Here is a 576,716-nt window from a genome sequence, read left to right on the forward strand (position 1 = left end):
GCGAAGCGTTTCTTTGATGTTTCCTCCGGTGTTTATAGTGGTCTGTCCCTGCCGCTTCCGGTTGTCCGTTTCAGCTGTCCGCTGTAGTGGTTGGTATATTAGGTCCAGGTCGACGTGTTTGTTGATGGAGTTTGTGGATGAATGCCATGCCTCTAGGAATTCCCTGGCTGTTCTCTGTCTGGCTTGCCCTATGATAGTAGTGTTGTCCCAGTCGAATTCATGTTGCTTGTTGTCTGCGTGTGTGGCTACTAAGGATAGCTGGTAGTGTCGTTTCGTGGCTAGTTGATGTTCATGTATGCGGATTGCTAGCTGTCTTCCTGTTTGTCCTATATAGTGTTTTGTGCAGTCCTTGCATGGTATTTTGTACACTACATTAGTTTTGCTCATGTTGGGTATCGGGTCCTTCGTTCTGGTGAGTTGTCTGAGCGTGGCTGTTGGTTTGTGTGCCATTATGACTCCTAGGGGTCGCAGTAGTCTGGCTGTCAGTTCGGAGATGCTCCTGACGTATGGTAGTGTGGCTAGTCCTTTTGGTTGTGGTATGTCCTCGTTCCGTGGTCTTTCTCTTAGGCATCTGTTGATGAAGTTGCGCGGGTATCCGTTTTTGGCGAATACCTTGTATAGGTGTTCCTCCTCTTCTTTTCTAACTCTGAGGCAGGGGTGTGTAGGTGCAACAAGATGACCTCTTAGTATCCTAGACTAGGAAAAATATCCATCCTGAATCCAAAAATAATTTTGTTGGTACCTACTTTTGTAGAAGTTCCACACTTCTAACATCTATTGCATACATCTATTGCATTCTTCTGATTTCCCTCACTTTGATTATAAGCTTCATTCTCCATATTCTGCATTTCCCTATCTGTATTATTTCTTTATCAAAGTTTACCTTATAAAAACTTTCAAAACTATAGAGACTCCTTTATCTTTAAAATGCCATGGTCCACAAGCCTAGTCTTGGTCTTTCTGCAAACTATTCCTTGAAACCTCGGTTAACAAATGAATCTGTGCTGCACTCCTTCCAAGCTAACACATATTTCCAAGGTATACAGAACTTTAAATAATGTGATAACTAAGGTTTTGTTAGGCTGCAGCAAAACTTCCTTTTTGTATTCTAGCCTACCTGTAAAGGCTAAAGGCAACCTGACTGATGGGCCATTCAAGTCAATTCAATGAGTCAGGACTGATTGAGGCAAAGTAATCAGTAACTCCAGACAAAACATGGATCTACTGGACAGCTTGGCTTCATGCTGTATTTGGGAGAGCAGGTAACTAATTTGGCCATTGGAAACTGCCAATAAGATTTTGGACTGAAATCTGGAAAGCTAATTATCACAATAATTAGATACATCTACGCAACTCACATTAAATATAAGAGCAGACTTTGGGAAAACAATGCTAGCGCTTGTAAGTGCACAAATTAAGCAACAACTTGCGAGGAAAACTTGAAATTGCTACAAATTGCTCTATGGCTCATGCCACCCTGAAGCACTGTCATAAATCAGCATCTCTCCCTCAACCTCAGTCAGGGAGCTACTGCAATTCTGCACCAGTTATTTATTAGTCCTCTTGCAGAAAATGTAGTTTAGTATGCAATGTCATAACTAACAATTATCACATTGGTAAAGGATAACGACCAATCAACTTCTCTAGCACAAACTTAACATAGTTTCATTTCTTTAGATTGTAAATGGCCATGAGATTTTAGGTACAAATTTAATTTTTAAAAATTTCAGTCACTAATCTCTTCCACAATTCAGTTAGATCACAACTGATCTGTACCTCAACAATACCAATCTGTCTTGTGAAACAGTTTCCTAAAGTAGTAAATTTGTACATAGTATGGGCTGAAGTAGCACCAAAATCTAAGAGGGAAATGTTTTCCACATAAGAAGTTGGTAGAATATGAAATGTTAACTTTACCACAATTGACTATTGAATTAGAAATTTAAACAAGATAAACTTAAAAGAATATGCGCTTTAGAAAACATTACAAAACTACACAGAACAGCAGCATAAAATTGAAGGTTAAAGAACCAGCAGCATCACAGGAACCATTTGATAAATATAAATTCTATCAATCCAAGTCATACATTAAGGTGCACTGCAACCTTTAGGAAATGCGACCAAAAACGTACTGGGCAAGGCAATCTTAAGATAACTTTCAAACATATTGAGAGGGCTTGTGATTACCAAGAGCTTCAAGTACAAATAGCACATTCAAGAGAGTTGAAGGCTCTACTACATAGATTGAGCTGATTGCGATGCACAAAAGCCCAGAGTCAGATGACTGAAAGGTATAAGACACAAGGAAGATTCAAGGACTTTGCAGAGCTAGTGTAATCATTAAGTGAGAACAAGTAATTAAGACACCAAATTCATGCAATTATTCAGCACAATTGTAGGTTACATCCACACAAACTTATAATCATTGTCTTATTATAAATTTAGGAATATAGATGTTCTACTTCTGGATCAAAGTAAAGGTCAGTTGATCCAAATGGATTTTGCTACAACCCAACAATATACCTTAGCCGTAGAAAGCATTTCCACATGGAACAAATTAGCCTGAAGGCAGGAGACAAAGTGGTAGTGGAAGGTTATTTTTCAGACTGGAGGCCTGCAACCAGCAGTGTGCCACAAGGATCGATGCTGGGTCCACTGCTTTTAGACATTGATATAAGTGATTTGGATGTAAACGTAGGAGAAATGGTTAGTAAATTTGTAGAGGTCACCAAAATTGGTGGTGTACCGAACAAGGGTTACCTCAGTGTAAAATGGGACCTTGATCAAATGGGCTGAGGAGTGACAGATGGAGTTTAATTTAGATAAATGTGAAGTGTTGCATTTTGGTGAGGCAAATCAGGGCAGGGCTTAATAATAAGGTCCTGGGCAGTGTTGCCTAACACAGAGACCGTCGTATGCAAGCTCATAGACTCTTGAAAGTGGAGTCACAGTAGTACCTTTCACAAGGTAGTGAAAAAGCCATTTGACACACTTGCATTTATTAATCAGTACATTGGGTTTATGAGTTAGGATATCATGTTATGGCTATAGAAAACATTGGCTAGGCCACTTTTGGAATTATAGTATTCATTTCTCGTCTCCCTGCTAATAGGAAAGATATTGTTAAACTTAAAAGGGTGCAGAAAAGGTTGACAACATCTTGCCAGGGTTGGAGAGGCTGTGGTTATTTTCCCTGGAGTGCCAGAGGCTGAGGGGTGACCTTATGGAGATGTGTAAAGTCACGAGGGGCATAGATAGGGTGAATAGCCATGGTCTTTTTCCCAGCATAAGGGAGACGAAAACTAGAAGGCATCGAAAGGGTTGGGGGGGGAATGAGAGAGAGAGAAAAAGGATTTAAAAGGGACCTAAGCAGCAACTTTTTCACAGAGGGTGGTACATGAAAAGTATGAACTGCCAGAGAAAGTGGAGACAGCTAGTACAATTAAAAGGCATCTGGATGGGTACATGAATAGCAAGTGTCTAGAGGGATATGGGCTAATGCTGCCAAATGGGATCAGAGTCTGTTTCCATGCTGTACCTGTGACTCTAAATATCTTTCACTTCCCAAACTCATTACCTATATTTGGGAGATTTATAAACCATTTATGGAAAGCAAACTTTTTCTGCGAGGGCCTATTTGCTTCCTCTAATTTTGACATTTTGCACATCAAATTCTTTTATTTATTCCTAGGAGCCAGACACTAGATGCTAAGCTATGGGATTCCTTCACTAAATCTGCAGACTTTCCAGTTCTTCCTCCTCTCTCAAATATAAAGATGCAAATACATATAACATCATGCATAACTATAGCATGTCACACACCACATTAGAGCCAAAGAAGTATTTTTGAAGTGTAATACTATATAATTTAGAAGACTTGTAATTTATATTCAAAACTTCTTTGATTAAACTTCAATCAGCTGTTTTTCTTTGGCTTTGTCATTACCTGATCAGGTTGTGAAAAGCCTGGTGTTCTACTTCATTAAAGGCACTATATAAATGTATTTTATTACCACAAGGAAATAGGCTGAGACAAGTCAAACTCTGTCTTGATGAAAAGTAATTGACTTTAAATGTTAACGGTTTCTCTGCACAGAGGCGGACTTACCTGTTTCCAGCATTTTGTTTCTTTCATTCTTTTCTATGTGAACTCAAAGTAACTTTCACAAGTTAGCGTGATCTAGAAGAACTGTACAGGCTTGAATACACTTTCCAGCTAGGAGCAGCACACAGCAAAGCCACAATACTCTGCATCACCTCCAAGTTCAGAGGCATCCCAGTTGCAGCAATCCTTGCTGTAGCCTTATCTAATGGCCTTTTATCAGAATCTGAAATCTTTTCACCAATGTTAAATTAGGTTTTGTTATCCATCTACCAAGAGTGCAGGGTGAAAGAGTAATTTTAAAAAAAGTAGTCTCAGACATGACACAAAAAGAATTTGAATATTTTCAACCATCTTCCGTCACATGCATTTAATTGTTATACAGGAATGCTATGCATTTTTGTTGGTTTAGTAAAAAAATGTACATAGTGTGGATTCATAATAAGAAGCAAATGAAAACATTACAGGCTCACATTAAGAAACTTTTGAAAACATCATTGGAAAGGAGACACTGAAGCTGCCCTTACACAAATGAGGCTTGTTCAAATTTTGGCAAGGATATACAAGGGTTACACAAGAGTGAAAATAAAAGCACACAGCAAGGTTTGGCAGCATCTGAAAAGAGAAGACAGGTAAATGCTTTACAAGTGAATTTTTTTTTAAAGTTATAAGATGCAGAATTGTGTTTTGATTTTTCAGATGCTGACATATTTTGCTGTGCACTTCCAGCAATTTTGTACTTTTACTTCAGACTTACAGCAGCTGCAGTTGTTTTTTGCTAATCTATTGGTGTAGTGATTGCCTCCCAGAACTGTTTCCAAGTACCCAATGCAGCATTGTTATTAACATAGTTGATTTTGTCACCACCAACCATTCTTTTATGCTTTTGCTTTGTTTCACACTGCAAGAATACCCTCATCTCTTCCAGGGACAGAAATCAAAATTGAATGTTATCATCAGCCTCAGGTTAATTAAAACTGAATCAATCCACCCAGTGTTGGTTAATACGTGGTGACTAACTGGAAGGATGTGGGTCAGGTATTTAACTTTTATTTACATACATCAATGAACCTGAGCGTGCATCCTCTTTACAACTTATTCTGGGCAGGAAAGGCGACAGACAATGCGAGATTGCTAAGGTCAAGATGCTAACATGCTACCCAAACATTTTTTTGGCTGTTAGCAGCTTGCAAAACAAGGCAAACTGGAGTAAATTCTGATCCAAGGTTGGGGGTCCAGTTGAACAGGCGGACCACAGCGTATAGAATGCATAATAATATTGCATTCCTTCTTTTAAAAAATCCTCAGGGTGAAATTCGTATCTTTTACACATAACTATGTTTTGGTAACAGTACATTCAGATACAGCCAAGCAAATACTTCAATAACTCAAGTTTATAATTAATTTTTCTCATTTCGCTCATTCTGCTGTTCCTCCTGGGTCACAACTTCGATGGCTTGTATTTGGGTTTCGTTGTCCGTGTCCGGCACCTTGTCATCACACTCTGCTTCTGCTGTACCATCTGGGTCCGAGTCCATCTCTGGCCCAGGGTGAATCTCAATCACAGTTTGTGATTCTGCCGTTGAATGGTCAACACTGTGACTCTGAACGACAGATACAAGACCAGAGTCCACGGTGACCAGTTCTACAGGGCCCATGTTCATGCCTGCCATGGTCGTGATGGTGTTGCTATCTTGGATGGCAGCTGTGCTCAGTAGGGCAAGGCTGGAGGCAGGATGAATGGTGACTGTGTCAGAGGCAGTCGTCTTGGCTGCAGTGACCACGCCAGCATACCTGGTGAAGAGCTGGGACCCACCTGACAACGTGTGTACGGTGACAGGACTGGACTGTTGGCCAATGGCCATAGGCATGGTTGTGACATTGGCGACAGAGAAGTTTGTTCCTATTGGAGTGATAGCAATAGGTGAAATGACGGTGAACTGGGGTGTTTGGACAGGTGTGGTTGGGGTGAGAATAGTGGCGGAGGCAGGTCGCTGCAGTCGGGGGCGCTTGTTGGGTTTGGGAGTAGCAATCGGCATCAGCACTACGTTTTGCAGAGTTTGGTTTTTCAGTTTCTGCTCCTTGGCTCGTCTCCTCTGCTCTTCCAGCTGACGTTCTAGTTCTGTTGTTGGAAAGTGGAGAAAATTAGAGAGGGGCAAGAAAATGAAAGGGCAAGCTACTTAATTTCTAACATTAACAATGATAACTTCATATGTTTGTGTTACACTCCTTAGTACATGTAGAATTATAAGGAATGAAAAGTAATCAATATTAAAGATTACATGGCATGTACATACATGGCTCTTTAAGGGAAGACAATGAAAAGTTACGAGCATTACGGAATAAAAATAAACTCCATCAGTGCAATCATTTACAAATTTAAAAATGAATGGTATTGATTTCTACCAGACAACTCTTGCCCCTCTATCCACAACTTCAGCATCCATTATCTCTTGCTGTCTCTTAATCTCCTCCAAGATCTCTGGGTTCTCACAGTTCTGGCTCTTTACACAACACCAACAGCTGCCTAGGCCTCAAGTGCTGGAATACCCTCCATAAGTCTGCCCACTTTGGCCACACACTCTCCACTTAGATGATCCTTAAAATCTACCTCTTTTCAAGTTTTTGGTTACTTATCCAGCTGAGTGCCAAATTTGGCTTGTAATCATACCTGTGAAGCGTTGAGATGGTTTATTGCACAAATGAAAGTGAATATATAAAACTTTTTGTTGCACTATGAAGATGTTCCATTGACAGTTAGTGAAATGTCAGGAACTTTACAGAGTCCCAAACATTAACAAATTGGTACCCAGTCTAATTCTAACAGAAGGCACAAACTAGATATACAACTAGAAAATTACAGTAGACCTTGAATTTCACAACATGATCTGAGTTTGAGAATAAGGTAGAAATTTTTATTAATGATAGACATCAATATAAAATTCCAGGCAAAGTACACAACAAAAATAAAAAATGACACAACCAAACCCACTATGTAGCTACCTTAACAACAGATGCTGAATTTTATAGGCCATCAAGACTATTGAGATAAAGGACTCAGAAGTTGCCTTACAAAGGGATTCGAATGGAGGGCACCCAGATTCCACATTCTTTATATAGGGTTTCCAACAGCAGCAAACAAGACAAGGTCATCTGAAGGCAACAGGCTTCTATCAGTAACAGGAATGCAACTATTAAGAAAAGCTTAATACCCCTATGCACCTCAATAATTGGTGAAAGTTGCATAGTCCCAGAGGACCATAGACCGCACTCTCATTAGTGTGATGTTAGTGATGAGCTCAGATTGAGAGTCACTATGCCTCAGGTGAGGGGCAGCATTAAGGTGAGGCCTTTAGGGCGACTTCAGCCAACACAAGAAATGAATCGGCATTGATGGTGTCACTCCATCATAATTCAGCCAACTGAACCCCTACCTGCAAGAATAGGAATGCCTATTACTGATTAAAACAAGAGCCTGAGATCAATTTTTAATTGGCAGTATATAATCACTATCTGGATTAAATGGATATATGAATTATGGGAGGGGCTGAATAATGAACAGGTACTTTCCTGGAGTGATAGCCATCTCACCTTAATCCTCAAAGACATCTGGCAGATCTCACAACTGGGCTGGCAAAGAAATATACCTGCTTCTTTGGCCCTGGAGCCAGTGTTCTGGGTGACCTGTCACCTTCACATGGAGAAGGGGTTGAGACAACTTACCTGCAAGGTCATTATGAATTTGTTCTTGGCTTTGATCAGTCTGACTCTTCCTTTTGTCCAAAACCTTCTTCACAGTCTCCAGCAGGCCAAAAGTATGAGCCATATTGTTCAGGACAGCAGCATCTGAAAGGAAAGCACAGATATTTGCAATATCTCCAATCCAGAATAGGCATTACTGATCACATACCCATCAGCCCGCTTGTCCAACTAAGCATCCTAAAATCACAAACCATTGCTGGGTTAACCCTGCAATCATCCAGTACCTCACAACAGTGTTCATTAATGGGCAAATAAAGATTCTGTCAACAGGCTAATTTATGGTGGAGGATATCACAAGGAAGGTTGATATTCTCGCCAATAATTCAGGCAGTGATGATAATAATCAAGAATAGAATTCTGGTTACTTTTTCTTCCCACATTAATAATGTAACAACTACAGCTTTACCAATAATTAACAGTGTAGAATCATTATTCTTTTTGTTGTGGATGTTGCGAACAAAGTCAGCATTGGCTTGCTCATCCTTAATTACGTCCTGAACTGAATGGCTTGTTGGGTCATTTCAGAGAACGGTTCATTGTTGTGGATCTGGAGACAGATGCTGGACATGCAAGAATAGCAGATTTCCTTTCCTAAAGGGCATTAATGAATCAGATGACCTTTTACAACTGATAGCAGCTTTATAGCACCAATATTGAGAAGTTTAATTCCAGACTTTTTTTTCCAGGAAAACATCAACTGATGTTTTAATTTCCACCCATGGTCACAGTAGGATATGACATGAGCCGAGTATCTGGATTATTATCCTAGTGACAAGCATTACACCACAATCTTCATGTTCAAATTTATAGATCAGCTATGATCTCATTAAACTTTGGAACACATTTGAAGGGCTAAATGGCCCACTCCTGTTCCTCCATTGATACGCTTAGATCATTCTAGGTTATTTAGGTTCTAAAAATCACGAATGAGAATGCCAAAAGCAGCCCTGTGCAAACTTCCAGGAACTCAAAAACAAACTGAGAAAACAAGACGTGCACACTTGTCCATTAGTCTGTATTGCCTGATCATTGGGGGCAGTGTTGGCAAGTCTCAAGGGCACTAGATAGTTCATCCGCAGCAGCCTGAAGAATACTGCAGTAAAGCGGGTGATGGTGGTGGTGGAAAGAAACAGAAATTAATCAGATAACAAAAGTAACTGACATGCAAAAGCATTTGTATGTGAAAACTTCATCAAGATTATGAGGAAACTTGCCACAAAGTCTAAGAAGGGATTTGGGGAGATGACCAAAGGTTTGGTCATAAAGTCAGGAGTTTATAGAGGTATGCAGCATAGAAAGAGACCCTTCGGTCTAACTCATCCATGCTGACCAGATATCCTAACCTAATCTAGTCCCATGTGCCAACACTTGGCCCATATCCCTCTAAGCCCTTCCTATTCATATATCTATCCAGATGCTTTTTAAATGTTGCAATTGTACCAGCCTCCACCACTTCCTCTGGCAGCCCATTCCACACATGCACCACCCTATGCGTGAAAAAGTTGTCCCTTAGGTTCCTTTCAATTTTTTCCGTTCTCACCCTTAACCCAAGCACTCTAGTTCTGGACACCCCCATCCAAGGGAAAAGACCTTGTCTATTTACTCTATCCATGCCCCTCATGATTTTATAAACCTCTATAAGGTCACCCCTTAGCCTCCGACACTCCAGAGAAAACAGCCCCAGCCTATTCAGCCTCTCCCTATAGCTCAAATCCTCCAACCCCGGCAAAATCCTTGTAAATCTTTTCTGAACCCTTTCATGTTTCACAACATCCTTCCAGTAGGAGGGAGACCAGAACTGCAAACAATATTCCCAAAGTGGCCTAACCAATGTCCTGTGCAGCCACAACATGACCATCCAACTCCTATACTTGATGCTCTGTCCAATAAAGGAAAGCATTCCAAACACCTTTTTCACTATCCTATCTACCTGCGACTCCACTTTCTAGGAGCTATGAACCTGCACTCCAAGGTCTCTTTGTTCAGCAACAGTTCCCAGGACCTTACCATTAAGGTGTATAAGCCTTGCTATGATTTGTCTTTCCAAAAATACAACACCTCGCATTTATCTAAATTAAATTCTATCTGCCACTCCTCAGCCCATTGGTCCATCTGATCAAGATCCAATTGTACTGAGGTAACCTTCTTCGCTGTCCATTATACCTCCAATTTGGTGTCATTTGCAAACTTACTAACTAAAGCTCCTATGCCCACATCCAAATCATTTATGTCAATGACAAAAAGCGGTTGACCTAGCACCGATCCTTGTGGCACACCGTTGGTCACAGGCCTCCAGTCAAAGAAACGCATTTAAAGATGATCTGAAAGGATAGAACTGCTAGAGACAGAGGATGTTAGAGAGAAAATCTGAGAGATTGCACAGAGACAAATGAAGATAAAGCCATGGGAGTGAAGGAAAGGTGGAGAGGAAGCAAAGGAGTTTAGCAAGAGAACACTCTAGTATTTAGGGAACAGAAGGAATTTGATATGGGCGTAGAAAGTTAGGGATGGGGAAAGGAATCCACAAAGACATTAAAGATGAGGGTACAGGTTGAAATTTGAGGCAGAGTCCAGGAAGGCCAATGAGAATGGTTGGTAAGCTGGATTTGTTCAGTAGGATATGGACAGTAGGTCCTTTGCGAAACGGAGGTGTTTCAAAAGTGGAGGTGGAGAGTCCAGCGTAGACAGCATTACAGTAGGGGCATCACAACAAACTTCTCAGACTCGAGTCTGCAAGATCTTCAAGTGAACAGTCACCAGACAGAGAGCAGATAATCAACTTCACGGAAACATTTGACAGCCAATACCCAAATACAAAATACAGCCAGATGTTCCCCTACCTACCTGTGATTTGTAATGGAGTCTGACACATCCTCTGCTGAACACCTGCCAACATCTCCATCAGCTCCTTCTGAATGTTAGTAACAACTTCTCCCAGCAGACCCACATCCGCTATTCCTTTCCAGAAGGCCAGGGTGTCTTCTGCAACAAGAAATAAAACCTCTTTAGAAGCCAGATATTCCATCAACTCCGGAATGTAGATTCAGAGAGTATGTTAGAGAACAAAACCGACAGTATTTGTGAAATAAGAATTCAAACTTCATTTCCTACATTACAAACTTTCATGAACCTCACAGAGAAACATCAAAATTAACCTGAAATGTTTTGAAGCAGTAACAGACAGGGTTGATAAATGTGGACCCAGGGCTCTCTGACAATCTACACCAAACATGACAGCAGGAGTTTTGAAGTCTGCTGACTGCAGCCTATGTAATGTTAGAAAATTAAATTTGACTCTCTCTGGACATTAATGTAATGTTAAAGGGTTAAACTGTACTAGCACTGAGGCAGCAGTGCTAACCACTGAGCCACCGTGCCATTCAGAAATGCTTTCATAGCCATCCCCAGTCAATAAAATTCATTTGCGTGATCATCCTCCGATACTGAAGCATATCACACCTACATTGTCTTGGGGGATCAGTGCATCAGGAAGTCATTTGCATAGCATTTCCCCGGGATTAGGGCATTTACATTATCTCAGAGGATGACCTAATCTGACCATTGTACCTGGGTTAATGTAGTTATGAGGGGAATGGCCAGAGTATCTGTAAGCATTACCAAATGACCTGCAGAAAGGGGAGGTGTTTTCTTTGTTCAAGACCTCTTTTGACTTGACTTCGCACGCCTGTGAGGAGGGTCAAAGGAGGTCACCTAGCTTGTACAGGCTTTAATAAACTTTAACGGTTTGTAGAAGTTGGTGTTGCAAATTACATCCTGTGCCTGAAACTTCAGGAAAAGAACCTAACACCTGAACACTGATCAAAGCAAGCAGTCAGCCAGTGTGAGAAACAGTGTTTAAGCATTATCTTGGTAAGAAATGGCCACAGTGGGTTGATTTCTGTAATGGGTCAGATTTCATTGATCAAGGATTGGCAGCACAGACACTCTGGGATAAAGCTAGAATACGGTACAGTGCGCACCCAGAAGAGAAGGAGGCAGTTTCGATTTGTTATGTGTACACGGAAAATATAGCTTGAAATGGAAACAGAGGTAACGAGACGTGCTAATTTTAAACCTCCAGTCTCGCGGCAAGATGAAAATTAAATCTGAAATTTTAAAAGAGGAAAATTAGAAAACTGAGGAACAAAACCAAGTCTAAGTGGTTCGTTTGACTGTTTTCAAAACCAGTCTGAAAAGGCTAGATAGCAAAGGAAAGGGCTCATAAGGAGACAGGAACAGGAAAAGGCCCAAATGATGGAGGCAAAGTGTAAGGATTTACAGTCAACTAGTAAGGTCCTTCATCAAGCTCAAACTGAAAATAGGGGCCAAACTGCAGACAAATGCCAGGAGACATCGGCTTTAAAGTCTGTTATTTAGCCAATGAGGTTTTGTCCGCACTCTCTGACAGAGGACAGTACTGTGACGAGAAAGACATGGATTGGGGATATTTAGAGAATGAACTGGCCTGACATGCTCAGGAAGATGTGGTGCACCCTGGTGTCCCATGCCAGAGGAGGTAGAAAGGTGTGCAAAAGATTCAACCCCTCAGACATCATCCACAAGGTGCGGATGATTTGGTTGATGGTCAGGTCTTGGACGAAAGAAGTTGAGGACAAGAAAAACGGCAGAGAAAAATGGAACGAGTAAAAATGAAATACGGGAAGAATTATAGGCAGAAAAAGGGGGACACCCTCACCTGTCTTTGGGATTGCAGCCACAGCCAGAAGTGTTTTAACTGTGGAGGTGCAGAACATTTTGCTCATGGTTGGCCATCTCCATACAGGTAGCTGTCCCATTGCCTCTCAAAGGCTCCTTGACATTGATGAACCAAGCAGAACCAAAGGGTCAAAGTCCCCACATGTGACAGTGTCAGGCCTCAAGCCAATGGGACCGTGTGGGAAGACCTCCCTGTACACACTTGGCAGTGTGGAGGAACAGAGGGATCTGGGTGTGCAAGTACATAGATCCCTCAAAAGTTACCACCCAAGTGGATAGGATTGTTAAGAAAGCAAGGGTTGTTTTGGCTTTCATTAATAGGGGGATCGAGTTCAAGGGCCACGAGGTTTTGCTGCAGCTCTACAAGTCCCTGGTGAGACCACACTTGGAATACTGTGTCCAGTTCTGGTCGCCCTAGTACAGGAAAGATACAGAGGCTTTGGAGAGGGTGCAAAAAAGGTTTACCAGGATGCTGCCTGGACTGCAGGGCTTGCCTTGTGAAGAGAGGTTGAATAAGCTCGGACTTTTCTCTCTGGAGAGAAGGAGGAAGAGAGGGGACCTGATCGAGGTATACAAAATAATGAGTGGCATAGATAGAGTCAATAACCAGAGACTTTTCCCCAGGGCAGGATTGACTGGTACGAGGAGTCATAGTTTGAAGATATGAGGAGCAAGGTATAAAGGAGACGTCAGAGATTAGATTAGATTAGATTACTTTACAGTGTGGAAACAGGCCCTTCAGCCCAACAAGTCCACACCGACCCGCCGAAGCGCAAACCACCCATACCCCTACATTTACCCCTTACCTAACACTACGGACAATTTAGCATGGCCAATTCACCTGATCTGCACATCTTTGGACTGTGGGAGGAAACCGGAGCACCCAGAGGAAACCCACGCAGACAGGGGGAGAATGTGCAAACTCCACACAGTCAGTCGCCTGAGGCGGGAATTGAACCCGGGTCTCTGGCGCTGTGAGGCAGCAGTGCTAACCACTGTGCCACCGTGCCGCCCACAATAGGCTCTTTACGCAGAGAGTTGTGAATGCATGAAATGCGTTGCCAGCTGTGGTGGTGGAAGCAGAGACATTGGGGACATTTAAGTGACTGCTGGACATGCACATGGATAGCAGTGAGTTGAGGGTTGTGTAGGTTAAGTTACTATATTTTACATTAGGATTAAAACTTGGCACAACATCGTGGGCCAAAGGGCCTGTTCTGTGCTGTACTTTTCTATGTTCTATGAAGGCTGGCTCATCAAGTTTTTAATGGACACAGGTGGTTTTCACACTACCACAAAATTAAGTATTAATTGGCATTCATAAAATCACCGAGCAGATGGCAGGGATGGAAGCCAAGCCTAGTGACACACAGACAGGGCAACGAGTGAGGTTTTAACATCTCCAACCTAGGACTTTCCAGACTCCGTGGTGCGCAGGTCCCACTTAGTGATAGCAAAAGCCAAGCCCTCAGTACACCAAAAACTTTGAGATACAGGGATTATATCATGTTAACCAACTAAAGTCCAGAGGGGCACAGTATAACTGCCACCAATACCACATATCAGGATGAGAGAAGCTTGTTCAAGCTGTGGCTCTGACTGCACCTAAACAGGTCAAGAAACTTAGCCACATATGTTCAGCAGATCTCCGAAGAAAAGGAAAAAGAGTGGACGAAAAACAAACTCTGCCTGAGTGGGAAAGGGAGACAGGAGTGGGCTTAGAAAAATAGCCGAGAAATTTGTTCAATTAGAAACACAGGTGTGTTAACTAAAGAGGAGTAACTGCTGTGAAATTATCTTTATTGCAAAATTTGCACAATTGGGAAAACGATTTATTTGGATTACAGTGTTGGCTGTCATGAATGGCATATGGAACAGGGTGGTACAAATACAAGGGACAAGAGCGAATGATTGAAGTCCAACCACAAGCACACATCATGGTGTGATGAATGCAGTGGCTATATGGTGCTGAAGACAGCAAACCAAGACATGACCTTTACAGGAAAGGACTTTCTGTAACAGTAAATATGACTACGGTGTGTCACAATGATGGGGAAAGCATGATGACTGATCTAATTATTATCAGGCGACACAGGGGTAACACCCGATAACCATGCGTGATCCTTGTAGGTCGAGGGGAGGCTGAAAATAGATTACTATGTGAGGATGATTTAAAAATACCCACAGGTACTCCATATATACTCCCACTAACTGAAGAATATATACAATGCCCTGTGGAACAGGAAGACCTGATTGGCAGAACAGTAATGAAGTAAAGTGTTGTATGAGAATACACATCATGAACTGGTACAGGTTATACTAGATCTCATTGGGAACCAGGTTACTCAATGGTGTCCGGATGCTTTGCTGAATATATGTAGATATTTAGGGGAGGTTAAAGAGATCCAGAGGGAAAGGAAGTGTAGTAAATTCATCATGGATACAGTTAGCATACTTTGGTTTTGCAGGCAAATCTAGCAGCCAATTTGTGCACAGCAAGATCTGACATACAAGTGCAATGAATGACATTAACCTGGTGGTCACACCCGAGGGGAAAATGCTGGACAGGATACTAGGAGAGTGTACTGCTCTTGTCTATTTACTGCCATGGGATCCAATGAATTTTCATTAACAAATAAAATGGGGCTTCAATTTAATGTTGCTTTCAAAATCACCTCTGTTGGTATCCTCATTCAGTATGCACTGAAATCGTAAGCTTAAATCAGGCTTTCATGAGAGTGGAACTTGAACCCAATGCTCTCTGACATCAACTCATCTAAGCATATACAAATCAGACAAAACCTCTGCTTGTTACAGGATAGACAGTACAACATTACGTTATTGATTTGAGAAGGTCAGCACCTAGCAGTGCCAGACCAACTGTTTGTACGTTCCCTTCCATTCCAGTGGTTCTCTAAGTAAACATTTCTGACCTAAGTCCAACAGCAAATGTGGCTGGATTATTCTTTCAAAAAAAAAAGCAAGAGTTTAATTTGACCCCAAGGGCTTTTGACCGAAACGGCGATTTTCCTGCTCCTCGGATGCTGCCTGACGTGCTGTGCTTTTCCAGCACCACTCTAATCTATACTCTGATTTCCAGCATCTGCAGTACCCAGTTCTGCTCATTTCTATCCGTACAGGTGCACTTAGCAGTGGGGAGATGAAGAAAAGGGGAAACTTGCAAAACATTAAATATAAAAAGCTTAGTGGTCCTTAAAGTGCAAAATACTTTTGCTCATTGTTCAAAGGCTTATTACAATATTAAAATATTACATAAATAAAAGCAAAACACTGTGTATGCTGGAAACTTAGAGTAAGAGGAGAAATTGCTAAGAAACTCAGCAAGTCCCATGGCAAAAATAGAAAGAGCTATTACTTCAAGTCCAATAAGACTCTTTTTCAGAGTTCTGAAGTAGCACTGCACTCAAACTTTTAAACTCTTCTCCATAGATGCTGTCTGACTTGCTAAGAAAATTACATGTTATGTATACACAAATATCACTGCAGCAAAACACTTAAAATATTTTGTGATTCAGAACTACAACCTGAAAAAGGTGAACCATTTAAACTGCAGTTCTGTTAACAATTCAACTCGGTTACCAAAGCATGTCTTTAGACCTATTGGTTTTAATGCAACTTGGTTCCGCCTACACTGAATCATGAATTATAGTTCAGCGCAAAACAACTTCTTCCTTTGAAGATAAGCATTTCAACTTAACACAGAATATCACTCTTACACAGGGAAACTTTTAAAATAAAATTCCTGCTTTCAATCACCAGTGCTCAACAGTATGTCCACTGTTCTGTGCTATTCCATAATTTTGATTGACTGGTGAACTTCATAAATTTAGTGAAATCCAGAAATATGTTCATCACAAGTCCACATGGCTGGTAACATCCTTTAACTTTCCAGTAACAGCCCAAGATGATTTTAATCACTCCTGAAGGTGAACTACAGCTGAGATGAGCAGAATCGGAATGCAAGAATTCCTCACCTACATGACTCAGTAGTAGTGTATTTAATTTGTATGGCACAGTGAAGCAACATCTTACAGACCGACCAAAAAATGCAGAACAGAATTAGTGATTTGGTCAAGTCTGCTCCACCATTCAAAGACCTCACTGCCTATTGTGCCTCAAATCCGCTTTCATTGCTTTCCCACGGAGCCCCCTGTTCCCTTACTGATAGAAAATTACCATCCACCTTGAGCAGTTTTAACCCAACTGTGATGGGTCTCTGGGGTAAAGAACTCCATAGATTCACAACTCTCAAGAAATTGTTCCTTATCTGGCTTTAATGGGCAATCCTGCACTCAGATTATGCCACCTGACTCTAGACTCTTCCATAATGGGAACATCTTACATCTAGCTGCCAAGTCCCTCTAAGACTCATACAAAGAAGTCACGTCGTATTCTACTAAACTCAAGTGAGGTTCAACCTACTCAATCTTTCCTTCTAAGAAAATCTCCCCATTCCAGGGATCAAACTTGTGAAGCTTCTCTGGAATGCCTCCACTGCCAGGATATCATTCCTTAGATAACTCAAGCAATCACAGAGATGCTTTGTGTCAATACAGGGTCTTCAAGCATGTATTTCCTAGTGCCAATTTTCTGTCCAAATAATCATCCAAAACCCTCCAAACTGTCTCAATCAAACTTCCAGGCAGTGCACTCCGTACTCTAACTATTCGCGGTGTGAAGATGATTTTTCTCTCATCACATTTATTCCCTTTGCAAAACATTTTAAATCTGTGTCTATTAATTCTCTACCATTTTAAAGCAGGAATTGTTCCTCCCCATCATCCACGCATGATTTTTAAAACCTCTTTCAAATTTCCTCATAGCTATTTTCCCAACTCCTTTAATCTTGTTGCATAACGGAAATTTTGCATCCCTGAAACCACTCCTGCAAAATGCTTCTGTACCGTCTCTAATGTGTTCATATACTTCCCCCAAAAGGTACATAGTTCTCCAGCCCCTATTAATAAAACCAAGGTGAACAAAATTGTTCACAGCATTCTAGGTGTGGCTTATATAGTTTTACCAAGGTTTTCCTATCTTTATACATCATTGCTATTAATAATGGCCAATACTCCATTTGCCTCCTTTAGTTCCCAGAGAAGTTGGATGCTCTTTTTCGTGCACAAGGAATCCCAAATTTGCTGTGTCATAGTTTTCTATAGTTTAGCTCCATTTAAGGAATATTTGGTCCATCTCAAAGGAGATAAGACTGATTTTTCAGAAGAAATGGGTTAAAGCATTATGGAACATGGGTAGGCAAGTGGAGTTGACGCAAATATGAGATCTGTCATGACTGCATTAAATAGTGGAGCACACTCAAAGCCTGAATTGACTTCTGCTCCTACTTTGCATGAATTATGCTTTCTGACAAAATCCATGACTTCACATTTTCCTATTTACATTCCACCTGCAAAGTTCCTGTCTATATCCCTCTGTAAGCTGACATAATTGCCACTTGCCTTTCCACTTATTTTAGTGTTGTTACATACATTCAAGGCTGAGGTAGACTGATTTGTAATCAATAAGGGAATTAGGCGTAATGGACGCACTTAACTACGGTATATCCACTCTCCTCATTCAAGTCGTTAACATATATTGTAAATAATTGTAGCCCAGCATGGATTACTGTGGCCCTTGACATTCTGAAAATGTTCCCCGCATCCCAATTTTGTGTTTTCTAATAGATGGCCAATTCCTTATCCATGCTAATATACTACCTTCAACAACATGGGCTCTTCTATTATTAAGTGATAATTTCTAAAAAGCGTTCAATATTTAATAAGTTTGTCAGGCATGATTTTCCCTTCATTAAGTCATGTTGACTTTGTTTGATTATTTTATAGATTTCTAAGAGTTTTCTTACATTCGTTATAACAGACTAACACTTTCCCAATGACAAATGTTTGACTAGCTGGGCCTATTGTTAGCAGTTTATTATCAGTTCCTCTTTCCTTCTTGAAGGGTGTTACTTTAGCAGTTTTCCAATCCTCTGGGAATTTGAGAACCCAAGCATATGCAGATTAGTATCAGTGCATCCACTATGTCTATAGCCACTTACTTCCTTTATTATCCTCAAACATAACTAACTAGGTCTCAACGACACATCAGCCTTTTGCACCTATCATTTCATGAGTATCATTTCTCTAGTGATAATTATTGTATTTGCTTCCTCTTCCTCTTTTGCCTTTTATTAATATTTTTGGAATACTAGGTCTTGTCCTGTGAAAACTGATGTGAACTATTTATTCAACTCTTTTGCCATTTGTTAGTTCCATTCTCCAATTTACCCTCAAACTTTATTCTCTTCCTCTACTTTTTAAAAAAAGTCATGCTTTGTTTGTTTTTAAATCTTTCCCAAACCTCTGACTTGCCAGTAATCTTAACCACATTTAATGCTAATTTTTTTACAATTTAATTCTAAACTTTCTTGGTTAACCACGGTTGGTTTATCCTCTTCCAAGAATTGTTCTTCTTCACTGGGACATATAAACAGAAAAAGTTGTTAAATATTTTATTGTACTGAATTTTAATTTTAAAGAACAAAGTATTTGCATAATTACATAGGCTACAGGTAACTGCATGCCAGCTCGAAGTTCCAACTTTCTGACAGAGGTTTCTGTTTAACTGGAGCTCAGAAAAGGCTCATTGAACTCACCAGAGATCTCTTCTCCATCTTTCCTGTTTAAGTCCTCTGTAGTAACAGCAACTGTAGTCAGAGCTGGACTCCACTCAATGCATTCTTCAGTATTTTCTTCAGACACAGTTATGTGGGTCCCATTGCCTGTAAAATTAACAGACAGTCCTGTGATGATACAATGGCTTTAATAAGTGTATTTTGGTTTTCTTTATGAAGAAAAGTTGAGTCAGACATGTTGAGCGTGCTGCTGCAAAGCCAATAAAATAAAGTCTGTGTGACCTTTAGTTTTTCTTAGAAGTTGGAACAATAGAAGCAGTTTGAATGGATGGGGTCAAGCTCCCACAGAACCAGGGATTTTAGTTTTAGCTTTTTGTAGTTGCTGGGGTCTTGAAGCTGGATGTGGAAGCTCTTAAATCCTGTCACAGCTAAAAGCTGTGTTCTCTTCTTGCACGTAAGAATCTATTTGACTGAATTTGCCTTTGCCATCGGCGTGTTTGTGATGCTACCATATTGGAACAATTAATTAGCAGTTAACACATTTTGGTAAGCATTTCAATAGTTACAATTAAGCCAATTCTTTTCTTTTCTTTTATGTGTATTTTAACTGTGGTGCAAAAATAAACTGTTTTGCTTAAAGTCACGTAATTTGACCAATCAAGTTGCATCTGGAGTGCAACACCTTACAACTACCTTTAAAATAAGAAAAATGTATCTTCACGTATTTTGAAGGGATTTAGTCTGGTCCATAACAGTCCTCAAGCAAAAACCTTTTTTTTTGTTCAGTTAGAACACACAGTCTCTCACTTCATTGAAACTCTTGGGGAGGGGTGGGTGTCACTGAGCCTCAAAGTGCTTGAATTTAAAAACACTAAGACCAGGTAGCCCTTTACTAACTGAGTTAAATATTCCAGCCTACAAAAGGATATAAAACATGCTGACTTCACATGGGGGAAGGTCAGCAAGGTGGAAACACAAATACCTGCAAAATCCAGGGGGCCGCTCTGCCCTGAAACAATATAATCTGTCTAATAATGCCAAATGCAGAAAATCTGATTATGCTATGGCTTCACCGATCAGAGGAGCATGGGTGCAGAATGGTTATTTTGTGGGCATAGCCATTCAGCAGGCTAAATTGATGAGAAAGAGACAAGTTCAAATTTCACGACAATAACTGAGGGATTTAAGCTTAGTTAACAAAACAAATCTGGAATAAGCAGCTGGTATCAGTTACAGACATCCTGAAACTACCAGAATACCATTAATATCCAGCTGGTTCACCAATGTTCTTTCAGGAAGAAAGATCTGTTATGTTTACCAAATCTGGCATAGAGGTGATTCCATAGGCTCCATGAACATCTTTATACATGAAAAATGGATAGTAGCATCATTGCTACATCATTGTACAATCCTGAAGTACAAAGCTTGCCAGCTTAGTCCTGTGGCAGATGCTAATAAAACCAAAAAAAAAGGGAAAACCCTGTGACTTCATCCTCATCACTGTTTTATATGTATCTGTCCAAGAAAGCCTGGTGAGAACAAGCACAGTCCGAGTTGAGATAAAATCTCATTTTTACAATGGGAACAACCCCCGCACAGTGCTGATTACTACTACCATCAAGAAAATTAAATATTCAGGGGAAAAAAACGAGCATACAAAAACTAGACATCCATGGAGGTGCTGCATGCCATCAGTAGGACTATATTTCACCACATCCTAAACTATCTCACTCTACTACTACCAAGCAAAGGAACTGACCATGTTTCCAAGATAATTGAGAACATACCAGGTGCAGTATCGAACACACCCAAAATTAAATTGCATTATGGTGAAGCTACAGCACAAGATTACATACACACTAAACAGCAGAAACAAAGAGTTATACTAACCTGTAAAGGGCTCAGATAAAAGAAATACAATCTGCCACATCTGTCCTGATGGTGGATAACTAAACAACTAACCTTAGGAAATAGTAGGGAGAAATCCTTATTGATGGCTGAATCCACCAGGAGTATAGAAGACAAGGCTGAAGGCCCAACAACCATAACCATCTTCAATTAAATGGATGATCTATCTCAGCCAATCAGCTGAAGTCTCCAGAATCACATAAGATTTTTCAGCCAGTTCAGTTTAGTTCATGTGAAATCATGTAATAACTGATCATACTGGATTTATCAAAGCTCTGGGAGGTGACAAAATGCTTGCTGTAATAATGAACACTTGTGCTCCAGGATTAGTTGCAACCTTAGCCAAACTAGACTTGTAGAGTTATGATATTAACAGTTCTCTGACCAAGCAGAAACGTGCCTAGCTATGCCCTGTCCGTAAAAAGGAGGACAAATTCAATCTGGTCAATTATTGCTCCGACTACTCTCAATCATCCAAGTGAGGTATAACCAACGGAGCAAGTAGTATTTATTCACCAATACTCAATTTGGATTTCATCAGAACCCCAAACGTCATGACAGCCTTGACAAGGACAGACAAAAGAACTAAATTCCAGAGATGAGATGAGAATGACTGTGCTTGAAGACAGCATTTGTTCAAAAATGAATCAAAGAGACCCATCAACATTTAAATTAATGAGAACCAAGGGAAAATATATCCACTGGAAGGAATCATAACTAACACAAAGAAAAGCAGTTATAGTTGCTGAAGGGCATTGGTCCCAGCCCCAGGACATTGATTCAGGTGTTCTTCAATCTGGGAGTCCTCAGGTTGTGTCCTAGGCCTAACATCTTCAGATTCTTCCATCATAAAAGGTCAAAAGTGTGACTGTCCCTGATGATTGCAAAGTGTTCATCTACAACTTATTACTGAAATTAGTCTCTTGTCAAAATTAGCAAAGTTAGTTCAACATTCAAGCCTGGGCTCTGAAGTGGTATGCAGGTGATAACCTCGCAAGCATGTTTAAGAGAATCTCATCACATCTTGACATTCTATAGTTTTACCACTGTTGAACACTTCCGTTAGCTTCAACATCCTATAGCATCAGGGATCAGAACTGAACCAGTCGTATAAATACTTTGGCTACGAGAGCAGGTCAAACATTTAGTATTCCTCAGTGACCAGAGTATCCCCAAGTCTTTCCATGTGCAAATTTAGAATATTTTCTATTTGGTTGGATAAATTCAGCTCGAACAACATTGAACAGCTTGACATCACTTGAATCAAAGCAACTTGATTGACAATCTGTCCACCACCTTATACATTCCATTTTCCACAAGTGGCAAGCTGTGGCCACAGCGTGTAGACCTATAACATGCATTGCAGCAACTTCTTAAACCAATAATTTCTAACACCTTGAAGGACAAGGACAGCAGGAGCACGAGAACACTGCCATATTCAAGTTACCCATGGCTCAGTTTTGGAAATCTTGCTGTTTCTTTATTACTGCTGGGCCAAAATCTTTTCTTTACCAACAATGCATGTACCTTCACAACATTCAATGCAATGATTCAAGGTTCAGCATCACCCTACCAAAGGCAATTAGGCTCAGGCAATAAAATAGCCTAACCAGCAACACTCCCATTCCATGAAATGAATCACAGGAAAACAAAACTCTCAACATGTCTCCAATACCACTTGGCTGTTCAATAAACAGTCAGTCATTCTCACAGGTTCTGCAAACATTACCCATCTCTCATTGCCCCTGAATGATTTGTTACGTCAGAAACGAGTTAAAGTCAACGAATTTAGTGCTGTACTATATTTATTTGTAAGCTGGATTGGGTAAAGGCTTCCTCCCCCTCAAATATGGCAATGAACCAGTTGGGTTTTTAATAAAACAATCTATCAGCTTCTGTTAGATTTACTGATGACCAAAAAGAGATTCAATTTCTTAAGCTATCCTGCTAGGTTTTGTACTCAAATTCTATTGATTAGCCCTGTAATGAAAACACTATGCTATACCATGAAAGAGAAATAAAGAAAAACTGCTCCTGCCAAAAATATGAGAAGTCACAATGCACACATCAATAAATCAGTACTCCAAGAAAATTTTGTGAAGAATTTCACCTGAAAAATTTACTGAACTTTGTCCCCATTTCAGGGGCAGTTTATACTACAATTTACAAATTCTGACATTGGAGTAAATCCAAATAAATACAGCAAGCATAAAGTGCAAACCTTACAACTCTCGTGTAAGCAACAATTATGAAACCACAACCGTCCATGTCTTTAGATACACCCCCACTGCCACGCCACCTCTCAATAGTATCCCTCCATCTGTGACATTGCACTCACCATCTATGGAGGTAGGGGTCTGTATCACATTGCTCTGCTGGCTCGGAACTGGCGCCCTGGCACTGCTGATTAGAAGGTCAAATTTGGTGCTGCGGCAGGTATTGGTACAAACTTTATCGTGTTGATAGAAATCCAACTGCCCAGAGTCCATCATTTTCCTGCAAGTAAGTGCATCCAAAGACAATCCTTTAGTGGTACATATAATACACTCCAAGGTTACTTGACATGATACCATAACCTAACACTCTTGCAGACTGGGTGAAGTGTGTCATTGAAACGCCATTTGCAGTCTTTCCTGCTGTGGACTTTGTGCAGAGCTAGAATTTATTGTTTTTCACTCCAGGAAAATAAATTTTATGGATAATGGAAGCAATTGAATTGCAACTTTCAAAAGAAAACTTGGTGCACAAGTTGCGGAGCTACAGAGAAATAGCTGGAAAAGTGAGACTAATTGAACTTATTGATTTGAAGAAGTAGGCCTGCTCCACCATTCAATAAGGTTGTGGCTGTTCCGTGTGTGTTTCAAATTTCCATCTACTTCAGTCAATAGGAGATTGCTGCGAAACAAGGAAACCCATCTACTTCTGCCATAAAGATCTTGAATGACTCCATGACCATCAGAGAGTTCCAAAGACAGACAACCCTCTAAGAGAAAAAAACACATCTTTGCTCTGAAAGGATAAGATTTAATTTTAAAACAATATCCACCAGTTCTGGACACACCGTCAAAAGGAAATAACCTTTTGAACCCACCTTCTCAGTCAAGACCTTGTATATTTCAATCAAGTCACCTTTCACTTTTTCTCAGCTCTGGTGGAAACAAGTCAATTTGTCCAATATTTTCTTGCAAAGCAACTACTGATTCCTGGTGTCAATCTAGTACACATGAACCATTTCCATGCAATTATTCCTTAAATAATGAGATCAAAAATGCATGTGATATTTAACACATGGTCTCACCAATGCCTTGTCTAACCAAAACATAACTCTTTACTTCTGTATGCAATTCCTTTCGTAATAAAGGATAGAATTCCATTAGTCGCAATGATTGACTGCTGTATCTGCATACTATCTTTGAGATTCATGCACAACCAGAACACCTAAAATCCCACTGCAGTTTGGAAGTCTGCAGTTTTTCTCCTTTAAATAACACATTTTTAAAATTCTCCTGCTAGAGTGAATAACTTCACTTTTTTTCTCCAAATTAGTCAGTCTGCCAAATTTTTACCCATTTACTCAATGTATCTATAGTCACCTGCATTCTTATTGTCACTCTTCGCAACATACTTTTGTACTTATCTTTACATTATCTGCAAATTCATCAATATAACTTGTAAAAAGTCAAGGGACCAGTTCAGACTCATGGGATAACACATCACAATGTGCCAATCTGAAAATTGCCCATTTCTGCACAGGATTTTCTATTAACCAATCTTCTATCTCTGTTGGCATATTACTCCTTACATCGTGAGCTCCTAGTTTATGCAATACTATTTTGTGCTGCTCCTTGTCAAATGACTTCTGGAAATCCGACTATAGTATGTCAGCAGGGTCTCTTTTATCCACAGTGCACATTACTTATTAAAAGAATTACAATAAATTGGTTCGACAATTTCCTTTTCACAAAGCCCTGCTGACTCTTACCAATTACCATGAGCTTTTCCAAGTTCTCAGTTCGAATTTCCTTCAAGGCTGACTAACATCAGACCTTAAGCTGACTGGTCTACAGTTTCATGCCTTCTTCCGTTTTTGAATAAGGTGGCTGATTTACTATTTTCCAGTTTGATGGAACCTTGCCAGAATCTAGGGATTTAAAACAAAACTCTCATACTTTAAATCAACTACTTCACTCTCAAGTGAAGACGAAATCAAAATATTGATTACATACACCATTTCTTTATCACCCTCTACAGGACCATTCATTGTATTTACTTCTGTCCTTTTTAAGATAGCTGTAGAAATTATTTGTTTCTGGGACTAGATTAGTTTCGGATATCCGGTTGGCATGGATGAGTGGGACCGAAGAGTCTGTTTCCATATTGTACAGCTCTATGATTTCTAGTTAGCTTCTTATGTTTAATTTATTTGTCTTGATTAACCTTTTACTGATTCTCCCTTTGTGTATTCTGATCAGTCATGCATCTTTTCACAAATATATGCTTTATGCCTCAACTTCTTCAGTTACTGACCCTCCCTTGGATCTTTTGTTTACAGTAGGAATGTACTTATTGAGTACTCTGAAATATCCCTTTAAATGTCGACCACTGCTTTTCTATAGATCTATTTCCACCTGTACATCCAGTTCACTTCAGCTAGCTCAGCTTTCGTACTCATTTTAGACCCATTGTTCGCCCTGTTGAAAGGGAATATGATTGAATTTTGTCATCACCTGTTACCCAGACATACCTTTACTGAGATCGTTAATTCTGTAACATCACACAATATCAAATCTAGTATAGTCTGCTCTACGGTCATTTCCAGACAATTCTGCTCCAATAATCACTCTCACAAGCTATGAACTCCTCACTGAGTACTATTATTGTCTAATTTTTTTCTAGTTTGTAATAGTCTTAAATACTTTGTGATTAATGCCATCTTTTTAATCAAAAACGTTTAAGGTTTCTTCTTGTACACTTCATCTTACATCATGGTTACCATTCAGGAACCTGCAGATAATTCCCACTCCCCAAAGTTTGCTCAACTTCACCCAAACAGATTCAACATCCTGATATCCTGAACCAGAATCAACCTTAACTATTGCATCAATAGTGTCTTCGATTAGGGGTGCTATCTATCCACATTTATCTAGCTTCTTTTTCCTTTTGAATGTCATATACACCTCAATATTTTGAATTCCTTCTGTGTCATCAGCATCCATGTCTCCACAATGGTGATCACACTATACATTTATTCACTTCAATGTGCTTTATGAACGTTGTCCACATTCAGATACACAATTTAGTTTCATTTCTCCTCTTCTTTTTATCAGCCAGCATACGCAACAAAGGCCAAATAGTTTCTTTGCTTTTTATAAAATGACAGTCAGCAGCCCCAGCCTCCATACATCAACTGGAAGGGTTTTCTTCTCAATTTATTTTTTAAAAAGCAGAAGGCTCTGGTTATCTCGCAAGCTTTCTCAGGACTTCAAAGCTGTGGAAATACCCTTCCAAAAATTCACAATTTGAATAAAAACAATGTCACTCCACTACTAACTCCTAAGTTTAAAAAAAAATCTTTACCAACATTAGAAGTGCCCTGCACTGTGCATCTTAGCCTTGATCTTCAATTTAAAAGATAGCAGATAATAAAATAGAAAGCCAAGTGTTTCCAGTCCACAGTAACATCACTTCAGCAAACTGTGATGCTCCACTGGAATTTCTTCTTTAAGGTTCTCTCAAAACCTGTTGCCTGGAGGCACTGTTACATAAAGCATACAGTGGCAATGCCTCACATTACCAATGCAGTTCGTCATTGTTCCAAGTGTGAATGTAGATGGTTGTCAGTGTTTGGACTATTGCAGCTCAGCACTGCACCACAAACAAAAAGCGAACCCAACAACGTTTCACAGCTAATACTCAATTGGTTGCTTCAAATAGGGAACTTCTACTTCTACATAGGGGAGCAGTTGGCCATTCAGCCCAGTGATCATGCCCTTCTATTTAAAGAGATCATGGCTGATCAAACACCTCAATATCTTTTACTCACATCGCCCCCCAATGCCACTGGCAACCAGAATCTACATCCTGTGGAAGCTCAGCCACTTTATGCTTATGTTAAAGGCTCACCACTGATCAAAGTCCCATCATCTGGGAACATATCTGGGTGAATCTTCATTGCACTTCCTTTATTGCAATATCGTTCCTGAGACAAGGAAACCAAAATTGTGCATTACTCTAGATATGGTCCATCTACACTCTTACACAATTGAAGCAAAACTTCACCACTCCTGTACTCTCACTCTCTTGCAATAAAGACTAATCTTCTATGAGCTTTCCTAATAACTTGTTGCACCTCAATTTAATCATCCAGAGCTAAATCGATAACGGCATCCAAATTCTTTTGTACATCTACGCCTTCCAACCTCTTACCATTTAAAAAATATTCTGCACATCTGCTCCTACTACAAACATTGATAACCTGACATTTTTCTACATAATATTCCATATGCAACTTCCTGCTTGAATTAGCTAAACGTCCTGTGCTCAGTTATGTTGCAGGGCAGATGCCACAACATCAGACAAACAAACAGCTGTGCACACAGAGTCAGAGAGATGTACAGCATGGAAACAGACCCTTTGGTCCAACCCGTCCATGCCGACCAGATATCCCAACCCAATCTAGTCCCACCTGCCAGCACCCGCCCATCTCCCTCCAAACCCTTCCTATACTTTTACCCATCCAAATGCCTCTTAAATGTTGCAATTGTACCAACCCCCACCACATCCTCTGGCAGCTCATTCCATACACGTACCACCCTCTACGTGAAAAGGTTGCCTCTTAGGTCTCTTTTATATCTTTCCCCTCTCACCCTAAACCTATGCCCTCTAGTTCTGGACTCCCCGACCCCAGGGAAAAGACTTTGTCTATTTATCCTATCCATGCCCCTCAATTTTGTAAACCTCTATAAGGTCACCCCTCAGCCTCCGACGCTCCAGGGAAAACAGCCCCAGCCTGTTCAGCCTATCCTGTAGCTCAGAACCTCCTACCCTGGAAACATCCTTGTAAATCTTTTCTGAACGCTTTCAGGTTTCACAACATCTTTCCGATAGGAAGGAGACCAGAATTGCACACAATATTCCAACAGTGGCCTAACCCATGTCCTGTACAGCTGCAACATGACCTCCCAACTCCTGTACTCAATACTCTGACCAAGAAAGGAAAGCATACGCCTTCTTCACAATCCTATCTACCTGCGACTCCACTTTCAAGGAACTATGAACCTGCACTCCAAGGTCTCTTTGTTCAGCAACACTCCCTAGGACCTTACCATTAAGTGTATAAGTCCTGCTAAGATTTGCTTTCCCAAAATGCAGCACTTCCCATTTATCAGAATTAAACTCCATCTGCCACTTCTTAGCTCATTGGCCCATCTGGTCCAGATCCTGTTGTAGTCTGAGGTAACCCTCTTCACTGTCCACTACACCTCCAATTTTGGTGTCCTCTGCAAACCTATTAACTGTACCTCTTATGCTCCAGTCTGAAAAACAACCCTCCACCACCACCCTCTACTTTTGAGCCAGTTCTGTATCCAAGTGGCTCGTTCTCCCTGTATTCCATGAGATCTAACCTTGCTAATCAGTCTCCCATTGGGGAACCTTGTCGAACGCCTTACTGAAGTCCATATAGATCACATCTACTGCTCTGCCCTCATCAATCTTCTTTGTTACTTCTTCAAAAAACTCAATCAAGTTTGTGAGACATGATTTCCCATGCACAAAGCCATGTTGACTATCCCGAATCAGTCCTTGCCTTTCCAAATACATGTACACCCTGTCCCTCAAGATTCCCTCCAACAACTTGCCCACCACCAAGGTCAGGCTCACCGCTCTATAGTTCCCTGGCTTGTCTTTACCGCCCTTCTTAAACAGTGGCACCACGTTTGCCAACCTCCAGTCTTCCGGCACCTCACCTGTATGCCACTACTATCACAACCATTCTACTTGTCTGTAGGGATGCTCAATTCCCCAAACATTATCCCCCACACATGGCAAGAAATAAATCTTGGAATTCTGAATCATGGGCGAGTAAACCTCCAAAACGTCTACAAAGGTAATGCCAATAACACGGGTAAATGCTGTAAAGCTGGATCTTCAAGAATGAAGATCAACAAAGCCTCCTGTGTTTAGAGCCACAGGAGATCAGCGACATTATAAAACATTATGTGTCAATATTTATTCTGGAAAAAGACAGAGGCTAGGGAACTTGGGGAATTAGAGATGTCTTGAAAAGAGTTTATGTTACAGAAGAGGTGGGGTGCTGGAGGTCTTAAAATGCATTAAGGTAGAGAAATCCCCAGGACCTGATCAGGTGTTTCCTAGAATTATGTGGGAAGCTAACAAAGACATTGCTGAGTCCTTTGCTGAGATATTTGTATCACTGATAGTCATGGGTAACATGCTGGAAGACTGAAGGGTGGCTAATGGGGTGCCATTATTTAAGAAAGGCTGTAAGGAAAAGCCAGAGAACTATAGACCATTGAGTGATGGGTAAGTTCTTGACAGGATTCTGAGGGACAGGATTTACATGCATTTGGAAAGGCACGACTGATTAGGGATAGTCAATATGGCTTGTGGGTGAGAAGTCAGGTGTCACTAACTTACGTTTTTTTTTGAAGAGGTGACAAAGAAGACTGAAGAAGGCAGAACAGTAGAAGCTGTCTATATGGACTTCAGCAATGTGTTTAACAAGGTTCTGCGTGGCATTCGTTACTAAGGTTAGATCACATGGGATCCAAGGGAGCTAGCCAACTGGATACAAATTGGTTTGAAGGTAGGAGATGATGGAGGAGGGACCTTTTTGGACTGGAGGCCTGTGACCAATGGTGTGCCACAAGGATCAGTGGTGGGTCCACTGCTTTTCGTCATTTATATAAATGATTTGGATGTGAGCAACGGGGCGGCACGGTGGCTCAGTGGTTAGTACGGCTGCCTCACAGCGCCAGGGACCCGGGTTCAATTCCAACCTTGGGTGATTGTCTGTGTGGAGTTTGCACATTCTCCCCGTGTCTACGTGGGTTTCCTCCAGGTACTTCGGTTTCCTCCCACAATCCAAAGATGTGCAGGTCAGGTGAAGTGGCCATGCTAAATTGCCCATAGTGATAGGTGCATTAATAGGGAGTAGGGGAATTGGTCTGGGTGGGTTACTCTTTGGAGGGTCTGTGTGGACTTGTTGGGCTGAAGGACCTGTTTCCGCATGGTAGGGAATCTAATCTAATAAGAGTAATGGTTAGTAAGTTTGCAGTTGACACCAGAGTAGGTGGTGTATCTGGGCTGGGGGGGGGGGGGGGGGGGGGAACGGGACGGTTGGAGAACAGGCTGGGGCCTTCCTCAGAGTGCTAGAGATTGAGGGGTGGCCTTCTGGAGATTTATAAAATGAGGGGCATAACTAAGTTTAATTGCCAAGGTCTTTTTCCTAGGATTGGGTTGGATTGTTTGGTGTGGGTGCACGACACACTGGTTTAAAGCAAAAGGGGAAGATTTAAAAAAGGATCCGAGAGGTAATCTTTTCACATAGACAGCAGGTGCATATATGGAATGAACTGCCAGTGGAAGTGGAGGAGACGGGTACAATTGCAACATTCAAAATACATCTGGATGGTATGTGAATAGGAAGGGTTTAGTGGGATGTCGGTCAAATGCTGGCAAATGGGACTAGGTCAGATTATGATGTCTGGTTGGCCCAGATGAGTTTGATCGACGGGTCTGTTTTCATGGTGCAAGACTATGACTAGGACTTTATAATACTACATACACTGAAGTGCCAACCAACATGTCAGTATCATGCTCAGTGGCAGCCACTCCCAATTAAGCAGGATACACAACTTGATTTAGGAAAGGAGTGTGGGAGCTGGCAGGGAAAACTGAGACAGCAGAATTTTAGAAACACATTACTTGCAAGGAGCCTTGGCTTTTTTTATGCTCATGAAAACATCAGAAGTGTACAATCCAAAACTAATTTATGTTTACCAATTAGTAATATTTAATTATTAGTAAACTGAAATTAAAACTAATAAATTTGAATATTTTAAATAAAATAAACCTAGCTGAATAGGTTCAATATTCTAAAAAACACCAATGTTAAAAGATTAGAGTACAGCATCAACACCTCTGAATTCCTGTTATTGATGTTGTGATGAAAAAGTGGGTAGCCAATTTGCACACAAGGTAATGAGGATAAACCTACTTTCCATGTTGTTGGTCAGGGGATAAATTTTGACAAGGATACTAGGGAAAGACACCTTCCTTTTAGACAAAACAGTCCCATTGATCTTTTTGCCTACCTAGAATGACAGACAAGGCCTTCGTTCCACATCTCATCTGATATCCAGCTCAGCTAAAGTTCAGGACTCAAGTGCTGCACTGGGTGTCAGCCAAGACTGTGAACTTAGTTGCAAATTGCAGACAGCAGGGTTCAAAAGGATTATAAATTCTGCAGGATGACCAAAGAGGAACCTCAGCTCATCAACCACAGCTTAGGAACCAAACCTGGGATCTTGTGGCCTCAGATTCAGTAGTTCATTAGAAATGGGAAAATTAGATTAAAAGGATGGATTCAGAGTATTTTTATGTAGGGAGATGACAAATGATTGCAAATGAAATGAAAAAGCTTGCCATGACAGACAGATCAAGAGTTAGCAGACAGTGACTCCAGAAAGCTGGATATCAAGGCAGAAAAGTATTTTAACAAAACAAAGTACAGAGACAGCATCATCCTGGGTTCAAGATCACACAATTGAGATTAAAAACCAGCAATCCTGGAAAATTGGTACCAACCTCAACATTATACCTCCTATTCGAATTGCCCGCTTCCAGTCTTTCAGTGTAGACTTCCCTGCCAAGTGTACAAACTGCTTTGGGCTTATGAGCTGATCATTAAACTAAAAAAAAAAGGAAAATCCAATTATTCTGTCAGCCAGAGCTGAAAATATAGACATCTTTGGTCATATACTAAGTGGCAAAGAGATGTCTAAGAGTACCAGCATATCACACACATGCATACACAAATACAAAAACAGAAATATCCCATTCTATCAAAATTCAGGTGAAGCATCTTCTGAGGCAAGAGTGATGAAACTGAGGCACTGACTCGTGCTGGGGAATGTCCGTACCGTTGTGTGCTGCATAAGGGACAAGGGACTGATGAAGGATTTGTGTACCACGACAGTAGCAGATAATTATAACTTTAAAAGCAATACAATAGAACCACATCTCTCTCTCTTTCTCACTCTCTCACACGTAGAAATAACAGCCAGAGCAGCAGCCCAGTCTGATTTTCGCCCTCCTGAACACAGGGGGCTTAGAGCAATTGAAGTATCACAATGGCCAACTCATATGATGTCTGCCAACACTGCGTTAGCCAGAAATCAAATGAGACTTCTGTGGTCTGCCTGACTCAACTAGATAATAAGTAGCAAATTTAACAAGTTCAGAACAGTTAAAGCTAGAACGCTTTTAGCTTTATCATACCTTTACACATTTCACGTTTATACCAGGACAAACAAACTTCTTCCACAAGAGAATAGCTTTGCTCTCGCCACAAGTAATGGGATAAGCAATTTCAACTTCTTCATTGATCTCATTGCAGATATCTGAAATTTTTAAAAAAACGATCAATTTTCATAACCCCAGCAAACAATTTCAGTTTTATTTTTGAAAAGTAACTGCAAAAAACACATTACAGTGCCAGGTCTTATCTGGTAAAAACCATTGCCAAAATGATCTGCCTCTTTCAATCCCTGCCATGCAAAGAAGCTGTATGCAGTTTTCTCAGTGGTAAATTTATGACAATTTACATTTATGCTACACCTCTAACTTAGCAAAATGCCCAAAACACCTCAATGGAACATTAGCAAATAAAAGCTGACACCTAGCCACAAAAGGAAGTGAACAGATGACAAGGCAGATTTTAAGGAGTACCTTCAAAAGGAAGAGAGGTAGAGAAGCAGAAAAAGTTGAGAAAGGAATTCCAGAGCTTCGTGCCAAGAAAGCAAAGGTCAGAAATAGACGTGCAGAGAGATAGAGTGCTTTAGAAACAGCCGAAGTTACAGATAGTTGGCAGGCTTTGGGAAGGCGAGGTGGGAGGCGATGGGGGCAGCAACTTAGATCAGAATTGGTAATGGTACAATAAATTGAATTTACACAAACAGAAACGTAACAATAGCATCTGAAACAAGCACAAAGCACTCCTAGGTAAGTAAAGATGAGCTACGTAAGCAGCAGCTGCTTCAACACTGCTTTATTCAAGTAGTTCGAGATAAAGAACAAGCAGTGTAAAGTTCCTTTTGACACTTCAAACATTAACAACTATGCACAGCACTGAAGAGATAGAAGATCCACCATCTTCTGCAGAGTGTCATTTTGATAGCTAGGTTCTGCACAATAGGTATCCTGTTATTTCAGTGAGAGGCTGGTGACATGAACTTTCCTTCACCTGCAATTGTCTTGAAGTATTCTCAAATTCACTTCATACAGCATTTCACAGTTGGATGATGACTATTCCTGTTAGTCTGGTCTGGATTTGAAATGAGGTACTGGATTTGAAATGAGGTACTGGATTTTGCTATTCAGCCCTTTCCATGCACAATAATGGAGTTCTTGAAAGTTATATTTAGCCAACAATTGCCAATTTCTAGCATATAACACTACTCCAGAAAGGAGTGATGAAATGGACTCAGTTTAAAATAACAGTTGCACTAATACCATTACTGGGAACGTGACTAGATAAGGTATTATAAAATCAGAGCACTGAACTTGTAGTTAGACAGCAAACTCCAACAGTGCGACTCCTTTCAGATCTCACTACGGAGGAACCTCGATTATCCGAAAGACATGGGCAGGAGTACTTCATTTGGTTAATCGAATTCTGGATAATTGAATGCCAGATAACATAGTTTAGCCAAGCATCAGGACTTTGCGATCTTGCTGGATAATCTGATATTTGGATAATCAAATGCTGAATAATCGAGGTTCCTCTATATTCACTCTCTGGTTGTACTCTATTTCACAAATGCCAAAGTTGACTTCACTTATAATGCACTTTATGGTAGAATAGGTGCTCCACTCCCACCAAACTTCATCTCACCCATCTAACAGAAGTAAGTGTGTGTGTGTGTGTGTGTGTGTGTGTGTGTGTGTGTGTGTGTGTGTGTGTGTATTATATATGGAGTGATTAGCAGTTTTTAAAAAGTTTCCTTTATGGGAGTGTTTGCTGAAAATCTGAGACCAAGTGATGTAAAGGACATTTTTAGGTCATGTGACTGAAAAGACTTGGAGAAAATTTATTTCTGCAAAAACAACAAAATCTGGAACTAGGAAACTGGTCTTCCACCTAAGGGCAGCACCTTCAAGGATACTTGAAAATTTTTCTGGAAAAGGAGTGTCATATTTACAAATGCATTTTGCATTAACCATAAAAACAACAAAACCTTCAATTCCCTTATGCCCAGTCACATGTATCCCCCATCATCCAATTTTCTAGATGGCCAAACATCCCATGTCCAGACAGCCACTGCATTTATTTCAGTGCTGTCTATTGTCTCGCCATTTCTATTTCTCATGGAGGTTGCTCTTCTGGGCCAGTAATGGGGAATTGGATGTATATGGGTGAGAAGATGGAATTAGATGTAAACCAGTGCCCAGCATCTTAAATGCAGTATGGAGTAAAGACCCCATTCAGAAGCTTGCAACAAGCCTCTCTGAAGGGTTGCAACTGTTGGCCACACAACGAGTTCAATCCCTGCAACAGGAGGGTAATCATACCCACAAGATTAAAGGAAAAAATCATCAGGAGCTCAAAGCCTTTCCTATTCAGAGGAGATTGAAATATTAACAAAAAGCTTTACATTACGTTTTTTCTCCCATATGCATTACATTAAATGATAAAGAATTCCATCTTCTTGTTCAAACTTATATTCAGTAATCAGATTAATTCTAAGCTTTTTCATCATCAGTCCATTCAATGATTTGAGACGCAATGGCACAGTAATTGCATCACTGGACTAATAAACTAACCCATGCTTTCCAAGATCACCAATTTTAATCCCATCATGACAAATGGAGGAATTGGAGTTCAATGTTATTAAAAATCAGACTCAGTGACCAGGTAACCATTGTCAATTGTCATAAAAGTCAGTCTGGTTTACTACTGCCTTTTTGGGCAGGATATCTACTGCCCCTTTCTGATCTTGCCAACCTGTGACTCCAGACCTACAGCAATATGGTTGAATCTGAACTGCCTTCTAAAATGGCCAACATAGCTACTTAGTTCAAAGGCAACTGAGAATGGGCAACAAATATCAGCCTTGTCAGTAACACCCATATCCTGTACAAGAACAAACAGGAAAAATTGTAGCTCCATATGATATACATACTTGCGGCAGTTGCTGACTTACTGAGCTACAGGTAACAAATTCTGGTAAATGTTTCAAGTGTAGTGAGGAGTATTAGCAGGATGGCATTACAAACAGATACAAAAGGGTATATGAATAGTTTCTGGTTAGAGTTTTGACAATGATCAGTAGCAGGAACACGTTGGATTCAGGCCCAACTGAACACTTGGGCTGGAATCAGTAGGAACTGAGAATGAAATCTATGGTTTCCATGTAACTTAGCTCTGTTTTGGGCAGTGACTTCACTAACTGGGCCAAGAGGGCATGAAGAGGTGCACACTTTAAAAAGTTCAAATAGGCTCTTGGTGAATAAAGCATTCAATAGTGCATATACTCAGTAACTCTGAATAAAGCCAAACCAAAATGAATGCCAAATCTTATCCTGAGCCTCCTTGTTCTCTCCCATTTGCTCATATTCAAACCCCTTATCTCATTCATCTCCAAAGGTCATTGACCTCTTAACACTAAGTGGCTTGGAGATATGCCTGTATTTAGCAACGTGAGATCTGAAAGCTATAAGACATGCTAGCTATTACTCCAGAGTTCATCAGCAATCTCAGCTTCTGTCAGGTAGGTCTACTATCTGACAGTGGCAGTCAGCTTCACCTGCCTGCTGGATACAGCGCAGTTACGAGATTGCACTGTATCCAGTCTGAAGAGAAAGTCTGGAATCCTTTTAGACCTTGTTTAAAAGAAACCTTGAATTATCGAGGACTTTTCACCTTCTCAACATGTTTGCAGGCATTATTATTTTAGGTAGTAGTTGTGATGTAGGAGATACAGTAGCCAAAATCTAACAAATAGATAATCTGTTTTAATTATGTTGACTGAGATTAAAAACTGGCCAAGATACTGACAAAAAGAGATACTGCTCTTTCAAATAGTGCGACTGGATATATTACTTCCGTCTGAGGGTTCAGATGGAGCTATAGGTAAACATCTCATTCAAGGGATGATACTGCCTGACAAAGTATTCCTTTTGTACTGCACTGGAATGTCAGCTGGATTTTAAGCTCAACTTTCTGGAGCAAGGCCTGAATCAACAACCTTCTAGGTCACATCTGTTTGTTATGCACATCGCATCAAGATACACAAGATACACATCAGTGAATAACTTGCGATTTCATCTGATTAAGATTGTAAGTGAAGGTTGCACTGCCAGATAATCACTTTCTGCTACGATCCCACATGGTCAAATTCCCTTTTTGGAGGTACTTGTAGGTTTTTGTAAAATCCATGCTGCTCAGCACTGCGAAAACAAATATGAAGAGTGAATTTTGGCTGGGTGGCAGAGTTCCAGGTTCACAAGTGACTGTTTGCATGCTTTCCCCATGTCTGACTGGGTTTCCTCTGGGTGCTCCGGTTTCCTTCCACAGTCCAAAGCTGCACAGGTTAGGTTGATTGGCCATGATCAAAACTCCATGTGGGGGTTAAGGGGATGAGCTGAGGGGCTCATTAGAGAATCAGTCCAGACTTAACAGGCCAAATAGCTCATTCTGCTCTCTAGGGATTCTGTGGTTCAATGAACTATCAGATCAAGTCAGATTCAAGTGGTCCAATCAAGGGATGTCCAAGTTGTAGATTGCAAGCAATACTCAGCGCAGGGCAAAATAACAGAGCTAACTAATTTAGGCAATACCTTTTTGAATGCAAAGTTGGTTTGAGAATCAACATTATCTGTTCTTGCTTCTATTTCCTATATCTCAATTGGGCCTAGACACCAGGAATCTTGCTCAAATTTGCACTTGGTGTTCTTAGTCATCAACTTATCCTGTTGCCTCATTGGTGAATAAATCCCAGGATCCTGCTGTGCTTTTCCAGCAACACATTTTTCAGCTCAGAACTTAAAGTCAATTTCAAAACTTCTAAGTGAAAGCTTTAGTGTAGCTGCAGCCCTTCCTTTGACGTCATGAGTGTGTACCCCAGGCTCAAACTCTCCATAGAATATTCATTTTGACAAGGGAGTATCTCACATTCTGGCCATATGACCAGCCAGCATCATTTACAAATGCCTCAATACACTGTGGAAGCAAGGCATGCCAATTCGGGAGAGTACCTCAATATCCAGTGTCATCTGACCTTCAGAAGGTTCCAGAAACAGCTCAAATGAAAGTTAATTGAGCTTCTTGGCATGACAGAGATACTTAGTACAAGTCTTGCATTCATAGAATGAAGTGGGCAGGACTACAGATCCAGAGACTTAGTTTGGTAGGCAGACCAAGATTGTAAGATCATAACATACAGGAGTCAAATTAAGCTATTCAGCACGCCGAATCTGCTCTGCCATTAGATCATGGCTGATATATTTCTCAAGTAGTGTGGCGCTGGAAAAGCACAGCCAGTCAGGCAGCATCTTTCTGCATATGCTCGAAATGTCGACTCTCCTGCTCCTTGGATGCTGCCTGACTGGCTGTGCTTTTCCAGCGCCACACTTTTCGACTCTGATCTCCAGCATTTGCAGTTCTCACTTTCTCCTGGTATACTTCCCAAGCCTATCCTCCAGCCTTCTCCCTATAACCTTTGAACCCCTTACTAATCGAGAACCTCACTCAGTCTTATATGCACTCAATGACTTACTCTTCTTTGTGCTGAGACCGATATTTAAAATCTACCAAAAGGTTATACTGGCCTTGACAATTCTTCTGCATGCCACATATTTATTGTAGAAGGCTCAAGAGACAGAGCACTGCTGCAACAAATGAATTTATCCAAATGAAATGGGCAGGCACTATTTTGTTCGAATAACTTATTAATTGGTTAATTTATTTCATCTGGGGTTCGGAGTTTTCTGGTAAGTCTGCTTCCAGTTCAGGAAGCTAGGCAGCAGCATACTGCGTACGAGACCTCGTCCGCCCCCAACATCACCCCCCCCCCCCCCACCAATCTGCTCCCACACCACCCTCCTTCCACCGCCAACCCTGTCCACTCCCACCCACCCCCAACCCCGTTCCCTCCCACTCACCGTCGCCCATCCCAACCTCACCCAGCACCGGCCCCAACCCTGCACCCCTGTCCATTCCCCCCCCCCACCCCAACAGGTCAGCTGGACTGGACACCAACAGTAAGACTGCTGCCGCCTTTGTGGGGTAAGTCTCCAAATAGCGCGCACAACTTTTTGACAGGTTTCACCTCTGCCCTATACAGAACAATGTTGCAGAGATTATCCGGGGGGGGGGGGGGTGGTGGTGGAGGAATTAGGGTCTGGTCAAGGACTGAAACCTTGGATTCAAGTTAGGGTTTTTTGGGTGTAGACTCATATTACTTATTCTACATATTACTTCGTGCTGATTACAAGGCACATGTTGGCACATTCAGAGAACAAGTCTATGCGATAGCACACGTCTAGCTCTGAATCAGCATAATTGTTGACAAACAAGAATGCATCAAGTATGTCTCTGGACGTGTGACATACTGAGTAGCTTTCCACCCATGTAATACCTGATTATGATGATCATCATTGTTAAGGCAGAAGAAAACCTGGAGGGTTGACACTAGCACGTCACCCTGCTTAACTCCTCCAGATAGGAAATGTTTTTGACCCATTCTCTATCATTTAGGACAAGTGGAAGCATGTATTCATGGACTATTCAACCATCGTGCTACATTTCTCAGATCAACTAAATTTCATGATCTTTTAAAAGCCCGAATGACTGACTGGTCTTGATCATGTCAATAAATGTGGAGGAGATTCATATTTAGTCTTGAAAATTAGCTATGAAAGTAACTGCAAACACCATATCATATCAAACGCCTGAACATTTTCTGAAATAATCCTACTTTTGTGGCAGATCAAAGTCAAAATGTTTCATTAAGTGATTAACAAGCTCCTGATGGAGAGACTAGGAAGCAGGTAATGAAGCCCTTATGTTCCTGACCACCCTTGACATTAACGCAGCAATTGATGAAGTGCAGTATCAAGGAGCCCCACCAAAATTGGAATCAGTGGAACTGTGGAAAGAAAAACAATTGATTGCCATCTTTTTGGAACAAAGGAAGATGGTTTTAGTTGAGTGCGATCAACATTCTCAGTCCAAGGACATCACTGCAAGAGTTCCTCAGGGCAGTGCCCGAGACCCAACCATCTTCAGCTGCTTCATTTGTGACCACCCACAGAAATAAAGTCAGAAGCGAGGATGTTTCCTGATGATTGCACAACACTTGACATCATTCTCAATAACTGATTCTGAAGTAATTCATACACATATGCAACAAGTCATGGACAACATCTGACGTGTGGTTAGCATGTCATTTGCCACTTAAGTGCCACGTAATACCCATGTCCAACAAGACAGAATTTAAACATCCTCCCTAGACACTGTGGTGAAACGGTTAAAAATTATGTCCCAATACATGTGTGAATCTAACCGGAATGGAGGTGTTGCTTAGTCCCGTGTGAATCTTATTACACACCTCCCCGTGTGAATCTTCTTATCTGTATGTAACCAGAATGGAATGTGTTTTTTAGCCTTGCTCTGCTGTTCACATGAATGTTTATATCTGGAAAAGAGTATATCAGCTGGAAAAGTCTCCAGTTCGGTGAGTCTGCTCCGGGGTTACGTTTAACCGCCGAGCGTGGGTTGTTGGCAACCGCTCTACGAGAACTGACGGCTCCCAGTTCCGGTAACATGTAGAGTGAGTATAAGCCAGACCCGTTGTTTGGACCTGGTTGTGGCGACGCTGCGGGGAATAAAATGCCCATATTCTAGCAGACTCGCCTCTTGGTCGTTTGTTCTGTGTCAGACTACTCTCCTACGAACCTGACCTTGAGAATTTTTTAAAACAGACACTGACATGACCATCACTAAACTTCGCCCACTATCAATATCCTGGGGTTACTAATGAGCATAAACAGAGTTGGATCAGCAATATATACAATTGCTAATGTGGTTAGAGGTTGGGAATTTTGAAATAAGTAACTCAGCTCCTGTCTCCCTGGTGCTTGGTCATCATGTGCAATGCACAGAAGTGATGGAATCCTCTCCACTTGCAGCTATAACAGTACTCAAGAAGTTTGATACATGCCAGGACACAGCAGTCTGCTCGATTTGCACCTTATTAAACACCTTCACCATTCATTCCCTTCATCAGCAATGCACAGTGGAAGTAATGTGTATTTTTTCCAAAATGTACTGCAGCATCTCACTAAGGTACTTCTGATAGCAACCTTCAAAACCCATAATCTCCATCACCTAGAAGAACAAAGGCAGATGATGCACAATAACCTCAAAGTTGGCTCCATTCTACACTACACCCTGACTTGCAATGGTAACTTTTTCTACACTGTCGCTAGGTCAAACTCCTGGAATTCCTTCCTTATAACACATGATATCCTGATGTTCTTAGAACTTAAGGACTGCAGCAGTTCAAAAAGGCGGCTCATTAACAATTTGTCTAGGGTAATTTGGGACGGGCAATAAATGTTAGCCCATGCCCATGAACTTGTGAACACTGAATACCAGGTTCCACCAATGTCTGAAAAACTAAGGAACACAAGCGAAAGCACAAAGTAGCGCTACTAATACCCTGATAGAATCCCGACAAAGACTGGAGCTGAGAGACAGCACTGCCTTATGGGAAAAGGTAGAGAAATTTTAATCATATAAGTGGATATGTTTGGAATGGATTGAAAAGTTTGCCTCATGTTCCATTCTGTAGGTGAGCTCATAACCAAGAATCATAAGAAAAACACCGATAATTCCAACAAGGAATTCATGAGAAACTACTTTAGCAGAGTATGTTTAGAATTTGGAACTTGCTACCATATGGAGTAGAGGTGAATAGGATAGATATATTTAAGAACAAAACAGATTAGTACACAAAGGAAAAAAGGAATAGAAGGATACGCTGATTGGGTTAGATGAAGTTAAAAATCACAACACCAGTTTATAGTCCAACAGGTTAATTTGGAAGTACTAGCTTTCAGAGCACTGCTCCTTCATCAAGTTATCATGAAAGCTGGTACTTCCAAATAAACCTGTTGGACTATAACCTGGTGTTGAGTGATTTTTAACTTTGCCCATCCCAGTCCAACACCAGCACCTCCACATCAGAATTAGATGAAGCGGGGGCTCGGGCAGAGGTTCATTTGGAGCATTCACTCGAGCACAACCCAGCTGTGCTGTAAAACTTTGGTAACTGGATTGTTCCAAAAACTAGAAGCTTGAACAGCCTCTTTCCATGCTATATGTTCTATAATTTTCATACTTTCCCTATTCTTTGATATGAATCAAAAAAAGCACATTATCCAAATCATTATAGATTGAAGATGTGGAGCAATGTGTGGCCTAATTCATGAATCACCAAAGGATAGTGTATTTAACTAAAATCTAATATAATGTTGTTATTTAGTACAAAGGGGATTGAGTTCAAAACTAAGGTGATTATGCTTCATTTACACAGGGCACAGGGGAGGAGTCATCTGGAGAAATGTGTATAGTTTGGGGGGGGGGGGGGCAGGGTTGTACATGTACTGGAAGCAGTTCAGAGAAGGCTTACTGGACTAGAATTGTGTTATGGGAAAAAAATTGGACAGGCTCAGCTTATATTCAATAGAGTTTAGGAGAGCAAGAGATGAGTTGATTGAAACATACAAGCTCCTGCAAAGGCGTGGCAGGGCAGATGTGGAAATAATGTTTTGTTGGTCTTGTTGGTGAATCTAGACACCATGGCCACTATTTCAAAAGATGGAGTGGTCTGTTAAAGACAGATTAGGAGAATTTTTCTCTGAGGGTCATGAATCGTTAGAATTCTTCTGTGTGGAAGCAGGGTATTTGAACATATTTAAGACTGAGTTGCACAGAGTCTTGATAAACAAGGGAGTGAAAGGATATTGGGGATAGGTAGGAATGTTGGGTGATCAGACCTGCTATGATCTTATTGAATAGTGGAGCAGGCTGAAGAAGCACCTGCCCGAAACATCGATTTTCGTGCTCTTCAGATGCTGCCTGACCTGCTGTGCGTTTCCAGCACCACACTAATCTTGACTCTAATCTCCAGCATCTCCTCATTTTCACCAAAGAAGCAACCTGGCCTACACCTGTTCCTACTTCGTACCCTCACATGTAACTTGCATGCTAACTTTTTTGCACATGCCCAGAATGCATTATGCTATTGTAAAAACTGCTAAAACCAAATTCCGAGCATTTAACAGACATTAATTTGACAAAGAGAATTTTTGCAACCTCATTCTACTTGCCAACGCTTGATTAGATGTTTAACCTTAAGTAAACAAAACTCAAACAATACCCAATTTGTTATGTTATGAAGTCTAATCTCTTACCTTCCCCATCTGCTAACTTCTGCAAAGTGTGCGTCTCCACAGTCACAACCGAAGCATTGCAATTCGATTCCGCTCCTTCTTCACACATGCTATTGGAATAATTTCAAACGAAGGTCAGTCCACAGTACAGGAATGAACAACTGTACAAAGATAAATAGAAAGTTGTCCGGTCAAAACAAAATACAGTGCTGCCACTGGGAGTTCAGTGAAACGCACCATCAATTTTGGTTGTTGGCTTATTGAGAGTTTGGTATATAATGGACACTTCTTGTAAAATGTCACATGTACTGCATGTAACACTTTATCCAACATTCATTGCTTGAAAAATTCCCTCTAACTCTGTGCAATCACATGTATCCTGGGTTCTCTCCATCTAAATTCAAGATTGTGTCTCAGAAGCATTTTCAGATAACGAATAACTGCTTGGAATAGATAATCATAATTACGCCAAAGATTACACAGAAAACCAACTTAAGGTCGTATGTTGGTCTTGCAGTATGATGCATTTGCACACATTAGGAGCTACGAATACATTACACAGGGTTCAATTTTATCTAGGGAAAAGAAATTCATCCATACTTGGCATCCGTTTTCATCAAGGAAAGGGTCATGAATTGCTAGTGTTTTCTCTAAGCTGCGCTGCTGCTCTGATTGTCTTCTGGGTCTGGAGATTGCTGCCGCGCATTCAATGAGAAACAAAATTAGAAAGAGTATTGTTGCCAACTCCACTATATTCTTCACAACACCTTAACAAGAGTACACCTGCTTAGTCTCAAGATTTTCAGTGAACTAAGCATGATAGTTAACAGATTCTGCTGCATTTCCATTCCTACGATGGCTTAGTACCCTTGCCGTATGCTGTAAAAATCGATGCTCACTTTTCAACTTTGACTTCTTGCTTATCACTCCTGATAAACGCCAGACAAAATAGTCATAGAGATGGATTTTATGCCTAACAAACATGTCGATATCATGGAAGCAATGAAAAAGTGATAAATTAATGAAGAGCACATCAAAAGGACATTGGCACATTAAAAACTAAAGATTTACATATTGTTTCAGCACATTGTGAGAAATCTCTAGGTCATACACAATGAATTATGTTTGGCTGCATTAACTGCTTTGAAACAGTGCCGCAGGTGTTTTAATGTCAGAACACTTGAGATCACAGTTCAATGTTAAATCAAAAGTTGTACTGCACCCTAGTGTCAACTTATTCAATTAAAAGCTCACATCCTAATGATAAACTCTAAGCCTTTTAAAACAGAAGTGACTGTTAAAATTCAGACAAGCTAAAACGTATTGTGTACACATTGTTAAGTGATGTTTTCCCATTGGCATGCTGAGATCAACAAACAGACACCAAAATGACAAAATATACACTGGTCCAAATGCCAGCAACACAAAAGCAGTTGCTTGGGTTTGAAGTTTTACTCTCCTTCGCACCCCCAAAAGTGTGAGCTCTGCTATAATATAATTTCATTATATACTCATGTGGAATAAGATCTTCAGTACGTTATCCATGTGACTACCTTCATATCTGGGTCTTAAACTTGTCTAAGCTAGTTATTTGACCATGAGACACCTCAGTTTGATACCATCATCTTCCATATCCACACATTTTCTAGCAATGGATCAATATATCAGAAGAAAGACTAAAATGTTGAGACCAACTAATCATTCCCTTCTCTGACAACTAAATCAGCACAGAATAATTAAGCTCTGTGTCTCCTGACTTTGTACTGGGTTAAGCAAGATGTGATTAATACCAGAACATACTAATGTCACTGTTTCACAGTTATCATGCAACTTCTTTTCTTTTCCTGTTTCTTAAAATGCTGAATGATGGATGGAAGCAACAAAATTCCATATCAGCTGTTGATTTAGGTGGAAACATCCCATCATCTCTCAGGCAAAGTGAAAAATGGTGTATCACCAACATCAACACCATTCCGATCAGATTCCCTGTTTTAGAACAGAGAACATTGTCAATATAAGGAGTAAAATACATTTATCTTCAAAGCAAACATTCCCTCATATGGTAATAGTTCAATTGCTATTGTTCCTAAATTGCTGTGAAAATGGTTTCAATGCAAGTTGGAAGGTTTAAATGATGGAACAGCAGCATTCTGGAGGAGGTCATTGATTCATCATATCACCACCAACTATTCGCCAGCATTTCCAACTCCACAGACTCTCAGATCTTTTGTACATTTACAGTTGATCACATTCTCATTCTCACAATCAGCTCACTCGACTGCACTGCAGCCGCTGACTTAATAATGAAATATAAAGCAGTCCCAGATTTCACCGGGTGTGAACTCTTGGCAGGGGTTCAGTGGTAGAAATGCAGAACTCTTAGAAAAACTTAATGACAAAAAACAGCTCAATTCCTGGGGTAATTTAGAGTTTGCGTATGCCAGTCAAGGTCCATACACTGATGTGTCTATGACAGAAACATCTGGTAGGACAAATGCTATTTCTGTATAGATTTACCTGATTTATTTTCTAAACAGCAGAGCACCAAAGCTTCTCGATTTGTGATCAAACAAGCTTGAAATTGGGATGAGGGGGGAGTAGGGCGAACCAGAATGAGATCAGTCATACATGTACTTCCTTTTACAAAAGCAAAAAGATTCAAATGAGAAAAAGGGAATGGCTTCTTAAAAGTTACCACTCCACCCTTGCCGATGTTAAAGGGAAGGCCAAGAAAATGACATCATCTGCCACATATGACCCAGGAGGGCATACATTAGTAGAATATAACTAAGGGAAAAGGGGCTCACAATGAGAGTTCTACTTGGAGCAGTAAAATCCACCTTTCTAAAATGTAGAAATTACATTTTGTTTGCCAGAATGGATTATCATCATACCAATGCAGAAACTTATGAAATTTAGTTTTTGATATATCTAATAGTTGCTTTGGTGAACTAGAAACTTAGAGATTAAGAGTTCAAATCTCATCCTGCAGGTTGAAGAATATAAAGCAAAATATGGTTTGGGTTGACACAAGGTAAAACAAAATTGGTGCAGTTGTCTCAATATACGCAACTGATTCACTCAGAGTAGCAGTCAGAGTAGATCACTTAATTCTGCTTACTCCAGCCTACTTGTTTCTAATCCCACACTACAGTTAATTCTCAATGCACTCAGGGCAACAAAACAATAAATATCAACCATGTCAGCATCATCCACACCCTTGCAAGTGTTTTAAAAGAATCCTTCGGGATCTTGTGGCTCAGTGGCAGTATTCCTATCTCTGCGTCGGAAGACCTGGGTTTAAGTCCCACCTGCTCCAGATATGTCTCTTAATACCTCTGGACAGTTTGATTAAAAGGTATCTATGAAGAATCCTAAACTCCCCTACACCAAAGCACCAGATAGAACATTATCAAGCACTATAAAGACACAGTTGCTCAGCACGTTTCCACAAATAACTCAAATCTTCCCCACCTGATCCACTGGATTAATACTTTATAATATTTATAATCATCAAATCTCAGGCCCTAGTATGACCAAAGTTAAAAATGGGTCCTTTGCCACACGGCCATCCATTGTCAATCACCTGTCATTCACCTCCACTTGAATTTCTCACTCTTTGCGTCCTTGAACTGCATGGTTGCTAGGCCATTGCAGAGGGCAGCTAAGAGTCAACCATATTGTTCAGGATCTGGAGTCTCACATGTGTTAGACAAAGAAAGCAAACTTCCTTCCCTATAGGACACTGCTGAGCCCACTGGGTTTTTACAACAATTAAGGACAGTTTCATGGTCACCATTATTGAGACTACCTTTACATTCCAGATATTTTAAACTGTACTCAAATTTCACCGGCTACTGAAATTTCACCTCGAGTCCCACGTCATCAACCAGCACTTCTAGATCATTAGTCTGGCGGTATTACTACTATGCCACTATCTCCCAGTTGTTCCAATTACCTTTCCACCCAAACATTTACCAGAACATTGTCTGATAAGACTTCTACGTATTCAAACTAAAATGAATTTTTATGTAAAAATAACAGACCATAACATCAAGCAACAGGGAACATGGCATTTGAAAAGTAACAGAAAAGCAAATGGATAAAGGGAATAAGATTTGAGTGGACAGCTCCAAATGAACTTCTAGTTGTTGGATGGGCACAGGAGAATGAACAGTCTGTGCTGCCATACGATTTTGTTTCTGAATGGTTGTTGGTCTGAAGTGTTAACTCATTTTTTTTTTCCCAGCACATACTGCATTTGTTTTCCTCCGTATGCTTTACTGTGTGATTTTTTTTCCGAAATGCAGCTCATCATCGTAATTTCGGAAAGAAAGCAGAATTTGCATACAAAGATGAGTTTTTTTAAAAAAAAGTAACACTTGTAGAATGATAAACACTGGCCAGGACATAGAACTTCCTGCACATATTCTGAGTGTATCATTGGAACCTTGATACCTATCTGAAGGGGTCCCTTAACTTTTCAACTCTGACCAAGCAAAGCATTGCATTGGGGTAATAAACTAACTTTTGTGCTCAAGTCAATGGGCAGAGACTTGAACCCACAAATGGCTGGAATTTAATTTTCAAACGAATTATATATTCTTTATTTGCATGCAAGACATATTAAAGCCGGTATGTGAATAGTTGGGGTCAGGGCCCCAAGGGGCTTGGTAAGCTGATACAGCAAAGGCCATTGTGGAGCTAACACCAAATTCTAAAGGTTGTCCTCCCACTTTAACAATTCTCAGTGCAGTGTCAGGACAAGTTTCAAACTCTGGAAAAGTGTCAGAGGGAAAAGGTCTAGGAAGCACTATATTTATGTATTTACATTAATGCTTATACAAGCAAAACAAATTTTTTCGAGCTCAAAGGGGCTGGCAAAAGCAGGAGGGGGGGAAAACATAGGCGACCTGTGAAAGTTTGGGGGGGGGGGGGAAGAGAGAACACATTCCACCTGCAGATATTTTGGGGGGGGGGGGGGGGGGAGAGAAGAGAGAAGAGCAGAGCACCTGAAAAACTGGGGGGGGGGGGGGGGGGGGAAAGAGATCACAGGACACCTGCAAAAACAGGGGGTGGGGGGAGAACACAGGACACCTGCAAAAACGGGGGTTGGGGGGAAACACAGGACACCTGCAAAAACAGGGGGTGGGGGGAGAACACAGGACACCTGCAAAAACGGGGGGTGGGGGGAGAACACAGGACACCTGCAAAAACAAGGGGTGGGGGGAGAACACAGGACACCTGCAAAAACGGGGTTGGGGGGAGAACACAGGACACCTGCAAAAACGGGGGGTGGGGGGAGAACACAGGACACCTGCAAAAACGGGGGGTGGGGGGAGAACACAGGACACCTGCAAAAACAGGGGGTGGGGGGAGAACACAGGACACCTGCAAAAACAGGGGGTGGGGGGAGAACACAGGACACCTGCAAAAACGGGGGGGTGGGGGGAGAACACAGGACACCTGCAAAAACGGGGGGTGGGGGGAGAACACAGGACACCTGCAAAAACGGGGGGTGGGGGGAGAACACAGGACACCTGCAAAAACAGGGGGTGGGGGGAGAACACAGGACACCTGCAAAAACAGGGGGTGGGGGGAGAACACAGGACACCTGCAAAAACAGGGGGTGGGGGGAGAACACAGGACACCTGCAAAAACAGGGGGTGGGGGGAGAACACAGGACACCTGCAAAAACGGGGGGTGGGGGGAGAACACAGGACACCTGCAAAAACGGGGGGTGGGGGGAGAACACAGGACACCTGCAAAAACGGGGGGTGGGGGGAGAACACAGGACACCTGCAAAAACGGGGAGTGGGGGGAGAACACAGGACACCTGCAAAAACGGGGGTCGGGAACAGCGAGCACCTGCAAAATATGGGAGGGGGTGTGGGAAAGAGGAAGAAGTCAGGGCATCTGCAAAAATGGGGAGAACACAGGACATCCGGAATTTGGGGGGGGGGGGGGGGGGAGACAGGGCACCCGCAAAAAAAGATGGGGGAAACACAGGGTCGCCCGGAAAAAAAAGGAGGGGTGGGAAAGACACAGGGTCACCCTGAAAAATGGGGTGGGGGTGGGGGCGGAAGTACAGTGCACCTGCGAAAATGGTGAGGAGGGGAACAGGGCACCCGCAAAAAAGGGGGGGGGGGGAAAACAGTGTGTGTGGGTGGGGTGAGTTTCATTGCGCTTGGTCTCCTCAGGATTTCCGACGGGGGCCGTGGAGCGCAACAGAGGCGACGCCTCAATCCCTGCGCTTTCGGCGTTGGTGCTGTCCCCCCCCTCCCCCCTAAAAATGTAATGGTTCCGTTTGAAAATGAGAGAGGATATTGTGAAGCATTAAGCTCCGTCTAGTCTGATGTCTGAGTGTGACGGCCAGGCTCCAGACCTTCACTGGGTGGGTGTCCGAAGCCGGTAGGCCCCACACCCCCCACCCCTCCCCCGGACCCCAGTACAGGATCCTTACCTATGCTGGACCGGCTGCAGCTGCAGGATGACTTGGGTCTTGCTCTCCTCGGAGCTCTCCCCCTCTAGGCTTGCGGGCTCGGCCTTCACCACCACCACATCCCCGACAGGCACCGCGTTCACCTCCGCCGCGTTCGCCATCTTCGCTGCCTCGCCCTCCTCCTTTTGCTCGCTCCGAACGATCGCTCGCTGACTCCTCCGACGAGGGGGGAGGGCCTGCGGGGCCTAGAGGCCCACCCGCGGGCTCTGGGCGCCGCTGAACAAACCGAGAAATGGCCGAGGTCCCGCGGTCTCTACTTCGGCGCTTTTCCGTCACCAACGTCTCCCTGCCAGCGTCGACGCGTCGTTACGCCATCACGTCCACGGCGGCGCGTCACCGTCATATGCCCTACGCCGCCTTCCGGCCCATCCTGAATTGTGTCTGCTCTGAATTCCGCCATCTTTCATACTGGCAAGGGGCCACATCATCGTGCAATAACATTGCTGGAGAAACTTAAAAATCATACAACATCAGCTTTCGAGGCGCTACCTCTAGATCAGGTGGTCCTCGAAAGCTAGTGCTTCCAAATAAGCCTGTTGGACGATAACGTGGTGTTCGCAGACCTGCTGAGTTTCTCCAAAATTTTCTAGTTCTGTTTTTTGTATCAATTTTCCATCACCCGCAATTTTTTATTTCTCCATATTTCAAATATTCATTGCGATATACAATTCACGCTTTAACAATTTGAGATCCTTTTTAAAAATATGTATTTGGAAATATTTTAATATCCTTGAACCAGAATATTTTACCTCATATTAAGTTTTTTTAAAAAATCAAATTCTGGTTTCGAAACTTGACTTTCTTTCTGCACAGATGCTGCCAGAGTTGCTTCGGCATTTTATTTTTACTTCAGATGTCCATCATCCGCAATCTGTTACTTTTAAATATTTTTTCTCGATATTTTCTGTTTTGGCGTTCATTGTAAAACTCGAGTTCTCCGATTCTTAAGTTCTAATGTTGAAAAAAAAAGCAAAATTTGTTAGAAACACAGCCAGCTCAAGTTGGTGCCTCAAAAGGTTTCTGTAGAGCATTTTTATTGCTTGTCTGATGATTGTGTTTTCCAAAAAAATCTATTCAACAGGTTATCTGATCATTATTACGTTGCTCCTACGGTACCAGCAACATTTCCTATTTTATAACTGTGATTTCTGTTACATTGTAACAGTATAGTACTCGTAAATGAGCGAGGAACTAAATGTTACATATTATGTATCCTGGGTGTTGCATTCACTGTCCCACGTGCCTAATAACAATGCATCAATCTATGTAGTGCACAGAGAGCAGGAAGAAATATTAAGTTTCAGCACTGAGTCGAAAATATGACTGTTTCTAACTCATGGAAACCAGAATAAGTAACAATTACAGTCCAAAAAATACTAAATTATCTGCTTTGACCAATGTACAAAATGCAACAGAAATGTTTTTATTTCATTTCCTCTATGCTAGGAACATTTGCACACTACATTCACCTTGTGTGACGGAACAAGTCCTTTTTTTATCTATATCTTTTGCATATGAACTACATTAAAGGAAATTATAAACGCACAGAATGCTGCAGAAACTCAGCAGGTCTGGCAACAATGGAGAGAGAGAGAGTCTGGAATGCCTTCTTCGTAAGACTTCCAGAATTCCAGCATGTGCTGAACTTTGCTTTTATTAAAGGAAATTATATTTGTCATAGAGTCATACAGCATGGAAACAGACCCTTCGGTCCAACTCGTCTGTGCCGACCAGTTATCCTAACCTAATGTAGTTCCATTTGCCAGCACTTGGCCCATATCCTGCTCAACCCTTCCTATTCATATACCCATCCAGATGCCTTTTAAGTGCTGCAATTATACCAGCCTCCATAATTTCCTCTGGCAGCTCATTCCATACATGCACCACCCTCTGTGTGAAAAAGTTATCCCTTAGGTCCCTTTTATATCTTTCCCCTCTCACCCTAAACCTATGTCCTCTAGTTCTGGACTCCCTGTCCCAGGGAAAAGACCTTGTCTATTTATCCTATCCATGCCCCTCATAATTTTGTAAACCTCTATCAGGTCACCCCTCAGCCTCCGACACTCCAGGGAAAGCAGTCCCACCCTATTCAGCCTCTCCTGATAGCTCAAATCCTCCAACCTTGGTAACATCCTTGTAGATCTTTTCTGAACCCTTTCAAGTTTCATAACATCGGAGACCAGAATTGCACACAATATTCCAACAGTGGCCTAACCAATGTCCTGTACCATCGCAATATGACCTCCCAACTCCTGTCCTTAATACTCTGACCAATAAAGGAAAGCATACGAAACACCTTCTTCGCTATCCTATCTACCTGCAATTCTACTTTCAAGGAGCTATGAAGCTGCACTCCAAGGTCTGTTTATTCAGCAACACTCCCTACGATCTTACCGTTAAGTGTAAAAGTCCTGCTCTGATTTGCGTTTCCAAAATGCAGCACCTCACATTTATCTAAATGAAACTCCTCAGCCCAATGGTTCCATCTGATCAAGATCCCATTGTAATCTGAGATAGCCTTCTTCGCTGTTTACTACACCTCCAATTTTGGTGTCATCTGCAAACTTACTAACTGTACCTCCTATGTTCACATCCAAATCATTTATTTAGATGACAAAAAGCAGTGGACCCAGCACCAAACTTTGTGGCACATCACTGGTCACAGGCCTCTCGTCTGAAAAGCAAACCCCTCACCAACACCTTCTGTCTTCTACCTCTCAGCCAGTTTTGTATCCAAATGGCTAGTTCTCCCTGTATTCCATGAAATCTAACCTTGCTAACCAGTCTCCCATGATAAACCTTGTCGACATCTTACTGAACTCCATATAGATCACGTCTACTGCTCTGCCCTCATCAAACCTCTTTATCACTTCAAAAAACTCAATCAAGTTCATAAGACATGATTTCCCATGCTGACCATTCCTAATCAGTCTGTGCCTTTCCAAATACATGTAAATCCTCAGGATTCCCTTCAACAACTTGTCCACAACCAATGTGAGGCTCACTGGTCTACAGTTCCCTGGCTTTTCCTTACCACGTTTCTTAAATAGTGGCACCACATTAGCCAACCTCCAGTCTTCTGGCACCTTACCTGTGGCTATCGATGATACAAATATCTCAGCAAGGGACCTAGCAATCACTTTCCTAGCTTCCCACAGAAGGCTAGAGTATACCTGATCAGGTCCTGGGGATTTATCCACTTGTATGTGTCAAGACATCCAGCACCTCCTCCTCTGTAATATAGACATTTTTCAAGATGTCACCATCTATTTCCATACATTCTACATCTTCTGTGTCCTTTTCCACAGTAAATACTGATGCAAAATACTCATTTAGTATCCCCCATTTTCTGCGGCTCCACACAAAGGCTGCCTTGCTGACTTTTGAGGGGCCCTACTCTCTCCCTAGTTACTCTTTTGTCCTAAAAAAAATTATAATATCTATTTGGATTCTCCTTAACCCTATTGGCCAAAACTATCTCATGTCCCCTTTTTGCCCTCCTGATTTCCCGTTTAAGTATACTTCTATTGCCTTTATACTCTTCTAATGATTCACTCAGTCTCTCCTGTCTATACTTGACATATGCTTCCTTCTTTTTCTTAACCAAAACCTCAATTTCTTCAGCCATCCAGCATTCCCTACACCTACCAGCCTTTCCTTTCACCCTAACAGGAATATACTGTATTTGGACTTTTATTACCTCATTTTTGAAGGCTTTCCATTTTCCAGCCATCCATTTACCTGTGAACATCTGCCCTCAGTCAGATTCTGAAAGTTCTTGCCTAATACCATCACCAGCTCCTCAGCCACGCATTCATCTGCTTTATCCTCCTATTCCTGCCCTCACTAGCTCATAGCACCACAAGTAATCCAAATATTGCTACCCTTGAGGACCTCCTTTTTAAATTCCTATCTAACCTTCTATATTCTACCTTCAGAATTTCATCCTTTTCCCTTCCAATGTTGTTGGTTCCAATGTGTACAACGATCTCCTGCTGGTCCCTCTCCACTTTGAGAACATTCTGCACCATCTCTGAGATATCTTTGATTCTGGCACCAGGGAGGCAACTCATCATTCTGATTTTTCACTACTGGCCGCAGAAAGGTCTGTCTGTGCCTTGGACGAGAAAGTTCCCTATCAAAATCGATTGCTTGGAACCCAACATACCCGTAATTACATTAGAGCCAGTCTCAATACCAGAAACGTGGCTGGTCATGCTGCACTCCCATGAGGGTCCGTCACCCCTTATGTTTATATTTTAATATCTTAGCCTTATTGCTGAACAGGAAACATATTGACTTTTGTCTTGAATTTCTAAAATAGAATCCATACACCAGACAGAAGTCTGCTTTTTAAATGAAAAAACTATTTCTACATTGATCCCTTGTGATGTAAAGGCACTTGGGGAGGCTTCCCATTATCTCATCATCAACATTATCAAAATTTCACTTCGGATTTATTTACCAACTCCCACTCTTTGTCTGTATTACTTTAATGTTTATGCTTACAACATTGAATGTATGTTCAAATGTTCAGCTTTGTTTTGTGAATACTGTGTAATGAAAATTCCACAGATCTTGAGAATTTTAGCTAAAGCCCAAGATATGATGCTGATCGCTGCTTACTGTCAGTTCACTTCTGCCTATTCTTGGTTATCGTTTAGTAAAATGTGGCAGGTCCAAATGGTGAAGATAGGGTTCCATTCTAATTCTCCAGGATTGGCCTGGAGTCTCCAAGCATCTCCAGATCACCGCAGTGTACAGAAGAAAAGAGACTTTATTCTTTGAATTTTTGTCCATGTCAGAAATAAAAGTATTGAAATTAGGCACAGAAATGCTACTTGACTAGTAGTCAAGCATTATCTAATTAGGTGGTGAATCTTTTGTTTTCTAATTGGAACAGGAAGGTCAAAATATGTTGGTTGACGAATGAATGTTACTTTGGGCAATTTACATAATGAAACTCCTAGGAATACAACCAATTGCAGTTGGGAACCCTGCGTGTAGATGTGTCAAAATTCTTGCTCCTTGTCACATACCACTTGTGTACATTAGAGGTCACTATCCCACTCATAAATTCAATCCAGCACAAGAACTTGTTCTCGCACCCACACAGCTTATTATCACCCAATACATGACATGTGCATAAAACAATCAATTTATGTAGCCCTCATCCAATCCTTCTCTTAAACGATTTAACTGCTGCATTGTAATTTTAGAATGTACAGTGGAACGGTTTGCACTGTGTCTGCACTTGCTGACACACAGGATCATGTGCATTAGCAGCAATGCTGCTCATAAATATAGTTAACAAATAGTGACATAATCTAATAATAATATAACTTTAATGAAACAGTATATCAAGTAAGAGAAATGAAGTGTTAAACAGCACCATCCATGTCCCACAAGTGAATAAAGGAACAGAATGGCTTCTTTAGTTCTCTGCCTGAAGGTAGATCAGATCTACAGCACCATTATCTCCACCCTGAGCTGGTTAAGGAGGCAGTTCCTTAATCCATCCAGCCAAAATGGGATTGAACTCTTATGCTGTTGGCACCAAGCTGAAACAGAAAGGCAGTGCACCAACGGACTCTCCTATCCAGGAGTCCAAGTTGCTGTGACAACTTAGACTTTAATATGCATGTTATCTCCTGGAACTATGGATGGTGATGACAGAGGCTCCAATGTATTTCGATTACATGGCTGACCATGTTTTTGGGACGAGGGTTCCACTCCCGCCACAGCAAATGGCAAATTTAGAATTCAATATAAATCTGGAATAAAAAACTATCCTAATTTCAACCATGAAATCATTGTCGATTGTTGTAAAATGCATCTAGTTCTCTAATGATCTAAAAGGAAAGCAATCTGCTGACCTTACCTGGTCTTGCCTAAATGTGACTCCTGACCTATAACAGTGTAGTTGACTTTTAACAGCTGTCTGAGCAGTTAGACACGGACAGTAAACACTGGCCCAGCCAGTGGTGGCTACATGCCATGAACAAAAGAAAACTGCCCTGTTCTTCGATCTTACCATTTGCAGATTGATACTCAATCTTCTTTGGTTGCACCATGAGTGGAGCTTCTAGATCAGAGGCAGGGGCATCATTCACTGTAACACAAGACCCCTTCTCCATTACCCTCAATGAAGCCCATTTGACTTGATACATGAAACCATGGTGATAGAATATGCTGACATCACCGTTACATTCTCAATGAGTCCATAGCGATAGAATGCGCTGGTTTTATTTGCTTTGAAGTAATTTTTAAACTGTAAAGATTTGTAAGTTGAAATGCAACTCTGGATTTCATATGAAATTTCTTTGCCTCCTATTTTAATCTGTTGATTTTAGATAGTTTAATTGAATGATTATGCTAGAGAATAATGTAACTATGTGATATTTCAGCCTAGTGATAGGTTATCTGTGATCCTTTTGAGAGGCCAGATGGTCTCCACTGGCTATTTAAAAAGAATATCATAAGCCAAGCCACTTGAAATCACACACTTATCACATGGATACTGATTACGTGTGTGGATCCATGGCTTCTTAATGGATTTCAAAGCCAACTGCGATCAATTGTCCACCGCTACTACTCCAAGGGTTGAGGGCTGTTGTTGTGCAGAGCTAATACCCCAACTTCTGTGTGAGAAGATCTGGGTGCAAGTTCCACCTGGTCCAGAGATGTGTCATAACACGTCTGACAATGTCAAATAAAAATATGTACACCAATGAGTTCAATTGAATTAACTATATACAGGTCAGGAATTGAGGTTGATGCTGCGTTGGGTTTAGCTCAATTCCACACTGTGTGGCGCATGTAAGCATAGCCACTATAGGTAGTTGAAATTGTTTTTCTCAATGGATCTGACAGCATAGCAGTTGCTATAGCATCTCATAGTCAGGAGGGTGTGTCTTATGCTCCTACTCCAAAAGGCAGATTCTCTTTTGATTTGTTACTGATCACAAGACTTGTTACATGTACAGAACAGACCTTCAATAGCAGATTTCAGGAAGTATTTGCACAAGGTTTCTTGTCAAGTCATACTCTCGCTAGTGGAATTATTACCTGCAGATATTGGATCCAAACAAAGACTGAGGTAAGGAAACAACTCTGAAAATTCAGAACAGCCCCAATGAGAACTCTCAGCTACTCCTCCTGTGCAGGTGCACTGAGCTGCAGCTGCTTTGTGGGCCATCGGCCTGTGTTTGTTGCAAAATTAACAGATAAGGCACGAACCTGACAATTTAGAAAATTTAGACAATGAAGGGATAATTCTGGAGCAAGGGAGAGAGGGCAAAGGTGGGTAAGTGACCGGAGTTGGAGAGTAGTGGAAAAGAAGAGATGTTGCAGAGAGAAGGAGAGAGAGAGCAAGGAAGCAGAAGGAAAGAGGAAGAAAGGGAGTGGCAGACTGGAAGAGTGGAGAAGAATGAGGGGCAAGGTCAGGAAGGAAGGGAGAGGGGTAAGAGTGGAGGAAAAAGGGTGTATGCAGATGGAGATGCAGTGGGATAGAGGAACACCACCAGCGGAGCTGAGTGAGACAGCTGTGGAGTATTTAAGGGAATTATGTGTAGAAACAGAATGTGGAAATGCAGAGGAAGAGGTTTGGGAGAGGAAGGACAGGAGAGAGAAAGCAGAGGAATGGGATAAAACCTTAACAGTTCATGTTTCCACACCATAAACCTATATTGGAAAAAATACAGATCACTGTTTAGTTAAGATGATTTTTAACATCAGCATTTAAATGTTAGAAATTATAAACTATACAAACCATTTAGGTGAAATTGGCAAGGATTGCACGACAGTGCACTGGATGTGGTACGACAGGATGGACATCTTACCTGTAGTTCTGTATCAACTGCCATTATCGTTGCTTCCTCCCTATGCTGTCTAAGGATGACTTCTGTTTTTGGTGCTGCGCCTCCCCCCCTCCAAAAATTATGTAAATTTTTGCTATAAATTCTGTGTTAGGATTGAGCCCTCCACTATCACCTGATGAAGGAGCGTCGCTCTGAAAGCTAGTGTGCTTACAATTAAACCAGTTGGACTATAACCTGGTGTTGTGTGATTTTTAACTTTGTACACCCCAGTCCAACACCAGCATCTCCAAGTCTTCCAGCAGAGAGCATCGAAAAGACTTCAGGAAAAAAAAATACCCTGTTTGCTTTCAATTGCCAGTCCAAGGGAATAGGATCAGGTTCAATTATACTCACCACCTGGAAATGCGCCACTTGGGATACTGTTAGAAATCTCCACTTCAATCATTGATAATCACCATTGCTGCGCTGTGTAGGAGATTCTGGCCCAATAGTTTATAGGCAGAAATATAAAATGCATTATACAGCATCATTCACAACATCAAACTTCTCAAAGCACTTTATACCCATAATATAGTTTTTGAAGTGTAGTCAGTGTCAAAATGTAGAAAAAGCAGCAGCCATTTTGTGTACAGCAAGCTCACAGAAATTGCAAAGTGATAATGGTATGATTTATCTTAGCTGATGTTGATTTAGGGATATGTACTGGCCAGGAGAACATTACTATTCAAAATAGCACAATGGAATCTTTTGCTTCTACCTGGGAGGGCAGATGAGGCCTTAGATAACATCTAATCTAAAAGGCAGCATTTTTAATAGGGTATTCCCTCAGTATTAGCATAGGAGTTTCAGTCTGGATTATGTCCTAAATCCTGGAAAATTATTTTATCACATTTTTCATAATTTAAGTAGAAAACTGGAAATACTACAAAAGCATCTAAAGCTTTTATAAAGGACTATAGCCTATTTATTCAAATGTTTAAGTATCTGCAATCTGTATACAAAGATTGATTAATGATGAACAATAGTGAAGGATTTTGAAAATTTGAACAAGTGATTTTACAACCATAAAGGTGGATAAATAAATCCCTGCGACCTGATCAGGTGTCCACAAGAATTCTGTGGGAAGCTAGAGAAGTGATTACTGAGCACCTTGCTAAGATATTTGTATCATCAATAGCCACAGGTAAGGTGCCGGAAGACTGGAGGTTGGCTTACATGGTGCCACTATTTCAGAAAGGTGGTAAGAAAAAGGCAGGGAACTATAGACTGGTGAGTCTGACATCAGTGATGGGCAAGTTGTTGGAGGGAATCCTGAGGGATAGGATTTGCATGTATTAGGAAAGGCAAGGTCTGATTAGCGACTGTCAACATGGCTTTGTGAGTGGGATATCATGTCTCACAAACTTGATTGAGTTTTTTGAAGAAGTAGTAAAGAGGATTGATGAGGGCAGAGCATTAGACTTGATCTATATGGAGTTCAGTAAGGCGTTCGACAAGGTTTCTCATGGTAGACTGGTTAGCAAGGTTAGATCACACAGGGAGAACTAACTATTTAGATACAGAACTGGCTCAAAGGTCGAAGACTGAGGGTAGTGGTGGAGGTTTACTTTTCAAATTGGAGGCCTGTGACCAGCGGAGTGGCACAAAGAACAGTGCTGGGTCCACTGCTTTGCATTATTTATATAAATGATTTGAATGAGAACACAGGAGGTATGGTGAGTAAGTTTGCAGATGACACCAAAATTGGAGGTGGAGTGGACAGTGAAGGTTACTTCAGATTACAACGGGATCTTGATCAGATGGGCCAATGGACCAATGAGTGGCAGATGGAGTTTAATTTAGATAAATGTGAGGTGCTGCATTTTGGAAATGGCAAATCAGGGCAGGATTTATACACTTAATGGTAAGGTCCTGGGGAGTGTTGCTGAACAAACAGACCTTGGAGTACAGGTTCATAGTTCCTTGAAAGTAGAGTCGCACATAGATAGGATAGTGAAGAAGGCATTTGGTATGCTTACTTGTATTGGTCAGTGCTTTGAGTATTGGAGTTGGGAGGTCATGTTGCAGCTCTATGAGACCTTGGTTAGGCCAGTATTGAAATACAATGTGCAATTCTAGTCTCGCTGCTATATGACGGATGTTGTGAAACTTGAAAGGGTTTAGAAAAGATTTACGAGGATTCACCAGGGTTGGAGGGTTTGAGCTATATAGAGGGTGCTATATGACGGATGTTGTGAAACTTGAAAGGGTTTAGAAAAGATTTACGAGGATTCACCAGGGTTGGAGGGTTTGAGGCTGAATAGACTGGTGCAATTTTTCCTGGAGCATTGGAGGCTGAGGGGTGATCTTATGGAGGTTTATTATATCATGAGGGGCATGGATTGGGTAAATAGACAGGGTCTTTTCCCAGGGCGAGGGAGTCCAGAAATAGAGGGTGGTTTAAAGTGAGAGGAGAAACATTTAAAAGGGATCTAAGGGGCAACTTTTTCACACAGAGGGTGGTATGTATATGGAAGGAGCTGCCAGAGGATATAGTGGAGGCTAGTACAATTACAACATTTAAAAGACATCTGGATGGGTATATGAATAGGAAGGGCTCAGAGGAATATAGGCCAAGTGCTGGCGAATGGGACGAGATTTATTTAGGATATCTGGTTGGACCAAAGGGACTGTTTCCGTGCTGTATATCTCTATGACTCTATGACTCTAAGTAACTTCTAAAACAATTTTAGACCGCCAAGGAGTAATTTTGAGTTTGTTAGACATTGTGAAACAGGCAATAAAGAATTGGTCTATCCTTTCTACACCTTTTACAACTTATAGCTACATTAAACGTGCAGAGGATGCTGAAGATGAGGACTCTGAGAAAGGAATGTGGGAGTGAGTGAGACTGGGGAATTGGAGGAGAGGGAAGCTAGAGAATGGAGAGAAAAGGTCATCTATTTTAAATACTAACTGTTTCTCTCTGCTTCCTGACCGACTGAGAATTTTCAGAATTTTCTGTTTTTATTTGGGAAATTATGGGGACTGGAGAATGGATGATGATATGTTCTGAAGTAAACAGGCAGGAGGCTAGAAGAACACAGCAAGCTAGGCAGCATCAGGCGTTGGAGAGGTCAACGCTTTGGGTGTAACCCTTCTTCAGGAGCAAAGCCTAGATCAATGTGATTTCTTTGTATGAGAAATCCCAGAAGGGCAGCACAGTGGCTCAGTGGTTAGTACTGCTACCTCACAGCACCAGGGTCCTAGGTTCAATTCCATCCTCGGGTGACTGTCTCTGTGGAGTTTGCACATTCTCCCCATGTCTGCGTGAGTTTCCTCCCACAGTCCAAAGATGTGCAGGCCAGGTGAATTGGCCATGCTAAATTGCCCATAGTTAGATGCATTAGTCAGAGGGGGGGTGGGTTGCTCTTTGGAGGATCGGTGTGGACTTGTTGGGCCGAAGGGCCTGATTCCACACTATAGGGAATCTAATCTAATGTGATTCAGGACTGCCTTTGGAGGAGAACTTAAATTTAGCCCATACAAAACTTTACATATTTAATTATACAAGATATTTTCTGAGGAGCAGAAAATAGCAGCAGCTCCTGAAGCAGCAAAATGATGAGTGGGAGTGTCACTAAAAAAGAAGCAGCCAGGGACCATTCTGCCAGTAAAAAGGAGGATTTTCACTGGAAAGATGTAGAAGGAAGTTTCATGGCAGTGATTGTAATTGCTGCTGCACTGGTGCTATTGCCCTTAGGTTGGATTCAACAACCACAATCTTTTCTAGATTAGAGTGGTGCTGGAAAAGCCACAGCAGTTCAGGCAGCATCCGAGGAGCAGGAAAATCGATGTTTCGGGCAAAAGCCCTTCATTAGGAATGAAGGGCTTTTGGCCGAAATGTCGATTTTCCTGCTCCTCAGATGCTGCCTGAACTGCTATGCTTTTCCAGCACCACTCAAATCTAGAATCTAGTTTCCAACATCTGCAGTCCTTGTTTTTACCACACTCTTTTCCCATCTTCCAACAATACATATCCAGCAAAGTTACAGTGGTAGGAAACAGAAGGAAATTCAGAATCATTCAGGCTCTGGCTGTCAGATTTTCTTTAAAGCTGTGCATTAGAAGTTGAGACAAAGACAGGTGCCTGTGCTCTTGTAAATTGTAGATTAGGGCATCTAAGGATTATGAACATTTGCTCTTGGTATGCAGGCAGACAGCAGCAACTGTGACACGTGCGTCACCCTTCACAGAAGTCCTTCAGATGGTTGGGACTTTGACAACCAACTGTTAACCATCTCATTGTCTTCACTTTCTAAAAGAAGCTATAATGGCCAACAGACGTGAGCGAGCAAATTCAACAAGTGGCGAAACTCTCTACAGGATTCTACATTTGCCAAGAAAATCTACTCCAGAAGAGGTTAAAGCAGCATACAGGTAGAGACACGGCAATGAAATTTGGCTTTTAAGGTCCTTGAGCCTGTTCTGTCTTTAAATTGTATCATAATTGATCTGTGTCTTCCCTCCATTTTCCAGCATTGCCCCATTTTCTTTGATACTCATATCCAACATCCCACTGAAAAGTGTAAACTCCAGTCCCTGCTTTCACCCTCTCAAAGGGTCCAGGTCTAATTTTGATATTGTGCCTACTGGATCCTTTGGTTCAGTTTGTGCCAGTCATCATTTTCTTGCTACTATTTGTATCTACTCCTGCCAACAGATCTGCTAACATGGTGTGCCACACTCACCTGGCCTGTGCCATGTTCACACATTCATTGCAACCAGTCCATGACACTCAATGATATTTAGACTGACCCCTCTTTCTGAAGCCCTCTACTTTGACCTCTCAAAGAGACCTTGGTAGGACATGGCTGAAATCCTGACAAGTTGACTTGTTTTGAATGTCTTGCATCTTCTTGCTCTTACAATTTCAATTACCTTCTCATTTATTCTTGTGTGTAATTTTTAGCATAAATCTTAGCATCCACATATCAAAAACTTCTATTTTCTTCTTTGGAATTTCAGTATTGTCTGAGGCACACAGATAAGTGGGTAGAATGTGGCACCTTATGAGTTTTATGAGATTAGTCTTGTTAAATTAGACACTGATAGTTTCACTATTGGGTGACTTGGTAAACCATTCATTCATTAATTAATTACAGGCTGAGTATCTGGGATGAGCTGAATATCTGTTTGATTCTAGCCCACGCTGCATGGCAGATTCACCAGCTAATTGAAATTAACAACAACCTGCATTTATAAGACACCTTTAACATTGTTAAACATCGTAAGGCACTTCACAGCAGCGCTTATCAAACAAATTTTGACAGTCATGTAAAGACATGTTAAGACAAGTGATCAAAAAACTTGTCAAGAAATTAGCTGTTAAGGAGCATCTTACAGAAGGAAAGAGAGGTAAAGAGGCCACAAGGTTTACGGAGGGAATTTCAGAGTTTAGGTTCGAGGCAGCTGAAAGAATAGTAGAGCAGTGATGCACATGAGCCCAGAATTGGAGGTGTGCAGAAATCTTGGAATATTATAAAGGTAAAAATCATACAACACCAGGTTATAGTCCAACAGGTTTATTTGGAAGCACTAGCTTTCAGAGTGCTGCTCCTTCATCAGGTGGTTGTGGAGCAGAATCATAAGACACAGAATTTATAGCAAGTTACAAAGGTAGGAAGTGGATGAAGCTATGGAGAGATTTGAAGAGAAAGATGCAGAATATTTAAATTGCGGTATAGACAGACAGTGAACCAATGTAGATCAGGAAGTAGCGGATGTTGAGTGATGGGGCTTGGTATAAATTCGGGTGAATTCGAGCAGCAGGGTTTTTATGAGTTCAGATTTATGGAGGGAGAAAGATGGGAGGCCATCCAGAAGAACTATTTCCAAAAAGAATATTTTAAGAAGGATAATTGCTGCCTCTATCGGTTGTTTTTGATTGCTATTGATTCTGTGTCTGATTGTAATGTAGAAAGCTGGCACTAAGATATCACCCAGATAAAAATCTGGATGACCCTACAGCTGCTGAACTGTTCAAAGAAATAAACAGAGCCAATACCATACTCTCTGATGAAAAGAAGAAGCGTATCTATGACTCATATGGCTCAGTCGGGCTGCAAATGGCCTCAATGCTTGGGGAGGATGGGGAAAACATCCTCGCCTCAAAGAATAACTGCTGCATAAAGGTGAGCTGTGTTACTCCACCCTCACACTTCCATTACTCCCCCCTTACACTTGCATTACTGGTCCCATGACACATCAATCCCACCTTTGCTCAACCTTCCCATTCAATTTTGATGATCTGATGATTCTCGACTGGCAGCCTATGCAATCTCTCCTATCCAAAATCTCCAAGATATTTTTGTAAGGATTGAATAAAAGTGTCCAAAACAAATTAAAGTAATACACCATTTTATGATAATGTTCCTCCACGTACATGTTTTCCTCACACATTTTGCTCTCTGTGTCCGGGAGATTCAACTTGAATTCCTACCGGTTGATACCTGAGACCATGGCTATGTTTGTTTTGGCCACAATGCTATGCTTTCACATGAGATGAATGACAATCATGTTCCCAATTGTGTCTCTCCCCTCCCCTTCTCTTTCCTGAATTAGTTACCAATCCATGGCCACTGGATGCTTTCCAGCACTTTAGTCAAGTTGCTGTATTCTATATGTGGATTGATAGTTTATTCAAACATGTATGATCACAGCCTAACATAATCCTGTCCTCCCCGTTGTATTGGTGGAATAATCTCTAAGCCTTCTTCTGTTTATTTTCAACCTTAAATCCTCTATCCTACACGCTCTTTGTCCCTCACTTAGGTTTCATGGAACCTTGGCTCCATGATAGCACATCCACCTTCAGATAATAGGGAATCCAGACTAACTTCTTATGCAATGCTGAGGGAATAGAGTCATAGAGTCATACAGCATGGAAACAGACACTTTGGTCCAACTCATCCATGCCATCCAAGTTTCGCAAACTCAACCCATCGTATTTGCCTGCATTTGGCACATATCCCTCTAAACATTTCCTATTCATGTACCTATCTAAATGTTTTTAAAATGATGTAACTATAGCTGCATCTACCACTTCCTCTGGCAGTTCATTTCACATATGAACCACTCACTGTGTGAAAATGTTGCCCCTCAGGTCCCTTTTAAATTTGCCTCCTCTCACCTAAAGTGCCCTCTAGTTTGAACTTCCCAACTCAACAGAAAGGACATTTGATTTATCTATGCCCCTCAAGATTTTGTAAAGTTATGAAAGCTCGCCCCTCAACCTCCTATGTTCCAGTCAAAAAAGTCCCAGTCTATCATTAGAATGCCTACAGTATGGAAACAGGCCATTTGGCCCCTCGAGTCTGAACCAACCCTCTGAAGATCATCCCACCCAAACCCAACCCCCTACCCTGTCCCTGTAACCCTGCATTTTCTATGGTTAACCTACCCAACCTAAACAAGGCAATTTAGCATGGCCAATCCACGTAACTGCACATCTTTGGACTGTGGGAGGAAACTGGAGCACCTGAAGGAAGCCCACGTAGACACGGGGAGAATATGCAATCTCCACACAGACAGTCAGCCACAAGTGGAATCAAACCCAGGTCCCTAATGCTGTGAGGCAGTAGTGCTAACCACTGAGCCACCATTCCACCCTCATCCTTATAACTGAAACCTCCCAGTCTCATAACCTTGTACATCCTTTCTGTGGATCTCCAATTTAATAATGTTCTTCCTATACCAGGGGAACCAAAACTGTACACAGTATTTCAAAAGTGGCCTCACAATGTCCTGTACAACTGAAACATTATGTTCCAACTCCTGTACTTAATGGTCTGAGCAATGAAGGCAAGCATGCCAAATGTCTTCTTTACCACCCTGTCTACCTGTGTTGCAATTTTCAATGAACTTGAATACTTGAACCCCTATGTCTCTCAGTTCAACAACACCACCCAGGGCCTACTATTAAATGTGTAAGCTCTGCCCTTGATTGTCTTACCAAAATCTATCTCCCAATCCCCAACCTATTGGTCCAATTGATCAAGCTCTTGTTGTCCTATTATATAAATGTCAGCCCTTCTGGTTCCACCAGAGCTACAGCAGATCTCCTGGAGAATTGCCTGATATTTTCCTTGCAGCCGATAAAAGTTAAATGAAAACTTAAATAACTAACAACTTTATAACACAAAAATTAGATGAAAATATTTTAGAAATAAATCATGGCTTTTGATGCACTTTTTGTTTATATTTTTAAGTTAACTATGGTGGGAGCAAATTTAGTAATAACTTTCAAAAGAGAATTGGATAAATACTTGGAATGGAATTTTTTCGGCATTGTGGGAAAGGAAAGGGCAGTGTGGCTAATTGGATGCAATGTGAGTTGAATGGCCTCTTCCCAGGGAATATTATTCTCAGACTCTGTATAGGGATGGGTCTTCTTTCGCAAATTAGTCTTCAAAATGAGTGGCTTAGTGGTTAGCACTACAGCCTCACAGCACCAGAGACCCAGGTTCGATTGCAGCCTTGAGCGACTGTCTGTGTGGAGTTTGCACATTCTCCCCGTGTCTGCATGGGTTTCCTCCCACAGTCCAAAGATGTGCAGGTCTGGTAAATTGCCCATAGTGTTAGTAGGTCTGGGTGGGTTACTCTTCGGAGGGTTGGTGTGGACTTGTTGGGCTGAACAGCCTGTTTCCACACTGTAGGGAATCTAATCTAATCTAAAATAACAGTATTTATAACATTACAGGTCAATATGAACAGGTTTATACACTGTAATTTAATAACTATTCTTGGCATTAATTAAGTACAGCTAAACCTCACAAATTCACAGGAGAGTCCATGTACATTAACAGTTTCAAGTTCAAAGTTGATCAGACCTCAAATTAATTCTGATTTCTCTTCCCTTGCACCCAATCTTGTATGTCCTTTTCTATTTTCATTATGTTTCAGCATTTCTTTAATCTTTTTTCATTCCCTTACCAATAAACTTACTGATTGCACATCCTGATTCATGTGTCCATCAAATTTTATGCAGGAGGCAGTTACTAAAATATCAGAGGCCGTCGAAGCGTTAGTCAGGATGTTATCTGTTCATCACTTTGGACTATTTTACTTTGCCTGCAAATGTTCACACCCAATCAATACAGCTCTTTCCCACCACTTCTATCCAACTATTTGAAAATGTCAAAAATCTCCTGGAACCACCTGAAATAAGATAGGGAGCCATCACGATGCTATGTCATCTATACTGCAGCTGTTAATTTCTCGAGGATTTGTTGCAAGTTATAGGACTCGTTTCCAACAAAGGATTGATCAAACTTTAATGAGATCAGACAAAAGTTGTTGGATAGTTTAAGTAAAGAAATGAATGCAAAATGGAAGTTGTTGGCAGTGCTTTAAGTCAGAGGACTTGAACACATCTGATCCAATGCTGGCTTTGCAGTTCACGCCCTTACCACTGGGACTCAGGTCCTTGGGTTTAGAGGCAGGATGATTGTAATGTCTGGTCTCATTGTCGGTTAGTTGTTTTTTTTCCCAATTGTGTACTGAAAGCTTTGTTTCTCTTACAGTTTTTGGCCTATTTCTGTACGATCATCACTTGCTGTTGCTGCTGTTTGTGTTGTTGTTTCTGCTGTGGCAAGTGTTTACCAAAGGCTGATCAAACCAATGAGAGCTCTGGAGACATTCCCACAGGTGAGGAACACATGGTAATTAAGGTGCATGTTAAACATCCATCAGACCCATTTGAAAATACTAACTCCTGTATTTATCCTTCTGATTTTCATCCTACCCTTCTAAAGGTGTTGATTCCTGCTGGGGTGCAGTGCATTTTTCCAGCAGGAGACCATGAGCCCCTCACACTTGTTCCACATTTCATTAGATCACTGCTGATCTGTGTCATAATCCCATTACTTGTTTGCCTATCATCCTCTACTCACCAAAAATCTATTAATCTTCACCTTTAAAGCTCCAATTTTCTCACCAGCATAGTCACGAGAAAATGTGAAGAGAGCTGAATTGGTTCTCCTCTTTCCAACCTTGCTTGTTGGTCTACTAACTCGATTTTCTCTCTCCACCCTTCAGGCTCTCTGCCTGTATTCCTGATGAAGGGCTTTTGCCCGAAATGTCGATTTTACTGCTCCTTGGATGCTGCCTGAACTGCTGTGCTTTTCCAGCACCATTCTAATCTAGACTCTAGTTTCCAGCACCTACAGTCATTGGTTTTACCTCTCCACAGATGCTGCCAGACCTGTTGAGCTTTTCAAGCAATTTCTGAGTTTGTTTCTGATTTCCAGCATCCTCAGTTCTTTAGTTTTTTAAGTTCTTTACAACATGAACTTTTAACTTCATTTTCTCAATTAAAATGCAGTTAATTTTTTTCACCAGAAACAAAATGGAGCCAATTACAAAGATGTTCTTGAGTGAAAGGAAGTGCAGTTTTACTGTTTGCTAATGCAAAAGCATAATAGACTTGGGATTGTCTCCTCTGTTACCAGACCATTAATAAGTTCACTCTCCAAGTAAACTTTGACTACTGGCTCCTCTAGGATGCTGGAAGTTAACTTGTTTCCAGGTTGAACTTTTCATAAGTTACCTTATCCTGATCTATGAAAACATTGACATTAAATGTGGTCATCTCAACATTTCAGTGTTACAGATTGAAGAAATTTTTTTTATAAATTTATTTAAAATAGACTTTGAAGGAACAATTTAATTTCCCCAATCCAGTTCTTTCATAGTCAGTAGTACTATTCCAGACATTGAGCTCCTAATTTCATTACGGCCGAATAAGGCAGGGTAAAATGTTTCCCCTCTTTTGTTTAGATTAGATTAGATTACTCACAGTGTGGAAACAGGCCTTTCAGCCCAACAAATCCACACTGACCTTCCGAAGAGCAACCCACCCAGACCCATTCCCCTACATTTACCCTTTCACCTAACACTACGGGCAATTTAGCATGGCCAATTCACCTAACCTGCACATTTTTGGACTGTGGGAGGAAAGCGGAGCACCTGGAGGAAAGCCACACAGACACAGGGAGAATGTACAAACTCCACACAGACAGTTGCCTGAGGCGGGAATTGAACCCAGATCTCTGGCGCTGTGAGACAGTAGTGCTAACCACTGTGCCACTGTGTCGCCCATTATCAATCTGCCAGTTGGTTGCAGCAAAGATTTATGTTCTTTTTAGCATGTGAGTATAGCTATTCTCCAATTACTGTAAGCAATAAGGAGGCAATTAAAAAGCTTTCTTGAGTGAAAGGAAAAGCTATTATGTACTAACCACAAGAAAAACAATAGTTGACACACACACAAACACACACACACATATATATCAGTTGAAAAGTTAAAAGGAAATAGGGTCCAGTACAAAGGAAGGTAAAATAATATACAATTTGAAGTCTTTAGGGAGTGTTTGAGGTGTAAAGTTTTAAATTGCACTATGGTTGACTATTAGTATCTGGGACCATCAATAATAATGAATGATGTAGTTATCCTTTGAGTTCTCAGTGTCCTGATATTTATCTCCAATCAAGGTGCTTTGTCCTCCTGAAAGAAAGCATCAATAGCCTCTGTTCAGTGCTGCATCCTTAGTTTCATCTCTTCTCTCTGTCAAAACAACTCCTTGGAAGCTTGTCTGTTGCGGAAGATATGTTCTCAGGCTTATTAATTGTAGGTGAGGTGTCATGTGAACATTTTCAAAAAGTATGAATTAGACTAGAAAATGGAGGCCTTTTTAAACACTTTCTCAAGGGGCTTGCTGGCTGGTTTCATTGCTCTTAGAAAAACATGTTAATTTCAGCTTGTCTCTCCCTTGTTTAATCTATATTGGTTTCATGAAACTTAGCTAACCATTTGATTGCCGTGGTCATTTAAAGCCTGTGTTTTTGTTGCCTTTTTAAAAAAATAATTTCAACCCATGAAAGTCCCAGCTATTAATAGGACAATGGAATTAGAAAATTAATAGTCCATATTTATGCCACCATGACAGCACTCCTTACCTTCTGGGCAGACAATTCCATATTTCCACTATCCTTTGTTTTTTAACATCACCACTAAATGGTCTATTGCAGCTAAATGTGACATGGTCATATCCATTCTCCAAGCACCTCTGCTTTCACTACTGATGCACAGTGGTAACAGTATACAGTACATTACCTACAAGATGCACTGTGGCAATTCACCAAGGGTCCCTCAACAGAATTTTCCAAACTGGGACTTCTGCTACCTAGAAGGGCACATGGGAAAACCACCACCTGCATGTTCCCTTCCAAGCCACACACTATTCTGACTTAGAACTACAGGGGGCCCCCGATTTACTAATGTGATCACATACGGGGTGTAATGTTAAAGATCTGATATCTGAAAATTTCCTGTACTTACGAATGGTGACTTAATATTGTCCTGCATTGCGTTTAGAGTTGTTTACAAATCGACTTGTTAATGGACTCAAGAAGTCATAACATGGGGACCGCCTGTATATTGCCATTCATGCACTGTCACAGTCAATCTCCTGAACTCCTTTCCTAACGGCGGTGTGGATTCATTTGGGCCTAAATGGACTGCCGTGATTCAAGAAAGCAACTCACCACTACTTTCTTTTGAGCAATTAGGGGTGAGCAGCAAATGTCGGGCTAGCCAGTGATGCCCACATCTCATGAACAAGTAAAATAAACAGTGACTAAGCTATGGTTAGACGCAGGATCTTACATTTCCCTAGTCTACAGGTCTCTAGACTACAGATTAATGACTCTTTGATTTGATTTAATTTGATTTGTTGTCACTTGTACCGAGACAGAGTGAAAAAAATTGCTTTGCCTGCTAACCGGACAAATAATACCTTACCTAAGTACATCAGAGTAATAGAACAAATAGGAATGAGTTTCATTGGGAGAGTTACTGGAGGAGTAGGGTTGAGATGGTTTGGGTACAGGAGGAATGGGATTCAATGGGAGGGTTAGAATACTGGAAGAATAGAGTTCATTGGGAGGTAAAAGATCCAAGAGGAATGAGTTTTGATAGGTGCGTTAGAGTACTGAAGGAATGGGGTTTGAGTGGAGAGGTAAGAAACTGGAGGAATGGTTTTATTGGGCTACTGATGCGACAAGTTTTAATCAGAGCTGGATAAACGAAGAAAGGATTTCTATGGGCAGTTAAGGTACTGAAGGGATGATGTTCAATGCAAGGGTTAGGACACGCGAGAGACGGGGCCTGATTGCAGTGTTTTAATACTGGAGAGGCAGATAGTTGTTAATGAGCACTAAAGGTAGGATATTCAAAGAGAAAATGTAGACAATTTTGTCGGCAGTGTTGTAGATTCTAATGGAGAACCGAGGTAGCGAAATGATTATTGGGAGTTTGTATGTCACAGGAATTGGCCTTGATGAGACAAATGGTCTTTCCTTCTTGCTTATTTTTCTGTCAGTGTAATTTTAGCCAATTCCCCAGCTGAGGTGAGCTAATTTAGCAAAAAGAAGATATTGAACCAACAACAATCCAGCCTCTGAGGATTAGTGCTGCACAGATGGTAGCATTAAACACTTGCACAGTACAAATTCCTAGCAGAAGGAAAGAAAGACTTGCATTAAATAGCACCTTTCACACCTCTGGATGACCCAAAGAACTTCACACCTAATGAAATACTTACAAAGTGTAGTCACTGTTCAAAATGAAAAGGGATCAGCTTCGTGGCACTGAGGTTTAACATATTAATCAACACTCCCTTATTACTGCATTGTAAGGATCAGCTTTGGATGTTGTGCACAAGCTTATGAGGAACGAGTTGAGCCCACAACCTCTGCAACAAGAGGAAAGTACTATCCACTGAGCAATCCTTATAGTTTTAACACATTTATCTTGAATTTTATATCTATTTTCTTTTTCAGATGAATCAAATCCTATCTTGGATCAGCCATACACCATATATAGTGAAAACAGTCCATTAAACCAGGAGTGTGATAGCAGCTACAACGCAGTTAAATAAGGAGAAATGAGACATTTGCTATCGGTGGATATTACAGCCCAGTTCAACTTATTGAAGATTAGTAGAACTTTTGAAATAAGTCATTATTTTCAAATGTTTACGACACAGAAGGGAGTTTATTCACTGCACATTCTATTTGCCTTTCTGTTTACTACTGAATTATATGTGAAAAGGTATAAACATGCTCCCTCTGCCAAGTAAACCTTGTACTTTAACCTTCCTTGAAGAAACAAAACATGAGCAAAATTTAGGAAAAGTATATCTGTGGGAATTTCCTTCCCAATTCCTCAGGTTAATCAAACAAATTCCAGGGGATATGATTAAACATGCTGCACCATTAAAAAAAACCTCCTTAATTCTCCCAAAATATCACCTAAAACTTACAGCACAAAAACAAGCCATTTGGCTCAATTGATCTATGCCAGCATTAATGCTCAATTCCATTCCAATAGCCTCTTCCCAATCTGGCCTTATCAATATACTCCGTCATCTCTCATGTATACATTAAGCTTCATGCATCAATGTTCTCTGTCTTATCCACTCCACCAGATAGGGAGTTGGACATTCTCACCATTCTCCCTATAGAAAAGAGTGAAAATATAAAGTTGTTAGGCGGTAATCTACTTAAGCTTGAATGGATTTTTTTTTAAAATGGCAATAGACGGTGTTATGTCTCACTTCCCCTAAAAGTGGCAGAGCCAATATAGGTTCATGATCCGCATCCCTTTTCCGTCAGTCAATCAATCTCAAACTCCATTATTGTTCTCATGAGTGTAGCATCAAAGAACAATGAAGGTCTTGGATTGGAGAAGGTCATCAGGATGCTCCCAAGTGTCACACACTTCCTATAGCACATTATCCTTCCTACCCTTCAATACCCATGTGCCAAAAATGTGCCACTACCCCTTTGAAATTTGTAACGTTCCCCATTTGCAGTGCTCCCCTGGCAGACCCTCAGCCCATGCACCCGGCCTGAGATTGCTCTGCTCTGTACCTGGTTATAAGAGCGTAACGCTTTGAGTAAGTGAATCTTCCTCTGCATTGTGAAACTAAGGACATTCTTAAAAACAGAAAACCCTGTGAATATTTAGGAACTGTGGGAAATAAATAATTAAATAATAACATCTTTCGTACAATTTGTAGCCATCAAAATATTTGGCACTGATTCTGTAGACTGGGGTCTTTATGAAGCAATGCAGCCCCAAATAGGATTTAATAAATAAAATCTGTTGAGTAAAATATTGAAAATGACAACTTCATGGTCTAAGTATTATATGACATGCAGGTGCCGGTGTTGGCCTGGGATGGACAAAGTTAAAAATCATCGAGGAGAAAGTGAGGACTGCAGATGCTGGAGATCAGAGCTGAAAATGTGTTGCTGGAAAAGCGCAGCAGGTCAGGCAGCATCTAAGGAACAGGAGAATCGACGTTTCGGGCATAAGCCCTTCTTCAGGAACCTGAAGAAGGGCTTATGCCCGAAACGTCGATTCTCCTGTTCCTTGGATGCTGCCTGACCTGCTGCGCTTTTCTAGCAACACATTTTCAGCAAAGTTAAAAATCACACAACACCAGGTTATAGTCCAACAGATTTATTTGGAAGCACTAGCTTTCAAAGCTCTGCTTCTGCCTCAGGTGGCTGTGGACAATAAGATCATAAGACACAGAATTTATAGCCAAATGAGTACAGTGTCATGGAGATGTGATGATACATTAAACAATTTTAGATCAAGTCTTTCATCTTTTAGAATGGGATGCGTTGGTTTCTGTTCTTTGATATATAAATCCCAGAACTTCTTTTAAATTACATTCTCAAGAAAGGTCGAGCTATTCTAACAATAAGTGCCATCTCAATTCAGATAATGCATTAAGTTGTGAGGTCTGTCTGTGTCCCAGTGTTGAGTTAGACTAGTTCTGTTTCTAAAGTGGGATTTACAGAGTTTTACATGGATTCAGGCAGTTTTTGAGCAAAATAAAACAAATTCACCGCATAAACTTATATGTGTGTGTGTAGGAGAGACAGAGTGAGTGTGCGCGAGTGAGTGTGTGTATGTAAGTGTGAGTGCATGTGATAGAGTGTGTATGTGTGTATATGTGTGTGTAGACTTGGGTAAGTGTGTGGGTGAGAGTATGATAGGGTATATGCCTGTGAGAAGGTGCGTGCATGGTTGTGAGTGAAGGGAGTGTATGTGTGTGCATAAGAGAGAGAGTTTGTGTATGAGAGAGAATCTGGACAACAAAGGGTTCCCTGTCTGTTGCAGCCCATGTCTGTCTCCTGAGGAGGTCATTATGGTTTCTTGCTGTGGCATGTCGGAACTTGTGATCAATGAGTTGGGCATCGTACCCAGTTCTTATGAGGGTATCCTTGAGCACTTCCAGGTGTCCGTCATGTTTCTTCTCATCTGAACCGATCCTGTGTATGTGTAGGGCTTGTCTGTAAGGGATGGCTGTTTTAATATGTTTAGGGTGGAAACTAGAGAAGTGGGTTTGCGGTAGAGTGAGGTGCGAAGGTGCCCATCCTTGATGAAGATGCATGTGTCCAAGAATGAGACAGATACTAAAGAGTAGTCCATGGTAAGTCTGATGGTGGGATGAAACTCATTGATATCACTCTGTAGTTGTTTCAGTGACTCCTCACCATGGGTCCAGTGGAAGAAAATGGCATCAACATATCTGGTGTATAGTGTTGGTTGGAGGTCCTGTGCAGAAAGGAAGTCTTGTTCGAACTTATGCATGAAAATGTTGGTATATTGGAGTGCAAATTTGGTCCCCATGGCCATTCCGTGTGTTTGGATCAAGAACTGGTTGTCAAAGTTGAAAATGTTGTGGTTGAGAATGAAGTGGATGAGTTGTAGCACGGTGCTCGGAGATTAGCAGTTGTTGGTGTTGAAATCATTGTGGGGGATGCTGGGGTAGAGTGCTGAAACGTCCATTGTGACGAGGAAGGTTCCGGGTTCAACTGGTCCGTAGGTGCTGAGTTTCTGTAAGAAATCTGTAGTGTTGAGAAAGAAGCTGTGGATCCCCTGCATAATGGGTTTCAAGATGCCTTCGACATAGCCAGAGAGGTTCTCACATAGAGTCCCATTGCCTGATGCGATGGGCGTCCTAATGTGTTGGCTTTGTGTATCTTCAAAAGGCAGTAGAAGTCACCTACATGAGAAGTACGTGAGATGAGACCACGTAGGGAACTCTGAAGGACTGGATCAAAAGTGCAAATCAACATTTCTACTTCACAGTGTGTTTTTTGGTCAGATCAGCCGGTAGTTGCCTTCAGGTTGTTCAGTTGCCGGTACACTTCCTTGCAGTAATCTGATCTATTCTGAATGACGATAGCTGCTCCTTGACAATGTTCTGATTGGTTTTGAGAGCATGGATGGCGTTGCATTGTGATCAGGTGATGTTCTGCTCTACCTTATGGATGCAGCAGATGAATCTGGCATTCACATATTTCCTGATAGTTTGAGCATACATGTCAAGCCCAGGGCAGCAATCATCCGGTGGGGTCCAAGATGACCCTTCTTTGGTCACTCTTCTACAGATCCCAGTGATGGCTGTTCTGGTTTGTCGGTGGACTCATTGAGATCACTGCCAAAATCTTGAAAGAATTCCTGGAGTCTCATCCAGCTGATGAATTCCTCCGTGTCTTATACCCCCACACTCTCACCCACACATGCACCCTCTCATAAGTGTATACCCCATCACGCATATACACACACACACTTAACCAAATCTACACACACATACATATACACATACACTCTATCACATGCACTCACACCCACACACGCACTCACATGCACGCAAGCACTCTGTCTCTCTTATATGCGCACACATATAAGTTAACAAAGAAAAAGAAATGGAAACAATGTGGTGCAGTTAGGTCTCCATCCCATGATTATATGGAGAGTGGGAGAAAGCGTTTGGGAATTATTTTTAAAAACTCTGATTTGTCCTTTCAACCTTGATAACTGGTAAGCCAATTCCTCTCAGCTCAGAGCATTTTAGTTCAATGACAAGTGTAACAAACATTTGAACTATCTGCGTCAGTCATGACATTAGAGTTGATAGCTCCACCATCTGTGTTACAACATCTACTTAATGTTCTTGGATGATTAAATCACTTGTAGACTATTTAGCTCCTTTGATCATCTGCTGCTCCCTTTACTTCAGCATCCTGGGATAAATGTTACAGTTTATCACCTCCAGAGCAATGGATGGACCTTCTATAGAGAATTAGCAAATTTATCCTTGAGCCAAATCCTAAATTCCTGCGACAATAATGCAATGGGATCTTTTACATCAAGCAAGGCGGCTGGCAGAGTTTTAACACAAAGTAAGTAGGTCTTCCTCTATCTTGTGGAACTAAGGAAATTCTTAAAACCAGAAAACCCTGTGAATATTTAGGAACTGTGGGAAAATAAATAATGAAATGTTTTATTAAGAGCAACCACACCTCTGTTAATGCAGCACTCTAATGGTGCTGAACAAGAAGTGAGAGTCTGGATTTTATGCTCAAGTGTCTAAGTTGGAATTTGAACTCACATACTTCTGAACTGCACACAATTGTACTGCCCTCTGAGCCATGGCTGACATATCCATGATTTGGATTAATTTTAGACCTAGGTTACACAGGTTCAGTGGAGCAGAGCAATAAAAACGATAGCTTTTAGTTCATAACAGATATAATCTGAATATTGAAACTAATGTTAAGACAATTAAAGAAAAATAACTGAAAGTCACCCACTGAACTGTAAAGCCCAAGAATATTAAGCTGACATTTCATGAAGGCTAATTGTGTCAGCTCTGTGTATGACTTGTTGATACTGACTGTCTGCCTTGTGGACTGCCTAGTGGAGTGGGATCAGCTCTGATTGTGGAACTGTACCCCACTGATACTCTCGAAAACCCAGCATTTAATTCTCCCTCTTCTGAATCGGAAAGTCTTGCATTTCTATAGAACCTTTCATGACTTCCCACAAATATTTTACAACTTTTTAAAATTAATACGTTTCATTGTTGTAAAGTAAGAAATGTTGCAGAAGATATACACACAAGTTCCCATAAACCACACTAGTATTTTGACCAAATGGTTTGAATGCTTTGTTGCAGCTCCACAACTGAATCACCCCTAATGCCCCAACTAGTTGCAGGGTATCTGCAGGACTGACCATGTCCCAGTCCCTAGACTGTACTGGTATGAACTCCCCAACACTGTCTGCTCTAAGCAACCAAGCGGGGATTCAAATCCCTGAAGTGATATTACACATTGCCTTTGACTTACTGTGATGACACCTGCTGACTGAAGGCTGTCTCCTTTGGCCTGACTGAGCACTATTCCCCTCGGACTTTGAGACATGGCCGTTTGGTTGATGTATTTGCATTGTATTTGCTGCATATGCTGCTGAGACTTAGTGAGATTGATGTAGCACAGTGCCATACAACAAGATGTCCTTCCCCTTGATTGATGACTGCTGACAATCATGACAAGCTGCTTGGTTTTTTTTGTCTGCACTAGACAGAAGTAAGCCTTCAAGCTCTGGCTGAGAGGGCAAAACACACAAAAAGGCAGAAATGCTGTGAGGATCCAAGTAGTACAGAATGAGTGAGTGCTCAGAGTAGCAGGTGAGAAACCGCAAGGATCAACCTGGTCAAATCCATGAGCTGGGTGCCCATCCCTGTGCATAAAACAGTCCTGGCAGCAACATTCCAGAGTGCAGCATTGACATGCAGAACTGTATTGTAACTGGATTGGAGATGTGGTGAAGTTGGGAGGTGTCTGAAACCAATGTCCATGGATGGCATGTGGACTGCTTCTTGGCCATGAAATGTGCCTTGAGATGTAGGCCTAGAGGTGGAAACAATGATCTGGAACTACTCTGACTTACATATTGATGTCGCATTATTATTTGGTGGCCGGGAGAATTGGAAACTGTGTTTCAGCGAGGTGGAAGGGCTTTTGCCCGAAACGTCGATTTTGCTGCTCGTCGGATGCTGCCTGAATTGCTGTGCTCTTCCAGCACCACTGATCCAGAATCTGGTTTCCAGCATCTGCAGTCATTGTTTTTACCTTAGTTATAATGGCACACTAATGCATTCCATTGGATGCAAATTAGTCCTTTGCCCCTCATGACTGAGATTCTGGCTTTGTCGCTCAAAACCTGGTCGAAGAATTGGACTTTTGTCACCTCACTGTTGGGAATCTCATTTCCGTTGAACTCGCCCTATTTTCCCAAATAGGGCCCACATCATAACATAAGAACATAAGAACTTCAAGCCTGCTCCACCATTCAATAAGATCATGGCTGATCTTTTTGTGGCCTCAGCTCCACTTACCCACCCTCTCACCACAACCCTTAATTTCTTGACTGTTCAAAAAATGATCTATCTTAGCTTTAAAAACGTTTATTGAGAATGCCTCAACCATTTCACAGGGCAAGGAATTCCATAGATTCACAACCCTCTGTGTGAAGAGGTTCCATTTCAATTCAATCCTAAATCTGCTCCCCCTAATTTTGAAGTTATGCCCTTTTGTCCTAGTTTCACCTGCCAGTGGATACGAGTATCTTAGTTTCACCCTTCATAATTTTATATGTTTCTATAAGATTCCCCCTCATTCTTCTAAATTCCAATGAATATAATCCCAGTCTACTCAATCTCTCCTCATAAGACAACCCCCTCAACTCCTGAATCAACCTAGTTAATCTCCTCTGCACCCCCTCTAGTGCCAGTAAAACTCCAGGTGTGGCCTCACCAGCACTCTATACAGCTGCAAATAACATCCCTGCTTTTAAACTCAACCCCTTTAGCAAAGAAGGACAAAATTCCATTTGTCTTCTTAATTACCTGTTGCACCTGCAGACCAACCTTCTGTGATTCATGCACAAGGACTCCAGGTCCCTCTGCACAGCAGCTTGCTGCAATTTCTTACCGTTCAAGTAATAGTTCTTTTCTACCATTATTCCTATAGAAATGGATTACTTCACATTTATTAACATTGTACTCCATCTTCCAGACCTTTGCCCACTCATTTAAACTATCTATGTCTGTTGCACAGTCCTCTGCACACTTTGCTCTACCACTCCTTCATCCAGGAGCTGGGACAATTCCACCCATTACTTTCTCAATAAAAGAAGTGTAACAGCTGTTACAGTAACAGTGGTTTTGTCAAACTGACTTTAGAAACTTATGAGGGCATCCAAGAGCTAGTTGAGTCTCATCCCTGTAAGTGGAGCTGCCTGTTTATTTGAGAGTTCAAAATCCACCTAAAATGGCATGCAGCCAAATCAGAGTACTGTATTACTGGAGCAGATGGCTCTCTGAGACATGGTTTAAAAAAGCCTCTAAGCTTCAGTAAGCTTTCTGCCCCCCATATGAAGTGACCAGACGAGATTGCATTATTCCCATTTATGTTTCTCCTGAGTATGCTGCCTCTTTAAAAATTGCCTGAGTGAGCAGCTGGACAACCATAGCTAAGGGCTGAAAATGTGTTGCTGGAAAAGCGCAGCAGGTCAGGCAGCATCCAGGGAACAGGAGAATCGACGTTTCGGGCACAAGCCCTTCTTCAGCTAACCATAGCTAAGGACCATCAATATAAAATAAATTGATTGCCACGTGTTTAACATAGCTCTCCAGACTTGCACTTATGATATTTTTCCCCTCACCCCTTCCTTGCACACATTGACTCCGAAGTTCATGTTCCATGAGGTCCTCGCCTCTCTCTGGTAACTCACCCTGACTTCATCAGTGTGAGTACAAGGTATCTGATGGAAGAACACATCAAAGCTAGACCCAGTCCTACACTTGCCTGACAGGCACCAGGGGCTACTTCCACCCAGAGTCACTGGACAGTGTCTGAAATTGTCTCATCCTTTGTCAGGGACTGATTAGCCTTATCAATATCTTGCTATTCCCAAGTCAAGCTTGGCACTGCTGGCAACCAGGGCTTCAGCAGTGGAAAATGTTGTGCCTCCTGTCACACACCATGATGTTGGGTAAATTATCCTAGACCTCATGTTCAGTAGGGGCTTCCCGGGTAACAGTTGTCCCATTTAATTACCCCATTACTTAGAAAATTGGACAGCTGTACACTCATTGCCAACCACTGAATGTGTTGTAGAATTAATGAAATTATTTTACTTGTAACTTCAACCAAATCAGCTTGGCTTCACAATACCTAGGGCACTTAATTAAAAAAAAACCTACAAGATGTTAGCTCGGGTTCAGCAGATATCGCTCTCAGTCAAAGGTTGTGGGGTCAATTCCTAATTCAGAGATTGGATCACATAATCTAGGCTCACACTTGAGCTCTGTACTGAGGATGCTGCGATGTCAGAATTGCCGTCTTTTGGTTGAGATGATAAACTGAGAACCTCCTTGCTCGCAAAGGAGATATGAGGGAAGTCGCTTGGCACTATTTTGAAGAAGCACAGTACAGTCTCCTCAACATCCTGGTCAATATTTATTCCCCCACCAACATTTAAATCAGATTCAAAAGTAGAAGTTGCTGGAAAAGCTCAGCAAGTTTGGCAGCATCTGTGAAGAGAAATCAGAGTTAACGCTTTGGGTCCAGTAACCATTCCTGCGAACTTCTGAGGAAGGGTCGTCGGACCCAAAGCGTTAACTCTGATTTCTCTGCACAGATGCTGCCAGACCTGCTGAGCTTTTCCAGCAACTTCTGTTTTTGTTTCTGATTTACAGCATCTGCAGTTCTTTCAGTTTTAATCTATATCAGATTATCTAGTTGTTATTGCATTGCTGTTTGTGGGACTTTGCTGAGAAGGGGTTGGCTGCTGTGTTTAATAAAAACAGAAAGTGCTGAAGAAATTCAGCAAGTCTATAGAGAGAAAAACAGAGATAATGTTTCAAGTCCTATAAGTCTTCTTCAGAACTGACCAGTGACTATGTTTTACAGCAGGGACCACATTTTAAAAGTAGTTCATTGGTTATAAGGTCCTGAGGTCACAAAAAGTACTGTACTTTTTTTTACTGTTACAAAGGGTACTTCTTCATTTCACATCGGTAACATTTCATAACAAGTGAAAGATGTGTGAGAGAAAAGATTCATACAATGTTTCTGTCAGAAATGTTTTGCAGGAACTGAAACACAATGAAATGCATTAAAGTGCAAGGACAGTTGTTCTGTAGACCAATGAGCTGACCATTTTTCCATTTCAAGGTCCCACTGACAAGAGTAAGATGAGCCTGTTTTTCATGTGACAGGAAGTCAGCACCCCAGGGGAACTACTCTGTCTAGTTGAATACTGTCAAAAATTCTCCTCGCCACTTGAACAGAAATCCGGTTTGAAAGACAACACCTCTGGCAATGTAGCACTCCATCAGTGCAGCACTGAAATATCAGGTTTTGTTAGCCTATTGTTAGCCACAAACAGTACAGTCCCTATTCAATTGTCTAGCCCGAATGTTATCCACTCCTTTGTCTAGCCAACTGTTCTTCTCTCTCACAAACAAAAATAGAAGTTGCTGGAAAAGCTCAGCAGGTCTGGCAGCATCTGTGAGGAAAAATCAGAGTTAATGTTTCGGGTCCGGTGACCCTTCCTCAGAACGGTCACTAGACCTGAAACATGAACTCTGATTTCTCTTCACAGATGCTGACAGACCTGCTTAGCTTTTCCAGTAATTTCTATTTTTGTTTCCAATTTACAGCATCGGCAGTTCTTTCAGTTTTTATGAGGTTTTGTCATGTGTTCAATCCTGAGCTCAAACCCACAATGCTACATCCAAGAGCTGAGAATGTAATCCACTGAACCAAGCTAGTATGAACAATTGACCTGGTTACATTTTCATGCAATCACTTTCAGACTATTATTAAGATCACAGTATGGTATCTAATGGCTGGATGGGAATAATTGCATTCAATATGTACACATTACAATAGCTGTTTGAGAAAGGAATCAAAGTCCTATTATAGGTTGTGTTCAGTGAGTTACTCTAGCTCCTGTAAACTTAAAATCCCCAAATATTGTTTTTATGTCTCTTTTTAGCCTTGCTTTTTTCCTATCATTGTAACTTCCTTCAGCCCTTAACTCTTTGCATCCTTCAAATTCTGGCATTCCCTTTCAGGAGAGATGATAGGGTAATGATAATGCCAATGGCCTAATGATCCAGAGACATTGGTTAATGCCCTGAAGGTATGTATTCAAATCCCCCACAACAACTAGTGGAATGTAACTAAAGAAATCTGGAATTAAAGGTTAGATTTAGTCATGGTGACCATAATGCTACCACCAATTGTTACAAAGACCCATTTTGTTTACCAATCCTTCTTTCGGGAAGGGATGTCTGGCCAAGATGTAACTCTAGATCCACAGAAAGTTGGTGATTTTTACATACCCTCTGAAATTGGCAAGCAGGGCACTTAGGATTGGGCAACAGAGAAACATCCACATACCACATTCTGTGCTTCGTTCCCTCAGCTCCACTATACAGTTTCTCTCCCTGAACATTTCAATAGTTTTCCCTTTCTAAGCTGCTCCATGTTAATGCAGCATCAGAGAGAAGGCTTACCATGCTATGTGTGCTGGTATGTTTGGGAGTGTGCAGAGCGACACACCCTACAATTGTCGCCAAATGTCCAAATATAGACCTCATCCTGTGAACCACGTCCTGATACCAGACTACTCCGACCTTTTGGCATCATGGTAGCCCATAAACCTACCAACACACTGAAACAGCTACTGATGAACCTAAAAGACCCTGTACCAACCAGCGAATCGAATGTCATATACAAAATGCCCTGCAAGGACTGCAACAAACACTGCATCAGACAGACAGGCAGAAAACTAGCCACCAGGATACACAACCACCAACTAGCCACCCAAAGACATGGCCAGCTATCACTAGGATCCTTACACACACATGAAGAAGGATACCACTTCGACTGGGACAATGCATCCATCCTAGGACAGGCTAAACTGAGACACACACAGGAATTCCTAGAGGCCTTGTATTCAAACTGGAACTCCATCAATAAACACATCAATTTGGACCCCAGTTACCAACCTCTGAGAAAGATAACCAGAAATGATATCATCCACCTGAACAGACCATAACACATAAATAGAAAGCAGGACAGAACACCAGCGCTTCAACGGAGGCTCACTGATTATGTTACCTAGCATGGTGACGAAACGTCTGAGAACAAACCTACCAGCTCAGAGAGCAAAGTTACAACCTGAACCACAACCTGAGCTACAAATCTTCTCAAAAACCACAAATATCCTGTGATGTTTTTACAGTGTAAAGGGCACTATATGAATGCAAGTTGTTTTTGTCAAAGACTGCATTTCCACTTCCTTAGTACAAGTCAGCATTTTCTAGGAGCTGTTAGGGGCAGAATGTGAGTGAGATAAATTCAGCTTGTCCTGCCCCATTTAGTAGCTGTGGGACTGCTGTTAAAAAAAAGTCCCAAAATCAACTGATAGAGTTTCATGGGACTGATACAGAAAAATATAATTGTCCCTCTTAATGTCTGAGTCTGCTACATGGTAAGGCAGTGGTATGGCACATTTGTCGTCTCGTTTCAATCTACTGTTCGCCAACCTCTTTTTCGAACCAAGGTCTACAAATGTTTTAAATAGCATGAACACAAACATCGAGACAACACAAAATAACAGGTGTTCTGATAGCAACAGGAGACAAACAGTGTCACAACAACTAGACTGACTTAGACTGAGGTCAACATCAGTTCCTGCTGTCGCAATTTCTGGAAACCTTCCACTGTGGGGAAAAGAAAATGAGAGTTACATTAAGGAGGACAGTTAGCAAATAGTTCCACCCGAGCAACATTATTTTGCATTTATATAGCATCTCGGACTTTGCCTGAATGCTGACACCAAGTCACAAGAAGAAATATAAGGCGAGCATATGATTAAAAATTCTGCCAAAGTGGTCGGTTTTATGGAGTGTGTTAAAAAAGGAGAGAGAGGGAGGGAATGAGGGATGGTGTTTCAGAGCTTGGAGCCTAAACAATTGATGGCTGTGGTGGAGAACTTAAAATTATGGACACACAGCAGACCAGAATTGGAAAAGTGAACTTACCTCAAAGGATGGAAGGTTACAATAAGAGTGAGTGGCAAGGCCATAGAGGGATTTGAAAGCAGGTTTAGAATTGAAGCCAGGAGAAAGTGAGGTCTGCAGATGCTGCAGATCAGAGCCGGTATGGTGCTGGAAAAGCACAGCAGGTCAGGCAGCATCAATGAAACAAGAAAATCGACAATGCTGCCTGACCTGCTGTGCTTTTCCAGCACCACACTCTTGACTTAGAATTTAAGCAGTTTACTTGTGTTCAACCTGTTCAGCGAGAACATTTGGCATGACATTCATAGTATTCCTACAGCACAGAAAGAGGCCATTTGCCCCATAGACATCCCACCTAGACCCAGCCCTCACCCTATCCCTGTAACCATGCATTTTACTATGAGCAATCACTTAATCTGCACTTTGGACTATGGGAGGAAACCGGAGCAGCCAGATGAAACCCATGCAGACATGGGGAGAATGTACGAAATCCACACAGACATTCGCCCAAGGTTGGAAACAAACATGGGTCCCTGGTGCCATGAGGCAGCAGTGCTAACCACTAAGCCACCGTGTCACTCCTTGGTCAGCTTAATTTCTCTGTCTCATCTACCCATTTGAACCTGTCTCTGCACTGACTGTCCTCCATGCTCTGAAACACAATCCTGACTTTGTAATCAAGCCTGCTGACAAGGGTGATGCTGTGATCTGGCATACTGACTTCTATGTTGCAGAGGCTGAGCGCCAGCTCTTGGACACCTCATCCTATCGCCCCTGGACCATGACCCCATCATGCAACACAAGGCTATTGTCAGTAGAATCATATCATTTGGTGACTTCCATCCCACTGTCTCCAAGCTCCATGTCCCCAACAGTGTACAGCCCACTTCTACCTCCTTCCCAAAATCCATAAACAGGACTACCCAGGGAGACCCATTGTTTCTGCCTGCTCCTACCACACAGAACCCAACTCTTCCTTATCTCAATATGATTTTTTTCTCCCCTTGTCCAGTTCCTTCCCAGTTACATCTGCATTTCCTCTGTTGCTTTACAGAATTGGGGTTTACGGGCTCCAGCTGCTTCCTCTTCAACATGGATGTGCAAATCCTTTACACATTCATTCTCCATTAGGATGGTTTCAGGGTTCCCCACTTCTTCCTGAAAAATAGGATTGAACCATCCTGGCTGAGCTCATCCTCACTTTGAATAACTCCCCCTTTCATTCCTTACATTTTTGTCACGTCAAAGATGTGGCCATGGGTACCTGAATGGGCCCTAGTTATGCCTGTCTCTTTGCAGGGTGTGGAACTTCCTCGCTCAAATCTTCCTCTGGCCCCCACCCACAATTCCTTCTCTGGTACATGATGACATTGTTGGTGCCACTTCCTCTTTCTGTCTGAAATTGGAAAAGTTTATCAATTCTGCTTCCAATTTCCACACTGTTCTCACCTTCACTTGATCCATTTGTGACTCCTCCCTTCCCTTCCTTGACACCTCTGTTTCCATTTCTTGGGGAAGGCTGATCACCAATATCCACGACAAACTGACTAACTTCCACAGTTACCTTGACAGTACATTCTCACACCCTGTGAAGTCTCCATTCCATTCTCCCAGTTTCTCCGTCTCCATTACATCTGTTCCGATGATGCCAGTTTCACTTTCTTCCTCAACAGAGAATTCCCCAGCATTGCAGTTGACAGGGCCCTCAGTCATGTCCAACCCATCTCTTTCCTGACCCTTTCTAATTATTTCCGAACACTCTTCCACCATACTATACCACGGACTAGAAAGCAACTGAGCTCTATCCACCACAGAATGCTTGATGTTAAATGTAAGTGTACAATGTAAACATAACCTGCAATGCCAAAGATAGTGAGGCACAGAGTCATAGTCAAAGAGATGAGCAGCACGGAAACAGACCCTTCGGTCCAACTGATCAATGCTGACCAGATATCACAGCCCAATCTAGACCCATCTGCCAGCACCCGACCCATATCCCTCCAAACCCTTCCTATTCATATACCCATCGAAATGCCTTTTAAATGTTGCAATTGTACCAGCCTCCACCACTTCCTCGGGCAGCTCATTCCACACATGCACCACCCTCTGCATGAAAGGTTACCCCGAGGTGTCTTTTATAGCTTTTTCCTCTCACCTTCAACCCATGACCTCTTGTTCTGGACTCCCACACCCCAGGGAAAAGACCTTGTCTATCCATGCCCCTCATGATTTTACAAACCTCTACAAGGTTACCCCTCAGCCTCCGACGCTCCAGGGAAAACAGCCCCGGCCTGTTCACCCTCCCCCATAGCTCAAATCCTCCAACCCTAGCAACCTCCTTGTAAATTTTTTCTGAACCCTTTCAAGTTTCACAACATCATTTGATACGAAGGAGACCAGAACTGCATACAATATTCCAAAAGTCCTGTACAGCCGCAATATGATCTCCCAACTCTTTTACGCAATACTCTGACCAATAAAGAAAAGCATACCAAACACCTTCTTCACTATCCTATGTACTGCGACTCTACTTTCAAGGAGCTATGAACCTGCACTCCAAGGTCTCTTTGTTCAGCAACACTCCCTAGGATCTTACCATTAAGTGTATAAGTTCTGCTAAGATTTGCTTTCCCAAAATGCAGCATCTCACATTTATCTAAATTAAACTCCATCTGCCACTCCACAGCCCATTGGTCCATCTGATCAAGATCCCATTGTACTCCGAGGTAACCCTCTTCACTTTCCATTATACCTCCAATTTTGGTGTCATCTGCAAGTTTACTAACTGTACCTCTTATGCTCGCATCCAAATCATTTATATAAATGACAAAAAGCTGTGGACCCAGCACTGATCCTTGTGGCACTCCACTGGTCACAGGCCTCCAGTATGAAAAACAACCATCCACCATCACCCTCTGTCTTCTACCTTTGAGCCAGTTCTGTATCCAAATGGCTAGTTCTCCCTGTATTCTAACCTTGCTAACCAGTCTCCCATGGGGAACCCTGTCGAACGCCTTAGTGAAAGTCCATATAGGTATGTCCACTGCTCTGCCCTCATGAATCCTCTTTGTTACTTCTTTAAAAAACTCAATCAAGTTTGTGAAACATGATTTCCCACACACAAAGCCATGCTGACTATCCTGAATCAGTCCTTGTCTTCCCAAATACATGTACATCCTGTCCCTCAGGATTCACTCCAACAACTTGCCCACCACTGACATCAGACTCACCGGTCTATAGTTCTCTGGCTTTTCCTTACCACCTTTCTTAAACAGTGGCACCACACTAGCCAAACTCCAGTCTTCCGGCACCTCACCTGTGACTATCGATGATACAAATGTCTCATCAAGAGGCCCAGCAATCACTTCTCTCGCCTCCCGCAGAGTTCTCGGGTTCACTTGATCAGGTCCTGGGGATTTATCCACCTTTAACCATTTCAAGACATCCAGCACTTTCTCCTCTGTAATCTGGACATTTTTCAAGATGTCACCATGTATTTCCCTGCATTCTATACCTTCCATGTCCTTTTCCATAGTTAACATGGATGCAAAATACTCATTTAGTATCTCCCCCATCTCCTGCGGCTCCTTGCTGACCTTTGAGAGGCCCTATTCTCTCCCAAGTTACCCTTTTGTCCTTAACTTTTAACTGAATTGTAAGTAACTGATCTTATTGCACTTTATGTCATGTTAAATTGGAATTTTTGTCTAATAAACCTTTACGAATAATTAATAATTTTTTTTGAAAGAAAGAATTGCTTTGTTCCAAAAGGTAGAAAACTATCCAATTTCTTGGCATTGAACTTTTTAAATAGAGCTCATTTTAACTTAGTTTTGTATTAAATCTCTCAAAAGCATCTGAAAATGCTTAGAATATAACCAAAATCTTACATTCCTATGTAGGAAAACATTAATATGTTGCATACACCAAAGTCCCATATAAAACGGATAAGTGACCATGGTTTGAGGTTGAGGGAAGAATTTTGACCAAGACATACTTTTCAAATAATGTCATGTGGTTTTCAATGTCTACCTGAAATTCTAAAACTGTTTTTAAAGAATATTTTATTTGAAATTTGTTACTTGAGATATATAGCAATCTCTAAGCATCAAGTGTTCATCTGACTGATACTGGGTTTCAAATCTTGCAGTAGAGTTTGAAGCCAAACTTCTGGTTGGTATAATGATTTTCCACTTGACACGTGGTTTGTGACCATGGCTCACCTTTGCAATTTCTGAATAAAAATTCAGGTTACAAAAGCAGGAAATACCAACATAGTATCCATAAAAGTGTCAGGTTATGATAAAAGTACAAGTGATTCACTATTGTTCCTTAGGGAAAGAAATGTGCCATCTTTAACTCACCTGACCGAGATGTGAGCTGAATCCCACACCTCGAGACTGACTTTTATATGCTTTCTGAACAGGTTCAACAAGGTGCTCGGTTGTACCAAACCACTACTTGCCGAAGTTCAAGGAAGGGCTCATGTCCATCTGTTTAGAAGCTGGCAAATATGTACTCATCTTGCTATTGATGCCCATATCCTGAGAATGAATAAAATTATATCATGAAAGAGAATGCACTTAAAAAAAAATTCTTGGAATGTGGTCAAATTTCCCTGGAATAACCCTGGAAATTAAAGACTGGTCTTGAAAACACCATTGTCAGCTCACAAAGAAACAGTGTTGTGGTAATGTTAGTATACTCATAATCTTGAGACCCAAGCCAGTATTTGTGGTTGAAATCCCACCAGAGCTGATGGTCAACTTTGAATTCAGTCAAAAAAAAGTCTGGAATACACAGCAGGCCTAATGGTGATTGTATAACCACTGCCAATTGTCATAAACACCCATCTAGTTCACTAATATCATTTAGAGGAGGAAACTGCCATCCTGACCTGTTCTGACCTGCATGTGACTCCAAACCTACAACAATGTGTTGACTCTTTGGTCAATAAATGCTGGCCTAGCCATCTATAAACTGTGAACAAATTTTAAAAACCAGAGTAATTTTTGTCTGTGGAAAAAAAATTAGACCTGAAAAAATATATTGGATTGACAGTTAATAATCAACCAATTTAGGAAAACTTTCTTTGTTTTCTGATTGGCTATGGGAAAGTGGGTACCTTAAGGATGGCGTGTCAGGCAGCCAATAATGGAAATGTGTGGTGTTGAGGTCATATGATGAAACCTCCAGCAAAATTTTTTTTTTTATTTCAAAAATATACTTTATTCATATATATTTAATCTATACAATTGGACATGTCATCATTCTGTAAACATTCCATTTCTTTGCGTATCGAAACAGGGTGATAATTCATATTCACAGGTTAGTGCGATTACATTGAGCTCAGACGCCAGCGGAGCCCAAATGACTGCGTGGGCCCCCTGTTCTTCATTAGGCAGGCAGATGTTAGACGGTGGTCTTTCCCCACCGCGCCTTGGCGGCAGCTGCCCCAAGCTTCAGCGTGTCCCTCAACACGTAGTCCTGGACCTTGGAATGTGCCAGTCTGCAACACTCAGTCGGGGTCAACTCCTTCAGCTGGAAGATCAACAGGTTTCGGACCACCCAGAGAGCGTCCTTCACCGAGTTGATGATCCTCCAGGCACAGTTGGTGTTCGTCTCGGTGTGCGTCCCGGGGAACAGGCCATAGAGCACAGAGTCCCACGTCACGGCGCTGCTCGGGACGAACCTCGACAAACACCACTGCATTCCTCTCCAGACTTCCTCTGCATAGGCACATTCCAGAAGGAGGTGTGTGACAGTCTCGTCCCCCCCCGCAGCCGCTTCGAGGGCAGCGTGCGGTGCGGCAGAGAGTCCGGACGTGCATAAATGATCTCACAGGCAGAGCCCTTCTCACCACCAGCCAAGCCATGTCTTGGTGCTTGTTGGAAAGTTCTGGCGATGAGGCATTCTGCCAAATGGCTTTGACAGTCTGCTCAGGGAACCGCTCGACAGGATCTGCCCTCTCCTTTTCCCAAAGGGTCTCAAGGACACTACGTGCTGACCACTTCCTGATGGACTTGTGGTCAAAGGTGTTTTTCTTGATAAATTTCTCCACGAAGGACAGGTGATACGGAACGGTCCAACTACTCGGAGCGTTCCGCGGCAGCGAGGCCAGGCCCATCCTTCGCAACACCGGGGACAGGTAGAACCTCAGTACGTAGTGACACTTGGTGTTTGCGTACCGGGGATCCACACACAGCTTGATGCAGCCACACACAAAGGTGGCCATCAGGGTGAGGGTTGCATTGGGTGTGTTTTTTCCCCCATTGCACCGGTCTTTGTACATTACATCTCTTCGGACCCGGTCCATCTTTGATCTCCACACGAAGTGGAAGATGGCCCGGGTGACTGCGGCAGCACAGGTTCTGGGGATAGGCCAGACCTGTGCCACGTATAACAATACTGAGAGTACCTCACACCTGATGACCAGGTTCTTACCCGCGATGGAGAGCGACCGTTGCTCCCATCTGCCCAGTTTCTGTCTCACCTTTCTGATCCGCTCCTCCCAGGTCTTGGCGCACGCCCCAGCCCCCCCGAACCAAATACCCAGCACCTTCAGGTGGTCAGTCCTGACGGTGAAGGGGATAGAGGATTGGTCGGCCCAGTTCCCGAAGAGCATGGCTTCGCTCTTGCCTCGGTTTACCTTGGCCCCCGAGGCCCGTTCGAACTGGTCACAAATGCACATGAGTCTGCGCACGGACAGCGGATCCGAGCAGAAAACGGCGACGTCATCCATGTACAGGGAGGCCTTAACCTGCAGACCCCCGCTGCCAGGAATAGTCACCCCTCTCAGGCTCGCATCCTTCCTGATGGACTCGGCAAATGGCTCTATGCAACACACAAACAAGGCAGGAGAGAGAGGGCAGCCCTGCCTGACTCCAGATCTGACTGGGAAGCTATCTGATTCCCACCCATTGATTGTGACTGCACTGACAATGTTGGTGTAGAGCAGTCTGATCCAATTAGCGATTCCCTCCCCGAAGCCCATTTTGGAGAGGACATCCCTCATATATGTATGCGATATCCTGTCAAAGGCTTTCTCCTGGTCCAGGCTGATGAGGCAGGTGTCCACCCCCCTGTCCTGCACGTAGGCGATCGTATCCCTGAGGAGTGCGAGACTCTCAGCGATCTTCCTGCCCGGTACAGCACAGGTTTGGTCAGGGTGAATCACCGATCCCAGAGCAGACCTGACCCGGTTGGCGATGACCTTTGGAAGATTTTGTAGTCTGTGTTTAACAGTGAGATCGGTCTCCAATTTCTAATTTCTTCCCTCTCCCCCTTCTGCTTGTAGATGAGGGTGATGATGCCTTTCCTCATGGATTCACTCATGGTACCTGCCCGAAGCATACTGACATACACCTCCAGCAGGTCCCGGCCAATCAAGTCCCAAAGAGCGGAATAGAGCTCGACCGGTAAGCCGTCGCTTCCGGGAGTTTTATTCTTTTCGAAGGACTCGAGGGCCTTGGTCAGCTCATCCAGAGATAGCGGCTGGTCCAGCCTCTCTCGTGTTCCGTCGTCTAGGACCTCCGTGATAGAGGACAGGAACGACTTGGAGGCCGCGCTGTCGGTTGGCTTCGAGTCATACAGACTGGCATAGAAGGATTTGCTGATCCTCATGATGTCAGCCTGAGATGACGTTACCGAGCCATCTTCTTCCTTCAGGCTGCTGAGCACGGAGCTCTCTTTGTTCACCTTCTGGAAGAAGAAACGTGAGCACGTCTCGTCCTGCTCCACCGAGCGGACCCTGGACCGGAAGATTATCTTGGAGGCCTCCGAGGCAAAGAGCGAGGCTTGCTGGCCCTTCACCTCCTTGAGGTCCTCCGTGACATCGACCCCCAACGTCTGCAGCAGGAGCAGGTTCTGCATACTTTCCTGGAGCTGGGACAGTTTTCCCCGTCTCTCTCTCGCCTCCTGAACACCTTTGAGGATGAAGAACCTCTTGATGTTCCCTTTTACTGTTTCCCACCAGTCTGCTGGAGACTCAAAGAGGGACTTCACGGTTCTCCAACCTGCGTAATCCCTCTTGAGCTCCTCAATGTTTCCCGGGGTCAACAGCTTGGTGTTCAGTTTCCACGTTCCCTTACCAGCCCGCTGCTCGTCCTGTAGGTGACAGTCGGCCAGCAGGAGGCAGTGGTCAGAGAAGAACACCGGCTTGACGTCGGTGGATCTGACCGAGAACGTTCGGGACACAAACAGGTAATCTATCCTTGAGCGGATAGACCCGTCTGCCCGTGACCATGTATATCTACGCTGCGCTCCGTCTGCAGGGGTGCTGAAGACGTCGTGCAGCTTGGCGTCTTTGACCGTGTCCATCAGGGCTCTGGACATGGCGTCCAGTTTACTGTCCCCCCCGCCGGATCGTCCTTCTGCATCAATGATGCAGTTGAAGTCTCCGGCCAGAATGACCGGCCTGGACGTAGCCAGCAACAGTGGAAGCTGTTGCAGGACGGCCAACCGTTCACTCTTACCCGCTGGGGCGTACACGTTGATTAGTCTCACGGGAGCGTTCCTGTAGGTAACATCAGCAACGAGGAGGCGCCCGCCCACCATCTCCTTAACCTCGGAGATGGTGAAGTTGCCTCCCCGTAACAGAATACCCAGGCCCGAGGAGCGGTTATCGTTGCCCCCCGACCACACTGACGGCCCATGGGCCCACAAGCTCGACCATCTCCTGTAACTGCTGAGGTGCGGTATCCCACACTCCTGCAGAAACAGGACATCAGCTTTCACGTTGGCCAGGAAGGCCAGAGTTGAAACACATCGCGCAGCAGATTTTATGCTGCGCACATTAATAGTTGCAATTTTAAACCCCATTTTTGTTAACAGATTGTAAGGTTACCCATGTCCGATTGTCGCTGGTCCTGCCCCTCTGGGGTAGCTGTCTGCATCCCCGTGCAGTACGCAAACTGCTGGACCCTCGCTGGGTTGAGGTAGCTGTCCAGTTCCTCACTCGGCCCATTTGCCCGCTTCGGTGTCATCGGGCCGAGACCAGGGTCCACGCTGTCTGTTTCTATATCTGACAGCGGGGCTGTCAGAGGGTCGCTGCTCCCAGTGACCTGGAGCTGTGGGGCGGTGGGGCCCTCCTGGCTTTCACCTGGTAGGGGGTGGTGGTTTCCCATTTCCTCAGGAGGCTCGTCCCTTGGTTGGCAGTTGCTGCTCTCCTTTCTCCTCGCAGCGCTCTGCCTCTTCTTTTGGTGACGACCCTCCTTTTTTCCGTCCTCACTCTCCGAAGAGCTGTCCGTGTCTTCCACCTGCAGCTGCCTTTTCCCCTTTTTCTGGGAGGTCTTGGTGACCGGGTGGGTTTTCCTCTTCCTGTTTTTCACCACGGTCCATTCCTCTGCCTCCTTCTTTCCCTTCTCCGCCTCCTCCTCCTGTCCTGTCGGAGCTTCGCTCGGCAGCTGTACCTCTCCAGTAGCTGTCATCTGCTCTGCTCCGGCCTGTCCTTCCTGTCGCGTGCCTCCTGACACCATTCCCTTGCCGGTTTGCGGTGCCTTGCCGTCCTTTTGTGGCCCGCCTCCGGCCATCTGCGCGTAGGTGGCGGCCCCTCGACTTGGGCAGGCCCTGTACAAGTGGCCCGCCTCCCCGCACAGATTGCAGTTCTTTTCCTCCTTGCACTCTTTGGTCGGGTGGCCCTCCTTGCAATTGCGACAGATCGTGACCTTGCAGTCCGCCACCATGTGGCCTGACCTCCCACAGGTTCGGCACACTTTCGGCTGCCCTGCATAAGTCAGGTACCCTCTGCTCCCTCCGATAGCAAAGCTCGAGGGTGGGTGGAGGATATTCCCGCTGGCGTCCACCCTCAGGGTTACCTTGACCTGTCGTTTGCTGGTCCAGATCCCGAAAGGGTCAACCACGTCGGTGCTTTGACCCTCGACCTGCACATATCTTCCCAGGAACGTCAGGACATCAGTTGCTGGCACGTAGGGGTTGTACATGTGGATAGTAACAACCCGGCTCCTCTGTGCAGGAAGCACACACAACGGGACCGCCGACAAGATGGAGAACAGCGGCTCCCCTTCCTTCTCCTTGAAGACCTTCAGGAGCTGCTCACATTGCTCACGCTCCTGAAGGTGACATCGAAGTAGCCTGCCCCAGGGAAATCCTGCAGGCAGTACACGTCTGCTGCGGTGAATCCACAGCACTCGAACAACACCTTCTTGACGAACACCGTCCGATCGACTGGTGTCCGCTCCTCCACCTTCTTAACAGACACCCGGACGGTGTTTCGAACCCCCTGCACAGGGCTGCGCGCAGCTGTTGAGGCCATAGCTCTGAGGTTGGCTGGTCCCTGAATTGGCGTTAGGCCGAAGCCAGCATGAAGATCCACCAATAGCAGGTCAGCACAACCAAACAATCCTCCAACGTCCAATCACGATCCAGCGATGATCTCCACTAGCTCTGATGACTCGCAACTCGACCCCTGTCCTGATAAGAACAGACACTTGATCTTAGCCAAAAGGCCGAGAAACCTCCAGCAAAATACCAAACCAGATTTGCAAACCTAAATAATATGTACAAACCCAAAGTATCACTTAGATGAATTGTGGCTGTTCCCAGACCTGTTTTTAGTCAAAAGAATGTACTGTATTTTGATGAGTCTGAAGTTAAGGTAAAGCCAGAGTGAAAGTGATCTATCAAATCAAGATCAGCATAATATACTTGTTGCAGATTAGAATATCATGAGCATGGCAAACTGCTGGGTGTCCCTGGGGTAAATTTGCATTTCGGCATTCATCGTCCAAGAGCGGTAAACATCACATGACTTTGCCTAACCAATGGAACTGAGTTGAGGGGGGTGGGGTTGGGGAGTTAGAATTTAATCAGACACTGTGATTGACATCCCATGGGACTTGCTGCTGAGGGGAGCGATATTTCCCTGACTGGGTCTTGTTTATCCATCAGGCTGTATAGTATCAGAGATGTTAACAAAGGTTGAAATGAGTGAAGTAACAGAAAGCATCAAAAGAAAGGTTATTCAACCCCCAAGCGCTTGAAGATTAGACTACGTGTTGTAAGCACCACTTAGGAAGAAAAATCATTGGGCCATAAAAAATATTTTTCTCGCTCACTTTCAACATACAATTTATTAGCTACAAAAATTTTGCAGATGAGAAGGCCTGTTTGATTGACAGTCAAGAATTATCCGATTGGATACAAAGTGTTCATTCTATTTTCAATTGGTTGAGGGCAAGGTGTGATCTCAGTGGATGGACCAATGGCAGGAGTATGAGGGAGGGCAGTTCAAGGCTGGAAGTTTTGTAATGAAATCGTTAGAAGTGAACCAGAATAGAATTGGCAATTCTAACCTGAGTCAGTCTGTGAGGTGATTGTTGGAGTTAGTTCAATCTTATAAGAAGGTGTCTCCTTACAGGTCCCTTTTAGAAAACAACCAGTACAGATTCTATCAGTTTGCAATGTATGCAAGCTGTAGTCTTCTGTAACTCCCACTGTATTTCCTATCAGTTTTCACTGACACAGTTAGTACATGACGTGGCACAATATTTACGTGGTCAGAATGTCAACTTTGCAAAGACATGAAGTTGTTGACACAAATTAAATTGGGCTGAATTTTACAATTTTTTGATAAAGTGCGAATTGTGTTGAGTTTTTTGGAATGCTTTTCAGCATGATGCCTAGCAAATTTTCTGGTTTTAACTTGTTAACCTCACCTCATTTACTATCCTAATCTGTCTTGATGACGGTCTTCACATCCAATTCAAGACCCTTCTGAACACATCTTGTTCCTGGAACAACTCTCCACTCACCAGACATTCACCAAAAGACCAGCACCCCTGATGCCCACACCATATTTAAAAGGATTTTGTGTATGCAGATAAGTATTATCATTCGAAAGTTGCCCTGCTTGTTGATGGACAGATTGAAAATGTCAGAGAAGGGGAAGATGGCACTGTGATTCACAGACAGGGACCTGAGGTGCAAAGGAGAGGTGTTCTTTTCTGAAAGACTGATGGAGGAGGCCTCTCAACCCTATCAGCCTGGCCCAAGGTTGCCACCTGGGTCATTGCCATATCCGTAGTCTGGAAGATGGCCACCAATGTTGTTAGATGGTCAATGACCTTCTCCACTCCACTAGGGTAAATGCCACATACCTCTCTACCTCACTTTTAATGCTTGACCATGGCAAAACCCCTGCACTGGTATGGGAGGGTGCCCTTGTCTTACTGTGCCAGGACCCCCTGACTGATGGACAGCTCAGTAGACTTTGGCGAGATCTACTCCCCAAGACATTGAGACGTGGCTGCCTGCTTGCTGTACACACAGTTGCTTAAGCTCCTGGCACATGGAGCAGCTGTGAGATTGACATAGCACCCTGCCATAGAGCAAGATGTGCGGCACTTGATTGAGGCCTGTTGACCAGCAAGGCAAGCTGCCTGGTGTGTGTCTAAATGATAAGGCAAATTAGGGATCCTGTAAGCATCCAGGTGATTGAGCATTGAGAAAGATGATATGCAGCCTGATCCAGTCCATGAGTTGGGTGCCTGTCTCTGTGTGCTAGTTGTTCTTACAGCAGCCATTCAATGTTAGTTGCCTGTGCACTCTGTAATGCAAGAGAAAGTGAGGGCTGCAGATGCTGGAGATCAGAGCTGAAAATGTGTTGCTGGAAAAGCGCAACAGGTCAGGCAGCATCTAAGGAACAGGAGAATCTGCAATGCAGCTCTGCAATGCAGCTCTGTGCTTCCTGAGCGCCCTGAATGTGCATTGGAGAGGGACCATGTTGGTCATGAAGAGTTGGCAAATGTCAGATGCCAATGTCAGTGGGTGAGAGGTGCTTGTGGCTGGTCCCCGTGGATCATGTGTGAGATGCTGTTTTGTGCTGAGCAACATGAAAGCTCCTCACAGTCAATGATGAGCTGAAGTCACCCACTCTAACTTCCATGAGAGGAATTCTTGACATTTAGTTTGTTAGGTACATTTGATCACATATAAAGCTGAATATTAATGAGGTGGGATGTGGTGTTAATAAGGCATTTAACAAGCTACAATCACCTTTAGTTGGCAACTCACCACTATCTCAGTAGAGTCTCACCTTGCTCTGTTTCCTTCCATAAGTTTCTGTTCACCATTAGCCTGTATTTTTTGTCACATCAGGGGCTGATAAATCCAATTTTGTTAATTTACGATTAAAATAGGACAAAACCTACCTTGCCACTCCTCAAATACAGAAGAGATGCAGCAAGTTGCTCCCAACATGAAGTGAGGCCTCACCAGGCTTCACTCATTTTGTGCTGCAAATCTCACCATGTTGCTTAGGCTTCATAACATTTCACCCATTACTTTTAAGAGGCATTATTTAAGCATATGAATGAAATAGAAATAAGCTATATTGATGGGGGTTGATGAAATAGAATCTGTGGAGGTTTCTGTTAAGCTTGGCTACCAGCTTTAACCTGGGGTGGGAGGGGGTGCCAATGACTTTGTTCCCGTGCTGTAAAACCTTTGTGCTGACACACATCCGGTAGGTGATTTGATTCTAATGCCTTTTCTTCGTACAGTCAGGTTTAATACCTTGACTCAATCTCTTGACAGAGTCACAACTGTGTAAACACAGATATTTTTGAAACCCAGTAAAACTCATGGGATAGTGAGAGTGGGGAAATCAAAGTAATTTTAAAGGTCAAGTGACTTTCTGACAAAGTGTTCATCAATTTGTTTCTCTTGGAGAGGAGAAGATGTACATGTTATTCACATCCAATTGCCTTGAAATGCTTGAGATGCCATACTTCCATGCAGTCTTCTTTATTACTTTAGCTATTTATAAATAAAGTCAGTGCCTATTTAAAGTTGACTCTGTGTAATACAGAAATAAACTAAAGAACTGCAGATGCTGTAAATCTGAAACAAAAACCGCAATTGCAGCGTTAACGTTTCTGGTCCAGTGGCCCTTTGTCAAAACTGGGTTCTGAAAAAGAACTGGGTTCTTTGGAACCGCCAGATCTGCCAAGTTTCTCCAGCACTTTCTGTTTCTGTGTAACAGAGACCTGTGTAGTTATGATCTCTCACTGGAGCCACTCTTATGGTGGGAAAGGGAAGCTTGAAGGGTTAAGTTTAAAGGACAGGTTTAAAACTAATTTGTTCATAGAATGCGGATGTCATTGGCTAGGCCAGTATTTATTTCCCACCCTTAATGGCCCACAGGAAAATTAAGCAAAAGTAAGGACTGCAGATGCTGAAGATCAGAGTCAAAAGGTATGGATCTGGAAAAGCACAGCAGGTCAGGCAGCATCCGAAGAGCAGGAGAGTCAATGTTTTGGGCATACGCCCTTCATCAGGAATGTGGGTAGGGGGAAGCCGACTGAGAGGTAAGGAGGAGGGGGGGCAGGGAGGTGGGACTGAGGGGAAGGTAGCTTGGAAGGTGATAGCTTCCCCTCAGCCCCACAACCCCCTCCTATTTATCTCTCAGTCTCCTTCCCATCCAACCCCCTCATTCCTGATGAAGAACTTATGCCCGACACGTCAACTCTCCTGCTCCTCGGATGCTGCCTGATTCTCTGTGCTTTTTCAATGCCACACTTTTCAACACAGAGAGTTAACCACATTACTTTGGATCTGAAGTCACATGTAGACCAAACCAGGTAAGGATGGCAGATTTTTTTTCCCCTAGTGAACCAGATAGGTTTTTAAGATGATGACTGTGGTCGTTTTGAGCTCGATTTTATTCCAGTCTTATTGAATTTAAATTCCACCATCTACCATGGTGAATTTGAACCCACATCTCCTGAACATAAACTTGTGGTTCTGGATTACTAGGCCAGTGACATTCCCTAAATGACATTTGTATTTCCTTGAGTTTAGAGAGAGTGAGATATTGATCTAATTGAGCTGTTTAAGATAAATAAAGAGGTTGATAAGATGGATAGAGTGAAGCTCAGTGTCTCAGATGGGAGTGCTGTTGTGGCTGGGTCTACATAAAGTGCAGTCGAAGTCTAGACTCCGCTCCCCAAGGAAGCTGTTGAGACTGGGATTTCATCATGATCATGTTGAATGGCAGAGCAGGCTTGATGGACTGAATGGACCATTCTGTTCCTATTTTCCTTGTTTCTAAATTTTGAAACTGAGATTGATATATATTTTTGGCCAGATGTACAAAGGTTTCAGAACTCAAGGCAGTAAATGTGATTAAGGTACAAATTGATAATGACGTAGTCAATTGGCACATTGGTTTGAGGAGCTGAATGGCCTTCCTTCCTTCTATGAGAAAATCATGAGTTTGATCTTCACTCCAGGGACTGGAGTTTATGGGACATCATGGTCCCTGCCCTCACCCAAGTTAAAACATCTGTGGTGAGCCCTCCAAGAGAGAACTGCAGTCATTAGTACACTCCAATTATTAGGAGGTGAGCTGCCATGCATCAGAGCTTTAAGGTTGGCGAGAGGGTTAGGTACCATAAACCCCTCTGAGACAGCTCGTGGGGAAGGCAACTTTGAGGGTGCCAATGATGGTCCAACAAAGAAGCCAGCCCTCCCTTCATCTATGAGCTGGTAGAAGGAAAGTGTTTTGGACTGACCTGCTAGCATGAACCTCTCCTAATGCAGGTTAAACCTATTTTTCTGATCAACCTATTCAGAGATGTTACGACACATCTCTGGAGCAGGTGGACTTCCTGGTCCAGGAGTAGGGATGCTACCAATGTGCCACAAAAAGACCCTAATGCAAGTTATATTCCACCAGCATTAATTGACCAATTAATGGCATCCATTAGTCCACTAATGCACAGGCTGTATGACACTACCCCCTGCTATTGGTATAATTGTTGTGAGGCAGGGGTTGGGGGGATAGACAATGGACAGACTGCCGGCTGGATTTTATCTGCTTCCCACCATCAAACCCACTGGTTGGGGAAGCATAAGATACAGCCCCAGTGTTTAACATAGCTGGCTGCCTCTCTGACATTTATTCACACCGAGTTCAATAGAAATAAAAATGGGAAGAAATGTAAAATGTGTTACTAACTGTGAATCAAGCTGTCAAGAGACGGGAGGATGGAATGTTCTTTTGGAAGGATCAAATCAGTAGGTTAATTTGACACCCCTCCAACCACAACAAGGACAGAACCCCCGGTCCTCACCTTCCACCCCATTAATTGCATCATCCTCTGCCATTCCCGCCACCTACAAACAGACTCCATCACCAGAGATATATTTCCCTCCCCACCCCTATCTGCGTTCTGTAAAGACCATTCCCTCTACGACTCCCTTTTATCATTTTAAACAGTGATACAGCAGCAGACACTTAATCAGCAGAGGCCATTTGGCCCATTGTATTCGTACTTGTACTTTTGTACTTTTTATACTGATACTTTTTCTGGCTCTCTGAAAGTGCAGCCCAATTCCCTGTTGTTTTCTGAGGCCCTGTAAATCCTTCCTTTTGAACAGTATATCCAATTGCTTTTTAAAAATTAAACTTGAGTCTAATTCAGCCACTCTTTCAGAAAGTGCATTCCAGCTAACAAAAACTCAAATGCAAAAGAAAGTTCCTCATTGTCTCGCTGGTTTGTTTGGTTCTTTAAACCTCTCCTTTTACATTACTATCTGGTATCACCTCAGCTCCAAACGATCTTCCAGTGCGCTAAGACTGGTATCACTGAGGACCTCGAAGGAGTCATTTGCCATACAAATGGTCTTCTTATCCATGGCTCCACCATGATGCAAGGACAATACTGTGGAGTCTGTAGATTGTGGGTCTGTGTTGCATCACGAGTGTCAGCTAAGATGGCAGCATTGCTCAAACTAATGCTTAAAAATCGATGATGGAAAATAATCAGGCCAGCCAACGAAATACTCATTCTACTTTGTAATTCAGTAGCAGGTCATCTCTGGTTTTTTCTTTTAGACAGGGGATAAAAGGCCGGAACAACATCAAGGACTGAACTGCCTGTACAGTGCTGTACTGTTATGTTGTGTGTTCTCAAACTAGGGGGCATATTTTTAAGGTGAGGAGAAAGCTTTAAAAAGGACATAAGCAACTTTTTACACAGAGTAGTTAGGGTATAAAATGAATTACAGGAGGAAGTGGTGGACGCAGGTACAGTTACAACATTTAAGACATTTGGATAAGTACATGAATAGGAAAGGTTTGGAGGGATATGGGCCAAATGCAAACAGGTGGGACTGGTTTAGTTTGGGATTATGTTCAGCAGGACTAGTTGGACTGAAAGGTCTGTGTGCACGTTGTACGACTCTATAAAAGAAATCCCAACTACCTCAGTGGACTGGAGGTGTTAAAGGGTTAATTTGTTCTGCTGACCTGCAAGAAATTGGATGCCCGGGGGTAGTATGTTATTTTTCTCTGTGGGGGAAATCCCCCACGTGAAGGTCAGGACCCTGAAGTGGGTGTGGAGACTAAAGACACTGGCCGAGTATATAGAGATCTTTGTGAGTGACATGACATAAGAATTTAATTAGTGTAGTGTTTACTGTAATTTTGGACTGGACACAGTGCAATGAGGAGAAAGAGAGGACTGCAAATGCGGGAGCTCAGAGTGGAGAGTGTGGTGCGGGAAAAGCACAACAGGTCAGGCAGCATTGTAGGAACAGGAGAATCGACATTTAAGGCAAATGAGGATTGTGATGGAGAGAGTGGAGGGGGGGATGGGGCTGGGGGAAGGTAGCTGGGAGTGTAATATGTAGATGAAGGTGGGGTTAATGGTGATATGTTGGAGAAGAGAGTGGAGTGGTTAGGTGGGAAGGAAGTTGGACAGGTAGGACAGGTCATGAGGGCGGTGCCCGGTTGGAAGGTTGGATCTGGGATAAGGTGGGGGGAGGCGAAATGACGAAATTGGTGAAATCCACATTGATGCCGTGTAGTTGGAGGATCCCAAGGTGGAAGATGAGGCGTTCATCCTCTAAGCTTCAGGTGGTGTGGCAATGGAGGAGGCCCAGGACTTGCATGTCTTAGGTGGAGTGGGAGCGGGAGTTGAAGTGCTCAGTCACGGAATTGTAGGATTGGTTGGTGCAGGTGTCCTGGAGATGTTCTCTGAAGTGTTCTGCAAGTAGGCAATCTGTCTCTCCAGTGTACAGGAGACCACAATGGGAGCAATGGATACAGTAAATGACATGTGTGGAAGTGGAGGTAAAACTCTGATGGATGTGGAAGACTCCTTTGAGGCCTTGGACGGAGGTGAGGGGGAGGTGTGGGCACAGGATTTGCAATTCCTGCGGTGGCAGGGAAAGGTGCCAGGAGGGGAGGGTGGGTTGGCGCGGGGGCATGAACCTGACAAGGGAGGGAATGGTCTTTACGGAACACAGATGGGGTGGGGAGGGAAATATATCTCTGGTGGTGGGGTCTGTTTGTAGGTGTTGGCAATGGCAGAGGATGATGCAATTAATGGGGTGGAAGGTGAGGACCGAGGGGGGTTTTTAGATTAGATATTTCTGTCCTTGCTGTGATTGGAGGGGTGGGATTTGACGCCCGAGGTGCGAGAAGTGGATGAGATGCGCAGGAAGGCATCATCGACTACGTGGGAGGGGAAATCGCGGCCTTTGAAGAAGGAGGCCATCTGGTGTGTTCTGTGGTAGAACTGGTCCTCCTGAGAGCAGATGCGGCAGAAGTGGAGGTATTGGGAATAAAGGATAGTGTTTTTACAGGAGGCAGGGTGGGACGAGGTATAGCCCAGGTAGCTGTGGGTTTGTAGAAGATGTCCATGTTGAGTCAGTCAGCGTTGATGGAGATGGAGATGGAAGGGGAAGGAGGTGTCTAAAATGGTCCAGGTGAACTTGAGGTCGGGGTGGATGTGTTGGTGAAGTTGATGAACTGTTCAACTTTCTCGTAGGAGTACGAGATGGTGCCAATACAGTCATCAATGTAGCAGAGGAAAAGGTGGGGAGTGGTGCCGGTGTAACTGTGGAAGATGAACTCTTCCATGTAACCGACAAAGAGACAGGCATAGCTGGGGCCCATGCTACCCCTTTCATCTGGAGGAAGTGGAAGGATTCAAAGGAGAAATTATTGAGGGTGAGGACCAGTTCAGCCAAATGAATGAGCGTGCCAGTGGAAGGGTACTGGTAGGAACTCCTGGAGAGGAAGAATAGGAGGGCTTGAAGACCCAGGTCATGGCGGATGGAGGTGTATAGGGACTGCATGTCCATGGTGCAGGCGTTGGGGGTCAGGGGAACAAAAGTTTTGGAGGAGATGGAGGGCATGGGTGGTGTCCTGAAAGTATGTAGGGTGTTCCTTGACCAGGGGGGATAAAACAGTATCAAGGTATGTAGAGATAGGTTTGGTGGGGCAGGAGCAAGGCCAAGCTGATAGGTCAGCCAGGGCAGTCAGGCTTGCGAATCTTTGGTAGGAGGTAGAACTGGGCGGTGTGGGGTTCCAGAGTTATGAGATTGGAAGCTGTGGGTGGGAGATCCCTGAAGTGATACAATGCAATGAGTCCAGCAATGGGCTGTCAGTTCCATTTGAATGATTATCAGCTGGCAGGACTGCTTAAATTGACTAGGAGACACAGCTGCTTTAAAAAATTAAACTTCAAGGAAAAAGCTACATTTGAATACTGTTAGTAACGCCTTACTTGAGTGATCAGAAAAGTAGAAGTCTTGAATTTAAACTTTATTACAACTAAGCATAAAGTCAATAGTTACAGAAGTTAAAGAAAAACATAGTAAGAAATCAGGAACTGTGAAATACTTTTCCTGACGGCTTTCACATTAACCGAGTACTAATCTGTTAAAGGAAAATAATTTTTGAATAGAATAGCCTGAATAGTTTGATTTTAGGACCATTGATTATTGCTTATAAATGACTGAATTGTTTAGGCAGTACAATTTAGAAGTTTATGGATTGTATAAAACTTGATAATGTCATAAATAGGGAACGAAGTAACAGACTTCAAGATGACTGAGAATGTTGAAATAAGCAGACAATTTAGTATAGTTAAATGTGCGAATGTCTTCATACTGATACTCACCTTGGCAAGGAAGGAATGAGAGACGAATTGCAAAGATACTTTCACCAGCTAACATCATCTCTAGAGTTTCTCCACTCACAGTTAAATCACGCCTTTGGACAATTGCCCGTCCCTCCATAGCCTGATCCAACAGATTCAATCAGCTCTCCAGTCATGAGTACAAAAGGTGAAGAAGCTAACAACGGTGAAGGGGAGGTCTGTATGCTTTTTTTTAGGTGGCCTTCCTATGCATATTAAACCATGTGAGATTTACCTTCTCTTTCCATCAATTAAGGGATATGATGGTTCACTGATTAAGCTAACATCAAAACAGCCGATTGGCTTTGTTACATTTGACAGCAGAGCAGGAGCAGAAGCAGCAAAGAATGCTGCCACACGTCACGCTCAAATACACCGTATCCTCCATCTGAAGCAACTCCGCAAGGATAGAAGTCTCGTCAGTTTTTTTAGGTATTTAACTGTCCTAATCCAAGGATTCAGATTTCTCTGTGGAGTGGTGTGCAAAGACAGACTGGATTTTGTTTTCAGGTTGGAGTTTACTGAAGGAGATTTTGGAGAACCGGCTCATTTCCACTCAACTTGGAGGGGGTGGAGTGGTCACTAAGGACTGTGGATTTAAAAACTTTACTGGTGAACACTTTTTTTCCACGTGGGAGGATCCTGGGGATTCTATCTACTGCATGGAGTAGTAATTCTTGTTGTTATAATAATTGCATGTTGCGTGTCAATAACTTGTTTAAATACTGGCTGTCAGAGTCTTATGAATAAGCTGGTAGCACCTTTTAGATGGTTATCATGGAATGATAAAAGGAGGGAATGAGATGCTAAAGGGTTAATTTGTTCTGCCGGCCTGCAAGAAATTGGATGGCCTGGGGCTATGGTGGTATGTTTCTCTATCTTACAGATACAATGTAAAACAAAATTACATTATCATCTCTTACTATTCAGAGTAACTTTACATTATCATCTTCTATTCAGAATCAATAAGAACATTGCATTCTGACTACACCCTGCAGTTAAATAAATGATTTACACCAGATCTTGCTATTAAGGAATGATCTAAATTACATTGTTTCTGGAGATAATAAGGTCACTGCATTGTGTCTTGAGTGGCATGTGTCTATCAGGGAGTAATTGGGGGTTGTCTTGTGGGCATTACTGACTGTGATGCAAGATTTTGTATAAAGGGAAAACTCGTTCCCTGTTCAGAGAGCTTCTCTTGACAGGCTCTGCAAGCATTGCAAAGCACATTAAGTGATCCTCCAAAGCTTGTACGGTATTTGCTTAATAAATTTTGGCTGTTGACAGAAATTAGTGTGACCTCCTCCAGCAATTCCCTGCTGTCCAGGCCCTGTAACAGAAATGAGGACATGACAGGGCAGATTAGTTAACATGCTGCACTGTTTTATCCTCTGACTGTTTTGCTAGTGGATATAAGGCATTCGTTAAGGTGTGCAATGAAAGTCTTGGCGGGGAGAGATGTAATCCAAAGAGTTAACAACCATTATAGTAACTGATAGACTACTTCATCAGTGATGTCAGATGAGTCACATCACATGGAAACCTATGTGTGGATGGTTCTTGACATATCCTGATTCACACTCTCTTGTGTATGGTGGAAATATTTAATAATGGTTGCAAGATTTACAAATATAGTTGCATACTCTCTTCTATCAAGAACACCCAAACATCATCACTTCCAGAGCCTGTACAATTTAAGCCAGAATAATTTGAAGTGTCATAATTTTACAGTCTGCCTCTGACCTCAACTACATATCTTAAATTAGATGAGGGTCCCATTACTGCAACAAGTAAACTGCCTCACAAAGTTAGAAACAGCTGATGTAATTGAATATATTGCAGACTATCCCAAATAGATTCCCCTCACACTTGCACAAATAGACACTCTCACCTCGATATACACACAATATTAATACCTACCTGCCAAATCTCCCACTCTCCAGTTATATATCAACCTGTACACATGCTCAAGCATGCTCATGTAACATTTGCCCACAACCCCAGAGACAAACTGGGCATACCAACACATCACTCCTTCACATACCACTAACATGCGAGCACACAGATATACACCATTCACAATTGTACCCCTGATAGACATGCATTTACCAATTAGATATCACACACACTCATTATTCACACCCACATAAACTGACACCAAGAGAAACTAGGCTATATTTTCTACACAAGTCAACATAAACAACCTCACGCATAGACCTTGTTATTTGATCTTCCCTGAATCCTTTAAACACACATAGATGACCTAAACATACCTACAAGAGAGATAAAGATATACAAGCCCAAATCACACATCTATCCTTCTTTCAGACAACCGTCTAAACATACTTACACACACAAATATTTGCACACACATTTACAGAGTCATGGAGTTGTACAGCACAGAAACAGACCCTTCCGTCCAACTGGTCCATGCCGACCAGATATCCTAAATTGGTCTAGTTCTGTTTGACAGCCTTTAGCCCATATCCCTCTAAACCCTTCCTATTCATATACCCATCCAGATGACTTTTAAATGTTGTAATTGTGCCAATCTCCACCACTTCCTCTGGCAGCTCAGTCCATACATGTACTATCCACTGCATTAAAAAGTTGCCCCTTAGTTTCCTTTTAAATCTTTCCCCTCTCACCCTAAACCAATGCCCTCCAGTTCTGGACTCCCGCCCCCCCCCCCCCCACCCCCCCCCCCACCCAGAGAAAAGACCGTGTCTATTTACCCTATCCGCACCCCTCATGATTTTATAAACCTCTATAAGGTCACCCCTCAGCCTTCAATTTCTCTTTGGTAATGAAACATTCACTCTTTGTAGAGTTATTCCCATCATTTGGCAGCACCTCACCAAACATAGTGGGTATTCTCATTCTAATGTTGTCAGAATTATAAACAAGTATGTTTTTACCCTTCTTCTGGAGACACAGAATTGCTGGGAAACAGAGCCTTGACAGTGATGATCTTATGAATATCCAATTGATTTTATCTTTCTTAATATTTAAGCTGAAACAGCATACGGCCAGATTCTGACTGTAGGTATTTTCCAAACAGGATCACTGCTGAGCATCAGGAACATTAGTTAAATGTTTCTCTTGTTACTGAGGGTCATTATAACCATTAAGAGACTTTCCGTATTTAGTATATAAAATGCTTTTTACTCATTAGCATTTTTCTGTATTGTTTTACTTTTACGTCAAGACTCAATGTTGAGTATTGGAACAGTACAGAATAGATTCAGATAAAACTCCCTTTATATAAACCCACTGAACATTCCCAGGGCAGACACAGGATGGGATCAATGATGCTATCACATCAACCACTCCCAGGGCTGGCACAACACACATTACCTACATAGTAAAACTTTGCTACACTGTCCAGTCAAACACACCTAGCTTGGGTCCAACACTGAGGAAAGCTTTCAGATATATTAGGTATAATATTTTCAAAAGCTCCCCAGATTCAGGGACTGTGCCTTCAGTTTGGAACATATAGACGTGACTCTTCAAGATGGGAGGGAGATTGAAATCAGGTAACAGCTGAATGAGGTTTGTTTCTCACTTTCTGGTCAGTAGAGGGGGCCATCACCACCCAATAAAATCCTGGCTCATGAGCTGAGGGAAGATGGTGTGGAAATAATTTCATTGAGAGGCATGGAAGTAATTCAGTTCCCATCTGAAAGAACTTAGCAGTAGTTGGAAATTGGTGATATTGAATTGACCGTCTATTATAAATCTCACTGAAGTTAATGGAAACGCAGAAAAGGTGTATCATAGAGATATACATATAATGCCATCATAGTCCCAGAGGACCATAAGGCTGCTTTTTTATTAGAGAGACAACCAGTGGTGAGTTTAACCTGAGGGTCACCACATCTCAGCCAAGGAGTGAGGTTAGGAAGTTAGGACCATCGTGGCAACCTCAGCTGGTACAGACATTGAACCTGCACTGCTGGCTTCACCCGACATTGGAAACCAGTTGGCCAACTGACTGAACTAACCTGAATTGCTCCCTTCTATAATCAGCACTTTCTCTCGAGGATGACCAATGATAAAACACTAGAAGGGGTGAGACATCCTCAGAGGGCTGGTAATCGACAAGATGGTATCTTGATGAATGAGGGAGCCTCCGAGTGAAAGGAGAGGAATTGAGAGAAAAATAATCAAAGTCCTCAGGAAATTAATGGTGTCACAAAGCAAGGGGGTAAAGGGTGGTAAGCTGTCAATGGTTCCAACACCCTGCCCCACCCCATAGTTCATTCTGCCCAAAGTCCTGAATAACCAGATTGGGGTGTTCTTCTGAAGTTGCTGTAAAATTAACCACTGCTTCAGACTCTGAATCATGCTGAGTACCTTTAAGAATGTCTAATAATAACCACAATCCTGCTATCACTGCTCTTTAGCCAGCTGACATTGCACTCAATGAGCAATGTGCCTTTGCTCAGTGATTCACAGTAGGTCATAACACAGGTTTAAATTTTGTTTCCAGAACACTGTGAGGTAATGGGATTAAAATTAGATCACTGACAATCAAGCATAACGAGATGGAATGTAAGGACATATTGTTTAATCCATGCGTAAATATTTTACTTTTTGTGGATTTGGGGAAAGTTTGGGAGTGATTTGAGCATTTTTGATCATGTTGTTCATGTTCTTTCCTTTCCTAAAGGGTTAACAACATTAGCAGTAACATGTTGGATTTATATGAAATATTTAATGTTGTAAAACATCCAAAGGCACTTCATCAGAATGATATCAAACAAAATTAGATTCTGAGGAAGGGTCACTGGATCCAAAACATTGACTCTGCTTTCCCTCCATAGATGCTGCCAAATCTGCTGAGTTTCTCCAGTACTTCTAGTTTCTATTGTAGATTTCCAGCATCTTTACTTTTTTGTTAAAATTAGTTCTGAGTCACTTCATCATATTATAGAATCACTACAGCGTGGAAGCAGGCCATTCGGCCCATCAAGTCTACACCAACCCTTCAGCAGCATTCCATCTAGACCCACCCCTTACCCTATCCCTGTAACCCTACAGTTCCCATGACTAATCCACCCAGCCTGCACATCCCTGGACACTACGGATAACTTAAAATGGCCAATCCAGCCAACCTGCACATCTTGGACTGTGGGAGGAAACTGGAGCACCTGGAGAAAACCCACACAGACACAAGGAGAATGTTCACTCTTGTTTCTCTCTTACCATTTAGATATCTAAAAACAAACTCTTGCAATTTTCTTTAATATTACTAGCTAGCTTACTCTCCTATTACAGCTTCTCCCTCTATCCTCTCCTGTTTTTTAAAGGCTTCCCAGTGGTCTTCACCACACTGTAGACTTTTACTTTTGCTTTTATATTGTCTCTGACTTCCCTTGTCAGCCATGTTGCATCATCTTCCCCTTAATACATTTCTTCTTCCTTGGGATGAATTCCTATTGTGCCTCCTGAATTATCCCCAGAAACTCCTGCCATTGCTGCTGAGAGAGAAAGTGTGAGCTGCCTGAACAACCAATGCCCATTACTTTCCCTCTCTTTCTTTATAACTGCTCTCAGCAAATTGAGTGAGCTGAAGTGCCACCAGAAGTCATCTTTGCCACTTGTGGAGGATTCCTGGAGGGGAATTTCTTGAAATCTAAAAGAATAAAAATATAAATGAAAGAAAGGAAATCAGTCAAGTACAACTGGTCCAGAAAGACACCAGTATGAGTATGTGCAGAATCACTCTAGAATAATACATTAGGGGTAATCAATAACTGACTTCTTTTCATGAGTTTAAATTCTTCTCAACTAAGAAGAGAGCACTCGAAATATCGCATTTCTATTTGCTTTTCTTCAGAAAATTTAGATACCTACTCAAAAAGGTAGGTATCTAAATTTTCACATTTGACACTGTTTGCCAATGATCCTTACATCTTTGATTGAGTAAGTTTGGTTTCGAAAATGAATCAGTTTATTGTTGACTAAAGAACCCAGCAGATTCTGAGACCTGAATATCACTGCATCACCAGCTTGACTAAATGTAAAATTTATGAGAACCAGAGGTAGAAATTGCCCCCAACTTCATTCATGTTAACCTATGCATCAGATCCTAAGGGAATCCTTTAGTAAAGCAGGCAATTTCAGGAATGTCTATATCCAAAGACATGTCCCTGCCAATTCAGCAGGGTCAGAATGATTGTTCTAGGCAGGAGAAGCATTGAAAAATACAGTGCAGAAAGAGGACATTCTGCCCATCAAGCCTTGCTAGCTATTTGAAAATGCAATTCAATTCGTCTGATGCCCGATGTCATAGAATCATAGAGATGTACAGCATGGAAACAGACCTCTCGGTCCAACCCGTCCATGCCGACCAGATATCTCAACCCAATCTAGTCTCACCTGCCAGCGCCCAGCCCATATCCCTCCAAACCCTTCCTATTCATACACCCATCCAAATGCCTCTTAAATGTTGCAATTGTACCAGCCTCCACCACATTCTCTGGCAGCTCATTCCATACACGTACCACCCACTGCGTGAAAACGTTGCCCCTGAGGTCTCTTTTATATCTTTCCCCTCTCACCCTAAACCTATGCCCGCTAGTTCTGGACTCCCCAAGCCCAGGGAAAAGACTTTGCCTATATATCCTATCCATGCCCTCTCCCTGTAGCTCAGATCCTCAACCCTGACAACATCCTTGTAAATCTTTTCTGAATTCTTTCAAGTTTCACAACATCTTTCTGATAGGAAGGAGACCAGAATTGCACGCAATATTCCAACAGTGGCCTAACCGATGTCCTGTATAGCCGCAACATGACCTCCCAACTCCTGTACTCAATACTCTGACCAATAAAGGAAAGCATACCAAATGCCTTCTTCACTATCCTATCTACCTGCAACTTCACTTTCAAGGAGCTATGAACCTGCCCTCCAAGGTCTCTTTGTTCAGCAACACTCCCTAGGACCTTACCATTAAGTGTATAAGTCCTGCTAAGATTTGCTTTCCCAAAATGCAGCACCTCGCATTTATCTGAATTAAACTCCATCTGCCACTTCTCAGCCCATTGGCCCATCTGGTCCAGATCCTGTTGTAATCTGAGGTAACCCTCTTCGCAGTCCACTACACCTCCAATTTTAGTGTCATCTGCAAACTTACTAATTGTACCTCTTCTGCTCGCATCCAAATCATTTATGTAAATGACAAAAAGTAGAGGGCCCAGCACCGATCCTTCTGACACTCCATTGGTCACGGGCCTCCAGTCTGAAAAACAACCCTCCACCACTGCCCTCTGTCTTCTACCTAGGAGTCAGTTCTGTATCCAAATGGCTAGTTCTCCCTGTATTCCATGAGATCTAACCTTGCTAATTAGTCTCCCATGGGGAACCTTGTCGATCGCCTTACTGAAGTCCATATCGATCACATCTACTGCTCTGCCCTCATCAATCTTCTTTGTTACTTCTTCATAAAACTCAATCGAGTTTGTGAGACATGATTTCCCACGCACAAAGCCATGTTGACTTCCCCGAATCAGTCTTTGCCTTTCCAAATACATGTACATCCTGTCCCTCAGGATTCCCTCCAACAACTTGCCCACCACCGAGGTCAGGCTCACCAGTCTATAATTCCCTGGCTTGTCTTTATCGCCCTTCTTAAACAGTGGCACTATGTTTGCCAACCTCCAGTCTTCTGGCACCTCACCTGTGACTATTGATGATACAAATATCTCAGCAAGAGGTCCAGCAATCACTTCTCTAGCTTCCCACAGAGTTCTCGGGTACACCTGATCAGGTCCTAGGGATTTATCCACCTTTAACTGTTTCAAGACATCCAGCACTTCCTCCTGTATAATCTGGACATTTTCAAGATGTCACCATCTATTTCCCTACAGTCTATATCTTCTATATCCTTTTCCACAGTAAATACTGATGCAAAGTATTCATTTAGTATCTCCCCCATTTTCTATGGCTCCACACAAAGGCAGCCTTGCTGATCTTTGAGGGGCCCTATTCTTTCCCTAGTTACCCTTTTGTCCTTAATATATTTGTAAAACCCCTTTGGATTCTCCTTAATTCTATTTGCCAAAGCTATCTCATGTCCCTGTTTTGCCCTCCTGATTTCCCTCTTAAGTATACTCCTACTTTTTTTATACTCTTCTAAGGATTCACTCGATCTATTCTATCTGTACCTGACATATGCTTCCTTCTTTTTCTTAACCAAACCCTCAATTTGTTTAGTCATCCAGCATTCCCTATACCTACCAGCCTTCCCTTTCACCCTGACATGAATATACTTTCTCTGGATTCTTGTTATCTCATTTCTGAAGACTTCCCATTTTCCAGCTGTCCCTTTACCTGCGAACATCTGCCTCCAATCAGCTTTTGAAAGTTCTTGCCTAATACCGTCAAAATTGGCCTTTCTCCAATTTAGAACTTCAACTTTAAACCTGGTCTATCCTTTTCTTTCTATGCAACTCCGAAAAGTTCATTTTTAACTATTCTTTCAACTTTCTTTAAAAATTACAATTCAATCTGTTACTATTGTTCATGTAAAATTTCTCTGTATCCTGTCCAAGCCCTTGACATTATTCCTAAAATGCTATGCTCAGAATTAAATGCATAATTCCAGCTGAGGCGAAACCAGCGATTTTTCAATTTTACACCAACTTTCATCTGCTAAGTTCAGCATCCTAGTTTTTGTTTCTTTTAAAAGCCTTGTCAACTTGTCCTGCCACATTCAAAGATGTGTGGCTTATACCACAGGACTCTGCCTCTAATGTAAGGATCAGTGAGCACCTGAATGATTGAAACTCTGAGGTTCAGGTCCACTGAAGTTTCACCATATTTATGGTGACCTGGGTAATAGTATATGTTGACAAAGGAATTAATGAAATGGGATTGGGAGTGATATGGGAACAACATGACAATTATTTGCTTGTACAGAAGGCAACATGGACTGATTGAGCAAATGGTCTGTCGGCAGTTGTATACCTGATACATTTATAAACATTTCAAAATTATTGGGTTGGAAAAGTTGAGCAGGTCTAATAAGCCTCATACACATTAATGATACCTTGAACCTTATGAAAAAAAATTCCCATTGTCTGCTCCCAACTCCTGTTCTGTTGACAAGTCCACATTCCCCTAACATCCAGCAGTCATGTAATCCCTTGGAAGAGGCAAAAGAACAGAAATTTTACTTTGCTAAGCAGCCCCTTTTGAGGCATCAAATACACTTTTTTTTTCTGTGTTAAAGGGAACAATTTAAACTGATGAGCACAAAGTTACTATTGGAGATATAAAAAGGATTTTTAAAACTTTTTTTCCCCTTTTCCTGTTTAATTTCTCTCTCTTTATCTAATTTTCCTTTCCTTCTCTTTAGGTCTCTTTTTATACCTGCTTTGGCTCCAATCCATTTGATTCCTTTCTCCCTGTTTATTTCTCAGTTCTTGAATCTCATTAAGGAGATAGATATAAGGAGATATATTTAAATAATATTTAGCTGAGTTTACAGATGACTCATTGAACTCACTGTTTGATTACAACATAAAAAATTGGATGCTGTTAGGCAAGGGAAAAACCCCACCCCAGCAACTCTGGACTGCTGCGTTTGTTGAGGTGGAACATTCTGTGAATCAAACATTTGTAAGCACTGACCTTGCGACAGATTGTAATTGACAGTACAGCCCTTAGCAACTCCTTTTCATCATATGAATGTCATCTGATATGTTCCGCAGGCACTCTGAAGGTATCGTCTTTCATCAACAGATGCTCAAGTGACCATTGTTGCACATGCAAAGTCATGTGATCACTTGTTGATTGCCATCGTTATTCCTTCCTGGAAATATTACAAGATTAAAGTCACAGTTCGTCCAAGCTAAAAGTTCAGCAACTTGCAAGTTCAGAATCCAGCTACAGATGTTAGGTCTCCTTCATCTGTTTTTCACCTTTAACACAAATATTTGTGTTCTTTGTTTCTTCTTCTATGCTGACAGGATTTTGACATTAACAAGTATTCTAACTGTAGGAGGGTTTAATTCTGAAAACTAACAAAAATGATTGCCATATGATTGTATTGCAATGCTGCAATTATTGTGTATTCCTTCAAATGGGAGAGTTTTGAGATTAAGCTGAGAAAACTCTGAATCCCTTTTGCTCTTTTCTCACGCTAACAACTACATGTTTTCATCATGCCAATGCCATTTGCAATGCTCCCAGAAACTTGCATCAATAGAAAATCAAAGGCATTCTGTTTTTTGTAATGTTCAGTTTCTTTCAGTGACCACTCACCACCCCCCACCCCCCCGCCAAACACACACACACACACAAATCCCATAACCTTACATTGTACTCATTATTCTTTCTCGGAAATATTGCAAGAACAAAGTCACAGTTGGACCTGCACAACCTCAGAACTCGAAAAAAAAGACCAAATGCCAGAAAAGTCTTGGAGACTGTGATATTGTGTAAAATCCCCATTTGGACCAACTGATATTGAGGTATGCCCTGTGGGGAACTGAATTGTGTTGACGAGAAGACCTCAGTTGTACTGCAGATGTGTATGAATGTAATTTTTGTAACAGGCTAAATAGAGAATCACAAATGTACCAAGAATGTACTCCAGGCAGTCAAGTAATAAATGGCTACAGATCAACACCATTGTGCCAGACATGACCTTCTCAATCTTTTATAATTTTAAAGTCAGCATCGGAAGATCTCTGAAATTCACTCATTTGCATTGTACCTGGATATTAGATTACTTAATTACAGTGTGGAATCAGGCCTTTCGGCCCAACAAGTCCGCACCGACCCGCCGAAGTGCACCCACCCAGACCCTACATTTACCCTGCACCTAACACTACAGGCAATTTAGCATGGCCAATTCACCTAACCTGCACATTTTTGGATTGTGGGAGGAAACCCACGCAGACACGGGGAGAATGTGCAAACTCCACACAGTCAGTCGCCTGAGGCAGGAATTGAACCCAGGTCTCTGGCGCTGTGAGGCAGCAGTGCTAACCACTGTGCCACCGTGCCGCCCATATTGTTGTACATAAAGTTGCAAAAATCTTATGAACGTAGTACTGAGGAACATCCTATGATCCTGAGTTTTCCTTTAAACGGCCAATATTTGCAATAATATAATGGGCCTGGGTTAGACAGAAACTCTTGTCATACTGTAAGTATTTATTGGGTATATCACATGTCCACATATAACTGCGTTGACTTTAGAAGTCAGAGATCCACGGCTTTAGAATATAAATGCAAAAAACACATTTCATAACAATATCAACATTTGTCTAGCTCCACTAGAATATCAGAATATCCCAAAGTAATTCTCAGGAGCTTTATCAGACAAAAATTGATACTGAATCCAACAAGGTAGTTTTGGGACAGATGATGTATTAGGTTTTAAGGAACATCTTAAAGATGCAAGTGGAGAGACAGGTATTTTAGGGAGGCAATGCCAGATCTTGTGGTGTGAGGCAGATAAAGACAATGGTGGACTGTTGGCAATCGAGGATGTCTGAGTGCAGAGAATTGGAGATTGCAAAGGGTTGCAGGGTCATAGGAGTAGAGGAGTTAGATGGATAGAAAGAAAAGAGGTAATGTCACTGAGAGATTTGAAAATAATTACAATATATGATAGATATTCTGACGTAACAAGAGCAAACAGGCCAGTTGTCAGAACTCAGCAGGGCAACTAAGAGGATCAACATGCTTTGCCAACTTGTGGCAAGATGCACTACTGTTTCAACACAGTAACCTGAGGTTTGAGGAATTTTTGTTGGGCAAGACTTTGCCCATGGGCTCATGAACTCCATGGTCGAATGGGGGTCACTGAGATTTTCCCCGCTTTGATCAACTTAATGACCAGCAAACAGGCTCTTCCTCCAATTATAGAGTCATAGAGTCATAGAGATGTACAGCATGGAAACAGACCCTTCGGTCCAACCCGTCCATGCCGACCAGATATTCCAACCCAATCTAGTCCCACCTGCCAGCACCGGGCCCATATCCCTCCAAATCCTTCCTATTCATATACCCATCCAAATGCCTCTTAAATGTTGCAATTGTACCAGCTTCCACCACTTCCTCTGGCAGCTCATTCCATACATGTACCACCCTCTGCGTGAAAAGGTTGCCCCGTGGGTCTCTTTTGTATCTTTCCCCTCTCACCCTAAACCTATGCCCTCTAGTTCTGGACTCACTGATCCCAGGGAAAAGACTTTGCCTATTTACCCTATCCATGCCCTTCATAATTTTGTAAACCTCTATAAGGTCACCCCTCAGCCTCCGATGCTCCAGGGAAAACAACCCCAGCCTGTTCAGCCTATCCCTAAAGCTCAAATCCTCCAACCCTGGCAACTTACTTGTAAATCTTTTCTGAACCCTTTCAAGTTTCACAATCTCTTTCCAATAGGAAGAAGACCAGAATTGCATGCAATATTCCAACAGTGGCCTAACCAATGTCCTGTACAGCCGCAACATGACCTCCCAACTCCTGTACTCAATACTCTGACCAATAAAGGAAAGCATACCAAATGCCTTCTTCACTATCCTATCTACCTGCAACTCCACTTTCAAAGAGCTATGAACCTGCACTCCAAGGTCTTTTTGTTCAGCAACACTCCCTAGGACCTTACCATTAAGTGTATAAGTCCTGCTAAGATTTGCTTTCCCAAAATGCAGTACCTCGCATTTATCTGAATTAAACTCCATCTGCCACTTTTCCGCCCATTAACCCACCTGGTCCAGATCCTGTTGTAATCTGAGGTATCCCTCTTCGCTGTCCACTACACCTCCAATTTTAGTGTCATCTGCAAACTTACTAATTGTAACTCTTATGCTTGCATCAAAATCACTTATGTTAATGACAAAAAGTCGAGGACCCAGCACCGATCCTTGTGGCACTCCACTGGTCACAGGTCTCCAGTCTGAAAAACAACCCTCCACCACCACCCTCTGTCTTCTACCTTTGAGCCAGTTCTGTATCCAAATGGCTAGTTCTCCCTGTATTCCATGAGATCTAACCTTGCTGATCAGTCTCTCATGGGGAACCTTGTCAAATGCCTTGCTGAAGTCCATAAAGTCAGGGGGTGGCATGGTGGTCACTAGAAAAGGTTCCTGAGCTCTGAAGCAGCAGCAGGTAAGGCTGAAAGTGGATGTAACTTTACAAAAAATTAAATAAAAAGTAGAATCAGTGAGGATGGGTTATGGGGAAGCCCCACTACATAATATTCTGCAGCTGAAACCAGGTTAGTCCTTGAGGCAGCAGCTAAGGAACCTCCTCCAAGCAGCTGACTTGTCCCCTGATATCTCCATTGGTCAAAGCAACTATCCATCATTTGTGGGTGGCTCCCTCTAATGCCCTTCCAGAAACCCCACACAGGACAGTGGATCTGCTCCTGCCTACGTCTGTGACTGTCCTGACCGAGGTCAAAGCCCATGGTGTCCATTTTGAAGTTTTGATTCTGTCACATATGTTGCTGATGAGGGACTGTTATCTGCTTTCCTTTTGTCACCAAAATTATTTAACATTGGACAAAGATTCCCTCTGCTTCCCAAGTATCAATTATTTTATTTTTAATCAATCCTCAGGATGTGACTAAAATTGGGAAGTTTGCCTAAAGGCCACTGAGAGACATCTATATACTATGGGACCAGGAATGTATGGGCTCTTTTCCCTAAAGAACTTCTGTTAACCAACTGTTTAAAAAAAATGTTAACCTACAAATGACAGTATTTATTGAATTAAATTTCACAACTTGCCATGGTGGAGATTTGAAGTCAGGACCTTTCTTTGCTGTATCCAGCACCATTGGTACTAGGCTTCAGCACCTTTCAATGCAGCAAGGCTTCCCAATTTCAGCAACATTGTTAATACTGCAACTTACCATCATTCCAGCTACAGGCAGAGGAACAGAGGAAGTGGTGCCAATTATTACAAGTCCCACTCCAGCCATTGCTCCTCTCCATATAACGTCAACCCTGGATTAGTGTCATCTGGGAAGAGGCATTTAGTGCAGAGACAAAAATAATTGTTAGGTTTCTGAGGTATCACACCTCCGTCAACATGGCCAAAATTTGTAGAGTCAGATTCTCTGCTGAGAGAGACCAGTTCACAATAGTTCTTTCCACTGTCTGATATTAGGTCTCTCTGTCTCTGTCTCCCTTCTCCCCTTTGGTTTAATGCTTCGTTTTGGAACATCCAGGCTATTGTGATCAGCAATGAGATAAAAATAAAGCAGAAAACCTGGTCTGAGATATGTCCGTTGAGGATGAGTATTCGGCAGGACATTGGGGAAACATTCTTTTTCAGAGATCGTTTAACTCTATTGTCATGAGATTGTTTAACTCTATTGAAGAGCCCACGCTCCAGTTCTGACTAATGCTCTATTTCAGCACCATTAATTTTGTTGCACCATATGCCTGTTCCGGACCCACCCACCCACCCCCCCCAAAAAAAGTGATGTGGTGAACTGTCAGCTGAGATCAAGTTCTAAAGCTTCTGGTGTCTTTGTGTGGGACTATGATCCCATTACTTACTAACTCAAAGGCAAGAATGCAATGCACTGAGTTATTGCTATCATTTCTAATACATAGACATCTATCAGTCTTGAATCTGTTATACTTCAAGCATCAGAAGTTGCATTTTAAATGGTACACTTAGTTGAGAAAAACTCGCAGACTTGAAAAGTGCAGCAGATGCATGGAAATGCCATCAGTTGCAAGTCTCCCTCCAAACCACACTCCATTGCCACTTGGAACTATATCACCATTCATTTATTCATTGTCATTGGGTCAAAACCCTACAATTCTTTCATCAAAACACTGTGGGTGTGGCTACACTGTATGGACTGCAATGGTTCAAGTAGGCAGCTCATCCTAACTTTCTTAAGGATAATTAGGGATGGGTCATTATAGCTAACCTAGCCAGCAATGTCCGCAGCCTGTGAAATAATAACTAAACAAATAACACTGAATAATCTTAAAAATGAGAATAAATCTAAGATGGAAACTGATTCATTCATTGCCAAGTAACAGTCATTATTCTTCAATTTACCCAGCACATGCTAAACAGATTGAATATCAAATCTGCTCATTGAACTATGTGGTCTTAAAGAAACAGATGACATACTAATCCACATTCAGAAAAAAGTAATAAACTGCACATTTCCCAGCAAAGTACACCTGTCATTATAAAACAGCATATTTTACATTTTACTGTGCCCAATGGATTGGATAGTGGATTGCTTTTTTTGAGAAACTTTGAGTTTCATCAGTTCACATTATTACAGCCAGAGGTACTTTTCTTGGATGTAATAGATAAGTTGCATTCTACATTATGGCTATTTTGGAAATGCCAAGTTATTCCTAAAAGTCATCCCAATCTCATTAGAATACTCTAGCATTTAAATATGTGAAAATGAGTGTAAACAGTCACGGCTCAAGAAAAATATCGCACTTACACTTTGCATTATTCTCTGAGTTCAAAATTAAAAGTTTAATCTCAATTAACACGTGATGTATACTAAAAATAAATGAGGAGGAGTTGATCATTCAGTCCCTTGAGACTGCTCTGCCCTTCTGGATGGTTATTGGTGAAACTTAAAAATTTTTTAATGTACTTATACTTTTCCTGAAAAATCCATCAAAGATTAGTTCATTCAGACTAAGTCTCAGTGAGAATAAATTTTTTAAAAATGCTTACATAATTGCAATTTTCCTTCAACACCATCTTCCAAACCTGGAACCTCTTCCAACTCGAAGGCCAAAGGCAGCAGATACCTTTCCCTGCAAAGGCAGGGAACAACAATACCTACAAGTTCCTCTCCAAGCCATTCACTATCCTGATTTGGAATGATATCACTGTTCCTTCACTGTCACTGGTTCAAGTGTCTTTGCAGGACTGCAATTGTTCAAGGCAACTCACAACATCTCCTCAAGGACAATTAGGGATAGGAGAAAGTGAGGACTGCAGAAGCTGGAGATTAGAGTCGAGAGTGTGTTGCTAGAAAAACACAGCAGGTCAGGCAGCATCCGAGGAGCAGGACAATCAATGTTTCAGCATAAGCCCTTCATCAGGAATGATGAACGTCAATTCTACTACTCCGCGGATGCTGCCTGAGCTGCTGTGCTTTTCCAGCAACACACTCTCAACAATTAAGGATAGGCAATAAATGCTGCCCTTGCCAGTAACATTCTCATCCTGTGAATGAATGCATTTTTAAACATTAAAACAGCAGAAGAAAATTTCTTTCTTTCCTACAGTACCCAAACGTCTGGTTGGAATGTCATGCAACATCGGAGTGTGTTACAGTTTACTCAAGGAATGAGTCACTGTGGCAACTTGCACTTTTACATGCAAAACTAGTATCAATGGGAGTCAGGCGGGCAAACTCTGCACTGGTTGATTTCAGTGCATGGTTGTGCTTTTATTAGAAGTCAGCCATCTCAGCTCCAGGACGGGAGTTCCTCAGGATAAAGGCTTTAGCCCAACCATCTTCAGCAACTTCATCAATGAAGTTTCCTGAAGAAGGGCTTATGCCCGCAACATTGATTCTCCTGTTCCTTTGATGCTGCCTGGCCTGCTGCGCTTTTCCAGCAACACATTTTTAAACTTCATCAATGACCTACCACCTCCATAGTGTCAGAAGTGGGGATGTTCACTTATGAGTGCACAATGTTCAGCAACATTGCGAATCCTTAGACACTGAAGAAGTCCATATTCAAATCCAAAAAGGTCTGGATAACAAGTGTCAAGTAACATTGATGCCAGGCAATGACAATCTCCAATAAGAGACGTCCAACCACTGTCTCTTATATTTGAGGTGTTATCTTTACTGACTCCCCCATTATCAACATCCTGGGAGTTACCATTGACCAGAAACTCAACTGGACTCACCGCATAACCATAATGGTTATAATAGCAGGTCAGAGGCTGGGAATACTATGGTAAGTATCTCATCTCCTGACTCCCTAAAGCCATTCCACCATCTATAAGGCACATATCCTTGTGAACAATGGCTCAGTGGTTAGCACTGCTGCCTCACAGTGCCAGGGACCAGGGTTCGATTCCAGCCTCAGGTGATTGGCTGTGTGGACTTAGCACATTCTCCCCCACTATCTGTGTGGGTTTCCTCCAGGCACTCCAGTGTCCTCTCACTGTTGAAAGATGTGCCAGTAAGGTGGATTGGCCATGATAAGTTGCCCATAGTGTCCAAGCATGTATAGGCTATGTGGATTAGCCATGGAAAATGCAACGTTACAGGGATAGAGAAGGTGGTGGGTCAGGGTGGAATGTTCTTTGGAAGGTTTGTATGAATTTGATGGGTTGAATGGCCTACTTCCACACTGTAGGGATTGTATGAAGGCAGGAGTGTGATGGAATACTCCCCACCTGCCTGGATGAGTATGGTTCCAACAACACTCAAGAACTTGACACCATCCAGGAAAAAGTTAACCCACTTAATTTGCACCACACCCACAATTATCGACTCACCCCACCATGGATGCTCTGTAGCAGCAGTGTGTACTGTCTACAGGATGCATTACAGAAATTCACCAAAGATCCATAGATAGCATCTTCCATACCTATGACCACTTTCATCTAGAAGGAGAAGAGCAGCAGGTACATGGGAACATCACTATCTACGTGTTCCCATTGAAGCCACTCATGATCATGACTTGGAAATATATTGCTGTTCCTTCACTGCCACTGGGTCAAAATCCTGGAATTCCCTCCCTAATGAGTCAACCCAGAACAGGTGGACAGTGGTTCAAGAAAGCAGCTCACCTCCAACTTCTCAATGGCAACTAGGGATAGGCAATAAATGCTGGCCAGCCAGTGATGCCCACATCCCACAAATGAATTTTTTAAAAAAAGATGTCCTTCCCTTGTTGCCTTTGATAAGGTGGTGATGGCCTGTCTTCCTGAACCACTATAGTCCTTGTGCTTAAGATAGAACCCATAATGCCCTTAGGAAAGGGATTCCAGGATTTTGACCCAGTGACAGCGAAGAACATAGAACATAGAAGAATACAGCGCAGTACAGGCCCTTCGGCCCTTGATGTTGCGCCGATCCAAGCCCACCTAACCTACACTAGCCCACTATCCAAATTGGCGATATATTTCCAAGTCAGGATGGTGAGTGGTTTGGAGGAGAACTTGCATGTGGTGATGTTCAGGGTGTGTGGTTGTGTTGGGTAGTGAGGAAGTGAGTTACTCACCACAGTATTCCTAGCTTCTAACCTGCGATTGTAACCAATGTGTTTAAGTGGTGAGTTCAGTTGAATTTCTGGTCAATGATAATCCCCCAGAAAATTGACAGTGGAGTATTCAGTGATGGTAACACCATTGAATGTCAAAAGGCAGTAGATAGATTGTCTTTTATTGTGATGGTCATTGCCTGCCATTTGTGTGACATGAATGCTACTTGACTTCTTGAGAGTCCAAGTGTGGATATTTAGATCTTGTTGCATTTGAACGTGGACTGCTGCAGTATGTGAGAAGTCGCAAATGGTGCTGAACATTGTGCAATCATCAGTGAACATCCCCACTTCTGACCTTATGATGGAGGGAAGGTCATTAACCAAAACAGCATGGTTTTGTGAAGGGCAGGTCGTGCCTCACAAACCTTATTGAATTCTTTGAAAAGGTGACGAAGGAGGTTGATGAGGGGAAAGCGGTAGATGTGGTATATATGGATTTTAGTAAGGCGTTTGATAAGGTTCCCCATGGTAGGCTACTGCAGAAAATACGGAGATATGGCATTGAGGGTGAGTTGGAGGTTTGGATTAGGAATTGGCTGGATGGAAGAAGACAGAGGGTAGTAGTTGATGGCAAAGTTTCTTCATGGAGTGCCGTCACTAGCGGTGTTCCGCAAGGATCTGTTTTGGGACCATTGCTGTTTGTCATTTTTATAAATGACCTGGAAGAGGGGTTAGAAGGTTGGGTGAGCAAGTTTGCGGATGATACGAAAGTCGGAGGAGTTGTTGACAGTGAGGAAGGATGTGGCAGGTTACAGCAGGATATAGAGAAGCTGCAGAGCTGGGCAGAAAGGTGGCAAATGGAATTCAATGTAGCTAAATGTGAGGTGATTCACTTTGGGAAGAATAACAAAAAGATGGGGTACTGGGCTAATGGTCGGATACTTGGTAGTGTGGATGAGCAGAGGGATCTTGGTGTCCATGTACACAGATCTCTGAAAGTTGCCACCCAGGTAAATAGTGCGGTGAGGAAGGCATATGGCGTACTGGCTTTTATTGGTAGAGGAATTGAGTTCCGGAGTCCTGAGGTCATGATGCAGTTGTATAAAACTCTGGTGCGGCCGCATCTGGAATATTGTGTGCAGTTTTGGTCGCCATACTATAGGAAGGATGTGGAGGCACTGGAACGGGTGCAGAGGAGGTTTACCAGGATGTTGCCTGGTATGGAAGGAAGATCGTATGAGGATAGACTGAGACACTTGGGGCTGTTTTCATTAGAGAAAAGAAGGTTTAGGGGTGACTTGATTGAGGTGTACAAGATGATTAGGGGGTTAGATAGGGTTGACAGTGTGAACCTTTTCCCGCGTATGGAGTCGGGTATTACAAGGGGGCATAGCTTTAAATTAAGGGGGGGTAGATATAGGACTGAAGTTAGGGGTAGGTTCTTCACTCAGCGAGTCGTAAGTTCATGGAATGCCCTGCCAGCAGCAGTGGTGGACTCTCCCTCTTTATGGGCATTTAAGCGGGCATTGGATAGGTATATGGAGGATAGTGGGTTAGTATAGGTTAGGTGGGCTTGGATCGGCGCAACATCGAGGGCCAAAGGGCCTGTACTGCGCTGTATTCTTCTATGTTCTATGTTCTATGAAACAACTGAAGATTGTTGGGCCTAGAACACTACTCTGCAGAGTTGTCCTACAGCTGCGATGACTGATCTCCAACAATCATGACCATCTTCCTATGTGTCAGGGATGAATCCAGCCAGCGGAGACTTTGCCCCCAATACCCATTGATTCCAATTTTGCCAGGTCTCCTTGATGCCACACTTAGTTGAATGCAGCTTTGACGTCAAGGGCTGTCACTCTCACCTCACCTCTGGAATTCAGCTCTTTTATCCATGTTTGAACTAAGGCTGTATTGAGGGCAGTAGCTGAGTGGCTCTGGCAGAACCCAAACTGGGCTGCACTGAGCAGGTTATTGCTGAGCAGGTGTTGCTTGGTAGCACTGTTGATGACACCTTCCATTACTTTATTGATGATCGAGAGTAGACTGATGGGGGCGGTAATTGGCTGGATTGTGTTTACTTGTGTTTTGTGTACAGGACATACCTGGGCATTGTCGGGTAGATACCAGTACTGTAACTGTACTGGAACAGCATGGCTAGGAGAATAGCAAGTTCTTGAGCACAATATTACTGCCAGAATGTTGTCAGTTCCCATAGCATTTGTAGTATCCAGTGTCTCCAAACCTTTCTTCATATCATGTGGAGTGAATCGAATTGGCTGAAGACTGGTATCTGTGATGCTGGGTATCAGTGGAGGAGACCACTGTGCATCATCCATTCACCACTTACGTCTGAAGGTTGCTGCAAATGCTTCAGCCTTATATTTTGTGATGATGTGTTGGGCTCTTCCATCATTGACCATGGTGTGATTTTGTGGAGCCTCCTCCTCCTGTAAGTTGTTTCATTGTTCACCACCATAAATGCTGGTGAGCCAGCAATGTCCATGTCTCACAAGGGAAAAAAAAAAATTTAAATGCATGTTTGTAGTCAGAAATGGTAAATTGTGACAGTATGGTGTCCAATGTTCTTTCTGTCACGTGGCTGATTAGGAACATCTCCTCAACTTAAACTCAGCCACTAGCACCAATTAGAAGGATTTATTGATTGATACTCAGCATGTTTGCCACATTATGAATATATCTTTCTTGGCTATTAAAATGTATAGTAGGGCTGAAACCTGGTGATTCTGGTTCAGTGGCTAGGATTGTAATCGTGCCACAAGACTTCCTACTGAGACTTATGAACAAACACATTTGAATTACTTGTGATTGAGAGTTAGAGCATGTGGGGTGTTGCACGTGTTGTGGGTGGACATCTGTTTGGGCAGTTTCAATGTTTACTAAGATTGATGAGAATCTGAACATTATTCTAGTTGTGCTCATGACCCACTTATGTCCAATGTTTAAGCCACAAAATGGTCGTGAACACATTTCAGGTAACTGGGCAAATATTCAGAGGAAACTCCAGGGCTTAGATCTACTAGTCTTTACAAAATTAATTCTTGGGTTGTCAGTGTTGTTGACAAGACCAGAATTTACTACATATCTTACGTTCAACAGCTGCAGAATCTTTGCAATTGATAAGTGGAAAGGATTTGTGTTTTCTTCAATATTAGCCACATCGACAATAACTCTGGATGCACCAACTAGAAACTTTAAAACAAGGCAAACCAACCTAGACCAATTCTCCATTTCACTCCTGGCTGCTGGTCACTACATTCTACTCTTTCACTATCACATCCCCCTGCTTTGAGAGTATCCCCATCCCCAAAAGACTGAATTTCTTCACAACCGCCCTTCCTGCTTTCAACAGTCTCCAGATAACCAACACCTACACAAACTTTCTGATGCCTTTCTCCCTCACTCTCAGTATCCATGATTATCTACATGATTGTCCTGTTAAAGTTCTTTCAAAATTCCCTTGATGCATTATGAAAACAAAATTGTTTTTGTTGGACATTTTGGACAAGATGTTTTCTACTCACCTTGATCTATTGGCAGTTATGTAAAATGTTTAGCAACTTTATTTTTATTTATTATTTCTGTGTAAGTTGTTTTGCTGAGTGTCACATGTGACTGCATCTCCAGGTCCTGCTTGTTCTCAGTTTCACGTTGCAAGTTTCTAATATGGGAGAAGTTATGTTGAGGACTATGTTCCCCCATCCCCCACCTCCCCGACCCCAGCTATCATGTGACACTGGAAACCTTTATAAAAAGGACATGAGCTGTCGTGCACAGACAGAAAAGGAATAAGGAGTAATCTTATCACAACGCCTGAGCTCCAGTGAATCTCTTCTGAAGAGGATACTAACAAGGAATTTGACTGAAAGCAACGACAGCGACAGGGAGAGGAAAAAGGCAACACAACTCAGCAGGTTTTTAAGTGGTGTGCACTATATTTGGAGATGGATTTCCAGCCGAACATTATTCGAGAATCCAGTACGATGGAGACGCTGGAGAAGCAACTGATCTGCCCAATTTGTCTCGAAATGTTTGAAAAGCCAGTTGTGATCCTGCCGTGCCAACACAATCTGTGCAGAAAATGTGCCAATGATGTATTCCAGGTTAGTGTTCTTAAGCTGGGTCCATTCAAACTGGGGTTTCTTTTCAGTGTTCCAAACTTTCAGAGACTGTAATATTTGGAAAAGCCTAACTCCTCTCAAACTTTCTTTGGAAAACTCTGACCCCTTTGCTGGGTTACAGTAACTTGACTTCAGTCCTCTGGTGTAATATCTCCATCAGTGGCTTGGTGTCAAGAATGGTTTGGTGTGGCCCCCATGAAATGCCATGGAATGTTGGTACTTTGATATGTGTGCTATACAAATAAAAGTCGGAGTTTAGCTTGTCGATCCCGCTTCCCCATACCTCACCAACATCAACCTTGACAATGAAGGTCAACTGGCTGTTTGACACTCGTAAGTACACTTACCAAGCTTAGGTCTGCTATGAACTGATGCCTATACATGAGCAAATTCCAGTGAGAGCCCCAGTTTAATTTCTTCCCCTTTCCTCAGCCCAGGGCCACTGAAACCAGTTGCAACAACTGAACTGAAGCTTGAGATCAGCTAGACTAACGCAAACATGAAAATGAACCTGAACCAAGTGCCCTCTGCACAATTGGTGCTCAAAACAGAAAGATGTGAAGCAAAGCAGAATTTCAATTCTTTAACACTGTTCACAACCTCAGGTTGTCCCAAAGAATCTTATAATTAATTAAGTATATATTTCAAATAAAGTTACTGATATAATATAGGAATGATCGTTCAGGCTGAGGGCGACCTCTTTAATATAAAATTTAATAAACTTTTAACTGAATAAACTTTTTTAAAGCAGAAAGTTTAAGAAGACATCATTTGACATTATTTTTAAAAGTGATGAGTAGGTATAATATTACAGTCAGTTTTCTATGGTGCTAATGTGTGAGCTTGTGATTTTGTAGATTCACGTATATGTATGCTTTTTTTAGGCTGCTAATCCATATTGGCAGGGTCGAGGTACCATGATTTCTGGCGGTAGGTTCAGGTGCCCAACCTGTCGACATGAAGTTATCCTGGACCGTCATGGGGTATATGGACTGCAGAGGAACCTGCTGGTGGAGAACATCATTGATATCTACAAGGAGGAGGGCATCAGGTTAGCCTGGGGAACCATTTCTCCTTCTGAATCAAGTTTGTTGTTAGGGGCAGGGGTCAGAGATACAGCTGAGTGAGAGGGGGAAAGATGGAAACCCATTGCTGGGCTGGGAAGATGATTATTATAACACATCTCATGCAGTGGTCGCAAAGATGCCTCCTGGAGGTGTTTGCTGGAATTTACTGCACTCTGTCATGTGAACATGTCAAGAGTCCAAACCTTGTAATCTTCAGTTGAAGAGGGGATAATATTCAGGGACAATTGGACTGGGTCCAAAGATGTAATGCCAGCCCAGTTTGTTATATATTGTGTTTATTTTTGCAGTTCTGTTACAAAGTCATACGTTTCCTTTTATAATGGAACTTGCCCATGTGAACAACTCACATTGAAGATTACGAAGGCGCTAGATGGAGCAGATTACAGATATTTCCATCTGTAAGGGAATCCAAAACTAAGAGGGTTACAAAAATAAGGCATAATTAATCAAACTGATAAAGAATTCAGGAACAGTTTCTTTATTCAGTGAAACTTGCTACCATATAGAGTGGCTGAAGATGATTATTATAGATGGTTCTAAGAGGAAGCTAGATAAACACAAGAGGAAGAAATTAATAAAAAGATCTGTTGACATGGTGTGAATAAACTAGGTGGGAGAAAGCCTGCATGGAGTTTAAATGCCAGCATGGATCTTCCGAACTGTAAAATTCTTTGTCACAACATACTTCAATTTGGGGTAATATTACAGTGCCTTCACTGGTAGGAGGGTGTAATTACAATGTGACAAGTTTTAATACAAGCATGCTCAAATTTTAATAAGCATTATAAACTTGACTGGAGGAATATAAAACGTTCACAATATGTGGAGCAGAAGTAAGATTTTTGATGTCTGATAGATGCTGATTTCATAGATTAAGATCTTCAAGCTTTTCTCAATTTTTTGAGTGTAGATTAGGATAAAGTAAATTTGTAGCTATTATAAAATGTCATCTGCAAATTGAAATATTTTTTGAGTCTGTAAAGGTTGCACTAAATTAATTAGTCTGTGGACCAACAGTGACCTGTGTTCAAAAGCAATGAATTGTATCTCAATCACTGGGGAAATGCCTGAGGGTGGGATAAGATGTGGAATAAAGGAAAGTTATTTTTCAATTTCATATTCTACTGGTGGAAAAGAACCAGGTCATTAACCAGAGGGTTATAATTCAGATGAAAATCAGATCATACAATATCTAAAGAATTTTCTTTTCACTCTCCATGTTAAGATACAGTGACTTCCCACTGTATTCATATTCTCAAGGTCATCTGGGCAAGGTTTCAAGTGGTAACGATGACACAAATTTTATTTAGCCCAGCTGTTTCTCAATGTTTAAAAATAGTTGGTCAGTAACTACCCAACTTTGCTAAGCTGTGCCTTTAAAAAAAATGCCTGACCATTAACGAAATGAGTTACATAAAAATATCAGAATGTTATGACATAAAACAAATAGCATTTTTAAAAATCTAATGATGAGTGATTTAACTTTATGAACAATGAGCATCTCTGAAATGTAGCTGCAGCCAGAATAAATAATTTTAAAGAATTATGACCGTTTTTTAAATACCATCCAATGATTGCCTTCGTCACCAGTGTTAGGGAAGAGTTGGCATGATCAAGATAGAACTTTCATTTCAGTAACCCCATCACCAGAAGGACAAAGGCAGCAGCCACATGGAAATACCATCGCCTGCAAGTGCCCTTCTGAGTCCACTTTATTGTGACTTGGACAAATATCACAATTCCTTAATCATCAGTGAATCAAAGTTGTAGAACAGTACTGTGAGAGGACTTTCATCACAGACTACAGCTGTTAAAGATAATGAGATACCATCACCTTTTTAAGACCAAATAGAGGATGAATAACAAAGGACAATCTTTCCAGCAATGCCAACTGTCTGGGAATGAGTTTTTACAACTCTGCACCTTCTCCCAGTCTTGTATCCAAACCTCGTACTGCTCTCCAACCTGGGTCCACTGGTTATTGTGCTTTCCCCATCACATCCCCACCCGCCCTCTATATCACATTACATACGTCTCACTTGGTGCAGATGCTTACTTCTTAATCCTGCTGCCTTCAAGCTTCCTTTCTCCCCCAGAGCCCCTGAACATGTCCACCCATATTTATCAATAACTCCTCAAAAACATATGCTTTTCAATCGTGGTACCAATGTCTGTTCCTCTATCTTGTATTAATTATGTCAAACGCATCTTGCATTTGCTGGCTGCAGTGTGCACAGGTTCCAAAATAGTGTCAGTTTATATGACCAAAAAAAAGGCACAATCACTCTGGGGGATTGAAGACAAATAGTCCTGAGTATTGGAAATCTGAAATGCAAACAGCAAATTCTGGAAAAGCACAATAAATTCATCAACATCTGTTAGAAATAGAACATTTTTTGGTGCAGATACTTGTCTTTTTACTGCCCACAGATCCGCTGTGTGTCACCAGCAATTTCTGTTTTGATACATTTAAAGAAACGATAGATAAGACAAGAGAGAGGAAGTATTAGGTTACCGTGATAGGTTGAAATTAATAGGGGTGGGAAAAGGCTCATGCGGAAAATAAACACCACCATCAGCTAGAAAGGGCAAACAGCCTGTTTCTGTGCTGCAAACTCGGTGTAATTCACATCACTCCTGTAATACTTCCTTATGATTAACAACATACTGATGAACATATATCTATTCCGTTGACATACAGCAAACCCTTGAAGAAAGGTAACCAGCCCATGTGTGAAGAGCACGAAGATGAAAAGATCAACATTTACTGCATCTCTTGCCAAGTTCCCACCTGCTCAATGTGCAAGGTCTTTGGAGCTCACAAGGACTGTGAGGTGGCCCCTCTACAGAATGTATTTCAACAGCAAAAGGTGAGGAATAGTTTAGGAAGAGAAAGAAGGGGCAGATGTGTGTCAAATCATTGAAAATTATTAAAACTGACATGGCACATTAACTATTCCTTTAAAAAGTACAATCAAAGCACTGGGATTCATTTTTATGGTAGTCCAATGCAGAGATATAATCTTAAAACATGCATAGAGCTTTCGTTAGACCAGACATATGACTCTGATCATCAACTACTGGAATAAAATGATGTAAAAGCATACACCTGAGGAACCAAGTGACCTCATTTTATGTCATTATGAATCTGTAACATGACAGCAAAGAGAAGGGAATTGAGGAAAAGTGACTGAGGAATGTAATACAACATGACAGAAAACCTGTCTGGAGCTTTTGGCTCAAATGGCATGCAAATATTCTATAAACCTGTTGTGATCGACAAGAATAAAGCAGCAATTAACAATGCCTGGGCGATGAGGGGTTAACATAACCTTGTGCATAAACCCTCTTGACGCTCTGGCTAATTTTAGCACAAGTGTGTCGCAGTGCGACAGCTGGCCTTGGGTGGAGGGAAGGAGGAGGGAATTCTTCTGAGCTATGGTTCCCACATTTCAGCTAGTCTGTCTGCTTACTTGGAGAAATTTAAGCTGCATTGTGCTTTTCAAACCATGCGTTGGTCTCCTTGAATTGTATGAAAGTGTTATTCATAGCTGCATTGTGAGTAGGAGAAAGTAAGGACTGCAGATGGTAGAGATCAGAGTCGTGAGTGTGGTGCTGGAAAAGCACAGCAGGTCAGGCAGCATCCGAGGAGCAGGAGAATTGACGTTTCGGAGATAAGCCCTTCCATCAGAGATGAGGCTTGTGGGCCGGGAGGCTGAGAGAAAAATGGGAGGGGATGGGGTTGAGGGTAAGGTAGCTGAGAATGCAATAGGTAGATGAAAGTGGGCAATAGATGGGAAAGGTGATGGACAGGTCAATAGGGCGGTGCTGAGTTGGAGGTTTGGGACTGGGATAATGTGGCGGGGTGAATGTTGAAATGAGGAAACTGGTAAAAATGACATTGATCCTGTGTGGTTGTAGAATCCCAAGGCGGAATATGAGGCATTCTTCCTCCAGGCGTCGGATGGTAAGAGGAGGCCCAGCACCTGCATGTCTTTGATGGAGTGGGAGGGGGAGTTGAAATGTTCAGCAACAGGGTGGTGTATTTGGTTGGTGCGGGTCTCCCAGAGATGTTCTCTGAAATGAGAGGAATGTTCTCTGAAACGAAAATTCCACCTTAGGAAATCCCAGATGTCCTCCTTCTTCCAAGATCGCAATTTCCCTTCCCATGTGGTCAATGATGCCCTCCAGTGCATCTCCCCCACTTCCTGCACCTCCGCCCTTGAACCCCACCCCTCCAACCACAACAAGGACAGAACTCCCTTGGTCCTCACCTTCCACCTCACTAACCTCCATACACATCGTATTATCCTCCACCACTTCCGTCACCCACAAACAGACCCTATCACCAGAGATATATTTCCCTCCCCGCCCCTATCAGCTTTCTGGAGAGACCATTCCCCCAGCGACTCCCTCGTCAGATCCACACCTCTCACCCGCCCTCACCCCACTTCTGGCACCTTTCCCTGCTACTGCAGGAAGTGCAAAACCTGCATCCACACCTCCCTCCTCCCCTCTGTCCAAGACCCCAAAGGATCCTACCGCATCCGACAGAAATTTACCCGTACGTTCACCAATGTCACCTATGTATCTGTTGCACCCGATGTGGTCTCTATGTCAGGGAGACAGGACGCCAACTTGCAGATCGTTTCAGAGAACATCTCTGGGACACCCGCATCAACCAACCCCACCATCCCGTGGCTGAACACTTAAACTCCCCCTCCAACTCTGCCAAGGACATGCAGGTCCTAGGCCTCCTCCATCGCAAAACTCTAACCACCTGATGCCTGGAGGAAGAACTCCTTATATTCCACCTTGGGACCCTGCAACCACACAGCATCAATGTGGATTTCACCAGTTTTGTCATTTCCCCTCCCCCATCTTACTCCAGTCCCAAGCCTCCAACTCGGCACCGCCCTCCTGACCTGCCCATCACCTTTCCCATCTATCTGCTCCATCCTCCTCTCCGACCTATCACCTTCTCCCACCTACATCTACCTATCGCATTCTCAGGTACCTTCCCCCCAACCCCACCCCCCCTCCCAATTTTCTCTCAGCCCCCCAGCCTCATTCCTGATGAAGGGCTTATGCCTGAAACGTCAATTCTCCTGCTCCTCAGATGCTACCTGACCTGCTGTGCTTTTCCAGCACCACACTCTCTACATTGTGGGTACCAGATGTGATCAGCTATCTGACCCTACGCTTCCTCTGTAAGACTGACAAAATGCTGGTAGAGTTATTTTTGTTTGAGGGTCACTGTAGAAGCATCCAACTTTGTCCAAAAACACCCAATTTCCAGCTGGACTCAATGATCATATTCAGGAGAAGGAACACTTGTCTGATTTTCCCTCTCCTGAACTGTAGGGCAGACAAACCAAATGGTATTGCCACCATGTGGCTGAGTTCAGCTAACTCAGGCCTGGCCTGTGAGCAAACTGTATTCCTACCATCTCACGCTGGTGAGCACAACAGCTAATTCACTGACAGATTTAGAATGGAAAGTAGCAACATATGTGGGGGGTGCAGAAATGTCAGTAAAAAGCCAGCCATGTTTGGAAATGAACATACTGGCTGCACCAGTCCTCTACATTGAAGTATACAGGAATGGGTTAGACCAGTATGTCTCCATCACCACAGTTATTGGTTTTTTCTTCTGGGGGATAAACTTCATCTGTTCTACAGAGAGGAATGTCTGTTGATTTCACTTCTGGGCTCAGTTCAGGAATGTAGCACAATTGCCAAAATCCTATGCCATAAAATTTTCAAAATGCTAATTTATCATTTAGTTATTCAGACTGTACATTACTTCTATAAGTAAGAGGCATTTTACTATCTGAAATAAAGAGAAAAAAGTTTCTTGTAAAATTTTATTATGAACAGGATTGGTATTATTTTTGCTCCAACTTGTCTGTCCTTTAATTGCTCTGAATCCCTGGGTCAGGAAGGACTTATACAGTCACTTGCATTTCTATGGCAGCTTTCATAACCTCAGAATATCCCAATGTGTGTTCCAAAAATTCCATAATTATCAAGTGCAGTCACTGTTGTATCACAGGAAATACAACAACTTACTCATAGTAAGTTCTCAGAAACAAAAATGTGATAAAGACCAGGTAATGTTTTTGTTCATGTAGATTGACCAATAATAACCAAGACATTGAGGCCAACTACTCTGCTGTTCTTTATCATTGGACTGCTTGAGACAATGGCAGGACTTCAGTCACATCTGGGGGACAGCACCTCTGACTATGCAGTACTCCGTTAGTACTGCACTGGAATGTCAGAATAGATTTTATTTGCTCAGTTGCCTAGAGCAGAGTTGGAACCTATAACTCAGGGAATCAGTCTGCTACTCACTGAATCATGGCCATTGTGAGTTAGTATGTCATCGATAGTTATTGTTAACTTTTTTTGAGTTAGAAGGAATGAGCTGCCAGAGGAAGTGGTGGAGGCTGGTACAAATAAAAGGCATCTGGATGGGTATATGAATAGGAAGGGTTTATGGGCCAAGTGCTGGCAAATGAGACTAGATAAGGTTAGGATAAAAGCAAATTACTGCGGATGCTGGAATCTGAAACCAAAAGAGAAAATGCTGGAAAATCTCAGCAGGTCTGGCAGCATCTGTAAGGAGAGAAAAGAGCTGACGTTTGAGTCTAACTGACCCTTTGTCAAAGCTAAAAAGGTTAGGATATCTGGTTGGCATGGACGTGCTGGACCAAAGGGTCTCTTTCCGTGCTGCACACCTCCATGACTCTAAGTGGTGATATTCACACCTTCTAAAAAAGTACCTGATGCTTTCTGCTTTGGGTCCCATATTGGTACTCCTAAGGTGTAGTGAAACCTGACCAGCTTTTAACATTTGCAGAAACACTCTCAGAATCGAATTGATTTCCAGTTTCAAACACTACTCTACTTGCTACATGATAGCAACTTTTTTTAAGCTGTCAGTTCTTCTTACATGTCTGTTCTTCTGTGCTTCCATAGACAGAACTGACTGATCGAATCGCCATGCTTATGGCTGGCAATGACAGGGTCCAGGTTATTGTCGACCAGTTGGAAGAGACCTGCAAAAGCATTGAGGTACGATATAACTGACAGAGAATTCTGAGCAGTGGGTCTCTTAAATAGATTGCCTGCATTCTTCCTTCACATTTGTGGGGATGGCTAATCTCATCTATCCTAATGACAGTGAGTGGTGTTCCTTACATTACTTCTAAAATAGCTCGTGTAAAATAAACCAGTTTAAAAAATGTCACAGGAATATTTTGCTTAAGTATTCAGTGTGTATTCTTTCAAGACTATTTTAGAGGGCTGAGTAAATGAAACAAAGTTGATATGATTCTTCACTCGGGAAGGATTAAAAACTGAAAATCCCTCCATATATCTCTCTAGCTTTAAAAGACTGCTCAAAACATACTGCTTTTACTATGCTTTTGACCATATGTTTAAATACCATCTCAAATGTTGTGCTTTGCCAGCAATTGGTAAAGCACTTTGTGATGTTTTACGATTTTAAAAGGTGCTAAATAAATGGTAGTGGTAACAGGGAGTAGAAAAGGAAATTGTAAGGAACTGAATTCCAGTCACAGCAAGCAATGCTGAGACAATTCATTCAAAAGGAAAGTAAAACTGAATAAGATTAGGTTAGGCACCGAACTGAAAGTTAAAATGAACCGACAATGATAATTTGTTTGAAACTGAATAACAGAGAAGCATTCCACTAGTGCCTGTAGTGATTGGAACCACGTTAATCTCGTTGACTATGTGGTCATTTGATTGGGATTGTTAATCTGGGCCAATCAGGAAAGTCCTGGCTGACTAATATTTCAATCTCCTCGGAAAAAGAAATATAACCAGGAGAAAAAAAAATAACCAGGAGAATAGAATCTCCTCAGCTTGGGAGGCTGGTTCTAAGCTTGCTGGCTGCAGCCAGTGTACTATGCACTGGTGACAGGATACAGTCTGTGCAGTTATTTCCGTGCCTCTCTCAATTTGGAAGGTGATGGTTACAGACTGGTCATCAATTGGCTTTTTGCCTTCACCATTATGAGCAACATTGTGGTGAAGCAATGGAAACATCTAAATATAGAAAATATAAGTGGGACAGGCCATTCAGTCCATCGAGCCTGCTCCACCATTCAATATTATCATGGCTGATCATCCAACTTAGAATCCTTTTCCCTTTTTTACCCATACCCTTTGGCTCCCTTAGCCTGAAGAATTATGTCTAATTCCTCATTGAAAACATTCAATATTTTGGCCTCAACCATTTTCAGTGGCCAAGAATTTCATAAGCTCACCAGCGTCTGGATGAAGAAATTTCCCCTCGTCTTAGTCTTAAATGGTCCACTCAGTGTCCTTAAACTGTGACAATTGTCTGTATGCTTAAGGAGAAAATCCTGTGTCTATGCTCCATCATAGATAACTGATTAATCAGTAGATTCAATTAAGTATTCCCACACTGTGTACAATCTTACCAGGGCTGGCTGTCTCTCAGTACAAGTGAAGGTCTGTGTTAACATTTCAGTGAAACTGGTGACATCTGCTGGACTGCATCTACTTTGTACCATACGTTGAACGTTTTTCTTTCCTCAGGAGAACAGTAGACACCAGAAGCACAAGCTCATGGAACAGTTTGACAAGTTATACACTATTCTGGAGCAAAGGAAAGATGATATGCTTCAATCGATTACAAAAGAACAAGAGGACAGAGTAACATTCATCAAGGAACTGATCAGGCAACACAAAGAACATCGAGAGACATCTTCTAAACTAATAGAAAATGCAATTCAATTCATGGAGGAACCTGGAATTGCTACCTTTCTCGTGGTAAGAGACACTTCCCCAAATAGACCCACTGCCATGTTGTTCTGCTCACTGAGGCACAGTTCCATTTAGGACATAGTTACGAGTTGCATACGGATTCTATACCAGAGCCCATTGCTGACATCCAGGTAGTTCATCACACAATATTAGAGGTGGCTTAGGGAGTAGCATTTTCACCTGAGTCCCATTACACAGGCATGAGTAAAACAATCCAGCTCTCTGACCCTGGAATGTGAAGTGTAATTCTAACCCACAATCATTACCCAAACCCAGAGCAAATAATTCCATACAGTTTTCACAGTTAGAATCTCCCCTCATCCAGATATGATTAGTATCAAACAGAGTCAACCAACTGAAGCTTTTCAGGAAGCTGATTGTGCTTAATATTTATATTTCCATATTCCCACTCCTGACACTGCTAACTACCTCTGCAAGAAATCTGTTAAACATATAAAATGTCTTTCACAAAACTGGAGACAGAGATCGGATGCAAGTCAGAAAACAAGCTGATATTTTGTTCTCAGTGCATTATTAGATTTATTGCTTACTATGTAAAATTTCCTTTACATTTCAGGATAAAATCTTCAAATATTTAATCAATCTTCTATTTCTTTCCACAGAATGCAAAGAAACTCCTGGAAAAGTAAGTGTTGTTTGAGTTTAAATGAACATGCACCTCATTATTTTATAAAAGATAAATTGTTTACGATCCAGCATATATAACTCAATTATTCTTTCCATTTTGGAAATGTAATTATTGAATCTAATGATTAATTGGATCAACTGGACATTGCCAAGGTTCACTTGACCTTTTCTGGGTCATAGTTTCTGAGGGCTGTTTGCTCTCTGATACTATGATCAGTAAAACAAAACAGCGAATGTCAGACAGCTGATTGACCAAGGAGGACATCATGACTGAACCTTATCCAGTCCACACCAGCATTTGTCTTCCAATGAAACGTAATACACCTTGTATTGATACAGAAAAGAAAGAGCTTCAAATCACAGGATTGCACTGATATATCACTGTTCACACATTTAGTAGGTCCTAAAGTGCATTGCAGGCAGTGAACTTTTTTATGTTTTGTTGTTTTGAAATCTTTTATGTTATGTAAGGAAACATATCAACTGAGGCATGCACAGCAAAATTGCACAAAGAATTATGGCAATTGACAGGCCATCTACTGTTGCTGGTATGGACATGGACTGGAATATTTCTTCTGCGGTTAGTGCCTGGAATCTTTTATGACTTACTGACCAAATAAATGGCGTAACAATCAACATTAGTACCATTGACAATGTCTCTTCCTAGAATACACACACAAATCCTGGAATGGGATTTGAACTCATAACTTTCTGGGTTTGGGTCGCCAGGAGGTGCTAGAGTGTTACAATTGGTCCACGCAGTCAACAGTTTAAAACTGGGGGAGTACTGCCTCTTCTCTCCCTCTCTGGGCCTGAACATTACATTTTGCTGTATTCACAGAACTGGTGGAGGTCAGTTCATAAATTAGAACTATTCATCTGTGTGATTCCAAATTTTTGTAATTATTCTTTTTTTTACTTTCACTCAGCATGGCTATTCAGACAGAGGTGTACGAAATGAAAATACCACTTCTGTAAATTGTAGGGGGAGTTGGAGAGAGGGGAGGGAAGGGTTCTTCACAGCTGGAATTATATAAAGATACACACTACTTTAATGGTTGAATGTCAATGGTTAACTTTTAACCTCATGCAATACATGTGATACAAACATTAATATTCATGAATAACCCAAGTTACCAAGTACAATTTGATAACCCTGGAGTCCTGGCCAACATTCCTCTTTCATGAGTGTCAGCTGTCACTCAACTGATAATGTTTTCACGTCGAAGTATCATCATTTAAGCCCAACTCCAGAAACTTAAGCACCTTCCAGTGCAGCACTGTGGAAAAGCTACACTGTTAAGAGGGGCATCTTTTGAATTAGACAGTGACTGAGACCCTGCCTATGCTCACATGAAGACATAGAAGATCTCATGGTAGTATTTTGAAGAGGAGCAGCGGAGGTCTCATTATCTATATTTATCACTCAATTAACATCACAGAAATAAATTCTCCAGTCATCATCATGTTGCTCTTTGTTGGGGTTTGCTGAGCAGACACCCATGCTGCATTTCCAACATTCTGACTGTGACCGCATTAAGCACTTTGAGATATCTGGTGCTCATGATCAATACCTTGTTAATATAGGTCTGTCTTTTTAACCAATACCACCAAAAACAGAGATTCTGATCATTTGTCTACTCTAGATCCTACACATATGATAAAGCTGTAAATAAATGCAGACTGACAGAATGATAAGTACAGAAGCAGGACATACTGGCTGTTTATCTTTGGAGACTTTTTGCATGAGATAAGGCTGTACGTAACTACACATTTATAGAATGATGTAGGGCATGATGAGACCATTCAGCCCATCATGCCTGCAGCTTACATTTTCTTCAGAATGCTGTATTTTTTTTTCTCCTTTTCAAAGAATTCATCCATTTCTTTGTAAGTCACTATTGAATCAACTTCTACTATCCTTACAGGCTGTGTACACCAGATTGTAACAACAGACTGCAAAGAGAAATATCTCCTCAATTTCTTTAGTTCTTTCTTCGAATTGAAATGCACTAATGATAAAAGGAATTGTGCAGGTTTGGTTTAACATTTACGAATGTAAATGGAAAGAGGCACTGGAGGAAGCTATACAGCTCTTTCGGTTTGCTCTGGCATTCATTAAAGCCACGGTTAATCTCCCACCTCAGCTTCATGTTCTTGCTTTATTGTATATTTCTTGATTACCTTAGCATCTAAATACATCTAAATTATTTTCTTTAATTCAACTTTCAGGATCATTGATGCCTCCAGAACCTCCCATATACCAGAATATGAAGATGGATTTGAGAATATGGACCAATTTTCAGTGGATCTGGAAATGGCAGAGGAAACCCTGAAAAATATAAGATTTGGAATAGGTACTACCATTGTAGATACTGATGTTTGGCAAAAAATATATATATTGTGGTTAAGGACAGTGGTTCAGTGCAGTGAGCATTCATCCCTGGGGACCTTAAATGCACTATAACTCAATGCTATTAAGAATGGACACAGGAATAGGTAACAATTAAATTCCATCGGAAGGAACATAGGAGTTGGTGGAGGCCATTTGGATACTTTGGCCTGTTCCACTGTTCAATTTGATCACGGCTAATATATATCCTAACTCCCATAAAACTATCTAGCTAATTACATCTAACAAGGAGAGGTGGTGACCTAATTGTATTATCACGAGACTGCTAATCCAGAGATCCTGATAATGTTCTGGAATTAGGAGTCTAATGATGACCGTGAAACCAAAGCCGATTGTCAGAAAGATCCACCTGCTTTAGTAATGTCCTTTAGGGAAGGAAACTGCCATTCTTATCTGGTCTGGCCTACAAATGACTCCATATTCACGGCAACATAGTTGACTTTAAATTGCCGTCTGAGCAATTAGGATGGGTAATAAATACTGGCCTAACCAGTGACGCCCAGATACTGGGAGTGAAGAGTATCTAAAAAAATGTCTTGGGTCCATAAGCTTTAATACAACTAGGCAGTGAATTTTGGCAGATTATTGAAATATGGACAGGCCCAGATAGCTCAGCCCAATCATTCCATCTCTTGGTCTCAATAGCAACCAATGGGCAGGAATTCAATCTGATTTATGCAGGGGTTTACTGTGAGCAATGGTTACTCTTTTATTATTGCCCTTAGTTGTGCTCAGCCAACTCAGTACAGACTTAAGATTGAGCCATTTTCCTTCTTTAAGGCTAGTGAAACGGAAGTCATGATGACAATCAATGATGTGTCATGGTCACCATTACTGAGACTAGCTTTCAATTTCAGATTTTTAAATTGATTTTCAATTCCACCAGCTGCTCTGGTGAATTTTCAATCCACAGCACAGCACATTAGCCTGGGGCTATTGATTACCATTTGTTAAACATTATCACTTTGTCACCATCTCCCATTGATAAAGGTATTTCTGAGAGATGTAATGCATTGATAGATAGATGAAACATTTTCCTCATAGAATTATAGAATGATACAGCACAGGAGGCCTGTTGACTCATTGAGCTTGTGCTGGCTCTTTGAAACTTTGATGCTCAGTTAGAATCATTCCCACTTTCCCAGTAAAATTACCAACGGAGATCAGGATATAGTAGTCCTGCAGTGGATATGTTCCAGGACCTACCACGGAAGCCCAAAACTGCGGATAGGAGCAAACCCATTTATTTCAATGGGAAATCTACCTTCCCGACAGCCCTGTGATCCCTGATTCTTGAAGGTTCCCTATAATATGTTTGGGCCGTGGTAAACCACGGGTAACTGAAACCACAGAAAACGATTCTGCAGATACGGGGGTCACCCTGTACTCGCCAACATTTTCTTTTGGTGTCGAACTGACCTGCTTTTCAATCAGAATATAAGCTACAAATGCTGTCGGGTTATTGCACAAAACTTCAATTCAAAACTTGCTCAAAATCTACACAAATATGTCTAAACAATACAAAATACCAATCTGCAAGTACTGCAGTCAGAAAGAGGAGTGACGGATATCAATGTTCTCTTTATCCAGATGAAGAAGAGGTAGAGGAAGAGGTGGAGACTGAGGAAGAGGACGTAGTGGAAGATCAAGCTGATGGTGAGGAAATCAGAGCTTTCTATTCAGATCAGACATAGTTGCCTCTCAGTGAATTGCTCCAGCACATCTAGCAGGCATCTTAGAAAGAGGTCACCAGAGATATTGAGTAAAGTGGGATTAATAGGATCATCTTCAGTACAACTAAATGTAAAAAGTGGTTACTTAGTGGGCGATCACTCCTGACCAACCTCTCACTTTGTACTCCTACAAACTAGACAGCATCCATACCTCTGGTACCTGAGTTCTAACTCTCACTCCAGGGGTGCAACTTTCCCTTGTTCAAAAAAAAAGAGGTGTGGAGGCAAACATGCTAAGAGGTGACTAGCTTTTCAGTCTATTGCAAGCCTTGACACACTGGACAATCGGAGGCCCAGCAGCTTCTGGATCTTAGGGACGACTGGTCAAAGTCTATTCCTCAGGGGTCCAGCAGCATGAAGTTAAATAATTTTTATCCTCTTTATATAAGAGCAGGGAAGTGGCCATCAGAGCCCACTGCCTTGAATCCCATTCATTTCCCCTAGATTTGAGCAAACGGACTACCCGCACTCTCCCTTCCTCCATGACCTGGCAGTCAGGTTACTCTGGTTTCCTAAATGGGAAACGAGCTAACATTCCCCACTATGATGAAGATAGATATTCAACAACGTGGTGAGTTGAGGCCTTTTAATGTTCAATTATTGACAACTTAAATGTCCTTAATTAGTGGCAGGTAAAGAAGATTGCTCATAGATTTTCATGCCTGGAATCTAATTAGCGAGGAGGTAAGAAGGCATAGAGTACCTTGTAACAGCCAGCTTGCCTACTTATATCCCCTTCTACCCACCTGTCTCACCACTTACAGGAGGGAAAGCTGCACCCTAAGTCCTATTCACCCATCACTGGTTCAGTCTGAGGCAGTGACCAGAGAGAGTGGTGGAGGCGGTGGCTATTTTCCATAAGGGTGAATGTTGATGGCAACACCCATTCCTTCCTTAATACAGGGCTGGTCAGTCCAATGGAGTGCTTCCCGTTGTGGCTTAGCCAGATATCAACTCATACAGGCTCGACCAGTATACGTAAGTTAATTGCACATTGAACAACATTGGGTTAACAGGAGAGTTCTTATTTGGTCATCATACAAGTTGGTCTCCGCTCACTTCACCAATCACTGTCAAAATTCCATTATATTGTCAATTGTTTAGTTAAACTTAGTGACTGGTCATACTTTATCCCACCCCATGTTTTATAGACATCCATTATTGGCTATGGTTTCACTTCTAGAAAGTGCAGATATGTTTTGTGTCATTGTTGAAAAATGGCCCTGTCAAGGGATTTTGCAGCTCTCTTGTATAAAAATAGCAAAAGCTGTCCAGCTCTATGACATTGGTAATGAGATGTGAGACACTGCAGTCACTTGCAAGTGGGACTTCAGTTTTGACATCAGTTTAGCTAGCTACAACACAAACTAGGAGCTAGAAAATCTGCATGGGGGCACACACTTATGTGCTTTCCCAAAACCACATCTACCACTGCCCATAGTAGGCTTTGAGGGATTGAAGGGGTCACTGTTTAGGATATTCTAACATTGGTAGCCACTGGGTGTGCATCTCACCTGGCAATCTGAAACTCAGCATTGGTTGGAACATTCATCATACAGAGATGGGGGATGCTGGAAGGGTTTGAGAGATTCCAAGCAAGGGAAATAGCATAGTGATAGTGTTTGTTTCATGTTCCCTTCTACAGACCAGCAGTGATGTTGCTGTTGTGATGGTGACGTGGAATGTCTCTTGTGAATTCTTGGGATTAACATGCCCTGCAGAATCACAGACAGCTGAGGAAGAAGTCAAACTTGTTCAACAATTTTTTTTTTGTTCATAAAAATGTTTTGAAAAAATATCAAAAAATGTTTTTATATGGTGCAAAATTAATGGTTTTGTACATTTTATATCTTATTTTTGTATACAATACAATGGAGTGATAATTCATTGTATTTTTTTAAAACATTGAGATTTAGCATTTAGCATAGCTTAAGTCCACCATCTGCAATATGTGTGCTATTCCATTAGATTTTTAGTTGAAGCCCTACATTGTAGCAATCTCCAGTTTGTAATGGGTAAAGGGCTGGAACCGAAAGCTTCCCTAAGTCACTGGTTCATGGACTTCTAGGATTGTAAGTACACTTTTCAAATGGTTTCAGTCATCACAGATCCCTTCATCCTATCTAAATTCTAACAATATAAACTTTTCATTTTAGATTTCTGAAAATAAACTTCATTATATCCCCATTAAAGGATTATGTGACTTTTCTCTAGTTCTCATCTAGAGCCCAGTTGCATCACTGATTGAATTTGATTGTGCTTCTAGGTCCTCTGGGCAAGGTTGACACAGTAGCTCCTTCATATCCTCCCCTGAGTCTCAGATCCAAGAATCCATTCCTGGTCTCTCTGGTATCTCTTACCTGCCCTGTTAATCCTATTACAGTGGGTGAGCTCTCAGATGTGTCCCTCCAGCGGATCCAAGGAAACCAAAATAATAACCAATAGCGTACGCCTGACTTACATCACCACAGCAATGGATCCCACTTACCTTCTTTCCCACAGTCCCTGAAAAGTCTTTATGAAATTCCTGGGACGCCAGGTTGAGAACCACAGCCCTCAGTATCACTAAATGAAAAGTGAATGCATTGTAGATGGCAAATGTAGAACAAAGAAATAAGGAAATATTCAATTATCAGAAGATCATTATATTAAAAAAAATGAATTATCACTGGAGACTTGAAATGAGAAATAGGAAATGGTGCAAGTAAGCAGCAAGTCAATCATTATATTTAAGATGAGATTTTTAGTTGAAGCAGATTCCTGAGTTGTCAGTTTAAAAGCTCTGTTATGATGGTCATTTCATTTTCATGCCTGTATGTTGTTTGAAATTATTCGACGTAAATAAACTTATCTCTACATGACCTTCTCTGGTTTACCTCAATTTCTTGGGATTTTTTGGTTGTTTTCTTTTGGTGCTCCTTTCTCTTCTGATCAAGCTGATTTGTGATGAAGTAGAAATCCCTAGACAATCCTTGCAATCTCCTTTGACCAACTTATTGGTCTTCCTTGTTATCATGTTCGATACTAGATGTATCACCACAGGAATGGCCTTAAACACGAATCACCAGAATGATAAAAAGAAAAATCAGAAATTACTGGAAAAATTCAGCAGGTCTGGCAGCATCTGTGAAGAGAAAGAAGAGTTAATGTTTTGAATTCAGTGACCCTTCTTCAGAACCAACACCAAAAGTAATGATCCGTCTTAAGGAGTTAACTTATGAAGGTACATTATGTGGATGGTAAGAAGCTACTTGCACTGCCTGGAGAGTCTAAAACAAATGCTTATAATCTCAGGAAAAAGAGTTGATGGAGAGGAGGGGAATGTCTTCATTCAGAGAATCTTTGGAGTCCCCATCACAGAGGGGTGTGTATCAATCACTGGTCAATTTAGTCATTGACTATTTTCAGTAAAGCAATCAATATATTTTGAATACACAGGGAACCTATGGGGATAAGATGGAGAATGCAGTTGGGGTAAATGATCAATGCGAGAATAAAGGCCTTCAGTCCTGATGAAGAGCTTTTGTCCGAAACATCGATTTTCCTGCTCCTCGGATGCTGCTTGACCTGCTGTGATTTTCCAGCATCACTTTAATCCAGACTCTGATTTCCATCATTTGCAGTCCTCACTTTTGCCTAATGCTAGAATAAAGTTGACTGGCTGAATGCCTAATCTTGATTCAACGTTCCATATTCCTGGCTGTGCAGGTTTGAGAGACTAATTTAATCATTTTGCCAGCCACCAGAATGGTTGTCCAGCGAATAGCAAAAAAAAAGGTTCAGAGAGAACTTAATCAGTACAGCACAGAGTTGGAAGGCCAGCAAAGAAAATAAGAAAGCATGGTGTGACACAGAGAGAACTCACAATATGCTAGAGCTGAGAAAAGGCCACTGGAAAACTTGCATTAATATAGCACCTTTCATGATCACAAGACATCGCAAAACACTTTATTATCAATGAAATACTTTTGAAATGTAGTCACTGTTGAACAGTAGACATGCTACACCCAATTCACACAGAACAAACTACCACAAACGGCAATCTGATAATGACAGATAATGTATTGAAAAGAGCGTTGACTGAGTTCTCACATGATCCTCCCACACTTCTTGCCATAGCCCATGTCATTCAAGCTCCTATGAGATTTCACCATTAGTATTACACTATAATTGGTAAGGGAGCAAAACTACTTTAAGAGATCTTTTTGGCACACAGAAATTCGTCAAGAACTATTCTATTAACTTGTCAACTCAAATGAAGCACAGGGGAAGAAATAAATCAGAACTTGCTACTGAAACTCAGCAGGGCTGACAGCATCTGTGGGGAGAAAGCAAAGTTAACATTTCCAGTCCAGTGGCTATCCATCAGAACTAATAGCAATTAGGAGAAAGTGGTGTTTATACTCAAGATGGAATTGGGGGCAAAGTGGAGACAGGTGAGTGGATAGGTGGAGATGAAACCCAGAGAGAGAGCTCGATAGAAAGGGGTGGGCAATTGAGGGTATTATTGATAATAAGCCAGCACTGAAAAGAAGCTGAATACATAGAAAATAAGTGCTCAGTGTAGTTGAGAATGGAAATACTGTGCTAAAAGCAACCCATGTCGTGGACAGAACTGAGTGTGGGCATGGGTAAAAAATGTAGAAGATAAAATCAGGCTCTAGATATATTGAACTCAATGTTGAGGCTGCAGACCCCCCAAGCAGAAAATGAGCTGTTGTTCATTGGGCTTGTGCTCAGGCTTGCTGAAACACTGCAGCAGGCCTGTGGCAGAAATGTTGTACCACAGTGTTCCCACCTGAACATTTCAGTTGCAGTTGAAGCTCGAAGAACCTTATCTCATTTTTTCTCGTTTGCCACCCCGTTCGTATATCCCTCTCTCTTTCTCTCTGGGCTTTGTCTCCACCTATCCACTCACCTTTCTTCCCCACTCCTTCCTCTGCCAACCTCATCTTCAGCATAAATACCTTTTTGTCCGAGCTGCTATCAGTTCTGATGAAAACGTCACCAGACTCAAAACGTTCTTCCCAGAGATGCTGCCAGACCTGCTGAGCTTTGCCAGCAATTTCTGGTTGTGTTTCAGATCTTCAGCAACCATAGTATGAAGAGAACAATAAACAATTTAAGTTCTAAAGCATTAAGTTTAAGTGTTGGTTATGAGTCGCTAGTCTGTCAGTAACTTCACTGCTATTCAACAACATGCATTTATATGGTGCCTTAGCAAAGTAAAACATACCAAATCTCACAGGAGAATTATCAAACAAAATTTTGCATCTATCTGGGTAAGAGATATTAGAGCTCGTGACTAAGAAGAAGTAGTTTGTTTTCAGAGTCTTCTTAAAGAAATGTATCAGTGCACATTTCAGAGAGAAAATCTCAGATCATTAGCAGTTGAATTTGATGCAATATCTCAGCAAACATATAAAATCACAAGACAGCTTTACATCGGATTAATTGTATAATGGAGCAGATCTGGTAGAATAGTTGCTGTCTTTATCTTTCTCCCACTGACTTCAGGCACGTTCTTTCACACGTGGGCGGCACAGTGGACACAGTGGTTAGCACTGCTGCCTCACAGCGCCAGAGACCCGGGTTCAATTCCCGCCTCAGGCGACTATCTGTGTGGAGTTTGTATATTCTCCCCGTGTCAGTGTGAGTTTCCTCCAGGTGCTCCGGTTTCCTCCCACAGTCCAAAAATGTGCAGGTTAGGTGAATTGGCCATGCTAAATTGCCCGTAGTGTTAGATGTAGGGGAATGTGTCTGGGTGTGTTGCTCTTTGGAGGGTCGGTGTGGACTTGTTGGGCTGAAGGGCCTGTTTCCACACTGTAAGTAATCTAATCTAAAGAGTAAAGAAAAATTAAAATTCGGGGGTACATTTGCAAACCCTGACTGTTAAGCACTTAATATTTACAAGGCTTTATACTATATTTGATAATGAAGAGTTCTTTGAACTTAGAGCTTTGTGGATAATGTGGCCTGAGTCAACAAGGGAAAAGATTTAAACAACTCTGTGTAATTCTCAGTTCATGGAACTTTGCATTGTTGAAATGATCAACATAGCTAAATTAAAAGGGGAAGTTAGATAAGCACGAGGGAGAAAATGAAGGGCAGAATGATATGCTGATAGGGTGAGATGATCTAGAGTGGGAGAAGGCTAGTGTGGAACATAAATACTGTTGTTGACCACTTAAGCTATATGGCTTGTTTGTGCTGCCAATTTAAAACATTCTTTCATTCACGATTGGAACTCTCATCCATACCTTTGTTACCTCTAGATTCAATAATAAAATGTTTTCTTAGCCAGTCTTCCACCTCTCACTGTTAGTGATTTAGATTTGTCCTAAACTGTTTCCATGTCCCAACTTGCTCCAAGTGGAGTACAGTCATTACTGAGCTGGTCGTCCTTGATTTAAGACTTTCATCTTGTTTTCGAATTCCTTCAGGGGCTTCATCCATCCCTATCTTTGAACCTTTGGAATTCTGTATTCTAGAATGTTGTGGAAGCTGAATCATTGAGATTAAAGTAGACATTGAAAGATTTTCAGATATTAAAGAAATCAAGGGATATGGATTAATGCAGGAAAGTGACATTGTGGTAGATGATCAGTCATGACCTAGTTGAATGTCAGAATAGGCTTAAGGGCTTAATTACATACTCTTGCTCTTACTTTCTACATTCCTATCACTGTAACTCCTTGCAGCACTACAACTCTCATGAGATTCATATTACACTAGTAATGAGACTTCAAAATGTACTCATTGTCTATAAAGAGTCAAAAAGTGTGGTGCTAGCAAAACACAGCTAGTCAGACAGCATCCAAGGAGCAGGAGAGTCGACGTTTCAAGCATAAGCTGTTCCTAATGAAGAGCATAGGCTCGAAATGTTGACTCTCCTGCTCTCGGGTGCTACTTGATTGGCTGTGCTTTTTCCAGTGCCGCACTTTTTGACCCTGATCTCCAGGATCACTTTCCTCACTTTCTCCTCATTGTCTATATAGTACATTGAGATTGTTAAAGGTCATGAAAGGCACTATACAAATGTAATTTTTTTAAGGTCTCTGTCTATTCTCCTCCAATTCTGAACTGTAGCTGGTACCTTTAGAAAAACAAATGCTAAAATTAGGCATAGTAGTAGGCCATTCTGCATCTCAAACCTGCTCCAAATTCAGTAAGACCATGATGGATCTGTTTAGTCTGCATTTCCACTTACACTGATAACCTTTCACCCCCTTGCTTACTGAAAATCTATCTGCCTATAAAATATTCAAGAAAACATTTTTAAAAACATTCAAGAATTCCAGTTCAAACAACTTTTGGAGAATAGAGTTCCAAGTCTCATGACCCTCTCCGAGAAATAATTTCCTTTTCCCTCTACCTTAGGTCGGTGGGATTCCTGATTTAGAAACAAGACCGCAATTTCCCCCCAAACGTGATTGACGATGCTCTCCACCGCATCTCCTCCACTTCCCGCTCCTCCGCCCTTGAACCCCGCCCCTCCAATCGCCACCAGGACAGAACCCCACTGGTCCTCACCTACCACCCCACCAACCTCCATATACACCGTATCATCCACCGTCATTTCCGCCACCTCCAAATGGACCCCACCACCAAGGATATATTTCCCTCCCCTCCCCTATCAGCGTTCCGAAAAGACCACTCCCTCCGTGACTCCCTCGTCAGGTCCACACCCCCCACCAACCCAACCTCCACTCCCGGCACCTTCCCCTGCAACTGCAAGAAATGCAAAACTTGCACCCACACCTCCCCCCTTACTTCCCTCCAAGGCCCCAAGGGATCCTTCCATATCCGCCACAAATTCACCTGCACCTCCACACACATCATTTACTGCATCCACTGCACCCGATGTGGCCTCCTCTATATTGGGAGAGAGGCCGCCTACTTGCGGAACGTTTCAGAGAACACCTCTGGGACACCCGGAACAACCAACCCAACCACCCTGTGGCTCAACACTTTAACTCCCCCTCCCACTCCACCAAGGACATGCAGGTCCTTGGACTCCTCCATCGCCAGACCATAGCATCACGACGGCTGGAGGAAGAGCGCCTCATCTTCCGCCTAGGAACCCTCCAACCACAAGGGATGAACCCAGATTTCTCCAGTTTCCTCATTTCCCCTCCCCCCACCTTGTCTCAGTCCCAACCCTCGAACTCAGCACCACCTTCCTAATGTGCAATCTTCTTCCTGACCTCTCTGCCCCCACCCCGGCCTATCACCCTCACCTTAATCTCCTTCCACCTATCGCATTTCCAAAGCCCCTCCCCCAAGTCCCTCCTCCCTACCTTTTATCTTAGCCTGCTGGACACACTTTCCTCATTCCTGAAGAAGGGCTCATGCCTGAAACGTCGATTCTCCTGCTCCTCGGATGCTGCCTGACCTGCTGCGCTTTTCCAGCAACACATTTTCAGCTTAGAAACATAATTTTTACATCAGTTGTCAAGACCCCTCAGAACCTTTCTTGTTTCAATCAAATCATTTCTTACTCGGCTAAACTCCAGTTGATAAAAGCTTGTCTAACCTTTCCTTTTTTTCAACCTGCAAATTCTAGGTATAAGTCTAAAGAAATTTCTTTGAACTGTTTCCAATGCATTCATAACCTTCCTTAAAAAAGATGGACTAATGTTGTGCATGATAGTGCAGGTTTGGTCTCACTTGGATATCTGAAGTAATAACATCCCTACTTCACATTTAATTCCCCTCACAATAAATGATACCTTTTTTATTTTCCAAAATTATTTGCTGCACCTGCCCACTAAACTTTTCTAATTGATACACTAGGACTTCAGGAACACACTATTCAGAGTTCTCAAATCTCTCACCATTTAGATAATAATAAGACCATTAGATATAGGAGCAGAGTTAGGCCATTTGGCCCAATGGGTCTGCTCCTCCATTTGACCATGGCTAATATATTTCTCAATCCCATACTCCCTATGACACTTGGTCCCCTTGCTAATCAAAAACCTATCTCTGTCTTAAAGATACTTAATGAATTGGCCTCCACAGCAATGAATTCCACAGATGAACTACTCTTTGACTGAAGAAATTCCTCATCATCTCAGTTCTAAAGGGTTGCCTCTTCACTCACATAATATGCATCTTTTTTATTCTTCCTGCCAAATGAAAAACTTCACACTTTCCCTCACGATATTCCATTTGCTAGATCTTTTTCATTCACTTTACCTATCTATCCCCACTTGTAGGCTCCTTGTGTCCTCTTTGTACCTTACTTTTCTACCTTTGTATGTGTAATCAGCAAATTTAGCAAATATGACTTTGGTTTGTTCATCCAAGTCACTTACATAAATTGTGAAACATTGAGGGCCCAGCATTGATTTCTGTGACACACACTCATGACAACTTGTCAACCAAAAATTACCAAGTTATGCCTCTGTTTCCTGTACAATAGCCAATCTTTATTCCATGCCAATATGTTGCCCCATCCACTACATGATTTACTTTCCGCAAAAACCTAATGTGACCTTCTGGAACTCTAAGTATTGTATATGCACCAGTTCTCCTTTATCCACAGCAGATGTTGCCAATTGGTTAGACATAATTTCCCTATCATAAAACAATGGTGACCCAGTCTATTTATCTTGATGTTATCAAAGTGCCCTCTTATAGCTTACTTAATAATAGCTTGTAAAACTTTGCCAATGACAGGTGTTAAGTTGACTGGCATGTAATTTCCTTATTTTTAGTCTCCCTGCTTTTGTGAATGAAGGAGCTACATTTGCTATCTTCCAATCTTTCCAGAATCTAGTGAATGTTGAAGAATTAAAACCAATCTATCCATTTCTCAGTCACCCTTTTGTTGAAAGTCTCTAAGATGTAGTCTAGTAGGAACTGGGGACTTGTCATTTCATAATTTCAACAATTCGCCTCAGTACTAGTGATTGTAATTGTGAGTTCCTCTCTCCCTCCCACTTCCTGATTTGCAGCCAGTTCTGGGATGTTACTTGCATCCTTTATAGCAAAAATGCAAAAAATCAAATTCACTTCACCTACCATATCCATATTTTCGAGCAATAATTTCCCAGACTCACTTTCTACAGGAACAATTCTCAGATTGTTAATGTCCTTCCTTTTTAAATAGCTATAGAAACTCTTACCATCTGTTTTTATATTTCGAGCTGACATTTTCTCAGACTGATCTTTTTCCATCCTTACGTGTCTTTTAGTCATTTTTTGCTTTTTTTACATTCTGTCCAACCATCTGACCTGCTACCACGTTTTAATTAAATATTTTTTCTTGAACTTCTTTGGTTAACGATGGATTCCTCCCTCTCATTACCACACCCAGCTCACTGCACCATTTGCCTTGCTATTCTGCTATGGAGCTTTGTCACCATCCAGTTCAATGTGAGCGTCTTACTACTTCAGTGTCCCCCTGAAAAAAAACTGTCGAACCACCCCAGATCCCGACTTGCTGCTCCACCGTGAGCTCATCTCACTGCCCCACTCTGATTTTTTTTATTTCAAAAAGATACTTTATTCATAAAATAATTTGATGGCCTGTACAGTTGGACATGCCATACATATGTAAACATTCCATTTGTTTGCATACCGAAACAGAGTAATCATTCCTATTTACAGGTCTGTACGATTACATTTTTAGCTGAGGCATCAGCAGAGCCCAAATGACTGCGTGGGCCCCCTGTTCTTCTTCAGGCAGGCAGACGTTACACGGTGGTCTTTCTCCACTGCGCCTTGGCGGCAGCTGCCCCAAGCTTCAGCGCATCCCTCAACACGTAGTCCTGGACCTTGGAATGTGCCAGTCTGCAACACTCAGTCGGGATCATTGCTGCCAGAAGAGCACAGCAATTCAGGCAGCATCCGAGAGCAGCAAAATCGACGTTTCGGGCAAAAGCCCTTCATCAGGAATAAAGGCAGAGAGCCTGAAGCATGGAGAGATAAGCTAGAGGAGGGTGGGGGTGGGGAGAAAGTAGCATAGAGTACAATAGGTGAGTGGGGGAGGAGATGAAGGTGATAGGTCAAGGAGGAGAGGGTGGAGTGGATAGGTGGAAAAGGAGCTAGGCAGGTCGGACAAGTCCGGACAAATCAAGAGGACAGTGCGGAGCTGGAAGTTTGAAACTAGGAAGAGGTGGGGGAAGGGGAAATGAGGAAGCTGTTGAAGTCCACATTGATGCCCTGGGGTTGAAGTGTTCCAAGGCGGAAGATGAAGCGTTCTTCCTCCAGGCGTCTGGTGGTGAGGGAGCGGCGGTGAAGGAGGCCCAGGACCTCCATGTCCTCGGCAGAGTGGGAGGGGGAGTTGAAATGTTGGGCCACGGGGCGGTGTGGTTGATTGGTGCGGGTGTCTCGGAGATGTTCCCTAAAGCGCTCTGCTAGGAGGCGCCCAGTCTCCCCAATGTAGAGGGAGCAACGGATACAATAAATATATTAGTGGATGTGCAGATAAAACTTTGATGGATGTGGAACACTCAGTTGGGGTCAACTCCTTCAGCTGGAAGATCAACAAGTTTCGGACGGCCCAGAGAGTGTCCTTCACTGAGTTGATGATCCTCCAGGCACAGCTGATGTTCGTCTCGGTGTGCGTCCTGGGGAACAGGCCATAGAGCATGGAATCCTGCGTCAACAGCGCTGCTCAGAACGAACCTCGACAAACACCACTTCATTCCTCTCCAGACTTCTTCTGCGTAGGCACATTCCAAAAGGTGTGTGACAGTCTCGTCCCCCCCGCAGCCGTTTCAAGGGCAGCGTGCGGTGCGGCTGAGAGTCTGGGCATGCATAAAGGATCTCACAGGCAGACCCCTTCTCACCACCAGCCAAGCCATGTTTTAGTGCTTGTTGGAAAGTTCTGGCGATGAGGCATTCTGCCAAGACAGTCTGCTCAGGGAACTGCTCGATAGGATCCGCCCTTTCCTTTTCCCGAAGGGTCTCAAGGACACTAGGTGCTGACCACTTCCTGATGGACTTGTGGTCAAAGGTGTTTTTCTTCATAAACTTCTCCATGAAGGACAGGTGATACGGAAAGATCCAACTACTCGGAGCGTTCCGCGGCAGCGAGGCCAGGCCCATCCTTTGCAACACTTGGGACAGGTAGAACCTCAGTACGTAGTGACACTTGGTGTTTGCGTACCGGAGATCTGTGCACAGCTTGATGCAGCCACACACAAAGATGGCCATCAGGGTGAGGGTGGCATTGGGTGTATTTTTTCCCCCATTGCCCGGATCTTTGTACAGCGAGTCCCTTCGGACCCGGTCCATCTTTGACCTCCATATAAACTGGAAGATGGCCCGGGTGACTGCAGCGGCACAGGTTCTGGGAATAGGCCAGACTTGTGCCACGTATAATAGCAATGACAGTGCCTCACACCTGATGACCAGGTTTTTTCCCCATGGAGAGCGACCGTAGCTTCCATCTGCCCAGTTTCTGCCTCACTTTGCTGATACGCTCCTCCCAAGACTTGGCGCACCCCCCAGCCCCCCCAAACCAATGCTTTTCTTTTTATTTCAAAATATACTTTATTCATAGAAATAAATCTTTGGTACTTGTACAATTTGTCATGTCGTTCATAGATATATACATTGCTGTCTTAACATTACAAAGAACAGATTGAATTACTCGAATTTACAGTTATCCTATTTACAGTTCCCTTTATTAACCATCCAGTCTCTTATTATTTAGCTGTGGCTTCAGCAGAACCCACCTACTGAGTGGGTGCCCTGTTATACTATAGCAAATGAACCTTTTTTAATCCCAGTTTATGGGGTTACCGTTGTCCATTTGACTGTCCTGTCTCTGGGGAAGCTGTCTGCATCCCCATGGTGAGCACGAACTGCTGGACTCTCGCTGGGCTGAGGTAGCTATCCAGGCTCTCACTGTGGTCATTTACCTGCTCTGGAGTCATTGAGCCAAGGCAAGGGTCTGCACTGTCCAGTTCTGTGTCTGACAATGGGACTGTCAGAGGATCGCAGCTCTCAGTTGTCTGTGGTTGTGGGGCAGTGGGTACCCCCTGGTTCTCACTGGGTGGAAGGTGGACTTCAGGGGGTCCATTGTTTCCTGGTTGGGAGGAAATTCCCTCCTCTTTATCTACGGCGCTCTGTCTCTTCTTCTGGTGGTGACGACATTCTGTGCGCCTGTCTTCCCCATCCGAAGAGCTGGCCGTCCCTCCCTCGTGCAGCTGTCTTTTCCCCCTTTGCTGGGAGGCTTTGGGGGCCTGGCCGGATTTTCTCTTCCTGTTTTTAACAGGTATCCACTCCTCTGCCTGCTCGATTACCTTCTCCTCCATTGCTTCCATCTGCCCAGCTAGAGCTAGGATCAGCTGCTGTGTCTCTCCGCTGGTTGCCACCTCTTCCACTCCGGCCTGGTCTTCTTTCTGGGTGCCACCAGACTCTGTTTCCCTGCTGTCTGGGTGCACATTACTGGTCTTTGGGGGTCCACGGCTCACATTGCCACCTCCAGCCATCTGTGTGTAAGTGGGGCCCCCTGTCTTGGGCAGGTCTTGTACATGTGGCCCGCCTCTCCGCAGAGGTTGCAGTTCTTTTCTTCCTGACAGTCCTTAGACAGGTGACCCTCCCGTTTGCAGTTCCTGCAGATGGTCACCTTGCAGTCCGCCGCCATGTGTCCCGACTTCCCGCAGGTTCGGCACACTTTCGGCTGCCCTGCATATGTCAGGTAGCCTCTGTTCCCTCCAATTGCGAAGCTCGAGGGTGGGTGGAGAATGTTCCCATCGACCCTCAGAGTCACCCTGATCTGCCGCTTACTGATCCAGATCCCAAAGGGGTAGATCACATCGGTGGCTTCTCCCTCAACTTGGACATACCTTCCCAGGAAGGTCAGGACATCAGCCACTGGAACATAGGGGTTCTACACATGGATTGTAACAACCCGATTCCTCTGTGCAGGAAGCACACACAATGGGGCTGCCGACAAGATGCCAACAGCGGCTCCCCTTCCTTCTCCTTGAAGACCTTCAGGAGCTGTTCGCACTGCTTCACACTCCTGAAGGTCACATCAAAGTAGCCTGCCCCCGGGGAAATCCTGCAGGCAGTACACGTCCGCTGCAGCAAACCCACAGCATCCCAGCAGTACCTTCTTAATAAACAGGATGCGATCCACCGGTGTACGACCCTCTACCTTCTTCACAGTCACCCGGACTGTGTTGTGAACCCCCTGCCCAGGGCTGGGGGCAACTGTTGAGGCCATAGCTCTGAGGTTGGCTGGTCCCTGAATTGGCGTTAGGCCGAAGCCAGCATGAAGACCCACCAATAGCAGGTCAGCACAACCAAGCGATCCTCCAACGTCCAATCACGATCCAGCGATGATCTCCACTAGCTCTGATGACTCGCAACTCGACCCCTGTCCTGATAAGAACAGACACTTGATCTTAGCCCCCTGAACCAATGCTTGGCTCCCTGCCTTTCCTTAGCTATGTGAAAGTAATCAAAAGTCACCATTGTCCCAGAGGACCATAGGGCTACTCTCTCACCACAAACAGATGGATTGTGGTGAGTTTGGCTCGAGGGTCACCACACCTCAGGTGAGGGGAGAGATTGAGAATCACAGAATCCCTACAATGTGGAAGCAGGTCATTTGGTCCATCGAGTCCACACCGACCTCCGAACAGCAACCTATCCAGACTGACATCCTCTACCCTATCCCTGTAACCCTGCACTTTCCACAGCTAATCAACCTCATCTGCATATCACTGGTCACAATGAGCAATTTAGCATGTCCAATCCACCTAACATGCACATCTTTGGATTGTGGGAGAAAATCCATCGAGACCCAGGGAGAATGTGTAAATTCCATGCAGACACCAGAGGGGTCAAATCAAACCTGAGTCTCTAGCGCTGTGAGGCAGCAGTGCTAACCACTGAGCCACCGTGCTGAGATGGAGTAATCTCAGCTTTCATTATAACCTCAGCTAATGTGGGAATTGAGCCCATGGTGTTGACATCACCCTGCATTGCCAACTGACCACCCAGTCAATTGAACTAAAACTTACAATCCTGAGCATATTAGGTTGGCTGAGTGAAATCACCCAGGATCTACGGTGCTGCACATCGGATAACCATTTGAAAAGGAAGACGTTATTGGTTCTGCAGTTGTTACGACAGCTCTGACTTGAATTCTGATGTCTACCTGCAGCATGCCTGGACAGTGAGTGCGCCCCCTACAGTTACACAAACGTACACTCCTCAGCCAACTTCCTCACCTGACCCTAAGCACTCTAGTTACAGTCCCGCTTGGAGAAATGCAATTTGTTGTTGAAATGTGAGAAATTTTCCTTGCTTGGGCAGACCGTACAAACACAAGTCAAATGAGCAACAGCACGTAAAACTAATTTATCTAATACTAAAAATCACAACACCAGGTTATAGTCCAACAGGTTTATTTGGAAGCACTAGCTGTCGGACCTGGTGTTGTGTGATTTTATTAACTTCGTCCACCCCAGTATCTCCAAATCATTATCTAATGCTATGAGTTTGGGATTAAATTTCACATTAACAACCCACGTTGGTGAAATAAAAATGCTACTTTGGAACACGCTTATCGGTAAGATTTCAATTTTCAGGAGAATTTGTGATATTTGCACAGCTCGCCCCTTTCTTTGCTTTACAATTGTTTCCAAGTTTGCCCCCGAGTTTCCCATTTGCACACGGGGAGAGCCGGGTTCAGCAGTTCCACACGGTCCGAAACTCTTGATAAAAAGATGTCAGAGCACACGTCCCAGGTCTCCTGATCACTTTAAACCCCCCGCAGGGGAACTTTGCAGCTTTGTACTCAAGGTTTCCAGCTCTGGGAACAGTCCCAAGTGGGATTGGGAACTTGCCCCAAACTACGAGATCTCGCCTTTATTTTTCAAGTTGGAAAAACGATGGATGAAATACCTGAAACGTCTCCGCTTCTGAAGAACTCGCTGGCCCCGGGGAGCAGCCGATCCGCCGGGTAAGTGACAGTCAAACATTCGCCCGCCTTCAACATCATCTCTTTGCCTTTCGTCCCGGGTTGCCGTGGAATTCAAAAACTCCTCGGACATCTGGTGTTTGGGTGTGTGTTAGAATTCCGTGTTCCCGGGTCTGGTCACTAACTGGGCGAAAACTGCATTCTCAGTGTTGCCCAATAAGGGAGGCGAAAGCGAACCTCCTGAATAGAAGTAAAATACCGCGAATGGTGGAGATTTGAAATTTAAAAAAACCCAGCGAGTACTGGAGAGGCCGACAGAATTCACGGCTCGAGTCCCGTGACTTTGCAGAACTGCCATACCTACTGAATTTGTCCAGCACTTTATTCCCCATTGGGATGGCGCGTGTTATTTGGAAATGGTTATTAGGTAAGAGTCAAATTTGTGATGCCCATTTGCAGTTCGATAGCTTCCTGCTCCGAGACATTGAAGAGCCACATAAAGGAAATTGAACAAACCAGTAACGGGGAATGAAAGCATCAAGAAAGAAAATTGGGCAAACAGCATGGTGGGGAGTACAGGGAAATACAGGTGAAAGGAAGTAAAGCTAGGACAATACCAAGCTGTACTTTTAAAAGCTAGTAATTGGAGAAGTGAGGGAAAAGGCTTACATTTATATAGTGCCTTGCATGATAGCACGAGGTCCTGCTGAACTGACTGCCATGTTTCTTACATCACAGCAATGCAGATAAGCAAGATCCCACTAGCAACAAATGTGGTAATGATTGAACAATCTATTTTTGTGATATTCCTGGATTTGAACAGCAGCCTGATGTCGTTCCAGCAATGTGTCTTTGCTGAATTTACAGGGGCTTGTTGACACAGAGCACCCTCTGCTCTGATGCTGACCCACAAGCAAACAGGACAACAGCTTTCTAGGATAGGGGCTAATAATGTTTGTCCCCATCCAGGCAGTGGAACTTGGTGTCTGTGATCTCAGCTTTCCCTGTTATTGGACAAACACTGTCAAGACTGTGCGATAGTGTATGGCAATCACCTCACATTAAAATAATCTAGACATTGGCATTTCAGTAATATAATATTGGTGGTAAAGCAGTTGAAGATATTGAGTGGTCATGACAGTGCAATGTTAAAGTATTTTTTTATTGAAATATTGCTTCTGGCAGCAGGAAGAACTCTTCTCTGCTTTGAATTAGTGCAATGAGATCTATTGTGTTCATCCAAATGCCCAGGCTGAGCCTTGGTGTAATGTCTCATGCAGAACAACACCTCTGACAATGCACTGGAGTGTTAGTCAAGATTTTGTTCCCAAATTTTGAGTTAGGCTTGAACCCACACCCTTAACCCCACTGATAGTGGCCCCTGAGCCAAGATTTAGAAATTAATGTTTCGAGAATGTTGAGATCAACAGAATGAATCAGTGAAAATCTCAACACCATGCAGGTAAAGAACAGGGTTGATCATTCACCTTTGGGTGATCAACTGGCAGAATGTGCTGTTTGTTTGGCAATATAGGTAGCCTGATGTTAGACTTAAGTCTGTCTGGCAAATTGCAGGGCATCCCCAGTGCCATGGGGAATGAAAGCAGCAAGGTGGGCTGTCTCAAGAAAATTAGTTAGACATTTGTTTTGAGTTTTATTTAATGCAACCAACTCCAACCTAAACTGGCAATGGGGATCTGATTTACATCTTGGGGCATAATATTGAAAATGCCAGAAGTTTGAGGCAAGCAGTACTTTGAGAGTGATAAACTGGGTATTAGAACCCTTTCAAAATGAAGAGTGAAATCAGGAACAGTAGATTGCCTCAGCAGGCCATATTTGCAAAATTTATCAGTATTGGAATCAGGCTTTTTAAGTAAGGTTTGGAGTAATGCGGGGAAACAAGATATTGGATTAAAATGTTAGAACTGATAGAGTATACTTAAGAGAGAAATCAGGAGGGCAAAAAGGGGACATGAGATAGCTTTGGCAAATAGAATTTAAGAGATTCAAAGGGTTTTTACAAATATTTTAAGGACAAAAGGGAGAATGTTAATTTCAGCTCATATTATATTTGGTCTAATTCATACTGATTTCATGAAACTAACCTGTGTGGGTCAGATGATCCCTGTGAGGAGAAAGTGAGGTCTGCAGATGCTGGAGATCAGAGCTGAAAATGTGTTGCTGGAACAGCGCAGCAGGAAGAAGCCCTGAAGAAGGGCTTATGCCCGAAACGTCGATTCTCCTGTTCCCTGGATGCTGCCTGACCTGCTGCGCTGTTCCAGCAACACATTTTCAGCAGATGATCCCTGTGGCCATTTTGTGTTAGTGTTTTGAGTTCCTTTTTTTTAGAAGATGTTTCCTTCCATGTAAGTTCCAGGTGTCAGATCAGTGGAAATTTAGATTAGATTACTTAGTGTGGAAATATGCCCTTCGGCCAATTAGTCCACACTGACCTTCCGAAAAGCAACCCACCCACACTCCCTGACATTTACCCCTTCACCTAACACTACAGACAGTTTAACATGGCCAATTCACCTAACCTGCACATTTTTGGACTGTGGGAGGAAACTCACGCAGACACGGGGAAAATGTGCAAACTCCACACAGAAAGTTGCCTGAGACGGGAATTGAACCCAGGTCTCTGCTGTTGTGAGGCAGCAGTGCTAACCACTGTGCCATCGTGCCGCCCAATTGATGATCAATAGTTTGTACTTTATAACATGATGACACCATTGATTAAATTTAGTTTCCATCAGCTACCATGTGGGGTGATTTGAACTTGGAGCATTAGTCTGGCTCTCTGGATTACTAGTACAGTGATGTTACTACTATATTGCCATTTCCCTTCATTATATTTATAGGTTTTGTTTTCCTCTTTGGTTTATAGCACTTCCCTGGAGCACCATGAAACCTTTTCAACCAAATTACATGGCAGTCTGAAACGTATGGACCCTGTCCTAGAACAACTGGAGCCTGGGCATTGCCATTCCAGCCAATCCTCTGGAGATCATAAGGAAGTGGATAAAGAGAATGCCCGTAGGAGGCTATATCTAGCTTCTGCTGTTTGCTTGATCTTTATAATTAGTGAAGTAATAGGTAAAGAAGGAAACAACAACTTTTTATTATCATGGATATTTAACATCCTCAGCATACTTTATTGATAATTTTTGAAGTGGGGCCACTGTGGTAATGTGGGAAATGCAGCTGACAGCAAGCTCGCACAAACAGCTATTTGATAATTGCCAGATGGTATTGGTTGAGATATGAATATTGACCAGAACAGTAGCCATAATTAACCCTTGCTCTTTCAATAGTACTGCATGAAATAACTTCACAGAGGCTGGTATCCCATCACCAAGTCATCCTTTGTTTATATGTACATAGCACTTGACACTTGTCTGGTAATCTTTTTACTTTCACTGATGTAATATACATCAGTTTAACGTTGTATCTATCTGAAAAACAGCACTTATGTTAGTGTAGCACACTCAGTATTGCATTAAGAATATTAGCCTAGATCAGTGTCCTTGTGCCTGGAATGTGAAATTAATCCAGGACCTTCTAACTTGGGTGAGGGTATTATCCTCTGAGCTGCGGCTACTTTTCTACAAAAGAATGGAAAGATATTTTTGTCGCTGTACATCCAAACATTTCAATTCTATGTTTGATTTGAAACTAGTGTTAATTGGGTTCTGTTAAGGAGAATACTTAAACCAATACATTTTTGAAAATAAATTCCTTAAACCAATTCAAATTTGAATCGGAAATTCCTGGCATTGACGTTGCTGAGTCGACCATGCCCATGGTTGAACTGTCATTGCAATCAGCCTTGGTGTATTTGGGAAGGATAATTTGAAATCATCCACAGTTTTCACTCTTCACCATTTCTAATGGCAAAGTGCATATGTACAGAACAACTAGCCCATTAAAACTTCTTAATCCCTAAAGCGTGGTTACTTATGGTACATTGGTGTCAGAATTATGTCCAGAAACGGGAACCTTCTTCAGAAGAGATGGGGAGAAAATTAAAATGGAGTAGGGGTATTGTGCAATGGTATTGTGGTAGCTACTCAGGATGTTGGAATAAATAGGGATGATATTGAAATCCTTTGTTCTGATCCTTGCCAACCATTTATCCTTCTTATTCAGGGGGATACTTGGCGCAGAGTCTGGCTATCATGACCGATGCTGCTCATCTCTTGACGGACTTTGCCACCATGCTTGTCAGCTTGTTTTCACTGTGGATTTCTTCTCGGCCTGCAACTAAAACCATGAACTTTGGCTGGCATCGCTCAGGTGAGACCAGACTGGGTATTTATACATAGACGTGGTGAGAGATCGCTCATCAGTGTGAGTGATTGTATGTTTCTTTTGTTTACATTTATTTGAGCAAATCAGCTTTTAATACAATCCACTCTGTGCTTTTCCTTTTCAAAGATATCCATGATTCCTGGGGTGCGAATTGCTTAAGAAATTGCAAAGTGACATGTTGTGAATCCTGGAAACATGGGAAACCCTTTGTCTGAAAGGGTCATATAGTCATAGAGATTTACAGCATGGAAACAGACCCTTCGGTCCAACCCATCCATGCCGACCAGATATCCCAACCCAATCTAGTCCCATATAGCATTAGTGAAGACAGAAACAAACATTCAGGTTGACGGTCATTTGTCAGAACTGGAAGTTGTTAGAAATGTCACAATTTTTAGGTAAGGGCAAAAAAGGGTAAGGTGACGAGGACAAAGGTAGAAAAGGATGAATAGAAAGTTCTGTCATAGCGGATATTAAACAACAAAAAGAGATGGTGGTGTAGAGCAAAAGGGGATTAATCAAGGCATAGATAAAGAAATAGGAGATTGATTGATTATAGAGAAACTATTAATGGTGAATCCTGAGGTAACTGAGGTTCATTTTGAGTGCTATGAATTATCTGCCATTTTCTGTGTCAAATCCCATTTGATTTGAAATATCTTTGTTGTTTTTATTCTTCCTGCTGAAGTTAATTATGAAGACTAGCTTTGCTTGGGGAGGTTTTACATGGTATTTGTGAGGGTGAGGGACAGCATTGTGGGTTTATTAATGAAAACTGAGCCAAACCGCCAACATGTATGTGTCTGAGACTATGGGAATGATTATCTGTCACTGGCATCTTTTTTCCTTTTCTGTAGCCAGTAGACCTCAATGTCATATCTGCAGCATTGCAGAGGTTCCTCATTATGCAACATCCTAAAGGTTTGTTTTGCAGAATTTCTCCTTTATCTAAAACATGTGTCCCAACTGTAGCCTTGTGGCTTTCTAGTCTTGATATCATTGTCCATTTGCAATCAGCTTGACTTTCTAGCTTGCTGCAGACAATGACAGATGCTTATGCAGCTGAAGTCTAGGTCTGATAACAATATTTAAATTAGACAGGGTGGATGCGCAAATGATCTTTCTCTTGGCTGGGGGTGAGGGTGGGCTGATGTACAACCAGAGGGGAACAGCTCTCAGAATAAGGGACTAGCTGTTTAGGATTGAGATGAGGAACTTCCTTACCGAGAGAATAGTGAATCTTTGGAAATGCTGTATCCCCAGAGGACAGCAGAATATCAGTCATTGAGTTTGTTCAAGAATTGATTTCAAACAGTAATGACATCAAGGGATATATAAAGGCAAGGGTGTAGTGGCATTCTCACTAGACTATTAATCTAGAAATCCAGGTAATGTTCTGGGTTCAAATCCCACCATGACAGATGATGCAATCTGAATTCAATAAAAGCAAATCTGGAATTAAGAGTCTAATGGTGACCATGAAACCATTATTGATTGTTTCAGAAAAACCCATCTGGTTCACTAATGTCCTTTATGGAAGGAAACAGCCATTCTTACATAGTCTGGCCTACGTATGACTTCAGGCCCACAACAATGTGGTTTACTTAAAACTACCCTCTAGCAACTTAGGGGTGGACAATACATATTGCCCGAGCCAGTGATACCCACCATCCCATGAATAAGTGAGAAGTTGCGTTGAGGTAGATGATCAGCGATTGTGTGGAATGGCACAGCAAGTTTGAGGTGCTGAATGGTTTGCTCTTGCTCATATGTTTCTATGAATACCATGAAACCACAGCAATTCCATACATAAGTTATTGTGACAACCTGACCCTCAGCTTTCCAAGATATGCTGGCAAGTTATTTCAATCTAGTTACTGGAAGGCTTTTGTTAAATCTGAGATTTTTGTACTTGCTTACATTCTATTTAGTTGAGACTGGAATCGCTATCTGCTAGTATAGTAAATTAGGATTTACCTGTGCATGTTCTGCCCAATTATTTTATACAAATGACCTCTCTTCTTTTTGGTGTCCTGAAGAGATTCTAGGAGCTCTGGTCTCTGTGTTTTCCATCTGGGTGGTGACAGGTGTACTTGTCTATCTGGCGATTGAGCGACTCATTTCTGGGCAGTACGACATTAAAGGTGGTGCCATGGTGATCACCTCAGGAGGTGCTGTCGCAGTAAATATTTTGTGAGTATCCTCTTATGTAAGTAGCATTTTGTTACTTTTTATTTGGCCTTTCTCCGCTCCTGTCAGGAAAGCCCTGACTCTTGGCAGGATGTAGTCTCGATGAACACTAGCCACCATTCAGCAACTTGTTTAATTGTCCACTTTTTTTGTCATTGTCTAAATGCATTTCTTTCTGCCTGTTACTTCAGGCATCACTGATTACCATCAGGATGAAGACATGACTGGGTAATAGATGTTGATGCAGTGGTAACATTATTGGACTAGTAATCCAAATGTGCTGGCCAGTGCTCTGGGAGATATGGGTTCAAATTAAATTTGTTTAATTAACAAATCTGGAATATGAATCCTGTCTTGAGAATGTTGACCATAATAACTATTGCTGAGGATAAGAAGACTTCCATTTGTACCTGGTTTGATTTGCATGTGAATCCAGACCCACAACAATGTAATTTTTTCTAACCTACCCTCTGAAATGGCCTCACAAACCATTTCATTTGAGTCAATGAGGAATGGGCAATGCATGCCGGGAAAATTTGAAGCTGGATTTGTGATTTTTACTAGGAGTTACTGGGTAGAGATTAGGAACAGTAATACAACAGATAATTTGCCAATCTTGCTGAGGCCAGGGATATTGAGAACAATTCCATCATTTCCGTTGTCACAGAAGTTAAGAGCTATTGGCAGATTCCAATACTTGGCACTATCCTATTAGTCACTATCATGCAACACTTTAAAGGAATCGCCTTAGGAACATGAGAAATGTTGGACCAGAAAGACTTTGATTGAGCTTTTCTTCTACAGTTTCAAGAATACAATGATACAGAGTTGTTGATAAATCATAACAATTAATCTCAGTGAGTCCACAGCAGACCCAAAGAGATGAGTTATACTGTGAAGTTCTTCAACATCCTACTTCATCAGCCAATCACTGTTGAATTGCTAAATGGAATGGTTGGATAATATTGGGGAACCATTTGATTTCAGGTTGAACTTTGCCTTCTCCTACCCTCTGCTGTATTAGTGATACCCGTTGCACTATTCTATAGGAAGTTGTCAACATGCTTCTTGGTATCTGCTCTGGTCAACGTGAGTTTCAACAGATCTCTGGATTTGACTTCATCATTACAGAAAACCCTTGGGTTGGGGATGAGTATGTGTGTATGTTTGGGGCTGGGGAAATTGGGGTGGGGGGGGGGGGGGGGGGGGTGGTGTTCATGCAAAACTCTAGCCTTGATCAGCGGCAGGTCACAGATTCATACATCTACCATGAAGAAGGACAAGGGTAGCAGACATAGGAACACCACGACCTGTCAGACCCCCTCCAAGCCACACATCATTGTGACTTGGAACTATTTTGCTGTTCTTTCATTGTAGCTAGTCAAATTTCTGGAGTTCCCTTCCTAACAGCGCTTTGGATGTGTACCTTCATTTGATAAACTGTAACGTTTCAAGAAGGTGACTCACCACCATCATCTTAAGGGCAGTTAGGGATGGTTAATAAATGCTCACCTTGTCAGCAATGCTCACCTTTTATGAATGAATATTTTTAAAAGCTATACATCTATCCTGGAGTAAACATCGGGAGGGATCACTTGTAACAATCAAGATTGGAAACCCTGCCTGATCTTTTATAAAATGCCCTCCCATTTTATTCCAGTTGTATTGAAAACAACTGTAGTAAATGTATTCTCCCAGCTCAGATGTCAACAAAATCACAACATGAACAAACTTTTGGTGCTGTCTGTATGTGGAACTCAGTACAGTACTTGGCTATCATCCAACCTTATCACATGAAATTTTGTGTATATACTGAAACTTAAGTCTCTGCTACACACCCAATTATAAATTATCTTTTTTGCCTGTTCCTAACACTACCTCCCCCACAGAATGGGCATCATTCTTCATCAGTCTGGTCACAACCACAGTCCTGGCAGCACAGGAGAGGTCAGATCACATGATATCGAATCCAATGCCAATAGCCACATGAACCCCAGTGTACGAGCTGCCTTCATCCACGTTGTAGGAGACCTGTTACAAAGCATCAGTGTTCTAATTGCTGCCTATATCATCTACTTCAAGGTACAGGAACAGTCTTTCAGTAACATGGCTTTTAAAGGGAATACATCTAATTTTGTAAATGGGCATTTTGGGGGGGGGGGGCATGTTGTAGAATGAGTTTTTTTGGATCTTCATCTTGGCACAGGCTATACTTCTAAGCTACTTTTGAACAGCATTTATTCATGGGCTGTAAGGAGGGTAAGGATACAGGGTGACATATCCTGCACTCAATAGGTTCCAGCCTAGCAGAGTATGAGTGTGTGATACTGAGGTTACAGTTCCATCACAGCTTACTTCTGAGGCTCATCTATAAGGTCATTAAATCCTATTTCTACATGTTACCAAATATGAATGCATTTCTTTAGGTTTTGTTCCTGCCCCGATTGTTCCCCCTACTCAAATAGCTTTTTAACCCATGTTCAATACTTTAGGAATGATAACTGAAAATGTTCAAAAAAATGGAGTAATAGACAAGTTTTACACTCCTGTGTTTTTTTTCCTCCAGATGGCTATTAGTAGTCTTGAGATGACTAACCTTTAATTCCTGGAAAACTATGGACAATCATTGGAGGATTGTTAGGGGTGGGAGAGAGAGAGTCCTAGTAAAGTGTCCCCAAGGTGCTTTAGGAGTGACTTTCAACAAATTTGGCACTGAGTTGTATTTGAAGAGATGGTCAAGGACATGGAATTTAAAAAAGCAGAAGAAAGATGAGGTTTAGGGAAAGAATTCCAGACCTTGGTGCTTAGACAGCTGAATATGCAACTGCCAATTGTATGGTGAAGGAATTTGAGCATGTGTCACACTGTATTCTTTGTTGCATTTTACTGCAATTAGCTCTTAAAATATTGAGATTTACTTCATGCTTAAGCTATGTACTTGGATTGATAATATTCCTGTTCATACAGGAACCAAGGAATCAGAGATCCCTGAAAAGAACACAACTGATTTTCTGTTAAACTTCATAATCTCTGAGTGTGAAGGGATATTTAAACATTTGCTCACTGCATTGGAATAAGTTTTTTTTGTTTCATTTGTATTTAGCCTGAATATAAAATAGTGGATCCAATCTGCACTTTCCTCTTTTCCATTCTTGTTCTGGGGGCCACCATCTCCATTCTGAGGGACGTTCTCTGCATATTAATGGAAGGCAAGTAATTAACTGTGGGGAGAGCTGACTTTAAGGTACAAGAATGGACCTGGGACACTTAGACTAGAACAAAATGTTGATAAGATAAACTTGAAGCAGAACACTATTCTACCTTCAAAGAGGAAAGGATTTGGGTACAATTCAATGTATGTTCTCTTTGAAAGAGAGGGCAAACAAATCTAGAGCTCTCTGGATGGAATAAAAAGGTAAAAATTAAAATAAAGAAGTAAAAGTATGCTTATGACAAGTGTCCAGTTGAAAATGCAATTGAGAATAAAAAAAATACAGGTATTCAGTGGATAAGTGAAAAGCATATTAGAGAAGTGAAGCGTCATTTTTGAGAAAACATTTGGAAGTCTGGTAAAGAGCAGTTAAGAAAATACTCAGCATCCTCAGCTTTGCAAATGCATCTTGCAGTACAAGAGCAAGGTGGTCATGCTGAATTTTTGCAAGACAGTTGTTAGGCATTGTGCATTGTGTACATTTTGAGTGCTATACTATAGGAAGAATATCAGTGCATTGCAGAAAAGATTTACATAAATGTTTCTAGGAATGAGAAACTTTAGTAAGGGATAAAATTGGTGAATTTGGGGTTCGAGAGAAGAAGGCAACGAGATCTAATAGATGATTTTAAAATCATGAAGGAATCTGGATAGACAGTGTAATGGGAAACTGTGTAAGAGGATTGAGGCAAAGGTGGCATAGATTTAAAGTGAATTGCAAATTGTAGAAATTGTCATGTGAAAAATATTCTCTCTTTTGGTGAGTGGTTTATGTCTGGAATTCACTGCTTGGAGGTGTGGTGAGGGCAGAGTCAATTGAGACATTCAAAAGGACATTAGATGCTTAAATGATTAGAAACAACATGCAAGGGTATAGCGAATGGCATTAAGTTATAATGATCATTTGATAGTGGCTGCAGACATGATGGGCTGAATTGTCTTGGCGAAGTTCAGTGATTTAACATTTTCATCTGCTGAGAAAACTTAAATGAAGGTGCAGAATGCCACAGTGAAGAAAGCATGGGAACATATGAAGCAAAAGAAGAATGGTCTTGCTTAGCTTTCTGAAGCCTTTGAATTTGGAAAGGTGTGAAGAGTAAGTGAGTTGACAAATTGGTGATGGTGGAGGAAAGAATCAGTTTCTATAGGAAATTATATTGTCAGTTTGAGTTCAATGGAAAGAGGTAGAATAAGAACTATGAAGAAATATTTAAAGCAGTGGGAGGCCATATAAATGTTTTCTAAGACATGTGTTTATGCAGCAATTAGAAATATGGTGTGCACAGAACAAAAATTTATACCAAGCAAAGTTCTCTTTAAGATGCACAGCTGTGCTGTCACTTGAAATCTGAAAGGGATTGCACAATAAAACAAGCCTGTTGTGTATAGAAAAAAGTAGGTGAGATAGTAGCATTGATTTTGAAGAGTTATAAGGGTGTTGACTGGGGGGGGTGAGAGGAAGAGTGGGGGGGAGGTGTAAGAGTTGGGGAGGGGAGGAGGAGGAGGAAGAGGAAGTGAGAAATGCTGGAACTAAAGTTCCCAGTGGGGATGACATTTGTTTTCCTTTGCATTCTGCCAATGCATGGGAGATGTTTTTGAGCCTCTTTGAGTGGGAGACAAGGGTTTGAGTCTTGGCAGAATTTGAGATATGCAGTGAGTTAAAGTCAGTTAAGATGTAGTCTTGTCACAATAGGAACTAAGACACGAAAGCAAGGCATGTAGAGATATTCATTAGTTGTTGGGGAAACAGTAAGGTTGAAAATAAGAGCACAACGTGTTCATTGACGCTCATCATTCACACTGAAACTCACCACTGCATTTTTGACAGGAATTCCAAAAGGAATGGATTTTAATCAGGTTAAAGAGTCTCTCCTATTAATTGATGGGGTGAAAGCGATGCACAGCCTCCACATCTGGGCACTGACCATCAACCAACCACTGTTGTCAGTCCACATTGCCATCAGTAAGTGTTAATGTATTTTGCTTTTGACATGGATTGCTCTAAGTATTTTAAAGCTGTATTGGCCATGGCTCACTCTCTTCCCCCTGAGTGGGATGGTTTTGGGTTCAATTCTGGTACTCACAATTCAAACTAAAAGTGTCAGCACAGGGGTGTGTTGTACTGTCAGTTTAACATCCCAAATGAAAGATGACATCTGGGTCCCATTGGAGCTCTTGGGTGAATGTAAAAGATTTATTGGCATTATGAGAAGAGGAAGGGAGTCCTCTTTAGTGTCCTGTCCAATATTTATCCTACTGACAATCTCACTAAAACATAATTCTAGTTATCACCAAATTGGTAGACACATGTTAAGATTTTTCAGCACACAGCTGTGTTTCACAATCAATCTTAAACCGAGAATATAAGGCAGGCCCACAATACTCCCTCCTGCTTCCATTTATAAAATGCCAGGCCTGCAATTTAAAGCAGAAATGACATTTTTTCGAACTAAGATTTTAGCATCACAGTGTATGCACTTCAGATAAAGATCAAGATTCCATTTGCCTTTTTTTAATTTCTTCCCTTTTTTTGCTCGTTTTTGTGATTTGTGAACTTTGTTTCTTGCAGATGAGGATGCAAATGCTCGGGAAATATTGGCTGAAGCTAACCACATGCTCCACCACAAGTTTGACTTCCATTCCATCACTATCCAAATAGAAAATTATTCTGATGATATGGTCAATTGTAAGGAATGCCAGGAGCCCAGAGATTAGTTCCCATCAGTGCAAGGAGTTTCTCTAATCTGTATGTCTGAGAGAGGCATGATTTGAGTTCATTTCTTGGGGAATCACATCTGGAATGAGTTGTGTACAAGAGGAAAGATAATGTGTAAAGTTACCTTACTGCTGTCTCAACCAGAGCCCAGCCATTGTGTTGACTGGTTTGTGGTGTCCTTTAGTACAATGTAAGATTAAGGCTTTTAAGACATTTTTGTGTAGTTACAAAATGAAACTTGACCATAAATGTATCAATTGGATATTCATCTCCCACCAGCAATATTGTTTGCTGGATGTATCAATGTCTTCGAGGAGAATGGTTGGGAGAGAGAACTTCATCTTTGAATTGAGATAATCAATTTTCTTGAATGTAATTTTAAAAAGATTGGTCTGACCTTTATTCCTGGTGCTGGGAAACCAATATTGACAATTTTGTTAAAATAAGTTTATTGTTTAATGTTTCTGGAATTGTCTATATCCATGTTCTTCATATTTATGAAACAATACTTTAATAAAAATTTTGCTAAACAAAAATAAACATTTGTTGAAACTTTGTATTTCAAAATTGTATGCCAGATTGAGTCTTTTGCCAGTATCCCTAAACAGATCTAGAGACCGCTTGAAGAAATAATGTTTTACTCTTCACTATAAATGAAGGTGCACTGCCTGAAGAGTGTGATAGAAGCAGATTCAAGAAGTTTTTAAAAATGAAATGGATAAATATGGGGGAAAATTTGATAGAATGATCTGAAAAGAACATTAGAGTGAGCCTAGTGACAGTTCCTTCAAAGTCCCAACACCGACATCTTGGGCTGGTCTCTTTTTTCATCGCTCTATGAATCTAATTGGTGACAATTGTCTCCTGACAAGCATGAATCTTGCAATAGGAGTTGAGCGTGTACACCATATACTTCTTATTTTAGTGTACAATATAGTCTGCAGGCGAGATAATGCACCAGAAAATAATCTGTGTTTATGTTAGGAGTGATTTAATAAATAAAACCGAGCTCTTTTGGTTGTTGTGATAGTTGACCAAAAGTTTAGAGAAACTGGTTTTGAAGAGAAAGACCTGACCCGCTGTGATCTGCAGCATGTTTTTGTTTTCAGGCCCATTCAAAGGTTGGATGTAACTTTTGGGTGGAGGAATAGACAGTCTGTTATCCTCTCTTTTCACAATCCTCTCTACCTGGTGGAGATAGTCCATGCTGATTCTAGTAGTACACTTTTAGCACGATCGGTAGGCACCGGCAGGCCCGTAGAGAGTATATTAATGACAATATTATTTATATAATTTACTTGTTTCCTTTATTCACCGTATAGGATTCGATAAGCTTTGCCTCTCTATAAAGGAGACGTTATACGTTTGATGTAGCAATGTCTCCTTTTCGTTGTACTAGAAGGGACGGCCAACAAATCTATCATTCGCCAACTCCCGTAATCTAAGAACTCACTCAATCACGGAGCGATACTTAGCAGTGCGGAAGTGAAGTCATTACCTTCGATCACTGATTTGTTCACGAACAACAAGACCTCTTCCTGTTACAATATTGAAAGTTTCTATTTTACATACGAAAGGCTGGAGAGCAAACTAGGAGTGGAAATTTGGCGGTTTTGGATTTTAAGCTTAGAGAGGTATAAGGTAAATATCGGAATTGGGGGAGGAGGAGCGGCCAGTTTTTCCTCATCTGTGTGTGAGTCTCATAAGAACATAAACATGCTAACTTTTTGAGGACAAAAGATTCGGCGCCGCTCTGTTTCTAGCAATGACACAATTGAGTCAATGCCATGCAGTCCATTGTTTCTTGAGTTCAATTTTGTTTCTTGAATGAAAACAAGTAGAAAGTATTTAGTGAGTTTTTTTTGCAGTAGGGTGTGGGACGGCTCTGGAATGTCTGACATGTTGCGATACATTGTAGCAACTTGTTTAGAACGTTGCAACATTGTCTCGGAATGTTGACTTCACCAGCGCTCGAAATGTTTGATACAGTGTCTCTAGGGTCTCCTGAAACTGACAAGTGTTCTTCCCCTGTGACCCTCCCCCAATGAGATTGACTTGGCTTCTCCCTCCCTCTTTTCTCGAATTGACGATCAGCGCATGGTCTCCCTCCTGTTACAAGAGGGAGTTTACTGCCGTTTCCTATTTGTAATATCTTCAGAAAATTCCGCCCTCTTTCTTCCACATAGTTATCCATGTCGCTTTTCTCCAAATTAATCCAGTTAAAACACTTAACGGCGGGGGTTGGTTTCTCTCGCTGTCGCGCCCGTGTGTTTCATTTTAAATCGAATTGTCTTCTCCCCCTGGGGTAGAAGTTTGCAACAGCTGGGGCCACTTCCTCTCAATCTGTTTCTGGGCGTTAGGAATTTGAAAAGGACGCCTACATGGAAATAGTGTAAGATAGCTTTGTCAAAAACAGATCTCCACTTTTCTCTCTACTCTCCTCAGCACGCGGGTTAATAGTTATTTTGATAGTCGGCTTATCCCAGCAAGAAACCTTGCGTTGATTTGAGCGAAACCAGGGAAAGCAGGTCGACGCATCGAATTCTTTTATTGACGCTTTTGATTACTAAATATTTTCTCCTGTCTGTAAGAAGATATTTTAGATAGATTTCCTGCAGTATGGAAGCAGGCCCTTCGGCCTAACAAGTCTACACCCGCCCTCCGGAGGGTAACCTACCCAGACCCATTCACCTATCCTTTATTTATCCCTGACTAATACGCCTAACACTATGCTAATTCACCTAACCCACATTTTTGGATTGTGGGAGGAAACCCGCACAGACATGGGGAGAATGTGCAAAATCCACACAGTTGTCGGAGGCTGGAATGACGCTGTGAGGTAGCAGTGCTAACCACTTTTATTCTAACTCCGAAGGTGATCTGCATGGTAATCCAGCAGTCAGGCTAATGTTCTAGAATTAAAACAAAAACTAGCATGATGGAGACCGTTGTTAAAAACCTATCTGGTTGACACAGGGAAACCTGTCATTCTTACCTGATCTGGCCTGCATGTGACTCCACAGCCAGTAACTGCCCTCTGAAATGGAGCTAGCAAACCAGTTAATTCCTAGCAATTAAGGATGGTCAAGATGGTTCATAGTTCCTTGAAAGTGGAGTCGCAGGTCGATAGGATAGTGAAGAAGGCGTTTGGTATGCTTTCCTTTATTGGTCAGAGTATTGAGTACAGGAGTTGGGAGGTCATGTTGCGGCTCTACAGGACATTGGTTAGGTCACTGTTGGAATATTGTGTGCAATTCTGGTCTTCTTCCTATCAGAAAGATGTTGTGAAACTTGAAAGGGTTCAGAAAAGATTTACAAGGATGTTGCCAGGGTTGGAGGATCTGAGCTACAGAGAGAGAGGCTGAACAGGTTGGGGCTGTTTTCCCTGGAGTGTCGGAGGCTGAGGGGTGGCCTTATAGAGGTTTACAAAATTATGAATGGTGTGGATAGGATAAATAGGCAAAGTCATTTCCCCGGGGTCAAGGAGTCCAGAACTAGAGGGCCTAGGTTTAGGGTGAGAGGGGAAAGATATAAAAGAGACCTACAGGGCAACTTTTTCACACAGAGGGTGGTACGTGTATGGAATGAACTGCCAGAGGATGTGGTGGAGGCCGGTACAATTGCAACATTTAAGAGGCATTTGGATGGGTAAAAGAATAGGAAGGGTTTGGAGGGATATGGGCCGGGTACTGGCAGGTGGAACTAGATTGGGTTGGGATATCTGGTCGGCATGGACAGGTTGGACCAAAGAGTCTGTTTTCATGCTGTACATCTCTATGATTCTATGACTCTAAATACAGTACTGGCCTGGCCAGAGAGAGCCACTTCCCATGAACAAAGTTTTTTACTTTGAAAAAACCGATAGATTGCATAAACCTGACTTTTGTTAGCTTCACCTTTTTAGAAATTTAAGAAAAAATCCAACAAACTTTGACACTCAAGCCAGCCAGGCTGAAACAGTGAACATCAGAGTATGCCTATACAAACAAGCCAGTGACATTTGTCCATGTTTCAGGGTCACTTGAATGTTTGGAAGATTGAGATGGACAGACTTTCATTGGCAAAGTTTGAGGTGGTCAATGGCACCAAACTGTGGTTAATACAGGGAGGACTGCTACAGAGTACAAATAGTAGAACAGGCAGGAGGCTGGAAGAACACAACAAGCCAGGCAGCATCAGGAGGTGTAAAAGGTTGTTTTTGGTGTCACCTTTCAAGACTGGTACTGTGTGGAGGGCGGTGTAGCTCCCCCTACACCCACCCCCCAGTCCTAAAGAACGGTGGCACCTGAAATATGGACTTCTCCACCTCCTGATGCTGCCTGGTGTGTTGTGTTCTTCCCGCCTCCTGCCTGTCTACTTTGGATTCCAGCATCTGCAGTTTTTTTTTCTTTGTCTCGAACAGAGTACAAAAGACATTAATAACTCGTAGAATGGCTCTGTGAATGATAACTGAGGTCTGATCACAGTCCTGATAGGAAGATTAAGGATGTCAAATGCCCCTTGGAAAATGTCTAAATACTCACCTGATCCACACCTTTTTACGCACGTACTATTCATTATTATTCCCTTTGTGGTTTTGTATTCTTGAGTGAGAGACATGGGATAAGGGAATATAGGAATTTTAGGGGTATGGACCAAGAAAAATAGCAACACTTTAGCAGAGCAATTCAGAAGAATGAGCAATAAAGGGTGACCTTGCTGTTTGACATTCACATCTTGAGAATTAATCTAAACACAGGATGAACATTTTTATTTTAAATCAACTTGTTGTCACATTGGAAGCTGGTGTAGGTTTGTTAACACTGGTATGATGGGTGAATGAGACTTAGCACAAAATAGGATATGAGCAGCAGAGTTTTGAATGAGATAAATGTTTTGAAGTGGTGACTGTGAGCGCCGTGGCCTGTTTTAAAGAGCCAGGTTTGTGTAGCTATAGCTCCATAGCATCTTTACTATGGAAGCATCTGTGGATATGCATCCTTGTACAATGAGAAAGACTTCATTTTATTGCTATGTGCAGGCTTTTGCTGATTTAAATCTAAAGCTAATTGTGAATCAAAAGAAGAAAGAGTTGCATCGAATAGCACATCTGTGATCTGTTGTCACCCAAGTGCTTTTGAAGTTTGGTCTCTGTGTGATGAAGGAAACAGCAACCACTTTGTTCTTAGCAGATTGAGATAACGTCCAGATAATTTACTATTAATAGTATTGGTGTTAGTGGAAGAATAAATATCAGCTGGGATACCAGGCAGACCTCCCCACTTGTCTTCAACGTAGTGTCATGGGAGCTTTTACATCCAGCTAAGGAGATTGACAGATCCTTGGTTTCATGTCTTACACAAAAATCAACACCTCTGACAGTGCAACATTCCATCAGTCCTGCAGTGAAATGCCAGCCTAGATTTCTCTGCACCAATTTCTGGAATGAGTGTTGGACCTCCTGACTGAGGTGGGTGCAACTAACTGAACAGTGGCTGTCCATAAAATAGGTGCTTTTCCTTACAGGAGGTTATTCTTATACTGTTTATTTTCTTTGTCTATATTAATTTCTATTCATGATTGAAATCTATTTGTCTAGCTGGAAGGATGGGTAATCTTCTCACAAGCTACTGTAACAAGATATTGCATAGAAGTTCTATCATCAGTAGATTAAAGCTAATCTATTCCTTTAAATGATGAACCATTCTTTGTTTGAAATTTCTCGCTGCCCTTACCCAAAAACATGTATGGATTTTGTGCAAGTTCCAATGACTCACGGAATTCACAGACTTTAGGAATCAGAGTTCCAAAATTCTTTCTACCTCTTTGGTGGGGGAGAGAAAAAGTATTGATTTCACCGTGTCTTCCTCCACCGGGATCTCTCTGCTTCTCCAGTTATGATATTTTACCATTGGCAGCTGTGCCTCAGGTGCTTGGTTCCAAGTCCCAGAGTTCCTCGAACCTTCCTGTCTCTACCTTTTTTGCTTTTGGAATGCTCCATATATTCCATCATTTTACTGAGCTTTTGGTCACCTGACCCAAATTTTCCTCCTGTGGCTTGGTATCAATTTTTTGTTTGATCACATTCTTTTGAATTGCTTTGGGAAATTTTACGGTGTTGAAGATCTTTCATATAAATGTAAGTTGCTTTTGAACAGGCTCGCCCCTTGTTTCTAGGGTTCCAGCTAGAACTGCTGTTGTGTATCAAGTCATTGAATCATTTAAAACACCTTGATCTGATCAACCTTCCACTTTCTAAACTCCAAACCCCTTCAGGGAATCATTTTCATACTTGTCTCTCCTTGTTTGTTTCTCTGCAGGGTTGCCTTAGGTCATGACAGCGCTACCGGGTGCTGGGCCAAGGATCCCTGGCCTACACTCTCAGACTGCAGCGCCAGTCCCCCCACAGCAACCACCGAGTGCCCTGCGTGAGATCACATGTGTCACCCTCTGCAAAGTCGGCCAGGAGACTGTTCAGGACATTGTGGCACGTACAATGGACATCTTCCACTTGCTCCGGGCAACGCAGGTGACTGCCTTCTCCCTCCTTCCTTAATGTACTGCTCGTTGTTGTATTGAGCGATAGGACACCTTTGAATTCAGGTACAAAACATCTGCACCAATGACTTTCAGTTAAATTACAGCATAAATTAGGCACAGAGAGCATGAAAGACATTCTCTGTTGTCACAGCAGGCTTGTCTACTCATTTCAGGAAGAAAAGACTTGCATTCACATAATGCTTTTCCCCAGCTCCCAGATCATCTACAATATCATAGAATCCTTACAGTGCAGAAAGAAGCCATTCAGCCCATCGAATCTGCACTGACTTCATGAAGAGCGTTGCAGACAGACCCAACCCTCTCTTCTATCCCTGTCACCTCACATTTACCATGGCTGATCCAACTATTCTGAACATCTCCGGACACTACAGGGCAATTTAGCATGGATAATCCACCTAACTTGCACGTGTTTGGACTGTAGGAGGAAACTGGAGCACCTCTAGGAAACCCACACAAACACTGAGAACGTGTAAACTCCACACAGATACTTTACTGCAGCGCAGCAACTCACCAAGGCATCTTCAACAGCACCTTTGACCTCAGTTAACCAGGACTAGGACACCACCACTTGCAAGTTCCCCTTCAAGGTGCACATCATCCTGGCTTCGAAATACATTGCCGTTCCTTCACTGTCCGAGATATTAGTACACATCACTTGAGTTTGTGGGACTTGAACCTGTGCCTCCCCGTCTGGGGTAGGGACACTACCATTTTGCCACAAGAGGCCTTTAGGCTTTATTAACTGTATGAGATTTGAGCTCTGTTAGTGTTTCCTATTGAAAGCCACAAACACCAGTTCTGTTTGTCTGCCCGCAAGTTTAAAAAAAAGGAAACATGTAGCCAGTCTGTTTACATCTGACATGAAATAAGTTCTCATAATGGTACAGTGACTGAGCCATACAAACCACAGGGATCCAAATATTGTAAACTATGAAGAGCTGTTTACCCATTGGTCAGAGAGTCAAGCCAAAGGACATGGCCTGTGCTTGAGGCAGGTGAAGTTTGTAGACAATTTGTGAAAAAGATTGACTAGGAAATGGCAGAAGTTGTTAATATCGGTTCGCTTAGATTTCTTTCTGAAAGTAACATGTTTGAGAAACAGGATGTAAGCAGTTTTAGACATATTAAAAGTAGTGTGCTTGGATGGCAAAGAGACTTTGGGTCTCTAGTTCCCAAACCAGCTTCATTGGGGTTCCCCTCCTTTTGTCTGGGTCTATTTAAATCTCAGAATAAGAATGAAAAATTAAAAATGCTAAAGTCGTCTGAGCCATTGCAGTTCAAGAAGAAGGATGTCGGGCAGCAGAGCTTTGGATGGGCTGACCTTTTAAAAGGGTGTACGTTTCCACAACAGGTGAACTAAGGTAGGGGCTGGAGATGAGTGATATTATGAAAGTGGAAGCTGACCATCTTTGTGATGAAAACGTGTAGTGAGGTTTCTTTCATTATTTAATGAGGTATGAGTGTTGAGTAAGGCTGATCCTGAAAGCCAAACCCTAATTTTCCTTTCAAGGATCCAGTGAATTCAGTCACCCTCATGGTCTTTGCTGATGTGTTTTCAGTACTTTTGGCAAGCTGATACTGTTATCTAGCATTGCAAATGACCTGTGTGACCCAGGAAAATTCCAAAATGATCAAGTGTAATAATAAATAAAAACAAACCACTGTTTAAAAACTCAGCAGGTCTTGGAGCATCTGTGGAGAGAAAAACAGAGGTAACGTTTTTCAGAAAAATACAAATAATCTTCAGAAGCATTTATGAGAGACTGCAATGACTCTGGGGACTTTAGTATCTTTAATTTTTCATTCTTATTCTCAGATTTAAATAGACCCAGACATAAGGAGGGGATCCCCGGCGAAGCTGGTTTGGGAATTATAGAGCTGAAAATGTGTTGCTGGAAAAGCGCAGCAGGTCCGGCAGCATCCAAGGAACAGGAGAATCGACGTTTCGGGCATAAGCCCTTCTTCAGGAAGGGCTTATGCCCGAAACGTCGATTCTCCTGTTCCTTGGATGCTGCTGGACCTGCTGCGCTTTTTCAGCAACACATTTTCAGTTCTGATCTCCAGCATCTGCAGTCCTCACTTTCTCCTTGGGAATTATAGACCCAAAGTCTCTTTGCCTTTCAAGCACACTACTTTTAATATGTCTGAAATTGCTTACATCCTGACTCTCAAACATGTTATTTTCAAAATAAAATCTAAAACGAACCAATATTAATAGCTTCTGCCATTTCCTAGTCAATTTATTTCACAAATTGTCCACAAGTACCAACTGTGTTTTTAAAATGGTTTTAAACTTCACCTGCTTCGAGCACAGGCCATGTCCTTTGGTTCGACTGTCTGACCAATGGGTAAAAAGCTCATCATAGTTTACAATATTAGGATTCCTATGGTTTGTATGGCTTCTGCTAGTTGCCATGCTTTCTCATGCTCACTACCAGGATATGAGCATAGCTGATTACCCTAGATAGCAAACATTTCTGTTCTAGTTCACTACAGAAGATAATTAAAAGTCAAATCATAGGTCTGGAGTTCACATCAGATTGGAAAAGGATGTCTTAACATGTGGACTGGTTATGTTCGTCCAATAACCGGACAGCGCCAGGGTTGCCTCCTACTGATTCCAGCTGATTATTTGTAGATTTTAAAACTGATTTAAATTTATGATGAACTTTTAACTTGAATTCCCTGCATTGCTGATGTATAATGCAAAATATCCATTACATGGTCTGATTGCTAATTCTGGATATATTCCTGGAGGCTTAATCACATGACTTCCTGCCTTCAGCTGTCCTGCCCTGTCAAATAGCCAATATTCCATTATTATTATGCTTTATTAGTCAAAAAAAATGTATTGAAAGAAAGTGAGAGTTTTTTTAGTGTAACTATGAATTTTCCCCTTGGCTGCTCACTCCGTTACCCAGGAGGTTAATCTTTAATTGTTGCTGACTCTAGGAAAATCTTAGAGAGTTGCCAACCGTAATGAAGGGCTTTTGCCCGAAACGTTGATTTTACTGCTCCTCGGATGCTGCCTGACCTGCTGCGCTTTTCCAGCAACACATTTTCAGCTCTGATCTCCAGCATCTGCAGTCCTCACTTTCTCCTTCTGCTCTTCCAGTCAAACAAAATGTAGGGTTCCCTTGTCTTTAACTACCATCCCACCACCATTCACATTCGGATGCTACTTCTGCCATCTCCAGCGAGATGCCACCATCAGACACACCTTGCTGACCTTGTCTGCCTTACGCAGGGACTGTTCTCTCTGGGATACCCTGGTACACTCTTCCTTCACTCCCAATACTGCACCACCTCTCACCACTCCTCATGGCACCCTCCTCTGCAATTGCTGAAGGTGTAACACCTGCCCATTTCCCTCCTCACTTTCCAAGGGCTGAAGCACTTTATCCGCATTTCACACAATCTAGTCTACTGCATTCGCTGCTCACAACGTGATCTCCTCTACATTGGGGAAATGAAGCACAGACTAGGTAAGTGCTTCACAGAACATCTCCTTTTTGCCCTCTAAAATGAGGCTGAACTTCCAGTTGCCTGCTGCTTCAACACCCCACCCTGTTCCCTGGCCGACATCTCTGTCTCAGGCTTGCTGCATCGCTCCAGCGAAGCTCAGCATAAGTTGAAAGAACAACACCTTATTTTCCCCTTGGGGACCCTGCAGCTCTCTGGACTCAATATTGCATTCAATAACTTTAGGGCTTGAACCCTCCCATGTCCTAGCCCCTATCTCCACACATGAGGCCTTGTATTCACACAGTACCCACTGTTAGCCATTACCAGTCTCCATTAACAGCTATTCACCCTCCTTGCCAGATCATTATCTACTCCTTTGTCTGTCTAACTGTTCCTCTCTCTCTTTGGGCTCTCTCCCCACCTATTGTTTACTCTTTGCCCTCTTCCCGCCCCCCCCCCCCCCCCCCATATAAACCGACATTTTCCTAGCTACCACCAGTTCTGAGGAAACGCCGCTGGACTTAAAATGTTAACTCTGATTTCTCTGCTCAGATGCTGCCAGACCTGCTGCGCTCTCCCTGTAATTTCTGCTTTTGTTTCTGGTGTACAGCATCTGCCGTTCTTTCGGTTTTTATAAAACATCCGACTGTTTCCTTTCGAGTTGCAGTCTGATACTTTGACCAGTAGCTGTCGCAGTTGCTATATACTGAGCCACTTTGAGTTAGTGGAAACGGGAACAATTTACAGAGCACATCCTGCGAATTACTTTTAATGGGAGTAGGATAAAGATTTTGAAAACAATAAATAAAATTCCGTGGATTCTGGAGACTTGAAATAAAAGCTAAACGCTGGAGAAACGCAGCAGGTCTGGAAATATCCATGGAGAAAGAAAGACTTCCTGTTTTGAGTCAAATGTGACTCTTTGGGATTTAGTACTCTGGGGAATAGGCAGATTTCCTGTTAGTGTGCAGCACAGAAACAGGCTTTTCAAATATTGAGTGTTTAAGATTTATGAATCCAGTTCAGCCAATTGACCAGAACTTGCACACTGCTCCCCCCCTACGCCCTTTCCCTCCAAGCATTTAATTGCTTAGTTTTTTGACTCCAAAATCCCCTCCAGCAATTCTTATGCATGTTGACCTTGAGAATGAGAGGCAATTCGGAATTCATTTTTAAAATTGCCTTCAATGAGTTTTAATTTGTAACCCATTGAATCCGAAGCAATGTTTGAGGCATAGAATTTCCCATTAAATCCGAAGCAATATTTGAGGCATAGAATTTCCATCCCATTCGTTCTTCCTTGCCTCTATCAAGTCACTTGCCAGCTGTTTTCCTTCAATACAACCAGGTTTTCTCATTACAACTGAATCCTCTTCCCCTATCTCCTCTGTGCACATCTTGCTTGGTTCCATTCCGATCTGTCCCAGCACAACAATTAATTGCAACTTAGAATGATACTTGATACTTCTAGTCAGTGTATTAGAAAGCACAGCCACTGGAAGCTGAAATAAGAGCACAGAATTTTGGGAAAGTAAGTTAGCTTAAAGGCACTCTCTCTTGTTCACTTGTTAGTTGATCACTTACTTAGAAGATGGGATATCCCTTGAGCTGCTAATCACCAAGTTGCTAGATGTTTTGCCCCCTTCTGCCTTTAGCTTCAAGAGCAAAGTATCTTTCCCTCATCACCACCGCCCCCTAGTGATTCTCAAGTTATGAGTTGCATTTTCATATTAATTAGTCACTGAACACCTCTCAAAGTTACAGCTGGTACATAACATTGTAAAGATTCTCAAAATCAGAAAAAGTGATGTCCCTCAAGCTCTCCAGTTGAGAAAGGGCACAACTAAAACCACAAACTCTCATTACTGCAGCTGGTCAATTGTAATTTAATGTTCAAATTTAACAATCTCGTACCTCCCTCTTGACAACTTTCTTTCTCTCCCTTTCTACTTGATTTGATTCTCATTCATCATATTTCCTTCTCTGTTATTCCTCTAGATATTTTCTAATCAATCTGTTTAGAGATGTTACTACACACCTCTGGAACAGGTGGGACTTGAACCTACACTACCACTGTGCCACACGTACCCTCTGCTGTTCCTCTCTTTAATTCCACTGTTTAATGATAGACATGATTGGTTCCATCAATCAAAGTTCTCAATATTGCTTTGCTCTAACCGTCTGTTTTTCAGCTCACACCACCAAAAGATGAGCCAAAACCTGTTGAATTGAATGGTGCAGGAGATCATGTAACATAGGGCAGGTGACCTGCCCACCACCTCCCCTCCCCTCCCCCTCCCCCCCCCGCCTCCCCACCCCCGCCTCCCCACCCCCGGAAAGATCTGAGCCAGCAGTTTTACCTGAAGGAGCCACATGTAGACCTTGTGTTTTCTGATGTAATAACAGATTTTGCATTTCAGAAGTTTTAGAAGACACCAACCTACTGGACGTCTAACACACTGTGAATGAATGAATTGCCTCACCTACACCCTTGTGCAGACCAGAGTTAACAATGTTTTCACAATATAGGGACGGGATTATGCAATTCAATTACTTGAGCCTGCACTGTCACGCACCTAGATTGTGACTTCTGCATTGCCATTCCATCTTCCATAGCATTAATGAACAAAAACCTATTGATTTTTTGGGTATGAAGTTTTGAACCAACCTCGACCTCATTGGCTTTCAGTATTCCATATTTCCACTATCCTTTGTTTGAAGAAATGTTTCCTGACATCATCCCAAATGGTTTAGCTTGAGTTTTTAAGATGAAACTTTTTTTTCAGGATTATCCCACTAGAGAAAATAGTTTCACTCTCGCTCTCTCATTTCAATTTTCTTAAATGGCCATCCTTGGACAATCCCCTATTCTTCTACATTTGAGGGAATACAATCGTCAGCATTTAACTCTTTTAGCATTGGTATCATTGCTGTGAATCTGCACTGTGTTTGTTCCTGGACCAGTGCAAACTAGCTGAGGTTTCCTGACGTGCTGTAATGAAATCCCTGAGATCTCCACATCTGCTTTTGAGCTTGGCAGATTTATTATTCCAGTACAGGGTGGAGTTTAACTACTCAGTCTCACAGTTCCTCCCACCACTCAGGGTTATCGTTCCTCCCTATGTACTTCAACCTGATCAGAGATGTTATGACACGCATTTGGAGCATGTGCGACTTAATTAACTCTACAGCAGGGATGATGTCAATACTCTGCTGTGAATGGACTTGGTCACTAATTAAAGGAATCAAAATAAACCCATCCCCTCCAGCATACATTACGCTGGGTTAATTGAGAGGTTATGTGAAATGTCTCTTGTGTAATTCCAAGAAAAACCTCAATGCAGGACGGTGCCCCAAGGTGTCATTAAAGGAATATGGAGGTGCTGGTGCCTCTAATTTTTTCCTTTTTAACAGGGAATTAGATAAATATTTGAAATGCGCAATTTGATATGCATTCAGCCCTGCTGCAGGAATATAACAGATTGCTGTAATCCACTGCTTTTTATAATCTCATCTCTGCATCTTTTGCTACTTACCTAAAATTTTTCTACGCTGATCGCTGACTCAATCGGAGGAACCAATTTCTCTGCTTACTGTGTGAAGTGCTATCATGATTGTGAGCTCTCATTAATGTTTCTAGCTGTTAAAAGAAAGAGGAGAGTATTTGAGAGAAGGGTTAAAGGTGGCATTGGGTCACAGTGATTGGAAGGGCATGTTTGCATGTTGGGAACATTAAGTTCTCCCTGTACCGAATCTGTAACTTACTACTTATTTTTTAATGCAGCTTCCAAATGGAGTCACACAGAATCATGTGGTATATCAGGAGCGATACAACAAACTGCAGGAGCACCTACGTCAACTCACCCTGCTCTTCAAGAAACTGCGGTTGTTGTATGATAAGTGTGGAGAGATGTGTGGAGTCTCTGACGTCTCTGTTACAGAGGTAGCTAGCAACAAACACATGGCTTTCTTTTGAAAAGGCTTACTTTTCAGTGCAAACAATAGGCCAAGGAAATTGAAATGAAGTCTGGAGTTGATGGGCCGCACTCTCTTTTCATTTTTAAAATGAACGATCACTTGTCAATCTGGACCAGTCGGTAAGACTAAAATTCCAAAACAGGGTGAAGTTTAACTACTCAGTCTCACAGTTCCTCCCACCACCCAGGGTTATAGTTGCTCCCTTATGGATTTCAATCTGTTCAGAGATGTTATGGCATGCATCTGGAGCACCTGTCTCCTTGTAACCTTAAACATATTAAACTGAGTGGTGTGATTAACCAGATGTTAACAATGCTGAAGGAAGGGCAGGTGTTGGTCAGCCAAGTGGGAGGGGATATATCAGATATTGCAGAACAGTAGCAGGGTTTAAAGGGATGCTATATTCATAAACCTGATCTGTATTTCTATGGTTTAGAAGTTGAGGATCGAGTTGAGGTGATTAAAATGATAGGAATTTAACTGAGTAGATACGCGCAAACTATTTTCTCTGCTGAGGGAATACAGAATAAGAGGATGTAGCCTTAATGTTAGGTGATATCAGGAGCATGGTTTGATACAATAAATGTAATGGAATTTGCAAATCTCTTGCAAAATGCTCTGGAAGGTTGGGGTCAGATGAAACTTGCAAGACTATATTGAATTTTATTTTGTTAGGTTAGGGAATTTAGGAATGTGGAGTTACAGATCAGTGTTCTAAATAGATGGGGTAGCAGATTTGAGCTGAATGGCCTCTGTTCTTGTGTTCCTTTACAAAGTCTGCTTTCTATACTTTCCGCAGTTAATTCCTTTCGTGGGTGAGGAGCCCTTCAGACCTTCAGATCTTCCGAATGTTGGTGGTTTGGCAAACAAGGAGTGCCAGGAAATCCTCAAGGTAAAGTGGGTTAAATCATGGCTTCTGCTGTTCAAATCATTACTTTCATGAACATGAGACACAACAGGAGTGCTTTGGATAAAATCACCACTGACTGAGCTCTGTCTCAGAAACCCCCAGACTCTGTACCTCCAGGTTTTTGAAATAATAGCAGCTAATCCGAGACGTTGTCCAGACAACTTGAGGTGCCATGAGGACTTTGTTTAAAATTAGCAAGTTGCTGTGATCTGGAATGCAATAGAATGTCTGAAAGGGTGAACATTGGAAAGAGAATTGAATAAAAATAACAACAAACACAAGATAAGCTGAATCAATAGGTGGGGAAATGAGCTATCACCCAGGTCTTCTGAGTTCCAAACTGTCATGCAACTGGATGGTCCTCCACTCGTTCTTCCTTTGTTCCATTCTCAATCTGATCTGTGCTGTGTCTTCAGCTACTTTGTCTCACTCTGTCATTTCAGGAAGATGTTAATTCATTGTGCTTTGAGGTGTATTCCAGAGTTGAGCCAGTTGGTGAGTCTATTACAGGGTCAATCTGTGTTACTGTTCAAGCTGGATGAAAAGATAGTATTTAGCCCATTGAATATCCCCCCTCCTTGTATGACTATAGCTACAGTTATTTCAGTTAGAGAGTGCTCAGATTTTCATAAAAATAGAGTTCCTCTATCCTGTCTCTATCTCTGAGTAGGAGTTGGTCATTAAAATACAAACAAGAACTGTGGATGTTGGAAATATGAAACAAGAAATTGCTGGAGAAATGTGAAATCATGTCTCACAAACATGATTGAGTTTTTTGAGAAAGTAACAAAGAGGATTGAAGGGAGAGCGGTAGATGTGATCTATATGGACTTCAGTAAGACGTTCGACAAGGTCCCCACGGGAGACTGATTAGCAAAGTTAGATCTCACGGAATACAGGGAGAACTAGCCATTTGGATACAGAACTGGCTCAAAGGTAGAAGACAGAAGGTGGTGGTGGAGGGTTGTTTTTCAGACTGGAGGCCTGTGACCAGTGGAGTGCAATAAGGATTGGTGCTGGGTTGTCTACATTTTGTCATTTACATAAATGGTTTGGATGCAAGCAGAAGAGGTACAGTTAGTAAGTCTGCAGATGATACCAAAATTGGAGGTGTAGTGGACAGCGAAGAGGATTACCTCAGATTACAACAGGATCTGGACCAGATGGGCCAATGGGTTGAGAAGTGGCAGATGGAGTTTAATTCAGATAAATGCGAGATGCTCCATTTTGGGAAAGCAAATCTTAGCAGGACTTATACACTTAATGGTAAGGTTCGAGGGAGTGTTGCTGAACAAAGAGACCTTGGCGTGCAGGTTCATAGCTCCTTGAAAGTGGAGTCGCAGGTAGATAGGATAGTGAAGAAGGCATTTGTTATGATTTATTTTATTGGTCATAGTATTGAGTACTGGGGTTGGGAGGTCATGTTGCGGCTGTACAGGACATTGGTTCGACTACTGTTTGAATATTGCGTGCAATTCTGGTCTCCTTCCTATCGGAAAGATGTTGTGAAACTTGAAAGGGTTCAGAAAAGATATTCGAGGATATTGCCAAGGTTGGAGTATTTGAGCTATAGGGAGAGGCTGAACAGGCTGGGGCTGTTTTCCCTGAAGTGTCAGAGACTGAGGGGTGACGTTATAGTGGTTTTCAAAATTATGAGGGGCATGGATAGGATAAATAGGCAAAGCCTTTTCCCTGGGCTCGGGGAGTCCAGAACGAGAGGGCATAGGTTTAGGGTGAGAGGGGAAAGATATAAAAGAGATCTATGGGGCAACCTTTTCCACGCAGAGGGTGGTACGTGTATGGAATGAGCTGCCAGAGGAAGTGGTGGAGGCTAGTACAATTGCAACATTTAAAAGGCATTTCGATGGGTACATGAATAGGAAGGGTTTGGAGGGATATGGGCCGGGTGCTGGCAGGTGGGACTAGATTGGGTTGGGATATCTGGTTGGCGTGGATGGTTTGGACTGAAGAGTCTATTTCCATGCTGTACATCTCTATGAATCTATGACTCTAAATCTTTCAGGTCTGGCAGCATCTATGCAGAGAAAGCAGAGTCAACATTTTAGGTCCAGTAACCCTTCTTCCGAACTATTAGTAGCTTGGCAAAGGTTAAAAATCTCAACACCAGGTTTATTTGGAATCACTAGCTTTCTAAGCGATGCTTCTTCAGGTGTTTGTGGAGCAGAATCATAAGATGCAGAATTTATAGCAAGAGGATTGCAGTGTCATGGAACGTAATATTAAACAAATTTGGCTTGAGTCTTTCATATTTTAAAATGATCATGTTAGTTTTGGTTCCTTCATACATAAATCCCAGAACTTTTTAAAGTTACATTCTCAATATAGCTTTAACAATAGATGCCATTTCAACTCGGATAATGTATTGAAGGTGTGAGATTAAAGTTTGTCTGTGTCCCAATGTTAGGTCAGACTGATTCTATTTCTAAAGTGGGAGTTACAGAATCTTACATGGATTTATGCAGTTTTTGAGCAAAATAAAATGTGATTTTGTAAGAACAAATTCGCCCCACAAACTTGTGTGTGTGCGTGCAGGGAAGACTGAGTGTGTGGCTGTGGGTGTGAGTGTGTGTGAAAGTGTAATGGGATATAAGTCTGTGAGAAGGTGAGAGTGGGTGTGGTGGTGTATGAGAGAGGGTCTGCGTGAGTGTGTGCTTCTGTGTGTGTGTGTGTGTGTGTGCGTGTGTGCCTGCTTATTGTGAGAGTGTATAGTGCAGTGGGGTCACATATAGTGTGACATGAACCCAAGGTCCCAATTGAGGCCATCCTCTTGGGGACTGAACTTGGCTATCTGCCTCTGCTTGGCCATTTTGCGTTGTTGCCTGTCCTGAAGCCCGCCTTGAAGGATGGTCACCTGAGGGTCTGAGGTCGAATGTCCCTGATTGCTGAAGTATTCCCTGACTGGGAGGGAACAGTCCTGCCTGGTGATTGTTGACAGATACCAACATTACACGTGGGAACACCATCCACCATGTATACGGCAGGTATGCATGTGACTTAGCCAATGTGGTCTATCTCATATGCTGCAGGCAAGGATGCCCTGAGGCATGGTACATTGGCGAGACAGAGCAGAGGCTACAGCAACGGATGAATGGACACTGCACAACAATCACCAGCCAGGGAACACTTCAGCAGTCTAAGACATTTCACCTCGGACCCTTTGGGTGATCATCCTCAAGGCAGACTTCGGGACAGGCGACAATGCAAAAAGGCCGAGCAGAGGTTGATAGCCAAGTTCAGTACCCATGAGGATGGTCTCAACTGGGACCTTGGGTTCATGTCATACAACAGGTGACCCCACTGCACTATACACTGTCAGATGTGCTGCACGTGCATGCTCGTAGACGCTCTTTCATATGCTCACACATATACCCCTCACGATCACATTCACACACTCACTCTCTCACAGACGTATACCCCAATACACTCTCGCATATACACACACCCTCTCACAGACACACACCTCCACGCATACATCCACATGCACACACTCACTCTGTCTCCCGTGCGCACAAGTTTGAGAGATGAATTTGTACTTGCAGAATTACATATTATTTTGTTCAAAAAAACTGCATAAATCCATGTAAGATTCTGTAACTTCCACTTTCGAAATAGAATCAGTCTGACCTAACATTGGGACACAGATAGACTTTAAACTCACATCTTCAATGTATTATCTGAGCTGAGATGGCACCATTTTAAAACTATATTGAGAATGTAACTTTAAAAAAGTTCTGGGATTCACATGAAGGAACCAAAACTAACATCATTCCAAAAGATGAAAGATGTAAACTAAATTTATTTAATATTACATGTCATGACATTGCAATCCTGTGTTGTTATAAATTCTGTGTCTTATGATTCTGCTCCACAACTACCTGATGAAGCAGTACTTCGAAAGCTAGTGCTTCCAAATAAACTTGTTGGACTATAACCTGGACTTGTGTGATTTTTTTAAAAATTTGGTCCACTCCAGTCCAACACTGGCACCTACAAATCATGCCTAGGTAAAGGTGGTATACATGTTGAAGACCTTGCGGGGAGAATTTATTCTTCTTCCCAAACTCCCCCTCCCCCCCCCCCCCCCCCCAATCACTTGTCTTTAATAGTATATACCACCTTTTCCCAACTGGAATTGAAACACTGAAGGTGCTTTCTCTCCAGGTGGTGCCAGACCTGCTAAGCTTCTCCAGCAATTTCTCTTTGTTTCAGAAACTGCTCATTTGTTGCATTTCCTGCTCTCCTCTTACCACCTCTTCTCATGTCCATCAGAATTCTATCTTCTGATCAACAAGTAAGTCAAGAATGATTGAAGACTGAATTAAGAGCAGCAGAGAACTACTGACTTATTCATATGCTTGCTATACTCTAAGTATTAAACTGCAGTAGGTCATGCCATATACTTGGTCTTTTGTAAATGTCAGATTGTGTCTGTGTGTGATACCCACTCACATCGGACCATGTGTAATTTATGTAAAATATTGCTCATTAAGTTAGCTTCCTTTTAAATGCCAAGGACTCTTGTGCAGTATAGGCCTGAGCCAGATAACTCCCCAATTACTGGCTAATTCATGTCTGAAAGCAAATTGCAAATAATTAGTAAAAAGGTCAGTGTAATCATCATTGTGGAAAAATAATGCCAAGTGCTGCTAGGTCCTAGTGGTGTTACATCTGGGTAAGTTCATTACCCTGAAACAGTACATCTCAGAATCGGATCTGGGGCTCTTAAGATAATCTGATCTATTGTAAATGCAAAAGAGCATATTGTTTTTCAGAAGGGACTTCAGTTGTGTGAAAAGACTGTAGAAGTTAGGAGTGCTAACATCCATATAGAGAATATTAAAGTCAGATTTGAGTGAGGTGTTCTAAATCATGAAGGATTTCAACAGTTCAGGAAATAAGGGGAAACTGTGACCAGGAGCAGAAAGATTGGTAAGCAGTGGATCAAATTAAGGCAAAGAATCAAAGAGCTGATGAGATTAAAAAAAAAAATCCACTCCATTTGGAAAGCACCCGACTGAAAGGGCAGTGCAAGCAGATTCAGTGAATACTTTGTCAAGGGCACCAAGGTAGAATTCCCATTCTTGTTTGAAAAAGCTGTGAAATCTCTAGCACCTACCAGAGAGGATAAAGTGGATCTTGATTGTGTCAGAAAAAGTGGCTAAAAGTTATCAAAAGAAGGAGGGAAATGGTGGCCTTATCTATCTTTGGTAAAGGGATTTCTCCTTGAAGACTAGTGAGTCCATGCAATTCTCTCATAGCAAATTGTTGCTACTAAAACGTTGGACACCTTTAACAAAGATGTAGGTATAGTTCTTAGTACTAAAGGGATCAAAGGACAATGAAGATGGTGCCAAAGTGGTAACAGGGTACTAAGTTGAATGATCAACTATGATCATATTGAATGGCAGAACAGACTCAAGGGGCTGAATAGTCTACTCTTGCTTCCACTTCCTATGTTTCTGTTTTCTTAAATATTCTGTGTGCTTTTTTTTTCCCTCCTAGAAGCTACATCAGAAGAACCATGAACTGAAGCATATTATGGACCAGCTACGAAATCTCATTTGGGACATCAATTCAATGCTGGCAATGAGGAACTAAAATCCCAGCACAAATCCCCTTTTGTTTCAGAAACTGACCTCTCCGTTGCATCATTGTAAACAAAAACTTTTCAAGTAGTTTTTTTTTAAGTTGTTTCTGCACTGTGTATATAATTTTTTTATTTTACACATTTATAGAAAAAGAAAAACAGAAAAAAAACATACAGGGAAGGGGAAAATTAATTAGACAGATCAATGACTACATTACCCAGTAAATTTATACTGATGTTATGAGTCTTGGTGAAATTGTACATTATTTGAGTGTGTCAGCTGTGAGCTGATCCATTTTATTTGTGCTGAAATTAATGGGGGTGAAAGGGTTTTGGCTGCTGTTTTTGCTGCTGGTTTTGAAGGTCAGGGACAATACTGCTTTGCTTCTTTTGTGAAAGTCCACCACATTAAGTGCTTGGGGGGAAAGAACTGTCCCCTGATGCACTTCCCATAGCAACACCATGACCAATCAGTCAACTTGTCTTTTTTGGATTTAAGCAAAGTCCTGTCTGTTCCCTGATTCATGGAAATGCCCCAAACTATTAGCATCCTTTTCTCATGTCCTATCACTTGTTGTTCTCTTTTGAAATCTGATATTCTTGCATCTGACTTGATGCTATTTATCTTGCAATTATGTCTTTTTTTTTCAAGCAATACTTACATTTTGTACTATCAAGTGACTAGGTGAATGATCAGTGGATTTGCTTTGTATGTGCATGTTACTTACAGACAGAAATAAATTCAGCAAAGTCTAACAACTTAAAGTAAAGGACTGTGCATCTTAGCCAGCTACAGGGAGCTGGCAATGGCCTTAGGTAGAGTCATATAGCACAGAGACCCTTTAGCTCAACCTATCTAAACTAATCCCACTTTCTAACTTTTTTAGTTTGAAACCTTGAATGTTATGACATTTCAAGTGCTCATCTATTTACTTTTATAAAGGTTGAGGTTTCCCACCACTACTACCCTCCCAGGCAGTATACATCCTCTGGGTGGAAAACACTTTTCCTCAAACCTTCTGTTCACCTTTAAAATTGTGGATTTGTTAGTGACCCTTTCACTAAGGGAACAGCTATTTTCTATCTATGCTGTCCATACCCCTCATGATGTTGTACACCGCTATTAGGTATCCCCCCCCCCCATCCCCCAAACCATCTCTGCTCCAAAGAAAATGACCCAAGCCTCTCTTCATCACTGAAATCTCCATCCCAGGCAACATCCTGCTGCATCTCCTCTGCATCCCTTCCAGTGCAATCCCATTCCTATCATTTGGTGACCAGAACGGCACATAGGACTCCAGCTGTGGCCTAACCAAAGTTTTGAACAGCTCTAGCATAATCTCTCTACTCTTACTATCTACAACTTTGATTAATAAAGGCATATGCTGCATTAACCATCCTATTAACCTGACCTGTCAGGGATCTATAGACAAGCATCCCCAGATCCCTCTCACCTAGTATCCTATCATTCATTTGGGTACTCCTTTTTCTTGTTATTACTTCCTAAGTGCATCACCTCTCATGCTCAAATTCCATTTGCCCAACTTGTCTAGTTTGTCTCAAAATCCCTACAGTGTGGAAACAGTCTATTCAGCCCGTCAAGTCTGCGCTGAGCTTCCAAAGAGGAGCATACCATCCAAGCCCCGTAACCCCACCTAAACTGCACATCCCTGGATGCTACAGGGCAATTTCAGCATAGGTAAACCACCTAACCTGCGCATCTTTGGTCTGTGGGAGGAAACCCATGGAGACAAAGGGAGAATGTGCAAACTCCACACAAACAGTCACTAGGCTGCAATCAAACCTGAGTCCCTGTCAAGGTGGGCAACAGTGCTGACCAATGTGCCACTGTGTCACCCAGTAATATCATCCTGTAACCTAAGACTTTATGTAGAAATATTCAAGTTATCAGGTTGTTTCTGTTTGGATTTCATCAATCAATGAAAAGCATTTATTACATTGATCCTTTTGTTAGCTGAATTACAGAGCACAATCTAATGCTTGTCACAGGTTAGTCAATTTTATCATGGTAGTCAGAGTCTACTCTGCATTCAGGAGGGTGATGACTCTCTGAAGACTCACCTCACAATCCATTGTTCCATCAGGCCCAGGGAGTATTGCTATGTTTTGTATCAACACCTCCACATCAGGGATAGGATCATAGAGGGTCATGTTTCTTGCCTATCTAACTCAACAAGCTCCCAAATGTACATATGGATATTAGTCAAAGATGGCATCAGGCTTGCTTGTGTTGCCATAGGTAGGCAAATAGCCAAACAGCACTCTTTCCTGAACTGGCACTGAAAGAATGGCCAATTGGATGAAACATGAAATAAGATACCCTGTAACACATTAATGGAGCAGCCCACCACGATGAGCCAATGATGGGGGAAGAAGTGCTACTAAAGAGAACTATTCTTGACAAAGGGCATACCTTTGTTGCCTTGTGAATGAATAACCTAAAATGATTTTTAAAAAAAACTTGTTCACTATCCCTTATCAGCAGAAGTTTTTGCTGATATGCATTAATGCCTTTTTATCTGCAGACCCAACCATTCCAATGTCTCCCGCCCAACTTCCGATAAACCACCCTCCATAAATGTGAGTTCATATAAAAACCCTGTTCTAACACAAAGACCAAGTAGTCAGCAGCCAGCTTACAGGCTTGGAGGAGATATGTGATGGATAATGGCCTTTTGGTTTTAAAATACTAGTTGTTCAAATTCCTGCCTATCTTTGCTCCAATTTGAGCATTTTGACAATTATTGCTCGATCATGGGCAGCCATATCTTCAGCTGCTCATTTGGAGTTTCTTCATCTCCGTGTCTCAAAGTACTCCTTAAAATCTCTCTCAGCAAGGGTTAGGTCACCCTGTCTAATATCTCCCATGTGGCTCCATGCCAAATGTTCTTTGATTCTGATCCAATGAAGTACATGCGAATGTTTTACTTGGTGAAAGTTGTGACTTAAGTGTTGGTGGTGGAGGGAGTGGGATGCTTGTGGATGTAGTGCCAATCAAGGGGGCTATTTTGTCCTGAATGTTGTCAAGCTTCTGGAGTGTTGTTGGAGTTGCACTTATCCAGACAAGTGTGACTATTCAATTACACTCCTGACTGCCTTATGATGATGCTAACTCACAAAGTGAGTTACTTGCTGCAGTATTCCAAGCTTTATATGACAAGACTGGTTGAGTTTCTGGTCAATGGTAACCGTGAGGGTTGCACTGATAGTAAGAAATAGTGGATAACTTATCTCTTATTGCGGATAATCATTGCCAGGTATTTGTGTGGCATGAATGCAACTTGCCACATGTCAGCCCAAGCCTGGTTATTGTCCAGGTCTTGTTGCATTTGAACATGTTTTAGTATCTGAGGAGTCACAATGGCACTCATCAGTGAACATCCCCACTTCTGACATAATGATGGAGGGAAGGTCATTGATGAAGCAACTGAAGATGGTTGCGCCTAGGAAGATTGCTGTAAATACTTCAGCCTTGTCTTTTGCACTGATGTGCTGAGCTCTTCCATCACTGAGGATGAGAATATTTATAGTGCAGCCTCCTCCAGTGAGTTTAATTGTCCACCACCATTCACAACTGCATGTGGCAGTACTACTGAGCTGAGATTTGATCTCTTGGTTGTGGAATCGCTTAGTTCTATCACTTGCTGTTTATTGCTGTTTGCCATGCAAATAATCTTGCTTTGTAGCTTCACCAGGTTGACACCTCATTTTCAGGTAAGCCTGGTGTTGCTCCTGGCTCTTCTATTGAACCAGTGTTGATCCCCTGGCTTGATGCTAATGGTTGAGTGAGGGAATATGCTGGGTCATTAGTTTACATGTTGTGTTCTTGCTGACCCACAGCACCTCATGGATGCCCACTCTTGAGTCGCTAGATCTTTCAAAGTCTGTCCCATTTATCATGGTAGTAATGCCATCCAGCATGATGGAAGGTATTCTCAATGTGAAGGCAGGACTTCAGCTCCACAAGAACAGCACGACCATCACTTATACTGGTACTCTCATGGACAGATGCATCTGCAGCCTGGTCCCTTTCTCTGAATGAGCTAGATAGAAGTCAGGAAGAACTGTACTCAATTTGTCAAGTTAATTAACATAAACTCAATTGATCGCAATTGATGTTCAAGTTGCTAATATTTTGTTTACACATGGTTTATCTTTTGAGAGTCAAGATCAGAGTGGTACTGGAAAAGCACAGCAGGTCAGGCAGCATCTGAGGAGCAGGAAAATCTACATTTTGGGCAATATCTTGTGAGAGACCTAATTTGCTTTCTTTTTTGAACTAACATCTTTCCATTTGAGGCTCACAAGTTCGTACTACACCTTATACCATCACTTCCACTAGGGACAATCATTTAGATTTCTGAATCTCTCAAATACTGGACTCAGTTTTAAGTAAACCAACTGCAAACCAGTGTTAATAATAATCACAATCTAGAGGGATTGATGCAAAGTACTTCTCTTTATGCATAACACAATGGATGGTCTAGCGCCTGTGAGCTTTATTTGATTCATTTATGGGATGAGAGTTTTGCTGGTAAGACCAGCATTTCGTTCTACATTTCTAATTGACCTTCAGTGCAACATCTTTGGAATCCTGAAGTTGATTGGTACTGTATATCTCACTCCTGTTGATGAATATCTGAAACTCTTGGTTGGAATGCAGCCTTTGGTGATGCATACCTTTTAAATCATATTTTAGTTATTCTGTAGGATATGCTATACTTTCTCCAGCCCAATGCATAATGAGTCATGTTCACTCATTAACCCTGTGCTCACTGACCTGCAGTTGATCCTGGTATAGGTACAAAATTAGCAACGTTTATTTAAGTTAAATTTTGTTTGATAATTATCCTATAAAGTGATTTGAGATGCTTTTCTGCATTAAAGGCACTATATAATCTCAAGGTTTTGCAAGAAATGTTTCTTACTGACATTAGTTTGGTATACAGGGAGTACAACGCTGAGATGTTAAATTGGAGCTCAATCTATTGCCCACTTGCTACTTTTTGATGTGTAGCTAGTTCATATGTCCAAACCAAAATCCTTCACTCAATCAATTCACCTCATTATTTTTTGGGGTGCCTTAGTTACTGTATTGCACACATCGGTTAGTTAGCTGGACAGCTAGTTTGCAGTACAGATGATGGCAACAGCATAGGTTCAATTCCTCCACCAGCTTAAGTTACTAGGAAGTACTCATCTTCTCAACCTATCCCCTTGCCTGAGATGTGGCAAACCTTGAGTTAAATCACCATCACATGTCTCTCTCTAAAGGCTGTAAAAGCCTATAGTCTGATAAGACTATGCCGATTTTCCCTTTGTATAAAAACAAAGACTGCTTTTAGAAATGTAGAAGTTGATCATTTAACTTCAAACAGCATTTAATTAGATAATTTGGCCATTTCTCCATCCACCCTAACTTGGTTCCATTCCTTTCATACATGTTGAAGAGAAGACAGGTCATCTCTGTTCTTAATTTTTCAATTCATTCCCCCATCTCCAACAGCTTTTTGACAAAGACAGTCCAAGGATTCACTGTCCTGTTCCCCAAAGAAATGCTTCCTGACCTCGGCCCTGAAAGGTCTGACTCCAATATAAAAGCTAAACCTTCCTATTCTGGAGTCACCTATCAGAGTTTCTACCTACATTATCAAATTATTTGTTATGTCGAACACCACAATTAGTTCATCCCTTAATTTTCTGTATTTACAGAATACACTGTCTATGCAATAACCTCAAAATTTAGACCTATGTTGGATTAGTATTAACAGACACAATAACATGATTTGGTAGTTTTTGTAATCAAATGAGAGATACTCAGGCTAGAACCTAAACATGGGGTGGTGGTGGTTAGACCATTGGTTTATAGAATATTGTCTAATTTTGTTGGTGCAAAAAAAACATGTAATTTATAACCGTGATAACCAAAGGGTATAAATTGAGGATAAGTAGTAAACGAAAAGAAGGAAGATAGGAGAAATCATCACATAGTGGGTGTTACAATGATTTAGAATACATGAATGTTAGAAGCAGATCCAATACTAATGAAATTGGACAAATACTTGGAGATAAAATTGCAGAACTATGGGGTAAAAGCAGGCAGAGTAGAGTGGATTAGATAGCTCTGTCTAAGAATCAGCACAGACACAGTGGATTGAGTAGTTGCCTTTTGTGTTAAATAGGAATTAGGATCAGGTGTAGACTATTCAGCCCCTTGAGCCTGCTCTGCCATTTACGATCATGATTAACCTCATCTTGGCCTCAACTCCACTTTCCTGCCTGTTCCCCACAACCTTTTAACCTCTTACTAATAAAAAATCTGTCTATCCCCTGCTTAACTTTATTCAGTGTACATCCAGTGCACTCTGGGGTAGTGAATTCTACAGATTCAACCATATTGCCTAATTTTATATTTGCATATGAAGTAATTTGGGACATATGTGAGCAAGTATATTGTATATGGTTTTTAAAATTATACATCTACTAGGAAATATATTGCAGTTAATTATAGATTGCAACTGCATAGCAAACAAATGGAACCCAGAGTAGACAAGCAGGACACTGGGAGAACACAGCAAGCCAGGCAGCATTGGGAGGTGGAGAGGTCAATGTTTTCAGTGTAACCTGGGGTGGGTGTAAGGGGAGACACTGATAAAGTGGGGGGTGGGGGCACGTGGGGTGATGAGGTTGGGATAGGTGAACACTGGTAGAGGGATCGATGGGATCCAGTTGGTAGCTGGAAGGAAGGGACAATCAGAGGAATGTAAGGAGGGTGAGCTGGGAAAGGGAGTCGAGGGAAGGGAAAGGAGGTTATACGAAGTTGGAGAAGTCAATGTTGAGTCCTCTGGGCTGTAGGCTGTTCGGATAGAAGATGAGTTGTTCCTCCAATTTGCGGTCTGATTCGCTGTGGCAATGGAGGAGGACAATTTTATTCTGGCAGGTGTTAATTACAGGTTGCGACTGCATTACAAATAAATGGAACCCAGGCCAATTTCATTCTGGTTGGCAGTCCTGCTTTCTCTGTACCCCTGGGAAAAGGAAGATGCAATAACATACAAATAAACAATCAACAGACCATTTCAGCACATCCAGAATTCATGCCTTTTGTCAAAGGTTTCTTGACAGAACTATAAGGAAACAAGATGATCATGATACAGGGCGGGGGCTGACTGTGCAGAAACTGATAGATTGGCAAAGGGAAGATGTCAGTCACTTAAGATACTGCTGTCTGCAGAATTGTGGATCTTAACTCCAGACGTTATTCTCTGTCATCCTCCACCTAAGACTCCCCTTATAATTCCTGTCATGTGTGTATTCAGTCACCTACACTACTGTTTGTTGCGCAGAGATGTGTTGGTATTGCAAATCAGGATATTACTGTTGGACTGACTGCTGCAAGTCCCTTAAACTGCAACTTATAATTCAGGAATGGACCAGGATTTAATTTAAATGGCAATTTTTTTTCTTTTACACAGTTAAACAATTACAATCCACCCGGCTTTTGATTTAAGATCGAATCTGTCTATGACCCTGCTCAGAATTCATGTTGCTCAACTCCCTGCTGCATTGTAATACTAATCCTTTTTAAATGCTTCAACTAAACAGCTAATTAGTAGAGGCTTGGCTGTTCAGTTGTAATTTGGTGACGTCCACAATATAGGACAATATCAACAACTTGCATATTTATAACTCAGCAGACGGAAAGCAGTTTGATCATCATTAAAAATTTGAAACAGCCACATAAACAAACATGAGGGCAGATGATCAAAGGTTGGACAAAGAGGTAGATCTTAAGAAAAATCTTAGAGGGGTGGAGCAATTTAGGGAAACAATTCGAAGTCTGCAGTTCATGATGGTGAAGGAATTTCCACTTGTGATAGTGATTAAAGTTGGGGGTGCACTAGAGACCAGAATCCGAGCAATACAGAGATCTGAGATGGTTGTACGGTGGCAGGAGAGTACTCATAAAAGGGAGGATGACAAGGTTATGGAGAGATTTGAAAATAGGAAGAGAATTTTATGATGAAGTCATTGGGTACCAATGTAGTGAGAAAAAGGATGATGGGTGCATGGGATTCTGTGACAGTCAGATTTAGTTCTTATCTCCTTTATTTTATCTATATGTTTTTTGTCTTTCCACAAATTATGTCTGCACAAACAAAACACTTCCTATGCAACAATTTTTGAGAAGGTTTGTAGCTCAGGTGGATAAGAATGGAAGTTAGCTCGCTGAGCTTGAAGGTTTGTTTTGAGATGTTTCATCACCATGACTAGGTAACATCAGTGAGAATCTCCGGTGAAGCACTGGTGGTATGCCCCGCCTCCCTATTTATAGGTCTTGGTTTCTTAAGGTGGATAATGTCATTTCCAATTCTTTTTTTCAAGGGGAGGTAGATGGAATATAAGTCGATGTGTTTATTGATGGAGTTCTGGTTAGAATGCCATGCCTCTAAGAATTCTCGTGTGTGTCTTTATTTCGCTTGTCCTAGGATGTGTGTTGTCCCAGTCAAAGTGGCATCCTTCTTTGTCTGTATGTGTAGAAGCTAGTGACTGTGGGTCGTGTCTTTTGATGGCCAGTTGATGTTCACGTTGTACATGATGTACATGAACACTAACTGGCCACCAAAAGACACAACCCACTATCACTAGTTTCTATACATACAGACAAAGAAGGACACCACTTTGACTAGGACAACACACATCCTAGGACAGGCGAAACAAAGACACACATGAGAATTTTTAGAGGCATGGCATTCTAACCAGAACTCCATCAATAAACACATCGATTTAGATCCTATCTACCTCCCCTTGGGGGAAAAAAAACCGGAAAGGACATCACCCATCTTAAGAAACCAAGACCTATAAATAGAGAGGTGGGACATACCACCAGCGCTTCACCAGAGACTCTCACTGATGATGTTACCTAGTCATGCTGATGAAACAAACCTTCAAGCTCAGTGAGCTAAGTTACATACTTACTACACAATTTTAAAGTTTGACTCATATCTCCCTGTAAACTTTTCATTACAAGCATCCTGGACTCTTGCTTAAGAAAAGAGAAAGGCTTCTTGGTTTAGCTCATTCACTTCAGAGAGCAAGTCAAATTAAATAGATACAACATCAGAAATTGCTGGAAAATCTGTGGATCTGGAAGCATCTGTGGAGAAAAAGCAGAGTTAACATTTTGGGTCCAGTAACCCTTCTTCAGAACTGCATCAGTTGATAATTGGACCTGAAATGTTAACCCTTTTTTCACTCCACATATGCTGGCAGACTTACTGCATTTTTCCAGCAAATTCTGGTTTTGTTTGCGATTTCCAGCATCTGCAGTTCTTTGGTTTTCAATTAAACTGATTGCAGGGTTTATTAGTTATCCCATAGCAACACCAATAATAGACAAACCCCTAAGGAGATAAAACTCAGTGAAATTTCCACCTTGTTCCTACATTTCCAATCTAATCAAAGTCCAAAACACTATCCAACCACACACTTATGATCCACCCAGTTATTAACCTTCAATCACTGTCCTTGACTTCCTGCTGAGATGTCATCAGAAACTCACAAATTTATATCCCCTTTCCAGAGATTGAAAATTTAGCCTCAAATGAAGCTTCAATGTTTACTGAGGTAACTGTGCACCATCAATGATGATAAACATTGCTTTTTTATTTAGGTGGCTGTTCAATTAAGACCTATATCCTCCACTTCACATTTCAGCAGTGTATAAATGCACAAAACAGTCAAATAATCCCAGGAACAAGTCATAATATTTTAGAATTTGAGTTGCAGTTTCAAAGAAAATTTTTGAATAAAGTGGTTCCTTCACAATTACCTCAACTGCCTCCAACTCCATTACATGAAAAACCTTATTCACTTGGCAAGGAGGCTTTCTTTTGATTAAAGTAGAAGGTTCTCTGTTTTAGATATTCCATCAGTTACAAAATATTAAAGTACAAATCAGATACCAGCTTATACTCATTCTTCACAAATGTATGGCTCTTGATATGTCTCAGTTTGATCTTCTGTAATATGCTATTATTAACAACATCAGAATCTTGCACATCCATCTGGCATATTTTGCGTGGGTCCCAGTGAGGAATTCTCCAAGGCCAATTTGATAAATTTCTTGGAAAATGTAATTTTTTTTTGTTTGACACACTACATTCTAAGGTCCTGTCCTTTTGTAGTTATTCACTGTTAAGAGAGGAGAAGAATTGAAATCATATTGGAGATCTTTCTATTTTGTGACACACCTTTGTTAATGAATCCAACTTTGAAGATGGTGGAGGCATGGATCAGAGTAGAAAGAAAAATGGAGATCAAGCACTCCATTGAAATCCATTGGATAAGGATGTTGCTGGTGGTATGTGTTGTTTATTGGTGGTTCCCTTGACAGGTGAACTGTTCCTTAAACTACTGCAATCTGATATATGCCTGTACTCCCATGTTGCTTTCAGGTGCAGAGTTTCAGGGTTTTGGTCTAAGATTTTTGTTCCACGCTTAAGATATGGCACAGCTGCTGGCATAGCCATGCACCCACTGTCCATGACTTCCTGGTTGGTAATCTCACATTTTGAAGATGCTGTGAAGATGCCGAGGTAAGTTGCTGCAGTTCATCCTATAGATTAGATTAGATTAGATTAGATTAGATTACTTACAGTGTGGAAACAGGCCTTTCGGCCCAACAAGTCGACACCGAACCGCCGAAGCATAACCCATTACAGATGGTACACATTACAGTCACTGCATATAAGGCTTAGAGGTCCAGTTAAAGGAATCCTGGCACGTTCTTGCCGGACATCTTCTGGATGATGTACACAAACTACATTTGGGATTGTTTTCATCTCCATTTCATTCCTGGAAAAGAATTTGTTGCAGTGTTCCCTTTTCCTAGCCAGAAAAATCCCCTATAGATTTGCAACCTTTAATGAAATTCTCCTAATATTGGCATTACATTACAAATACAACCCGAGGCAACTCAACATCTCATATTAACCTTTGTGTTTGTTGTTCCTTGAAAACTACACCAAACTCTCCTCAGTTGAATAATTCACATTTTTGCTAAATAAATAATCCTATGTGTGACATATGCAGTAGATACAAATCAAAAATATGAATTACCCAAATTTTTCTAGTAGCTCTCACCATTTTAAGTACATTGCCAAGTTGAATCATCAAATGCACTGAACTCTGATCCCCCCAGGGTTCTTATTCTTCTATTTAATGTCTACTTGACACAGCTTCTAAGCTTTTCCCTCTCTCCTCAATCTTACCATTTTTAACTCATCTTTTCGATTCCCTTGTGTTCTCATGATCTTTTCTACATCCTTCTTAGCTGCTCACAGATTCAACATTTGATTTTCAACACAATGCATCAGAGAATTCCTATTGTACAGACAACGACCACTTGGCCCATTAACTGTATCAATAGTCTTTCACAGGATAATCCAACAATTGGTCTGGGTAATCCAAGATGGAGGATGGGAACCATTTCTGGCTGTATCAGGCTGCTCCTTTTTTGAGGTATTTCAGGTGTAAATGATTTTCTCTATTTCCAGGAGCGGCAATTCCTGTTTTATATGCTGTTGCATTGTTGTAGAACTTCAGAGAAAAAAAAGTCAAAACAGTGGCACTTTTAAAAGGGAGAGGAACAGACAAAGGCAGCACATGGTCTGTGCAGGAGAGAGAGAGGAAGAAACCCACACTGCTCCCTGACACAGCAGTGAACCTGCACAATTACTGTCAGTGCTGTTGAATTCATATATCGCTGCATATTGGAGTGAGTCTAGGAAAATTAACAAACAGTGAAATTCACAACTGATCCTGGAAGAACCTGTTTGGGAGAGGTCACAGCACAGAAACATTGAATAACTTGCAGTGTGGCCTTGCTGTAAGTCTGCATTGGTGAGGAGATTGGGTTCTTTCTTGATTATATGTTTTATTGAGATATGACTCTTGATTAAACTTAAAAATATAAGCCATAAGTATTAAGTTAGACTGGAGCAGAATTTCTAGAGGAATAAAATGGTGCTATTTTCTGGGACTGCAGATTGGAAGAAGCAAAAATGGCCCTTAGTAGAATGGTATGCTCTTCTTGTCAGATGTGGGAGTTGAGGGAGAGTTTATGTGTTACTGAGGATTATATCTGCAATAAATGCCGTTGCTTGCGGATTCTATCAGATCCATTGGATCTGTTAGAGCGACAGTCAGAGGCAATGAAGAATTTACAAGAGCAAGGAGATGTGATGGATGGCAGTTATAGGAAGGGAGAAAAGTTGCAGATATAGTCACATAGATGGGGTTAACTCCAGGAAAGGTAAGAGAGGTAGGCAGGTAGTGAAGGAGTCTTCTGTGGCTAACCCCATTTCAAACAGGTATGCTGTTTTGGAAAATGTAGGGGGTGATGGATTCTCAGGGGAATGTAGCATGAACAGCCAAGTGTCTGGTATTGAGACTGGCTCTGATGCAATGATGGGTACGTCGGGATCCAAGAGATGGATTGTGTTAGGGGACTCTCTAGTCCAAGGCACAGACAGACGTTTTTGTGGCCAGCAGTGAAAAATCAGAATGGTGTGTTGCCTCCCTGATGCCAGGATCAAGGATGTCTCAGAGAAGGTGCAGAATGTTCTCAAGGGGAAGAAGTCCCAGCAGCAGGTCATTGCACACATTGGAACCAATGACATAGGAAGGGAAAAGGATGAGATTCTGAAGGGAGGATATAGAGAGTTAGGCAGGAATTTAAAAACGGAGGTCCTCGAGAGTAGTAATATCTGGATTACTCCCGGTGCTACGAGCTAGTGAGGGCAGGAATAGGAGGATAGAGCAGATGAATGCATGGCTGAGGAGCTGGTGTATGGGAGAAGGATTCACATTTTTGGATCATTGCAAGCTCTTTTGGGGTAGAAGTGACCTGTAACAAGAAGGACAAATTACACCTGAATTGGAAGGGAACTAATATACTGGCAGGGAGATTTGTTAGAGCTGCTTGGAAGGATTTAAACTAGTAAAGTGGGGATGGGGGGGGGGGGTTGGACCCAAGGAGATAGTGAGGAAAGAGATCAATCCGAGACTGGTACAGTTGAGAAAATAAGTGACTCAATCAGGGTAGGCAGGGACAAAGCAGAGAACAAGGTAGGACAGATAAATTAAACTGCATTTATTTCAATATAAGAGGCATAACAGAGAATGCAGATGAACTCATGGCATGGTTAGGAACATGGGACTGAGATATCATGGCAATTCTTAAACATGGTTCAGGGATGGACAGGACTGGCAGCTTAATGTTCCAGGATACAAATGCTTCAGGAAGGACAGAAATGCAGGCAAGAGAGGAGGGCTAGTGGCATTTTTGATAAGGGATAGCATTACAGCTGTTCTGAGGGAGGATATTCCCAGAAACATATCCAGGGAAGTTATTTGGGTGGGACTGAGAAATGTGAAAGGGATAATCACATTATTGGGATTGTATTATACACGTGCTAATAGTCAGCGGGAAATTGAGAAACAGATTTGTAAGGAGATCTCAGTTATCTGTAATGATTATGGTAGGGAATTTTAACTTTCCAAACATAGACTGGGACTGCCATAGTGTTAAGGGTTTAGATGGAGAGGAATTTCTTAAGCATGTACAAGAAAATTTTCTGATTCAGTATGTGGATGTACCTACGAGAGAAGGTTGACCTATTCTTGGGAAATAAGGCAGGGCAGGTGACTGAGGTATCTGTGGGGGAGCACTTTGGGTTAGCAACTGTAATTCTATTAGTTTTAAAATAGTGATGGAAAAGAATAGACCAGATCTAAAAGTTGAAGTTCTAAATTGGAGGAAGGCCAATTTTAATGGTATTAGGCAAGAACTTTCCAGAACTATATGGGGGGGGGGGCAGATGTTCGCACGTAAAGGGATGGCTGGAAAATGGGAATGCCTTCAGAAATGAGACAGTACATTTCTGTTAGGATGAAAGGAAAGGCTGGTAGGTGTAGGGAATACTGGATGACTAAAGGAATTGAGGGGTGGTGAAGAAAAAAAAGGAAACATATGTCAAGTATAAACAAGATAGATCAAGTGAATCCTTAGAGTATAAAGGCAATAGGAGTTTACTTGAAAGGGAAATCAGGAGGGCAAAAGAGGACATGAGATAACTTTCGCAAATAAAGTTAAGGAGAATCCAAAGGGTTTTTACAAATAAAAGGGTAACCAGGGAGAGAATTGGGCTCCTCAAAGATCAGCAAGGCAGCTTTTGTGTGGATCCGCAGGAGACGAGGGAGATACTAAACGAATATTTTGCATCAGTGTTTACTGTGGAAGAAGACATGGAAGATATAGACTGTAGGGAAATAGATGGAAACATCTTGGAAAATGTCCATATTACAGAGGAGGAAGTGCTGGATGTCTTAAAACGCATAAAAGTAGATAAATCCCCAGGACCTGATCAGGTGTACGATTAAATTCCGTGGGAAGCGAGGGAAGTGATTGCTAGGTCCCTTGCAGAGATATTTGTATTATTGATAGTCACAGGTGAAGTGCTGGAAGATTAGAGGTTGGCAAACATGGTGTTATTATTTAAGAAAGGTGGTAAGGACAAGCCAGAAAACTATAGACAAGTGAGCCTGACTATGGTGGTGGGCAGGTTGTCAGAGGGAATCCTGAGGGACAGGATGTACATTTATTTGGAAAGGCAAGGACTGATTAGGGATAGTCAACAAGGCTTTGTGTGCAGGAAATCATGTCTCATGAACTGCACTGAGTTTCTTGAATAAGTAACAAAGAGGATTAATGAGGGCAGAGCAGAAGACGTGATGTATATGGACTTTAGTAAGACGTTGGACAAGGTTACCCATGGGAGACTGGTTAGTAAGGTTAGATCTCATGGAATACAGGGAGAACTAGCCATTTGGATACAAAACTGGCTTGAAAGTAAAAGACAGAGGGTGGTGGTGGAGTTGTGTGACCTATGGAGTGCCACAAGGATCGGTGCTGGGTTCACTACTTTTCGTCATCTATATAAATGATTTGGATGTGAGCATAAGAGGTATAGTTAGTAAGTTTGCAGATGACACCAAAATTGGAGGTGTAGTGGACAGTGAAGAAGGTTACCACAAATTACAATGGGATCTTGATCAGATGGGCCAATGTGCTGACGAGTGGCAAATGGAGTTTAATTTAGATAAATGCGAGGTGTTGCATTTTGGGAAAGCAAACCTTAGCAGAACTTTTACACCTAATGGTAAGGTCCTAGGGAATGGTGCTGAACAAAGAGCCTTGGAGTGCAGGCTCATAGCTCCTTGAAAGTAGAGTTGCAAATACATAGGATAGTGAAGAAGGCATTTGGTATTGGTCAGAATATTGAATACAGGAGTTGGGAGGTTACATTGAGGCTGTGCAGGACATTAGTTAGGCCACTTTTGGAATATTGCGTACAATTCTGGTCTCATTCCTATCGAAAGAATGTTGTGAAACTTGAAAGGGTTCAGAAAAGATTTACAAGGATGTTGCCAGGTTGGAGGATTTGAACTATAGGGAGAGGTGGAATAGGCTGGTCTATGATCTTATAGAGGTTTATAAAATCATGAGGGGCACGGATAGGGTAAATAGACAAGGCCTTTTCCCTGGGGTGGGGGAGTCCATACTAGAGGGCTTAGGTTTAGGGTGAGAGGGACAATTTTTTCATGCAGAGGCTGGTGTGTGTGTGGAATGGGCTACCAGAGGCTAGTGATGGAGCCTAAATTGCAACATTTAAAAGGCATCTGGAAGGGTTTATGAATAGGAAGGGTTTTGATGGATATGATCCAGGTGCTGGCAGGTGGGACTAGATTGGGTTGGGATATGTGGTTGGCATGGACAAGTTGGACCAAAGGGGTGTTTCCGTGCTGTACATCTCTATGACTCAATAACGCCAATTGAACAAACTGCCAAAGGAAACAGTCACAGCTCCATCAGTGGAAATCCCAAGGGCCCATCTTTGGATTCTTTCCATTGAACAGTTTTCATCATCACTATTCCCATTTTAGCAGCTCATGCTAATGCTATCAACATAAAAGATTTACCAGGATGTTTCCAGGAATGGAGGGCTTGAGTTATAAAAATAGTCTGCATAGGCTGGGACTTCTTTCACTGGAGAGTAAGAGGTTGAGAGATGACCATATAGAGGTTTATAAAATCATGAGTGGCACAGTTAAGGTGAATAGCAAAGGTATTTTCCCTAAGGTGTGCGAGTACAAAACTAGGGGGCACATTTTTAAAGTGAGAGAAGCAAGATTTAAAAGGACATGAGAGGCAACTTTTTTTTAATATGGTTAGTGTGTGGAATGAACTGCCAGGGAAAGTGGTAGATGCAGGTACAGTTACATTTAAAAGACATTTGGATAAGTACATGAATAGAAGAGGTTTGAAATGATATGGACCACATATAGGCAGGTGGGACTAGTTTAATTTGGGAACACGGTTGGTGTGGGCGAGTTGGCCAAAGGTCTATTTCCATGCTGTATAACTGAGTACTATTCTGATGCTCATACAATTGAGGCAGAAGAAGACGTTGCCATCAACCAACATCACAAAAATGAATTAACTGGTCAATCATCTCAGAATCCATTTGTGGGATCTTTTTAATTAAATGTGAATCACACAGTAATTAATGGGTCATTTTGAGTATAATATATCCAACCACTAGGTGGGGCTGAGCTGACACATGACTCTGTTAACTTACCACGGCATTGGTTAAACATTCACAGTACTGTATCCCCTTTCACAGCATTCAGAATGAAGTGACAAGTTAATGCTGCCAGTGACTACATGATGGAATAAAAAAAACTAAGTTCTTACAAATATTTTGATCCAAATTTTTTGTTTGGAAATGAAAGCAGGAGAAAGATCATAAAAATGAACTTGCACTGACATCAATTTTGCATGACTTTGTAAACTTTTACAAACAATTATTTTGTATTCACTCATTAGACATGAGTGTTGCTGGATAGCCAGCATTTATTGCCTGTCTCTAGTTGTTCCCTCAGACGGTGGTGTTGTGTTAACTTCTCAAACCGCTGACAATGTCCTTCAGGAAAGAATTCAGGATTTTGATCCAATGATAGTGAAGGAACAGTGATAAATTTCCAAGTCAGAATGGCAAGCAGTTTGGAGGGGGACTTGTAGGTGGTGGTGTTCCCATGCATTTGCTGCCCTTGTGAAGTGTTTAAGGCTTTGGAAAGTGCTAAGGATCTATGCAGTGCATCTTGTAGATAATACATAATATTGCTACTGAGCATCAGCCATGGAGGGAGTGGATGGTTAGAGATGTAGTGCCATCAAGCTGGCGGCTTTTTCCTGGATGGCATCAAGCTTCCTTCATCTTGTTGGAGCTGCACTCATCCAGGCAAGTGGGGAGAATTCCATCACACTCCTGACTAGTGCCTTATAGATAGTGTACAGGCTTTGGGAGTCGAGTTGAGTGACACATCTCAGTATTCCTAGCCTCTGACCTGCTCTTGTAGCCACTGTACTTATGTGATGAGTCCAGTTTCTGGTCAATGGTAACCCCCAGGATGATGATAGTCATGAAATCTGTAATGGTAACATCATTGAATTTCAACGGACAGTGGTTAAGATTGTGTCCTTTTGGAAATGGTCAGTGCCTGGCATTTGTATGGTGTGAATGTTACTTGTTACTTGTCAGCTCAAGCCTTGATACTGTCCAGAACCTGCTGCATTTGAACATGGACTGCTTCAGTATCTGAGGAGTCTCAAATGGGTGCTAAACATATGCAACTATTGGTGAACACCTTATGATGAAAGGGAGGTCATTGATGAAGTTGCTGAAGATGGTTAGGCCTGGGACACAACCCAGAGGAACTCCTGCAGAGATTTCCTGGAGCTGAGTGACTAACTTCCAACAACCACAACCATCTTCCCATGTGTCAAGTATGACTCCAAGCAACAAACAGTTTGCTCCCTGATTCCCACTGACTCCAGTTTTGCTAGAGTTCCTTGATGCCATACTAATGTGAATGCAGCCTTGTTGTCAAGGGCTGTCACTCTCTCTTCACCTCACCTCTGGAATTCAGTTCATTTGTCCATGCTTGAACAAAGGCTGTAATGAGGTCAGGAGCTGTGTGGCCCTGCTGGAACCTAAACTGGGTGTTAGAGAGTAGGTTATTGCTGAGCCCAGTGCTGCTTGTTAGTAGTGTTGATGACACCTTCCATCACTTTACTGATGATTGAGAGTAGACTGATGGGTGTAATTGGCCAGATTGGATTTTTCCTACTTTTTGTATACAGGACATACCTGGGCAATTTTCAAGTAATTGCCAGTGATGTAACTGTACTAGAACAGTTTGGCTAAGGGCAAGGCACAAGTCTTCAGTACTATTGCCAGAATGTTGTCAGGGCCTATAGCCTTTGGAGTATCCAATGTCTTCAACTATTTCTTGATATCGCGCAGAGTGAATCAAAATGGCTGAAGACTGGTATTTGCACTGTGGGCACCTCTGGAGGAAGACACGAGAAATAATCCACTCGGCAATTCTGGTTGACGTTTGCTGTGAATGCATCAGCCTTATCTTTTAGGCTGATGTGTTGGGCTCTTCCATCATTTAGGATGAGAATGTTTGTGAAGCCACCTCCTCCAGTGAGTTGTTTAATCATTCACCACCATTCTCAACTGGATGTGGCAGGACTGCAGAGCTTAGGTCTGATCCGTTGATTGTGGGATCACTTAGCTCTGCCTATCACTTGCTGTTTATGCTGTTTGGTACACAAGTAGTCCTGTTTGGTGGCTTAACCAGGTTGACATCTCATTTTCAGGCATACCTGTTGCTGCTCCTGGCATACATTTCTGCACTCTTCATTGAACCAGAGTTGATCCCCTGGCTTGATTGTAACTGGTGAAGGGGGGATATGCCAGACCATGAGGTTGCAAATTGTGCTGGAGTACAATTCTGTTGCTGTTGATAGCTCACAGCACCTCATGGATGCCCAGTCTTGAATTGCTATATTTGTTCAAAAACTGTCCCATTTAGCACGTTGATGATGCCACACAACATGATGCAGGGTATTATAGTCATAGAATCATACAGTGAAGGCAAGATTTCATTTCCACAAGGACAGTGTGATGGTCGCTCTTACAGATATTATCATGGACAGATGTATTTGTAGCAGACAGATTGGTGAGGGTGACATCAGGTGTGTTTTTCCCTCTTATTGGTTCCCTCACCACCTGTCGCAGACCCAGTCTGGTAGCTATGCCCTTTAGGACCCTAACAGCTTGATTGGTAATGCTGCTGCCAAGATGCACTTGCTAAAGGACATTGAAATCCCCCACCCAGATATATTTTGTGCCCTCGGTGTTTCTTCCAATCTTTGTTCAACATAGAAGAGTACAGATTCATCAGCTGAGGGAGGATGGTACGTCGTAGCCAGCAGGAGGTTTCCTTGCCCATATTTAACCCAAAGCCACAAGACTTCATGGGGTCTGGAGGCAATGTTGTAGACTTCTAGTGCAAAACCCTCCTGACTGTATATCACAATGATTATGTACTTTTTTCAGAAGTGTAATCATTGTTGTAATATAGGAAACGCAACAGCCAATTTTCACATTGCAAGGTCATACAAACTCAAGAGTGATAATGACCAGGCAATCTGGTTTGTGAGAGGGATTGAGGGATAAATCTTGGCCAGGATGTCTCTGCTCTTCTTCAAGACAGTACACTGGGATTTTAAAGAGTGGACAAGCCCCTGGTTTCATGTCCCAACTGGAAGAAGAAACCTCTGGCAGTGCAGCACTCCCTCAGTGTTCCTTTACAACCTTCTGAGCCACAGGGAAATGTGCTACCCAACGAGCCAAGATTGACACTGATTAAGGAAGATACTTTTTTTCCTATAAATAATTTTCCAAAATGATTAAGAGGAGGGAAGTCATTCAGTTATCATAACTTGCCCATCCAGAAATATCTTGGAGTACATCCATTCAGCTTGTCATTTGATTGTTAAATGATTCCAGGGTTTTGCATCCATTACACCAGCTGGAAGGACACTTGCAGTAGTAGTGACCCTACCTCTGAACCAGGAAGCCCACGTTCAAATCTCACCTGCTCCAAAGGTATCTAACAACATCTGAACAGATTGCTTAGAAAATTTCTACACTAGACAGAAGTCCAGTCCATGGGTTCACCAATGATTGAAGAGGAGCTTCCAGAACAGGCAGGGTGGACTGAGTCACTTCCTACTGTCATTGTTTTAGTTTTGTGCAATTTATATGTGGGAGAAAAGCCTGGGCTTTTCCTGTGTTTGAGACACATCAGATAAAAAGGCATATGTTAGAGACTGTAATCTGTTATTGTTGCTTGAGAAGCCGTTGATTGGAATGGTGTGTTACATTCTTCGCAATTGGCCATCACTTCTAAGTCACAGTCCTGTGTGTGAAACTATTGTATCTCATTTCATTGTGATTGAGTTTAATAGCTATTGTAAATTCAGCAAGTTGATTATCTTCAGTATTTTAAGTAAAACTATTCTGTAAGCTCTGCAGCAGCATTTCAATCTTCACTGCAAGAGCATCCCGTGAAATTTACTTCCATGCTCATCAGTTCAGCTTAACTCACCAAATTACAGTTCTATTTGTTTGGATCGGGAACTCGCTGAACTGTGCAAGGTGATTATCTGTTGGCTATCTCTCTGTCCCATCATCTCCAAGTATACGAGATAGGTGTGTGAATATTAATGAAGTATTGTGTGCATTTCTGAATGTGTTTTAATGCTTGTGAATGCACAGTGGAATTGTATGTGATTGATTCATGTAAATGAGGCTCTGCATGTCTTTTGTGTGTGTGTGGGGTGGGGTATATGTGTATGTTTGGATATGCAAGTAGAACTGAGTGTGGAAGACTGATATTGTCTGGAGGTATACTTGCATGTAGCACTGAGAGCCTATGTTAGGCATTTTGTCTGAATGTATTAATACTCATATCTTTGTGCTTGTGGAGAATTGTATATATTAGGAGTGTACATGTGAAAGGCGATGTGTGAGCATGTCCATGGAGGATTAATAGTGTGAGTAAAGAAATCTGAGCTAATACAGTATGTTGATGTCTGTTCATAGTGAGAGAGAGAGAGAGAGAGCAGGACTCCAAATGTGATTTCCCTAAATATGCCTAAATCTGGATGAATACATGAATAGGAAAGGTTTGGAGGGATATGAGCCAAATGTTGGCAAATAGAACTAGATTAATTTAGGATATCTGATCAGCATGGATGAGTTGAACCAAAGGGTCTGTTTCCATGCTGTACAGCTCTATGACTCTATGCCTGAAAATACTATAAGAGATGGAAGTTTAAACAAAACTGTGAGGGATTTGTCTATTGTACTTTGAGCATAATTATTAATGAAGGATTGGAATTTTAAGTGCCTTTTGAAAATGGCTGAGCGTGCCACTCCATTGTATTGAAAAAGTGACTCCCCACCACTTTCTCAAAACATTAGCATGGTCTTTAGAGATGCCCATATCCTACAAAGGAATAAAAAAACTAAGCAGTTCTTCTGTGTCACCCAAAGCAGTTCAGCCGTGAGATTTCAGTTGTGATAACTGCAGCCTCAGGCATTGAAGCTGTAAAATTCACCTGTCCACCTGCTCAGTTAACATTCCACATCCGAAAGATAAGAAGCAGGCAGTAAACGTCCTCAAATGAATGGAGCAATCCCGAGCAATCCCAAACAATGCCTGAGAAATATAACTCAGCCACTGGTCTTAACCTAATTTGCCCAAATGTTACTGTATACCTTTGTGAATTTGAGCAGCATTATCTTGTTTATTTTTAATTAAACAAATTCAGCTGAAACAGTGGATAATGTAATTCCACACATGTATATTAAGTATTCAATATGCTTAATTCACATAATGGAACTCCAAAGCTGTCATCTTTTTCTCTTATAAGGCCAATTGGCAAAAGAACCAGAGAAGAGATGAGCTTTCATTTATTACCCAGTGTGTTTTAATGATCTAGAATGCACTGCTTCAAAAGGTGGTAGAAGCAGTTTCAATATTAACTTTCAAAAGGATGTTTGAGATCTACTTAAGTGTTGTGAAGTTGGGTAGATTAATTAGATTGGGAGGCAGGAAGTTAGAATTTGTTGTGTGTAAAATTGTGAAATGGGAAAAGCATTAAGTAATCCCTTCAAAAGATGGTGGTTTTTTTTGGTGCTTAGAGTTAAAATAGATGCCTGTGAACAACTTGTAGCATACAGAGAGCCTGAACTGAAACACTTGTATTGAAAGGCCACACAGTTAGCAGGCTAAGCAGCTGTTTTTACGAAGAAAACAGGTTTGAATTTAGCCAATCAAATTGGCACGTAGATACCAAAAATCTATTAAGTTTAAATCTGATGGTTTTAATAACATAGGAGCAATTCTATTGTAAGAAATATTGTTACATCATCACAGGTATAAAAGAAGGGGGCAGTTGGACAGAGAACCCAGAGCTAATGCCATCTGCCAGAGCAAACAGCTCTCTCTGGAGAGAAATTGGACTTCACAGTCATCTATGCATTACGAAAAGCATCATCTAAATAATAATGGTACCAACTACAAAGAATAAGAGGAAAAGGAATTTGTGACAGAAGATCGATGGGAGAAGGTGAACAACATTCCAGAAGACATGTAACTTGGCTGTCATTTTGAAAGACTAAATTATATTTTGTGAGTTAGACTTGTATTTATTGGAACAGCATACTATTAGAATCTTGTTTTATTTGGGAATAGTTAGTAGTTAGAAGGGTTTTATTCGGTTTGTTAATAGTTTAGTTAATTTGGTCACTGTTAGAGTTAGAAAAATAAATTGCTACTTGTTGATTTTAAAATGAGTGTCAGGGATTTATTTTATTTAACCACTAGAAGTTGCTGAGAAGCAGGTTACACCACTTTTCATACACTTCTTACAAATTATAGGATGAGTCATTCCTCTTTAGATGTTTCAGTTTTTGTTCTCGAAGGAGGGAAGCAGTCAACCTCTGCTTTATAACATGTGTGAGAAAGTAATTGCTGACCTATGCGGAAATAGGATGCTGCATAGCTCTTTCAAAGAGCGGCTATTGAGACGATGGACTAAATGACCTCCTCCTTTGCTGTGGTGTCTAAGGCTGGTGTGTTCCTGAGAGAGACTGAAAGGGTTTCTGCTAAATTATTCAATGCAATGCGACACCATTGGGCAAAATGTAATTTAATACAACATAATCCTGTGGGTAGCAACATGCATCTTTCATTTTGAACTGCATTTTTTTAAAACCATGAACAATTTGCTGTTAAAACCAACTCATTGAATCTTCATGGAAACTGATGTGCTAGACAGATCATAGCAGGGGGACCTCTTCACAGTTTCTTTTACACCATTCTGTATTGAATGACAGATCCAGAAGCAAGAATCCTGCAAATCAGAGTGCTGTTCAGGCCCTAACACTCACCTGTTGACACCCATATTTTATATCAGTTGATTATTACAGGCTTCTTAGGTTGATGATGAAAAGAATGAAATCATTAATATATGTTTGCCAAGTTTCATTAATTTACCTTGAACTCTCAGTCCATAGCTTGATTAGATTATGGTCCTTATATAGTACAGGCTTACAAATAATCTGCACACAGTCTTTCATAAAAAGTAGGTTATAATATAAGCAACTGGGGAGAACTGGTTCACTCTTCATGAGAATTAGCTCAAGCACAGTCTTGTGATGTGAACTTACTGTATAACCCGTCCTGCTACTTCTCTGAACTTCTTCCAAACTGCTTCACTTAAAGGAGATAGATCATGTTTCTGTTCGTTCCACATGGATTGTGTTGTAGTAAATAACAGCAAGTTAAAAAATAAAGTCACTGGCCTGCTCCCTTAGGCTTTGGGGAAAATTGTCTAAAAGATGTAAGGAGAGCCCGCAGAGCCTTGATCTGTTCTTACTTGTCTTGTGCTCCTTTGAGACGACCTTTGACCTGGTGATGTGCCTTGGCCAGGCCAACAGAAAGTGACTCTTCAGAGCTTTGTTCTTCAAGGTCTTTCGATATCACGGTACTTTTTCCGAAGGATGGAGACTTGGTCCTTGAAAAGTACAGGGTCAAGGCGTAGCTGTGATTGTACAAGAGGCATGGAGCCAAACCAGCTGGCAAATGTGTTAATGCAGTTCTGTCTCTGTGTGAAATGATCTGGATTAGCCCAGAGAGTAGTCTTTGACCCCTGTATGATCAGGAACAAAGAAAACAACTTTGTTAATCAGTCAAAAAGAGATATAGATGTATGAACAGGCAGGAAATAGAGGGATATAAACCGAGTAGAGGCAAAAGATTTTTTTTAGTTCATAATGGCATTATGTGTCAAAAACAAACTTCTGCTTTATCTTGGTGCTGTGTAACAACAACCTGCATTTATATACCCAGTAATGCTTCGATTTTGAATTAAGCACATCTTCTGAGTTTAGAGTGTCAGTAAGGTTGCTAGCTATCCAAAATTGGCCTTGAGTTGTGATGACTAATAGGTTAATATTCAATTCATGGCACTGAGAAAGCACAAGCAAAGAAACAGACATTAAAACATATATCAATCTTTTGTGCTCCTTTCTATTAACATCTTTGTCCATTAGTAACACCATAATTTCTGGCCAAAATACTGGAAACCAGAACCTAAATGTTGAAAATACTGGAAACACTCAGCAGGTCAGTCAGCACTGGCAAAGAGAACAGATGCTAGAATGCGTGTTTGTTAATAAAGTCACTCATTTCTGATGCTGATAGGCAATGCATTGAAATTAGGTTAAAGTATAGTTCAGTAAAGATGTTGTGGTAGACATTTGAGCAAATATTTCAGAACACCCAAAAAAACAGAAGTCAAACGGCACCAGATTATAGTCCAACAGGTCTAGTTGAAATCACAAGCTTTCAGAGTGCTGCTCCTTCATCTTGATACAGTCTTGGCAATTAATAACAGAAAATGAGACAATTATGGATGAATTGAATAAATATTTTACATGAGTCTTCACTGCAGAAGAAACAAATAACATCCCAGAAATAATTGTGAATCAAGTGAGGAAAGGGAAGCTGAAAATCAAAACACTTCAGCTGACAAAGGAGCAGCACTCAAAGCTTGTGATTTCATATAAACCTGTTGGACTATAACCTTGTGTCATGTGACTTCTAACTTTGTCCAATACCAGTATCGCCACAGCACCCATCAAAGATACATGGTGGTGAAAAAGAAAAAATCTACGAAAAATCATCTGTGGCTAATGAATGAAGTTAACAATTGTATTAAATTGAAACAGAGAGTATACAATTTGTAAAGGTTAGTAGCAGGTCAGAAGATTTGATGGAATATTAAACATAGCAAGGAATAATGAGGAGGGAGAAATCAGAGTGTGAACAAAAGCCAGCTGGAAATATAAAAATAGATAGTAAAAGCTTCTATCAGTATTTATAAATAACGTGTAAATAAAGTGAGCGAGAATCCTTTAGAGAGTGTGTCTTGGCAATTAATATAGGAAAATAAGGATGAATCAAACAGATATTTTACATGTGCCTTCACAATAGAGGACACAAGTAACGTCCCAGAAGTAATTGTGAATTAAGTGGTGAAAGGAAAGCTGGAAATTACAATCACTAGATATTGACAAAATATGAGAACTAAAGGCTGACAAATCCCTAGATCCCAAAGGATTTAACCTTAGATTCTTAAAATAAGTTGTTGCTGAGATAGTAGATTTTAATTTTCCAACATTCCCCTGATTTTGCCAACATCCAGTTTGGTTGGAAACCAGAGAATAAAATTCCTCTATTCAAGAGATGAAGAAGACACAAAGCGGGAAACTACTGACATCTTAATACCTGTAATTTAGAAAAAATGCTTGGAATCTATTATTAAGGTGGTTATAACGAGACATTGAGAAAACCTCAGTACAATTGGGCAGAGTCAACATGGTTTTATGAAAGGAAGATCATGGTGAATAGGTTTTTCAAGTTATTTGAGAAACTAACAAATCGTGTGGATACAAGACGGCTTGTGGTTTTTGTGCACTTAACACTTCCTGAAGGCATTTGATAAAGTGCCAGATTAAAAAAAAAGCTTTCTATACAAAATAAGAACTCATGGTGTAAGGGAAATATATAAGTGTAGACATAATCAATATCAGTGACTTGGAAGAAGCAACCAAATGTGTGATTCCTAAATTTGCTTATGATATGTAGGAAATCAAGCTGTAAAGAAGACACAAAAAATCTGCAAAGAGATAAAGATGGGTTAATAAATGGACAAACAGTCTGCAGAAGAAATATAATGTGAAAAATTTTAACTTGTCCACTGTGTCAAGAAGGATGAAAACAGCAACATACTATTTGAGTAGAGAGAGTGTGCAGAACTCTGAGGTACAGAGAGAGCTCAGTAATCTGATACATGAATTTCTTAAAGATCATATGCAGGAACATCAATTGATGAGAAGTCAAATGAAATGTTGCTGTATATCACAAGGGGAATGAAATATAAAAGTAGGAATGTTTTGTTACTGTATTGTGCATTGTTTGGTCTCCTTATTAAAGGAAAGGACATAATTGCATTAAAACAGTTCAGGGAAGGTCAAAACCACTGATTCCTGGATTCAGTGCATTTCTTATAAAGAAAGGCTGGACAGTTTGGGTCTACGATCTTACTGAAACAAATGAGATCCTGAGGGGACAAGATGAATGAAAGAACAGTTTGGGAAAGACTAGAATTAGGGGATACAGTTTAAAAATTAGGGGTCTCCCATTTAATACAGACAGAGGAGGACGTTTTACAATCAGAGGGTTGGGAGTCTGTGGAACTCCCTCTTTCGCAGGGGCCAGTGGAAGTAGGGTTATTGAAAATTTTTAATACAAAGATTATTAGATTCTCGCTGAAAAAGGGAGACAAGGATTATGAAGAGCAGGAAGAAAAGTAGAGTTAAGACCATAATCAAATCAGCCATGATTTTATTGAATGGTGGACCACTGGGGGACTGAATGGTCTACTCCTGTTTCATGCATCGTATGGATGGTATTACCCAGAACATTTGAGAGATTGAGAAATATGATGCAAGTTGAGAATCTCCAGGACTTGCTCACCACTCCTCTGTATGATTCACATAAGTGACATCTTGTCCTTAGCTCTCTATTAATTTTATAAACATGCTGGACTCAGTTCAGAATGTGAGGACTCATAATTAACAGCATTAAGTACCTTTGAGCAACAATATCTGTTAGAATATTTCCACCCTGACAGGGTACTTAAAGCTGTGAATTATTTTCCCTTAATGTGGTAAAGTACACTCAGGGATTGAAAGAAACAAGATCACATTTCCAATTCTTAGCTTTTCACTTACCTATCCTTTGTTAATCTGATTTGACTCTCATTCAGTTATTTCCTTCCCTTTTGTTGCACAGTTTTCTCTCTCAGTTCTTAGATCTCAATGGTTATTGGACTGTTTGCTCTGTTGTTCAATGAGGTCCTGTTGCCCCCACTGCACGGTTCTCAATTCAAGCTTTTAACAAGGTAATGGCGCAATTCTAATTGAGCACAAGGGTACTGCAGAAAGGTCTCGTTCCATATGGTGCTCCAGTACAATTTGGCCCAGTGAGTACAACCCAGAAACTGAAGAAAGCCCAGAAACTCTTTGAGAGTTTCCTAATTACCAGCAGCGTCAAAATAAGCATGTGACTATTACTGCACATCACATCTAAGTGCCAGTGTTGAGCACTAATAGCCCTGAAGAAATTGCAAACAGCTGAAAATAGGTAGTGTTAAATAAAATTCTACAATAGGTAGCTAAACCACAGCGAATATTTGTCATACTGAGTACATTCTGCCGTGCGGGTCCAGGCAGTTAAATGCTAAGGGCACAGGTTTTTGGAATTCATTTACTTTAGTCATTACTAGAATTACAGCCCCTAAATTATTCAGCAAGAGTTAATCAATAATATATCAACAACAAGGGACGGTAGTATGATTACTAAACCTTCCGTCCACACTGGGCACATCATTGATTGCTTCATGTCAGTGTTAGTTCAACCCATGAATGATGGTGTCTAAATCTCACAGGTCTGCCTACCCAATCGAACCAAAAATCAATCCAGTTTCCAGCTGCGAAGGGAATAGAACGAACGAGCAAGTACAGTCTTGAAAACTGATTCCATCCACTTGAACTCACCAAACAGAGAAGGTTAGTGGTGAAATGCTGAAATCTTAAAGTGGCAATGTTTAGCAATCCTTGGTATTACCATACTGAATACAAGAGAATGCTTGCCTGGGAATAAAATCCTCTCTCGCCTTTCAACAATGGTCTCTGTCTCTCTCTCTCTTACCATTTCAATGTACTTATTGAACTTGCACATAGGGAACTTTTACTTGAGATAGTCGCCATCTACCGTCGTGCCTGAAAGATGGCACTTCAGGGCGCAGTACTCCTTGGGGTACTGTACTGGGAGTGTCAGCTGAGATTATAAACTCATTACAGTGAGAATCTGAACCCAGGATTTCTGATTCCAAGGGGAAAGCGCTAGCCAGTGAGTCAAACCTAACACCAGGATCATCAGACAATTGACACGCAGGCACTCCCAATTGAGGAGGACATTTCAAATATTTAGAGTCTATTTGTAACTCCTTAGAATCCCCTTGGACCATTGCAGACCTCTGACTGAATTTAGCTGATTTCTAGGGCTTGGCTCTGTGGTCGAGGTATCTAGAGTGGACAGGAGGACAACAAGTCATTCCCAACTTCATTCAAATAGCATCATCAGGTTCTTCCCCACAGTGAACATAAGACCCAGCTTCATCTGCAACCCCTCTTCCACTGCCAATCACTCCCCCACATTGCAATCTACCCTGTCACCAACCTCTGGGATCCCCTGGCTCCCACTGAGAAATCCTGTAGCAGTGTTTCTTTTATAATTATTTCTCAGGATGTTGAGGTCACTTGTAAGAGTCACAGTTACTTGGCCCAAGATGGTGATGGGCCTGCTTTCTAACCACAACAGTTCAAGCTCATCTCTTCCAACCTCTGTAATGCCTTCAAGCTCTACAACCCTCTAAAATCTACAACCCTCTGAAATCCATGGCCATCAATTCTGACCTTTTGAGTATCCCAGTTTTTATTATGAGTCTCCTGTTAACAGACCTGCCTTCATTTGCTTGGCTCAGGCATTTTCCCCCTAAAGCTCCTGTCATCTCTACTTTACTCTCCTCCTTTAAGTCACTCCCTAAAATTTACCTCACCACCTGTCAAAATATTATGTGGCTTACTGCAATATTTTGCTTGATTTTTCTGTGAAATGCACTGTGATCTTTTTGCCATATTAAAGATGCTACATAAATACAAGCTTTCCTTTACTTGTTTGGGGCATATGGCTCAGCCAATATTTATTGCCCATCTCTAATTATCCAGAGGGTATCTAAGAGTCAAACACATTCCAGTGGGTTATGAGTCACATGGAGGGTAAGGTTGGCAGGTTTCTTTACCTAAAAGGGATTTCAGTAAAACAGATGGATCTTTATGACCAGCAGCAGTGGTTACATGATTATCATTAGACTAGTTTCTTTTTAAATTCCAGAAGTTTATTGAATTCAGCTTTCACCATTGTAAAAAGAACTATTATGTACATGGTGTCTCTTCCAACTTCAAGACATGGCAAAGGTGCCATACAGAAACTAATGTACTTTTGTGTAGGAAATGCAGCAATCGATTTATGCAAAGCAGTTTCACACAAAATACCAATGTGATAATGATCAGATAATCTGATTTACTGAGACTTACTGAAAGATAAAAATTGGACAGGATACCAGGGAGGACTGCCTGATCTTTTGCCAAAATGGTGCCATGGAATCTTTTAAGTCCACCATTTAAAGGACCTTGGTTTAAAGTCTCATCCTAATAATGAAATCTCTGTCAGTGCAATATGCCCTCAGTACTGCAATGGAGTGTCTACAAGCAGGCTATTCAGCCCATTGAGTCTGCTCCAATGTTCAGTGAGATTATTTCTGATTTGATAACAGTGTCCTGCCTTTTCCCCATGACCCATCATTACCTTACTGATTAATTTACATAACAAAAAGCAAGAATCCCAGCACCAATCCTGTGGTACACTGTTGGTCACAGACAGAAAAACAACTCTTCAACATCACTCTTTGCTTCCTATTTGTAAGCGCATTTTTGATCCAGTTTGCCAACTTGTCTTGGATTCCATGGGTTCTTTTGGACCAGCTTCCATGTGGGACCTTGTCAAATGCCTTACTGAACTTCATGTTAGAATTTTATAGGTTACTAAGGGATTCCCCCACCTCATTTTTCTAAACTTCAGTGAATACAATCTCTTCTCATATGTCAGTCCTGTCATCCTGTGAACCAATTTGGTAAGCCTTCGCTGCACTCCCTGGATTATGTTCTCAAGTCTCGGAGTGGGACTTGTACTGTCATTCTTCTGACTCAGTGGTGAGAGTGATTTCCACTAATTGCTGAGACTTCAGACAACTGTTAAAGTGGCCCAAGCTCTAGGTGGTGAGGTGAGGTACCATAACTTTGCTGGGAGCCCTTTTGAAACCCACTTCTGCTGCATTTCAGTAACATTGTTGTTGCAGATTGGGAGCAACCAGGAAATTTCCTGGACCGATGGATGAACATGACTAAAGCTGGATTAGGATGCGGCTAGCAGAGTGTTAGATGAGTTGAAGCTGAAAGAATGTTAAAGACAGGAAATCTTTGAAATTACACGCCAGAGATTAAAAACAAGGTTTCCTGCTACTTCTATCAACCTAGTCTTGGAGAGATAGTCATGACGGTGGTGAGGGTCGGGGGAAATTAATGTTAATGTGAGTATTTTTATTAAATATAACCTGGCAGTTGGAGCAAAGGACAAAGCTAAAATCAATTACTTGAAATGATACACTAATGGCAACACTGCTAACAACTGAATTTGAAAGGATCATATCTATTATTTAAAGGGCTTTAATTAAAAATTGCATGCAGTACCCATAATTAAATTGAACCAGACATAAATATTACAAATGGATAATTTTTCACAACTAGCGTACAGGACTGCTGATGCTAGCAGAATGGTCCTGTTCCAGCTCGTGTTATTAGGAATTCACCGGTTTAATCAAGAGTGATTATTGATTGTGGCAAAGAGAGGCAGCTGGCAGAATAATCACTGGAATTTTATCATGACATGAACATTATTCAGCAATGGAATCATGGAACCAAAGCTAACTGTTCGTATTTATTTCTAATGGTGGGTTTTATGTAACATATGTCTGATATGTCTGAATAAATAATTAATTATTTATTCCCGGTCCAGGATCTCACCCGACCCTGTCATACAGCTCAAGTTTCATGTTGATAATCAGTAACTAAATAATTTGGCTCCACCCAAGGGTGCCTTTAACTGATTTTTTTTAATTTCTCCTGTTGCTAGGGTTGGTAAAGCGAAACTTTCTCTGCTGTTGAGGAGAGTCTTAGACAAAGGGTGACCTTAAAATCAGAGCAAGATCATTCACAAGAGAAATCAAGAAACTCTGCTTCATGCCAGGAGTGATAGAAGTGTGGAATTGTCTTCCAGAAAAAAAATGATTTCAAAAAATCTGTGGATTTAAAAAATTTTCACTGTTGTCAAAACCCTCCTTTGCCTTACCCCTCAGTACCTCTGCTGACTTCTCCAAACACACTTAGATATCCATACTCTTTTGAGGTCTCTGAACATTCTAATTTTACTTGTTCCACTATTGGTGGCCATGCAATTAGTTGCTGAGCCTAAAGAATTGGAATTCTCTCTCTTAGCTTCTCTAACGTGCTTTCCTTGTTTGAGATTAACCTTTAAACAGGTATGTGATTGGGAAAGGTTTCGAGGGATTGGGATTAGTTTAGTTTGGGAAACCTGGTTGGCATGGACAAATTGCACTGAAGTGCTTGTTGCCATGCTGTATGACTCTATGATTTAAAACAACATCTTTACTTGCCCTAATAGCTCCTTACATGGCTCATGATCACATATTGCTTCACAACACTTCGTTGAAGTCTCTGGGAAAATTTTGTTCTGTTAAAGGTGCAATAAAAATACAAGCTGTTGTTGTAGAGGCAATTATTTTAAACTTAAGATTGATAGATTTTTACTAGGCAGGGATATGGTGGATTGAGTTAAGATACAGATCAGCTTTTAACTCACTGATTGGCAGGCCTGGCTTGAGGGGATGAATGGCCTCATGTCTCATTCTCATCTTTTCTGCTGTCTCTGAGTCCAAGCAGACCTCATCCTTTAATAACTAAACTAACAGAGGAGTAAAGGGCTAGTTTCATATTCCTAATGAGGAAGGCTCAAAATTATTCCTTCCTCAAAAAAAATGCTTCCGTACCCTCTCCACGTCCATGATATCCTTCCTGAAGTGTATGCCATCAAGAATAAGATACAATGCTCTGGCTGATTACTGACTCATCTCTTTATCGAAATAGTTTCTACTGATTAAAACCATTTTTCAGCTATGATTCTGAAAAGCCCATAAGCAAATAAATCCCCTGTCCACAGAGTTCCTTCATCGAGAAAAATAACTTGACCTACCTGTTGCATCAATGTCTCTTTATATTGTTTCTTCTGTGTGACTTTGATTGAGGGAAGCTTAGTGACTGCTGACACCAGGAAATTCATCAGGATGTCTTCGCAGTTAGCTGTCTGGTCCAAGAGCGCATGTAAACTGATTGGCAGGTAATGTGTGAACAGGTGATGGTAGTATCTACAAAGGCACACAAAGAAAAAGAGAGCTCAGAAACATAGACAGCAACCAAAGTTGCTTGTTCTGTGCAGCGTTCCTGGTGATTAAGCCAGAAATGCATCAGTCACTTTGAGGTACTAAGTCATATTAAACACAAAGGTCCTGCATTAAATTTTTGATTCAGGCAAAGTTAGTGACAAGGTTAGATCACAGTGGTAGAACACTTGCTCTTGAATTGGTATGTGCTGAAAGAAAACTGCACTGTCGGAGTTCTAACTGAATAGCAGAAGGGCTGAATGACTGATTCATGTTACAGCAGTTGACAAAGAATGGGATTGAACATTATGCTGATAAAAAGATATCCAAAGCCATGATATCAGTAACTGCAGCTGGTGAAACCATAGAAATGAAGTGGGAAAAACTGATTTGTAACTAAAGCAAAAAGGAAACTTTCTGTGTCTGGTTTATATTCATTAGAAACTTATGGACCGTGCAAATATTGGGCAGTTTTACTCCAGAGATGGAAGTCGAATAAATATGGAACCCAGTTTCAACATGAAATATGCAAAATATCAAAAGTAATTTTTTGACTTCCTGATTTAGAAGGAGCCAACATCTACTGGGCAGGTAGGACTTGGCGTATTGGTTTGGGGGGAGTGCTAGTAAAGCGTCTTATCCCAGGTCTTTCGAGGTCTCTAAGCATCTCACAGGAGCAGGAGTCACCTTTTCTTTTGAGTTTTGGTACCTGTGGTAAAATGCTGCTCCAGTTAAAACCATGGAATATTCGTTGGTCCATTTTGATGTGTAACCCCATAATCCTTTACTGCTGTCCCAGAAATGACTGCGAGCTGGGTAACCTACAATCCGGTCAGGGAAGCTGCACCACACAATGAATGCAAAGTCAATCTAGAGAAAGAGAAAAGACAATGGCTTATCAGGCTGTGCCTTTGAAACATGTGACCAGTGTTAACTTGGCTGTTGTGATGTCAGTAAGCTTGCATTGCTTTATGCTCTGTCCTTCTCTCTGAAATATGTCATTCTATTGGTTGCTAGTGGTTGATCCAGAGGTCCGTTGTTCATACGAAGATTTCAACCCTGATTGTTTAATCAAGGAGGTATCACGCAAACACAAGTACATTCTAGCACAAGTTACTGCTTAATACCTAGGAGTGGGAACCAGAGCTGGCATTCCCTATCAAACAGAATCAAATTTTAAACAAAATTTGATATTATCCCAAAAAGGAGATAGTAGATTCATGTGGACAAAAGCTTGGTCAAAGAGATAGGTTTTATAGGGTATCCTAAAGAAATAAAGAGTAGTGGAAGAAAAAGAACTTGAGCTGCCACAATAGAAGTGAAAATCACCAGTGCAAAAGAAGGCAAAATTAGGAGTGGAGTGAAGGAGGTTAATGAAATAAGAGGGAATTGAAGGATTTAAAACAAGGATGACAATTTTAAAATCTAGCCATTTCCTAGCTGGGAGCCAATGCACATCAGCAAGCAGAGGGATATTGGATGAACTGGACTTGGCTTGATACAAGAAAGGGGAAGATTGGTACTTTGGAAGCGTTGGTCAAGGTTCCAAAAGGTTACTCATTTACCTACAATCAAACTCAAGGTGGCTGCTGAACAGAACAGCTAAAAGTCTGTTGAGTATTTTGGGAGAAACTACTTATTTACTGAATTGGTCAATCAAAAATTCAATAGCTCAAAATGAATTACCATTGTATAAATTTTTATGGGCATCATCGCTGAATCGAGTCTCTGTTTTAAATCAAATGCTTAATGGAGGCTCCATCTGCTTTGTTAGGTAAATGTAAACGACTTCAAAGGACTATTTTGAAGAAAAGCAGAGGCGTTCTCACTGGTGTCCTGCCCAATATTGTTCCAGAACCAACCTCCCTAATAAAGATTACTTGGCGATAATCTTGAAGCTGGTTAGGAGAGGCTGCTGTTTACAATTGGCAGTTCATCTTTCCTCCATCAAAATAGTTACTTCAAAAGAATATCATTGTGAAGAGATTTGGGGCTTCGGGTGTTAAAAAGCCTACAGAAATACAAGTTCTTTCTCTCCTTTATTATACAGAAGGAAATCAGAAAGCATCTGCCAATGCTGCAAACTCCAACTTTGTTTGCAAGGGTTGTTTATTTCCCTGAGTTCAGAGATGACAAGCGCTGATGGCATGTACTTTGATATAAAGAGGATTAATATTAATAGAGCTGACCATCTCATCCACAGTTGAATGAGGCATGTGAAAACACATCTACTCATTGCAAAGCGAAGTTGCTAATTTATTTTTTTCACTTAACTGGTTGGCCAACCACTCAATCATTTATGTCTTTGGGTTATTGCATCAGCACTTGTGAAAAACAACTAACAATGGATGATAATGTCTGTTCTTTGCCAGAGGGTGGACATTCAATTGAAATGTTGAACTTTCCAGCCTCTGAAGTCAGTTGAATGCAGTGCATCTATTGTTATGTAACAAGGATCAAAATCCCAGTAGTAGCCCACTCAGAGATAATGCTCAAGAACATCACAATACGAGTGATGTGAATCTGTAATTTCTGTTTTTAACTCCATCGCCACCCATCCTCCTGAAAAGGTGCATACAACCATTGATATTTATGGTCACATTTAGGATCAGTTTTGCACTGCACTTTTGCACCTAAGTGTCCAAAGTTTCCCATTTATGTGGCACAGTTCAGTGAACACCAAGAGCCTTGGGGCTACTTATAAAGCTTAATTCCATACAGCCAGTAATTTGTATATCAAACCGTGGATACTAACAGATTTAGGATAAATTAATCAGAAGTGAAAAGACACAAAATTGGCCCCTGGCTGATCGGTTATATCCATTCAGTACACTTACATCTCAAGGACTGCAATGGTTCAAGAACAGCTCATCACCACCAGCTTCTTAAGGATTTTCAGAGTTGGATGACAAATGTTGGCCCAGCCAGTGAGACCCAGATCCCCTCAATTAATAAAGAAAAATACCTCTCGTTCCAGGAACTGAACTGGAGGGATGTTTGATATTTAGCGTGTTTACAGTCTAGAAAATAAAATAGCAATTAAAGAGAAGAAACGAGTGCTTAGCTTAATAATGGAACCTTGTTATTGAGGGTGAAGGTGTAAAAGATGTAAATAATTAAAGAGAAGGAATAGAAAGAGAGTTGTAATAAAGAGGTGGCAAACATGGAAAGAATAAAAACAGTTCGGAAAGAGCAAAAATAGACTTAAAAAGTGAAAGATAGAGAGTGAAAGACATTTGTGTGCTCTCAAAGGTGGTAAGCTTGATGTGGGACGGCCATTTAAAAGGCAGCATTGCTTTTGGTCTGGTCCATCACTATCTGCCTCTGCAGAACTAAGTCCTGAGGAGGAAGGTTCAGAGTCAACCTTCTTGCTCCTTTGTGAATTGAGGCCAATGAATAACCAGTTGAGAGTCTCAACCTGCTGCCGTTGTGATTAACCTGGCTCCAACTGGGCTGGTCAGTATGAGGTATTCATGAAAGTTGCAACCAGACAAGATTTGGAGATGCTGGTGTTGGACAGGGGTGTACAAAGCTAAAAATCACACAACACCAGGTTATAGTCCAACAGGTTTAATTGGAAGAACTAACTTTCAGAGCGTTGCTCCTTCATCAGGTGGTAGTGATGAAGGAGCAACACAACCAGACAAGCACTTTGTCACTTGTGGGGTTGAGAGGGGTGGCGCTGGTGATCCTTTGATCAAAGACAGTCAGTATTGTGACATGTAACTCCAAGTCTAAACTGTTTCAAAGACTCTCTGGTTACCGGAATATCTGGGCATTGTTTCCCCAAAATATCTTTGTCTTGTCCCTCTTCAGAAGTACACCAAACTGTATCTAGAAACCAGTTCCAGGTTTGAGTGGAAGACTAATGTCTGATCCGGCTGAAAAGCCTTTATCCATGCTATTCTATGTAATGCTGTTCCTATCAGTATACTTCCTCAATATCACTCCATATTTTCATTAGTCTTTACATCCAAAACTTTCTTCTGTCTTCGCTTCTTGTGTTCTACTTCTTCAATGTAAAATGATATCCCCTAGCACTACAATGTTTGACAAATAGTTGACAAGTTGCCTTGTCTAGCTCTGTCAATTGATTTTATAAACATCAAAGTCTCTTTACAAAAGAAAGCATGGTGACCTTTTGAATTTTTAACCTTCCTTTATTATTTAAAGTCCTGATACTGTCTTTGCAGTTTGTTTTCAAAAGTGGTCTGACTAATACATGATTCAGCTTCAGAATAGCATCTTTTGATTAGCATTCATTTCTTTGCTCCTGTAACCTACTTTCTTATTTGTCCTTTTCTACTGTAGCGGAACATTGAACTGATACTAAGACAGAATGATTTATTATCCAATGTGCATTCAGCAACTAGCAAAGGCTACTTCAACAATGTCTCACAAACCTGAAACATCTACCACCTGGAAGGAAAGGGCAGCAGCTTCATGGGAACACTGCCATCTCCAAGATCCCCTCCAAGCCATACATCATCCTGACTTAGAAATATATTGTTGTTCATTCACCCAGGGTCAATATTCTAGAACTCAGTAACAAATAATATTGTAGGAGCACCTTCATCACACACACAACAGCAATTCAAGAAAGCAGCTCACCATCATTTTCTCTCGGGCAGTTAGACATGGGCAACAAATCCTAGCCTCGCCAATGATGTTTATATCCTTTCAATTTTTTCCTTAAAAATCCTTACATGTTTTTACTGGTCACATTTCTATTCTAGATAATAAATGTACCCATTCTTGAGTCTTTCATGACATTAATTACTTTAAACTGTATCTGCCACTTACTGGTTGATATTCGCTTCAGAATTGGATTGCATCATCCTTCATTACTTGCACTGTCTATTTTTAAATTCTTTATGAAATCAGAAATTTTACATAGACATTTAAATAATAAGTATACATTATTTTCGCAGAGTGTACAACAGCTTAGGGAATTGAGGTACCTCATTGGTGGAGAGTACGGTGTCCTCATCCAGGCTTAGCACAGCATCTGTTGTTATGGCATCATAGGGAAAGAAGCGACTACTCATGGCCTTGAAAGGAAGAAGTATTGGAATTAATATGAGATCTTCCCAATCGAAGTACTATGTTCTTATAAAGTTAACATCACACAGGTGAAGACTAACACATGGGGCGAGATACCTGATGAATATGCAGCTCCCTTAGGAGAGAGGGGGAGAAAATAAGGCTTTAACACAATAGTGAGTAACCTTCTCCTTAAGTAAAGCTCAGTTGGCCAGATGGCTGGTGATGCAGAGTGACACGAATGGTTGAGGTTACCACAAAGTACTCTCCTTCTCAATATCTCCCCTCGCCTTACATGTGGTGACCTCAGGTAATATCACCACCAGTCATCACCCTCTAATGAGAGAGCAGTCCTACTGTGGTAAGACTATGGTGACATTACCTTTAACTTTCTCCTTGTTTGTCACTCTCTCTGGATAAATTGATTTACTGCAGAATTTGGCTCAACAGCTATCATTTGTTCACTTTGTAATGCCTATTGGAGCTGTCCGTGCATAGTCTCAAGTCATTACCTAATGACCACAGATGCAGGAGCTGCATGGCAGTGATTGATAGTAAGAAACTTGGCTGATATTTTTATTCTGTCTTGGTGCTGGTGTGCTATCTCAGCACAGCCCAGAATACTGAGTGCAGGGCTTGCCTTTTCAGCCTGGTTAAAGCTACAGTGTGCCTGACAGAGCTGAAAGATTTGCCAACCACCAGGAGGGAGAAGGGGCCTGGATCACCACTCACAGCATTCTGATTGATTCGAGTTTCCAGGAATGAAACAGTAAACTCAGCAGCACTGGAGAAAATCATGCCACCAGACAAAAGAAAAAAAACTTCTTTGAGTAGTTTTGTTTATTAGTTCTAATACAAATACAGGAATAAGAGCTTGTTTGACTAACAGTAAAGAATCATTCATTTGTTTTCTGATTAGTCATATAAAGAAGAATACTAACAACATCAGGCTACCTATTTTGGGTGCAATTTGGGCAGGTGATTAGGGTCAGAGGTCACGTGATGACACCTCCAGAAATATCTGTAAGTAGAGCTAGCACCTGTATGCATAACCAAAGTCATTTTTCTCCATTGCCTGGTAAAAGTTCTATTAGCATATAATTGGCAGGTCACATCAGTAAAATTACTAATCACATCCAACAGACAAAAAAAAGTTTAAAGAAAACTTTCCTACAAGACAATTGTTCAGTCAAATTCAAAAGCCTTTTGGTCAGCATTATTTTAGCTTTCTTTTTCACAAGAACTTCATTTTATGTTTAGCTAGAACTATTTGTGGGCGGCACAGTGGCACAGTGGTTAGCACTGCTGCCTCGCAGCGCCAGAGACCAGGGTTCAATTCCCGCCTCAGGCGACTGATTGTGTGGAGTTTGCATGTTCTCCCCGTGTCTGCGTGGGTTTCCTCCGGGTGCTCCGGTTTCCTCCTACAATCCAAAGATGTGCAGGTCAGGTGAATTGGCCTTGCTAAATTGCCCGTAGTGTTAGGTAAGGGGCAAATGTAGGGGTATGGGTGGGTTGCGCTTCGACGGGTCGGTGTGGACTTGTTGGGCCGAAGGGCCTGTTTCCACACTGTAATGTAATGTAATCTAATCTAATCTATTTCATGTCTATGTAGTATTCTATTAATGCAGGTTATGTAAAATTCACATACAGATTATATAGAGGCTGTGCCAAGTTTACATACATACTTTATACAAAGTGGGTACAACTATCAATAGAATACCTTTAGGCTGGTGACAAGCCACAAATGAATAGCCTGTAGACTGCAAACACACCTGTACATATATCCTAAGCAGGCTGCATTTAGCTGCTGTATACGCTTTTAACAGGGTTATAAGTACTGGCAATATTTATGAGGTATACAGAAGACAACATACATACAAACCATACACAGGGTTGTAGTTATCAGAGAAGTTAAATACAGACTACAAATGTACATATTTAGAAAATTCCTTCTACAATCAGTGTAGAAAATAATAAGTATCCTCTCAGTTTATTTACTTCATCTCATTCCAACATATCCTGCTACACTTTCCTCCCTCATGTACTTATCTAGCGGTTGCTTAAATGCATCTGTGTGACCTAAATGCATTTACATGAGCTAGTCAGCAAGTAAATAGAGGGCTACATGTTCATATTGAGATTTAAAAGAAGACTTGCTTTTTATATAGTGTCTTTTATAATAACAGAACACCTCATAGTGTTTTGCAGTCAGTCAAGTACTTTTGAAGTCACAATTACAATATAGAAAACATGGCATTCCATTTGTGCACAAAACATCCTACAAACCGTATATGACCAGACAATCTGGTTTTGTGGTGTTTTTGTGAAGAATAGTAACTCCCTGATCTTCTTCAAAATAGTGCCATTGGAGTCTTTACATTCTGCTAAGAGGATAGACAGACCTTTGGTTTCAAGTCTCACCCAAACACATTCAAACCAGCAGCACTTCTCCTGTGCTATATAGAATCTCTTTGTGCTCAAGTCCTGCAGTGGGACCTAAACCCTGACCTTCTAACTCAGAAGCAAGAATGGTACCAAGTGAGCTAAAGCTGATAATTTAAACTTATCAGTTAAGATCCTTTGACAAATCAGACAGTTGGAGAAAAGTGTCAAGGCCAACAGCCAAAATGAACATGGTTTCAGTTGAGATGTTAGTCTCTCAAAGGAGAAACAATGAAAACCTATCAAAGGCTGGGTAATTCAACAAGGCACTTGGCACTGTGAAGGAATATGCCAAAGGATCAGAAAAAAAATACCTTGGACAAACAAGGTAACTCAACAAAACACTTGACACTGTGAAGGAATATGGTAAAGCATCAGAAAAGAAACAATATCTTGGACAAACATCCACCATCTACAAAGCACTCAGGAGTGTGATGGAATACTCCCCACTGCTTGAATGAGTGCAGCTCGAACAACATAAAAAGCTTTACACCATCCAGCATAAAGCAGCCTGCTTCACTGGCATGACATCTACTAGCATCCACTCCCTCCACCACTATTGCTCAGTAGCAGCAGTGTGTACTATCCACTAGATGCTCTGCAGAAATTCACCAAAGATCCTCAGACAGCACCGTCCAAACCCATGGCCAGTTCCATCTAGAAGGACAAGAGCAACAAATACAAGGGATCACCACTACCTTCAAGTTCCCATCTAAACCACTAACCATCCTGACTTGGAAAAATATCACCATTCCCTCACTGTCATTGGGTTGAAATCCTGGAATTCTCTCTCTAATGGCATCATGGGTCAACTCAGAGTAGATGAACTGCAGCTGTTCAAGAAGACAGTTCACCGCCACCTTCTCAAGGGCAACTAGGGATGGCCAATAAATGCTGGCCAGCCAGTGATGCCTACATCTCACAAATTAACTTTAAAATTAAATTCATTAAAAATGAAGAACCAAGCATTTGGCAAAATGAAGTTGAGTGGAGCTCTGGAAGCATATTAATCAAGTCAATGGCTGCTGCCAAAAGTCAATGGAAAGGACAGATACTAGGGCAAAGTGAAAAAATTGATCAAGTACTAAACAGTTCTGCCTATAAAATGATATTAATCACCAGGTTAGCAGGAATGTTCATTAGTAATATTTTGCAATGAATAAATTAATGTGTGTAGTTGATGTATATTTTGAGTGTTACAACATGATTATGATAATTGTCAGAATCCAATCAACCATGAATTACCAAACTGCACACAAATCTGAATAATATGACGAGCAGAGAATAAGAAATTCTTTCAGCTGAAAAAGCTGGTTCATTTCTCAGGCCAGTTTACAAAATTATGAGTGGCATGGATAGGATAAATAGACAAAGTATTTTCCCTGGGGTCGGGGAGTCCAGAACTAGAGGGCATAGGTTTAGGATGAGAGGGGAAAGATATAAAAGAGACCTAAGGGGCAACTTTTTCACGGAGAGGGTGGTACGTGTATGGAATGGGTTGCCAGAGGAGGTGGTGGAGGCTGGTACAATTGCAACATTTAAGAGGCATTTAGATGGGTATATGAATAGGAAGGGTTTGGAGGGATCTGGGCCGGGTGCTGGCAGGTGGGACTAGATTGTGTTGGGATATCTGGTCGGCATGGATGGGTTGGACCGAAGGGGTCTGTTTCCATGCTGTACATCTCTATGACTCTATGAGAAGCAATTTTAGTTCCATCATAGCTGAATGGAGTGAAAAAGGTGAAGTATAGAGTTAGGAGAGTGTCACCAGGGTTGATGAGGGTAACAGACACAAAGGGATTATGTAAAAGTTGTGCTTTTCTCACTGACATTATAAAGGTGATTATAATGAGATCATGGAATCATCAAATGTGCAGCACAGGAGGAGGAGGCCTATTAGATCATTTTGGAAGATCTATCCAATTAAAACTACTTCATTTGCTCTTTTATCAGATCATTGCAAATCATCTCCCTTCAAATGAATATCAAAGAACAAAGAGAACAAAGAAAATTTACAGCCCAGGAACAGGCCCTTTGGCTTTCCAAGCCTGAGCCGATCCAAATTCATTGTCTAAACCTGTCGCCCAATTCCTAAGCATCTGTATTCCTCTGTTCCACACCTACTCATGCATCTGTCCAGATGCATCTTAAATGAATCTACCATGCCTGCCTCTACCACCTCTGCTGGCAACGCGTTCCAAACGCCCACCATCCTCTGTGTGAAGTACTTGCCGCGTGTATCCCCCTTAAACCTTCCACCTCTCACCTTGAAAGAGTGACGTCTCATTATTGAATCCTTCACCCTGGGAAAAAGCTTGTCTCTACACCCTGTCTATACTCTTCATGATTTTGTAAACCTCAATCAGGTCCCCCCTCAATCTCCTTTTTTCTAATGAAAATAAACCTAACCTACTCAACTTTTCTTCATAGATAGCACCTTCTATACCAGGTAACATCCTCATAAACCTTCTCTGCACCCTCTCCAAAGCGTCCACATCCTAATGTGGCAACCAGAACTGTACACAGCATTCTAAATGCAGCTGAACCAATGTCTTGTACAATTTTAACATGTTTTGCCAGCTTTTATACTCAATACCCCGTCCAATGAAGGCAAGCTTACTATACGTCTTCTTGACCACTCTATCCACCTGTGCAGCAAACTTCAGGGTACAATGCACCTGCACTCCAGATCTCTCTGCTCATCAACTTTTCCCATGGCTCTTTCGTTCATTGTATAATTCGCTCTAGAATTAGTCTTGCCTAAATGCATCACCTCACATCTGTCTGGATTGAAAATCTTCTGCCACTTTTCCGCCCAACTCTCCAGTCTATCTATATCCTCCTGTATTCTCTGACAGTCCCTTATGCTTTCTGCTATTCCACCAATCTTCGTGTCATCTGCAAACTTGCTGATCATGCCAACAGTGCCCTCTTCCAGATCACTTATGTACATTGTAAACAACAGCCCCAACACTGACCCCCGTGGAACACCACTGGTGATATTTCTCCATTTCAAGAAACTCCCTTCAACTACTACTCTCTGTCTCCTGTTGCTCAACCAGTTCTTTATCCATCTAGCTAGAACACCCTGCACACCATGTGACTTCACTTTCTCCATTAGTCTACCTGGGGAACCTTATCAAACGTCTTACTAAAGTCCATGTATATGAGCCTTCTTTCATCTATCAACTTGGTCATTTCCTCGAAGAATTCTATTAAGTTGGTAAGGCACAATCTCCCCCACACACAAACATGTTGCCTATCACTAATAAGCCCATTCTTTTCTAAATATAAATAGATCCTATCCCTCAGTACCTTCTTCAGAAACTTTCCCATCACTGACATCAGGCTCACTGGTCTGTAATTACCTGGAATATCCCTACTACCCTTCTTGTACAGAGGGACAACATGAGCAACCCTCCAGCCCTCCGGCACCTCACCTGTATTTAAGGATGCCACAAAGATATCTGTCAGGGCCCCAGCTATTTCCTCTCTCACCTCCCTTAGCAACCTGGGATAGATCCCATCCGGTCCTGGGATTTGCCCCCTTAATAACCTCTAGCCTACCCAACACATCTTCCCTACTTATGTCAACGTGATCCAGACTAATCAAACTTTTATCTCTAATCTCAACATTCATCATGTTCCTCTTCTCATCACAAGGCAACAAACGGCTGAGGTAAGCAAAATAGCAATAGATTGTTTGCACCAATCAGCACAATGATAAAATGTGAGTGAATAAAATCTTTCCATCAAAGGTGGAATGTAGAAATCTCTCCTACAAACCATTTGTTACTGCTTCCATAAATTAGAGTCATAGAGATGTACAGCATGGAAACAGACCCTTCAGTCCAACTCGTCCATGCTGACCAGATACCCCAACCCAATCTAGTCCCACCTGCTAGCACCTGGACCATATCCCTCCAAACCTTCCTATTCATACACCCATCCAGATGCCTTTTAAACGTTGCAATTGTACCAGCCTCCACCACTTCCTCTGGCAGCTCATTCCAGACACGTACCACCTCTGAGTGAAAAAGTTGTCCCTTAGTCTTTTTTATATCTTTCCCCTTTCACCTTAAATCTATGCCCTCTAGTTCTGGACTCCCCCACCCCAGGGAAAAGACTTTGTCTATTTATCCTGTCCATGTCCCTCATGATTTCATAAATCTCTATGAGGTCACCCCTCAGCCTCTGACACTCCAGGGAAAACAGCCCTAGCCTATTCAACCTCTCCCTGTAGCTCAAATCCTCCAGCCCTAGCAACATCCTTGTAAATCTTTTCTGAACCCTTTCAAGTTTCACAACATCTTTCTGATAGGCAGGAGATCAGAATTGCACGCAGTATTTCAACAGTGGCCTAACCAAAGTCCTGTACAGCCGCAACATGTCCTCTCAACTCCTGTACTCAATACTCTGACCAATAAAGGAAAGCATACCAAACGCCTTCTTCACTATCCTGCGACTCTACTTTCAAGGAGCTATGAACCTGCACTCCAAGGTCTCTTTGTTCAGCAACACTTCCTAGGATCTTACCATTAAGTGTATAAGTCCTGCTAAGATTTGCTTTCCCAAAATGCAGCATCTCACATTTATCTGAATTAAACTCCATCTGCCACTTCTCAGCCCATTGACCCATCTGATCAAGATCCCTTCTGAAGTAACCTTTTTCGCTGTCCACTACACTTCCAATTTTGGTGTCATCAGCAAACTTACTAACTGTACCTCTCGTGCTTGCATCCAAATCATTTATCACATTCTTCCAAAGTGGAGGTGGATGCCTGACTGGCCAATCAGATTAATGTATGAAGTTGAATAGTGGGATATTGAAGGGCCAGAGTGGGAGATATAAAGGGATATGGAGATTGAGGTCAAATGGGTTGAATATTGAAAGGTATGTGGAATGAACTGGACAATATGCTTGGACTGTGGCATGAGAGTCAATTTGCACCATGTTAAATATTAAAGGGCATGGAGGGGTGAGCAGCTCCTGTATCAGCACAGTCTGCTTCCATGCTGAAAATATTCTGGTCACAGACTACCACAGCACAAGCCCATTTTCCCGAGGCAAGGTTCTGTGGAACGTCTTTCCGTGCCTTAATTTCAAAATTTCTATTGTGTTCATCTTCGAGCATTTACTTTTCTAGGTGACAAGTTTCCATGGAATTATTCAAGAAACATGCAGTTTCACACAGATTTAATCATCACCATCTGTTCCTAATCAGATATTCAGCCAGCTCAATTTAAAAGGTGTTAATTGGGACAATAAGCTTTCGTGGGAAATGCATTCCATAGAAACACCACTTTATGGCAAGAAAGCTCACTGTGATCTCAAGCCTTGTTCGATGCTTGTTCATTGTGATTGATGCAGTTAACCTTTCAGGCTGTTTATGACTTCTCCTGTTGATTTTTTCAATTCAATCCGAAAGGTCCAACCTTAAAAATAATCATCTATTTGTCTTTTAAACAACACGTCTGTCAAAGTTTAAAGATCTGACTGTACAGAGTGATATTATTAATCCTAGTCAGAATTGAGACGCTTGCATAATTCTCCTGGAAACTGCACTTTCTGTAGGTGACTGGGATTGATCTTAAGGAAAATCATTTGTAGTACCTAATTATCCTTCACCTTCTGCATTTTATTGGAGAAATCATTCTGCTCTTGTGTTCCTGTTGCTAGTGATTCAGTCAAAAGCTCAGTTGGTTTTTATAGGTGCAGAGTCTTTGCAAATTGGAGTTGCTGTTGTGCTGGCAATTACAGCATTGGTTTGTTGGAAAATAGTTATTTGCTGTGATTCCACCACAGGTTCTGTCTCATCTCATGATGTAGCACTTCTTGGTCAGCAAGGAGCACTCTCACTTCTAAATCAGGTGTTTGAGAATTTGAGTCTCCCTCCAAGACTCAAGCATTAAAATCAAGGCTGACACCTCAGTGCAGTGTGCTTTGAGTGTTGCACTGACAGATGTACTGTTTCCTGAATGAGATGAGAAACTGAGGCACCATCTGTACCTCCAGGATGATGTGGAAGAACTCCTGGCACTTTTCCAAAGAGGAGCAGGAGAGTTATTCTCTGGTGCTATGACCTTCATTCATCCCGTGTTCAACATCATGAAAGCAGATAATTCAATCATTACATTGATGTCTGTGGGAGCTTGCTGTGCTTCAATTGGCTGCTGAATTTCCTGTATTACCACATTCACTAAACTTCAAAAGTCTACAATTGACTGCAGTGCACTTTAGGATATCCTGTGGTCTTTGAAGGTGCTATATAAATGCAAGTTTATTTCACTAATTGGCTGACACAGTAGTATCAATAAATATTGTGTTGAAACCTATCCCAAACTGTTTATATATTGTTCTACTTTTGATAGTTATTGAGATTCTTCAGCAGTAAACAAAGAAATGGTCGAGTTTGACTGAAAGCACAAGAACTCATATTCCAGGAATTGATTCTGGAGGTTCTTGGTGCTTTATTACCGTGCAGATTGAAAACCTCATTGTCAGTCAAAAGAATCCAGCATTAAATAGGATGGTTCCCATCGCATGTAGTGGTGGCACTGGTGTTTTTGCTGCCAAAAATCAGTGGATGGTATAAACAATCATCACCTGATAATGACAAGTAAAGGAATGCCTTTCTGGAGTCTTCATCAGGGTAAAGAGTGAATATCACTCAGCCATGAACAAAATGTTTTATCGGAGGGTTAATGAGGTGAGAAGAATGCCTAAAACAACCAATGTGCTTAATGTGTAACAATGGGCACCTTTGTATTGATACTGGAGTACGGTTAGCATCATTTGCCTTAAACCTTAATGGGGTCATTGATTGACATATTGCATTTGACAGTCAGCTTTTGCCCTTCCTCGAATGATCTGTGTTATGGTTATGGGCATTGGTTGAATGAGCATTATTTTCCCTATTATATTTCATCCAAGTGTCCGGTCTTATACTGTTCAGATCCTAACCACCATTCAAGCTATGAGACCAGTTCATCTGAGTATGAGGGGACATCAATGTCTGCCCTTCAGTGTCATTCAATTCTAAATATTTTGACATGTAGCTACTAAACAGTACATAACTTGAGTATTGCTAGAAAAAAGACATGCCATTGCATGTTCAAATGTGTACTCATCAAGACTTTTGCAAAAATACCAAATTTTAATGGAAACAACAAACTGCATTGCATAAGAAACAGGGGGTTGACTAGTCGGTACGTGGACTCTGAGAGTGAGGCAATGCCTTGGAGAATGCCCTAAAACAGTCCAGATTCAATGGGCCAAAAAGCCTCTTCTGTTCCGTATGATCCTATGAAAATTTTCATTTAAATTCAGAAAAGCCGAGTCAACTCCAATAGGTTGACTGTGGGGAATACAAGCAAGAACAGCAAGCTCCTATTGAATTAAAAAGACACATGTCTGGACTACTTCATTTCTCCTTCAATAAACAAGGATCTATGAATATATGTAGCCTCTAACAAATATAAATAAGCTACTTTGTGACCCCAAGTGGGACTTCTTAAATTTGTTGTTAGTGTAATTTGGGATTGTTCAAAAAGTGCTGGCCAGTAGCAGAATTGCATCTCATGTTGTCAGAAGACTGGATAAAATATAAAAAATATCCAAAAATTTAAGAGAAAAATTACAGTGCAAGAGAAAGCGAGCCAGAAATATGTAAACAGGTAGGAGGAGTATCTATAAATAATTCAAGAAGAGTTAACAAAGTGAACACAGCTCCTTCAGAAAGTGGGACTGAGGAATGAATAATGGAAAATAAGGAATTGACAGATGATTTGAATACTTTGCATCTGTCTTCACTTTAGAGGATAGAAATACTACCCCAGAAGCAGTAATTAATGAGGAAATGAAAAGGGTAGAGGAACTCAAGAAATTCACAATCACTAGAGAAGTGGTAACAAGCAAATTGTTGGAGTTGTGAGCTGACAAGTTCCTAATGGACTTCACCGTAGGGTCTTAAAAGAAGTGGCCAGTGAGATAGTTGAGATAATTTTCCACTTTCCTCCTTGATTTAGGGACAATGTCATTAGATTCAAAGTTAGCAAATATAACTCCTTTTTCAAAAGTGGGAGAGACAGAAAGCAGGAAAATGCAGGACAGTTAGCTTAGCATCTGTCATAGAGAAAATGTTTGAATCCATTATTAAAGAAGTTATAACAGGGCACTTGGACAATTTCAAGGCAACCAGGTAGGATCAACATGATTTTGTAGAATTTAAATCATGTTTAAACAAACTACTGGAAATCTTTGTCGAGGTAACATGTACCATGGGATTAAGGGTTCCGATGGATGTACTGTACTTAGATTTCCAGAAGATATTTGTTAAGGTGCTACATTAAAGGTTATTACATAAAATAAATTCGCATGATATAGGGGTAACATATTGTCATGGATGGAAGATTGGCTAGTTAACAGGAAGCAGTGAATAGGCATAACGTTTTCTAATTGGCAAGTTGTAAAGGGTAGTGTGCCACAGGAGAAAGTGAGGACTGCAGATGTTGGAGATCAGAGCTGAAAATGTGTTGCTGGAAAAGCGCAGCAGGTCAGGCAGCATCCAAGGAACAGGAGAATCGACATTTCGGGCATAAGCCCTTCTTCAGGAATGAGGAAAGTGTGTCCAGCAGGCTAAGTGTGTCACAGGAATCAGTTTTGAGATCTCAATTATTTATAATTCATATAAATTACTTCAACGAAGGGATAAAAGATTCTGGTTGTCAAATTTTCTGATGGTACAAAGACAGGTAGGTAAGTAAGTTGTGAAGAAGACACAGGATAGTTACAACAGGATATTGACAAGGTAAGTGAATGGACAAAAATGTAGCAAATGGAGTATAGTGTGGGAAAATGAGGAATGTTCCATTTTGGCAGGAAGAATAAAGTAGAAGCATTTCATTTAAATCATTAGTGATTGTAGTGTTTTGAGATGCACGAATCACAAAAGATTAGTATGCAGGTATAACAAATAATTAAGAAAGCTAATAGAATATACTCATTTATTGCAAGGGGATTAAACTCAAAAGTAGGGAGTTGATATTGGGCACCGAAGAGACCACATGTAGAGTATTGTGCATAGTACTGGTCAACTTATTTAAGGTCTGATGTAAATGTGTTGGAAATAGTTCAGAGAAGCTTTGGTTTCAAATAAACCAAATAAAATGGACTATAACCTGGTGCTGTGTGATTTTTGACTTTGTCCACGCCAGTCGAACACCAGCACCTCCACATCAAGAAAATGTTGGACAGGCTAGCTTGTATCTGCTGGAGCTTAGAAGAGTAAAGGGTCACTTGATTAAACCATATCAAATCCTGAAGAGGACTGACAGGGTATATGTGGAAAGGATGTTTTCTCTGAAAGGTTAACCCAGAAAAAAGGATCACAGTTTAAAAATCAGGGGTTGCCCATTGAAAACAGAGATTAGACCATTTTCTCCCAGAGAGTTATGAGTGTTTGGAACTCTCTCCCTGAAAAGATGGTGCAAGCAGAGTTCTTGAACATTCTTAAGCCAGAAGAATGGAGATTCTTGTTAAGTCAGACTTGCAAGGTTAGCAATAGGCAGGAATGTGGTAGAAATGAGATTACTATTAGATCTTAATTAATGGTGGAGCAAGCTTGATGGGTGAAATGGCCTACTTCTACTCCTGATTTTATACACTCATATGTAACACCCTACCCAGCTGCAGTCCAATTACCCTGTTCTTGTTTTCCATCCCTCTTGCTTCATCTGTACTAAATCCTGTTCATTCACCTCACCATCACAGCTATTCTTAACTCCAGCCCTGTTACCAAGCTTCATATCTACACTTTAACAGACCTCAATATTATAGTAAGCCCTGAATGTATTGTCCTTGGAAAAAGCAGCTGTTCCAAATTACTTTAGGTGCTAAGATGTCAATAGGTTCATTAAACCAATAACATTTTGCAAGTAAGTCATTCTTAAATAACAGTTACTCCTTACCTTACGTTCTCCTCTTATGAATATAAGAGGCAGTCTAGTGGAGGGCCATTTACCTCTTGGGGGTAATGGTTTGTCACAATTCCACAAGATAATTATCTAGGATCAAAATAGTAAAGGTTATTTTATAAGTAGATAAAAATGATATAGAACTAGCTGAAGCTGCAAAACATTTGTGGTCAAAATAGTATCTTTATTACAACAATACGTCAATACAGAACTTCTAATCATACTTTCACCAGAGGCTTTAAACAAAATCAAAATTTTCATTCTGGAAAAGAAAACCTACAATAAAGCTATCCACGAGCAAAACACCTAGGAATATAAATACAGATTGTGTCAAAAACCTGGTAATGGGAATTGTTTATGGTCACATTATATGAAAGTCTCATTGAGAATGGTTTCCTGCTGAGATGGAAATGCAGGTTTATACAAATGACCATGATATTATTTGAAGAATAAATACTTTATTTCCATTAAATCCGCTTATTGTAATATCAGCATCTAATAAAAAAGCAGCCTTGTAACTTTTCAGCTTTTTGTCAGCTTGGATTGTTTTGATTGGTCGGTTTAAAGGAAACATCTATTGGTGTTTATTCAATGGGAACCAAAGTCTGGAGCAAGTGACACATGTGACTGTCAATGGTTGGTAATGGTTGGTAATGGTGGGTGTGGGGGAGGTTGAAGGAGAACAAAAGTACCAGAAACTAAAGGGAGCCCAACAATGACAATGATTGCTGGAGAGAATGATTCTTTGAGAGATATGATGGAAGTAATGGGAAGATTGGAGATATCATGGATGGGATAGAAGAAATGAGATGGCAATTTGAGGGAAGACATAGCATTAGAGGGATGGGGATGAAAAAATGAAATTGACTAAGTCTGTCAAAATTATAGAGATAATTATTTGATTCATGTATTAATTGAAAGCTATTCATTGTGTTAAAAATAAAGATTTTCTAGTTTAGAAAAAGTGTATGCTGAGATAGAAGAATTTGATTCTACAGATACAGAAGATAGTAAATCATACTGTCCAGTGTTTACACAGTTTAACTTCAATAGACATGCCACAAACTCAAACTCAAGGAAAGAATAATTACACTGCTGTTACAAACTTGAATTATAAACAAGGACATTGTTATGGAACAACTTGGTATTAAGACAAGCAGCCCTCTGGCATCTTGCTTGCCATCACTATTTCTCATGCGCTTGCCTTGATCCATCCCAAAGTGTAGCAACAAAGCAGCTGGAGTTGGCATCACTTGGAAGAGGCATTAAATTAAAGCCCTGACCAATACATATTTCTCAATTAAAATTACTGAAGCACATTAACTGATAATTCTTATGTTGCTGCCTGTGGGAACCTGCTGTGTATAAGTTAGCTGCCATATTTCCTACAACAGCAACCACACTTTCAAAGTACTTTGTTGGACGCAACATACTTAGGAGTTGTAAATGGTGCTACATACATGCCAGTTTTTTGTATCTCTCATGTTGTTCTACAGACAGTAAGCCTATTATAGAGTTTTACAGTGGCAACATAATGCTCTAGAACAGAGAAAAAATATGACTGTGAGAAAGTGTCCTTCTTTCTTCAGATCAGCATCAGGTCCACTCAGTGGTGCAAATAAGTGGTAGCAAAATAACAAAAACAAAACACAGGAAAAGTAAGGAGGAAAAGAGCATGCAAATGAGAGTTGGAACACACCTGTGCACAGTACTTGGATTTTGCTAATGCTAAGATCAACTTGATAATGGGCTGAGACTGGGAAACCAGGGGCGAGACTGCGTAAATCAACCCAGTGAATTCCTTCTTGGGAGTTAAACCTGCAAACAAAATATAACAACCAAGTCAAGATTGAGAAGTAGTGAAGCAACGTGAACAATTCAATGAGTACCTGCAGGACTATTCATGAAATATTCCAGTTTCATTATTACCCTCATCCAAGTAGTAGAAAGGGAAATCTGCTGTATGTGTCGAGTATTGCGGGAGCACAAACAATCCTCCAGGCAGTTTGTTCCACATGAGTTTATTCCGTGAAACATGGGTGAATATTCTATCTTTAATGATCTGAAAAGAAGCAATGAATTGGGTCAATCATCAACAGAATAGCTATCACAGCCAACATTTGATTCATTGAGTATTTGTGAATGGCTGGCTTCTTTCACAGAGTGTAAGGTGCAGGAGGCCGCTATTTGGTGCACTGGCTGTCTGAGCAATTTAACTTAATGCCAATCTCCTGTCTTTTCCCCATAACCCTGTATATTATTTCTATTTAAATAATTATCTAGTACCCATAAAGACAGATGCAAAGTATTCATTCAACCCCTCAGCAATGCCTCTTGCTTCCAGTGTAAATCCTATTTTTAGTCCTCAATTGGCCCCTTTACCACTTTTTTACCAGTGTTGCACTTATAGAAAACTTTGAGATTTGCCTTTATGTTAGTTGCTAGTCTTAAAACCATAAGAAATAGGAACAGGAGTAGGCCATTTGGCCCCTCACGCCTGCTCCATCATTCAACAGGATCCAGGCTGATGCGACATTCCTCATGTCCACTTTTCTGCTTCTTACCTGTAACCCTTGACTTCCTTAACTGATGAAAAATCTAATTCAAACTTAAATATACTCTGCCCCCAACAGCTGTCTGTGGCAAGTTCCAAAGACTCAACTCTTTGAAAGAAGAAACTCATTCTAATCTCATTCCTAAATTTGTGCCTCTTTATTCTGAGACTATGCTGTCTGTGAGATGAAACATCCTCACAACATTTATCCTGACAAGTCCATTAAGAATCCTACATGTTTCAATGAGATCACCTTTCATTTTTCTAAATTTCAGTGAGTAGAAATTTAACCTCTTTAGCCTTGGTTAAGTATTTGGGCAAAATGTTGGCAATTGGAGCATAATGTGAAAAAATGTGAAATTGTTGATCTGGAAGGGGAATAAAAGGATGATATTATTTAAATGGAGAAATACTGTAGAAAGCTGCAACACAAAAGGACTTGGAGCTATTTGTGCATGAAAAGCAGAAAACTAGCACACTAATGCTGCAGGTAATTCCCATAACCCTGTATATTATTTCTATTTAAATAATTATCTAGTACCCATAAAGACAATCTTTCCATACCAGCGATTATCCTAATGAACCTTCTCTGAACAGCCTTCAATGAAATGATATCTTTCCTTAAATATGGGGACCAAAACTGCTCTCACCAACACCTTGTATAGTTGCAGTAAGACTTCCCTACTCTTATACTCCCACCCCCTTGAAATAAGGGCAAACATTCCATTAACCTTCATGTTTACCTACAGCATTAGTGTACTAGCTTTCTGCTTTTCATGCACAAATAGCTCCAAGTCCTTTTGTGTTGCAGCTTTCTACAGTATTTCTCCATTTAAATAATATCATCCTTTTATTCCCCTTCCAGATCAACAATTTCACATTTTTTCACATTATGCTCCAATTGCCAACATTTTGCCCAAATACTTAACCAATCAACATCTCCTATAAGCAGTTTGTATCCCTCTTGCAATTTGTCTTACCACCCATTTGTGTTGTCGGCAAATTTGGTTACAGTGCATTTGCTTCCTTCCTCCAACTCATTAATACATATTGTGAACAGTTGAGATCCCAGCATTGATCTCTGTGGAACCCCACTGGTCACAGGTTGCCAACCATAAAAGAACCCCTTAGCCCCACTCACTGTTTCCTGCCCATTAGCTAATTCTCTATCCGCGTAACTATACTACCTTCATCACCATGGGATCGGATGACAAATGTTTGAGGTGTATTCTCACATGTCTTCTTAAGTCCAAATACAACACATTGGGTTCCCCTCTATCCACTCTGGTTGAGACTATCTCGAAAAACTCCTATAAATTAGCCAGATTGGATTTCTCGTTCATGAAGCCATGCTGATTCTGCTTGAATAGATTAAAATTATGATTTTCCAAATGTAAATTTTTCATAACCCCTTTTTGCTTCTCCAATTTGTTTTTTCAGTTTCATTCTAAACCTTCTATAGTCAACATGGTTCTCAATTATATTTATTACTAAGCTCACTTTTTCTTCTTTAGCTTCTTCCGATGTTCTTTGTTATCCAGTGAGCTCTGAATTTGTTTGTTTTACCACTCTTTTGAGGGAATATACCTTGTCTGTGTCCAAATCATCTCTTCTTTGAAGGTAGCCATTGCTCAGCTGGTTTTCCTGCCAACCTTTAGTTCCAGTCTACACCACCCACTTCTTGCCACATTGAAGTAATCTCTCCACCATTCGATTACTCTTTTTCTGGATTGACCTATGTCACCCCGTCATGTTAAATTTTGTTAAACAATCACTGTACCTGAAACATTCTCCCACTGACACTTGCCCAACTTCATCCCCAAGAATGAGGTCTAGCAGTATCTCTTTTCCTATTGGACGGGACACAGACTGCAGTAGGAAATCATTTTGACCTCTATCCGGGAACACCTGCGCTCACTGTCTCCAAACTACTATGCCAGTCTCTAATCAAGGTAGCTAAAATCCCTTGTGATTACTCTTTGATTTTTGCATCTCAAAGTTCCTTCTACATGCTTCTCGCTCATTGGAGTTCTATAATTTACACAGTATAATTTATCCTTTTTATTCCTTAGCTTTATCCAAATCGATTCTGTCCATGAACCCTTCGAAATACCTTCCATCTCCAGTAATGCAATGGTTTCCTGATTGAAAATGTTGACTACCTTCTTATTTTCATTTTCAATGTTTTCTGAACACCGCTTGTACCCAGAAATATTGAACACCCAGATCCACCTTTCCTCAAACCATGTCTTCATTATTGCCACAACTTCACAATTCCACACAGCAATCTGTGCCTGTAACTCTGCAATCTTATTAACTATACTCCATGCATTTACAAACATGCTATGAAACCCTGACTTACACTTCATTACTTTCTTCCTTACTCCTACTCCACCTTTTAATTTGCTATTCTTTATTTCAGTGCTATCCATGTCTCCCAGTATTTTGTGCACCCTGCAAATACTTCCTAATATTCACTTCTGATTCCCACAATCCTGTCAAAGTGAGTTTAATGCTCGACCCTTCAATCCTTTATTGGTTGAATTTCTCTCTACTTTTCCATTAGACTATATGATTTGGAGGCAGAGTCCTTCCTCACAGCAGGATGATTTGAGTTGGAACCTGATGGGGGGAGAAGGTGGGGGATAAGTTCTGGGTGCTCAGGTTTAATATGCTCACCTCTTTCTCGAGCCCTGAGTTTCCATCGAATTCAGGTAGAAGTGGTAAAAGTCTTCACTCCATCAGTAAACTGTAAAGTTCTACAAACTCTATTTTTTTTCCTGGAGGTCATGGCCGCACTGGCACAAAATTACACCCAATTTAATGCCAAATTGGGAAACTTGAGCTCCTCAATAACTCTACTGTCCATTGCCTGACTTACATCATTTGCTGTTCATCCATCAGCCATGCTTGCAGACCAACGTTGGCACCTGATCCAGCACCCTTGTTTTCAAGTCCCTTCATTGTACGACCTCGCCCTCTCTGAGTAACATCCTCATTGCAACCTTCCAAGATCTTTGCACTTCTCCAGTTCTGACCTCACCGGTGTCTCAGATTTCCTTTGCTCTTGGATATCAGTTGTAATGACTTCAAACTTGTATTATTTTTACTTTCCTAGCCCAAGTCCCTTCAGTCTCATTGTAATTCACCAACCTGTCTCTCACAAAATTTAATAAAAATTTTGATGCAGAAAGTTTAATGGTTGATGGCATAGATCAGGAAAGAATTAAATTCAGAGGTCATTGCTTTGCAATATAAATGTTTTATCTGGTAAAAACGTAAGGTTAAAATAAGTGCAAGTGCAGTCCTGTGTAGCTGTATTGGAGACTTGATAAAAACTGCACAGGGACCAAATACCTTCTATTTTTATCTCAAAGCAACTGGGTGACATGTGTGAAGTTCAACACTCTCGTCACCTGTTGACCTTTTCCAAAGCTCTATAATCAGTGCACTAGTCAAACACTTTTTTAATCTCTTTGACTAGAGCTAGTCAAAGTGGTGTCTTCATCAGCTGAGCAACCGGGCAGAAACAGGAATTTTACTGTGCACATAATAAATGGATTAGGGAGCGCAGCTCAATCAATTCCATGGTACATTGAGTTTAGAATTAAATCTATTCAGCACCAATTCACAGATTGAGAATAATGATTGTGAATGTATTGTGGGAAGTACAACAACTAATTGATTAATTGACCGTTGATCAACTCAAGGAGTCAGGTTTCTTTGCAGAAAGGCCGTTATCGTCAGTGATATTTTCCCTCCCTCCTAATTTAGGTATGCTTCATTAAACTCTCATTGCCATCACTGTGCTGAAGAGATCTGTATAGTGGGTGTATATGCAGGTATATGCATGTATTCGGTATGTATATTATGTGTGCAAGTGTCATGGTATATATGTGGTTATATTAGGGATATGTGTGGGGATATGCAATTGTTAGATGGCTGTGTAAGAGATGCGGGTGTTTACTGGAGATGAATGAGTTTATGTGGAGCTGGGTGGTTGGGTATATCTTTGTGTGGTTGAATGGGTGTGTGTGCACACATGTAACAGTAATGGGCATTTATTCCCTTTGGAAGGAAGAGAAAAAAGTCAAACAAATTAAAATCACTCTGCTGTGAACTTTCCCTGACTCAGTATACACATGCACTCTTCAGCATGGGTGGGTGTTCAGAAGCAGAATTGTATCCAGTGGTCAAATAGCTTATAAACACTTATGCATGAAGCACAACTAACTGGCTGAGGTTGGGCAGAATGGCTGGAGCTGGTAGCTCTTTAAATCTACACTCCACTCTCAGACTCCTATCCTATTCCAATGAAATTCAAAGGAACAGCTTCTCTTCTTTCACGGAGGCATTTTACAGCTATTCAGATTCTGTTTCAACTTTAATAATTTCAAATCTCAACTACTGCTCTAGTTTCTCCTTTCTGGTTGGGGCAGGGGAAAGAAGAGAGAGGTAGCAGTCAGTCGATCATGTCTATACCAATAATTTCAAAGACCTGTCAGGAGCTGTAACATCTCAGATTCCAAGGTCCATGTGAAATTCCCAACTGCAGAAATTGAAGCCAAACCTGAATCCTAGACTGGGAGAGGTTGAGAGGTTTACGAGGGAAAGCATATGGCTGGCATTTAAAAATTAAACAACCAACTCATTACACATTCCACAAACATACCCAATATCTGGGCAGCATGGATGAGTTAGACCGAAGGGTCTGTTTCCATGCTGTACATCTCTATGACTCTATAAGTTAGTCCAACTCTCCAATAGATTCCCAATTATAGGGTTATAGAGTCATAGAGCTGTACAAAATGGAAACAGACCCTTTGGTCCAACTCATCCATGCTGAAAAGATATCCTAAATTAATCTAGTCCCATTTGTCAGCAATTGGCCCATATCCCTCTAAACCCTTCCTATTTATATACCCATCCAGATGCCTTTTAAATGTTATTATTGTACCAACCTCCACCACTTCCACTGGCAGCTTATTCCATACACATACCACTCTGTATGTTAAAAAGTTGCCCCTCAGATCCCTTTTAAATCTTTGCCTCTCACCTTAAACCTCTCTCCTGTATTTTTGGATTGACTAGGGAAATGATCTTGTTTACTCATCCTATACATATTCCTCATGATTTTATAAACCTTTACAATTTCACCCCTCAGCCTCCAATGCTCCAGGGACAACAGCCCCACCCTATTCAACCTCTCCCTATAGCTCAAATCCTCCAACCTTGGCAACATCCTTGTAAATTTATTCTGAACCCTTTCAAGTTTCACAACATCCTTCATATAGCAGGGAGACCAGAACTGCAAGCAGTATTCCAAAAACGGCCTAACCAATGTTCGGTATAACTACAACATGACCTCTCAACTCCAATACTCAATGCACTGACCAATAAAGCCAAGCCTACCAATTGTTTTGATTTTTGGTGGAGCTACATCGCACCATGGGACCAACGAAGGCAGGCAGGAAAGAGTTTGTATTTATGGAATGCAAGTTGTTTCCTTAATAGGCTTAAGTTGTGAGTGCAATTGGTTTTGCAGTCTGAGAGAAACATCTGTGATGACAAGATGCAGCAAAGGGAGTAGGCACTATATTTCCAATTCCATTCTCCAAGTGTGTGATTTAATTCATCTCAGGTTATGGATTTCTCTCCCACACCTGGTATCTGCTGCCTATTTGTGGTTGCCCCAAGAGCAGTTGAGATGTAATTATGTTGGTAAGGGACTGGAGGAACCTGTTAGCACTGACTGGGTAAGGACATCAGGTTTTCTTTCACTAAAGAGCACTGACTTTCATCATCACTTTGACAGACTTTATTTTAAGCAGTGAATTCAGATTCTTAAATTGCTACACTGAGGTTTGAATTCATGCTCTCATGGCAGTGAGAGCCTGGTCAGCAAATGTTAGCAGCTTATTCAAATGTGAGGTCCATCACAGTAAAGTCAAATCTGCCCTCAATCAATGGGTTAGATTTTAAGTTCATCAGTAAAGCAACAGTATCATCACTGCATTTTATAGTGGCCCAAAGATATTTTGTAGGCTATCAAAAAGCAACTTCCTGCAGTTATTGGCAATCTTTTTCCATACAATGCCCTCTGCAGTGGAACTGTGGTAGCAAGAAGAGCACCAGCAGGTCTCTGATGAACTTACAAAATAGGTGCAGGAGTAGACCATTTGGTCCCTTGAGCCTGTTTCACATTCAATAAGAACCATTTGTGTTTCAAATTCCGCATTCCCAATCTTCCCCAAAAACCTTTAATTCATTGTTCAACAAGAATCTATCCATCTCTGTCTTAAAAATATTCTAAGTCACCGATTCCACAAATTCCTGACAGTTTTTCAAACAATCTGATTGAAGAATTCATAACGAAATAGGCTTAGCCTAAACCGTGAGGTATACTTTAGAATATTTAATTCAAGGCAAAATCACATTAATAAAAATAAAACAAAGAGAGGAAAATAAAGATTTTAAATTTATTTTTTTTTCTCAATTGCTAAAAGTAGTTAAATTTTGAGGGAATGAAACTCCACAAATATAAAATAAAGCATTCAAGTTAGGGAGATGGTTGTCAGTAATGATGATTTGCCAATCCATTAAAAATTCACTTCTATTTTGATGCACCAGCCTTAACTTTTTCCAGGAGTATTTGATGGTTATTGACTGCAACTTGCCCTCATGTATTTAATACAAGTCTCTTGGCAAGATACATGCAGAGATGTAAATCAGATAGAAACATCTTGATTTCCTTGTTTAACTGACCGTGTAGATACAGAAAGTTGCAGAAAACAAGAAATTAGACTCCCTATCAATCCTCTCCTCAAGTCAGTTCATCAGTTCCCTTCAAAGGCTGCAGAACAAAATTAATAAACAATTACAGAGAATGTTGGAGAAACTCAGCGGGTCTGGCAGGATCTGTGGATAGAAAACAGAGTTAACATTTGAGTTTTGTATGATTTCTTCAGAATTGAAAGGAAATAGGTTACTTATTGTTGATAGAGGCAGATGGTATCGAGGGCAAAAGTGTGGATGGTATCGAGGCCCACTGCAAAAGACAAAGGGGTTATTAATACTGGAGAAAAAGAAAAAGAGATGTAAAAACAGGACTGTATAAATTAAGGTGTGAAAGGGAGAGAAATAATTCTTGCTTCTAAGTGCAAAGTAAACAAGATACAAACACAATACAGTTGGAGAGAACGGGATGGCTGAAGAAGAGTATTTGAGAAAGATGGAGATGACATATAAAATAGTCAGTTTCTGAAATTATAGATTTCAATGTTGAGATCTCAAGGCTGTAGGGTGCCTAAGAGAAAAGTGAAGTTGCTCTTCAAGCTTATGTTGTGCTTTGTTGGAACATTGCAGCAGGTCCAGGACAGAAATATAAAACATCTCAGCAACTGAACTTATTGGAATAGCAAGCGACTCGGTATCTGGGGTCATTCCTACAAACAAAAATGATTCATAAAACAGTCACTTAATCTACATTTGGTCTTGCCAAAGTAAAAGAGACAGCAATATGAGCAGTAAACAAGATTGAAAGAAGTACAAGTGAAACGCTGCTTCACCTGAACAAGTGTGTGGGGCCGTGGTCGGGGGTGGGGGGAAGTGACGGGCCATGACGGAGTGAGGATGTGGCAGCCAGGGTGTCACAGAGGGATTGGTCCCTCTGTAAGGCTGGCAGTGGAAGGGAGAGGAAGATGTACTAGGTGGTAGCATCCTGCTACAGGTGGCACAAATGGCAAAGGATGATCCTTTGAATGTTGAGACTAATGGGGTGGATAGAAAAGACATGTAGAATCCTATTGTTGTTCTGGGAAGGAGGAGAAGGGGTGAGGGCAGAATGTATTGTGGGAGATGTATTGGACACAGCTGAGGGTCCTGTCAATCACAGTGGGGGAGAATCCTCATTGGAGCAAAAGGACAGTCACAAAGGAAGCAGCCCAGTAGAAGGAGCCATCATTGGAACAGATGTGACAGAGGCAGAGAAACAGCAAGAATGTAATTGAATCCTTACAGGAAGCAGGATGTGTAGTCAAGGTAACGGGGAGAGCTGCAGTAATTGAACCATGTTCAGACATCTTTATATCCTCTTTGGCCATGTTGAAAGGCATCTTTGTATCCTCTTTGGCCACAGGTGAGATTCCAGAGGACTGGAGAATAGCCAATGTTGTCCCATTATTTAAGAACGGCAGCAGGGATAATCCAGAAAATTTCAGGCCTGTGAGCGACACGTTGGTGGTAGGGAAATTATTGGAAAAGATTGTCAGGGACAAGATCTATATGCATTTTAAAGTAAATGGTCTTATTAGTGATAGACAGCATGGTTTTGTGTAGGAGAGGTCGTGCCTCACTAACTTGATTGAGTTTTTTGAGGAGGTGACAAAGATGATTGATGAAGGAAAAGCAGTTGATGTTGTCTATACGGACTTCAGTAAAGCCTTTGACAAAGTCCCTCATGGTAGACTGGTACAAAAGGTGAACTTACATGTTATCGGGGTGAGCTGGCAAGTAACATACAGAACTGGCTTAGTCATAGGAGACAGAGGGTAGCAGTGGAAGGATGCTTTTCAGAATGCAGGATTGTGACTAGTGGTGTTCCATAAGGCTTCGTGCTGGGACCTCTTCAGTTCATGGTCTACATAAATGATTTGGAGTAAAATGTAGCTGGTCAAATTAATAAGTTTGTGGATGATTAAGACCGCTGGAGTTGCAGATAGTAAAGATGATTGTCAGAGGATACAGTGGGATAGAGATTAGTTGGAAGCATGTGCAGAGAAATAGCTGATGGAGTTTAATCCAGACAAATGTGAGGTGATGCATTTTGGAAGGGCAAGTACAGGTGGAAATTATAAAGTGAATGGCAGAATCCTTGGGTATGCAGAAGGATCTGGGTGTTCAGATCCACAGAGCACTGAAGGTGGCAGGGTAGGTAGATAAGGTAGTTACAAAGGCCTATGACATGCTTGCCTTCACTGGAAGGGGCTTTGAGTATAAGGATAGGCAGATTATGCTGCAGCTTTATAGAAATTTAGTTAGGCCACACTTGGAATATTCCATATAGTTCTGTTCACCACACTACCAGAAGGATATGGATTCTTTGGAGGGGGTACAGAAAAAGTTTACCAGGACGTTGCCTCGTATGGGGGATTTTAGCTATGAAGAAAGGTTGGATAGATTGGGTTTGTTTTCAATGGAACGTAGGAGGTTGAGGGGCGACCGGATAGCAGTTTACAAGATTATGAACGGCATGGATAAAGTGGAAGGCTTTTTCTCAGAGTTGGAGGGGGGGTGAGTGGGGGTCAATTACGAGGGAACACAGGTTCAAGGTTGGGGGGTGTGGAGGAGGTTAGGAGTTTAAAAGAGATGTGTGAGGCAGGTTTTTCACACAAAGAGTGTTGAATGCCTGGTACATGTTACCAGAAGTGGTGGTGGAAGCAGACACAATTGCAATATTCAAGAAACACTTTGATGAATACATGAATAGGAAGGGAATAGAGGGATCCAGAGCCTGTAAGTGAAGATAATTTTAGTATGGAAGGGCTGAATGTGTTGGTGCAGCCTTGGAGGGCTGAAGGGCCTGTTCCTTTGCTGTATTGTTCTTTGTTCTACGTTTCGAATGAGGATAAGTGGCTCATTTTCTTTATCTCACCAACCCCACAATCTCCCAGACTAAGGTTTTGAGGCAAATAGTGGCATCTCAAGTGATGTTCTGGTTGAAATCACATCCATTACTTCACACTGATGACATAAAATTACTGAATGATTTTCCTTTCCAATATGCGAGATACACACAGCTATTTTGAAATGCGTTATTTGTTGAAAGGAGTTTATTTTTCCATTTTCTTTCCTGAGATACCATATACTGAACAGAAAACGATTCGGCACCCTTCTTCACACTGTGCTGCACTGCATCTAAAGTGCAAGCTAATGACAAGTATCAAGTTCTATCTTCTGATGTCACCTCCAGAAACATTACCTATTACACAGTCTCACTATCTCCATTATTTTGCTCCAAGCTCCAGGTTAATTTATCAGAAACATGTGATAGGATTATATAACACTAATGATTTAAATGCTTTCTAATGCCCTAGTTGTACAGCACATTACTTTCATGTCGAGGAATTATCTTCTCAGTGGCCAACATAATTATTATCCCCCATGACTGTCATTTTACGGTCCTTGATAAAAAACAACAAATTAAGATACATAAAAGATTATTAAAACTGAACTGAAAAAAAATTATTTAGATCACCAATATAAGTATCGCAAGTAGTTAAGCAATTGATTGGGTTAATTGATTAGTCAGTTGACTAGATAGATATAAAAGGGGAGTCTCTTACTCTATTTTGATTTAATCCCTGCCCTCCCCTTCACTGTTTGATCACACAGTATTGCCCTTTGTGAAGGGCACTGCTTGTCACTGGCCACTCGGGTGTTTCTTTTCTTCCTGGTGGTGGAAATTTTAATAAAGATTCGTGCACCTTGTGTCTCTCACTGTGTCTCACACCTGTACACACACACCATGGGTGCTGGGGGAATAAATAAGCACTACCGCAGTTAGGCGGTAGTGTGGTGGGTTTAAAAAAAGGAAAAAAAAAATTAACAGGAGTAGAAAAAAAACCAGGAGTATCAGAGATTCTTTTCACTCTGAAAGCTGGCTCTGAGGGAGCTGGATCAGTGTGTGAAAGAAGAATAACAAAGAAGGGAGTCTCTCCCCCTTGTTTCAGGTAGACGTTTTTTGATGTTTGGTTATCTTTATTGTTTGTTGTGATTGTTTTTTTCTGGGGTTTTTTTCTATTTATTTCCTTGAAAAAAAGGGGAATAGTGGCCCTACGGTTCCGTACCTCCTGTGGGAGCCTGTGCCCCACAACCTGAGCTGCCTCAGGGGTTTTAGTTTTGTCCCTTTAGGGACCTAAAATGCTGAGCCATGTATCGACTGCTGCTGTACACCATCCACCTCTTCTCCCTTACCCACTGCCTGGACATGCCTTGGCATGCCCATTTACCACCGGGCGGTGAGGGTCCCCAGTGTAGGGCTCTCTACGCGGGAGTCATCCCCCTTTTGCTCGGGGATCTGGGGTGGAGTCCCCTGCAACCGCAGATTGTGGTGGTTCACGGACTCCCAGTCCAACTGCTTGTTCTGTGGTGCTCCGTGGACCATGTATATATTGGGTGTGGGCATCTACACTCCCTTTTTGATTTTCTTAAAAACCTTCTCTTATGTTTTCGGTTGCACTTCAGCCCCACACTCCTGATCTTTGGGCATCTAGTGCAGAGGGGGGAGAGCAGGTCCTTGTGTGTCTGCTCCTGGGGCAGGCCAGGCTGGTCATAAACAGGTCCAGGCAGCGGGCTGTGGAGGGGGTCACAATGGCTGATTGCCTGCCGCTCTTCCACAGTTACATCTGAGCCCGGGTGTCTCTGGAGAAGGAGCACACAGTGTCTAAGAAAACCCTCGAGGTTTTCAGGGAGAGGTGAGCCCAACGGGGTGTGGAGTGTTTTATTTCCCCTTCCTACTCTATTTTGATTTAATCCCAGCCCTCCCCTTCACTTTTTTGATCACTCAGCATTGCTTTTTATTGAGAAGGCCATTACTTGTTACTGGCCACTCGGGTGTTTCCTTTCTTCCTGGTGGTGGAATATAAATAAAGATTTCTACACTCATTGTTCTTCACTGTGTCCTACACCTACACATACACAACCTGAAAAGGGGAAAAAAAGATAAATGATAAAAAATAATTTTTTTTTTTAAATTGAAAGGGGAATAGTGACCTCTTGTAGCACAATGGTAGTGTCCCTATCCCTGGACCGAGGAGCACAAGTTCAAATCCCACCTGCTTCAGAGGTGCATAGTAACATCTCTGACTAGTTTCATTAGAAAAATAAGTTTAATAATAAAAAAAAGGAACAGGTGGGACTGGTTTGAGAAGGGAGATGTGAGACTGAGTAGTACCCTGACTGTCCTTGAATAGGGAACATGCAAAGCCTTTCAATGCTCTTGATTCCTTTCGAGAGAGTTGGGCACCACGGGGAATGCAGTGTTTTATTTCCCCTTCCAACTCCATTTCAAATTAGTCCATCCTCTCTCCCTGTTCCCCCACCCCTCAGCTTTACAGGTTAGCATTGCCATTAACAGGCTTTGCTTGTAAATATTCAAGTGGCCACATGAGTGTTTTCCTTATGATGGACAGAAAAAGAGAAAAGGCAAATAAAAACTCTATTCACAATGGTATCTTCATTTAAAAAAAAGTAAGACAGAATAGTTAATAAACTCTATTCATGAAGAGTCCTTGCTTCTGTCTGATTAGCTGGCATTGTTCCATTTTGACAACCAAACCTCCCAGTTCCACAACATGTACATTCTATTCCATATGGATCCATCCAAAGGGTAAATACGATCTACCCAACTCTGCCCACTTACTTTCCTTCCACAGCCCAGAAACAATCAACAATATGGCAGACTCTATCCCATTTACTTAACTTCTTAAAAGGAAAATTTGATTAAATTCTTCTACTTTTGAAAGATAACCTAGCGAAACTCTATTTTTACCATTCCTCAAGCCCCTATAGTTCAGCTTTTTCTATTACTTCAGAGTAGGTAGATGATCTCAATCAACCTTAGCTTTGTATCTTATCAAACACATCTTTCTATCATTAAGTTAAATATCTGCCAAGCTGCTTAGCTATTAGGCACAACACTAGGACTTGTGCTACCTATTGATTAATCTCCCAGCCCATAACTATCCATGAATCTCATCTTAACTTATCAGGTATTTGATCATCTTATACCAGCCTCCGAGGAACAATGGTAGTGTCCCCACCTTTGAACTAGGATACCCAGGTATGAGTCTTACCTGATCCAAAGGTTTATAATAACATCTCTGAACAGTTTGATTAGAAAATTTCTAAACCAGCCATTTGAGACTTAACACTGATTGATTTGTGTTAAAAGAAAGGTTACACCTCACAATTATCAATAGTTATCAACATGTTGCATCACTGAATCATGTTCCCTTTCTACTGCATTCTTTCCAATGATGACTAATCAACACCAACTTACACAGCAAGGTGAACATAGTAAATCATTCCAAGATGCTTTGCAAGAGAATTAACAAACAGAATTTGACACAAAGCCACAAACAACAGGATATTAAAGTAGACAAACAATTGCTTCGGTAAAAAGGTAGGTTCCAAAGAACATCTCAGAGGAAGACAGCAAGTGGTTTCAGAAGGGAATCTAAAGCTTTGAGCTGAGGTAGCTGAGGACACAGCTGACAATGGCCGAGAGATGGAATGTTGAAAATTGAGATTTTCAAGACCAAAATTGAAGAGGTAAAGGGGTTCCGAAGAGCTCTGTGGCTTGGAGAGGTTACAAAAAAGGAGTTGAAGCCGTGGAGGAATCACAAAACAAGGTTTGGAACTTTAATACCAATAAATCACCAGACCTCATGGTAATGTAGATCAATGATGATGAGATGGGACTCAGTGCACGTTAGGATATGAGCAGTAGTGTTTTGGATGATGTGAACCTTACACAGGCCGCAAGGTGTCGGCCAACCAGGAGAACATTGGAATACCTGAGCTGAGAAATTACAAAGCAGTGGATGAGGGTTTATGCAGTAGGTGAGCTGTGGCAGGGACAGAAATGGGTGGGGTAATGGATCTGGAAGTCAATGGTCTTGGTGCTGTTGAGGATGTTGTTGTGATAAACAGTAAACATTAACTGTCGATAATCAACTCCCACATCTCTTCTTAATTCCCATGACCTTTATGCTGTAAAGTGAAAGAGGGCAAATAATTACTTAACATTATTGCTGTGATCACCTGAATACAATCTGAGGCAGCAACGACTACAGATGCTGGAAGTCAGAGTTAATAGGTGTGAAGCTGAAACGTTTCAGCACGAATGTTGACTTTCCTGCTCCTCAGATGCTGTCTGATCAGCTGTGCCCTTCAAGCTTCACATCTTTTGATTCTGAACTAAGGCAAGTCCAAGGAACCCATACAGAATATACGAAGACAGCTGCATTGAAATTATCATCTCATTCAAAGAAAGTGAAACTAAACAACTAAGTCAGCATCAGGATGTCTGCCTCCTGTTTAATTCAGAGTTGAAAATATGTTGCTGGAAAAGCACAGCAGGTCAGGCAGCGTCCAAGGAGCAGGAGAATTGACGTTTCGGGCATGAGCCCTTCTTCAGGAAGGGCCGAAATGTCGATTCTCCTGCTCTTTGGATGCTGCCTGACTTGCTGCGCTTTTCCAGCAACACATTTTCAGCTCTGATCTCCAGCATCTGCAGTCCTCACTTTCTCCTGTTTAATTCACACTTGCCTGACAGGTTCCCGTATTGGGAAGTTAAAGGTTGCCTGCAGAATACTCGGAATGCAAAGGCAATAAGCTAGACTCGAGAATATACAAACAAATGATAATTTAGCAGCTTGCTTGGCAAAACAGAGAGGAAGGAAAAGTGGATTCATATTAATAGAGGTTGGAAGGCTTCCTCTCTCCCTGTTCTCTGTGCCTCAGTTTCTCTCTCACATAAAAAGCCTAATAAAAAGGCAATTTGGGAGAAAAATAATCACAGAAAACTCCATGATTCTACAAATTTCACCACTGTTGAGGAAACAAGACAACCACTGAAAAGCCATGGATTCTTGTTTTACTCACAACTCAAATTTTTAAGAACTGTGTCTGCTTTTTATTCTTCCTGTTTTTACTAGAAACCCTCCCCCATCCTCCACTTTATTTTGAAACACTTACTATCTGTGTTTGACATGTTTTAAGGTTTTCACTTGGGGTGAGTAGGTAATGGAATACCTTTCTTTCACCCAGGAAAACCCTGCAATTATTTCCTTCATATTGATGTAATTAATTCATTTTAACTGATGTGTGATAGCTGTGTGTTGAAAAGAAATAAACATAATTGTTGCGACCAACTAAGGCAAGGGCAGCATTTAATTGAGTGGTGGCAGGGGTGGAGGTGGGGGGGGGGGAGGTGGCAGGGGTGGAGGTGGGGGGGGGTGTGGGCAGTGATGACTATTTCAGGTTCAGATTGAGAAGGCACCTGGCCAATGTGTCTGCCCTGGCACCAACTGAGATTCTTGAGTGGACAACAGATGACCACCAAAGGCCATGTCCCCAACACTGTTGTATTAAACTAGCTGTAGGGACGCACTTTGCCATGTGGGTCACATGTCAAGTAAATCAACGATGGACTGTTTGTCTTCTCCTGGGAAGGTATCTGTCAAAGTTGCACACTCTGCCTAATTTAGCAAGCCAGCATTGAGAAAGGGAAAGCAGACTGAGAACCACTTCCTTTACCTTGCGGCGGACTCTATGCTCCTCAGGCAAGGCCCAAACTGTGACCACCCTCACCACCTCAACAAGAAAATGATTTTATGCCGTCACTGATTTGGGTTACTCCGTGATTCCTGGTGCCCAGTAGGTTTTTGTTTTCCTGCAACAGCCTTAGCTTTCCTGTGGTGCTGTTGAACAAGAGTATTGCTAGCCTCTGATTGGCCAGCAGCTCTTGATGGGTGGGAAGTCAGGGTCTTGATGCTGGGTGAGGGCACTTTTCTGGCCTCTCCACTGCCTGGATGGTCAGATTTCCCACACAAGACAACACACATTTCTCACGGGCAGTCTAAAGGCCATCATCACTTCCACAAAATTGTATCTGAAACCACTACTACTTATAACAAAAAAATTGCATTTATGTGGTAAAGTATCCCAAGACATTTCAAAGGAGAGTGATTAAGCAAAATTGGACTCTGAGACACACATGTAACATTGGTTAGGTGGTAAACAAGGTAGATTTGAAGAAGCAATTTGAAACTAGAGAAACACTTAGTTTCTAACTGAACTGAGTTTGTCCACTTGCATTAGTTACTTTGCTTTGCCTATAAATTACACTGTGGCTCAAACAGGTAATACTGGATTATGTACAGCTGTTTTAGCAATAGGATTATACATTGTGTATTGCATGGTATAATACTCTGGTAGATCAGCCAAGATCTTAGTGCACGCTTGGAGTAGCTTGAGGGTCCATTTAGCCTCCTCCTAGTTCTAATAGTCTGACTGTAGTCATATTGTATGTCACAGAAGTATGCTGTTCAATATAATGACTTTTATCAAATAAAAGTTGAGTGAATGCCTGTAACCTTACTGTGCAAATCCATTTCTTAAGTTACAGATTCATTGCTCTCTCCAAAATTCTGTATTTGCTGGAAACCAGCCTTGGAAATTTGATTCTCTTATTTATATCTGATAAATGGATCTTCTGTCTATGGTAGAGTAACCAGGATGAATGAACCAAGTGCTCTTAACAAAGGTCAGGCTGCCAATCTTCAACCTTTGCTCTGTTGTCAAACCTCCAACCTCTTCTCAGTTTGACAATTACAGGAAATCACTGTTATGCTTGTAATGAAAGCCTCAGCACATTTAATACTGGAACTAGGGCCAGAAAGCTAATTAATGTAAGTTTCAGTCTTTAGTCAATGTCAAGCTGTAACATTCATCAAGACATTAAGAGGTTAGAGATATGGATGAAGCAGTAAGTGTCCATCACCAGCAATGGCAAGTAATTTGGGTGTACAACAAAAGTGGGGTGAGGCAATAATGGTGTGAGTTGGGCTATGCTCACTAGCATAGACTCGACACTGATGCACCAACACCTCATTCCTAATCTGCCAATTGAGCCAAGGCTGACAAAAATAATATTAAGCAAAAAACATTTCCCAAGGACAAAGAAGAATTGTTAAAAGAAAAATCAGTAACTAAGGTTGTCTCACTCACCTCCAATGTGGTCGATACAATCTTTTCTACAGAAGAAAAATATGCATCCCACAAAAATTGGGTGTGTTGTCGGAATGCCAGGATTTTGTCATTATCAATGGACCTGACTGTTGAGGGAACCTATAAAATAGAATTGGAGAGATTTTAATTCATCTTCTGAAATCAAGCACTGCTCAGAAACTGTTTCAACAACTATTCACCTCCTACTATTTGCTTACAGGTAGACCCCCACGTAGGGTGGCATGGTGGTACAATAGTCAGCACTGCTGCCTCACAGCACAAGGGATCTGGTTCAATTCCAGCCTCAGCTGACTGTCTTAGTGGAGCTTGCATTGCACCTTCTGTCTGTTTCTGTCCACAGTATATACATGTGCTGGTAAGGTGGATTGGCCAGACTAAATTGCCCCACAGTGTCCAGGGATGTGCAGGCTAGGTGGGTTAGCCATGGTAAATGTGGGATTACAGGGATAGGTTGGGGCACTGGGTGTGGGTAGGATGCTCTTCAGAAATTGTTGCAGACTCAATGGGCCAAATGGCCTCTTTCTACACTGTAGGGATTCTAAAAACCATCACTATTTGCCATAGTGACAGGCTGAAGCCAGCTATTTGCCACATTGTGCCTTGATTCTAAGGGACCAAAAATCTGTCTAGCCCCCTTAAGTAAACAACAATGCAGCACTTGCAGCTTTCTCATATACAACAAAAAGGAGCAATTCTGGCAAGTGCCAATTAAATGAAGTTTGGTTAAAGACTCCTGAGTTGGGAGTGGGGTTAACAATTTCTGTGCTCAAGTCTCTGCAGTGGGACTTGATGCTACAGTCTTCTACTCCTGATGCAAGTGTGCTAACTAGTGAGCCACAGCTAACACCATTAAAAGGTGAAGCATGTACATAACATGGAACTGAAGTACAAAGAAGATTCCAGGATGGTTCCCTATTTTGTGTTACGTTAACTAATGTCAGATCAAGTACTGATGGAGATACTGTCTTTATTGTCATCATTCAAGAGAAGGGAAAATCGACAGGGTTTCTACTCCTGATTGCTCTTCACTGCCCCCTGCTGGAAGATTTGTGAATGTTGGACGAGAGAACAGGATGGGGCTCAAGTTCGATAAGCAGACAGTCTGTTTGCACTGAAAATATGAAGGATGGATAATTGGGAGAGAATCAAATTGTTAGAAAGGTGGGGGAGAAATCTGTGAGCAAAGGGGAAGCAACAAAGAACAGATCTTTAAGCTGATAATGACCAGATGAAATCAATAACAATAAACAAGTATGGTAATGTTCAAACTGTCAGAGTGTGTGATTGAATAAAGAATGTGTGTACTGTTCTGTGAAATTGAGGATAGTCAGGCTGACTGAAAGATTCAACCCAATAGCCCTCCTTCTATTAACTCATCTATCTTCAGTTTTTTGGTACGGGAAAGGTGTCCTTTCACTAATGAAGAGGTGCTGACTAGAACAAAATGTAGGAGCCAAACACACACTATTTCAAACATACTTTACTTGGCGAAAAACTGAACAACTGGGTTCATGGTGAAGAATGTGGAAGTGAGATGCAAAAAATAGAACATAACAATGTAGCAAAGAGGAGCAGGAGTAGGTCATTCAGCCCCTCAAGTGTGCCCTGCCATTTAATAAGAATATGGCTAGTCTTCTCCAGGCCTCAGCCCCTCTTTTGTGCCAGTTACTCGTAACCCTCCACTCCCTAATATTTCAAAAATCAGCGCAATGAATCTAATTTGAACTGCTTCCAATGTTTCTACATCCTTTCTTAAATACGGGAGCCCAAACTGAACAATGTACTCTGGTTGCGGCCTCACCAGCACCCTGTAGAGTTGTAACAGAACTTCCCTAAGTTTAAACTCCAACTCCCTAGCAATAAAGGCCAAATTTTCATCTGCCTTTTTAATTCTTTGATGCATTTGCATGCTAACGTTTTGTTTCATGCACAAGAACACTCAGATCCCTCTGTCGTGCACTTTTATGGTGTCTTTCTCCACTTAAATAATAGTCTGTCTTTCAATCTTTCTATTGAATTACATGACCTCACACATACCTACAACAAACTCCAACTTCCAGGTTTTTGCCCACTCACTTGAATTACCAAGATCTGCTTGCAAATTTTTATGTCCTCGTCACCATGGGGCAGCATGGTGGCTCAGTGGTTAGCACTGCTACCTCATAGTGCCAGGAACCCGCGTTCGACTCCAGCCTCGGCAAGTGTGTGGAGTTTGCACATTCTCCCCGTGTCTGCGTGAGTTTCCTCCAGGTGGTCTGGTTTCCTCCCACAGTCCAAAGATGTGCAGATTAGGTGAATTGGTCATGCTAAATTGCCCATAGCATTAGATGCATTAATTAGGAGGAATGGGTCTGGGTGGTTTACTCTTCAGAGGGTTGGTGTGAACTAGTTGGGCCGAAGGGCCTGTTTCCACACTGTAGGGAATCTAATCAAACATGTCCTCCCACCTATTTTTATATCATCAGTAAGCTTGGCTACATTACACTCTTCACTTGTAAATCATTGAAGCTGGGGGACTGATCCTTGTGACACTCCACTTGTTACATCTGAAGAAGATTCAAAATCTTGACTGTGTCTTCTACATTAACCAACCCTCAATCAATGCTAATACATTACCCCAAATACTGTGAATTCTTATCTTGTGTAATAACCTTTTAACTGGCACCTTACCAAATGCATTCTAGAAATCCAAGTTCACCAAACCTATCAGTTCGCTTTTATCTTCTCTGCTTCTATTATCCTCAAAGAACTGTAGCAAATTTGGCAAACATGATTCCCTTTAAACAAAACATGTTGAGACTGTTTGACTGCATTATGCTTTTCTAATTGTCCTGCGATTTCTTTTTTAATAATGGACTCCAGCATTTTCCCAACAACAGATGTCAGCACAACTTTCTTTTAGTCACTTGTAGAATGTAGGCATCGCAAGCTGGCCAGCATTTATTGCCCCTTCCTCATTGGACTTGAGAAAGTGGTGGTGAGCTGATAACTTGAACTACTGTAGTCGATGTGCACAACTAGCCTACAGTCTCCTGCTTTCTGTCTCCTTTCGTTGAATAGGGTGGCCCCACAGCAGTTTTCCAGTCTGCTAGAATATGTTGGAATCCAGTGAATTCAGGAATGTATCAACAAATTCCACCATTACCTCTGCAACCACTTCCTTTAAAACCCTTGGATGCACCAGGTGCTGGTGACTTCTCTGCCTTCAATCCCATTAGCTTGTCAAATACTTTGTTCATGCAACTCTTTCCTTCCATTAGCACCTTGCTTATCTGTTATCTGTGAGATGTTTATCATGTCGTCCACCATGAACACTCATGTAATATACTGGTTTAAATAATCTGCCATTTCTCAGTTATGAATTCCCTAGTCACATCTTCTAAGGGTCCCACATTCTCTTCAGCTACACACTTCCTTTTCTCATACCCATAGAAACTCTTGTTGTTTGTTCTTATATTTCTTGTCAATTTATTTTCATAATCAATTTTCTCCCTCTTTATTAGCCTTTTAGTAATCTGCTTCTGGTTCCTAAAGATTCCTAATCCTCTGTCCTATCACTAGCTTTAGCTACTTTGCGTGCCTTAGTTTTTGGTTGGATATGCTCCGTGACTGCCTTTTTTAACTGTGAGTGGTTCAGCCTTCTCATCAAATTGTTTCTGACTGTAATAATCTTTGCTGAGGGTTATGAAATATTCGCTTAAATGGCTATCCCTGCTCATCTATTGACCTTTCCCTTAGGCTATTTTCCAAGCCCATTTTAGACAACTCTTTCCTCATATCTCTGTAAATGCCCTTATTCAAGTTGAGGTTTGACAGCCAAAGTTGCTGTCCCTCAAACTGAATTTGGAATTCTATCATTTGTGACAGCTATGTCTTAGAGGATCCTAAACTATGAGATCTCTTATTAATTTTACCTCATTACACATTGCTAGATGTAAAATTGCCTGTCCTCTGATAGCTTGTGAAATGTACTGCTCTAAAAAACAAATCGGATGCAATCTGTCATTTAATCTTCCATGTTATCTTTGCCCATGTGATTGGTCCAGTTGATCTGCAGATTAAAATCACCCATCAGAACTGAAGTGCTCTTCTTACACACATTATGAAAAAAGGGATGCAGATGACTTAAGTGATTCAAAACTGAAACAACGGAATGAATTCGTTCAACATTATTCCTGAGATGGGGATTTGGTACAAGTATTGAGTTAGAAGCTGTGGCTACGTGAACTTTATTGCTGAGTCCATTTTGTCATTGCCCCTTACCTGGAGTAGGAGCCTCTCGTCACCCACCACCACAGCTTTGCTCCAATCAATGACCTCGGAGAACGGTAGCTCCCAGCCATTACTGAGCAGTACTGGAATACAAGCAGCCTAGGATGAAGCAAAATAAAACACCACTTAATTCGACAACTTAATGTTGTTTGTCATCAGTAATAAAGAATTTTAAGCATTTCATTTCACTCTCTGGAATTGTTACTTGTGTTGTGATAAATTTACACAAGTACAATTGCCCTCTGGTATTTCAGCTGTCACCCTAGACAGTGATATCAATGTAACATACCATCAAAGTGACACTGCAAACAATCTCCTTCTCATTAAACCTCCACACACATTCAATTTCTAGTAGTAGGTTATGGTAGAGAGATTGGAAATGGAAATTCTATCTATTTATTTCAGCCTCCCTTCCCTGCTTAAATGGGTGCTGGGACCAATTGTTGCTAAGATCAATCAACTCAGCAGGGACTAGAATCTGGTCTCTTACACTTGGCAGTGAATTTATCAATTGATGCTATTATGGGACCATCATAGATTATCTGTAAAATCTATACTACTTTCTCCAAACCTTTTTAAAAGCAGGGCTTTAGCAATGGACTCTTGTTTCCAAATTGGATACCCAATTGTCTTTGATCTTTGATGTGTTTTTATTTCAAATTGTAAATGGTGTGTGTGTGTGTGTGTGTGGCATTCAGGCTAACCGGCTTGTTAAAAAGCACATCTGGCCAGTTACTTATATTTTTTAAAATAGTGGGTGTGTTGCTGATTTTGGCAACTACCCACCTAACATTTAATGGTGACGATGTCATTTTGGGGGGAATGCAGGAAAATAGTTGGCCAATCGCCCACCACATGTGACTGCCCCTTCAGTAAAATGCCTGAAGATTCCAGCCTGATTTTAAAGAAATGGAATGGAAATTGTGGAATCATTGTAGCACAAAAGTGACAGGGAAGAGAGAAAAGGTGTCGTCCACTAAGCTCATGGTTGACAACACTTCTGGCATGTCTTCCATGAGCCCTAGCCTCTAAACACACCATCCTCACATTCACTGCCAATGGTCACTTGACACACACCCTCACATTGTCCCAGACAACTGGATGCGAAGAGCCCCTTCAGTATTGGATTGGCTGATTCTTGATAGTCATTTTAACAGCCTTTCAACCTATGCTCCAATATTTGTACAACTAGTAAACAGAAATATTCATAGAAAATTAAAAAGGAAAACAAATTGTTTGATGTTCCTATGAATACTTGGCCTGGGTATGTTTGCAGCAGCATCCAAAAGATTAAACCTTCATGCCAATCTGGATGATTGTCAACTCAAACTGAGCTGCAGTCAGACACCTGCCAACTCATGGTGTTCCAGAGATCTCGTTCACGGTTCATGTGTCTTAGAATTTAACTGCACATTTTATGAAGAGAAGATTTATCTCGACAGAATGCAGGTATGTTTGAGAAACCGATATAAGCAGCTCAGAAATAAAATGTAATGAAATCAGCTTGGAGCCTATCACATTTAAAAGAATACAGCTATGTTGATTCAGAAGGTTAAGAGCTAGAAAGGCAATACCATCCAAGACCAGGTGGCTTTACCAGTTAAAGAACTGGAGACAGCACCTGCAATCCTTGCAGTAAGGGTTGTCCAAAGAAATACTTCTATTTTGGGAATTTTGTCAAATTAGTTTGGAAGTCTTTGGTAAACCCTGAAGGTTGCCCAAACACATATCTTTCATCAGATCGAAGAAGGAATTTTAAATGAGTGATACTTAACCCATAAGACTTCAGGAGGACATCCGAGAGCATGATTATGACAATGACAGTGACTACTTCCAGCTTTGTCAAGAGCATCCACCTGAGCAAGCAAATCCAAGATAATATATATATTTGGTGAGTAACTTAACAGAAAGGTTAAGGTGCTGACTACCTCTGAGGCTGAAAATAGTAAAGAGTGAAGATAAGGTAAATCATTGGGGTGGCTCCTCAAGGACAAGCTTGAGTTTTAATATGCTGTGGAAATTATGAGTCAGGGAAGAATGAGGAAGGGAGAGCATTTCCAAGTTTTTGATGTAAAGAGTGAAGCAAAGAAACAACAATGTACTTTTAAAAAGTATCATCCTATCCCTCAGAAACATCTCAAAGTACCTAGCATGCAGTAAAATGTAGTCTCCAGTCAGTATCATCAGGTGGTTAAACCCCAGGATTACTTTGAGAGAGGTTTCAAAACAACAATAAGACAAATTAACAAGTAAACTTTTTTTGATATTGTTGGGTAAGGGAGAAATGTTGGCCAGGACTCCAGATCATAATTCACTGTTCATCTTTAAGCAATTGATATGCTGGGAATATTGATGTTCCTTTCTTCTACACAACCTTTTGAACTCAATTTTTTTGCATCAACATAAGAAAAAAAATCCCAGTGAGTGACAATTTCCATTTTCTTGCTCACAAGCTTTATAAAGCAATCGATGAATGACAAGTTTCAAAATAATGAGATTTGTTTCACTTTGGGTCTCCTAGGAATCATGGAAAAAAGGTTCTGAAGGAATGAAAATGCAGTGCAACCCTTTGCATTAAGCTTGAGGTTGCTTAGCAACATCCCAAGAAGACCATACAAAAACTTGCATTTCTCTCCCCTCTTTTCTTCTTCATTTCAAAACAAGAAATATAAGAAATAAGGAGCAGAAGTGGACCAGATGTCCCATTAAGCTTACTCCATTGTTCAAATGGTCATGACTGATCTTTGGCATCAGCTCCATTTTCCTGCCCACTTCCCATATACCTTGATGCCCCTGGAGTCCAGAGTTTTGTCCAGCATTAAATATATTCAACAATGGGGCTTCCACCATCCTCTGGTGTAAAGAACTCCAAAGATTCACAACCTATTGAGTGCATGAATGTCTATTCTTCTGTGTCCTAAGTGATCAGCCACTCATCCTGTGATAGTGCCTCCCATGTTCTCGACTTTCCAGCACGAGAAAACAAAACCTTTCAGTGTCTGACATGTCAAGTTCCTACAAAATCTTGCATGCTTCAATGACATCATGTTTTGTTCTTCTAAATTTCAGAGACCCAAAGTACGGAACCTCTCATTTGAGAATAACCAGTACTTATTTTATTCTTGTATATGATGTGGGTATTAACAGTAAAGCTGGCATTTGTTACCCATCCCAAGTTGCCGGTGAATAGAGTGGTTTCATAAGCCATTTCAGATGGAAATTAATTTTTTTTAAAATTTATTCAAGGGATGAGGGTGTCACTGGCTGGGCCAGCATTTCTTGTCCATTTCTGCTTGTCAAGAGGGCAGTCAAGAATCAACCACATTTTTTTTTCTTATTCATTCATGGGATGAGGGTGTCGCTGGCTAGGTGAGCATTTATTGCCCATCGTTATTTAACCAACGGGCTGTTAAAAGTCAACCGTATTGCTGTGGATTTGGAGTTACATGTAGGCCAGATCAGGGAAGGACAGCAGTTTCCTCCCCTAAAGGGCATTAGTGAATCAGATGGGTTTTTCTGACAATTGACTATGGATTTCTGAGAGTCTGGAATCATGTGTCAAACAGGCCAGTTTTCCTTCTCTAAACGACATTAGAGAAAAACATGGAGATTTTAAAAAAACGTGGTTACACATTCACTATTAGGCTGGATTTTAATTGCAGATTTTATTCAAATTTCTCCATCTGCCATGTTAGGATTGAAACCTATGTCCTCATAATATTGACATGAGTTTCTAGATTACCTCGGTACAGGTAAAGTCTCCATTGTAGTGGAAGACAAGTGGATGCTCTTTGGAGGGTCCAATTTCCCTTGACATGATGACAATTAATCTCAGGTCTTCCACAAAAGATTCTTTCAAAGAGATTAATTGACAATGAAAATCCTCAGGTTGGTGAAGTTGCACAGTTGAAGAAAAACTGGGAGATATAACCATGTAGCTACAGTACCGATATAATGATTTCTTGAAGTTCTCACTCAGTATTCTCAAGTTTAGGACAAAGAGAGTAGTGAATCATCAAGAAGATTGCAGAATTTCATTCTTCAAAAGATTTGTGCAAGAATGGTGAATGATCAACAAAAATCTCCTGAGATTACTGACTATTCTGGAGGAGTTGCAGTCTGGACAATCCAGATCGCATTTGTAGACACTGAGAAACTTTCTGGAAAAATGCCAGATGCAAGGAAGCTCAGCATGGACTACACAAATGGAATACTAGGCAAAGATAAGGAATTTTATATTTTTGAGGTGATCTGTTTGATTTACCTTTAAAGTAGTGATCTTGTATTGCAAAACTACTGAAGGTGACCAGAGCATTGGATAGCTCCTTGTGAAATCTTACAGCTTGGAATGCTTCCTTACATCTTAATGCCAGTATTTTAAAATATTGATTGACACTTTTTCCTTGCTTTTCATCAGCTTTTTGTTGGGAGAGGCGAAAAACTTATGGGCTTGGATGGAATCTCAGATTTGTGACAAATGGTACCGACGCAGCACACTTTGAGCCTGGACTTGCCTCATATACTGAGTTGCTTGTCCCAATCTTGGGCCTTCCGTGCACTGCAATGAATCATGGAGAATGCTGTCAAAAATTTCATTGATCTCATTTCTTAATGCCTCATTATCACAGGAAATGGCCACTGTAAATGAATCCTCAGTGGAGTGCATCGAGACCATTGGCTGTTGCATCAGATGCAGTCAATAACAAGGTTCTCGAGACTAAAATAAGCATTGAAGGATGCTAGGCCTGAAAAAAAACTTTGCCTATTTTTATCAACAAGTTTTCTGTTGAGGGTCCCATTGGTGATAGAGCCTACTGTCTGTAAGAAAGTACTGGCCTCCTTAAATCTTTCTTCTATCACCTTAAAAATATGGTCCTTAGTTTTGAACGTAGAGAAAAGACCTTTGCTATTCACCATATCTACGTCCCTCATGATTTGGAGATGCTGGTGTTGGACCGGGGTGTACCAGGTTAAAAAAAAATCACACAACACCAGGTTATAGTCCAACAGGTTTAATTGAAAGCACTAGCTTTCTGAGCGTCGCTCCTTCATCGGGTGGTTGTGGACAATTGTAAGACACAGAATTTATAGCAAAAATTTACAGTGTGATGTAACTGAAATTATACATTGAAAAATACCTTGATTATTTGTTGAGTCTTTCATCTGTTCGAATACCATGATTGTTTCACTTCTTTCATATGTAAATCACAAAACTTTTTTAAAAAAGGTTACACTCTCAGGTTAACTGTAACAATTGGTGTCAGCCAGACAATATGTTGAAGGTGTTAGCCCCCTGTGTTCCCTGTCTATGCCATAACATTTAGACTGATTCTAATATAAAAAGTGAGTTAACAGAGTCTGACATGGATTCATGCAGTTTTTGAGCAAAGTACAATGCAACTCTGCAAATACAAATTCACCCCACAAACGTATATGTGTGCATGTGGGTTTTTGTGTGTATGTGTGTGTGTCTGTCTATCTGGGGTGGGGGTGTTGTCAGTGTGAGAGAGAGTGTATACGTGTGTGTATGTGAGTGTAGAGTGTCTAAGTCTGAGAGGGTGCATGTGTGAGTGCGTGTGTGTATGTGTGTGGGGTGGGGGGTTGTGAGTGTCTGTGAGAGAGTGTGTATATGTGTGTGTGAGTGTAAAGGGTCTAAGTCTGTGAGAGGATGTATGTGAGAGTATGGGAGTGTGTTTGTCTGTGTATACATGTATCTGTATGTATGTGTGTGTATAGGAGTGCCTGTGTGTGTGTGTGTGTGTGTGTGTGTGTGTGTGTGTATAGTGCAATGGTGGTCACCTGTAGTGTGACATGAACCCTCGGTCCCAGTTGAGGCCCTCCCTATGGGTATGGAACTTAGCTATCAGCCTCTGCTCGGCCACTTTTCGCTGCTGCCTGTCTCGAAGTCCGCCTTGGAGGATGGTCACCTGCAGGTCCGAGGTCGAATGTCCTGGACCGCCGAAGTGTTCCCCAACTGTAAGGAAACACTCCTGTCTGTTGATTGTTGTGCGGTGCCCATTCATCCGTTGCCGCAGCCTTTGCTTGGTTTCCCCAATGTACCATGCCTCCGGGAATCCTTGCCTCACATGAGTACCTGCCACGTACATGGTGGGAGATGTCCCCACGTGAAATGGTGGTATCCATGTCCACACTCTGACACTTCTTGAGCGCCTACCATGACAGGGTTATATGGAGTTGTCCTGAAAGCTGGGCAGTTTGCTACGAACAATGATCTGTTTGAGGTTTGGCGGTTGTTTAAAGGCGAGCAGTGGAGGTGTGGGGAAGGTCTTGGCAAGGTGCTCATCCTCATTGATAATGTGTTGCAGATCACGAAGAACATGGCGTAGTTTTTCAGCTCCTGGGAAGTACTGGATAATGAAGGGTACCCTGTCGGTTGCAGCACGTGTCTGTCTTCTGAGGAGGTCATTATGGCTCCTTGCTGTGGCACGTCGGAACTGGCAGTTGATGAGTTGAGCATCGTACCCCATCCTTATGACAGCATCCCTGAGTTCTTCCAGGTGTCCGTCACATTCCTCCTCACCTGAACAGATCCTGTGTACGCGTAGGGCTTGTCCATAGGGGATGGCTGTTTTAATACATTTTCGGTGGAAGCTGGAGAAGTGTAGCATTGTGAGGTTGTCTGTGGGTTTGCAGTAGAGTGTGGTGCTGAGGTATCCATCCTTGATAGAGATGCATGTGTCCAAGAATGAGACAGATAGTCGAGAGTAGTCCATGGTGAGTTTGATGGTGGGATGAAACTTGTTGATATCACTGCGTAGTTTTATCAGTGACTCCTGACCATGGGTCCAGAGGATGAAAATGTCGTCAATGTACCTGGTGTATAATGTTGGTTGGAGGTCCTGCGTAGAAAAGAAGTCTTGTTCGAATCTGTGCATGAAGATGTTGGCATATTGGGGTGAAAATTTGGTCCCCATGGCTGTTCCACGTGTCTGGATGAAGAACTGGTTGTCAAAGGTGAAGATGTTGTGATCGAGGATAAAGCGGACGAGTTGTTTGGAGATTGGCAGTATTTGGTGTTGAGTACTGAGGTTGTTGCTGCGATGCCATCATTGTGGGAGATGCTGGTATAGAGTGCTGAAATGTCCATTGTGACGAGGAATATTCCCGGATTGACTGGTCCGTGGGTGCTGAGTTTCTGTAAGAAATCCGTAGTGTTGCAACAGAATCTGGGAATCCCCAGTACAATAGGTTTCAAGATGCCTTCAACATAGCCGGAGAGAATCTCACACAGGGTCCCATTGTCTGATACGATGGGACGTCCTGGTGTATTGGCTTTGTGTATCTTTGGAAGGCAGTAGAAGTCGCCAACAAGAGAAATATGTGGGATAAGGGTGCGTAAGGAACTCTGAAGGACTGGATCCAAAGTCCTGATCAATGTGTTTAATTCACGGGTACCAACAACTGAACAACCATGAACACTACAGTCAACTACCAGCTGATCTGACCAAAGAACACACCCATGAATTAAACACATTGATCAGGACTTTGATGGATGGACACCTCAGCACCACACTCTACCGCAAACCCACAGACAACCTCACAATGCTACACTTCTCCAGCTTCCACCCAAAACATATTAAAACAGCCATCCCCTATGCACAAGCCCTATGCGTACACCGGATCTGTTCAGAGAGGAGGAACGTGGCGGACACCTGGAAGTACTCTATGATGCTCTCATAAGAATGGGATACGATGCTCAACTCATCGACGCCAGTTCCGACGTGCCACAGCGAGAAACCGTAATGACCTCCTCAGGAGACAGACTTGAGCTGCAACCGACAGGGTACACTTCGTTGTCCAGTACTTCCCAGGAGCTGAAAAACTACGCCATGTTCTTTGTGACCTGCAACACATTATCAATGAGGATGAGCACCTCGCCAAGACCTTTCCTACACCTCCACTATTTGCCTTTAAACAACTGCCAAACCTCAAACAGATCATTGTTCATAGCAAGCTTTCCAGCTTTCAGGACAACTCCATACAACCCTGTCATGGTAGGCGCTGCAAGACGTGTCAGAGTGTGGACATGGATACCACCATTACATGTGGGGACACCTCCCACCATGTACGTGGCAGGTACTCATGTGACTCAGCCAACGTTGTCTATCTTGTATGTTGCAGGCAAGGATGCCCGGAGGCATGGTACATTGGGGAAACCAAGCAAAGGCTGCGGCAACAGATGAATGGGCACCGAACAACAATCAACAGACAGGAGTGTTTCCTTACAGTTGGGGAACACTTCGGCGGTCCAGGATATTCGACCTTGGACCTTCGGGTGACCATCCTCCAAGGCGGACTTCGGGACAGGCAGCAGCGAAAAGTGGCCGAGCAGAGGCTGATAGCTAAGTTCCGTACCCATAGGGAGGGCCTCAACTGGGACCTTGGGTTCATGTCACACTACAGGTGACCACCATTGCACTACACACACACACACACACCCCCCACCCCACACATATACACACACACACACACTCACACATGCACCCTCTCACAGACTTAGACACTCTACACTCACATACACACAAATATACACTCTCTCTCACACTCACAAACCCCCACCCCAGATAGACAGACATACACACACACACACAACATATACATATACGTTTGTGGGGTGAATTTGTATTTGCAGAGTTGCATTGTTCTTTGCTCAAAAACTGCGTGAATCCATGTAAGACTCTGTTAACTCACTTTTTAGATTAGAATCAGTCTAAACATTATGGCACAGACAGGGAACACAGGAGGCTAACACTTTCAACATATTATCTGGCTGAAACCAATTGTTAAAGTTCACCTGAGAATGTAACTTTTAAAAAAAGGTTTTGTGATTTACATATGAATATCATGGTATTCGAACAGATGAAAGACTCAACAAACAATAAAGGTATTTTTCAATGTATAATTTCAGTTACATCACATTGTAAATTTTTGCTATAAATTCTGTGTCTTACAATTGTGTCCTCCACAACCACCTGATGAAGGAGCTCCAAAAGCTAGTGCTTCCAATTAAACCTGTCGGACTATAACCTGGAGTTGTGTGATTTTTAATTACGTCCCTCACGATCTTTTAAACCTCTATAAGGTCACCCCTCAACCTCCTACGCTCCAGTGAAAAAAAGACCCAGCCTATCCAGCCTGATTTTACAGCTCAAACCCTCCATTCCTGGCAACATCCTGGTAAGTCATTTCTGAACCCTCTCCAGATTTAATGAACCCTTCTAAATAACAGGGCGACCAGAACTGGAAACAATACTGCGGAACATGCCTAACCAATGTCTTGCACAAACTCAACATGATGTCTCAACTCTTGCAGTGAAAGGTCCCAGCAATGCAGGCAAGCCTATCCAGCCTGTTTTTACAACTCAAACCCTCCATTCCTTCTTAACCACCTTCTTAACCACCCTGTTTACTTGTGACACAAATTTCAAAGAAACATGTACTTGAACATGGATTTAGTAAGGGAAGGTCGTGTCTGACAAACCTGTTGGAATTCTTTGAAGAGGTGACAAGTAGGTTAGACCATGGAAACCCAGTGGATGTGGTCTATCTTGATTTCCAAAAGGACTTTGATAAGGTGCCACACGGGAGGCTGCTGAGTAAGGTGAGGGCCCACCTTAATTCTAGATCAGGTCTTGGTAATTTATCCACCTTTGTTTTCTAAGAACTCCAACACATCCTCTTCTTTAATGTGGACTGTTCTCAGAACATCACTAGTTATTTTCCTGAGTTCTCTAGCCTCCATTGCCTTCCCCACAGTAACAGATGATGTGAAATATTCATTTAATATCTCTCCCATCTCCTGAGGTTTAACACAAAGATGACCTCATCGATCTTTAAGGGGTCCTCCTCACTCTCTAGTTGCTCTTTTCCTCTAAATGTACTTGTAGCATCTTTTTTGGATTATCCTTAGCCTTACCTGTCAAAGCTGTCTCATATCCCCTCTTTGTTTTCCTGATCTCTCTTTTAAGAATGCCCCTACAGTCTTTATACCATTGAAGGGATTTATTTGATCCCAGTTGTTTATATCTATGATTCCTTTTTATATTTTTGATTAAATGTATTCCCTAATCTTACCATTGTTCCCTATTCTTACCAGCCTACCTTTCAGTCTAACAGGAACATAATGCCTCTGAACTCTCGTTATCAAACATTTGAAAACCTCCCTATTGTCAGTCATTCTTTTCCCTGCAAACAGTCTATTCCAACCAACTTTTGAAAGTTCTAGTCTTTATACCATTAAAGTCTGCCTTACTCCAATTGAGAGCTTTAACAAAGGAAAGTTTATCCTTTTCCTTAACTATTTTAACATTAACAGAATTACATTCACTAGTCCCAAAATGTTTCCCTACTAAGACTTCAGTCACTTGCCCTGACTTAATTCCCAAGAAAAGGTCAAGTTCTGTTCCTTCTCTAGTAGGTACACACACATGTTGATAAAGAAAATTTTCTTGAACACATTTAACAAATTCCTCACTGTTTAAACCCTTAATAACACAGCACCCCCAGTCAATGCTTGGAAAACTAAAATCCCCTACTATCACAACCCTATTGTTCTTAGATATATCTGAGATGATTAGATTCCCTACAGTGTGGAAACAGGCCCTTCAGCCCAACAAGTTCACACCGACCCTCCGAAGAGTAACCCACCCAGACCCATGTCCCTCTGACTAATGCACCTAACACTATGGGCAATTTAGCATGGCAAATTCAACTGACCTGCACATCTTTCGACTGTGGGAGGAAACAGGAGCACCCGGAGGAAACCCACACAGACAGACATGGGGAGAACATGCAAACTCCACACAGACAGTCGCCCGAGGCTGGAATTGAACCTGGGTCCCTGGCGCTGTGAGGCTGCAGTGCTAACCACTGAGTCACCGTGCCACCCAATTCATATTCTCTATTCATCTCTATTCATATTTGCTCCTCAATTTCCCTCTGACTGTTGGAGGGCCTCTAGTACAATCTTATAAAGGTGATCATCCCTTTCTTATTTCTAATTTCAACCCATATATCTTCACTGGATGATCCCTCAGAAATATCCTCTCTCACTACAATAGTGATTATTGTTGGTTCCACAACCACCTGATGAAGAGGCAGCACCTCCAAAGCTAGTACTTCCAAATAAACCTGTTGGACCATAATCTGGTGTTGTGTGATTTTTAATTTTGTTCATTCTAGTTCAACAGCTGAACCTCCAAAACATTACAACGGTAATGTTCTTCTTAACCAAAGATATCTTTACCCTCCTCTTTTGCCTCCCTTTCTATCCTTTCTTTTATCCTTCTTTTAAAACCTGGAAAATTGAGCTGCCAGCTCTGTCCTTTCCTCAGCCAAGTTTCTGCAATAGCTATGACGTCCCAGTCCTATCTTCTGATGCATGCCCTGAGTTAAGCAGCCTTTAATTGAAAGATCCTTTGCACTGAAATAAATGCAGTTTAATTTTTCAGAGTTACCTCATTCTCTGAGTTGCTCTTATCTGTCTTTTCTAATTAACTTGCTCTTCGCTGATTCTGAATCATCTTAATCTGTCTTTCTATTTTCACCTCAACAAAGTTTGGCCAAATTTCTAAGTTGTTTCTAAACAATGTTTACTCACCAATTCTCCATGAGAGGAAGGCTACAGAGCAGCATGCTCAGTGTTACACAGGTTCCAGCCTTCTAGCAGAGTACTAGCACATAAATAGTGAGGTCACAGTTACATTACAGTCACTTCAGAGGCTCATTAATATATTCAATAAACCTCATCTTGACAGAATCCTCTCATTCCAGTGAGCAATCTGGTGGACCTTCACTATATTGTTTCTAAAAGAAGTATATCAATACTTAAATATGGGATTGAAAACTGCACAGTGTTCCAAGTATGATGTCATCAAAACCACATACATGCTCAAAGTTTGTGAGAAGATTTGTAGCTCGGGTGCTCGTTGTTATGGTTCTGTTCGCCGAGCTGGGAATTTGTGTTGCAGACATTTCGTCCCCTGTCTAGGTGACATCCTCAGTGCTTGGGAACCTCCTGTGAAGCGCTTCTGTGATGTTTCCTCCGGCATTTATAGTGGTTTGAATCTGCCACTTCCGGTTATCAGTTCCAGCTGTCCGTTGCAGTGGTCGGTATATTGGGTCCAGGTCGATGTGCTTATTGATTGAATCTGTGGATGAGTGCCATGCCTCTAGGAATTCCCTGGCTGTTCTCTGTTTGGCTTGTCCTATAATAGTAGTGTTGTCCCAGTCTAAATGTTATGGCATAGACAGGGAACACAGGGGGCTAACACCTTCAACATATTGTCTGGCTGACACCAATTGTTACAGTTAACCTGAGAGTGTAACCTTTTTTAAAAAAGTTTTGTGATTTACATATGAAAGAAGTGAAACTATCATGGTATTCGAACAGATGAAAGACTCAACAAATAATCAAGGTATTTTTCAATGTATAATTTCAGTTACATCACACTGTAAATTTTTGCTATAAATTCTGTGTCTTACAATTGTCCACAACCACCCGATGAAGGAGCGACGCTCAGAAAGCTAGTGCTTTCAATTAAACCTGTTGGACTATAACCTGGTGTTGTGTGATTTTTTTTAACCTGGTACACCCCAGTTCAACACCAGCATCTCCAAATCATGTGGGACGTAGATATGGTGAATAGCAAAGGTCTTTTCTCTACGTTCAAAACTAAGGACCATATTTTTAAGGTGATAGAAGAAAGATTTAAGGAGGCCAGTACTTTCTTACAGACAGTAGGCTCTATCACCAATGGGACCCTCAACAGAAAACTTGTTGATAAAAATAGGCAAAGTTTTTTTTCAGGCCTAGCATCCTTCAATGCTTATTTTAGTCTCGAGAACCTTGTTATTGACTGCATCTGATGCAACAGCCAATGGTCTCGATGCACTCCATTGAGGATTCATTTACAGTGGCCATTTCCTGTGATAATGAGGCATTAAGAAATGAGATCAATGAAATTTTTGACAGCATTCTCCATGATTCATTGCAGTGCACGGAAGGCCCAAGATTGGGACAAGCAACTCAGTATATGAGGCAAGCCCAGGCTCAAAGTGTGCTGCGTCGGTACCATTTGTCACAAATCTGAGATTCCATCCAAGCCCATAAGTTTTTCGCCTCTCCCAACAAAAAGCTGATGAAAAGCAAGGAAAAAGTGTCAATCAATATTTTAAAATACTGGCATTAAGGTGTAAGGAAGCATTCCAAGCTGTAAGATTTCACAAGGAGCTATCCAATGCTCTGGTCACCTTCAGTAGTTTTGCAATACAAGATCACTACTTTAAAGGTAAATCAAACAGATCACCTCAAAAATATAAAATTCCTTATCTTTGCCTAGTATTCCAGTTGTGTAGTCCATGCTGAGCTTCCTTGCATCTGGCATTTTTCCAGAAAGTTTCTCAGTGTCTACAAATGCGATCTGGATTGTCCAGACTGCAACTCCTCCAGAATAGTCAGTAATCTCAGGAGATTTTTGTTGATCATTCACCATTCTTGCACAAATCTTTTGAAGAATGAAATTCTGCAATCTTCTTGATGATTCACTACTCTCTTTGTCCTAAACTTGAGAATACTGAGTGAGAACTTCAAGAAATCATTATATCGGTACTGTAGCTACATGGTTATATCTCCCAGTTTTTCTTCAACTGTGCAACTTCACCAACCTGAGGATTTTCATTGTCAATTGATCTCTTTGAAAGAATCTTTTGTGAAAGACCTGAGATTAATTGTCATCATGTCAAGGGAAATTGGACCCTCCAAAGAGCATCCACTGTTATGAGTCCTAGTGGTCGCAGTAGTCTGGCTGTCAGTTCGGAAATGCACTTGATGTATGGTAATGTGGCTAGTCCTTTGGGTTGCGGCATGTCCTCATTCCGTTGTCTTTCCCTTAGGCATCTGTTGATTCACCAAAAGCGGATACCCCAGCAATTTCATCAACAGATGCCTAAGGGAAAGACAACGGAACGAGGACATGCCGCAACCCAAAGGACTAGCCACACTACCATACATCATGAGCATTTCCGAACTGACAGCCAGACTACTGCGACCACTAGGACTCATAACAGCACACAAACCAACAGCCACTCTCAGACAACTCACCAGAACGAAGGACCCGATACCCAGCATGAGCAAAACCAATGTAGTGTACAAAATCCCATGCAAGGACTGCACAAAACACTACATAGGACAAACAGGAAGACAGCTAACGATCCGCATCCATGAACACCATTTAGCCATGAAACGACACGACCAGCTATCCTTAGTAGCCACACATGCAGATGACAAGCAACATGAATTCGACTGGAACAACACTACTATTATAGGACAAGCCAAACAGAGAACAGCCAGGGAATTCCTAGAGGCATGGCACTCATCCACAGATTCAATCAATAAGCACATCGACCTGGACCCAATATACCGACCACTGCAACGGACAGCTGGAACTGATAACCAGAAGTGGCAGATTCAAACCACTATAAATGCCGGAGGAAACATCACAGAAGCGCTTCACAGGAGGCTCCTAAGCACTGAGGATGTCACCTAGACAGGGGACGAAACGTTTGCAACACAAATTCCCAGCTCGGCGAACAGAACCACAACACATACATGCAGGAAGACTTCTTTATTCATGTACTCCAATGCCGTTGTAATAAAGACTAACATGACATCTATCTTCTGTATTGCTTTCTGTACCTGTATACTAAACTTGTGTTCCTTGTACAATTCCACCAAAGATTCGTTAAATATTAACATTTACAGACTTCACACCTTTGAAAAGATGTTCTGCTTTTCTCTTCTTGCTACCAAAATGAATAGCCCCACAGTTTCCCACATTGTTCTTCACCTATCACAATATTGTCTACTCAGTTAATTTGTCTATACCTCCTTGTAACCAGTGCACCTTTCTCAGATTACTACCTAGTTTTGTATTATCAGCAAATTTAGTTCGAGTACTTTGAGTCTCTTTGTGTAAGTTATCCATTTTCATTCATGGGATGTGGGAGTTGTTGGCTGAGCCAACATTTATTGCTCATCCTTAATGCCTTGGGAAGTTAGTGGCGAGCTGTTTTCTTGAACCTTGCAGCCCACGATGTTTGGTTAGCAACTGAATTTGAGGATTCTGACTCCTATCTGCTGCCCTTGTTCTTCGAGATTGAGAACTATAGAGACCACACCAATAACAATCAGAAACTGATCCTTTCCGCACTTTAATCATGACAGCCCAGTGGCTTTGAAATGGTCTTAAGACCATAAGACATAGGAGCGTAAGTAAGGCCATTCGGCCCATCGAGTCCACTCAACCATTCAATCATGGCTGATGAGCATTTCAACTCCACTTTCCCGCATTCTCCCCGTAGCCCTTAATTCCTTGTGACATCAAGAATTTATCAATTTCTGCCTTGAAGACATTTAGCGTCCCAGCCTCCACTGCACTCTGTGGCAATGAATTCCACAGGCCCACCACTCTCTGGCTGAAGAAATGTCTCTGCATTTCTGTTCTGAATTTACCCCCTCTAATTCTAAGGCTGTGTCCACGAGTCCTAGTCTCCTCAACTAACGGAAACAATTTCCTAGCATCCACCCTTTCCAAGCCATGTATTATCTTGTAAGTTTCTATTAGATCTCCCCTTAATCTTCTAAACTCCAATGAATACAATCCCAGGATCCTCAGCCGTTCCTCATATGTTAGACCTACCATTCCAGGGATCACGTGTGAATCTCCGCTGGACACGCTCCAGTGCCAGTATGTCCTTCCTGAGGTGTGGGGACCAAAACTGGACACAGTACTCCAAATGGGGCCTAACCACAGCTTTATAAAGTCTCAGTAGCACAACAGTGCTTTTATATTCCAACCCTCTTGAGATAATTGACAACATTGCATTCGCTATCTTAATCACGGACTCAACCTGCATGTTTACCTTTAGAGAATCCTCAACTAGCACTCCCAGATCCCTCTGTATTTTGGCTTTATGAATTTTCTCACCGTTTAGAAAGTAATCCATGCTTGTATTCTTTTTTCCAAAGTGCAAGACCTCGCTTTTGCTTACATTGAATTCCATCAGCCATTTCCTGGACCACTCTTCCAAACTGTCTAGATCCTTCTGCAGCCTCCCCACTTCCTCAGTACTACCTGCATGTCCACCTAACTTTGTATCATCGGCAAACTTCGCTAGAATGCCCCCAGTCCCTTCATCCAGATCATTAATATATAATGTGAACAGCTGCAGCCCCAACACTGAACCCTGCGGGACGCCGCTTGTCACCGGCTGCCATTCTGAAAAAGAACCTTTTATCCCAACTCTCTGCCTTCTGTCAGACAGCCAATCCTCAATCCATACCAGTAGCTCACCTCGAACACCATGGGCCCTCACCTTGCTCAGCAGCCTCCCATGTGGCACCTTATCAAAGGCCTTTTAGAAGTCTAGGTAGACCATATCCACTGGGTTTCCCTGGTCTAACCTACTTGTCACCTCTTCAAAGAAGAGGTCTGCTTCCTGTTCATTAACCAATCTCTAACAATGCTGATTCATGGTCCCAAACTCCATGAAATCTGATTGTGCACAACACTCAACATTGGAGGCCCCCAAGGATGTGTCCTCAGCCCCCTACTGTACTCCCTGTAGACCCATGATTGTGTTGTGAAATTGCAAATGATGCCACCTACAAGTTCACGGAAGACATCACTGTAATAGAACAGATATTAAACAATGATGAGTAAAAAAAAAATGGAGATAGAGGGCTTGGTGATTTGGTGCAATGAGAACAACCTCTCTCTCAACGTCGGCAAAACTAAAGAACTGACCATTAACTTCAGAAAGAAAGGAAGAAAACACACTCCCATTTACAACAACAGAGCTAAGGTTGAAGAGCGTCACGTTCCTCGGAGTGACGATAACGGACAGCCTATCCTGGACTTCCCACATAGATGCGATGATCAAGAAAGTCCAACAACACTTCTTCTTCCTCAGGCAGCTCAGGAAATTTGGCATGTCCATAAGGACCCTCACCCACTTCTACAGATGCACCATTGAAAGCATACTGTCCAGGTGCATTACGGCCTGGTATGGCAACTGCTCTGCCCAGTACCGTAAGAAACTATAGAAGGTGGTGTGCATAGCCTAGGTCATCACAGAAGCCAACCATCCATCCATGGACTCCGCTTACACAGCTCGCTGCCATGGAAAGGTTGCCAACATCATCAACAACCCATCACACCCAGAAAATGATCTCCTATAACCTCTTCTGTCAGGCAGAAGATATAGAAGCTTGAACACATGCACCAGCAGGTTCAGGAACAGCTTCTTCCTGGCTGTTATTAGACTGATGAATGGACTCTCTAGCCTCAAATAATGTTGATCTTGCTAATGCTGATCTCGCCTAGTGCACACCCTGTGCAATGTATCCTGTCTGCCACAAAGGACTTTTGATTTATATGTCCTTGCTATTTTGAGCTGCCTGTACGGCTCAGAAACAAAGCTTTTCACTATACTTTGGTACACGTGACAACAAATAAAATCCAAATCCAAATCAAAATCAAATGTTACCCTTTTGTGTTAACTTTATTTTCAAGACTTTTGCAAATCCAGGTAGATGACATTTACTCTATTGCCCAAAGGGAATGGAGACATAATAAAAAATAACTACCTTCACAGATTTTCCTCAAAAATGTTTTTAAAAAGTTGTCTTCCACAATTTCCCTTTTATAAAATTATATTTGAAGTTTTAAAGTTAAGACCTCTTAGACTTCATGACATGTGGGGGTTAAGGGAACAATTACATCCAAGACTGTTACTTGCTTTGCAATTTTGGACTTGACCTGTTGGCGCACAGCTATGTTCTCCTCGCTCACAAGTGCACCTTTAGGTTTACTTTATTTTAGTGATCCCAAGCAGTTCCAACCCAAATCTGGAGGCAAGCTTTTATTTTTGGTCACTTGGGACAGAAGTAAGAAAATACAGTTCTCATAGAAATGTAGAACTTTCTCTTCAAAGGCTATGGATCCTTGAGCTCAATTGTAGCTTTCAATTCTGAAGTTGATAGATTTTTTTTAAAAGAGGACAACAGTATCAAAGGCTCCAAAGTTAGGTGGATAAATGGTACTGAGACACAGATCAGCCATGATCTCAAATAATGCCAGAGCAGGAATGACCTACGATATGGTTCCTATGTTATTATTGCAAACCAGAAACAGATTGTGGTAGACATGAAAGAGAAGATGACCAAAGGGAAATAGGAAAGGCAGCAGCAAGGTATTGGTTATGTTACTAGATGAACAACCAAGAAGCCTGGATTAATAATGCAAGGGACCAAAAGTTCATGTCCCACAAGGACAAGTTCAGAAGCCACTGTACAGCAATGTGCAGACCCACTTGGTAAAGTTCCAGCAGAAATAGGTCAGGGCAGAAGTATGTCAATAGGCCATGAGAGAGAGAAATAATGAGTGGAGTGTTTCAAAATGTTCAGCATCACCGAACTACAGCGTGTGGGGTGGCATGGATACAGCTAGAGTTGACCAAGCTGGCCTCAGCCTTCTGGCAAAAATTAAACTTATAACAATTGAAGGTTAAAAAATGAGGAGCTAAACGCTAAGCAATAATTGGCTGATATTCTGAACACATAATACCGTATGTTTGATTATATATATAAACTAATATTCCTTTAGATCTTCTACCCCAAAATTTTATTCTCAATGTTGGTAAACTCATGAGACACATCCAGCATTTTCTGTATTTGTTTCACAATCTCATACAGTTCAACTTTTCACATCACGGACGTTGTGTTACCTGAAGAGATTCCAGAAATCGGAAAGACCCCAGTCTTCTTCCCCTTGGAACAAGGCAGAAGGTGGAGTTGTGCAACAATTCCTGATAATCATACCTGAGAAGGGAAGGCAAAACACATTCATTAATTGATCATGCTTAATGGTTATCCATATAAGATTCCTTGATTTTAACAGAGTAGTTAAATTGATGGGTTTTCCCCTCTCTATGTAGCTACGTAGCCTCAGATCTGTAATCCTCCAATTTTCTACATACCTCCAATTTTGGTCTCTTCCATCCCAAATTTTAATAATTGGTAGCTCGCCTTCAATTGATTTGGCCCTAAGCTCTGGAGTTCCCTCTCCAAATCGGTCTTTTACTCTTTCTTTAAGATGCTTCTGATGACTTCTCTCTTCACAACACTTTTGCTATCTCTCCTGAGTATCCGTTAGTGGCTCTGATCCAAACTTTGTTTTGTGGACATCTTTGGACAATTTACAATGTTTAAAGCTCTAGATAACTACATGTTGTTGTTGGGTGATCTACAACTCTCAGTGTAAAAGTTGGAGCAGCTCAATGATTGTACTAACCAGAGGCTGAGAGAGACTCTCTCATCTGGCCAAGTCAAGTACAGTGGATGGGATCGAGAAAGGGAAGGCAATCTTCATAGAAAAGAGCATAGGATCAGATATGGTTGTGATCAAGGAGATTTTTTGGAGAATGCAAGACAATTCATGTTGTTCTTGGCATCAGAAAAATAATTTAGAACGCTCATTTTCAACTCCCTGTAGTTGCCAGTAGCTATCCCAGAAGAGACTGCAAGGTTAGGTCCACATCAATTTTCAATGGATGGGGGAACCATTAGATTTTCATAATAATATGCCATTGATCATCCATTGTTTTCCCCTTACCTCACCAATGACCAGACTGAAAAACCTATCCTACTCTGGCCTTAGTTAGAGAACAGGACCCCATTAATTTCATGTAATTCAAAATTTCCAGAAAATAGGTGGAAACTATCTATGCCACCAAATTCAAGACACCTAACCAAAATGGCATCAACCCAGCCATCAATGGGAAAGTATGATATTGCTATTCCTGTCATGGTTCTGATGAGAATGTAGCCATTATCTTTGTAGTAAATGGCAAAACACCACATGTACAGCCCATATAATTTAGATTAATACTACTAATTCCAATTTATTGTAACAGAGAGATAAAGAAAGATAAATAAAGCACAGTACAAAACACTACCTGGTAATATTAAAACAAAACTCATTATAAATGAAACTTTTTGTATTTTTAAAGAATTTTGACCCAGACTTATGGACAGGAGGAAACACAGATGCTGGGCAACCAGTTTTATTGCTGCAACATGGAACTAACTGCTTGAAACATTCAGACTGGCCAAACACTCAATGATTTATCACATGCTAAGAGGCCTCCAAGCACAGTACTCTTGTTCAAAGGCTCAGTGAAGCATATTGTACATGGCTGGTTTAAACACAATGATTCACAGCCTAGGCTCTTATACCCAAGGAATGTTAAATGTTGGCAATGATGCATCATTGAAACTTCCATTTGCTCCCAAAGTTACATAAATACAGGAGTTGGAAAGAAACAAAAAGGCTGTTTGAAGGTTGTTTACTGTGAGTCAAAGTATGAAACAAAGAGTTTGATTGCTTTCCAACCAGTTGTAGGAAGGGGGGGATTTATGCTGATGGAAATGTTGAGTGACTGATGGTGAGAGTGTGAGGACAGGGTGTCTGGAGGCAGGGTGTGATGTACTGACACTTCCAGAAATGTGTCCACTCAGACGCAGCAAATCCGATTTTGGAAACGGGGGTGGGGAGGGTAACGGTGCTTGACCAAGTAGCAGGCAGACAGTCTTAGTCGGAAAAAAAACGTCCCCATGTAAATAAGATGGGTTAAAAAAAATAGCAAAAACACTAAAATTAAAGCAAAGTACTGAAGATGCTGGAAGTCTGAAATAAAAACAGCATATAATAGAGAAACCCAGCAGATCTGGCAGCATTTGTGGTCCAGAGGAACAGAGTTAATGCTTTGAGCTCAAGATGATTCTTCTTCGCAATGTTCTGCAATACACTTTATTTTCACAAAGAGCTTTGATTTGAACATGACAGTTGACTTGCCTCTACACATCTGTTAGTAACTTACCCAGATTTTAATGGAGAACCAATCCAGGAGTATTGCGATTATAACATTAGCTAAAACTGGATGAGCTCACTTGGATTGGATTGTGGGTACATTTACGGGGTAAAACCCTCTGCTAATTTAAACCCGACACAAAGAGAAGCTCACCTCATGCCATAATCTGTTAAATTTCGAGAGACAAAGAACCATCCCAGAGGTCACTATTTAAAGTAAAATTTAACAATTTTATTCTTTAAGTCCAAAAGAGAACATTAGACGACTATTTTACAACTCCTTTCTCTTAAACCTATCTTTCACCTCCCACTCTACAATACTGGCCTGATAAAAAAACCCAATTAAGATTTACAAAAAAAAATTTCAAAACCAGTCAGCTTGGTCGATTCACCATTGTAGATTTTCCTCTGTAGATTTTTCTAGGTCGGCTTTTCTTTGGTCTTCTGCTGAACAACATTTCTTATGGACGGGTACTTTTCAGAGAGCTATTCGGCTAGTCGTCTATACTTGTTGGTGTTCTTGGCAGTTCTTCCCTTAACTGTTCCAAATGTCTGGTTTTATACCACAAAACATCAGATCATTTCATTGGTTTGATGTCATCAAAACATTAAATTCAAATTTGATTGGATTTTCGTCTCTGGGACATAATTCAAACTGATTGGCTGAATTTGAATTTGTTTTTGGTATCATGGCACACAGCACCAGCTCTTTGTGTCAACCAAATGTTACATTTTTAAAATGTTCAGCGCACTCTGTGTTTTCAGTCCTTGCCACTTTCCTCTCTCTCTTAAAGATACAGTACACACCTACACCTTCATAACAAAGGATATCAATCAATTCTGAGTCTCAATGCTCAAAATAATCCTTCTGCTGTTCTAGCACCAATATGGCTCAAACTGTAAGGAAATTCACTCCATAATTTTAACATGTCTCCAAACTGACTCTTTATGCAGCAAATGATTAGTACAAAGGAGCTATGACTCCACCACAGTGACATGTATATACCAGCTGTCAGACATTTGTTCGGCTGTTGGAAGGCTTAAACAAGATTGTAGTAATTGCTGTGTCATGCAGTGTCATTTATTATTGAATCACACACTGTTTGGGGAGGGTAAGCAATCTAGAATCAGCTTCTTAACTTTTGAAGCAGAGTTTCCATTTACATAAGACTTTTCACAACCTCAGGACTTTTTAAAAAAAATTAATTTAGGGGATGTGGGTTTTGATAGCTTAGCCAGCATTTGTTGTCCATCCTTTATTGTTGTCAAGAAGGCGATGGTGAGCTGCCTATTTGTACTGCTGCAGTCATGCGCAGTAGGTAGACCCACAAAGTCATTAGGGAGGGAGAGTTAGGATTCTGACCCAGCAACAGTGAAGGAATGGCAATATCCTTTCAAGTCAGGATGGTGAGTGACTAGGAGGAGAACTTGCAGGTGGTGGTGTTCCAATGTATCTGTTGGCCTTCTGGATGGAAGTGGTAGGTTTAGAAGGTACTGTCTAAGAATCCTTGGTGTTCTAAAAGCCTTTTAAGTGAACAAAATACATCTGAAGGGGAATGACCAGATAATTTGTTTAGCGATGTTGGTTGAAGGATAAATATTGGTCCCTGCTCTCCTACTAGTGCCATGAAAATACTAGAGAAGGCTAGACAGGATGCCCACTTGACATCTGAACCAACAGCTCTACCTCAGAAAGTGTTTCATTCCCTCAGAACTATGCTAGGGCTGTCAAACTCTCCAGAGTAGAACTTGGAATCCATGATCTCTGCTTTAAATATGAGCATGCTATTGTTCGAGTCACAGTGGACACTTTAAAATTAGAGAGTTATAGGACCAGGAAAGGTTCACTTTTACAACCTTATCTCATCCAAAATATAGTTGTTACGAGAGTCCTTGCAATGCTCGTAGACAAGTGACTGCAGTAGCACTGCAGACCTACTGTTTTCACTAAAGAATGACACGTTTGTGACTAAAAAGCAGCATGGTAATGAAGAACTTTCAACAATCGTCCTCAGGAGTCAAACAGCAGTTGGGGAACTCTGGTGCCTTACCCATCTTGCACAGCCTAGAATCTGAGAAAAGCTCATCAACCGCATGAGGAATTGTGCTTGAATCACAGAAGCAGGCCATTCAGCCCAATAGATTCACACCTGAATTTATACTCCAAATAAACCTCCTCCCACCTTCTTCACACTCTTGTGCTTACCTAACCTCATTTATTAATAAATTTGTGCCATTCACCTGAAATACTCCACATGGTAGCATATTTCATATTTTATTCTCACCCAGGGTAAAAAAAAACAGAATTTTCTCATAAATTTATAGGAGAGTTTTTTTTATGTAGCTCCTTGCTCTGGGTCTCACCAAAGTGAAAATGCTTTCTCTACATCTACATTATTGAATCTTTTCAAATTTATTTAAGACCTCAATGGAGTTCATCAAGCTTCTGACTGAAGTCTTAAATAATTCTGGTGTCAGTTTCATTGACTTTTTTCAACAGGCAACAGCCTCCGCCTCTCTCTTTTAAAACTGTCTTAATTGTTTCTATATCATTTTATTATATAAGATTAAAACTGTACATAACATTCCATAGGTGGAACTTAATGCCCTCATCTGAGGGGTATTTTGGAGCGGGGATGATTTATTCAGCTGGGAGAGTACAACCATTATATCTGCCCAGATTCAATGTGGATGGCCATCCCACACCACCAACAATTTTGACTTTTAAATGATGTGGAGGTGCTGGTGTTGGACTAGGGTGAACAAAGTTAAAAAATGATATAATACCAAGTTATAGTCCAACAGGTTTATTCGGAAATACAAGCTTTCAGAGCACAGCTCCTTCATCAGGTACCTAGCGGGGCAGGATCATAAGACACAGAATTTATAGCAAAAGGTCAACACCTTTAATGTATTGTCTGAGCTGAGATGTCACTTTTTTTTTTATACTGATAAAACCTTAAGTTGTCTCAGGACTGTGACTTGAAAGAAGTTCTGGGATTTACATATTAATCAATCAAAACCTGCAGCCCCATTCTAACTGACTAAAGACTTAACAGCAACCTAAGTTTGTTCAATACATTGTACCAGTTATATGACACTTTGATCTTTTACTGTAAATTCTATGTCCTATGATCCTTCTCTACTAGCTACCTGACAAAGGAACAGTGCTCCAAAAGCATGTACTTTCAAATAAACCTGATGGACCATAACCTGATGTTGTGTGATTTTTTCACCTTTAAATGGGCAATGAATAATCAAGTAAGGGCTTCATCCCACGGCTGCTAGCGGCACTTGTCCACGTGGGAAAGCTGGAAAGCAGACTTTCTTGGGATTCCTTGTGGGGTTCCATAAGGTGAAGTACTTCATTTAAAAATACTCAGTGTTTGCTCGAGGAAACTGGCAGTGGGAAGGGTAGGGGCCATTGCAACTGACACCCCCCTCCTAAACCCCCCCACCCTCAACCCATCCTCATCCTTGGCAACACTTGGTCTTGGGTGGGTATCTTGCTGGCAGCAGCCAATGTTTCTCAGTGTTGCTTATAATAACTGCTGCTGCCCTCTGATGCACTGGCCGTTCTTCGCCCTGATCCCAGTGTTGGTGACCTCAGGGCAAGGTTCACTGCTGCCCAGCTAGGTGACCAGGCTGAGGTATTTAATTCTGGCAGACCTTCCCAAGAGCAGGTGCGATGGGATCTTGCTTATTCTATGATGGCAGCAAGGCCCATCGACTCCAATAAATACCGTCCCAGGTGTAGTTGAACTAAGATTCTGTACAATTTTAACACAACCTCCCTGCTGTCTATCCAGCAGTGAACATTAGTGCTTTGTTTGTCTTTTTTTAAAACCAAAAATGAGAAAAGTATTTTTAGATGGTCAGGACTAGTTAAAGTACAAGCTAATGACAGGAAATGCTGATACACAAGGACTGAGATCAACCCATTCTTTTTCCACTGCTCAATAAACATCTCACCATATCTGCAGCAATGTTTTGAATCCCAGCAGATTTCAATCAGAGATTAGCTCCAGCGCTATACAGGCCGACTCTCTCATGTGACAGCAAGAGAACAACAAAGCTCTCATTATTCTGACTCCTACTAAGCCAGGGCGAGACATCAGTTGTTCTTATCTGTACCACTCCGGAGAGCACAGGGACCAGACGTAGATTGGCTGGACAGTTCTATTCCTTTGGCAATTCTTAAAAGATCTATAGATTGGACACAAAGTGAGCGATTTTAACCTAACCGCCTTTGAATCCTTTGGGATTGCCTGAAACACTAGGTTTACACATGTTTTATAACATTGGATTTCACATCAATGTCACTTTCTGTTGAAGTCAGTGGAAAACAGTATCACACCCAATCCCAGCAGTTTAACTAAGGGTGCTGAAGTTGAAGTTGGACGCAAACTAGTGAAATTTATTTTCTCGATTTGATCATGTCCTGTGTCGTTCACCAGATTTTAGTTATTGAATGTATTTTAAAGAATTTTCTTTGGTGATAATGCACTCATTGGATACCAGTCTATGATCCCAGTCCATATTCCGACCACCTTTGCTAATGTCTCACTGGGGTGATAAACCACAGAGACTGAAGAAGATCAAATGGAGATTATTAGTATTTCTGAAACTGAAAGACATTTGGGAGGAAGGTTTGATTAACATGCAAAGATTTGAATTATTGTGCAAACGTCCTTTCTGCACTTTTCTGCTGTCTGATATGTTATGTGGCTAATTAGAATCCAGATATGCCTAAATGCGTTTCTGATTAGTAAATATAAATTGAGTAATTGACACCAAATAGTGAACTGTTTTGATTGAGCTAGTAAGCAGATGGAGTTTAATTTGGAGAAATGTGAGGTATTATATTTTGGTAAAGGACTTATTCAATTCCTAGTAATGCCTTGAGTGATGTTGTAGAAAAGAGAAACCTAAGGGTTCATGTATATAATTGTTTTGAAGTTTACATCACATGTAGATAGAGTGGTTAAGAAGGCAGTTAGCACACTTGCTCAGGCCTTTGAGTAAAGGAGTTGAGATATCATGTTGAGGTTGTACAGGATGTTAGTGAGGCCTCTTTTAGAGTACTGTGTCCAGTTCTGGTCACCCTGCATTAGGTAGGATAGCATTAAACTAGAGAAGATTCAGAAAAGATTTACCAGGATGTTGCTTGGAATGGAAAGTTTGAGTTATAAAAATAGGTTGGATAGACTGGGACTTTTTCACTGGAGTGTCGGAAGTTGAGGGGTGATCTTATAAAGGTTTATAAAACCATTAGGGGTATAGATAAGGTGAATGGCAGATGTCTTTCCCCTAGGGTTGGGGATTTCAAATCTAGGGGGCATTTTTTAAGGTGAGAGGAGAAAGACTTAAAAATGACATGAGGGACAACTTTGTTATGCAGAGAATGGTTCATATGTGGAATGAACTTCCAGAGGAAATGGTGGATGCGGGTATAATTACAATGTTCAAAAGATATTTGGATAAGTACATGAATAGAAAATATTTGGGGGGATATGGGCCAAGCGCAGGCAGGTGGCACTAGTTTAGTTTCGAATTATGGTCGGCATGGACTGCTTGGACCGAAGGACCGTATGACCCTATGACTCTAATATTAGCCTAGGAGTTTGAGTAGATCTTGCTTGCCCTGGACATCATTCACAATCATGTTCAGTATCTAACCTGAATAATGGTACCTGTGGCACTGCAGAATTTCCTCATTACTGCACTGAATTGTAAGTCTCAATTTAATACCCAAGTCTTTGAAATAAAGATGAATGTCACCTGAGTATAAAGGCATAGAAACAGGAGGAGCGAATGATCCATAGAAATTGCTATGACATTCGGGAAAGAAATGGAGGTGCCGGTGTTGGATTGGGGTGGACAAAGTCAGAAGCCACACGACAGCAGGTTACGGTTCAACAGGTTCATTTGAAATAATAAGCTTTTGGAGTGCCGCTCCTTCATCGGGTGAAGTTGGACTATAGCCTGCTGTTGTGTGACAGCATTCAGTAAGATTGTAGTTAATTTGCATCAACTCCACTTTTCTGCCATATCCCCACATCACTTGATCCCTTTAGTGCCCAAACATTTTTTGATCTATGGCTGAGCATCATAATGAGTTAGAGAAATCTATTAGATTTTGAAGAGCAAATTAAGGATTGATGCAGGAATATGTATCTAGTACTTTGATTTTTGTATACATAGAATTGATAATTTATGCAAACTCTACTGGTAATCTTGCATGGACAGAAAACAAAATTATGCTGAAGTGTGTATAGCCTACAGGCTCCATCAAGGAGTCTATAGTTTGATTTTATTAAGTGACACAAGATTGATCTTTTACAAATATGTAGTAAGCTTTAGGGCAAATAAATTTAAAACAAATTATAATCAGATGCACACACAATACCCTTTAAACAAGTCCTTTTCCACATGCTGCATCTTTCCTTCTAAATAAGAACCTTCAAAGTAATTTCTGCACTGATTCCAGGCTCTATGTTATTGGAGAGTAATACAGAAAAGGTGAACTAATACCTCAAAGTTCATCATGGAAGTCTGAGAATGTGAAGTTAGTTTTAGTAACAGGCTTTGCAATAAAATGTTCAAATAAAGTAAGAATCCACGAACAAAAGTCATGTGTCAAAAAAAAGATTTTTTTTTAATGTCACTGACAGTTTCACCTGATTGCTGTCTGTAGAAATGACCTGTGAATTAATCTTCAATTCCTGGTGACTTAGGGAAATTCTCTAGCATCTTCAATAACTGGCTCAAATATAACAAACATTTACTTCAGCAAGGATGCAGAAGGCAATCGGTCCCTGTGGCAACACATCATCAGGGTACAATCCCTTTGAGTGAAGAAAAATAGAAAAGGAAGAAACGGTTACATCAGACAGCAACAGATTCCAACTGGTTCATCACTCAAGGAAGACCTTCAGAATCCTTCACGCTTTCATGGTGTCTGTTAGTCACAAGTCCTTCATGCTTGAGCAAGAACAATGAGGCTGCAGTATCACCCTTGTTACATTAATTCTCAGACAGTATTGCTGTCACTCTTCATTGTTGCCATGTTCACAGCAAGCAATAAGATATTCTTGAAAGATACTGACAGCAAAAATTGAACAACGTGAGCATGTAATTCTTTTAGGTCTTAGCCGTGACTCCTGAGGTTAGAAGTGCTCGTGTTCAAGTCTCAGTCCAGAAATTTGGACACAAATATACTAGGTTGGTGTTCCAGTGCAGTACTGAGGGGAGGATCAGTAAGCTCAGCTGGTTGGACAGCTGGTTAGCAATGGCAGAGTGACATCAGGAGAGCAGGTTCAATTCCAATACTGGCTGAGGTCACCGTGAAGGTCACAAATTCTCAGCCTCAACCTATGTCTGAGTATAAAGTCACTACCATCATCTCTGAGAGAGCAACCTTTTTGTTCACTGTGAATATGATAATTTTATCTTAATTAAGAGGGCATAAACTAAAGATGCCATGGCACTCTTTCCAGAATGCTGTTCCTTTATCGGGTATGATGGAGGAGCACTCTGAAAGCTAGTGTTTTCAAGTAAACCCATTGGACTATAAGCTGGTGTTGTGTGACTTTTGATCTTGTCCAACCCACTGGCACCTCTACATCATGGCTACTATTTTCAAAGAAGAATTCTTCCCCAGTGCCCTGGCCAATATTTGTTGTTCATCCTATGTCAGGAAAACAGACCATCTTGTCATTATCAAGCTTCTGCCTGTGGGAGCTGGCTGTGCACAAATTGACTGCTGGGTTTCCTATATTACAACAGTATCATCAATTTTGAAAGTCTTCGATGGCCGTGAAACACCATTGGAAAGTCAAACTTAGGACTGTTCAATTTTTAAATTCTGAATCGGTTATCCAGGTTTCTCCATGTACTGAAATGGAAAGCATGTTGGGACTGTTCCAGTTTGATTAGCAATGTAGCTGGCACAATCTCAGTTGCAATACCTGGGATGCTCCAATGGGACTGGGTTGTGGCAATTTGGAGTTCTGGCTCCTAAATTCGAGGAAGCTGGAGCAGAAACTTAGGTAAGCAAGGGAAAATCACCATACGTCTGCAGAAGAAACAATAGATGGGAGAAGAGAGAAGGAGGAAACGGAACCTTTTTCACTTGATTAATTTAGACCATTGTTTTGGTTATGATTTAACAAACACAATTTTGTTTAGATTACCATTTAGTCATAGAATTTTGTGGTCCATTTGAAAGAGCTGTTTGAAAGAGCTATCCTATTAGTTTCATTTTCCCTACTCTTTCCCGATATTTTTCTGACCAATTTCTTCTTCTAAGTATTAATCCAACCTTTTTTGAAATGTACCATTAAATCTGATCCCATATTCCTCTCAGGCAGTGCATTCGAGGTCTTAACAACATTAAAAAAAACTCTCTACATCTCCCATTTGATTCTTTTGCCACCTTCGTATTTTCATTTAGAAGAACTTTGAGACCACTCAGTTCAGACCTCACATGGGTCTTCATGTATAACAGCTGAACAAGCTTTAGATTGGAAAAGTAATCCAAATCATGACAAATGCTAAGAAAATTCTACAAACCAAAATACATTTCTTATTGTCACAGCCTTCAAGAAGTGGGCGAGGGTCAGAATATATTCACTGAAGTTAGTCAGAAGTTGCAATCTTTTTGACAATTTTTTAATGTGAGCCTACATTTTCATCAACCCAATGCTGTACAAAGTTTGATAAGCTAACTTCAGAAGATGGATTTGGATGAAAGAGTTCTTTGACATAGTTAATCTCATCTTTTCTGAATACCAAAGTGATAAGCATCTCATGACTTCTTACATCAGTCTTGGTCTCAATCACTTCTCAGCAATTTGTGCAGCCCATTACTCAGCAAGTGCATGATGGAAATATTTCCTGTCCTAATTTTGTCATTGAGCCTCTTATCCTGGGTTATCTGAAGGTATTTTTCAACGAATCCCCCTAAGCATCTGAAGCAGCTCTTTATAATGATGAACACCTCTGGTCATTGCTCACAGATTAGCAGAACTAATTATGCCCTTTGATTAATTTGTTTACTGTGTGAATTAGTTGATAAAATGATTACCTTTTCTTTCTTTGAGAAAACTACAAAACTACCACAAAATCATAGTCATTACAGCATAGAATGAGGCTGTTCAGCCTATTAAGGCTGTGTCAGCTTCTAGTTAAGTAATCCAGTAATGAAGTCAAGAGTCACACAGCACGGAAACAGACCCTTCGATCAAACTCTTCCATGCTGACCAGACATCGCAGTCCGATCTAATTCCATTTGCCAGCATTTGACCCGGATCCCTCTAAACCCTTCCTATTCAAACGGCCATCCAAATGTCTTTTAAATGTTGTAATTGTACCAGCTTCCACCACGTTCTCTGGCAGCTCGTTCCATACACGCACCACCCTCTATGTGTAAACATTATCCCTTAGGTCCTTTTTAAGTCTTTCCCCTCTCATCTTAAACCTATTCCCTCTATTTTTAGATTCCCCCACTGTAGGAAAAGGACCTTGGCTATTCAACCTATCTATGTCCCTCATGATGTTATAAACATCTATAAGCTCACCCCTCATCCTCTGTTGCTCACTCAGTTCCATTCTCCTACTCAATCTCCATAGCTCTGTAAATTTTTCCTTCAATTGCCCATGTGATTCTTTTCAAAATAATTGATCATCATTGCTTCTACCATCCTCATGGGAGCAAGTACCAGTTCAATAGCACTCAAGTGTAAATCTTTCATATCTTGCCCCAAGTCTTAAGTTTACATCATCATAGAATCATTGAATCCCTACAGTGTGGAAATAGGCCATTTGGCCCAACAAGTCCACAATGCCCCTCCAAAGAGTATCCCACCCAGACCTATTCCCCTACCCTATTACTCTACATTTCCGCTAACCAATGCACGCAGCCTACACATCTCTGAAAATTATGGGCAACCTAGCATGGCCAATTCACCTATCCTGCACATCTTTGGATTGTGGGAGGAAACCAGAGCAAACTCACGCTGACACAGGGAGAATGTGCAAACTCCCACAGACTGCTGTGCAAGGCTGGAATCGAACCCAGGTCCACTGGAACTGTGAGGCAGCAGTGCTAACCACTGAGCGACCGTGCCTTAGACCTTGTAACATCAGCCAACGGGGACAGCCTTATCTAAATCTGTGAATTACGTCTGCTTACTTTGCCACCTTTACTTGTAATCAAACCCAAGCTTTGGTTCCCATTGAAACACTGACCCTTTCCACTACTAGTATATCATGGGTTCATATGTACAGTCTCCAAAATGGTTATCAAATTGGAATCAGTGAAATAAATTATCTGGAGTCATTCCATGGGATCTGTGGAGCGATTTCTCCAGTGGGTGAGGGAGAGATGGAAAGAAAAAGAGTCAAACCACCTATTTGGTATAAATTAACAACAGTTGACATCAATCTCTAAGGTTGCTAACAAGATGTTTTGGACAATCAACCTTCTTTGTGATGATGGACATCTCATCTGACACAGTTTTTAGTAATGAAGCTCAGGTGTACTTTGAGTGATAGAGAGAGGGGAAGGTGAGAGTCCAACAGCTGCTCTGATAATTGGGTTCTACTTTTATAATGCTGCCTGGTTTGCTGAGTATTTCCAAACTCTGTTTACGTTAGTCTCTTCTTGATTTGATTCTAAACAATCATTGTAAAACTGTCAGTCTGACTTACTTGACTTTTCAATGATGCAATGAAACAAATTCTATGAATGATTTAGAAAGCAGCTGGGTCTGTTTAGTGCTGTAAAATATGCCTAAGAATATCACAGTTAAGCGAATATTCTGCAATAGAATTGGATGGCAGGGAAACTTGTATTTTTATGTGAAGTTATTCTTTTAAATTAAAAGCGTAACCTGCTGTGAGCTGAGCCTGTTAAACAGCTCAATAGCATGACACTGCTGTTAATACTAATTTGACCAATAGCTACTTGTATTGGATGTGATCTGTGAACTGATTGTGTAGGTATGCCATTAACAGGCAATCTTTCATCATATTAAAAGCAGTTCAGTGGCATGCACTGGAATATTAGTGCAGTCACGTTTATCCTTTATCTCTAGCTTGTCTCGTCTCATCATTTTCAACATCAGTAAAATAGTCCTTAAGCAATTAAACTTTTTAAAGCAGCATTAAAACACTCTTTACATGTAGTATTTTCATATTATATGTATTATATAATATTACAATTTGGATGGGGAGGTTTTTTCATGATTATTATTCCATTTGAAAAGGGATTATCTAACTTATCAACCAACTAAGTTAGATAAACACTGGTCTACTAATGGACTGCACCAGATTCAGGTTCTCTTCCAAGTCATACACCATAATTGATTTGGATGCATTTTAGCTGTTCCTTCATGTTGCTGAATCAAGTTTCTGGAGCTCCCTACATAACAGTAAGAGATCAACTTCATCACATGGACAACTGCAGTTCTCAAGGGGCACCTAGGGTATATTAAATGCCAATCTTACCAGAATCAACAATGTTGTCAAAATGAACAATATTAAGGGATATCATAACTGTGTTCCAGTCTGCTTGTCAGCAATGCCATAAGACATCAGCTAGTAATTGATAAATAATTCGAAACACTCAGCTGATGGCAGTAAGCCATATGCAATTTGTGGTGTACTCCATGAAATCAGAATCTTTCGATTAAACTACCGCCTTGACATTAATCTTGTTCACCACATTACCCAACATATTGTATTGTGGTATTATTGTCTTACTCAGGCATCTTTATGAGCATCACTCAAAGGAAGGACACAGGACAGAGGAATATTGTAATTTATGGCTAAATACAATCTTCGAGTTAAAGATCACACAACACCAGGTTATAGTCCAACAGGTTTATTTTGAAGCACTAGCTTTCAGAGCACTGCTCCTTCGTCGGGTGGTTGTGGAGTATAAGATCGTAGGACACGGAATTTATAGCAAAAGTCTACAGTGTGATGTAACTGAAATTATATATTGAAAAAGACCTGGATTATTTAAGTCTCTCATTGTTTAAAATGGGCATGTTTGTTTCAGGCGAGGTGCCCTGTGTGACGCTATCTGTGCCACAATGTTCAGATTGATTCTAACTTAAAATAGGGATTTACAGAATCTTTTAGGAGAAAGTAAGGACTGCAGATGCTGGAGACCAGAGTCGAGAGTGTAGTGCTGGAAAAGCACAGCAGGTCATTTACAGTCATTTCCAGAATCTTACATGGATTCATGCAGTTTTTGAGCAAATTAAAATGTAATTCTGCAAATACAAATACACCCCATAAACTTGTGTGGGTGTGTGTGCATGTAGATATGGGGGGGGAAGTATGTGTATGTGCGTGTGAGTGTAAAGGGGTATAGGTCTGCAAGAGGCTACGTGTGTATGTGTGAGCGTATGAGAGAGGGTCTGTGTGAGTGTATATGTATGTGTGCGTGTCTGGAGGAGTGTGTGTGTGTCGGTCTGTCAGTGAGTGTGTGTCTGTCTGTGTATGTATATGTCTATGTATGTGTATGTCTATGTATGTGTGTGTCTGTCTGTGTGAGGAGGGAGGTTAAGGAAGTTCTTTAAGGAAGTTCTGGGATTTATATATGAAAGAACTGAAACCAACATGCCCATTTTAAACAATGAGAGACTTAAATAATCCAGGTCTTTTTCAATATATAATTTCAGTTACATCACACAATAAACTTTTGCTATAAATTCTGTGTCTTACGATCTTATCCTCCACAACCATCTGATGAAGGAGTGGTGCTATAAAAGCTAGTGCTTTCAAATAAACCTGTTGGACTGTAACCTGTAACCAACACCGGCACCTACAAATCATGTAATCTTCAGATGTTCATTGTTGTTACCATCTTATAACATTGTATGCCTGTGCTGCCAGCATCTGCTGGAATACTGGAGTAGATTTGCTGCCACCAATTCTTGCTGGTATCAGTGGAGCTACTGACACAATGTAGGGAATGATGGTCACACAATGCCTTTGGCAGAAATTTGCACCGTCTTAACTAAACAGTAAAGATTGATTACGTATTACTTAATAGCTAGTTACATTACATCAAAGATACATGATTGGTTTTGAGACACAATCAGGTCCCTCTTCTAAGTATAGCAACTGGTATAAGAAGAACAAGTACATAATTTCTCTCAAAATAGTCCTTTATAGATATTTTAATCAAACCTGTTCAAACATGTTAAGACACAGTGATAGAACAGGTGGGACTTGAATCCAGGGGCTTTCTCGTCCAGAAGTGGAGACACCACCACAGTGCCACAAGAGTCCAACAGCAGAGAGTGAGAACTGCAGATGTTGAAGATCAGAGTCAAAAAGTGTGGTGCTGGAAAAGCACAGCCGGTCAGGCAGTATCTGAGGAGCAGGAGAGTCAATGTTTCGAGAATGGGCTCTTCATCAGGAGCTCAAGATTGCAACAATCTTTATGGTCTATTAGGTGGAACTTACACACAATGTCAGTTAACTCTTTCAGGTTGCTGTAACTGCCTGATACAACAAGGGACAGAAAGTAACAGAATGACATGAGAAAGTGAGTCAGAGAGAGAGAACTGGGCATGTAGAGAGAGAGACAGATAGGGTTAGCACCTTGTCAGAGCTGAAAATGTGTTGCTGGAAAAGCACAGCAGGTTAGGCAGCAACCAAGGAGCAGCAGAATCGACGTTTCGGGCATGAGCCCTTCTTCAGGAATTAGCTCTGATCTCCAGCATCTGCAGTCCTCACTTTCTCTTAGCATCTTGTCAGGCAATTTTAAAAATCCTATGGTATTATTTTTAAAAAGAGCAAGGGGAGTTGTCCCAGGTGTTATGACCAATGTTTAACCCTCAACCAACATGACATAAAAAGATTATCTAGTCATTATCTCAGTCCTGTTTGAAGGACCTTGCTGTACGTAAACTGACTGTAGTATTTCTGGTATTACAACAATAATAACTCAAAGTCTGCAATTAACTGGAAAGTGCTTTAGATGAAAAGTGCTGAATAAATGCAAGTATGTTTTTCTTTTGCAAATTGATATAAATTTGGAAATGAATGAGCAGGACAGGCCATTGAAGTAAACACATAAGCAAATTCAAGAGGCATTTGAAACTATTCCTGGAGAGAAAAGGGCTTGAGAAACATGGCAAGAAGGTAGATAGTTGAATTACACTCCAACAAGAAGAGATGGCTTACTAATTAGAGCTATTTCTAAAGATTCTTATGGACACTGCAATTGAGCTCAGTCATGGAAGCATGTTATAATGGGGCCATTTTAGAGGCCACTCAGATCATTTGTAAAAAGTAAGAATTATCTCCAGACCTGAGAAATGGAGATATTTGGGTGAGCATTAATGTTCAAGAGCAGGACTAATGGAAGATTCTCGTGACTCCAGATATAAAGTTTGGCTTTGAACAAATCTTGCACACCAGGATCAAAAGGTATTATGGCCCTGGCCAGTCAGACAGCATGGGAACAGACCCTTTGGCCTAACCGTTAGTTCAACCAGTTCATGTCTTCTATGTTTCCAAACTAAAATAATCCCACTACCTGGTATGTGGTCTGTTCTTTTTCCTTTTCTGTGATGCAAACATGGGATCTTGATCAGATGGGCCAATGGTGTGAGGAGTGGCAGATGGATTTTAATTTAGATAAATGCGAGGTACTGCATTTTGGAAAAGCAAATCAAAGCACGACTTATACACTTAAAGGTAAGGACCCGGGGAGTGTTGCTCAACAAAGAGACCCTGAAGTGCAGGTTCATAGTTTCTTGAAAGTAGAGTACCAGGTAGATAGGATAGTGAAAAAGGCGTTTGGTATGCTCTCCTTAATTGGTCAGAGTTGGGTGGTCAGAATTGAGTATGGAGTTGGGAGGTCATGTTACGGCTGTACAGGTCATTGGTTAGGCCACTTTTGGAATATTATGTGCAATTTTGGTCTCCTTCCTATCAGAAGGATGTTGTGAAACTTGAAAGGGTTCAGAAAAGACTTGCAAGGACGTCACCAGGGTTGGAGGATTTGAGCTATGGGGAGATGCTGAATAGGCTGGGGCTGTTTTCCCTGGAGTGTTGGAGGCTGAGGGATGACTTTATAGAGGTTTATAAAATCATGAGGGGCATGGATAGGGTAAATAGACAAAGTATTTTCCCTGGGGTAGGGGAGACCAAAACTTGAGGACATAGGTTTAGGATGAGAGTGGAAAGATATAAAAGAGACCTAAGGGGCAACTGTCTCATGCAGAGGGTGGTGCATGTATAGAATGTCCTGCTGGAGGAAGTGGTGGAGGCAGGTGCAATTGCAGCATTTAAAAGGCAACTGGATGGGAATATGAACAGGAAGAGTTTAGAGGGATAAGAGCCAAGTGCTGGCATATGGTACTAGATTAGGCTGGGATATCTGATCAATATGGATGAGTTGGACCGAAGGGTCTATTTCCTTGCTGTACTTCTCCATGTCTCTATGACATATTGAGGTACATCTCAATGGTCAGAGCTGACATATTGATTTACGATCAGCATTACAGAAACAACTGAATGTGGAGAGATAGTTATCTCCTCTCAGAAGCTGTTTGAGGAGTCATTGTAATGCATGGCACTAGTGGCACCTGAAGTCTGAATATAATTTTATGCCTGCACCATTCACCTTAATCCCTAGTCTGCTTGTGCAATCACGTTCATTCTCTCAGTTACATTATACATGCACCAACCATCATAATTGTGAGGAATCAGATCAGGTCTACACAATGAAATTTGTGTTCATTATCCTTGCTTGTTCCAAACATTCTCCTCTCATTTTCTTTGGGTAGGTGGTACAGGTGAGGACTTGCAGTTGGATACATTTCTATAGCCATCAGGCACCAGACACAAGTGATCAGTCCTGACCTGGCACTCCAGAAAGTGAATGTCATTGGATTATTAGACTGTGAATGGGGATCTCTAATCAATTCAGCTTGTTCTCCACAAAGATTCACCATACAATTAATGGTTTTCACAGACCATCTTTTTTTTTTAACCACTTTTCTACAGAAAAGCATTTGGAAAAGAATTACTCTTAAATTTCTCTGCTTTGCCATCTGCTCATGGTCAATATATTTTTCAACACCATTCTCCTTGTAAACATATTTTCAAAGCAAAGTATACTCAAGTAAGTTTTTAAGAAAATAAAATTGTAAAATGCTCATACGAAAGGCATCACTGGTCTATATTCTGTTGTCTCTGTTGGCAGGTGTTTGAGATTGGAGACTAGGATTGGAGAGAGTCTGGCTGAACAGTGATGTCTCTTCCATTCCTCCCTTCTGGAGTGCCAGCCCTGTCCCTACCAATCTCTACAATCATAGTCTAGCCTCAAATACAAAGAACATCAATTTCTTTTTAAAGTCTGGAAGGTTGACAGAGCCTGCATACGTATAGATAATGGGCACAATATTCAGAGTAGGGCTAGGCCAGTTAGGAGTTAAATCAAAAGCAAAAAAATGGTCGGAGAAATTTGAAACACACTGTCCACAAAGGACTGTCGATACTAGAGATCAAAAAAAGACTTTCAAGACTGAAATTGAAAGATTTTGTTGGATACAGTCATAAAGATGGGTGAGCAGAACAGGGGTTTCATTCAAACAGAATCTAATTCTCCAAATGCATAGGCTTAAGTGGCTAAGTAGCCTGCTGTTGCCTCAATCCATCAGTTTTCTATGGTCACTTCTATTTTTGGTTGACTGTCTTTTAATTGAAGCATTCTTCCTGATTTTCAATTCCTGAGCTAATATTGATATAACTAAGTCACTACCATGCCTCTTCAACAGTTTTCTAAGAAGCTTGTGGCTTTGGGTTAAAGCGCTGAACAGAAAAACTCAAATGACCACAGTCCATAATAGTAAATATCCGTCAGTAATCAAATACTTTGACAAACTGCTCATAGGAAACCCCAAGTCATTCACTAATGAGATAAGATACAGAAGCAGAATGAGGCCATTCATCCCATAAACTAACATTCTCTTACTTTAAACAATAATTTTACATTGTTTATTATTATCTTTTGTAATGTCTGTATTTGGTTCTGTTGGTTTTTTGGCTAATGTTACATTTACCTGGTATTCAAATGCCTGTGAAGGGACCTCAGTTTTTCTCAATCTGACAACACCATGGAACAATAATGTGCAGCCTACCCATTCACTGAAAACAAAGCTTAGTTCTTAAACTTGTCAATGTGGTCAAAACAACCCATGTGCCAGCTAAATTGGCAATTGCAGAACGCAGTAAGCACAGAACAAGTTAGTCAAAGGCTTTGCTAATTGATTGGAGTAAAAACACTGTTTGAATTTTCAATTGATATCCATGAGTATTTGTTCAGATTATAAAACCCTCAAAGCACACAATGGCACCAGGTACTGTCAGCACAAATGATTATGGTGTTATAAACTTTTTTTTTTCTTATTGCAACAAGGCTTATGAATGTAGCACAAAGTAATTCAATTTATTTATAGAAAGAATTTTGCTCTCAAGGCAAGTCCTTGCTAAAACAAAATCATCAGGCATTGCACTTTTTGAACTAAGTTTAAGTGAAGGAGACTCATCTGTTCTGATGAGTACAAGATGAAAATCTTCAATAGCATGTCTCTTTTTTCAGTATTCCACTCAATGGCTCATTGGTTTCATATCAGAGGAGAGAGGGGCCTCAAATAAATGGACTTGAGATGAAGGTGAGGATGAAGATGGAGGAGAGATAGAAACTGTTCCACAGATGGACGGCAACAATTTGGCAATATAGTGATATCACCATAGTAAAATACATGGTGCAAAGTAGGGGCAATGGCCCAGTGTGGTCTGCTGCAGAGACCCTTTGGAGAGAGATTTTGATGTTTAGCTTTTTAACTTCTTGCTTTTCTGACCTATCATTATATGTATATAACTGTAATGTAACTTCTTTATTTCCTTTCTCTATTCTGTAACTAAGGATTGTACCTAGGCACTCTCTACCTAAGATGATACCGTGTGTCAGTGACATTGTTACACTGCATCTAATCTGTAAGTGAAGAAGCTGTACCTAGATACCCAAGTACGTAAGAAGGTGCTGTAAGTGGCGACTTATGGACTTTTCACTATGCTGGGTACATGTGACAATAAAGCAAACTCAATTGATATACTAAAGCATTTCACAGGGAATTTAACAGAAACAATATGACAATAAGCCACACAGGACAGGTGTCCAAAAGCTTGGTCAAACTGATGAGATTTGAGGAATGTTTTAAAGAAGGAAAATAAAAGGAAAAGAGGAAGTGAGATTTACAGAGATGAAATTTAGAGAGCTTAGAGGTTTGGCAGCTGAGGTATGCACTGTCAGTCATACTGCAAGTGGCCAGAATTGGAGGAGGGCTGCTTTCTCAAACTTGTTAGCTTGAAAAGTTTACAAACATGGGAAGGGTTGAATCCACAAAGGATAAAGAAAATAAGGATGTGAAACTTAAAATGAAGGAATTATTTAAACAGGAGCCAGTGTAGCCAGAGCACGGGGTGATAGGGAAACGGGATTTGGTGTGAGTTAGCACATGACAGCAAAACGAAACAAATACTTCCATTTGTATAGCATCTTTCACACACTCAAGATCTCTTAAAATCACTTTGGAGCCAATGAGGTACACTTAAAATGCAGTCATTGTTGCAATGTCACAAATATAGCAGCCAATGTATAGTAGGCCATTCAGCTCACCAAGCATATTCTGCCATTCAATAAGATCTGTCTGATCGTGAAATAGATCATGCCAGATAACCTGTTTTTAGTGATGCAAATTGGGGGATGAATATTAAGCAGGACTCCAGGGATGACTCCCTTGCTTTCCTTTAAAATAGTGCCATGGAATCTTTTAAGTCCACCAGAGATAGCAAGACCAGGGCTTGATTTAACGAGTTGTCCAAAAGAAGGCACCTCTGACAGTTCAGCACTCCCTCAATGCAGTACTGAAAGGTCAATCTGGACTGTGTGTGTGAAGCCACAAATTTAAGATTCAGAGATGTGAGCACCAAACACTGAATCATGACAAGTGATTGGTCACTTGCACGTGATAGCTGAGAGAATGCAAGGTCTGTGAAACACTAACCAATAAGTCATCAACACCATTGGCATGAGAAAGGGGAAACAATCATTTACAATTTAGTCACAAGTTAAGAGAAATTATGCAACCTTTGATAAGATGAATCATTTCTAAATGCTGGAAGATAAGACATGGAATAATTTTATACTGCTGAGGGTTTGAGATCTGATTGTTACTAGCAGGTCTGAGCAAAACAGGTGATCAATGAGCAGCTTTTGAAATAACTTAACTTGACAAGAAGCCTCATGTCTGTACAATCCAAGGCCTTCTCCAAGGTGTCTCTGGCATTACAAAATAAGTTACATGCCACACTGATTTAATGTCACTGCAAGCATTTTATAGACACATAATTAGAGGATAGTAGAGTGAAATTAATGAGTTTTGAGTGAGACTCAGCCTTAGCAAAAGAAAGTAATTGATATGTGGCACAGAATATCCCAGCATAAGTGGTAACTCTTTGTTAAAGCAAATGAGTAGGTCAATTCCACCGCTCCCCGCCCCCACCCCAACCCCTTCCCACTGCCTTGTGCAGGATCCCTTCATGATTACAAATAGGAAGAGACAATGTTGAGAAAAACATGAAACAACAATTAGGTGATATAAATTTAGGCTTTACTGGTGAAAAGAGGACTGGATTTTGACCTATTTTTCTCATAAACCTGTACACAATGTTATTTTGGAGCAGGTGAGACTTGTACCTGGACCTCCCAATCCAGAGGTAGGGACACTACCACAGTGCTGCAAGAGAAGCCTGGAGAGTTTTGAGGCATTGAGAATAAATACATTAAAAGTGTCAAATAGGGCTATTAACTCTTGTAGAAACATGAAACACATAACCGATAAACTGGTAACACAGCAGCCAATTTGAACTGAGCAAGATTGACAAATATGAAAAGAGATGGAAAGTCAATTACCTAGTTTAGGTTAAGGTTAGAATATTGATCAGGGCATTTCCTTCCCACAAATATATGACTTGCGCAACAAAGCAAGGCCAAAGTCAATTCAATTAATCTATTAACATCCAAGTGATGTACAAGAATAGACTTCAGGGCTTGAAAGAGCAGAGCACCTTACGGAGGTGTAACATATCAAGTCATGCTTCCTCAACAATGTGTCTGTAATACATTGATGTTAACACTCTTATCATGATAACATAGTCTTCTTAAATGGAAGCACCACCATAGGGGGAATTGATGAGTAAGGTATCATATAAAAGATAACCCTGAAGTATTTGTTTGGGATAAATCACGACTGAGGAACAAAGGTTCAAACAAGGGAAAGGGAAACTCTGTACCAATATTTGGTGGAATTTCTTCACACGTTGACTGAACTGACAATGGAGAGCAAGCCCTGTCTCTGAATGTCAAACCCAACAGGGCCCTGCTATTGTGCCTCGTGTTGTCGACTCCGGTTAAACAGTTAGTTGGATGTTTCATCATATGACCATCTCTCTCTAATAACTCTGTACCAATATTTCTTTTGTTGGGGGGATCCCTATTTTCCACACCTTCGCCAAAAGCAAGTTTACTGTATATTATTGGATTAGATGGTTTTCGGTAGCTGGTTCAACAGCCTTCAACACCCCATGTATAATTTTTTAAAAATGATTCATGCATGAGAACTTGCAAATTCCTCTGTGTTGAAGTCTTCTGCAGTCTTTCCCATTAAAACAATATTCAACACTTCTATTTCTCCTGCCAAATGTATAACTTCATATATATCCACATTATATTTTATCTGCCAAGTTTTTGCCCACTCACTTAACCCATCTATGTCACTCTAACTCTCTGAAAAGTTACATTGGCAATGTAAAGAATGAGGAAATCAGGCTAGACCAGAAGCATGGTTGGATCTCATGGATTAAAACACAATCATTCTGAACTGAAATTGGCCAAGATCTAAAACCTTACTTTGTCACCAGTCCAAACTTAACGCTAAAATAAAAGCAAAGAACTGTGGATACTGGAAATCTGTTTTGATGAGACCTAGAAGTGAGGAAGGAGTTTGAGTGATGGGACAGGCTGGTTCCATACATCATTAAAATTGCCAATGATACAATTTTCAGAAGTAAATCAATCCTAAGACATTAACATTCAATGAGCAGAAAGGAAAGAATTTTCACAAATTGTGTCATTTGGGTTTAATTAACCTCTTTACACATTGTTAATCCCAGTCTTAACACAGATATATGCTATGGAATAGTAAGGAATCAAATAGATTGTACATCTGATAGTTGAAAAGTATAAACATAAGATGTGAGGAAAAACATTTGGTCAGATGTTGCTTTCATTAAAATGATTCAAGAGAGTGAATTTGAGGAAACAATGGTATTTACTACAGCATTCATGAATGCCCGAGCCAACTGTAGGACAACCTTGAAGCAAGCAGTCTTTTCTTAAAAAAAAACAAAGTACTTAAAAGGGACTTTTATCATTTAAATTAAATGTTTCAAGAAAACAATTTTCTTTTTCCCTCTATCTTGAAGGTGCCCAGTCACAATGTATATATGAGGCACAGTCATCTTTTATCTCTCTTGTCCCAAGAATCAATCACCTCCATCTGGGCTTGCAGTTGGCAGATGCATTTATTCATTGAATGCCAATCTTTCATATGTGCAAACATGCTTCTCTTAGCTGATGGTGAAAGGTATTGCATCCTCTTGATTGGCTCTCTCACAAAAACCCATATCAATTTTTACACCACTTTGAGATTGGGGTTCCATGAATAATGAGGAGAAAGTGAGGTCTGCAGATGCTGGAGATCAGAGCTGAAAATGTGTTGCTGGAAAAACGCAGCAGGTCAGGCAGCATCCAGGGAACAGGAGAATCGACGCTTCGGGCATAAGCCCTTCTTCCTGAAGAAGGGCTTATGCCCGAAACGTAGATTCTCCTGTTCCCTGGATGCTGCCTGACCTGCTGCACTTTTCCAGCAACACATTTTCAGTTCCATGAATAATGGCTGCCAGCTTTGCCTACCCACCTTCAACAGTCTACAAGCGAGCTCCATAGGGTTTTAAACCCTGGCCTGCACTCCATATTGAAACGTTCACCTTAGGTTGGTGCTGAGTGGGAAAGTGCGGATTTAGTTAATTAATTCAAAGGCAGGCAAATGTATGGAATGGGATGCTCAGGGAGGCAGAGATAAAATGATCCTGGGTTAATTGAACCAGAAGCTGCAGGATTGGGTGATCAGGTCAAAGTTTACGCTGATGTTCTTTTCACTTTTGTTTCTTCTCACTACTTCTACATCAATCAGATATGCACAAAGTGAACCATTTTGATACTGGGCCACACAGAGCAGGTAGTTACAAGTTTAATTCTTGCTGAGCTATTTGATCCCAAGAGTGTAACATCTAGGTTCAGTCCTGATTGACAAGGGAAGGGAGGAAGGGCAATTGGCCCACATACCTGCTTCTGACCATTGTCCAATGACCCAGAAGCAATTGAGTTCCAGAAAAGCACACAATTGGGGATGTAATTTTCCCTTCACCGTGCCATTCTTCACAAAAATTGAGACACTGGTACCTTTCTTAGTGAAAATAATAGTGCTTGCACAGAACATATGGCACTGAAACAGGCCATTCAGACCATCTGGTCCATGCCAGTGCTTATGCTCCACATCAGCCTCTTGCCTTCGCTCTTCATAACCCAGTCCACATAATTCTCTTTTCATTTTCTTTCATGTATTTACATTGCTTCTTCATAAATGCATAAAGCCAAACCCGCATTCTTACAGGATTTGACCTCAAACTTTATGAATATTGACCGAGTTGTATGGATTCCCTGTATTATAACCAAAACTCCAGTATACACTAGAGGATTCCAGATGTTCACAGATTAGTACTTCAATGAAGAAAGGAAAAAAGAGCAGGGAGAAAACAGGACAAAACAATAATTTTGACATTTATGACAGAACTGTTGTATCATGTGATTAAAAGGACAGTACACAGTGAACTACATTAACTTGGGCTTTTTTCATTTAGCAATTCATAAATTTATGATTCCTAAATTTTTATTTGCCACAAAATGCTATTATGAGGTAAAGGAATTAAATGAATGGAGCAGAAGAATAGGACTAATTGGGTAGGTCTACAAAAGTGCAGTACAGGCACAAAGGACCAAATGGCCTCTTTTAATGCTATAATTTCTTACTATTCTTTGGATTGCCTGATTGAATTGCTGCTAATATTTCTCTCAGTCTAATATATCTGTAGTTAAAAATTCAACACAGCGCTTATGAAAATAAAACAGTTCCTATGAATTGTGATTAACTTGAATATCCTTTTCATTTTCTTCTCTTCGATGACATTTTGAATTTAAGTTTTATGATTTGGACACTAATCGATGTTCAATAAATCAATGGGATTTGGGACCAAGGACTAGAGGAACATCAATCAATTGAGGCTGACCTGAAATGATCCCAATTGGAATTTCATTCCAGGTGCTCTTCCCAATGTAGGAGATTCAACGGGGAGTTTTGCTACAGTTTAATTGTCAGAATGACAAATGTCTCCTCTCCAGGACCAGATATTCCTTATTACTTTTTTCCAGCCTTCAGGGTAGTGTAATTCAGTACTTCCCTTCTGCCATTCTTTTGAAGCCTTTTTAAGGAAAATACAGTAGAACTTAATGTCATCGCCAATTAAGGGTAGGAGGTACAGAAAGCTACAATGACTGGGATCAGCTAACTCAGCAATTGTGGCCCTGTGCACATCCCTTAATATATTTGCTGCCTCACTGGCAGATGTAACACCAGCTGCCCTAGGCTGTGTAAACTCCCTTCTTAAAGCTGTCTGTTCCTTCCTTTAACAAACACCTGAAAACCTACCACTTTGAGCATGCTCTTTGGTCACCCACTGAAAGTTCTAATGTCTCCTATCAAGTTTTGTTGAAAACACTCCTATGAATTGCTTTGGGATGTGTTAGTATGTTAAAGATTCTGTATAAAATGTAGTTGCTGCTTTTGATTGGAAATCAAAGCACACCGGACTGGACAGTTCATTTATTTGTAGAAGTATTGACACACAGCTGGATCATTTAATCAAATGTACATTTCCAACATTGAAACAGTGACTATACTTCAAAATACTTCATTGGCTCTAAGGAACTTGACGATGTCCAGTGGTTATCAAAAGTGCTATAAAAATGCAAGTCTTTCTTTTTTGAAGGCTGCAGTACAATAGGTTACATAGCACCAATGTCACATAAAAAGGAATACATTAGAAAATAAAAGCAATGTGTGCCTTCTGGGTACTTGACAGCTGCAGAGGGAAGATTCTGACGTGGAGCTTTTGACGTTTTGTGATTACAGTACCTGACGTCCTTTTTTGTTGCAAACCAATAACGATGATGGATGATTTTAATTTCAATTGAAATGCTGACTCAAGACTTTTCAGTCTGCACATATTCATTATGGAAGAGAAAATTCTGTAATAAATATTCAGCCTGGAGGCATCGCGGCTATCACTTCAACATCACTGTATTTGGCATTTTAGAAAAGAAATAAAGAAATTGTATTTTAGACTGTACCTTTCACAACCTCAGGATGTACTAAAGTGCTTTACAGCCCGATGCAGTTTTTTTCTGAAGCACAGTCTCTGCTTTAATGTAAGAAAGAGGACAGCCAATTTGCGTAAGAAGCTCCCACAAACAAATAACATGATTATGATAATAATTTAATAATAATTTGATTTTTTTGAGAAGTTTGAGGACGTCTCATTTTAACACATGAAACAAGGACAGGAGTAGACCATTCAGCCCCTTGCTGCTCCACCATTCAGTTAGATCAGAACAGATCTAATTGTAGCCTTCAACTTATCTGTCTGTGTCCTATAACCTTCAACTCCCTGGCTGATTAAAAATTTAATTCAGCCTTGAACACATTCAAAAGCCAGTCTCCACCAGTCTCTGGGGAAGGTCATCCAATAGACTAATGACCACCAGAGAAATTGTTTCTCTTTAGCTCAGTCTCAAGTTGGAGACCCCTAATTTTAACCACCATACAGGTTGTTCTGCAATAACGCGCATTTTGTTAGCACAAGTTGGCCATAACGCGATTGACGAACTGTGGGCATTGTTTAGATAATGCAAACTTTCTACTGAATGGGTATAGCTATTTTTCTATTAGTGATCATCTACGGCATAATTTTCTATAGTGGTTTTCCAGAGTGCAATTTTCTATAGTGCAAGGTTGCAGAGGAACACGACTCTTGTGTTATAGCAGAATGACCTGTACCCTGGTTCTAAATACCTCGACAAGGGTAAGCATCCTCTCAGCACACACCCTATCAAGACCCCTTAGAATCTTGTGTGTTTAAATAACATCACCTTTCATTCTTCTAAACTCGAATGGGTATAAAATATAAATTTGTCATAGTTCTACCAGACCGTGTTCTCATTAGAGAGAGATGACTGGAGGTGGTTTAACCAGAGAGTCAGTACAGCTCAGGCCAGAGGAGCGGTTGAGAAGAGGAGTCCTTCTTAGCCGATGTGGGAATTAAACTGTCATTACCACTATTGTATCCTGCCAACGGAACTAACTGTTCTGAAGAAAGGTCACTGGACCCAACATGTTGGGTGTATTGTCTCTCTGCAGATGCTACTAGATCTGCTGAGTTTCTGCAGCTATTTCCGTTTTTGTTTCAGATTTTCACTTGATTAATGTTCCCTTTACAAATTCAGTTCTTGTGCAAGGCTGGTTGTTTCAGTGTATAGAGCTTATTTTTTGCGTGGTTGTGAATACATGCTGTTTATCATGGAGCAATGCCTGCAAAACACATTCTTGGCTGTAACACAATCGTGAACCTACACAGCTTATTGGGAGCCTGATCCATCTCTCCTATCCACTTTCATTCCTGAAGGTTTAATGGTCAGCTTTATCCCATCTCTTATCCAAACATAGTCTCTCAGCATCATCACCCCAGGCACAGTGTCAGTTTCCATCCGTATATTGCTGACACCCAACTCTTCTTTCATTTCATGACCACTACATTCAACTCAGTGATCACTTCCAGATTAATACAATATCATGGATGAGTAATCTTATTACTCTATTTGACTCTAATCTATTTCAATTTGCAAATCCAATCCAGCACCAAGACCACCTAAAGAAAAGCAAATTATTGTAGTTGCTGGAAATCTGAAATAAAAACACAAAATGCTGAAGAAATTCAGCAGATCTAGTAGCATTTGTAGAGAGAGAAACACGATTTCCTTGCTCCTGTCTCAAACATTCTTGCAATAAATGCTAACATAACTCCTGAGTTGTTTGCTGCACTTGCACGTTTGCTTTCAGTGACTAATGAACACAAATACCTCGATCCTTTTGGACATCAACACTTTACAATCTCTTACTACTTACTAAATACTCTGCATCTTTGTTCTACCTACCACTGTGGATAACCTCATAATTGTCCACATTCTATTCCGTCTGCTTTACTCTTGCCCACCTATTCTTCTTGTCTAAAACTCATTGAAGCCTCTTTGCATCCTCCTCACAAATCTTATTTTCACCAGGTTGTGTACTTAATTTAATTAACCTGGTCACAAATAATATGACATATCTCCAGCACAGGAAGGACTCGATCCCAGCTCTGGTACACTACTTCTGAGACACAAAAGCTCTTCTGCCATTTTGTACAATCTGCAGCGTGGAAATAGTATCATGGACTCCCATTTCCAAATCACTGAAATAGATTGTGAACAACTTGGACCTTACAGATCATTGATCCTTGTAGAACCTCATTATTTACAGAATGCCAACCTTAGAATGACACGTTTATTCTTATTTTCTGCTTTTTGTCTGTTAACCAATTCTCAATCCATGCTAGTATATTACCGCAAAACCATACACTTAAATCATGTTTACAAAGCTCCTGTGTGGGACTTCACCAAAAGCCATCTAAAATTCCAAGTACATCCACTGATTCTCCTTTATCAACTTTGCTAGTAACATTCTATCAGGTTTATCATTTCCCTTCCATACATCCATGCTTACTCTTTCCAATCAGACAATTTTCTAAATATTCAGTATTTATATAAATTTCTGTTTATAATAGATTCTAGTAATTTTCCCTACTACAGATGTCAGGCTAACATTTGTTCTCCCCAGTTCTGAGGACCTGAAACGTTAACTTCGATTTCTCTTCACAGATGCTGCCATTCCTGTGAGCTTTTCCAACAACTTCTGTTTTTGTTTTTGGTTTACAGCATTTGCAGTTCTTTTGGTTTTATTTGTGCTCTCCCTCCTTTGCTAAATAGTGGGGTTACATTTGCAACTTTCAAATCTGCAGGCACCAATAGGGAATTAATGGAACTTTTAAAGATAACTCCCCACTTTAAAATAGACGGATTGGCCTGAAGAATATGGTTAATGTTTATTCTCTTTTCTATCTTTCCCCATGTTTTTATTCATTTCTTTCTCCCTAATAATTTCCTTTTTGGAAAGGGGGTAAAGACTTTGGAATAAGTTGTTCCTATTTTTTTTAATAACTGGATTTTCTGATGGGAAATTTTGTGGATGTTCTTTGTTGTCTCTCCCCTCTTTTTTTTGCTTGTTCTGTTTCTCTTTTAGTCACAAGTCGGGGTGACATGAAACCAGGGATGGGTGGAGTGCTCATTCTGACTTTGTCTTTTTATCTGTTGATTTAAGGATCATCTCCTTGTTTTTTTTCTGGCCTAAGGCTGGGGCACAGTCCGGGTATGAAGGAGCTGTGAAGGAGGGGATGGGTAAGGTGAGTGCCCCATATGGGCAGGGGCAAGAGTCTTCCATTCAAGGTTCTATAGTTGTTTTTTGGAATTTTTTTGGTAGTAATAGTTGTTTATAGTTATGATAGAGTAGTTTTTGTATATATAGTTTTTCGATTCTATGAGTCTTTATTTACTTATGCTCGGCGCTTTGTAAGCAGGGTTCTCCCTCCGAGGGGTCCAAGGGTGTCTGAAAGGGATATGGCTAAGTGTCTTATTAAATGGTGCACCTGGAACATTAAGGGAAGTCATTCACCTGTTAAAAGGGAAAACATGCTTTTGAGCCTTAAGAGCGAAAGGGTTGATATCGCTTCGTTGCAGGAAACCCATCTTGATGATTGGGAACACCTGAAATTACAACAGGGGGGTTATGACCGGGTTTTCTTTTACCCTTTACTACTAAAAGTAGGGGAGTGGAGGTACTTATCCAGAAAAATCTTCCGTTCACATTATTAGAGCAGGTGAAAGATGAGCAGGTACGGTTTGTAATACTTAAAGCCCTGATACATGGGGAGGAATATGGCATTTTAAACGTCTACTGTCCTTCGGCGCATCCCCTCAAATTTTTGATTAGTGGTTTCTCTAAGTTGAGTGCTTTTGGAACACAGCACATTATTATGGGGGGGGGAGATTTTAATTGTCTTTTGGATCCGACAGTGGACAGGGGGTCTTGTGGGCCCCCAACTATTTCTTCACAGGCAAAGCAGGTGGTTGACTTATGCGAGGAGTTAGGGCTGGTGGATATTTGGAGATATCTTCACCCTAATGGCGGGACTTCACCTTTTTTTTAAACCCACATAAATGTCACATGAGAATTGACCTCTTTCTGGCTCCCTTGGCCCTTCTGGATTCGATTATGGGTTGTAAAATTGGGAATATAGCTATCTCTGATCATGCGGCAGTATATTTGGAGGTTAAGGCTAAGAGTGAAGGGCTAGGTTTGCGGCACTGGAGTTTGGACCCTTTTCTCCTTAAGGATTCCAAATTTGTGGAATACGTTTTGAAGGAGTTTCGGGAATTCTTGACTATCAACTCAGACACGGCTAGTAGTCCATCCATGCTATGGGAGACTGCTAAGGCCTTTGCTAGGAGATTAGCTATTTCCTATTCGGCTAGCTGGAAACGACAGAAGGAGGAACAGCAGCGTCTACTTGAGACGCGGTTGAAAGCCGCGGAGGCAGCACATTTTGCGCAGCCTTCAGTGACTAGGCTACAGCGGACCATGGTCCTTTGGGCTGCCTTGAATTCAATACTGACACAAAACGTAAAGAAAGAACTTGCTTTTGCTCGACAGAGGCTGTTTGAATACGGGGATAGGCCAGGGAAATATTTAGCGTGCCTGACTAGGAAAAAGCGTGCTCCCCAAACCATTACTGCAATCAGAGACAGCGCTGGGGTCCTTACATACGATGCTAAAAAGATTAATGAGGCTTTTCGGAGCTTTTACTCTGAATTATATCGGTCTGAAGGTTGTGAAGACAGGAGGGCTAAAATGGAGGCCTTTTTTAAGAACCTGGACCTCCCAGAGATGACCTTGGAACAGGCCTCTCTCCTTAATGTCCACTTGACAGTTCAGGAAATACAGGAAGCATCTAGGCAACTTCAGAGTGGGAGAGCACCTGGCCCTGGTTATGTGAGGTCTGGGAGCAATAGCTAGGAGTGGAAACCTCTTCTGAAACATGGGAGAACATATGGGAGAATACTTGAAAGATCTCAATCTGTAATAGGACATGCACTATGCAGTTAAAAGTTCTGCACAGGGCTCATCTGGCACCAGACCATCTGGCAAAATTTAAAAAGGGGCATCTTCAGTGTGCCCCAAATGTAAAATAAGTGTAGGTACTCTTACCCATTGTTTCTGGACATGCCACAGGCTCCATGTTTACTGGAGCGGTGTGGCAGGAGAGATAGGGAGGGTATTGAGGAATGAAGTCAAAGTAGACCCAATATCTCTCCTCTTAGGTTTACCGAGTTTACCATCTTTAGACGGGCATGGGAAGAAACTATTTAATATTCTTGCACACTGTGCACGGAAGAATACTCTGAAGAATTGGGTGTCTGAGAACCCGCCGGGCTTGCTGGGATGGCAGAAATTAATTATGGAGCACATTCCCTTGGACTTTTTCACAAACATGGTGCACCACACAACAGACCATTTTTATAAGATATGGCAGCCCTGCTTGAGTTATTTGGAAACAGATTTGCCAGTTGTCTTAACTGGGGTGTTTGTTTAACCAGGATGGTTAGATTTGTCAAGTCCTGGGCCCTGGAGGAAGTCTCCTGAGTTAATACGGGTATATATACAATGCTCCTGTTCCTCTGTTTGGGAGCTTTGTGCTGAGCATAGCTATCCTGTATTCTGTGGTTTTTTTTGCTTTTCTTTCTTTTTATTGGTGTTGCTTTGCAGTGTTAGGGTTTGTTTTGTATTAGAGGGTAGGTTAATAGTTAGGAGACAGTAGTTGTATTGTTTTTGTGTTTGTTTTCTTTTTATTATCCTGATATTTGTTACTGATTGTATTTTACAATAATTTTATATGTTTGTAAAGTTAAAAAAAATTTGCTAATAAATATATTTACAAATAAAAAAGATAACTCCCACCACATCCATTGGTAGCCATCTTTTTCAATGCTCCAGGGTGAAGGTTATCCAGACCTGGAGATTTGCCAATTTTCAGTCTCATTCATTTCTCCAATGTGACTTTTTTTTATTAATATCAATTTCTTTCAGTTTCACACTCTCAACAGATTCTCAATTCCTTCAGGAATTCAGAAAGACCATGTCTTTTTCCACGAAGGCAGATAGCAAGTATTTATTTGGTTCTTCTGCCTTTTCTCTATTTTGTATCATAGGTTATTCTGTCTCTGCCTTTAATGGACCTACATTCATCTTTGGTAATCTTCTTTTTACATACATACAGAAGATTTTATAATAGTTTTCATGTTTTTTTTTATCAGTCTACATTCATATTCTATTCTCTCTTTATAGATTTCTCACTCCTCCTTTGCTGAATTCTAAAATATTTCCCAATCCTGAAGCTTAAGTAAGTTTTGGCAACTTCAAGTGCCTTTGATATAAAGCTACATATACCTTCAACTTCCCTTTTTATGCATAGCGCTCTTGTTTTTCCTTTTGTGTGCTTTTGCCTTAAAAGAATATATGTTTTAAAAATCAAGCATTAATTCCTTTTATACTAGCCATTGCCTATCGACCATCAAATCTTGCAATGCATTTTGCCATTCCACCACAGCCAACTTCATTTTTTTATTGCTCATTTAGATCATGATGTAAGTCCCTAGTTTCAGATTGAATGATGTCTTTTTTTCAAACATAACATTAAGTTCATTCTATAATTACTATTCCCAAAAGGTTCTTTCACAACAGGATAAAGAATTAGCCCTTTCTCATTGCATAACACGGGATCAAAAACAGCCTGTGCCCAAATTAGTGTTATAGAGTCACAGAGTCAAAATCATACAGCACAAAAGCAGACCCTCCATCTCGCTAGTCCATGCCAACCATAATCCCAAACTAAACTAGTGCCATCTGCCTGTATTTGGCCCATATCTCTCCAAATATTTCTTATTCATGTGCTTATGCAAATTACTTTTAAACATTGTGACTCTACCCCAATTCACTGCTTCCTCTGGAAGTTCATTCCATATATGAACTACTCACTGTGTAAAAAAGTTGTTGTGTCTTTTTAAAATCTTCATCCTCTTACCTTAAAAATATGCTCCCTAGACTTGAAATTACCCCACCCTAGGGAAAAGACTCCTGTCATTCACTTTATCCCATCATGATTTTATTAACCTCTATAAACATCACCCTTCAACTTCCTATGCTCCAGTGAAAAAAGTCCTCACCTAGTCCTCTGCTTATAATTCAAGCCCTCCATTCCCAGAAGCATCCTGGTAAATCTTTTCTGAACTCTCTCCTTCCTACTAACAGAGCAACCAGAACTGGACACAGTACTCCAGGAGAAGCCTCACCAATGTCCTGTACAACCTCAACATGACATCACAACTCCTATACTCAAAAGGACTGAGCAATCAAGGCAAGTGTGCTAAATGCCTTCTAAACAAATCTGTCCACATGTGACGCAAACTTCAAAAGAATTATGTACCTGAACCCCTAGGTCTCTCCGTTCTACAACACTATCCAAGGCCCTACTTTTAATTTGTAAATTCTGCCCTTGTTTGTTTTACCAAAATGCAATATCTCGCACATATTCAAATTAAATTCCATCAGCCACCCCTCAGCGCATCGAGCCAATTGATCAAGATCTCTTTCTTGAACAATAAGTTGAAGAACAATCGCAACCACGTGCTAGGGATTCTTTCTCCACAGCATTTGGTGCTTGTTAGATTTACTCAGTCAATATGTAGACTGAAATCACCCATGGTTACTGGATTCCCCTTGATGCAGCACCTCCAAATTCTAATGTGCAACATTACTACCAAATCCACAGTGAGCTTACTCATACTAAAGTTTGCTGTCCTTGTTGTTTCTTAGTTCCACCTAAACAGATTCAATGCCCTGTTCTTCTGATCAATTGTTTCTCACTAATATGCTCTTCCTGTTCCTTATTATTAGTCCTATCCCACTTTATTTTCCTTATTGCCCTTCTCTAAATATTGATTTTTTTTTCATATTCAGCTCCCATTTTCAGTCATCTTGTATCCATATCGCGATAATGGCCATTAGTTCATATGATTTTACTTCTACTAGCACCATTAATTTAGCTAGCTTGTGATTGCTGAATGCCTTTTTAACACCATTCGCAATTTAACTCTGGCGGATTCTAGGATTATTTCTGCCACTTTCCATTTCCATAACTAGCTTTATTTTCTTTTCTCTGAATTCCCTCTTGTGTTCCCATCCCCTGACAATTTAGATTCAAACAACCCAAAAAGCTCAAGCAAACCTCCCCACTAGGATATTAGTCTCAGTCCTGTTAAGGAGTAACATATCCTCCTTTGTCCAGATCCCACCTGCTGCATAACCAGTCCCATGGCCATTGAAATCTCATAAAGCATTCCCTCCTGCAGCAATTCTTCCAGCACATGTTCAAACTCCTAGTCTTTCTGTTTCCTTACTCACTGGCACAATTAAATGCATTTGAAAGATTACTACTTTGGTTGTTCTGCTTTTTGCTCACTTACTTGGAGTGGCTCCCCAAATTCTACTTTCCCATCTTTGTAGCTATGTAGTTGGTGCCAAAGTAAACCAAACCTCTGGCTTTTCCCCTCCCCAAAATAATGTCTGCAACCACTCTGTAACATCCTCAAGCACGAGGCAGGCAACATACTGGAGTCATACCTAATGCAACTGAAATGCTTGTCTGCTTTCCTAAATATCAAAACTCCAGCACTGTTGTGATTCACGAGTGTCAAACACATCATACACTGAGAAAGGCACATCATTGCCCTGAAGCTGAAAGGAGTTCCCCGTCATTGACAGGCACAAGAAACTTGATATTGCATGCTTCACAAAAATTGAGCATGTCAAGATACTGAATTCCCCTTGTTCTCTGAGCAATGGTTTATATAACTTGAGGTCAAGCCCGGGGAATCCTGTCCTACACAAGTCTTAACACCTGCAGCTACCTATTTGGTCTTTAATCTATTGGCAGATAATTGCTGTGGATAAAATAACTTTGAATTCATCCAAACCACAGTCAGGGTGAATCACTATCACTTACTCCTGTTCATCACGTTCCAGATATTCAACTCCAGATACATGTACACAAAGATCTGGACTGACACTCCCACTGCAGTGCTGAGAGAACCTGAGTCAGTTGGAAATGCGACCTTTTGAATGAGACATTAAATTGAGTCCCTGCGTACCTCGCAACTGGATGTCGAAGATCCTATGTCATTATTCCGAAGAGGAGCAAGGGATTCTCTTGATTGATTATCACTCAATGAATATTGTTAATACAGATTATCAGGTCATTATTTCCCATTTGTTCATGTAAGTTCTTAAGATGTAAATTTGTTGTCACAATTCTGACATTACAACACTATAACAATGCATGTGCTGGAAAAGCACAGCAGGTCAGGCAGCATCTGAGGAGCAGGAGAATTGACATTTTGGGCATAAGCCCTTCAACAGGAATGAGAAGGGCTGATGAAGGGCTTATGCCTGAAACATCACTTTACGGGGTGTAGGTTTGCTCGCTGAGCTGTAGGTTTGATATCCAGATGTTTCATTACCTAGCTAGGTAACATCATCAGTGGCGACCTCCAAGTGAAGCGAAGCTGTTGTCTCCTGTTTTCTATTTATATCTTTCTCCTGGATGGGGTTCCTGGGGTTTGTGGTGATGTCATTTCCTGTTCTTTTTCTGAGGGGTTGATAGATGGCATCTATCAACCCTCAGAAAAAGAACAGGAAATGACATCACCACAAACCCCAGGAACCCCATCTAGGACAAACATATAAATAGAAAGCAGGAGACAACAGCTTCGCTTCACTTGGAGGTCGCCACTGATGATGTTACCTAGCCAGGTAATGAAAGGTCTGGATATCAAATCTACAGCTCAGCGAGCAAACCTACACCCTAAACCTCAACCTGAGCTACAAACCTTCACAAACCTTGCGACATTGCTTTACCTTCTCCTTGGATGCTGTCTGACCAACTGTGCTTTTCCAGCAACACACACTCGACCCTGATCTCCGGTATCTGCAGTCCTCACTTTCTCCCACTATAACAATGCATATGCCTTTCTTTCTAAAGGTGTTTTAGAGTCATAAAGTCATCGAGGTTGATAGCATGGAGGCAGGTTCTTCAGCCCAACTTGTCCATGCTGTTCAGTTTTCACAATTAATCTGGTCTCATTTGCCTGCGTTTGGTCCATATCCCTCCATACCTATCCCATCCATGTACCTTTCCAAATGTTGTTTAAATGACAAACTTGTACTTGCCTCCAGTACTACCTCTGGCAGCCCATTCCGGAAATTCTGCATTGTATTATAAAATCAAATAACTTTAAATGACTGGGTCACAAAGCTCCTCCATTAGCTTGACCTTCAGACAAGTGCTTGTGAACCTTCACAGTTATCTGCTGTACACTTGCAGGCTCACAGTTGAGATGGATTATCCATTAATTCAAAGCTGCAGTCTCTCTGGTTGTCTTTCTATAAAACTTAAAGATGTCAGTTTCAGCACTTGCATGCTCCCAGACATACTCTCCTTTGGGGAGGCAATGGCCTTGTAGTATTATCATTAAAGTATCAATCCAGTAATGATGTGGGGACCCAGATTCGAATCTTGCCATGACAGCTGGTGGAATTTAGGTTCAATTAAAAATCTGGAACTAAGAGCCTTTAGGGAAGAATACTGCCACCCTTACCTGGTTTGGCCTACATGTGATTCCAGAACTCTTAACTGCTCTCTGGGAAGTTAGGGATGCGTAATAAATGTTGGCTCAGCCAGTGAGGCCCACATCCCATGAATGAATAAAAAAAAGAGGGGGATTGATTGCACTTTCTAATCATCACGGTTAATAGCAGCAGCAGCGGGAATCTGGCCAATTATCCTCTTTGCGTGAGAGAGCCCTAAATTCACATGTTTCGATTAGGTTGCCTTCACCAACAATTACAAAACAGATTCACAAAGAATCTGCCACCTGTTTCTTAATACAACAAATTTGCCTTTCACAAACACCACAGGCTTTCAGTCAGTCAGGCCCATCGGGAAAGAGATATTCAATTAGTTCTCCTGTGCCCTAAAAGTTTACCTTTGCAGCGAGTTGAGAGGAAAAGGATCACAGAATCTGAAAGAACTGCACAGAGGCTGGTATCCCATCACCAAGTCACCCTTTATTTACTTGTGCACAGTACACTGGCTGTGGCCAGCCAGCTCACAGTCAGTCGCGTGAACTGAGGAGATTCTAATCTCCTGAGTATATTTCTTTTTCTTTTATTCAGCTGACTTGACAAGGATGCAATTAGTGCACACAGCAAAGGTCATGATTGCTTGAGGCTATAATGCTTAACCTGCACTCTTGGACAATGAATGACTTAACAATGAAATACTAAATCCAAGATGGAGGACGGGAAAAATTTCTGGCTGTAAGAGGTGCTCCTTTTTTTCTGAGGTATTTTCGGCATTGGAGGTGATTTCCTCGAATTCCAGGAGCAGCAATTACTGTTTTATATGCTGTTGCATTGTTTTGGAACTTTGGAAAAAAAAGTCAAAACAATAGCAGTTTTAAAAGGGGGAAGAGATATGTATGTACCTGTCAGGCAGGAAAGAGATGGTCGTGTGAGGGAACCTTGGTTGACGAGGGAGGTTGAATGTCTTGTAAAGAGGAAGAAGGAGGCTTACATAAGGTTGAGGAAACAAGGTTCAGACAGAGCGTTGGAGGGATACAAGATAGCCAGGAGAGAGCTGAAGAAAGGGATTAGGAGAGCTAAGAGAGGGCATGAAAAATCTTTGGTGGGTAGGATCAAGGATAACCCCAAGGCCTTTTATGCATATGTGAGAAACATGAGAATGACGAGAACGAGGGTAGGTCCGATCAAGGACAGTAGTGGGAAACTGTGTATTGAGTCGGAAGAGATCGGAGAGGTCTTGAATGAGTTCTTTTCTTCAGTATTTACAAATGAGAGGGACCGTATTGTTGAAGAGGAGAGTATGAAACGGACTGGTAAGCTAGAGGAGATACTTGTTAGGAAGGAAGATGTGTTGGACATTTTGAAAAACTTGAGGATAGACAAGTCCCCCGGGCCTGATGGGATATATCTTAGGATTATGTGGGAAGCAAGAGAGGAAATTGCAGAACCGCTGGCAATGATCTTTACATCTTCACTGTCAACGGGGTGGTACCAGGGGACTGGAGAGTGGCGAATGTTGTGCCCCTGTTCAAAAAAGGGAATAGGGATAACCCCGGGAATTACAGGCCAGTTAGTCTTATTTTGGTGGTAGGCAAAGTAATGGAAAGGGTACTGAGGGATAGGATTTATGAGTATCTGGAAAGACACTGCTTGATTAGGGACAGCCAGCACGGATTTGTGAGGGGTAGGTCTTGCCTTACAAGTCTTATTGAATTCTTTGAGGAGGTGACCAAGCATGTGGATGAGGGTAGAGCAGTGGATGTAGTGTACATGGATTTTAGTAAGGCATTTGATAAGGTTCCTCATGGTAGGCTTATGCGGAAAGTCAGGAGGCATGGGATAGTGGGAAATTTGGCCAGTTGGATAAAGAACTGGCCAACCAGTCGAAGTCAGAGAGTGGTGGTAGATGGTAAATATTCAGCCTAGATCCCAGTTACAAGTGGAGTTCCACAGGGATCAGTTCTGGGTCCTCTGCTGTTTGTAATTTTTATTAATGACTTGGAAGAGGGAATCGAAGGGTGGGTCAGTAAATTTGCAGACGATACGAAGATTGGTGGAGTTGTGGATAGTGAGGAGGGCTGTTGTCGGCTGCAAAGGGACTTAGATATGATGCAGAGCTGGGCTGAGGAGAGGCAGATGGAATTCAACCCTGTCAAGTGTGAGGTTGTCCATTTTGGAAGGACAAATAAGAATGCAGAATACAGGGTTAACAGTAGGGTTCTTAGTAAGGTGGAGGAGCAGAGGGATCGTGGGGTCTATGTTCATAGCCCTTTGAAAGTTGCCACTCAGGTGGATAGAGCTTGTAAGAAGGTCTATGGTGTATTCGCATTCATTAGCAGAGGGATTGAATTTAAGAGTCGTGAGTGATGTTGCAGCTGCACAGGACCTTGGTAAGGCCACATTTGGAGTACTGTGTGCAGTTCTGGTCGCCTCATTTTAGGAAAGATGTGGAAGCTTTGGAGAGGGTGCAGAGGAGATTTACCAGGATGTTGCCTGGAATGGAGAATAGGTCTTACGAGGATAGGTTGAGAGTGCTAGGCCTTTTCTCATTGGAACGGCGAAGGATGAGGGGTGACTTGATAGAGGTTTATAAGATGATCAGGGGAATAGATAGTGTAGACAGTCAGAGACTTTTTCCCTGGGTACAACAAGGGGACATAAATTTAAGGTGAAGGGTGGAAGGTATAGGGGGGATGTCAGGGGTAGGTTCTTTACCCAGAGAGTGATGGGGGCATGGAATGCGCTGCCTGTGGGAGTGGCAGAGTCAGAATCATTGGTGACCTTTAAGCGGCAATTGGATAGGTACATGGATGGGTGCTTAAGCTAGGACAAATGTTCGGCACAACATCTTGGGCCGAAGGGTCTGTTCTGTGCTGTAATGTTCTATGTTCTATGTTCTTAAGAGCAGACAAAGGAAGCACATGGTGAGGACAGTGCAGGAGAGAGAGAGAGAGAGAGAGAGAGAGAGAGAACCTGCACAGCTACTGCCTTTGCTGTTTGAATTCGTGTATCGCTGGACATCGGAGTGTATCTGGGAAAATTAACAAACAGTGAAATTCACAACTAATCTTGGAGGAACTATTGGGCGAAGTTCACAGCACAGAATCAGATAAGTTAATTGTTGTTTTAAGTCTGTCCAAAAGAAAGGCTGTATTAGTGAGTACAGTGGGTTCTTTCTTGATTATATGTTTTTGGAGATATGTCTCTTGATTAAACTTAAAATATAAGCCATCGCCATTAATTTAACCTGGGGCAGTGTTTTGTAGAGGAATAAGAAGGTGTTATTTTCTGGGTCTGTAGATTGTGAAGGAGCAAAAATGGCCTTTGCAGTGATATGTACTTCTTGTCAGATGTGGGAGTTTAAAAAGAGTTTAAAGGTTACTGTGGATTATATCTGTCATAAATGCTGTTGGATGCGAATCTTATCAGATCGATTGGATCGGTTGGAGAGACAGATAGAAGTGATGAGGAATTTGCTACAGCAACAGTATGTGATGGATGGCAGTTATAGGAAGGGGGGAAAGTCTCAGATACAGTCACATAGATGGGTTAACTCCAGGAAGGGTAAGAGAGGTAGGCACCTAGGTCAGGAGTCTTTTATGGATATACCCATTTCAAACAGGTATGCTGTTTTGGAAAATGTAGGAGGTGATGGATTCTCAGGGGAACGTAGCACGAACAGCCAAGTTTCTGGTATTGAGACTGGCTCTATTGCAACGAGGGGTACGTCGGCTTCCAAGAGATCAATTGTGTTAGGGGATTCTGTAGTCCAAGGTACAGACAGACATTTCTGTGGCCAGCAAGAGAAAAAGCAGAATGGTGTGTTGTTTCCCTGATGCCAGGATCAAGGATATCTCAGAGAGGGTGCAGTATGTCCTCAGCGGGGAGTGGGGCCAGCAGGAGGTAATTGTCCACATTGGAACCAACGACATAGGAAGGGAAAAGGTTGAGATTCTGAAGGGAGATTACAGAGAGTTAGGCAGAAATTTAAAAAGGAGGTCCTCAAGGGTAGTAATATCTGGATTACTCCCGGTGCTACGAGCTAGTGAGGGCAGGAATAGGAGGATAGAGCAGATGAATGATAGAGCTGAGGAGCTGGTGAATGGGAGAAGGATTCACTTTTTTGGATCATTGGAATGTCTTTTAGGTAGAAGTGACCTGTACAAGACGGCCGGATTGCACCTAAATTGGAAGGGGACTAATATACTGGCAGGGAAATTTGCTGGAACTGCTTGAGAGGATTTAAACTAGTAAGCTGGGGGGACCCAAGGAGATAGTGAGGAAAGAGATCGATCTGAGACAGGTACAGTTGAGAACAGAAGTGAATCAAACAGTCAGGGCAGGCAGGAACAAGGTAAGATTAATAAATTAAACTGCATTTATTTCAATGCAAGGGGCCTAACAGGGAAGACAGATGAACTCAGGGCATGGTTAGGAACATGGGACTGGGATATCATAGCAATTACAGAAACATGGCTCAGGGATGGGCAGGACTGGCAGCTTAATGTTCTAGGATACAAATGCTTCAAGAAGGATAGAAAGGGAGGCAAGAGAGGAGGGGGAGTGGCGTGTTTGATAAGGGATAGCATTACAGCTGTGCTGAGGGAGGATATTCCCGGAAATACATCCAGGGAAGTTATTTGGGTGGAACTGAGAAATAAGAAAGGGATGATCACCTTACTGGGATTGTATTATAGACCCCCCAATAGTCAGATGGAAATTGAGAAACAAACTTGTAAGGAGATCTCAGCTATCTGTAAGAATAATAGGGTAGTTATGGTAGAGGATTTTAACTTTCCAAACGTCAACTGGGACTGCCATAGTGTTAAAGGTTTAGATGGAGAGGAATTTCTTAAGTGTGTACAAGACAATTTTCTGATTCAGTATGTGGATGTACCGACGAGAGGAGGTGCAAATCTTGACCTACTCTTGGGAAATAAGGCAGGGCAGGTGACTGAGGTGTCAGTGGGGGGGCATTTTGGGGCCAGCGACCATAATTCTATTCGTTTTAAAATAGTAATGGAAAAGGATAGACCAGATCTAAAAGTTGAAGTTCTAAACTGGAGAAAGGCCAATTTTGACGGTATTAGGCAAGAACTTTTGAAAGCTGATTGGAGGTAGATGTTCGCAGGTAAAGGGACGGCTGGAAAATGGGAAACCTTCAGAAATGAGATAACAAGAATCCAGAGAAAGTATATTCCTGTCAGGGTGAAAGGGAAGGCTGGTAGGTATAGGGATTGCTGGATGACTAAACAAATTGACTGTTTGGTTAAGAAAAAGAAGGAAGCATATGTCAGGTATAGACAGGATAGATCGAGTGAATCCTTAGAAGAGTGTAAAGTAAGTAGGAGTATACTTAAGAGGGAAATTAGGAGGGCAAAACGGGGACATGAGATAGCTTTGGCAAATAGAATTAAGGAGAATCCAAAGGGTTTTTACAAATATATTAAGGACAAAAGGGTAAAAAGGGAGAGAATAGGGCCCCTCAAAAATCAGCAAGAAAATGGGGGAGATACTAAATTAATATTTTGCATCAGTATTTACTGTGGAAAAGGATATGGAAGATATAGACTGTAGGGAAATAGATGGTGACATCTTGCAAAATGTCCAGATCACAGAGGAGGAAGTGCTGGATGTCTTGAAAAGGGTCTGTTTCCATGCTGTACATCTATATGACTCTGTGAGGCAATTCTGAATGATGGCAGTCATATTTGTTACTGAAATAACTGTGCAGAGGCTGGTATCCCGTCACCAAGTCACCCTATATTTATTTGTGCACAGTGCACTGGCTATAGCCAGCCAGCTCAGAGTCAGTCACCTGAACTGAGGAGATTCTAATCTCCTGGGTATCTTCGTCAGCCAGGGCTTTTCTGATTGGCTCAGGTTAACAACCCCAATCAATGACCTCACAATCAACAAGGTCAACCTGGTTCCAATCACGACACAATCATAAGATCATAGAATCCTTTCGATGTTGCTCGAGACCATTCAGCCCATCAAATTTGCAAAGATCCTCCAAAGAATATCCCGCCCAGGCCTACGCTGCCATCCTCGTAACCTAACTAAGAGTGATACAACTAACCTATACATCCCTGGACACTATGAGCAATTTAACATGGCCAATCCACCTAACCTGCAGATCTTTGGACTGTGGGAGGAAACCGGAGCACCCAGAGGAAATCCACACAGATACAGGCAGAACATGCTAACTCCAAACGGACAGTCGCATGAAGTTAAAATCAAGCCTGGGGTATATCCTCAGGTGAGTGTGCTATTAAGTGGACATCATAGATTTAAAAACAATGGCAGAGGATTTAAAAAAAGCTCATCTCTGTTGTAACGTGTATTATAATTTCTGAAAGGGTTTTGGAAACTGACTGCACAAATAATTTAGAAAGGGAGCTAAACAGCCACGAGAGGATGAAGAATTCAGATATGGACAAAAATTGGCAATGAGGGATCAAAAACAACTGGGGCAGCATAATAGCTCAGTGGTTAGTACTGCTACCTCACAGCACCAAGGACCCATGTTCGATTCCAACCTCGGGCGACTGTCTGTGTGGAGTTTGCACGTTCTCCCTGGATCTGTACGGGTTTCCTCCGGGTGCACGGTTTCCTCCTACAGTCCAAAGACGTGCAGGTCAGGTGAATTGGCCATGCTAAATTGCCCATAATGTTAGGTGCATTAGTCAGAGGGAAATAGGTCTCAGTGGGTTACTCCTCGGAGGGTTGGTGCGGACTTGTGGGGCCAAAGGACCTGTTTCCACACTATAGGGCATCTAATCTAAAAAAAAATTTCCTGGGCTGTAAATTTTCTTTGTTCTAACCGCTCAGTCCAAGATCCAGCACTGGTACAATGAGCCAAATGGCCGGTCCATGTGTGAGAAGATTGCTTGATTCAAGTTATCCAATTCCTTTTTCAAAGTCACATCTGAATCTGCTTCCACTGCACCTTCAGATGGGGCACTCCAAACCATTATAGCTCCTTGCATTTGAAAACTCTCAACTCCCGAAGAGAGTTGAGAGGTCAAAGGAAGGTCTACACATTGAAAAAGGTAGCTGTGTCTTAGGAATGTGCTTACCAATTTCCAAAACAAAAACTTCTATTTGTACAGAAGCTTTAATGTAGTAAAAAGCCCCAAGGCACTTATAGAGTCGTAGAGTCATAGAGATTACAGCATGGAAACAGACCCTTTGGTCCAACCCATCCATGCCGACCAGATATCCCAACCCAATCTAGTCCCATCTGCTAGCACTTGGCCCATATCCTTCCAAACCCTTCCTATTCATATACCCATCCAGATGTCTTTTAAATGTTGCAATTGTACCAGCCTCCAAAACTTCCTCTGGCAGCTCATTCCATACACGTACCACCCTCTGTGTGAAAACGTTGCCCCTTAGGTCCCTTTTATATCTTTCCCCTCTCACCTTAAACCTAATGGACTCCCCAACCCCAAGGAAAAGACTTTGTCTGTGCATCCTGTCTATGCCCCTCATGATTTTGTAAGCTCACACAAGCCTAATTAGATAAACTAATTTGTGATGTTTAGGCAGTCTAAGGACAAACAATCAAAGGTTTGGTCAAAGATGTAGAATTTAAGAAGCATTTTGAAGGAAGAAAGAGAAGAAAGAAGCCAGTCAGATTTAGGAGGGAAATTCCAGTGTTCAGTACGCAGGCAGTGACAGCCAGAATTGGAAAGGTGCCAAGATCTTGGATAATTTTAGGGTTGAAGATGGTACCAAACAGAGAGGAGAAAGAAATTGAACATCATACTGATAGGATGAGACGAAGTTGAGTGGAACATAAATACTGTAATGGGCTGCTTGAGCTGAATGGCTTGTTTCAATATCATAAATTCAACAGAATTCAATGCAAATAATTATGGTCTCTTACTTGAAGATGAATAATTTGAAAATTATGCAAAAATCTAATATCTCTTCAAAAAAAAGAGAATGAGTTAAATGTAAAACTTTGGCAAAGAGCAGAGCAAAAGATAAAGATGCTTGAGAAAGTTGTTATTTCATCGACACATTGTGAACCTTGGCAGATCATTCATCAGTGTCAAACATTGCAAACAGCAGCTGCATTTATGTCAGTTAGGCTGTAGTTTATTGATGTTGGAGTTTATAACGTTCCATGTACTCAGCTATTTGTTCAGACTTGCATGGGGCAGTGAGTTTAATCAATGTTGCAAACCGGTGTGCCTGGTTTGCAAAACCTTTCCCTCTCATCAGTCTCCACTCCCATTCCCAGGGTGATGATTCCAGGCACTGTACGTGTGCACCTGTGAATGCAGGTTTTCCCTCCCATGTGCTCCCCTTCACAAACCTGGCTCAATCCCCAGCAAACCTGCTCAGCATCTGAGCTTATAAATTGGAGTGAATGATAGCAGGGACACAGGAACACAAAGAGGCTCATTAGCTCTTTGAGTATACTCCACCATTCAATTTGATCATAGTTGATCAGTACTTTAATTCCATTAACTCACCTTGATTCCATAAACCCCAATCTCTTTGCTTCCAAAAGAAATCTTTTGGCTAAGTCTTCTAATTTTCAATTGACATCCAGCCATTTAAGGATGTGGTTGGGGTTAGGGAGTGGGGAGCAATGGATTTGGCTCCTCTCTGTGAAGAAGTGCTTGCTAACAGTACCCCGATTGGCCTGGCTCTAATTTTAAGGTTATAACCTCCATTTTTGAGGTTTCCCCATCAGATACAACATGATTCTTGCCATTATGCTACCAACGTCTTTAACCAACTAATACATTTTAGTTAGATCACCCCTTAAATCTTCTGTACTTTAGGGAATATCAACCTCCTGTCTACAACCTGTGCTCCCTGTCCTCATAATCTCACATTCTTCACTCCAAGATTAAAAATCACACAAGACCAAGCTATAGTCCAACAGGTTTAATTGGAAGCATTAACTTTCGGAGCGCTGCTCCTTCATCAGGTGGTTGATGAAGGACCTGTGCTCCAAAAGCTAGTGCTTCCAATTAAACCTGTTGGACTATAACCTGTTGTTGTGTGATTTTTAACTTTGTACACCCCAGTCCAACACCGGCATCTCCAAATCATTCTTGGCTCCAATCTCATGCCCTCAAAGGCTTTTCTGAATCATAATGTTCAGTTGTGGTACTACAAGTGGCATCTAATCCTATCTTGTTAACTAACACGAGTTTACCCTTTATATTCTAGCTCTGACTTGAGATAAAGAGCAACAACCATTACCATTTTCAATTACTTGTTGTAGCTGTAGGTAGCTGGTGATTTTTGTATATGGACCCTAAATCTTTCTTCCCTGCCAAAATTCCCAGCTTCCCAACATTTAGAGCACAGGCAGCCCAAAATACACTGGGTCCTTTATATGTTTAAATGTACCTTTCGTGGTCACCTTAAATGCACCACCTCACACAAAACCATATTCAAACTTATATGCCCACGCTGTATGTTTAATAATATGGTTCTTGTGTTTAGTCACAGTTTTCCTCAGTATTAACTTGTTTCCTCAAAACCGCCCAAATTTAGTAGGTATGTGAGTGCATGTTTACAAGCTTCTGACAACCCACACTCATGTTTAGATTTGGATTGCTTGTACTGGTAAAGATGGATTCATAGATGTGTTCCCAGGAACACATTGAGAAATTTTACTCGGTCAAAGGCATTATATAAATGTAAGTAGCTTTTGAATTTTAAAGTGCAATTCTTTCAATATTCCTATATTGCACAATGTAGCATATTACTGATCTAGAAAGAGTGAAATCTCCCAGGTGGTGATAAAACGTTCCCATTGTTTAATGCATGAATTATTGAAGGGAGCAAATGCAATGCTGAAGTGAACGTTTCCATTTCAGGTCTCCAGTGTAATCATCAATTACTCCCAAGGCAGGTACAGCTTGGGTTGGGTTGAATTCAAACATAGAAACCAGAAGCAAAGTAGGCTAATCTTTGAACCTGCTTCACATTCAATATGATCATGGCTGATCCTCTACCTCAAAGCCATATTCCCATTTTCTCTCCATTTCTCTTGGTGTCTTTACTATCTAAAAAAAATCAATGTCTTTCTTCAATATACTCAGTGAACTGGCCTCCACTGCCTTCTGTGGTAGCAAATTCTACAAGTCACCCACCCTGAGTGAAGAACAGTTTTCACATCTCAGTTCTAGATGGCCTATCCTACAACCGGAGACGGTGACCCCTGTTTCTAGGCTTTCCAAATAGAATAAACATCCTCCATGCATCTGGCCCTGTTAGAATTTTATACATTTCAATCAGATCCACCCTGATTCTTCTAGACACTCGTGAATACAGACTCAATTGAATCAATTTCTCCTCATATGATGGTCTGTCACATGCAGCATCAGCCAATTGAATCTTCATTGCACATCCTCTAAAACAAATATATTGCTTCTTAGGTAGGGGAACTGAAACTGTACTGGGTGGAGACTGGAATAGTGCTATTTTTCCTACATGACAATCTGAGCCACACCTCAGGAGTATTGAATTGGTTACAAAAGCACTTTGACATGTCCCAAGGTCACAGAAGAGACTATTTACATTCAGGTTCATTCCAGTAGAAGCAAAATACAGACAGAAGTCTGCTGTCTGCTATTTGGACAAATAGTAGGAAAATTATTAGATTAGTACCTGACAAAAGTAATATCTTGCCACCAAGTCTTAAACTCAAAAATAAAATATCACCACCTCGCATTCAGAGAATTTATAGCCAAAACAAACTGAGTCTTGGATATCCAGGGATTTTGCAAACTACAAAAATACCTGAATATTTAATTCTCATTACATCTCATTTCAGCAGCATAAATATATGGGAGATTAATTATGACCTCAAATATATCAAGCACAAGGCAATCAGTGCAATGACTTGGGTTCCCAAGGGGTTAGCATCAAGTGGGCAGTTTGCTGGATCAACATGTCACATTCAGATCAAAGGCAATTTTCGGTAGATAATCTAAAAACTGGAGAAGTACCCACCACACTTCAACAATGTATTTCCTCAAAACAGTCAGGATTTCCTGCACAAATCCTACTGAGGTCATAAATGACATCATTATATATGAGATTAAAAGTACATTTTTTAAAAAGTTCTACATTTTGAATAACTGATAAATGGGAATGAGTTACAAACTGGAATATAACTGAAGGTTTTGAAGGGCAGGAGTGTACCATTATACGCTGCAAACAGTGCTGGTGAGCTGCAAATTTGGATTTAATTAATGATTTCTGTACAGACTGTAACACAATAAACTTCCCTGGAACTTTACAATGATCTAATTGGATGTCAGGTTGGGTCAGAACAGTTTGACTTGTCATGGCCAACAGATAGATTTTGAGGGGCTTTTGAAGGAAGGGAGGCAGTGAGGTGGCAAGGCAGAAAGTTTAAGAGAGAACCCGTAAGCAGGTGAAATGGTAGTGGGCTTTCAGAATTCAATGTACTGAGACATCAGGAACCATCAAGACGTTGATGAGAACTGATGAAATGGGCATACATGGCTTTAAACTAGATAACGTAACATTAAAATTGAATATTATGTTGCCTCAACTCATGATACAATTGAAGAAATTAAGCCTGGAAGTGATGTAGTTTGAATAAAGCTTTTAGTGACATTGGATGGTGAAATGCAGGTAGAGATAGGCAGCATCAGGAAGATCGAACAATATGGCCTTGTTATTGGATCAGACCTGGTATTTAAAGTCTATTTTGGGTTAGACAGAAGTATGTGGAACTGTGCTGTAGGGATCAGAGGTTACCAAAGTCAGACTATAGTACAGATGTGATTTAGTGAAAGCTAATGCAAAAACAATGAACCAATGATGTCAAAATATGGTATTTGAACTCCTGAAACAGAAGCCCTGGAATAAGCAAAAATAAAGTGATAATTACGAAAAGAAAGAAAGAAGTAGACCATTTAACCTCCTGAGCTAATTCAAGCCACCATTCAGTTAGGTTATGGCTGATCATTGATTCAATTCTACTTACTTGCCTTGATACCCTTTCAAAACAAACATCAAGCACTATTTTACAAGTTTTAACTGACTTCCAACACCCCCATCGTTTTTAGGAGAGAGTTCCAGATGTATTGATGAAGTGCTTCCTGCTTTCACAGCCCAACTGTCTTGCACAAATGATTTATTAATTTAACCAACCCCAATTCTAATGGGGGGTTTTGTTAAATCTGCCACATACTAGGTATTCCAATTATAACTTTCTTCACAAAAAAGTGGTTATGCAAAACAATTCTTCTCATCTCATCTCCAATTAAGAGAATAAAAAATGCTGCTTTTACATTAATGATAAAAACTGTTAGCATAATCCACCATCACTCTGCAGGATCAGTTCCTTGGTGATTTCTGCAGGTAAATTTCATTACATTGCTAATGGTTACATGTGTAAAAGCACAAGCAACTATCAATTCTGTGATATATCGTAACAGAGTTCTGCACATTTGCCTTTTCACTTCAAGTTTACTGCGTTTGCTGGATGTACTTCAATTGCATACCTTAATACACACGAGGGCTACTATTAAACTGGATATTGTGTGTTGATCTATCAGCATTTCTCACTTTCCAATTACAATATTCTCACTCAACATCTCAGTCCTTTGATAGATTTGGCTCTGAGACTTCAGCTCCTCTCTGTTTCATGGCTCTCTATTCAGTGTTGAAACAGGAGTTTGAATATTCAGGCAGCAACAACCTGTTTGATACATACCCTTCCATCTTTTTTCAACTTGGTCCTCTAGGCATTTTTTAAAGTTAACTGTTAATATTGCATTCAACATCACCAAGCTGTCGATCAAGAATTGCTGCCAATTCACTTTCATGTTGTCTGATACTTGCAATTCATCATCCCAAATCACTCCCAATATTACAAGTGACAGACTCACAGCAGTTGGTATTTTCCTACTGTTACATTTTTCTCCAAAGACCAAACTAAAAGATTAAACTCTGTGATTGTACTGGATATCTAACAGATTAAATGGACTCAGTGTGGCTATTTCACACACCCACTGTTAAAAGCTTTACTGATATCCAAGAGGCAACACTCTGAAGTTTTGATTACTCGAGATCATCCAGCTTGGTGCTGAGAATGGATGTCTGTTTGTCCCATGGTATTGTGAATAATTTACTTCAGCGCTGCACAGCTTTGACCTTGACTAGTAGCTAGCTTAGTGAGACGTGCAAACTATGACCAACAGCCTGATTTTAAAGGGATGTCACCGTTTACAAGTAAATTGCTAAAGATAGGAGGAAATAACATGTTCAACCTTGAAAAAGTTTTGAAGTGTTGCATATGGGCCCCTTTACTGGAGCTTGTATCTGTAAATTCAGGCCTGCACCCCTTTAAAATAGATTTGGTGATATTTTGTGTTTGAGCTTGTGAGTGACAGGTGACAGAATTGAGCTGACACCTGTCTTGCACTTGTCATTTAGCCACAATTTGATGCCAGACAAGTACTTCCCACTACAGATGTCTGAAATTTCCTACTTTACTTGTCTATCCCATAATTCTGTAATTGTATTCTAGTTTGGAATTGTTTCAATGCAGATAAATATCATGTTATTGTGGATGCTTTTAACAGTAAAGTTAGACTGCTGTTAAATAGAAGTTCATTAAATTGATAGATCTGTGCCCTATAGTTTCTACCTAGTACATAACATAGAAATTGCATCGAATATTGTGCCCATTTTGCAAATGTTATTTCTGCCAACGCAATTCCCAATCTCATTACAATATGTCCAACCTTAAAGTGGGTATAAATGAACATAAGCAATCATCGCAAACCTTCACTTCCTTTGTTGGAATCTTGAAATTTAAAGTTTAATCTTTATTGAATGGCCACTCCTGCACATCACCTTAATATGTTCAAGAACCTCCACTGAATTTACACAATGGTATTAAAATCCATTCAAAGGAACAGTTCATTTAGAGGAGATCTCAGTGAGAACAAGATTTTGAGAAAAAATTTTGTTCAACAAGTTACAATTAAAAGGGCATAAAAATTGATTCATTGCATGCCAAAACTGAAAACAGAGAACCCCAACCCCTCCCACTGACAAGCAAGGTCAAATGGAGTTATTCAGGTTTGAGAGTTAGAGTGGGAGGTGGGGGTGCAGAGAGGAGAACAGTGCTGTGGGAAGACATATGTTCAGATGGAAGGTTTAATGGATGGATATAGGGATTGACAAAACCTGTGACATATTCTGCATGGTCTTAAATCCTGCCCAACCTTGCTAGCCCTGTCTCTGCACTGGATTACATCCAGATTGTGTGTGTACAGAGAAACTCCAGATTACTGATGAGGAGACACAGTTACATCATTGGGGAGGAAATACATCTTCAAATCCTCAGTTATGCACTTTTTTATTCACCTGTATTAAAAGGGCAATGTTCTGCTACAGCAATAATAGTTTAAATCCAACACTGGCCAATGACCTTGTCCCTCTGCAGTGCAAATTGGGCTTGCACAGTCTCAGTCCAGACCTTGCAACAATGAGGTGGATGGACCAGTGCTCAATGATATTGATATGATGACCGAATCAGTCCATATTTGCATCATGCCTGTAATGTAAAATAATCCCAAAGTACTTCACAGAAGCATTATGAAACAGTGAGTCCAGAAAAGTGCAGGGCAGGTGATCAATGAAGTAAGAGTTCAGGAACATCTTAAAAGAAAACACAGAAGCAGAGAGATTTAAGACAGGAATTCAAAAGTTTATGAACTAGCTAGCATCTATTTTCAACCCGGAACCAACCCACCAAACCAGATGTTCCCTTCCTCTTATCTGATCATTCCAACATAAATTCCGCCCTCTCTCTCTCTCTCTCCCACCTGCCCTGTACAAGATTCCCAGATATACCATTGTCAAGGAGCTCTTGATGTGCCAAATCCAGGGACTGACTGCTATCCCAGCATCGGGAGATTAATTGTAACGCTTAAAAACTCCATGATAATCCTGATGGGCTCCAGGTTCCAGTTTCAATTAGCCTTATTAACTAGACACAGTCTACCTATCACACAGCTTTGGCAATTCCCCTTAAGCATACCATTACTATGTATATTGTTCCCTCCTCACCATGGTATTTTCAGATGACCAGCAGAATGGTTAGGGCAATGTGAATGCACTGACCACTTTATGGAGGATGATGATACAGCATTAAAGAGATGTGTGCTGAAAGATATAGCCAATTAATCCCATTTACCAATTCCCAGAAATCTGCAATTTGCTTCCTTTGAAAGCCTATATACTTGCTTTTCCTTGTTTTAAATAGCTTTAGCTGAGTATTTGCAAAGCACAACTTCTCTGAGCAGCAAACAGTACAGATTAGATGACCACAGGGTTCTCCAGTCAATCCCTCTCAATTGCTCATTCTCTTATTTCAAGTTTCCCCCATTCCTTTTTCAATATTATTATTGAATTTTGTCCTCTTACACTTTCAGACAGTGCATGCAACAACAACTCACTGTGCAAACAATGGCTTTTTTCTCAAATACCTTAAATCAGTGTTCTCTGGTTATTAACCCTCTGGCCACTGGAAACAGTTCTGGAAATCCATTTTGCCATTTATATGGTGACCTGGACATCAAGATGTCTCAAGAAGCTTCACTCAGAAGTTTTGCTGCCTGAAATACATTAACAGGCATCAACTATTCACCCCTACAAACCTGATCTGTCACCCTATGAAATCACAGTTTGTCTATATTTCAACTTAATTCACCTTCACTGTGCTTTAGATTCCTAACATTGTTATCTAATAAAAATCTGGTGATTTTAGTCTTGAACATTTCAGTTGACACCCATCATCTGCAGCCTTTTGGTCAGAACTTTTGATTTGAAATTTCCTAAATGTTTTGAGTCTAAAAATACTTTCTGATCTCACTCTCAATCAGCCTCACTCTATTGTTAAGATTTGCCCCCTTATTCTAGATTGCCTGCCAGTTCACCAAACTAATTGTATTCTTTTAGACAACTCAAAGATATCCTTGGTCAACTCTGAGATAGCCAAGATTAGATTCTCCATATTCAACGTGTATTTAAAACTGAATGTTTGCATAAATCTACTGCAAAGTTATTAACTCATTTGTTCTTCACTGGTTTTCACACCTCTGTTTTTGGGTATTGCATTGAACCCTTGATAAAGTTTTAAAACATTATTTCCTTCAAATCAGAATGCCAAGTCCTACTTGAGAAATTCCTTTACACGAGCTACATTACGATGGTTAAACACCCCATGGGTCTTATTTTATCTGATTCTTTTGTCCCCCTTTTTAAAATTAAACCTCTTAAAATGTTTGAAAAATTGCTAAAATATCAAAATGGAAAACCTTGAAGTTTTTCTTGAAGTAGAGTCTTTCTCGACAAAGGTGTCCATAGGTTGGAATTGTTACATTCAGTAATGCAAATATTTGAGTTGTGATGGAACAGTGGTGCACCGCAGCTTCAAGTTAAACTTTCAGTTGCAGACTGCTCCTTGCCTTTCATTAAAGGAGAAAAGCTGACTGCACAATGTCACGTGATACTGCGGATCATTCGAAATGAATATGTGCAAACAAGCTAGATCACATAATGCATGCAATTTTCAGATAAGCCTTGTCTATAGTAATTGTTGACATTCTGATTTAAACCTGCATACCAATGGTGAGGCAGCGAGGACGGGGTGCAGATTTAACTAATCTGCTTAGAAAGTCAGAATGTCACATGTCAGAGGCTTGCTGAACAGAAGTAGGCCATTCAGCTCATCATGCTAGTGCTGGTTCTCTGAATGAATTGTCCAAATAGTCCTGCTCCCTTGCTATTTTCCCTTAGCCACAGAGAACTGGAGGGAATTACAGCAACACAGAGGAGGGTGAGGCCACAGAAGCATTTTAACATGAGAATAAGCATTTTAAAATAAAATTGGTGCTGTTTGAGGAGCCAATATATTTCAGCAAATGCAGGGGTTTGGTGAAAGTTAAGATTCAGGCAACAAGATTTTGAATGAGCTCAGGTTTACAGTGGGGGTGGTGGTGGTGGTGGTGGAGAAAGGTGAGAAAGAATGCTGACCTGGATAGCATTGAAATAGCTGAGTCTAGATTCAACAATAGCACACATGAGTGCTTCAGTATGGTGAAAATGGCCAACGTCACAGATGAGCACAAGCTGAGTTTCCAAGATAGGGAATGTTCCATTCTCAGCTCAAGCACGGTGCAACTCCAGTGTAATAAAGCTGAGTTCTGCCCATCAACAACTTTGTAGAAAGGATTTCCAAGAAGTTATGAATAGAAAGTACCTGCACAGCATATACAAGGCTGGATCTAACAGAAGGGCATCTTCCCAGCGTCATTGACTGAAACCAGGAGCCTTTACAATCAGGAACCAGTTTCTCTGCAGCCATTTTATGCTCAGCAGAGCATGAATTGACTCTGGGTGAGACTACTGCACCCATCCTGAGGGGAATTAAGTCCTGCCATAGAATGTTGCCAGCTGAATGGGTCAGCTGGCAGCCCTGTATTCTGAGCAGTGCCAAGTTTGGGCCCTGGCAGTTTAAAGAAAAGGGGTTAACCATTTAAGATGGAGATGAGGAGGAATTTCTTCTCTCGGTAGGTGGCTAGTTTTTAGCATTCTCACTTTCCGTGCTGGGGAAGCTGAATTATTGAATACATTCAAGGCTCAGTCAAACAGATTTTTTATCTATAACGGAGCTGTATGTTATAGGGAACAGACAGGAAGATGGAATTAAGACCACAATCAGATCACTGAAGGTCCTATTGACTGGCTTACTGAATTGCCTACTCCTGCTCCTATTTCTTTGACAGGTTAGGGCTACAATCTGGTAAGGTATTTTATGTAACTGATATTATTGAAAGAAAGGAATCCTGCAGCCTGAACATGAGAGGGATGTCCTCAGTTAATATCATTCATAGGTGACCTGTTCTTGAAACATACATTAAGACATCAATCAGTCCAGTGCAAAAAAGAAAGCTAATGTATCGTCTGTATTCACAGGGAGAGCTGGGTAATTTGAACTCTCAATAAAGAACATTTCACATCAAAGTTGACTCTACCCAGTTCACCAGAAACTGAAGTGGCTGGTGGTGTCCAAGAGGAAATCTAAATAGCTGGAATTTTTCCAAATTCTCGGCATGTTCTTGACTAGCAGAGACAACTCTACAGAGATTACTACTCTTTGAATGGTGGCCTTGGGATCTTTTATTTCCATCTAGGACGGCAGAGAGTGCTACCATTTGAAACAGGAAAGAAAAATAAAAGACACCTACATGGTTCAGAGGCCTTGTGCAACACCCAGCATTGGCCTAGTTCATTTTTTTTTACAGAATTTGGGACATTTATAGGGAACTGAATGCAGAAATCTCACCCCATTTCCAAATGATCCCATTTATGTCAGGTGGGGAATGGCAGTGGACCGTGATTCCCACGAGGGAAAGCTGTACTCATTAGGGCCATTTGAAAAAGGGTCAAGATCATACAGACCCCATTCAGACTCTTGCAAGGGCCTTAACTCAAGGGCAGAAGGCACAAATCAATGGAGGAGACATAAATACTCCTGAAGAGCAGATAATGTCTGTTTAATTGTCATACAACTAGGTTTTTTAAATCCCCAGAATTTTAAACATGAGAAGAAAATAAGATGCAAGTGTCAGGGATTATTTTTAACAAAACATTATGCTGGACTGCTTCAATTGACAGACCAGCTGGTACAGCATCTCTTCTTGCAATAGTTGTTAACATTTCTCTGAGGACGATTGTTATGTCATTATCAATGTTTGGCTGAGCTTCAAAGGTTCCAATTAGCTCAGGATCAACTCATAAGTTTAGTTTGATTGATGGCTTAAAGAGACAATTAAAGATTTAGCTGTTATTGAAGTGTGGTACGGACAGAGGGTTGTTTGATTTTATAAAAGGGTAATCGCTTCAGATTTTAAAATCTTCAGATCTTCTAAAACAAGTTTTTCTTTCATTAAGTAGAATGGGCACTTTGTTAGATTTTTACACATTTAATTTACTTTATCATCTCCTCAGTTCTGTCTTTACAGTTGACATTGGATTGACATGGAGCGCTGAACAGTGGGTGGGGAACAAGGGTTGGTATGGAGAATAGATGGGACTATGGAGGATCATTGGGGGTGTGAACCTCTGACTCAAAAAGACCTAAATCCAACTGACCAGGTATTAAATTGAGGGTTTTCTATTGATCTGCAGTTAATAGCAATGTGATATATTCACCAGAATGCAAAAGGCATCTGAGAAAGTAACTTTGTTCCCATTAGTTTGGGTTCTTGATGCATAGAATTTGTTACTTTTTGTTTTCTTCCACATTTCTACAAGTCTATCATGTCTGCCCTACCTGTGAATTAACAGTTTAAAGATGAGCCAGTTTAAGTTTGCTGAGTACTGGTTAATGATCCATTTTTCCAATCATTAAAAGAGAAGTTTTTAAAAATTCTTGAATAAACCTAGTGGGTGTTTCTTTTGTCCTAGATAGCAAAGTCAGGCAGATTAACCAACTTGGTGATTCATTTGGTCATTTAGACATGTGTAATGACCTGTGGAATATTCATTACTGACATATCCCTACCCCTCGATACAATGCATATTATGTGCTCAAGATTGGGAATTGGATTGGAAGTTACAACCTTCTGACTCAGAAGTAGAAGCTTTCCAATGAACACAACTACACCATCAGGGAATGAAGGTGCACAGACAAAGAAAATGCTTATTAAGTGGAATACAATGACTTTGATGGAGTTCAGCATCAACTAGAGAGTTACACTGAGACAATTCTCATCCATAGTTTCACACTGACCCTTATGGCTGGCAAAAATCAAAATTTATGACAACTCACAATGAAAGCAACTGCTGAAAATTTTAATACATGAACACATCAGAGGCATTTAGTCATGAATTATGCTCAACAATTGAAAAGGGTGGTGCTGGAAAAGCACAGCAGGTCAGGAAGCATCTGAGGAGGAGAGTCAACGTTTCAGGCAAAAGTTTATGCCTGAAACATTGACTCTCCTGTTCCTTGGATGTTGCCTGACCTGCTGTGCTTTTCCAGTGCCACCCTTTTCGACTCTGACTCCCCAGCACCTGCAATCCTCATTTTCTCCCAATTATGCTCAACATTCAATTTTTTGATCTTCCTTTATACAGGATTAACCCATAGTTACCTAAGGAAAGTATGGTTACTTCTAGAAATAAATTAGAGGCCCGCTTAATCACCTTTGGAAGAAAGGACAGATCGCTTGATATACTGAAACTGATCAACTGCAAAGCTGTTATTGCATTTGCACAATGACCCTGATGAAAAATGCAGAGACTAGATTAGTCAGATAGCTTTGGGTATATGACAGGTAGTACATTAGATTAAGTGATTCCAAATGCTGGTCCCAGTCAAGTGATTTCATACATAGAAATTGACACAGGCTCAACACAGACTCCAATGGATTGGTGCAGGACACAAATTAATCTAAAATACTTGGAGTAATGCCAATGGTTTGAATTAGTTTGAACATTGCTTCCAAGATGAATGCAGCAAGTCAGAGAACTTTGGACAGAAGTTTAAGTGGAAAAAACATTTAGACTAAACTTACGCATTGAATTATATGAGGTGTTGGATGCCCTGCTTCCTCTGCCCTGGTTAAAAGCTTGGGAGTCAAGAAGTACACCAGCAGCTCTGGAGCTAACTAAACCTCAGGCAGGATATCTCCTTTAAAAAAGGTGCCCCTCAACTACCTGTGCAGGTAAACCTGCCGATTTGGCATATGGTCATGGGCCTCTCCCACTGCCAGCTAAATGCCAGAGGTGGTGCTTCGAGTCCCAAAAGTGGCACTTAACAGCCTTAAAATCTTACTGTCAGATAGATCACCCAATACAACACCTGCTACTAGTAAGATTGCAGGGCAGGAACGAGTAGTTGCCTCATCGTATTCAATGCGGCCTTGTATTGAAACTCATTTGTGGGAAAACACAAGTTAAAGGTATCGTACAAGTACAAATGCAGGTTGCAGATGGTATGTCCTACAGAAAATGGATATCTCATTCCAAAGAACTTTATCGCCTGTAAAGTGCTTTGGTATTTGTTGAAGTCAGGGAAGATATGATCAAATTGCAAGAAAGATCTCTTTTGGACTGGTCTGCTCTCCCATTCATTTTTCAAAGTGCTGTACAGCAGTGGGGATAAGAACAAGGATTAACTCAGCAACCCATTCACAACGTCTGCACAGACACAATGGGCCAAAAAGCTTCCTTTCCTGCTGAATGATTCGAACAATCAAAGAGTTTAAGTGTACTTCAATGTAACGTTCACATTCTCGAGTTTGTGCAGTCATGAGCATTCCATACCATCAGTGTGAGGAAGGTGTGCCAGTTCAAACAATCCTGGCCTTACTGAAGGACTTATTGTTAAGCTTTGCTGCTCTTTTTTTATTAATGCTTCCTCTAGCCACTTCCTCTGTAATTTTCCTCTGGGAATATGTCTCAAATATGTGGCTTTCTCCAATCCTACAATCCTCCTACGCCTCTGTTTTCCTACTTCTGTATCTTGCTTTAATCACACTACCACTGGTCTGCAACCGTAAACTCCAGACTTTCATCCTTAAGTCTCTCTCATTCCCTCTCCTCCTCATGACACTCCTTATCTCTTTGACTATAAGCTTTCAATCACCATCCTTAACATTTTATAATGCTAACTGGTGTCAAATCTTATTTAATAGTAATGTGTTAAAGGTATCCCACAGGTACAAATGTAGGTTGTGGATGATGTTGTGCCCTATCCCAAATATTCTGGAAACTGATGTTCCAGTGTGAATCAAATAATCTCTGGGTGGTCAAGGGCTGCTCCCAGTTCCAGCAATGTAGAAAGTCATGTCTTCCTCACTTCAATGGAAGTGGACATCTGGAGGGGTGCGTAACAGGGAGTCTGTGAAATATCTCCGATATTGTGCCACCTTTTTTGCACAGTGGAATCCAGCAGGTCATTCAACTGCATGGAGCATCACTGCTAGGCCTGTTATGGCTGCTAGGCAAATTGATGGTAATGCTGTTGTTAGTGAATATTCATCTTAGTTTCTTTTTATCTTTAACTTTCTGTGTTTTTTTGTGTCCTAACTCTTTTTGTGCCTTTCTCTTTTTTATTATTCTTATATTTGGCTTGCATTGATTGTAAGAATTACAATAATTTGGCCTCTAGCCACAACTGGAGTTGACTTTAAATGAACTATGATAAATGATCCTGCCTTCATCTGATGCAGCAAGTGGCTCATTGGATAATGATCAGTAACCATGGAATTGAGATTCTTTTCCCCTCCACTTCCTCACTGAGATGCACAAAGAGTGAAAGTATCTACTGCTGCATGGCTGGGTTCACCCATTATGGTATCTTTCCTAATTCTCCATCACACATGAGAACTCAAAAGGTGACAAGATAAGTTGTTAAGGCTGTTTTGAAAATGTCTGTATGGGATCTGGGCTTATTACATTGAGGAATAATTTATAAAAGTAAGAATGTTATGCTATCTCTTTATAAAGCACGGCTAGAAAAAGGTGTAGAATTCCAGAAGCCATATTTTTGAAATTACATCCAGGCCTTGAAAAGGATGAGAAATAAGTTTTTCCAAAATTATAGCCAGGATGATGGAATTCAGTTACGTGGAGAAACTGGGAATTTTCTGTTAAGTACAGAGGAGCGGGTGGGGAGACTTAATAATAGCAGGTATTCAAATCAGAGAGAGGTTTGGATAGGATGTAAAAAGCTAAATTGTTTTCAGGTTGCGCAGTCTAAGCTTGTATTCGCTGGAGCTTGGTAGAGAAAGAGGCAATTTGATTGAAACACACAGGAGCCTGAGGGTAGATGGGAAAAGGATATTTCCTCTTATGGAGATTCTAGAACTAGAGATCAGAAGTCAAAGTTTACCCACTTAAAATAGATGAGGTAAAATTCTCTCAGAGGATCATAGGTTTTCAGCACTCTCTTCCTGAAAACGTGGTGGAAGGAGTGCTTTCATATTTTGAAGGCAGAGGTAGATAGATTCTCATTTAGCAAGGAGCTGAAAGATTATCGAGGGTGGGCGGGACTATGGATTTGAGATTCTAATCAGATCAGCTTTGAACTTATCAAATAGCAAAGTATGCTTGATGGACTGAATGGCCTATTCCTGCTCTTTTTCATATGCCATTAACCAATATTACTGAATTATCACAAGTGGCAAAACAACCAGGGATAAGAGGAGGAATTTTCTTCAAACTTTGCAAAACAGCTGTAATCTGGAATGCATTCCTAAAAGGGTGTTGGAGGCAAATTTAACTTCCAGAAGACATTTAGACATTTGAAAGGAAAGATTTGCTGGGCTATGGGGAAACAGCAAACAAAATTGGATAAGTGAGGTACCTCTTTTAGAGTTGCACAGAAATTATGGATAAAAATTGCCTCCTACGCTGCAAGATTCTATGAAAGATTGATTGCATTCAAAGGAACAAGTCAAACTGGCCTCCAACATCATCTCCAAAAAGGTTTTTTGGGTTTTAAAAATTAATCCATTGTCTTAACTCCAGTAGAAGATGACGGGAAACTCCATCATGTCTGGTATTCTAATCTTTTGCAAAATTTAAGTTCACCAACTGGGAGAAGCTCACAGATACTCTGAAGAGAAATTGCATATTTGAGCCAAGTTAAGGTGTTCATGCCAACTGTCAGTAGATGCTATTGTACTGTTCATGTCTAACTGAACAAGCAGATGTATACACCAGGGAGGTCAACCTTGACTGCACACATTCCTGGAGGTTTTGCTGCATTGTACAACATCTCCAACTGTCCCACGCCAACACTCTTACCTGTGGTCATCTGAAATCTAACATTGCCTTCCCGGGCAATCCTGCACAAGCTTCAACACCAACTGGTACTTTCCAACTTCAAGCTTGGTGCCACCAACGTTACCCTACAGTTAACTTGAGATTCCAGGTTTTCCTGCGACTACCTGGCCTCCAGAATTGCACTGGGATCTCTCCAAATTGAAGATTAATTTCCAGGTCATTACTCCAAGTAAAAAAGCCTGGACCAAAACCTTATGGACTTTAGGGAAGAAAAAAAAGCATTTTGTTTTAAAAAGAAACTCTTTGTAGCTAATATTCAAAAGTTTTCAAAGATATTGGAGATGAAAAAACAATGGCTGTTTGATTAGTGTAGAATCATCTAATTGGGTAACAAAAGATCTATTCACTTTCCAACTGGGCATGGGAAGATGGGGCTTGAGGAACTTGAGGAACAAGCTAAGCCCAGGGCTATCTACGCAGGTGGTCTTGCTTGTGCAGTACAGCAAGTTCCAATCTGTGCATTTATTTTTAGCTTTTAAGCTCTCAGTACAAGTTTCCATCTTGCTCCAGCTGGGAGAAAATATTAATGAGAGTGCATTTCCCAGTCAAATAAACAAAAACAGTCATCATCACCCTGCAGCCAAAAAATTAGTTTTTGTTTTCACCAGAGAGGCTATCTGAAAGCTTTAATTTTCTTATCGCATCTGCTTGCTCCAGACTGCCTGCCTAATGGAGCAATCATTAGATTAGATGCCATATGCACAGTCTAGGTATAGAAGGCTACAAGGTCAAACAGAGTCCACTAAAGCTCAGGAGTTCACTTGAAAGAAATGTAATCTTTTTGACTTTGAAGCCCAATGGAAATGGTCAAAATCAACAAATCAAGGACATTAGAATTGGTTGGTGACAAGTTTGGCAGGCAAGACACAAAGCTACACGTGCACACCCAACTCTAATTGGACATTCCTCAAGACTTCATCATATGACCCACAACTCACTTCTCCCTGCATCTCATTTCCCACAGCCCTCAATTGTCCCATCAATGGTCACTCAGCACATCCAACCTGTACTCAACAAATCAAATTATGGGGGGGATTGCAAACAGGAAATTGGCAGTAGATAATGACACTTATTTGAAGGTCAAAAATTAGCTGAACGATTGCTTTCTGTGCTGAACATTTCTGCGATTCTGTGAAATAGCCATTTGTCACCTGATTGACTTACAGACAAGAATCACCTAAAGAGTTTGAACTGGCCTCTGTGGTTACCAATACCTTTTATCACTAAACAAATGTGTCGCAAGAAAATTGAAAATGAAAAAAACATTTTTTTTTTAAACTCCCTCAATTTGTCCTCCTGGGTTTACTCACCACAATGTTGGAGGCATTCATTTTTAATTTCTAGAGCTTCTGGGACAATCCTTGAGGATTTAGAACAAAGGTACAAAATATAACTTTTTTTCAAAGATTTTTGAGAGGGCACTTATTGATTTTTCAGGGCTTGCTTCTTAATTCTCTTAGTTGATGCCATCATGTGTTAACAGTACCTTTGGTATTTGTGTTGGCATATGTGGCATTTGAAAGCACACAAAAGTAGAATTCATAAATATCCTCAATTATCAAACACCCACTCCCCCAACAATTAAAAGCAAAGGTGCAACATATAAGAATAACATTCATTTCTTAAACAAGTGTTTAAATTGGCACAAGATGATATGTTTAAGTTAGTTATTTTATTTTCTAAAATTGCTGACACATATTCCTATACACAAAAAGCCACCATCCTAAATTCACCTTCCATGGATTAAAAGCCACCATTGCACATATATAACACTGCAAGATTTTAACCATGTAGTTGGTATCTTTTTTACCGTATCTCAGATTTGAACTTAACCAGTGACAATGCTCATTGTAATAACATCAATTATATTTTCCCCTTATGATAGACTATATGCACCCTTAAAGCTTGAGATTCCACACTCATTGGTAAGGAATTCATTACCTCAGTGATTTCAGATTTTCCTGTCTCCTAGTTAGCTTATTTGAGGGGTTTAATAATGTTCTCTCTTTCCCCTTGCAGCTTCCTCCTGCCCCTGCAGCTTTCTTTTCATCCTCCCTCCTCCATAGCCTCCTCTTCTCCATTTTCTCACTGTACAGCCTGTGATTGGAGGAGCAATAAGCAGGGTAAATGAGGAAGAAAGGTTTGTTACTAATGGGCTCTGGGAGCTTAGCAGCAGTAAGCATGGGAAACAAACAGCTTGTGACTGGTGGAGCAGGTCACCAGAGATTCTGGTCATTCTACTTAAAGAGCGACCTTTTCCTGATCGATCGCCACCCCATATCTCAATTCCCCAGATATTTTAGGAATTTTGAGAGCAAATTTGTTCAGAACACTCCCTTATATTTTATGCAGTTTGGGAACTCTATTGACCTCAAGCTGCCTTGAGTAATGCCATTTGGGCAAAGCACCATAGGCCAGTCAGTGAATTCTACTCAGGTTCAACTCAGCAATTCAGGTGAACGTAAAGGATCCTGTTGCACTTTTTGAGGAGGGGCAGGCAAGTTATCTGCTCCTTTCAATATGACAAAAATAGAATATGTGATCATTATTATCTTGCTGTTTCAGGGAGTTTGCTGTGGACATGCTAGCTGCTGCTTTTCTTACATTACAACACTACCTACACATGAAAAGTACTTAATTAACAATTCCACACTTTCGGATGTTGAGAAAATGAAAACCACTAAATAAATATTTTTTTTTCCCAGGAAAGGAGGTTTAGGAAAGGATGAAACAAGCCTTTTTGAAATAATTATTTTTATTTAAATTTTTCTATTATTCTTCACAAACTTTTAATCAATTCCAGTCACTATAATATCGGATCCATGATTTTCACAGAGCGCTGTAACTGAAGAGTGGATTTGTAAGAGGAAACATTAATGTTGCTGTATTGGAATCCCATCTCTGACCCATTACTGGAATCTTGCACATCCTGGTTTTCTTTGTTTCACCTGAAGTGCCATACCTTCAGCTGTTCTAGGCACCAAACTCCTTCCTCAAACCTCTCCATCTTACCCTTCTTTCAAGGCACCTCTTTAAAACCTTATCTTTCCAGAGATTTTGGTCACCGTTCCTAATGTGGCTTGGTGTCAAATTCTGTCTGGTTATGCTCCTGGCATGCTTTACCATATTAAAAGGCAACATTTAAATGCAAGTTGTTGCTGTTGATCTGCACTTGACTCAAATGCAGCTTCCCACTGGCAGCAGCAGATTGGGGGACCTTAACTTGACGAAAGGATATGTGGAGTTTGAGATAAAGCATTTAGTGCTACAAGTCATACATACTGAACAGCAACATTGAAGAATAACCCAAGTTATATGGCAGCCATAAATAAATTAATTAATGCACGTTCTGTCGTAATATTTAAGGTCCACTGACTTATGAGAGCAATTGAAATATCTCTCTGAATATTTTTTGCATTTTAAATTCAAACTTGGAGAAGACAATCCTGGAGAAGTACACATTGTGGAGAAGTACACATTTCCTAGTTCAAGACTAAACCACAATGGTGGCTGCCTATAGCCTCAACTGGCAAATACATGACCTTGGGTGCTATTGGGTTATATGCAATGGTTGTTGGCCATAGCTTAAATCTGTTCTCACCTTGGAGTCTCAGGGTTGTGGTTTTAAACGCCCATCTAAAGGGGAGCATAAGATCTGGGTTGCAAGTGTTGCACTGTCAAAGATTCTGTCTTCCTTCAGATGAAACACTGAACTAAGGCATCACATTCTGTCTGAGGCAGACACAGAAACCCTATGGCACTAACTAAAGTGGAGTTCTTTTCTCTGTCCTGGATCCATACTTAACCACCATACAACATTTAAAGCAGATGGCATAGCCACTTTATTTCATTGCTTTTTTTTGTGGCAATGGGAAGTTGATAGCCTGCACTTGCTGCTGAGCTTCCAGTAAATTTAAGACTGCTTAGAGTTTCTGGCCTCAGTCAATGTGGAAAGTAGACCAAATTGTGTGGCCTCTTTGTTGTTGAGTGGTGTAGGGAAAGATCAAAATAGGTTTTCTCTCTCTCTTGCTTATCAGTTAGTGACATCTGCTAGAAAGTAAGGACTTGGGGCTTAATTGTGGAGGCCCCACACAATTACACTGAAACTGCTCCACAGAAATAGGCCATTCGGTTCAATTGGGATGGGCTCCACACAAGTCTTCTCCCACTCTTTTTACTGCAAACTTACTAACACAAACTCATATTCCTTTTTCCCTCATGTGTTTATTTAGCTGCCTCTTAAATGCATCAATATTACTTGCCTCAACGACATCAAGTAGAAATTAAGTTTGAATTCTAACTATTTATTAAAACCTCCAGAACAGCCTAGTGGATCTGTATTATTTTAATTCTTTTATGGTGTGTGAACATCATTGGAAAATTCAGCACTCGTTGTTCATTCCTCATTGACTTTAAGAAGGTGGTGGTGGCGGTGAGCTCGTTTCTTTAACCACTACTTTGGTGACTACTGTAGATTTACAGCCCTCAGTATTATAGTGGAATCCAGACACAAGGGGGTCTCTGGATTTTAACAGCCTTAAAATAGCAGCTTGTCATTCAGTGGTGATGTTAGGAAGCACTTCTTCACAAAGGCTAGTGGACACCTGAAACTGTCTTCGCAAAGTGTTGAGAGACTGCAGGTCAATTGAAATTCAAAATGAGATTGATAGATTTTTGTGTAATATGGGCATTAAGGGGCATGAGCAAATATGGAACTGAGGTACTAACTCAATGCAGGAATAGATTTGAACAGTTGAATGACCTATTGCTGATCCTACTAACTCCTTAAATTTGTCTTGTAGCCTTTGCTACATTTTGTGCCTTGGATGTTGGCCTGTTGATTATATTCCTTGTTCTTCCAAACTGAAAAATGAATCTAGCAATAGTTGGGAAGTCTCTGTTATTTACCAGCATGGAAAAATGAGCTCCTGGAGGACACTGGTTTGTTTTCCATTTGCTACAACGTAGCAGGAATGATGAATGAGCAGATGTTCTTCCCCAAGGACATGGAGAAGAAGAAAAGAGAGAGCTTGTTGCTGCTAGAGAATCTCACCTGTCATCATCTGCTCCCCAATGGTTTAACAACAGCAAATGGTTGAAAGAGTGATTGGGGAATAAAAAAAACAAATCACAAACTGGTTTCGAGGGACAGTTACTTACTCTAAAAATAATCACATAGATCAGGTAGTTATGAGAGTCCCAAAATCATAATGAGTAATTTCACAGTGTGACTCATTGCCGAATGGGATTGTCACACTCCTGGGAATACAAGTTCTCTTGGCTAAAATTCTCCCAAGCATCAAGCTTCCAATCACAGGGGAAATGGTAGAGGCTGATGTATTGAAGTCCCACATTTTATCACAGGGCAATACAGAAAATCCACTCATCACTTCCCTCCCCCACCCAGGTACCCTTGAGAAACAAAAAGAAATATGATTCTACCTCTGGAATCTATGAACAGAAACTCTGGTACCCTGTCAGCATGTCTCACTCCTCCTGCTTCCACCCACTCAGGGAATAATTTCCATGTCTCTACCACAAAAGTGTGAATGAAATGCACAGTCTTTTTTTTAACAACCAGTTGTGCCTCTGTTGACAGCATTCAGGCACTTCCAAAGACATGGGTCTACCCTGGGACTTGACTCCAAGGGTATTCCAGACTCTTGTTCTTCAGGTGCAAGTGAGAGACAGTGGCTAACTGTCATTTTTTTGTACAATATTAATTCAATGATGAATCTTTGATGGTGACAAAATAAGTTGAGAAGTCTACTTAAACCAAAGGCCTTTAAATAGAGGCATAGTATGGAAAAGCAAAGAAGTTTAGGTTTAGAATTAGATTTATTGTCACATGAATATAAAAATAAAAATGTTTTTTCACATGTAATTGCAAAGTATCGCCAGGCTCCAGGGCTATCTTAAAACACTGAATATTATCGAAGATTTTACTGCAATAGAGATCATCTTTCCCTCTTCTTCTTGTTACCCTCCACTACTCCTCCGTTTGGTGTCTGACATTGGCTGCAGCCTCTGTAACGAGTTCTGGGGTCTCAGTTAAAGGCCCACCTCTGCTACTGTAATTACCATGTCTGAGCTGGAGCCATGGGCCTGGTCTCTTGCCTCCTGAAGCCCTCTGATGCTCTTGCATACACGGCTGCCAGTCATTTGTCACAGGGGTCCTGGCTCCAGACTCCTCCACTGCCAACGCAGAAACCTCTGTGACCTCAGCAACAGAGCCAGAGCCAGCCATGGATCTGGGGCTGTGTGGGGCCTGGTCTAACTGTCTCTCCGTGGAAAACAAAATGCAGAAATACAACTAAGCCGCCATGGCACCAAACAACGAAGATATGAAAGATGGTGTGGCTTGTATACATTGTTATACGCTCTAAGACATTGGTTAGGCTTTGGCTTCAGTTCTGGATGCCACAATTTTGCAAAGACATCATAGTTTTAGAGAGGGAGCAGAGAAGATTCACTACAAATACCAGGGATGAATGAGAGACAGCAGAAGCTAAGAAGGTCAAGGGGAGATCTATTATGCATGTTCAAATTTATACCCTTCTTGATATATTTGGGGCATTGAGTCAGTAAATTTAGGATAAAGATTTAAAATGATTGGCAGAAGACCAAATAGGTGGGTGGGGAGAAGAAAGAGAGAAAAGAGAGAGAGAAAAAAAACAAAGGAGAGAGAGAAACAAAGAGAGAGAAAGAAAGAGAAAGAGAAAGAAAGAGCGAAAGAAAGAGCGAAAGAAAGAGAGATACAGAGACAGAAAGAAAGAAATCATGAGCACTTTATTGTCATCTGCAGACAGGAAAGCACGGTATGAAAGGATTCCATAGTAACTTTCAGAAGTAAATAACATCTCTTTCATGGGAATGGCTTCTTGTTGACATTTCAGAAGGCATTTAAGAATCAGTCAATCATGTTTTTGTGGGTTTGGAGTCACACACAGACCCAACCTGGTAGGGACAGGAAGATATCCTTCCCTAAAAGGAATTAATGATTCACATGAATTTTAACTACAATTGACAATTTGCTGTCACCCTTAGACTTGTTTTTAATTCAAGGCTTATTAATTGAATTAAAATTTCACCATTTGCAATCATGGTATCCTACCTAATGTCCCCAGAACATTAGCTAGATGGGTCAGTGTTTGTTCAATGTGTGCAGGAGAGTTTCCTGACACAATATGTAGACAGGCCAACAAGAGGTGAGGCCATACTGGATTTGGTTCTGGGTAACGAACCAGGCCAGGTGTTAGAATTAGAGGTAGGTGAGCACTTTGGGGACAGTGACCATAATTCGGTGATTTTTACTCTCGTGATGGAGAGGGATAAGTGTGTACTACAGGGCAAGAGTTATAGCTGGGGTCAGGGAAATTATGATGCGGTGAGGCATGACTTAGGATGTGTGGCTTGGAAAAGTAGACTCCAAGGCAAGAGTGTAAATGATATGTGGAGCTTGTTCAAGGAGCAACTATTGAGTGTCCTTGATAATTATGTACCTGTCAGGCAGGGAGGAAAGGGACGTGCGAGGGAGCCGTGGTTTAATAAGGAATTGGAATCCCTTGTTAAATGGAAGAGGGCGGCCTATCTCAAGATGAGACGTGAAGGTTCAATTGGGGCGATTGAGAGTTATAGGGTAGCCAGGAAGGACCTGAAGAGAGAGCTAAGAGCAGCAAGGAGGGGACATGAAAGGTCCTTAGTCGGTAGGATTAGGGAAAACCCTAAGGCTTTCTATAGGTATGTTAGGAATAAAAGAATGACTAGGGTAGGAATAGGTCCAGTCAAGGATAGTAGTGGGAAGTTGCGTGTGGAGGCGGAAGAGATTGGGGAGACACTGAATGAATACTTTTCTTCAGTATTTACTCAGGAACAGGGCATTGTCGTAGATGTGAATACTGAGTCACAAATAAGTAGAATGGATGGCTTTGAGGTATGTAGAGAAGAGGTGTTGGAAATCCTGGAAAAGGTGAAAATAGATAAGTCCCCTGGGCCTGATGGCATTTATCCTAGGATTCTCTGGGAAGCAAGGGAGGAGATTGCAGAGCCATTGGCCTTGATTTTTATGTCCTCTTTGTCTACAGGAGTAGTGCCAGAAGACTGGAGGATAGCAAATGTGGTTCCCTTGTTCAAAAAGGGGAGTAGGGATAACCCTAGTAACTATAGGCCGGTGAGTCTCACTTCTGTTGTGGGCAAAGTCTTAGAGAGAATTGTAAGGGATAGGATTTATGCACATCTGGATAGGAATAATGTGATCAAGGATAGTCAGCATGGTTTTGTGAGGGGCAGGTCGTGCCTCACAAACCTTATTGAATTCTTTGAAAAGGTGACGAAGGAGGTTGATGAGGGGAAAGCAGTAGATGTGGTATATATGGATTTTAGTAAGGCGTTTGATAAGGTTCCCCATGGTAGGCTACTGCAGAAAATACGGAGATATGGCATTGAGGGTGAGTTGGAGGTTTGGATTAGGAATTGGCTGGATGGAAGAAGACAGAGGGTAGTAGTTGATGGCAAAGTTTCTTCATGGAGTGCCGTCACTAGCGGTGTTCCGCAAGGATCTGTTTTGGGACCATTGCTGTTTGTCATTTTTATAAATGACCTGGAAGAGGGGTTAGAAGGTTGGGTGAGCAAGTTTGCGGATGATACGAAAGTCGGAGGAGTTGTTGACAGTGAGGAAGGATGTGGCAGGTTACAGCAGGATATAGAGAAGCTGCAGAGCTGGGCAGAAAGGTGGCAAATGGAATTCAATGTAGCTAAGTGTGAGGTGATTCACTTTGGGAAGAATAACAAAAAGATGGGGTACTGGGCTAATGGTCGGATACTTGGTAGTGTGGATGAGCAGAGGGATCTTGGTGTCCATGTACACAGATCTCTGAAAGTTGCCACCCAGGTAAATAGTGCGGTGAGGAAGGCATATGGCGTACTGGCTTTTATTGGTAGAGGAATTGAGTTCCGGAGTCCTGAGGTCATGATGCAGTTGTATAAGACTCTGGTGCGGCTGCATCTGGAATATTGTGTGCAGTTTTGGTCGCCATACTATAGGAAGGATGTGGAGGCACTGGAACGGGTGCAGAGGAGGTTTACCAGGATGTTGCCTGGTATGGAAGGAAGATCGTATGAGGAAAGACTGAGACACTTGGGGCTGTTTTCATTAGAGAAAAGAAGGTTTAGGGGTGACTTGATTGAGGTGTACAAGATGATTAGGGGGTTAGATAGGGTTGACAGTGTGAACCTTTTCCCGTGTATGGAGTCGGGTATTACAAGGGGGCATAGCTTTAAATTAAGGGGGGGTAGATATAGGACTGAAGTTAGGGGTAGGTTCTTCACTCAGCGAGTCGTAAGTTCATGGAATGCCCTGCCAGTAGCAGTGGTGGACTCTCCCTCTTTATGGGCATTTAAGCGGGCATTGGATAGGTATATGGAGGATAGTGGGTTAGTATAGGTTAGGTGGGCTTGGATCGGCGCAACATCGAGGGCCAAAGGGCCTGTACTGCGCTGTATTCTTCTATGTTCTATATGTTCTATTAGCTAGGGTCTCTGGCTCACTAGTTCAGAGATAAGACCACCATGCCACTGTCTCCCCCCATTAGCAATGGAAAATATTGCAGGGCCGTTGGAGAAGGAGCAGAAGACTGGTACTAATTACGCTCTTTCAAAGAGTACAATGAGTTTTTTGTGTGGATTGATTATACAGTTCTCATGTGATACAGACTAAAGGATTCTGCAGTTTTATCTCTTGTTCGATGATTTGCGGCCAAGCCTTGAGATATATTATCAATCGCCCTTGTCTGAGTGCAATTGAAACTAGACAGGGTTCCTGCAGTGTAAATGTTACCCAAGGACAGGATCAGATTTGGGTTCGCTGTCCTTCAATGTCTGGGTCAACAACTTGACATCAAACTCTGTCCCTAAACCTTGGCCTCAGAGGGAGACTTTTATAAGAGGGAGAAACGCCATTAGCAGAGACATAGTTAGATTTCTTTAAAGACAGAGGCTCCAGATTCCCTCTTTAGGGGAAATATGCACATTACTAAGTGTTTACATAACTGGATTAATTCTAAACAAAACAGGGAGAATGAGAGTTCAAATCCCACAATGGAAATGAGTGAACTTGAAATTAAAGTGAATAATTAAGTGCTTTTGAAGTGTCATCGCTGTTGTAATGTAGATTATGTGGCAGCCAATTTGCACGCAGCAAGCTCCCATGAAGAACAATGCAATTAATTGCCTGAAAATAATTCTTTATAATAAAGCTCGTTGAACAACAACTAGTACTTATGTAGCACCTTAAACCTGACATAACAAGTGCATTGTCGGAGCATTAGTGATGAAAATGTGACACTGAGACACACAAGACAACATGCAGAAACTGCAACTGGGTGTCCTCTGGGGAAAGAAACCTCTCATTCTTCCCAGTCTGATCTCTCGTATGTGACTCCGGCCCACACCACAGTGGCCGATTCCTAACTGTCATCTGTGATGTACAAAGCTGATCCCAGCGGTTAAACAAAGTTTTCTATCATCAGAATTTCAACATAACTGTGGCTGAGCAATAATTATTGGCTTATTAGCAATGCACACAAGATTAAGACTAAAACGTAGAAATCCAAGGAGCACTTTCTCGTTATAAAATTCTACAACACAACAAAGAATGATGAAACCCCCTTCAGCTGTTAACCCACCCACATGCTTTTCTCCAGCTGATACACCTGGCTATTGACTCTCTCTATGTACTTACTTCAGAGGTTGTGAATAAGTTTCACTGCTGGGTTACGTGAGGCAGAATATAAAGCTTCCATCTGCCTGTCATGGCCTATTAGCAACTCTTTATCCGACTGCAAACCTCTACTCCATCAACTCCCTAACTCACTAAGGTACATCATAGAGTTTCTGCTGTGAATAGCAGCTTGCAGTGTGCAGGTTCCTCTCACTTGTTTTATGAGGCAATATTTTCCATTTTAAAGAGAATTATTTATAAAAAGAAAGAACTTGCATTCTACAGAGCCTTTGAGGCTCTCAGGGCGTTCTAAATTGCCTGAAGTGTACTCGCTGTATAATTTCAGAAGTACAGCAACCAATTTGCACATAGCAACCTCACAAACAGATAAATATGATGGCCAGATCTTACGTTTAGTAATGCAGGTTGAACAACAAAACCAGTCCTTATACAAGATCTTTAATTCTCAGGTCCTTCATAATAAAAATTCAGCGAAGATTAACAATGAGTCACATAAGGAAATAACAGGGTAGATGTCCAAAAGCTTGGTCAAAGTGTTAGATTTGAGGTGGGGTTTTTTTAACAGGAGAAAAGGAAAAGAGACAGATGGAAAATTTAGAGACAGAATACCAGAATTTAGGGTTTTGGCAACAGTGACAGATGGTGGGGCATTTAAAACCAGAGACGTTCAAAAGGCAAGGTTTGGAGGAGTGCAGATATCCTGCAAAGTTTTGGGTTAGATACCAGAGAGAATAGGAGAAAGTGAGGACTGCAGATGCTGGAGATCAGAGTCAAGAGTGTGGTGCTGGAAAAGCACAGCAGGTCAGGCAGCATCCGAGGAGCAGGAGATTCGACATTTCGGACATAAACCCTTCATCAGGAATGAGGGGCTTATGATGAAGGGCTTATGCCCGAAATGTTGATTCTCCTGCTCCGTGGATGCTGCCTGACCTGCTGTGCTTTTCCAGCACGACACTCTCGGGCAGGGAGAACACCAAAGCTGTTCTCACAGAAGAGCCTTGGGATCTTTTACAGCCACTTGAATGGACAGACAGGAATTCTGTTTCACATTTCATCTGAAAGACAACATCTGCAACAATGCTGCACTCCCTCAGTAGTGGCACGATAGTCTGGATTACATACTCAAATCTCTAGAAGGGATTTGACCCTACAGCCTTCTGACTCATGGGGTGACAGAGTGCTACCTACTGGTTCATCCACCACCTAACCTTTTCTCTTCCTGAGATATTAAACAGGCAATTTGGTTAACTGCCAGTTGAGTAGGTTTCTTAACGGACCCCCTACAATGTTGAACCCACCAGATTGAAAATCATCATCAGTGGAATGACTCCAAAGAGCAGTCCACGGGTGGTCTGCATCACATGGTCATTCTAATACAGAAATAAAAATCTCCTGGTGTTTGCACATCCAAAAAAATCAAACTTGCCCATCTCCACGGAAAGTCTAATTGCAGATCATGGATTGTGATTAACAGAAGGAGAGGTTTCCATGGTTACGCTACCCACGATACTTCATAGCTTCTCAGCAGGTAGGTTCACTGAGACATATTTATAATTGCTATTGATTCCACTTTCATGAATATCTGATGAGTGAACTGACCCATTACCGAGTTTCGACTGAACTCCTCCTAACTATCTTCAGTCCTCGTTTTTACTGAGGTTTGGGCCCAGGCCTTGGGGTGTCCTCAGTGTCCTCCACTTTTCCTCAGACAATGAATGTTTATATAATAGCCCCAGCCAAATTCTGACCAATACAACATGCAGGCACAAACTTCTTTCACACATTTTCAAACAACATTGAGGTTACTGATAACAATGGTCTGCTAACTTCAATAAGACAAGATGATTCAGCACAGACTCGCATATTGCCAATTAATTACATAGTTCTATATTTACCAGTCCACTCAGCCAAATTGCCAAAAGAACATATAGAGGTGTGATACACATAATACATTGCAAAACTCATTTCTTCTCACTATTTTTCCCCTGTCCCTCTACTTTCTATTTGTGTTTTCCATTATGGCTCTTTCTGCTTTTTGTTCATTCCTTAATAAACTAGTATTAATTCATTCTCTCCACATTTCATTACCATTTCCCTCTCTTCCTTACAGTTCTGCTAGCTCTTCCTCACCTCTGCTCACAGTTTCTCACTTCCTCCTCTTCCCTTTGCTTTCTCATTCTACCTCCCCCCTTCCTTATTTTTTCTTGTCCTCATTTTCTTCTTCGACTCTCTCTCACACACCTTTTTTCTGCCCCCTACTTGGTCATTGCCATCTGACCTTGACGCTCAGCACAACAGTGAAAACTATGGATTTTAAAATGTAGAATCTCCCAGGTTATCTTTGACAATGTTGCCTACCATTTTCACAATTCCAAATTGTGCTGTAAATCACAAGGAAGATACAGATGAGGAAAGTCATTCTACCCACCCAGTTTAAACAGCTTCCCGTCACAGTATTCACTCTGTCATAATTCACACTAGGGACTTTTACCTTTCATCTCCTATCTAGTGTCCATTTAATCAAAAATTTGAGAGTGAAAAACAGTCTTGACTTTAGTTCTAAATGTATTTTACCTTACTTTAGACCTTGTGTTCCCTATTCTGTAGTTATATAATTATGAAGTGGTGGCTTGGAATTATTCCCAAATTACTGTTTGTTTTAAGATTTATTAATAGAATGTCACATTTCTACCAATGGCAGTATGTGTCATCAATCACTATTTTCCTCTTGAAGACTTGATCGTGAGCTGCTTTCTTGAATCACTGCAGTTTGTGTGATGATGGTAATCTCATTGTACTTTTATATTAGGAGTTCCAGGACTTTGATGCAGCAACAATGAAAGAATACCAAAATATTTCCAAGTCAGGGTGGCAAAACCTGAGAGGGGAACTTGCAAGTGCCACATGTCAATCATCCTTACCCTTCAAATGGCAGAGGTTGCAGGTTTTGAAGGTGGTATTGAAGAACTCATGGCACATTGCTGTGATGTGTATTATAGATGCTCGTCATTGCTTTAAATCTTGTTTTCATGATAGAAATTCTTCCTCCCCCTATTTTACCCCCATGTTACACACTTGTGGGTTTTCTGCACTTTGCTAAGAATTGTCTTGATGGTGTTGATCTCATCTGGGAATATACCTTTCTACCAGTCAGTCATTCCGCACCACCTGCCAGCACACATTACCTCAGAAAACCAGATATGAATATGCCAACTTTAACAGCTCACCCCTATCACCTAGAAGTTAGACTTAATAAGGTCTAATTCTGGATTAGTGGTGCTGGAAGAGCACAGCAGTTCAGGCAGCATCCGAGGAGCAGTAAAATCGATGTTTCGGCAAAAGCCCTGAAGGGCTTTTGCCCGAAACGTCGATTTTACTGCTCCTTGGATGCTGCCTGAACTGCTGTGCTCTTCCAGCACCACTAATCCAGAATCTGGTTTCCAGCATCTGCAGTCATTGTTTTTACCTTAATAAGGTCTAAGCCTATTTCTCAGCTTTTTCATAGGAATTGAGTCAAAATCCTTGAACTCCCTACTCTAAAAAATCAGCCCCATTAAAATAGAAAAAAAATTTCCCTACTTCTCTATCCTCTCAAACATAAGGAATCAATTTGAGTTTGCAAGCCTGTTTCAGCAGTCAGTACTTAACACTGTAGTCAATGTTTGCCCTGAATAACATGTGTCACAACTGTGCAGTATGAATAATGCACATTTTTCAAGAAATAAAGATATTTATGGTATAAAATATGCATCTTGACAAAAAAACCCTCAATTATATTTCAAAAGATTTTCAAGATAGAAAGCCACAGAAGACAATAACCTGTTCCATAGGTGGAATCAAAGTCAACTAAATGGTATTATCTCAGCATTAATCACAAATCAGAAACCCTGAATTATTACCTGTGCTGTGGAATGATTTGTGCAACACATTATAGCTTATAAAATCATAGACACCATACTGCTGGGTTGAACACAATGTGCGAAAGCACAGACACTATGTCAATTGATATGTATTTGCTCCAGTTTTGGTTAACAGCAGCTGATGTGAATTGAGGAAATGTTAATGTCCATGTAGACCTGTAGTGAAGGGATTGTGTGGCAATGATAGTATCCCTACCTCTGAGTCATGAGACCCAGGTTCAATTCCCACTTGCTCCAGAGGTGTGTTATAACTTCCTTGAACAAGTTGGTTTAAAATACTTTTCCATACCATTGGGTGAGAGGGCTGGGTTCAACTCCTACCTATTGCTGAGGTGTGTCATAACAGCTTTGAACACATTGAGTAGACAATATCTGCCCATGTGGCACATTGTAGTGTACCTACCTCTGAACCAGAAACTTGGGATCAATTTCTATCTGTTCTAGAGATGTAAAAAAATGTCTCTGAAGTAGTTGATTAGAAAATACCTGCCTATGCAGGGTTGGCACGGTGGCTCAGTGGTTAGCGCTGCTGCCTCACAGCACCAGGATCCCAGGTTCGATTCTAGCCTCGGGCAACTGTCTATCTGGAGTTTGCATATTCTCCTAGTGTCTGCATGGGTTTCCTCTGGGTGCGCTGGTTTCTTCCCACAGTCCAAAGATGTGTCACATTAAATTGCCCATAGTGTTAGGTGCATTAGCCAGACGGAAATGGGCCTGGGTGGATTACTCTTCGGAGGGTCAGTGAGGACTTGTTGGGCTGAAGGAAATCTAATCCAATCATATAGAAGGGACAGTGTGACGCAGTGATAGTGTCCCTATCTCTGGGCCAGGTTATATATGCCATATCATGTGTCGCTGAACAGATTGATCTGAAAAAAAATCTATACAAAAACTGACGTTACGTTAGGAGCCATATGCTTCATGGCTTTTGTGTGGTGCAATAGCAACGTCCCTATCACTGAGCAAGGAGGCCTGCGTTCAAATCCCATGTCCTAGTGGTGTGTTGTAACATGTCTGACTGTGTTGATTTAAAAATATCTAAACAATTACTGAGTGCCCTGGAATCTTTAGGGGCTCTTGTGACAGAGGTAGTATCCCTACTTGTTGGTCAGGAGGCTTGGGTTCAAGTCTTAACTACTCCAGACATGTAACATACCTGGACAGGCTGATTAAAATATCTACAATGTGTTATTTAAGGGGTCTTGTAGTGGACAGGTAATATCCATATTTCTGGGTGAGGACATCTAAGTTCACATCTCACCTGCTTCACAGGAGAATTATAATGCATCCTAATAGATTGAACAAAAATAATTTAGTGCCAAGTAGAAGAGAAGCTCTTATGGCACAGTGGCATGTCTCTACCAGTGAGCCAGACAATTTGGGCACAAGTCCCTCCTGCTCCAGAGGAGTGCTATAACATCCCTAATCAAGTTAATCATAAATAGAAATATGGAAAACAGGAGCAGGAACAGGCAAGAAATATTGGCCCATGTGGAAGAGCCAGTTTCCACCCGTGCAGGCCTGGTCTGTGGAAGGGAAAAATAATTTGCACTTATGCTGCACTGAGTGTTGTGAATGAACTTGTACAGAAGACAGCCCAACTCCTGTTTTCTCCTTTGCCAAATGAATGTTTACCAGATGAACAGTCTAGACACAGCACAGACATTATAGTAACTGATCAGTCCTAATCCATGTCTTGTGCACATAGTGGTACCCCTGGACCAGAAGGTCCACCTTCAATTCCCACTTCAGGAAGTTATAGCTACAGACGCTAGTCATAACACATCCAAACTGGTTCGATTAAAAAATATTCACACTGCAAACAAGAGACTGATCACATCACATTTCTTGGCCTTTTTCCTCCAACCATATGTTCACATGATCGTGAACATGAACATAGTTTCTGCCTCAATCATTAACCACAGGAATGAATCTCTAAATCTCCCAACTTTCTGCACAAAACAGTTTCTTGTGTAATCTGTTCCAAATCTCTTAATCTTGTGACTAAACTCGCCTCGTTCTTAACCCCAAATATTGTAAACAGTCTGGTTCCATATATCCAGACCCAGCCTTTCATAAATTTAAGTACATCAATCTTACCTGAAATCTGTTTTTTTAAGGCTAACAAAATTGAAAAGGACTCTTCATATTTTTATTTCCTCAAACCAGGCAACATCAAAGCGAATCTGTGTAGTATCTACTTGTTACAACCAGGTGAGGGAGTAGGTGTGAATTAACTCCTGTCTATTTACCCCAAAGATTTTAAAAATATTTTTCCTATGTAGTAGTATTACATTTTAACTAAAAATGCAGCTTACTATTATGGACCAAAATTATTGAGGCATTTACAAGGTTTTCTTGAGTAAAAGAAAGGAAAATGTCACTCCTTACCCTGAGACAAATAATAACCTGATATTAAACACAGGTCTAACAGTTTAAAATAGGGACAGTGTGTAGTACAAAGAGAAGGTCAAGAATGTGCAGTTTACAAAATGTCCTCAGAGACCATGAGCTGCTAAAGTCAAACCTGAGACCACGGTTATTTAATCAATGTTTTGTATCGTCAATAATGGTGACATCAACAAATATTCTTGGGTTATTGGAGAATAGATGTTGCTTTATCACTGATGTTGGCTGTTGAGATGATGAGAACAGGAAGCGTCTTTTGGTCTTTGCTGTTAATAATCTATTATTTCTGTGCTCTGCCGAAAAGTGGTTTTTCTACTACAAACCAACCGACTCCCACAGCTACCTGGACTACACCTCCTCCCATCCTGCCCCCTGTAAAAACGCCATCCCATTCTCCCAATTCCTTCGTCTCCGCCGCATCTGCTCCCAGGAGGACCAGTTCAAAATACGTACAACACAGATGGCCTCCTTCTTCAAGGACCGCAATTTCCCCCCCGACGTGGTCGACGGTGCCCTCCACCGCATCTCCTCCACTTCCTGCTCCTCCGCCCTTGAGCCCCGCCCCTCCAACCGCCACCAGGACAGAACCCCACTGGTCCTCACCTACCACCCCACCAATCTCCATGTACAGCGCATCATCCGCCGTCACTTCCGCCACCTCCAAACAGACCCCAGCACCAAGGATATATTTCCCTCCCCTCCCCTATCAGCTTTCCGTAGAGACCACTCCCTCCGCGACTCCCTTGTCAGATCCACACCCCCCACCGACCCAACCTCCACTCCCGGCACCTTCCCTTGCAACCGCAGGAGGTGCAACACTTGCGCCCACACCTCCCCCCTCACTTCTCTCCAAGGCCCCAAAGGAAACTTCCATATCCGCCACAGATTCACCTGCACCTCCACCCACATCATCTACTGCATCCGCTGCAGCCGGTGTGGCCTCCTCTATATTGGGGAGACAGGCCGCCTACTTGCGGAGCGATTCAGAGAGCACCTCTGGGCCACCCGGACGAACCAACCCAACCAACCTGTAGCACAGCATTTCAACTCCCCCTCCCACTCCACCGAGGATATGCAGGTCATTGGACTCATCCACCGCCAAACCACAACAACCCGACGGTCGGAGGAGGAGCGTCTTATCTTCCGACTGGGAACCCTCCAACCGCAGGGGATGAACTTGGACTTCACCAGTTTCTTCATCCCCCCTCCCCCCACCTTGTCTCAGCCGGATCCCTCCAGCCCGGCACCGCCTTCCTGACCTGCAGTCTTCTTCTTGACCTCTCCGCCTCCATCCTACTCCGACCTATCACCCTCACCTTGACCTCTTTCCACCTATCACATTTCCAACGCCCCTCCTCCAAGTCCCTCCTCCCTACCTTTTATCTTCTCCTACTGAACACTCTCTGCTCATTCCTGAAGAAGGGCCTGTGCCCGAAACGTCGAATCTCCTGTTCCCTGGATGCTGCCTGACCTGCTGTGCTGTTCCAGCAATAAAGTTTCAACTTTGATCTCCAGCATCTGCAGACCTCACTTTCTCTTCCCTGAAATACAGTTCACTTGCATAATCTCGTATCTAGCTCTATTGATTTTTGAAACTGCATAATCTGCAAGTGACTTTCATCTTAACATGTGCAACTTCTAAAACCTAGAAAACAAAAATAGGAGACTAGGGATTTTTCAAATCCAACCGAGTTTCAGTGCTTTTGATAAAATGTTAAATTTGGCTCCAACTTTGGATATCTTACGTTGGTTGCATCAGCTTGGCTAAACCTGGTCACTTTGGCCCAACTCAAATCAGTGTTTTCACCCTTTCTCTTAAAAAGCTTTTTACTGCATGAAAGATGTCAGGTATAAAGTCAGATGAAGAAAGTTAGAAACTGACAGTCTTAATGTGACCATTGTCATGACACTCTCTGAGTCTTCACTGTCCTTAATTTGTGCAATCCACTACTGCAACATAGAACTCCAACCAAGCTATTAGCAAGACTGCTTTTACAGACTCATTGTTACTTCTTGGTTTTCATATTCTATATGTAGAGATAAAACAAACAGGTCTATTGCTAATTTTACAGCCTTCTTGCAAAGTATTTAGCTGTAAACTATTCTTGGTATAAATCATATCATGAGGTGGGCTGTATCTCAGAGTACATGAATCACAAGGAAAACACACCTCACTAAGCACCATAAATGTACAAGAAAGTATTACAGTGTAGTCTGCATCACAATGACAGCAATACCATAGTAGTTCAAAAGTGTAGGTTACATCACAGTGCAGTTTGCACCTCCATCTGCTCTGTGGACTCTGAGCTATTGCTGTTAACATTTTTTGAGCTATCAGCAAATGGCAAGGGTTAGTGGGACAGGTTAACGAGAACTGCTTTGGGTTCATTGGAGTTTTAATTTGCACAGACACGACCCTGGTTCAGAAACATTTAGACAAGAAAACACAACAAAGGCCATTTTAATACCAAGAATAGACAATTGCTCACAGGCATCACATTGACTGAATGTTACCAGTCTTAGCAAATGATATGTAGGAGCCAAATTTAACATTTTATCAAAAGCACTGAAACTCGGTCGGATTTGAAAAATCCCTAGTCTCCTATTTTTGTTTTCTAGGTTTTGGAAGTTGCACATGTTAAGATGAAAGTCACTTGCAGATTATGCAGTTTCAAAACAGAGATATGTTCTGCATGCAATATAGTCAGAATAATGGTAAGGAGAGAAAGGGTGGGTCAGAGAAAAGAGGGGCAGGGGACAGAAAAGAGGGGTGGGGGAGAGAAAAGGGGGGGGTGAGAGGAGGGGGTTGACAAAACAGTGATGACAGCAGAGGTGGGGTGAGAGGAATGGGTGGGGTAGGAGTGGAGGTTGAGAACAGTGGGGTGGGTGAGGGGAGTGGGGTGGGATGAGGGGAGTGGGGGTGAGAGGAGGGAAGTGGGGGTGGGAGGATGGGGTTAGAGGAGTGGAGTGAGAGGAGGAGAGTGAGAGGAGGTGATTAGAGAAGTGGGGTGAGAGAAGGAGGGGTGAGAGGAGGAGGGTGAGACCGGGAGGTAAGAGGAGTAGGTGAGGAAGTGTGAAAGGTGGGGAGAAAAGGGGGAAGAGAGTTGGGGAGAGAAGGAGAGAAGGGATTGGAATATTTGGGGGGCAAGAGTCAAAGAACAAGACAGAGAGAGGCAGAGTCCTTCTTGGATGTCATATTCAAGAGAGATCAGATATGGAATACAGGAGCATAGATAGACAGACTGTGTGTGAGATATTGAAATATGGAGAAGAAGATGGTTTACTGGATACAATGTTATTATGACTAATTGAGTACTCAGCTAATGTCCTTTAACACTGCTTAAAAAATGATGTCAAAGCCATTTGCCTGGCATTAATCAGGACAGGTTTGCAAGAAAATCAAATCTTAAACTAAAAAGGAAAAAGGAATGAGGGTGCTGATTGGTTGCTAAGTGTACTTTGATTGGAGGAGGCATCATAGCAACTTGCCCAATCTTTTGGGTCAATTCAAGTTTGTAGGCCATATGTTCTGCAGCTGGTGGATCACATCTAACAGAACGTTCCAAGCTTGTTAATAACAAGCAGATTACTGATTGTACCAACCAGCCCATGTCTGCGAAACTCAGAACAATGTCCAACATTAGATGTGATTTCAAAATGGGACAACATTTGGTAAATAATGTTGATTATGGTAAGAATTACACTGAATCACTAAAGATTTAGTCAGGCTCAGGGTATGGCTCACATGTATGCTGAAATTCAAAAGATATTCACACATGCATGCCTGTCCTTTGCTAACAGAAAGTTCAGGATATACAATGCACTTTTAAAAAAAATGAATAAACATTTTGGGCGGCACGGTGGCACAGTGGTTAGCACTGCTGCCTCACAGCGCCTGAGAGCCGGGTTCAATTCCCGCCTCAGGCGACTGACTGTGTGGAGTTTGCACGTTCTCCCCGTGTCTGCGTGGGTTTCCTCCGGGTGCTCCGGTTTCCTCCCACAGTCCAAAGATGTGCAGGTCAGGTGAATTGGCCATGCTAAATTGCCCGTAGTGTTAGGTAAGGGGTAAATGTAGGGGTATGGGTGGGTTTCGCTTCGGCGGGTCGGTGTGGACTTGTTGGGCCGAAGGGCCTGTTTCTACACTGTAATGTAATCTAATCTAATCTAATCTAATCATTTGGGGAATAGCCTTTCCCTGGTTCATCATTCAAAGTGATACTGTGATCAGTGAGTTGGCTAGCCTGGTTTGAATTTAAACAAAAGTTTTACAGTTAAGTGTTCTCTGGTGCATTCCATGTGGCAATGCTTTTAATTATCAGAGTTCATTTATCAACCAACCGAACTCTTTTGTCATGCAGTATAAATTGTTATTCCCTTTGAGATTTGGTATTCTTGCAATTCAGTCCTAAGAAATGTAAGACAAAATCTTTAACAGTGTATCCTTTTTTCTAGCAACACTCAAGCACTGTCCAACTAAATATCCTTTGTGGAAGGACTTTCCTTTCTTACCCTGTCTGACCTATTTGTAACTCCATCCCACATCAATGTGGTTAACTGCCCTCTGAAGTGGACTCCAAAGCCATTCAGTTGCGTCATCATGAACCTGGGTTGAGCAATAAATGTTATTTATATGCACATCTCAAGAATAACAAAAAGGATTTTGGTTCAAACATAAAGGAAATTATTTAGATCAGTTAAATAATAGTGGCTTCAGGGATCAATGTTCACAGTCTCCATCTCTCAAGGAATATCCTTAGACTCTTGCACTCCAGGTCAGCTGTAAGACATCTCTGGGTTAAGTTTTTAGGCCATCAGAGGAGTGGGTAGTTGAGAGATAACTGATGAAAAGAAAACTGGCTTTAAGGATCAGATTTACATATGGAAAATTCTCAGATTAAAAAGAACAAGATGATAGATGAAACTGCCAAACTGAACTCTCACTTATGAGTGGTGATTGGTAGCTAATCTAAGTCCAAAATATACACAGTACGCTCAGAATATGTAATCAGTTCTATTGACTTTTTAAAAAAACTGTTGGTCGATATGAGAATGAATCGAGTATACCTCCTGTTCCGCCCTACCAATAAATTAAAATAACAAAACTGTTCAAACTGGGATGATTTCAATTTATTTAGAAATACCTAAAAGATGTTTGAGATTGACATACAAATTCCCAACATCAACATAAGTGGCAGTTGAAGTGGGAAGAGACTGGAATGTCCTTTGCAAAGATGGTTTAGAAAGCACTTTATGTAATGATCAAATAGAACTGTCATGTAATGCCTCCTTATAAATTTTAAGAAGAAAACATTTTTTGTGGATCTCATCAGCGCTTAAATCCCAGATTTCTAAAAGGAATGTATGTTTCTGATATTTGTTTTGTCTCAACTGCAAAGGTCATCTGGAGCTCATGAGAGAGTGTGTGAATAGGAGATTATATGATTGCAGGGGACCATTTGTCTAACTAGTGAGGGAGAGTGGAAATGTCTGTGAATATGACACAGTGAATAAAGCTTATGATCGTACACATATATGAGTTATACATGTGTACACATAGGACTAAATTTTTGAGTAGAGATGAGATGAGCAAGAGTGAGTGTGAGATATGGGTGTATTTCTCTCATGAGAATTCTGGGCATTGTTAATCTTACTCTATGTTCTAAAAGGATTGCTGTCAGTACAAGCATAGAATCCTACAGCATAAAAGGAACGCATTCAGCCCTGTCATGTCCATGCTATCAAATTGGCTGCCAATGTTCACTGTTGACGAGTCCACAGTGAATGGCCACGTGTCCAGCTATTCAATTGCAATCATGATCAGCACAAAAAGGAGGATATTTCTTTTCTAAACACTGAACGATATTTAATTAAAAGGCTCATATTCATTCATAAACCATAATACTTGAAAAAATCAAATGCCCAGTACTACATATAGATTTTCTGGTGTTTCAGTCCCAATTCCAACCCTGCCACATGTGCTTCACATTATTGGAAATGATTGGCCAAAGTGTCAGGTGGATTTGGATAAATGTAAGGCCAAGCTGTGGCATCTAGTATACCACCTAACTAAACTGAAGACTTGTTCACCATCACTCCGAGGTACTGAATCAAGACCAACAATTGACATCTTGCACTGGCTGCTGCCAATTAGATAAAGACGTTAATTATATCTTAATAACCTCACTCTGACCACTTAGCCCTGTTAACACTCAATTAGTAAGCAACTGGGAATAAACACATGATTACTGGCAGTAATTATTACCTGTTGCCTTGCTAATATTCACCGTCTGTGATTAGTCAACTTCACTCCTACAAACACACACAGCAGCACTGAAACATAAGTTATTTAAAACACTTCGATGTCAGAGAAATTAAAAAGATGTGGTCACAGACTGATTGAGATCAAGGATGCAAATGCAGATACATGCAACATTTTTCACTCCAGAAGCAATCCTGAACTTGGTCATACAAGTCAAATGCAACAGGATCCACAGTGCCTGCTGCCATTCTTCATCTAATGGGAGCAGACCAGACAACTGTGAGCAACATCACAGCTAACCCTGTTCTTTCTTAATGTACTTTATGAATGAACACTAACAACTGGCATTTATATGCACCACTACCTAATACCGACATTTTGTCTACGTCCATGCCTAGCACAGTCTACAAGTCACTGACCTCATGTTTAAAGAATATAATCCACTGACCCCTCAAACTGAAGGTGACTGCCCTGCTCCACCGTCTCCTACTGCAGGTCATTGTTTACTGGATCCATTCGAGAAGAGATGGCCACTCACTCAACTCTCCCAGCACACTATTGCCTACTGGATACAGGCAGTGCTCCAGTTCTTTGATGTTCCAGAACAGTACATGGAAATTTCACGCATGAAATATTACTTTAGAAAAATTATGTTCAGCACAAATTATTTACATGACATTTTAACCTTGTTCCATCACTTAATGTGCACTTGAAGTTCAGTCTTTAAACGGACAGGATTTACTAAATGCTCAACTTTATTAGTTAATGGTCTGAAATCTGTGGTCAGGATTACACCTTCAACATGTGGTGATAAAAACCCTTTTTCCAAAAAAGTAAAGAGGATGTAGTTATTGTCATTGGGAGGAAAGCAGAGTAAATCTCGCACAAGCTTCATTGGATCAGGATCAGCAGCAGGAAAGTGGGCATGTTTTTCTCCCTCCCTAGCCTCTACCTCAAAAGGTGTCGAGTCACTGTGACTCTTCCACTACTCCAATCAGGTAATTCAGTACAGACCAGTTCCTAAAGCTGGGATTTTGTAATTCTCAGGCTCAGTTCCACGCTGGATAACTTATTTCAGCTGAAATCATTCCAAAATTCAGTGACGAATGAGCAGCACTTCGAAAGCTTGCGATTTCAAATAAACCTACTGGACTACAACCTGGTGTTGTGAGCCTTTAACCTTGTCCACCCCAGTCCAATACCTTCACGCCACTTATTTTGTTGGACAGTGCTAGAATACCAAAGCAGGCTTCTTGCCCAGCCTGCCTCCTCAGATCTTCCCAGGTCACCTGGCCTGATGCTGGACTGAAAATAGAGAGCACAGATAACTGCTTTTGAAGGCCAGTTTCACAGAGTCAGAAATTCTCCCACTTCTGTGCATCCAAGTCGGAACAAAAATCAAGACCACACATGTTTGAAAAATAGGCAAGAAAAGGGGTAAGAAGAAATAAAGTGATAGCATTAATATAATTATTATTGCAAAAAACATTAAGATTTATTTGCAATAAATGGATGTCACTGATGAAGGTAGCATCCATTGTTCATCTCCCAGATGCCCTGAAAGGTAGCAGTGAACATACGACTGAATGTCACGCTAGCTCACTGTTAATTCAGTAAGAGGTTAAACGTTACCCACGCTAGTGCGGTACTGGCATTGTGATGGCTAAGAACAGCAGTTTCCTTTCTTGAAATGATCTCGTCAACCAGCTGTGTTTTTGTGATGTTTCAGTAGATTCAGGGTTATATCGCGTGATGGCAGGTTTTTATTTACAGATTTGTAAATTAACTTAAATTTGTCAAATCACCTTAATGGGAATTTGAACACCGCTACCCAGGAATGTTTAGTGGGGAAATACAGAAGCGCTTATACTCTACTTAACCTCTGCTGCACCCTCCATAAGAACAAAACACATAGGAGCAGAAGTAGTCCATTCAGCCCATCAAGTTCGCTCCATTGTTCAAAAAGATCATGACTGATCTGACAACCCTCAACTCAATTTTCTTGCCTTTTCCCCCATAAATCTTGATTCTCTTCCTGGTTAAAACTCCATCGCTCAGTCTTAATAAACCAGCCTCAACAGCTCACTGCATGAAGAATTCCTCAGAGACAAAATTGCTCATCCCTATTATAGCCTCAGGGAGTATTTGACAGGCCACACCTGGAGCAGTTTTACACTATCTAACCAGTGCAGTGTGTTTGATGGGCAGTTGAGAGGGAGCTTTACTTGATGTCTAACCTGTGCTGTACACACGCTAAGACTGCTTGATGGTGAAACTGTGTACATACAATGGAAAGTGTTCCCTCTTCCAGTGTGAACACCCTACAATTTATTGAAAGCCACAATAATGTAGAAATAATTGAAGGAAAAGAAATGTTCACTTGAAACAGAACCAACAACAATCCTGGAAGTAGAATTAATTCACAGCAGTTACAAAAGTGCTAGTCATCCTCCTGGCAACTTGCGCATCTGCTAAGGCATCATGTTTCATAGCTAAAGCACTGAACTCCACAGATTTATTTTCCTAAATTAAAGGGTCATTAGATGCTCACACTCCGGAAAATTGGAAGAATTAAATACGTTGGCAAAGTTTCAAAACATCTCAATGTGTTTTCACACCACCAAGGAGTAGGGGAGAGGTAAGCAACACGATCTCCATGGTCTTGTTTAAGACCTTAGGATGCAACTTTGCTTTTAGAATTCAATGTGACTGACTCCCCAATGGACACAGCTCTGTGGTGCCAAGCTCAACCTATCAACAAAGTCCCAGTTTTGTTCCACAATTCATGTTAAATCAGCTGATCTCACTCGAGATGGCACATGCTGGAACAGGACTTTGACAATTGTCTTTGATTCCGTGAGCAGCACCTTCACCTCAGAGACAGACTGAGACCAGAGTGCAACCAATCGAGGTGCAACCTGAATGGATGAGGTGTGTTACCTCCAGGCCGAGATCAATATTAATATGGTCCAAGGAATTCTCAAAACATTGCAACCTGCAACCACCCAAAACACAAGAACTTTTTTTAGAAAGGTAACTGCAATTTAAAATCAGTAAAGGTTTCCTGAGCTTGGATGCAAAGCACGCTGTCTGATTGCTCAATCAGTAGCCATTGATTTGTCACTAATTAAAAATTAACTCAGTAGCATCTACACATTTGCTAATCTGAAGTGAAAGAACCCTTCTCCTTTCTCTGTTTTGGAATAACTTGAAGCAGCAGATAACATGTATGACTAAATCTTCAAGAAAAGTTCCTCTTGTACCTCAGAGAAAGACTTGCAATTATATAACACCATTTGCAATCTCATGATATCGCAAAGTACATTAGAGCCAATAAAGTATTTATGAACCTTAGTCACCATTGTAATCTAGGAAATGTTCGTAAGTTCATAAGATACAGGAGCAGAATTAGGCCATTTGACCTATCAAGTCTGCTCCGCCATTTGATCATTGCTGATATGCTCCTTACCCCATTTTCCTGCCTTCTCTTGATATCCCTTCAACCATTATCAATTAAAAATCTGTCAAACTCACTGCCCCAGCATCCATTGCATTTTGGGGTAGCAAATTCCGCAGATTCAGAACCTTTTGGGCGAAGTAGTTTCTCCTCAACTTGTTTTAAATTTTCTGCCCCTTATCCAAAGACTATGACCTTTTCTCCTAGAATGACCAACAAGAGGAAACATCCTCTATTTTATCCACTCCTTTCATCATCTTGAATACTAGGAGAAAGTGAGGACTGCAGATGCTGGAGATCAGAGTCAAAACGTGTGGTGCTGGAAAAGCGCAACAGAACAGGTAGCATCCGCGGAGCAGGAGAATCAACGTTTCTAGTATAAGAGTTTGAAATGTCGATTCTCCTGCTCCTTGGATGCTGCCTGACTGGCTGTGCTGTTCCAGCAACACACTTTTGGACTCATCTTGAATACCTAAATTTGATCTCCCCTCATTCTTCTAAATTCCAGAGAGTAAAGGCCTAGACTGTTCAGTCTCTCTTCATATGACAAACCCCTCATCTCTGGAATCAATCTAGTGAACTTCCTCTGAACTGCCTCCAATGTCATTACATCTTACCTCAAATAAATGCTACCATAAATGTGGCAGCCAATTTTCAAAGATTTTACAGACAGTAATGAGACAATGCTGTTTATCTTAATGACAGCAGTAAAATGTTTCAAGGCACATTACAGGGGTTTCATCACACAAAGTAAAACCCCATGCCACATAAGATGATATTAGGTTAAAAGATTGCAGGTTTTAAGGAGCATGATGCAGACAGGCAGAGGTTTGAGGATGGAATTCCAGAATTCATTGCCTAGGTAGATGAAACAATGGCCACCAATAGTGGGGCAATGAAAATCAGAGTTGCACAATAGGCCAACATTGGAAGTATCCTATTATCACAACAGATTTGTAATTTGGGGGTGATGGGTAAGGTCGAGGCCTTGGAGGGAATTCAAAACAAGAATCAGAATCTTATAAAGGAAGCACTGCTGGTTGTTATTGGTTCATTCAGGATCTATTGCTAAATGGACACTGTTGTATAAGAGTACAAGTGTCTGTAATGACTAATGCTAAGGATTGTACTCAGCCATATCAAATATGATGATGTCACATGGATTCAGACAGGTTAAGAAAAACAGCTTTGGATCTCTGAGGAGTCAGACCTGACATCAAGATTTCAATCATTATCTCAACAACAATGTGTATCTACTCACTTGCTACTTATACCCAACTACTGTCTTGCAATAAACTACATCTTGTTTATCACAAGAACCTCTTCTTATTAGCCAACCAAGTTTTTTTTTCTTTCAGGGCAAGTCCCCACCCTGCAGATTCCTAACCTGAAAGAGGATGGTGGCAGCAAATCTAGCAGATGGATCATGTTGAGCTGTGCCGAGGATTTATCTTTACAACAGACAGTTTCCAGCCTCCTGGACTCAACAAGGAGTTTAACAATTTTTGACCATAAAGCTCTACCCTCATTTTGTTTCTTTTCATTGCTTTCTGTTTGCTCTTTTAAAAATTTCTTTCACTTTGCATTCAGGGCAGTTGTTCTCCAAAAATGCTCAGCTCAGCTGGACACAGTTTGTGTCTTTATTTTACCCATTATCAATGTTTAGCTACTCGATCAATGTAACTTAATCCCTCCTGCCCTCCACTCCATCACTAATCTTCCCTTTTGTTTTTCCTTCCCTTCCCACTTTAACTTGCTCAAAACCTATTACATTTCAGCCTTTCCCCAGTTCTGACAAAGGTCATTGACCCAAAATAATAAACCCAGTTTCTGTCCACAGATTCTATCTGCCCTGTTGAGTATTTCAAGCATTTTCTATTTTTATTTAAGCTCGAGTATCTTATCACTGATGTTTTCAAAAGAGAAAGTCATTAGTCACTTAAATCCTTAAGTAGTTTATTACTTGTGCTCATTAGATTAAACTCATGCTCCGAGCTCCTGGTTTCTAATGAGTTATATTCGCCTGACGAGATAATAAAGATTTCCTGTCTCTATAATGAGCAATGAGGGCCTTAGATTGCCAATCAGGTAACCTAGAACTCTACAGAGGTCCTCCATGACCATCAGTAATGAGTGATGGGGAGCATATTGATGGCTAGTATTAATCAGCTGGTCAGTGCTAACCTGACCATTCCTCTGCTCATACAAATGCAGTGATTGGTGAGGAAGGAGTCAACAACCAAAAGTAGATTGGTTTTACTTTAGTAGAGCTACTGCAGGATTTGATCTTAAACATATTTCCCTTTTGTGACAAAATGCTTGAAGTTCCCAGTTGACTGCATTCTCGGGCAATATTTCCTGAAAATTCTCTACCCTCTCTATTCTCCAAATGAGTGGATGTAGCCTGGCTCATTAAATGTTTTTTGTGCAGTAATTTTCTAAGAGCAGACGTGTACACAGTCTGATCAGGGACTTTCTAGATGCTCAGAGACATGTGACTTAAAGAAACTGCAGCAATGTTTCCTCTAACAGGTTAAAATAACCCCCAGGTAAAAGAAGAAGGTAGATGGGTTACTGTCAGGGGACAGAAAGGGAACTGACAGGCAGTGCTGGGATCTCCTATGGCCGCTCCCCTCAACAACAAGTATACTGTTTTGGATACTGTTGGGGGTATGACTTACCAGGGTAAGCGATGAGGCACAGGTCTCTGGTGCAGAGTCTGGCCCTGTTGCTCAGAAGGGAAGGGGGAGGAGGAGGAGGAGCAGAGTATTAGTTATTGGGGACTCCATAGTTAGGGGGACAAATGTGAAGCTCTGTGGGAATGAGAGAGACTCACGGTTGGTGTATTGCCTCCCAGGTACCAAGGCTCATGATGTCTCTGATTGTGTTTTCAGGATCCTTGAGGAGGAGGAGGAGGAGTAGCCCCAAGTCATGGTCCACATAGGCACCAATGACGCAGGTAGGAACAGAGATGGGGATTTAAGGAAGAAATTTAGGGAGCTAGGGTGGAAGCTTAGAGCTAAAACAAACAAAGTTGTTTTCTCTGATTCCTGAAGAAGGGCTTATGCCTGAAACGTCAATTCTCCTGCTCCTTCTGCGCTTTTCCAGCAACACACTTTTCAGCTCTGATCTCCAGCATCTGCAGTCCTCACTTTCTCAAAGTTGTTGTCTCTGGTTTGTTGCCCTTGCCATGTGTTAGCGAGGTGAGGAATAGGGAGAGAGTTGATCACGTGGTTACAGGGATGGTGCAGGAGGGAGGCTTTTGGATTCCTGGATAATTGGGGCTCTTTCTGAGGTAGGTGGACCTCGACAAACAGGATGGTCTTCACCCGAACCAGGGGGGTAGCAATATCCTGGGGGGGGACATTTGCTCATGCTCTTTGGATGAGTTTAAACTAATTCAGCAGGGGGATGGGAACCGAAATTGTAGTTCGAGTATACGGGAGGCTGAGAGTAGTGAAGTCAGAACTAAGATTTTAAGATCACAAGAAGGCACCAGCAAGCAAGAAGTTGGTTTGAAGTGTGTCTACTTCAATGTCAGGATCATCCAGAATAAGGTGCGTGAACTTGCTCCATGGGTTGGGATTTCGATGTTTTGGCCATTTCAGAGGTATGGGTAGAGAAAAGACAGGAATGGTTATTGCAGGTTCTGGGATTTAGATATTTCAGTAAGAATAGAGAAAATGGTAAATGAGGGGATGGTGTGGTACTGTTAGTCAAGGACAGCATTACGGTTGCAGGAAGGACGTTAGACGACTCATCTACTGAGGTAGTATGGGCTGAGATTAGAAACAGGAAAGGAGAGGTTACCCTGTTGGGAGATTTCTATAGGCCTCCAAATAGTTCCAGACGATAGGATCGAGAGTGATAGGATAGTTGTTATGGGGGACTTTAACTTTCCAAATATTGACTGAAAATAAAATAATTCAAGTACTTTAGAGGGTCAGTTTTTGTCCAATGTGTGCAGGAGGGTTTCCTGACACAGTATGTAGACAGGTCTACAAGGGGCGAGGCCACATTAGATTTGGTACTGGGTAATGAACCCGGCCAGGTGTTAGATTTGGAGGTAGGTGAGCACTTTGGTGACAGTGACCACGATTCAGTTACGTTTACTTTAGGGATAGAAAGGAATAGGTGCGTACCGCAGGGCAAAAGTTATAGCTGGGGGAAAGGCAATTACGATGCGATTAGGCATAGGATGGGGAAGCAAACTGCAGGGGATGGGCACAGTTGAAATGTGGAGGTTATTCATGGACCAGCTACTGCAGGTCCTTGATAAGTATGTACTAGTCAGGCAGGGAGGAAGTTGAATCTCTTGTCAAGAGGAAGAAGAAGGCTATCGTTAAGATGAGATGTGATGGCTCAGGAAAGGCCAAAAGAGACAGCTAAGAAGAGTCAGGGGGAGACATGAGAAGTTGATGGTAGATAGTATCAAGGAAAACCCTAAGGCTTTCTATAGGTATATCAGAAATAAACAAATGACCAGATTAAGATCAGTAATACTTTTCGTCAGTATTCACACTAGAAAAAGACAATGTGGTCAAGGAGAATACTGAGATACAGGCTACTAAACCAGATGGGATTGAGGTGCATAAGGAGGAGGTGTTAGCAATTCTGTAAATTGTAAAAATAGATAAATCCCCTGGGCCAGATGGGATTTATCCTAGGATTCTCTGGGAAGCCAGGGAGGAGATTGCCAAGACTTTGGCCTTGATCTTTATGTTGTCATTGTCTACAGGAATAGTGCCAGAAGACTGGAGGATAGCAAGTGTTGTTCCCTTGTTCAAGAAGGAGAGTAGAGACAACCCTGGAAATTATACACCTGTGAGCCTTACTTTGGTTATGGGTAAAGTGTTGGAAAGGGTTATAAGAGATAGGATTTATAATAATCTAGAAAGGAATACGTTGATTAGAGATAGTCAACACGGTTTTGTGAAGGGTAGATCGTGGTTCACAAACCGTATTGAGTTCTTTGAGAAGGTGACCAAACAGGTGGATGAGGGTTGATGTGGTGTATATGGATTTCAGTAAGGCATTTGATAAGGTTCCCCATGGTAGACTATTGCACAAAATACAACTGCTGAACTGATTCAGCAGTTTGAATCAGAAATTGGCTAGCTGAAATAAAACAGAGGATGGTGGTTGAAGGGAAATATTTATTCTCAAGTTCATTTATTAGTGGTGTACCACAAGGATCTGTTTTGGGTCCACTGTTGTTTATCATTTTTATAAATGACCTGGATGAGGGCATAGATGGATGGGTTAGTAAATTTGTGGATGACACTAGGGTCAGTAGAGTTGTGGATAGTGACGAAGGATGTTGAAGGTTACAGAGAGACATAGATAAGCTGGGCTGGGCTGAGTGGTAGCAACTCAAGTTTAATGTGGAAAAGTGTGAAGTAATTCACTTTGAAAGGAATAACAAGAATGCAGAGTACTGGGCTAATGGTAAGATTCTTGGTAGTGTATATGAGCAGAGAGATTTGGTGTCCAGGTGCATAGATCCTTGAAAGTTGCCACCCATGTTGATAGGATTGCTAAGAAGGTATACAGTGTGGTACCTTTTATTGGTAGAGGGACTGAGTTTCGGAACCATGAGGTCATGCTGCAGTTGTACAAAACTCTGGTACAGCCACATTTGTTGTATTGTATACAGTTCTGGCCACTGCATTATAGGAAGGTTACGGAAGCTTTGGAAAGGGCTCAGAGGAGATTTACTAGGATGCTGACTGGTATGGAGGGAAGGTCTTATGAGGAAAGGCTGAGGGACTTGAGGCTGTTTCATTAGAGAGAAGAAGGTTGAGAGGTGATTTAATTGAGATGTATAAGATAATCAGAGTTAGATAGGTTGGACTGTGAGAGCCTTTTTCCTCGGATGGTGATGGTTAGCATGAGAGGGCATAGCTTTAAATTGAGGGGTGATAGAAATAAGACAGATGTCAGAGGTAGTTTCTTTACTCACAGTAGTAGGGGTGTGGAACGCACTGTCTGCAACAGTAAAAGACTCCTCAACTTTAAGGGGATTTAAATGGTCACTGGATAGTCATAGGGACAAGAATGGAATAACATTGGTTAGATGGGCTTCAGATTGGTTCCAGAGGTCGGCACAACATCAAGGGCCAAAGGACCTGTACTGCACTGTAACATTCTATGCTCTATGTTCCATTCACTTTAGATTAAACAGTTTAAATGTAATCATTCATGGCATGTGGGTGTCGCTGGATAGCCTTCAAAGAGGTGGTGAGCTGTTTCTTGAACTGCTGCAGTATAATTAATTAGTGAAGATAACTCAATAATATTATTAAGTACACTAGAGAGTTCCAGGGATTTTGACACTGAAGAAACAGTAATGCATTTCCAAGTCAGGAAGGTGAGTGGTTTGGAGGGGCCCTTACAAGTGGTGGTATTCCTATGTATCTGCCACCCTTGTCCTTAATGATGGGTCAAAATCCTGGATCTGCCTTCCTAACACACATTGAATAGACTACAGCAGTTCAAGAAGGCAACTCCCCACCATCTAGTCCAGGGCAATTAGAAATGACCAATGCCTCAAACAGACCATGAATGAATTTTGAAAATCTGCTATGAATCGGGAATAGAAATATTGTCTAATAGAATGAATACTGTCTTTGATAGTGACTACATTTCATTCAATCATTTGAGTTCTATCAATATTTAATGGGTCTAGGGAGCTTTACATGGTCCTTCAAGTCAAAAGCAGAGCCGAATTAGCACTGCCAATAACAAGTGATCATACATGAAGAGGTTTAGTTGTTTTGAGCTGTGCAGCTTCAAGTCCCACCAGCCATAGAGGTGTGTCATAACATGTCTGAACAAGTTGATTAAAAATAACTTAAGCCTCACAATAGTCAGCTGAAGCTTGTCATGACAGTACTCAGGGGCCTGTTGCCATTGGTACAGCTTCTGGTCAGTAAAATACACATGCTCATCAGGGGGATTGCAGAGATCTGCTTCAGGGAGTAGTCCAGCTTGTACGTTGCTGGATGACACAGATTTTACTGTGCAGCCTAAAACATTTTGCTGCCAATTAAGTACTTTTGAAGTGTCCTAACACTGGAAGCACAACAGCCAGTTTACACACAGTATATTCTACAAACTGCAATGAATTAATGACAAGAAAATCTGATATAGAGATAGTGATTGAGAGGTTAACATCAGCCAGAACATTCAATAACATGCCAGGATGCCTGGATTTTAGGTCTCTGCAGTGAGACTTGAACCCACAACCTTCTAAATTAGTGGCATAAATGCTATCCACTGAGGCATGGCTGATTAAGTACAATAATGAATTATTCTGACTAGTGTCTTTGAATGCACTGCCTGTTCCAATTAAATAGATCAACGTCAACCAGATATTAAGACTAATTTAATAAGAAGTTGCACAACATCAAATGTTGGTTAAATATCAGGAGCTGGTTTTCCTCCCCCACCCCCAGACAATATTTGGGATTGCTGGATCAGAGGGCAAGTGGTATGCTGAATTCCTTCAAAAGAGAGATGAGCTTATTTCTAGAGAGGGACATAAGTACTTCTCATAAGCGGCAAGATAGCTATCTGGGCCAGAGTGAGGTTCTGATTTCCTAGAATTTCTTTTCCTGAATTGGTCTCGGCTTACTTAAAACTGGTTGCCATATTAGCCGTTGCTCAGTTGACAGCACTTTGGACTCCAAGTCGCATGGTTCTGGGTTGAAGTTCTGGGTTGAACCATGGTGGAAACTGAATCCAGAAAGAGGCCATGGTGTCAACTTATGAGACACTGAACTGCAAGGTTGCCTGGCAAAAACAGAATGGGGTGGCTAGAAAATCTTGAGCAGGTTTCAATTATAGATCAGGAATAGGGAGCACGAGAAACAGAAAATCACAGAAATTATGTCACTGAAAATAAGAAGGGCTAAAAAGAACAACAGGCAAGCAACAGGAAACATACAGAAAATCACTTTTAAATATGCCACAGAGAAATGTAAAACATTAGGATACAAAAACAGAAATGACAGCAAATGGCAAACAAAGATTAAAAAAAAACAATAAAAGTGAAAGAAATGAATAAAACACATGGCAAGAGTCAATGGTAAAAGAGAAAGACTAAAAGAAAAAAGGAAAGCAAACTCTCTCATTACTGAAAGAAATAAATGGAACTGCCAAGTCAGATTTCACTTATGTTCTCCTTAAAACTCAATAACATTCATCTACTGAATAGACAGAACTTGCTGTGAAAGTGAGTAACCCATAATCTGCTCCACAAGCATCAGCTCTGTGGATTTTACACAATTAGTAACCTTGAAGAGATATAAACTTACATTACTATAACCTCTGAATATCTCAGTATCCTAAAGTGCTGTTTTGAAATGTAGTGTCTGTTGTAATTGATGAAACTCCACAGCCCACTTGTACAATCTAAGAACCCATAACAGAAATGAGATAATGACTACTCCATCTATTCCTTTGTGAAGTTGGTTGAAAGATTAAAGTACTGGCCAAGGCACAGAATTAACTCACCCATTCTTGTTTGAAAAGTGTCATGGGATTATTTACATCCATCTGAGGGAACAAACTCCATTTAACATTGATTTGACCCAAGGTTCTGACAGTGCAACATTGCCTTGATACCGCTCTGGGAATGCCAGCCTCAGTTAGATGCTCATGTATCCGAAGAACGTTGTGGGTTCACATGCTACTAATGCATCAGAGACAATCCATTTATCCATTCTTGATGAAGGGCTTACACCCAAAATATCGACTCTCCTGCTCTTTGGATGCTGTCACACTTTTCAACTCCCAAAGTTAAATAGCACAGGATGTACAATGATTAAACAGAGTAGGAAAGATGCTCTAGCTCTGAGTTACCAATTCTATAGTACAAAGAGTTATTGATTTTTGCATTTTTTCACATTCTATGAATTATCAGCTTGTCCTTTATGCTACAAATCTTCAGTTTGCTATAAATCATGTGGCTGAATTTCCACATTGGCAAACTTCAGATGTTTCAAAGATGATTTTTTAAAAAATCTATATAAGTGTAACAAGTTTCCTTGTTTTCAAATACTTCAACTATACTTTATAAGGCAGAAATAAAATACCTCGGGTTATCCTGATATGTGGCTATAATAAAATTAGAGCGAAATGTTACCGTTTGCTGTTGTATTCAGTTTCCTCAACAATACATACGTGTCAAATGTAGTCTGACAATCAGAAGATGGAAAATAGTGCAGGCTAATGGATTGGACAGGCTTCATATTTGAGGTGTAGTGGGTTGCAGCAGTTATACTCAGAGAGCGTACTGGACTGAAGTGGTAATTTTTATCAGGAGTTTGTAACATTGAGGCCTCCTCCCATGTTAAAAAAAAATTCCATGGATTCCCATAACAGGGAGATTTATGATGCATAAAAAACTGAAGTACAAAATTAAATGTGGCCTTATAGTTCATCTTGTTCCACTTGCGTTAAGTCAAAACTTACAGCTTTTGTTGGACAATGAATCAAGGATCAGTGAAGGGTGCAGTGTTACAAACCTTCTTGTGCCTGCTTTCACAGCTTCATTACTGTCACTGAAAACACAGGTTTAAGAATTTCATGAGAAAAAGAGGCAGGTGTAGGTAGATTCTGCTGGGCCTACTTATTTTTTTTCTTATTCACTCATGGGAAATGGACATTGTTGGCTGGCCAGCATTTTATTGTCCGTCCCAAGCTGCCCTTTGAAAGTGGTGGTGAGCTGCAGCTATTTTAGGCAGATCTATTAAAACCTCCTTGGGGACCCCGGGTAACCACTCACGCATCACTCTGTGCTCCCTCACATACATTCTATGCAAATTTGAAGATCTTATCCTTGTGATTAAGTTAGTTTTATGGCCTCCCTGTCTCTGTAATGCTCTTCAGCTACCCAACCTACCTCCCCAACAATGCCCTCATGTGCATCCCATCATTTACAGAGATGGTTGATGATGAGAATTTTAAGTGAGATGTTAGGGGATCACAAGGCAATGTTAATCAGAAAGCTTGGGGGAGGAGATGGATCATTGGCATTCAGTGCGGGATATATTATAGGCAGTAATTTTGAACGATTTGCACAGTAGTCTGCAAATGCTTAAATAATGATAACATTGTGTCTCTAATGACGCAAAATTCCCTTCTCAGAGTATAAGAAAGTAAGAAAGTAATCTGTCAGGCTAAAATCAACAAAGAAATGGTTCCTCATTCTATATGAAACAACAAATACAACACTCCACTCCTCAGTTTTAATAATTATTTTGTTATGAATAAACTTAAAGAGCCTTTCCATTTATCATGTAGTAGAGTGGGTGTACTAAATCATTTTCAAATACGGGGAGAAGAGACATTTTTTGATCTCACAAGAACCTGTGACTTTGTCAAACTTGAAGACTTCTGGACTAGTTTCCTCAAATTTGGCTGCTGTTGTGTAATGTCTCATGGTCAGTATGCCAGTCTGCCAATAAGAGATATGTTCATGATAGCATCATTGTATAGAGTTCTGAGGGTATAAAGGATTCATGCTCCATCTTGGATCATGATGAGATCACTTGAGGCATGCCACATTACTGGAAACATGGTGTTCAATGCAGTTCTTTTGTAACCTGTTAACATACTTTTAGCTGAAAAATGTAGGGAATGAGAAATATTGTGCTTGTCTGTAATAATTAGCTTTATTCTGTTGGATTCTTAAATCTCCATGCCCAGTTTCTTCTGTTATGTGGGCTAATGAAAACCTTCAGATTAGTTTTAATTTCAGATTTTTATTGAATTCAAAATGACTATGAGGCATCAGCAGAACAGACCATACATGATGCAATTGAATAATGATGGTTGTGTTGTGTTCCTGATTGCTCGCAACCAGCAGCAATACAACCAAGTTGGCAGACGAGCAACAAGAAAAACATGCACCTGTTCAGATCAAGATGAAATGTCAACCTTCCAAAGGGTGGCACTGAAATTTGAAATGTTAACCATATAAACATTGTTCTACCTGATAATTATCAATTTAATGATATACATTCAAGACATGTATAGCTATCTGCTCAGGATAAATATTAACTTTGTAAAATGAGGATATTAGATTATGTCTCATGGCCATTACTGTAGGAGAAAGTGAAGAAGGGCTTATGCCCGAAACGTCGATTCTCCTGTTCCTTTGATGCTGCCTGACCTGCTGCGCTTTTCCAGCAACACATTACTGTAGGAGACATGTTCAGGATATCATAACCTGCGGAGGGTTTAAAGGTCTCATACATCAATACGCCCTAGTATCATTTGAAACTTACACACTATTGGAAGCAAGTTGTTCAATGCTGTCTGTTGTAACCGATATATGTAATATTAAACGTCCAAGAAATCTAATGTTTGTATATAATAATTATTTGTAATAAATGTCTGTTAGATCCTTCAACACCATAATACCCAGAGGCACTTGAGATAGTTACAAGGGATTGCATAAGCATTGCCATATCAAGGTAAACATTGTGCAAACAGCAAACTTATCAGCTGCCCTCAAAACTTTCACTATCCTCCACCGAGTCCACAAGGACACACCTATGGAACCACAACAAACTCTCTCTCAGTGAAAACTGATGTCAGGTAAGACTGAGTCATTGCATAAACTCTTCTTTATTTTCTCTGTTGCAATATTGCACCACACCTTTAGCAAATTACCTAAAGACAAAGAACTAATCCAAATGTGAAACTCTTTAGTCTACGCTGCATTCAATCCAAAACCAAATCTGCTCAGTCATTGAGCTTTATTGTACAGATGGCACTGGTGTGTGCCTCTGCTCAAAAACTGAGCAACAAGTCAACATCGACTCCTTCTCCAAAATGTATGAGGAAATAGGTTTTTCTAGAAATACCTAGAAGGCAGAGGTCCTTTTCCAAGCAGCTCCAACAATAAAATACCTCTCATCCACACATTAAGATCAATGGTGCGATTCTGGAAAATATGGTTAATTTTCCATACATTTGGAACATTCTCTTAACAAAAGCAGACCTAAATTTATTCAAATAATCATCAAAACTGATCTTAACCATCAATTTGCCAATTCAGCCTTAGGCCAACTGAAGAGAAGAGTTTTGAGCACCAAGTTCTTACATTGCAGATGAAAGTAACTGTTTGCTGGGCAACAGCCACTCCCACAATTCTATAAAACTTCTGAGACTTAAATGACCTGTAACAGCCACTTCAAAGCATCGGAGAGGTGCCACCAGCAGTACCTTGGCAAGATCTTGCAAAACTGGTGGCAAGAATTGCTCAACATTGAGGTGCTAATCACTCAAATCCAGCTCCCTGGGACATGCCATTCTTTTGCCTGAGGCCGGACTCCTGAAACAACTTCTCTGCTTGGAGGTCAATTGGAGCAGAAGACTCCTTGGTAGGATGGTTGAAACATTTTAGAAACCTTCGAAGTATCATTCAGGAGGCCAAATATGCCCTCTGAATAATGGGAGACCCTGGCTTATGAAAACAGAGAAGGGATTGTGTTGAGAACATGTAGAGGTGAGGCCAAGACATTGGAGGGAGCACACAAATCTCAAAACAACACATCTCCCTAAGTCTTCAAGCATCAGCTGTCCCAGGTGTGGCAGATCATTCATTGATCTTATCAGGCATCTCAGAAGTCATCTCAACTGGAGTGGGGGTGAATCATTCTTGACCCTAAGGGATGGAATAGTGAGGCAGTAACCCAGGCTGGGAGAGGCATGGATGTAAGAAGTCACACTATTTTAGGACGTGGGGAGAAGAGATGACCCTATTGTGAAAAGGTGACACAACCAGCACTCAGGTAAGAAGGAAGGTGAAGCAAGCATCAAAAACATACAGAGAAGTGAGAAGCAGTTGGGGCCTCAGGCTGCAGGACTGAAATAAACAACCAAGAGTTGGTGGACATCCAGTGAGGGCACCAGCCTGCCCTTCCTGTTCACACACTCAGTTCATTCGCATCTCTACAACCTCATTGCATTCCTTGGCATTACACAGGATGTATTGCAACTCTCAAAAATGTTGCTTTTCTCTAATAAAGCAGATTTCTTTCAGTGAATTCCCCCAGGAAATGTATGAAATTTTCTTTCAATTTAAATTCAGCAAACTTGTGTGCGAAATGAAATGCTCTTATGATTTGCCTTTACAAAGTTTTGCACACTGTAGGAAGTGTGGAAGCAGGTGGGCAAATTCAATGTTGTAAAGCATTTCAAACAGTAAAACATAGATTGGAAAGTACAGAGTACGTAAGTCAACATTCTGAACTTCAATTATATTTGGAGGAGGCTCCCCACCTCTCAGCGATTGAGAACCCTGATGTAGATCGCCTTTGACACAATATTAATTTCTTTCCAATTCACCTCCTAAGAAGCACCTTGGGGAATTTTGCTACTTAATGATATTATATAAGTAAGAGGTGAATGGAGATATGAGCAGTTGGGATTTGCTCAAGATATCATCACCTCCTTGCCCCTTGCTGCTTGCCCTCCTCGACTTTGAATTTTTGTGAGCCACACCAGCCTTCAAGCTGTGGACCCCTGCCCCTAGCAAGAATGTAGATGAGGGGACAGGATTGGCACACCATTAGGACATTGGAAGATTTAAACAGATGGGATTTTTGTCTTTTGATCTGACGCTCACTCAGCATGGCAACAGGCAGCTAACAGAGGAGCAACTGATAACCGTGCCAATTCAATCTTCAGACATATGGCAGCATGCTGAAACCAGGCTCAACTCTGCTTCGATAAAATTCATCTGAACAGCGGCTGCCTTCACTCATTACTGTGGATTCTGCACTGCGGGGGAAGAGGAACAGTATTGACTTCAGCACTTCCAGCACTGCAATATGTCACAGCAAAATACTTGCTATGTTGTAGACCGAATTGGGAATGAGAATCCCATAATAATAATAATTAAAAACACACTCGCCTTTCTCAAATGATCACTGTATAAGTTCACTGCATAGAAAGTGCTCATTTGCATCTAGTTCAAGACTTTGCTGTAATGAGAGGAAGGCTGGGTTGCGAAGCCTCTGCATCAACATGTTTTGCTGACATTCACTGCCCACTTGAAGAATTGCTATTTAGAGGGGACAACAAACAGGCTTCCATTTATACTGCATCCTGCACATCCTGAAGATATTGGATGAGGCATAAATAATGGGCGAAGACACCAGGGAGCACTCCTGTGATCTTCTATGAAATAGTGTCATGGAAATTTTTACATGCATCTGAAGAGACAGCTGTAGCTACATCTAATCTGACACATGGAGCTTGAATCGGACAGCATTCCCTCAGTAGTGCACTGAGTCTGTGCATTAATTTAGATTACCTGCTCAAATTTACTATTCAGGATTAATCCCACAACCTCTTATTTTCTCCAGAAAGAACCGAAGGCTGGGTCACTGAAATGATTCAAGGAGGAGATGGGTAAATCTTTGGTAGGCAAGGCAGTCATGAATATTATGGTTGAGTTGCTTGGTTCCAGACAGGAAAAGCAGAGTTGAGACCACAGTCACATCAGCAACCTCTTATTCAATGGTAGCCCTGAAGGGCCAAATGTCCTATTCCTGCTCCTACATCCTATGTCTCTATGACCTTCTGATTCAAGTACAAGCAGGCTGATATTTACTCAGACATGTTAGCGCAGGAAATCAATCAGTGCAACCATGGTATAGAGAGACACCAGATTAATCAAAGGAGATAATTTTAGCAAAGAGAGAAAAATTGCAAGTACTTCTCCTGAAAGATTCCACCTTCAGCATTGAGTAACAAACTGTAGGCAGGAGTCTATGAGAGTAGGCGAAGAACAAACAAAGACAGTTAAATAGATTTTCTACTCACCCTGATGTCTGTATTTACAGTGTTCTCAAACCTAATGCAATTAACAACACCGTGAGCTTGTCTTTGTCTTCCTCACTCCACTAAATATCTATTAACAATCAATAGCCCGAAGCTTCATACAGTATTCTGAATCAGTTACATTTGCACTGACATGTCTAATTACTCTCTCAGGTTTAAAGACTCAAAATTCCTGTACTACCCTAACCCATTAAAAAAAAGGAAGTGCATACCCAGAAATGGGGGGAAAAAAACAGGAATTAGAAAAAAAAATCCTTAAATCAACCCGCTGTCTCAAACAATGTCATCAGAGTTTACTTTCATTTCACAAATAGATAAACTTTAACCAAGGCTTTCTTGTCATCCAATACTTGTTCAGCTCAAAAGTGCACAGAGGATTACAGGGAATAACAGCACAAATATGCAGATTGAAGAGAGATAACAAGGGCCTAATGACAACAGGCAATGACACTAGGCAATAACAGATTCAATGACACTACCCATGGGATAGTGGAAGAGATTAGAGAAGAATTAGCTGATTTTGGGAAGTAAATCACAAAGAACAATAAATAGCAGAAATGATTATGAGAATTTTTCAGGAAATATCAAAGGGAATAACAATGTCACACATTAATTGCACAAAAGAATTGCTCCAAAAGATAGAACCACACCGAACTAAAAAAAAGAGGCTAGAACTTGCTAGTCCTGAGCATTAATATCTTCATCATCTGAACAAAGGCAAAACAAAAATAGACCAAGTAGCAAGGGTGGGACAAGACAGGAGAGGAAAATGAAGATTTGTGAGCCCGGATCTGGCCTTGGACAAAGTGCTCCAGAAGAAGCCTTATCAACATCCCATACAACCTCAACATGATGTCCCAAATCCTACATTCAAGTCTGTGCAAAATGCTGCCTTAACCACCCTATCTATATGCGACGCAAATTTCAAAGAATTATGTACCTCAATCCCTAGGTCACTCTGCTCTACAAAGCTATCCAGTTACCTGGGAGAAAGGCAGCAGGATTCCCCTTCGGTGGGACAGCGATAGATTGGGTGCGGATGTGTCAATGTGGGGCTTCTCGTTATCTCCCTGGAGAGGTAATGAGACACACCGAAGGCAAGAAACACATAACAAATTAGGAAAGGCAGCCATCAAGATAACCACACCAATAGCCATAGCATACAGCCTAGAAGATTGTCGCAGCCAACTAGCTGAGATTTGATTGCTGTGGGAGTGATTAGAAATCACTACCGATGAATTGGAAAAGTTAAAACTTGGTAGTTAAAGAGCAGGATGCCAGAACACAGGGAAACCTGATCCATATGGGACAGTTTCAGTCACAATTTCAAAGAACCTATTCCAGTGGGAGGAAGGCTGTTGGGGACCGGAGACAGCCTCGGCGTATATTGACATGCTGAAAGAACAGTGTAAGGAGCTTTACAGGTTCTCCAAACCTGCAACACTACTCAATGTACATCAGGCTTTGGTGTGGAGCATTCGAAGTGCCAGGAACAAATTCAAATACAATCTCTAGCAAACCAGGTCTTCACCTAGAATGGGATAGAGTGCGCCTTCAGATTCTTACCTCTCCAGGGAGATAACGAGAAGCACCACACTGACATATCCGCACCCAATCTGCCGCTGTCCCACCGAAGGGGAATCCTGCTGCCTTTCTTCCACGTGACTGGATGGTGTTGTAGAGCAGAGAGACCTCGGGAATGAGGTACACAATTCTTTGACATTTGCGTCGCAGGTAGATAGGGTAGTTAAGGCAGATTTTGGCATACTTGCCTTCACTGCTCAGGCCTTTGAATGTAGGATTTGGGACATCCTGTTGAGATTGTACAGGATGTTGATGAGGGCCTCTTCTGGAGTATGTTATGCAACTCTGGTTGCCCTGTTACAGGAAGAATACTATTAAACTAGAGAGGGTTCAGAAAAGATTTACCAGGATGTTGCAGGGAATGGAGGGTTTGAGATTTTAAAATAGGCTGGAAAGTCTGGGATTTTGCACTGGAGCATAGGAGATTGAGGAGTGACTCTATAGATGTTTATAAAATCGTGAAGCACATAAGGTGAATAACAAGTGTTTTTTCCCTAAGGTGGAAGAGTTCAAAACTACGGGGCATATTTTTAAGGTTAAAGGAGAAAGATTTAAAGAGGACACAAGGGACAACTTTTTATTTTTACACAGAGTGTGGTTCATGTGTGGAATGAACTGACAGAGAAAGTTGTGGGTGCAGGTACAATTATAATGTTTAGAAGACATTAGATAAGTTAATAAATAGGCATTGTTTGGAAGGATATGGGCCAAGTGCAGGCAGATGAGAATAGTTTAATTTGGGAACATGGTCAGTGTGGACTGGTTGGTCTGTTTCCATGCTGTATGACTTTATGACCCTGTGTGTGATTATCTCCCATCAAATGTCTAAGATTGATCTAACAATGGTGTAAGTTTAATATTCAATTCATCATATCCAGCCTTACACTCCTCCCAGACCTTTGTATCTCTCCAGTTCTGGCCTCTTATAGATTCTCTTTTTCATTCATCCTACCCCAGTGGCAGCATTGTCTTCAGTTGGATAGGTGCTCAGGTCCTGCTTAAACATTTGCTTAAAATTTTTGGAACCTCTTTCTCTCTCTCTCTCTCCCCCAAATTTAATACCCTCTTTAAACCTACCTCTTTAACGAAAGTCACATATCCTAATATCTCCTCCACTGGCTCAATGTCAATTTTGGTCTGATTATATTCCTATGAAATGCTTTGGGTCATTTACTGCATTCAAAAGATGCTGTACAAATGCAATCTCTCTTTCATCCAGTAAGGTGCAGTCACTGTTGTGGACAATTCAGCAGGGCAGCTACACACAGCAAGGTTATTGATAAAGGTTATTGAATCTATTTGGTGATATTGCAAGAGGATAGAGTTTTTTGCCAAGATATCAGGAATCTTGGTGCCTCTCTTCCCTGGGACATCACAACCAATTTAAAAGCAGTGGTACCGGCAAAGCCTGATTTCAATGGGCTGAAGTTTTCTGGGGAGAAAGTGAGGTCTGCAGATGCTGGAGATCAGAGATGGAAATGTGTTGCTGGAAAAGCGCAGCAGGTCAGGCAGCATCTAGGGAACAGGAGAATCGACGTTTCGGGCATTAACTTCCTGATGAAGTTTTCTGGGAAAAGTTCACAGCATTTGACACTCTTAATGTGAAAATTGTCCAACAGGTTAATAGGTTAAAACAGTACAGCATGAAACTCCACAACTTGTATGTCACTTTGTGGTACTTCCTACCATTTGCTTCCCACAATCAACATCTTACCCTTACCCTCCCAGTTGCATTGCAGTGGCACATCAATTGCCCGTTAAATTTTCTTGATAAAAAGAGAGGACAAGAAATTAACAGCATGTTAACAATGTGACAATTATTCATGGAAGCCCAAACTTCCTCTCTGGTCCAGAAAGGGAGCAATTCAATTGTTCAGGTTCCTTCCTACATGCAATCAATTGTATTAGAACTTTTTATTAAAAATTAATTTGCTTATCCTTATCTCCTTTGTCTCAAGCTCCTTCTTTTCCTCTTTATTTCTCTTCCATTCCCTCTTGCTGCAATTCCCCTATATGCTTCTCAATCCCTACATCTCCTTCTTCAAGGAGCTGGGTGGTTGGTTCCATACTTCAGTGTTGGCCCTGATGCCCAATTACCTTTGTGTTATCAACTCGTACTCATAGGAAGTTCGGGATAGAAATATTTGGGAGCTGAAGAATGTAGGGCATAAGGTTCATCTGAGGACAAGATCTGGCACTCTGCTTCCTCTATAGAGTAAAGATGACAGGGAGGAGAGGATATGAAGCACAAGCGTTTGCTACACACAACAATCAATAGCACAGCTGTTAACGTACATGATAAACTGACAAATTTGTAATCCTTTATGACACCAATGTCTCTCCAGCACAAGAACACAATTACACGAGGAAAGCAACACACGTCTAAACTGGCAAAGCAGCTTCATCAGCCTGACGAGCAGATGGCTGGCCTCCCCTCTTCTCCCTTTTCAGTGTGTCATTCCCACAGGAGTCTACTGATGAAATGCATCGTCTTGTTATTCTGAAATTCACTGCGATTAGGTGTCACTGCTACTAATTCATAAACACTGCAGATAAAGGTCGTCAAACAGGGACAATTGTCAGGACTGACAACTTTATACTCTCACAGCTGACGATCACACACAGTCCTGACTACCTTTTAATTAATGTCAAACGTCTTGTAATGACTGATGTTTAAAAATGAGAAGGGAAAATTAGATATCAGGAAATTGCTGGCAGCCTTCCAGGCTATTAATCTGATATACGACTCCCTTTAATTCTACGACTTTGCAGATATTGACAAAGTTAGACATAGTCACAACGTGAGAAAACATAATTACACATGAGTTGATAGCATCCAGGGTGTGAGTGATTAAAATCTTTCAAATGACTCTTTTACAGTCTAATTAATTGTTGGACTGCTGATTGCAAAATTCTGTGAACAATTTAAATTAATGCCTCCCCTACTGAAAGTTTGGCTGCTTAGACCTGTGGGTCCATTGTAGAACATGAATTGCTTGTTAAAACAAGACAATATTCGGCTTTTTAGCTTTGCCTTCATTAACCTTTCTTGGCACAAATGTCCAAAGAATTACTTTTTCTCATCAACTCTGTACTATCTAACATGGTGCCAGATGCCATGTGGTCCCCTGACCAATTGACCCTATCTAATGGCCAGCAGCAGGTTATGCAAGATACTTCACCCAAGTCTGATCTCATCCATGGTCAACAACAACTTGCATTTGTATAGTGCTTTCATTATAATTAAAAAGGTTGCATTATCCTATAAAATTTGACATCAAATTACATAAGGAAATATTTGGACAGATAAATAGATGCTTGGTCAAAAGCTAGCTTTTAAGGAACATTTTGAAGATTACAGGGGTGAAGTTCGAGGATTTCTTTTGGTGGGGGTGGGAGGAGTAACTAGGTTTGAATCAGCTCTCCAGTCAAAATGTTTAGGACTGTCTGTTTTCTGAAGCATTGTTGAGAAACGAAGGAAGCTAATGTATTGACGTATCTAATGAGCTTGTTTAAATAGAAGACATGGTGACACAAGTCAACAATTGTGAACAAAGTTGAAGAAAGCTTAGAATATAATGAAAATGGATGTGCAAGGGATAGCACTATCTAAAAATAAATACATGGAAACACAGACATGTTGTAATACAGGAACAAGCACTACTCCAGAATGGAAATTCAGGACAAACTTGTAGACATTTAAGCAAAAGTTGTGTGGAGTAGAGGTTAGTTGCAGATGTGAGAGAAGCTTTAAAAGACAGAACATATTCTACATGAGGCTGGTGATATACTGTGGATGAGTATATCATATTTACATGGGATGTGGCAGGGAATTAGCAAAGAGATAGTTTCTAAAAATTCACTCGTGGGATGTGGATATCACTGGCTGGGTCAACATTTATTGCCTGTCCTTACTTGCTGTTGACAAGGTGGTGGTGAGTTGCCTTCTTGGACTGCTGCAGTCTATGTGTTTTAGGTAGACTCACAATGCTGCTAGGGATGAGAAATTAGAAGAAAGTTGAGAATTTACTTGTCGATGAACCAAGCAGGGTGTCCAAGAGAGTCTTGGTCAGCTCAAGGACTACCATCACTACAAACTCTGCAGCAGTCCAAGGAGAGTGTCACCATCAATTTTTGGGGCAAAAGCAAGGAAAGATTTGCAGTTATGTAGTGCCTTTCACGACCACCCAACATTTTTGTTTGTAATGAATCTTAAGAAGTGCTATTAAGCATAGTCATTGTGCTAGTGTAGAAAACATGGCAGCCAATTTATGTACAGCAAGATCCCACAAACAAGATAATAATAATAATAATAATCAGAATACCTATTTTAGTAAGGCTAATTGAGCAATAAATATTGGCTAAGACAATAGGACAAGGCCCCTGCTCTTTTTCAAATAGTGTCCTGGGTTTCTTTACATTGAAATAGGCAGATGGGGATTCAATTTTCTGTCTCATTCAAAAGGGAGCACCTTCGACCGTACAGCACTCCCTCAGCACTGCACTGGAATACCAGTCTTAGTACATGTCTTCGAAACATAACTATTCATCTCTTTGGGACTGTTCTGCCATATGATATGATCATCCTTCTCCATACCCTTTTCTTGCTTCCTCCCTGGACCCTTTGGTTCCTTTAGCCCGAAGAATTAAATCTAACTCCTTCTTGAAAACATTCAATGTTTTGGCCTCAACTGCTTTCTGTGACTGAGAATTCCACAGGCTTATCACCCTCTAGGTGAAGAAATTCCACCTCCTCTCAGTTGTAAATATCCTACTCTGTGACCTTAGACTGTGGCCTCTCAGTTTTTGATGCTCTGATCATCAGGAACATATTTCCTGCATTTACCTGTCAAATCCTGTTAGAATTTTATAAGTTTCTATGAACCTCCCTTCCATTTACTTCTGCAAATAGAGTCCTAACAGATTCAGACTCTTTATACATCCTCCTTATCATTCCAGGAATCAGTCTGGTAAAGCTTTGTTGCAGTCCCTCTGTAGCCAGAGTATCCTTCCTCAGACAAGGAGAGGAATCCTCTCACTTGAATCCTTTCACTATGAAAGCCAGCACACAATTTGCCATCTTCACCGCCTACTGTACCTGCATGCTTACTTTCAGTGAGTGGTGTACAAGGACACCCAGGTCTCATTGTACCTCCCCCTTTCCCAATCTATCTCCATTCAGATAATAATCTGCCTCCCTCTCTTTGCTACCAAAGTAGATAACCTCAAATTTATCTACATTATACTGCATCTACCATTACTTGTCTACTCACCCAAATTTGTCTAAATCACATCCTCTCATCCAGCTTTGTGTGCCCGCAATCTTGGAGGTGCTACACTAAATTCCCTCATCTAAACCATTAATATATATTGTGAATTGATGGACTCTAAGCACTGATCCCTTCAGTGTGCACTAGTCACTGCCTGCCACTCAGAAAATGACCCATTTATTCCTACTCTGTTTCCTGTCCATCAACCAGTTCTCAATGTATGTCAGCTTTTTTTTGTCAGCACACTACATCAATCCTTCGTGCTTTAATTCTACATGTTAACCTCTTACGTGGGACCTTATTGAAAGCCTCCTGTAAGTCTAAAGAAACCATATCCACTAGCTCCTCCTTATCATCTCTACTGGCTACATCATTGAAAACTCCAGTAGAGTCAAGCGTGATCGAGTCCTGGAGTGGGTCTGGAACCTGAGCACTAGGATTGACAATAAACAAAGTTTTGACAGCACTGACCATATTCAGAGAATATATTTTCAGTGAATGAGTGGGAGTGTAAAAATAAATCAGGGTGCTTATGATATCATTTAAGCAGTGTGATATCATTTAAGCCTTACCAGATGCTTGCCTGCTTTGAGCCTCTCCTACACCTTCTGTTAATGTCAGGGCCAGCACTTCCCTTTCTCCTCATCTCCAACAAAGCTTGTTGGGAAGTCACAACAACATAAAGCATAATTTGGACTGTTCTTCGGGAGTCTCATATGTTGCCAGCTACTTGGTGATACTAACACATCTGGTGAAGCCAATTGGCCAGAAAGGTATCTGATAAATTTGACAATGTTGTCAACTATTGAGCTCCACATGATGAAGAAACAGGAGTCCTTGCTCCACCAGTCCTCAGAGAGGTTTTTGGCCTCAATTGCAATCCCAATTCTGCAGTGTCCCTGTCAGCTCCCATTGCAGCTTGAATCCATTAAGGCTCCTCTTCATGTGTGGGTCTCTATCTCTATCTTTATCTCTTGCTAGATGCTTGCCTGCTTTGAGCCTCTCCTGCACCTTCTGTTAATGTCAGGGCCAGCACTTCCCTGTCTCACTCATTACACTCCACCTCTATACCAATCTCTCATGGTCCACTGACACCCTAATCTCTCACATACTGTCCCTCCCCTCATAAATTCAGTGTAATCTCTTCATACATCCTGTTCTTCCAATTGCCATTTCATTGCAGCACCAGTCCTCCTTGCTCCTTGTTCCATTCTGATGTCCCACACATCTCACATATACAGGGCCCATCCTCAAACTCTGCAGTCGCAACCCTTTATGCTTGTCTCTCTGCTGATTTCTGAGATTATTGCTGATCAGTACAAATATCTCTCCAACAATCACAATTCGTTAAACGTATGCTTCCCTCCAACCCTACAGGTGGCACGGCAGCACAGTGGTTAGCACTGCTGCCTCACAGTGCCAGGGACTCAGGTCCAATTCCAGCCTTGGGCGACTGTCTGTATGGAGTTTGCACATTCTCCCCGTGTCTGCGTGGATTTCCTCCGGGTGCTCCGGTTTCCTCGCACAGTCCAAAGACGTGCAAGTCAGGTGAATTGGCCATCCTAAATTGCCCATAGTGTTAGATGCATTAGTCAGAGGGAAATGGGTCTGGATGGGTGACTCTTCGCAGGGTCGGTGTGGACTGGTTGGGTCGAAGGGCCTGTTTCCACACTGTGGAATCTAATCTACCAAGTGTGGTCCTGATTTTTGACACCTCTCCAATCCTGCTCCCTTCAGAATTAATATACACCTAGTTCACTGACTGCAAAAGCTCACCTGTTATTCATTCCATTCACTAAGCCTACCATCAATGTGATTGAGTTCAATGATTTCCTGTTGCTATGAATGGCAGAGTCTCCATAGCCTTTGCCTTGCTAGATGCTTGCCTGCTTTGAGCCTCTCCTGCACCTTCTGTTAATGTCAGGGCCAGCACTTCCCTTTCTCCTTGTCTCCAATAAAGCTTGTTGGGGAGTTACAACAGTATCTAGCATAATTAGAATTAATGACTAAAATCAGGGTGCTGACTAATTGTGGATCAGAATCACTGTATTTTGTGCATATGGCAGTCTAAGTGGGCATCTTTCTAATAGTGCCATAATTCATTTTATTTAGAGAAACTGTGCTTATTACCCAAGTTAATGAGACATAAAATCAAACGCCATTACTTAGAATGCAGAAATTTAGGATTTTGAGATTTGATCCAAGCTACTGTTCATCATTCACTGGACACTGTAATGAAACTCAGATTCACTCTCCTCTAAAATGCTGTTTAAAGGCGTGAGGAAGTGGGAACAAAAAACACACACAAGTTATTTCCAGTGTCTGCATAAGGGCCCAACCTGACAGTCTCATAACAACAAGACATTGTATGCTAAATAGCAGAAGCTGCATTCTACAGACAGAGCTAACCAATCCCACAGTGGGTGCACCAGATCTTAAGCTGCAAATCTGCCACATCCAGTTATTAATGGCAGTAGACAATGACACGACTAACCGGAGGAGGAGATCTAACAAACATCCCTCATCCTCAATGATTCAGAAGCCCAGCAGCTCAGTGAAAAAGACTAGGCTGAAAACTTAATTAATCACTATCTCCAGCCTCCCCCAACCTTCCATGGCCTATTAACTCCCATTTTCACTGAGAAATGCTAACTAGATGATTAACCTCAGTCTTTTCCAGAAATATCTCACTGATCCCAATTTCCAAACAACTTGATTTACTTGGGTTTCTTCCAGGTTTTCCGGTTTCCTCCCACAATCCAAAGATGTACAGGTTAGGTGAATTGGCCATGCCTAATTGCCCATTGTGTTCAGGGGTGTGTAGGTTAGGTACATTAGTGAGGGGTAAACGTAGAGTTAAAGGGTTAGGGGAATGAGTCAGGGTGGGATATTCATCAGTGAATCAGTGTGGACTTGTTGGGCCAAATGGCCAGTTTTCATACTGTAGGGATTCTATGCTTTCTATAATGTCAAGAAACTTTCAAAGGCACTCGTTATTGAAAAGACTAAGGTGCTGACAACATTCCCATTTTAGAGCCAAGACTTGTGCTCCAGAACTGGCTCCATCTCTATCATAGTTGTTTCAGCTACAATATTGGCATTAACTAGACAACATGGAAAATTGCCCATTTCTGTCCTGCATATAAAAAGCTAAACAAATCTAATTCAGAAATGAATCCAAAAATCTACTCTCATTTATTAGCAAAGTAATGGAAGTTGTCATCACCTCAATGACAGTTGTAAGCAGTGGGTGAGCCAGAGATACCCTGGGCTCCATGTGCACAGGTCCTTCTTAGGGGTTGGACAGGCTAAGAGAGCAGTTAGCAAATCAAATGAGATTTTGTCATTCATAAATGGAAGGAGAGTACAAAAGCAGAGAAGTATGCCAAATAATGTATTAAACTTTGGATAGGTCACAGCTTGAGTAATGCATCCAGTTCTGGTTACCACAGTTCAAGAAGGATGTGATGATGTTTGAGAAAGAGTGCAGAAGAGGTTTACAGGAACGGTTTCAGAGAGGAGTAGTTTTTCTGACAAAGTCAGCTGAAGAGGCTGGCATTATTTTCAAAACATTTTATGGGAGATTTGATTGAAGTGTACAAAATCATGGCAAAGATGACAAAGTCAAACTCCAGCGAAACTACAATGAGTGTGAACCATGGGTGGTGGGGTGAGGAGAAGAATCCTTTACTGAGTGAAGTCTACTTAGCACAAAGATGTGGTGGTTGGTAGCCAAATCATTAAGTGCTAGGTTATCTCTGCAGGAATTCCTCAGTGTAGATATTTTCTAATCAACCGACTCAAAGATGTTATTACACACCTCTAAAGCAAGTGGCACAAATCTGGACTTCCTGGTTCAGAGGTACGGACACCTACCACTGCAGCACAAGAGCCTCAATTCCAGATGGTAGTGTCCTAGGCTCAACCACCTTCAGCTGCTTCAGCAATAAAGTTGCCTCTATCGAAAAGGTCAGAAGTGAGAGTGATGCTTGCAGATAACTGTACAAAGTTCAGCACCGTTCATGACGCCTTAGATACTGAAGCAATCCTTATCCAAATTCTGCAAGACATTCACAACTTTCAGGCTTGACCTGATAGGTAGCAAGTAGAATTCATTAACGATAATGACCAAATAAGTGGCATTTAAAAACTAATCTTTCTAAAAAAAATTGGAACTATTAGACCAGGAAACTGGAGAGAGCTCCATTGTTCATCTTCAGATAACACAATAGGATATTTTACATTCACCTGACAAGACAGACAGTTCTTTGTAAGAGTTTCTATGGCAACAGTTGAATGTGTTTGTGCAGGGTTTTTTTAAAAGAAGAAGTAATACACACCTGTGGGAGTTTGTTGGGAATTAAAACAATGACCAGGCTTCGGATCAGATTTCAAGAATGCAAAACATATTGGGTTATTGTGAGTGCATAATCTCATGTTCGAGCCATGTGTTAGCACATAGCCCTCTTATTCCAGGACTAGAAGATTGTGAATTTGAGTCGAACTCTAGTGATAAAGGCAGAATATGGACTGATACTCCAGTAGGAGTGATGAGGGAGTATTCCACAGAGGACCCGTCTGCCCAGTCTAACTGGGGGATGCAAATCTTAGTCACAAACAATCTTGTGTTTATCAATGATCACTGCAGATTGATAATGGGAATCTCTAAGAAGGCCTTAAAAGTCTCACCTATGAACTATAATTCACAAAGACAACCCAAGATCTCACAGGCTACGTGCACAAGGGCAGGTAGCGGACTTTGCCTCAGACTGAACTGTAACAATTCTCTTCTGCTCATGGCTGCTTCTCTTGGGAGATGTGGCAGTGGAGCTGAGGAGACTAAGTATTAATAATAATATATAGCGCTTACAATCACCTACTGTATTTGTTCAATATGGCTTATGCTGCACAGATCAGAAGGAGGTTCCCTGCGTACAGGTTTATTTATAGGCATTCCATGGTCCTTCATGTCCCATATATCAGGGACTATGCCAAAATATCATGTGTATGATATGAATGTTGACAACTCATGTTGCTAAGGACTAGTTCTGTTTCTGATATTCTCCACACAGGTTTATTGCAACCATGACCAATGCATCTGACCACAGCAGGACCTATTGTCACTGTGGTTGTCATGGTTGTGATGGTATGAAGGTGCACAGAAACGGAGGAGGAGGAGCAAGTGTACCAGCAAGCCCAAGACCAGCGACAAACTTGTAGGGTTGCTGAACAGCCTTCATAGGAAAAGACTGCTGATTGGGGTCCCCTCAGGACATGCAGGTGGTACAAGAGGCCCAGAGTCTATCAGCTTTGATGCTATTTTATTCAGATAAGCAAGGTGCAATGCTGTCACAGAACAATGCAACTGCTGAGATGGGACCTATGACCTAAAGGGATGGCTAGCCATTCTATCCCTGGGCCCATAAAGATGACAACTGTGTTAAATCTTTATGAAACTGACTGTTTTCAAGCATCCACTGGGGCCCTGTGTGGATTGGTCAATCCTCATGCAATTTGTACCAGATCTTCATCTCATTTCCCTGTGAGAGAGTTAGTGCTAGTTATTTGCCAAATAGCTGGCTTCCCCCGGTGCAGAGCATTATCAATTGCACATATTACTTTGAGAACACCGTATTGTAATGCAGTTGATTTCATCAACAGAAGAGGATTCAATTCTATCAATGTACCAGTCATCTGTGATCATCAGTATCGCATCTCAGAAGTCTGTGCAAGGAACACTGGAAGCTTCAATGATGCCTATATCCTAGAGAACTTTCATGTTCCTGTTTCTTTTCAAGGGCAGCAGATGCACCGGAACACCACGACCCTGTAAGTTCCCCAATCAGCCATTCAGAATTGGAAATACATCACAATTTCTTCACTGTCGTTGGGTCAAAATCTTGGAATTTCCTCTCTAATGGCATTGAGGGTCAACCCACAGCAGGTGGACTGCAGCGGTTCAAGAAGACAGCTCACCTCCACCTTCTGGCAATAAATGCTGGCCAGTCAGTGAACACCCACGTCACCGGAGTGAATTAAAAAACAATTACCCAGAGGGAAGTTAACAGTAAACCACATTGCTCTGGATCTGGAGTCAAATGTCGGTCAAAACAGAGAAGGATGGCAGATTTCCTTGCCGAAAGGACATTAATGAACTGCAATACTATCGATGGTAGATACGTGGTTGCAATTGGGGTGGCTTTTTGTTTAAGTTTTTTTAGTTGAAGTCTACCAATGGTGAGATTTGAACCTATGTTCCTAGAAAATTAGCCTGGTGCTTTGGATTCCTAGTCCAGTGACATTGCCCCACCACATTCCCCATAAGATGGCAAACAAAGAACCTTCAGGGATTCAAATGGACAAACATGTTGTGGATAGGGAGACAGAAAGAGCAATAAAGCAAGGGAAAGAAGCTGGATCAGAGATAAAAAGCGTTACAAGTGAGTGCAAGTGACACAGATGAGAGAGAGAGAGACAAAGAGAAAGAGAGAGAGACACAGAAAGAGAGGGAGAGAGACAGAGAGAGAGAGAAAGAGAGAGACACAGAGAGAGAGAGAGACAGAGAGAGAGAGAGACATAGGTCAGGCAAGTTTTAATGCTCATCTGCTGAAGTGTTTGAAGGAGCAACTTAGTCAATGAAGTGTTCCTCTTGGCAAGCTTCCCACAAGCCTTTTACGATAGCTTGGAGTTGAAGGGATTGCAGTGATAAGACTGAGAGAGTAGTTGGGTGGGTAAGAAATTACATGGAATGAAATGGAATGAAGTTAAGATTCTGTGGTTAATTTCAGTGCTGTAGGGGATGTCCATTGGCCAAGGAGTCCTGTTCTGTTTCTACACTCACCCAGCCTCGATAAAACAACAGTCAGATGGTGTGCTTTCAGAAGTGACTGGAAATGTCTGGCCATGAGGAAGGTGCTGGTGAGGGCCTAAGAAGCAACAATTCCTCATCTCTCAGGCATAATTATTTCCCTTCTCCTGTCACTGAATGACCTTCCCCAGGGGCCACCAAAAGACAAAGCTTTACTTATATATAAAATAAAATCCAACCAAGGTTAGCATTACCCTGGCACCTTCTATCAAACATCAGGACTGACAAATCTTTTGCTTTGATCACTGAGGGAGTTTTGAGACACAGCAGAACTGTCAGGCATTTTATACTTAATACCAACATCAGGTGACAGCAAGATGTCCTTCGTGACTTGGGCTTTTGCTTCACTAACATTTCTTAAAAAAAATTGCCACTTTCAGAGCTAACAAAAGAAATGGTGGTTGCATAAGGAGGTAATGATGTTTGAGAATAGATCTGACGTGACAGTCTTATTAACTTTCTGGATGCAATGACCTGTTCATTATACTGTGGATGAGTGGAAGCCGGGAGGATTACAGGGCTGTAAGTGAATCGAGGGTGTCAAATCCTATCCCTGTTCACTGCTGCGTTGAATGTTGAGTTGAGGAAAAGCAAGTGCGACAGTAAAAAAGACTCATTGATGTATCTTTCACAATCTTAGGAGTGACAAAGCCCCTTACAGTCAATCACTATTTTGTAGTGTAATCACTGTAGTAATAGAGGACAAGCAGAAGCCTATTTGCATAGAGCAAGCTCTCACACATGACGAAAGGATAAATGCTAAGGTCTCTGTTCTAATGATCTTGATTGTGGGAAAAGTATTGGTTATGACACCAGGAAAATAGCCCTGTGCTTCCTCAAAGAGTGCCTTGAGATTTTTTACAAACATCTAGGTATACATGTTAGGTCTGTTTAATCTCTCAGCTGGAAAGTGGTACAAAGGGCAAGGCTGAAGCAGGCTGGATTTTGTGCTCAAATTTCTGGAGAGGAGCATTAATTCCAGAACTTTACAAGTCAGGGGCAGGAATACTGTCATTGGGATACTAGGAACATATGTCTACATACTTACATCCTTGCATAGGAGATGCTAGTTAACTCTCATCAGTTGAGCTGTCCTTGGCATGTGGAAGATCTGTAGAAGAAAGGCAACATTGCTCGCCCTTTAAAAGCACCAAAGCAATGGCCAGAATGTGAAAAGGTAGAGACAACTAGTTGGCCTACATTGTGGACATTGATCAAGTTAGAAGACAGTGTGCAGAGGCAGGGGGCCTTGGAAGAAAAGGTAGTATCAGAACATCTGAGAAAGGCTCAAATGAATCAAGTGATGGGTGTTGCACAAGGGTGCAAGATTCTGAAAGCATTAATCGCCAAGAGTGCTTTAAATACTACCCATGATGACAATGTCATACAGAACTGGTGGGAAAACAGCTTAGGACCTCAAAAGAGGAAAATCCATCATCCACATTAAAGAACAAAAACAAAGAACAAAGAATAGTACAGCATAGGAATAGGCCCTTCAGCCCATCGAGTCTGCCCCAACATTTGATGCCTTTCGAAAGGCTTATTGCCTCCATGTGGTCTCTATCCTGTGATTCCCTGCCTATTTGTGTATCTGTCAAGATGTCTCTTAAGTGGTGTTGTATCTGCTTCTACCACTTCCTCTGACAGCACATTCCACACACTTACCACCTTAAACTTTGTAATTGACATTTCTACCCTGGGAAAAAAACACTCCAATTATCCTTTCTATCCATATCTCTCATAAATTTGTTTTTGTTTTCCTCCAAGGCCCCTTGCCTCTGCTGCACACTCTCTTCCAACTCGTTCTCTGTTGATTGAATGTAAATGTCCACAATGTAGGGCAACTGGTTGTCTCTACCTTTTCACATTCTGGCCATTGCTCTGGTGCTTCGAACTTCTATCACATGCCGTGGGACAGCACAGTGGTTCAGCGGTTAGCAGTGCTGCCTTACAGTATGAGGCACCTAGGTATGAATCCACGCTTGGGTGACTGTGTGTGGACTTTGCACATTCTCCTCATGTCTGTATGGGCTCCCTCAAGGTGCCCTGGTTTCCTCCCACAGTCCAAAGGTTAGATGGATTGGCCATGGAAAATGCAGGGTTACAGGTATAAGTTTGTAGGGGAGTGGGTGAGCACTTTTCGTTGGGATGCTTTTCAGAGGGTTGCTGTGGACTTGATGAGTCAAATGGCCTGCTACCACACTGTAAGGATTCTATGACTCTGTCAGGTCGCCCTCAGCCTCCAACGTTCAGGTGAACAGAAACCAAATCTGTCCACCAAATATCCTCCAAATATCCTCCAAACCAGGCAACATCCTGGTAAACCTTTTCTGTACCTTCTCCAAAGTTTCCACATATTTCCAGTACTATGGTGACCCGAGCTGTACGCAACGTTCCAAATATAGCCAAACTAAAGTTCGATACAGCTGCAATGTGACTTGTCAATTTTTATACTCTATGCCCAACCAATGATGGCAAGAATGCCATACACCTTCTTATCGACCTTATCCACATATCTTGTTACTCTCAGGGAACTGTGGACTTATACACCTAGATTCCTCTAAGGGTTTTGCCACTTACTGTATCCTTACTATCTGCATTAGACCTTTGTCCAGATTAAATTCAATCTGCTATTTCTTTGCCCAGTTCTCCAGCCTATCTATACCCTGCTGTTACCTCTGGCAATCCTCCTCACTATTCAGCTCCCCCAATCTTTGGGTCATCCACAAACCTCCTAATTGGACCACCTACATTCTCCTCCAAATCATTTACGTATATTACAAACAACAGGTCCCAGCACTGATCCCTGTGGCTCATATGACAAAGGAGTCATCAAAGGGAATGAATACTGAGCTTACTAATGCTTGGGAAGACAGAACAGTGCAGGACAGAGTGGAGACTATCTAATCTGTACAGCTTAGAGCAGGTATTTCCACTGTCCTGCTCCATTTTAATGTTGATCCTCATATCTGCTTTAAGAATTTGACTGAACTACTGAAACTATTTTATTCCACTTCACTTGGAAACTATGAATCAGAAAGAAAAGCTGGCGGAGTGCTTAAAAGGCAGGTAATGCACAACTGTGCTCCTTGTTTAAGAATAAGAACAGAAGACATGGGGAAACTGGTCTGGCAACATCTATGGAGGGAGAAACAGAGTTAATCTTTCAAGACCAATATGATTCTTGTATGGAACTATAAAGAGAAATGGAAAAGTGATGCATTTTTCAATTGCATTTTGGATTGTACTTTCCTGTTGTGTTTGCTATCGAAGTAATATGATGAGAATGTTAAGAATAAGCTGCAGTTTAGGCCAATATGCTCATGCCCTTCTGTAACTACTATTAATTCCCATAAAATAATCACTGGGATTCAATTTTCTGGGAAAAAAATAAACTGGATGTCAGAATATGATCAGAAAACATAAATAAACATCCTGAAAGCCAAAACATTTCAACTTCTGACTCTAATGCAATGAGGGGTACGTCGGCTTCCAAGAGATAAATTGTGTTAGGGGATTCTGTAGTCCGAGGTACAGACAGACATTTCTGTGACCAGCAGAGAAAAAGCAGAATGGTGTGTTGTTTCCCTGGTGCCAGGATCAAGGATGTCTCAGAGAGGGTGCAGAATGTTCTCATGGGGGAGAGGGGCCAGCAGGAGTTCATTGTCCACATTGGAACCAACGACATAGAAAGGGAAAAAGTTGAGATTCTGAAGGGAGATTACAGAGAGTTAGGCAGAAATGTAAAAAGGAGGTCCTCAAGGGTAGTAATATCTGGATTACTCCCAGTGCTACGAGCTAGTGAGGGCAGGAATAGGAGGATAGAGCAGATGAATGCATGGCTGAGGAGCTGGTGTATGGGAGAATGATTCACAATTTTGGATCATTGGAATCTCTTTTAGGGTAGAAGTGACCTGTACAAGAAGGCCGGATTACACCTAAATTAGAAGGGGACTAATATACTGGCAGGGAAATTTGCTAGAACTGATGGGAGGATTTAAACTAGTAAGGTGGGTGGGGGGCAGACCTAGGAGATAGTGAGGAAAGAGATCGATCTGAGACTGCTACAGTTGAGAACAGAAGCGAGTCAAACAGTCAGGGCAGGCAGGGACTAATAAATTAAACTGCATTTATTTCAATGCAAAGGACCTAACGGGGAAGACAGATGAACTCAGGGCATGGTTAGAACATGGGACTGGGATATCATAGCAATTACAGAAACATGGCTCAGGGATGGGCAGGACTGGCAGCTTAATGTTCCAGGATACAAATGCTACAAGAAGGATAGAAAGGGAGGCAAGAGAGGAGGGGGAGTGGCGTGTTTGATAAGGGATAGCATTACAGCTGTGCTGAGGGAGGATATTCCCGGAAATACATCCAGGGAAGTTATTTGGGTGGAACTGAGAAATAAGAAAGGGATGATCACCTTATTGGGATTGTATTATAGACCCCCCCCCCAATAGTCAGATGGAAATTGAGAAACAAACTTGTAAGGAGATCTCAGCTATCTGTAAGAATAATAGGGTAGTTATGGTAAGGGATTTTAACTTTCCAAACGTCGACTGGGACTGCCATAGTGTTAAAAGTTTAGATGGAGAGGAATTTCTTAAGTGTGTACAAGACAATTTTCTGGTTCAGTATGTGGATGTACCTAATAGAGAAGGTGTAAAACTTGACCTATTCTTGGGAAATAAGGCAGGGCAGGTGACTGAGGTGTCGGTGGGGGAGCACTTTGGGGCCAGCGACCATAATTCTATTCATTTTAAAATAGTGTTGGAAAAGGATAGACCAGATCTAAAAGTTGAAGTTCTAAATTGGAGGAAAGCTAATTTTGACGGTATTAGGCAAGAACTTTCAAAAGCTAATTGGGACAGATGTTCTCAGGCAAAGGGATGGCTGGAAAATGGGAAGCCTTCAGAAATGAGATAACAAGAATCCAGAGAAAGTATATTCCTGTCAGGGTGAAAGGGAAGGCTGGTAGGTACAGGGAATGCTGGATGACTAAAGAAATTGATGGTTTGATTAAGAAAAAGAAGGAAGCATATGTCAGGTATAGACAGGATAGATCGAGTGAATCCTTAGAAGAGTATAAAGGAAGTAGGAGTATACGTAAGAGGGAAATCAGGAGGGCAAAACGGGGACATGAGATAGCTTTGGCAAATAGAATTAAGGAGAATCCAAAGGGTTTTTACAAATATATTAAGGACAAAAGGGTAACTAGGGAGAGAATAGGGCCCCTCAAAGATCAGCAAGGCGGTCTTTGTGTGGAGCCACAGAAAATGGAGGAGATACTAAATGAATATTTTGCATCAGTATTTACTGTGGAATAGGATATGGAAGATATAGACTGTAGGGAAATAGATGGTGACATCTTGCAAAATGTCCAGATTACAGAGGAGGAAGTGCTGGATGTCTTGAAACGGTTAAAGGTGGATAAATCCCCAGGACCTGATCAGGTGTACCCGAGAACTCTGTGGGAAGCTGGAGAAGTGATTGCTGGGCCACTTGCCGAGATATTTGTATCATCGATAGTCACAGGTGAGATGCAGAAGACCTGAGGTTAGCAAACGTCATGCCACTGTTTAAGATGGGCGGTAAAGACCAGCCAGGGAACTATAGACCAGTGAGCCTGACCTCAGTGGTGGGCAAGTTGTTGCAGGGAATCCTGAGGGACAGGATGTACATGTATTTGGAAAAGGACTGATTAGGGATATTCAACATGGCTTTGTGCGTGGGAAATCATGTCTCACAGACTTGATTGAGTTTTTTGAAGAAGTAACAAAGAAGATTGATGAGGGCAGAGCAATAGATGTGATTTATATGGACTTCAGTAAGGCGTTCGACAAGGTTCCCCATGGGAGACTGATTAGCAAAGTTAGATCTCATGGAATACAGAGAGAACTAGCCATTTGGACAGAGGGTGGTGGTGGAGGGTTGTTTTTCAGACTGGAGGCCTGTGACCAGTGGAGTGCCACAAGGATCGGTGCTGGGTCCTCTACTTTTTGTCATTTACATAAATGTTTTGGGTGCAAGCCTAAGAGGTACAGTTAGTAAGTTTGCAGATGACACCAAAATTGGAGGTGTAGTGGACAACGAAGAGGGTTACCTTAGATTACAACAGGATCTGGACCAGATGGACCAATGGGCTGAGAAGTGGCAGATGGAGTTTAATTCAGATAAATGCAAGATACTGCATTTTGGGAAAGCTACAGGGCGAGGCTGAACAGGCTGGGGCTGTTTTCCCTCCAGCGTCGGAGCTGAGGGGTGACCTTATAGAGGCTTACAAAATTTTGAGGGGCATGGATAGGATAAATAGACTAAGTCTTTTCCCTGGGGTCGGGGAGTCCAGAACTAGAGGGCATAGGTTTAGACTGAGAGGGGAAAGATATAAAAGAGACCTAAAGGGAAACTTTTTCACGGAGAGGGTGGTACATGTATGGAATGAGTTGCCAGAGGATGTGGTGGAGGCTGGTACAATTGCAACATTTAAGATGCATTTGGATGGGTATACGAATAGGAAAGGTTTGGAGGGATATGGGCCGGGTGCTGGCAGGTGGGACTAGATTGTGTTGGGATATCTGGTCGGCATGGAGGTTGGACTGAAGGGTCTGTTTCCATGCTGTACATCTCTATGACTCTATGACTCTTATGTAGTTAATAAGTTCCAGTATTAAGAAGTACCATCAAGGAGGAGAGAGAGGCAGAGATGTTTAGAGAGGGATTTCTAGAGCTTGAATCCTAGAGACCCAAAAAAACGGCTACCAAAGTGTGGAGTGACAAAAAACAGAATATGCAAGAGACCAGAACTGGAAGTGTGCTGAGATTTGGGAGGGCTCTGCACAGGGAGGAGGTTATAGAGGTAAAAATGGGCATGGCCAAGGAAACAAAATTGGAAAACAGGAGAGAAAGAGAAAGCAAATGAGGTTTTCAAAAGTAGGAATGTGGAAGAGCAAAAATAAAAGAGAATGAAGAAAAAGTGAGAAAAAATGATTTGCATTTTCACAGCACTTTTCTCAAACATTGGGCACCTCAAAGTGTTTTCCAACTCCTGACATTGAGGTATGCGCACTGTTGCAATACTGGAAAGATGGCCAGGACGCCTGAGGTAATTGCCTCACTCTTTTTCAAAATTGTGCCACATCCACATAGGCAGTAGTGGGGCCTGGTTTAATGGCTCCCCGCCGCTCCCCCTGCTCCCTCCATCTCCCCCCCATCCCCCACCCCCAAGTGACACCTGCACCAGACAGTGCAACCTCAAGTACTGCCAGCCTTGACATTTATGAGCAAGCCTTCATATAGAACCTGAACCCCTAAACCTGATGATCTAAAGATGAGTGTGTTAGTGACTGAGCCACAGCGAACACAGAAAAGGAGAAGAATAATGAAGAGAAGGAACAGCCAGAATAAACAAATGCAAGTCAGGTCCTCGACGTCAAGTGAAAACAGGTCCATGCCAAAATGTATGGTCCCAGATTATGTTGGTTACTTATAGTCACTGTCTCAGGATAACACAGTAAAGTGCCCACTTGATTAATTACCCTAGAGTATGTGATGTCCCTGAAAATTCACCAGGACTGGAAAGGGGAAAAGTCTGGATAGGACAAAAACCGTCATTCTTTACCATATTTGAGAAGAAAGATTGAAACCTAATGATGAAGTCATTATCCACATGGATGCCCTGTATAATCATATTATGTATAAGGATAACAGCAGATCAGCACTACCTGCCAATTACAATTCCATTCTTAATCAACTTACAAAAGTAGTTGTTTCCTTCAATTTATAGAATCATAGAACCCTCCGTGTAGAATCAGACTATTCGGTTTATCAAGTCCCACCCAAACCCATCCTACATTTTGCATGACTAATCCACCCAGCCTGAACATCTCTGGTCACTATGGGCAACTTAGCTTGGCCAATCCACCTAACCTGCTCATCTTCAGACTGTGGGAGGAAACCCGCACAGACATAGGGAGAATGTGCAGATTCCACACAGTCACCTGAGGCTGGGATCAAACCCGCAGACCCTGCTGCTGTGAGGCAGGAGTGCTAACCATTGAGCCACCGTGCCACCTAGCTCATAAAAAAACAGAATTGTAGTTGTACCCTTAATCTGTAAGGCCCTGGTCTCGGTTCTCAGCCTGGCCGAGGTCTTATGCAAATTTAAGGGTTGGAGCACAGAACGAAAATTGGTAAAGACTAATTTATTTCAACTTACTTTTACAGAAAGGAAAGGAGCATGTTTTTGTTCCCAGAAGCTTAAAATCTTCAATCCTTCAAGATGTGATTTACTTAGTCTGCCTTTTGATCTGTACAGTTAAGTCTGCTCAGCAAATACCATCAGAGGAGTATAATTCCAGGATAGTAATAGGACAGGAGTCAATAAAACTTCGACATATATTCCCACTGCAACTGCCAGTCTTCTCAAATTAGAAGACATTTGTCCCTATTAGTTGTCTTGTTGGAAAATTATTCGGCAGGAACAATGATTAGGATCAGGTTTTGGAGTAATGTCAGTTCTCCTCACCCCCCGGAATTGAAATCATCTTGTTCAACATCCAAGCACATAGACAGAAAAATAACTTTTTCTTCTTACTCCCGGGAGAAAGGTGTCGTGCTCACATTCGTTCACCTAGCTGTTCATCCCAAATAGACGAAAAGTGGCAGTCTCCTGGCCTTGATATGGTCTGCAATGCTCCAGGGTTATTGCATAGTTACCAGAGGTTGAAGATTAATCTTCGGGAGGGCTGAGATTATCATCCAGTGAGGTAATGGGGCATCATTAAAAGCAATTTCACTTATATATTTTTTCTGCATGTTGTCAATACTGGTTATCGAAATATTGGAGATGGAGAGGGGAAAGTTGGCTGTTTGATCATTCAAGATGCTCAATGGAAGCAGGTCACATGCTGAATCCTCTGAAATGTATACTCCCAGATTTGGCCACCCAAGGTGTGAGGCAGGTCAAAATGCCAGTGACAAGCAGCTGGAATTGAAAGGATGAAGTTCCAGAATCATTGAATTTTCCAGTATAGAAGGAGGCCTATCATGTCTGTACGAGCTCTTGAAAGTTCCATTCCCTACTTCACTACTTTCAAATATATAACCAGCTCTCTTTTGAAATCTCATATAGAATCCACCTCCACCACTCTCCCAGGCAGTGCATTCCAAATCCTAATAACTCTGAGTAAAGAAGCTTCTCCTCACCTTACTTGCTGACAATCTTGAAATTATGACCGCTAGGCATTGTGGAAGGGCATTTGCTGGGTGAGAGAATGGAGGCGCTGGAAGGCATAGTGGGCCAGATGAACTCTTGCCTTTGTTCACAGGGCCAGAATACTCTTCCTGAACTTCCCTTCTTATAGAGACCCCTCCTCGTCTTCTTCTGCCCAGGTAAATCACAGAAGCAACTCAGCAACCTGAAAAAAACGTACCATCCAGGATTGCAGCAGGTGAGGATTGAACAGATGGTAAAGTTTGGCATGAATATTTAGCTGCACACATTCCCAGTCCAATCAAGCATTCAGCAAACGTGTTAACTTTGGTTGGACACATTCTGAGAGGTTTTATCACATGCCTTCCCCTACCCTGCAGCCCACCATTCCCCCAAGACACACTCACCACTAGACACTGAACATGTCCATCCTCACTGGCCCCTACTGTCCCATGGCCAATTAAGAAGCAGATAAATTTGACTGGGTGATTTTTTTTGTTAGTCATTTTTGCTCATGTCTAATATCTGACTTTTAATAAATAGATTCAATGACAAAGGAAGAAGTTTTTTGAAGTACCAGTTGCATTTCTTTCTTGTATATCTTACAGTGGTGTCCTGAAGATGAGTCCGCAATTCCTGCGGACTTGGGGACAATTCTGAAAAGTGGCAACAGATTGGCAAAATTGCCTCAACGAAAGGTATGTGGTGGGCCTTTATTCCTGTATCTGAACTCTCCAGAGCCAAGCTCCAACAAATAAAAGGAAATAAGTTTAATTGAAGGAGTGGGCAGAAAAAAATCCAGACTGTTCTACACACTTCTCAGATCAGTTTTATTCTTTTACTTCTCAACACCAACATTAATAAAAAAAAGATAATCAAGTTTCTTGTTAAAAGAAGCCAAGTAAAATATATGAATTTGTATTTGTCTTTCGTTCCACAACGTTTCCTCTTCCACATTCTTATTTTCCAGTGGAGTGCTATTTTCTAATAAAGGTCAGAAAGATCCTGGGCAGTAACATGCTGTTCATTAAAACTAAAAAAATGCAAATGTTATTTTCGCGTGTGTCTGTGTCTGTGGCATCATTAACTTGACACAGCAAGAAGCTGAGGAAATTAATTTGCAGCTCTGACTGGGGAGAGCTAATGAGAAGACATTCAGCCTGACGTGGCTTCTGTCAGGATGCAGAGCAGCAAGAAGGGAGCTCCTTGGAGTTAATGGGACTCAGTAGGCTGGCCAAGGTTCATGTAACACAATATTTTGCTAACAAGCAGCAGCTCCAGTCGATGACTTCAAAAAGGTATGTTTTAAAACACTATCCACCCCACCCAGTCAAAACGGGCCAAATGAACAATGAACACCTCAGTGGTGACTGACTCTCCTCCAGCACTACGAGTTGCAATTTAAAGACAAGCAAGAAACCGCCTGAATAATGGAGGCATCCTGTTTTTAAATTGGAATTTCACTCCAGAGGCTACTCCAGACTTTGAGTCTTGATTTATATGACAAAAAAATGAAACTCTTTCATGCTAGCTCCACAGTTGTAGTGTAAATGCAGCACAAAGAAATGTAAATCAAAAGCGGCTTTCATTAAGAAAGTGAAGCAAAATAAAAGAATCCACTAAAGCAAGCATCATAAATTAATTGAGAAGCAATTAAGTGGATTCTTGCAGGGCTACAGGATGAAGGCATTATGACAGACAGAGCTATTGGAACAGGAAGAGGCCAATCAGCCCCTTGAGTGTGTGCTGCTATTATGGTTTTACTGAAGTGTCCTTGCTCAATATCTTTAGCAAGCAAAACATGATCAAATTCAGATTCAACATCGTTAATTTTTCTGTGGGAAATTCTATTGTTCTCCCATTGTTGGCATCAGGAAAGGAATTTCTGTCCTGAAAGTGCTAGCTTAGATTTTAAGGTTTAGTCCCTTTTCATAGATATTCTCAATAGCAGAAAATATTTCTCTCTTTCTTATGATGATACTGTCACTTCAAAAAGGTTATTTTGTCCTGGATTTTTTTTTTGAAAGAGGTTGTAAAGGCAGAGGTACCAAAATGGCTAAATGACTGCCTAAGTCAAAAATCAGATGAGCACTTTATTTAAAACAGTTGTATAATGGAAGGGGAGTGGCCAGTTCTCTCAATTCCACTTTTTTAAAATTGTAGCAGTCACAAGGTGTGTGAGTCCAGAAGGGTTGCAAGCTTCAGCAAATGATTCCTAACTGATTTTCTCTGAAATCTCTCTGGATGTTGTTCCCTCCTGCCTGTAAGAATCTGTGTTTGAATTTACCTTTTGCCAAGGGGTGCGTGTATGGGATCTTACTATATTAAGTTTATAAGTTAAGTTGCTTTACCAGGTCGGTAAGGTTTTCTAATAGTTAAGTCATTCTAAATTCTACTTTCTTTTGTTCGGTGTTTCAACTGTAGTTGTGGAGTCATAGATTTATAGAGATGTACAGCATGGAAACAGAGCCTTTGGTCCAAATCATCCTTGCCGACCAGATATCCCAACCAAACCTAGTCCCACCTGCCAGCATGGGGCCCATGAACCTGCAAACCCTTCCTATTCATATACCCATCCAGATGCCTTTTGAATGTTGCAATTGTACTAGCCTCCACCACTTCCTCTGGCAGCTCATTCCACGCACACACCACCCTCTGTGTGAAAAGGTTGCCCCTTAGGTCTCTTTTATATCCTTCACCTCTCACCTTAAACCTATGCCCTCTAGTTCTGGACTCTCCCAACCCAGGAAAACGACTTTATCTATTTACCCTATCCATGCCCCTCATGATTTTGTAAACCTCTATAAGGTCACCCCTCAGCCTCCGATGCTCCAGGGAAAACAGCCCCAGCCTATTCAATCTCTCCCTGTAGCTCAAATCCTCAAACCCTGCAAAATCCTTATAAATCTTTTCTGAACCCTTTCAAGTTTCACAACATCCGTCTGATAGGAAGGAGACCAGAATTGCATGCAAAAGTGGATTGACCAATGTTATGTACAGCCGCAACACGACCTCCCAACTCCTGTACTCAATACTCTGACCAATAAAGGAAAGCATACCAAACGCCTTCTCCACTATCCTATCCACCTGCGACTCCACTTTCAAGGAGCTATGAACCTACACTCCAAGGTCTCTTTGTTCAGCAACATTCCCTAGGACCTTACCATTAAGTGTATAAGTCCTGCTAAGGTTTGCTTTCCCAAAATGCAGCACCTCACATTTATTTCAATTAAACTCCATCTACCACTCCTCAACCCATTGGCTCATCTGATCAAGATCCCGTTGAAATCTGAGGTAACCTTCTTTGCTGTCCACTACACCTCCAATTTTGGTGTCATCTGCAAACCTACAAACTATCCCTATGAAGCTCACATCCAAATCATTTATATAAATGATGAAAAATAGTGGCCCCAGCATCAATCCTTGTGGCTCTCCACTGGTCACAGGCCTCCAATCTGAAAAGCAACCCTCCACCACCACCCTCTGTGTACTACCTTTGAGCTAGTTCTGTGTCCAAATGGCTAGTTCTCCCTGTATTCTATGAGATCTAACCTTGCTAATCAGTCTCCCACAGGGAACCTTATCGAAAGCCTTACTGATGTCCACATAGATCACATCTACCACTCTGCCCTCATCAATCCTTTTCGTTACTTCTCAAAAAACTCGATCAAGTTTGTGCGGCATGATTTCCCATGCACAAAGCCATGTTGACTATCCCCAATTAACCCTTGCCTTTCCAAATACATAGAAATCCTGTCCCTCAGGATTCCCTCTAACAACCTGCCCACCACTGACGTCAGGTCCACTGGTCTATGGTTCCCTGGCTTGACCATCTTTCATAAATAGTGGCACCACATTAGCCAACCTCCAGGCTTCCAGCACCTCACCTGTGACCGTCAACTTATAGAAATATCTCAGCAAGAACCCAGCAATCACTTCTCTAGCTTCCCACGGAGTTCAAGGGTACACCTGATCAGGTCCTGGGTATTTATCCATTTTTATTCGTTTCAAGACATCTAGCACTTCCTCCTCTGTAATATGGACATTTTTCAAGCTGTCACCATCTATTTCCTTACATTCTATATCTTCCATGTTCTTTTCCACAATAAACACTGATGCAAAATACTCATTTAGTATCTCACCTATCTCCTGCAGCTCCACACAAAGGCTGCCTTGCTGATCTTTGAGGGGCCCTATTCTCTCCCTAGTTACCATTTTGTCATTAATGTATTTGAAAAAACCCTTTGGATTCTCCTTAACTCTATTTGCCAAAGCTATCTTATGTCCCCTTTTTTGCTCTCCTGATTTCCCTCTTAAGTATACTCCTACTGCCTTTAGACTCTTCTAAGGATTCACTCGATCTATCCTGTCTATACCTCACATACGCTTCCTTCTTTTTCTTAAACAAACCCTCAATTTGTTTAGTCATCCAGCATTCTCTATACCAACCAGCCTTTTCTTTCACCCTAACAGGAACATTCTGTCTCTGGATTCTTGTTATCTCATTTCTGAAGGCTTCCCATTTTCCAGCTATCCCTTTGCCTGAGAACATCTGCCCCAATTAGCTTTTGAAAGTTCTTGCCTAATACCGTCAAATTTAGCTTTCCTCCAATTTAGAACTTCAAGTTTTAGATCTGGTCTATCCTTTTCCATCACTATTTTAAAACTGATAGAATTATGGTCGCTGGCCCCAAAGTGCTCCCCCACTGACATCTCAGTCACCTGCCCTGCCTTATTTCCCAAGAGTAGGCCAGGTTTTGCACCTTGGCTGAAAATGTGTTGCTTGAAAAGCGCAGCAGGTCAGGCAGCATCCAAGGAACAGGAGAATCGACGTTTCGGGCATAAGCCCTTCTTCCTGAAGAAGGGCTTATGCCCGAAACGTCGATTCTCCTGTTCCTTGGATGCTGCCTGACCTGCTGCGCTTTTCCAGCAACACATTTTCAGCTCTGATCTCCAGCATCTGCAGTCCTCACTTTCTCCTCGCAGGTTTTGCACCTTCTCTTGTAGGTACATCCACATACTGAATCAGAAAATGCTTAACAAATTCCTCTCCATCTAAATCCTTAACACTATGATAGTCCCAGTCTATGTTTAAAAAGTTAAAATCTCCTACCACAACCATCCTATTATTCTTACAGATAATTGAGATTTCCTTACAAACCTGTTTCTCAATTTCCCTCTGACTATTAGTGAGTCTATAATACAATCCCAATAAGGTGATCATCCCTTTCTTATTTCTCAGTTCCACCAAAATAACTTCTCTGGATGTATTTCCAGGAACATCCTCCCTCAGTACAGCTGTAATGCTATCCCTTATCAAAAACACCACTCCCCTCTTCTCTTGCCTCCCATTCTGTCCTTCCTGTTGCATTTGTATCCTGGAACATTAAGCTGCCAGTCCTGTCCATCCCTGAGCCATGTTTCTGTAATTGCTATGATATCTCAGTCCCATGTTCCTATCCATGCCCTGAGTTCATCTGCCTTCCCTGTTAGGCCCCTTGCATTGAAATAAATGCAGTTTAATTCAACAGTCCTACCTTGTTCTCTGCTTAGTCCCTGCCTGCCCTGACTGTTTGGCTCGCTTCTTTTCTCAACTGTACCAGTCTCAGATTGATTTCTTTCCTCACTACCTCCCTGGGTCCCCCCTCCCACCTTACTAGTTTAAATCCTGCTAAGCAGCTCTAGCAAATCTCCCTGCCAGTATATTAGTCCCCTTCCAATTTAGGTGCAATCCGTCCTTCTTATACAGGTCAATTCTACCCCAGAAGTGATTCCATTTATCCAAAAATGTGAATCCTTCTCCCATACACCAGCTCCTCAACCATGCATTCATCTGCTCTATCCTCCTATTCCTGCCCTCACTAACTCGTAGCAATGGGAGTATTCCAGATATTACTACTCTCGAGGACTTCCTCTTTAAATTCCTGCCTAACTCTCTGTAATCTCTCTTCAGAATCTCAACATTTTCCCTTCCTGCGTTGTTGGTTCCAATGTGTACAATGACCTCCTGCTGGTCCCTCTCCCCCTTGAGAACATTCTGCACCCTCTCTGAGACATCCTTGATCCTGGCACCAGGAAAGCAACACACTAGTTTGATTTTTCACTGCTGGCCACAGAAATGTCTGTCTGCACCTTGGACTAGACATCCCCTAACACAATCTTGGAACCCGACAAACCCCTCATTGTATTAGAGCCAGTCTCAATACTAGAAACTTGGCTGCTCGTGGTACATTCCCCTGAGAATCCATCACCCCCTACATTTTCTAAGACAGCATAGTAGTGTTTAAATAAATTCTGTTTTGTCTAAAGCCGAGTGGTTTGATCAGTTGCATCACACCTGGAATATCTACTTCACGTCCACCTTTACAAGAAGAAAAAGTTAGGGTCTCGGCTACCTTCTTAAAATATTTTGAGGGGGTCTGGCCTGATCCACAACAATCTACTCTATGAATTTCAACTCTATGTAAAATTTTCAACTGACAGCAAGGCATTTAAACTGTGAAAAGACCAATTCATGAGATGATTGCAGAATCACAGAATTGTTACAGAAGGCGGTCATTCATAAGACCATAAGACCATAAGACATAGGAGTGGAAGTAAGGCCATTCGGCCCATCGAGTCCACTCCGCCATTCAATCATGGCTGATGCGCATTTCAGCTCCACTTACCAGCGTTCTCCCCGTAGCCCTTAATTCCTCTAGACAACAAGAATCTATCAATCTCGGCCTTGAAGACATTTAGCGTCCCGGCTTCCACTGCACTCCGTGGCAATGAATTCCACAGGCCCACCACTCTCTGGCTGAAGAAATGTCTCCGCATTTCTGTTCTGAAATGGCCCCCTCTAATTCTAAGGCTGTGTCCACGGGTCCTAGTCTCCTCGTCTAACGGAAACAATTTCCTAGCATCCACCTTTTCCAAGCCATGTATTATTTTGTACGTCTCTATTAAGTCTCCCCTTAATCTTCTAAACTCCAATGAATACAATCCCAGTATCCTCAGCCGTACCTCATATGTTAGACCTGTCATTCGAGGGATCATCCGTGTGAATCTCCGCTGGACACGTTCCAGTGCCAGTATGTCCTTCCTGAGGTGTGGGGACCAAAACTGGACACAGTACTCCAAATGGGGCCTAACCAGAGCTTTATAAAGTCTTAGTAGTACATCTCTGCTTTTATATTCCAACCCTCTTGAGATAAGAGACAACATTGCATTCGCTTTCTTAATCATGGACTCAACCTGCATGTTTACCTTTAGAGAATCCTCGACTAGCACTCCCAGATCCCTTTGTGCTTTGGCTTTATTAATTTTCTCACCATTTGGAAAGTAGTCTATGCTTTTATTCTTTTTGCCAAAGTGCAAGACCTCGCACTTGCTCACGTTAAACTCCATCAGCCATTTCCTGGACCACTCTCCCAACCTGTCTAGATCCTTCTGTAGCCTCCCCACTTCCTCAGTACTACCTGCCTGTCCACCTAACTTCGTATCATCGGCAAACTTCGCTAGAATGCCCCCGGTTCCCTCATCTAAATCATTAATATATAATGCGAACAGCTGTGGCCCCAGCACCGAACCCTGCGGGACACCGCTCGTCACCAGCTGCCATTCTGAAAAAGAACCTTTTATCCCAACTCTCTGCCTTCTGTTAGACAGCCAATCCTCAATCCATCCCAGCAGCTCACCTCGAACACCATGGGCCCTCACCTTGCTCAGCAGCCTCCCGTGTGGCACCTTATCAAAGGCCTTTTGAAAGTCTAGATAGACCACATCCACTGGGTTTCCCTGGTCTAACCTACTTGTTACCTCTTCAAAAAATTCCAACAGGTTTGTCAGGCATGACCTCCCTTTACTAAATCCATGTTGACTTGTTTTAATCAGACTCTGCTCTTCCAAGAATTTAGAAACCTCATCCTTAATGATGGATTCTAGAATTTTACCAACAACTGAGGTTAAGCTGATTGGCCTATAATTTTCCATCTTTTGTCTGATCCTTTCTTGAACAAGGGGGTTACAACAGCCATCTTCCAATCATCCGGGACCTTTCCTGACTCCAGTGACTCTTGAAAGATCTCAACCAATGCCTCTGCTATTTCCTCAGCCACCTCTCTCAGAACTCTAGGGTGTATCCCATCGGGGCCAGGAGATTTATCAATTTTAAGACTTTTTAACTTTTCTAGCACTATCTCTTTCATAATGGCAACCATACTCAACTCAGCCCCGTGACACCCTTTAATTTTTGGGATATTACTCATGTCTTCCACTGTGAAAACTGACGCAAAGTACTTGTTAAGTTCTCCTGCTATTTCCTTATCTCCCATCACTAGGCTTCCTGCATCAGTTTGAAGTGGCCCAATGTCTACTTTTGCCTGTCGTTTGTTTCTTATGTACTGAAAGAAACTTTTACTATTATTTCTAATATTACTGGCTCGCCTACTTTCATATTTGATCCTCTCATTTCTTATTACACTCTTTGTTATCCTCTGTTTGCTTTTGTATCCTTCCCAATCTTCTGATTTCCCATTGTTCTTAGCCACTTTATAGGATCTCTCTTTTTCTTTAATACATTTCCTGACTTCCTTTGTCAGGCCAAGGTTGTCTAATCCCTCCCCGGTTAATCTTTCTTTTCTTGGAAATGAACCTCTGTACAGTGTCCTCAATTATACCTACAAACTCCTGCCATTTTTGCTCTACTGTCTTCCCGGTTAGCCTCTGCTTCCAGTCTATTTTAGTCAGTTCCTCTCTCATGCCTTCATAATTACCTTTATTCAACTGTAACACCATTACATCCGATTTTGCCTTCTCCCTTTCGAACTCTACCATATTATGGTCGCTACTTCCTAAGGGTTCCCTTACTTTAAGATCTTTTATAGAGTCTGGTTCATTGCAAAGCACTAGGTCCAGAATAGCCTGCTCTCTTGTGGGCTCCATGACAAGCTGTTCCAAAATGCCATCCTGTAAGCATTCCATGAATTCCCTTTCTTTAGATCCACTAGCAACATTATTTACCCAGTCCACCTGCATATTGAAGTCTCCCATGATCAATGTAACCTTGCCTTTCTGACATGCCATCATGTCTGCACAACTCTTCAAACAAGCAATTCCCAAGTATAATTACCCATCTTTTCTTTGTAACCTATGTTCCCTCTAATATTTCCTGCCACAGTGCTGACCTCCAATGTCTGTACATAGCTTCTGGAACTGGAAGTCAATACATCCACATTTGACCTTCCAAGAGACTGTGCAACCATTGTCTGTAATACACTTTCTTCCTTTACAGATAACAGGTTAATTCCCTTTGAACATCTCCTGCCATCAATATACTCTCAGGCAGTGCATTACAGACCACCAACAGCATGAAAATAATTCCTCCTCACATCACTTTTGCATCTTTTGCCAATTAATTTAATTCTTTGCCCTCTCATGCTCAAATATTTCACAGTGCGAATTGCCTCTCACCATCTACTCCGACCAAACCCTTCATAATTTTAAATACCTCTACCAAAACTCTTCTTCCTCAAAGAAGAAAGTCACAATTTCTTGCATTGAGAAAAAATGAATTAAGGTAAACTCTGTGCTTAGTATCCTCGAAAGAAGGAAACATTGAGTAATATACATGCAACTAAGTTGAACTGGTATTATGACAGGAAGTCTTGTCAATGGAGTATATTCAATGTAGTAAACGACTATTGTAATGGGTGGAGTTTTTCCTTAAAGAATGTCAGATTGACACATGGAATGGATGTTTGGTTAGGAGAGGAGAGGTCTGAATCACATGGATAGTGTGATCAAATATTTTTTGAGACGAGACATCAACATAGATACAGAAAAAGAATACAATCTTATCAGCAGGGATTTGGGAAGATCAGAAAGCTCGTTGGCAGAGACTAAATTTATCTGTTCATAAAACTTTTTTCCTAAACAATTCTTGTGTTTACAAAGCAAAATTCAGCAGTGAGTGGCAGAAACTTTCAACTCACCGCTACCAAAAGACAGAGGAAAAAAACATAACTGATCTTCTGTCATGAAACATCTGTTGTGGTGATTTCTATGCACCTCCGGAGATTGTGATGAAGTAGAGTGAGAGCGATTTATAGAATCAAAAAACCTTTCTCAACCCTTGGTACACACAGAATAACTAAAAATAACACTAACTGTATGCAACTGTCACAGCAAGCTGAAATTCCCTAATTTGCAAAACATTTCAAAATATCTTACTGTGTACCTGCATGTTTGAATGGTTCTGAACATCATCTCCCCTACAGTTGATTTTTTTTCATAAGAACTCCCAATCGCTCTCTTTTCACTCAATAAAACAATAAAACAAGCCTCAAAAACACAAAGGGATCAACTGACAGACTGGTGGCACAGTCAAACCCAGAGAGATCCAAAATTACTGAGTTAATTGGGAAGTCAGAATATTCTCACCCAAAGGGAAACGGAATGGTAGAAGAAAGAAAGGAAGAAATGCACCAGAGAAACTATTGGGACTATTGACCAATGTGTCCCTGGATCTAAACGCCCAGGATCTTATCATATCCCAAGGCAATATGTAGAATTTATTTTAATTCTTTTATTGTTTTATGCATGGGATGTATGACTAGCAAGGTCGGCATTTGTTGTCCATCACTAACTGCCCTTTAACAAAGTGGCTTGCTCAGCCATTTCAGAGGGCAGCTAGAATTCAAACATATTGCCACAGAGCAGGAGTGGGCCAGGCCACGTAAAGGATGGCAGATCCCCTGCTGGAAGGACACTATTCAGGAGATTTTGACTTTTTGAAAGGACAGGTAGCAAAAGGAAAGGTAGTGGGGTAGCTTTGTTTGGAATAATTATAGAAATAGCAAGAATGATCATGGGTTGAATAATACAAATCCAAATGGACGGGGGTAAGAAATAAGGGGAAACAGAAACTGGCTGGAATAGGTTATAGCCCCTGTTGCTTATTGGAGTCCTTTGAAAATTGAATTTTCCTAGCATTTACTGTGTCGCATGAGATTTCATTTAACAGAGACTCCAGCAGTACTTAACTTTCTAAAATTTGAGCATATGAAAAATTACAAGTAACACGGAGATTTCAATGCCCATTGAATTAGTATCAACAATTTATATGGCACCAGATGCACCCTATTATCAGTGTGTTATTTCCTAAAATAGGCAGTATTTATTCTTCGAAAGAACGGTAAATTAACCATTAGATGAAGTGGGCAAAGGGACAATAATCACCTAATATCACGAATAGCTGTCCACGTCCATTGGGTGGAGTTCGATGAAGTAGACTGGAGGAAAAAACAGTTGAATAACAATGGTAGACATTTAAGAAAATAATTCATGACTCACAGAAAAGACATATCCTTGTAAGAAAGGAAGATTGTGCGAAAGGAATAAACCAATTTTGGTTACAAGTTACAGAAACATCAAATCGAAAGATGGAAAACATAAAATGTAACAAAGATGTGTGGTAAGTCAGAGGATTGGGAAAGCTTTTTAAAGCCAACAAAAGATGACCAAAATATTAATAAAAGGAGAAAATAAAGTACAAGGGTAAACTAGTAAGTCATAAAAAATGAACAGTAAGAACTTCTTCAAATATACAAAAAGGAAGAGAAAGGCCAAAGTGAATATAGGCCCCTGAAAGGTGAAAGCTGGGGAAATAATAATGGGGAACCAGGAAACTGAAGGGGTATTCACTAAATATTTTTCATCGGTCTTCACAGTTAAGGAAACATATAACAATAAAACAAATACTAAGTAATTAAGGGACAAAGGAAGGAGGGAATTAAACATAATGACTACCAATAGAAAAAAGATACTAGGGAAAAGAATCAGTCCTGTTAGGTTGCATCCTAGGATTTTAATGGAAGTTGGTACAGAGACAGTGAATGCACTGGTTGGAATCTTCCAAGGATCCTTACATTTATGAAGAGTTCCAAAAGATCAGAAAACTGCCAATGTAATGCTTTTATTCAAAAAGGCTGGGGAGAGGGGCACATAAAGTAGGTAACCAAAAGTGAGTTAACGTAGCACCAGTCATTAATAAAATGTTAGATTCTATTCTAAAGGATGAAATAACAAAGGACTTCGAAATTATATATGTCAAGCAATGTCAACTTCATGAAGGGGAAACAATGAATGACAACTTGATTAGAATTCATTGAAGAAGTTAGAAGTGGGACAGATAAAGAGGAACAAGTAGATGTGATGCATTTGGATTTCCAAAAGGCCTTCAATAATGCATGTTATACTATTTAATAAACCAAGAGCCCATAGTGTTAGAGGTAGCATCTTAACATGAATAAAGGATTGGTTAAATAATAGATGACAGAGTTGGGACAAAAGGAACATTTTCAGGTGGCAATCTGTAACTTGTGAATTGCCACAAGGATCAGTGCTGGGCTGCAAACACTTGCAGTGTATATTTGGATGGCAGAAGTGAGTCATCAGGTTTGCAGATAACAGATGTAGGTAGGAGGGCAAGTGGTAAGGATTAAACAGAGTCAACAGAGGGATATAGACAGGTTAAGTGAGCGGACAAAACTTGGTAGAAGGAATGTAATGTGAGAAAATATGAAGTCATGCATGTTAACAAGAACAGAAGAGCCAAGTATCATTTAATGGAGATATACAATAGAGAGCTGAAGCACAGAGGTATCTGAGGGCCCTTCTGCATTAATCACTAAAGAGTAGTATCCATGTTCTGTGGGTAACAGGGAAGGCAAATTAAATGTTGGTCTTTATTTCAAAGGGAATGGAGAATAAAAATAGGCAAATCTTCCCAAAACTATGCAAGGCACCCATCAAACAACATAGAATACTGCAAATAACATTGTGGGAGACCACTTGCCCTGTATTAAAATAAAAGAAATGACCAATACAAGAAGGGAAATTGCCCATACTCTATGGTTAGACTCCAGAGCCAATATTTCTAGATTGCCTTCTGTGTTCATTTATATAACCTCTTAAAAAATAACTTACGATGTAACAAAAATACCACTTAGAGCTGTGTAACTCACTTAAGTCAATCATGAAAGTGTATGGGGAATAATATTCAGTTTCTTTGCAACAAAAATTGAAGCGCACAACCTCTTTTGTGTGATTTGGACCGAGATTTTGTACAAAATATAAAATTATCTCAAACACTGAAAACATTGAATCCACAACTTAACACTATTAGCAACAAGCACTACCATATGAGCTAACTGAACCCCTCCCACGATGGCGAATGCCAACAAGGGTTGTACTGGTTTCTCCATAGATTGTGAGGAGAAAGTGAGTTCTGCAGATGCTGGAGATCAGAGCTGAAAATGTGTTGCTGGAAAAGCGCAGCAGGTCAGGCAGCATCCAGGGAACAGGAGAATCGACGTTTCGGGCATAAGCCCTTCTTCCTGAAGAAGGGCTTATGCCCGAAACGTCGATTCTCCTGTTCCCTGGATGCTGCCTGACCTGCTGCGCTTTTCCAGCAACACATTTTCAGCTCTCCATAGATTGTGCCAGACCTGCTGAGTTTCATCAGCATTTTTTATTTTTACTTCAGATTTCCAGTATCTGTAGTATTTTGCTTTTATTCAAATACCAATGTGAGTTGGAGAGGACACTAGAAACGGTCAAAATCTTTTGCCTAAAACATCATCAAAGTCATCAAATTTGGAGATGTTTTGCACTCTGTGATGTAAGGGCTGACAGTCAACAGGAATTACAAGAAAGTCAAACTCATAAAATCGAAACTGCAGAGTTGCTTTAGGTATGTCAACAATGACTCTCCTTTAGCTACAATAGACAATAGGTGCAGGAGTAGGCCATTCTGCCCTTCGAGCCAGCACCACCATTCATTATGATCATGGCTGATCATCCTCAATCAGCATCCTGTTGCTGCCTTATCCCCATAACCCTTGATTCCACTATCCTTAAGAGCTCTATCCAACTCTTTCTTGAAAGTATCCAGAGACTTGGCCTCCACAGCCTTCTGGGGCAGAGCATTCCATACACCCACCACTCTCTGGGTGAAGACGTTTCTCCTCAACTCTGTTCTAAATGGCCAAACCCTTATTTTTAAACTGTGTCCTCTAGTTCGGGACTCACCCATCAGCGGAAACATGCTTCCTGCCTCCAGAGTGTCCAATCATTTAATAATCTTATACATCTCAACCAGATTCCCTTTCAGCCTTCTAAACTCAAGAGTATACAAGCCCAGTCACTCCAATCTGTCAACGTAAGATAGTCCTGCATTTCCGGGAATTGACCTCGTGAACCTACACTGCACTCCCTCAATAGCCAGAATGTCTTTCCTCAAATTTGGAGACACATAATATTCCAGGTACGGTCTCACCAGGGCCCTGTACAGCTGCAGAAGAACCTCTTTGCTTCTATACTCAATTCCTCTTGTTATGAAGGCCAGCATGCTATTAGCTTTCTTCACTGCCTGCTGTACCTGCATGCTTGCTTTCATTGACTGATGTACAAGAACTGGATTAGTGGTGCTGGAAGAGCACAGCAGTTTAGACAGCATCCAAGGAGCTTCAAAATCTACATTTTGGGCAAAAGCCCTTCATCCCCTCCCTTCTTGATGTACAAGAACATCTAGAGCTCGTTGTACTGCCCCTTTACCTAACGTGACTCTATTTAGGTAGTAAGCTGCCTTCCTGTTCTTGCCACCAAAGTGGATACCACACATTTATCCACATTAAACTGCATCTGCCATGTATCTGTCCACTCACCTAGCCTGTCCAGGTAATCTCCTAACAGCCTCCTCACATTTCACCCTGCCACCCAGCTTTGTTTCATCAGCAAATTTGCTAATATTACTTTTAATACCATCACCTATATCATTAATGTATATTGTAAAAAGCTGTGGTCCCAGCACTGATTCCTGCAGTACCCCACTGGTCACTGCCTGCCATTCCAAAAGGGAGCCGTTTATCACAACTCTTCGTTTCCTGTCTGCCAACCAATTTTCAATCCAAGTCAGTACTTTGCCCCCAATACCATGCACCCTAATTTTGCTCACTAACCTCCTATGTGGGACTTTATCAAAGGCTTTCTGGAAGTTCAGATACACTACATTCACTGGATCTCCCTTGTCCATCTTCAGAGTTACATCCTCAAAAAATTCCAGAAGATTAGTCAAGCATGATTTCCCCTTCATAAATCCATGCTGACTCTGACCTATCCTGTTACTGCTATCCAGATGTGTTGTAATTTCATCCTTTATAATTGACTCCAGCATCTTTCCCACCACTGAGGTCAGACTAACTGGTCTATAATTCCCTGCTTTCTCTCTCCCTCCTTTCTTAAAATGTGGGACAACATTAGCCACCCTTCAATCCGCAGGAACTGATCCCGAATCTGTAGAACATTGGAAAATAAATCACCAATGCATCCACGATTTCTCGAGCCACCTGCTTCAGTACCCTGGGATGTAGACCCTCAGGCCCCGGGGACTTATCAGCCTTCAGACCTAACAGTCTCTCCAACACCAATTCCTGGCAAATATAAATTCCCTTCAGTTCAGGTCCTTCAGCCACTATTACCTCTGGGAGATTGCTTGTGTCTTCCCCAGTAAACACAGATCTGAAGTACCAATTCAACTCTTCTGCCATTTCTTTGTTCCCCGTAATATATTCACCCGTTTCTGTCTTCAAGGGCCCAATTTTAGTCTTAACCATTTTTTTTCCTTTCACATTCCTAAAAAAGCTTTTACTATCCTCCTTTATATTTTTGGCCAGTTTACCTTCATACCTCATTTTATCTCTGCGTATTTCCTTCTTAGTTATCCTCTGTTGTTCTTTAAAGGCTTCCCAGTCCTCCGTTTTCCCAGTCATCTTTGCGACGTTATACTTTTTCTCTTTTGACTTTATATGTTTCTTAACTTCCCTCATCAGCCACGGTCATCACTGCCTCCTCTTAGGAATTTTCTTCCTTTTTCGGAATGAACTGATCCTGCATCTTCTGCATTATACCCAAAAATGCCTGCCATTGTTGCTCCACTGCCATCCCTGCTAGGGTATTGCACCATTGAACTTTGGCCAGCTCCTCCCTCATAGCTCCATAGATCCCTTTATTCAACTGAAATATTGTCACTTCCAATTGTACCCTCTCCCTTTCAAATTGCAGATTAAAGCTTATTGTATTATGGTCACTACCTCCTAATGGCTCCTTCACTTCGAGGTCCCTGATCAAATCTGGTTCGTTGCACAACACCAGATCCAGAATTGCCTTCTCCCTGGTAGGCTCCAGCACCAGCAAAACTTAAATAGAAAATAACTTTCACACAATACAGATAATGGCAATTCACAAGTGCATATTCAATTAAACATTCAGCATTCAGAAAAACAGCCAAAATCATTAAAAAGGACAATCACATATTTTGCTTTATGTCTTGTACTTGGAACAAACACACATTAACATGATAGTAAAACCACACTAAGCAAACTAAAATTAAATTTTTAGCATAATTAAGAAATCAGAATTGCCAAAAGTGCTTTACAGTCAATGTACTTTTGAAATGTAGTCACTGTTATAATGTGGGAAAGGCGGCAGACAATTTATACACAGCAAGCTCCCACAAACAGCATAATAAGCAGTTTATTATCAAACAAAAAACTGTAGATGCTGGAGATCGGAAACAAAAACAAATTGCTGGAGAAACTCCACGGTCTGGCAACATTTGTGAGAAGTTTCAAGTCAAGTGGCTCCATCAAAACTCAATCATTAAATCATTTGCTTTGCCTTAAAAGTGAAATTGATTGAAAGATAAATGTTGTCCAGGCAGCCAAGAACAACCCCTGTTTCCTTTGCAAAATAGTGTTATTGGATCTTTTATATCCACTTGAGAGAGGAGGCAGCAGTATCCAGTAATTATTTCAATTTTTTGATCCAAAAATAATTAGCCACATCAGATTCTCAATTCGCTGCTAGAAACTAGTGATTAACACAGAACTTTGCTGCACAGAAAGAGACCAGTTGACCCGAAAGCTCTGTGCCAGTGTCTGTGCTGTATTCAAACGTTTTCTCACCTTATTTCATCTTGCGATAACAACATACTGCATTGATTAACAACTTGCATTTATACAGCACAATTAATGCAACAAAAGATCCAAGTCACCTTGCCAGAATGTGTTCTAAAAAAAATTTAAACCAAGCAAAAAGGAAGAGTCATGGTAGTGTTCAAAGGTTTGAAGAGGTCGGTTTTAAGGGTATGTCGTATGGGAGGAAAGAGAATTAGAGAAGTTTAGGGAAGTAATTCCAGCGCTTGGGTATCAGGCAATTCAAGACATGGCAACCAATGGTGAAAAAAGGCAATCATGGATACAACAAAGACTAGAATCAAAGGACCAGAGAAATCTTCTGCTCCTCGGATGCTGCCTGAACTGCTGTGCTTCTCCAGCACCACTCTACTCCAGAATCTGGTTTCCAGCATCTGCAGTCATTGTTTTTACCTAAATCTCCAAGGTAGCAGACTTAAAGGAGGTTACAGATGCAAGAAAGGAAGTATTGGGGAATTTGTAGGAGATTGAAAGGGAGAAGGTGGGAGTGAGAGGCATTTCCTATTAGAAGTACTTTATACTGTGGGGGCCTTATGTATGTCACTTACTGAGGATCCAGTCCTGGTCTAAAACCCTCCCATCAATCTGTGCAGTTGCAGAGGCTGTATTACACGTCTCTAGCCCCAACCTTTGAAAATGCACCCATGCTGGGACTGTGGCTTGTAAGTCAATACACAACAATGTGGTGTTGCTATGGACAGATATTTTGAAAAAGGTCACAGTAGGAGAAATGTTACAGAAATGTCGCCATTGACATAAGGACCTTCTTTCTTGTTACTCAAAAGCATCAGTGGCAAGACTCACATCGTGACATTTGCCTGTACATCAGAACTCCAAGCTGTGTTTCTCTGAGACACAACAGGCCATTTCCTCTTTGGCAGTACTTCACTATTTATACAATGCTACTTTATTTGGCAGAAAGAGACAGTAAAGCATAAACCGTTCATGCTGAGCAGGAACCAAGGAGATGTATTCAAGTTAAATACAACCTGTTCACACTTTCATTTGCCTCAAATTCACTGATTGTACTGTGCATACAAAATTTGGATAAAACCACATTGATATCTCACCTTTATCTGCCTCTCAGAATCACCTCAAAATGCCAAACATACAATGAATTATGGTACAGTACGCTGCATTTTACTTAACTAATCCGACACCTATTTTGCATATTGCAAGATTCTACAAATAATAAGATCAATGATCCAGTTGATAGAGTCAAACTATTTCCTGTTGTGGAGAGTTCAGACAAGGAAACATTGTCTTCCAATTAGTGCTAGACCGCTGAGGGGTATTGTCAAGAAACACTTCTTCTCTGAAAAGGACAGTGGAAATCTGGAACTCTCTTCTCTTAAAAAAAAACGCTGTTGAAGTTAAGATAGATTTTTGTTAGACAAGGGTATTGAAGGTAATGAAAGCAAGGAATATAGTTGGAGTTAAGATATAGCTCAGCCATGATCTTATTGAATGCTCTTCACCTGCTCCATTGCAATGTTCCAATTTAATCAACCTTTGGTAGTGACAGTTGAACAACATTGACTGGGATTCTGGAATTACTACATGTACACTCTTTGAATAAGAATCAAGGGTGAATTTCAATATCTGAACCACCAGCTTAAAGAGTCAATTGCGTTAAACACTAGTGTAATACTCAAGGAGTGGTAAATGATTGCTGGAGATGGAGGTGAGGAAATGATTGTTGAATAAAAATGGAGATCTCAAGAGAGGCATTACTCTGAAAAACAACCATATTCAATGATAAATCACTATTGTTCATTTGTTTCCTCAGATCCCAGAACTGTTTTTCAGCTGTAGTTTTGGAATTCTCAAAACAATTTGTCAGTACCTTCTCTAATCCCTTGTTTACATTGAAGAAAGAGGTTATTTCCAACTTGAACAGAGATGAAACACAAAGTGAATGTGTAACACAATAGGGAGAGAGAGTGGAAATACAAATTTACATAATGAATGTTTTGGGGATTCATACAAAATTGGATAAAAACAGAGTAGATCAATTGAAATTTAAATAAAAATGTAAATATAACTATAACTTAACATTTACAGTAAGAATCACAGACAGGAAAGTACAGAGATGTACAAGTCCTACAAAGAAATGAGAATTACAAACTGACAGATGATCCTGCTTGACCTGCTGTGCTTTTTCCAGTTCCATTCTTTATCCATCCTGATCTCCAGCATCTGCAGTTCTCACTATCTCCCAGATGTTATTAAGTGGACCAGCAAATCTTTAGAACATTCCTCCAACCAAGAATACAGGAGTTCAAGTACTTAAGAGTTGAAAACAAGTTGAGTCATCAAAATCAGGGAAGAGAGATTTTTGGAGAAAGTTTCAGTATGTCATCATCTTGTTGGGAGATAGGGACATGGCACTGTGGGTCAAAGAATGATGACTGTATATCGGCTGATAAAGTGAGAAGTGACAGGCTTAAGCAGGACTATTATCCTCCCTAACAAATTCTAAAAATGGGTTTATTGAGGGTGGACTCAGATGTGGATTGCAAAAACCATGAGATGGCTCTGGTTGGAAGGATGACAGAGTTATGAAACAACACTCAATGCTGCAGCAGCAACTGGAGCCCTTCAAGTGTTCAAGTAATGGGTACTATTTAAGTAGAATGAGTAATATCTTGACCACATGTGCAAGAACACCAGATCAACAAGTTTCAGAGCATTTTCATTTGATGAGTTATGTTTCATAAAAACAATTATCCATCTATTATACAACAAATCAGGTTGAGGGATGGTTTCATTCTAAATCTAATATGGAGAAAGCATATGATTTCTCTTGTGGAACTTAAGGAAAATATTTCTAAATTCATGGAGCAGTAGGATGAGAGTAAGGCAGTGTATTCCTTCCATTTTGCTCTGAACCCTCAGTATCCACAATCTTTTTGGAGGAGAATTCAAGATTTCCATCACCCATGTGTGGAAAGGTGATTCTTATCATTCTGAATGGTCCAGTTCCAATTTTAACATATGACTCTGTCTGGACTCCCTCACTGGAGGAGGCAACTGGTCTCCATCTATTCTATCAAGCAAGTTACTTATGTTAAACACCTAAATAGTTATCCCTTGACTGATCTAGTCCAAGCAAATATCAGGTTTGTCTATGCAACCTGCCTTCATGTGTTAATCACTTGAATAAAGGTAAATCACTGTGGAAGCTGAAAATCTGAAATCTGTTAGTTCTAGAAAAGAGCTATACCAGATTTGAATCAATAATGGTTTCTCTCTCCACAGATGCTGCCAGACCTGCTGAGTTTATCCAGTGTTCTCTGTGTTGTTTCACAATTTAATCAATTTGGCCTCAGTCTAATGGTGGTCAATTTATGCCTGCTGTTTATACAGTTAACAGTTAGTTGCAGTGCTCGGAACTGATTGTAGCATTCCAGGTGCATTCTAACCACAGCAGTATGGAAACTGGCACTTCGGCCTGACAAGTTCACACCAACCCTCCAAAGAGTAACCCACCCATACCCAATCCCCTACCCCATTACTCTACATTTATCCCTGACTAATGCATCTAACCTACACATCCCTGAACATTATGGGTAACTTAGCATGGTCAATTCACCTGACTTGCACATTTTTGGATTATGGGAGGAAACCGAAGCACCCAGAGGAAACCCACGCATTGGCTAGCAATGTTTGAAATTTGTTGTCACCAGTAAACTCCGATATATAAATCTCCATTCCTTAAATGAAGTTTTGATTAAAAATAGCAAACATCAGAGGTCCCAGAACAGATTCCTGGTGAAGTCACCTTAGTCACAGACTGCTAATTAGAGTACTTATGCATTATCCATTATGCATAATCCTCCATAATGGCATTGTGGGTCAACCCATAGCAGGCCAACTGCAGTGGCCCAAGAAGGCAGATCACAAACATCTTCACAAGGGCAACTCGGGACAGGCCAGTAAATGCTGGTTAGCCAGTGATATCCACATCGGACAAATGAATTTTTCAAAAATCCACAGTCTCCTACTTCTCAGGCAAATTTCTTACTCATGTTAAAAGGTTGTTTCCTATTCCACATGCTCCTATTTTTGTGGGTAGATTAGGGGATCAACAAATGACACAAGGTTTGTATCGGGAAGAAGCTTTTCATTTTATAGGACACTGGGTACCAGTTGCATAACCGCAAGTGTGGTGCTGGAAAAGCAGAGAAGGTCAGGCAGCATCCGAGGAGCAGAAGAATCGATGGTTTGGGCATAAGCCCTTCATCAGAAGTCTGCCCGACGTTTCAGGCATAAACCCTTCACCAATTGCATAATGTAAAGTTACTCATTTAAAGAAAAAGGGTGGTTTCAGAATAGGGAAGGAATGAATGGACTGACAAATGGACAACAGAAATTACCTGTAATTTGAATCAAAGTAAACAAATGACATAAATAGACAGCAAAAATAAAACTGAAAGGCAACAGCACACAAAAGGAATACAAGGTTTAGTGGAGAGAATGATTTGACTAGCAAAATGCAGTAAGAATCCAAACACAAAAACAGTGTTACATTGGACATAAAACTATTACAAGTAAGGAAGCTATATTTGTGATAAGTATTGCAATTGAGGGTGAGTGAAATAAACTAGGGAAATTAGAAGTAATTACACGTCACAGATATAGAGTTAGAAGCACAAAACCTCTTCAGTGTGGAAGCAGGCCATTCGGCCCATTGATTCCACGTTGGCCCATCAAGTCGACACTGTCCGTCCCAAGAGCATCTCACCCAGATCCACCACCTTACCCTATCCCTGTAACCCAACATTTCCTATGGCCAATCCACTTAGTCTGCACATCTCTGGAGAGTATGGGCAATTTAACATGACCAATCCACCTAACCTGTACAGTTTTGGACAGTGGAAGGAAATTGGAGCAACCAGAGGAAACCCAGCAGACATGGGGAGAATGTGGAAACTCCCCGCAGACAGTCGCTCAACGGTGGAATCAAACCCGCGTCCCTGGCACTGTGGGGCAGCAGTGCTAATGACTAAGCCACCATGCCTCCCATGCTAACAGAAACATTCATAAAGAGGAAGAGTTGCAAAGGACAGAGAATATGACATAGTGGGGGCTGAGGCACAGTAGAGACACATTGATATAAGTCAATATGGCTAGACAGCAGAGATCAAAAAAGAATTGTTATCCACATGGTTTGCAATACAGATTGGACAACTTTGGAATGGAAATTACAAAGAGAATCTGTAGGCAAATAATGGAGTTGCAAATTTTATTTGATTGCATTCCTGTGAAGCTCTTGGGGCATTTTGGCATGTTAAAGGCGTTATATGAATGCAAATTGTTGTGAGGGTTTATAAAGAAAATCACTTTGAAGAAATTTCAGTTGCTCACATTACTCAGGGCTGAGAGGGAATGAACAAAGAAAGGAAAATTGAATTCTTAAAACAAATGCAGACTTCTTCCACAAGCAATATGTTTGAATAGGAAAGGAGTCTTGCTAGATCCAATGATGAGTCACAGTACATTAAAGACAGGTGGATGCCTTGGAGAGATGACTACAATTGGGCAGGGATCCAATGGAAAGAGAAAACATCAGTACAAAAAACAGGGGCACTAGGTTGGAACTGGCAGGTTTCAAACAGGAGTGAATTAATCAAGCTGAGAATGGAGAATAAATTCTTGAATGAAAGCAAAACAATAGGGACAATGCTACCTCTCGTCAAAGAGTGCCATGGGATCATTTAGATCCACCAGAAAGGACAGATGGACCGTGGTTCATCACAAGGTGAGAGTTTAAAAGTCAATTGGAGACTGGGGGACATTTAGGGAGAGAATTTAAGTGCTTAAACAGCTAAATAAGGTGGCACGGTGGCTCAGTGGTTAGTACTGCTGCCTCACAGTGCCAGGGACCTAAGTTCAATTCAACTTCTGGCAACTGTCTTATGGAGTTTGCACATTCTCCCCGTGTCTGTATGGGTTTCCTCCGAGTGCTCCAGTTTCCTCCCACAGTCCAAAAATGTGCAGATTAGGTGAACTGGCCATGCTAAATTGCCCATCGTGTTCAGGAATGCGTGGGTTAGGTGCATTCATCAGGAGTAAATGTAAGGTAATAGGGTAGAGATCTGGGTGGGTTACTCTTCAGAGGGTCAGTATGGAGTTACTGGGCCACCTGCCCTGTTTCCACACTTTCAGGATTCTATTCTATTCTATTCTATAAATGCACAACTGCCTCTGGTCAAGCAACCATATCTAAATATTTGAGTTAAACTAAGAGAGATCATCTTCGCTGTGTTTTGAATATGAAGCTGACTGTGTTCCCCACAGGTATTGGAGCCAGGAGGCTGGGTCTGGAGACACTGTCAGTGAGCCTATGTGCCCCCTATTTTTAACACCCATTTTTAACACTTCCCAGGCCTCTAAGGGGTGAAAATTTCTGCCTTCAATTTCCATAAATAAATCATTTCCCTGCAAAACCTTTAATTTGTTACATTGCATGTGATATCTGTTATAATATTTAAATGTTCAGTTAAAGGTTGAAACCAGTTGTCACTGAGTCCAAAAATGGAATAGAGACTCGGTCACACACAGAAAGGGTGCAAGGCAGAGAAAGAAGATCCGAGGCAGAGTAAGTCAGGGACAGGGAGCAGGAAATAATGACAGAGTCAAAATTGTAACACTCATTGTGCAAGCAACCATAGCAAATGTAGTTCATTAGATGTTTATCTAATTCTGTTTGCAAGTTTGAGCTCTGTGCCAACATCTGCTAAACATGCTTATGCAACAGCCAATGAACTTTATGGACTACTGAATGTGAAGCTCTTCAAGATGTGTTCAATAAATAGATCTGTATTTCACAGATTATAGTGGAGTGTGCCATTTGGAGCAGGGTGGAGTCTGGAGGGGTGGGAAGGCGAGTGAGGGCAACAGAGAAATCTGACTGAGGGAATGAGTGCTTCAAATCACAACACTTGTTTATTCATCATTTCTGCTTCTGCCACAGGTGTAATACATCAAACTATGGCTGACATCCAATGAAAGTTTTATTGAATATTTCATGGAAAATTCATAAGCTAAAAGGCTGGGTATCTAGTCCTTCAATTCATCAAATGATCATCAATTCCATGCTTCCATACATTGCTTTGGTCATTATTGTATGGGAGGGCAGGTGGGGATGTGCTGGTGTAGCTTGTTTTACAAATACTAGAAATAGCTACATTTAAACAAAAGCTCAAACTGAAAGAACTCCAGATGACTCTCTTGTGCTTACTCCCTCCCCCCAGCAAGCTCCAGTGGTACATCCTGCCCAATGAATATAGTGCCATCTTTGGATCACACAGCACTGTACTGACCATGGATCAGTGGGGTTAGCTCTCAGAAGCAGAAGATCCTGGGTTCAAGTTTCACAAGATTCCCCATCCCTCTGGAACTCTCATAACATTCCGGAATCTCGGGATATCTTACTACAATAGAGTCTAGGACAGTTGCTGTTGCTTTGTTGGGCCCTAATTTCAGATATTCACAGTTCACTACAAGCCTTTCAAGTAAAGAAGTGATGAAAAGTTAAATCAATGAGGTCAACAGGCCCTATTCCCTGATGCCTTTGAATGTAAAAATACAGTCCGATTATTTTTCATATCAGACAACTTCTCGTGTCGATTAAACAAACCAGTCTGCAGATATGGAAGCGATGTCAATTATCTAACCATGATGAATTAATCAACAGAATAATGTTAAGTAAATGCAGAAATTATTTAACCAAATCAATGAAATAATCATGAAAGGTTTTAATGAGGGAGGTAGGGAGAATATTTTATGACTGACAGGAGGATTGGTAAATCAGAGAATACAGATATAAGGAAATTGGCAAAAGTGGCAGTGAAGAGCCCGAGAAGATATAGGAGGAGAAATATGCTTTAAACACAGCAACCTAATACAATATGTTTGAAATGGTGACACAAAAGATTTAGGTGGAAGTTTCAAAAGGGAACTGGAGAGGCATGAGAAAGTCCGCCATAGCTTCATCAAATCAGCACAGGCACAATAGGTTTATATTTTACTTTTCAGTATTTTCGACAGAAATTCATTTCAACTGCAGGCCTCGGTTTTCTAATGCAAAGTGACAATATTCTCACTCTCCAACTTATAAAATGATGGGTCAAGATGTGATGATGAATGGTACCTCAATGCAGTACTGAGGACAGCACATGGTCAGATTTTAGATGCCACATCAGCTCGAACTTCAAGAGCCCAATCAGATTTGGTGAACCGAAAAGATAACACAAAGGCTTGAGGGGCAGATATCTGTCCCAACAATCAGGGCCAACATTCACCATTCAAAAGTAAATCCCAAAAGAAACAGTGCTCATCCATCTAACTCACCATTTGAGATAGTTGGTTATGCCTTTCTGACTAACAGAGGATTACACAGGATACACAGCATAGAAACAGGCCATTCAGCCCAATAGTAACTGGATTTCAAAAATAATCCATCAACTGTCACTCAATTCAGGTCATCCTGGAGATGCATTAAGGCACCACAGAAAAGCAAGCTCATTTTTTTCATGATTTTGAAATGTATAGGGTGGAATTTTCTGGACTGGAGATGAGAGGGCAATGTAATTAGGAGTGATGACATCCCAGAATCCTGCCTGCATCACAGTTAAATTCCAGGAGTGAAATTCCCTGCTTCACCTTCCAGCTCCACCACCAATTAAAGCCTTTAAATGATCAATTAATGATCACTTGAGGATATTTAAGGGTCTATTCCTAGCAAGGCTGCAATTATCTCAGCTCCAGAGAAATGAGAGATACAACAAAGGCTCATGACATAGTGGTCATGTCTCTACTCCCTGGCTCAGGGAGCTCAGATTCAAGCTCCACTTGCTCCAGAGATGTGTCATAACATACCTGAAGTGTTAATTAAAATAACAGAGTGGCAGACCAACAGATCAATTTATCCACAGTCAAGTGCCCCCCATACAGAACAGCAAGGTGGGCATTGACAGATACACCTCAAGTCCTTGCTTACAATCCCTTGGCCTCCCACTGCCCGCAACCCCAGAAACAGCCCTCACAAAACAAATTTACATGATGCCTTAGTCCTCATGATTTTGGTTATCTTCCCAGCAGCAGCCACAATATTCTCAGTGATTATGTTGAGTGTGAGAGTTACTGGGTTCTGATCAGCAGGACCTCTGCCCTTTGAGATATGATTTCAGCAAGTAGGTGCCCGCTAAATAATGCGAAAACTATGATAGGCCTTACTCTGAAGAATTAAATCGGATGTCGTGCCACCTTTCCAGCAAGGTGGGTCAAGCCACCCAATGAAAAATCCAGGGAGGGGGCACAACAAATGAATGAATTCTAGAAAGTGGGAAAAAGGCAGATTAATTCCCTTCCCAATCATCTGGCAAAATGATGCAGGGGCTTTGCACAAGAGTCTAAAATCAGTGGAGCAAAAGGTTTTGGGAGTTTTGACAGAAGGATGAGAGACTTCCGCTTTTCTCCCTCAGGTGTCACCATCAGCTGCTGCTAATCCATAATGAAATAGTTGGTCAGTGATTGGGAGGACTCGTTAGAGCTGGCTAACTGATCTTCATGTGTTTGTGACGAATATCATTACTCCAGCTATTACATCCTCTAAATAATGCAAAAAAATTGACAGAGCTGGAAATGTGTTGCTGGAAAAGCGCAACAGGTCAGGCAGCATCCAGGGAACAGGAGAATCGATGTTTCGGGCATAAGCCCTTCTTCAGGAAATCCATTTCCTGAAGAAGGGCTTATGCCCGAAACGTCGATTCTCCTGTTCCCTGGATGCTGCCTGACCTGCTGCGCTTTTCCAGCAACACATTTCCAGCTCTGATCTCCAGCATCTGCAGACCTCACTTTCTCCTCAAAAAAATTGACAGGCCTGTCATGTTCTATTGAGATAGAAAGCTACCTGTACTGGGACAGCAGATTAGGGAACTGCACATGAACATAGCACCAGGAGCAAGCCATTCATGATCATATATGCTTAATTAAATCATGGGTAATTTGTATTCAAAATTCATTTACCTATCTTGCTTATGGTGTGCTTGGTACCTTAAAATCTATGTAATTTTAAAAATTTTGAATTGACCCCCAGTTTCCAAAGATTTTCGGGAGGATAAAGTATCAGATTTCCATGACCTAGTGAAGATTCCCCTGTAGGTGAGTCTAGGATCAGAGGGCATAATTTCATTAAGAAGCTGCCCAGATAAGATAGAGATGAGGAGGAACTTCTTCACTTAGGGGCAGTGAACCTGTGGAACTCTATATCACAAAGGGTTATTGAGGCTAGTGTGTTAAGTTTATTCAAGGCTGTGATAGACAAATTTTTAATCAATAAAGGAATCAAGGGTAACATGGAAAAAGCAGGAAAGTGGAGCTGAGGATTATCAGATCAACCATCAGCTCATTGAATGGCAGAGCAAACTTGATGGGCTGAAAGGCCTACTCCTGTGCCTAAGGCTTAAGGTCTAAGTATTCACCAACATCAATCCTGAATGGTTGAGCTCCAGTGTTAAGGTTCTGACACCTCATTCTTGATGCCTTCACCAGAGGCAATAATTTATGTCTACCTCCCCACTCAACTCCTTTATAAAGGCTTTAGATATGTGAAGACCCATAATGATTTTGAAAACCTCAAATGGAGATCAAGCTCCAGTATCAGCAATTCTGCAACTCAGAGTTGGCAAAACTCTGTTAGCAGCTCTTTTTGCATTCCCAAATGAAATTGTTTCTTTTGGAAAACAAATTGATATCAATGACACTAAACACTCAGCTTAGTTATCAAGAATAGTTTGGGTTTGGCTGGCAAGCTGTTTTGTGTAATATTATCTACTTTTCAACTTCCCAACCCTACATCACTTTGGCCCTGGGGTTCACAACAAGTGCTACATGAGGTCTTCAACATAGTTAAGAACAAAATTTGACAATGAACCACAATGGAATTTCATACAGGCAATCAAAAACTGGGTGAAAGAGATGGATTTTAAAGAGAATCTTTAAGAAGCAAAGAGAGGTTGAGAAATGGAGAGGCAGGTAATTCTAAAGGTTAGTATCATGACAGCTGAAGGCAGGGCCATCAACCCTGGGGCAATGAAAATCGAGGAATGTGAAACAGGACAGAACTCAGAGGGGCATGGAGATGGGAGGGTTGCAGAGCTCAAGATTGTTGAGAGGGATTGACAAAAGATAGCAGAAGGCTGCATGGCAAGCTACTTTACCCAGCGATGCAAAGTTCTTATGTGTTCTCAGTCAACCTTTTTCATTTGTGGCAAAACAAAGTTAACTGTGACAAGTTTGTTTTCCAACAGCTTCAAAAAAGTATCAGTCACAAGCTGTCACTAACCTCTTCAAGAGTTCCCAAAATCAAACTAAACTCAAAAGAATAGTTCATCATAATCAGGATACATTAGTGCATTTATAGCTCCTATAATCTCTTACATGAAAGCACTACAGATTATACATTAACCTCAGAAGACCTTATAATAGCATTTCAGCACAAATTTTTACACAAAGGCATTAATGCATTTGGACAAAACATCTCAACATAAAGTGGTGGTGGGGTGGGGTTGTGGAGAACACGAGATAAGAATACAATCATAAACATGATTGATGTACAGCACGGAAACAGATCTTTTGGTACAATTTGTCCATGCTCACCAGATATCCCAACCTAATTTAGTCCCATTTGCCAGCACTTGGCCCATATTCTACTAAACCCTTCCTATTCATATATCCATCCAGATGCCTTTTAAATGTTGTAATTGTGCCATTCTCCACCATTTCCTTTGGCAACTCATTCTATACACACACATCACCCTCTGTGTGAAAACGTTGCCCTTTAGGTCCCTTTTATTTTTCCCCCTCACCCTAAACCTATGCACTCTAGTTCTGGACTCCTCCACCCCAGGAAAAAGACCTTGTCTATTTATCCTATCCATGCCCCTCATGATTTTATAAACCTCCATAAAGTCACCCCTCAGCCTCCAATGGTCCAGGGTAAACAGCCCGAGCCTATTCAGCCTCTCCCTATAGCTCAAACCTTCCAACCCTGGCAACATCCTTGTAAATCTTTTCTGAATCCTTTCAAGTTTTACTCCATCCTTCCTCCCAACTGTTATATTCAATGCTCTGACCTGTAAAGGAAAGCATACCAAATGTCTTCTTCACTACCCTATCTACCTAAATTCTACTTTCAAGGAACTATGAACCTGTACTCCAAGGTCTCTTTGTTCAGCAACATTTCTTAGGACCTTACCATTAAGTGTATAAATCCTACGAAGATTTGCTTTTCCAAATTGCAGCACCTCACATTTATCTAAATTAAACTCCATCTGCCACTTCTCAGCCCATTGGCCCATCTGATCAAGATCCCATTGTACTCTGAGGTAACCTTCTTCGCTCAGAGGTTATCCAATTTTGATGTCATCTGCAAACTTACTAACTATACCTCATATGTTCACTCCAAATCATTTATATAAATAAAGAAAAATAATGGACCCAGCACCAACCCTTGTGGCTCTCCACTGGTCACAGGTCTCCAGTCTGAAAAGCAACCCTCCACCACCACCCTCTGTCTTCTACCCTCATGGGTAGAATGGCTAGTTCCAGTCTCCTATGAGGAACCATTGTTGAATGCCTAACTGTAGTACACAAACTGAAGAGATAAATTTAACTAATACACCTACTGGAAACTCAGGGGCACAGCGCAGCTTAAAAGCAGTTGGATATGTACATTGCTTTCGGCCCTGCTTTGTCTGACTGACAACTAGTTTAAATTTCACACTAGCTGGCCTGATAGTCACACGTTAAGCTCCATCATGCAAGCATGGTGTCTGTATAATGTATAAGCACTAACCAATGATTTTAAAAACAACAAGAATATTGACAACATTGTCTTTTGGATGTCTCACATGGTTTGACTCTGAAGGCTGTCTTGGGTATTCACTTTACATTAGCCTGTGCTGTGTTATAACAATTCTACATTATTGAGTTCTGTACAGTCATTAAAAAGATTTTTGAGAATTTAAGCTTCATCAAATTACTCATATTATTCCCGATAGCATAATCAAACTTAGCTCATTCTGCATATAAAGAGGTATTTCACCATTGCTTCTGAAAGCAATGGTATGTGCCAGGGTTTTGGTTGATATACCACTGACCTGTCATAAAAGACCTTGTGTCTTGTGTTTGACTGCATTCCATTACACTGGAGAAATAAACTTGTGATCCCTCTGGTCAGAAATTTTGTTAATTTCACTGGGTGATGTTACCAAAAAGTGAAAGTTTCCTAGTTTCATTCACTGATATGGTGTTGAGATATTAGAGACTAATTAGTTTAACAGACTGCTTTGTTAGAACATAGCTTGTGATCTTTATTGCTTTAGTCGTATAACAAGACCTGCACTAAGACTTGACACATTCCCGCACAGTGTAGAAACTGTTTCCACATATACAGCAAATTTGATATAATGATGTAGCTCATGTTGTGCACATTGATTTGTTGTACACATTGATTGCATCTGTATTAAATACAGACCAAAACTTTTATCATTCATTTATGGGAGGAGAATGTTATTGGCATTTATTGCCCATCTGTAATTGCCCTTGAGTTAACCACATTGGTATGTGACCAGTGTCACAAATAAGTCCAAACAGAGTCAAGTTGGCCAATTTCTTACCCAAAGTGAACATTAATGAACTATTGAATTTTTGAGTGAATACAAAAGCTTCACAGTCATTCTCTTACAAAATTAAAAAAAAACTGAATTCAAATTCTCAAACCATCTGGATGATTTAGTGTCAGCCTCAGGATCAGTCCAGTAACATAACCCCAACACAACTTTACCCCCTGACTAAAGCATATTGCTAACTCCAAACTGCTCTCTGATCAGTGCAATGTACATAAGTAATTGGAACATGGGCAGTTCATTGGCCAGTGATGTGGTACAATGCTAGTGTCCCCACTGTTGTACCAGGAGACCAGGATTCCAGTCTCATAAGCTCTTTAAGTGTGTGCTAACATCACAATCTAGAAAATATCTAGATTGAGGTTAAATGACACAGATATTAAATTTACTCAGCAGTAGTTCATGGTGTATCACTTTTGTCTACATATCGGAAGGCTATAGGCTTATGACCAATTCCACAGAGACGTTTGTCACAAAATCCTGGTGGCACTCCTGGGGCAGTATGAAAAAGTATGTGTTGGCAGTGACACCTTTTGGATGATGTGGAGGTGCTGGTGTTGGCCTGGGGTGGACAAAGTCAAAAGCCACACAATGCCAGGTTCTAGCCCAACAGGTTTGAAATTGCAAGCTTTTGGAACACTGCTCATTCATCAGATGACTTCTGACTTTACCTCTTGTATGAACTAAGGGCCCTTCTGCCATATCAGGTCAACACAGAAGACCTCTTTGTACTAGTTGGACGAGGGTAGGAGAGGCCTCCCTAGCTTTCAGAAGCCAGTTTCTATTTGTCAACCATTATTCCTAAAACAGATGAACTTGTCATTACCACAAAGATGCTTACTTAGCTTACCAACTCGCCACAGATTTTTTTATGCACAATAGGGAGAACACTCCAGAAAGTTCTTTGCAGTTCCAAAGGACGTTCGGATGTCCTAAGATTTTGAGAGATGCTGGACAAATCCAAGTCTGTCTTTATGCTAAAGTGTTGACAAGACACCAGCTAACATATTGTTGAAAATGTGGATAATGAAATGTAAATATTAATATGGGTGCTCACTGTGCACAGTGCTATATTGACTTCACTTTAAAAGTAGTTCACTGTGGAACATCCTGAGGACAACACAGGTACTTCATTGTTGTAGGTTCTTTGAGGTTTCATCATTATTCTGTTGACTCCATTCTGGAGAGGTTGGAGAGAAAGATCAATAGGCCAATCCAGTGTAGTCAGGAAATGAGGGAGGAGCTCGTTAAAAAGCCTTCTACTCTTAGCACAGTTCCAGAAACTGCAAGATTAAAAGAGGGGAAAGACGACAGTTTTTCTTCTGAAGTTTGCTACTTCCAGGAGAGATGCATGAAATTTGCATATCAACCGAGATAATAAGATAAGATCAAATAAAATGCAAATTCATGCTAATCCTCCATCTGCAAAGCAATTGGCAACAGGGGTTGTCTAGTTAAAACAGGTCCCAAGAGGATCATTGAGAAAAGATTCAAACTGGAGAGGAGATTGTTGATGTCCAACAATATCTTGGATTTTACCACTGACTGATGAAGGGCTTATGCCTGAAATGTTGATTCTCCTGCTCCTTGGATGCTGCCTGACCTGCTGTGCTTTTCCAGCACCATACTCTCGGCTGTTACCACTGACTACAAAATTAACTGGATCAGCCAAACAAATATCATGGTTATAAGAGCAGGTCAAATGCTTCAGATCCTGCAGCAAGTAACTCCCCTCCTGAGTAACCAAAAGTCTATTCACCATCCATAGGATATAAGTCAGGAGTGTAATGGAATACTCCCTACTTGCCTGGATGAGTGCAATTCTAAGAGCAGTCAAGAAGCTTGACACCATCCAGGCCAAGGCTGCCCACTTAGTTGGCATCACATTCTCAAACATTCACTCCCTTGGCTACCAAAATAGTATAGGAACAATGCATATCATCCATAAGATGCACTGCAGAAATGTACCAAGGCTCCCTAGACAGCAACTCTACCATTTAGAAGGACATGGGCACCAGATACTTTGGAACACCATCACTTGCAATTTTCCCTCCAAGCCACTCACTATTCTGACTTGAAAATACACTGCCTTTCCTTGAATGTGATTGGGTCAAACTCCTGGACCTCCCTCCCTAACAGCATTGCCAAAGTGGGACTGAGGGGTATGGGGGGTAAACTATACTGAATGGACTTCAGCAGTTCAAGATGGCAGTTCATCACCACCTTCACAAGAGTGTCTCAGGATGGGCAATATATGCTGGCCCAGCCATTGTTGCCTGCATCCCATGAATGAATAAAAATAAGGCTGGGCTGATAGATACTATGAAACGGATGGTCAAAGATAAAATATTAAGGATGCTGGAAGTTGAAAATAAAAAATAGTAAAACCAGGAAGCAGTTAGCAGGTCAGGCAACAGCTTTGAGAAGAGAAACAAAGAGAGCTAACGTTTCAGGTCTATAATCTCTTGTCAAATAATGAAAAGTGGTGGTCATTGTCTTTTTATCAAGTAGCCAGCACAACAGAATATAAACCTCTAATAAAAATGAAAAAAATCCAGATGTTGGAAATATGAACTAAAAAAAAGCAGAAAACTCAGCAGATCTGTTCATCTGTGGACAGAGAAAGAAAGTTTTGAGATCAGTATGACCCATCTTCAGAATTCCATTCCAAAGAAGAGTCATGAAGGGCTTGAGATGTTAACTCTGTTTCTCTCTCCGCAGAAGCTACCAGACCTGTTGAGTTTTTCAGAGTATTCTATTTTCATTCCAATTTTAACCTTTTGTAATTCATAATTCTGCATTTTTGTATTCCTCAGTAGGATTCCTGTTATGCTAAGAACTGAAACTGAAATAATTATTTTCTCTTTCCTAAGAACAAACACTTTGAGGCCTTTTAACTCTGGAGGGAGGTTGCCTTGGTTTTCAGTCAAGTCTTTACCTATTATCATGGTGCATGTTCTTTCAGGCATTGGATAATCTAGCAGAGTATCGACACTGGCTGTTTTCTTCCTCTCTCTACCCCAAATCTTCAAGAAGGAATTTGTATTTAAATGATTTCAGGGCACCTCAAAGCACTATACTGGCAATGAATTACTTTCTGATGTGCAGTCACTGTGGTCAGGTAGCTCACAGCGCCAGAGACCCAGGTTCAATTCCCGCCTCAGGTGACCGACTGTGTGGAGTTTGCACATTCTCCCCGTGTCTGCATGGGGTTTCCTCCGGGTGCTCTGGTTTCCTCCCACAGACCAAAAATGTGCAGGTCAGGTGAATTGGCCATGCTAAATTGCCCGTAGTGTTAGGTGAAGGGGTAGATGTAGGAGAATGGGCTGGGTGGGTTGCGCTTCGGCGGGTCGGTGTGGACTTGTTGGGCCGAAGGACCTGTTGCCACATTGTAAGTAATCTAATCTAATCTAATCTAATCAAAATGGAACAGCCTATTTACACACTGCATAGTGCCACCAGCAGCATTGTAATAACAAGCAGACACGATGTTTTTGAATGCTGGTTGAAGGATAAATATTGATCAGGACACCAGACAGAAATCTCTGGCTCTTTTTCAAAATAGTGCCATGGCATCTTTAACATCCTCCAGAAGGGGAAGACAGAGTCTGAGTGTAATCGCTCACCAGAAATATGGCATCTCAGATAACATGGTACTCCCAAACTACTGGAATGGGAGTGGCAGGCTAAGTTTTTGTGTGTAAGTCACTGGAGTGGGAGACATGTCCAGATCTTTAAGATTTGGAGTGGTGAGTGTTACTCAATGAGCTGTAGCCAACAGCTACCCGACTATCTGTGTCCTCTATCTAGTCATCTTTATAAACTAATGGTTCACAACAATAAGGTGAATCTATTTACAAAACACTAGTTTTAAAACTTCTCAGTAACTCTCCAGTAGACCAATGATACCTTGGGCTTCTCCAAATCTTTATGCAGCAGGGATGTTGTGTGCAGTCTATCGAACTCTGCTAACTTTGAGGAAGAAAAATGAGTCACACCTTCAAAACCTAATGGAATGTCAGCAATCAGAAGAAGTCATTTAATCTTTTATTGATCGCAAGTTGAACATGGCTGTGGTTTCAGCTGCGATGATGGGGGCTGACACTACTTAACCCTCTATTGACCAGGATCCTTCAAAATGCTGAGCTAGTGTTGCTCCACATTACAGGTACCAGTATTTTGATCTTCCAAAAGTTCACTTTGTGGAACATAATCTTTCCTGTGCAGAGTTTATTTACAGTTTTAAATTACACCAAATTCTCCACAATTGCAGAACACTTTTCCAGAGGTGAAGTGTATGTATTATAGTAAAGAAAATAAAGACAGTTGGTGCAATAGCATAACCTTGTATGACCCAAGGCTTCAACAAGGTAGGGTCTATGGTAATTAATAATTTGCTCATCTGCTGGTATGGGTGAGGTTGGTGACAAATTTCTCAGAGTAAATTTGAGGAGAACGCTACATAAGAGTCAAAGAACTTTGTGAGCTCAGAAAAGGTTATGTATAATGATTGAACAGAAATGCAAGGTAGAGCACTAATGTGCCTTGCAGCGAAGATCTTGGTGCTTATTGATGAACAAAAACAGCACTTCACCTCTGGAAAGCATTCTTCAGCCACTCAGAAGAGGAGATTATAGAAGAACCTTGAATGATCTTCCCGGTGGGGGACAGCAGAGAAAACTTACTGCAGTCATAGCAAATCACACTTACCTCCTCTCTTGAATATAGTCACAATCACATAGGAAACTAAGGTCCTTTCTCAACCTATTCCTACAGCATAACACATCTGCCCATTGGTAAAAATCAACAGCCTGGAAAATATGGGCTATTTTCCTTACCTTCGGAACTTCCTCTCAATAAAGGCAGACACTGGTGTTAAAATTCATCCTTTTTTATTCATTCATGGAATATTGGCATTGATACCTGAGCCAGTCTTTATTGCCCACCATATCCACAATGCCAATTCATTTCTTTGGTCAACTGGAGAAGGCGGTATTTGAGATCCAATTTCTCACGTAAGGCAAAATACATTGTCTATCATATAGCAGTTATTTCTATGTTCCTGAACACAATGGAGACTTTGACAACTTACAACAGCCACTTCAAAGCACTGGGAAGCACTGTCACCAATGACAGTGACCTTGCAAGATCCTCCAAATCTAGTAACACAAAAGGCAGTTCAACAGTAGCATGTCTTCCTATACTAACATGCCCAGCATCAAGCCAGGAAAACACTCGAAACCAATTCTGCTGAATGGCACATGTCACTCATAGGGGCAGCATCATATTCTCAAAGCAACTGTCCTCCTGGGAATTACATTGCAACAGGAGACTCCCAGAAGGACAGCAGAAATACTTTAGGGACATCTGCTAAGCATGTCTGGAAGTCAAAAACTCCCACCCACTCATACCAATCCGTGGTTTATGACCAACCAAAATGAAGATATTTTTGCACCTACTTCCCATGTGGCAGAGTCTACAGACTGCTCATTGGATCCATCATCCATCTCAAAACCCACCAAACCATAATGGAAGAAAGTCGTCCTTGATCCCAAAGGAATGTCGAAAAAGTCTTTTATTCTGGGGTTCTAGTTTAAATCCTAGACTAGACTCTGAGTATCCAGTAGAAGGTGAATTTGAACAGTTTCCCAGCCTGAATTCAGTATTAAACTTATACTAATTTGGCTGGGATAGGCTACTCTGACAAATAAAAATGTGTAGTACTTTAGATATTAGGGGTTATTCTGAATGGATTAGGCTGAGGCACATGGCACACGCAAAGCATGAGAGGCTTTACTCTTCAATTTAAACCTCAATATATATACCTCCTGGTTTGCCTCAGTGCCTCTGCACCCACTGACCTACATTGCATCCCTGCATCCATCTAGGAAAAAACCATATCACTGTTTTCAGATCCCTCCACGGCCTTTTCACTCTTAATCTCTGTAACTTCTTTCAATCCCACAATTTTGAAATCTAAGTGCTCCTCCAATTCTTGCCTCTTGTGCATCCCCCAATTTTCATCACTTTACTATTGATGGCTTTGCCTTAACCTTAATGGAGAGGCGATGGCCTAGTGATATTATTGCTGGATTGTTAATCCAGAGACTCAGATAACATTTTGGGGATCTGGGTTCAAATCCCACCATGACAGATGGTGGAATTTGAATTCAATAAATATCTGAAATTAGGAATGATGACCATAAATCCATTGTCGATTGTCAGAAAAACCCATCTGGTTCACTAATGTCCTTCATGGAAGGAAACTGCCATCCTTACCTGGTCTGGCCTACATGTGACTCCAGACCCACAGCAATGTGATTGACTCTTAACAGCCCTATGGGCAATTAGGGATGGACAATAAATGCTGCCTAGTCAGCAACACCCTCATCCTGTGAATGAATTTAAAAAAATCTATTGAGGTCCCATCTGCTAAAACTCTCTTGTTAAATCTCTCTACTGCTGTGAAGTACTCCTTAAAAATAAGCTTTGACCAAGCATTTGGCCACTTGTCTAATATCACTTGAGAAACAATCACCTGGTGAAGGAGCGTCGCTCCGAAAGCTAGTGTACTTCCAATTAAACCTGTTGGACTATAACCTGGTGTTGTGTGATTTTTAACTTATGACAAATGAAGTTTGATAATTGCTCCTTTGGAGCATAACAGGATGGCGTAACACATCAAAAGGAGCTAACAAATGGAAGATATCATTGTGATAACAACATTAACTAAAATTGATACCATCTCCTTTTGTGTCACTTTTTACTCCAGAGATTTGAGCTCACTAACCAAGTCCAGTGCCCTACTACAGAGTGCAGTCTGTTGTAAGTGCCACTTTTTGACTGGGGCATAAAATTAAGGCCCCTTCTGCTCTTCAGGTGCATCTAGAAGATGCTATTTGGTCAATCTTTGTGCCTCAATCATGATTATGTTAAAAGATTATATGGTCATCACTGTACTATTTGAGAGAGTGCGTCATGGCAAAATTGGCTACCATAATTCCAACATCATAACATTGACCACAGCGAATACCATCTCAATGGCTGTAAGCCAATTAGATATCCAGAGGTCATGAAAGGCACTAAATAAATGCAAAGCTTTCCTTCTTGCTGGTGGAGAAATATTGTAGAGGGAGCTTTGCTTTATGTTTAACCCTGGCTAGTTCACCAGAAAAGGCTAAGGAATTCTTGGACTCTCTTAGATAAACTGTAGGACATAATGGATGTTGGTCTGCCTTTCTCCCCCCCCGCTTTGGTTTATATCCACTCCCTTTTTTTTTCTTACCTTACTGCTTAATATTATCATGGGGGGTGGGGAGAGGGATTTGATTTTCTCCCCCCCCCCCTTGGAGTTGTTTTCTGTTATTATTTTATATGAGGGATGTATGTATATGTGTGTGTATGTATGTATGTATGTATGTATATGTATATATATATGTGTGTATGTGTATGTATAATATATGTATATGTATATAAGCTGGGGGATTTGGTTAATGTTGGTGGGGGGAGGTGGTTACCTTATTCGATTTTACCTCTGTCTTTAGGAGCGGGGTTGTTTTTCCCTTCGTTATTTTGTATTATCATATTTAATTATTATTTGTTGAACTGGTAATTTTATAGTTATATGTTTATATATGGTATTAACATTACCAAATATACCCAGGTGTTGGTAGGGGTGGGGGTGGGGTGCTCACTGTTAACTCTAGCTTTGTATTATATTTGAATTTTCCTCATTTTATTGAGGAGTGCCTGGGTCAAGGGTGGGGCATTGGTTGGGAGAGGATATGAGGGATTTTTGGAGAGGAAGTGACGCCCCCTGGGAACAAGGGGGAAAGTCTCCTCTTAGATACATTTTATATTTTTTTTATTTAGAAATAGTTTTTTACTGTATTGTTGTGGGTGTATTAAAGAGGCTTTATTTTTGTAAATTTTACATGTTCCATGCTCGGGATGTTCTGGATAGGGTTCCCCCTCCCGAGGGGTCTCGGATTGGCCCAGAGGATTATGGTTGATCAGTCGGTTAAGTGGTGCACCTGGAATGTCAAGGGGAGTAATTCGCCACTTAAAAGGAAGAAAATATTATCAAATCTTAAGAAGGAAAGAGTTGATATAGCTCTCCTACAGGAGACACACCTGTCAGATAAAGAACACTTGAAATTACGACAGGGCGGATTTGATCAGGCCTTTTTTTCTTCTTTTAGCTCAAAAAGCAGGGGAGTTGTTATTCTTGTTCGGAAGAATTTCCCTTTCAAAATCCTAAAGCAGATAAAAGACGAATCTGGACAATATATCTTGATTAAAGCCCTCATAAATGGAGAGGAATATGGGATTTTAAATTTGTACTGCCCCCCGGCACACCCCTTTAAATTTATAACGGAAGCCTTTTCAAAATTGATGGCTTTTGATGCCCGTCATATAATTATAGGGGGAGACTTTAATTGTATTATGGATCCGGAAATAGACAGGATTCCTAAGAGTACTGCAGGAGTATCTCCCAGATCTAGACAATTGATGGATCTGAACAAAGAATTAGGATTAGTAGATGTATGGAGATGTCTTCATCCACAGGGTAGAGATTTTTCTTTCTACTCTAATCCACATAAATGTCATACCAGAATTGATATGTTTTTTGCCCCCTCGATTTTTTTAAATTCCATATCATCCTGTAAAATAGGTAATATAGCAATTTCTGACCACGCTGCTGTATATATGGAACCCTGGCTAGTCACATTTGTTGGATCACCATGGAAGCAGCCTTTGCTTACATGTACAATCAGGCTATAACTATTGTCTTGCCCAGGGTGCCCATATTTCTGGAACAAATAAAAAGTTAAAACCCAGAATCTAAGAAAATGATGGAGCAGACATCCCTGTAATCGTCTCATTTATGATATTTATTTACAGCTAATAAGACCTGAACTCAAAAGTTATCATTTAAATACAATAAGTGGTCCATAGTCCACTTCATAGTTTCTAGATACTGACACATTTGTTATCCATTGTAAGAAATATTTGGACTTGATGGACATTTTATAGAACAAAACAAGCAAGTAAACAAGGGTGTCATTGATATGCATATTTGTATATTAATGCCTTCCTGCTTCACAATCAACAAGTTCATTATTACTAGTCTCCCAATGCTGGAGTGGTTCCCAACAGACAGAATTTCACATCATGGAAACTGGCAAGTTTATTCTTAAACAATATTAAGATACACAGACATCCATGTGATTATAATTGTGACCACACTATTAACATTCTTTTTTTTATTGCAGAGGTGACATATGCTTATCTTATTTAGTTGCAGAGCACTGACCCCACTCCATTTATGACATAAATCATGAATACTACCAACTTGCATTTATATAGTGCCTTTCATTCAGTAAAATGTTCCAAGACATTTGCATATAGTTGCGGTCAGCTCATGGTTGAAAATTTCTACTTTGTCATTCAATTTTTTGTGCAAATACAGGTATAAAGCTCAAAGTTTATTCTCCAGCTTAGCTGTTCATTTAAACACCAACTTGCAACACTGAACCAGAACACCTTGCACCACTGAAGTTATTGTTTTCTGCCTGTTGCTCATTGCTACTATTGCATTGCTCCCAAACTTTTGTGATCTCACTCGCCATTCCCCTCCCATCCGCCTCACGAACTGTTCCTCCTTCAACTCCTCAATGACTCATTCATTGCCCCTCTCTCAAATCCCTGACCATCATTATCATTCCATCTTGCACCTAATCCCTTTCACCACCTTGTTTGTCATAAGAAAGCCAGTGAGGGTTTAGGAGCAGCGTATGAGGGGTGGGGTGATGAAAAGCACAGAATTGCTACAGTACAGAAGATTGCCACTCAGTCCATTGTGTTTGCACTAGCTCTCCAAATAAGCATTCTACTTTGAACCATTCTCCAACCTTACCCCCTGTAATCTTGCACTTTGTTTCTTTCCAGGTAACAGCCAAATTCCCATTTGAACGTCTTTGCCACATGCTCTGGAACTGAATTTCACACCTTTACTCTCTCAAGAGCCTTTCAAATTGAGCTACTGTTGCAATAAAGCAGTCACATTGTACACAGCAAGTTCCTATAAACAACCAAATGACAATGTCCAGATAAACCGGATAGGACTGGTCACGGGACACATATTGGCCAGGAACCTGAAGCAGTACTTCTCCTGTTCTTCTTCAAAATAATGCAGTGGGATAATTTCCATTCAACCAACAGGTAAGGAGGAGCTTTGGTTAGATCTGATCCAAAAACAAACCTGCCCTTCAACAGTCCATTGGTACTGGGACTGAGGCTGTGAGCAGGGATCTTATGATCAAGTCTCTGGAATGGGACTCAAACAGTGTTACTGCTCCCCACTGAGCCACAGTTCACATTCCTTCTACTTTATCGTGATTTCCTCTCTACTGTTTTCAATCTTTATTGTATTTTCCAATTAATATTAAAAAAAACACATCATATTTTCACATTTTTATCATTCAATAAAATTCTTCCCACAAAAGAAATTAACTTTTTTTTTCTAAACATTACTTTACAGCTTCTTAATAACACAAGATCTTTGAACTGAAACCCTGAGCGTACAAACAGGCAGGTGCATCAACTATCACAGCAAGCTGTACTGAGACAGTTATTGGATTGCTTTCACATGCTGCTTCCAATCAACTGAGAGACCAACTCTCTCTCTGCCTTGCTAGCAAGTGTCATGCTGACAAGGCACAAGTTAAGAGCAAAAATGCCAACCCAACCATACCCAAGTATACAGGAAACAATTCAGCTCTTTGAACATGATGCATAGTCCACTGCCTCAACCTATATTAGCTCTTGATAACTGTATATGTGCACAATGGGGAGACACATTTATCAACAGGATCAACCAGTAAAATTGTAGACTGTGCTGAATCTTGAGGGAATAAGAACACAATGTGCAGATGAAGCTCAGCGGATCTATCAGAGTTAACATTTTCAGTCTAAAGTTCTTCAGAACTCTGGTATCTTGAAAGAATACTTTGAGTTGCAAACACTGATGCTGGGAAAAATGGACAACAAGTGTTCCACAATGTTTAAGCGTTGGTTTTAAAGGAGAGAATTTCCTAGTTAGCATCAATGCCAATATAACACCAGGGCTTATTGATTCGCGGGACAGAAGATGGAAACCACCTGGTATGATCAACGAAACAAATTCTTGGCAGAAAGGAGTCCGTGCTGGTACATACACAGCCTCCTTTCATTTTCACACATGGTCACAATATCTCCAAATAATCATGAGAATCAAACTGCACAGTTCAGTCATGTTTATACATTAAACAGCTCAGCCACATGGACTGAAAATTCCCCAGTTTCCATCATTAGTCTATACTCAATTAACTAAAAAGTTATCTGAGGCAATATAATTGGTTCAAGGTCATTGAGGTAGAAAATGAGGTAATGCCTCAATCCTGACCAGCATCAGAAAAAGCAAAGTATCCTGTCAACGTCAATAAATGTAAATCTGGAAATCAAAACTTCATTCATCGTAAAGTGCTTTGCGACATTCAGTGATACTGTAAAACATTACAAAGAAGCAAGCCCTTCTTTTTTGCTCATCTCTCGAAGCTTACATTTCAATTATATGTCATTTATGGCCTTTGCAAGTAATTCAGCAACATTTGAGTCTAGTTGCTTTGTCCTCAGGCTTGGCTTTGTTTCAATATTATTCACAAAGTTGTGCACCGCCCTTTTATGTGACCTATTTAATTGGATTAGGAATTCAAATTTGGAGAAACAGGAGACAAAACTTTAAGTTCACCTTTCATAAGTTTTATTGCAATCACTTCAGAATTCTTGTCCTTTGCCAAAAAACATAAATTACAATAACAAGCTGGATAGTTTCACATAAAATTCAGAGAAAACAGAAATGCTCCAGATTAATAAACTTATGTTTGAATGAGAGAGACTTTGGCCATCTCTGACAGCTTTTAAAAATCCATTTAAAAGAAGTTATTTAATAGAAGTCGTCACCTGAATTTTAATCTTGATTTTTGTCTCCCACATTAACTTAAATCTTGGCCTTATTTCAGTTCCAGCTTTCACTAGAGATTCTGATTTTTATTTATCAAGAATATGTAAAATTGTTCAGTTGCCTTTTATCTCCTCCTTACTTTAAGTCAAGGATAAAGCAGCCTCAACTCTTCTCTGCTGATTATGGAAAGTCTAACTTCTACCACATAGTCAGGTGTGTTGTTGCTTGGCAACCAGCAACAACTGGAGAATGATGGCTGACCAGGGTAATGGAATCCGACTTTTAACTTTCCCCATGGGTGGCCTTTGAAGATTGGTTTCTAGAGGAACTTCAATTTTCTGCGTGTTCCACATACCAGTGCATTCAAGCAAACAATGCAGCTCGATGATTGGAGTAGAATCAAAATGGCTGGCTGGATAAAGGAATGTGCCTGCTAGCTCTTGTTGGAATGTGATCCGAAAAATTTCATCGTATGACCTCCCACCTTCAACCATCCTGTCTGGTCAAACAACCCTTATTTTCTCGACATGGTACTTTTAATAATTGATCATTAACTTCAAAGAGAATGAAACACCATTTTTTAAAAATAACTTCACGGGTTTTTTCTCCGCAGCAGAATCCTTCAGATACAGTTTTAATGCCTAGAGACTTCAAAGGAATGCTCGAGGTTCAGCAATCCTTGCTAGGGAGTCTGCCCTCAATCTCCCTTTCAATGTTCTAATAGGGTTATGTGAAGTAAGGTGAAAGGGAGCTGGGATGGAGCACAGATACTGCTTCTGAGCTGTACATTCTACACAATTTTCTGAAATCCTCTTTTGGTGGCCCACATCATTCAAAGTGCAGTGAAAAGCAGAGGCCATCATTATACCAGGGAATATGCCACTCGGAGGAGGATGAAGCTGAAAGAGGAATTTCTGAAAATGGAGGATTGAATTGAATAAGGAGAATCACTGCTGTATACTGCAATTTCCAACTCTGGGTGAAGGTATTTCCAATTCTGGGTGAGGGTTAGCACTGCTGCCTCACAGCGCCAGGGCCCAGGTTCAATTCCCACCTCAGGCAACTGTCTGTGTGGAGTTTGCACATTCTCCCTGTGTCTGTGTGGGTTTCCTCCAGGTGCTCCAGTTTCCTCCCACAGTCCAAAGGTGTGAACATTAGGTGAACTGGCCATGCTAAACTGCCTGTAGTGTTAGGTGGATTAATCAGGAGTGAATGTAGGGCAATTGGTCTGGGGGGGTTGCTCTTCGGAGGGTCAGTGTGGACTTGTTGGGCCGAAGGGCCTGTCTCCACACTGTAGGGAATCTAATCTAATCTAAATACTGGAGGTTTAAGCACATGACCTCCTCCCAGTAGTCTCAATCCCATACTCCAGCTATTAGTCATGTGACACACACAACACAGTGTAATCCCACAGTGTAATCAATGGCCACAAAACATGTTTATCCTTACATTGCCCTATCTTTCCAGTTAATTCAACAATGAACAGACCCTGCTGCTGATTGGATGACCCTTGACAGGTCATCCCGAAGCTTTTCTTTTCCATCTCCAATACTTTTAGAAGTAATAATCAGAAGTGTTCAAAAAAAACCTTTATTTCTTTTAAATGCATCTGTGATTGCTCTGAGCAGTGACCTGGAATTAATCTTTAGTTTCTGGAAATTCCAGAAGAAGTCACTGTTCTGACCATTCAGCCTAACTCCAAGCCTGGCCAATACCAATGGCAACACTTCAGCTGGCCGTTCCTTTCGTAGTGAACTGCTCCCCAACTCCCAGGGCCTCTGATAATAACTGCACTCTAAAAAATTATAAATAAATTCACATAGATGTATTAATAATGAGCAAAACAGCAAATGCTCAGCTTTCAAACAGCATATGGAACAGATTATATGCATATGTATATATAGATAAAGTATACATCCACACACGTATCACGAATGATAATAAGCTAGAAAAATCCAGAAGCTTGTTATAATATTTATAAATATTGGCTCAGATGATGCTGAGAGAACACTCCTACCCTTCTTTGGTCTAGAGCCATACACTCTCATGTCCCCTCCAGAAGGCAAAAAGGACCTCAATTTAACATTCCATCTGAAAGAATGTATTACCAACAGTGCAGTGCTATCACAACCTAGACTATGCTGACAGCAGGGGGTGTGAATTCATTGCCTTCTAACTTGGAGGAGAGAGATTGTTACCCACTGTGCCACAACTGATATCACATTCCATGCAATCTACACTCAGGGTTTTGTAGTATGGTTTCAATGGAGAGAATGTTAGAAATATTTGTTCCATATTCACCTGGTAGAATGAACATTGACCACTCTCAACACCAAATTTGGAAATTAAAGGCAAAATAGCACAGATGCTAGAAATCTGAAATGGAAAGGTGAAAATGCGGGAGGACCACAGCAGGCTTTTCAGCATTTGTGAAGAAAGAAACAGAGGTGACATTTTAAGTCAAACATGACTCCTCATCAGAATGGTTCTGTGAAGAATCATCATATTAGGCTTTAAATGCTAAATCTGCTTCTCTTTCCACAGGGAATGCCAGACCTGCAGAGTTTCTCCAACACTTTTTCATTTTATACCAAATTCTGGAGATTTGGCTTTCTTCCCTCTATGGAACACCTTGAGACATTTTTCTACAGTTGCAGTACTAACTAGGATACAGTTAGAGGTGAAATAAATCAACCAATAAGAATTTATCAGCATTTAAAATTAATGAGTGATTCTCACTAACTAAAAACATGCAACAAAGGTAAAAATCATCTGATTAAAAAAAGTGACCAAACTGAAACAGTAACTTGGTTCCTCTCTCCACAGATGCTGTCAGATCTGCTGAGTATTTCCAGCATTTTCTGGTTTTAATTCAGATCTCCAGGATCCATAATATGGGTATCATGTCTCAAAACCTGCAACTTCAGGGTCGAAGAGTGTGGTGCTGGAAAAGCACAGCTGGTCAGGCAGAATCCGAGGAGCAGAAGAAGTGTCATTTCGAGCACAAGCCCTTCATCAGGAATAAGGATTGCGGCCCAAGGGGGCTGGGAGATAGATGGGAGGGGGTGGGGCTGAGGGAGAAAGCAGCTGGGAATGCGATAGGTAGATGAAGGTGGGGGGTGAAGGTGATAGGTGAGAGGGGAGTGTGGAGCTGATAAGTGGGAAGGAAGATGGATAGGTAGGACAGTTCAAGAGGGCAGTGCTGGATTAGAAAGTTGGATCTGGGCTAGGGTGGGGGGGTGGAGGGGAGGAGAAATGAGGAAACTGGTGAAATCCACATTGATCCCATGTGGTTGGAGAGTCCCAAGGTGGAAGATGAGGCGTTCTTCCTTCAGGCATCAGATGGTTAGGGTTTGGCAGTGGAGAAGGCACTGGACTTTCATGTCCGTGGAGGAGTGGGAGGGGAAGTTAAAGTGTTCGGCCACCAGGCGATGGGGTTGTTTAGTGCATGTGTCCCAGAGATGCAAACACAAGTTTGCATCCTTCTCCCCAGTGTAGAGGGGATCACATCGGGAGCAATGGACACAGTAGATGACGTGTGTAGAAGTGCAGGTAAAGCTCTGTCGGATGTGGAAGGATCCTTTGGGGTCTTGGAAGAAGAGAGGGGGGAAGATGTGGGCACAGGTTTTGCACTTCTTGCGGTGGTGGGGAAGGTGCCGGGAATGGGGTGTGGGCTGTTGAGGGTACGTGGACCTAACAAGGGAGTTGCGGAGGGAATAGCTTCTGCAGAATGTTAATAGGGGTGGGAAGGGAATATATACACCTGGTGCTGGGGTCTGTTTGTAGGTAGTGGATATGGCGGAGGATGATGCAATGTATCCGGAGGTTGGTTGGGGTGGAAGGTGAAGACTGGGGGTTGTTCTCCATTTCCCACATGACGATGCTCTCTAGCACATCACCTCCACTTCCCACAATTATGCCCTTGAACCCCACCCCTCCAATCACAACAAGGAAAAATCCTCATCTTCCACCTCACCAACCTCCGGAGACATCACATCATTCTCCGCCATTTCTGCCACCTACAAATAGACACCACCACCAGGGATATATTTCCCTCCCCACCCCTATTTGTGTTCCAGAGAAACCATTCCCTCCGCAACACCCTTTTTAGGTCCATGCCCCCACCAACCCACCCTCCACTCCCGGCTATCGCAAGAAATGCAAAACCTGCGCCCACACTTTCCCCTTTACCTTCGTCCAAGGCCCCAAAGCATCCTTCCACATTCGACAGAGATTTACCTGCACTTCGACATGTCATCTCTGCCTTTATTCCTGATGAAGGGCTTTTGCCCGAAACGTCGATTTTGCCTGTCTTCGGATGCTGCCTGAATTGCTGTGCTCTTCCAGCACCACTGATCCAGAATCTGGTTTCCAGCATCTGCAGTCATTGTTTTTACCTCGTTTATGTCATCTACTATGTCCATTGCCCCCGGTATGATCTTCTCTACACTGGCAAGACAGGACACCAGCTTGCTGAATGTTTCAGAGAACATCCCTGGGACACCCTCACTAATCAGCCCCACTACCCCGTGGCTGAACCCTTCAACTTCCTCTCCCACTCTGTCATGGACATGCAGGTCCAGGGCCTCCGCCACTGCCAAACCCAAACTGCCCAATGCCTAGAGGAATAACACCTCATGATCCACCTTGGGGCCCTCCAACTACATGGGATCTGTGTGGATTTCACCAGTTTCCTCAATTCCCCTCCCCCCACCTTATCCCAGATCCAACCTTCCAACCTGGCACTGCCCTTTTGAACTGTCCATCTTTCTTCCACCGATCCGCTCCACCCTCTTCTCTGACCTATCACCTTCACCCCCACCTTCATCTACCTATGGTATTCCCAGCTACCTTCCCCCAGCCCCACCTCCCTCCCATTTATCTCTCAGCCCCCTTGGGCCACAACCCTCACTTCTGATTAAGGACTTATGCTCGAAATGTCGATTCTCCTGCTCCTCGAATGCTGCCTGACCAACTGTGCTTTTCCAGCATCACACTTTTTGATTCTGATCTCCAGCATCTGCAGTCCTCACTTTCTCCTACCTCATTGTCTAAGCCTGAGTCGGATTTCAGATCTTGTCCAATTGTGGATTGGAGGGTTTTTGCCAAAAGTGCTTCATGTGTCAAGTGGTGTCAAAGGTCATTACTGTATGGGAATAGACAGGCACGCAGCTCCAAAGCAGATATCTAGTCCAGTGTCATGCTGCCCAGGCAAGCTTGTTTTAAAATTTCAGTCAATTAACATTGATTTTATGACACATTCTAAAATGGTCTAGTTTTTGGACAAATTTGCCACCTGATTTGAGACACTACATCTGTATTTTGATGTGGTATGTTCGATGAAACAACAATGATAAAAGCAAGTCTCCATTCTGAAGCTTCATCAGTGAGAAAACTCATAATATAGAAACAGAGATACACAGTAATAACAAAAAGAGATCAGTGAAGCAATTTGCTGCTCACATGATTTTACAGATTTTATTCTGTCAATGTAATAGAATGTGTAACTGGATCAGATTTGTGGGAATGAGTTGATCCTGTCACAACATGAGCAGTAGAAAATGAAATAGGGGAAGATTATGTCTGGGAGCTGTTTCTCGAGAAATGGTGAATGTTCTCAAAACCTTTACAATTCTGTTGGAGCTATCAAACAGAGTAAGATTTTCCATGTTTCTTCACAACTTGTTAGACATTATACTTGGGAGATGTGAACCTCAAGAACTCGATTCATCATATACACAGATTTATGAAGTGTTAATATCCAAACTGACCAAGAGAAACTTTACCCCCTCTCACAACACAAAGATGTATCGATTTTCATTTACTCTCCCTCCCCTCCACCACCACCGCCCCCAACGAAGGCTCTGAAGGGCAAATTATACTGTACAGTCAGAGCATGAGATAGACTGTCAAATGTAAGCAACATTGTAGGATTCTGCATCAGATGTCACTCAAATTCCCGTAAGTCTTAAAACCTAGTTACATGAGCACCAAGTGTCAAAGGTCTGAGAAGTAGCAGTTCTGGTGGATACCTGTGCTGTCTCACACAGTTACATGTCGGGAGTTGTTCATATGGGAATCCACAGGTTAATTAGAGGAATAGAAAATTCAAGGTTGGAAGAAGTATAAGTGTTAGGGAGCAAACAGAAGGATGTCAAATAATATGGATGAAAGACTACAACCAAAAGAGATGTGAAAACGATAACATGCCTCCATTATAATAAGCCTTGACATACTAAAGCCAAATGCTTGAGGTTAAATGAGAAACCAATGACAGTAATAGGAATGGCTTCGAAATCCTCAGAAAAGAAAATGGGTTTTTTAAGATACAGCTGTAAGACAAAGGGTTCCTTAGAATCTACTTAGAACAATTAAAAACAAGTTTCCTCAATTATTGATAGAGGATCAGACCACAACAGGTTTTGAATATTTTATGTCAAAAGCTCAAGCAACTTTGGATCAGAGTTGAGGTGCTGGAATCTGAACTGCATATTGGTGGGAGGACAATTTGTACCTGGGGGAGAAGCAGTTGTTTGTGTCCAATCTTTGTCTCCTTATCTCTGGAAAGACACTATTGCCTTAGAGTGAATGCAACAAAGGTTTAACAAGCATATTCCCAGGATTGTATTCCTGTCCTCTGAAGACAGCTTGGGCAAACTGGACCTGTATTCTCTAGAATTTCAAAGAACAATCCAATTGGAACTTACAAACACTTAAAGTGATAAACAGGATAGCTGCACAATCTGTCACCTTGACTGTATTGTTCCCAGTCCTTACACTGTTTATTCATTTTTGAATCCTTTACCAAATCATCTGTCTGTATTAATATGGTAGTCATGACATTTTATGATGTACAACATCTTTTCATGTGGAACCTAATGAAAGTCTCTTGAAATTCTAAACTTAATATATCCATTATTCTTTTATCTACTGAAAGGGGGAAAGTTGGACAGGCAGAGAGATTCAGGGAGGAAAGTCCAGGGTTTAGAATCCACAAAAGGTTTCAATCTCACTGATGGAGTAATTGAAAGTGAGGATGCCCAGTGGCCAGCATCCAAGCAGAGGGTAATGAGGCTGGAGACGGTTGCAGAGATCAGAGAAGCATCAGGTAGTTTGAAAGCAAGGATACAAATAATGTAATTGAGGCATAGCTAAACAGAGAATCAGCATTGATCAACTTGACAATGGGATAGTGGGAGTTTGGATATAGCATATCAAAAAGAATAATAAATCTTGACATACCAAATTCATGGATAATTATTTCACCACCAGACACATTTTGATTTAACATGTGACAAAGTAGAAGTTTGTTATAGGTACTGGAATTTTTTAAAATGATTTGGCACAACTCCTTTGTTGGCATCAAGGCAATATTTTCATAGATGTGGAAAGAATGTTGCAGTCACCACTCTTAACATCTTCAAAATATTATTCAAACTTTTCAGGTTACAGAATGAAGCAAAATCTCAACCTCTATCCTGTCGGTGTAGAGTTGCTATACAATCAGCTTTGTTGATGCAGTTGATTTTGGTTTGATGTGTTTAACTTTGGTTGGATTAAGAATTCATAAGAAGGCAATTGTTACATCAACCTGAGATGTATTCTTCGCCAAGTGAGATCTTTCATGGAGGGTTGACTTCAGTTTTAATTTTCAGATTAACTCCATTCCATTCATTATTCCAGCATTAACCTTCCCTTCAAGGAACAGCCTCTAGTTTTTGTATTGTGAGTGGGTAGCATATTACAAAATATATTTCCTTTCTACTCCACCAATAACAGGAGGGCAAAAAGGGGACGAGATAGCCTTGGCATATAAGGTTCAGGATAATCCAAAAACATTCTACAAGGTCAGAGCAATGAGGGAGAGAGTGGAGCCCCTTAAACGAACAACAAGTTCATCTGTATGTGGAACCACAGGAGGTGGGGAAGATACTAAACAGTGTCAGTTTTTACTGTGAAGAAAGAAATGAAGGCTAGGGAACTCAGGGAAATAAATATTGATATCTTGAAAGCAGTCCACATTGCAGAAGAGGAAGTGCTAGAGGTCTTAAATAAAAAGATGAATACATTTCCAGGACCTGATCAAGTATATCCCAGGACGTTGTGGAGAGCTAGTGAAGAAAATGTGAGACCCCTAGCAGAGATATTTGTATCATCTACAGCCACAGATGAGGTGCCAGAGGACTGGAAGGTGGCTAATGTTGTGCCTTTATTTTAAAAAGGCTGTAAGGAGAGGCCTGCAAACTATAGACCTGTGAGTTTGACATCAGTGGTGAGTAAGTTGTTGGAAGGGATTCTGAGAGTTAGGATTTACATGCAATTAGAGAGGCAAGAGCTGAATAGGAATAGTCAGTATGGTTTTGTGCATGGGAAATCATGTCTCACAAACTTGACTGAGTTTTTTTTAGAACATAACCAAAAGGTTTGATGAGGGCTGAGTGGCAGATATTGTCTACATGGACTTTAGTAAAGCCTTTGACAAGGTTCCACATGGTAGACTAATTAGTAAATTGGATCACATGGGATTCAGGGAGCGTTTGCCAACTGGATACAAAATTGGCTTGTCAGTTGGAGACAGATGGTGCTGATGGAGGGTTGTTTTTCAGACTGGAGGCCTGTGACCAGTGGTGTTCCACAGGATCAGTGCTGAGTTTACTTTTGATTATAATTTATATAAATGATTTTGATGAAAATTTAGGAGACGTGGTTAGCAAGACGACACCAAAAGTGGTGGTATACTGAACAGTGAAGAAGATTATCTAAGATTACAAAGGGATCTTTATCATTTGACCAATGGGCTGAGGAATGGCAGATGGAGTTTAATTTGGATAAATGCGAGGTATTCCATTTTGGTAAAACAAACAAGGGCAGGACTTGCAATTAATGGTTAGGCCCTGGGTAGTATTGTCGAACAAAGACCTAGTGGTTCAGGTACATAGTTCATTGAAAGTTGCATTATAGGTAGACTTGGTGGTTAAGGTAGCACGCTTGCTTTCATTGCTCAGACCACTGAGTACAGTAGTTGGAACGTCATGTTCAGGCTGTATAGTACATTGGTGAGGCCACACTTTGGAGTACTGTGAACAATTCTATAGAAAGGATATTATTAAATTGAAATGGGTTCAGAAAAGGGTGTTGCCGGGACTGGAGGGTTTGAGTTAAAAGCATAGGCTGGGACTTTGTTCACTGGAGCATAGGAAGTTGACAGGTGACCTTGTAGAAGTTTATAAAATCATGAGGCACATAGATAAGGTGAATAGCAAAGATCAACCCTAGGATGGGTGAATTCAAAACTATGGGGCAAATTTTTAAGGTGAGAGGAGAAAGATTTAAAAGGCACCCGAGGGACAACTTTTTCACACAAAGGGTGGGTCGTGTGTGGAATGAAATGTAGAGGAAGTGATAGATGCACATACAGTTCCAACATTTGAAAGACATTTGGATAGGTACATGAATAGGAAAGGTTTAGAGAGATATGGGTCAAACTCAGATATGTGGGACTAGTTTTATGATTGTAACGAGGTCAGCTAGGTGAACCTCATAGAATATGAGTTCCCTGATTGAGGCTGCTAATCTGGTCCAATCAGGGGGCCCTGGCTGACAGATAAGAACAGGATTGGACTCTGTCCCTCATGGGTTGCACTGTATTCTTATGTGTATATTGTGTTTGCACTGTATCTTAGCATGTAAGTTGTGATTGAATTGTGTTTTCATATGTGCACTGTGTTTTGTGTATCTCTGGGGAGGGTTAATTTCACTGGGGGTGCTGGCATGTGGATTTTCTTTTATGCACTGTTTTCAATTGTTTGCCATGTGTTTTTGGAGGATTACGATGGGGTTTGCTTTGCTGTTTCTGTGTATGGCTTTTTCTGTTGGTTATGAGGGACTGGAGATGTTTGTTTTCAGGACACCAGTTGTTGTAGTTTTTTGACTGCTAATTGTTATGTGTCATGTGTTGCTAATTTGTATAACATTGAATAAAATTTTAAAAATGAACAGGGGTGTCAGACATCCTGTTCACTCTGATAGCTGACTCTGAGGGAGCTGGATCAGTAAATAAAGGGTGATGGAACACTCGTCTTTGTGGAGTTATTTCAACTTAGTTAGCAAAACTTGATCGGCATGGTTGAGTTGGACCTAAGGGTCTGTTTCTGTGTTGCATGACTTTATAACAAATGTTGGTTCCATTTTAACACTAGGACAGAGTGTGAATAACAGAACTTGTACCACAGAAACAGGCCAGCTGAGCCAACATCAGAAATGTGTTTGAGCAGTAATAGGCCTTTCAGCTGCTCAAGCCTTTTCGTCACTTGATAATTTTGACACCAACTCTACATTCCTGCAACATCCCCACATCACTCAATTCCTTTGAATTCCAAAATCTATTGAGCTCAGTTTTGAATAAACTCTCTGACTGGCATTACCAGTTCTCTGGATTGCGGTTTACCAAAGATCCACAGTTTCTAAGTGAAGAGATTTCTCCTTGTTTTAGAAAAGCTAATCCCAAGTCTATGAGCCAGAATTCTAGACTTTCCAGCCAAGGCAAACAGTTTCTCAATAACTACAGAGTCAAATGGTCTCAAAAGTTTTATACAGATAAATTTCAATAAGATCATCATTCATTCTTCTAAACTTCATATAGGCCAAAGTTATTCAATGTCTCCTTTATCAGACAATTCTCTCCCCCAGAACCAGTCTTGTGAATGTTTGGTTGCACCCACTCCAAACTTATTACATTCTTCCTTAGGTATGAAATCCAAACCTGTACACAGCATTGCAGATATGATCTCTCCAAAGCCCAATCTAAAATTGCATCAAAAGACAAGACTAGAAAGAACGGTGTTGAGGAAATGATAAACATACAATGACAGAAAGTACAAATCTAACAGTAAATCAACAGATAAGACTAGAGGTTACAAATATAATAAAGGACAAAACAAAAGGCTCTTTAAACGGAACTGCTGATGACACAAAGGTAAATAGGTTTAGATTAGATTAGATTACAGTGTGGAAACAGGCCCTTCGGCCCAACAAGTCCACACCGACCCGCCGAAGTGAAACCCACCCATACCCCTACATTTACCCCTTACCTAACACTACGGGCAATTTAGTATGGCCAATTCACCTGACCCTGCACATCTTTGGACTGTGGGAGGAAACCGGAGCACCCGGAGGAAACCCACGCAGACACGGGGAGAATGTGCAAACTCCACACAGTCAGTCGCCTGAGGCGGGAATTGAACCCGGGTCTCTGGCGCTGTGAGGCAGCAGTGCTAACCACTGTGCCACCGTGCCGCCCACAAAGGTTGTGAAGAAACATAAAGGAGGTTACAAATGGGTATAGATGAGTTAAGGGAGTGAGCAAAGATCTAGAAAATAGAGTATAATGTGAGAAATTGTGAAATTTTGTCAGAGCAATAAAAAAAAAATATAAGTGGCCAGATCTCGGAGATGCAGAGAGATTCTGGGTGTCCTATGGCATAAATTGCATGTAGATACAGCAAGTAATTAGGAAGGCTAAATTGCCAATATATTAGGTGAATTAATCAAGGGTAAATATAGAGTATTCTTCGGAGGGTCACTGTGGACTTGTTGAGCCGAAGGGTGTGTTTCCATACTGTAGGGAATCTAATCTAATCAAACAGGATGTTATTGTTTATCATGAAGGAAATTAAATATAAAAAGGTTAAGCTTCAGTTATACACATGAAACCATGTCTGACATACAGTGCCCAACATTGGTCACCTTATTACAGGATGGATGTGCTTGCACTGGAAGCACTTCAGAGAAGATTTACTCAGCTGGCAGCTGAAATGTGTGGGAGCAGGTTGGATAGGCTAGGCTTGCATCCATTGGCAGTTTAAATGAGCAAGAGAAGGAACTTGGTTGACACTTTGAAGATTCTGAGGGGCTTTGAAAGAGTGCATTTGAAAAAGGATATTTCTTCTTGTTGAAGAATCTATAATTAGGAAGTTACTATTAGTCAAAGGCTCACCCATTCACATCAGGGTGGGGAGAATTATTTTTTCATGCAGCCCAATAGGGAAAGATGGTAAAACTGACAAATGAGATATAGTGCTCTGACTCATGTAGTATATTTCAAATTGAAGGTCCAGTACATTCACTGTTTTGTTTTCCTTCTGGGAGGGTTTTGAGTCTTTGTAACTCTCTCCCTCAAGTGGCAAAGGAAGAATAGACTTTGAATATTTTTAAAATGGAGCTAGATAGATTCTTGATGAATAAGGGCTGAGATGTAACTGGAAAGGGAGTGCGTGTAGACAGGAATGGTTTTCGTGAATGGTAGAGCAGGCTCAAGGGGCTGAGTGGCCTATTTATAAATCGTGTTCAAATCTTACTTTAGTACAATCCTCCAAATCCCTTGCTTCTTAGTTCTTTATTCTCCACATGAAGCTATCCCACCTCCCACTTTCTGTCATCTGATCCTGTCAGCATATAATTCTATTCCTTTGTCCTCATATGCTGAACGCACTTGCTCTCAAATGCATCTATGCTATTCATACCAACTAATTCAGGTGTTGGGGCACATATCACCACTCTCTGGATAGCTTGCTCTGAATCAGTGTGGTAGCTCAGTGGTTAGCACTGCTGCCTAACAGCACCAGGGACCCGAGTTTAATTCTAGCCTTGGGTGACTATCTGTGTGGAGTTTGCACATTCTCCCAGTACCTGCATGGGTTTCCTCCCACGATCCACAGATATGCAGATTAGGTGGACTGGCCATGCTAAATTGCCTGTATTGTCCAAGGAAGTGCAGTCTAGGTCGACTAGCCGTGGTAAATGCAGGGTGGAAGGGGCTGGGTATGGGTGGGATGATTTCGTTGGGTCGGTTCAGATTTGATGGGTTGAATGGCCTCTTTCCAGACTGGAGGGATTCTATTTTGCCTTATTGTTAGAACCTCAAAAACAGGCAATCTACTCAGTGTACATCTCAAACATCTGTTATTAACATTTCCAAATTCTCAGGTAGCTCTAACAAATCTTGTGATAACACTTCAAACTTGACTTTGTAATAGCCTGCATTTTTCCCCTACCAAGTCTAAGGTGACCTCCTCACAGGACATTGAACATGATTAATAGTATGATCAAGTTCTGACAAGAGGCCACTGAATTGAAGCATCAACTCCCTCTGTCTCTCTCTCTCTCACCACAGATGCTGCCTGGCCTGCTGAGTGTTACCAGCATTCCCTGTCATTAAGCACAGAGATTGCTTCTGTACCAATGTTGTATAATACATTATATACCTACCACATGCGGCTAATTGCATGTATGACAGTAAATAAAAATGGGAAACACACTAACGGCAGACCTGTGATCCTAAGATTCATTTGCTCAGTATATGTGAACTTTAATCTTTTAGGGCATTTTGCAATGCAGAAAAGAGAGTATTTTTTGATTGTTGCAACTGCCTTATTTCCTTTGTTAATGGACTTTTTAAAAAAATATAGACACGTGAAGTTCAAGACACTTTCTACAAATGTCTATGGATGCATTTGAAGTGGCATCCTTATCTGCGGCTAGTCAGCAATGTCTTCTGGCCAACCATCTGGTGGTCTCTATCTCTTGTCACACAAACATATATAGAGAGATTAGTTTGTCGTTTGAACTGCTTTGTTTTTTCCTCCTTCAATACTGAATAGAAGGTAGGAGAGGGGCAAGATAGACTTTGTTTCAACTTGGAGTAAAATCGCCTCTCTTTTTGGGGCATTTAGTTAGATGTAACAAACACAGGTAAACTGTCATAGTTCCAGAGGACCATAAGCTTGGAGAAAGACAACTGATGGTGGTTTACACTAAAGGTCATCATGCCTCAGATGACAAGAGATGTTGAGATGGAGAATCCTTCTTGGCAACCTGAGTCGATGCAGGAATTGAATCCACACTATTGGCATCACTCTGTACTGAAAACCAACCGTCTGGCCAACTGAACTATCTGACCCCAGAAAGCAAGCATAGCGGCATGGCAGTTTACACTATTCAGAAATAAACGCTCCAATTCATGGCAAAATACTTTGACAGGCCCTGACATGTCAGACAGTTCCAAAGGGTTTACACTTACATAAATACACACACACTTCCACCCTCCATGGGATCCCTGACCCACATCCTCAAAAAGGTGTCCTGGGACCATTTCCACAGGTGAAACTCAACTCTCTCAAGAGGTACCCTGACACCAGAGACTTCAAATCCAGATTTGAGGAGAAGAGCTGATTGCTTAAATAACCAGGTCTCTCTGGGAAATCCCTGTGCAAGAACTATGGCTCATCCCCCATGAAAATGGGAAATACTATCCACATTTATGACCAGTCACAAATGCATAGTGTGTGAAGAACGCCATTCAGTTGGTCTTCATCCTCCTATCAAGGGCATCGTGTTGTCACTTCCATCGAGGGAGATCCCTTCACTGACAATTTCCCTATGACTTCTAGGTTTAATTCATTCCTCACCTTTCTTCAAACAATGCTTTTAACATGGCCTTTCAACATGGTTTGCAACAGCAATAAAAATATTACTGTTCACCAGTATTCCTACCTCGGGGCCAGGAGGCTGGGATTCAAGTCCCATCTACACCAGAGGTGTGTGACCACATTGATTTGAAAATATTTTTAATTCACTCAGCACTTTCATCTCTCCAAAATGTATCTCTGATCCAAGGCTCTCTCATAATCCACGAAGCTAAAAGCAACTCTTGCTGAAGGTGCAAATTGCCTTATTGAAGAGAAAAGAGATACAATTTTCAGGTATACAGCTTCTTCTGCTTCAGCTCAAAGCAAAAATTGCCATGATGCTTACAAATACCCTTTTTGCTGAGGTCATATTATCTCAGGAAATTTGTACATATTTTCCACCTTGCAAATTGCTGCAAGTAACATACATTGAGTAAAGAGCTTATTTAACTCCTTAAATGGTGGTAAAAGCATCCATCTTAGCATATCCTTCAGAAGTGAAAGAAGTATTGTAAGGGGTATTGTACATGTCAGCTTGGAACTGCAACTTGTTCCTGAATCAGAAGGTTGCAGGCTTAACCCTCAAGAAAATATATAACCAAGCAACAATGCACATTTTGATAATGTCTTTATTGCAGCAAAACACCCCAATGTGGTATATTTTCAAAATTTGACAAGCCACATCAAGAGATCTTAAAAGAGGTAACCAAAAGATTGCTTTAAGATGTAGGCAGTAAGGAGCATCTTTAAAGAGAAGAGAAAGGTCAAGATGGATTTCCTGACTTTGCAGTTGAAGCAGCAAGGGGCATGGTTACCAAAGGTTAATTAAAATCAAGCTGAACCAAAAGCCCAGAAACGAAGGAATGCTGAGATTTTGAGATTGTAGGTTTGAAAGCTAACAGAGATAAAGAGGAATAAAGCCAGGAGCAATTTGAAAACAAGGATTAGAATTTTAAAATGGAGTTGGTGCTGGGCCAGGAGCAATGCAAGTAATAGAGTACAGGAATGACAGACACAAGCTGGAATATAAGCAAACTAGAGTGACATTATATCTTTGGACTGAGACTTACCATTGAATACCATCTTTTGGATGAAAAGTTAATTTGTTTTTATTCATTCATGGGATGTGGGCATCTCTAGCTAGGCCAGTATTTATTTCCCACCCCTAATCGCAGAAGGCAGTTAAGAGTCATTCACATCACTCTGGGTGTGGAGTCACATGTTGGCCAGACCAGGTGAGAATGGCACATTTCCTTCCTTAAGGACATTAGTGAACCATATGTGTTTTTCTGCTGACAATCAATTCATGGTCATCATCAGACTCTTTAATTCCAGATATTTATTAAATTCAAATTCCACCATCTGCCATGGAGGGATTTGAACCCAGGTCCCCAGGGTATTGCCTGATTTTCTGGATTAACAGTTTAGCAACAATACCACTGGGCCATTCCATACATTAAGGGAGGCAATGACAACATCACATAAGTAAAAAGATTCAACTTGATCCCAATAGGTTCTGTGACACACTCAACCCTATTCACGTTTGCCTCTGCTAGCAGTATTGAAAGGCAAACTAAAAATAAAAAATTAAGAGTAATGAAATGCCTTCCATGAATTTGGTATATCTGGAATTGCACCATAGTCAATTAACATTTTTTGATATGTCACATGGCAACCAATTTACAAATAGAAAGATCCCACAAACAATAATGATTATGAGATGTTTTCTTTAAGAAAGATGAATACAGGCCAGACCATTAAAATGACAACTCTACATCTTCTTGAAAACAGTAAGATTGGTTCATCCTCCCCCAGCAAAATCAATAAATTAAGACTAGGTTCATAAAGGCCATGGTCATGTTTCAAATGAGCTTCCTCAGGCTGCTCTTCACTTAAACCTTCATGCATTGTTATATTCCTTTCTCCTTCATCTCCTATTCTAACATGTGCCTGCATGTACTTAGGGCATTTGCTTCAATTTCTCTTAGTAGTGAGTTCTACATTTTAACCATTCTCTTTGTAAGGAAAGTTTGTCATGAATTTCATCATGGATTAATTAGTGATTTTCTAGATTTTCAGGGTGTGTTTGCAAATGGAAATATGGTTAAGTCTTCCTTATAAAACCATTTCATTCCTGAAGAGCTCCATCATGTCATCTCTCAGTTTGCTCAATTGTAGAGGAAAAAAAAGCACTGAACTATTCAGTTTTTTCTGATAGATACTGCCTCTCAATACTAATATCAAACTAGAAAATCCTTTCCACCTATTCTGGAGTGTCCCCCAGTCCGCTTTTCTTTGTAATACTACAGGGACCACAAGTGTTCACTATAATCCACATGCCTGAACAGAACCTCTGTTTCTCATTTCTATTCTCTGGAAATGAACGTTTCTGTCTTTCTTACTTGATCAAAAAATTGACTTCATTAACCTGCATTCCTTTTTTGGGCTTGTGGTGCTATGTAGTGGTCCTTCCACTGAGCCACAAGCTCCAAGCCGGAGTCTCACTCCAGAACCTGATGCACTCACAGTGACCAAACAGATTAATTATCAAATCTGATAACAGGTCTATGGCATGGGGTAAAAGGAGTCTTCTTATCAGCCATGCTTAATGGCATCATCCTCAACTTGACATCACTTCAATATTTTTAAATTAAGTAATTTTGGAACTAGAATCAGAAGTACATGCAAATGAAGATCAAGAGTAGTATCACATTTTGCCATTTGCTAATCTAAAAATCCAGCTTTAAAATCTATTTACCATTTTGTTGTATCCATTCTGCTATTTGTCCCCAATTCCAAATGATCTAGCCTTACTCATAACTTTATACAATATCTTATCAGTGTTTTTTTTTGAAAATCTAAATACACTGTTACCGTTCAGCATGACCAACCCTTTTGGAATCTGCACCAACTACTCCTTAGTTTTTCAGCTTCCAGATGATTTTCTATTATACCTTTGTTTTAGGATCTCATTGCCTTTCTTGTCACTGATTTTAAGTTTAGTGGTATAATTTCCCTTGATTTGTTCTACTGTCCTTGTTCTACATACAGATCACATTAGCTGTCACATTAGTCCTCTAATGATTATGTATTAATGTCTGGTATCTCTTCCCTACTTTTTTTGGTATACTCCAATTCAGCCATAGATTTTGTCCTCTCGAAGTTTAGTTAGCTGATAAATGATCACGCCCTTTTCTATCTTAAATATCTCAAAATACACAGTGCCTTCAACAATGCAGCAGCCCAATGCAACAATGCAACAATGTAGTACAAATGCAAAGTACTACATAACTGATTACATTTTGCAGTTTGCACTTTAGCCACACACAGCTTTTTAAATGGTCAGCTGTCTCTACTCAAGTCTGGTTTTTGAGTCTCTGCCATCAGGAACCCTACATGAACTACATGCCTATTTGATGTGTGGGATCTGTATCTCTTTCTCCCCCTGCACTCCTATGGAAGGCAATGCACATCCCTTCCAGCATATTGAATACTTGATACATCAGTACACTATTGCATTCATAAGCCTCACATTCTAACTTGGGTTTTCAAAATTCTGCTTTGTATTCTATGTTGTTGACCTTATCAACATAGATTGTTACCTTTAGTAACCTGTTCCTCTACACAACAAGGTTCCTTCACTTTCCCTACAAGCATGTGTTTAAATTAGACAATGGGAATATGATTTACCATTCCAACTCAGATAGTAATCCTGCATAATTTACATACAGTGAAACAATAATTAAGAGATTAATTTAGATTACTTCATAGAATTTCTATGGAGCCACACCGAGCTGTTGAAACATTGAGTACTAATCTGTAAACAAGTTCCTGTAATTAACAAATGATGAATAATTATAGTCACAATCTAAAGTGTGGGTCGACAGTTTTGCTCTGAAATTCCTGGAAATCAAAGAAAAATTACAGGCATATTTATGGCGCAGAACAAGACAAGTAAATGTAATTGACAACAGTTGTCCCTTGCTACAATATGAAAATTTACTATTGCACAGTAATTGACAGTAATATCAGTGATATCAAGAGCTCTTGAGTGGTGTACATCAACAGACTAAAAATGACCATATATAATAGATTACTCCAGTTTCAGCAGCAAAGTGAACAGACAAAGCTTTTCCAAAAAGGAGACAGGATAAATGTACAACATAATCTCATGCACAGAAATTGGACCATTCAACCCTCAAGCTTGATTCATGGCTGATCTGTATCTCAAATTTGTCAGCAACCTTTGCTGCTCATTCCTATGCCCTCAGCAGAGCAAAACTTATTGATCTCAGAACTATCATCCAAGACCTTTTCAGAGACGGAGTTTCCGATTTCCTTTACGTGAAGAATTGCTTCTTGGGCCTTTCGGCCTCATTCAACTTTTAAGTTTATGCCCCTTGCTTTGGACCCATCCCACTCCCATCAAATGAAACATATTCTCTCTTCCTTCCCGCTCAGCTCCTTCACTTACCTTAAACACTTTAACAAAATCATCACTTAACCTTCTACACTCAGAGGAGTAAAAGCTCAATCCTTCATCCTGTGCCCTCACAACTTAACTCTTCAATCATCAATTTCAATCTTTTGGATATAAATGCAGGAAAATTCATTCCTGATGTGATCTGGCCACCTTCAGTCTCAGTGATGGTAGATGCACAGTCAAGCTCCTAAGGGGACGTGCTCTAAGCAAAGAACATAGGCAGAGGTTCCTGCTGAGACTCAAGTTCAAGTGCACTGCCTGCCTTAGTTGAATGTCTGATCATTATGTGAGCTCAAACTGAAGCATTGCCATTTTAGTTAGATAATGAAGGGAATCAGAGTACTTTACAAATAGACTAGCCATGATCATAGAATGGCAGAGCAGGCTCAAAGGGTCAACTGGCCTACTTGAGTTCTTAATTCGTACGTAACAGATCAATTGAAAGAGAAGCAGTAGCATAGCGATAATGCTACTCAGAGAGATATCCAGAATCAAAGGCTAATACTAGAGGGACTGGTGTTCAAATCCCATCTTGCACGTGTTGAGATTTGGATTCAATTAAAAATATCCGGGATAAAATCCTAGACTGATGATGACTATGTTACTGTTGTCGATTGTTATAAAAACCCATCAGGTTCACTAATACCCTTTGAGGAAGGTAATCTGCCATCCTCACCTAGCCTGGCCTACACAGAACTCCAGATCGACAGCAAGAGGGCAAATAAGGATGGGCAATAAATGCTGACCCAGCATGAACAAAGAAAGAGATCCTTTGCAACTGAAACTCAATGCCAGGGAGCAAGTTCAAGGGGAAAAAAATCTCAAATGAAGCAAGTATGTCATGACTAATAGTTACAGTTAAAATACCTCAAACTCTGAACAACGTCTGACCTTAATCAGCAGCAGAATGTGGCTGCATTAAAGACTGATTAACAGCTGATGACTCTTGATTTCAAGCTTTTTCCCGAAATTGTATTAGATATGCTCAGTCAGATGTAGATTGCTCACAGGCCAAACACAGACCTAATTGTTTGTTTAAAACATGACTGTTGTGGAAGTGCCCTCCTGAAACAGTCATTTCAGATACCTGCGATGTAACACTATTGTCACAGCAGCAGTAAAGTTCTGTTTGAGTAAGTATTGCTTAAACATTGAGGCAATACATTCAGTGGCCAAGAATAAATATCCATAATTAACACTTATTAAGACTGGTTTATGAAAGGAAAGATAAGTTGTAGGTGATGCTGACCACCGTGACAAGTGATACATTGAAAGATACTGAAAGTCAGTGAGTTGATTAACAAAGTACCTCCTATCCACAACTCCACATACTCTACGCAATACTGATCCTTCACAAACCCAAAGACCAAAGAGACTAATTGTAGAGTCAACACCAGATCTTCAATGACAGCAATGCTGGACGAAATGCTAACTAATAGTTTTGTGACAAAAATCTCAGGAGAATAGATCAATTTTGATTAAATATCACTTCCATAGAACTGAACATCTAAAGGTAACTGTGGCTGAGAGTGCCAAAGCATTTGAGGTATTTGATCTTTTAAACAGAAATTTTGCTTTTGACATTAGTGTCTATGACAGATAAGCAAGGTTCATGCATAAGACAAGCCCTTCTCATGAAATTCCATCCTACAGAATTTAAAACACAAAAATTCACATCAAATGCAGATCATAGCCATCAGCACTCTTACCTTGCTGTTGGTCAGAATTCACAATTTTATTATTCTCTTCAATCCACTAGGACAATCCTGTAAATTATTGCTGACCTCTTCCAAGATTACGTTGGAATTGCCCTTCACTCTCCCGCTTGGTGTTAACTAATTTTAAATCTCCCGTCTTTGTAGTTATCACGCAAACATGTTCCCGATATTAAAATGATCTCTATATCTGGACTCTGGTCTTAGATCAAAGCGATTGGGGGGCATTATAGCAATTTGTCACTGACGACACACAGAATAGAACTGTGCAGGAGTTGACAAGAAAGTGTATACGCTGTTCAGACTGGCTCCAACAGGAGTTACTGTACTCCCCCAAGGGAAAAAGCGAAGTCATTCAGCGTGTTAACAATCCTTTGACTGTCAGTCCCAAAGTGGGGCACAAAGTTGTGGTCTTCCGTCCAGAGAGTTTACAACTCAAAGCACAGACTTCCTATGTTCTTATATTTCGAAGTTATAACTTTCCACCAAACGAACATTGCCCAGTTAGAAATAATAGCTTTAAAATGTTAGTAAGATTTTCCACACACCCTCCCTATCCCATTATTATCCTTTCACATGTGTACCATCCAGAACATTTTTAGTGAATTTCTAAGCCACAGCTACACTGATCCATGATTATCCAAGTATTAAAGAAGTCAAGACTTTAAGAAACGGTCTCCCTAAGATTAAAAGTGCTCAATTTACAAAGTTTGAGCATCCGAAATAAACAATTTCTCGTACCTGTAACAACACAGCGACCATAAACCCTTTCCTTCAAAATATCAAACGCTTATTCGGAGTTTACTCAATCATAAATGACATAGAGTTAGACAATGTATTGGAAGGGTTTTGCACTTACTTCTCGTACTCCAGGTTGTCTCTGTCACAGCGACTATCTTTGTGCTTCTCCCAGTCTTTCCCATGCTTACAAGTGGTGAGTGAGATAATATCCTTGCCATTGTGAATATGGTGTAAGGCGTTTCTGGTATCTGACCCAATTCCCGTCAAGTATCTCTTGCCTTTGAAGACCAACAGGTACTTTCTCCTGGGTGGGACATTGTTATTTAGTAGCCAACCTTTTCCCCCACCCTTCTGACGATGTTCTCTGGAAAACAAAGGGATGGAGACGTCAAAATGTGGCCTGTAACTCTCCATGTAAAAACTCGCTTTGGCCACCATGGCCTGGCCAACGTCAAAGCCCAGATCCTCGGTGTAGTCAGGCCACGTTCCCGAGTAGAGGTTAAATATCAGGTGGTTCCTTCCGTTATTCCACAAGGGGAAACTCTGGATTTTGCTGTCCACGTCGTGAATGTATTGTAAGGATAGCTGATCCCTGTCTAAGGTGTCTATACTCATGACAAACAAGCAGGCCTGCTGTGGATCCGGAGTGTAATACCGGGAGCCCTGGATGGAAGCTAGAATTTTTTGGTAACTTTCAGAAACTTTATCTCCTTTAGCCTGGGGATAGATGTAAACCCGGAAGCCTCGCTTCTCGCACAGAGACAGGTCAAAACAGGTCTCCATCCGACACCTGCTGTCCTTGTATACCATCTCCCTGTTCTCCTTCTTCAGTCTTGGGGACTCCCGCAGGCGAGCGTCCACGTCCCCTCCCGGCTGCTCCGCGAAACTTTTCAGTGACGCCTGGTCGTCCCACGCCGGCCACCTCCTCGCCATCGCCGTCTCCTCGCTCTGCCTCCGTGCCAGGAACTTCAGCTGCCGGATCTGCGATCCCCCGAAGTAGAAAAGCAAAAGCCAGCAAGCGCAGAATGCGATCGAGATGTATTTCTTCCTGGCCTGCATGTGTCCGGGACCATTCGCCCTCCTCGGGAACAAGACGCTGAAGGGGACAAGGCTGCAGGAGGTGGCACCTGGAGCGGTCGATGCTGGCGGAGCAGAGAGGAGCCTGACAGCTCGGATCTCAAGCACTTCCAGACGCCGGCGCTGACTGAAGAGGCATCCTCCCGGTTCCGAAGCAAAGGCGGGCGCGGAGCAGGGGCAGCCCAGTCTGGCATGGGGCAGCCGGGGGCATGTACTGCAACTGGCTGCCCGTTTCGGCTGGAGCTGCTTCAAGGGAAGGGGATGTGGCTGTAAGAGCCGATCGAGGCTTTCCGGACGCTGTGGCTCGGGCGCTGCGTGCCCTGGCTGGGAGATGCAGTGTCTCTCCGGGGCTGGGAGCGGCTCCGGGACGGACTCAATCGCCGACTGTATCCATCTCGCCGAGACTCAGGTGGAACCGTGTCCAAACATTCCATTTCCGAACCTTGGCTCCACCAACATTCCAGCCAGGCCACGCCCCCAATATGACCCCGCCCACGCCTCCCCCATTGGCCAAAATGCACGGCACTCCACGCACTCTGATTGGGCTTCCTCCGGCCATCCCAGGCTATGATTGGTCAATGCAGCCAACCATCTTCCCTAGTCCCCTCCCTCCAACATCAATTGGCTGAACCTTTCGCCGGGTCCCGAACGTGCTGAGCGTCAGGTGTTAAAAAAAGAATTGGGCAGGAATTGTATTTAAAGCCCAGTCCCGGGAGGAGAGGGCGATGTAGCCCAGGGCGCGTTTGCAGGCTACAGCAAACTGATAGGTTCCAGGGGCAACAACACGACATACATGTTGTTGGATCAAGATCGTGGGTCTTTTTGGCTGCACCTTGCATATCTGGCCTTCAAAACTGGCATGTCCGCTGCTATACCGTTAACTTGGAACAGATGCATTTTTAAATATGCACGTATATTTTTATAAAATCAAATGCACAAGCAGGCTGATCAATGTGGGTTTCTTTGCCTCCAACCTTTCAGCCGTAGATGGCCTGCGGTATATTTAGTTTTTGTCCTGTGCCAGAAATGATATCCAAAGGCAATACATTTACGCGGCTGACACAGCCTGAAGCATGGTTTTAAAGGTTAACCATGGATCCAGAGGGTAAGTGAAAGCTACCAGAACAAAATATTGCAGATACTGGAGGTCCGAGAAACAAGCAGAACGTGCTGAAAATACTCAGCACGTCAGGTAGTGACAATGGAGAGACGGACAAAGTCAACCTCATTCAGCATTAAGTCTATTTCTCTCATCACATAGGCAACCAGATTTGTTCTCTAAAATGCATATCTATTAAATAAAAGGTGTATGATTATCATGGATATTTTGATCTACAAACTACCATGTACCATTCACTCAATACCCTTTGACATCTTGCCAATCAATGGTTGGAAGTTTAAAAAATCCTCATCGCTGCGTTCACGGGCTTACCATATCTCCTCTATCGCTTGCATCAATCGTAGAATCCTTCAAGGGGCCTGTGTTCTTATAATTCTGGCCTCTTTTGTAGGTACAGTATTTGCTAACCAACCTGTTCAGAGACATTATTGGAAGCCTCTGGGAGCAGGCATCTCTTGAATCTGGGTCACCTGGCCAAGAGGCAGTGTCATTAAGACTGCACCACAACAACTGGTCTGCTTTACCCCTCCAGTCAGTGGTAACTGCCTCAGATTAAGACTTCTCTAAATCTTTATGCCACACAAAACTTTTAAGATGCTCCTTATATCTTTGACTAAGGTTTTGGTCACCTGCCTTAATGAGCTTAATTTTCTGGACTCAGGTTGTACATCCAGTCTCTGACAATCCAAAGATGTGCAGCAGGAGAAGTGAAAGTCCTGATACATAGATCTATGTGGAAATTTCCTGACCCTCAACTTTCAATGAGCAGTTTCCCTGGTCCTACAACCTTCCCTGAATGAACTGGAATCAAAGTTAGAGACAGAGACTCAGACAGTTCCACTAGAGGAAAAGGAGGAAATTTTAGATAGATTAAACACTTTAACAGCTGGGTAACTCTACAACTGGCCTCATCACCCTCCCTAACCAACCCAAACCTAAACCTACAATGACTTAACTCCCCAACCCAACCTGACTGCTCACCAACCACCCCCACCATCTGACAGCAATCCCAAGCCAATCCAGCTACTCCCATCCAGGCATGTGACTACCTCCCCAGACGGACTTCTGAACCTACCTAATTACTCTCCCAGCCACTCAACTTCCCAGCCACTCAACTTCCCTCAATGAGCGCTGACCTGCCTACCCCCAAAACCCAACTACTTTCCTGACTGAACCTACATTCTACAGTTGCACATTTACCAACCTACTCACCTCACCCACCTACCCACTTCTCAACCTCACCCATTTTTTTTCACTTCACCTATGTACTGCCCTACCTTCTTACCCTCCTACCCACTGCACCCAATCTCCAACTTTCCTGCCTCAATGACCTCATCCATCCTCCCACTTACCTAACTACCCACATCACCCATTTATCCATCTCACCCACTGACTCCCTATTCACTCAGGTATATATTCACCAACTTTCAAATTGGACTGTTACACTTAGCATATGCCAGCTAGTGACCAGTCTTTGTCCAACCCTATCCCATTCTGACTTAGCTCCCCAATGGAGTATACTCCATGGATTTCTTGCAAAAATAAAATCCGCAAACCCTGTTCTCAATTGCCTATATAGTACCAACTCCTATGATTTCCCTTCTTGGTATTCCTTCTGCTGAAAATCTTGGAGCTGGCAAATCTATTTATTGGCAGTGCAGTTCCCCTATGTTACCTATGTTTTGTATTAGATCTCTTGTGATGCAAGGTCTCTTGTGATGCAGTGCTAGTGCTGCTATCTATGGATCTGGACTCCCAAGTTCAAGCTTTATGTGTTCCAAAGTTGATTAGAAACTATGTAGAGGGAGAATGTATATTTAGGTACACAAGAGTGTGTGCCTGGAGATCAAAATCACACAACAACACTTTGCATTTGTGTAGTGCCTTTAACATAATGAAATGTAAGTATTTAACTGAGAACATTGCAAAGCTCTTGTAGCACAGGGTCAAAAGGCCTGGATTCATGTTTCACCTGTTCCAGAGGTGTGTTATAACATGTCTGAGCAGGTTGATTAAAAATATTTATCAGAAATTTGAACCTTATTCAGCTTGCACCTTGACTAAGCCAGGCATAGTTTGGAATAATCAAACGAGCAGCTTCACTTTAGCCTAAACTTAAAGATACAGTCCAAAATATAATCTTTTAAACCTCTTAATTACAATAAAATATACTTGAACTAATTTGTTCTGTAAATATAAAAGTCAAATTCTGCTGAAAAAGGCATATTCTACAATGCAATGAATGACCAGCTAATTTATTTTAGTGATGCTGGTTAAAAGATAAATATTAAAGGAAAAAATTATCTTAATATGGCAACTTTCACAATATCAAAGGCATTCTAAAGTATTTTAAATTCATTGAAGTATTTTTGAAGTATAATGACGGCTGTAATGTAGAAATGAGGGAGCCGATGTATGTATAGAAAGCTCCAATAAATTATTAGGGATGTGCAACAAATGCTGAAATAATCAGTGATACTTGTATCCTATGAATGTATGAGTAATAGTGATGAGATCATGCTTTTAAATAACTGAATAAGAGTTAAATGTTGGACAGGGCAGTAAAAAGAACTCTCATGTTTTCCTTTGAATAGTGTTGACTTTTTGCCCAGCCAAGTGCCTAAAGTTCAAGTTCACTACCAATCAGTGCACAGATACTTGCAGTTGATATTCTAATCCGTGATCTCTTTGATGTAGCAGAGTTCCTCAGGACAGTGGGATACATGCCAAGATAAGTAACAGCCTTTCACGTTACTGCCTTGGATTGTGATCAGAGTTCAAGTTCTGTAGATTTTATCTATAGAGATGAACTGCATGAGTTTATATTTGTATATAAATTCCTATATGAACTGCATTGGGGAAGAGGAGTTGATGAGGAGTTCAAGGGGAAACATCAGAAAAAGAAACCCTTAATGAGAGAAAACAGATTCAGGGATAGAGTATTTATTATGATACAGCAACCGAGAATGTTAGATCAAGATGCGTTAAACCATCAGTAAATGAATAACTGATGCATATCACAATAATATTTGTTAAAGTGTTTTTCCTTTAATAGAACGAGACTGATAAAGGTGGCATTGGAACTCAAAGCTGTTAGAGAATGATATAACTGGTCCAAAGATGGAAATGGATATGTAACTCCCTGAATTACTTCGTGAACATTTGGTTTTCTTTGTTGCAGACTAAATACCTATTCTGGTTAAGTAATCTAATTGACTAACTGATAGAATTGATTGATCTAATTAGCTGAGAGTGTGGTGCTGGAAAAGCACAGCCGATCAGGCAGCATCTGAGGAGCAGGCGAATCGACATTTTGGGCATAAGCCCTTCATCAGGAATGCCCTGATGAAGGGCTTATGCTTGAAACGTTCATGCTCCTGCTCCTCAGATGCTTGGCTGTGCTTTTCCAGCACCACACTCTCGACTTTGATCTCCAGCATCTGCAGTCCTCACTTTCTCCCAATTGATCTAATTTGTCAACAGCTCTATTATAGTTGTACCAGAAGTTGTGTGGTTAGAGCACTTCTGTATATACAATTTAAAAAAACACACATACTATTACTATACAGGTTGACTGCTGGATTATGAGAAGCTGTACAAACTGGACCTTAGTCATTAATGGCATGTCTAGGTTGTCTATGGTGCAGTCGATAACACTCCTATATCTGAACCAGAAGGTTGTAAGTTCAAATCTCATTCTAGGAAAACTGGAGGAGGGGAGAAAGAAAATGTAAAGCTGATGTGTATTGACAGTTGAATGTGGCAGAGCATGTTGGCAGAGTGGTTCGCAAAACGTATAGGGAAACTTAGGCTTTCTAAGTAGAGTCATTGATACAAAAAACAGAAGTTACGCTGTGCATTTATAAAGTTCTTGTTAGGCTCCAACTTAAAATCTTATGTACAACTCTATTCACCACACGTTAGTAATTTGCAGAGGAGATTTACCAAACTGGTTTCAGAAATATTGAAAAAGTTGAGGTTGTTTTCCTTGAAGGGAAGATTTGATGGAGGTACACAAGATTATTATATAAAATAGATAAGGGAAAATCTGTTCTGATGAGCCATATTCCCATTGATAGAATAAAAACTACAGGCATCACAGATTTAAGATTTTGAACGTGAATCACAGGGAGAAATAAGGAAGAGCTATTTTACGCAGTGAGTGGCAATGGTTTGGCACTCACTGCCCTTGAGTGAATGTATTTGGAAACAATCATTGATTTCAGAATATTGGAATTAAACTTCCAGAGCTATGAGGATCAAGTTGGAATGTGGGATTTACTGGATGCACCTATAGAGAGTTGGCAAAGACTGAATGGGCCAAATAGCCCCCTTCTGTTTTTAATTGACTCCATTGAAGTATTGTGGGAGCTGCTGTCTTTCAGTCAAGATGTTTGTGCAATCAGAAGTTCTTTCTCAGGTGGAAAAATAAGTTCCCATTGCACTATTTGAAGAAATGTAGAGAATTAACCCAGGTTGTAGACTCAACATCATCACTGTAATAGATCATCTGGCCACTGTCACATTGCTATTTATGGAACCTTATCGAGTACAACTTCACAGGTGTGTTGCTTATATCACACCAGTGACTATCATTCAAAAGTACTTCATTAGCTCTAATGACGTTGGGCCAGCCTGAGGTAGTGAAGTGCACTATGTAATTGTAAGTCTATCTTTTTCTGGGCAGGCAAAGGATGGTCTGAGGACACAGCTGCTTTCCCTGAAGTTATCTAAAAATTTAATTAAAAGCCACCATCAATTTGTGCAGAAAATGTAAACGTGATGCTTTATGGGCAGGTGGTGTCATTCACTTCCAGCTTCCAAGCTGGAGGGATAGAGGTGCTAACTTATCAGCATATTGCACCTACAGCTCATTTCTTTCCACCTACTTGAATTATCAACATAGAATGATTTTATTCAATTGTGATGACAGTTAACAGTACAGAGGAACCCCCAGTCTTCTGGGATATTTTCACCTTTTTCTTCCCTCATTGCTGTCCAACTGGTCCTCACTTTCTACAAATGTACAAACGTATAACATAGGAGCAGAAGTAGACCATTTGACCTCACATTCAATAAGGTCTTGGTTGATCTGCTTGTGTTTTGAATTTCACATTCCCATCTACCACCCATAACCTTTGATTGTGAAACAACAAACTATCCACTTCTGTTTTAAAAAAAATCTTTAATGACATGTCACAAAAGTATTCAGTTATCCTTTCTTCACTGCTTACTGAGGCAGAGAGTTCCAAAATTGCACAACATCAGCGGAAACTTCTTTGCATTTCTGTATTGAATGGGCAACCCCTAAACTTTAAAACAGTTCCCTTAGCTCTGGACATAATTTTAACCTTGTCAAGGCAATTCAGGATCTTATAAACTTCAGTCACATCATTTTTATAAACTCCAGTAGATGGAAGCGCAGCCTGTCCAACCCATCCTCATAAGACAACACATCATTCCAGACATTCATCAAGTGAACCTCCTCTGAACTACTTCCAATACATTTACATCTTTCCTTAAATAACAGGACCTAAAGTGAAATTAGTATTCGAGATATGGACACACCAATGCCCTGTATTACTGAAGCATAACTCCTTAATTTAATTTTCAATTCCTCTCATAATAAAGGATAGCATCCCATTAGCCTTCTTCATTAACTGTTGTATCTGCATACTAACATTTCGAAACTCACACACTAGAATACCTAAATCTGGCTGCAATAGTTCTCTATTTAAGTAATACTGTTTTTCCATTCATCCCACCAAATGAACAGCTTCACTGTTTCCCATATTTATCAGATTCTTTCCCTCTCACTCTATCTGTCTGCAAATTTCTTATGTCTTAGCTACCATGAGTTCACTCCTCTCACCAAAATTGTTGATGTAAATTGTAAAATTTTGAGGGTCCAGGACAAACCCTTGTGGCAGTCTATGAAACAATCAAAAACCCAATGATGCATAATCTCTGTTTTATTTAGCCAACCAATCTTGTATCCATGCTAATATGTTACCCTCTACAACATTAGCTTTTATTTTCTACAATAACCTTTGTTATCTCTTTTACTTCCATGGATTTGAAACTTGCTGGCATCTTATCAAATGTCTTCTAAGGGTTTAAGTATAGTATGCCTACAGATTCCCCTTTATCCACTCTTTCAAAGAACTTGAATAAATTGGTTAAACATGATTTCCCTTCAATGAAATCATGTTGATGCTTCAAAATTACCTTGAAATTTTTGAAGTACACAGCAATTTGTGTTTCCCAGCGACAGATGCCAAGCTAACTAGCCTGTAGTTTCCTTTTTTCCTCCTTTTTTATCTTGAATAGAGGGATGATAACTTTCAAGAAGACATACACATGCTGGTGGAATGGTTGGGCAAGTGGCAGATTAAATTGAATGCCGAGAGGAGTGTGACACGATTTATCTTGCTGGGACGAATGAGAGGGAATATAAAATAAAGGATACAATTCTAAAAGGGTTACAGAAGCAGGGGTATATGTGCACAAATCATTTAAAGTAAGAGGCCAGGTTGAGAAATTTGTCAATAAAGCAAGCATGAGAAGCCAAGCTTTACAAATAGTGTCATACAGCATAAAACAAGGAGATTATGATGAACCTTTCTGAAATCATGATTCAAGCTCAGCTGGAGTATTGTGTCCAGTGTGGGCACAATCTTTAAGAAGGATTTGAAGGTATTAGAGAGGTTGCAGAAAAAAAATAACGAGACTGGTTCCAGGGATATGGAACTTCAGCTCTGTATAGAATAGGGAAACATCAGCTAATCTCCTTGATGAAGAGATGAAGAAATTTGATAAGGTTTTTCAAAATCATAAAGTGTCTAGGCAGAGTGAATAGAAAGAAGATGTTCCTGTAGGCAAAAGGATAGAGAACCAAATGAACAAAAACTAAATTGCTGGCAAAACTCAGCAGGACTAGCAGCATCCGTGAGGAGAAAGCAGAATTAACATTTCAACTCTGGTGATTCTTCAATTTTTTTTTGTTTTAGAGATCCAGAGGACACTATTCTGAGGGAATTGACATTAGGAGAAATCTTTTATAGAGTATGTGATGAAGGTCTGGAATACTCTGAGACTGTTGAGGAGGCAAATTCAACTGACATCTTCAGAGAATTGGATAATTACCTGAAGCAGAAAAATATGTGGGGGTATGGGGAAAGGACAGGGGAGTAGTATTAGGTGAGTTGCTTTTCTGTATAATTAATATTAATAGGCTGACCGTGCTGCTGAAAAATTATTGGAATCGAGATCAAAGGTTGATTGACTGACATTATCCAATTGGGAATGGAGAATATTTTCACTTTCCAATTGGATTGGAACAGTAGAGCATCTTCAGGATGGGTAAGCAATAACGGGAGCAGGGGTACTTTTGTCAAAGGTTGGATACTTTACAAAATCCTGTAAGCGAATTGGCAACCCTAGGATCAATAAAGCCACAGGATTGGCTGTGGAGGGAAGCATTGCTGTGGAAATTTTTCTGCAATACAAAATTGTCCTTCAGTCTTTCTGAAAGGTCATGAGAGTAGGAAATGAATCTGACTTGAATATTCACAAGTTGACTGGGCCAGATGGAACGCTTCCAAAAATAATTAGAGAAATAAGGACAGAAGTTGGGAACTGAAGATGGAATGTTTCTGTAGGACGTTGTTAGTACACAAATACTGTAAGATTGTTCATTTTGTTCCAGGCTCATCTAGCCAGTCTCCTACCTTGCACAGCCTCCATAACGTTGAGCTCAACCAAACTTCTGTTGTATGTACCCAGACTCACACTATCTTTATTATCTATCATTCCTGTGCTTGCTGCCTAACATGACTTGTGACAACTTTAAAATGATTATTCTTGTTTTCAAGTTTCTCCATGTGTTCACCTCTCCCTGATTCTATCACCTCCTGAAATCTTGCCACTCCCAGACAACTCTGCACTCTATCAATACCGGCCACCTACGCATCTTCAGTTTTCACCAACTCAACATTAGTAGGCAAATTCAACATCTTTCTCATACTTTTCTCTCTTTCTATAAGCCATTCATTTAACCTTACTTCTTAGACCAAGTTTGAAATTATCTATACGTATGTGGCTCAATGTCACATTTGCCATTTGGCCAATTGAGTCCAAACCGGTCCTCTAAAGAGCATCCACCTAGACATGCCTCCAACCCTAAAGCCTTAATCCTGCATTTCCCATGGTTAATTCAGCTAGCCTGCACATCCCTGAACACTGAGCAATTTAGGCAAAAGTAAGGAATCCAGTTGCTGGAGATTAGTGTCGAGAGCGTGGTGCTGGAAAAGCACAGCAGCTCAGGCAGCATCCGAGGAGCAGGAGAATTGACATTTATGGCAAAAACCCTTCATCAGGATGCCCGATGAAGTGTTTTTGCCATAAATGTCAATTCTCCTGCTTCTCGGATGCTGCCTGAGCTGCTGTGCTTTTCCAGCACTGTACTCTCAACACTATGAACAATTTAGCATGGCCAATCCATTTACCTGTATCAGCTTTGGACTGTGGGAGAAAACTGGAGTACCAGGAGGAAACCCCACAAAGACATGGGGAGGTTGAGCCCAAACTTCACACGGACAGTTGCTCGAGAGTGGAATCAAAACCGCATCACTGGCACTGTGAGGCAGCAATATTAACCACTGGGCCACTGTGCCCTTAGAAAGCAGTGGATGTTAGCTCACTGATTATGTTTGGACGGAGTTGGGAGATTTTTGATTTACAAGGGTTATGGGGTATGGCAGGAAAAGGGTGTTGGAACATTTCACGAATGCCTTAACTTCATTGAGTGGTGAGCAGTCTTGAGGATTCCATTGGCCTACTCCTTCTCCTGTTTCTGATGAGCTTGTGAAAGGTGCTGTGTTCTCTAAGTTTTTATTGTTATGAAAAGGCACTATATAAATGCAATTTTGTATTGTTGCGCAAGATTTATGTTAAGAGGTCAGAATCTGATCCTAGGGTTAAAGTTTTCAGATTGACAAACAATAAAGCATTGGAATAATATGTCAGAAGAAATACGCTCAAATCATGTGAAAAGAGTAAAAGTTATTGATTCCAAGTTGACAGTATTTTGAGAAAGTCAGGTTATGCCTAACAATGGAATTTTTGAAGATGTAACAGGTCAATGATAATGTTGTGGAAATGTTTTTAAATCAATAACAGGTGGTGTTTGATAAGAAACCTCATAAGTGGCCTCTGGCTAACAGAATACTTTTGGGATAAAGGAGAAAGTTGGAAAATGTATAACAATTCAACTTTGTTGTTGAAAGCAAAAGGCTATGATCAATGATAGGAGTTTTAATTGGACAACTGTGACCAGATAACAACCCTAGGAACCTGGAATCTTTGCTTTTCATAATTTATAAATTATCTTGCAAGAAGTCATACACACAGGAGAAAGTATCTAGAGCGGAGTAAGAAAGATAATTTTAGTTCATTGAACTTCATGAAAGGAGAGTTAGGAGATTATGCCTTTGTCTGTAAATATGGAAACAAGGCTTTCAACTTTGTAAAACTGGAAATTGAACAGAGACAATATGATCAATGGAATTTAACAGGAAAGCAGGAGGTTTTCCGCTCATCACATCTGAACTGTCTATCTTAAAAATCCATCCAACTCATCCCATTCCCTTCATGTCCTTTCAGTTAAAGACACTTACGCTTTGACTTTTTGCTATTAATACTGTTCCTAAATTCTGCTGCACTTTTCTATGTCTATTTTCCACTCGTCCTGTCATACTTTATCATTCGCCTCTTCACTGCCCTGCACATCTGTCTCTGTCATTTCTTCTTAATGCTTTACACTTCCCTTCAATTGAATCCTCTTCCCACTAAGTAGTTTATAGCCCTATCTATAGATCAATTTATGTGATTCACCAGCCACTGGTCCCAGCATGGTTCAGGTGAAGCGCATCCCAATGGAATGGCTCTCACTTTCCCCTGTATCTGTGACAAATTGCCATGAATCGGAACCCATTCCTCCCACTCCAATCTGAGCTACACATTTACCTCTCCAATCTTATTAATGCTATGCCAATGTTCATCTGGCTCCGTTGGTAATCACCTTTGTTGATGTGCATTTTGATTTAACCCGGACCTGCATAGAATCCCTCAGAAAAGCATTTTTCCTAATCCTAACAATATCATTGGTACCTACATTGCCCCATGAAAACTGGATTCTTTCCCTCCTGCTCCAAGTTCCTCTCCAGCCCAGAAAAGGTATCCTGAACCTTGACTGGGTAAGAAACACAACCTTCAAGACTCAGTTTGCGGCAGAGAACAATATCTGTTATCTTAAATATGCTACCCCCTATTACTACTACATTTCACTTCTCTCCCACTAGTATGGCACTCTAGACCACAGTATTGTGGTCAGCTCATTCATTCTCTCCTCAGTCTGTGCCTTCATTCACACTGGGAGCAAGAACCTCATTCTTATTGGGCAGGAGAAGTAGCCAAGAACTTCAAAAGCAAATTTTCAATCCTCATTTCTGCCTCACTTGCAGTGACACCCACTTGGCCATGGACCGAATTTAATATAATTAGCTTAAGGGATGCCTCCTGAAAATATTCCAAGTACCTCACCGCCTCCCTGATGTATTGCACTGTCCACTGCTCAAACTCCAACTCATCAGTTCTGAATTGAAGTTCCTCAAGTGGCCAATACTTACTGTAAATGTGATCAATGTGGATTACGTTGGCATCCACCAGCTCCCACACAATACAACAGCAACACATTGCCTACCCAGCCATCTCCATTCTATTTAATGAAAAGAGACACTGAAGAAATACTAATCTGTCCTTTACCTAGTTTCTTGTGATCTCATATTTCAGCACTGACAAGTGAAAATAGCTTAAAATGTGCTCTCTGCTGCCAGTCTTTATCTCCCTTCAGCACTGTGCTTCTTAGGCAGTCCCACTGTTTGCTCTCTGTCCTAGTGATCTCACACATTGTTTGAAAAACTGCTGACTCTGTTCTCTTTTCAGCTTTTTATAAGCTGTTGTCCCTGCTCGATCTCATACGATTTTAGCTCCTCTTCTCTCTCAGTCTAATAGGCACAAGTGACAGTCTCCAAGTTCTCCTCTCTTCCACTCATAGGGACTAGTAACTGTCTCTAGGTCCTTGTCAGTCACACTCATTTATGTGCTGCAGTATGGTCTACAGTTTTGGTCCTTGTATTTAAGAAATGATATACTGGCATTTGAGACAGTTCAAAAGAAATTCACTTGATTCATTCTAAGGATGAGTTAGGGTGGACATTATGACTTATTAAGAATGGCTAAACATGTTAAGTCTTCAATCATTTAATAGCTCCTTGAAAGTGGAGTCGCAGGTAGATAGGATAGTGAAGAAGGCATTTGGTATGCTTTCCTTTATTGGTCAGAGTATTGAGTACAGGAGTTGGGAGTCATGTTGTGGCTGTACAGGACATTGGTGAAACCACTGTTGGAATATTGCGTGCAATTCTGGTCTCCTTCCTATTGGAAAGATGTTGCGAAACTTGAAAGGGTTCAGAAAAGATTTACAAGGATGTTGCCAGGGTTGGAGGATTTGAGCTATAGGGAGAGGCTGAACAGGCTGGGGCTGTTTTCCCTGCAGCGTCGGAGGCTGAGGGGTGACCTTATCGAGGTTTAGAAAATTATGAGGGGCATGGATAGGATAAATAGACAAAGTCTTTTCCCTGGGGTCGGGGAATCCAGAACTAAAGGGCATAAGTTTAGGGTGAGAGGGGAAATATATAAAAGAGACCTAAGGGGCAACCTTTTCACACAGAGGGTGGTACATGTATGGAAGAAGCTGCCAGAGGATGTGGTGGAGGCTGGTACAATTGCAACATTTAAGAAGCATTTGGATGGGTATATGAATAGGAAGGGTTTGGAGGGATATGTGCCGGGTGCTGGCAGGTGGGATTAGATTGGGTTGGGATATTTGGTCGGCATGGACAGGTTGGACCAAAGGGTCTGTTTCCATGCTGTACATCTGTATGACTCTATGACTCTATTCAAGTTTAAAGGAATGATGGATGGTCTTATGGAAATATAGAAGATTTTGAGGTGGCTTGGCAGGTTGATGTTCAGAGGGTGTTTTCACGATTGGTGGGGTAGTGAGGTGGGTTGGGGATTATCATGAGCTGTAGAACATAGTTACAGAATAAGGGGACACACATTTAAAACTGAGATGTAAAGTAATCTCTTCTTTCAGAAAGTAATGGAGGTCTAGAGTTCTCTACCCAATTGAGATGTGGAGGCTAGATTAGTGAAAGGATTTAAAGTGGAGGTAGATAGCCTCAGCTTCCCAAGTTTTGAAAAAATCTATGAGGAGCTGGCATGAAAGAGGAGCCTGGGCCAGATTAGGTTCAGTTTGGTTGAATGACAGGATAGGTTTGAGGGCTGAATGTTATATTCCTGCTCTTAATTCTAATGTTCTTTGTGATTTCCTTATTGTCCTGTAGACCTTTGCTTTTCAAATATATATCCAAATCCCTGTTGAATGATATTGTTAAATTGGTTTCAATCACTTGTCAAGCAATGTGTTCCATTCCTCTTTCTATTTGCGATTCTTTAGTTTGAACACCTACCCACATCTTGGTTCTACAGACTGGACAATCCACTACAAGCTTGGGATATGTAAATCACACATGTCCTACATTACACTTGTGATAAAATGTTATATATTCTTCTTAGGAGTTTAGTTCTAAAGTGGAGATAAATCCAGTTTTAGATTTCAGAGTTCTGAAGTCTTTTTTGTTTCCCCACCAAGGGTCAGAAAGTTATTTGAAATAATGAGCTAAAGATAACCTTTCCAAGAAATGATGGGACTCAAGCTAAGTGTTTCAATTAGCTAACTAGTGAGATAATTGCTGCTTATTATTCATCTGAATTTTCATCACTGACAGAAAAGGGCAGGTGGTCAGGAGCCACAAGCAGATGGAGTTCAGTAGAAAAGATCCATTCCTGCAAAAGGGCAGTTCTAGTTTGTGAAAGCCCGCAGGAAATTAGAACTGGAAAGAAGAGTTAGTGACTGACCAAAATGGAGGAGGTTTATTTCGGAAAGCACTGAATACGTATGTTAGGAATGCAGAAGTAAAGTTTTATCATAGACAAGTGAAGTGCACAAAGGTTTGTATGGACAACACATCTCCCTGACCCTTCATGCGCTTGCCCTACATCTGACAGAGTCAATAGCTCACACATTAGACTTCAATCATCTCAGCATTTATTGCACCAGAATGTAACAAGACATCTTCAATCCTGAAGGGTTGTCATAAGAGGAGCAGGGGCATGCATGAAGCATCAGTGAAAATAAATGTGGCATTTCTAGGAAGTGTACTTACATTTAAAACGTTTTTTCATATTGTGTAGATATCTTTGTTTCGAAAGGTTTGTTCATTTCTCTCCAGAAGCTATTGACTCCTATTGCAATACAGTTTTTCAATAGCCAAATTATTTCTTTACTTTACTAACATGACCATACAAGTCAGTTGGCTATAAAACTCTTCAATTCTGCAGTTGGTTGCTTCTGCTTTTGTTTAAAATTTATTCATGGCATGTGGACATTATTGTCTACCATCTCTTAAAAACCACTTCTTAGCAAGCTCAGTCATTTCGGAAAGCAATATTGAGGCAATCATATTGCTTTGCGTCTGCACTCTTACAAGCCAGACCAGAGAGGACAGCAAAGTTTCCTTCCCAAAGCATTAATGAACCAGATTATTTTTGATGAAAGTCTAGTGTTTACATAGAGTCATAGAATCATATAGCATGGAAACAGACCCTTCGGTCCACGATGTCCACACTGACTATGTTTCCAAATTAAACTAGTCCCATTTGCCTGCATTTAGCCCATATCCCTCCAAACTTTTCCTGTTAGAGTCATAGAATCATAGAGCTGTACAGAATGGAAACAGACCCTTTAGTCCAACTCATCTATGCCAACTTAAATATCCTCAATTAATCTAGTCCCATTTGCCAGAATTTGGCCCATTTACCTCTAAACCCTTCCTATTCATATACCCAGCCAGATGCCTTTTAAGTGTTGCAATTTTATCAGCATCCACCATTTCCTCTGGCAGCTCATTTCATACATGCACCACCCTCTGTGTGACAAAGTTGCCCCTTATGTCCTTTTTAAATCTTTCCTCTCTCTCCTTAAACCTATGCCCTCTAGTTTTGGACTCTGACACCTCAGAAAAAAAAACCTCGTCTAGTCACCCTATCTATGCCCTTCATGATTTTATAAACCTCTATAAGGTCACCCTTCAGCCTCTGACACTCCAGAGAAAGTAGCCCCAGCCTATTCAGCCTTTCCTATAGCTCAAACCCTCCAACCTTGGCAACATCCTTAGAAATCTTTTCTGTACCCTTTCAAGTTTCACAACATGCTTGCTATAGCAGAGAGACCTGAATTGAACACAGTATTCCAAACCTGGCCTAACAAATGTCCTGTGCAGCAGAAACATGACCTCCTAACTCCTATACTAAATGCACTGACCATTAAAGGCAAGCATACCAAACGCCTTCTTCACTAACATATCTACCTGAGACTTCACTTTCAAGGAATTTTGAACCTCTACTCTATGATCTTCTGTTCAGCAACACTCCCCAGGACCTTGTCATTAAGTGTATAAGTCCTGTTCTGATTTGCCATTGCAAAATGCAGCACCTCACATCTATCTACATTAAACTTCATCTTCCACTCCTTGGCCCATTGGCCCACCTGATCAAGGTCCTGTTGAACTCTGACATAGCCTTCTTCGCTTCTGCAAACTTACCAACCATTATCTCCTATGTTCACATCTAAACCATTTTTATAAATGATGACAAGCAGTGGATCCAGCAACAACCCTTGTGGCACGCCACTGGTCACAGGCCTCCAGTCTGAAAAGCAACCCTCGACCACCACACTCTGTCTCCTACCTTTGAGCCAGTTCTGTATCTGTGATTCCATTCTTGATACTACTTTTTTTTTCCAGATGTATTCAATGCATTAAATTTAAATTTCCTAGCTGCAATGGTGGGATTTTAACAGGTGTCTCTGAATCATTAATCCAGACTTCTATGATCACTATGTTACAGAAATCTTCTTTCTTTCTCTCTGTTCCTTTTTCTTGTCTTCCCAGCTCTCTGCCTACCCCCAAACCAGCTTCTGTTTTTCAACAAGTTAATATCGGTATATGAGTAGATTGTAGATGGGATTGCTGCAATTTTGACAGGATTTATTGAATAGGCATCAGGACTGGCAGATTCTTTTGTCTTCCATTCTCAGAAGAGGCAATTACATCGATTGTACAACAGGTGTGTTGTTTTGAATGGGCTTTGCTACCTCAGCACAGGATTGGGGTTAAATTTGGGATGCTCTTGTTCTTTCAACTTGTTTTCAGGTTCGACAAGGTGACATCACTAACCTTGGCATCAGAGAAACATATTAAGACATTTTCAAAAATACTATAATGCAATATAATAATAAAGCACAGGAATAGGCCCATCAGCCCACCGAGTCTGGGCTGATTTCTAATTCTTATGTAGACCTGTTACTTATTGCCTGTCTCTCTCTTCGCCTCCCGTTCATGTGTCTATCAAGATATGCCTTAAATGGTGCTCACATGCTTGCTTCCACCACCTCCTCTGGCAGTGCGTTCTAGGCACCTACCACCCTCTGTATGAAAGATTTTCCCCACACTTATCCCTGAACTTTCTCCCTCTCACCTTTGAACCTGCACCCTCTTGTAGTTGACCTTTGAGCTCAGGGAAAAAGCCTTTGTCTATCCAACTTATCTATTCCTCTCATAAATTTTGCAGACCTCTATTAGGTCGCCCCCTCCGCCTCTGTCTTTCCAGTGAAAATAATCTGAGTTTATCCAACCTCTCCTTGTGAATATCTCAAAAGATTGTGCTGGCAAGTAAATGAATTAAATGTCAAGGATTTGAGAAATGGTGTACTGAGTGTCACATTTGATTTTGACAACATCAGCACTTTCAAATTGTAAAACTTTCATTTCTTGACACACAGAGGCAATTCCATCAAGGCTTTGAAATAATGCTAACACAAATTAAATACCTCCCTCCTAATGTCTGATAACTGATGGATTTGTCACTTTTATTAAATTCTTTGGTGCAAGACATTTACAAATAAAGGTAAAGTGCATCAAAGGCATCATAATCTCCTCTCCCTGGGGACTGAGGGCCCGAATGGAATGAAGCTCATGTTTTTCAGACTAGTTCATAGTGAGTTTGCACAGTAATGCTCTTTAATTTACATGGGAATTTTGGAAAATATGGAATTGTGTGAGGTGATATATTTCTGGTCGGAAAAATTGGGAGAGATAATGCAAAATAAGTGATACAATTTTAAAGGAATTTCAAGAAAGAGAGACCTGGAGGCTTTTTGTGGATAAATATTTGAAACATTAGAAATGTTAACAAAGCAATGAATAAAACGTGAGAGATTTTGATCGTTTTAAGTGCAAGCAAAGAGCACAAAAGCCAGACTGTGATGCGCAGCCTGTATGAAACATTAGTCATTTGGTCCCAGCTGGGGTACTGTGTTCATGTGAGGTAAGGTTTTTGTGACAGAATAGAGGAAAGAGACCCTTCGGTCCAACTCGGCCATGCTGACCAGATATTCTAAATAAATCTTGCCCCATTTGCCAGTATTTAGCTCATATCCTTCAAAACCCTTCCTATTCATATACCTATCCAAGATGCCTTTTAAATGCTGTAATTGGGCCAGCCTCCACCACTTCTGCTGCTACACTAACTGCTGTGTACATGTTGCCACAAGCAAATGTTGAGGAAGCTCTGGATGTGCTTCACCATTAACTTCCATCCTAGAGACAGAACACCCCGAGGTCCTGTTTATTGTAACTGGTGACTTCAATCAAGCCAGTCTAAGGAAGGTGTTACCCAAGTACCACCAGAACATTACCTGCCCCACCAGGGACCCAAACATTTTAGATTACTGCTACGCCACTGTGAAAGATGCATACCGCTCCATCCCCTGCCCTCATTTCAGCAACTCCAACCACAATGCCATGTTTCTTCTCCCAGCTTACAGGCAAAAGCTCAAGCAGGAAACCCCTTCGCAGATACAGGTCCAGTGCTGGTCAGAGGAGGCAGAGGATCAACTCCAGTGCAGTCTGGAATCGGCTGATTGGATCATGTTCAAACAGTCCACAGTTACCTTGGACGAGTACGCCACCACCATCACAGACTTTATCAGCAAGTGTGTGGAGGACTGCATACTGAGGAAGTCAATCCGAATGTTTCCCAAAAGGATACGCTGGATGAATCAGGACATACAGAACCTGCTAAAAACCAGGCATGAGGCCTTCAGATCAGCAGACCCACTCAAATATAAGGAATCCAAGTATGACCTTCACAGAGTCATTAAGACAGCCAAGAACCAATACCAATCCAAATTAGGGACCCAGACTGACACCAGCGACTATGGCAAGGACTGAATGACATAACAGGTTCTAAAAAGAGACAGTGCAAGCTAGTAGACGATGACACATCCCTCCTAGATCATCTCAACACCTTCTACGCTCGCTTTGAGCAGAACTTCGGCAGAGAGGTAACACCAATTCTGACAAGCCCTGACGAACCTCTCCCAACAGTCACTGCATCAGAAGTCAGATCAGTTTTCCTTCATGTGAATCCAAGGAAAGCGATGGGACTAGACGGAGTACCAGGCTGTGCACTCAGGGCATGCGCAGATCAACTGGCAGAAGCCTTCTTGGATATCTTCAACCTCTCCCTGCAGCAGGCCACTGTCCCTGCCTGTTTCATGAGGGCAAACATCATCCCTGAGTTGGAGAAGGCTCATGCAGCATGTCTCAATGACTACTACCCAGTGGCTCTAACTTCGGTGGTCATGAAGTGTTTTGAAAGACTGGTCATGGCATTAATCAACTCTAGCCTCCCCACTACTCTTGACCCACTCCAATTTACCTATTGGACCAACCGATCCACGACAGATGCCATATCACTTGCCCTTCATTCCTCCCTAGAACATCTTGACACCAAGAACAGCTACGTAAGAATCCTACTAATTGACTACAGTTCAGCCTTCAACACTATTATCCCCTCGAGACTGATTACTAACCTTAGTGATCTCAGACTAAGCCCCACTCTCTGCAACTGGATCCTCAGTTTCCTGACCCACAGGCCACAATCAGTGAAGGCTGGGGACAATATTTCATCGTCACTAACACTCAATACTGGAGCCCTCCCAAGGGTGCGTACTCAGCCCCCTACTGTACTCACTGTATACCAATGACTAATGGGTACACCAGACTAATACCAGACCAATGCCATTTACACCACCATAGTTGGTCGAATTTCAAATGGTGATGAAACAGACCACAGATGGGAGGTGGAAGACCTGGAAAAATGGTGCACTGAGAACAAACTAGATCCCAATGCTGGCAAAACCAAAGAACTCATTATTGACTTTTGGCAGGATGTTACTCATGCCCCCCCTACACATTAACAGCACAGTGGTGGAATGAGTGAAGAGTGCCAAGCTCCTGGGAGTGGTCATCAATAACAAGCTTTCTTGGACTCTTCATGTGGACGCACTGGTTACAAAGGCCAAACAATGTCTCTTCTTCCTCAGGCAGTTGAGGAAATTTGACATGATGGTGAATACGCTTGCCAACCTTTATAGGTGTGCCATTGAGAATATTCTGTCTGGATGTATCACTGCCTGGTATGGCAACTATACCATTCAAGATCGGAGACAATAACAGGGAGTGGTGAACTCAGCCCGTACAATCACAAAGGCCAATCTCATACCCATACAATCCATCTACCAGGCCCACTGTCAAGGAAAAGCCACCAGCATTCTCAAAGATCTATCCCACCCTGGCACTGTTTTTCTACAACCTCTACCATTGGGGAGAAGGTACAGAAGCTTGAACACATGCACCAGCTGGTTTCAAAATAGTTTCTATCCTACTGGTGTTAGAATACTGAATGGACTCACAAACTCTTAACGTTCACCTGTACCTATGTTTTTGTTTTTGCTGCTGTCTATCTGTTATTTACTTATCTATGCTATTTAACTCAGTGATCTGCCTGTATTGCTTGCAAGACAAAGCTTTTCACTGTGCCTCGGTATATGTGACAATAAATTCAATTCAATTCATTCAATTCAATTCAATTCTACTGACAGCTCATTCCATACATGCACCAACCTTTGCATGAAAAAGTTGACCCTTAGGTCCCTTTTAAATCTTTCCCTTTGCACCTTAAACCTATTCCCTCTAGTTTTGGACTCTGACACCCCAGGGAAAAAAACCTTATCTATTTACCCTATCCATGACCCTCATGATTTTATAAACTTCTTTATAGGTCATCCTTCAGCCTCTGACACTCCATAGAAAATAGCCCCAGTCTATTCAGCCTCTCCCTATGGTTCAACCCCTCCAACCCTGGCAACATCCTTGAAAGGGTACAGAAAAGATTTACACATTTCACAATATCCTTCCCATAGCAGGGAGATCAGAACTGCACACAGTGTTCCAATAGTGACCTAATTACGAGGAAGCACTGGGAAGGAAATTGAAGTCGAGGTCCTCAAGGGTCATAATCTCTGGATTACTGCCTGAGCCACGTGCCAATTGGCATAGTAATAAGCAAGTTAGGGAAGTAAACACAGGGCTAAGGGATTGGTGTGGGAAAGAGGGATTCCATTTCATGGGACATTGGCATCAGTTTTGGAACCGGGGAGATCTGTACCTTTGGGATGGTCTCCACCTGAACCGATCTGGAACCAGTGTTCTAGTGAAAAGGATAAATAGGGTAGTCAGTAGGACTTTAAGCTCCTGAGTTGTGGGGAAGGGAAAGCAGAAGTGACAGGGAGTATGGAGTTAAATGGAAAGATAAGCAGTAGGATAGCATGTGGAATTAGACATCTATGGCTGACAAAGGAAGTCAGGAAATGTATCAAAGAAAAAGAGAGAGCCTCTAAAGTGGCTAAAAGCACTGGGAAATTAGAAGTTTGGGAAGGCTACAAAAACAAACAAAGGATAATAAAGAGAGAAATGAGGAAGGAGAGGATCAAATATGAAGGTAGGCTAGCCAGTAATATTAGAAGTTTCTTTCAATACGTAACAAACAAACGAGAGACAAAAGTAGACATTGGGCCACTCCAAATTGATGCTGGTAGGCTAGTGATAGGAGATAAGGAAATAGCTGAAGAACATAATATGTACTTTGCGTCAGTCTTCACAGTGGAAGACATGAGTAATATCCCAACAATTAAGGAGAGTCGGGGGCAAAGTTGAGCATGGTAGCCGTTACAAAAGAGAAAGTGTTAGAAAAGTTAAAAGGTCTAAAAATGGATAAATCTCATGGCCCCGATGGACTACATCCTAGAGTTCTGAGGGAGATGGTTGAGAAATAGCAGAGGCATTGGTTGTGATCTTTCAAAAGTCAGTGGAGTCAGGGAAAGTCCCAGATGATTGGAAAATCACTGTTGTAACCCCCTTGTTCAAGAAAAGATCAAGATAAAAGATGGAAAATGATAGGCCAGTTAGCCTAACCTCGGTTGTAGGTAAAATTCTAGAATCCATCATTAAGGATGAGATTTCTAAATTCTTGGAAGTGCAGGGTCAGATTAAAATGAGTGAGCATGGATTTAGTAAGGGGAGATCATGCATGATAAACCTGTTAGAATTCTTTGAAGAGGTAACAAGTAGGTTAAACCAGGGAAACTCAGTGGAAGTTATCTACCTAGACTTCCAAAAGGCCTTTAATAAGATGCGTCACGGGAAGCTGCTGAGTAAGGTGAGGGCCCATGGTGCTCAAGGTGAGCTACTGGCATAGATCGAGGATTGGTTGTCTGACAGAAGATGGAGAGTTGGGATAAAAGATTATTTTTCAAATGGCAGCCGGTGACAAGTGGTGTCCTGCAGGTTTCAGTGTTGGGGTTGCAGCTACTCACTTTATATATTAATGATCTAGATGGAGGGACTGGGGGCATTCTGGCGAAATTTGCCGATGATACGAAGTTAGGTGGACAGGAAGGTAGTACTGAGGTGGGGAGGCTGCAGAAAGATTTAGACAGTTTGGCTGAGTGGTCCAGGAAATGACTGATGAAATTCAACTTGAGCAATTGAGAGGTCTTGCTCTTTGGAAAAAAGAATACAGGCATGGACTGTTTTCTAAACGGTGAGAAAATTCATAAAGCTGAAGTACAAAGGGATCTGGGAGTGCTAGTCCAGGATTCTCTAAAGGTTGACTTGCAGGTTGTGTCCGTGGTTAAGAAAGCCAATGTAATGTTGTCATTTATCTCAAGAGGGTTGGAATATAAAAGCAGTGATGTGCTTCTGAGACTTTATAAAGCTCTAATTAGGCCCCATTTAGAATACTGTGTTCAATTTTGGGCCCCACACCACAGGAAGGACATACTGGCACTGGAGCATGTCCAGGGGAAATTCACACGGATGATCCTTGGAATGGTAGGCCTAACAAACGATGAACATCTGAGGATCCTGGGATTGCATTCATTAGAGTTTAGAAGGTTGAGGAGAGATCTAATAGAAACTTACAAGATAATGCATGGCTTAGAAAGGGTGGATGCTGGGAAGTTGTTTTATAAGGCGGGGAGACTAGGTCCGATGGGCACAGCCTTAGAATTCGAGGGGCTCAATTTACAACAGAAATGAGGAGACATTTCTTCAGCCAGAGAGTGGTGAGCCTGTGGAATTGGCCGGGATGTTAAATGTCTTCAAGACAGAGGTTGATAAATTCTTGATCTTGCAAGGATTAGATTAGATTACTTACATTGTGGAAACAGGTCCTTCGGCCCAACAAGTTCACACTGACCCACCGAAGCGCAACCCACCCAGACCCATTCCCTTACATTTATCCCTTCATCTAACACTACGGGCAATTTAGCGTGGCCAATTCACCTAACCTGCACATTTTTGGACTGTGGGAGGAAACCGGAGCACCCGGAGGAAACCCACGCAGACACTGGGAGAATGTGCAAACTTCACACAGTCAGTCGCCTGAGGCGGGAATTGAACCCGGGTCTCTGGCATTGTGAGGCAACAGTGCTAACCACTGTGCCACCGTGCCGCCCACAAAGGAGTTAAGGACTACGGGGAGAGTGCGGGTAAGTGGAGTTGAAATGCCCATCAGCCATGATTAAATGGCAGAGTGGACCCGATGGGCCGAATGGCCTTACTTCCACTCCTATATCTTATGGTCTATGGTCTAACCAATGTCCTGTACAGCTGCAACATTTGGTAACATGGTTCCAGTAATAAGGGCTTAATAGTCATGCAGATAAATCAAAGATACTAGATTTGTTCTCCTTAGAGCTCAAAAGGCTAAGAGGAAATATGATAGCGATATTAATATTACGAAGGAATAGAGAGGGTAAACATCAAAATAACTATTGCCAAGGACTGAAGTGCTATTAAGGACACATATTTAAAGTGATTGATGAAAGAAATGGAGGTAACATGAGGGAAAGTCTTTCTATACAATAAGTAAGATTAAAATTTAGAACACATTACTGAAAAGTATGACAGATTCAGCAGTAACCTTGTAAATAGAATGGGCTAAATATTTATGGAAGTTAAAGAAAACACAGGAAATTAGAGAAAGAGTGGCAGAGTGGGATTGGCTGGATTGCTCTTTGGAAGAGATTTGAAAGATTTTGTGACCTTCTTCCATGATGTATGATTGTATGATTAGGAATTTAGGAACAGGAGTGGACTATTCAGCCTCTTAAGTCTGTCTGTCATTCAATGAGATTATTGCTGATAACTGCATATATTTGCCCAAACTTAATATCCTTCTATATGCACTTCAAGCTAAAATCTTTCCATCTCAGATTTAAACTAATTAATTAAGCTAGCATTTCCAGCTTTTATGGGAAAGAACTCAAACATTTCAACACACAAATTTTTTTGTGTGTTGAAATGTTTCCTAAACACTCTGCTGACTTGTGTGGATTCAATTTTAAAAGGTTATGTTTTACTTGTCCCAGAGTCTCTTACCAGTGGGTAAGGTTTCTTTCTATCTGCTTTCAAATTTGAAAACAAATCCCACTCAATTCATCCCTTCATCTTTTATGTTCTGGGATATGCAACACCAGCTTTGTAATTTAACCCTTGGTGCCTGATCTATATTGCATTCCTTCCAAGGTTGATATATCCTAAGAGCCAATAGAATTGTTCACAGAGCTCTAGGTATTTTCTAAGCACCATTTTGTTTTCCTGCAGAAAAATCCCTTCTCCTTTATAATCTTGCTCTTTAATTATAAAAGCCATAATTCCATTTGGCTTTGATTAATCTTGTACCTGATGACTATATTACAGTGATCTCTGTACCTGTAATCTCTTTGGATCTCCTCTGTTTTAGCCTTTAATCAATTGAATAATATGCAGTCTATTCTGTATTGATCCAAAATAGTCAACATCACATTTATCTGTGTTGAAATCCATTCCTTAAGTTTCTCCTACTAACCTAATCTATCAACATCAGTCTTGTAATGTCATGCACCCATCTATACTATATATTATATCACTAACCACTTTGTCATCAGAATACTTGGATATATGTTGTGTTATTTAAGTAATTAATATAAAACAGTGAATATCTGAGGTCCTAGCACAAATTTTTGTTGGACATCACTAGTCATTTGCTTCCAATTCAAATACAAATCCATTTTCTTTACTTTCTTCAAGCTCAGCTTACCTGACAAGCTCAGGTTTAAAGTATTGAAAGGATTTATTTTACAAAAGCTGATCAAGCACAGAAATGTTTTGTCATGTGATTTTATGTCCAAGTGCAAGAGTTTGGTTTCAAGACAGACTGAACAAGATAAAGGCAAAGTCTTCAGGCTAGAGCTTCTTGATAACACTGTTTATTACATCTTAAGGTTAAATACTACAATATCTGGTAATCAAGGACATAACAGGCTTTAGTATTAGTGTCACATTATTGCAAAACTATTCCATAAACTCGATCACCAAATGCTAATCAGTCAGTCTACTCCATATACTTCTCTGCCTATAATTCACTCTTTCTCTCTTTCTCTCTCTCTCTCTAACTCTACTCATACTCTGATATTTTTACCCTAAGAAGAGAAGCTCAATGGCATCACCACAAGGTTGCTCCCAGGTCCTAAAACTCTTACACAAGAAGACACATTAATATAAATAAAGTATAATTAGTTATGATATGCATTCATAATTGACAACCTAACTCCTTCAGTAGATATCCACTTTCAAGGCACAAGTCCAGTAGCACTTCAAAACAATTATAAGAGTTTTCTGTATGTTTCCTGTAGGACAGCTATATCTGAATGTTTCTAGAGTCAGGAATCACCAAATGTGTGATCTATGATATGAAAGTCGACAAAACATCAGGCAAAACAAAATTAGAAAAGAAAAAAAAATGTAACAGTCAAAAGCCATTGACCATCTGCCCTAAGGTAAGAGGTACATATGTTCAGTAAGAAAAGAAAATGAAGGAAATGGGAAGGGAAAAAAAAGGCTCCTAGCAACTGGCACAGCATCCTATTGTTATATTCAAGCGCCATATATTACACAAATAAAAAGGGCGAGAAATGTCCTTCTTATGAAAAACTAAAAGAAAATCAACTGTTCTATGAAATCAGCAAAAAGAAATCTTCGGCTGTTTTATCATAACCTACTGTTACACAAGTGATTGGAAAATCAATGCCAATTTTTACATGAAAAACCAACATGAGAAGGAAACTATTGAATGAAAATAAATGTCTCTCAAGGACAATCATCTGGCAGGTAATGTTTTAGTCATTGCTCAGGGTGCTTTCTTTATTCACTCATGGGAGGTGGACATTCCTGACAAGGCCAGTACTTATTGACGAATTGATAAATGCACAGCTAAATGAAATGCCCCCTTCCAGTGAATGAATGTACATGTAATAAAAAGACAAACAGAAATTTGGTATTAATTACTTTGTGATTGGGTTTGGAGGTCCCTCAACATTGTCATAGAGTCATAGAGATGTACAGCATGGAAACAGACCCTTCGGTCCAACTCGTCCATGCTGACCAGATATCCCAACCAAGTCTAGTCCCACCTGCCAATACACAGCCCATAGCCTTCGAAACCCTTCCTATTCATTTACCTATCCAAATGCCTTTTAAATGTTGCAATTGTACTAGCCTCCACCACTTCATCTGGTAGCTCATTCCACACACGTACCACCCTCTGTGTGAAAAAGTTGCCCCTTCGGTCTCTTTTATATATTTCACCTCTCACCCTAAATCTATCCCTTCTATTCTGGACTCTCCCAACCGAGGGGAAAGATTTTGTCTATTTATTCTATCCATGCCCCTCATGATTTTATAAACCTCTATAAGGACACCCCTCAGCCTCCAATGCTCCAGGGAAAACAGCCCTAGCCTATTCAACCTCTCCCTATAGCTCAAATCCTCCAACCCTGGCAACGCCCTTGTAAATCTTTTCTGAACCCTTTCAAGTTTCACAACATCTTTCCGATAGGAAGGAGACCAGAATTGCATATAACATTCCAACAGTGGCCTAACCAATGTCCTGTACAGCCTCAACATGACCTCCCAACTCCTGTACTCAATACTCTGACCAATAAAGGAAAGCATACCAAACGCCTTCTTCACTATCTATCTGCAACTCCACTTTCAAGGAGCTATTCTTAAGGTTCAATGCATCTCTGACATGTAGCAGGCCAAATGGTGAATTGTAGTATCTGGTAATACAGGGGAACAAGGTCAAAAATCACCCATTGGACTATAACCTGTTGTCATGTGATTTTTGATTTTTGTCCAACCCAATCCAATACTAGCACCTCCCCAATATAGGAACAGGCCCCTTATGCCTTTTCTATCATTCAGTTAGGTCACAGCTCATCGAGATTTCAAATCCCTTGACCTTCTTTTGCTTCCCATTTTTTGGTACTCTTACAAAATCAAGTAGTGTTCATTGTAAAAATTTGGGGAAATTCGCAGCATTTGAATGAGGCAGTTCTTAATTCCAACTATCCTATGTTGGCACAGAGAGAGAATGCAGCTCCAGTACTGCCGCTCACCTGAGATCCTAGATCTGACCACAACACAAGTGCAGCCACCCTGCCCTTGACACCTCCTCCCCCTGACGTACACCATGTACCTGGCCCTGACCACATGTCTAATATGGAAGAAAGTGAGGACTGCAGATGCTGGAGATCAGAGCTGAAAATGTGTTGCTGGAAAAGCGCAGCAGATCAGGCAGCATCCAAGGAGCAGGAGAATTGACGTTTCGGGCATAAGCCCTTCCTGAAGAAGGGCTTATGCCTGAAACGTCGATTCTCCTGATCCTTGGATGCTGCCTGATCTGCTGCGCTTTTCCAGCAACACATTTTCAGCACGTGTCTAATATGTGCTTCCTGATATCACTTCTTAAATGGCTTAGCACAACTCAAGATTATTCTCCCTTGTTCAGGCTTGGTTCATGAATGAAAATTGGTTGCCTGTATCTACCCCATCAAATCCATTTATCGCTTTAAAGTCCTTGATTAAGTCATTCTAGAATTCCTTAGTCTTGCATTGTCGGTGTTGTGTTTGGGACCAGGTGGACCTTGTTAACTACAAGGTTCTTCATTGGGGTTGTTAATCTGGGACAAATCAGGAAAGCCTTGGCTGACCAATATAACCAGGAGAGGGAGTGGAGTGCATCATTTCTCCCTCCAACTCTATTTTGATTTAGTCCCTCCCCTCCCCTTCACTGTTTTTGATCACACAGCACTGCCCTTTGATGTGAAGGACAGTGTTTGTCACTGGCCACCCGGGTGTTTTCCTATCTTCCTGGTGGTGGAATTTGAATAAAGATTCGTGCACTTTGTGTCTTTCACTGTGTCTCACACCTGCACACACACAAAAAGAAAAAAAAACATTCTCATCACAAAAAGAAAAAAAAATAATAAAAAAAAAGAAACTGGGAGATTAGTCCCTACCCTCCCCTTCACTGTTTTGATTTAGTCCCTACCCTCCCCTTCAAAAAAAAAGAAAAAGAAAAAAAAACATATAACCAGGAGATTAGAATCTCCTCAGTTGAGGACTGATTCTCAACTGGCTGGCCACAGCCACTGAACTGTGCACTAGTAAATAAAGGGAGATTTGGTGACAGGTCTCCAGCTTCTGTATACAGTTATTTCAGTAGGATTATTAGCGAGTAAGACAGTAAATTTCCACCAATGATCTTCCAGCTGCCCACCTCCAACATATTTGTAATGCTAGATGGGGTGAGTGAGTTGGATTGCACCCTTTCACATTTGCCCAAACTGAGACTCTTACAATGACTGCTTCAAGCTCAGCCTCAATTTTGAGGATGCTAGGAGGATTTCAGGGGTAGGGAAGATGTCCAAGCAGGTCAGACCTTAAGTGAGAAAGAGATCATGTTCTCTTCTAGGATCCTTTTCCTGTTTCTATATGCAGCACCCTCAACCCCCTAAAATATCTGCATCTCATAAGCATTCCCTTCCAGCTCCCGGTCTCCATCAATACCCTAGGCCTCACCTCCCAATGTGAGACTCTTCCACATTTAGCTGGTTCTGTACTCCAGATCTTGGAATCTGCGGACTCCGGGCAACTGCTGACACTGGTATTATTTAAACTACAGAGCTAGGTAAAAACAAGGACTGCAGATGCTGGAAACCAGAGTCTAGATTAGAGTGGTGCTGGAAAACCACAGCAGGTCAGGCAGCATCCGAGGAGCAGGAAAATCGACGTTTCAGGCAAAAGCCCTTCATCAGGAATAGAGGCAGAGTGCCTGCAGGGTGTCTGACTCCTCGGATGCTGCCTGACCTGCTGTGTTTTTCCAGCACCACTCTAATCTAAACTATAGAGCTGCCAACTACTCTCCCAAGTGAGAGGCAGAGGTCCTGACTCTAGCCGATTAATTTTCTTGGCTCTTTGGATCATTAAATGGTTGTGTCAGTATTGTGATCAGTTAAGGTGCATTCATTGCCAATTCTTCAGGAAATCCTGCCATTTGAAAGTCCCTGACCAACCTCTTAACCTCCTAAACTGTAAGGAATATGAATCAAACTCATGCAACCTGTTCTCATAATGTAACCCACTAGGACCTAGTGTCATTCTGGTGAAACTGCAGGTAAGTGTCAAAGATTACTGGCCGGTTTCTGAATGTAAGCAGTTCAACATTGTCAAAAATGTTGACAGGTCATCAATATAACAATAGCATGAAATTAATACAGTATTGATCAATGTTAACATAATCATGGGAAATTGATTTGGATTGTGGGGCTCAGGCTCACCAACACTATTGATAGATGAACGCTCAGTGAAATCCTTGAGTAATCTTCACATCAAAGTGTGCAGAATTATGCAGACAAATCTTCGCTAATCAACAATCCTGCTGGTTTATGTTAATCTCTTCTAAAGTACACGGTTAGTCATGAAAATCAAACAGTGAGTGTATTGCTTTGTCTCTTCAGTCTTTGGTCGAAATTGATGACCAGACGAAAGACTCTGGCATTACCTCAACACATCTACCTTCAAGCTGTGTCTTCTGTCATACCAACCTGACTAAATATTTTTGATCACTGCACATAAGACAGTTTTGAATCCATTAACAGAATCAAAAGCACTTTGAGGGTGGGGATTGGACTGTTGGACTCAGATGAGATAAGAATGCAGAGGTAAGAGTCAGGGAGTGAGAAACAATTGGAGGGGGAAGAAAGAGAGAGAAAGGGGAGGGAAGGATGGAGGGGAAAACAAGTTTCAAAGCAAGGAGATAAAGGGGACTGACCAGGCAGGGGAATGAATATCGAAGTGACTTATTTTAAAAAGATTGAAAAATGCATTATGATGAAGAAGTAAATGAATTTTGAAAACAGAGGGCAAATAATTGAAATAAAATTTGAAATAGTTGTAAGGGAAAACAGAGGGTTTGAAAAAAATTCACAAGTCTGAGTATTTATTCACATTCTACTTTGATCTATTTTTAAAGGAATTGTTAATGGAGAAGGATTTATATCCAATAAAGAAATGTTATCTGCCAATGGGTCCTGTCTTGACTTGATCCCAGAAAATGGTTATCCCTCAATGAATGTAACTGAAATGAATCTCCTGATCATTACATTTCTTTTATGGAATCATGTGATGCACAAATCGCCTATTGCATTTTCTCCAGCACAAAATTTAAAAAAAATCATTGACAATAAAGAGCTCCAGAAAACCTGAGCTTGTGAAAGGGGCCATCAAAATGGCAGTCTTTTTTATCTACAATAGGAAAGTTTTACCAATGAGACCCTGGAATACAAGAAAACTTTAACAACAAAATGTCAATAACTTCCTGTCATGAGGAATGTGGGATTGCCAAACATGTGCATGCCTTCATGTTGACAAGATTATGGGTTCAAGATTTGCTGGGTGAATGGCCTATTTGAGCACTGAGAAGTGTTACAATCTTCGGATGAAGCATTACACCAAGAATCCATCGGCTCAATTTGTTGTTCCAGTTCGTTGTCAAGATCCCACAATGTTGTTGGAAGAAGAGCCAAGTTTCCTATTTTCAGCCACCTTCTCGAGTTCATGAATGGTATTATTTAAGTGCAAGTTTTTGTTTTCATTCAGAAATTCTGACTCTTCCATCTTGCCTTTACAGTGAGGTCAGTTGTGTGTTTAGTACATAGAGCTCTGGCCTTAACTATTCTTTCCAACAATCTACCCCAATTATTGCTCATCTTCTGCAAAAGTTTTAACATGAGCACAATACTATCTTGCAGTGATTTAATACCTTTAACATAATAAAGAAATCGAAAGTTGTTTTGAAAGGTAATGATCGAACAAAATTTGATACATAGAGATATAAGAACAGATAACCAAAGCTTGGTCAAAGCATTATGTTTTTAGGAAGTGTCTTAAAGGTGGGGGAGAGAGATGAAGAGAGACCAAGAGGTTTACAGAGGGAGTTCCAGAACTTAGGACATGGATTAAGAAAAGGAAGTAACAAATGCATAAGAGCTCAAAATTGACGAGTGCAGAAATTGTGTAGAATTGTGCAGATGGAGGAGATTCAGGAAGAGGTAAGGCCAATGGGGATATGTAAATAAGGAAGAAAAATTTAAAGTAATTGCACCAGAGGACCAATTTGAGACACTCAAAGATATGATGAGGCAATATATAAATATATCTTCCAACCTCTCTTGTTTTGCCTCAATCTAGTTCTTAGTCTAATTTCTCTTTGTGTTTGTTAAGATGGTAATGATGTTAGGGCAGGGGGATGACAGCTTTTTACTTTTAAATATTTCTATGAAAATTGCATGTTTCTATTCAACATTTTATGAAAATCACAGAAGGCAGGAATTTCATGTTAATGGAAAAAGGGAAAGGTCAAGAGTTGGAGAGGTTGAGAGAGAATATTTTGGACTTTAGGGCCCTGACAGTTGAAGCCACAGCCAGTAATGTTACACAAAAAGATGAACCTGTGTTTTCTCATGGTGAAGGAGTCATGCCTCAGGTTTCACATTTCATGATCCAGATCAGAGATGGCTATAACAACAAGCTAAATAGAAAGGCTACATTTCAACCCTCAGAAATGTGACCATGACTTAGACATTAGACATGACCTGGTTCATAGAGTCCAATGTCTCTTTTACCAGAAAGTATTGAACACAATGAAAGCAACAAAAGTTAAGTTCCATATTATCAGAAAGGAACAAAGAACATTATAAGGAACATTTCAATTCTTGCTACAATTCTATCAGGAAAAGTTGGGGACTGTTTCTGTAAGAGGAAGATTGATTGGTGGCCTGTTAGGAGGTCTTTAAGTGCTGAAAGGATTTGATAGGATGTAGATGTTTTCCACTTAGGGGCAAGATCAGAATTAGGTCCACTAAATATAGGATCATTACTAATACATTTCTGACAGAGAGGAGACCGTGAAAAAAAGAGAGACACATGGAGAATAAAGAGAGAGAGAAAAGAAAAAGAAGAGGGACAGAAACAGAGGGAGGTTTAGTTGAATGAGGGTGGGAAGAGGTTTATACTGAGTATAAAAACCAGCAGAGACATGTTGTGATGAATAGTCTGCTTTTGTGCTGTAAATGCTTTGTAAATCCAGGCTCCAAAACACTTAATAATCAGCAAAACAAGCTCCCATTTGATGCATAATCAGTGTGCTAGGAGAAAGGAAAGGCACTTAGTGGGGAAAAATAGAAGACATTTCTTACCCAAAGATCAATGTTTCTCTACTGATAAGCACAAACAAATTTGCAGCAAAAGATTTAAGAAAAACAAACAAATAATAATTTTGATTTTATTTAAAAAGACATTTTACAGATACTAAGGTTATGCAAACAATTTTCCCTAGATGATGAGGAAAAGCTTTGTTAATCCACTGAGATCTAGGTAATGCAGTGTACTGAGTCACCAGTTGCTGACGTGTATTTGTGGCAAGTACTGACCTATTTTTGTTAATGGCATATTCAGTCAGTTAAGGAAAAATTAAACCCCAAAGCAATGAAAAGATAATTGGCCAGTCAGATTATACAGCAATACTGCTCACCATTTTGTTCAGTGAGTTTTAGATTTTTTTAAGGCAATACGGTGAAGATATTCAATTGAGTTGTTCCCTGTAGAGAGAATGATTTAGCAGCGATTCCTTATTGGTAATAATACCTAGTAATAGCTAATGATTAGCATTGGTTTTCTGAAATCATTACTGGTGTAAATCTAGGATACACTGCAGTATAGAATATGAAATTAATATTGACCAGTTAAGTTGAAAAGATCAGAATCTGGTTACAATTAGTATTTGAAGTAGATGATGGTGCTCTGAGTAAGCAAATAATGTGCTTTAAAACCAGTAACAGGCTTCCCCATTTCCCTGACAAAGCTCATCCTATCACAGGTCAGCAAAAAGGTCTAACAATTAGAAAGTTCTCTTTAGTTAGAAGAAAGGGGCCAAATTCAATAGGTCTGCTGTAGAGACAACACCCAAAAAGGTGGATTGCAGGGCCTCTTTCATTCATTCTATGATTCCAAGAGAAAAGATAGCTTCCATCGGTGCATACTCTTCATCAACCAACAATCAACATAGAATTTTACTCCCTAATAAAATGTCACTAGAATTATTCTCTCAAATGCAACTGTCCAACAAAGAAGCCAGCCAGATGCCTAACTACCTTGAGTGAGGAGGTCTATTTTACCATGAAATTGTTCAACTACAAGTTAGTTTTCTTCTCACACCCATCATTGACACTATTTTCCTCTCCCAACCCAGCACCAGTTTGGAAGTTTATCCTCCACGTACTTATCCTTTTACCTAAAAGGGGATTCCCTCACACATAATTATGAAGCAATGAGACATCCTGACCCTACATCCCATCTTACAGATAATGATTAGGGACTGCAGTCAATCCTAGGCCAATTAACCCCTATTATTTGAACTTACAACATTGAGTTACCAGCCCAGTGCCATCACCTTCTGTTGCAGCCTTGGAGTATTACCTTTAATGAGCTCCTAATGAGCTGGATATTACAGGTTCCATAGATTATCTGAAATCAATCACAGGATTCTTTTTATACTTTACCAATTCCATGCCTATCAAAACAAATAAAAAGATGAACTGGTATTTTACTTTTATTGTTTGTGGGTGTTTTTGGAGGAAAATGATTGCTGTGTTTATATACATACCAACAATCATTGCACTCCATAAGCAATGTAGTTTGAGACATTTCAACAAGGCACTAATATGTTATATAAATGCAAATCTTTCTTTAAATCCGATGTCCATCAGTTGCAGTGTATTTTGGATATTTTCCAATTTGTGAATTTAAATTGATTTAATCCAACGTGTCAGGCAACCTGAGAAAGCGATTACCATGGATTTTGGGACAGAGCTGAATTATTTTAACTCATTACTTCCAGATTCCACTCACCGCTCTAAAGCAAGTAATTGTTTACATCAATTAAGTAATCGCTGTGTAATCAAATATATGTCACTTCATTTCTATTTAATATCATCTTATGTAGCTTGTATTTGAAAAGAAATAAAACGACCTCTGCTTATATTGTGCTGTTTGTGACTTCATTAATCCGAAAACACTTCAAAGCAAAACTAATTTTTTTGATGTCTCGTCATTGTCCTAAACTGTGCTGTAAAATGTGTTGCTGGAAAAGCGCAGCAGGTCAGGCAGCATCCAAGGAGCAGGAGAATCGACGCTTCGGGCATAAGCCCTTCTTCTCCTGCTCGATTCTCCTGCTCCTTGGATGCTGCCTGACCTGCTGCGCTTTTCCAGCAACACATTTTTCAGCTCTGATCTCCAGCATCTGCAGTCCTCACTTTCTCCTAAACTGTGTTGTGTTCTGTTTTTTTTTCCTGCTGCTGTGGAGACCTCTAAGACCCACATGCAGCAGTAACCTACGAAACCGGAAGTTAATGTGTCTGCATATCAATTGGTGCGTGCAGATACTCTGATAATTTAGAAGGAGCATCAGTTGTAAGGTCAGAAATATGGCAGCCAATTTGCACAGAGTAAGTCCTCACAAACAACAATGTGTTACCAGGTAGTCTGTTGTGATTTTGTGGCAGAAGCAGATGAGAAGTCTAGCGAGGCCATCCTCAACATCAGGAATATCTTGCAGCATCTTATATTTTTGACAAGCAGCATGGCAAGTTTCTGACTAAGCAGCAGCAACTTGCCAATTAAGAGGGATAGCACATGATGGCCTTGTTGATGGCCTCACTAATATTCATTTTTCTATCTTACCAAAGTGTCAAACAAGATAGACTTTGAGAAAACATGGAAACAAGAGCAGGAACCTGCCGCATTCAGTTTGCCCCATGTTCCGAAGGATACAACATCTCAGGGTATGATCCATGGGCATTGCCATCTGACATGTGCCAGCTGTAAGAATTCTCAAGGCACGTCTTTGATCTATTACAGGACAGTTCTGCACTTCAAAAATGCACCTTGGGTTGCATTAGCAACTATCATTGTAATGCTGTTGCAAGGATATTGTGGGTCCCCTAGTACACCCTCAGCTCTTGGATTGGATCAGGCTATATTTCTGGCTTGTTTGCTTGCTTTCATAGTGCTTACTCACCCTGAGCCTACCTGAATGTTCACAGTATCTCAACAATACGTTGCCTTGCCTGACATTTTGTACTTTGCCCTCTTCAGTCAGAAATACCAAGCTCATCTTACTTCTGTCTTGCCTCCCATTCGTGCAGACACAGAGGATGTAAGCTTGTCATGGTTGTCAGCAAACCTCCAGCAGGTCATGGAGATAACCTTTGCTCAGGGGGTCCTGATGCAATCAATCAAGAGTACCCCCTCCTTACCATTCTAGGGGCTTGGAAATGATCAGTCAGCCACTCAGGTTGCTTTCCACATAGAAGGGTGGGAAGTCAAATGTGGGCAGCACACTACACATGTTGAGTCTTTCTGCCCTATTAGAGGCTGTTTTCTTCCTGGAATGAGAGAAAGGCAGGTACTCGGGATTGTTAGTGGCACAACTAACATTTGTCTTTCAGGTGGAGGGATGTCGTGAGTGAGTGAATAGGCAGCGCAGAGGGCATACAGGGTTAGTGGTGTCTGGAGGTTGTGTGGGTGAGTGCAAGTAGGGAAGATGTTCCAATCAATAATGAAAGTGGTGGATCATGAGCCTTGGCGGGAGGTGGACATAGCAGCAGTAATAGAGTGAGTTTGAGGTATCAGAGAGAAGATAGGTGGCACTTAAGCCAGCAGAACAAAGAAGTACATTGACCTTCTTCCTACAGTGCTGGGCATTTCCCCAGATGTTTGAGACAGCACTGATCCAGGTGGCAAGTTCTGATCAGGCTGGCATGGTTTAGTGTCATAGTCCTCACTGCTGGTCCTGAGAGAAAAGGCTCATATTTGTACAACCACATCCAGCATGATCTCCAGATCCCTGCCGCAAAGCAAGGCAATGATATCCCCATTACCTGCCATATCTGGGGCAAATGTCAGGAACAATGGAGTTCAGCTCCAGACTGACAGTGTTCATCTTGGTGCACAATGGGCACAGACGTCAGTGAATTCCACAATATTCACTGTGTTATGTGTTGTTCTGGGAAAAGTGTGTGGCAAGATGTGAGGGATGCAAGGGGGCAGGTTAGGTAGGTAGTAAGACAATTTTGATATGTCATGACAAGAAATCTCACTCTGCCTCAATGGAAGTCCCTCCAAAAAATATGATGCAATTCAAACTTAGCAAAAACAATGCAAGATTTGGCCTCAAAGAAAGGAACATCTTTTTCAGGTTGAACTGGAGTCACCATGGAATATAACCATGAGCTGGGTTTGATATTGATGCAGTATGGCCATACGGATAGGACTGCACATGAAACACAATGTTAGCAAACAAACAATTCCTTTCTCTAACACCAGATTCTGGCACAAAACAAGCCTGATATGGTCATGAATGAACTCAACTTTGATTTGTGAATGGCCAGACAAAGAAACAGTGAATAATGGCATATGAAATATTTGGATTGATGTAGAAAATTGATGGGAACGAATGGGGAAGAACAAAAAAATCAATGAGAATGTATTGCATTTCAAAATTCATTCTCAATCACCTGGCCAACCAAAGGCTTTAGAATAAACACAATAAGAAACTTAATAATAGCTCAGAGTTATGAATATAGTGAGAGGTGTTAAATATTTAAAACAACAGACTCGGCTAATAATTAAGCAATGATGGATATTTGAAATATTTATGGATCTGTACGTGTCTATGCTCCTGCATAAATCCATTTTACATTGATGGTAAAATATCAGAGACTGGAGTGTTAAGTGATTAAATCCAAACACTAATCTCAACAACTTCTAGCATTTATATAACTCCTTTGATGTAACAAAATGTTTACAAGTATTCTCATAGAAGAGTTGTCAGACAAAGAATTGGTTACATGAAGAGGTAGAGGACAGGTGGCCAAAAGCTGGGTAAAAGAGATATTTAAAAACTATATTTAAGAAGGAGAGTGAGAGATAAATACATGGGGAGGTTTTGGAATTCATAAAGCTTGGACATGGGCAACTGAAAGAATGGCCACCAAGAGGGGAACGATAAAGAAGGAACACACAAGTGACCACCATTGGAGTATGCACAGAGAACCCTGTCAATTAGAAGGCTGAGGGAGGTTCCAGAGATGGAGCTGGACAAAGCCTTGGGAAGATTTGAGAACAGGATTGAGAACTTTAAATTCAAGGAGTTGCTGAACCAAAAGCTAATGTAGATCATACACTATAAGAGAGTTTGGAATAGGAGAATAAACTATTTGGACTCACAAGCCTGCACTGCTATTTAATAAGATCATGATTGATCTGATTGTAATCTGAAATCCTCATTCCTGCCTACCCTAATAACATTCCAGCCCTTTGCTAATCAAGAATCTATCCACCTCTGTCTTAAACACAATGAAAAGCTCTGCTTTTACCACCTATTAAGGAAGACCATTCCAGAAGCTTATGAAGTTTTAAGGGAATAATTTTATCTCCTCTGTCTGAAATGGGTGACCACTTATTTTTAAATGGTGACCTCTAGTTCTATATTCACCCACAATAAGAGACATCTTTTCCATACTCACCGTGTCAAGACCCCTCATGATTTTATATGTTTTGATCAAGTTATCCCTACCTGTTGTAAATACCAGTAGGTACAAACCTAGTTTATCTAACCTTTCCTCATAAGGTAACTTGGCCATTCCAAGCATTAATCTATGAATAACTTACTAGTTCCTAGTAAACCTTTTTTGAACTGCTTTTAATAAAGTTGCATTCCTAAATAGCAAGAGACCAACAGTGTACTGTACTCCAGATGTGGTCTCACTAGTGCCCTACATAACCTCATTATTTTGTATTTAAGTCCCCTCGCAGTAAAACATTTGAATATTTGCTGCACCTGTATGTTAACATTTTGGAATTCATGCACTTGGAAACTCAAATCCCTCACCTCTCACTTTTAGATAAGCTTAGTTTTTACTCTTCCTGCTGAAATGGAGAATTTCACTTTTCTCATATCATACCCCATTTGTCAGATAGTTGTTGACTCAATTAAACCTATCTATACAACTTTTGTAGCCTCCTTATAAACTCTTCACAACTTATTTACCAATCTTTGTGTTATCAGCAAAGTTAACAACCAAACCTTTGACCTCTTCAGTCATCATTTATATAAAATTATAGAAGATAGAGGCCTCAGCACTGATCCTGTGATCCACCATTCATTATATATTGCTGTCCAGAGAAAGGCACATACTGTTTGTTTCTTGTTAGCTAGCCAAGCTTCCATCTTGCAATTGTTACCCCTGCACAATGAGTCTTTGTTTTCTTCAATGTTGTCTGATGAGGCATCAAATGACTTCTGGAAATCTATATAGAGTCATAGAGTCATAGACAACAGTACATTCACCACCTTCCCTTCATCCATGACTAACGTAGCCTCCTCAAAGAACTCCATCTCCCTTTAAAGAACTCAGCACTGTGGTCAAACATGATTTCCCTTTCATTAAACCATGTTGACTCTGCATGAATCTTTGAATTTTTCTGATAACCTGGCTATAAAGTTTTTAGTAATAGCTTTTAGCATCTCCCCCAGCATGGATGTTAAGCTAATTGGCCTGAGATTTCCTGTTTCTAGGCAATAGTGAGGACTGCAGATGCTGGAGATTAGAGTCGAGAGTGTGGTGGTGGAAAAGCACAGCAGGTCAGGCAGCATCCGAGGAGCAGGAGAATCAACGTTTCAGACAAAAGCCCTTCATCAGAGGGCTTTTGCCCGAAACGTCGATTTTCCTGCGTTTTCTGCTTTCTGACTACCTCCCTTTTTGAAACAAGGAATTCCATTCACTACCTTCCAAATAAATAGAATATTTGACAAATTTATGGAATTTCAAAAAAGTTAGAACAACAGATCAACTCTCTCACTAACCACAATTTTTAAGAACCGGGGACAAAGTCCTCATGAATCCGATATGTTTCTGTAGTTTTGCAACATCAGTTTGCTCAATACCATTTCCATGGTGATGGTAATTTCCTGAGCCCCCTCTTTGCCCTCTGTTCCATTTCCTTGAGTGTAACTATTTTAGGTCAGTGAACACAGGGATGACGGATGAGTGGGGTTTACTCCAAGTTAGAGTGAAAACAGAGTTTGAAAAGGTTTCTAGCACAGAAGAATTATCCAATCTGACACAGTAAAAGCCAAATGACCCATCATGCCTGGACCTGCTTTTTGAGAAAGTCTTTTCAAATATTATTATTGAACCTCTTTACCTCACTCTTTTCAAATTATTTTAAATTGTAGCAACTGACTCTTTAAAAAAACTCATCCTTTCCTCATTCTCTTGCCAATAATCTGAATCAAAATTGGATCCTCGCTTGTTACTGACCCACCAACAGTTTATCCTTATTTACTCCCTTTAAACCATTCATCCACTCAAACACCTGTATTAAATTTTCCCTTGATCTTAACTTTCTCCCTGGAGCAAGCAAAGTTGATCTAGTCTACCCAAATTAACCACCATTGTTAATGTTCCCATTTCATCCAACTGCAAATCCAATTGGAAGAATTCCTGTTTCTTCCGACTTCAAGAGTCACCTGCGAATTCCAGGATATTTAGCTTCTCCAGACAATGGAAGGTGAGGAGTTTAAATTTTTTGTGTGATCATTTTCTGGCACTGCCCTTGAAGTTACATTATCAATCAAGATATTAATGATGCATTTCCAATGGGACAAGATAAAGTGAAATTCATCAACCCTTCACAAACTAGATAATTACAGTTCTCAGGGCAAAAGAAAAACTTACCCTTGTTTTTCAAACTCGTTATTTTTCTTGAATTTTCTTAAATGTAAGCTCTTTAATGTGTTTAAATCTCTGAAGAGTTACTTCAATTTGAATTTAACAGCTGCCATTTCAATTTGTTAATGTAAGGATGTGATAAAGTGGTCACTGTGGAGACTGGCTATGGAACATTGATATTTCATATCCTTAGCCTGACTGAATTAGTAAGAGTTGTGCTTAAGGAAAGGTTGCTTAAATTTATTCCTGCTGAATAAACAATTCTGCACAGTTCCACAATGAATAACCCTTACTGTGTTGATTAAACAACAGCTCTGTACAGCTGCACAGTGAGTAACCCTTGCCTTGCTGTGTGACTGTAGTTACACAATGAGTAATCCTTACCCAGTTTGTAGACATTGAATAAAGGGTACTCCATAGAGCTCCGTCATGTGTGCAACATTTGACTTGCTTAGCTTTTCTACTCCAGGATATCCCAGATGTCCTCCTACTTCAAAGACCATAATTTTCCCTCCCCTGTGATCAACAGTGCCCTCAACCACATCTCCTCCATTTCCCGCACCTCCGCCCTCAAACTCCACACCCCAAATCCAACAAGGATAGAATCCACCTGGTCCTCATATTCCACTCCACCAATCTCCATATCCAGCGCATCATCCTCCACCACTTCCACCACCCACACTCAGACCCCACCACCAAAAATATATTTCCCTACCCAGTCATATCTGCATTCCACAGGGACTGTTCCAGCTGCGACTCCCTTGTTAGGTCCACTCTCTTCAACCACCCTCCAATCTACACCTGGCGCCTTCCCCTTCCCCTTAAGAGATATAAAACCTGTGCACACACCTCCACCACATCTCAGTCCAAGGCCCTAAATTGGCTCCCGCTCTCACTCCCCTAAGGACATATGCATTCTGGGCCTTCTCCATCACCTACACAAGGCGACCCACAAACTGAAGGAGGAACACCTCATCTTCCGCCTCGGGAGCATACAACCACATGATATGAACATTGAATTTATCAGTTTCCATGTTTCCTCTCCCCCCCACCCCATCCCAGATCCAACCCTCTGACTCAGATCCCCCTTCTTGACCTGACCTACCCGTCCATCTTCCTTCCTACCTATCCGCTCCTCACTTCACCATCACCTCCTACCTGCACTCACCTATTGCCATACAACCTACCTTTCCACTAACCCCAAGCCCCCTGCCCATATTTATCTCTCAGTTCCCTTCCCCGTCCCTAATCCTGAAGAAGGTTCCAGCCCGAAATGTTGACTCTCTTGCTCCTCTGATGCTGCCTGACCTACACCACATAGTGTTGGGTACATTAGTCAGGGGAATGGGTCTGGGTGGATTACTCTTCGGAGGGTCGGTGTGGACTTGTTTCCACACAGTAGATAATCTAATCTAAGATTGAATGAGGTCCCACAACAGTGAAGAAATTACAATATAGTTGGTGATTTAGATGGACCAGAAGGAGACACTATGAATAATTAAGACACATGAATCAAAGAACATCATCATATTTCCTAGTTACTATTCAATGTTCTTCTCAAATATTTCTTATGCCCAGTTTGTTGTTTTGTAACAAGTGAGGCTTTGCTTTATAGTCATTGCATTCAGCCAGGGATGTGTCATTGTTGGCCTTCTATTATAATGGAACCCTATTTTGAGTCAATATGTTTCCTTGACAAAGTCTTGCTGTGCTGTGTTATCAGTCAAAAGGCAATATGTGCCATTCAAAAATTATTAACCTACAAAATATTATTAAGCTGGAGGCAGCTAGTGTGGAACCAAAGCTGAAGATAGTTGGGATTATGTGGAAAGTATAATATAGCTAGTAAATTAACACAGTCACATGAAGCAGATACTCGTTTAGCCAGAAATACTTTAAAAATTCAAATTGCCCGTGGGAAGCTCAGACTTAGTGTGTAGTTGGCAAGAGGCTGGGATGACAGCTGGTTCAGCATTTTAAGCAGAGTCTGTACCAGCTGATCTCTGTGTAATTAAACTGAATGCTTAGGCAGAGGATGGGTGTTCGTTCTTATTCTGAACTGACTGAAATGTGCTGATGTCCTTAATCTCCTGCGGTAGATGAGTATCTATCATCAACTGAAGTTGCCAAGCTTACATATCAATTATTCAGAATACCAAATGACAACAACAAGACTATTTTATCACACTTGTCATTAAAATCAAAGCTAACTTTAAACCTAATATTGTACATTAATGCAAGCTTACCAAGCAAGCTTAAATTTCAAAACTTATATTGTTATCAGATTTTTTGAACTGCATCAAAAGGTAATGAAGCTTAGGAAATGCAGTGTCTACATGCAAATCAAATTGACAATCAAATTTCAGACATGCTAAGAAAATGATGTGGACAATTGTTATTCCCATGGGATATTTTATATGACAGTATTCCTAACCAAAGACTTTTTTGGTATCAAGACAGCTCAGTGACAATTCTGTCACTGTCACATTCAGCTTGTTAGTTAATTCCTCTTTAATTTGCTGACACTACTGACAGTTCATAAATAAACTGCATTAATCAAGTCAACAATGATTCACTAGGTAACACACTGACCTCCAAATCAGTCAGGTTATAAATACAAATACCACGCATGAACATGGGATTGAGAATTGAAATTTTGAGCATGTAATTTGGATTGAAATGCTGAGAGAAGGTGTGCCGCTCTCTTGGAGATACTGTCTTTTGGTTGACATGAAACATTGAAAAGTGGCTTCTCAGATCAGGGGGATGATGGTATACTGGTAATAGTTACTGGACTAATCAAGAAACCCAGGCTAGTCTCAGTAATAGTGACCACTAAACTGTTATGTATTGTCACAAAGATCCATCCAGTTTACTGATGAGAGACTTTATGAAAAGAAATATGCCATCCTTATCAGGTCTACATGTGGTGTTGTCTCAATATTTCTTTGAAATGGTCCAACAACCACATAAGGGGCAATTTGGAATGGGCAACCCATCCCAGCATTGCCCAATGTTGTTTAAATCCAATGAAATATTAACATAAATATAGATACATAAGGAATTTCTAGGACAATATTTTGAAGAAGAGTAGGTGAGTTCTCCCTGCTGTACTGCTCAATATTCATCCTCCTACTAACATCACTTTTAAAAACAATGCTGGTACAATGTTGTTTATGGAGCTTGTAGTGAGCAAATTGATTATTGTATTTCCTACATGACACAGTGGTTACAGTTTAAAAGTACTTAATTGGCCATAATGTCTTTGAAACATCCTCAGCTAGTGAAAACATTATTACATAATTACAAGTTCTTTCTTTCTTTATAGAACCTGACCCATTCTATATCAATGAGATTCTACCTTGCTACACAAGGCACCTTTCACAAAATCAAAACAATGTCGCCAAATTGATAGATGTGGAGCATGGCAGAAACCATTGCTGACCTTGACAGTAGCACTTTCATTTTATGAATTAATAAATGTAAACCTGGAATTTTAAAAGACCTGACCTCTTCCTGTGGGAGGGACAGAGTTAAAATTGGGCTTAAGGTGTTAACTTGTCATGGTTATTGAATCAACAATGTAAACAAGGTATTCTTGAAACCCATTTTAAGTTAAAGCTCTAAAATCTGAAGAACATGCAGTATCTTGTTTTAGGAGTAATTAAAATTACTTTCAAGAATTGATTCTCTTGTTCATGCAGTATTACATTACAAGCTCTACAAGCTTAAGATACAGACCATTAAGGATAGAACTGTCAGCCTAATAGAAGCAATGCACATCAATGTATTTCTGCTTGCTATAATATCTTTTTAAACTATGTCCTGGGACAGATAAGGTGAGCAAGCAATCTGTCACCGGTGGAGACTAATACACTTATTATGAATTACAGTAATTTTCACCTTGGCTTGATTAGCTGTGCAGTCTACTGAGGATGTAAGATTGTTACTTTAACCTTTGCTGCATCTTGATGAATAAGAGCCCATAGCATTATGGAGTTATAGAGTCACACAGCAAGGAAACAGACCCTTCAGTCCAACCAGTCCATACCAACCATAATCCTAAACTAAACTAGCCCCATCTGCCTATGCTTGGCCCATATCCTCCAAACATTTCTTGTTCATGTACTTATACAATGTTTAAAAGACATTTGGTTCTGCACCCACATCCACACTTCCTCTGGAACTTCATTCCACACACGAACTACCCTCTGTGTAAAAAAGTTGCCACTCATGTCTTTTTTAAATCTTTCTCCTCTCACCTATGCTCTCTAGTCTTGAAATCCCCCACCCTAGGGAAAAGACACCTGCTATTCACCTTATCTAAGCTGCTCATGATTTTATAAACTTCCATAAGGTTACCCCTCAACCTCCTATGCTCCAGTGAAAAATGTTCCAGCCTATTCAGCCTCTCCGTATAACTCAATTTATAATTATAACTCCATTGCCAGCAACATCTTGGTATACCTCTTCTGAATACTCTCCAGCATAATAACATCTTTCCTATAACAGGGCAATCAGAACTGGGCAAAGTACTCCAGAAGAGTCTTCACCAATGTCTCCTGTACAACCTCAACATGACATCCCAACTCCTCTACTCAAAATTTCTGATCAATGTAAGCAAGCATGCCCTCTTAACCATCCTGTCTATGTGTGACACAAACTTCAAATGTACCTGAACCACCTGGTCTCTCTGTTCTACATACTCCCAAAGGCCCTACTTTTAATTGTGTAAGTCCTACACTTCTTTATTTTAATGAAATGCAATATCTCACATTAATCCAAATTAAACTCATCTGCTATGATCAAAATCTTTTTGTAATCTTAGATAACTTTCTTCATGGTCCTCTATACCACCACTTTTGGTGTCATCTATAAACTTTCTAACCATGCTTTCTAAATTTTCGTCCAAATGATTTATATAAATGATAAACAAAAAGAGGACCCAGCATCGATCCCTGTGGAATGTTGATTACAGGCCTCCAGTCCAAAAAACTTCCCTTCCACCACCACTCTCTGTTTCTTGCACTTAGCCAATTTTGTATCCAATTGGCAAGCTCACCCTGAATCCCACGTTATCTAACTTTACTACTTCATATACCATGCAGAACCTGACCAAAGGTTTTACTAAAGTCCAGATAAATAACGTCTACCATTCTGCCCTCATCATTCTTTGGTTACTTGCTCAAACAAACCTCAATCAAGCTTGTGAGACATGATTTCCCTCGTTCAATACCATGCTGACTATTCCTAATCAATCCTTGCCTTTCCAAATGCATATAAAACTCATCTTTCAGAATCATCTCCAACAACTTACCCACCACTAACGTCAGACTGACAGGTCTATAGTTCCCAGACTTCTCCTTACATCCCTTCTTAAACAAAGGCACATTAGCTACTCTCCAATCATCTGGCACCTCACCTGTAGTAATAGATGATACAAATATTTCTGGAAGGAGCCCCACAACTTCCTCCCTATCTTCCCACAATGTCCTGAGATACAGTAGATCAGGTCCTGGAGATTTACCACCTTTATATTTTCCAAAACCTCCAGCATTTCCTCTTCTGTAATGTGAACTGTTTTCAAACAGCAATATTTATTTGCCTGAGTTCTCTAGCCTTTATTTCTTTCTCCACAGTAAAAACTGAATTGAAATTTTCATTTAATATTTCTCCCATCTCCTGAGGTTCAAAACAAAGATGATCTCGTTGATCTTTAAGGGGTCCTCCTCTCTCTATCTAGTTGCTCTCTTGCTCTTATCATGCTTACAGAATCTCTTTGAATTATCTTTAACTGTATTTGTCAAGGCTATTTCATATCCCCACTTTGCTTTCTTGATGTGCCTCTTAATGCCCCTACACACTTTATACTGTTCAAGAGATTCATTTGAATCCAGTTGTCTATATCTATGATTTATTGTTATTTTTAACCAAAACCTCAACATCTTTAATCATCCATTGTTCTCTAATCCTATCAGCCTTACACTAACAGGAACGTAATGACTCTGAACTCTCGTTTGAAAGCCTCCCATTTATCAGACCTCCCTTTACCTGTGAACAATCTACTCCAATTGACTTTTGAAAGTTCTCGTCTCATACCATTAAAATTTGTGTTACGCCACTTAAAAACTATAATTTTTTCGGAAGATTTAGTCTTTTCCATAACTTTCCAAAATTAGTAGAATTATGGTCACTGGACTCAAAGTGCTCCCCTACCAGCAATTCAGTCACTTGTCCTGCCTTATTACTCAAGAGAAGGTCAAGTTTTGCTCCTTCTCAAGTATGAACATTTACATGTTGATAAAGAAAATTTTCTTGAACACATTTAACAAATTCTTTACCATTTAAACTTTTAATATTATGGTATTCCCAGTCAATGTTTGGAAAATTAAAATCTCCTATTATTAAAACCTTATTTTTCTTCCATATATCTGAGATCGCTTTACATATTGTTTCCTCAGTTTCCCTCTGACCTTTTGGAGACCTATAATACAACCCCATCAAGATGATCATTCCTTTCTTATTTCTAATTTCAACCCATATATTTTCACTGGATGGTTTTTCAGAAATATCTTCTCTTGTTACAGCAGTAATGTTTTCCTTAATCATAGAACATAGAACATAGAACAATACAGCGCAGAACAGGCCCTTCAGCCCTTGATGTTGCATCGACCCATTAACTATTTTCAACTCGTCCCCCTACACTATCCCATCATCAACCATGTGCTTATCCAAGGATTGTTAAAGTCTCCCTAATGTGGCTGAGTTAACTACATTGGCAGGTAGGGAATTCCAAGCCCTTACCACTCTCTGAGTAAAGAACCTGCCTCTGACACCTGTCTTAAATCTATCACTCCCCAATTTGTAGCTATGCCCGTCGTACAAGCTGACGTCATCATCCTTGGAAACAGACTTTCACTGTCTACCCTATCTAGTCCTCTGACCATCTTGTATGTCTCTATCAAATCTCCTCTTAGCCTTCTTCTTTGCAATGAGAACAAGTCTCTCAGCCTTTCCTCATAAGATCAAAAATGCCACTCCCCCTCCTCTTTTGTCTCCCTTTCTATCCTTCTTATAGCATCTGAAATTTGGAACATTGAGCTGCCAGTCTTGCCTATCACTCAGCCAAGTTCTGTAATAGCTATGATGTCGCAGTCCCATGTTCCCAAACATGCTCTGAGTTGATCATCCTTACTTGTAAGATCTTTTGCATTGAAATAAATGCAGTTTAATTCTTCATAATAACAGAAATGTTACAAAGATGAGGAAATTCTTCTTGTAAAGGTCCAAGTTCAGTAAAAGCAGGGCAAAATAGTACAATAAAATAAAATCCAGACCAAAAAGATTTCGACATGAAGTTTGAGGATAAAAGATTAGTTAAAAAGAGCTTTGTAATGAACTTAGATCAGGTCATCAAATTATATTAAGATCTGGCTTTCTTCCTTACTGGCTTAAACTTTAATTTGTAAGCTTCAGAAACAAGTTAATAAGCATTAAGTAGAGTCATAATAGAGATATACAGCACAGAAACAGACCTTTCAGTCCAACTCGTCCATGTCAACGAGATATCTTAACCGAATTTAGTCCTATTTGCCAGCATTTGGCCCATATCCCTCTAAATCCTTCCTAGTCAGATACCTATCCAGATGTCTTTTAAATGCTGTAATTGTACCAGCCTCCACCACTTCCTCTGGGAGTACAGCAGTTTTAATTGTCTCATTATCTGAGGACTGTACTTCTGAGAGAGTAGAATAAACATCCATCGTTTTACCTGTGAGGACATTTTGTCGCATAACAGTTCACAAATCCATTGGCCACTTTAATTTTTTTAGAGACAAAAAATCTGCAGATGCTGGAATCCAAAGTAGGCAAACAAGAGGCTGGAAGAACACAGCAAGCCAGGCAGCATCAGGAAGGGTTATACCTGAAACATTGATTTCTCCACTTCCTGATGCTGCTTGGCTTGCTGTCTTCCTCTAGCTTGCTTTTTGTCTACTTCAATTTTTTTAGCTATTTTTTCCAAAAGAGGGTAAATATTTTTCTGTCCCATGATAGAGAGAGCCAGTTATTGTGCAGTTTTGGGATTATCATTCCCTACATAAAATATCCAAATGTGACTGCTAAATGGAATTTTTCTCCATTATGAAAGAGCTGCAAAGTGTACCACACCAACAAAGCTATCTGCAATTCAAGAAACAAGTTGAAATTTAAAGCTTGCACACTGTAGCATGTTTGAGTAGCATTTCAGAAAACCATAAAAGAGCTAAAACATTCCATTATGGCCACTACTAGTATGCACTGCACGTGCAATTCTATAATTGCTTGCATATTAACTTTAACAGATAGACAATTATGATCTAAGAACCTGTGATTTTTAACCCATATAAAGTTAAAGCAAAGAAGATGATTTACTTTTGTTTTGTTTGGTCATAACCAACATTCATTGTCCTTCCCTAATTGCCCAATAGAAGGTAGTGGCAGCATACCTTCTGAAACTACTGCAAGCCCTGGGGAATATGGACACCCACAGTGCTGTCAGAAAGGGAATTCTGGTTTTGATATAACAACAGTGAAGGTGCCACAATATATAGCCACGCTATTTATACGATTGATCCAATTAAGTTTCTAGTCACTGGTAACCTACATTCCCTCCAAATTGTCCTGCTGCTGCATGGACCATTGAAGTTTGTGTGCAACAGAGACTACAACAACCAGAAGTCAATGCATCTCGCATGCTGATTGGCATGTGCAGACCTGCTGTGTCGCTATGTGGCCCCAGAGCTTAGAGGAAGCATTGATGGTAACCCCAAGGACGCTAATAGTTGTAGATTCAGCAAAGGTAATGTCATTGAATATCAGGGATGTCAAGACTTTTTTCATTGGAGATGGCCGTTGTCTGGCAAATTGTGTGGCCAATTGATACTTTCCATCTATCAGCCAAAGCTGTTGTCCTGGATGTTTTAAATATTGAGTTATGCCAGACTCTAAATATGAACTATTTTCCTCTGCACAAATACTTCCAGATCATGGAGTTTCTAAGTTATTTTGTCTTTTTAATTATCACAAAGCTAGTCCCTTTTTTTTCTAAAAGCTGTTACTTGGTTCAAGGAGATTCTGTCCTTGATCTTTTTCAGAGGGGCAATAAACTGGGCCGGACTCCACTCAGTCTGGTTTGGGACAGAGATGAAAATGATTTTGAGAGGCCTTTTGTTTATATGTAAACAGATGAGACTTCAGGCCAAAGTGGTCATGCTTTAGAAGTGACCTGTATAATGAAAGGGGAGTGGTCAGCTCTCTAGCCAGCTGAGCTAAGCAGTTTTAGCTCAGTCTTAAACTGTTAAGTTCAACAGGGAGCTGTGTGGAAATTCTCTCTCTTTTCTGCCCTTCATCTTCAACCTGTAAGTATGTGTTCCATTTAAACTGGGTTTTAAAGGGAGTTTGCTCACTGGGACAGTTATGTATATTCAGAACAGCAAAATTAAGTCTAGCTGGATAAGTTGAGTTCTGTAGGGGTTCTTTATTCTATTCTTTGTGTTTCATTGTGTAATCTTGTAAATAATTTTTTTGTCTGTTCTAAAATCTAGTAGTCAACCTAGCTATCTTACTCCAGGTAATTTTCACTGTACACTTATTGAAACAAATTGCAAAGCTAGGTCTAGGGCTGCCTGCTTTAGAATGTTTTGAGTGGCCTGGCTTAGTCCATAACAGACTGGGGGCTCATCCGGGATTTTAAACAGCGAGTAGTAGGTGCTAGTGTCTTTATTTCGGGTGCTGGTTTGGTTGGGTAGACAAAGCTTGGGATAGTAATGGCCCTTTCAGTTGCCAAAAGTCTTCTGGATGTGGATGTAGTGACTTTGGAATTTTTGTAAAAAGCGAATAAGACCAAGTTGCAAGAATTAGCAGAGAAGCTGGAATTGGAACTGTCTGCTTCTATGAGGAAAGTAGAGATAATTACAGAAGTAGCTCAGCATTTAAACTTGCTGGAGAAACCATCAGAATCAATAGAGAAGGCAAGAATTCAATTGCAAATGAAGTGACTCGAGTTAGAAGAGAGAGATAGGGAAAGGGCAGCAGAGATCAAATAGTTTGAGCTACGATTAGAAGCAGGAGAGAGAGAAAAAAAGAGAGCTTTTGAACTTCAAAAACGGACACTTAAAAAGGAAAGTCAGCGTAAAAGGCTAGACATAAAGGCTGAGGGTAGGCTTAGTGTGGAAGAGAGTGAAGATGAGCAAGCCCCTGATAGTCAGAAGTTTAATAAGAAACTGTTTAAGCATTGCCCAAATTTGATGAGAAGGATGTGAAAGCCTTTTTCATCATTTGAAAAGGTGGCTAAACAAATGCAGTGGCCAGTGGCAATGTGGGTTCTGTTGATCCAAATGAAACTTGTAGGTAGGGCTCATGAGGTTTTCGCATCACTATCAGAGGAGGTCTCTGGAGAGTCTGAGGATGTGAAAGAAGCCATTTTGAATGTATATAAGCTTGTACCAGAAGCCTATAGTCAACATTTCAGGGATCTAAGGAGGGACCCTGGTCAAACCTATATTGAGTTTTAAAGGATCAAACAGAGTAATTTCGATAGATGGATAAGAGCTTTAAAAATTCAGCAAATCTTTGAGGCCTTAGAGAGGTAATTATTTTGGAGGAATTCAAAATAATCACCGCCTGAAGTAGTGCAAACTCATGTGGAAGAGCAGAGAGTTAAAACAGCGAGGTTAGCAGCTGAAGTGGCTGATGTTTATAAGCTGGTCCGTAACACTCAGTTTGGCTTCCAGAATCAATTTCACTCCATGAGGGATAGAAATTGGGACAAAGAGAAATCCTGATGTGGAAAGGGAAAGGTAGATCTCAGTGAAGATCATAAGGATAATTTAGCACAGGGTATAAAAGAAACCCTAGAGAGGGACAAAGAAGTCAAAAAGCTTTGATGTTTTTATTGTAATAAAGTAGGCCACAAGAAATCACAGTGTTGGTGGGCTAGGACAAAGCCAGATGTAGGAAAACCAGACAAGCCTGGGTGTATTGTTGGACTAATAACAAAAAGCACAAGGAAAGTTAGACATCTGCCTCAGAGTGTACAAGATGATCAGAGGTTGGTTCAGGAGGAAGTGCCAGATCTGCTTAAAAAATATACATGCAATGGTAAAGTTTATTCACATGGGCCAGGTAGTAAGGAGGTAACAATATTAAGGGACACAGGATCTTCTCAGTCTGTAATGCTGAAAGATGAGGAGATGTGCGCTCCTGAAGGACTATTGCCAGAGAAGGTACTGATAACAGGAATTCATGGTGAGATAAAAAGAGCTCAGTTATGTAAAGTGAGGTTAGTCAGTCAGAGAAGAGTGGAGAATTTGTGGTAGGACTACTAGACAAACTCTCAGCTCCAGGAATAAATTGTGTACTTGCAAATGATACAGCTGATTCACCGGTAGGCATGCTGCCTATTCTATTTGAAAAGCCTGTGGAGACACAGGCAACTGAAGACTTGGGGAATGTTTATCCAGGAATTTTCCCTGATTTTGTGATCACAAGATCACAGGGAAACAGGCTGAAGCAGAAGAGATCAAAATGCACAGATAAGGAAGCTGATGTAGTGTTATCCAAAACTTTCTTTGATCAGATAAGTGCAACAGAAAAGAAGCAAATAGGTAAACATGCAAGTAATGTTATCTCTCCTAAGCTGATTGAATTACAGCAGGAAGATGAGGAGTTAAAACTGTTATTTCAAAAAGCATTTACAAAGAAAGAAAGTTAATGCATTCCAGTGTGTTATTACTTAACAAATGATGTCGTAATGAGGAAATGGAGACATATTCAAGCAGATGAAAAATGGGCAGAGATTCATCAAATTGTTTTTCCAGCAGGATATAGAAAGGAGGTGCTGTGAGTGGCGCATGAACTAACACTTGAAGGTCATTTAGGGGGTGAGGAAAACACAGGCTAAACTACAAAGACATTTTTATTGGCTGTTGTTGAATTTTGCCAGATATGTCATACATGCCAGCTAATCGGAAAACCACAGGCAGTAATAAAACCTGAACCTTTAGTATCTATTCCAGCATTTGAGGAACCTTTCACAAGAGTTTTGATTGATTGTGTATATCCCCAACCTCAAACAAAAAGTGGGAATAAGCATTTATTAACAATAATGGATGTGTCGACGAGATTTTCAGAGGCAATCCCATTATGCAACATCACAGCTAAAAGAGTTGTAGAAGAATTACTTATTTCTTTTACGAGATATGGTCTACCAATAGAGATCCAGTCAGATCAAATATCAAACTTCACATCCAAATTATTCAAGGAGGTTATAGATAACTTGGGAATAAAGCAATGCAGATCCACTACGTACCATCTGGATTCGCGGGCAGCGCTAGAGAAATGGCATCAAACACTAAAGATCATGTTGAGGGCTTAAGGTCAGGATTATCTAGAAGATTGGGATAAGGAAATTCCATTTGTACTTTTTGCGATCAGAGATGCACCAAATGAATCGACTAAATTCAGTCCGTTTCAAGTAATATTTCGGCATGAAGTAAGAGCACCATTAAAATCGATTAAGGAGAAATTAATAAGTCAGAATTCAGAGACCATACAGTTGGACTATGTGTCAAATTTTAGAGAACGATTAAATAGAGCTGAAGAGTTGGCTAGACAGCATTTAAAGGTATCACAGCATACAACGAAACAAGAAGTGGATAAGAAATCACAAATTTGCAATTTTGTAATCGGGGATAAGGTATTGGTTTACTTCCAGTAACAGATGACCCTTTAAAAGCAAGGTTTAGTGGACTATATCAAATTGAGAAGAAATTGAGTGAGGTGAACTACTTGATAAGGACTCCAGACAGGAGGAAACCTCACAGATGTGAATATGCTCAAAAGGTATTTTGATAGGGAAGGAAAACAAGAGGAGAAGTTAATGATTACAGCACAGAAGGAAGATCCAAGTTCAGAGGATTCTGAATTAGACATTCCTCAAATCAAATTGGACAATGAGGAAGTTGTCAAACATTGGGATAAATTATTGAGTTACTTTCCAAAAGAATATCGAAATGACCTGTAAGAGTTATTACTATCACATGGGAAGATATGCGGAAATAAACTGGGACTTACTAACCTAATTGTGCATGATGTAGATATAAGAGATGCTGTTCCGATTAAGCAACATCCTTATAGGCATAACCCCCTAAGGGGATTGGCACAGGTTCAGAAGGAGATAGAGTGCATGCTCCAAGATGACATAATCGAAGTGAGTTATAGTGCCTGGAGCTCACCCATAGTCAAGATGTCAAAGCCAGATGGTACCCAATGGTTATGTTTGGACTATCACAAAGTCAACGCCATTACAAAGACTGATGCATATCCAATTCCACGTTTGGAGGACTGTGTTGAAAAAGTGGGACAAGCAACTTACATTTCAAAGTTGGTCTTGCTACTGGCTACTGGCAAGTACCTCCATCAGAGAGAGCAAAGGCGATTTCGGCTTTCGTAACTCCAAATGGACTACATCAGCTCAAAGTCATGTTATTTGGTATGAAAAACACTCCAGCCACATTTCAGAGACTGACTAACAAGGTCATTGACGGATTACCCAACTGTGGTGTATATTGATGACCTGGTGATTTTTAGTCACTTGTAGAAGGAACATTTACAACATTTATCAGATTTGTTCAATCGACATTGGAAGGCAGGCTTGGTGGTAAATGTAACTAAAAGTGAATTTGCCAAAGCACAAGTCACTTTCCTGGGCCATGATATTGGACATGGACAAATGGCTCCATGAGATGCCAAAATGAAAGTAATTGGGGAATTTCCCACACCATCGACAAAAGAAGCGGTACCACAATTCCTGGGATTGAGTGGATTTTACCGAACGTTTGTGCTGAACTTTAACAGTGTGGCTGCTCCAACTCACCAAATTATTAAAAAAGGACAAGAAGTTTCAGTAGACAATGGATTGTCAAAAGGCATTTGTAAGCCCAGAAACTGTGTTAACCACTGTCCCAGTGTTAGCCACACCGGATTACACAAAGCCTTTCAAGGTGGCTATTGATGCCAGTGATGTGGCTGTCGGTGCAGTGCTCCTGCAGGAGGATATCGAAGGAATAGAAAAACCCATAGGGTACTTTTCCAGGAAGTTGAACATTTTTCAACAGAAATATTGAACAGTGGAGAAAGAAACTTTAAGCTTGGTGTTGGCAACATTTCAGTGTTTATATTACCAGCAAAGCATCTGAGACAATCTTATACTCTGATCACAACCCATTAACATTTGTGGAAAAATTTAAGGACAAAAATGCTAGACTGTTTAAATAGAGCTTGTTGTTGCAGCCATTCAATTTGACAATTGTGCATGTGGCAGGTCGTGAAAACGTGATTGCTGATGCATTATCAAGACTCGAATGAGATACGGAGGCGTTCGGTGGTGGGTGTGCCATGGCCTGAATTTGCATGGGGTTCTGAATATTGGAATTATTATGAGCATGTTTATAGTTTGAACAGTATATGTGTGTGTTTAGACTACTAACCGGATTTTGAAGGGTTAAAAATGAAGCCATCTTTTGGTATTGATGGGTTTTTTTTAAGGGGGAGGTGTCACAAAGCTATTCCCTTTTTTTCTAAAAGCTGTTCCTTGGCTCAAAGAGACTCTGTCCTTGATCTTTTTCAGAGGGGCAATAAACCAGGCCAGACTCTGCTCAGTCTGGTTTGGGGCAGAGGTGAAAAGGATTTTGAGAGGCCTTTTGTTTATATGTAAACAGAGAAGATCTCAGGCCAAAGTGGTCATGCTTTAGAAGTGACTTGTATAATGAAAGGGGAGTGGTCAGCTCTCTAGCTAGCTGAGCTGAGCAGTTTTAGCTCAGTCTTGATCTGGGAAGTTCAATAGGAAGCTGTGTGGAATCTCTCTGTCTTTTCTGCCTTTCAACTTCAACACGTAAGCATGTGTTCCATTTATACTGGGTTTTAAAGGGAGTTTGCTAATTGGGACAGTTGTGTGTATTCGGAACAACCTAATTAAGTTTAGCTGAATAGGTTGAGTTCTGTAGGGGTTCTTTATTCTGTTTTTTGTTTTTCATTGTGTAATTTGTGTATAATTTTTTTGTCTGTTCTAAAATCTAGTAGTTAACCTCGCTATCTTACTCCAGGTAATTTTCACTGTACACTTACCGAAGTGAATTGTAAAGTTAGGCCTAGGACTGCCTGCTTAAGAATTTTTTGAGGGCTCTGGCCTAGTTCATAACATATTTCAGATTTCCAGTATCTGCAGTATTTTGCCTTCATTTGAATATTTTCCAGGTGTCACTGCATTTGGACTTAAAGAGTGGTGAATGGTGCTGAACGCTGTCCCTGGTGGAATGTTATCTTTGATGGGGGATGTGTCAGTGGACTTGCCAGTTCTTGAGACAACCAGGACCCTCAAGTAGCTTATTATTGGTAGACCCTTGTTGCTACAGGTTCAGGGATGGAGGTTCCACCATCAGATAGAGCAGCCTCTACTTGACCCTGCTGTCACCTCCAAAATGCAGTCACCCCAACCCCTATTGCGGTCACCCCCCAACCCCCATTACTGCAGTCACTCCCAATTCTTAGGAATTGTCTGTAATCCCAACAGTGGCAACCATTCCCAATAGTGCTGCCATGATGGGAGTCCCACCCTTGTGATTCATTGGTAGCTCTTGGAAGTGGGACATCTTCCCAGAAGAGGCATGAGTACTAGCAGTTACATTCCTCATGACTTTCAAATCAGATCATGTGTTCCTAGCCTGACAGGGGCGGATTCACCCCTGAATTTCCAACCAGTGGGTACAGCCACCAGCTTTGCACAAAATACAGGGTTCAGTTAAATTGGAACATTTTAAAGGACCTTTTTAAAGGAAATGAGGGACCCAGACAGCTGAAGTCACAGCTGACAACAGTGTGCAATTACAATTGGAAGTGAGCAAAACACAAAATTTGGAGGAATGCAGAGATTCTGGATGTGAGTGAGGCTGGAGGAGGGGGATAGGAACATGAAGAGGTTCAAATAGTTCTCAGTAATTTTGGCACTAATATAAGACCATAAGACATAGGAACAGAAATTGGGCCATTTGGCCAATCGAGTTTTCTCCGCCATTCAATCGTGGCAAATAGGTTTTTTATGCTTTCTCTCCATAAGCTTTGATCCCCATGGCAATCAAGAACTTATCTACCTCTGTTTTAAATATACTCAATAACCTGACCTCCACAATGAATTCCAAAACTTCACCACTCTCTGGCTAAAGAAGTTTCTCCTTATCTCCATTCAAAAAGATCTTCCCTTTAAACTAAGGCTGTGCCCTCGGGTCCTCGTCTTTCCAGCCTTTGGAAACATCTTCCCAACATCCACTCTGTGCAGGCTGTCCAGTATTCTGAAGGTTTGAATCAGATACCCCCTCATCCTTCTAAACCCCATTGAATACAGTCCCAGAGTCCTCTTATATTAAGCCTTTCATTCCTGGGATAATTCTCATGAACTCCTCTGATCTGCTGTAGGGCCAATACATCTTTTCTGAGGTATGGGGCCCAAAATTGCTCACAATACTCTAAATGTGGTCTGACTAGAGCCTAATAAATCCTCAGAAGTACATCCCAGCTTTTATATTCTAGTCCTTTCGAGATGAATGACAACATTGTATTTGCCTTTCTAACTACTGACTCAACCTTCAAGTTTACCTTAAGAAAAAGCTGGACTAGGACTATTAGTAAATACGCCTTCACCCAGAGTGATGAACATGTTGAATAAACTTCCAGATACAGCAGTGGATGCAAAAGAAAATCCCAGAAAAACTTAAGAAAAGAATGGTCTGCTCTGATGAGAGGACCTGTTATTATTTCACTAATTAGATAAATTAAAATGGGCTAAATTGTCTTCTTCACCTTCAATGATTTTGCGAGCTTTGAGACTGAATAAGTTATGAAGAAAACTTAAACTGTTTACCAGGGATATATGCTGGGCAACCAAGAGTTAGTCAGTCAAGATAAAAGCTAGAATTCAGCAGAGAATTCTACTGGTATTTGCAGAATTTATGTCGTCATAGGCTCGATTAAATTACAGCCTGTCACTCAGTGGCTGCTCTCTAATAGAAGAATGTTGGATTCAGAAGGACTATTCTGCTTCCTTTGACAGTCCTAGCCTGTGATCAGTAATACATTCTTCAATGCCCCGAGTCCTGTGATATCTTCATTAGTATAAATTACACAAAATAATCATTTTTAAGGATGCCCCCTGATAAACAATTGAGGATTTACGAACACAGAACTTGGATGGGTTTCAGCAAGATACAATATGAGTGAATCCATTGCTGGATCAGCCTTGACCTTTCTGACTTTGGGGCTGTGTTACCTGGGAAACAAAATGTACTGTGTCGTAAAAAATTCATGACCAGCTTTATGTGAACAGCATTACATCTTTTTTTAATATGCAATTTTATTTATTTTTTTCACTCCTTCATCTCCTTTAGATTTCAACCTTATCACATGGTGCGCATCAAAAAGTGGCTATTTGTGATCGGTTGCTCAGCCAATGTTTTAAGATTGCCAATTCACACTCCAGGATTGCCCTGAAGTCTCCAAGAATTAAAAATTAGTCTCTAGGATACTGCTGCAAGAAAAAAGCACTAAAGAAAATTCCAAGGGTTAATTAAAAATTACTCAAGATAACTGTGTATACTGTATTGGAGAGAAAATTATTTGGTGTGGTAAAATGTTTTTTGAATGGGAGTGAGAGAGATTATTTATAGAATCCCCAGTGTGGAAGCAGGACATTTGGCTCATTGAGTCCACACCCACCCTCCAAAGAGCATCCCACTCAGACCCACTCCCCATCCTATCCTATTCATAGCAACCACTGCCACATTGGAATTTGCAATTCCAAAATCTTTTGACTTAACACAACTGGGGAATGGGAGCCATAGTTTGGGAAGTTCTGGATTAGAGCCTAGATGAAGACATAGCTGCCAATAGTGAATCATGAAAGTCAGGGATCCATGAGGCTGAATTGTCCCTGAAACAACAATATAACGCTGCATTTCCCATGGCTAATCCACCCAGCCTACATATCTCTGGATACCATGGACAATTTAGTACGGCAATCCACTAACCTGCACATCTTTGGACTGTGGAAGGAAACCAGAGCACCAAGAGGAAACCCATGCAGAATGTGCAAACCTCCAAGAATGGAATTGAACTAGAGACCCGAGTGCTGTGAGGCAGCAGTGCTAACCACTGAGCCACTATGCCACCCTTTCAATTCGACACTGGTATTCTATTTGATTTCTGGTTGGATTTGAGGTGCATTTTGAGGATAGACAGGTTGGACAACCAGTGGTGGGAGTGTGGGGCTCAGTGACTGAAATGGCATAATTTACCATCTAAGTTTCCAGAAATATGTCTTGGTAACAATTTCAAAATGGACACATAAAGGACACACCAGGTTCAAAGAGCAGAGAGGATAGGTGGAGATTCAGAGGTAGAGCAATGCTTCAAAAACTGAATCCCTGTGTGACCCCATTTTTGTGCCTCAGACTGTGAGATCTGAGGGTGCAAATTTGGAAGGTGAAGAATTGTTGAGCAGGGGTGGGGAAGGGAGAGGCTTCAATTGTTCAACAGGGGTCAAAAGTGTACCTCACCATTCCCTCCTTCACTCCCCCATCCTTCTTCCTCTCCTTCACAAGGGTGATAGAGACTGGACGAGTGAAAAACACACTTTCTTTACAAAATAAAGTGAGCACCTACCTTTTCATAGGCTTGTTTTTGGCAGGAGCAGTAATGTAGTCTCAAAACAAGTCTACTAGGTCAAATCAACCACAAAATTTCTTGAGGATTTAAAAAGGACTGACAGCAGTTAGAAAGCAGTTTAAAATTCACAGCAACCACTGCTGCATTGGAATTTGCAATTCCAAAATCGTTTGACTTTACACAACTGGGGAATGGGAGCCAGAGTTTGGGAAGTTCTGGGTTAGAGCCTAGATGAAGACATAGCTGCCAATGGTGGATCATAAAAGTGAGGGATCCATGAGGCTGAATTGTCCCTGAAACAATTATGCTGGATCTACTGTAGTCAAATAACCACAGAACTGAAAACCTGAATCTAATGTTTTAAAGAGCTTATTTGTTTCTTTTCTTTTGGATTTTCCATGGTTTTCCATATACCAATCAATGGATGTCATAATCCAGGAAAATCATCACTCTGCTACCATGCTCCATTGCATACCACATACAGAACTGTAACCAGAAAAAAAATATGTAAAATAAGAAGTAAAAACACCCCACATAAATGCTGCTATCAGTATTTTGATATTCCTGCACATTATCTTGAAGGCACTCAATTATGTTCCATTATGACTAACAGGATAGATAGCAATACATGTAAATGGTTTAGTGTTATTGCAGAAAAGCACAATAATAATTGAATGTTGAAGGATAAAGTAAACATGGTGCTTACAACATTAAAGGAATTTGACATGAAGGAATAATTTCATTAAGATGAAATTAAATGACGTTTCATTGAAGTGAAGTTGAGGTAAAAGTTCAGCAATCAGCTAATTGATTGGCAGATCAAGCTCAGGAGCCTGAATGACTAATTCCTACTTTTAACGCCCTTCAAACTTGGTTAGGTTAAGATGCAAATCAACAATGAGTTCTGAATATCCACTGCTTCTCCTCAGGGAGGTGAACTTAGTATTGTGATTGCTTGCTTGACATTTGGACTCTGTAAAAACATTTTTGACCATTCCCCAGGTTGTCTGTCAAAACACCTTTTGCCTCCCTGTTGTCATCCCTCAGTTGTTGCCAAAGATTCAGCCCAGGCCTGTCAATTCAGACCTCTCTTCTCCATCACTGTCTCACATCTCAGAATTCTCTGGAACTGGATATGATATTAGCTTGACCACAGCTAGAACACCATGCACAGTTCTGGTCACATGACAGGAAAAATATGATTGCATTGGAGGGGTTGCAGAGGCAGATTATTAAGTTATAAATTAGAAGGCCTGGATAAAATAAATAGATAGAATTTTTTAAAAATCTAAGAGGTATTTAAAATAATTAACAGAAAGATTGGAAAGGTACATGAGGAAGTATTTATGCACCCTAAAGGTGTTAGGGACCTGTAAAGAGTGATAGGGGCAGAAATTTTCACTACACTTAGAAAGTACTGGAATATTTACATGAAGAACCTAAGGCTATGGAGCAGGTGTAGGAATTTGGGGTTAGACTGGGTAAGGGTTTGTTGACTGGTGTGGACACAATGGGCCAATAGCCTCTTCTGTATCAAACTTTCTGAGGTCTCCATATGCTTCAGCTTTTGCATCCCTGCGCACTTCAAATAACTCATTTATGCTTCTCATGTCATCTGGAATTCTCTAACATCACACCTCCTGTCACTCCTCTTGTGACTTTATGCAACTGTCTTTGATTTCTGATTCAGAAACATCTTGAATGTAAATTACCCTTGAACAATGCCTAACGTTACTTATGCACCAGACATCACAACTAGATGGAAAATGCTTAGATGGTCCATTTATTTTCTGTGTGTAATTTTCATTTGTTTGTGTAATGCCCTATATCCCTGTGACAAAGACATTCCGAGAAAGTGTCTTACAAGGTCAAAATCAAAAACTTAGAATATAATCTCACTTCCATTTATTTGAATAATACATATCTTTTCATGTGTGAAGTTTACTCTAATTTTAGATACAATCCCAGTCCTCTCCATTCTGTGATGAATTTTGTTTGTTAATTTAGGGGCACCATTTTGTAGATTGTAATCTTTGGATTAGAGGAACTTGTTTCTCAATCCTCCTGTTTAACTCATTGGTAAGATGGTGACAGTCAGACAAAGAACTAATCATCCCCATCGTATTATTAATGAAAATAAAATATATATTTATGCCACTTGCCAATGTATCTTTATTTATATATTATTACACAATGTTCCCCTGTTCAAGAATTGTACTTAAATATCAGCTACACTTACACACATTAAGTACTGTATCATTGAGAATCATGGATCCAACTGATTGAAAAATCTGATCCCAGAATCTTTAAATTTTTACAAAACATAATCAGACCAACTTATAGTGTTTGCTCAAACAGAAAGCCAGAACTCATAAATTATTGAAGTCCATTTCAAATTGGACATTAGGAAAGATGTAATTAAAATACAATTTTTCTCAATGAAGTATGTTGCACTTTTAAGCATTTCAAATCAATTGGGCTATTTTACTGGAAGAGAGAGCATATCTGACACAAAACTGTAAATTTCTAAAGGGTTTCAAAAGGGTGAACACACAGGAAGAACTTCCACTTACTTCTGAATCCAGAATAAGGGAGCAGACATGTAAGATGGCATTAACAAGAAAAATTATGATTTTTAGAGGAATTTCTTTATACAGAAAGTGGAGTTCACAGTCACATGGAGCTATTGAAGCAAAGAGTATTGATATAATTGAAAGCAGGTAAATTTGCAAAGAAGGAAATGACAAAATTTTGTGAAAATGTGGAAAGACATCATGAGTGGGAGGAGCCTCCTGCCCAACTCATTTCAAATCTAATTAAGGAAAAGATGACAAGAAATTTCTTCACCCTTGAGAGTGGTGAACCTGTGGAATCCTCTGCCACAGAAAACTGTTGAGGCAAAACATAAAATATTTCTAAGCAAGATGCAGATTTCATTCTTAGGACTAAAGGAACGCAAGTATATGAAAAGAAAACGGGAAATGGATACTGAGTTAGATGATGGGTTGAACAGGTTCAAAGGTCAGAATGGCCTAATCCTGCTCCTATATTTTGTGTTTCTTTGAAAAAAGGCAGTCACTTATCACAAAGCAAGATACAACAAATGGCAGTGTGATAATAATCAGGCAGTTTGTTACAAAGGGATGTTGGTTGAAGAGCAAGTGCAGGACAGGACATTGTGATAAATGTCCCCTTGCTGGTTTTGAATGTTGCCATGGAATTGCTTGGCAGATGGCCACCTGGTTTAATGTTTCATCCTAAAGATGGTTCATTTGAATCCCCCAGTATTATACTGGAGTCTCAGCCCAGATCGTGTGTTCAAGCTTTTGAAGGCAAGACCTTTGAACTCACAACTTTTTTGAATCAGAGATGAAAATGGTACCCACTGAACTCTGGTTGACATTTAATATACAGCTCTTTGAAATCAGAACCTAAAAACCAAGTGGGACACGAGAACACCAGATGTTGGAAAGTGGTAGCAGACGGCTGAGGCTTGTACTCACAAGACGTTAAGATTCTGCCTTTCATTTAACATGGTAATTGCATTTCGCTTCTTACTATTCAGACATCAAAGACCTATTGGGTAAGATGGTGTTATATTCCTGCCAAAACATATTGAAGTTATATGGAGTATCATAATTTTTATTTAAAAACAGGTTTGTAGGGCAAAATATGTTTAACAATGTTGATGTTCTTGGCAAAACTAGATTTCGTATGATAAAGCCTGTTGCCAAGACTGATCCATTCAGAGATTTCAATCGGTTAAATCTTGATAAGTCAAATATCTCATGTCAGCTACACATTAACTACTTATGTTTTCATCCAAGAGAAAGTAAAACCTTTATTCAAATATCATCTTGCATGGTTTCAGGATAGCCAAAAGTGTTAGTCTACTCACTGCTATAAATGTAAGAGGTACAGCAACCAGTTCAAACACAGCAAACTCCCAGAGACTGCATTGTGGTCATTGTAATACAATATAATCGTTCCAAAGGGCTTAATGTTACATTAGTTGACCCATATTACCAATGTAACTCACATCCTGTATTGGAGACAAGGAGTTCCTGTCTAGCTTTGTTTTTTCAGGAGCAGATGTATCTCTGCCAGTTCTCAAACCAGCCCTGTAATTATGTCTAACCAAATGGAGTTATACTTCCATCATGCATTAAACTTTCTTGGTATGTAAGAACAGAGCCTCTTCTGTAGAAACTCTGCAGTGGTGTAAATTCTATTACCAATCACAAGCTAGATTCAAGACAAGCCAAAGTCAAAGGAAGATTGGTGACAATGAGCTACCTAAAAGAAACCCTTACCCAACGTCACACACTGGTAGAAGTAGCAGAAGCCACAAGATGCCTACAGTGCTCATCTGGAAAAAAAGTCACAATAACAACCAAATCATCTGTTTTATTGATCGTGTGATAGTGTTCAAAGCACTGAGGTGAACCTCCCTGTTTTTCTTTTGAATCTTGCCATGGGATAACTGAGAAAGGGCTTTGGTTTCAGGTCTCAGTTGAAAGTTGGTAGTGCACCATTCCCTCACAGTTCTGCACTGTGAGCATCAGTCTATGCCAGAACTGAGAGGTTACAAATAGCAGGAAATTATGAAAGGCTGAACCCTTCTTTATCCAGAAAGCAGAAGGCTGAGGGATGACTTGATAAAGGACATCAAAATTATGAAAATTTTGAGAAGATGTTTCCTCTAGATGTCATAAATAAGACAACTCCAAACAAATACAATAGGCATTAAGAAGGGGAAAATATCTTTACTCGCAAAATAGTGATAACACGGAAGCACACGGAGTCATTGATGTGTATAGCATTGCTACATTTAGGGGGTAATTAGTGAGTGCACGTGGAAGAAAGGAATAGTAAGATTTCTTGATGAAATTGGGTGATTCCTGAAGAAGGGCTTATGCCTGAAACGTCGATTCTCCTGTTCCCTGGATGCTGCCTGACCTGCTGCGCTTTTCCAGCAACACATTTTCAGCTCTGATCTCCAGCATCTGCAGACCTCACTTTCTCCTGAGAGACAGTTGCATGGAGACTAATCATTGGCATAGATCAGGTAGATTGCATTGCCTGAATTGGTGCGGTAATCTCTATCTAAACACTTTTCTGTAAGTAAAAAGGAATGGAATGGGAGAAATAGTGAGAATAAGTTTCTGCCTCAAAACCTTGTGGGTTGTAGAAAGGAGGTAAATGAAAGGTGAGGACAATGGGTGACTTGAGGAATTCCACAGTGCTGGACTCTGGATTGGAGTATGAAGTCTGAATATCGACAATGTAAAGAAGCAATTGGCAAAACAAGAGCAAGTAGGACTATATTGTTTCCTCTTTATTCCTCATGTAATATGGGCACCATTGATAAGGCCATCATTTATAACCCACCCTGCATTGGGCTTGAATCAAGTGGCTTGCTTCACCATTGCAGACGGTCGTTCAAAGTCAACCACCTTGCAGGAGTCACATAGATCAGGTAAGGATGGTAGTTTTTCTCTAAAAAGAGATTAGTAAACCAGATAAGTTTTTACAATATAAGTTGTTATACTCAACATTTCCAAAACTAGATTTATGTTCCTGTTATATTAATTGAATTTAAATTCCACCAGGTGCCATGGTGGGATTTGAATCCATGCCCCCAGAGCAATAGCCTGAGCTTCTTAATTACTGTAGTACCAAAACATTACCATCTTCCCAAAGATTTCTAAGTTTCAGAAGAACAAATCCAAGGGAAACACAAAAAGGAATTATTCAATTCTCAACTTCCATCACGCGATTGTAACTGGCGCATTATCCGGTTTCCCTCACTTGTGGAGATGCTTATCAACAATAACTCTGTATTACAGTGCCTGATTAATCACAGTGGGAGTCAGCAGATTGCTCCTGCTCCTCCATCTGTTCACCCATTCCTCATGGCCCCTTGGCCAGATGTATACTGCAGTTAATTGTACAACAGACAGGAATAATTTGTGATGTTTAGCCATATGCTCTCCATTTTAATTATCGCTTTCACTTCCAAAACTATTTTATCTCAATTTCGGGATGAGGGGGGGAGTGGGTTTGGGTGTGGGGTGGGGGGTGGAAATAACATGCAACATTCTTCTTTCCACCAATATTTCCTTAACATGTCAGCCACAAACCTTAATAGTCAGTGTAACCTGGATCCATTAAAATCTTCATGGTCTTAGATGTGTAGAAATAAAGTTGGTTATTTGTTTCTTTAATTTTAGGCCTCAGTCCACTATTCAATGTGTGGACATACGAATCAGCAGTGGAGGTATGTCATTTGGGCCATCAAGCCTCCTCCACTATCCAATAAGTTCACAGCCAATTGTTTTTGTTTCAAATTCCACCTTCCCATCTACTCCAATAATTTTTAATTATCTTGGCAAATAAGAGTCAACCTACCTTGCCTTACAAATAATCAATGACCCTGCCTCTTCCATCTTCTGAGGCACAGAATTTCAACGATCACAATTCTCTGAAAATAATTCCCCTCTTCTTTGTCCAATAGGGTGACCTCAAATTTTAACATGATGGGCACACTCTTGCACCTTCTGAACAAAGTGAAACACAGTGAGAAATTTGGGGAAATCAGGTAAAATATCCCATGAAGACTTTCCAACTTCAAGATCAAAAAGTCCAATTTTCCAACCAAACGTTAGATGATGAGATGAGATTTTCACTAATGAAGCCTATCTATATGGATTGTCATTCATTATCACCCTACCCTATCCTATCATTACTATCTAATCTCATCCCATTAATAAGCAGATTCTCATTCTCCCACATATAGAATAGAAACTAGACACCAAGAAATCAGAGCAGATACCTTTCAATTCCAGTTCACCATTTGCTCTTCGAAACCTCCAACATGGACACCAGACACTAACTTCTCACTTCATGGGGAGCACCCATACAAACTCCAAACACAATGGAATCCAACACATACCAGCCTCACCCCATCAGCATCGTGCATCTCATCCACTAAAAAGCACAGTTTTGCATTTCAGTCAACACTACAATTTAGAGCTCACTGGCATCTCTCGTTACAATGCTGCTGCCAGGACAGTTTAGTTGGAAGGACAGGCAGCTAGCTTGTGAAATGCACCCTGGTCCAAACCATGACTCATTCTCTTAGCATTTACTCACTTTGTGCCTATTTTGAGACTCATAGTATCCCCATTCCTTGCATTCTCGTTTCCCAGCCAGGTCCTACCTTGCCTTATGGTGCTTTGTCCCCTCTGCCAGAGATTAAAAATTGATTGTCATCCTATCCTGACTTGGCTTTTAGTACAGACACAAAGCCAGGCAGATTGTCATGCCAGCAATCATCCATCACCGAAGTGGGTGTGATGCTGCATGGTAGCGCGGTACATTAATGTTACATCTGTACCACATGCCAGCTATATACACGCCAAACATATTGCATGTGCTTCATGTAAACTGACTCAGTGGTTAGCATTGTTGCCTCACACTTCTCGGGACCTGGGTTTGATTCCAGCCTCGAGCGACTGTCTGTGTGGAGTTTGCACATTCTCCTCGTATCTACGTGGATTTCCTCTGGGTGCTCCAGCTGTCTCCCTCAATCCAAAGATGTGCAGGTAGGGTGAATTGGCCACACTAAATTGCTCATAGTGTTCAGGAATGTGTAGGTTAGGTGCATTAGTCTGGAGTAAATGTACAGTAGTAGGGGAATGGGATCTGGGTGGGATTCTCTTCAGATGGTCAGTGTGGACTTATTGGGCTGAAGGGCCTGTTTCCACACTGTAGGAATTCTATTCTATTCTATAAACAGCTGCGACTTAAAGTTTCATGGGAGTGGTCCTCAGTCAAGTCCAAGGAGACACCCTTTAGTTAGGAGATCCTGTCACAGTAAGTCCAGGGCCATGGACACAGTCAACCGCTCAGGCAGTGAGGATCAGGGGTATCTCTATTATCTATCGAGTGGGACACAGTCAGCCGTATAGGTCCAGTTTGGGGAGTTGTAAGAAGATGGTCAAGGAGCTGTACAGATACCAGTTAAGAGTCAGTCACTCACCATTCATAGCTGTCTGTCTAAGTTGCTCAAGGGACTGGGCAAAGTCAGTACTGGGTCTGTCCACCAAAATCAGGGTATGGGAGTTATTACAGCTGGGGAACTCAAGTGTGGGGATAGGAGGCAGATGCTGAAATGCAGACGAGATTACAATTGTGAAAGAGGCAACTCAATATATAAGGGGGGAGCAGGAGACAATACAGCATGTGAGGGAATGGGGTAGTTGACAGTCGGCAGTGGCATGCAGGCTTCAAAGTGTGGTGGGGATTGGGGCAAGGTGGGTCTTGGGAGGAGACAGTGATGAGGGTAGGGTGGTGAGGAAGAGGAGGAACACTAGCTTTAGCCTGTTTATTTGATATGTCTGGACAAGACGACTGAAGTGGTCAGGTGAAGATTTAGATAGACCATTTGGAAATCTTCAAAATTAATAGGGGATTAAACAGGGAGGGCTACCAGAAAGTAATGTTTACATTTGAAGCTCACTAATGTTAACAGTCTAAGCCTCAGACTCTCAGGCAGTGGAGTGACCATTGGTTTCTCTCCATTGTGCTCAAAAAAGTAGTGCTCAATGGAGTTGAAATTGTGTATGACCACACCCAGAATGGGTGGGGTAAGTGTTTCTTTCTGTGAGGGATGGGGCTTCAATTTCGAATGATGTGACGCCCTTCAAAAGGCAAGCAACATAGATACCCATACACTGAAGCTGGAAACACTCCTGGAGGCATTATATGCAATGTGAACCTTAGGCATTAACCAATCGTGTGGAGTTTAAGTCCTTGTCCCACATACTCTTGACCAGTATTATGCAGCAATCTAAATTATTCCTACTAATGCACTAGCAATATTTGCCACCTGGAAAAGTTGACCCTAGTTGGCAAAGTAACAACCACTTGGCATTTACCCCTTGGCTGCACATAGGAGCTGCACATTTTGCACCTCGGGCCATGAAACATAGTGTAATGCTAAGGATGGCTGCTCCTCTGTAACTTCAATGTTATAGTTATGGCTAGACAGACATTTGCTCACGTGGCTGCTAAAGAAAAGTGAACATAGATTTTCAATTGCAAGAATGTGATATGTCCCCTCTGCCACTTCTGTGCCCTCAGAGAGTTGTCTTCATTGTTTCTCTCTCACTAGATCTCAGTGCTGGTGAGAGCTTGCCTCATGGTGAAGACCATTGGCTTTGGAGATTTGATATGATGGCTGCAACAGTGCTTGTTGTCATATTCGAAAAAGGTTGTCATGAATGCAGTGAAGCACTGAAGTCTGGAGCTGCCCAGCATGTTTTGAGACATTTGTCCTGGGCATGGCAGACAAGGAGAAATTGGCACCTTGCTTTATGGGCAGGGACCTGGTGGTCTTAGTAGACAGAATGGTGCAGAGGAGGACCATCTTCCTTCTCAGGGTTGGAAGAGAAGGCCATGATACCAGACCATGTCAGCCTAATTGGAGGTTGCCAGGTACATCGGTGTAGTACCATCCATCCAGACATGTAGCCAGCAGTGCTCCAAGAAGGTTAATCACCTTCTCCCCTCTGCCAGGGTAAGTACTACCTTCTTTCTGCTCCATCACCTTCACTATCTCTGCTGCTGCACATATCTCCGACCATGGCTCATAGGAGACAGTGAGGTCTGCAGATGCTGGAGATCAGAGTTGAGACTGTGTTGCTGGATAAGGACAGGAGATCAGGCAGCATTTGAGGAGCATGAAAATTGACGTTTTGGGCCGGAGCATTTCCGGCCCGAAACATCAATTTTCCTACTCCTCAAATGCTGCCTGACCTCCTGTGCTTTTCCAGCAACACACTCTCAACTACCATGCCTCATGCTCTACCTTTTTCATGATCACATGTGGCATCTTCCCTTACTCATTTTTTACCAATCTCAACCTTCCCCAAATTACTAACACTGCTCAGTCTCTGTACTAGTTGCTCACTCACTTGGGATACCTCACCTGTAACAGTATGAACATTTGTGCCATCCACTTTCATCTCACTCAATCCCTCCCTTATTTCATTACAGAAAAAACTGACTCACAGTAGGTTCCAAAGAGTTAAAATGGATAGTGGAGTGCCTAACACTCTGTCCCTTGCTCCCTGTAAGGAGAGGATCTTGGTACTCAACAGTGAAAACCAGGACCTGTCCTGTGAGATATAGAAACATCCATGCCTCAGCAATCAAGTAGGAAGCATTGTCCATTGCTGTGCTCCCTCCTATTAGCCCCACTGTGAATATATTATCAATATACCACTAAAGCTATTCCTTCTGAATGACAGTTTGTCTCTGTGCAGGCATCAGTGGCATTACCATGGTCTCCCTGGTCAAGAGGACAGCAAAAATCACTCATTCCTGAGGAAGAGAGCACTGGTGTCTCGGAGCATACACCATCAAGGCTGCGGCCTAGAGCCTCCACCAGCACAGACACTAACACCTCAAAGTGTACTTTGGCTGGATTAGAGTCATGAGCACTTCGCTGTCACATTTCCACAGCTCTAAACTCTAGTGAAAACAAGACCAGCTTGTCCATATTTCTTTCATCTTTTGGGAATTTAATTTAACACTTCTACTACCTCTTACTGTTTTCATTCCAGAACATGTTAGCTCTAATTTTGAAAGTATGTTCCTATATGTTTTTGGTCTCACAATAGAAAATGTATTCAAAAATATTGAAGCCATAATCATCTCAGCCATGATCTTATTGAATGGCAGAACAAGCTTGATGGGCTGAATGGCCTGCTCTAATTCCTTTCTTTTTCATCTAATTCTAGTCAATTTGTTTAGCATCTTAAATACCTTAGATGAGATCATCCCTCACTCTTCCACGTTAATGAGGATCGTGACATGTTTAAGTAATCTATCCTCACAACTTAACACCTATGTTTTAAGTCTTTTTAATCAGTACTCTGTTCTGCAGCAGTCATGTTTGAACAACGAAGAAAGATTTACTGGGATATTTGTAAACAGAACATTAAAAATTAAAGACATTTACAAAAAAATCTGTTCTCAGTCATCATCTTACTGTCCACAGTACTGGTTAGATTTAGATCAGTATGATACAATAGTCTTTGTAATTACCCACAAACCATGAAGGACCATAGAGACAATTGGTTACATAGCTCGGAATATTTCATTCTACATCAAGCATGAGGGAAGGCAAGGAGATACGTTTCCAAAACTACCACAGCCAGTGCAGAAATTGAACCCATGGTCAGTCTGTATAGCTATCTGGTCAATTGTGCTAACTGGTCTTGACAGCTAGAAATGGACTTCAATGCAATCATGGACTGTCAGAGAGAACAACTTCAAGAGAAACTCGATTGAACTTGATCCATATCTAAAGTTTAAAAAACTCCTTTGCAATTGAAACAGATGAAATAAAAGCATAAAATGTTGGTGACTGCTGAGAAATACAAGGGACTTGCAATTTGAAAGCTGAAGACCTGAAACATTCACTCTGGTTCTTTCCCCATAAATATTTCTCAACGAGCTGTATGCTTCCAGAATGTTAATGTTTTTATTTCAGATTTGTAGTATCTGCAGTATTTCGCATATAACCTTAAGACAGATGAACTTGTAAGTTTTTATGTGGGATATTGTTACAAGCAACTTGACTGTCAAGTTTGTTACATTACATTAGTCACCATATTATTATAGGGAATGTACCAGTTAAATTATATACAGCAAACTCCCACAAACAGTAATAAAATAACTAATCAGATAATTTGTTTCAGTGGTGTTGAGTTAGAGGCAACAACCGGCCAGGACAAAGCCCTTGTTCTTAAAAACAATGCCGTAGAATCTTTCACATTCACCTGAGAAAGCAGGTTAAGACCTCAGTTTATCTTTTCCTTCAAAAATAAAGCACCTCATCACCCTACTGGATTGCTATCCGCAGAGTCACAACTGATAGGGGCCAAGCATTTTTCAAGTGTTGAAGTTGTGCTTGGAGGACTCACACCAGCTGCTTTATGTAAGCACACACTGAATTAATATATCAGAATGTCACCACTTTGCATTAATTTACATAATTTTAAATGGACTAATAACCCTAATAAATGCACAAAGTGTTGCTATGAACTCGCTAAAATATTCTCAGCCCAATGAATATGTAAGTTTTGTTTGAACATAACGAAAAATAGGCACATCTTGCCCATTGCTTTTCTAAGTTAAGCATTAATATTTTTAAAATAAAACTCCTTCCTTTGTAGTGGATAGCGCTGATATCCCCTCGGTCTCTTGAGAAAGTGGTGCTGGGCTTTCTATTTGAACGGCTACAGTAATGTGTGGAGAGGAAGTCCCACAGTCTTTGTTGGGTAAGGAATTTCAGGACTTTATCTGAGAGACAATAAAGGAATGGAAATATGTATTGAAGGCAGGATGGAGTGTGTAACCTGGTGGGAAACTGGGGGTGTTGCTGTTTTTGGAGGTGTTGCTTGCTGCCCTTGTCCTTTCAGGTGGCTTCTCTTGGGTGAGAGGTGCTGTCACATATTTTGTCTGTGTACTTCCTTTGATATTAAGTTGGAAAGTGCTCCCATTGCAGGGCTATGGTCTACACCACTGGGATTTGCGGTGTTGTAGAGATGAAATGGGGAAATAGAAGAGCCAAAAATAAATAGAATACAAGTAGACCAATCAACACAAGGTTTTGGCTTTCCATTTACTACTTAGCAGGCATGGAGGCTAAATGATTGAGACTCATTGTGCAGGCCACAGGCAAAGTTGGAAAACAGAGGAGACCAGGCAAAATAAATTAAGAAATACTGATTGAAAGAATCTGGAAATTTATCCGTACTTTTATTCAAATGAAATGGTTAGTATGAGAAATTTTAAAAATGCACTTTTAAATTGTGCTCAAACTGCACACCAACAGCAATCTGTGCAGTCAAAGGTTAAGATTTGAGCAGATGCAGATCTGAACATCAAAGCAAACATTTTTTTCAAATCCATTAGTTGAATTTATTTAATTCCCACTGGAATCCTATTGAAAGGAGAGGTCCTATTACCTGTTTACTATTACATGCTTACAAGTGACTGCATACACATATCCTGGGAAAGTGGCTCTTTTTCCATTAGCTTACTGATTTACAATTTGTTTAATTAATTACTGAAGATTCTATTACTGCTCACTGCCACAGAATGTGTCCCTACCTCTTATAATCCTGATTTGATGACAGCGACAATAGTGCTGAGTGTTGAGAACAATCCACTCAGCTTTCTAAATCAGAAGATCTTAATCTATGTGTCCTCTCAGATGGACAAAACATATCTTATTGTCACTACTTCCAAATAGAACAGGGATGATCGGCCCGAAGTTCGGGGACAATATATCACTCAGGTGACATCCTTCTGGCTGTTTATTACATTGATGCTGTTTCAGGGAGTTTGCTGTCCACAGTTTGGCTGACCTGTTTTCTACGTTACAATAGTGCCCACGCTACGAAGCATTTAATTGGCTCTAAAGTGTTTGGGGTATCTTGATGTTACGAAAGGCACTACAGACATGTATTGTTTTTAAAAGGATGCCCATTCTTGTAATGAGAAGCCTACTCTATAAAGGAAAAATTAAACAGGCTGAGCTTAAAGAATGAGATATTGAGAGGATATTTTCTTTTGTGAACGGCACTAGAACAAAGGGACAGTTTAAAAATAAAAGGTTTCCATTTGAAGACAGAGTGAGGACAATTACCTTTCTTAGAAGATTGCTAGGCCATGGAAGTATTTTCCCCAGAAAGTAGTAAAGGCTGTGCCATTAAATTTGTTCAGTGTTGAGTGAGATAGATTATTGACAGGCAAGGGACACCAGGTGATTTTTATTGAAAGCACAGTAGTTTCAAATGGCTAAATGGCCCAATATTGCTCCGAAGTCCTATGATCCTACAATTTAAACTTTGCTGAATAAATGTTAAATTTACTGCATCTCAAATAATATGTGAACTTATGAAAGTATTGGACACAAATGAGTAGCTCTATCACCAAACCTGAACTATCTTCAGGATATCTAGAGAACCATTACTAGACAGTTCCTATTCCCTCTCCTCCAGCCTCACAGCATGTAATCTTCCAAGAGAAGCAAAGAAATGAGTGACAAAAGAAAACCCACAGCCAATAAAAGAGAAGAACCTCTGGAAAATTCCTCTTTAACTCCAGCAGGTGATCAAAATATAATCTGAGAGAATTGGAGTCCTGGGGAAGGGTATGATACAATATCAAAATAAACAAGTCCATGTAGGAATATGTGCAACTGCTTTATTCCAGCATCTGAAAGCTTCTATCAATAAGATACATTCAGTATCAACAGTATCAGCGTGTCTATTGATATCATTATGTCAACAAATGAGTTAGACAATCATTGACTTATGGTAGGGTAATATGTAAAATCCATTTGCTCATTAGAATCTGTTTAAACAGCAAACACAGTGTATAGAATCTATTTACAAAGCATATAGTCAAACTACAACAAGCCAAACCCATGACTGAAACTGCAGCAACTTCTCCTGATGAAGTTAAGGCAATTTCTTCAGGAAAATGCAGGAATTGGAAGAAAGTTCCATACAAATTGTATGATTAGAGTCAATTGTAGTCACTTGCAATGGTGAGGCGACAACGGTGAATCTTGTAACAGCTGGAAAATTGGCTTGTTGCAAAGTGTAACCCTAATAAGGCAGACCAATGATGTGGAACTATTACATATACTTACCAATATTTGACTAACAACATGTAAATATAAGGATATCCAAGCTTCTTGACAGAAAGATATTTGTTAAGGTGATGCCAGCAGATGAACAAATGCTGACCATGACACCAGGGAGAACTTCCCTGCTCTTCTTTAAAACAGTGCCATGGGATCTTCCACATTCATGAGACGATAAGCTTGGTTTGACATAACATCAGAAAAACAGCACACACAATAAAGCAGCTCTCTCTCAGTATTCTACTGAAGTACCAAGGTCCATGTTCCTTACTTTTTCAAGTAGGAATTAATCCATAATTTTGAATCAGAGACAAGCATGCAATCCACTGTGTCATTTTTGATACACTATTGAATTAAGAGATACGACATTCAGTAACAATAGAAGAAAAAAAAGAGTTACTACCACAAAACGCTTAGTCACTTCAGGAAACCCCCAACTATTTAAATAATGATACTGCCAATACGGTACACTTTACTTGAGTCATAGAGTTGTACAGCATGGAAACAGACCCTTCAGTCCAACTCATCTATGCCTACTAAATACCCTAAATTAATCTAGTCCCATTTGCCAGCATTTGGTTGATATCCATTTAAACCCTTCCTATTCATGTACTTATCCCAATGCCTTTTAAATGTTGTAATTGTACCAGCCTCCACCACTTCCTCTGGCATTCATTACATGCACTACCCTCGGCATGAAAAGGCTATCCCTTAGATCCTTTTTAAATCTTTGCCCTGTCACCTTGAACCTATGCCCTCTAATTCTGGACCCCGCCAACCCTGGGAGAAAGACTTTGACTATTCACTCGATGATAGTCATGCTCTTCATGATGTTATAAACCTCTATAAGGTCACCTCTCAACCTCCAACGCTCCAAGGAAAATAGCCCCAGTTTATTTAGCCTTCCATTATAGCTCAAAACTTTCAATCCCGGCAACTTCCTTGTCAATCTTTTCTGAACCCTTTCAAGTTTAATAATATCTTTCCTATAGCAGAATTGAATGCATTATTCCAGAACCTAACCAATCTCCTGTACAGCTGCAACATGACCTCCCAACTCTTGTAATCAATGCCTTGACCAATAAAGGCAAGCTTTCTTTACTACCCTGGCTACCTGTGACTCCACCTTCAATGACCAATGAACCTATATCCCAAGGTCTCTTTATTTGGCAACATGCCTCAGGACAGGATCTTTTAACTGTATAGGTCCTGCCCTGATTTGCCTTACCAAAATGCAACACCTCACATTTATCTAAATCAAACTATATCTGCCACTCCTCGGCCAATTTGATCAAGGTCCCATTGTACTCTGAAGTAACTTTCTTCACTGTCCACTATACCTGTAATTTTGGTGTCATCTGCAAACTTACGAACCATTCCTCCTGTATTCACATCGAACGTCTTTATATAAATGAAAAAGCAGTGGACTCAGCACTGAACCTTGTAGCACACCACTGGTCACAGGCTTCCAGTCTAGCAAAGAACCCTCCACCACCACTCTGTCTCCTCCCGTCAAGCCAATTTTGTATCCAAATAGCTCACTGTCCCTGGATTCCATTGATATAACCTTGCTAACCTTGTGCAACAGTTTCTTCCCCTAAGCCATCAGGCTCCTTAACATAGTATAATCGGACACTTTCCGATCTGAAATTCTTTCGTATTGCTGCTAGAAAAATGTCAATTATCCATCATTCTTCTTTTACACTGTAATGTACGTGTTTTGCACTTTTATGCACTTTATGCCATGTACGTGTGTAGTTTGTGCTTTCCATGTAGCACCCTCAGCACTGAGGAACGCTGTCTCGTTTTTACTGTATCAGTTGTATATGGTAGAAAAGACTACTTTACTCTCTAACCACTTTACCATGTGGAAACTTGTCTAACGCCCTACTAAAGTCCTAATAGGCATTGTCCACTGCTCTGCCTTCATCAATCTTCCTTGCCACTAGCTGATTTCAACAGTGCACAGCAGTCCTGCTGAACTTTCCTGACAGTAGGCTGCTAATTGACTTGAGGTGGAACTTTCACCTCGAACAATAGGAAGGTCCCAACTCAGACAGCTGCTGACCAATTAAGATTGACAGCTTTCCAGTATTGGTAATGCTACCAGAAGTGATGGTTATTGCTGGTATTAGAATGCAGGGAAAGCTGCTGAGCTTGATACTTTGGCAAAGAGCTTCTCCCATCATTGGTTAATCCCAGCCTGCTGAGGTGTTCAAGTGTATATTAATTCCCCACTTAAGGGCTTCAGTTTTCCTGAGGGCAAGCAGGCCATGTGAAGTCGCAACCCATCCACCCTGCCACTGCTACTAGCAAAATTGCAGTAGGTGCAATGGCAGATGAGTAGGCTGTAGGTATAGTGCCTGTTAGATTTTAACATGTCCCTGCTCCTCACTTTGAAATTCAGCAAAACAAAAATTAACCCAAAGAAGTTTTTTTGCCTGACAGTTCAGGGATTCTCAACCAAAGGACATTTAAAGGGGCCTACCAAAAAAAGGCATACACAGGTCAGAGGTTAACATTTAAAATCAGTGATCAGAATTAGAATAGTGCCCCTTGACATTGGCTGTCTTTTGGGAATTGCAACTATCAAGGTCTAACATTCAGCATCATATCAGTCTCTGGTTTATTCATTTTAACAGTGCCTCACCTTGAACCTCAGAGAGTTAGAGAACCTATCCATGAACAAATTCCTTTCAGATGGTGGTCCATATTGTTGGATCCAGCGAACAAGGAGAAACAGATTAAACTGTCACTCAGACTCATCCATTTATATTGTGTTTTTCAATGTCACACCTGATTCTTTCTGCTTCAGCTGCAAAATGTTTGTAGTCACAGAATGATGAAGATCTCTTTCATACAACCCTTCAATCTCACCAAAATAACAGATCAAGAGCTTTCAATTCACTGCCCCTTTCAAATCAATAATATTAAATATTATGTGATACCATGGATAGCTTCATAAGGGCCAAGAATTAAAAACAATGTCCAGATACGAGTTCTAAACTTGTATCCCTGACAGATAGATTCTACTAATCTGACTAGAGGTTTCAAATGTCACAGTGGAGTTTACCCAACATAGCCAGGCTGATTCCCAGTGCAGAGAACTGCAATGATTTTCACTTACTCAGTCTCCAGTTAATGTCTCCAGTAGTTTTCCTCCTAAGTCTCAAGAGTTCCATATTTAGCTATAAAATGGGGCAAATGCCTTCTATACAGTGGAATGGGACGCACAGGGCTAACGGTGTCACTCACCTTGATGTACTCAATGTTTAAGCTATGCCATTTACCAGTCACACTCACCAAGTAGGCCATAGGAAGCACACAGCCCAAATCAGTGGATTTCGTCAAGGTAGGAGAAAGTGAGGACTGCAGATGCTGGAGATCAGAGTCGAGAGTGTGGTGCTGGAAAAGCATAGCAGGTCAGGCAGCATCCAAGGAGCAGGCAAATTGATGTTATGGGCATAAGCCCTTCATCAGGAATGAAGGGCTTTTGCCGGAAACATCCATTCTCCTGCTACTGGGATGCTGCCTGATTGGCTGTGCCTTTCCAGCACCACACTTTCGATTTTGTCAAGGTATCCTCACCTTGGGATTGATCTTCTCTCCCAGGTATTCTTGACCAGGAGTTTCCTCTCGAAGCAACCATTTCCTTTCTTATCTGAGAGTTCTCTCATTCCTTGGTCATTGATCTGGTAAGTGAAGCATAGGGACTCCTTCTACTTGATGAGGTTGAGACTTCTAGTGATTCACAAAGTCTGGAATGAAAGGAAATATGTGCCCTGGACAAAAAGCAGATCCTGTTGCACTTCCATTTTCACAGGGAGGCCTTTACAGGCTCCTGGCAAAAGGTTGGACTGAGCCAAAGAACTGCTGATGATGTAAGACCTGGAGGATTGTTATTGTCATAGAGTCATAGTCATAGAGATGTACCGTCAATTGGGATGTAGGTTTGGAAGAAAATAAGAGATACTTGGCAGACATTTTATTGTGGAGAAAGTGAGGTCTGCAGATGCTGGAGATCAGAGATGGAAATGTGTTGCTGGAAAAGCGCAGCAGGTCAGGCAGCATCTAGGGAACAGGAGAATCGACGTTTCGGGCATTAGCCCTTCTTCAGGAACATTTTATTGTACTCACTGATCCTGAGGAATTGGGCACTGGACAACTTATATAAGGAATGATAAAATGGAAAGAATAAACAAATTTGAGGCATTTGGGGTGTAGAATCTAACACTAGTCAGCAATCACTAATGAGAACAGATAAACGGATGTGGCATACATGTGGAAGGACTTTGGATGGATTGAGGTTTAGAATGTATAGGCAATGGGAAAGTGCTCAGAAGAATATCAGAATGGCCAAGTCTGGAGACAATGAAAGAGTGTTTCAATGGCAGGGTGGCTGAGGCAGTGGTCAAGATGACTGACACTACCAAGGTGCATGTAAGTGATGTTTATGGTGGAGAGGATGGGTGGTTTTCTGCCTAACCCTTACTCCCTGAAGTTCCCTCTCTAAACTTGACTGCCTCTTGACCATATATTTTTAATTTAAAAGGTGTTCCTCAAAATTGAACTCTTTAACCAAACTTTTGCTCACCACTCCTAATAAAATCATATGACACAATGTTAATTATTTGTTTGTTCATTCTCCTGCGTAGGACAATGCAGATTTACTAAAATAAATAAGTGTTATATAAATGTAAGTTATGGTCTTTCTTAATGTTTGTCCTAACCCTTCACAAAACCCTAGGACTTCTGGTCTTGTTCTGCATTCACTTGCTCAATCCTTTTAGAAACAGCCAGAACTAAGTTGAAATATGAGAGGTCCCTCACAGGAGGAGATGGAGAGATAAAGACCATACATCACAGCTGCCAGCACAGCTGAACAGAGACAGAGAACATTGGGTAGCTATGAATTTAACAACACTGCAAAACACGCTGAATAAATAAAAAGGGAATCATCATCACTGCACCCTGAAGACAGGCTTCTGACTTTTATGGAGTAAGTTAGACACAATATTGACTTCTTCAGAGGTGGTGTATTTAATAATACATGTGTTAATGTTTGATTAGTGGCAGGTTGAGCATTGATTTTACCTCCTTTTCTTTCCCTACCTCCAGGTCTCAAACTGTTTAAGTTCCATACACTTTTACTCTTGTATTGATTGTGTTTTACTTACCCTGCTGATATTTAACAGAATGCTGTACAAGCTTAACCTGTTGGAAATGTAGAGCTTGAAACTCAGCACCTCCTCTCCTCCATCACTCACCCCTGGCTCCATGTCCTCCGAATAGCAAGTGGGAGAAGGGATTAACTCTGCATTTCCCCCAGTACACCAGTGATCAATTCTCTCTTTGCTCATAGATAAAGAATATCCATCAGGGTCAGGCTGCACAAGTAACTTGGCATTATTTGGAACTATATAACCAGAGGTCATGTTTTAAAGATATTTGTCAAAAGAGCCGGAGAAAGGCATAAAGAAGATAATGTTAATCACCATAATCTGGAAAACACTGCCTGGAACATTTAGTGGAGCAGATTCAATTGTAACAATTGAAGAGGAGATTGAATAAATATTTAAGAAAGAAAAGATCTGCTTAATCAGATGGAAGCAGTAAGATTAATTGTAGAACACGTTTGAAGAGCCAGCATAGACTAGAGGTCCAAATCTGGGCGCAATATATTTCTATGACTCTAAACATTTTCATGCCCCAATTAAAGATCAGGGACAACTTTATAGATGTCTTTAATCTTCAGTGAAAACATCAGTAGAATACATGGCAAATGTGTGATGCACCAAATGGCCTTATTCTGTACTGTTTGATCCAGCTTCCAACATCAGAAAGGGAGTAGAGAGTGGTGGTGGAGATGTTTGCTGGGGTTGATGGGATGTGGGCAGGGTCTGTGTTATGAAAATCAGTTGGGGGCTGTAAGAAAAGCATGTTGTAGTACACAGGGAGGAATAGATTTGAACAAGGTGAAACAAAAAACGTTAGATACTCAGCCAACAGCTTGAACCTGCTTAACTGTGACATTGTAATTCTACCTTGTGATGGAGACAAAGTCTATTGGCCAATCGATACAGTGGTAGAGATGAAATGAAGTCCAGGGAGATAACAGTATGTAAATCATAAAATGATCACTCAACATTCCAATAAATGTTTTCTAGATGGAAGACCAGATAGCTGGGAAGGAGTCACAAGGCTGTAACACAATCTCTGGGTTGTGGAAAACATTTGAAAGCAATTAAATCAATGCTTGAGTGGTTTACACCAGACACTGGAGCTGTATTTCCAAAGCAATCTCTCAGGATGTTGGTAGAATGTTCAGGAGCTGAGCCATTCCTTAATTTAATAATCATAATTAAAACATTCTGGAGAAAAATTTATTTTTGCAAGAGTTCCATGAAAGTTAAAATGTGTGTATGTCAAATGTAAAGGTCTTCTTAGCGTATAAGGGAAATAACACGGAGCTGACTGTTACTTTCTGTATACAAGATAGTTTAATTACTTTCAGACAAAGTTGTGTTTATAATGCATATTTTATGACATTCCAAACATACTACAGCCAATAAAGAACTTGAGGCAAATACAGAATGCTGGTGACGTATCTTTGAAGTGGAGCTACTGTTGTTATATAGGAACTGGGGCAGCAAAATGTGCACAGCAAACTCTCACTAGTGGCAAGATTATTGATATTAACATATTAACATTGCTGTGGACACTAGTGACCACACCACTAGTAATTTTCAAAGCAGTACTATGGCATTTTCTTATCGAAGAGGCTTTTTAGGGTCTTTGTTTAATGTTTCATCCCAATGAAGGCACCTCTGATGGTACAGAACTCCCTCCCTCATGGACTGGGAGTGTCAGCTTTGGTTATGAATTCAAATTTCTGTAGGGGAATACACAACCTTTTCTAGCACTTTTATGTTAGAATTAGAAGGTAGACTTCTTGCTCCAGGTCAAGAATCAGAATATGGAGCATTATTCCTTACTTACATGTTGTTTATTATTTCTATCCAGTGATCTCCTATGGGAATCAGAATGTGTAGGACTTGGATGAAAGCCAAGTTAGGATTCTTCATAACGCTTCCTATTCAAGCTTTGCCCATGGACCATGAACATATTTGGTTTGTATTCCCTGTAGTTTAAGAATATTGAGGAATGTAAAACAAATTTGATAAGGTGAATAGAGAGAATTATTATATATGGTGGTAAACTCAAAATAAGCAGGTACACAATTGTAAAATTAAATCCAGGTCACTTAGGAGTACAATCCAGAAGGATTTTTACTCTCTTCTTCAAAAACCTGTGATTCAACATTTTCAAGATTGAGACTGCTAGAGTTTGTGAGACAAGTATGAGGCAAAGTTGACAAATGGAGTTGAGTTACAGAATAACCATAACACAACTGAGTGGTGGATGTGCTGCAGAATCCATGTAACATATCAGAGTAACAAGCTTGATGAGCAGAATAGTATTGTCCTAATCCAATTCATGTATGGCCACTTGGATTAGGCACTGCAAAGTCACTAACAACTAGGGAAGCAAATGTCAAGCTTTGCACCTCACTCAGCATCAGTGCTATTATTGAAGCTAATATATTGAGACCCCTGTTTTCCAGTGGCATTGCTGAATTAATTATTATCTTGACTTATTCTTCATAACTCTACAAATTTCTTCCTTGGAAAGTACTAGGTACTGACATAAGGAAGACTATAACTTATCCAAGAACTAGTACCAGGAAATTGAGGTGATCTGGAAAACAAAAAAAGCATCATATATTTGGATACGCAGGTTAAGTTATACATTAACAAAACTCCGAGGCTGGATAAGTAACAGGAATAAATTTTTTAAAAATCTTTACATAAAGTGCTTGGAATATAAGACTGCTGCCACATAAAATGATTGAATAGCATAAATACATTTAAGGGAAAGGTCTATAAATAAATGAGAGAAAAAGGGATAGAAGGATATATTGATTGGAAAGAGCAAGGGAGGATTGCAAATTTCATAAACAGTGGTTAAATGTCTAATTCTGCGCAGCAGATTGTGTGTAATCCTGCCCAATGTTTTGATAATATTAACAATTAATGTCAGTGGGACCATAGGTCATTTGGACAGAGGAATGGAATATATTCCTTAACTGGTGTCAATTACCACAGCAAAATTCTGGTCTTCTATTTGTGGAATTTACTTAATAAATCACTAGAGTCAATGCATGGTTGGTTTTCATCAAATTAAATGAAAAAGTGTTTTGGTATGCTAAACTTTATCACTCTCTATATATTTTTTCCAGTGGGTCTATTTTTCGGCTGAGGGGTTTGACTTTGTGGTCGGGAGATGTAGAATGTTCTACCATGTTGAAAGTTTGCTCGCTGAGCTGGAAGATTTGTTCTCAGAAGTTTTGTCACCATGCTAGGTAACATCATCAGTGAGCCTCCATTGAAGCACTGGTGTTCTGTCCTGCTTTCTATTGATGTATCTTGGTCTGTTGTGGTGGGCAATATCACTTCCGATTCTTTTGCTGAGAGGTGATCCCATGGGTGTCTCGTTGATTTGTTTGTCAGTCTTATTGTTGAAGATGAAGTGGGTTGTGGATTCTTGGCAGAACAATGGGTACCTGATAAGCACAGTCTGCCGATTCTTACACAACAGACCTAAACAAGAAGACGCAACATGCCCAGAGACTCTAGCCACCCTGCCATACATTTAAGTCATCTCGGAGATGACGACCAGACTACTCCGGCCCCTTGGCATCATGGTAGCTCATAAACCTACCACCACACTGAAACAGCTCCTGATGAATTTAAAGGACCCCGTACCAACAACCATCAGAACAAATGTTATGTACAAAATACCCTGCAAGGACTGCAACAACCATTACATTGGACAGATGGGCAGGAAACTAGCCACCAGGATACACAAGCATCAACTAGCCACCAAAAGACACGACTAATTATCACTAGTATCCTTACACATAGACAATGAGGGACACCAGTTCGACTGGGACAATACATCCATCCTGGGACAGGCTAAACAAAGACACGCACGGGAATTCCTACAGATCATGCATTCAAAGCGGAACTCCATTAACAAACATATTGATTTGGACCCAATTTACCAACCTCCCAGCAAAAGAACCGGAAGTGATATCAACCACCACAACAGACCAAGACACTTAAATAGCAAACAGGACAGAGCACCAGTGCTTCATCGGAGGCTCACTGATGATGTTACCTAGCATGGTGACAAAACGTCTGAGAACAAATCTTACAGCTCAGCAAGCAAACTTACATCCTGAACCACAACCTGTGCTACAAATTTTCTCAAACATCACAATGTTCTACTATTTTTGGCATCCACTATCATAGGATTCCCACAGTGTGGAAGCAGGCCATTTGGCCAATCAAGTTCACATTGACTGTCTGAACAGTATCCCACACACACTCAGGCCTCCTACCCTATCCTGTAATCCTGCATTTCTTTTGGCTAATCTATATAGCTTGCACATTCCTGGCTACTTTGGGCAATTTAGTTCTACCAGTCTACCTAACCTGCCCATCTCTGGACTGCGGGAGGAAGCCGGAGCACCTCGAGGAAACCCACGTAGACACGGGGAGAATGTGCGAACTCCACACAGACTTCCCCCAAGGCTGGAATTGAACCTGGGTCCCTGCAATCTGAAGCTGCAGTGCTAATCACTGACCCAGTCAGGAATAAAAATTTGCAATCTTGAAATCCTGTTCTCCTATAAACATAAATTTGACATTCAAGCTGAGAAGCAACTATAGTTTGTTGCTAATGCTTTTTCATCCTGCCATTATTATGGGCTGAGTGAACTTGCAATTCAGCAACAAATTATAGTCAGGTTAAAACTCTGCTCTGTTCTAAGGTATTTTAAGAATATTTCAGTTTGACTTACATTGCCAGCTTGGCTCAATTAACATTACTTAAGCTTCCAAAGTCATTTTGACGAGAACCATTATAGATATTGAAGCATAATATAGTCTCAATCCCCGATGTTCATTCTTCTATCTTCAACTTGTTTTCCAATGCAGTCCATTAGATGTACAGCATTCACATAGTTATTTCTTTGGAAATGAATCACATAAAAACTAATGCTGCAACAGCATGTCGTATGAAGATATTTTCTATCCAGGCCACCAGTTCAGAGATAGAGACACTACCACTGCTCCACAAGACCCACAGCATGGCTTGTAAATGCTTTGAACACTGCATCTTTTCAGGTGCAGTCCTAAAGTGGGCAAACTGTCAACACACTCTCTAAGTAAGAGAACTCATTTCCATGATGGAAGCATTAAAAACCCCTAGTAATCTCAAGTGGACAGCGTAACGAGTCATATGGATTGTAATATTCCAGGGAAATATGACTTTTTCATGTAAATATGAAATCTTTAAAATTGCACAATTGAAAGTGCAACAAATGTGACACCGTTTTTTGAAGATGTACTAAAGTCTTCCATTTGATAGACATCCAGGAAATTCAGGTGAAATTCAGGTGACTCCCAATGGCAAAAGCATTTCAGCTTCCACCTGATTTATTCAGTTTCAGCAAATATCATCATCATGACACACTCCTTCTAGCTGCATTGAGAATACTCCTGCCACAGTTTGTGTATCACAGCAATAAACCACCCAGTACTATTTCTATCTTCATTGTGATAGCATCAGACCTGGGCCACAGAAAACTCACAGCAAGTCTCACCACACATTGACAGGAAGTTGCAGCAGTAATTCAGGTGTTTCTGTTGATAGCTATCAATGAGTCTAGGTAAAGCAATACACAGCATAAGGAAAAACCCTTTTCGATCTCCCAGTTTGTTAATTCTGATTCAAGTCAGACAGGCATTCAAAAACTTTGTGGATGAAGTTTATTAACTATTTAATAGATATTATTCACCAATCTGTTCTAGATGTTTTATAGCACAACGCTGGAGCAGGTGAACTTTATCCCAGATCTTCTGGTTCAGAGGTAGGAACATTACCACTGCACTACAAGAATCATCTTAACTGCCTGTGTGTATATGCACACACTCAAATAAAAAACCTTCAAAGGCACACAAACAATCCTTGACCAAAACTAATAGAAAGTAAAATGATTCTTTTCCACATTCAATATCTTACTTATAATAATGTCAAAACAGTAACAAATGTCTTTTTTTTTTCATATTTCCCTTTCTTTGAGTAAAGAAAAATCTTATCAGGTTTAATCACAAAGTGATGGAAATGTGTTGCTGGAAAAGCGCAGCAGGTCAGGCAGCATCTAGGGAACAGAAGAATCGACGTTTCGGGCATTATCCCTTCTTCAGGAATTAATCACATTAATCACAAAGTGACCCAAACAAGTATAGATGTTTCATGTTTTAGTTTATAAATTTCATGTGCCACCAGATGTACCTCTTCAAGGATGTCCAATAATTTCTTGTAGCAAGCAGCATTGCTGTGAAATAGTCAGATAACCAGTGATTTTCATCAACCCATTTCATTTTGCAAATATATTTTCTTTCTACCATGTTCTTTCTGCTAGCAAAGTCAATCCTCAACTTTTTCTCAATGACATGGTTTATTGAGTGCATACTGCCCCAAAGAGAATTGTTACCCACATAACATTCCATGGGAACCCTTTTCTCAGGTTGCCCCTTGAGTAAGATTTCCTTTAAAGTACTGTAGAAGTACATCCTTTTATCCAAAGGCTGTACTTGTGATGATGTTCCATTAGCTAAGATACTTTTATCTATCTTTTTAATTTTCTTGACTCCCAGACCAAAGAACAGTTATTATTCTTTCTTCACAAAGGATATGATAAATCCTGTTGTACTCAAAATAGCCATCTGGAAGATTGGCATATAAGGCATCACTATAAGGAAAGGACAAGATTCATAGCTTCTGGATCATCCAAGCCTGAAAACTTGAGTGTGCGTTTCTCTGAATTTAATTTCTTTAGCATTTTATTTAATCTCAAGACATCAATAGTAGCATGTTTCATCATACCATTTTCATCATACTATTTGGTTCCAATACGTTACAACTGGCATCAGTTCTAGCTCAATGCACAATCAATTTAATGTCCCATCAAACTTCTTTTCTTGTCTGTTTCTTCTTACACAGAAAATCATCTTTCTGCAAAGACCTGGCCTGAGTTTTTGGAATGTTATTAACACTTTCTAAGTTAGACTGTTGTTTCGAAGTCTCTCCACATTTATTCTATTTAATGTCCAACTCTATATATTCAAAGGCCCTGGAGTTTGACTTCCAATTTTAAGTTCCCTTTCTATATTATCTGTTTCACATCACTCTAAATTCTATAGAACCTCTCTGTAAAAGTTCATTAACGTACATCATAAAGATACCTGCCAGTTTCTATCTGTGAAATCAGAAGAGCTTTGCTGAGTCTGCTTAAGCTAAATGCAACTAATTGTCAACAAAATGGACCTAACAGAAATCCTGCTGCATCATTTTAATTGTTTCATTTCCATAGTTTCTCTTCCATATAAATTGCTACTTCAGCAGATTTCAAAAATGTTCCGCTCTGAATATTTTTTGCAAGAAAAGTGCATTCTTTTTGTCAACTGACTTACATGCAGAGGAACATGTTGTGGAAACAACTAAGAAAGTCTTCAAGATCACTTTTCCATCATGACCATTAAGTATCTCTTCAAAATCCTGAGCAACTAGTCTAGATTTAGCCTTACACAACCTATTAAGGAGCATATTTTCTGTACCTATCCACTCGAGTGGTAAGGCTAATGCTCCCCTATCTGGTGCTTAGCAAATTCATCAAATTATTTTCAGTTCTCCAGCTCTTTTTATTTGAGATCCTTTATCAATTAATCTTCTACTTTGTTTGTAAGCACTCAATCTTGTTGACCATAAGGACTTAGCCTTCTTGTATTATTCCCAATGATTTCCATACTCTTTGTTTTGGTCAATCTACAACCTCTACTAGTCCTCCTAATTCTGCTACAACCACCACCACTGCCATTACCTTTTATCACCACCTCCATTACAAGATCTACCCCTCACATCAGAATGCCTTTTGCAAGATTGTGAGTTTTCCTTGGGTCATGTTGACTTCCATGTCCGCTTTCAGATCTTTTACCGTGCTTTCTGGCACATCTTTACATTATGTTGTAAATCCATGGATCTTACTTTTTTTTAACTTCTTCTTGCATGTTTAACTAATGTTTGTATTTACCAGTGGCTTTCCCTGCTCTCCTTATGATGGTGGTATTTCTCCATTCACTGGCACCTTTGGCATTTACATTACTTTGGTGCCAACTTTCAAGTCATTGTCCTCTTGGGGAAAATAGTCTTGTCCTGCAGCTATGTGTAACTATTCAAATTCCATCAGCCTTTCATTTGTCATAATCTGGTCCTCACAACTGTCCCAACATATGTGTATGGAAGATGTGTGGTGCATCATCACTTTCTATAACTTGCTCATATACTGTAAGTATATAATCACTGCCAAATAACCTTGGGGACTAACCATGCCAGAGCTGATTGTATCTTACACCTGAGTTGGTCCATTAGGTTCATATATTCCATTAATAAAGGGAACTCTTGCTGTCCTGTTCATTACCACAATGTTCATATTTTCAAATAAACCCTAACTTCTACATTGGTAAATTTTGTCCCCACCCTGCTGTTATTGACAGTTAAATTCAGTTATCTTGCCCATCATGACCATTATTGTAGACTATCTATTCTATCTATTATTGTAGACTGACTAAATCCATTTGTAATTTTTTCCCCCTAAAATGTTTATTTTCTCACTTGTCTCAGACCTTTACAACTTAATTATGGTCTCTTTCTAATAGGCTATAGGCTCCTGAAGGTATCCTCCCATATTTGTACTGACTTCACATTTGTCAGCAATCTCTTCTGCAAGCTTAGTATATTCATTGTACTTCTGAGGACTTCAGTTGAATGTTTAACCTATGAGCAGATGGTTAGGCGAATTGCTGATGTAGTTTTAAGCTGATTAACCATTTTGCCTTTAAACTCCTATCTCTTGATGTCAATTAGACCTACTAAATATTTTAATTAGAGAAGCCAGGTCTTGTTAAAGGATAATAATAATTCCTGGTTTATATAAACTGTAAATATACTGACTTCCGAAAAGCAATTACCCTCTATGTTCTATATGCAGGTTCACTGGAGTCTTTTTCATAGGCAGCCTGCTCAACAGAAAGGTATTTCACTTACCTGTGACTTTATATCTGTGCTGATAAGTTAGTTTACCTCAGGTATTTTACAGGAAATTACCACTCTGTAGTTATTTCAGCATGTTGACACCACAAACTGGAAACAGATAGAATTCTCAAATTTCTTAACCTTACTTCAGTCTTTATTATTTAAATAATCCAGCTGACATTTTAACCAGGAGAAAGTGAGGACTGCAGATGCTGGAGATTAGTCAAAACGTGTGGCGCTGGAAAAGCACAGCCGGTCAGGCTGCATCCGAGAAGGAGCAGAAGAGTTGACATTTAGTTCCTGATGAAAAGCTTATGCTCGAAATGTCAACTCTCCTGCTCCTCGGATGCTGCCTGACTGGCTGTGCTTTTCCAGCACCACACTTTTGGACTCTAACATTTTAACCAGTTCAATCCACTTTCAGTGGAGGCATATTCACTGTCTATGTCAATTCAATTGAATTAGTCTGTGACTAAAACAAATCATGATTAACTGAAGCTTCTTGTAAGTAGTATCACCACTTCTCCTTCCAAACCTTTCATATTATTGCTTAATTTAGGAATATTCACTCCAAGTAACATGTAAACACCTGTTGATCATACACTGGGCATTCCTGGGTTCAGTCTTCTGTTAAGTTCTCAATTCCACTTGTTTTAATTGCTAAACATATCTCTGCCTTCACTCCTATTAGTTATGATTTCCCTTTGGTAATGATACTTTCTGCCTGTAACTGGACAGTTTCACATGACTATGACAATTAAATCCACCTTATTTTTGAATGTCCCATTTGAATCAACAAGGCTACTAGGAATGAATATTTTCCCAGAATTTTTTTAAGGTTTCTAATTGTACCAGCCTCCACCACTCCCTCTGGCAGCTCATTCCATACATGTACCACTCTCTGCGTGAAAAAGTTGCCCTTTCCCCCTCTCACCCTAAACCTGTGCTTCTAGTTCTGGACTCCCCCACCCCAGGGAAAAGACTTTGTCTATTTATCCTATCCATGCCACTCATGATTTTATAAACCTCTATAAGGTCACCCCTCAGCCTCCAATACACCAGGGAAAACAACCCCAACCTATTCAATCTCTCCCACTAGCTCAAATCCCCTGTCTACCATAGCTGACAGATTAGCACAGTCCAACAATTTAAGGCAAGCACTGAGTTAGGTGTAATTAAGTAGAATTTGTTTTTGCAATCTTGGATATAATCTGTTAAATTCATTTATACATTCTTCTATGGAATAGCCATTCCACATTCTAAATTTATCAAAGTCTGATCATACTGCAAATGCATGTAACAGGTCATCTTTCATATACATTTTGTCTATGAATTTTAATAGAATTTCTAAACTTCCTCAGTATCCAGTTATGGATCCTCTAGCCCTGAGAATACTCAACATCTGACCTTGCTCCTTGTAGGAAGTGACAGTTCTTGGTAATAATGAAACCCAAGTCCATATCTCCACTTTATTATTCCATTGTTTGTAAAGGTTAGCTTCAATAAGAATCATATCCTAACACTTTCTCTTGGCTTCAGTCATTGTTCTCTAAAGCAGCTTCAATTATAATCTTCAGTCTTAAAATAGTTTCCAGCTTCTAATGTTCACCTTTAGGCATTGGTCCACTTCTAACAATGTCAATTTAGATCCAAACCATTTCAGAGAGATAAAAATTATGACACCTATCTTTGTGGATAGAAATTATGAACTACTCAATATTACAGTTCCTACAATATGGCAGTCCCACCTGTTCCCCCTCTATACCTGACTAGTCAATAATTCATCAATTAATCCTAATCATCTGCTTAACATTTGCTAGCTTGACATCTATGTCTTCTTCTTACACATTTCATCTCTCATTCTCACTTTACCTACTTCTCTCTTCCTCAATCCCACCATCCTCCCTGTTCCTTGCTTTCACCATATACTTCTCTTACACACTTTCTTTCAGCTTCATTCACTGTTTTCCTTTCCGTTTCATCTTTGAGAGTTTTCACTCTCTCTCTTCACATTTCTTATCCTTTCTATTTGTCTTTCTATCCTCTTATTCTTCCTCTAACTTCCCATTTTCTCTGTTTCCTTTTTTCTCTCTCTTTGACACTGCCTGCCTTCCCCACTCTCTGTCTGTCTGCCTCTCTCACTTTCAACCCTTTACTCTCTATCTTGCTTGTCCTTCTTCCCATTTCTTTTTTGAGTATTCTCCATTTTTCCTTCTTTCTTACTGTTCCTGCAGGGTCATCACTGTCAATATTTATACTTCAACTGGGTAGCAGTTGGTTTTGCACACATCATCCGTTCACCTCTGCAGCTTTGGGAAAGTTAACTCCATCATTTTTAACTGAAATGAAATAAATTATGTTTACATAGCACCATAAGCACACACCCAGAGATTTTCAAAGAGCAATTAACATTTGCGGCTTTACCTCTTGAGTTTGTTGGTTTGTAGGCAAATATAGTATGTTGTCTATGGTATCTATGTATGATAAGATGAAATAAACAGCAAATAAACATCCAAATAATTGGTAGTCTTGGTTAAGTAAAGAATGCTTGTAACTTGGCTTTGAATTGTACAATGATATATGACTAATATCCATCGAGCAAAAGCACTTCCCAGGGAAAGAACCAAAATAGAAAGGAATTTGTAAACCAATGGCAACGTTTGAACAATTCTGAAGAGAAAAGGAAAGACACACAATTACAGAGCAACTTTAATCTTCTCAGGGATCACCTTGGCAGCAAATTGATCACTTTTGTGAAATGTTGATAAGGAGAAAATGGGGTGGTTCATTTGAGAATAGAAAGATTCCACAAACAGTTATGTGATAACAGTCAGACAACATGTTTTAAGATTGTGGGAGTAATCTCATTCAGGACATCAAAGTGAATTCCCCTGTTTTTCTTTGACATGTCATGCAATCTATTACATTGACCTGAGAAGGCAGACATGCAGTCAGTTTAAGAACTCATTTGAAAGAGGACACCTCTGACAGTACAGCATGCCCTTGGTATTGTATTGGTGCATTAGCTGTGATTTTATGTTCATGCCTCTAGAGGTGGATTTGCATGCTGATCCCGGGCAGGGTTTGTATTGACCAGGGCACTGTAAAGTTTGAACAAAATATTTTCTAACTTTCATTTGACAAGTTTAACAATTTTTTCATCTCCTGATTCTAATTCTTTTCATTTTGAGTTATTTTGCAGGTGCTTTTGCCATAGACACCTGAACATCCATCATAGCTACATCTTCTGACCTGAGTTTTGATATCACATGATAGGAATTCGTGAACTGCTGCTCTTCCTTAGTGCCTTGTGATGGAAGAGCTGTGTTGTGAGAGGGACAGTTTTATGAGAAGCTGAATTGTACTGCTTTATTGGGGTTTTGATTGGCCTCTCTATGCTGCCAGGCTATTTCTGTGCTGGGAGATATTGGATTTTTAACTACCTTGTTCTTGTGTTTCCTTCACTTTCTCTGTCTAGCTAGAATTTAGCATCATTCTCCAAAGCAATTTTGTGGCAGGAAGAGCACTGAATTGGGTTTGAGAGGAGTGGGTGGGGACCTCATTACCTTCTCAGCTGCCCCAACACCAATTCAGGCAGTTCATTGTGCAATGATTGCCCATTTATGGGGCTCCTCTGTCCCTGCGCTGGCATTTAGCTAGGACTCTCACCCACATGGCAAGAGGGTAAAGTAAACACTGTTAAGATTTTTTCCAGGTTCCAGGAAAGGTTAGGGAAGGTGGAATCCCTCATTCGAAGGCACTCAATGCCTAATGGAGGGACCTGGGATTGAGGAGATAGTTGGATCCTGCTTTAAGCCAGCATCCTTCTCTTGCTGTCTTCATCTCCAGGCAACCCCCATCCCAGGAGGTCTGTCCTTTACTTTGGTGCATGTTTGTGCCCTTCTCCATCCATCTCTCTGCCTTCTTGCTGCTTCTTTCGCAAATTCACTACATTTCTTCTTTCTGTCTCTCCTATTTCTTACGCTTCTGTCACCTTCCTCTTGCTTTCTTTTCACAGCCTTTTTTTTTAAACTGATCTGCTCTAACTTTCCTTCATTATCTATCTTATCTTGCTTTGTTTCCGATCCTCTCATTTCCTCTTTGTCTGCTCTTCTAATTTCACTTTGAAAAACTGTGCCAGCTGTAGCTCAGTTAGTGGCACTCGTGCCTTGAATCAGCCATTTGTGGACTCAAGGGTGCAGGACAAAATAACTGTGCAGTACAGAGGGAGTGCTGCATTGTCAGAGATCTCATCTTTCAAATGAAACATTATGGCAAGGGCCTGTAAGATGGATCATTGAATCCCTACAGTGTTAAACATGGCCATTCAGCCCAAATTCACACTGACCCACCAAAGAACATCCCACCCAGACCCACCTTATCCCTGTATTTCCCATAGCAATTTAACACAGCCTAACCTGCTCATCTTTGTATTGTGAGAGGGGAATCTGGATCACCCAGACGAAACCCACAGCAGACACAGGGAGAATGTGCAAACTCCACACAAACAGTCGCCCATGAGTAGAATTAAACACAGGCCCCTGGTGCTGTGGCACAGCAGTGTTAGCCACTGAACCACTATGCTGCCTTCATGGCATGTTCAAAGACCAGCCGGAGAATTGTCCCTAGTGTTCTAGATAATGTTTATCTTTTAACCAGCATTACTTAAACCAATTATCACATCTTTATCACATTTCTATAGGTGGGAGATTGCAGTCATGTTCCCTACACACTACAAGGATTACATTTCAAAAGTACTTCATTAGTTGTAAGGTGCTTGCAGATGTCCAGCAGCTATGAAAGGTGATATATAAATGCAAGCCTCTTTCTTTTTCTCCTTACTCCCCACACAACAATGCAGGATTTAAGATGTTAAAACTTTCTGTGATTATAGTAAAGATCTCACAAATCTGTGTCTGATTCATCTAATACCAAAGGAAGCTAGAAACTCCCAAATCCACAAAGCCACTGTGAACATTTAACAACTGGGATCCTGTTTGTGACAAAACATCTGTGTGTGGGCATGTTTTCTATCACTATTTATAGTGAGATAATAAATGCATTTAAATAGTGCCTATCATTGTCCTATGATGTTCTAAACAACTGATGAAACCTTTTCGAAGTGTCATAGAAAATGTGTCAACCAGTTTGCAGATGGAAGAACATAAGAAATAAGTAAGAGTAGCAGTTGGCTATTCAATCCATTGAGTTTAATCTGTCATTATTGAAGACCATGGCTGAACTTCTACCTTGACTACACCTTCCTACATTATTCCCATATCCCTTGGTATCTCAACATCAATTGATCAATGACTGAGTAATCTTCCTGGATAGGAAAATTGGCACAGATCATGTCCCCACATTAGCATATTGTCTTTTTTCAGCAATCACTTAAGTTCTGTGTAACCAAACAATTCATGAAGATGCTTTGTTGATTAAAATGTTGTTGATTGAGGAAATATTATTGGTTGGAAGTTGTTCTTTGAAGTAATATTGCAAGATTACATAGATCCACCTGAGAAAGCATTAAGGCCTCAGTTTTACTTCCTCTTCCAAAAGAAAACACCTCCAACAGTGCAGCACTTCCTTGGCAATGAACTGGGAATATCAACCTAGATATTTGTGATCAATCCTGGGAATCTGCATGACAGAAAGGGAGCTGTGGACAATATTAAAAACCATGGCTCAAAATTTCAATCAAAATAGATCCCTGAAGTAATCTTCCTCCCAAGTATTGTTGGTCTTCATGCCCAACAATGTACTAATGACCAGATAATCCGTCCCTTAATAAAAACCAAAAGAACAGCGGATGCTGTAAATCAGAACCAAAAATTGAAGTTGCTGGAAAAGCTCAGTTTTGGCAGCATCTGTGAAGAGAAAGCAGGGTTGACATTTCAGGTAAGGTGACCCTTACTCAGAACTGACGGGGGGTAGCTAGGAAGCTGTCATCGGGGAAGGAGTAAGGAGTAAACAATGGGTGGGAATAGAGCCCAAAGAGAGGGAAGAGCAGTTGGACAGACTAAGGAGTAGATAATGATCTGGCTAGGAAAGTGCATAGCTGTAAAAGGAGACTGTTAATGGCTAACAGTATGTAGTGTGTGATGACAGACTATGTGATACAAGCTGAAAAATGTGTTGCTGGAAAAGCGCAGCAGATCAGGCAGCATCCAAGGAGCAGGAGAATCGACGTTTCGGGCATAAGCCCTTCTTCAGGAATAAGTCTTCCTGAAGAAGGGCTTATGCCCAAAACGTCAATTCTCCTGCTCCTTGGATGCTGCCTGACCTGCTGCGCTTTCCCAGCAACACATTTTTCAGCTCTGATCTCCAGCATCTGCAGTCCTCACTTTCTCCTATGTGATACAAGGCCTGGTGTTTGGGCATGGGAGAACTCAGGCCCTAAAATTATTGAATTCAATATTGAGTCTGGAGGGCTGCAGCGTTCCCAAGCAGAAAATGAGGTGCTGTTCTTCCAGCTTGCACTGAGCTACGCTGGATTTATATGGACTTCAGTAAGGCATTCGGCAAGGTTCCCCATGGGAGACTGATTAGCAAGGTTAGATCTCATGGAATACAGGGAGAACTAGCCGTTTGGATACAGAACTGGCTCAATGGTAGAAGACAGAGGGTGGTGGTGGAGGGTTGTTTTTTAGACTGCAGGTCTGTGACCAGTGGAGTGCCATAAGGATCGGTGCTGGGTCCTCTACTTTTTGTCATTTACATAAATGATTTTGATGCGAGCAAAAGTGGTACAGTTAGTAAGTTTGCAGATGACACCAAAATTGGAGTTGTCGTGGACAGTGAAGAGGGTTACCTCAGATTACAACAGGATCTTGACCAGATGGGCCAATGGGCTGAGAAGTGGCAGATGGAGTTTAATTCAGATAAATGTGAGGTGCTGCATTTTGAGAATGCAAATCTTAGCAGGAGTTATACACTTAATAGTAAGGTCCTAGGGATTGTTCCTGAACAAAGAGACCTTGGAGTGCAGGTTCATAGCTCCTTGAAAGTGGAGTCGCAGGTAGATAGGATAGTGAAGAAGGCATTTGGTATGCTTTCCTCGATTGGTCAGAGTAATGAGAACAGGAGTTGGGAAGTCATGTTGCGGCTGTACAGGACATTGGTTAGGCCACTGTTGGAATATTGCATGCAATTCTGGTCTCCTTCCTATCAGAAAGATGTTGTGAAACTTGAAAGGGTTCAAAAAAGATTTACAAGGATGTTGCCAGGGTTGGAGGATTTGAGCTACAGGGAGAAGCTGAACAGGCTGGGGCTGTTTTCCCTGGAGCATCGGAGGCTGAGGGCTGACCTTATAAAGGTTTACAAAATTATGAGGGGCATGGATAGGGTAAATAGGCAAAGTCTTTTCCCTGGGGTTGGGGAGTACAGAACTGGAGGGCATAGGTTTAGGGTGAGAGGGGAAATATATTAAAGGGACCTAAGCGGCAGCTTTTTCATGCAGAGTTTGGTACGAGTATGGAATGTGCTGCCAGAGGATGTGGTGGAGGCTGGTACAATTGCAACATTTAAGAGTCATTTGGATGGGTATATGAATAGGAAGGGTTTGGAGGGATATGGGCCGGGTGCTGGCAGGTGGGACTAGGTTGGGTTGGGATATCTGTTTGGCATGGGTGGGTTGGACCGAAGGGTCTGTCCCCATGCTGTACATCTCTATGACTCTGTGACCCATTGTTTCTGCCTGCTCCTGCGCCCACAGAACTTATATCTTCCTACCTTCATTCGAAGTTTTCTCCCCTAGTCCATTTCCATCGACAAACCCTCTGACGCCTTACTCCAGTTTCGGAATTTCCGGTTTGCAACCTCCAGCCACCTCCTCTTTCCCGTGGACGTGCAATCCCTTTACACATCCATCCGCCATTAGGATGGTCTCAGGGCTTTCTGCTTTTTCCTGGAGTAAAGGCCTACACCATCCCCACCCACCATCACCTTCCCCCACTTGGCTCCTCCTCATCCTCACCCTCAACAATTTCTTTTTTAACTCCTCACATTTCCTTCAGGTCAGAGGGATGGCCATGCTCATGGGCTCCAGTTATACCTGTGTCTTCATGGGGTCCATGGAATATTCTTGATTCCAGTTCTAATCTGGCGCCCACCCATCGGTCTTTCTCCGATAAATCAATATCACCAGTGTTGCTTTCTTTTCTTATCTAGAATTGGAAAAGTTCATCAATTGTCCTTCCAATTTTCACACCACCCTCACTCTCACCTGGTCTATCTCTGACTTCTTCCCTTTCCCCGACATCTCTGTTTGTATTTCTGGGGATAATATCCACAATAAACCTATTGACTCCCAAAGCAATTTGGACTATTCATTCTTGCTCCCTGCTTCCTGTAAAGACTCCATTCCATTCTCCCAGTTCCTCTGTCTCCATCAGACAGGTTCTGATGAGGCCAACTTCATCAAGAGAGACTTCGACATGTCCACCTTCTTCCTCAACCAAGGATTCCCCACCACCATTATCAAAAAGGGTCTCAACTGGGTCCAACCCATCTCCTGCACTCGTGCCCTCACCCCCTCTCTTCCCTCCCGCAACAGTCATAAAGTTTCCATTGTCCTTGCCAATCATCCCACCAGCGGACCATTCCCTTTTGGATACCCTGGTCCACTTTTCCTTCACTCCCAACACAGCCCTACAGCATCTTCCCAGCAACTGCTGCAGGTTAACACCTCACCACTTATCTCCTCCCTCCTCAGTATCCAAGAGCCCAAACATACCTTCCAGGTGAAGCAACACTTTACCGGCACCTCCTTACCTGGTCTGGCCTACACGTAACTCCAGTAACACAGCAATGTAATTGACTCTTATCTTAGGGATGGGCGATAAATGCTGACTCAGCAAGTGACACCTTCATCCCATGAATGAATAAAACAAAATCACAGAATTTAGACAACTGCATTCGCTGCTCACATTATTGTTTCCTCTACATTGGGGAAACAAAGCGTAGACTGGATGACCGTTTTGCAGAGCATCTATGTTCTGTCTGCAAAAAAGATTCTGAGCTTCTAGCTGCCTGCCACTCTAACACCCCACCCTGTTCCCTGACCAGCATCTCTGTCTCAACTTGCTGCAGTGCTCCAGCAAAGCTCAGCAGGAGCTGGAAGAACAGCACCTCATTTTCCAGTTTGAGGTCCTGCAGCCTTCCAAACTCAATATTGAGTTCAATCATATTCGGATCATTGGTCTGCCTGAAGGTAAGGAAAGTGAGCGGCCTGTGGAATTTATTGAGTACTGGCTGCCAAACTTCCTTAACTTGGAGGCTGGCATGAGAGGCTTGAAGATCGAGAGGGCACATCGGGTCATGGCTCAGAGATTAGGTTTGGGTCAATGTCCTCATCCTCTCCTGGTGCAGTTTCACGTCTCTAGAGATAAGGAGAGAATTGTGCAACCTTCCAGAATCCAGGGAAAGGATCCGGAGGCCCTAACTTATGAGAGCTCTAGGATTATGTTCTTCTAGGACTTCTCAGTGGTGGTGATCCAGAAAAGAAAATCTTATAAAGATGTAAAGAGAAGACTGAAGGAGCTTGGGATTCAGTACTCTCTGAGGTGCTTCGGTTTACCTTAGATGGATCCGTACATCTCTTTGACATGTCGGAGAAGGCAAGAGACTTTGTGGACAAACTAACCTAATCTGAACAATAGTATGTATAAATAGTAGTATTGTTTGGGTACATGTTTGTTGTTTCTAAAGAAAACAGTGAAAGTTCGGTTGGAGCTTTCTTTTCCTATTCTTTCTATTGGTAATAATTTGGTTTAAACAATGTTTTGTTGTAGTTGAGATATGAAGTTTCAATTACTAAGTTAAGTTCTACCAAAGGATAGGTGGGGTATTTACCCCCTTTTCTTCTTTAAAAAATGTTTTTTTTTTTCTTTACTCATATTGCCATTTTATGGTATATTTACTTTCTTTCCTGCTTGTGTTTGTGGTGCGGCTCTAGCCAGGAAGAGGGAAAATGGTTGGGATGGCTGGATGCCTACTTATGGCCAGTTTGAGGTGGGTAGTTACCCCTTTGGGCAGGGGGTGAGTAGCCCTGTTCAGTGCCATTAGCACTTTATATGTTGGTTTGTTTTTTGTTTTTTGTTGTTTTTAATCTTTGATAGTTTTGTAGAATTGTTAAATGTAGTAGTTTTAGTTTATGTAGTTTTTATATTTGATGGATCATGTGCACTAAGGCTCAGCAATTTGTGGTTCAAGTTCCTCCTCTTTGGAATTTGAATGGCACTGCAGAAGGTTATGGCTAATGATTTGATTAAATGGTATACCTGAAATATCAAGGGAAGTCACTCACCAATTAAGAGGAAGAAGGTACTTTTGAGTCTTAGAAAGAAGTAGGTGGATATTGCTTTGTTACAGGAAACACGGTTGAATGGTAGGGAGCATTTAAAACTACAGAATGGCTTTGATCGGGCTTACTTTTCATCATTTAATAAAGGAAGTAGGCGAGTGGTTAAATTGGTTAGGAAGAATCTCCCGTTTAAGTTACTAGAGTGTGTTAAAGGCACACACGGGATGTTTGTAATTCTTAAAGACTTGATAACTGGGGAAGAATATGACCTTTAAAATGTTTATTGCCCTCCAGCTCATCCCCTCAAATTTTTGGTCGATGCATTTTTTAAATTGATCAATCTCGAGTCCCGGTATATCATTATAGGAGGAGATTTTAACTGTCTCATGGATCCCACAGTAGACAGGTTGCCCAAAGGCCCCTCGATACTCTCTGCACCAACTAAACAACTAGTGGTTCTGTGTGTGGAGTTAGGGTTGCTGGACATCTGGGGGCGTCTCCACCCTACAGACAAGGGTTTTACATTTTTTCCAATCCGCACAGATGTCACACCAGGACTGATTTTTGACTGACCCTGTGGCAACCCTGGATTTGGTGGTATCTTGTGCAAATAGTAATATTACCATCTCTGATCATGCTCCAGTGTACCTGTTGGTTAAGATTAAGGATGTTACAGGGGTTCGAGGCACTGGCGAATGATCCCTTTATCCTTAAATATAACAAGCTTGTGAAGTATGTCTCTAAGGAATTTCAGGCATTCCAAAACATTAACTCAGGCTCGGTTAACAGTCCATCTATCGTTTGGGAAACTGCCAAAGCCTATGCCAGGGGGTTAGTTATTTCCTACTCTGCCAGTAGGAAGCGGCAGAAGGGTGAGCAGCAACATCTCCTCAAAGTACGGTTGAAGGCAGCCGAGAAGGCCTACTTGGACAGGCCTGTGTTGGTCAAGTTACAGAGGATCATGGCGCTGCGGTCTGCATTGAATTCTGTGCTCACGCAAATGGCGAAGAAGGAGCTTACCTTTGCAAAGCATAGGTTATATGAGCGTGGTGACAGGCCAGGTAAATACTTAGCATATCTCGCCAGGGAAAGGTGTGCCCCACAAGCCATTATGATGATTAGGGAAGGATCTGGAAATTTAACATGTGACTCCAAAAAGATTAATGTGGCATTCCAGAGATTTTACTTTAAGTTATATCAATCTGAGGATTAAGAGGAGAAAGGGCCAAAATGGAATCTTTTTTTAAGGATCTGGAGCTCCCAGGCAAGAACCCCGAACTAGAGTCCTTTCTCAATGCCCCCTTATCAGAGCAAGAGGTGCAGGAAGCTGTGAGGCAGCTTCAGAATGGAAAGGCGCCTGGTCCTGATGGACTTCTCAGCAAATTCTATAAGGAATTTATAAGCATGTTGTCAGGCCGATGCTCAACATGGTCAATAACTCATACAGTCGTGATTGTCTCCCGCTATCTCTGAGAGAGGCCAATATTTCACTTATTCTTAAAAAAGGGAAGGTCGGAGGATTGTGTTTCATACAGAGTCAAGATTAGAGTGGTGCTGCACAAGCACAACAGGTCAGGCGGCATCCTACCTTCCCCTCCTGGCCACTGCAGGAATTGCAAAACCTGCGCCCAAACCTCCCCCTCACCTCTATCCAATGCCCCAAAGGAGCTTTCCACATCCATGAAAGTTTCACCTGCACTTCCACAAATATGTACCCATTGCTCCCAACGTGGCCTCCTTTACATTGAGGAGACTGGACGCCATTCTCGCAGGACGCTTTAGGCAACATCTCTGGAACAGCCCTCCCACCAGTCCCAGTGCCCCGTGGCCGAGCATTTCAACTCCCTCTCCCATTCTGCTGAGGACATGCAGGTCCTGGGCCTCCTACACCGCCACTCCGTCACCACCCGTCGCCTGGAGGAAGAACGCCTCATCTTCTGCCTCGGAACACTTCAACCCCAGGGTATCAATGTGGACTTCTCCAGTTTCCTCATTTCCCATCCCCCACCTTACACCAGTTCCAACCTGCCAGCTCAGCACCATCCTCGTGACGTGTCCTACCTGCCAGTCTTCCTTCCCACCTATTCACTCCATCCTCCTCTCCGACCTATCACCTTCATCCCCACCTCCATCCACCTATTGCACTCTTAGCAACCTTCTCCCCAGCCCCACCCCTATCCCCTCCCATTTATCTCTCCAACCCGGAGGCTCCCAGCCTCATTCCTGATGAAAGGCTCCTGCCCGAAACATCGATTTTTCTGTATCTCGGATGCTGCTTAACCTGCTGAGCTTTTCCAGCACCAATCTAATCTTGACTCTGATCTCCAGCATCTGCAGTCCTCACTTTCGCCTAGTGCTTCATGCAGGCCCATTTCACTCCTAAATGCACACTTTCAAATCCTCTCTATAACTCTCGCTATAAGGTTGGAGACTGTTACCCACTATTGTTAAAGAGGATCAGACGGACTTCATAAAGGGCCAAAAATCCTCCAATAATGTTAGGAGGCCGCTTAATATAATTCAAGCATGACAACAACAGTCAATACAGGGATTGGTGATTTCTCTAGATGCAGAGAAGGCATTTGACCGAGTTGAGTGGCCGTACCTTTTCTATACTCTGGAGCAGTTTGGCTTGGGCAAAATCTTTATAAGATGGGTCAAGGTTCTCTACAGTGGCCCTCTTGTTGTGGTCATCATCAATGGGGTACGATCAAGTAATCTTAACATTTTTAGGGGCAACTGGCAGGGCTGTCCTCTTTTGCCACAGCTTTTTACATTGGTGATTGAACCTTTGGCAGAGACCAATTGTCGGGCTCCCAATATATCAGCTCCAGAAGTGGGGTCAAAATTACATAAGATTTTGTTGCGTGTGGACGATGTCCTAATTTTTAAAATCAAATCCAGCAGTTTCAGTGTCTCGCCTGATACGATGCATCTGCGCATTTGGCGTCTTTTTGGGGTACAAGATTAATTTTGCTAAATCAGAGGCTATGCCTACAGGTGGTCTTACGAAAGGTCTTGAGGGTGAATATTAATTCCTATTTAGGTGGTCACAGGGGGGTTTTGTGTAGTTGGGTATGTTCATTACTCCATTTCTGGATCGGCTGTTCAAAGCTAATTTTGATCAATTATTTGACAAAATCAAGTAAGACCTTCAAAGATGGGAGGTGCTTCCGTTCTCGTGGTTGAGTCAGATAGCTCTTATCAAGATGAATATTCTCCCCTATTTGTTATAACCTATACGGATGCTCCCCCTGATTTTCAATAAGCAAATATTTCGGAGACTGAACAGCTGGTTCAGCTCCTTTATTTGGCATCATAAGCGGTCCCTCATTAAATTAGCTAAATTGCAACTGCCTCACAGATTGGGGGGAGTGGACCTTCCAGACATTAAAAGCTACCAACTAATCTCGTTTCTATCCTCCGTGAGTGATTGAACTTGAGGGAACCCTCTTTCAATATGGTTAGATATTGAAGCCTCCCAGGCAGGGCGTCCCTTACAAGCTTGCTGTTTTTGGACAAAATGAGGACAGTTAGGGAATATTGCCATAACCCAATAGTTATCAATACTGTTAAAGCATGGAGGGCAATTTGGCAGAGGGAAAGCAATATTGGCAAAACATCTTCTTTTATACCTTTAGTGCGTATGCCGGGTTTTCAACCGCAGATGATAGATTCAAATATTGGGCAGCTAGGGGTGTGTCTTGCACGGGCAATTTATTTGAGGGAGACAAAATGATGTCCTTCGATCAGTTAGCATGGAAATACGAGTTACTCAACAGGATTATTTAGTAAATAAACGGAAAGTGTTGAAGACATTTCGCAGGAAACAGAGTTGTTTCAAGCTCAGTAACCTTTTATCAGTACATTCCGTAAACAGACAGAAATCTAGAAGCCCCCTTGGAGAGATAAATATGGTTGTAAACTTCAGCTCCATAATGTTTGGTGGCCAAAATGTCCAGGTAATGTTGACCGTTCTGATGAAGGGTCACTGGACTTGAAAGATTAACTCTGTTTCTCTCTTTCCCGATGCTGCCAGACCTGCTGAATTTCTGCAGCACTTTCCGTTTTTAGAACATAAACGCTAGTTTTTCTTTCTTCTATTGAACATCTGTGGCCAAGAAAGATAAAGAAACCAGACCAATATTTACTTCAAAGATGCAATATCAGACATATAAGTGTAATAAGAGAAAGTGAGGACTGCAGATGCTGGAGATCAGAGCTGAAAATGGTTGCTGGAAAAGCGCAGCAGGTCAAGCAGCATCCAAGGAGTAGGAGAATCAATGTTTCGGACATGAGCTTGAAGAAGGGCTCATGCCCGAAACGTCGATTCTCCTGCTCCTTGGATGCTGCCTGACCTGCTGCGCTTTTCCCGCAACACATATAAATGTAATAGGTAAGAAAAAATCAACTTGTCCATCAGGTCTGTCACATGGGAACAATGACAGGGGTGTAACAAGCAAAATGACTGTAGTGAACATTCCTACCCAATGCCCCAAGATTTCCCTCTCTCACAGGTTTATTTGAGGAATGCGTTGGTGTAGCCAATGTCAAATCAGAAAATGACTTTGTGTTGATGCCAGCCATGAGTTATGCCTGTGTGGTATTCCATGTTGAATGATGCAGGGAAGAATTTCCCCTCTGGCTATTTATTGTGCTAGGCAGTCCTGCACAATCATCTCTTTCATGCCACTGTTTATAACCTCTCCCCATTGCTAAACATTGACAGAATCTCTTTTGCAGTTTCAAAAGAAAGACTTGCATTTATACAGACAGGCTCACATCCAATTGGCTCGACATTTTCCAGGGTCAATCTTGTTAATGTGTTTAAAGTCAGAGTAGTAACCCAGCCCATTTGAGTGGGGTAACCACTAACGGAGCCTTAAAACTCTAACCAGTTCAGGACTGGAATGGAGCACAGGTTGGGAATAATCCAAACCTGAGCACGAAGCTCAAAACTGAAAAATTTAGAGCAGATTTTTGAAATCCTAGCTGCCTGCCTTTTCTCCACATTCCATAACATCTACAGAAGCAAAGGAACCTGCAGCAGGCCAATTAACCCCTTGACCCTAATCCACCATATAAATATGTCAAAGCTGATTTGTATTGTAACTCAATCTACTTACCTTGACTTCATAACCCTTAATACCCTGTCTAAAAAAACATTATCTGCACCATTTTTGAACTTTTTGCTTAAATATCATACCAGGGTTCTTTCTTTTATTCACTGTATTTTAATTTGGCATTATTTCCAGTTCTGAGGGACTGTAATGTTCAGAAGGGGAAGGAAGAAAAAAGAATCAACAACTATTATTCAACAAGGACATTATATCTTTCTTCTAAAACCAAGTTACTCAGGTTGATAGAGATCACATGAGAATTGTTTTGTCTCTCAATTGCAAAAATAAGTGGCAAAATGTCATCGAATGATTCCTGGTGCCTGGTTCTAGAATGTTCCTGCTGACTCCAATATATTTTATCTTTTCCACATCATTCTCTGTTTTATTCTGGTGTCAACATGACTTAAAATAAGTTTCATATCATGTATTTGCTTTTTAAAAAGGAAACCCAGTAGGTCTGATTTGCCTGTCTGTGAATTGCTGAGCACCAGGTTTTATAAGTGTTAGGTTATTAATCAAAGCATTACATTTCATAAAGAGTAAAAGTGTTCTGTGCCATATGGGCCTGCCTCATGAGAACAAATAGAATTCAATCTACACAAGGTATTCAATTAAACACGCTCCTTATGAGAAGCTACCTAGGGGAATTGTAAACAATTGCCTACAGGAGATGACAGGATTAAAATCTTTTCAACTACTATGATCTTCGTGCTGCTCAAGGACAGAGGTTATGTACCTATGGATACAGAATCCACAATGCGATGATGCAAAAACACTGCAAACCAGACTCTGAAAGGTGTCAGCAGTTCCACAATGTTTATGTGTTCTTTCAGAATTCTTTGGATTAAGACTTAAATTTGAAGACCTAACTAATCATTCCTTTTGAATTCCTAGAAACCAGATGCAACAATTGCAAGAGCAAGGAACACTGTTTTA

At 41.2% G+C, this 576,716-nt stretch overlaps 6 protein-coding genes and 1 long non-coding RNA gene across 12 annotated transcripts; 4 read left to right on the plus strand and 3 right to left on the minus strand.

Annotated features, from left to right (window-relative positions):
* Positions 1-4,457: 4,457 nt before the first annotated feature.
* On the minus strand, positions 4,458-49,618 carry LOC122563597 (glucocorticoid modulatory element-binding protein 1-like). Of its 2 annotated transcripts, none has more exons than XM_043717524.2 (9): positions 49,309-49,618; positions 42,867-42,955; positions 32,667-32,788; positions 31,974-32,077; positions 23,482-23,639; positions 19,257-19,382; positions 10,709-10,846; positions 7,826-7,948; positions 4,458-6,224 (listed from the first exon to the last, which is right to left on the minus strand). In XM_043717524.2, exons 1-9 carry the CDS (start codon positions 49,446-49,448, stop codon positions 5,503-5,505), a joined length of 1,722 nt encoding a protein of 573 aa, XP_043573459.1. In that variant the 5' UTR covers positions 49,449-49,618; the 3' UTR covers positions 4,458-5,502. The 2 variants fall into 2 exon arrangements, with proteins under 2 accessions (XP_043573459.1, XP_087832918.1); XM_087976792.1 differs by having other exon boundaries at positions 42,867-43,006; positions 49,309-49,432.
* A 6,678-nt stretch (positions 49,619-56,296) lies between these two features.
* On the plus strand, positions 56,297-71,769 carry LOC122563599 (dnaJ homolog subfamily C member 5-like). 2 transcript variants are annotated; one of them, XM_043717528.2, is made up of 5 exons: positions 56,297-56,446; positions 61,472-61,586; positions 63,127-63,340; positions 66,731-66,854; positions 71,049-71,769. In XM_043717528.2, the coding sequence occupies exons 2-5, from the start codon at positions 61,480-61,482 to the stop codon at positions 71,144-71,146; spliced, it is 543 nt and encodes a 180-aa protein (XP_043573463.1). In that variant the 5' UTR covers positions 56,297-56,446; positions 61,472-61,479; the 3' UTR covers positions 71,147-71,769. The 2 variants fall into 2 exon arrangements, with proteins under 2 accessions (XP_043573463.1, XP_043573464.1); XM_043717529.2 differs by having other exon boundaries at positions 56,320-56,446; positions 61,362-61,586.
* A 36,452-nt stretch (positions 71,770-108,221) lies between these two features.
* On the minus strand, positions 108,222-156,303 carry LOC148142157 (uncharacterized). Its single transcript, XR_015752140.1, has 3 exons — positions 156,060-156,303; positions 112,775-112,955; positions 108,222-108,775 (listed from the first exon to the last, which is right to left on the minus strand). It is a non-coding gene; the product is annotated as an uncharacterized LOC148142157 (long non-coding RNA).
* Positions 125,145-143,041, plus strand: LOC122563598 (E3 ubiquitin-protein ligase TRIM63-like). Of its 2 annotated transcripts, XM_043717525.2 has the most exons (10): positions 125,145-125,457; positions 126,360-126,526; positions 129,265-129,433; positions 133,548-133,643; positions 135,159-135,392; positions 136,010-136,032; positions 138,267-138,391; positions 140,038-140,103; positions 141,084-141,158; positions 141,826-143,041. In XM_043717525.2, exons 1-10 carry the CDS (start codon positions 125,299-125,301, stop codon positions 141,834-141,836), a joined length of 1,125 nt encoding a protein of 374 aa, XP_043573460.1. In that variant the 5' UTR covers positions 125,145-125,298; the 3' UTR covers positions 141,837-143,041. The 2 variants fall into 2 exon arrangements, with proteins under 2 accessions (XP_043573460.1, XP_043573461.1); XM_043717526.2 differs by lacking the exon at positions 141,084-141,158 and having other exon boundaries at positions 125,146-125,457.
* Positions 154,219-169,035, plus strand: LOC122563600 (proton-coupled zinc antiporter SLC30A2-like). Its single transcript, XM_087976793.1, has 8 exons — positions 154,219-156,117; positions 158,966-159,174; positions 160,228-160,374; positions 162,429-162,582; positions 164,469-164,661; positions 165,683-165,788; positions 167,619-167,753; positions 168,360-169,035. Exons 1-8 carry the CDS (start codon positions 156,047-156,049, stop codon positions 168,503-168,505), a joined length of 1,161 nt encoding a protein of 386 aa, XP_087832919.1. The 5' UTR covers positions 154,219-156,046; the 3' UTR covers positions 168,506-169,035.
* An 889-nt stretch (positions 169,036-169,924) lies between these two features.
* On the plus strand, positions 169,925-193,932 carry LOC122563601 (mediator of RNA polymerase II transcription subunit 30). Of its 3 annotated transcripts, XM_087976795.1 has the most exons (6): positions 170,102-170,147; positions 173,884-173,955; positions 174,806-175,014; positions 182,296-182,454; positions 183,289-183,381; positions 188,923-193,932. In XM_087976795.1, exons 3-6 carry the CDS (start codon positions 174,820-174,822, stop codon positions 189,016-189,018), a joined length of 543 nt encoding a protein of 180 aa, XP_087832921.1. In that variant the 5' UTR covers positions 170,102-170,147; positions 173,884-173,955; positions 174,806-174,819; the 3' UTR covers positions 189,019-193,932. The 3 variants fall into 3 exon arrangements, with proteins under 3 accessions (XP_043573469.1, XP_087832921.1, XP_043573471.1); XM_043717534.2 differs by lacking the exon at positions 173,884-173,955 and having other exon boundaries at positions 169,925-170,147; XM_043717536.2 differs by lacking the exons at positions 170,102-170,147; positions 173,884-173,955 and adding an exon at positions 170,584-170,898.
* Positions 193,933-212,212: 18,280 nt separating this feature from the next.
* LOC122563602 (exostosin-1-like) lies at positions 212,213-473,133 on the minus strand. Its single transcript, XM_043717538.2, has 11 exons — positions 471,745-473,133; positions 281,692-281,785; positions 262,876-262,983; positions 258,592-258,711; positions 241,173-241,305; positions 240,943-241,061; positions 239,238-239,333; positions 226,745-226,834; positions 222,493-222,653; positions 221,597-221,768; positions 212,213-213,230 (listed from the first exon to the last, which is right to left on the minus strand). Exons 1-11 carry the CDS (start codon positions 472,683-472,685, stop codon positions 213,045-213,047), a joined length of 2,220 nt encoding a protein of 739 aa, XP_043573473.1. The 5' UTR covers positions 472,686-473,133; the 3' UTR covers positions 212,213-213,044.
* Between the last annotated feature and the right edge of the window lie 103,583 nt (positions 473,134-576,716).

Source organism: Chiloscyllium plagiosum, unplaced genomic scaffold, assembly GCF_037043375.1.
Source record: "Chiloscyllium plagiosum isolate Xiang-an unplaced genomic scaffold, Cpla_swu_hap1 HiC_scaffold_30, whole genome shotgun sequence".
In the NCBI taxonomy this organism is placed as follows: Eukaryota; Metazoa; Chordata; class Chondrichthyes; order Orectolobiformes; family Hemiscylliidae; genus Chiloscyllium; species Chiloscyllium plagiosum.

What these genes read in the sequence shown, in the direction of transcription:
- LOC122563597 (XM_043717524.2), bottom strand. Translation starts at nt 49,448, where the DNA reads ATGGCGAACGCGGCGGAGGTGAACGCGGTGCCTGTCGGGGATGTGGTG. An exon ending in AGATGGAGAAGAGATCTCTG is followed by an intron (nt 10,847 to 19,256) that starts GTGAGTTCAATG and finishes TTCTTGTTGCAG; the next exon opens with AAGACACCCTGGCCTTCTGG. An exon ending in AATTCATAATGACCTTGCAG is followed by an intron (nt 6,225 to 7,825) that starts GTAAGTTGTCTC and finishes TTCCAACAACAG; the next exon opens with AACTAGAACGTCAGCTGGAA.
- LOC122563599 (XM_043717528.2), top strand. Translation starts at nt 61,480, where the DNA reads ATGGCCAACAGACGTGAGCGAGCAAATTCAACAAGTGGCGAAACTCTC. An exon ending in GAGGTTAAAGCAGCATACAG is followed by an intron (nt 61,587 to 63,126) that starts GTAGAGACACGG and finishes ATTGTAATGTAG; the next exon opens with AAAGCTGGCACTAAGATATC. An exon ending in AGAATAACTGCTGCATAAAG is followed by an intron (nt 63,341 to 66,730) that starts GTGAGCTGTGTT and finishes TTTCTCTTACAG; the next exon opens with TTTTTGGCCTATTTCTGTAC.
- LOC122563598 (XM_043717525.2), top strand. Translation starts at nt 125,299, where the DNA reads ATGGATTTCCAGCCGAACATTATTCGAGAATCCAGTACGATGGAGACG. An exon ending in ATGTATTTCAACAGCAAAAG is followed by an intron (nt 129,434 to 133,547) that starts GTGAGGAATAGT and finishes GTGCTTCCATAG; the next exon opens with ACAGAACTGACTGATCGAAT. An exon ending in GCAAAGAAACTCCTGGAAAA is followed by an intron (nt 136,033 to 138,266) that starts GTAAGTGTTGTT and finishes TTCAACTTTCAG; the next exon opens with GATCATTGATGCCTCCAGAA.
- LOC122563600 (XM_087976793.1), top strand. Translation starts at nt 156,047, where the DNA reads ATGGATGAAATACCTGAAACGTCTCCGCTTCTGAAGAACTCGCTGGCC. An exon ending in GGGAGCAGCCGATCCGCCGG is followed by an intron (nt 156,118 to 158,965) that starts GTAAGTGACAGT and finishes TTTGGTTTATAG; the next exon opens with CACTTCCCTGGAGCACCATG. An exon ending in GCTGTCGCAGTAAATATTTT is followed by an intron (nt 162,583 to 164,468) that starts GTGAGTATCCTC and finishes CCTCCCCCACAG; the next exon opens with AATGGGCATCATTCTTCATC.
- LOC122563601 (XM_043717534.2), top strand. Translation starts at nt 174,820, where the DNA reads ATGACAGCGCTACCGGGTGCTGGGCCAAGGATCCCTGGCCTACACTCT. An exon ending in ACTTGCTCCGGGCAACGCAG is followed by an intron (nt 175,015 to 182,295) that starts GTGACTGCCTTC and finishes TTTTTAATGCAG; the next exon opens with CTTCCAAATGGAGTCACACA. An exon ending in AGTGCCAGGAAATCCTCAAG is followed by an intron (nt 183,382 to 188,922) that starts GTAAAGTGGGTT and finishes TTTCCCTCCTAG; the next exon opens with AAGCTACATCAGAAGAACCA.
- LOC122563602 (XM_043717538.2), bottom strand. Translation starts at nt 472,685, where the DNA reads ATGCAGGCCAGGAAGAAATACATCTCGATCGCATTCTGCGCTTGCTGG. An exon ending in GATTTCTGGAATCTCTTCAG is followed by an intron (nt 262,984 to 281,691) that starts GTAACACAACGT and finishes GCTTCATCCTAG; the next exon opens with GCTGCTTGTATTCCAGTACT. An exon ending in CCGTACTCTCCACCAATGAG is followed by an intron (nt 222,654 to 226,744) that starts GTACCTCAATTC and finishes CTCTTTCTCTAG; the next exon opens with ATTGACTTTGCATTCATTGT.